This window comes from Salvelinus alpinus, chromosome 9, assembly GCF_045679555.1.
Source record: "Salvelinus alpinus chromosome 9, SLU_Salpinus.1, whole genome shotgun sequence".
In the NCBI taxonomy this organism is placed as follows: domain Eukaryota; kingdom Metazoa; phylum Chordata; class Actinopteri; order Salmoniformes; family Salmonidae; genus Salvelinus; species Salvelinus alpinus.
The window spans coordinates 47,538,809-48,115,524 of NC_092094.1; the positions used below are offsets into that span (position 1 = coordinate 47,538,809).

The 576,716-nt window shown below is 41.7% G+C and overlaps 3 protein-coding genes and 1 long non-coding RNA gene across 9 annotated transcripts; 2 read left to right on the plus strand and 2 right to left on the minus strand.

Moving 5' to 3' along the window:
* Positions 1-2,964: 2,964 nt before the first annotated feature.
* LOC139530242 (metabotropic glutamate receptor 8-like) lies at positions 2,965-242,583 on the minus strand. 3 transcript variants are annotated; one of them, XM_071326453.1, is made up of 11 exons: positions 242,264-242,583; positions 234,531-235,391; positions 109,702-109,918; positions 71,328-71,463; positions 69,888-70,042; positions 69,567-69,704; positions 44,580-44,780; positions 25,415-25,554; positions 24,931-25,003; positions 7,495-7,741; positions 2,965-3,543 (listed from the first exon to the last, which is right to left on the minus strand). In XM_071326453.1, exons 2-11 carry the CDS (start codon positions 235,062-235,064, stop codon positions 3,399-3,401), a joined length of 1,986 nt encoding a protein of 661 aa, XP_071182554.1. In that variant the 5' UTR covers positions 235,065-235,391; positions 242,264-242,583; the 3' UTR covers positions 2,965-3,398. The 3 variants fall into 3 exon arrangements, with proteins under 3 accessions (XP_071182554.1, XP_071182553.1, XP_071182555.1); XM_071326452.1 differs by having other exon boundaries at positions 24,068-25,003; XM_071326454.1 differs by lacking the exons at positions 2,965-3,543; positions 7,495-7,741; positions 24,931-25,003; positions 25,415-25,554 and adding an exon at positions 42,440-42,667.
* Positions 242,584-244,644: 2,061 nt separating this feature from the next.
* LOC139530243 (uncharacterized) lies at positions 244,645-249,068 on the minus strand. Its single transcript, XR_011665983.1, has 3 exons — positions 248,947-249,068; positions 247,394-247,554; positions 244,645-246,644 (listed from the first exon to the last, which is right to left on the minus strand). It is a non-coding gene; the product is annotated as an uncharacterized lncRNA (long non-coding RNA).
* A 16,578-nt stretch (positions 249,069-265,646) lies between these two features.
* On the plus strand, positions 265,647-270,913 carry LOC139530244 (chloride channel CLIC-like protein 1). Its single transcript, XM_071326456.1, has 2 exons — positions 265,647-267,908; positions 268,187-270,913. The coding sequence occupies exons 1-2, from the start codon at positions 267,771-267,773 to the stop codon at positions 268,370-268,372; spliced, it is 324 nt and encodes a 107-aa protein (XP_071182557.1). The 5' UTR covers positions 265,647-267,770; the 3' UTR covers positions 268,373-270,913.
* Positions 270,914-280,731: 9,818 nt separating this feature from the next.
* On the plus strand, positions 280,732-292,746 carry LOC139530245 (bromodomain-containing protein 1-like). 4 transcript variants are annotated; one of them, XM_071326460.1, is made up of 13 exons: positions 280,732-281,091; positions 282,508-283,885; positions 284,029-284,197; positions 286,099-286,230; positions 286,466-286,594; positions 286,741-287,053; positions 287,181-287,450; positions 287,604-288,101; positions 288,239-288,365; positions 288,617-288,747; positions 290,240-290,349; positions 290,721-290,875; positions 291,035-291,367. In XM_071326460.1, exons 2-13 carry the CDS (start codon positions 282,525-282,527, stop codon positions 291,216-291,218), a joined length of 3,579 nt encoding a protein of 1,192 aa, XP_071182561.1. In that variant the 5' UTR covers positions 280,732-281,091; positions 282,508-282,524; the 3' UTR covers positions 291,219-291,367. The 4 variants fall into 4 exon arrangements, with proteins under 4 accessions (XP_071182561.1, XP_071182558.1, XP_071182559.1 ...); XM_071326457.1 differs by lacking the exon at positions 290,240-290,349 and having other exon boundaries at positions 291,035-292,746; XM_071326458.1 differs by lacking the exon at positions 290,240-290,349 and having other exon boundaries at positions 284,029-284,185; positions 291,035-292,746.
* Positions 292,747-576,716: the final 283,970 nt, after the last annotated feature.

Here is a 576,716-nt window from a genome sequence, read left to right on the forward strand (position 1 = left end):
TTTTTGCTTTGACATTATGGGGTATTGTGTGTAGATTGCTGGAGAAATGTTTTTATTTAATCAATTTTCGAATAAGACTGTAACATCACAAAATTAGGAAAAGGCAAGGGGTATGAATACTTTCCGAAAGCACTATGTTTGCATCTGTTTCTGAGGACAAGCGCTCATGTTCTCTCAGCTTCATCTAGTGAAATTAGATCATCAACCAGGGAAAAGTATGCATCGAATGCCTACGGAATTCATCACTCAAACTTTATACCTAGCTTCCTTTCTTCAGTAGAAAATGCAGAAATATTCATTACATGGTTCAGGAGTTTTCACTTGTAGCTTTTATTGATCCTGCTACGCCTGTACCAATGGCTGTATGATTCCCTTAACTTGTTTTCAAAATTCTGGCACATACAGCGCCTTGCAAAAGTATTCATCCCCCTTGGCCTTTTTCCTATTTTTCCTGCATTACAACCTGTAATTTAAATAGATTTTTATTTGGATTTCATGTAATGGACATACACAAAATAGTCCAAATTGGTTAAGTGAAATGACTTGTTTCAAAAAATTCTAAAAAGAAAAACGGAAAAGTGGTGTGTGCAGATGTATTCACTCCCTTTGCTATGAAGCCCCTAAATAAGATCTGATGCAACCAATTACTTTCAGAAGTCAACTAATTAGCTAAATAAAGTGTCGAATGATCTGTCACATGATCTCAGTATATATACAGCTGTTCTAAAAGCCCCCAGAGTCTGCAACACCACTAAGCAAGGGGCATCACCAAGACCAAGGAGCTCTCCAAATAGGTCAGGGACAAAGTTGTGGAGAAGTACAGATCAGGGTTGGGTTATAAAAAAATATCCGAAACTTTGAACATCCCACGGAGCACCATTAAATCCATTATCCACAATGAACCTGCAAAGAAAGGGCCGCCCACCAAAACTCGTGGACCAGGCAAGGAGGGCATTAATCAGAGAGGCAACAAAGAGGCCAAATATAACGCTGAAGGAGCTGCAAAGCTCCACAGCGGGGATTGGCGTATCTGTCCATAGGACCACTTTAAGCCATCAACTCCACTGAGCTGGGCTTTACGGAAGAGTGGCCAGAGAAAAGCCATTGCTTAAATAAAAAATATGCAAAAACATTTGGTGTTCGCCAAAAGGCTTGTGGGAGACTCCCCAAACACATGGAAGAAGGTACTCTGGTCAGATGAGACAAGAATGTTGCTTTTTGTCCAACAAGGAAAACGCTATGTCTTGCGCAAACCCAACACCTCTCATCACCCCGAGAACATCATCCCCACAGTGAAGCATGGTGGTGGCAGCATCATGCTGTGGGGATGTTTGTCATCGGCAGGGACTGGGAAACTGGTCAGAATTGAAGGAATGATGGATGGCACTAAATACAGGGAAATTCTTGAGGGAAACCTGTTTCAGTCTTCCAGAGATTTGAAACTTGGACGGAGGTTCACCTTCCAGCAGGACAATGATCCTAAGCATACTGCTAAAGCAACACTCGAGTGGTTTAAGGGGAAATATTTAAATGTCTTGGAATGGCCTAGTCAAAGCCCAGACCTCAATCCAATTGAGAATCTGTGGTATGACTTAAAGATTGCTGTACACCATCAGAACCCATCCAACTTCAAGGAGCTGGAGCTTTGACTTTGGGTGGGTGAATAGTTATCCACACTCAAGTTTTCTGTTTTTTTTTGTCTTATTTCCTGTTTGTTACACACAACAACAACAAAATTGCATCTTCAAAATGGTAGGCATGTTGTGTAAATCAAACGATACAACCCCCTCCCCCAAAAAATGATATTTGAATTCCAGGTTGTAAGGCAACAAAATAGGAAAAATGACAAGGGGGGTGAATACTTTCGCAAGCCACTGTAGTGTACAGTGCAGGGATTTCTTTTTTTTTGCTATAGACATTTTATGTGTGTCAGAATTGCATTCAATCAAATGACTTATCAAGTTTAGTAGCTTGGTAGGAAATTCTCAAAGATCCAAACTATTATTGTAACATTAGTTTGGTCCTTCTATTCAATTGCAATTACTACTGCATTGCAACATTTACTACTTTTGTGTGTTTCGGATTTCCTTCTCTCTCATATAATTTTTGTTACATTATGTTGTTGCCCTGTTCAAAATAGCACAAATGAGTGCCAAAAAAACTGTACACTGAACAAAAATATAAACACAACATGTAAAGTGTTGGTCCCATGTTTCATGGCCTGAAATAAAAGATCCCAGATATTTTCCATAAGCACAAAAAGCATATTTCTCTCAAATTGTGTGCACACATTTGTTTACATCCCTGTTAGTGATAATTTCTCCTTCGCCAAGATAATCCATCAACCTGACAGGTGTGGCATATCAAGAAGCTGATTAAACAGCATGATCATTACACAGGTGCACCTTGTGCTGGGGACAATAAAAGGCCACTCTAAAATGTGCAGTTTTGTCACACAACACAATGCCACAGGTGTCTTAAGTTTTGAATTGAATGCTGTAGCCAGAGAATTGAAAGTTAATGTTAATGTTTCTCTGCCGGTAGAGAAATTAATATTCAATTCTCTGGCAGTCCAAAAGTCAGTCCATCCTCATTTTTTCCCCTCAGGTTTAAGTAAAATGTTAAAACTAAACATTTGCATTATGTTCACAGTAATACTCAAATTATTTTGCCACGACTGTATATAGTTTCCTTCAGGGGAAATCCTACAGCAATATTGTTTGTTTTCATTTGAGACCATGGAGTTTTTGGGTGCTCTATATATTTTTCATAGTTTGCTTTAAGGCTTCATACATTCTTAATATAATTTGCCTACTTGCCATCCTGGTATATTTTGGGTGTGTGCTCAATTCAGGTCAAGGCAATCACATAACTGTTTTGCCTTGGGTATCATTTCCAACGAAATTGAGGTAAACCACATACATCATATCCCACTCTCATATTTAACCTCATCCAACAATCCTAAACATTTCCAAAACATTCCTTTATTATAAATAAAGTATTTGTATAAAAATGTGCATGCTTAAACCATGGCATTTACAGATTTCACAACTCAAGGCTACAATTCAGTTAGCTGATACAGAGACAAACTCATCTCGTAATGTAGTTCAGACGACATAAGACACGAATGAGAAATTTTCACAACCACAAAAATACATAAAATTAGAATAACAAACTAACTAACATGGTTGATCGCAACAATTTCTATTTAAATTCTCTTTTGTTTTCCTCTTCTGTTCACCACCCTCATTTTGTCAAGTCTCTTGAATGGTTTGTTTAGTGTTTTGTCTGCTTCCAGCAGGCCCATTAGCTCTCTCTGTGAACATGAAAGAGCAGACATATTTATGTTGACTGCCATGCTCTCAGTCGTTATTTGGACTCTGAGCAATATCAATGTCTCATGCTTGTTGTAACACCCTGTCATGTGTGAATCTGACACATCCAAGTCTGCATGTGGAATTCCTCAGTAATTCTCTATTCAGTGCTTCTCTCTTCAGATGGCATGATTGGTGTAGCTGACATACTTTGTTTTGGTTGATGGCACTATAAAGGCAAGAATAGAGAAGATGTTAGTTTCCTGGAGTGTAGTCCCTCAGTACTCAATTTACTGTTTCAGTCCTTCCCTTAATGCATTACCCCATAATCGAACAGTCTCGATGGAATGTTGAGGATACTATGGCTTTCCACCATCAACGTAAACTAGAACAGTTGGCTATGTGGACTAATCACTCACAATGAAATTACATTTTGAGATGTATTCATGTATTCATTTGTGAAATTCTCCACGATTAGGCAAAAAGGCAACAAATTAGAAAGCAAAGCAAATCAAATCTTATTGGTCACATACACATGGTTAGCAGATGTTAATGCGAGTGCAGAGAAATGCTTGTTCTTCTAGTTCCAACAGTGCAGTAATATCTAACAAGTAATCTAACAATTCCCCAACAACTACCTAATACACACAAATCTAAAGGGGTGAATGAGAATATGTACATAAGTATATGGATGAGCGATGGCCGAGCGGCATAGGCAAGATGCAGTAGATGGTATAAAATACAGTGTATACATGTGATATGAGTAACGTAAGATATGTAAACATTATTAAAGTGGCATTATTTCATGTGGCATTGTTTAAAGTGACTAGTGATCTATTTGTTAAAGTGTCCAGTGATTGGGTCTCAATACAGTATATACATGTGATATGAGTAATGTAAGATATGTAACATTATTAAAGTGTCCAGTGATTGGGTCTCAGTGTAGGCAGCAGCCTCACTGAGTTAGTAATTGATATTTAACAGTCTGATGGACTTGAGATAGAAGCTGTTCGTCCATCTCTCGGTCCCAGCTTTGATGCACCTTTACTGACCTCGCCTTCTGGATGATAGCGGTGTGACCAGGCAGTGGCTCGGGTGGTTGTTGTCCATGAGGATCTTTTTGGCCTTCCTGTGACATCGGGTGCTGTAGGTGTCATGGAGGGCAGGTCGTTTGCCCACGGTGATGTGTTGTGCAGACCGCACCACCCTCTGGCGAGCCTTGCGGTGATACAGCCCGACAGGATGCTCTCGATTGTGCATCTGTAAAGGTTTGTCAGGGTTTTGGGTGACAGGCAAAATTTCTTCAGCCTCCTGAGGTTGAAGAGGCGCTGTTGCACCTTCTTCACCACACTGTCTGTGTGGGTGGACCATTTCAGTTTGTCTGTGATGTGTAAGCCTAGGAACTTAAAACTTTCCACCTTCTCCACTGCTGTCCCTTCGATGTGGATAGGGGGGTGCTCCCTCTGCTGTTTCCTGAAGTCCACGATCATCTCCTTTGTTTTGTTGACTTGTTAACAAGTTTAAATGTTCTATTCACGTCAGCCACTGAGAAGGACAGGAGGGGGCCGCAGTCTTTGTTGGCAATCCACATCGGTGGCACTAAATTATCCTCAAAACCGACTATCCTACCGATCCTTGACTTCGGCGATGTCATTTACAAAATAGCCTCCAACACTCTACTCAGCAAATTGGATGCAATCTATCACAGTGCCATCTGTTTTGTCACCAAAGCCCCATATACTAGCCACCACTGCTACCTGTATGCTCTCGTTGGCTGGCCCTCGCTTCATATTCGTCACCAAATCCATTGGCTCCAGATCATGTATAAGTCTTTGCTAGGTAAAGCCCCGCCTTATCTCAGCTCACTGGTCACCATAGCAGCACCCCCCCCCCGTAGCACGTGCTCCAGCAGGTATATTTCACTGGTCACCCCCAAAGCCAATTCCTCCTTTGGCCGCCTCTCCTTCCATTTCTCTGCTGACAATGACTGCTACGGCCTATTTATTGCCTTACCTCCCTAATCTTACCTCATTTGCACACACTGTATATAGATTTGTTCAATTGTGTTATTGACTGTATGTTTGTTTATTCCATGTGTAACTCCATGTGTGTTGTTGTTTGTGTTGCACTGCTTTGCTTTATCTTGGCCAGGTCGCAGTGGTAAATGAGAACGTGTTCTCAACTGGTCTACCTGTTTAAGTAAAGGTGAAATAAAAAATACAAATAAAATAAAAAGTGGGCACAGAAGGTGTTAAGTTTGTACGGTAGTGTGACATCGATATCCGTGACGTGGCTGTTTTTGTTTTTGTAGTCCGTGATTTCCTGTAGACCCTGCCACATACGTCTCGTGTCTGAGCCGTTGAATTGCGACTCCACCTTGTCCCTGTACCAGCATTTCACTTGTTTGATTGCCTTGCGGAGCGAATAACTACACTGTTCATATTCAGCCATATATCCAGACCTCTTTCCATTGTTAAATGCGGTGGATTGTGCTTTCAGTTTTACGCGAATGCCGCCACCTATCCACGGTTTCTGGTTAGGGTAGGTTTTAATGGTCACAGTGGGTACGATATCTCCAATGCACTGATTTATAAATGCACTCACCGAGTCAGCGTATAGGTCAATATTGTCCTCTGAGGCTGATCGAAACATATTCCAGTCCGCGTGATCTAAACAATCTTGGAGCGTGGCTTCCGATTGGTCAGACCAGCGTTGAATGGTTCTCGTCACCGGTACAACCTGTTTGAGTTTCTGCCTATAAGCCGGGACGAGCAAGATGGCGTCGTGGTTGGATTTGCTGAAGGGAGGGAGCGGGAGGGTTTTGTATGCATCGCGGAAGTTAGAGTAGCAGTGGTCGAGAGTATTAGCCCTACGTGTCGTGCAATCAATATGCTGATAAAATTTAGGATTTTGTTCTCAAATTTGCTTTGTTAAAATCCCCAGCTACAATAAATGCAGCCTCCAGATATATAGTTTCCAGTTTACATAGAGTCGAGTTAAGTTCCTTGAGGGCCATCTTGGTGTTCGCTTTAGGGAAGATGTACACAGCTGTGACTATAACTGACGAGAATTCTCTTGGTAGGTAGAATGGCCAACATTTGATTGTAAGGAATTCTAGGTCAGGTGAGCAGCCTTGAGTTCCTGTATGTTGTTAATCATAAAGCATACAACCCCTCCCTTCCTCTTCCTAGAGATGTGTTTATCTCTGTCGGCACTAAGCATGGAGAAGCCCGATGGCTGAACCGATTCCGACAACGTATCCCGAGAGAGCCATGTTTCCATGAAACAGAGAATGTTACAATCTCTGATGTCTCTCTGGAAGGCAACCTACGCTTCAAATTTTGTATACCTTGTTGTTAAGAGACTGGACATTGGCGAGTTGTATACTCGGGAGCGGAGATCGATGTGCCCATTTTCTAAACCTGACCAGGAGACTGCTCCGTCTGCCCCTTCTGTGTTGCCGTTGTTTTCGCTCAGCTGCTGGGATTATATCCATTGTCCTGGGTGGTGGTCCGGAGAGAGGATCTGCTTCGGGAAAGTCGTATTCCTGGTCGTAATGTTGGTAAGTTGACGTTGCTCTTATATCCAATAGTTCTTCCCAGCTGTATGTAATAAGACTTAAGATTTCCTGGGGTAACATTGTAAGAAATAATACATAAAAAAACTAAATACTGCATAGTTTCCTAAGAACGCGAAGCGAGGAAACCATCTCTGTCGGCGCCATCTCACCTCAGCACCTTAGCGGTTCAGTGAAATGAGAAGCTGACGAGATATGAATTGAAGCAAAGTTTTAGATATCAAACTGTGCAGTCAGCACAATCATGATAAGTAAACAACAGGATGCTTGCCTGTATGAAACTTCTGCTAACGGAATCTGAAAGGGCTTTGAAGTCTAAATCTGGTTGATGAACAGTTATGCCTAATCTGTTCTCAGGTGTCTTTTTAAACTATCTTAGATGAGAGCATACAAGTTATTTTCTACAAGCTGATTTCAACAACAATAGTTCAGATACTATAGATATAGCTGAGGAACTGGGGTTGATTTTACTGTATGTAGAAAGCCTGTTGCCTGTGGTTTGTACCTAACATAAGCTATAAAAATTAAAAATAAACTTATAGGTGAAAATGGTGGCTTTGGTATAATATGTTACGAAGTGAGGGATCACGTCTTTATACTCACTACTGGCATCCATGCCCTCGCAGATTTCTGTCTTCACCTCTCCGTTGGGTCGCTCGGAGGCCAGCTGGGACAGCTTGCTGGTCATGGTGGCGACGGTGACGATAGCCTTGAAGGTGCGCTTGCGCTTGGGAACATTCTGCTCCGGGTGGAAGATGATTATGTAGACCTTGGGCATGTAGAGCATCCCCAGAGAGACAGAGGCGCTCAGGCTGAGGGAGATGGTCAGCGTGGCTGTCTGGATGTACATCTGACGAGAGACAGATTGAGAGAGAAAGAGAGAGAGATCAGTCAATGAGTCTGAGATGCTTCAAAGAGAGTCCTGGAGAGAGAAACATTTGTGATCCCTAACACAACAGACTTAGAAAAAAGGGTTCCAAAAGGGTTATTTGGCTGTCCCCGTATAACTCTTTTTGGATCCAGGTAGAACCCTTTTGGGTTCCATGTAGAATCGTCTTTGGAAAGGGCTCTAAACGGAACCTCAAAAGGTTCTACCTGGAACCAAAAAGGGTTTTTCAAAAGGGTTCTCCTATGAGGACAGCCAAAGTACCCTTTTAGGTTCTAGATAGCACCTTATTTTCTAAGAGCAGCTTGAATTAATCCAATCACATTGTAACACATTACAGATTTAATTTAATTTGGCAATTGCTTTTTTCTGAGGACATAATAGTGAGGTCTATTGAGCGTACTGGGATCAAACTCAAAACACCAGTACACAACCTAGTTGCTGTTCACTTGTCATGCACATTGTGTTCCAACCTAGTATCACAGATTGTGAAATATATATAAATTGCTTATTGGAAATTTGTGACAGGCAAACAAACTTTCTTTTTGTGTGTGCAGTACACGACGTTGTATTCAGTGCATTTCAATCCCAGATAAAAAGAGTAGGTTACTTAAGCCCTTATGTCAGAGGTTGGTCGGGAAGAAATGGTTGGGAATATAATGCAACCTTCTATCAACCCAAACATTGCATATTTGAATCACATCATGGACAACATTAGCATATTAGCTAATTGGCAACTTTGCAACAACTTGCTACTTTTTAACTACTTACCTAGCTTTCCCTCACCCTAACCTAACCCTTTTACTACTTAGATAGCATGTTACCTAACCCTAACCCTAACCTTAACACCTAACCATAACCCCTAAACCTAATCCCTAACCCCTAACCTCACCCCTAGTTTAGCTACCTACCTAGCCTAGCTAGCCAGTAGCCACCTAGCTAGCCTAGCTAACATTAGCCACTTAGCTAACATAGCTAAAATTAGCCACAACAAATTGGAATTTGTGTAATGTACATGAATACGTTATGAAGAATTAAATTCGTGTAATACATACGAAATGCGTTTTGAAGAAAATAGTGTGATAAACACAAAAAAGTGTGCCTGTCACAAATTTCCAATAAGTAATTTGTGTCTATTTCACAATAATCTGTGATAGTGTGTTCACATGGAACAGTCAAACTTGCAGTACACTATTCAGGTTTCTTATAACCACTTAAATCAAACCCATCCAACCACTGACAACCCAGGTGAGGTACCCCGACCGCATGTACACAATTCTACTCTTCTCCCACCTGTTGAACTTAACCAAGCATTACAAGCTCATGTTTCATTGACTTATTTCTAATGTTACAGTACACCCCCAAGAGGCTGAGAGAAAATAACCGCTTATGCGAACACATGCCAAACACTCCGGTTCCTGCTTAGACACCACCTGAGTAGTCATAGCAACAGCATTTAGAAAATTCAACAAAACTAATGGCACTCTCATTGAGCAGTAAACTGACAGTGAGAATTCTCAGAGGGTTTTTGCTCAGCCATATCTGTACATTTAGTGTGGTAGAGAATGAAGAGGAACTGGCAACAGGTGGCACATCTCGCTTGAGTCTGAACATCTCTACAGTGGAAGCCATTCCATCACACATCAAGGTATCATTCTGAAAATGTATGGTAGACATTCAAGCATAAAGCCATTTAGAGGGCCTCTAGACAAACATCTAGGAATGATTTATATTGTGAGAACAAAGCTTATATTACACACTCTCTGTCGGGCGTAGATTTCAAGGTCAGCCATATCGGTGCACAAACATGAAGCCACTTACATAGGTGATATTATTATCCTGTGGCTCAAACCCCTTAAGGTTATCTTACAGGACCAGTGCAGTCAAAAACACAATTTACCTGTGTTGTATTTATCTTTCAACATTATGAGGTTGGAATACTGAAATTGTGAAAATTATGATAATGCCCTTTTAGTGTTAGAGTTGTTTGAAAAGACCGCCTGAAATGTCAGCCTTTTTTTTGTGGGATGGAGTTTCTAAATTAGTTAAAGAGAGTTTCAATAAGACCAATAAGAAATCTCTCTGCCATTAATAGCCAGTTTTCAGTTTCCCCCACCCACTCAGAACATTTCAATTGAAATAATCACAGTAAGGTACTTCATTGTTACCCAGAAATGATTTGATATTGAGATAAATACAACTACATTGGACCTTTAAGTTAATCTTTTGACTGCAGAGTGTTTTCCAGTGGGTCTCCAGTTGGGGCTGGTGGCAAGTCCTAGTTTGAACCAGTTCAGCAGCTTCTTTAGATCTATAATAAGAGTGATGGGATCCGCTTCAAAAGGCAAGAACTGAGGAACAATCACCTTCAGTTTTAGGTCAGCCAGGAATCTGGGGCATGAAGCTCAGTGACATTTATCACCTGAACCTGCTGAGGTGGCTATTGCAGAGATAGGAGAGAATGACTAATAAACACATCACAAGCACATGGTCATATGCAAACTGTTTGGAATAGTAGTGGGGGGGTTAGCAGGAGTCTAATTGAATGTACAGGTAGGTAGAGATATGCACTGAACAAAAATATAAATGCAACATGTAAGTTGATGTTCCTATGTTTCATGAGCTGAAATAAAGGTTTCCCGAAATGTTCCATACACACAAAAAGCTTATTTCTCTAAAGGTTTGTGCACAAATTTGTTTACATCCCTCTTTGTGAGCATTTCTCCTTTTCCAAGATAATCTGTCCACTTGAAAGGTGTGGCATATCAAGATTAAGTAAAGTCCACCACAGCTGTTGAATATTAATTTCTCTACCATAAGCCGCATTCAATGTCATTTCAGAGAATTTGGCAGTACGCCCAACCGGCTTCACAACCACAGACCACGTGTACCCACTCCACCCCAGGACCTCAACATTCTGCTTTTTCACCTGCGGGATCGTCTGAGACCAGCCTCACAGACAGCTGATGAAACTCTGGGTTTGTACCACTGAAGAATTTCAGAAACCGTCTCAGGGAAGCTCATCTGTGTGCTCGTCTTCCTGACCAGGGTCTTGGCCTGATTGCAGTTCGGCGTCATAACCGACTTTATTGGGAAAATGTTCACCTTCAATGGCACACTGGAGAAGTGCGCTCTTCACGGATGAATCCCGGTTTCAACTGTACCAGGCAGATGGCAGACAGTGTGTACGGCATCATGTGGGTGAGCAGTTTGCTGATGTTAACATTGTGAACAGAGTGCCCCATGGTGGTGGTGGGGTTATGGTATGGGCAGGCATAAGCTAGGGACAATGAACAAAATTGTATTTTATCGATGGCAATTTGAATGCACAGAGATACCATGACGAGCTCCTGAAGCCCACTGTCATGCCATTCATCCGCTGGCATCACCTCATGTTTCAACATGATAATACACAGCCCCATGTCGCAAGGATCTGTAGACAATTCCTGGAAGCTGAAAATGTCCCAGTTCTTCCCTGGCCTGCATACTCATCAGACATGTCACACATTGAGCATTTTTGGGATGCTCTGGATTGACGTGTACGACAGCATGTTCCAGTTCCTGACAATATCCAGCAACTTCGCACAGCCATTGAAGAGGAGTCGGACAACATTCCACAGGCCACAATCAACAGCCGATTCAACTCTATGGAAAGGAGATGTGTTTTGCTGCATGAGGCAAATGGTGGTCACACCAGATACTGACTGGTTTTCTGATCCACGCCTCTTCCTTTTTTTAGGTATCTGTGACCAACAGATGCATATCTGTATTCCAAGTCATGTGAAATCCATAGATAATGGCCTAATTTATTTATTTCAATTGACTGATTTACTCATGAACTGTAACTAAGTAAAATCTTTGAAATTGCTGCATGTTGCGTTTATATTTTTGTTCAGTTTGGTATGAGGATGAGATTTGCTTTTGACATTACACTAGACTTAAGTCTTATGCTGTAAAAAAACATTATGTTTTATATCTTCCCTATCATAATCTATCAAAGTCTATACCTCTTAAATTCCCAAAAAAACAGTTTAAAAAACCACGACTCCATCCAACCATCTTTAACTCCATGCCAACTCATATGAAAAAAAGTACATTTAAAATATATTTTTAGATAATTAAGATATGTGAAATATTTCTAAAATATATATATTTTATTTAATACATTTTAAATACATTCTAACATATATTACAGAATATATTGAAATTGTATAATAAAATGTATATGACAAAATATGTACATTTCCTCAGAAAATGTATTTAATTCATTTTGAATAATATAAATCAATATATTTGGTGACTATATATATAATATGTATTTTGAAATGTTTTGCAAAATATTAAATAATATTTGGATTTAAATACAACATAAGACAATCTCGCGTGACAATACATCTCGTGGGAGGCCAAAAAGCACTACAACAAAGCCACATCCTCAACAAGCCACGGCTCTAAGTCTTCCAATAGGCTGCCGAAGCTACGATATATTTAGCCAAAATGCATTTCTATTGTACTTCAAACATACCAAAAGCATAACAATATTGAATATTAATGCTCCAGATACACCAGATATCTCAACTAGTCTAAAGAAGGCCAGTTTTATTGCTTCTTTAATCAGAACACAGTTTTCAGCTGTGCTAACATAATTGCAAAAGGGTTTTCTAATGATCAATTCGCTAACACAACGTGCCATTGGAACACAGGAGTGATGGTTGCTGATAATGGGCCTCTGTACGCCCATTCCAATGACTGGAACGTACTACAAAAATCTCTGAAACTGGAAACACTTATCTCCCTCACTAGCTTTAAGCACCAGCTGTCAGAGCAGCTCACAGATAACTGCACCTGTACATAGTCCATCTATAATCTAGCCCAAACAACTACCTCTTCCCCTACTGTATTTATTTATTTTGCTCCTTTGCACCCCCATTATTTCTATTTCTACTTTGCACATTCTTCCACTGCAAATCTACCATTCCAGTGTTTTACTTGCTATATTGTATTTACTTCGCCACCATGGCCTTTTTTGCCTTTACCTCCCTTATCTCAACTCATTTGCTCACATTGTATATAGACTTATTTTTCTACTGTATTATTGACTGTATGTTTGTTTTACTCCATGTGTAACTCTGTGTTGTTGCATGTGTCGAACTGCTTTGCTTTATCTTGGCCAGGTCGCAATTGTAAATGAGAACTTGTTCTCAACTTGCCTACCTGGTTAAATAAAGGTGAAATAAATAAAAAATAAATAAAAATGTAGATATTCCATAAAAAATCTGCAGTTTCCAGCTACAATAGTCATTTACAACATTAACAATGTCTACACTATTATTCTGATCAATTTGATGTTATTTTAATGAACAAAAGAAAATAAAAAATCTTTCAAAAACAAGGAAATGTCTAAGTGACCCCAAACTTTTGAACGGTAGTGTATATTTTTACCGCTTGAGATGGGATAACTTGTTTTTTATGAAGTTGAACATGTGCTTTTTAAGACAAAATGTAAAAATTAGGTGAAATCAAAAGCATCACAATTTAAATTATAGCTAATTATTAAAGTTTTGGCTTGTTGGCTTAACAAAAATACCTCCACTGTTCAATACTTAATCCTTAAGAGTCTATTGAAGCACCCCGGCGAATGTCTAATTATCATAATAAAACAATACTCCATCAAAATCAGTTTAAGCTAGAGATATGTTTTTTTTTGCATGTGCTGCATCTAAAGCCAACACACACATCCGTCTATGTCGGCCTTCCGCATCTGCTGTGGAAGGTGGTCAAGCACAGCAGTGTTTGTCAGACCATGAGATATCCGGAAAATTGGTCTTCTCATGAAAACGTCTGTGATAAACTAATATAAAAACGAATATACAAACTAATACAGTGGGGAGAACAAGTATTTGACACACTGCCGATTTTGCAGGTTTTCCTACTTACAAAGCATGTAGAGGTCTGTAATTTTTATCATAGGTACACTTCAACTGTGAGAGACGGAATCTAAAACAAAAATCCAGAAAATCACATTGTATGATTTTTAAGTAATTAATTTGCATTTTATTGCATGACATAAGTATTTGATACATCAGAAAAGCAGAACTTAATATTTGGTACAGAAACCTTTGTTTGCAATTACAGAGATCATACGTTTCCTGTAGTTCTTGACCACGTTTGCACACACTGCAGCAGGGATTTTAGCCCACTCCTCCATACAGACCTTCTCCAGATCCTTCAGGTTTCGGGGCTGTCGCTGGGCAATACGGACTTTCAGCTCCCTCCAAAGATTTTCTATTGGGTTTAGGTCTGGAGACTGGCTAGGCCACTCCAGGACCTTGAGATGCTTCTTACGGAGCCACTCCTTAGTTTCCCTGGCTGTGTGTTTCGGGTCGTTGTCATGCTGGAAGACCCAGCCACGACCCATCTTCAATGCTCTTACTGAGGGAAGGAGGTTGTTGGCCAAGATCTCGCGATACATGGCCCCATCCATCCTCCCCTCAATACGGTGCAGTCGTCCTGTCCCCTTTGCAGAAAAGCATCCCCAAAGAATGATGTTTCCACCTCCATGCTTCACGGTTGGGATGGTGTTCTTGGGGTTGTACTCATCCTTCTTCTTCCTCCAAACACGGCGAGTGGAGTTCAGACCAAAAAGCTCTATTTTTGTCTCATCAGACCACATGACCTTCTCCCATTCCTCCTCTGGATCATCCAGATGGTCATTGGCAAACTTCAGACGGGCCTGGACATGCGCTGGCTTGAGCAGGGGGACCTTGCGTGCGTTGCAGGATTTTAATCCATGACGGCGTAGTGTGTTACTAATGGTTTTCTTTGAGATTGTGGTCCCAGCTCTCTTCAGGTCATTGACCAGGTCCTGCCGTGTAGTTCTGGGCTGATCCCTCACCTTCCTCATGATCATTGATGCCCCACGAGGTGAGATCTTGCATGGAGCCCCAGACCGAGGATGATTGACCGTCATCTTGAACTTCTTCCATTTTCTAATAATTGCGCCAACAGTTGTTGCCTTCTCACCAAGCTGCTTGCCTATTGTCCTGTAGCCCATCCCAGCCTTGTGCAGGTCTACAATTTTATCCCTGATGTCCCTACACAGCTCTCTGGTCTTGGCCATTGTGGAGAGGTTGGAGTCTGTTTGATTGAGTGTGTGGACAGGTGTCTTTTATACAGGTAACGAGTTCAAACAGGTGCAGTTAATACAGGTAATGAGTGGAGAACAGGAGGGCGTCTTAAAGAAAAACGAACAGGTCTGTGAGAGCCGGAAATCTTACTGGTTGGTAGGTGATCAAATACTTATGTCATGCAATAAAATGCAAATTAATTACTTACAAATCATACAATGTGATTTTCTGGATTTTTGTTTTAGATTCCGTCTCTCACAGTTGAAGTGTACCTATGATAAAAATTACAGACCTCTAAATGCTTTGTAAGTAGGAAAACCTGCAAAATCGGCAGTGTATCAAATACTTGTTCTCCCCACTGTATATACAGAAGTGTGGAGGTAGTTTGTGCCAACAAAAAATGGGTGTAAATATGTGTAAAAAACAAAAATATTTCTTCAGCTTTCTTATATCTCCTAGATATAGGAAAGAGACTTCAAAACCTTATTCCTTATGATTTGTCTTTTAACTGCCTGTTTTGCCATTTATGAATGTGTTATTCAATGCGCCAAATTCAATATTTGTATTTGATCAAATCATTTTTAAATATGTTTTTTGATACCTACAGGGGTCCTAAAAAATCTAAATCAAGTAGCTAAATTATCCTTGGTATGACCATCTTAAAACAATTCCATATGTTAGCTTAGTAGACCCCCCCATTATGTAGCAACATTTTAAATTCTGTTTTTTTTTTACATTGGATCTAAGTAGAGACTTAGAGCTAGAAAATGGTATATCATACACTGCAGTTGGGGAACAATGGGAAAGTAATTCTGCTTTGAAAGTTGATAAACGTGTAACCTCACTTTTGAGAAAATGACCTTTGAATGTTTTGGTACCTACTGTAGAGCTCTTTTTTTGTCTACACCCATTCAGCATCATTCACACCCTCGTAAGCTTTAGCCCCACCCATCTCTTTGCATGTGAGGCCATGTACTAAACAACCAAAGATTTCAAGACCAAAGGCTGGTTTATACTACGGGTGTGTTCGTAAATTTAATCTTGAGTGCCAGAGTATGGTCTGTGCGTTTGTAAACTCAGAGCGTTGTTAGATTGTCCGTTTATAATTTCATAGCGTTTCGCTCACGGAGCGTTCAGAGCGCACACTGGGCGCTCTGGAAGAGGAGTAGGGTTCATCCGAGCGTTCTGACCTAACAACAGCAGTCAAGCACCCAAGCTACCTGGCTAACATTGGCTAACTTGCTAGCTACTTCCAAACACAAATGAGAGAACAGCTCACTGACCATTTTACTTGCCCTAGCAGAGCTGGTTAGGATGTTTTTATGTTATCCAGAGCGTTGGTGACTGCAACTGTGCTGCTGGCAACAATTTAATTACTTTTTTTTGGCAACGTTTACTGACACTGGCCATATTCAACGGGCGTTGAGCGTTGAAACTTTACTTTCAGCCCCCAAAAAGTTGAAACTTTACTTTCAGCCAACGTGCTCTTTCTAACAAGTTTGTGGACAAAATGCAAGGAATACTAATGCCAAACATGATAGTTTATGATTAAATTATCATATTTAGCACATTGTCAATTCAATAATAATGGGTTTGTTGGTTCAGTATCATGCTCAACCAAACCCAGTAGCTTGGTGGTTAGATTGCCCGCCCTGAGAATGGGTGTTCGAATGGTCGAGTCGTACCAAAGATTCTAAAACTGGAACTCGATGTCTTTCTGCCTGGCACTAAGCATTAAGAAGATGGATTGGGTGTAAGGCCCTGCGACAGATTAGCGTTCTGTCCAGGGTGTGTACTTGTACATCAAGCTGCGTCAATGCTACAGAATCAGGAGATAGGCTCTTGCCCTATGGACCCTTCTGGCTCGGACAAGGCTTACTTGTCCAAAGGTTATTTACTCATGTAAATGCCATCTCTGCACACTGGTGACATTTATAACAACTTACTTCTGATTAAAAAAAACTCATAATGTTATGGAAATTGGGATGAGGAAATTAAGGAACTGAGAAAAATCATGCCGTCTGAAAGACCATGTTAATTAAATGTTAAATGGAAAAGAATTTGCCATGGCCGGCTCTAGCCTTTTGGGGTCCCTAAGCTAGATTTGGTTGGGAGAGGGGCCCCCCTCTCATCAGCGGAGAAAAAAAATTATGTTTTAAAGTTTATTTCCAGCAATTCTACACATTTTGCCATGGGGCGAAGAGAACATTTTGCAATTTTATAATACCTTTCATGCAATTCTACTCATTTTTCTATGGGGCAGAGACAATTTTGCAATTTATAACACATTTCATGCAAAGAGATCATTTTAGAAGTTTTAAAGTGACTTTCCTGCAATTCTACCCATTTTTTCAATGGGTTGGAGAGATTTTGTTGGCTGTTTTAAAGCAAATTTTCTGTGATTCTACACATTCTTCCATGACTTATGCCATGTTGGGGCGGCAGGGTAGCCTAGTGTGGGGCTAGTAACCGAAAGGTTGCAAGTTTGAATCCCTGAGCTGACAAGGTACACATCTGTCGTTCTGCCCCTGAACAAGGCAGTTCCTAGGCCATCATTGAAAATAAGAATTTGTTCTTAACTGACTTGCCTAGTTAAATAAAGGTAAAAATAAAATAAAATGTTAATGATATCTGAGTGAGAGTGACTATTAAAATCTATGGGGGCCCCCTGGAGGTCAGGGCTCGTGCCCGGTCAGTATTTGGTAGTGATCACTACAAGTTTAGATAACTGGCTAGATTAACTTGCAATCTAAAAATTGTTAGCTGACATGGCTAATCAAGTGACAAGAGAAAAACTGCACAACCAAATTTAGAACGTGCACCTTGTGTATTCTACCATTCTAACTCTCAATATTAGACCGTGACTCCCCCTTGTCGGGGAGCCCTAAGCGACCGCTTGTGTCGCTTATGCCTGGAGTCAAGTCAAGGTTTCCCAAACTCGGTCCTCGAGCCTCCCATGGGTGCAGGTTTTGGTATGAGCCCTAGCACTACACAGCTGATTCATCATCAAGCTTTGATTATTTTAATCAACTGTGTAGTGCTAGGGCAAAAACTAAAACGTGCAAAACGTGCAACCCTGGGAGCCCCCAGGACAGAGTTTAGGAAACCCTGGCCTAAGACATACACACAATGCAAAATTGCAAATGCAAAAATAAATTATGTGTATGAAAGTAATGCTAGTGTGATGATAAATGCACCCCTTACAACATGTGAATATGGAAATTCAGGCTTTGGTATAAACTCAAACCAAAATGATCATATGAGGGATTAACAACCGGTAGGGTGCAACCATAAAACCATTAGTGGGTGCAAAAATGACAAATACTAGACAGTTGGCAATCTCAGCAAGGGAATGTGCACACGCCCCACACAAGTGTATTACCTTTGTGATGAGAGTGGAAATAAGAAGCATCTGTTTCTAAAATGACAGAGCTGGGGCATTTATCCAGCTATTAAACAGCTTGCTCTGATCAATGTGGAAGACTGTTAAATAGTGGAGTGATGGTCATGTGCTATATCAGAATGATTTTATATTTTCTCCAGGGACACCATTCACACATGTGTTCTTCCTATGAACATTAAGCCATGTGTGACAGTAAATAACAATTTGAATAGGATTTATTTTATTTGATATGATTTATTTGATACACTGTCCCGAGGGTGCTCCCTCGGGACAATGCAATCTATGTGGCATTGACTAAACATTTTCTGAAATATGAATAGGCTACAATGCGTTGATCCCCCTTTTTTACTATTCCACAATTAAAGGGTTTGATGTGTGTGGTGTTTTCAGTCCTCTAAGAAAGTGATGCCGGTGGAGGGGATTTTTCAAGGGCCAGTTAGGCAAGTCATTCTCTAAAGATTAATAACGTACAGTATGATGGATTCTGGGATCTGACTCCTAGACTTGGAATAGTGTTAATTGTCAGGTATCCTATTGAAATATTGAGTGCTACGGTCTAGAGCAGGTGTGGGCAACTCCAGTCCTCGAGGGCCTGATTGGTGTCACACTTTTATTCCATCCCTGGCAAACACAGCTGATTCATCAAATGCATTCTAAACTGAATATCATGATTAGGTGATTATTGGAGTCAGGTGTGTTAGCTGGGGCTGGGGCAAATCTGTGACACCAATCAGGCCCTTGAGGACTGGAATTGCCCACCCCTGATCTAGAGGGTCTACACCAGAGGTTAATGGTTATCTGTAGGAGGAATGTACTATGGTAGAGGCAATTAAGCTTGGAATGTATTGAGTGCAGGGAAGACGATCACCTGTTGTCAGGCACTGATAAGGGTGGAGAGCTGTGGATTAGTGAGGAAGGGAGTCGAGGTCAGGTCAGGTCACCTTAAGGGAGAAGGAACAGTTTGTAGCCCGTATCACTTAACTTCCTGCCTAGTAATAAAGACGCAATGTTTAGAGCAGGGCTGCCCAACCCTTTTCCTGGAGATCTACAGTCCTGTAGATCTTCAGTCCAACTCTAATTTAACACACCTGATTCTACTAATTAGCTGCTCAACAAGACCTTAACTAGCTGAATCAGATATGCTAAATCAGGGTTGGACTGAAAACCTACAGGACAGTATATCTCCAGGAAGAGGGTTGGGCAGCCCTGGTTTAGAGAGGAGGAAACTCCACCCAAAGTTGGGTATTTAAACTACTACTGGTGTGAATATGTATTTTGTCTCATGCAGCTGTTTTAACCCAATGGGTGAATAAACTTGGTTTAAGCTTTACTAATCGTCCGTGAATCTAAAACGTAAAACCCTAGACTGTGTAAGACCTGGACATGTATTCTTGAGGCAAAATCATGAACTAGCAATCTATTGGTAAGTGGTGAGTTTCATACATCCTGTCCAGAGCGAGGATGTACAAGATGCTAGTAATGGAAACAAAGTTTCAGAACGGGTGATATTTCATTCATAAGTAGACTTACAATTGAATTCAGAATTATTCTGGACATACAACAGAATTCCAGTCATTCATTGATTTTATATATTCGTCACCAAACCCACTGGCTCCAGGTCATCTATAAGTCTTTGCTAGGTAACGCTCCGCCTTATCTCAGCTCACTGGTCACCATAGCAACACCCACAAGTGCACGCGCTCCAGCAGGTATAATTCACTGGTCATCCCCAAAGCCAACACTTTGGCCACCTTTCCTTCCAGTTCTCTGCTGCCAATGACTGTAACGAATTGCAAGAAAATCACCTTAGTTGAAGACTTACAGTGGGGCAAAAAAGTATTTAGTCAGCCACCAATTGTGCAAGTTCTCCCACTTAAAAAGATGAGAGAGGCCTGTAATTTTCATCATAGGTACACTTCAACTATGACTGACAAAATTAGATTTTTTTTCTCCAGAAAATCACATTGTAGGATTTTTTATGAATTTATTTGCAAATTATGGTGGAAAATAAGTATTTGGTCACCTACAAACAAGCAAGATTTCTGGCTCTCACTTCTTCTTTAAGAGGATCCTCTGTCCTCCACTCGTTACCTGTATTAATGGCACCTGTTTGAACTTATTATCAGTATAAAAGACACCTGTCCACAACCTCAAACAGTCACACTCCAAACTCCACTATGGCCAAGACCAAAGAGCTGTCAAAGGACACCAGAAACAAAAGACCTGCACCAGGCTGGGAAGACTGAATCTGCAATAGGTAAGCAGCTTGGTTTGAAGAAATCAACTGTGGAAGACATAAGAAGACATACAAGACCACTGATAATCTCCCTCGATCTGGGGCTCCACGCAAGATCTCACCCCGTGGGGTCAAAATGATCACAAGAATGGTGAGCAAAAATCCCAGAACCACACGGGGGGACCTAGTGAATGACCTGCAGAGAGCTGGGACCAAAGTAACAAAGCCTACCATCAGTAACACACTACGCCGCAAGGGACTCAAATCCCGCAGTGCCAGACGTGTCCCCCTGCTTAAGCCAGTACATGTCCAGGCCCGTCTGAAGTTTGCTAGAGAGCATTTGGATGATCCAGAAGAAGATTGGGAGAATGTCATATGGTCAGATGAAACCAAAATATAACTTTTTGGTAAAAACTCAACTCGTCGTGTTTGGAGGACAAAGAATGCTGAGTTGCATCCAAAGAACACCATACCTACTGTGAAGCATGGGGGTGGAAACATCATGCTTTGGGGCTGTTTTTCTGCAAAGGGACCAGGACGACTGATCCGTGTAAAGGAAAGAATGAATGGGGCCATGTATCGTGAGATTTTGAGTGAAAACCTCCTTCCATCAGCAAGGGCATTGAAGATGAAACGTGGCTGGGTCTTTCAGCATGACAATGATCCCAAACACACCGCCCGGGCAACGAAGGAGTGGCTTCGTAAGAAGCATTTCAAGATCCTGGAGTGGCCTAGCCAGTCTCCAGATCTCAACCCCATAGAAAATCTTTGGAGGGAGTTGAAAGTCCGTGTTGCCCAGCAACAGCCCCAAAACATCACTGCTCTAGAGGAGATCTGCATGGAGGAATGAGCCAAAATACCAGCAACAGTGTGTGAAAACCTTGTGAAGACTTACAGAAAACGTTTGACCTCTGTCATTGCCAACAAAGGGTATATAACAAAGTATTGAGATAAACTTTTGTTATTGACCAAATACTTATTTTCCACCATCATTTGCAAATAAATTCATAAAAAATCCGACAATGTGATTTTCTGGATTTATTTTTCTCATTTTGTCTGTCATAGTTGAAGTGTACCTATGATGAAAATTACAGGACTCTCTCATCTTTTTAAGTGGGAGAACTTGTACAATTGGTGGCTGACTAAATACTTTTCCCCCCCACTGTATATCTCCCTCAATAACTTCAAGCATCGGCTGTCAGAGCAGCTTACCGATTGCTGCAGCTGTACACAGCCCATCTGTTAATAGCCCATCCAACCAACTACCTACCTCATCCCCATATTTGTCTTTTTCTGTTCTTTTGCAAACCAGTATTTCTACTTGCACATCCTCATCTGCAGATCTATCACTCCAGTGCTAATTGTAATTACTTCACCATTATGGCCTATTTATTACCTTACCTCCTTACTTAATTTGCACACACTGTATACAGATTTTCTATTGTGTTATTGACTGTACGTTGGTTTATCCCATGTGTAACTCTGTGTTGTTTTTGTCGCACTGCTTTGCTTTATCTTGGCCAGGTCGCAGTTGTAAATGAGAACTTGTTCTCAACTGGCCTACCTGGTTAAATAAAGGTGAAACAAAATAAATAAATAAAACATGTGTGCCCCTATAAGTTTATGCACTGTATCATGCTATTAGCATAAGTTTACACTACATATAGGTGGGATTGGTGCATCAATTCCTAAAGGGGTGACAAAAAGGTAAATACCTTTAGCCATAGCTGTGTTTCTTATTTCAGAGCTAAGCAGACGCAACATATCACTCTGAATAATACACAAGATCAACGTGTTTGTCAGGTTTCTCATAGTCTCAGTAAACAACCCAGTCTTTGTTCACCACAGATTAGAAACAATTCCCTCTAGCTTGAAAAAAACAACAACATTGACATATAACACTGGGTCAATATAAGAGACTAGCACCATATTTTAGACTACAGACTACAACCAGCTCTACCGATAAAGAGAAAAAAATTATGAGGTATAATCACCATCCGACAAAACAGTTATGGGTACGCTTACAGATCTAAGACTTAAAAAATGATAACTCGTTTTCATTATTTGGTCCCCAGTGAGTTGCTCTCATGAAGTATAGTCTATAAAATAAGCTTACCATTGAACAGTAAGGTAATGAACAGTAACGATTATAAACCATTTGTATCTTACATTAAATTGGAACAATATTACACAAATTGATTAGGACTATGTATGGCTTGGCTAGTAAGGACTTTCTATAACGCAATCATAGTTATCAATATTTGTGACCTATGTAAGCCAATGTTCAGCTATCAAATGCCTGGCCACATCTACTCAAAGCCAAGCTGTCATTTACTATACTTGTTTCACGCCATCCAAAAACTGTAACGAAGTGAGAAGAGATTCCTAATGTACCAGAACTGTACTAATGAGATCTGGTCCAAAAATTGTGGGGGAAGAAAACAAAGCCTTTCTTCGGTAAACCAGATACTCAACTCAGGGTCTCAATTTAATAGACTGAAGCAGCTTCCAGTAGAAAACTTAAATGGAAAAATCACTCTTTGAATTCATCCAGACTATATACTGCAGCCTATGAAATCATTTGAAATTGTCCAGTATGCTGCAGTACTTGGACCAATTGAACGTTTTGTATTGCCATGGGATTCGCTAGATCATTATGTGTGGTATGACACTGACTGAAAATGTACATTGCAATCCCATGGGAAGATAAAATAGGCAATATGAAGATTGAGGTAGAGGTTCCTCAGCTTATTCACAGATACCATGCTTTCCAAGTGTGACTTATGACCTATGTACTTCCCGGAAAATCATATGCAGCATTCTAAAGGTGAAAATAGTTGAGAACAACCATATCATTAGCAATTTAATTTCACATGTCATTACATTGCCAACATTCAGTGCAGAGAACTGAAGTGATGGTTTTTAATTAAGTTGATTGGCTAGTAAACAGCAGGGGTCAAAATAATTACTCACCTTAAAGGGTGATAAAACACAACACCGACTACAGACTGAGTCCATTGCCTACCACCTCTATCACCAAAGAGCCTCTGAGGTTCACAACATATTAGCCAAATGAGGGATGAATTCCGCACAATGGATTACTGACATTTACACTGTAGACAACACATGTTTGTGTTCCCATTAGTCATAGAACTGATGAGGATTACAACTGTCTGATGACAAGCCAAACCTCACACCTGAGCCAGCACGTAATATTATAGACCACATCTGCGCATGAGTAAGCCATCAATTTCTGTCCAATCAAGAGCTAAGAACCCTCACCAGCTCCTGGCTCAACAGCAAATAGTCTCACTACAGCAAGGATCTCTCGGTAAAAATAATCATATTCAGCTTTACATTTTATCAGATTGCATCTTATTCACTTGTGTAAGAGGTGGAGGCGCCAGTCAATGCATACAGAATAAGATGAACAGCATATCTGACTGTGTTACATAGCCTTGACATATGGGCCTACAGTTGATGTAGGTGTATCAAATACAATCACACAATCAAAACACACTCACCCTTTCTGCTGACTGTGCCGTCCCAAAGAAGATAGGTATAAAAGCTAACCAAATTATACAGGTTGTATACATAGTAAATCCAATAGGCTTAGCCTCGTTGAAGGTCTCTGGCACTCCCCTGGTCTTGATGGCATAAACAGTGCATGTGACCATCAAGAGAATACTGTATCCAAGCGAGCAGATGAGTGAGAGGTCCGAGATGTCACACTTGAGCACCCCACGGGCGTTCTCAGGGTCCTGCGTGCGCTGCTCGCCATAGTCCACCACCATGTGTGGCGGGTCGGTGGCAAACCACACAAAAACACCCAGTAACTGAACTGAGATCAGGCTGAAGGTAATGACCAGCTGGGAGGCCGGGGAGATGAACCGCGGTGCAGTCACAGCCTTCTTGCCCTGCTCGAAGATGCGGTGGATGCGGTTTGTTTTGGTAAGTAAAGCAGCGTAGCTGAAGCACATACCCAGGCCCAGGAAGATGCGCCTGATGGAGCAAACGGCAACGTCAGGGGCTGCGATCATAGGGAAGGTGATAGCATAGCACAGAAAGATACCCGTGAGCAAAACATAGCTCATCTCCCGGCCCGAGGCTCGGACAATGGGTGTGTCGTGGTAGCGCACAAAGGTGACGATGACGAAGGTGGTAACCAGAATGCCCAGGACAGAGATGAAGACTGGCACCACTGCCCAGGGTGAGTGCCACTCCAGCTTGATGATGGGGATAGGTTGGCACCCAGTGTGGTTCTGGTCGGGTCGTTGCTCATATGGGCACAGCTCGCAAATTAACTCACTGGCCTGGAAGTGGTAGCCCTCACAGCGCTCGCAGTGCCAGCAACATGGTACTCCCTTCACCACCTTCTTTCTCTCACCCATCTTGCAGGGCAGGCTGCACACAGATGCGGGCACAGAGGGGTCTCCACTGGTCCACTGCATGGCATTCATCTGAGTGGGGCAGAACATGTGTTACATTGATCTTAAAAATGGGCAAGAACTAAAAGAAGATGACTCATTAACATTGACATAATTTATCAACATCATCATCATCAGTTGGTAGTGCAATGCCAGGGTTGTGGGTTCGACTCCCATGGGGGACCAGTATGACAAAAATGTAAAAATACGTAAATGTGTGCACTCACTACAGTAAGTCGCTCTGGATAAGAGCGTCTGCTAAATTATTTTTTTTTAAACATTTCAAATCTTATTTTTTCAACGTTGGCAAATAAGTTAAATTGATTGTTTGATAGGTATTGTGGAAAATGAGTCCCCATGGATGTTAATGTGATGTATTAACAAGTAACATTATTAAGACTTGCGTACAATAACAAGACAAAGCAGTTACGCATTCGTCCTTACATTTAGGTGTAGCTGGTCGGTCCAGTGGCCGATGACCTTGTACTCTGCTGTTGACCTCTTGTTGATCTGGTACTGAAAGATATCGTAGCGTCCTGGAGCATCGCCATTCTCATTAAATGTGACAGGAGTCCCAGCACTTCCTGTAAAACAGGAAACACTTAACATTACTGAAAAATATACATACATTTAGAGAAAATATTACTGAAACAATGAACTTGGCTGGTGGTGCTGTCACAACATAAAGTATCTTCAGTGTTAACCCATGGGTATGGTATCTAAAAAAAAAAAATAATATGAAGACAAAATGTTCTGTGACAAAACAGATGGAGAATGCACTGCCATTCTAATATGTAAGTATCTCTCGAGGTTGTTTATCAGTGTACTTGTCAAGGATACAGCCAACCAAATGGATTATCTGTCATTAATTGACTACAATCTACACTGCCAAGTTCCAAATTCCTTTCAAGTTGCTATCTTGTCTCTCAGATGACCTTCTTACAGTAATGTCTCACATACCACCTTGGGTCCTTAAAACCTGCAAAATCCAACACAGTTGGGAAGGAAGAGGAGAGCATTATTAAAAATATGCATCTCAGGAAAGCCATGTATTGTTACATTTGCAAGAGAGAAGTTGAGACGATTGGGCCTGAAGTAAAGAGATGTGACTCGTCTCCAAAACAGCACCCACAGCTCTGTGCAGATGTTTCGCTTCCTGTGTCTGTCTATGATAAATTAATCCATTCACACACTTTGCCGCTGCACACACCTATCACCCACTTTCCTTTGTGCAGCGGCTTGGCAGAGAGAAGCAAATTAAACAGGAAAAATATCTCTGATTGTTTGGCCATGCATAGCACATCTAGCTGCCTTTCACTGCAGACCACAAGTCTGAGTTACAAAGAAAAAGCCATATCTCAGACTGGCCAATAAAAAGAAAAGATTAAGATGGGCAAAAGAACACAGACACTGGACAGAGGAATTCTGCCTAGAAGGCCAGCATCCCGGAGTCGCCTCCTCACTGTTGATGTTGAGACTGGTGTTTTGCTTGTACTATTTAATGAAGCTGCCAGTTGAGGACTTGTGAGACGTCTGTTTCTCAAACTTGACACTCTAATGTACTTGTCCTCTTGCTCAGTTGTTCACCGGGGCCTCCCACTCCTCTTTCTATTCTGGTTAGGGCCAGTTTGCGCTGTTCTGTGAAGGGAGTAGTACACAGCGTTGTACGAGATCTTCAGTTTCTTGGCAATTTCTCGCATGGAATAGCCTTCATTTCTCAGAACAAGAATAGACTGACGAGTTCCAGAAGAAAGTTATTTCTTTCTGGCCATTTTTAGCCTGTAATCGAACACACAGATGCTGATGCTCCAGATACTCAACTAGTCAAAAGAAGGGCAGTTTTATTGCTTCTTTAATCAGGACAACAGTTTACAGCTGTGATAACATAATTGCAAAAGGGTTTTCAAATTCTTTTCAAATGATAAACCTGGATTAGCTAACGCAACGTGCCAGTGGAACACAAGAGTGATGGTTGCTGATAATGGGCCTCTGTACGCCTATGTACACATTCCATTAAAAAATCTGCTGTTTCCAGCTACAATAGTCATTTACAACATTAGCAATGTCTACACTGTATTTCTGATCAATTTGGTGCTATTTTAATGGAAATTGATTTTTGCTTTTTTTTCAAAAACAAGGACATTTCTAAGTGACATGTACATTGACTTAGTGTAAACATTTAGCTGACTGATTAACCAGCAACAATTAGCTTGCCTTGTGTATCACTGCATTTGACATGATATACATTCATATATAAAGTTAATCAATATCTCGCACTAATAATATCTGACTGTGCATTGTCCCATGTGTTCAAGTGGTGTTGCAGAATGGAACCACCGTGACTTAAACAATGACTCATAATGTCCTGTTAAAAAAAACAGCAGGCATCCTCATTCCTAACTGTTCTGCACTGCAATCAGCCCCTTGACTGTAACTTGAACAAATGTGACTACATTTCTTTATAGGGCAACTCTGGGGCTCTTTACATCGATGATTAGGTGGTTGGGCGATGCGTTGATTGAACCAATCCCAGACATAATCACAGGTTGACCCACACTCAAGCCTCCAATTACCCACGCAACCTCAAGTAGATTCCTTTAGAAACTAAATCCAGAGCAACAGCATATTGTAATAAAAGAGCAGATACCCTCTGTAATTTATGATTAGTGGGTGGGCGCACATTTTGATTATATCCAAGCCCTACTTTCTACAACATGAATAAATGCATGGAAAATCGCATCTGCACAGCGATGAATCACCGCACCATCCTCGGGATCCAGATCCCCCAAGCAAAATCTGGTTGATAATCCCAAAATATTTCTCGATATGATGATGGCACGGGCAACCTGGTGCTATATTTGAGTATTTAGTATTTATTAGGATCCTATTAGCTGCTGCCAAGGCAGCCCCTACTCTTCCTGGGGTCCAAACAGGAACAAAACATCACAACAAAACAATAGTCAACATCATAAATAAAACAATACATCACACAAGACATTGTGCACTACAAAAATGTACACTGCTCTACCATTACACATGTACGATATAAAATGTACAATATTACAACAATACAATAGTACAATGTCTGTGTTAATTTATGTTGCTTTTTTATTAGATTTTACAGCTAGCTTGAGTTACCTGATGTGGAAGAGAGTTCCATGTGGCCATGGCTCTATGTAGTACTGTGCGTTTTCCCAGTCTCTGTTCTGGACTTAGGGACTGTGAAGAGACCCCTGGTGGCATGTCTTGCGGGGTACGTATTGGTGTCTGAGCTGTGTGTTAGCTGTTTGAACAGACAGTTCTGTGCTTTCAACATTCAGTGTTGCAGTCAATCTCTCCTCTACTTTGAGCCAGGAGAGATTGACATGCATGTTCTTGATATTAGCCCTCTGTGTACATTTAAGGGCCAGCCATGCAGCTCTGTTCTGGGCCAACCGTAAAATGCTTATGTCCTTCTTTGCAGCACTTGACCATCCATATAACTGGGCAGTAGTCCAGGTATGATAAAACTACAATCTTAGAAAAAAGGGTTCTTTGGGGTTCTATTTAGAACCTTTTGGTACTTTGGATGAGATTAAATAGCATTTTACTAAAAAAAGTTATATATACAGTACCTAAAGAACCTTGAGAGTTCTATCCCTACCCCAGTGTCTAATGGGGAATCGATTTTAGAAAACAACAGCTAACAAAGCTAACTCAGTCACATCAAACTCTGAAATGACAGCTAACATTCCCTTTTAATTTGTTACAGCTGTTTTACATTTATATTAATTGAATTATATAATAACACCATTAGCTCTCTATGGCAGGGGGATGATCAAATTCCTATTTTGCAACATTGTTGCCAAGGTCTGAATGGCAAACAGCAAGGTTCATACAAACCTGTGCTGTTGCAAAGTAAATGTTTGCTAGAAGCAAGAGGAAATAATGTGTTTAATAAAAGCATTCACTCTGGCTATCTACTCCGATTTCAGAGCACTCTCGTCTGAGTGTGCAAGAGCGCAGAAAAACTGACGAATTTATGAAGGCTCAACACCAGTTGAATATGACCGGTGTCAGTAAACGTTGGCAAAAACACTTTATTAAATTGTTGCCAGCAGCAGTTATAGTCACCAACGCTCTGGATAACATGAAACAGCCTATCCAGCTCTGGTAGGGTGAGTAAAATGGTCAGAGTGAGGTGTTATCTCATTTGTGTCTGGAAGTAGCTAGGAAGCTAGCCAACATTAGCCAGTTAGCTTGGGTGCTTGACTGCCGTTGTGAAGCCAGAACGCTCGGACCAACCCTACTCCTCAGCCAGAGCGTCCAGTGAACGCTCCGAGAGCGAAATGCTCTGAATTTAAGAACTGACAATGATCTGAATTTACAAATGCCCAGAGGGCACTCTGAGCGCTCTCTGGCACTCCAGATTGAATTTGACGAATGCACCCTTAGATAAAAATAACCTTTTGTTCAATTCCAAATGTAACTGCCATTCCGAGTCAAAAACCTACTGCCATTCCAGCATTAAGATACAAGATGGTGGTTGAACCAACTTGCAAGTAGCCTACCAATAAGCACATTTATTTTTTAATGTATTAAGGTAAGGAAAGTTGATGAATTAATTATATGAAGCCAAAGTCATATGATAAAGTGCAGGCTAGATAAAAACAATTTAAACATTATTCGAATTTGAGCACGTTTGTAAGCTAGCTAGGCTAAAGCTAGGCTCTTTTTTTGCCACTTTACTAGCTAGCAAGCCAACTCTTTCAAATAATTTTTTTTTATTATGGGATATGCCAAATAGATCTACAGGCCCAGCCTAACATTGGCAATTAGCTAATTGTTACTTTATTTCAGTATTTCAGTGTGTAGTCAATTGAGGGGACTATGTTTAATGAAGCCATAGAAGACTGTTGCTGACTGAGAGGAGGTATGTATTAATTATTTAGAATAAATTATGTATGATAAGTCTTGGTGATTCAATAGCCTAGTTAATCATTACATTACTTTTAACACACTATCTCTGATTTGCTCAGTCTGGCTGTAAACCCAGAAGTATTAGAGGCAGAGGATCTCTCTTTTGGCTGCTGCTGACAGCAACTTCATGTAAGTTGTTATTTTTTCATCTAACCTTTATTTAACTAGATCTTCTACATCATAATAATTATGTCTGCATAATATTTTGAATTGTCAGATTAACTCTTGCTTATTTCTAATGGTTTTGCTCCTTTTTTTGTTCTTCTCTGGAACCAGTCAGGCAACAACCCATACTATACTGGTGGTAGGTAGCCCAGTGGCTAAGGAGTTGGACCTGAGGCAGGAGCAGTACCTGTGGTCGAAAGGTGGCCGGTTTAAATCCCGGGCCGGACGCTGGAAAAAACGTGGTAATTGATCTGACAACTGGAGGGCTGCTGGATTTACATCCTCAAAACATTCCCCTACCGTTGGACCCTTGAGCAAGGCCCTTATACCCACAACATGCTCTCCATCCAGGGGTGCTGCACTGCAGCTTGAACCTGTACCCGTCTCAACTGTATGTGTGAGGTCTGCTGTTTGGGTGGGTTGAGAACGGAGCAGAAGCCACATTTTTGTTTTTCGCTGTAACTAATGTACACAGTTGTATTGCGAAGAAGTCAGCAAGAGTAGACGTGCGTCATCATTCAAACGAACAGATGTCTACCTGGCCACCAGTGCGCATTTCCAATGACAGAAAAAAAGAAAAAAAACTATGCTTAGTATTGTTTTGTCCATTATTTAATTGTTTATTATGTTATATTCTTAACAAAAAATATTACTATTCAATAGTAGTGGCCATAATTCATAAATGGCACCATGCAAGGTTCTACATGGAACCATTTTAGTTCAATGAAGAAGAACCTCTAGGGTTCTGATCAAAGAACCTTACGAAAGGGTTCTATATATAACTTTTAGGGGTTCTATATATGAAGCAAGCGATTGAACTCTTTTTGGTTCTATAAGGAATCTTTTTTTCTAAGAATGTAGGACTTGTCTGGTTGATTGTGATGTCAAGAAAGCAGAGCAGCGCTTTATCACGGACAGACCTCTCCCCAACTTAAAACTTCTTCAGGCTGCAAGCCCGACACCGGGCTTAATATGACAACAGCCACTGCAAGTGCAGGGCGCGAAATTCAAAATCTATTTTTGTAAAATATTTAACTTTCACACATTAACAAGTCCAATACAGCATTTGAAAGATAAACATCTTGTCAATCCAGCCAACATGTCCGATTTTTTAAATGTTTTACAGAGAAAACACCACATATATTTATGTTAGCTCACCACCAAATAAAAAAGAGGACAGACATTTTTCACAGCACAAGTAGGATGAAGTAGCATGCACAAGCCAACCTAACTAACCTAAAACCAACCTAAATAACCTAGAAAAAACTACCTCAGATGACAGTCCTATAACATGTTACACAATAAATCTATGTTTTGTTCAAAAAAAATGCATATTTTAGCTATAAATCAGTTTTACATTACTGCTACCATCTTAGCCACCATCATAGCTACAGTCAGAAATCGCACGGCAGTAGCCAGAGAAAACAGACACCAACGTCAACTACTAATTTCACATCAGAAAAGATTTCAGAGAAATATATGGTGGATAGCTAATGAAAGAGAAAGATCTTGTGAATACAGACAATATTTCAGATTCTTTAAATGTTTTACAGCGAAAACACCACATATATTCATGTTAGCTCACCACCAAATACAAAAAGAGAGACAGATATTTTTCACAGCACCGGTAGCATGCAGCTAGCATGCAGCTAGCATGCAAAGCCAACCTAACTAACCTAGAACTAACCTAAATAACCTAGAAAAAACTCCCTCAGATGACAGTCCTATAACATGTTACACAATAAATCTATGTTTTGTTCGAAAAAGTTGAATATTTTAGCTATAAATCAGTTTTACATTACTGCTACCATCTTAGCCACCATCATAGCTACAGTCAGAAATCGCACGGCAGTAGCCAGAGAAAACAGACACCAACGTCAACTACTAATTTCACATCAGAAAAGATTTCAGAGAAATATATGGTGGATAGCTAATGAAAGAGAAAGATCTTGTGAATACAGACAATATTTCCGATTTCTGAAGTGTTTTACAGCGAAAACACAATATATCGTTATATTAGCTTACTACAATAGCTAACACACAGGAGCATTGATTCTAGTCAAACGCTAGCGATAGCACAGTTCGACAGATATATGAAAAAGCATCCCAAATTGGGTCCTTATCTTTGTTGATTTTCCATCAGAATGTTCTCCAAAGGGTCCTTTGTTCAGAACCGTGTTCATTTGGACCTAGAACGAACGATGTCCCTGTTGAATTAGCATGGCACACTGGCCATGCCGTGCTAACCTCTCTGTCTTGACAAAATTCTTGCGTCGCATCACGTCTAAAGTCCAGAATAAATTTCAATAATATAATTAAAGTATATTGAAAAAACATACTTTAGGATGATATTGTGACATGTATCAAAGAAAATCGAAGCTGGAGGTCATATTCACCTATAACGAGTGTTTTCCAGGAGCGCAGTCCAGTTCCTACTTCGCGCCCAGAAAAAAAAATTAAGTGCGCACTTTTCACTCAAAGATGTTCTTTTCAGTCCCTGACAGAGATAATCAAGTCATTTTTTCTCTCACTTCCGCATGACAACCAGGGGAAGATGTGTGACGTGTTTGTACAGTCCTAAGTGCCAAGGCCTTTTATAGAGAGTATCTTGAAGAGAGACATAGCTTCTTGGAAATGTCACTTTTTACAGAAAATGGGCTGTAAAAAGAGTTATGTTTCACTTAGAGAAATAATTAAACCTGTTTTAGAAACTAGAAGGTGTTTTCTATCCAAAGGTAATAATAATATGCATATTGTACAAGCAAGAATTGAGTACGAGGCCGTTTGAAATGGCCACCTCTTTCCACTGCTGATACTCACTGCTGATTTTTGAGCCAACCGTTGTATCAATATGTTTCTTGATATCAGTCTTGATGATTGGAAACAAGCCCCAGTCACACTGAGATAACAAAGCTACAGCAGAATGAATGTCAGACACTTTTTCATGGGACCGGAATAGTGCTCTCAAGTGTGACCTTAGGTCCTCCAGGTAATGCCTGATCCCTGTTGACAGACTGAACCTTGACATCTGCAAAAAAAATCTAAAACACAAAAACTGTGTTCTCAGCGCTGGTATGAGAATGATAGGCCTATGGATGATAGTGGATGACAAAAGAGTGAGGGATCCGCACATTGCTCTAATTCTTTTTTTTATTGCTAACGTAAAACATGTTGGTATACATTGCATACAGTATCTTTGCATTTAGCATGGATGAAAATGTGTGCACCTCTCTTTCAGTGAGTTTGAACGAAAACTAGCCAATGCATAAATCTCAAGGTAGACCTACTGGGGTGGCAACAGCAGTGTTGGAGAATGAGGGGATATGAATAGAGAAGCATGTGGAGGCGGCACAGAAATAATGTGAAATACTGCAAGGACTCTTTGTCTCGCACACACACACACTTTACCTATCTCTTCAAATTGCTGTCACAGCCATGGGTAATTGTTAAGCTAAGACTAGTGATAAGTGATTTACAGGCCACATACAAGGGTTTTATGTTCAAGATCAACCTTGGTGTGGACCTTGAATTCAGCAACTCGTCACACTCCAGAATGCTAAAAGCTTGACTTTATGCCAGGGTGGAAGGTAGCCTAGAGGTTAGAGAGGCGAGGCAGCAACCTAAGGTTTGCCAGTTTGAATACTGGGTCAGACAGGAAAAATCTGGTGGGAATTGAGCTGGCAACCGGAGGGCTGGTGGTATCAAATCCTAGATGCCATGGCCTGCTGTTGTGCCCTTGAGCAAGGCACTTAACCCCCCCACAACAACTGGGATAAAGTGCAAGTCAAATTTTGGTTGGACCTTATCTGAATAAAGTGATTTTAATCTTAATCTAAAGAAGAAGAGCTTTTGTAAAAGGAATGCGTTGACAGATGACACTGAACTGTAGGTGGGCTTGATGATCTGTAAACAAAAAATTAAATAACACGTACATACTGTGAAGGGAATACTGTGTTGCTTCATAAATGGGTTATTGTTACAAGGCCTTTCAAAACCATGGCAATCTGATTCGTGCAGTCACGAGGGTACGGCAGATATACTCTCCTTACAAAACTCTTCCGGATAGCACTGTATGAAAACAATATTTTTTGTTTGGTGGAAGGAGCGCTACAGCCACATTGTCAATAAAAATGATGGAAGAGTGTTATTGTACAGTAGGTCATGTAGACACTAGTAACTCTCTGACTCTGGGGACACGTCCACATTTCATGTACCTCAATGGAGGTGAATGTCCACACATATTTCATTTAATCTATTGGCAGTGCAAACAAGCCATTGCACTGCCACCATGCAATATATAATATATACAAAATAATGAGGGAAAAAAGTGTTTTCAAGTGTTCCCAAAATAATGGAAACACGAGAAAATGAGGGATACAAAGTATATTGAAAGCAGGTGCTTCCACACAGGTGTGGTTCCTGAGTAAATTAAGCAATTAAAATCCCATCATGCTTAGGGTCTTGTATAAAAATGCTCGGCAGGCCATTATTTTGGCTGCCATGGCAATGCCCCCATCCACATGGCTGGTCTGGTCACTGAATGGTTTGATGAGCATGAAAATGATGTAAACCATATGCCATGGCCACCTCATTCACCTCATTCACCAAATCTCAACCCAACTGAACACTTCTGGGACGTTCTGGAGCGGCACCTGAGACAGCTTTTCCATCTACAAAAAAAATGAATTATGAAATTTCTTGTGGAAAAATGGTGTTGCATCCCTCCGATAGAGTTTCAGACACTTGTAGAATCTATGCCAAGGTGCATTGAAGTTGTTTCTAGCTCGTGGGGGCCCAATGCCATATTAAGACACTTTATGTTGGTGTTTCCTTAATTTTGGCAGATACCTGTATATTATCAGCTACAAATTCCCTGTTTAAAGTGCCAACAGTGTCATGTATCTAATGCCAGCCCTGCTGTCAGCAAATAAGGTGAGAGTAGTCATTGCCAAGAGGCGTAATGTTCTATTAATTCACAGATTGTGATTTAATAGATCCCAGACTGAAGCAACATTCTTTAGAACACTGACAGGCAGCGGGCATTAGGCATGAGAAAAAACAGTGGGAGATTTCTAGCTTATTGAATGAATCCCCCACTATTGATTATGCCTTGGTTACACAGAGGGCTCAGGGGTGGGAGAGGAAATGTGTTGTTCATTCTGCAGCATGCTCCATAGGGTTAGCAATTTGTTTGTTTGTTCGTTTTTCCAAAGGAAAGCATGAATAATGTGATAAAGCAAAATGCACCAAAACTGCAAATTGACTTCTATCACCCTTTAGTTCAAATTCATGTAAACTAATGCAATAAATTACCCTGATGGCTATTCTTTTTTTTATTTTCTCTAGTAGTCATGTTCAAAACAAGGAACAAAAGCCATTATATTCCGTTTGTTTTATAATAGTACATGTTAGCATTAGAAACAAATTGTCTTGTATGCTCATTCTCTATTAGCCTCTCAATGCTAATCTAAAAAATAAGCGTATGCAAAAGGAAAGTTGTTGGGTTAGCAATTAGCCTCTGGCTATAGTCAAAGTCACTGTCAAAGTGTTGCTTGGAAGTCTGATTTGGTACATTTCAAACTCTGATTATGGGTAACCCTCATGCTCTGCTCACAGAAAACCAGTGTGGGAAAAAAACTCTGACGCTCATATGTGTGTGTGTGTGTGTGTGTGTGTGTGTGTGTTCATATGGCACTCATATAGGCTAAATTAAGCATGGAATACACAGCCAGGAACAGATAGACAGATACAGACTATAAAATACCCAAAGGCTTCCTCCTGGAATATTTTATGTATTTCATACACTTAGGCACCCCTGCAGGCTCAATCAAGAGTAGCACACACAAACACACACACTGTATTCCCACATCCCTTTCCCCTCTTCTCTTGAATTTATCAATCTGCATTATTTATTAAAAGATTCTCCGGCAAAACATTCATCCTACACGTAGAATTGAAAATGCAAGCAAACATCACTTTTTCCTCTTTTTGTTTCCCTACTTGTCATTTAATTTAATGATCAAGGCACACACAAAAGATAGTGTTTCATCATTCAACGCAGCAGTAACGTGGGTTTGACTGAACACAGACTTGCAATTTCAGCCCTGCGGTCATATTCATTGCTAATTCAATGTTTTTTCCCCTAAAATAACACAGTACAGTTCCACATTCATCAAGCTTGGCAGAGATATGAATCCCTTCAAGGTTTGAAGATTGTTAAAAAATCTACTGAAGCTTTACTAGTTCTGCATGTTTGCCATGAAAAGCTAGTGAGCATGCCTATTTTCCCGCCCCATATCGTTCCCTAGCCCATTGCCTGAGAAGAAGATAACAGAATTATTCAAATCTGCCTTTCCCTCTCAGGTAGGGAGCTGGAAGGAGAGCCACTTGGAGATATATAGAAACTTTCCCGACTGAGTTATTACAATTTTGAGGCAGATCAAGGCAAAGCGTGCCTAACAGGATACAACACAGTCTGGTCTTAGTTTAAGGACTGAGAAATATTCCCAAATTGGAGGTAGGGCCTTTGTGCTGAAAGGATGGGCCACATTCTTGAAAAAAAATGTTAAGTCTTTCTACCTTTGTATGTGTGTCTACAGTAAAATACAGACAGTTGGCTAGGGTTGAATAGTGCACATAGATTAAATAACTGACTCATTCAGCACTACGAGTATAAAGAAATCCATTTCAAAACCTTAGCTTCCACAGAGTCAGAGCATGGGGAGATATGCAAAGTGTGTATTATTTCTTTCTACCTTTATCTAAGCAAGTCCATCTCACCACACGCTTGGAAAAGGATATCAACCTTGAAAATCTATGTAGAAATAATAGGCAAGAGATGAAGGTGTACCGGCTTTATCTAGCCTCTCATCAAACCCATTTAATAGGTACTTTGGTGTAGAATTACAAAAGTACTGGGCCAACATTAAATTAATCACACTGTTATCTCACACCACTGAACAGGCGCTGTCTTCAGCTCTGCATGTGTTCCAAGCTGGAGAGATAACAGGGACATATAGACGACTGTATCTGAGTTGTACCTGTGAATCAACAATCTAGCACACGTGACAAAAACACAATAGCAGGAGAAAGCCATTCCTACCTGCCCAATAGTTACTGTATAATCCAGTAACTATGTAGTATTAAGTAATGGCAACAGAGTGTGTTCTTAGCTTACAAACAATAAGTACCTTGTAAATAATACAATGTTTCCATAGAGGAGTCGAATAATGGAACACCCAATACTGTCCATGGTAGGGATTGAAATAAAATACATTAAAATACAAGAATTTATAATGAGAAAAACTACAGGGGCCTCCCGAGTGGCACAGCGGTCTAAGGCATGACTCGACCTTCGCCTCCCAAGCCCATTGGGGAGTTGCAGCGATGAGACGAAGATTGGGAAGAAAAATAACAAAATAAATAAATAAACTACAACTACACTATACCATTCAAGATACGGAATGTTGTAAAATTATTTGTATTTTACTTTCTATTCATAGTATGCATACATGTATAAAAGAGAGCATTAGAAGAAAGGATAATTATTGAAATGATACATCTTCAAATATAAGGAAATGGAACACAGAAGTACTTCAAACTGGAAATGAGGTAGTAATCAACATAGTAGGGTTAAAAACACAGCAAACAGAGGACATAGAAGGCACAGCATGTGGGTATGTGATGGTGTATTATGGTGGAAGTTGGGGTGTGTGTTTTTGTGTTTGGAAAAGTGTGGAGTTAAGTGAATGAAAAAGAAAATGGTTGCAAATGTCATAGATATGCGATATACATTTTAAAATGAATTATAAATATGATTTATTTATTTATTGTCAAATCATGATGGAACGGTCCCCAACCTTATACCCTAGACACCCACCTAAGTGACCCACACCCTAATGATAAGTTCTTTTTATAGGCCTACTGCAAGTAGCCCAAACACAGCCAAGACAGAGAGATAAACGTGGACACAGACCCACTAAAGCAGCACTGCCCGCTCAAGAGTCTGAGCCTGCCTGGCAGGGTTCGTCCTACAAAGCCAAAGCCCCCAGATGGGTGAGCATAATATACAAGGAGTTTCTCAAAGCTGCTAATGAGAACCTTGATGACCTCGTACCAAGCCGGTGGGAATTCCGGTGGAGTACACCCACCCAGGTAGTGGCAGTGCTGGCAACACTAGCTGCAGTGACCCATGGGGATAGGGCTCACACTCGGACAATTAGAGAAGGGGCAAATTATTGTGGCCCTGGTGGCACAAAATAATCAAAAGGTCTGACTGCACAGAGATGCTTGGGAAAATGTTCACAATGGGGGACCAGAGTGTGTATGTTTCAGGGTGGGGGTGGGTTGTAACGGGAGCTCCATCAGCTAGGACTTGACATTGGTTTATAAAATCTCCCCATTCTTGCTCAATTTTGCATGCCTTCTCAAACAGCTAAAACTGTATATGCATTCGCACATCAAGTCTTCTCTTGAGTTGGGCTCGGGGAATTCAAGGCACACTTAACCAGCATGGCTACCACAGCATTCTGCAGTGATACGTCATCCCATCTGGTTTGCGCTTAGTGGGAATATCATTTGTTTTCAACAGGACAATGACCCAACACACCTCCAGGCTGTGTAAGGGCTATTTGACCAAGAATGAGAGTGACGGAGTGCTGCATCAGATGACCTGGCCTCCACAATCACCTGACCTCAACCCAATTGAGATGGTTTGGGATGAGTTGGACCGCAGAGTGAAGGAAAAGCAACCAACAAGTGCTCAGCATATGTGGGAACTCCGTCAAGACTGTTGGAAAGCATTCCAGGTGAAGCTGGTTGAAAGAATGCCAAGAGTGTTAAAAGCTGTCATAAAGGCAAAGTGTGGCTACTTTGAAAAATCAAAAATATATTTTGATTTGTTTAACACTTTTTTGGTTACTACATGAGTCCATATGTGTTAAATCATGAATATCATGGATATATTGGAACTTGGATATATGGATGATTAAATATCCTGACCTAGTGAGATATACATGGCGGAGGTTCAATCATTCTAATCGTCTTGACTACTTTCTTATGTCATTTTCTCTGGCACCAAAAGTTTTAAAAAGTGTTGATAGGAGACAGAAAGTGGTCAGACCATCAAATAATTGGCATATACATTACTTTTACAGAATTTCCACGTTGGCGAGGATATTAGAAATTTAATCAAAGCCTATTGGATGACAACATGTTTTTAACCAGAACAGAAAAATTCATAACTGACTTTTCCCCCGACATAATATAGGTACAGCATATCTCCTTATCGTATGAGACATGTGCCTTTATAGGCCATGCAATTCAATAATCATCTTCAGCAATTTAGGTCAAAATAATTCATATTAACAAAGGAAATAGAAGGACTAAGTACATATAGATAAAAAATAAAAACCGTACCATAGAGGCACAGAATATGTTAAAGGAAAAACAAACTTAGTCAAGAAAGATCAAGCGTTGCATCGTGTCTGGACACAGCCCTTAGCCGTGGTATATTGGCCATATATCACAAACCCCCGAGGTGCCTTATTGCTATTATAAACTGGTTAACAATGTAATTAGAGCAGGAAAAATAAACGTTTTGTCATACCCATGGTATACGGTCTGATATACCATGGCTGTCAGCCAATCAGCATTCAGGGCTTGAACCAGCCAGTTAATATAAAAATAAAGTGAACTGGATGGAATATGGGGAAAAAGGCAACAATTTATTTATTTTTTATCTTTAATATAGACATTTCTTAGAAATGACAGTCACCAAAACATATTTTGAAAGAGGAAGCAAAGTACTTTCAGCGTTTGTTTTTATTTCAGTGTAACGATGTGTGCTGAGAGCCGGGAAGCAAGTTCATGGAGTGAGTGTTTTAATAAATAAATGGAACATAATACAAAACAAGAAACTCGAACAACAAACAGATATGAAACTGAAACAGAAACAATGACGCCTGGGGAAGGAACCAAAGGGAGTGACATATACAGTGGGGAGAACAAGTATTTGATACACTGCCGATTTTGCAGGTTTTCCTACTTACAAAGCATGTAGAGGTCTGTAATTTTTATCATAGGTACACTTCAACTGTGAGAGACGGAATCTAAAACAAAAATCCAGAAAATCACATTGTATGATTTTTAAGTAATTAATTTGCATTTTATTGCATGACATAAGTATTTGATCACCTACCAACCAGTAAGAATTCCGGCTCTCACAGACCTGTTAGTTTTTCTTTAAGAAGCCCTCCTGTTCTCCACTCATTACCTGTATTAACTGCACCTGTTTGAACTCGTTACCTGTATAAAAGACACCTGTCCACACACAATCAAACAGATTCCAACCTCTCCACAATGGCCAAGACCAGAGAGCTGTGTAAGGACATCAGGGATAAAATTGTAGACCTGCACAAGGCTGGGATGGGCTACAGGACAATAGGCAAGCAGCTTGGTGAGAAGGAAACAACTGTTGGCGCAATTATTAGAAAATGGAAGAAGTTCAAGATGACGGTCAATCACCCTCGGTCTGGGGCTCCATGCAAGATTTCACCTCGTGGGGCATCAATGATCATGAGGAAGGTGAGGGATCAGCCCAGAACTACACGGCAGGACCTGGTCAATGACCTGAAGAGAGCTGGGACCACAGTCTCAAAGAAAACCATTAGTAACACACTACGCCGTCATGGATTAAAATCCTGCAGCGCACGCAAGGTCCCCCTGCTCAAGCCAGCGCATGTCCAGGCCCGTCTGAAGTTTGCCAATGACCATCTGGATGATCCAGAGGAGGAATGGGAGAAGGTCATGTGGTCTGATGAGACAAAAATATAACTTTTTGGTCTAAACTCCACTCGCTGTGTTTGGAGGAAGAAGAAGGATGAGTACAACCCCAAGAACCCATCCCAAACGTGAAGCATGGAGGTGGAAACATCATTCTTTGGGGCTGCTTTTCTGCAAAGGGGACAGGACGACTGCACCGTATTGAGGGGAGGATGGATGGGGCCATGTATCGCGAGATCTTGGCCAACAACCTCCTTCCCTCAGTAAGAGCATTGAAGATGGGTCGTGGCTGGGTCTTCCAGCATGACAACGACCCGAAACACACAGCCAGGGCAACTAAGGAGTGGCTCCGTAAGAAGCATCTCAAGTTCCTGGAGTGGTCTAGCCAGTCTCCAGACCTGAATCCAATAGAAAATCTTTGGAGGGAGCTGAAATTCCGTATTGCCCAGCGACAGCCCCGAAACCTGAAGGATCTGGAGAAGGTCTGTATGGAGGAGTGGGCCAAAATCCCTGCTGCAGTGTGTGCAAACCTGGTCAAGAACTACAGGAAACGTATGATCTCTGTAATTGCAAACAAAGGTTTCTGTACCAAATATTAAGTTCTGCTTTTCTGATGTATCAAATACTTATGTCATGCAATAAAATGCAAATTAATTACTTAAAAATCATACAATGTGATTTTCTGGATTTTTGTTTTAGATTCCGTCTCTCACAGTTGAAGTGTACCTATGATAAAAATTACAGACCTCTACATGCTTTGTAAGTAGGAAAACCTGCAAAATCGGCAGTGTATCAAATACTTGTTCTCCCCACTGTATAGGGAAGGTAATCAAGGAGGTGATGGAGTCCAAGTAAGTCTAATGACGCGCAGGTGCATGTAATGACGGTGACAGGTGTGCGCCATAACGAGCATTCTGGTGACCTAGAGGCCGGAGAGGGAGAACACGTGACATTAGCCCCGCCCCGATATGCGGCTCCAGCCGCATGACACCGACCAAAATGACGATCCCAGGGCATCAGGAGCGGACCGTTCACCTCTGCTGAGGCACGGGAAACCTGTCAGTCCGGCTGAGACGCAGGAGCATGGTGACCTAGAGCGCCGGAAAGAGAGCATACGTGATGGTACCCCCTCCCCGGCGCGTTCGGCTCCAGCCGCAGGACGCCAATCAAAGGGACGATCCCGGGGATCCGGAGCGTACCGGTTGCTTCCACTGAGGTGCAGAAACCTGATGAACCGGCTGAGGCGTGAGAGCCTGATGAGCCGGCTGAGACCTCCCCGGTAGCCTCAGTCGAGGCACGGGAACCTGTTCACCAGCTGAGGCAAGGGAGCCTGTCGAGCCCGCTGAGGCATGGCAGCCTGTCGATCCCGCTGAGGCATGGAAACCCGTCGAGCCCGCTGAGGGAGGGGAACTCGACAAACCAGCTGAGGCCTCCCAGGTAGCTCCGGTTCGGATACCCAGACCCGAAATCACCTCCAACACAAAGAAATGTAAAACACCTCCTAATGCTAATGCACCTCCCTTTGGTGAGGCGTTATCCTGTAACGATGTACGCTGAAGCAAGTTCAGGGAGTGAGTGTTTTAATAAATAAACGGAACACAATACAAAACAAGAAACTCAAACAGCAAACAGACATAAAACAGAAATAATGACGCCTGGGGAAGAAACCAAAGGGAGTGACATATATAGTGCAGGTAGTCAAGGAGGTGATGGAGTCCAGGTGAATCTGATGACAAGCAGGTGCGCGTAACGATGGTGACGGGTGTTCGCCATAACGAGCAGCCTGGTGACCTAGAGGCCGGAGAGGGAGCACACGTGACATTCAGTGTCCTCCATCTCCACTAACCAAAGTTAATTGTAAGGATTTTTCAAATCAAATCAAAGTTTGTCACGTGCGCCGAATACAACAGGTGTAGACCTTACAGAGAAATGCTTACTTACAGGCTCTAACCAATAGTGCAATTTCCCCCCAAAAAAGGTATTAGGTGAACAATAGGTAAGTAAAGAAATAAAAACAACAGTAAAAAGACAGTGAAAATAACAGTAGCGAGGCTATATACAGTAGCGAGGCTATAACAGTAGCGAGTGTAACGATAGTCTTCGTCCTCCTCATCTGAGGAGTAGGAAATGTCGGACCAATACGCAGCGTGGTGAGTATTCATATTTATTCGAATACTTTTCAACAAGAACGAAAACAATAAACTGAACAAAATAAACAAAGATGCAACAGTCCCAAAATAGTGAACACTAAACATAGGAACACATGAACAGGAACAATCATCCACAAACCACAATACAAAAACAGGCTACCTAAATATGGTTCCCAATCAGAGACAATGACTAACACCTGCCTCTGATTGAGAACCATATCAGGCCAAACGACAAACCCAGCATAGAAACACAAAACATAGATAACCCACCCAACTCACACCCTGACCACACTAAAACAAAGAAAATACAAAAGAACTATGGTCAGAACGTGACAGAGAGGCTATATACAGGCACCGGTTAGTCGTGCTGATTGAGGTAGTATGTACATGTAGATATGGTTAAAGTGACTATGCATATATGATAAACAGAGAGTAGCAGCACCGTATTTTTCTTTTAATAATGTCAAATGAACAGCTGTACAGAAAGACTCATGTGACGTGCAAATTACAGAGGATTAACCTCTTGATGCAATTGAAGCATTTATGTCTGGGAAAACTCCAGGGCTGGATGGCATAACAGTGGAGGTATACCAAACCTTTTTGATGTACTCAGAGGACCGTTATTAGCATGTTATAACCACTACTATAAAATGGTAGATTATCAGATACTCAACAAGAAGGTCTGATTTCATTATTACTGAAGCAGGACCCACGTGGTGAATATAAAGCTCCAGTCCATAAAAAAAAATTGGAGGCCCCTTACACTTCAGTGTTGTGATGCAAAAATTCTAGCAAAATGCATAGCGCATAGAATTAAAGAGGTATTGTCAGATATTATTCATCCTAATCAGACAGGATTTTTAAATGGACAATACATTGGAGATACTATAAGTGCTGGAAACAATATAACACTATGAAAAATCTGGGAAACCATGTCTGACATTGAAAAGGTTTTTGATCAAGTATGACTGGAATTTATATATACAGTGCATTCGGAAAGTATCATTACATGGCAGCCTGATTCTAAAATGGATTTAAAAAAAACATCCCTCATCAATCTACACCCAAGATGAGAAAGTAAAGGAGCAAACGCATTAGCCAGTAATAGAAGATACTGTATGGAGAGTAAGGAGTGAGGAAGAGGAGGATGAAAGGGGTAGAAAAAGATGAACTGATCGGAAGGTGGGTTAAAAAAGAGTGACGGACAGAAAAAGAGAGGAAAGGGGGAGTTAGGTGGAGGGTAAAGAGAGAAGAACAGAGAAGGAAAGTGTATGTTATTACAGAAATTAAGTCAAGGCTAAGAAATAAATTCATGAGTGGGTGCTTAAGGAAGAGGAATTGCAGTCATATCGAAGAAGGGGCTATGGAGGTACTGCATAACAACGAAGAAGTGGAAACAAAGGAGGACAATAATGGAAATGCGGAGAGAGTTAAATGTGGAGAGAATTATAAAGTGTTTAAAAAGTTGAAAAACTGAAATTAAATAGTTGAACAAGTGTATGACATACAAATGGCTGGGGAGGTATTATGATGATGTTGAAAAGAGTCCTTACCATTGAAGTTTACTGCCCGGATGAAGGTCAGTAGTTCCTTGCCATCAATGTTGTGCATGCGTGGGCACAGGCCTGTGTTCCCTGAGCAGAGCTCACGGTGCATGCGGTGTAGGGCGTGGGCCATGGCATAAACCGCGTCCATCACAAACTGTACCTTCCCCTCCTGTTCATAGGTTGAGTCACGACCCACCTTCTCCAGTCCTGGACAAGAGGAGAAAAACCACCAACATAAATTCCACTGTCATGTTGTTGACTCTCAATTCCCAAGTATTCGCACATGTACACCTAGGAGGTGTAAATTGAAGAGTAAGGCAATCAATACTTAAGACCTCACGTTCGTGATCTACTCAATATGAATATCCCTGACTTTTTCACAAAGTCCTTGTGTAAACGATTACATCTCACAATGGAAAACAACATCTCACAACACATACAGTACATCTGACCACGGCCATAAAACCAACCTCCATAATTTGTTCTAATTGGAACAATCGTATAAATAATTAAAATATGTGTTTTGTACACAATAAGAAAATGAAATACATTTAAATATTGCTCCAGCATTGATCAAAGTTCAGAATGCTTAAATTCTTGACCTGACTGAGTTCTAATAGCACCTGCCTCTTTGCCAATGAGTGGAATCATGAACAGTGATTATCTATGTTCGCTTGCGTCCTCCGGATTTGCCGCACAAATTTGCCTTTTAGCAGCACATTCACCACTCTCTCGAATGGTTAACTCCGCCCTCTAGCGGCACAGGCTGGTGGCCTGAGATGTGAAACAAACTAAACCAAACTCGTAGTCAGCTCACAAGAGAAAAAGGCAAAACTAGACACGCTGCTGACAGTGTGGTTGCGAGATGCAGGACAAAAAGCAATTTTAAAAATGTCACGCGACACCTGCCGTGTACACAGACATTCCACAAACAAACAAAAAGCGACTGGAGAACTGGTAGTCGCTTATAACAGTTGAAGTCGGAAGTTTACATACACCTCAGCCAAATACATTTAAACTCAGTTTCACAATTCCTGACATTTAATCCTAGTAAAAATGACCTGTCTTAGGTCAGTTAGGATCACCACTTTATTTTAAGAATGTGAAATGTCAGAATAATAGTAGAGAGAATGTTTATTTCAGCTTTTATTTCTTTCATAACATTCCCAGTGGGTCAGAAGTTTACATACACTCAATTAGTATTTGGTTGCATTGCCTTTAAATTGTTGGGTCAACTTGTGTCAAACGTTTCGGGTAGCCTTCCACAAGCTTCCCACAATACGTTGGGTGAATTTTGGCCCATTCCTCTTGCCAGAGCTGGTGTAACTGAGTCAGGTTTGTAGGCCTCCTTGCTCGTACATGCTTTTTCAGTTCTGCCCACAAATTTTCTATGGGATTGAGGTCAGGGCTTTGTGATGGCCACTCCAATACCTTGACTTTGTTGTCCTTAAATCCATTTTGCCACAACTTTGGAAGTATGCTTGGGGTCATTGCCCATTTGGAAGACCCATTTGCGACCAAGCTTTAACTTCCTGACTGATGTCTTGAGATGTTGCTTCAATATATCCACATTATTTTCCTCCTCATAATGCCATCTATTTTGTGAAGTGCACCAGTCCCTCCTGCAGCAAAGCACCCCCACAACATGATGCTGCCATCCCCGTGCTTCATGGTTGGGATGGTGTTCTTCGGCTTGCAAGGCTCCCCCCTTTTTCCTCGAAACATAACGATGGTCATTATGACCAAACAGTTCTACTTTTGTTTCATCAGACCAGAGGACATTTCTCCAAAAAGTACGATCTTTGTCCCCATTTGCAGTTGCAAACCGTAGTCTGGCTTTTTTTATGGCGGTTTTGGAGCAGTGGCTTCTTCCTTGCTGAGCAGCCTTTCAGGTTATGTCGATATAGGACTCGTTTTACTGTGGATATAGATACTTTTGTACCTGTTTCCTCCAGCATCTTCACAAGGTCCTTTGCTGTTGTTCTGGGATTGATTTGCAATTCTCGCACCAAAGTACGTTCATCTCTAGGAGACAGAACGCGCCTCCTTCCTGAGCGGTATGACGGCTGCGTGGTCCCATGGTGTTTATACTTGCGTACTATTGTTTGTACAGATGAACGTGGTACCTTCAGGCATTTGGAAATTGCTCCCAAGGATGAACCAGACTTGTGGAAGTGTAAAAAAAAAAATCTGAGGTCTTTGCTGATTTCTTTTGATTTTCCCATGATGTCAAGCAGAGGCACTGATTTTGACAGTCGGCCTTGAAATAAATCCACAGGTACACATCCAAATAACTCAAATGATGTCAATTAGCCTATCAGAAGCTTCTAAAGCCATGACATAATTTTCTGGAATTTTCCAAGCTGTTTAAAGCAGTCAACTTAGAATATGTAAACTATATCTGGCCATGTGTTTTAGGTAATTTTCCTGCTGAAAGGTGAATTTGTCTCCCAGTGTCTGTTGGAAAGCAGGTTGAAGTTTTCCTCTAGGATTTTGCCTGTGCTTAGCAATATTCCATTTCTTTTTACCCCCCCCCCCCCCAAAAAAAAACTCTTTAGTCCTTACCGATGACAAGCATGCACCTAATATGATGCAGCCACTTCCATGTTTGAAATATGAAGAGTGGTACTCAGTTATCTGTTGTGTTGGATTTACCCCAAACATCACGCTTTGCTTTTTTTTGTTTTTTTGTATTACTTTAGTGCCTTTTTACAAACAGGATCCATGTTTTTGGAATATGTTTATTCTGTACAGGCTTCCTTTTTACTCTGTAATTTCTGTTAGTATTGTGAAGTACCTACAATGTTGTTGGGTAATTATCACAGCCACAGCCATTAACACATTGTCACTGCCATTAAACTCTGTTTTAAAATCCCTATTAACCCCATGGTAAAATCCCTGAGTGGTTTCCTTCCTCTCCGGCAACGGAGTTATCAAGGGCACCTGTGTCTTTGTAGTGGCTTGTAACGTAGATGCTGGAAGTCAAGAAGCAGGTGGTAAGTTTAATATAACAACGACCACGGACCTACACAAGTAGCATCCAGGCATGAACAAACATAAACAATACTGCCTGGGGAAGGAACCTAAGGGAGTGCCAGATAAAGGGGAGGTAATGAGTGAGGTAATGGAGAACAGGTGTGCGTGATGATGAAGCGCATGTGTGCATAATGATGAAAGCCAGGTTCGCATAATGATGATTCCCAGGACCGGTGGTTAGGTAAACCGGTGAAGTCGAATGCTGGAGAGGAGGAGCGGGAGTAGATGTGACATGACTGAGTGTATTGATACACCATCCAAAGTGTAATTAATAACTGCACCATGCTCCAATGGATATTCAATGTCTGCTTTTTTTTGTTACCCATCTACCAATAGGTGCCCTTTGCGAACCGTTGGGAAACCTCCCATGTCTTTGAATCTGTGCTCTATATTCACTGCTCGACTGATGGACCTTGAAGATCATTTTATGTGTGAGGTACAGAGATGGGGTAGTCATTTTAAATCATGTTAAATACTATTAATGCACACATACAAATCCACAGTCCATGCAAATTATTATGTGACTTGTTAAGTAAGTTTTTACTGCTGAACTTAAGTTAAATACTTATTGACTCAAGACATTGCAGATTTTCATTTTTAATTTGTAAACATTTCTAAAAACATAATTCCACAACTTTTCAATTTAATCCATATTAAATTCAGGCTGTAACAATAAAATGTGGAAAAAGTTAAGGAGTGTGAATACTTTCTTAAGGCACTGTACATGAATCTACACAAAAAATGGCCTGGGACATTGACTTATAAGACACATTTTTGTGTAAAAAAAAGGGTATAATTAATAACAATAGTTACCACTGAGAGTGTTAAATCAACACTGATAGACACTGGAAAAGTGTTAAATTAACACACTACTTAGCGTAAAGCCTTATTCAAATATTACTGTATCTTCCCTATAGGCCTACATAAAAATTAAATCCCAATGCAAACAAAATAGTTAAAACAAATTCATACGTTTTTGTTTATGTTGTTCGTCTTATTCATTACCCACCTTTTTTACCACTACATCAATAATATTAATACAGAATTGTATCTAATATTCTAATAATTAATGTGAATGCGATAATATGATCATCTATGTGCTCCATTGATGTCTGTTTGTGCGGAGCTTGATTAGAAATGCCTAGGAATACAAATGTGAATGCTATGTAATTTGAGAAAAGAGTTTGTTTATGCAATTCATCATTACAACTGACTGAACAGTTGCTGATGCTACGTATCAGTGTGAATAATTTCTCATATTTCCCTCCTTTCAGGGGTATAACATTACAATTGTATAGCTAATAGGCTATAGCCAAGCTGATTATTGCTGGGCTCATTTTTGCTTGTTTTTGCTGTTCTTCAAAAAGCATTTAAGTTTTTTTTGAAATATATAGAAATGCATACTTTCTTATTCATAACTGGTTTGGTGTGCTATAACTTATTTTTTATAGGAATCAGTATGCACATACTGTACTTGCACTGGCCAAGTTTGCTAATCATTAGTTTGCCTTGAGGATATTACTTCAGAACACCTAAATAATTTGTACTAATCTACAAGTATGAGGAATTCAAGGCATTTGCAAATTACACTGGAAAATGAAAAAAGCCTGCATTATATAAGATGGGTCTCTCATCAAAAACCAATGAAAGATGATTTCTCATTACTCAAGAGGGGTTAACTTACTTGCGTCCTCTGATAATAGAGTGAGGTATCTCACTGTGGGATATACCCATTTCTGGGGCAGATTACTAAACACTCCAATCACACAACGTCTGTCGTAGACAGACAGGAAGTGTGGCGACTAGTGGGGGACCCCACTCTATAAAAGTTGCCACCATCCCGCCCTCTGACTTGTTCTCAAGGATATCCTTCTTCCTTGCGAACAGGGAAATGCGATGATATACCTAACTATTATCAGAGAACCGGGGTTGCGCTAGTAACCTTAAGATCTCTTTCAAATATTTGTTTTGGTATCTCACTATGGGATATAGCCCACTCCCGTATCACCGATATGCTCTCTGAAGCCAGGAAGTCCTGACAGACTTTTCCCTCGAGCTGAGGACTGCCTGTATGCGCCAAGCAGATGCAGTGATGTCCATTTTGTAAAAACCTCAAACGTATGAGGGGTAGCCAACGTACCGCATAACAAATCTCTTGCACAGAGATGCCTAAAAGGAACAATCTTTTTTTCATCAGTCCACTGTTGGTACAGTCCCAAATGTGTGTGAATGTGGCACCTTTGTCTGTGAAAATTGTAAGCTCATCTTTTTACACAGCACATTCCCAGTCTACAGAACCCCTCTAGAAATTGTTGGCTGTGTTACATGAACGATAGAAAGGGGAACAGGACCTGGTTGGTTTGTGTGGCAGCTGAATGCTAGGGCAAATGATGTTGCATCATAGATGAACAAACATGTTTAGGTTATGGCACTCCAGTGAGTGTGACTCATTGCAGAAATAGGCACTAGCAAAGGGACTCAGATGTAGCTCAGACGTTCAGTAGTAATTTTACCTCTCTTGCATGTTTTCCTTTCCTGCATGATCCTTCTCCCTTGCAGGTTTTCCCTTTCTTATCAAAGACATCCTGCGTGCCAGCCTCCTTTTATGTTTAATTCCTCACTCTAATGGCATTGGGGATGTTAAGGACTTGTATATTGTAATGACTGTAAAAAAAAAAAAATGCTTTTGGAAATGTTCCCGTTCCCGACTCTTTGTGTAATAGACCATATGTCAAGCCTGCTCTCGCTCCCCCTCTCTTGCGCTCGAGGGCGCCAGGCGGCCCATCATTACTCACACCTGGCATCATCGTTACGCGCACCAGCGCTTCTTTGGACTCACCTGGACTCCATTTCTTTGTTGATTGTCCCTCCTATATCTGTCTGTTCCTCGATTTGATCCCCGTGTCACCATTGATGTCGTTATGTTTTCCCATGTCCAGACGCTATCCTTGTTTGTTTCTTGTCTGTTATCCATTAAATGTTCACTCCCTGTACTTGCTTCGCGTCTCCCAACGTCTGTCCTTACAGAATGCTGACACCACAATTTGAAGCATCAGGGAAGTTTTTTGTTGGTGACGTCGGGTCCGGTTACCGCTGCCGGGGGAACCAGGAATACCTCAGCTGGCTCGTCGGGCTTCCACGCCTTAGCTGGCTTGAGAGGTTTCCTTGCCTCGGTTGGCTCAGCAGGCTCTCATCCCACGTCATGCCTCAGCCAGCTCGTCGGGCTCCCACGCCTCAGCCGGCTCATCAGGTTCCCATACCACGTCATGCCTCAGCCAGCTCGTCGGGCTCCCATGCCTCATCGGCGCTCGAGTGCACCAGGCGGCCCATCATTACGCACACTTGCCACCATCATTACGCGCACCAGCGCTTCTTTGGACTCACCTGGACTCCATTACTTTGTTGATTGCTCCTCCTATATCTGTTTGTTCCTCGGTTTGATCCCCGTGTCAGCATTCATGTCGTTATGTTTTCCCCTGTCCAGATGTTGTCATTATTTGTTTCTTGTCTGTTATCCATTAAATGTTCACTCCCGGTACTTGCTTCTCGTCTCCCAGTGTCTGTACTTACACTATATGCTAGTTGAATGGAGAAATTGTAGTTGTAAAAGCTAATAATTGTTATATGCCTTATTTGTTTCATATTTTGTCATTTCAGTTTGATTTGAATGTTGTATATGGTTATGATGGAGATTTTAAATGTCTTAATTTTCAGGTTTGAATGAGACAATGTATTCCCCTAAAATTCTTCTTTCAATAAAGTTCTTGTTTTATAAAAATTATATATTTCCTTATCATATATATTAGACTAAATGCTATTTGTATTTTTTTGTTTGTTCCAGATATGTGTTTAATATACTATCCAGATGAAGTTTCTCATTACAGAACTTTTCATAGAATTTGACAAAAATACCATTAGTCACTAAAACATCCGTAACCCATTTACAGTAAAATATATTTCTCTTCTGAATTCAGATAATCAATTCTTACAAAATAAAGGAGGCTCAATATGCTCCAAGTTGTTCTCTGTCGTCATTCGACATTTTTGTAAATGGCAGTTTTTTGGGAGAAAAACATTGATTTTCATATAAGATACACATTTTCGCAGGCGGTTTTTCTTGGCTGATTACAATTTGATGTGGTGCTATTGTATGTCATATCATGTAAAAGAGCTGTTTCTCAGCTTTTAAAATATGTATCATGTTTTCATGTAAAGTTTGACACCAGCTAGTTATTCTCATTTATGCACGCCAATGTCATGGTCCAGTAAAAAAATGGTTTCCTGACTTTCCGAGCAGGAAAGGGTTAAATCGTTCAGTATTAGTAATAGTAAATAAGAGTCTGGTTGCAGCAGTTGTGAATCATGTCTCGCATGAATGTATGTGTGTATATGTTTGTGTGGTTGTTTGCGTGAGTGAGTGCATGTGTGCTAAGGTGCGGAGAGTCAGTGCAGGTGGTCAGTTCAGTTCAAGTGTTCAGCAGTCTGATGGCTTGTAGATAGAAACTATCTCTGAGCCTGTTGGTATCAGACATCTTGCTCTGATACCGTCTGCCCCTCAGGCACTGTTTCAAATGGTAGTCCTGGATGGGTGGGAACACGACCCCAGTGATGTACTGGGCCGTCTTCACCATCGGCTGGATGGCCTTGCGATCGTGGATGGAACAATTCCCATACCAGGCCGAGATGTACCTGTTCAGGACGCTCTTGATGTTGCATTGTGACATGAATTTCTTCAGCTGCCTTAGGAAGTAGAGGTGCTGTTGCGCCCTCTTGACAATATCAGTGGTGTTGTCGGTCCATGTCAAGTCAACAGTGATGTGGACGCTGAGGAACTTAAAACTGCTGACTCTCTCTACTTCAGTCATGTTGATGTGGATCGGGGTGTGTTCCCTCTGCTGATTGAAGACAACAATCAACTTCTTTGTTTTGCTGACCATAAGGGAGAGGTTGTCCTGACAACACAATGCCAGGTTAGTTAACTCCTCCCCATAGGCTGGCTCGTCATTATCAGGCCTTCAACTGTGGTTATCAAGCCTTCAACTGTGAAATCGTCAGCAAATGTGATGATGGAGTTGATGTCGTGAAAAGTGCAAAGCCACACAGTTGTGGGTGAACAGGGAGTACAGCAGAGGGCTGAGTACACACCCCTGGGGGGGCCCTATGTTAAGAGTTAGTGTGGAGGAGGTGCTTTGCCAATCCTCAAAGCCTGTGATCTTCCTGTCAGGGAGTCCAGGGTCCAGTTGCAGAGGGTAGTGTCCAGACGCAGGGCTCTGAGCTTGGAGGGAACAATAGTGTTGGATACTGAACTGTAGTCAATGACCAGCATTCTCACATAGGTGGTCCCCTTGTCCAGATGTGTTAGGGCCATGTGAATAGTGATGGAAATGGCATCTTCTGTGGATCTGTTGGAGCAGTAGGCAAATTAGTGGGTCCAGTGTGCCTGGCATGCTGGCCTTGATGTGGGCCAGCTTCTTGTATTACTTAATGATGACGGGGTGAGTGCGATGGGGCGATATTCATTTGGATGACATCAATAAGGGATCATAGCTTTCACCTGGTCAGTCTATGTCATGTAAAGCACAGGGGTTCCTCATGTTTTGTACACTCTGTATATATACACACCTTCAAATTAGTGGATTCGGCTATTTAAGCCACACCCGTTACTGACAAGTGTATAAAATCAAGCCCAGAGCCATTCAATCTCCATAGACAAACATTGGTAGTAGAATGGCCTTACTGAAGAGTTCAGTGACATTCAACGTGGCACCGGCATTTTATTCAGTTTATTTAACTAGGCAAGTCAGTTAAGAACAAATTCTTATTTTACAATGACTTAAGAACAAATTCTTATTTTACAATGACGGCCTAATCATGTCATCCTTCCAACAATTCAGTTCATCAAATTTCTCCCCTGCTAGAGCTGCCCCAGTGAACTGTAAGCGCTGTTATTATGAAGTGGAAACATCTAAGAACAACAATGGCTCAGCCACGAAGTGGTAGGCCACACAAGCTCCGAGAATGGGACTGCCGAGTGTCGAAGTGCGTAGAGCGTAAAATCCATCTGTCCTCGGTTGCCACACTCACTACCGAGTTCCAAACTGCCTCTGGAAGCAACATCAGCACAATAACTGGTCGTCGGGAGCTTCATGAAATTGGTTTCAATGGTCGAGCAGCTGCACACAAGTCTAACATCAACATGCGCAATGCCAAGCGTCGGCTGGAGTGGTGTAAAGCTCACCGCCATTGGACTCTGGAGCACTGGAAAAACGCATGCTCTGTAGCAATGAATCATGCTTCACCATCTGGCAGTCCGACAGACAAATCTGTGTTTGGCGGATGCCAGGTGATTGCTACATGCCCAAATGCATAATGCCAACTGCAGCGTTTGGTGGAGGAGCAATAATGGTCTGGGGCTGTTTTTCATGGTTCGGGCTAGGCCCCTTAGTTCCAGTGAAGGAAAATCTTAACGCTACAGTATACAATGACCTTCTAGACTATACTTTGCTTCCAACTTTGTGGTAACAGTTTGAGGGAGGCCCTTTCCTGGTTCAGCATGACCTGTGCACAAAGCGAGGTCCATATGGAAATGGTTTGCCGAGATCGGTGTGGAAGAACTTAACTGGCCTGTACAGAGCCCTGACCTCAACCCCATCGAAAACCTTTGGGATGAATTGGAACATAGACTGTGAACCAGGACTAATCGCCCAACATCAGTGCCCGACCACACTAATGGCTGAATGGAAGCAAGTTCCTGCAGCAATGTTCTAACATCTAGTGGAAAGCCTTCCCAAAAGAGTGGAGGCTGTTATATCACCAAAGGGGGATCAACTCCATATTAATGCCCATGATTTTGGAATGAGATGTTTGACAAGTGCAAGTTGACACAATAACTGTTAGCAAAGGTGTTAGCTAGAGAAGACGTGCTGGATGTTGCAGGGATTTGTAGTTTTGCATGATGTCTACTTCGATGCTAATTAGCATTTTTGAATCTGTGAGTATATAGAGCTGAATATATTTATTAAAGTCACCTTGTTCAAGAGAGATTAAAATGGTTATAAAAATGTCACGCCAATGTAAGGCTACACAAAACATAGCCCTTATTTTAAGTGTTTCTAAAATCCCCTATGGGAAAAATGAATGGTGGAAAACCGATTGGAACCATTTCCCTGTTTGAACGCTAGGTTTAATGAGTATTATGACTCTCCACGTTGAGGCTCTATACATTTGACAGACAACTTAATCACGGGTCCTGGGATTTCAATTAAACATCACTTACCAGGGCAAATGTATTACCTCTGTACATGACAGACTAGTTTCTGTTTTCCATTTTCTATCATGCCCTGGGGTTCAATTAGATGAAAAAATTTGATAAATGAAAAACTATTTACAGAGATAGTCTTGTGTGATGAGATAAGTCGAAAATAAATCAACAGCACTAATTTCAGCGCATATAAGGCTCTGACAAGCCTGAATATATTTACATTAATAGCTTATTGTTATACTCCCCATTGTTATTTACTAACGTAAAAAAATGTGTCCGATTCTATCAACGTAGCAATAATAATAACATGCTTCTAGGTCTAGCATTGTTTTGCAAGATTACATTTTTTTATAGAATACACAGAAAAACTAAGCAGACAAAATTGAATGGATTGAGTAGGTACTGACATTACAGGTTAAATATGTCTCCTTCAATCCGTCTAGCCTTCAGAAATATGCTTCAATAGTATGCATTGAACTCAACTCAAAAGTAAACTACATGACCAAAAGTATGTCGACACCTGCTCATTGAACATCAAATTCCAAAATCATGGGATATAGAGTTGGTCTTGCAGTCAGTTTTGCTGCTATAAAAGCCACCACTCTTCTGGGAAGGATTTCCACTAGATGTTGGAACATTGCTGGGAGACTTGCTTCTATTCTGCCATGAGCATTAGTGAGGTCGGGCACTGATGTTGGGCAATTAGGCCTGACTTGCATTCGGCGTTCCAATTCATCCCAAAGGTTTTTGTTGGGGTTGTTGGGGTTTCACACCGATCTCGACAAAGCATTTCTGTATGGACCTCGCTTTGTGCATTGTGCATTGTCATGCTGAAACAGGAAAGGGTCTTCCCCAAACTGTTGCCACAAAGTTGGAAGCACAGAATCGTCTAGAACAGTGGTCGCCAACCGTTCAATCGCAATCTTCAAGGCATTCCTAGTCGATCACCAAATATTTCTGTAGAAAAGCCAACGAACGTTAAAGGCTTGCCGGTAGGTGCACTTGATTCAAAAGTCCTGCACACCGGGTAAGCAAAGTGTTCCCGTGAGACAAACTCCGCAGACCAGCAAATCTGTGACTGAATCGAGTGCACCTACTGCGCTGCCCAATCGGATAGCTCAAATAACCGTGGCTACAGAGTTTCCATGACCCTGGCCACAGCCAAGTTTAATAGGCTACTAGCCTACGTAAGATTTAGTAACTTTTAAAACCATGACCACAGAGAGACTGTCAATGAATACAGCAAAGAGCTGCTGTTTTTATGAGTGAGTTCATGTTTAAGTTTACATTCAGCACTGTCACTGTTTTATTCAACACTATGACAAAACACACTTCTCCGTACTTCCACTCGGGCTGCAATGAATGAGTAGCCAAGTATCGATAGCCCTGCATTTTATTATTATTAGCAGCTCATCGTGTTGATTTTAATATTAAGGAATATTTAACTTTCTCTGGTCATAGGAACAACATTAATTTGTGCATGTGGCAGATGTGGTTCGACTTGAGTTTCACCATAAGGTGGAAGACGTGTCCCCTTTCTCTGGTCAGTCTCACCGGAGGAAAGGAAGGAGTGAGCAGGGACCGTGAGTGACGGTTGGGGAAAAAAATGTTTTCAACGGTCATCCAACTCGGAATTCCAAGTCGGAAACTTGGGCATCTTTCTAGAGCTCCAACTTTTCGACCTGAAGATCACTGATGTCGTGATTTGACCTCTTTGACCATCAGGTGCAGGTACCATCAGTCCAGTAAAATAAAAATGCTAATTATTTCAATTCGTGCTCCACAGTGCCTCACAAGTGCTAAACCAACTGATCTATTTTGTTATCAAAGCTCGAGTTTTGAAATATAAATGGTCTCATTTAACAATATTGGCAGGCCAATCATATAGCCAATATGCTGTGATAATATATTAGGCCTACTGCCCAAACTTCATTCCTACAAAACTGTTTGTGTGAGGTTAAAGTAAAAAACAAATCTGAGCAGTAGACCTCAGCTTGCTTTTTGACTGCGAAAGTGATCTTGACTCAGAAACGGTTGGTGACCACTGGTCCTGAACATCATTATATGCTGTAGCGTTAAGATTTCCCTTCACTGGAACTAAGGGGCCTAGCCCGAACCATGAAAAACAGCCCCAGACCATTATTCCTCCTCTACCAAACTGTACAGTTGGCACTAGGCATTGGGCAGGTAGCGTTCTCCTGACATCCACAAAAAACAGATTAATCAGTCGGACTACCAGATGGTGAAGCGTGATTCATCACTCCAGAGAACGCGTTTGTACTGCTCCAGAGTCCAATGGTGGAGAGCTTTACACCTCTCCAGCCGACGCTTGGCATTGCGCATGGTGATGTTAGGCTTGTGTGCAGCTGCTCGACAATGGAAACCCATTTCATGAAGCTCCCGACGAATAGTTCTTGTGCTGGCGTTGCTTTCAGAAGCCGTTTGGAACTTGGTAGTGAGTGTTGCAACCAAGGACAGATGATTTTTACGCGCTACGTGCTTCACCACTTGGCGGTCCCGTTCTCCGAGCTTTTGTGACCTCAAGAGGCAATTTTAGCATGTAAATCTTGGTGGGGCAAACCCAAAACAATGTGGGATGCATGCCAGAAAAGCCACTACACAACACAACACTAAACAATACATTAATTGCACTATAACAGTGACAATTGGTACCCACAAACTGTTAAGGCCTACACAAAGCTGTCCCAACAGAAGAGCTTTATTTTCAGCACCATGGAATGAATCCTTGTTACCGGTAAACATTGCTTTCAGCAGAGCCTTGTCTTGCAGTGAAACAGTAAATTCAACTTAATTTACTGCCTTTAAAAACAGCTGATATGGCTGATTTGCTTTAACAAATGTGGTTTCTACAACAATTGAGATGTACAAACTATACATAATGGAACAACAAGAGGATAAGAGACAATCCAAAATGTTGAATAAGACATTAATCAGCGAGCTAGGACGGACAGCAACAGAATTCAGAACATGGGCCATTCTTACAGTATTCGCTATGTACACAAAGTCAGAGCCGTAGGATAAATAGAGGGGGTATTTAAGCAGACAATGAACGCTCTTACAATATTCAATGATTACATTTCTCTAAAACAGGCTATAGGCTACATATGCACCACCAAGTCAGAACAGTAGGCTAAATTATAAGGGGGAAATGGACCACATTATTAAGGTGAGGCACATGGGGTACTAACAGCTTACTTTCTTAGCTACAGTATAAATATCTCCCTGGCATATTACATAATTTATGCAGTAGCATACAATACATTTTTTGGAGTCACCTTGTTCTGCTGTGCTCACTTGAACAGGAAGGTGGCGCGGCGGTTCTTCTTGTGGGTAAATTTTGTCATCAAACTTTGTCATCAAAGTCGGGCATTCTCTGGATTTTTGGTACTTTCAAGACAACTGAGAACTGAAAAAAAAACAGGTTGAATCAGGTCGGAAAGTGATCTTCAGGTCGGAGCTCTAGAAAGAGGCCCGAGTTCCCGACTTAGAATTCCGAGTTGGATTACGTATTTTACCAGTTGGAGCTCGTTTTTTCTGAGTTCCCAGTTGTCTTGAACTCACTGAAGTCTGAGATTTCCCAGTTCCGAGTTTCCAGTTGTTTTGAACATGGCAAAAGTCATGCTGGATTGACAGCATCGCCAATGTATTCAACCTTTTCTGGCCCATGGTGTTGCATGTGAATGTTTATCCATTTAAGATTGGAAAAGAGACCCTTAAACCCAGACTAGGACCACACACCCACTCCACTGAATAGCAGGCTAGTGATTGCTTTGCAAAGCTTGCAGTTAGCCATTGATTCCTTCCAAACCACTCATTGTTATATTACGTTTTCCAACTTGTTGTGTAATGTTTATGTCACCGATACATTTTATGTATAATTTCTCATCATCGTTGAAAATAATTTGCCAGTAGATTATCGACTTGATTCATGAAGATGACCACCTGTCTAGCTTGCTAGCTAAGATTTTGAAAGTATGATATTGACATGATCAGTGCAATCAAAGCTTCGGTAGATACAGTGCATTCGGAAAGAATTCAGACCTCTTGACCTTTTCCACATTTTGTTATGTTAGACTTATTCTAAAATGGAATACATAGTTTTTTTCTTCATCAATCTACGCACAAAACCCTATAATGACAAAGAAAAAACTGTTTTCTAAACATTTTTGCAAATGAACTGAAATATAACATTTACGTAAGTATTCAGACCCTTTACTCAGTACTTTGTTGAAGCACCTTTGGCAGCGATTACAGCCTTGAGTCTTCTTGGGTATGACGCTACAAGCTTGGCACACCTGTATTTGGGGAATTTCTCCCATTCTTCTCTGCAGATCCTCTCAAGCTCTGTCAGGTTGGATGGAGAGCATTGCTGCACAGCTATTTGTAGGTCTCTTCAGACATGTTAGATCAGCTTCAAGTCTGGGCTTTGGATGGGCCACTCAAGGACATTCAGAGACACTCCTACGTTGTCTTGGCTGTGTGCTTAGGGTCGTTGTCCCGTTGGAAGGTGAACCTTCGCCCCAGTCTGAGGTCCATAGTGTTCTGAAACAGGTTTTCATCAAATATCTCTCTGTACTTTGCTCCGTTTATCTTTCCCTCGATCCTGATTAGTCTCCCAGTCCCTGCCACTGAAAAACATCCCCACAGCATGATGCTGCCACCTACATGCTTCACCGTAGGGATGATGCCAGGTTTCCTCCAGACATGACACTTGGCAGAGTCTAGGTGCCTTTTTGCAAACTCCAAGCGAGCTGTCATGTGCCTTTTACTGAGGATTGGCTTCCGTTTGGCCACTCTACCATAAAGGCCTGATTGGTGGAGAGCTACAGAGATGGTTGTCCTCCTGGAAGTTTCTCACATCTCCAAAGAGGAACTCTGGAGCTCTGTCAGAGTGACCATCGGGTTCTTGTTCACCTCCCTGACCAAGGCACTTCCTCCCTCGACTGCTCTGTTTCCATTAATCAATAATGATCAATGGAAACAGGATGCACCTGAGCTCAATTTCAAGTCTCATAGCAAAGGGCCTGAAAACCTATGTAAATAAGGTATTCTGTTTTAGTTTTTTTATAACTTTGCAAAAATGTCTAAAAACCTGTTTTTGCTTCGTCATTATAGGGTATTGTGTGTAGATTGCTGAGGAAATGGTTTTATGTAATCCATTTTAGAATAAGGCTGTAACTTAATAACAAAACGTGGAAAAAGTCAAGCGGTCTGAATACTTTAATAAGGCACTGTATATAATTCCATTCACAGGGGCTCTGCTAATGACTTTCTGTTTTGCTCATTAAGATATTTAATATTTAGAAAGCTTTTAAACTAGCAAATGTGCAATTACACACTGGCCCAGCGTATTTTGTTGCCATGCACATGTCTCTATTTGAATTACAGCAGCCTCCTACGAATGCCGTGAAGGGAGGTGGGAGTTGATGTGTGTTTTTGTATTTTTTTCTACATAGAAAATGTATATGTTAGCAATTAACGAGATATACAAATCAGGCATGGTATTTGCATATCCTTGTCAGATCTCCTGTTTCTTGGCAAGGAGGAAGTAGCCCTAATGAATTTGGCAGGATACTGGCAGGACACTTCTGGCCGCTATTAAAAGTCCTCAGACTACCTGTTCCACTTATTTTTCGCTCTTATCTGGGTTCATTGTTTTTATGACTGTATTCTGTCCAAGATGTTGAGCTCTATTTCCTACAACCGTCTGACTTTACTGAGTGCCTATACTAGGCCTATAAAAAATATAAATGTAAGGCTATTAATTCCAAAGCCTTCAAAGCCCTATTGTCCTGTCTAATCCAGTAAATGTAGACCAGTGCTCTCCAACCCTGTTTCTGGAGAACTACTCTCCTGTAGGTTTTTACTCCAACCTCAGGTATAACTAATCCGATTCAGTTTATCAAGCAGCTAATTATTAGAATCAGGTGCACTAGATTAGTGTTGGGCTGAAAATCTACAGGTAGAATGTTAATGGCCAGTATACAGTCGTGGCCAAAAGTTTTGAGAATGACACAAATATTAATTTTCACAAAGTTTGCTGCTTCAGAGTCTTTAGATATTTTTGTCAGATGTTACTATGGAATACTGAAGTATAATTACAAGCATTTCATAAGTGTCAAAGGCTTTTATTGACAATTACATGAAGTTGATGCAAAGAGTCAATATTTGCAGTGTTGACCCTTCTTTTTCAAGACCTCTGCAATCCACCCTGGCATGCTGTCAATTAACTTCTGGGCCACATCCTCACTGATGGCAGCCCATTCTTGCATAATCAATGCTTGGAGTTTGTCAGAATTTGTGGGGTTTTGTTTGTCCACCCGCCTCTTGAGAATTGATCACAAGTTCTCAATGTGATTAAGGTCTGAGGAGTTTCCTGGCCATGGACCCAAAATATCTATGTTTTGTTCCCCGAGCCACTTAGTTATAATTTTTGCCTTATGGCAAGGTGCGCCATCATGCTGGAAAAGGCGTTGTTCGTCACCGAACTGTTCCCGGATGGTTGGGAGAAGTTGCTCTCGGAGGATGTGTTGGTACCATTCTTTATTCATGGCTGTGTTCTTAGGCAAAATTGTGAGTGAGCTCACTCCCTTGGCTGAGAAGCAACCCCACACATGAATGGTCTCAGGATGCTTTACTGTTGGCATGACACAGGACTGATGGTAGCGCTCACCTTGTCTTCTCCGGACAAGGTTTTTTCCGGATGCCCCAAACAATCGGAAAGGGGATTCATCAGAGAAAATGACTTTACCCCAGTCCTCAGCAGTCCAATCCCTGTGCCTTTTGCAGAATATCAGTCTGTCCCTGATGTTTATCCTGGAGAGAAGTGGCTTCTTTGCTGCCCTTCTTGACACCAGGCAATCCTCCAAAAGTCTTCGCCTCACTGTGCGTGCAGATGCACTCACACCTGCTTGCTGCCATTCCTGAGCAAGCTCTGTACGGGTTGTGCCCCGATCCTGCAGCTGAATCAACTTTAGGAGACGGTCCTGGTGCTTGCTGGACTTTCTTGGGCGCCCTGAAGCCTTCTTCACAACAATTGAACCGCTCTCCTTGAAGTTCATAATGATCCGATAAATGGTTGATTTAGGTGCAATCTTACTGGCAGCAAAATACTTACCTGTCAAGCCCTTTTGTGCAAAGCAATGATGACGGCACGTGTTTCCTTGCAAGTAACCATGGTTGACAGAGGAAAAACAATGATTCCAAGCACCACCCTCCTTTTGAAGCTTCCAGTCTGTTATTCGAACTCAATCAGCATGACAGAATGATCTTCAGCCTTGTCCTCGTCAACACTCACACCGGTGTTAACGAGAGAATCTCTGACATGATGTCAGCTGGTCCTTTTGTGGCAGGGCAGAATTGCAGTGGAAATGTTTTTTTGAGATTCAGTTCATTTGCATAGCAAAGAGGGAATTTACAATTAATTGCAATTCATCTGATCACTCTTCATAACATTCTGGAGTATATGCAAATTGCCATCATACAAACTGAGGCAGCAGACTTTGTGAAAATTTATATTTGCGTGATTCTCAAAACTTTTGGCCACGACTGTACAGTAAGTCAGACCTATATACTGTCCGACCCACACTATCTCTCCTAAGAGATTGGCTGGTGTTAGAAACCCTTCGCATCAATACACTTCAGCTTCGCCATTACTTTCAAAGGGGAATGTCAAGAGCAGGCCTTTGATACTATAACAAGCTTGGGAAGATGTCTGGCGGAAGATGTAACATATTACCCTATAAGACTCTTTGAAGAAAATCCCTAATCAAAAGTCTACTTTCCAAAATGTTCCTGAGCGCTGTGCACTTAGCTTCCATCTCCAACCTCCAATAGAAGGCGACTTCTCCCCTGACTGTCACTCTGCTTTCAAATCAAGAAGCCAAGTCATTAGAGGGAAGAGAACCAGTAGACAAAAATGGAGGGAAACGGCGACAGACTGGGTTTTTGTCAAGATTGCGTTTGATCTGGATATGTTTGGAATCAAGCACACGAGTGCAAAGATGTGGCATCAAATGGGCAGGACAAAATGTCTGCCAAGAGTAAGCTTTCATGTGACTCCAACCTCTTTCAGGGAATTTGTTCAGTATTTTGTATCTTTGCATGCTTGAAGGGGGCTCCCGAGTCGCACAGCGGTCTAAGGTCTGAGGCGTCATTACAGACCCGGGTTCAATACCAGGCTGTATCACAACTGGCCATGATTGGGAGTCCCATAGGACGGTGCACAATTGACCCAGTGTCATCTGGGTTTGTATGGGGTAGGCCGTCAATTGTAAATAATAATTTGTTCTTAACTGACTTGCCTGGTTAAATAAAATTTAAAAAGGGGAAGAGAACAGTAGCAACCTTTTTCGAAAGAGGATACACATTGGTTACTTTGCTTGGCTGAGGTAGTGCATCAAAGCAGAAATCTGTAATAAAATATTTATAATTAAGTCCAATTGACATCCACCTGCTTTCTTTGTCTCAGGGCAGTATGCATTGATTCTGATCCACATTGTTGGTTAAAGCTGCAATCGTACCAAACTTGTTCCGGCTTAGTTTTCTATTCTTACTGCCATTGTTCAAGGTTAGAATATGCTATGAGTAGTACACATCAGAAAGTCATAACTGGAGGCATGAAGTGATTGTGCCGTAAACATTGAAAGCTCAGGGCATCTGTGGACAAGTGTGTAGGAAATAGGAAAGCATAATAGGAAAGCGAAATTGAAATATGTGAGCTGTGGACAAAAACAAGCTGTGGACAAAAACAAGGGGAAATACTCCATCGCATTGCTGTGTTACTGTGTGTAACCCTTTATCAAAAAAATTATAAAAATACTGAGCTATATTGTATGCAAGACAAAAATTGAAATTATATTTTATACTAACAAATCGCTCACAGTGTCACGCCCTGACCATAGAGAACCGAGGGCTCTCTATGGTCAGGGCTGGGGGGGTTATCTAGTGTTTAGATTTCTAGGTTGGTGGTTTGTGTGGTTCCCAATTAGAGGCAGCTGGTAATCGTTGCCTCTAATTGGGGATCATATTTAGGTAGGCTTTTCCCCCACCTGCATTTGTGGGATATTGATTGTTTGTTAGTGTGCTTTGGCACTACATCATCACAGTCTTTGTAAGTTTTGTTATTTTGTTTTGTTCGTTTCACTTAAATAAATATGTGGAACTATACTCACGCTGCGCCTTGGTCCGCTCATTTCCAAGATCATGACGCACAGGAAGATATTTTGTTTAAAAGGTAGTATTTTTTTCTCTCAAAAAGATATGTGTCTAAATGATTGGCACCACTAAAATGAAGCATCATGCATGCAAAATCCATTTGTCATCCATCACCATGGGGAAAGGCAAAAAACTCTCAAACGGAAAAAGACAAATGGTTTTGACCATGTACAAAACAATAGCGAAACAACTAAATATACCACTATTAGCTCAATAATTACGAAGTTGAAAACCACTGGAACAGTGGTAAACTTGCCTGGTAGAGGTCACATGCGTAACTTGTCCCCACGCACAGTGAGGAAGATGATTCTGGAGGCAAAGGGCCACAGTTGGAGAATTACAGAAATTGGTTGAATCTTTGGTTCACCAAGATTGACGCCACTTGCATGCCAATAGGCTCTTTGGAAAGGTTGTGAGAGAAAAAACTTTAATGACAGTGACAAGAGACTTCCCAATGTGTTCTCCAATCTCATAAAACATTATTTAAAAAAAGGTTTAGTGCCGTTATCCTTGCAAGGGAGGGTGCACAAAGTAACAAAAATGATTTACTTGTTAAACAAAATTAGTATAATAAAACAATTTTAAAAAATGTTGGAGCTTAGCTCAGTATTTGTATTTATTTTATATAGTCTTTTTTTGCCAATCTTTTAACAATTTTGGATGTGACTGTAGTAGGTATATCAATATTTAATTGAAACACTAGTTATTTTTTTATTCAATTGTTCATTTTGACTAAGTGCCTATGTGCTTAGTTCTATTGAAATCACATTACTATACCGGGGAAAATAAGATGACATTAACAGTAGGAACAAAGGGGAGGGGGAAAAAACTATCTGCAGTCATTGCATGGATTTCCTTGCTTGGATGAGTGGTAGGAGGGCATAATTAAGTTATTGTATTGCTTTAAAAAACAATGGACAAACTCATTCGGGGGTGGCAAGTAGCCTAGTGGTTAGAGCGTTGGACTAGTAACCGAAAGGTTGCAAGATCGAATCACTGAGCTGACAAGGTAAAAATCTGTTCTGCCCCTGAACAAGGCAGTTAACCCACTGTTCCTAGGCCATCATTGAAAATAAGAATTTGTTCTTAACTGACTTGCCTAGTTAAACAAATGTTTTTTTTAAATTATGGGAAATTAGGTGCTTAGAGCTACTGTACAGCCTGTGAACATGTCTACAGCTCAACACCAGAGACGAATGCTGACAATATCACCAGCGGCACACGGACAGCATGATGGAATGTAGACACCGTGCCCTCTGACCTTAGGCCATTGTGTCAATAAAGATATTTAATTATCCTGATTAATTACCGTCAATGATCAAGGCCCTTCAAGACCACCCCCACAAAGCCATAGAGCATGTTCTAATTTCCCCCAAGTGACTCTCTCTCTGTCTCTTCCCCCCCTCTCTCTTTCTCTCCCCTCTCTCTCTACCCACCCCCCTCTCTCACTCTCTCTTTCAGACTAATACATGGAAATCAATAGGACCACAAAAGGGTGTTTACCCCTTATTTACTGTGATTTATGGACCAAAATGCCCACATAGCCTGAAGACACACAATGTAACAAAACACAAGAATAAGGAACACAGGCAATACAGTAAGGGTTCATTGGAAATCGTTATCACTGTATAGAATTCACTGCCATTTTGGCTTTAACATAGATGAGGATGAGATTGATGTTGGCCCCGGAGTTCTGTCAAGAAATAACAAAAAATGACAGTTTGTAATATGAAGTGACAGCTATTTAATTGCGTGAAAACCTCCATTTAATATATGACGTGTCAAAACCAGAGAACATTTGCACCATAGAGCTGAAGTATATCCCTTTCGATATTGAGTTCCTTTTGATTCCCTCTCCTCCACTACTAAAGATAAGTGCTCACATAGTATTCAATGTTATCATCACCGCAAGATACTGAAAAACTGAGTAACAGAGAAATAAATGAGGAGTTTGCGACGCAGAGCAATTATAATTTAACAGAGCACTTAACACGCCTGACCTACTTGACAAACAGACACACTTTCAAAGAACCAAACAATTTATTTTAGTTGTTGAAGTGACCCACTAGTTCTGCATTATATCACATTGCAGTGGATCGTGTGCCACTACTTGGTGCATAAATGTCTGTTGATCCTATGACTCTTTCCATTTCTCAGTGGAGAACAGCTTTTGTACCATGACTTCTATGGCTTCAGTTCTGTATTTGTGGCTTCAAGGTAGGAGAAACTATAGAGCTGTTCCACCAGTGATGTTGAGTGTGTGTTTGTGACTGAACATTCTGCCTTGGGGTATCTGGACAAGCCTGTGTTTCCTGGTGGGCAATTGAGGCTGGAAGTGGGTGGCGGCCAGGCGGGTTGCCCAACTTAATAGTGAAGAGGAAACACTGCAGGGTAAGAACTACATGAGAAGCAAGTGGATACATCTGTGATTGTATAATGGCACTTTGCACTGCAGTATGACTAAACCTTAGCCTCACATAGGATGTAATGAGAGAAGAGAGCATAGCTGTGACGCAACGCTAAATCAAACATCATTGACATTTCACAGGATACAGTATCTGATGTTAATGTCTGAGAGCACTTACTGTATGCCAACGAAGGTGCATCCATTTCACGGTTTCCTGTTTACTCCGTCTATGTGATGACACACATGTCTGTACACACATTTGCTTGCATCGACAGATACACATACACACACATACTGTCAGTACACATGCAAATGTTCATAAACAGTACCAGTCAAATGTTTGGACACACCTACTCAATCCAGGGCTTTTCTTTATTTTTACTATTTTCTACATTGTAGAATAATAGTGAAGACATCAAAACTATGAAATAACACATATGGAATCATGTAGTAACCAAAAAAGTGTTAAAGAAAATCTGTCACACCCTGATCTGTTTCACCTGTCCTTGTGATTGTCTCCACCCCCCTCCAGGTGTCACCCATCTTCCCCATTACCCTCAGTGTATTTATACCTGTGTTCTCTGTTTGTCTGTTGCCAGTTCGTCCTGTCTTGCCAAGTCAACCAGCGTTTTTCCAAGCTCCTGTTTTTCCTAGTCTCTCTTTTCTAGTCCTCCCGGTTCTGACCTTTTGCCTGCCCTGACACTGACCCCGCCTGCCTGACCATTCTGCCTAGGCCTGACCTCAAGCCTGCCTGCCGCCCTGTACTGTTTGGACTCTGACCTGGTTATGAACTCTTGCCTGTCTTTGACGAGCCTCTTGCCTGCCCCTCGTTGTTCAATAAATATCAGAGACTCTAACCATCTGCCCCCTGTGTCTGCATCAGGGTCTCGCCTTGTGTCGTTATAAAATCTAAATATATTTAAAATGTGAGATTCTTCAAAGTAGCCACCCTTTGCCTTGATGGCAGCTTTGCACACTCTTGGTATCTTTTGACTGGTACTGTATGTCTGCACCAAACACCTGGTTCTAAACACAAAATGCATTCTTTAGCATGTCAGCACTTTTCCTTTTCTTTATAGGTTTACGAGAGGGATGGGGATATTGTGTGATATTGCGATGGCCACAAACAAAAAAATAAGCACACACACACACACACACGCACAAGCACACATATGGACAATGATCAGAGGTGGTGCTGATTCAGCCGTGTGTCTTGTTGCATGATTACTCTGCAGACAGCGACAGCTCCAGATAAAAGATGCCCATGCAGCTCCTCTCCTCACGGCACTAAAACTCAATCTCGAGTTGCTAATAAAATTTACTCAAGCTGCTCCCCTCGCTCCCACACCAGGGAAAGAATAGAGTGAAAAAGCCCGGAGTGCTTTTGACAGGGGCAAACAGATTTCAAACCGTCTGCCTTGCTCAGGCAAAATTACATGAGCTTTATAATGGAGGGAGATACGAACATGGGGGTATTTTTGGAAAGCTGAGATTGGTGTTTCTTTTTTCTTCTCCCCTCGGTCCTGTTGCTGCCTGGCTACTCTTACCGTGCGTTTACCAAATCCTGTTTGGTGTGTCTGCCATGGCGCCAAAGGATTTGTCCCAAAGTGCCTGTGTTCCAGAAAAACTCCTCAAAATCATCAAGGATTACATTTTTTGGCCGCCCACACAGTGGGGACATTGTCGTCAGCACAATGCAACTCTCAGTAGACAAGCGTTGTATATGCTAAGCTTAGTGATGTGGAATTCATTTTGGAACACCCTCGGGCTGATCTGGCTGTCTCCCTCAGTCGGCTTAAGTGCAAGACCTTTTTATAATTTTCTGCACACAATAGTTAGTATGTGCCACTTGCTTTCGCTGGATCATGGCGCATCCGCTTCGTTAATGACAGAATGCACTGCCTTTTTTGTCACGCCGTCGTGATTTGATGCCTTCCCTACTGACTTTTAAAAAAAAGATGATAATAATCAGGCGATCTGGCCGTGTTGTTAACAGACGAATCTATCAGCACTGCAGCGTTGTGTGCATCCTATTGCAGATAAGGAGCTTAGAGGGGGGGGGGGGGGGGAGTGAGAGAGAGAGAGAGCACGGCGACAACAGCTCCATAATTATTCTCATTACTTCAAGTCACCGTGTCAGAACAATAAGTGTCGTCTGGGATATGGGCAACGGACAGCCGTCTGCCTCTGCACATCCCCAGACACAGAGTTTTGGGGGCGAAAAAAAGCTCAAACACAGCCACATTAATACACTCACATCCTGCATTTTTTTATGAATAAAATTGTTATTGTAAAAATATCATGAATTCAAACACAATGTACGTACATACATTTTCCCTGCACACACACACTCAAAGAGACACATTTACACAGAATGTGTGGATCTGATGCCTTTGTCTCTAGAGGTCTTCAACACAAACACATGCATCCAAATCTTCAGACATACAGCATGTCTCTGCAAAATGGTTGTTTGTGCCTCAGAGAGTTACTGTACATTCGAAGAGTGCTACATACGGATGTTTCCCATTTCGAGCTAGAGCAAACCCGTTCCCCTACATATTCCCAGAGATATTGAAAGTGAAATTCCGGTGGAATGAAATTACAGTGCTATAACTGGAGTTCTAAGTTATAATGATGGCTGGAACAGAGCTTATGGAATGGCATCAAACACATGGAAACCATGTGTTTGATGTGTTTGATACTATTCCACCTATTCCGCTCTTCCCATTACCATGAGCCCGTCCTTCCCAATTAAGGTACCACCAACCTCCTATGCCATCCATCCATCACCACTTGGCTACCAAAAGCATGGCATTGATTGGCTGGGGTGTGAGATAGTCCAGACTATCATGGTTAGGGTCTGTATAGCATTGGGATGAAGATACACGCCAGCAACAGACTATTGTCTCTCTGTTGTTCACGCCTATCTCTGCAGTGCACTGTTTAAACAGTCAGGTTTGCACTGAGGGAACGCACAGACCTCTGCCGGAGGGTTCTTCCTCGTCCCCAGATAATGCTCTTCCCTCAGTGCTTAAGAAAGAACATGCTGTACCTGTGCATTTCTTGGGGCTCCCAGGTCGCTTGCCATGCATCCCTAACTTGCACGCAAAGTTTTCTTCCCAGAATTCCGCGAACCACACGTTCCTCCTGTTGTTGGAGAGGGAGCGACTCCGGAAGTAACGGTCGAAGGCTGAGATAAGGATGAAAATTGAATAGAGGAATAAAAACAGAGACAAAATAAGCTTATTTCAGCCTGAAGCCACATTCTATAACACAAAAGTGTTGTATATCTCACAGTGCTTCAAACACATGCATTATTTCCCATTGTTTGCTGAGTAGGGTCAACAAGGCTCAGTGTCTCCTGTTCTCTCACCGTCCACGGAGGCTCTCTTGGGGAGGATGGTGATGGCCCCCTCTGCCACTTTCTCCTGCTGGACCACAGGGGAGATCTTGGACCCCCAGCTGTCTGAGCCAACCCAAAGGAAGTGACCAGTCTGGTTGTTGCGTTTGGCCGCGTCCAGGATACGCCTGTGAGAAGAAAACAAAAGTTGTTACATTCCGATTCACTGAATTTCGATTCACTGAATTTCAATTCACTTAATTCCGATTCACTTCCTGTATATATTCGACCCCAACCGCAACATCATCCAACAGCATACCACCCTGCATCCCACCACTGGCTTGCCACTGATGCTAAGTAGGGTCGGTCCTGGATGGGAGACCAGATGCTGCTGGAAGTGGTGTGGAGAGCCAGTAGGAGGCACTCTTTCCTCTCGTCTTAAAAAAGATCCCAATTCCCCAGGGCAGTGATTGGGGATATTTCCCTGTGTAGGGTACCGTCTTTTTGATGAGAATTAAACGTGTGTCCTGACTCTCTGTGGTCACTAAAAGATCCCATGCCACTTAGCATAAGAGTAGGGGTGTTAACCCTGTTGTCCTGGCTAAATTCCCAATCTGGCCCTAGTACCGTACCATCATGGCCACCTAATTGTCCCCAGCTTCCAATTGGATATTTCATCCCTCCTCCTCTCCCCTATAACTATTCCCCAGGTCATTGCAGTAAATGAAAATGTGTTCTCAATCAAAATAAGGGTTGAATAAAATAAATATGCAATTATAAAGAGAGAGAGAAAGATATTCAACTGTCATTGTCCAATCTGAGATACATATCCAATATCTCCAATGATCCATCTAAGCTCTGCTAACCTGATGGCTTCCATATAGCTATTTAAAGAAATTGGTAAATGTGGAAGGAAACCATATTACAGTTTTGATTCCTGCAAAGCCACCCTCACCAGACCTTCTCAACTCCTCCTCAGTTCAACCTCAGGGAGATCCGGTCTAATATAACCATTTTAGGAAAGATGTGTGGCTCTACACCAGTCCTCAGGAGTTTGGAAAACTGAGTTTAGTTATTACCCTCAGGTGCTGAGCTTTCGGTTGAGGAGCATTAGAAATGTCGTTTTTCTCCCCCTCTCTCGAGTTGCAGGTATTCGGTTGAGAGAGCTTTCATTCAAGTTCTAATATTAAAATGTGCAGATGATCATTGCCGCTTAATTCAATCTTATTCAGATCAAGGCGAGATAACCAGAGTTCTTTATGTGCTGAAAGGAACTGCAATACAATGCACTCCACCGCATAGACAGGCTGTCTTACCTATAGTGTCCCGGAGTTAATCGGAACATCGTTATCTCAATCCACAGTGAAGGGTTTGTGGATTAACGGATGGAGGATAAACACTGTTTTTAACTCGATGGCGACTAGAGTGCACTGACTGAAGGAGGACGTGTGTGTGTGAGACAGAGACACACACCTAATGTCGTCCTCATTGGCAAACATGATGACGGCTCGGGCGTTGGTGGTCTCAAGCAATCGCAGAATGAGCTTGTCAAACTCCCCCGGCTTGGGCTCCCTGGGGATCTTCAGAGACTGGGCAATGCACACACCACCTGTGGGGAGAGGAGGAGGGAGGGGAAGAGAGAGAGGAGGGATGGACAAAGGGAAGGGATGAAGGAGAGAAGGAAGTGGAATGGTGGACGGGGAGGGGTAAAAGAGAGAGCAGTAGAGGTATGGAGGGAGGGGGTGGGAGAAGGGGTTGTAGGCGTAGAGAGGGAAAGATGGTGAGAAAGAGAGAGGGGGGAGATAGAGGGTTGGAAAGAAAGAGAAGTGGAGGGGTTGCAAGAGAGGTAGTGAGGAGGGAGATGTGTGAAAGAGAGGAATGGAGGGGTGGAGATACGTAGGAGCAAGAGAGAGATAGGAGTGAAGATGTGGAGATGGGAATGTGTTGAGGAGAGCAAGACAGAGAGCCAAAAAGAGTGGATAAGAGAGAGAGGTGAGGTAGATAAGAGAAGAAGGTGGGAATGAGACAGCAAGTAGAGGGTGAGAGGAAATTAAAGAGAAAGTGAAGATGAAGGAGAGATGAGGGATGGATTTGAGGAGGAGAGAGGACAGAGTGGATAAGAAGAAAATGGAGAGGAAAGAAAATAGACAGGGAAAGACAGTGAAGGGTCATGGCAGAGGGAACAGGTATAGAGAGAGATGGAGGAAGGGAGGGAGAGAGAGAGTGGGAGAGAGAAACAGACCATCACTATCTGATTCATTCATGTGGACAGTAGCAGCATACAGATGAGGGAGCCAGAGAAATCCTTCCATCCATCCAGTCCCTACATCCACTCTTGAGTGTGAGAACTGCATTACATTTCAGATTATATCAAATTGTATCACTTGGTTTTAGGTGTTTAGAAAACATCAGGTGGTGCTTGACAGACTGTATTATCGACTTATGTGCTTAGCTTGATTTGTTTGCACTCAAAAACCTCTGCCAGATGTGACGAATCCATCACAGGGAATATAAATAAACAGCACTTGATAAACCGCGTCGGTGCATCAACAGGAGAAGTCCTCCATCTTTAATTGGGTCCATAATAACCTTCCATATTTTTCAGACTTCTCTATTATATCATTAGGCTCTCTGCTCTGACTTAAGCGATGATCTCCCCTTGAAATCCAATCTCTCGTTACAGTCTGTCTGCAACAGTTCCATCTCTTTGTGTCTCTTCCAGCTCCATCAGGGAGCCATCTCGCCACATTACTGTCCCAAACACAACGAGTTATTAACCTTAAATTGATACCTTTCTAAGGGTAATGGCCAATCTGCTTCCCCTGGTGTTCCCAACTTCCAAATTGTTATGCTTAGTTGTTGTCATCTATATCATTGTTGGGTGTAATTAAGGGAGTTTGGGGGATGTTCGCGTGCGTCACATCTCTGAGGGGCGCCATGATGGGATATTGTCTGAAGGAAATCGCTGATAAAACTTCAAAATGAATGCGACATAATCTAGTAAACACTTCTGAAAGTTTAGTTAAATGTATGACTAAATGTTGTCTCGGAGGGTACAGTAAACAAGGTTTAGAGCTAGCTGTTTCGTGACTTGCTGTGACCTTCCACCCTCAGCCACCTGCCACCACGCCATGCAGAGGGCACATTGTACACACATGAATCTATCGCTATCGCCTAGAAGGCTTGTTTTTCGTTGGAGGCCAGGAAGGAGCTGGTACGATGTACATTACTGGTGGTTTTAGTGATGTTATATATATGTCACGATCGTCGTATGAGAGAGACCAAGGCGAAACGTGGTATGCGTACATTCTCTTTAATGAATGAACACTGAACAAAAACAACAAAACCAACTAACGAAACGTGAAGCTATACAAATAGTGCAGACAGGCAACTACACATAGACAAGATCCCACAAACACAAAAGGGAAATGGCTGCCTAACGATAAACTGCTGGGAACCATATCAGGCCACCATAGACATACAAATTCACCTAGATAACCCACTCAAGTCACCATCATGCCCCAACCAACACAGAGAAAAAACAGCTTACTATGTTCAGGGCGTGACAATATATGCAGGCCTCAACCACTACCCTGAGAGCACTTGATTCAGTGTATCATGCAGCCCTCAGGTTCATTACAAATCAAAAACGTCTAACACATCATTGCGATCCCTACAGCGCTGTTGGCTGGTCGCCATTGACCTTGCATAGGTGTTAACACTGGTATACACTGATTTATATGGCCATATTGGGTAAAATGCCATTTTATCTCTGTTCTTTTTTAGTCTGGTCGGTAAATAAATATCAATTACGGTCCCATTCTCATTTGCTTCTAACAGTACCAAATATTAGAGCAGGTCATGGTAGAAATAGTTTTAGTTACTTAGCTCCGTGGTCCTGGAATTCTCTCCTGAACATTTTAAAATTTGATGATCTAGTTTCGTTGGTGGAGTTTAAACACTTGATCGATGTACATATCCTAGAAGAGTGTAATTGTCTTTAGGACAGTGTAACGGTGGTCCTCCTCCTCTTCAACCGAAAAGGAGGAGTATTGAGGGAACCAAGGCGCAGCGGGTTGTGAACACATAATATTTATTAAAGACAAGACGAAAACACGAACTTCACTATAAACTAACAAAACAACAAACGGAGTAGACAGACCTGAACGAAGAACTTAATTAAACACGAGAACGCACGAACAGGGAAAATAGCCTACACATAAAATGACGATGTACAACACAAACCGAACAGTCCCGTATGGTGCGACAAACACTGACACAGGAGACAACCACCCACAACGAACACTGTGAAACAACCTACCTAAATATGACTCTCAATTAGAGGAACGCCAAACACCTGCCTCTAATTGAGAGCCATACCAGGCAACCCTTAAACCAACATAGAAACAGACAACATAGAATGCCCACCCAAACTCACGTCCTGACCAACTAACACATACAACAAACTAACAGAAATAGGTCAGGAACGTGACAGACAGCTGTTTTTAGTCAAGACTTTCGTGTTGTTAACGTAATATGTAGTTGTTGTACTGTATGTGTGTTTATAGTTTTGTTTAATGTTGTGTTGGTGTATGTTAGTTGTTTTGTCTGAAACGTTGTTCCCCCTGCTGCTATTGGACCAGGTCTCTCTTGGAAAAGAGATGTTATCTCAATGAGAGAAACCTGTATAAATAAAGGTAAAATATAAAATACAAAAAAGAAAATCATCAGCCTTACACCATGGATTTATGAAACCTCTCACCAAATCTGTTCTGCTATGTTGCCATTTCCACTATATAGCCCTTCAAGTTGAAATACCATAGGACTCCCCAGTTAGAGTGCTCAGAGTAGATCTCCATCAAATCCAGTTCAAGTGCTGTGTATATCATATTTCCATTTTATCTGTACCCTGTATTCATGCATGTATTATGTCAATGTCTTCAAGTATCTATCTTACAGGGTGGGAGTAGCATCTGTGTGTGAACACCCAATAAATCAGAAATCTAGTCCAATTCCCAATTTGATTAATTGTTATCTAATGAATGGACAGATTCCCCATGTCACTACATAGTAATTAAACCACTACATGACCGTGCATCGCTCAGCGCTGCAAACTGGGGAAAGGTCTTTGCCTGATTAATATTTAAAAAATTGATTACAATTTGTATTAAATAATTGGTCATTCATTACTTACATCACCTATTACGGCCTTGTGAAAACCACACGGCGAGGGGGCATATAGGTGGTTGCCTCTAATGATGGCATGAAAATATAGGAGTAGTAGTATACTGGCACTGTGGTTAAGGACAGCCTGATGCTCACAGTGTAATGTGTTCCCTTTGTAAGCTACCTATCCTTATAAAATATTAACGAAGGCTGCCGAGCTCGGCTAGTAGCAGTGGCTATCAGGGGATATCGCAGTACCCAGGCACTGCAGCAATCAGGACTCATTGCAGCCAGTTGGGACTTGATGTGGAATATCAAATTATAGGGGGGAGGTGACAATATCAAGCCAGGCAGGGATTTCATGTGTTAATATCCTGTGTTCAGCTAACAAGTCTGTTCTGTATGGAATACGGCACGCCATACCCAAGTTACGGTATTGTATAATTTTGATAAAGGTTGGAAAATCAAGCAATTTCCACACTGTTGTTGCTCATTAGGGGTAAAGGGGTTTGCAGCACTACAGGGAACATTATTATTCTGGTGGTATGAAATTGACATTCCTTCATGTAACAATACTATTTAAATGTTGCTTGTAGATAATTCCCCAAGAAAGAACACTGTGTGTTGTTTTTCACTGGGATCAAATTAATTCAGGCAGTATTATATGTTAAAGTGAAAAGGTGTTGTGCTGAGACTGCTAATAACACCACTACAAAAACATATCATCAGAAAACCTCCCGTTTTCACTTTGTCAAGTGACAATAAAACCATGAAACCTATTGACATCATAGTAGTTACACGATGTACAGCTGAAGTCGGAAGTTAACATACACTTAGGTTGGAGTCAATAAAACTAGTTTTTCAACCACTTCACAAATGTCTTGTTAACAAACTAGTTTTGGCAAGTCGGTTAGGACATCTACTTTGTGCATGACACAAGTAATTTTTCCAACAATTGTTTACAGACAGATTATTTCACTTATAATTCACTGTATCACAATTCCAGTGGATCAGAAGTTTACACAAACTAAGTTGACTGTGCCTTTAAACAGCTTGGAAAATTCCAGAAAATTATGTCATGGCTTTAGAAGCTTCCGATAAGCTAATTGACATAATTTGAGTCAATTGGAGGTGTACCTGTGGATGTATTTCAAGGCCTACCTTCAAACTCAGTGCCTCTTTGCTTGACATCATGGGAAAATCAAAAGAAATCAGCCAAGACCTCCACAAGTCTGGTTCATCCTTTGGAGCAATTTCAAAATGCCTGAAGGTACCACATTCATCTGTACAAACAATAGTACGCAAGTATAAACACCATGGGACCACGCAGCCGTCATACCGCTCAGGAAGGAGACGCGTTTTGTCTCCTAGAGATGAACATACTTTTGTGCGAAAAGTGCAAATCATCCCAGAACAACAGCAAAGGACCTTGTGAAGATGCTGGAGGAAACAGGTACAAAAGTATCTATATCCACAGTAAAACGAGTCCTATATCAACTTAACCTGAAAGGCCACTCAGCAAGGAAGAAGCCACTGCTCCATGGAGACAAAGATTGTACTTTTTGGAGAAATGTCCTCTGGTCTGATGAAACAAAAATAGAACTGTTTGTTCATAATGACCATCATTATGTTTGGAGGAAAAAGGGGGAGGCTTGCAAGCCGAAGAACGCCATCCCAACCGTGAAGCACGGGGGTGGCAGCATCATGTTGTGGGGGTGCTTTGCAGAAGGAGGGACTGGTGCACTTCACAAAATAGATGGCATCATGAGGGAGGAAAATAATGTGGATATATTGAAGCAACATCTCAAGACATCAGTCAGGAAGTTAAAGCTTGGTTGCAAATGGGTCTTCCAAATGGACAATGACCTCAAGCATACTTCCAAAGTTTTGGCAAAATGGCTTAAGGACAACAAAGTCAAGGTATTGGAGTGGCCATCACAAAGCCCTGACCTCAATCCTATAAAAAATGTGTGGGCAGAACTGAAAAAGTGTGTGCGAGCAAGGAGGCCTACAAACCTGACTCAGTTACACCAGCTCTGTCAGGAGGAATGGGCCAAAATTCACCCAACGTATTGTGAGAAGCTTGTGGAATGCTACACGAAACATTTGACACAAGTTCAACAATTTAAAGGCAATGGTACGAAATACTAATTGAGTGTATGTAAACTTCTGACCCACTGGGAATGTGATGAAAAAAATTAAATCTGAAATAAGTCACTCTCTACTATTATTCGGACATTTCACGTTCTTAAAATAAAGTGGTGATCCTAACTGACCTAAGACAGGGACTTTTTAATTGGATTAAATGTCAGGAATTGTGAAAAACTGAGTTTAAATATTATTTGGCTAAGGTGTATGTAAACTTCCGACTTCAACTGTAGTTACAGATAGGTTGGTGCAATAGCAATGTACGTAGTTATGTATTCTCTGTACACCACAGGAGGTTGGTGGCACCTTAATTGTGGAGGACGGGATCGTGGTAATGGCTGGAGCCGAATCAGTGGAAGGGTATAAAATACATCAAACACGTGGTTTTCATGTGTTTGATGACATTTAATTCGCTCCGTTCCTGCCATTATTATGAGCCGTGCTCCCCTCAGCAGCCACCTGTGCTGTAAACCTTTATACTAGCATCCCAGTATATCAGAGTTTTTTCTGCAAAAAAAACACAAAGCAACATGGGTAATTAACCAACCTCTGCACAATTGACTCTTCCTCTTCATACTTTACAGAAAGAGCATTATACAACCCAGCAGCATACTGTTAAGTCCTGCTCCTTTTCTCTTAACCCACATAAGAGTTCCATGTTTGCCTCTAAAACTAGTTTACCGTTGTCATATCACTACTTCCAGTACTGCCCCTGGGATAAGCACCTGCCTTTGAAGTTTATCTGTGAGTTTTTTGCCTCAGACAAGGAAGTTACAGTACAGCAGTTGTCACCAACTGGTCGTTTGTGATCGACTGGTCGATCTCCAAGGCATTTCTAGTCGATCACCAAACATTTCTGTCAAAAAAACAATGATAAAGCCTTGTGTTCCTATTTTTTATTTGTCTCGCGTTGTTGGAGGTAGGTGCACCTGATTCAGCTGCTCTGCGGGTTTTTCCTACTTCTACTCGCCTTACAACCAACACTGCAGCTGTAATGAATGAGTAGGAAAGTGTATCGATAGACTTGCATTGTTATTATTAGAAGCTTGGGTCTTTTTTAATATCAAGGAATATTTCACTTTCTCTGTTCACGGGAGTAACATTAATTTGTGCATGAGGTAGAAATAATGATGTGCAACTCAAGTTTGGTCAGTGTCAGCGGAGGTAAGGGAGAGCGGAGGGAAGATGAGAGGAGGACCCTCAGTCTGCTGGTCTCTCCCTCCGGGGAGATTGACCATCACATGCAGGCACCATCAGCACAGTAATATAAAAAGCAAATTATTTAAATGTATGGTCACTCAACTGTGCCTCACAAGTAATACAACAACTGATCTATTACCAGTGTTGAAATATATATATTTTTAAATGGTCAAAACAAAAATGCAATGGCAGGGCAATTCAAGCAAAGGTAATATGCAGTGATAATGTATTGGGCCTATAGCCTACTGCACAACTCTCATTGCTGCAGTACTGTTTTTAATAGGTTAATGTTGCATAGGCTTATGGTTTTTAAGTGGTTTCAAAAAAAATCTCAGCGGTAGATCTCGGCTTGCATTTTGACTCAAAGTGATCTTGACTCAGAAAAGGTTGATGACCACTGCAGTACAGCATCACAAGCTTTCTGTGGACATTTAATCTCCACAGAAAGACTTGTCTGGCACGGAAAAGCTGGCACATTGACTGTAGTGGCGTCAGCCATTGAAAGAATTGCTGCACTTGTGTTTGTGGTAGGTATTCAAATCTATTTATTGTGCAAATAACTTTTTGTCCAATTGATTTTCTACCGGCCAGATGGGTATGAAGCTAGCTGAAAGCAAATAAACCCTTCTTGCTCATGAGTATGTGATGAGACAATAGCCCGCTGTGGCCTGAGTTTAGCTGAGGTGGGCTAAAAGAGGCCTCTTGAAAAACATAGCCTGCAGATATAGGGGAACTTTTCCGTCTGGCGTTTCTCTCTTTTTTAAGAGGATGGTTACATCAGCCCTAAGAATATGCCATTTAAAGCGCTCTCTGTGCAGACTGCGTGGTGAGAGATGCAGAATGCTGCAGTGATATCGAACCCCTCGAAACTCCTTCAGCCCAAACATTCTCAGATGTCGTGTCTGAGAGCGAGATGGCCCTCTAAACCCACTCTCGCAAACCCTGCCACAAGGCTGCCAGCACAGGCATTGTATTATGTAAAATGAAAAACTTCTAGCCTCCATATTTACATGTAGTGGAAACCTGGAAATATCCACAAAGACTATGCTCCTGGGTACCAAAACAACTTTGAAATTGAAAGGTGTTGTTCGCATTGCAACAAAATGGTATCAAATGCTTTTATGGCACGAATGCTAAGATGATAAATGGCAAGACTATTAAATTATTTCTTGGTTTCCTTATTTCTTGGCATCAAAAAGAATGTGACTATGACTATATTAGTGGTGCAGTTATAGCCTCTTTACCTACCTATTTTACCCCAGTCTGTCATTTGCTTGTTTTGTGATTTCTCTTATTGGCACGTGTACAGTATTCATCATAATATGGCAGATTAAAATGTTTACATTTCATACTGTACGCTATATCCTACTCTGCTTCTGTGACTTCATTTGCATACAAATTACATTGCTTTACCTTGTGAGGCGCACAGATTTATAAAAAGGGGGGTGGTCACATTGCCGAGATACTTTCAATTCAAAAACCTCAATTCCGGAGCACTTATCAGGTGCTATGGAATACAGAGAGGGAATACAGAACGCGTTGCATAAACACTCAGGCTTGACAAGGTCAGTGATGAGTCAGTAGAAGCAGGTTTGCACTGAATGAAATATCAGCCGTTCACATCCACTGACAAATTGGAGACGGCAACAACTGTTGTATCCCAATTGAGTAAAAGAGATAGGTCATTATTTCTTAAAGCTTCCATTTCGCTCTGAAAAAGGGATGAATGAAGAGAGAGAGAGAGGGGGGTCAGGATCAAGGGGTACTTATCAACAAAACATTTTATATTACTTGTACATTAAGCTAGGGATAACTATTGTTGTTTCACTTGTTCCATTGGGAAGAATGACCTGTGTATATGTTAATCAATGAATTGGAGCGATGATACAGTAACTGCTGCAAAGAGCTAAATGTTTCAGAGCTATGCTAGGTCTTGAGTCTCTGATCAGATTATTGGAATCTAGCTCCATCACTTCAGTCTATGCTGATCTAAACATGCCAGCTAGGGGTCTTCACGGTTCCACCAGACCCGAAATTCCGAGATCCGACCGGGACCCGAGCGGATTCGGGTTCTTAATTCAAACTTTTCTCTTGGATCTGGGTCGAGTCTGATATACGTAATTGCCACAGGTTTCAGGTATGTGCAATTACAATTAATTTGCCGTTTGGACCTGTCCTCTGTTAATTTTAGGTGTGAGGTGATAACTGTGCGAGTGTGTTTTACCAATTGAAACTCAATAAAATGTAGGCCTATATGTTAGGCCGGGCCAGGTCCAGCTGAAACTGGTTCCGGATGCTCACCTTTACGTGCGCCTGCTGCTGAGGAGAGAGAGGGTGAGAGAGGCAAACTGACGGCCACAATCAACCACTGTGAGGTGGACCGTTATTGTTTTAGAAAAGTTCAAACCAAATAGGCAATACAGTTTAGCATATGTTACACATCGAATCAAGGAATCTTTTTTTTGTAATTTGTTACAAGCTGTTTTTAGGTAAATGTTTGGCCAATATCCCTAGTTTTTTATGGCACTGGCTTTCTTTCGCTCTCTATTTCGTTCTACCCTCAGATCTGAACGGGTTTATCGGATCCGAAACAGGCACGGGTCTTTTTGAGTCTGTTTTTTCACAACCCGTTTCGGAAAGGGGTCCGACTGTTCTCGGGTCCATTTGGAACAGTTCTGTTTTTTGAAAATGTATTTATACATATTGGGTCGGGGTGGGAAAGCCACATGTTACGTGAGAAACAACTTCCATCTGATTTCTCTACTCCACTGACATAGCAACATCCTTCAGACGTTCCATTATTTTGAGCACAAGTTGAGTCACTTCTAGGGCTGGGAATTGACAGGGGCTTATAGGTGCCAATGCGATATGTATTGCAATTCTATATGTATCACACGATTCTCTATGTATTGCAATTCAATACTGTAATTTTATTGCAATTCAATGTTTCAAACATACAGTGGATTCGGAAAGTATTCAGACCCCTTGAATTTTTTCCACATTTTGTTACCTTACAGCCTTATTCTAACATGGATTAAATCGTTTTTTTCCCTCCTCAATTTACACACAATACCCCATAACGACAAAGCAAAAACAGGTTTTTAAACTGAAATATCAAATCAAATTTATTTATATAGCCCTTCGTACATCAGCTGATATCTCAAAGTGCTGTACAGAAACCCAGCCTAAAACCACAAACAGCAAGAAATGCAGGTGTAGAAGCACGGTGGCTAGGAAAAACTCCCTAGAAAGGCCAAAACCTAGGAAGAAACCTAGAGCGGAACCAGGCTATGAGGGGTGGCCAGTCCTCTTCTGGCTGTGCCGGGTGGAGATTATAACAGAACATGGCCAAGATGTTCAAATGTTCATAAATGACCAGCATGGTCAAATAATAATAATCACAGTAGTTGTCGAGGGTACCTCAGGAGTAAATGTCAGTTGGCTTTTCATAGCCAAACATTAACCTAAGTATTAACATAAGCCAAACATTAACATAACAACATTAACATAAGTATTCAGAACCTTTACTCAGTACTTTGTTGAAGCACCTTTGGTAGCGATTACAGCCTCAAATCTTCTTGGGTATAACGCGTCTATTTTCAGGTCACTCCAGACATGTTAGATCGGGTTCAAGTCCGGGCTCTGGCTGGGCCACTCAAGGACATTCAGAGACTTGTCCCGAAGCAACTCCTGCGTTGTCTTGGCTGTGTGCTTAGGGTCGTTGTCCTGTTGGAAGGTGAACAGCACTTTGAGATATCAGCTGATGTAAGAAGGGCTATATAAATAAATTTGATTTGATTTGAACATTTGCCCCAGTCTAAGGTCCTGAGCGTTCTGGAGCAGGTTTTCGTCAAGGATATCTCTGTACTTTACTGCGTTCATCTTTCCCTTGATCCTGACTAGTCTCCCAGTCCCTGCCACTGAAAAACATCCCCACAGCATGATTCTGCCACCACCATGCTTCACCGTAGGGAGGGTTCCAGGTTTCCTCCAAACGTGACATTTGGCATTCAGGCCAAATAGTTCAATCTTTGTTTCATCAGACCAGAGTATCTTGTTTCTCATTGTCTGAGAGTCCTTTAGGTGCTTTTTGGCAAACTCCAAGCGGGGTGTCATGCCTTTTACTGAGGAGTGGATACCATCTGGCCACTCTACCATAAAGGCCTGATTGGCTGAGGGCTGCAGAAATGGTTGTCCTTCTGAAAAGTTCTCCCATCTCCACAGAGGAACTCTGGAGCTCTGTCAGAGTGACCATCAGGTTCTTGGTCACCTCCATGACCAAGGCCCTTCTCCCCCGATTGCTCAGTTTGGCCGGGTTGTTACAAACTTCTTCCATATAAGAATGATGGAGACCACTGTGCTCTTGGGGACCTTCAATGCTGCAGAAATGTTTTGGTACCCTTCCCCAGATCTGTGCCTCGACCCAATCCTGTCTCGGAGCTATACGGAGAATTCCTTTGACCTCATGGCTTGGAAGGCCCTAAATCAGAGGAAGGCCCCAAAAATTGTCAAAGACTCCAGCCACCCAAGTCATAGACTGTTCTCTCTTTTACCGCATGGCAAGCGGTACCGGAGTGCCAAGTCTAGACCAAAAGGCTCCTGAACAGCTTCTACCCTGAAGCCTAAAACTGCTGAACAGCTAATCAAATGGCTACCCGGACAATTTACTATTTACATTGATCCCCTTTACTGTTTATTTCTTTATCGTATTGTTTTTGCACTGACTCTCTTGAACTGTCTTTATGCACACTCACTTGACTCTACCCACACACTCACACAAACTACATTGACACTCCAACACACACACAAACTACATTGACACTCCAACACACACACACACACACACACACACACACACACACACACACACACACACACACACACACACACACACACACACACACACACACACACACACACACACACACACACACACACACACACTACATCAACTTACACACTGAAAACACACACATATTGACGCCACACACTTATTTGTATTTTAGGTGTATCTAATATGGATCCCCATTAGCTGCTGCCAAGGCAGCTCCTCTTCCTGGGGTCCAGCAAAATGAAGGCAGTTATACAATTTTTTTAACATTACAATACATTCACAGATTTCACAACACACGGTGCCCTCAGGCCCCTAGTCCACCACTACCATATATCTACAATACAAAATCCATGTGTACGTGTGTGTAAAGTGCTTATGTTATCGTTTGTGTGTATGTATGTGTCTGTGCCTATGTTTGTGTTGCTTCACAGGCCCGCTGTTCCACAAAGTGTATTTTTTATCTATTTTGTTAATCGGATTTTACTGCTTGCATCAGTTACTACAGTGACTATATTTATTAGAAGATTTAGTTGAGGTTAAGGGTTTAGTGATTGATTTGTCCCAAATACAATGCTTTTTGTTTTAGAAATATTTACGACTAACTTATTCCTTGCCACCCACTCTGAAACTAACTGCATCTCTTTGTTAAGTGTTGCAGTCATGTCAGTCGCTGTCATATCTGACGTGTATAGTGTTGAGTCATCCGCATACATAGACACACTTTACTTAAAGCCAGTGGCATGCCATTAGTAAAGATTGAAAAAAGTAAGGGTCCTAGAGAGCTGCCCTGGGGAATTCCTGATTAAAGAAAGAAAACCCTCTGTTCTGTTAGACAGGTAATTATTTATCCACAATATAGCATGGGGTATAAAGCCATAACACATACATTTTTCCAGCAGCAGACTGTGATCGATATGTCAAAAGCGCCACTGAAGTCTAACAAAACAGCCCCCACAATCTTTTTATCATTAATTTCTCTCAGCCAATCAGTCATCAGTGCTTGTTGAATGTCCTTCCCTACAAGCTTGCTGAAGATCTGTTGTCAATTTGACTACTGTAAAATAGCATTGTATCTGGTCAAATCCCTTTTTTCCCAAAAGTTTACTAAGGGTTGGTAACAGGCTGATTGGTCAGCTATTTGAGCCATTAAAGGGGGCTTTACTATTCTTAGGTTGCGGAATGACTTTTGGTTCCCTGCAGGCCTGCAGGCACATACTTTCTAGTAGGCTTAAATTGTTACAATGTGGACAATATAAATATTTATGTTAACAAGTTTCACCGAGCTCGGTAACTAGGGTACCTATTGTACCTTGTGGGTACTTGGGACAGTGTTGGAGTGAGTTTTCATGTGCTCGCGCAGGTGCCTGAGAGCTGTGACTGTGCCAAGGGCTAACATATTGTGCGTTGACTCTTTGTGAGTAGGTATGTCTTTTATTTTGTCCGAATTATGTTGTCTATCATTTTTCTTATATTGTGTGCTGTTGTGCACTGAATGTGTGCACGCAGCAGCTGTTATTTATTTTTGGGCTCTCTTGCCTGACCTTTAGCTAGCGAGGTGCCTGAGAGCTGTGACTGTTCCAAGGGCTAACATATTGTGCGTTGTCTCTTCATGCGCAGGTCAAATAAAAATCCAACAAGCAGACCTCCAGTTGTGGCAGTGTCCTCATTAAACACAACGCAGAACGAACCACGCTACACTGGTATGTCATGCCTAAATTTGTTAATCTTGCCAATTAAAAAATCATTAAAGTAGTTGGCAATATCAGTCGGTTTTGTGATGAATGAGCCATGTGATTCAATGAATGACGGAGCTGAGTTTGCCTTTTTCCCAAAAATGTGATTTAAGGTGCTCCAAAAGCTTTTACTACTGTATCATTCTTTGTCATTTATCTTTGTTTCATAGTGCAGTTTCTTCTTCTTTTTATTCAGGTTATTCACACGATTTCTCTATTTTGCAACACGATTTCTCAATTCTCAATTTGCAGTCAGACTTATTTGCAATCACCTTTTCCACATCCCTTTGTTTCATAGTGCAGTTTGTTCTTCTTTTATCTTTGTTTCATAGTGCTGTTTCTTCTTCTTTTTAATTCAGGTTATTCACACGATTTCTCTATTTTGCAACACAATTTCTCAATTTGCAGTCAGACTTATTTGCAATTACCTTTTCCTCATCCCTCTCAACCATACAATTTTTCAATTCCTCATCAATCCACTGGGATTTAAGAGTTTTTAAAGTAATTTTCTTAATGGGTGCATACTTATTAGTAACTGGAATTATCAATTTCATAAATGTGTCAAGTGCAGCGTCTGGTTGCTCCTCATTATACACCACAGACCAACAAATATTCTTTACATTAACGACATAGGAATCACTTCAAAACATATTGTACTCTTATACACTATATTAGGACTTTGGTTTTCCTAGATATGGCTACTATATTGTGATCACTACATCCAATGTATCTGGATACTGCTTTCAAGCAAATTTTTGCAGCATTAGTAAAGATGTGATCAATACATGTTGATGATTTAATTTCTGTGCTGTTTGTAACTACCCTGGTACAGTAGATTGACTGACAACCTGAACAAGGTTGCAGGCACTGGTTATATTTTGAAGCTTTTTCTTAACTGGGTAGCTTGATGAAAGCCAGTCAATATTTAAATCCCACAGAAAATATACCTCTCTGTTGATATCACATACATTTTCTAGCATTTCACACGTTATCCAGATACTGACTGTTAGCACTTGGTGGTCTATAGCGGCATCCCACAAGAATGGGCTTTAGGTGAGTTAGATGAACCTGTAGCCATATTACTTCAACAGTATTTAATAAGAGATTCTCTCTAAGCTTTACAGGAATGTAGTTCTGAATATAAACAGCAACAGCTCCACTCTTGGCATTTCTGTCTTTTTTGTAAATGTTATAACCTTGTATTGCTACCACTATATCATCAAAGGTATTATCTAAGTGAGTTTCAGAGATAGTCAGAATTTGAATGTCATTTGTTACTAGCAAATTATTGATTTCATGAACCTTGCTTCATAAACTACAGATGTTAAATTAACGTGGGCTGTTTTGTGCACTTTTCTTCTGGGATGCTTACTTGTTTTCATTGCTTTACTGGGAAGCTTAGCAGAAGTAGATATTCTCATGTTATTTTTGTTAGTGCAGGGTGAGCTGCACACAGTGGACTTCCTACTAGGGCACACTGCCTCAGCGCTAACAGTATAAATCTAGTTCATAGGCACATGTTTACTACATACAATAGCTGTAGGTTCAGCAGAGGCATGTAGGGCAGTTAGAGGGACATAAATTAGGTTACTTACATTGTGTCTAACAACTCCCCTGGTATAATGTACATTTGCTGAAGAATTATGACAACTCAGCGTCACAATGGTAGGGATTAACTGAGCTGGGCTTGTGCGGGGGTACAGGTTAGTCGAGGTAATTTGTACATGTAGGTAGGTGTAAAGTGACTATGCGTTGATAACAAACAGTGAGTAGCAGCAGTGTAAAAACAAAGGGAGGGGGGGTGTCAATGTAGATAGTCCGGGTGGCCATTTTTGATGAATTGTTTAGCAGTCTTATGGCTTGGGGTTAGAAGTTGTTAAGGAGCCTTTTGGAACTAGACTTGGGGCTCTGTGCGGTAACAGAGTGTACAGTCTATGATTTGGATGACTGGAGCCTTTGACAATTTTTGGGGCCTTCCTCTGACACCGCCTAGTATATAGGTCCTGGGTGGCAGGTGCATTGATGACTGTTGAGATTGAGTTGAGTGTAGAGGGAAGCAGTGTGGAGAGGAAGGTTGGCACCAAGTGCAAAAAGAGGGATACATGTTCCAGTAGCTCAGAGATGGAACCTGACGAGAGTGTGGATGAAGTTCCTGCAATGAGGACCGCCTCGTTCGGCCTTGGTCTGAGGATGCAAAGGATGGTTCTGGCCCAGCGGGAGTAAGATTTATGGAAGGAATGGATCCTTGCATTTTGGCTGATCCATATGGTGGTAGGTTGGGTGGAGAAGAGGTTAACCCTCTCCTCTTATACCAGGTAAGTTGACTGAGAACACATTCTCATTTACAGCACCGACCCGGGGATAGGAGGAGGAGGAATGAGCCAATTGTAACTGGAGATGATTAGGTGACTGTGATGGTATGAGGGCCAGATTGGGAATTTAGGTGTCCGGTGAGAGAAAGGCAGGTTGAGGTTGCTATGGTCAGAGTAGCTGTATGCTGAAGCAGAGAAGAGAAGAGAGTGTTAGAGGAAGATGGGTACAGGGTGAGGGATCCTGAGAAGATTCCTGTGAGTAGGAAGAGACTAATAGAGAGTGATGGGAAGAATATGTGCTTCAGTAAGTTAGGTTTCTTGGCATTCATAGCTATGGATGTTCATTGTACTGCAGAAATGGAAAGTCACAGAAAATAGAGGTTGTGGTGGCAGCGGCAGATTAATACTTGAGTTTGTGAGGTTTTACTGCAGAACATTTGGAGGGGGTGTTGAGTGGTAGTGTTCTGTCCTCCCAGACCATTGGTCTGGAGTAGGATTAGATAGGTTAAATAGTGGAATGGGGTGGTGTGTTTGTTGTTGTTTTTTTTAAAAAAGAAGTTTTTTGTTGTTGAGAGGGATAATAGATGGCACGGTAATTTTTCCTTTTCCCCAATTTTATAGTACCGTAACACAAATAATCTTATGTCGGTAGGCCGTGAATGGCTGCTCACTCCAGTACTGTAGGTGGCAGTGTATGCACCTTAAATTGGATGTGATCCGCCAACACAATCCCAACGAAGAAGAAAAAGAAGAAGTGGTGTGACTCAAGTCATGTTTGTGCCTGTAAGATTGAGTCTGACTAGTAGAAACGTTGTCTTCTCTTACCTAGCAGTTTAAACTCAAACATAGAAAACCAACCTAGCCTGTGCGCAGCGCTTCTAAAAATGAATCTTTCACTCAGCTCTTCACATGCGCACAGCCCCACAGTGAAATGTGGTGCCCTGACCACCCACCAACATGGCTGGTGAAACATAAATCTTAACCACCAATGGGGCGGCAGGTAGCCTGGCGGATAGGAGCGTTGGGCCAGTAACCGAAAGGTTGCGGTTGCTGGATTGAATCCCGGAGTTGACAAGGTACAAATCTGTTGTTCTGCCCCTAAGCAAAGCAGTTAACCCACTGTTGCCTGAGCGCTGATGATGTGGATGTCAATTAAGGCAGCCTCCCACATGTCTCTGATTCAGAGGGGTTGTGTTAAATGCATTTATAGATAGACACATTTCAGTTGAATGCATTCAGTTGTACAACTGACTAGGTATTCCCCAATGCCAAAATCTACCCGCAGGTGGTAGGTGTTAATTTTAGGTCCTGCATTTGACCAATAAAATGTGATTTCATTAAAATCAACTGTTCTTTTAGGTTTTCCCAAACTAGGTCCTGGGGCCCCCCCTGGGTGCATGTTTTGTTTTTTTGTCCTAGCACTACACACATCTGATTCAAATAATCAACGCTTGATGATAAGTAGGTAATTTGAATCAGCTGTGACCATATTATCAAGTTGCATCTTGTTTAGTAGAGATGGCATCTTGTTTAGTAGGGATGGCATTCTGTGCTGTACACATCGTGTCACTCAAAGAAGTATAACCTACGGTGGTAATACCTGCAATAGCCTGCTGCTGTGTCAAGTCCCTGCCACTTGTGAGGTGTTGCGTGAGTGTTGTTATTTCAGCCTTTACCCTCAAGCAGAGTGTTCTCTTTTCAAATGCAGCAGCCCATGACAAACACTGCATTTACACTGACACCATTCCCCATCAGACTCAATGCTGTTAAGATGACTGAAATCGTTTAAAAAAATGTAACCAAAAACTGTGCAATGACAGAAGTTGACATACAGTACACACATACAGACTGTTCGATGCTCTCAGGGCATGAGTGGATTTCAACAGTAGTTTTCATTGTTCAGTGGTATTCAAATCAGTCTCTAGGTCCGAAGAAACATGTCCACATCATACCTTTCATAAACTCTTCAAAGCCCATCAGCTGTGATGGAAACTGAACGTTTCGGTACAATTTTATAAATGCCAACAGATAAATGTTTTCTTAGACACGGTGGGATCTTTTTGTGTCTGTAAAATGTATTATGCGAGAAATGGCGTTGGAAACGTCTTTATGTGCAAATATTGATGTAATATTCATAATATCGAAGTAAACTTTCATTGACGTGATGACATGGTGTGTGGTCCTCCCACTGTAATGCGGGAAACCATGCAGTTTATTAGGCTACAAATAAAATAAGTTGTGATGAACTTCACAGGTTGGTGAACAGTTATCTTGATGCTCCTTACCAATAAATATCGTGGGTCTTATTCTGATGACATGATGATCGATGCTTGACTGCCATTTGACAAATACAAATATTCTCACTCTTATCCATAATAATCTCATTATGTAGACTAGTCTACCCGAATAGCCTACCAGCACTGTATCTGCCAGCTGTCGGCTAGGCAGAAGTGCCAAAACCAGAATAAGCACATTTGCTATTTAACGCAACAGTTTTCGGTAGAGTTAAAAATGCAATGGAAACACATTGAACTTTATTCGGTACATGAAAACTATAGCGAACAATAAAATGTTGTGTGCACTACGTCATCACGCACTGATTTATCAGCAACACCGCCGTTTGGTGGAAGCACACCTCTGGTGGGAAAATTCACATATTTTCTTTGTGGATTGTACAATATTCACATGAAAATCTGTTCCCAATTGGATGGAAACCTACAGTAGCTTGTGAGGCAAGTGTGTCATGTCTGCTCCCTCTCCCCCTGCCTGGCACTCGAGGGCGCCAGGCTACCCGTCATTAAACCCACCTGTTACCATCATTACGTGCAGCTGCGCTCATTGGACAGGTTGGACGGTAGCGTCCCACCTGGCCAACATCCGGTGAAATTGCAGAGCGCGAAATTCAAACTACAGGATTATAATTATTTAACTTTCATAAAATCACAAGTGTAATACATCAAAATAAAGCTTAACTTCTTGTTAATCCAGCCGCTGTGTCAGAATTCAAAAAGGCTTTATGGCGAAAGCACACCATGGGATTATCTGAGGACAGCGCCCCGCATACAAAACCATGAAAAACATATTTCAACCAGGCAGATGCGACACGAAAGTCAGAAATAGCGATATAAAAAATGACTTACCTTTGATGATCTTCTTCTGTTGGCACTCCAAAAGGCCCCAGTTACATCACAAATGGTCCTTTTGTTAGATAATGTACTTCTTTATATCCATAAAAACTCAGTTTAGCTGGCGCGCTTCAGTCAATAATCCACCCAGTTTCCCTCCATTAAAATGCATACAAAATGAATCCCAAACGTTACTAATAAACTTTTCCAAACAAGTCAAACAATGTTTATAATCAAACCTTAGGTACCCTAATACGTAAATAAATGATCAAATTTATTGTCTTTACCGGAGAAAAATACCAAAGAATGCGCTCTCATTCACGCGCTTGGAAACACTACAGCCAAAATGGGAGCCATCTAGAAAAACTACAATTTCTGGCTCATTTTTCCAAAAACCAGCCTGAAACTCTTTCTAAAGACTGTTGACATCTAGTGGAAGCCCTAGGAACTGCAATCTGGGAGGACTTCGCCTTATAATAAAAGTGACAGCCATTGAAAATAGTGGTAGGCTGAATTTCTATTTTTGGGGGATGGTTTGTCCTCGGGGTTTCGCCTGCCATAACAGTTTTAGGAAATGTTGAATGTTTTCTATCCAAATCTACCAATTATATGCATATCCTAGCTTCTGGGCCTGAGTAACAGGCAGTTTACTTTGGGCACGCTTTTCATCCGGACGTGAAAATACTGCCCCCTACCCAAGATAAGTTATTAAGCTACATATGTAAACTTGGGCTATTTTGAGCACTTTTCTTCTGGGATGTTTACTTGTTTTCATTGCTTTACTAGGAAGCTTAGCAGAAGTAGATATGCTCATGTTATTTAAGTTTGTGCAGGGTGAGCTGCACACAATGGGCTTCCTACTAGGGCACACCGCCTCAGCGCTAACAGTATAAATCTGGTTAATAAGCACATGATTACTGCATACAATAGCTGTAGGGGCAGTAAGAAGTACATTGTGTCTACCAACACCCCTGGTATAATGTACATTTTCTGAAGCATTATGACAACTCAGTGTCACAATGGTAGTGATTAACTGAGCTGGGCTTGGGTCATTGATAAGTCTCTCCCATCTCTCCTCCTCATTTACTATCTTGGTTTTACCCCTCTTTTTTCCATGTTAGAACTGATTTGGTGACTGTCTATGATGGAATTGTGAGGCTACCTCTCTCATCTCGTAACGTCTACATGTTCTTGATAATCATGTACAGTATATTGTAATAACTATGTGATCCCTTTTACAAGGACATCAGCCTTTTCAAATGGACCTTTTTCTTCTTAATTACCCCCCATTTTAAAGGATATCTGCACTGCCTGCAATGCCATACAGAACCGACTGGTGAATAGACCTTATCATATAATTTTTTAAGCCGAGGAAAATGCTTAAATCTAAGAGGTACAGAACTAGAGATATCAGGCTCGCTCTCCCCACCTTTGACTGTCATGAATTCAATTTACTCAACAAAAACCATTCTGATCATATCTTTTACTTAACATTTCTCAGGCCCGTCTTCAAATCGCCACTGCCAAGACCTCTGGGTAATTTTCCAAGGCGGTGGCCATAAAGAATACACACATGGAGGATGTGCCAATGAAACACATAGGAATGTGCTCCTAGCTAATATCAATAAGATTAGGATATTACCAGTGCCTCTCCTTGGCTGGGGATATCCATAGGCTACAGTACATTTCCAGCTGTAGCCTATATCCAGTAAGTCTCCATAGGCCACAGCTGGAAATGTAGTAGCCTTGCATCTAAAGCCAGCAATTTGTCTCTCCTCAAACACACAGCAAATTGGCCAGTGTGGTATTTTCAGTGTAACATTTCTAGTGTTGATTCAGGAGTTAAATTCACTCTGTTAGAGTGGAATTTACACTCAGCAGTGTAAAATAACCACAGTGTTGGTGTTTGGTGCTCACGAGTGGCGCAGCGGTCTAAGGCACTGCATCTCAGTGATAGAGGCACACTACACACTACAGACCCAGGTTCGATTCCAGGCTGTATCACAACCGGCCGTGATTGGGAGTCCCATAGTTACGGTTTGGCCAGGGTAGGCTGTCATTGTAAATAAGAATTTGTTCTTAACTGACTTGCCTAGAAGGTTAATAAAAAAAGGTTAAATAAAAAAATAATAACCAGAGTTTTTGTTTTACACCAGGGCTCACCAAACCTGTTCCTTGAGAGCTGACCTCCTGTAGAGCTGACCTCCCTGTAGAGCTGACCTCCCTGTTCCTTGAGAGCTGACCTCCTTTCACTCCAACCCCAGTTGTACCAAACCTGATTCAGTTTATCAACCAGCTAACTATTAGAATCAGGTGCACTAGATTAGGATAGAGCAAAAATGTACTGGCTCTCATGGAACCAGGTTGGAGAGCCCTGTTTTCACTGTGGCGAGTAAAACACCACACCCATCATTATCATATTTCCCAGCATGTTATGCAGGTTGATTTTTTGGGGGATTTTTTTTTTTATACTTGTGTTTTTGCATGTACGCTGATTGTTTAATTAATCGTATGCTACACAAAGACAAATAACATACAACTAGTTAGTTCGATTTATTGGCATCCAATACTGAAAAGGTTGTTCCGGTTTAAATGCTTTAAGTAGTCTCCTTTACCCTTCTGAATGCAGGTTGTGGGTGAATAAAAAGTCCAACTGTTTAATATCTGAACTCTGGCTGTATTCCAAAAGGAATTACACATCACCTAGCAAGCCATCATGTGATTTATAGGCCTGATGTGGCCTGTAATATGTAAACAAGGATTTTGGTGCCAAGGTGTCATTTACTGAGGTGAAACATGAGAGAAGCCAACCACCTAACAAAGTTGTCAAGACTTAAATGGATGTATGAGAAAAAGCAACAACACTGAACACAAATATGAATGCAACATGAAAAGTGTTGGCCCATGTTTCATGAGCAGAAATAAAAGATCAAAGAAATGTTCCGTACACACAAAAAAGCTTATTTCTCTTAAATGTGTATACATCCCTGTTAGTGAGCATTTCTCCTTTGCCAAGAAAATCCATCCACCTGACAGGTGTGGCATATCAACAAGCTGATTAAACAGCATGGTCACTACACAGATGCACCTTGTGCTGGGGACAATAAAGGGCCACTCTAAAATGTGCAGTTTTGTTACACAACACAATGCCATAAATGTCTCAAGTTTTGAGAAAGCGTGCAATTGGCATGCTGACTGCAGGAATGTCCACCAGAGAACATCATATTGTCGGGAGCTGAAACAACACTTTACATATTGCGTTTCTATTTTTGTTCAGTATAATTATGGGCAATAATGGAAATCATCAACGTGTCTTCATCTAAGCATGTAAATTACCTTTTCATTCATTTACTTTTGCCATGGCAACAGCAAATAAATAATGACTCTCTATTTATCTTTTGTTCAAGGGAAATATTGCTGAAAAAAGTGTCAATGGGAAGCACAAGCCCACTCATTTCTTTATTCCCTAAGCTTTGAGACGTTGAACTTTGAGGCATGAAACTGAATGCATGAAACGGAATGCTCTTTAATGATATAAAGTGAAGCATTAATAATAGGCCCCTAAAAAGAAGAGTACAAAAGCATAAAGTAACATTCTCAATTTGACACACCATCACCTGCTGCACATTCCTGTTCTAATCAACTTCTTCACATGATGGGCCTACATGTCAGTAGGGAAAAGTCGGAACATATCTCCTTTTGCATTTCCCTTCATTTCAGATGCATTCTGGAGAGATTTTTTAAAAGAGCATATTGATCACAGTCTGTTTTACCTATGTTGATGTCAACAAATTGAAATGTGAATAGTTTTTTATTGGCACTTATACATTTCTAGTATGAATCTTTTGAACATGGTAGAATATTTATAAAAAGTGGAACTGCGTTTTAATAGTGGCCTCACATCACTTGGGGAGACAAGAAGGGGAGAAAATGAATGACTGTCCAGTGCTTCTGAAGATGGATTTACCCTTTAGTCAATGACTCAAAGCCCCAGATATGGTATTAGCCAGTTTTGAATATCAAATCAAAATCAAATCAAGTTTATTTTATATAGCCCTTCGTACATCAGCTAATATCTCGAAGTGCTGTACAGAAACCCAGCCTAAAACCCCAAACAGCAAGCAATGCAGGTGTAGAAGCACCTGCATTGCTTCTAGATTCTAGAATAGATTTGAATAGATGTGATCGATTCAACCGGCATTTGTTGCTGCTCTATCTGACGTGAGAAAATGTCGCAAATGTTGGTTATGGGTAATGACAGTTAATTTAGCGCTTCTACTTTCTGCTTTTTTAGCAGGTCTTGTAAAAGAACCAGTCCCTTTCAGAGCATATTAATGGCTCCTTATCACATCGGTCAATATGCTAATGGTAATCTCTGCTTGATTTACACACTAATAATTACCTCAAGATAAGACAGAACACTGTTTAAAATAAATTATGAGATAAAATGAAATACACTAGCATAATGAACATCGCAGTGCTTTTTGGAGTGTCTTGGGAGACGATCAAGGTCATTCTACAGACCTGGGTTCAAATACTGTTTCAAATATCTCAATTACTTTCACATACATTTCAAAGTAAGAATTCAGATATTATTTTGATTTGAAAACACTAATTGAATATTGGAATGTATTTGGAAATACAGTACCTTCGAAAAAATGTTACAGCCATATTCTAAAATTGAATAACTTTTTTCCCCCTCATCAATATTACACAAAATACCCCATAATGACAAAGCAAAAACAGGGTTTTAGAAATGTTTGCTAATTTATAAATAAAACTGAAATATCACATTTACATAAGTATCCAGACCCTTTACTCAGTACTTTGCTGAAGCATCTTTGGCAGCAATTACAGCATTGAGTCTTCTTGGGTATGACGCTACAAGCTTGGCACACCTGTATTTGGGGAGTTTCTCTCATTCTCCCACTCTGCAAATCCTCTCAAGCTCTGTCAGGTTGGATGGGGAGAGTAGCTGCACAGCTATTTTCAGGTCTCTCCAGAGAGGTTCGATTGGGTTCAAGTCCAGGCTTTGGCTTGGACACTCCAGAACATTCAGAGACTTGTCCCAAAGCCACTCCTGCGTTGTCTTGGCTGTGTGCTTAGGGTCATTGTAATGTTGGAAGGTGAACCTTCACTCCAGTCTGAGGTCCTGAGCGCTCTGGAGCAGGTTTTCATCAAGAAGTCATGGGGTTTTGTGTGTAGATTGCTAAGGAAACATTATTTTATTTTAGAATAAGGCTGTAATGTAACAAAATGTGGAAAATGTAAAGGGTTCTGAATACTTTCCGATTGCACTGTATACTGGGGCGCCAGGTAGCCTAGTGGTTAGCCCGTTGGGCCAGTAACCACTAGTAACCAAAAGGAACAGTTATAAAAATAATTTGTTCTTAACTGACTTGCCTAGTTAAACAAAGGTTAAAAAGAATTGTTGGAAAGTATTGGCATGTATTTGAAAACACTAAAATACTGACTCAAATCCACTCCCACGCACCCAGATATTTGAAAATGGTCTTTGAAATAAGTACTTGAAAATACTTTCAAATAGTATACTATTTATAGGAAATTATTATAAAATACTTCCAATAGAAGTAGTTGATTAGGGACACATGATTTGAAAATTCTCAAATACACAGAAAATAATTATTTAAATAACAAATAATCAAATTCATATGTATTTGAACCCAGGTCTGGTCTACAGTTATAAACGTGAAATGTTCCATTTTTAATTGATAATGGATAACATTGTCATATGTTTTTAAGATAATATTAGTCAAGTCAAAATTGGCCAGAATCTCTATCGTATTTGAATGATTTATTCCGTGAAAATTTTACAGAGCATTCTTATGACACAGAGGCTACTCTACACTGTAAAACCATGAAACATGTGACACGTTTATAACCTAAATGTTAGCGTTTGAAACTTAAAAACTAGGCATTTTGTTTTGCCAATAAGTGTTCTCTTCTTAAACACGGGCATTTAGAATGCAAGATTAAACATGATAGTCTTCTTTTTCCAGACAGTTTCCAACCAGGAGAACACCTTACAGTGCCAGTCAAAAGTTTGGACACACCTACTCATTCAAGGGTTTTTCTTTATTTTTACTATTTTCTACACTGTTGAATAATAGTGAAGACATCAAAACTATGAAATAACACATATGGAATTATGTAGTAACCAAAAAAGTGTTAGACAAATCTGAATCTATTTAATAATTGAGATTCTTCAAAGTAGCCACCCTTTGTCTTGATGACAGCTTTGCACAGTCTTGGCATTCTCTCAACCAGCTTCAGGAGGATTGCTTTTCCAACAGACTTGAAGGAGTTCCCTCATATGCTGAACACTTGTTGGCTGTTTTTCCTTCACTCTGCGGTCCAACTCATCCCAAACCATCTCAATTGGGTTGAGGTTGGGTGATTGTGGAGGCCATGTCATCTGATGCAGCACTCAATCACTTTGCTTGTTCAAATAGCCCTTACACAGCCTGGAGGTGTATTTTGTCCTGTTGAAAAACAAATTATAGTCCCACTAAGCACAAACCAGATGGAGTGGTTTATCGCTGCAGAATGCTGTTGTAGCCATGCAGGTTAAGTGTGCCTTGAATTCTAAATAAATCACTGACAGTGTCACCATCAAATCACCCCCACACCATTACACCTCCTCCTCCATGCTTCACGGTGGTAACCACACATGCAGAGATCACGTTCACCTACTCTCACAAAGACACGGCGGTTGGAACAAAAATCTCAAATTTGGACTCATCAGACCAAAGGACAGATTTCCACCGGTCTAATGTCCATTGCTTGTGTTTCTTGGCCCAAGCAAGTCTCTTCTTATTATTGGTGACCTTTAGTAGTGGTTTCTTTGCAGCAAATCGACCATGAAGGCCTGATTCACGCAGTGTCCTCTGAACAGTTGATGTTGAGATGTGTCTGTTGAACTCTGTGAAGCACTTATTTAGCCTGCAATTTCTGAGGCTGGTAACTCCAATGAACTTATCCTCTGCAGCAGAGGTAACTCTGGGTCTTCCTTTACTGTGATGGTCCTCATGAGTGCCAGTTTCATCATAGCGCTTTATGGTTTTTGTGATTGCACTTGAAGAAACGTTCAAGAAAGTTCTTGAAATTTTCCGGATTGACTGACCTTCATGTCTTAACCATTCTTGTTATTTTGTTAGCTTTTTGTTGCGTTGTTCGTCACTTGTTTTGTACATAATGTTGCTGCTACTGTCTCTTATGACCGAAAAGAGCTTCTGGACATCAGAACTGGGATAACTCACCTCAAATTGGACGAGGAGTTCTTCTTCAATGAGTTGGATGTGAGGGATATACTACGGACACCACACCAGGCCCAGATCCCCGTGATTAGCTGGAAAAGGAAACGTAGGTTTCGCGGAAAGAGATCAGGATGCCTTGTGAGGATCAGGTGACGAGTGGCTAATCTGCCCTTTCCTTCCGTTCTGCTAGCTACCGTTCTACCACTGGAAAATAAATGGGACGAACTGAAATGCATAGTCTACCAACGGGACATTAAAAACTGTAATATCTTATGTTTCACCGAGTCGTGGCTGAACGACGACATTAAGAACATACAGCTAGTAGGTTATACCCTCGGCAGGACAGAACAGCAGCCTCTGGTAAGACACACAGAGACGCGTACAAAGCTCTCCCTCGCCCTCCATTTGGCAAATCTGACCATAACGCTATCCTCCTGATTCCTGCTTACAAGCGAAAATTAAAGCAGGAAGCACCAGTGACTCGGTCTATAAAAAAGTGGTCAGATGAAACAGATGCTAAGCTACAGGACTGTTTTGCTAGCACAGACTGGAATATATTCCAGGATTCTTCCAATGGCATTGAGGAGTACACCACATCAGTCACTGGCTTTATCAATAAGTGCATTGAGGACGTCGTCCCCACAGTGACTGTAAATACGTACCCCAACCAGAAGCCATGGATTACAGGCAATATTCGCACTGAGCTAAAGGGTAGAGCTTCTGCTTTCAAGGAGCTTATAAGAAATCCCGCTATGCCCTCCGACGAACCATCAAACAGGCAAAACATCAATACAGGACTAAGATCGAATCACTCTACACCGGCTCCAACGCTCGTCAGATCTGGCTGGGTTTGCAAACTATTACAGAATACAAAGGGAAGCACAGCCGAGAGCTGCCCAGTGACATGAGCCTACCAGACAAGCTAAATAATGTATATGCTTGCTTCGAGGCAAGTAACACTGAAACATGCATGAGCGCATCAGCTGTTCCGGACGACTGTGTGATGACGCTCTCCGCGGCCGATGTGAGTAAGAACTTTAAAGAGGTCAACATTCACAAGGCAGCTGACGGATTGCCAGGACGTGTACTCCAAGCATGCACTGACCAACTGGCAAGTGTCTTCACTGACATTTTCAACCTCTCCCTGTCTGAGTCTGTAATACCAACATGTTTCAAGCAGACCACCATAGTCCCTGTGCCCAAGAACCATAAGTTAACCTGATGATGATGCATGATCTCCATTGCACTCCACACTGCCCTTTCCCACCTTGACAAAAGGAACACCTATGTGAGAATGCTATTCATTGACTACAGCTCAGCGTTCAACCCCATAGTGCCCTCAAAGCGCATCAATAAGCTAAGGACACTGGGACTAAACACCTCACCTCTGCATCTGGATCCTTGACTTCCTGACGGGCGTCCTCCAGGTGGTAAGGGTAGGTAACAACACATCCACCACGCTGATCCTCAACACAGGGGCCCCTCAGGGGTGTGTGCTGAGTCCTCTCCTGTACTCCTGTTCACTCAGGACTGCACGGCCAGGCACGACTCCAACACCATCATTACGTTTTCTGACGACTCAACATTGGTAGGCCTGATCACCGACAACAATGAGACAGCCTAGAGGGAGGAGGTCAGAGACCTGACCGTGTGGTGCAAGGACAACATCCTCTTCCTCAACGTGATCAAGACAAAGGAGATGATTGTGGACTACAGGAAAAAGAGGACCGAGTACGCACCCATTTTCATCGACGGGGCTGTAGTGGAGCAGGTTGAGAGCTTTAACTTCCTTGGCGTCCACATCACCAACAAACTAACATGGTCCAAGCACACCAAAACAGTCGTGAAGAGGGCACGACAAAACCTATTCCCCCTCAGGAGACTGAAAAGATTTGGCATAGGTCCTCAGATCCTCAAAAGGTTTTACAGCTGCACCATCGAGAGCATCCTGACGGGTTGCATCACGGACTGGTGTGGCAACTGCTCGGCCTCCGACCGCAAGGCACTACAGAGGGTAGTGCGTACTGCCCAGTACATCACCGGGGCCAAGCTTCCTGCAATCCAGGACCTCTACACCAGGCTGTGTCAGAGGAAGGCCCTAAAAATGTTCAAAGACTCCAGCCACCCTAGTCATAAACTGTTCTCTCTGCTACCGCACGGCAAGCGGTACCGGAGCACCAAGTTTAGGTCCAAGAGGCTTCTAAACAGCTTCTACCCCCAAACCATAGGACTCATGAACAGCTAATCAAATAGCTACCCAGAATACTCACATTATTATCTATGCTTAGCCACTTTAATAACGCAACCTACATGTACATAATTACCTCAATTACCTCGACACTGGTGCCCCACCACATTACACATTGACTCTGTACCGGTACCCTCTGTATATAGCCCCGCTATTGTTATTCACTGCTCTTTAATTATTTGTTATTCTTATCTCTTACTTTTTGGGGGATTTTCTTAAAACTGCATTGTTGGTTAAGGGCTTGTAAGTAAGCATTTCATGTGTTGTATTCGGTGCATGTGACAAATAAAATTTGATTTGAAATTTTGATTTGATTTTCAAATTTCAAGGACGTATGGGAATCCGTATCACCAACCAACATAGATAAAGCCTTTTACAGTGAAAAGTCGTGTCTGCTTCGGCGCTGTCATTTTGGAGTAATAACGTTTTTTTTTAAGTCAAATGACAATACACACACACAGCCATTTTGTCACAGATATTATTGTTAGAAAAATAAGGCCGTTCACAACCGCTTTAGTAATTTTAAGAAAGGCCGTTGACAGCCGCTATGGGTTCTAAAAGTGTTTTAAAATGTTAAAAAATATTCCGATTTTTCAAAGGGTGCTACAGCACCCTCAGCACCCATACTTCCCATGGCTATGTACACAGAAAGTGTCACGCCCTGACCATAGATTGCTTTGTATGTTTCTATTTTTTGTTTGGTCAGGGTGTGATGCATTCTATGTTTGTATGTCTAGGTTTTGTATTTCTATGTTTTGGCCGGGTATGGTTCTTAATCAGGGACAGCTGTCTTTCGTTGTCTCTGATTGAGAACCATACTTAGGTAGCCTGTTTTCCCACTGTTAGTTGTGGGTGGTTATTTTCTGTTTAGTGTTGGTTGCACCTTGCAGAACTGTTTCGGCTATTCTTTTTGTTATTTTGTATTCAGTGTTCAGTCAGTTAAGCGAATAAAGACGAACACATACCCCGCTGCATTTTGGTCTGACGATTCCTCTTCTTCTTCCGATGAATGCCGTGACAGAAAGCTTCAAGTGACCTACATGATTCTTCATCGAGCTTTGTTGTTTTTCACTTTTCAGTGAAAACTGTGTGGTTGGATAAAATCTGCTTTCTATGAAAGATTTTTTGATCCTCCAATTTTATGAATGAGTGTCCGGGACTGCCAGATAGTTTTGTAGTATCAACATTACTGTAATTTGAAGATACTATTTTCCTTTCACATACTCGTCCTCCCCTCAATGTTCCTTATCTCCCTCCTAGACCAGCATTGCTTCTGCAATGTATTTTAAACATGGCACTTTCAGCCTATTTTAACGACGCTTTACAGTAAAACCAAAAACCATTGAAGCAAAACATCGCCTCCAGAGTGGTACTCTCAAAGTACACTGCTGAAATGAAGAGGGTGCGTTGTCTGGATTACTCCAATTTACCAAATGTACCGTGTTTTTAATCATTAGTGCACCGTTCCATATGCTCAACATCAACTACACTAAAAAGCTACTTTAGATTTTTTGATCCACTCATTCATGCATTAATTTCATTATCCAATCAGCTATAAACTCAGGTATTCAGCAAACAATAACACAGCCCCAACTGCCGGTCCATATAGTATACACAGATAGTCAAGAGGAATGTTGTGTGTGCATAGGGGAAAACAATCAACTGGTAAATGGCTCTTTGGATGAATAAAATACACATACACATCGATCACAGTGTTTATAGAAGAAGGACACTATCACCTTGAGACCAGAACTGCTCTGTTCTGGTAAGGAATGCTGCGTTTAATGTACTTTTGTTTCACCATACAGTATGCGTTGCAAGGGAGTTGATGAATGGCAGCCATCAACAGCATTGACTCTGGGAATTGAATAACTTTGCTCAAGGGTAATCTCTTGTGAACGAACCGCCCTTGCTGTCTCTGCCAGGCCGGTTCCCCTCTCTCCACTGGGATTCTCTGCCTCTAACCCTGTTACAGGGGCTGAGTCACTGGCTTGCTGGTGCTCTTTCATGCCGTCCCTAGGAGGGGTGCGTCACTTGAGTGGGTTGAGTTACTGACGTGATCTTCCTGTCTGGGTTGGCGCCCCCCCTTGGCTTGTGCTGTGGTGGAGACCTTTGTGGGTTATACTCGGCCTTGTCTCAGGATTGTAATGTTGGTGGTTGAGGATTTCCCTCTAGTGGTGCGGGGGCTGTGCTTTGGCAAAGTGGGTGGGGTTATATCCTTCCTGTTTGGCCCTGTCCGGGGGTTTCTTCGGATGGGGCCACAGTGTCTCCTGACCGCTCCTGTCTCAGCCTCCAGTATTTATGCTGCAGTAGTTTATGTGTCGGGGGGCTAGGGTCAGTTGGTTACCTGGAGTACTTCTCCTGTCTTATCCAGTGTCCTGTGTGAATTTAAGTATGCTCTCTCTAATTCTCTCGTTCTCTCTTTCTCTCTGAGAACCTGAGCCCTAGGACCATATGTCAGGACTACCGGGCATGATGACACCTTGCTGTCCCCAGTCCGCCTGGCCTTGCTGCTATTCCAGTTTCAACTGTTCTGTCTGCGGTTACGGAACCCCTACCTGTCCCAGACCTGCTGTTTTCAACTCTTAATGATCGGCTATGAAAAGCCAACTGAGATTTATTCCTGATTATTATTTGACCATGCTTGTCATTTATGAACATTTTGAAAATCTTGGCGCTCTCTAATTTTCTCCTTCTCTCTTTCTTTCTCTCGGAGGACCTGAGCCCTAGGACCATACGTCGGGACTACCGGCCGTGGTGACTCCTTGCTGTCCCCAGTCCGCCTGGCTTTGCTGCTATTCCAGTTTCAACTGTTCTGCCTGCGGTTATGGAACCCCTACCTGTCCCAGACCTGCTGTTTTCAACTCTTAATGATCGGCTATGAAAAGCCAACTGAGATTTATTCCTGATTATTATTTGACCATGCTTGTCATTTATGAACATTTTGAAAATCTTGGCTCTCTCTAATTTTCTCCTTCTCTCTTTCTTTCTCTCGGAGGACCTGGGCCCTAGGACCATGCGTCGGGACTGCCGCCCGTGGTGACTCCTTGCTGTCCCCAGTCCGCCTGGCCTTGCTGCTATTCCAGTTTCAGCTGTTCTGCCTGCGGTTATGGAACCGCCACCTGTCCCAGACCTGTTGTTTTTCAACTCTTGATGATCGGCTATGAAAAGCCAACTGAAAATTATTCATGATTATTATTTGACCATGCTTGTCACTTATGAACATTTTTGAACATCTTGGCATAGTTCTGTTATAATCTCCACCCGGCACAGCCAGAAGAGGACTGGCCACCCCTCATAGCCTGGTTCCTCTCTAGGTTTCTTCCTAGGTTTTGGCCTTTCTAGGGAGTTTTTCCTAGCCACCGTGCTTCTACACCTGCATTACTAGCTGTTTGGGGTTTTAGGCTGGGTGTCTGTACAGCACTTCGAGATATTAGCTGATGTACGAAGGGCTATATAAAATAAAATTGATTGATTGATTGATTGATAGACTACGTAAGCATAAATGGTAAATTATGCTAGATTTTAGTTCTGGGTTAACCAAGATTAGTTCTAGGGAAAGGTTTGGCTCTAAAGAACCCATAAGCCAAAATGAAAAGCTTATAGCAAAACTTGAAAGAATCAAAACAAAGAACTAGACAGTTGAATACAAATCCCCAGGTGGTCTTCCATCATATAGCTTTCACTTCTCCTGTCTAAATGGATTAGTGCAGATGAGAGAGATGTAACAGAGAGAGGAGGAAAGGATGGAAGCCACTTTAGACTATTTAGATGCACCTGGGACCTACTGAACTCTGATTGACCTCACACTTCCACTACCACAAGCACTACTGCCAACCCCAGGTGGGCAAAGTGTAAGCACAGGGTAGGAGTAGGAGCTAATGGCAAACATACATTTCAAACTTCAAATGTAAACCAGGAGAACATATATTTAATCTAACCCTAATAGGATTACCAGGCCTAAGACATTTATATTTAAAGACATTTTGATATTTTTACATGGGTGTTAGCGATTCTGCAGTTTAAAAATGAATGGTAATTCAAACGAGTTGGTCCTGGGCAAGAGACTAAATTCCATTTTCCATGATATTATGTAAATGGCTTCCTAGTCCATGACAATTTATCCATGCCAATGAGGTCAGAAACTCTGTGCCTTGTGAAAGTTTTCCGTCATTTCAACCAGCCTGGCAGCGAGACACATTTACGGTTACTCGGGTAGCAGTTGGCATCTTTATTTATCCTCTGGGAGGTTATTTTCCTCTGTGTAATAGTGATGGAGTCATTGCCGACTTTTAACATGAGGAGATACGCTTTTCCTCCGAGGCCCTCAGGTCTGGAGAGAAGCCTATGGAGTCTTGCAGTATGTTACAAGTGTAGATAATTGATTCTGAGCCCAATTGATTAGAGACAGCTAGCTCAGCAATGCTAACATGCTCACCTCTCACCATTACCAATAACAGGGGAGGTTATCATGTCTTGGGCGTGTGATCATTGACCCTCTGTTACTTTCTCACTCATCATTAGTCACGATTCATTCAGGATTATCCATAATTATGGTCGCATCCACATTAATGTAGAAGTGTTTAGAAACATATTCTATTCTTATTTATAATAAAAGTGACTCCAAAATGACACAATACCTTATTTACTATTGGGCACAAAACAATCTGAAACACAACCAAAACTAACTGCAAATGCATCCAACAAGTTTGGAGAGTCACAAGCTTGATGTAATCATTGCGTGCATGGAATATGGGACCAAAAACGACATTTTAGATGTGTCAGTGATTTTGACCCCTACCTTTTTGAGGCAAAAAAGTATTACCTGTTAAACAAAATCTCTTTCTCTGAGCCATTGTATTAGTATACTGTAAAATAATATAATTTCCCAATTTTTTGGAGCATACAATATAGCTCAGTATTTTTATTATTTATTTTATACAGTCATTATTGCTCATCTTTATCAAGGGTGTCAATCATTTCAGGCCCCACTGTGCATGTTACAGCTGATTCATTTTAATTCAGCAATGACAATATAATTAATATGTGGCCTTATTCCACACTGGCTGAAAGCTGAAATAGTAATTTAATCAGAGGGCTCAGAGATAACCGAGTTGTATTATGAGAGAGCCCCTAGAAAAAAATACAGCTGTGTACTTACTTGCGATATGGAGAATCAATTACACTGACTATTGCTATGAGGTTTGGGCGATCGCAACCTTCTCCTATCGTGACTATGTACCCATAACACATTGTGGTATACATCGCATTCAGAAAGTATTCATACCCTTTGACTTATTGCTAATTTTGATTCATTTAAAATGGATTAGGCCTGGTATGTTTTTCCCACCAATATACAATATATACCCCATAATGACAAAGTGAAAAGTGAAAACTTGTTTTTTAATAACTGTAGCATATTTATAAAATACTGAAATATCTCATTTACATATTGTAAATATTCAAAACCTGAGTCGATACTTTGTAGAAGGACCTTTTATCATGATTATAGCTTTGAGTTGTCTTTGGTATGTCTGTATCAGCTTTGCACATCTGGATATGTGGATTTTACCTAATTTTTCCTTGCAGATTCTTCTCAAACTCTGTTAACTTAGATGGGGAGCAGCGGGTTGAACAGCAATCTTCAAGTCTTTCCACAGATTTTCAATGGGATTCAAGTCTGGGCATTGGCTGGGCCACTCAAGGACTTTCACATTCTTGTTCAAAAGCCATTCCAGCTTTGTTTTGGCTGTAGTATGCTTGGGGTCATTGCAAATCTTCGCCCCATCTCTAAGGTCGTTTGCACTCTGAAGCAAGTTCTCATCAAGGATTTGCCTGTATTTAGGCCTCATTCATTGTTCCCTCTATTCCTACCAGTCTCCCAGTATGTGCCGCTGAAAAGCATCCCCATAGCATGATGCTGCCACCACCATGCTTCACAGTAAGGATGGTGTTAGACAGGTGATGACCTGTGCCTGGTTTTCTCCAGACATAGCACTTTTCATTCAGGCTATAGAGTAACATTTTTGTCTCATCAGACCACAGAATCTTTTGCATTATGATCTTAGTCTTTCACGTGCCTTTTTGCAAACTCTAGGTGTGCTGTCATATGCCTTTTTCTCAGGAGTGGCTTCCATCTGGCCACTGTCCACCAGATTGGTGAAGTACTGTATAAATGTATTTCTGGCAAGTTCTCACATCTCAGTCCCACACATCCCACTCTGACAGAACTACAGGGTTCATTGGGTTCTGGGTCACCACCCTGACCAAGGTCCTTCTTGCTCAGATGGCCAGCTCTAGGCAAATCTGGGTAGCTCCATATTTTTTCAATTTCCCAATGATGGAGACCACTGTGCTCTTGGAAAGTTAACACATCAATTATTTTATATCCTTCCCCAGATAGACTACATGACACAAAATATGTAGATACCTACTTGTCAAACATCTCATTCCAAAATCATGAACATTAATATGGAGTTTGTCCTCCCTTTGCTGCTATAACAGTTAAATAAAAATAAAAATAAAAAAGTAAAAAAATAAAAACAGCCTCCAAACTTCTGGGAAGGCGTTCCACTAGATGTTGGAACATTGCGGCGGAGACTTGCTTCCATTCAGCCACAAGAGCATTAGTGAGGTCGGACACTGATGTTGGGCGATTAGGCCTGGCTCGCAGTCAGTGTTCCAATTCATCCAAAAGTTGTTTGTTGGAGTTGATGTCAGGACTCTGTGCAGGCCAATCATGTTATTCCACACCGATCTCGACAAACCATATCTGTATGGACCTCGCTTTGTGCACGGGGGTATTGTCATGCTGAAACAGGAAAGGGCTTTTCCCAAACTGTTGCACAAAGTTGGAAACACAGAATCGTCTAGAATGTCATTGTATGCTGTAGAGTTAAGATTTCCCTTCACTGGAACTGTGTCCAGCTTGCTTTCTGGCATACAGCGACTTGACACGTGAACTTTCAAGGTGTCCCCTCCTGTTGAGACACTCTCATTTTCTTGCCTGACAGACACACACCCCAATGTGAGTGTGTTGTTGACGAAACATGTTTTACGAGCCTGAGTTACAATACTCTACACTTCCATTCATTTTCACATCGTGAATTTGATAAAAATATGAATTAATTGTGTGTTTTCTTGGCCTGATGTTTTTGATAGCCGTGTATTTCTTTCTCGGACAAATCTTTCTTTCTCTGAGAATTTCCTGTCAAGAAGAGAGACACAGAAGCCTCGCTAGCCTAGCTAGCCTGTAGCCTCAAATGGAGGATGCTAACAAACGTTTTCAACGCTGCAGGTGCTGTGTTTATTTTGCTTTATTCGAGGACAATGTGGACCACCCGGACTTTCAATAAAGCAACTGTTTGCTTGCAGAGGACTACAAGGGCGAAGTGGCTACTCTTGGCAAATAAGTAGCAAACTTACACAAGCTACTGGGGAATCCACGCCCGGCTAGTTTTTCTTTATCTTCTACCCCAGTAGCCGGAAGCCGCTTTGGCCTGGTGGAAGTGTCGCCGCTGAGTCGTTCAACTGTTCGGTCCTCTGCAGGTATTCCTCCCCAAAGGGATCTCCCCCTTCCCTGGAGAATGGAGTTAGTAGATTTTTCATGGATGACTTGGTGGATGTTCTTGTTCTCAATCCTACCAATCAGCCATGGAGATATATAATTCGCCGTGGAAGTCTAAAACAGTGACCTCTGGCAACAGGGGCCTCCTTGGCGAAAGCAAGCCCGGACCGGACACAGACTAGAAACAGCTTCGCAACCCTGGATCGAGAGGTTCCGGCACCTTCTTCCCTGGGGGCTTCCGATTCGAGATCAGATACGGATGTACCTGTGCCTTTATCTTCTGTTCTGTCTCCAGTGGCTTTTTACCTCAGGTTTACCTCAGGTTCAGATCCTCAGAGCTCCCCCTATCATCGGACCATGAGGCTGTCTAAGACTGCCCATTCATCATCCACGATGGATACTACAGCAAGCTCGGGTCCATCAGGCCATCGAGGGGTTTACGAAGGAACAGCCGGACCTTCTCAACCATTGCACCAGCTGTCGTCATTGGCAGCTCTATGGTTAGAAGCATCTTGGTTCCCGGGGCAAAAACCCTGTACTATCCTGGAGGATAAGTATGGGACATTAAAAGACTGCTTCCGGCTGTTCTATGACAGCTGCTGGGAGCTGAACCTGTCGTAGTCCATGTGAGGTCAAACGGCATTAGGAGGGCAAGCTCGAACTGCTGAAAATGTATTTTAAAGAACTGATCCTAGCTCTGAAAGATTACAAAAACCAGCCAATTATGTCAGATCCGGTACCATCGTTGGGCAGCGTGTGTGAAAGATTCATCATGCTACTGGCATTACACACCTGGCTAAAAGATTACTGTAGCTCTGTTGGAATAACTTTTATATATAAACAGAAGATGCTCTACAGGAATGATGAGTCCATCCAAATCATCTTGGCTCCTAGACTCGCATTTCAAGGCTGCATTGAGACAATGACTTACCAATGACCCAAGCCCACCTTAGATAATCCCTACCATTGTGTCGCTGAGTTGCCATAATGCTGCAGACAATGTACATTATCCCAGGGGCATTAGAAGTCAAAAAGTACAATACCAGTTAAAAGTTTTAGAACACCTACTTATTCAATGGTTTTTCTTTATTTTCACTATTTTCTACATTGTAGAATAATAGTGAAGACATCAAAACTATGAAATAACACATATGGAATCATGTAGTAACCAAAAAAGTGTTACACAAATCAAAATATATTTTATATTTCAGATTCTTCAAATAGTCACCCTTTTCCTTGGTTAAAAAAACAACAACAGATTTTGAGGTCCCAGGCTCTTATAATGGAAAGCTATTGTTCCTATGTAATTCCGTCTCCCAAATTGCAATTCCTATAGCTTCCACTAGATGTCAACAGTCTTTATTCAAGGTTTCAGGCTAGTTTTTTGAAAAACAAGCAAGAATTTTGAGTTTTGGTTAGGAGAGCACCGGAACAATATCAGTCTTTCGGCGCACGAGGGAGAGGGTGCACGCTTACTAATTTTGCTTTCCTATTGAACATACTACTTTCCGTATGAAATATTATAGTTTATTTACATTTTAGAGTACCTGAGGTTTGAATAGAAATGTTGATTCACTTGTTTGGACGGAGTTTAGCGGTAGCTTTTGGAACTCCTTTGTCTGCATGTTGAACGAGTGGATTACTGAAATCGATGGCGCCAACTAAACTGACTTTTTGGGATATAAAGAAGGATTTTATCTAACAAAACGACCATTCATGTTGTAGCTGGGACCCTTGAGATTGCAAACAGAGGAAGATCTTCAAAAGTAATTGATTTATTTAATCGCTATTTGTGATTTTATGAAGCCTCTGCTGGTTGAAAAATATGTTGATGTGGGGTGCCGTCCTCAGACAATCGCATGGTATACTTTCGTCGTAAAGCCTATTGTAAATCGGACAATGCAGTTAGATTAATATAATTTCAAATCTTAAATTATTGTAAGATTTGTATGTTCATGAATGTTTAATATTCCGATTATTTATTTGAATTGCGCGCCCTCCAATTTCACCGGATGATAGGCGTTCCCGCTAGCCTATCCCTAAGAATAAACGCCTTGCTGTGTATTAGGAGAGAAAGACACTTTTGGATTCAATCACATTTCTTTATCATCCATCATGGCGTCACAAAGATAGCTCACATTTAGTAGCCATATCTATAAAAATCTTCAATAGAGTTTCAGTAAAAACCTCATTGAGCAGCCATTTTGTGCCAGTAAAAAGAGCCCCATCCCACTTACCAGACTCTCTGGAGATCTGGACGAAAGCCTCCACGCCACTTTCACCGTAATTCCCCTCCGAGGCCAGTGTCGACACATAGTTCCAGCCCATCGCCGTGACGATGTCCAGCATGGCCTGAGCTTGGTAGGAGTCTGGTGGCACCACACGGGAGAAGAAGTCGTAGCGTGTGTTGTCACTCAGCTCGGGCGCCGTGGATGCATAGCTGATCTGAGGGATCTGTGCAGACAAGGAAGACATAGTGTAAGTATTTACTGAAAAACTAGTAATTGTTCAATTACACAATGGAAACTACACCCCAGACATCTATTATATGTTACACATGAGAATCGCAATGGAAAGACAAATCCCTGCGACGTTGTCAGAACTTTTAAGAACTACCTGACTTAAAACTTAATTTCATCCTGTTTAAGGAGCACATTCACCCCAAAAAGAACTTCAAAACCAAAGGGAACCACAATTTCATAATTCTCAGCTGGACACAGCGTAATGGAGAAGAGAGGGGAAACTGTAAGGTGGAATTAGACAGACAGACAGGCAGGCGGGCGGGCGGGCGGACGGACACACAGACAGACGGACACACGGACAGACAGACACACGGACAGACAGACACATGGACAGACGGATACACGGACAGACAGACAGACACACGGACAGACGGATACACGGACAGACAGACAGACAGACAGACACACGGACAGATAGGGAGAACTGGCATAGCCAGGGAAGGTTGGAGAGTGATTGAAGGACTGATTGATTTCACTTCAGTCAAAGGCCAGGGTGCGCGGGCAGGCCCTACAGGCTGGACTCATTGGCATTCAAAGAGAGGGGGAATGGAAGAAAGAAAGAAAGACAGGCAAAGGCCTGCCAGCAATACAAATTCCACTCATTGGCTGGCAGCTTGAGCCGATCTCAGCTCATTCACAGACTGCAACAAATTAAACCGGCTGTAAATACAAATGCATCTGGTGGCCAATGCCAACGTTCTGTCAATCCCAGAAGGTTAACCCTTGAACTGGGATTTCAGAGCCATAGGATAACAATAGCTAAATGAATACCAGAGGCAATAAGTGATTTACTCTCAACATTAATGAACTTATGCCATTAAGTGATTAAGATCTAGGTTGAAACAAATACAACTCGTATTGCCTTTAGTCCTTATATGAACAACTTAATTTCCAGGGACCAAAGAGCCTGCTTGTGGTTGTCCTTATCTTTCCATTAGCACATAATTGAAAAAGAGAAAAAGAGGGACGTTTGTACCCCTAAAGTTAATCTATAGCTTTAATTTATCAGTTAAGGAGAGACTCAACCAGAATGTACTGTGGCTTCAAAGAACTAGCTCTGTCCGTACACTCTAAAAAATGTTGGGTCGTTCAGATGACCCAACTGTTGGGATGCAGGCATTGGTTCACTTAGTTGGGTTGTTTTCTTTAAAAAGAGAAGGTTGGGTTGTTGATGCTGGGTTATTGATGCTGGGTTATTGAGCTATGACCCAGTCGGTCAGATCAGAAGACTAGAGAGGCGTGGCTTATTAGTGATGTGGCTTTCAGATAGTTATTTTTGGCCACTCGTGAGATTATATGTAATTCCAGTTAATCTGTTCTGTTGTATTGTTATCACATGTTAAGTTTGAACACTTACATTTTTATAGCTGTAATGAGAATCCAAATGTATTAGTTCCTTGAGAGCCTATACAAAACCCAACGTTGGGATAGTTACTACTTTGTTACAATATGTAAATATTATCATTGTTATTATTATATTAGAATATGCAATGTGCAAAAACAAATTACGAAAGAAAGTTACAGACACACATATATCAGACCCCCAAGACATGCTAACCTCTCAACATTACAATAACGGGAGTTTAGCATTTTTGGTGGGTGTATGATATGTGCGTCTGTAACTTTCTCACTCATCATTATTCACGATTCATTCAGGATTATCCGTAATCATGTGTTTAGTGTTTTGAAACATATTCCATTCTTATTTACAATAAAAGTGACTCCCTAAATGACACAATACGTTATTTACCATTAATTTCTATCGGCCACAAAATAATCTGAAACACAACCATAACAAACAGCAAATGCATCCAACAAAGTCACAAGCTTGATGTAGTCATTGCGTACTATGACTATGGGAACAAATACTGCATTTTTTTACGACAAAAATGCACATATAAGTGAATTTGTCCAAAAACTTTTGCTCCCCTAAAATGGGGGAACTATGTACAAAAAGTATTGTAATTTCTAAATGGTTCACCCGATATGGATGGAAATACCCTCAAATTAAAGGTGACAGTGCCCTTTAACCTCTTAGTCATTGTTTGATTTCAAATCCAAATGCTTCACGGTCCCAATAATTAAGGAGGGCACTGTAGCTGCTCTACTAGTGCCAAAATTTGTTAGCAAATGTAATTAAAAGTTGAACCTATTCATCTATGGCAAAGATACTTACAGTGCCTTCAGAAAGTATTCACACCCCTTGACTTTTTCTTATAAATTAATTAAAAATGAAAATCTGAAATGTCTTGAGTCAATAAGTGTTCAACCCCTTTGTTATGGCAAGCCTAAATACGTTCAGGAGTATAAATGTGCTTAAGTCACATAATAAATAGCATGGATTCACTCTGCTTGCAATAATAGTGTATAACATGATTTTAGAATGACTACTTCATCTCTGTACCCCACACATACAATCATCTTAAAGGCCCCTCAGTCGAGCTGTGAATTTCAAACACAGATTCAACCACAAATACCACAGAGGTTTTCCAATGCCTCGCAAAGAAGGGCACCTATTGGTAGATGGGTAAAAGTAAAAAAAAGCAAACATTGAATATCCCTTTGAGCATGGTGAAGTTATTAACTAGACTTTGGATGTTGTATCAATACACCCAGTCAATACAAAGCCTCAAATGTGCACACATTTGTTTACATCCCTATTAGTGAGCATTTCTCCTTTTCCAAAAGAATCCATCCACCTGACAGGTGTGGCATATCATGAAGCTGATTAAACAGCATGATCATTACAAAGGTGCACCTTGTGCTGGGGACAATACAAGGCCACATCAAAATGTATAGTTTAGACACACAACACAAAGCAACACATTTCTCAAGTTCTGAGGGAGCATGCAATTGGTATGCTGACTGCAGGAATGTCCACCATTGCCAAATAATTGAATGTTCATTTCTCTACTATAAGCCATTTTAGAGAATTTAGCAGTACGGCCAACCAGCCTCACAACCGCAGACCGCATGTAAACATGCCGGCCCAGGACCTTCACGTCCTGCTTCTTCAACTGCGGGATCGTCTGAATCTAGCCACCTGGACAGCTGATGAAACTGTTGGTTTGCACAACCAAATAACCGTCTCAGGGAAGCTCATCTTGTCTATCTCCGCAGATTCTTTGATCTGACTGTATTTCGGCATCATAACCAACTTCAGTGCTCACCAGCATGCTGGAGAAGTGTGCTCTTCACGGATAAATCACAGTTTTTAACTGTACTGGGCAGATGGCAGACAGTGTGTATGGCGTCGTGTGGGCGAGTGGTTTGCTGACGTCAACGTTGTGAACAGAGTGCCCCATGTTGGGTGGTGGGGTAATGGTATGGGCAGACGTAAGCTATGGACAACAAACACAATTTAATTTTATCGATGACAATTATAATTGACAGATATACCGTGACGAGATCCTGATGCCCATTGTCGTGCCATTCATCCACTGCCATCACCTCATATTTCAGCATGATAATGGACAGCCCTATGTCGCAAGGATCTGTACACAACACCTGGAAGCGGAGAATGTCCCAGTTCTTCCATGGCCTTCATACTCACCAGACATTCCTGTGCTGTTTGTAACTACCCTGGTAGGTTGACTGACAACCTGAACCAGGTTGCAGGCACTGGTTACAGTTTGAAGTTTTTTTATTGAGTGGGCAGTTTGATGAAAGCCAGTCAATATTTAAATCACCCACAAAATATACTTCTCTGTTGATATCACATAAAATATCAAGCATTATCCAGATACTGACTGTTAGCACTTCGTGGTCTATAGCAGTTTCCCACAAGAATGGGCTTTAGGTGAGGCAGATGAACCTGTAGCCATATTACTTCAACAGTATTTAACATGAGATGTTTACAGAAATGTGGTTCTGAATATAGGCCGCGGTAGATGTCATAACCATCTATTGCTACCACTGTATCATCAAAGGTATTATCAGAGTGAGCTTCAGAGATAAATGTAATCTGTAACAACTAAGTTATTGACTTCGCAAACATTATTTCTTAGGCTACATATGTTAATACGGGCTATTTTTGTAGCACTTTTTTAATGCTTTACTGGGAAGCTTATCAGAAGTAGACTTGCTCATGTTATTTATATTGGAGCTGATAGTGCACGGTGAGCTGCACACAGTGGACTTCCTACTAGGGCACACCGCCTCAGTGCTAACACTGTAACCATGGTTTATAGGCACATGATTACTGCATACAATAGCTGTAGGATCAACGGAGGTATTCAGGGCAGTTAGGGGGATATACATTAAGTTACTTACATTGTGTCTGCCAACGCCCCTGGGATAATGTACATTAGATGCAGCATTATGACAACTCAGCGTCACAATGTTTGGGCACAGGTCTGTGCCCAAACAATTCAAGCTTCTACTTTTAAAAATCCACCTTTCCAGAAATAATTCTCTCACCATTGCCGCTTGTTATAGGTGCCCTGGACACCATATGTGAATTGATTGCCCCCCATCTATCTTCAGAGTTCGTACTGTTAGGTGACCTAAACTGGGATATGCTTTACACCCCGGCCGTCCTACAATCTAAACTATTTGCCTTCAATCTCACACAAAATATCAAGGAACCTACACCAGGTACAACCCTAAATCCGTAACCATGGGCACTCTCATAGATATCATCCTGACCAACCTGCCCTCTAAATACACCTCTGCTGTCTTCAACCAGGATCTCAGCGATCACTGCCTCATTGCCTGCATCCGTAATGGGTCCGCGGTCAAACGACCACCCCTCATCACTGTCAAACGCTCCCTTAAACACTTCAGCGAGCAGGCCTTTCAAATCGACCTGGCCCGGGTATCCTGGAAGGATATTGACCTCATCCCGTCAGTAGAGGATGCCTGGTTGCTCTTTAAAAGTGCTTACCTCACCATCTTAAATAAGCATGCCCCATTCAAAAAATGTAGAACTAAGGACAGATATAGCCCTTGGTTTACCCCAGACTTGACTTCCCTTGACAAGCACAAAAACATCCTGTGTTGTACTGCATTAGCATCAAATAGCACCCGCGATATGCAACTTTTCAGGGAAGTCAGGAACCAATATACACAGTCAGTTGGGAAAGCTAAGGCTAGCTTTTTCAAACAGAAATTTGCATCCTGTAGCACTAATTCCAAAAAGTTTTGGGACACTGTAAAGTCCATGGAGAAGGCTAGGAAACACTGTCACCACCGATAAATCTTCGATAATCGATCATTTCAATAAGCATTGGTTTTAACAACTTTTGTACTTTTTAACTAATTTAAATGTAATATTCAAATGCTGTGTTTTATGCTTTTACGCTTTTATGCCGTTTTTATGTGTATAAAATGATGTGCAAAAATATGAGCTGTTTTAAAGGAATTGTAATAATAAATAAAATTGACCAATGGCCCCCTGATCTCCCCGTGTCTGCCAGCAGGGGAGGACCTAATGCCCCAGCTCGTGCTGTGCGGGGTGGGCCAAAGGCCTATTCCACCAAAGGCCTTCACAAAGCTCTAGCCCACCCTCACGTGTCTGAAGGAAGCACTGTTGTCCTCCCGCAACCTGCTGGTAGCGAAATGAGTAGAGACCACCCCCCAGGCAGTGGCCATGGTAGCCACGGAATCCCTGGGGTGGTACAGAAGAAAGGGGGCCTCGACCCCAGGCGAAGGGTCCCCCACAACACCCAAGGTCCCGGCGACCACGGCCTGACAGCGCTGCGGCGCCTAGGGCAATGCGCCTAGGGGAGGGATCTCCTCTGGGCCCCGACGGACAGGATGGAAATTGATTCGAGGAGCAGGAGGAGGCGAGTTTGATAAGGACTCACCCCGTTCCTGTACAAAGGACCAAAGTGACTTTTTAACATGTTTTTCATGTCTTAAAAATGTTTTACTTTTGTTAAATAATTTATACACATTTTAAATGGCTTTTACAGAATTGGATGTTTTACATAAAAAAGTAAAAAAAATGTTTTATTGGTTTTAACAACATGTACTTTTTAACTAACTTAATTGTAATATTCAAATACTGTGTATTATGCTTTTATGCCGTTTTTATGTGTATAAAAGGATGTGCAAAAATATATGAGCTGTTTTAAAGGAAATGCTACAATAAAACTTTTCCAAAAGAAAAACTGTCTTCCATATTTAACCCAACCCCTCTGAATCAGAGAGGTGTGGGGGGCTCTGTAATTGAAGTCATCGTGGACTTCAGTCAGTGCCCACGTCATTTTAGGTAGTTTGATAAATCCTTCAGCATGGCAGTCATTCTGGTTGCAGGTTGTGGGTGATTATCCTCACTCTGGCTGGATTCTGATAGGAATTACTAGACACTTCACAAACCAGCATATTGTGATTTGCAGGTCTGATGTGGCCCATCATCCAGGATTTTCAGCTCACACTGCTGAGGATAACTGGGCCATTATATGATATATTTTCATAAAGGGTTTACTTTTAATTGAAGCACATTCACTTAGGCAGTCTCTTGGTGAAGGCTTCAGGAATATATCTATATATTTTAATGCAACAACCATCTCTCTCTCACTAACAAACTCAGTCATGTGTGGGCATCACTCACATTTGATCAAAAGGCATGCTGGGAAATATGCAAACACAGCTTTACGCCCTACAGTTTTAAAACAACACCCCCAGTGTTTAGTGTTTAAAACCTAAACAATGTGTGCTGAATAAACATTTTCATGTGTTTAAAAGGCTAAATACAAGGCCTGCACTGAATGTACCAGTCGTGCTTTGCAAGATAGAACAAATCTGTTTCGGTTTCCAGAGTTTACGCACTCTAATGAAAATGTCGTGTCAGCATTGACCACCACCTGCTTCACTAAAATTGATCACCGGTTAATCATTATGTAGGTGACAGGTTGCATGTAATTTCTATTTTCCTAATGGTTGTCAATTTCATCAGCATCACACTGCCATACTAGCCGTAGGTCTACTTTTTTCCTTTAAACTCTCCCATCAATGTACACTGCTCAAAAAAATAAAGGGATATACTAAAATAACACATCCTAGATCTGAATGAATGAAATATTCTTATCAAATACTTTTTTCTTTGCATAGTTGAATGTGCTGACAACAAAATCACACAAAAATTATCAATGGAAATCAAATTTATCAACCCATGGAGGTCTGGATTTGGAGTCACACTCAAAATTAAAGTGGAAAACCACACTACAGGCTGATCCAACTTTGATGTAATGTCCTTAAAACAAGTCAAAATGAGGCTCAGTAGTGTGTGTGGCCTCCACGTGCCTGTATGACCTCCCTACAACGCCTGGGCATGCTCCTGATGAGGTGGCGGATGGTCTCCTGAGGGATCTCCTCCCAGACCTGGACTAAAGCATCCGCCAACTCCTGGACAGTCTGTGGTGCAACGTGGCGTTGGTGGATGGAGCGAGACATGATGTCCCAGATGTGCTCAATTGGATTCAGGTCTGGGGAACGGGCGGGCCAGTCCATAGCATCAATGCCTTCCTCTTGCAGGAACTGCTGACACACTCCAGCCACATGAGGTCTAGCATTGTCTTGCATTAGGAGGAACCCAGAGCCAACCGCACCAGCATATGGTCTCACAAGGGGTCTGAGGATCTCATCTCGGTACCTAATGGCAGTCAGGCTACCTCTGGCGAGCACATGGAGGGCTGTGCGGCCCCCCAAAGAAATGCCACCCCACACCATGACTGACCCACCGCCAAACTGGTCATGCTGGAGGATGTTGCAGGCAGCAGAACATTCTCCACGGCGTCTCCAGACTCTGTCACGTCTGTCACATGTGCTCAGTGTGAACCTGCTTTCATCTGTGAAGAGCACAGGGCGCCAGTGGCGAATTTGCCAATCTTGGTGTTCTCTGGCAAATGCCAAACGTCCTGCACGGTGTTGGGCTGTAAGCACAACCCCCACCTGTGGACGTCGGGCCCTCATACCACCCTCAAGGAGTCTGTTTCTGAACGTTTGAGCAGACACATGCACATTTGTGGCCTGCTGGAGGTCATTTTGCAGGGCTCTGGCAGTGCTCCTCCTGCTCCTCCTTGCACAAAGGCGGAGGTAGCGGTCCTGCTGCTGGGTTGTTGCCCTCCTACGGCCTCCTCCACGTCTCCTGATGTACTGGCCTGTCTCCTGGTAGCGCCTCCATGCTCTGGACACTACGCTGACAGACACAGCAAACCTTCTTGCCACAGCTCGCATTGATGTGCCATCCTGGATGAGCTGCACTACCTGAGCCACTTGTGTGGGTTGTAGACTCCGTCTCATGCTACCACTAGAGTGAAAGCACCGCCAGCATTCAAAAGTGACCAAAACATCAGCCAGGAAGCATAGGAACTGAGAAGTGGTCTGTGGTCACCACCTGCAGAACCACTCCTTTATTGGGGGTGTCTTGCTAATTGCCTGTAATTTCCACCTTTTGTCTATTCCATTTGCACAACAGCATGTGAAATTTATTGTCAATCAGTGTTGCTTCCTAAGTGGACAGTTTGATTTCACAGAAGTGTGATTGACTTGGAGTTACATTGTGTTGTTTAAGTGTTCCCTTTATTTTTTTGAGCAGTGTATTTAATACATTGTGTTTTTCCATTATCCTACACAGACAATTACAGTTATTTTTGATATTTTGCATGGAGTTTTTAAAGCAGTACATAGCTGTGCCAGCGAATTTCACTGTGCAAGAAACAAATATCAGATGCTGGAATGACAGGGGCTGTTATGATATTTTAATCTCAAAACACACCAACGTCTTCATTTTGATCATCATCATCATTATATTTTAGAGTCCTAGTACAACAACAGCAAGCTCGTCATAAGTCTCAGACCTCTTGGCATAATGCCCAAAACAATGATGGTTAGAGTACTTCCAGCGGATATGTGTTTTTTTGTTAATTATTGTTTTATTTTGTAATATATATTGTTTTATTATTTAATGTTTTAAATGCCCATAAAAGTGTGGTTATTTTGAGTACATTTTACTGTTTCAAAACAAGCTGTTCAAGCCCAACTAGGTTTCAAGCAGCAGTTCTGGGCATTCGGCCTGCCACCCAGTGCTTGGATCGCATTGCCAGTTATTACATTGCCTGCTAACGGGCGGGACTGCATCAATGAGATTGCAGAATTTCATCACATGATTTTTACAGCACAAAGTAAATGGCAGCTAAAATGAGCACCCAGGCCTTCTGCAACTGCTCTTTCGGGTACTAAACAGATTGTGCTAAAAAGCAAATTGTAAGGAACCTGTAAATAAATAATCATGACCGTCATTGGGAGACTGGGACCTGATAAACTGGATATCCACATTCATCAACAGACGAAGGACAGACGGATACACTAGCCAGAACCTTCTTGCGGATCTGGTAGGACAAAACAATGGCTCTGTGCCCAATTCGCCACACTGTTTTTTGATTCCCCTGCATTTCATCAGATGCTAGCTAGTGGGTAAGCTAGCCACCGGTAGCTTGCTAGCTCGCATGCAAATTTCAAGTCTAACTAAAGTTAACTGGCAAGCTCATCATGCGTGCGTGTGATCAAATGAATCGCACGCACGCGCACACACACAACATCCCCGTTTGCACCATTCACTTCCATATTGATAGTAGCTCCACTCCTTCTGGCTGACCAGTGATGATAATTGATTGAAAAAAAGACTGAGGGAGAAAAGCTCATTTGGCATGACATGACAGCCAGGTCTCTTCTTTCTATGTTTTTTAGAAATGTAGCTCTCATGTACTTTCCCTGGCTGTGTATCTCTCTCCTCCTTCCTCTCTCTCTCATTTTCTCCACGATTAGTGTGTTAGAGTTTTGGGAGCTTTCTGACAAGGTCTCTTCCTAACCAGATGCTGGCCACAGGAACATCCATAGGTGACATGATCTGATGTGACTTCATTATTCCTACCCTTCTACAGTAGATGACAGTAGCATCCTGGGACCAATCTGACTTCTATTATTTGACTGCTTGACTGCACTGTAAGGTTACTGTCCCTCCTTGTTATGTTTTTAAGATATTGTTTGTTATGTAAAACTATTCCGCATTGCAACCCAAATAGAATGAGCAAAATGTTTTACATGTTATCGCGTAGTTGAAAGGAGGTAATTGTAAAGGAAATATGTCAAGCATACAGAATATTGGAAGCCAAACTTTCCATTGGGCTTTATATATCTTCACATTGTTTACTCATTGTGCTTACATGTGGAAATCCCCTGAGGTTACATATACAGTGCCTTCAGAAAGTATTCATACCCCTTGACTTAATCCACATTTTGTTGTGTTACAGCCTGAATTCAAAATGGATGAAAAATATTTTGTTTCTCACCCATCGACACGCAATACCTCACAACGACGAAGTGAAAACATGTTTTCCTCTGTCCAGTATCTGTGTTATTCTGTGTTATCTTAATCTTTTTTTTTATTGGCCAGTCTGAGATATGGCTTTTTCATTGCAACTCTGCCTAGAAGGCCAGCATCCCGGAGTCGTCTCTTCACTGTTGACGTTGAGACTGGTGTTTTGCGGGTACTATTTAATGAAGCTGCCAGTTGAGGACTTGTGAGGCGTCCATTTCTCAAACTAGGCTCTCTAATGTACTTATCCTCTTGCTCAGTTGTGCACCAGGGCCTCACACTCCTCTTTCTATTCTGGTTAGTGCCAGTTGTCGCTGTTATGTGAAGGGAGTAGTACACAGCGTTGTACAAGATCTTCAGTTTTTTGGCAATTTTTCACATGGAATAGCCTTAATTTTTCAGAACAAGAATAGACTGACAAGTTTCAGAAGAAAGTTCTTTGCTTCTGGCCATTTTGAGCCTGTAATCGAACCCACAAATGCTGATGCTCCAGATACTCAACTAGTCTAAAGAAGGCCAGCTTTTTTTCTTCTTTAATCAGGACAACAGTTTTCAGCTGTGCTAACATAATTGCAAAAGGGTTTTCTAATTATCAATTAGCATTTTAAAATGATGAACTTGGATAAGCTAACACAACGTGCCATTGGAACACATGAGTGATGGTTGCTGATAATGGGCCTCTGTACGCCTATGTAGATATCCTATAGAAAATCTGCCGTTTCCAGCTACAATAGTCATTTACAACGTTAACAATGTCTACACTGTATTTCTGATCAATTTGATGTTATTTTAATGGACAACAATGTGCTTTTCTTACAAAAACAAGGACATTTCTAAGTGACCCCAAACTTTTGAACGGTAGTGTAATTATTCACACCCGAGTCAATACTTTGTAGAAGCACCTTTGGTGGCGATTACAGTTTTGAGGCGTCTTATATATGTTTGTATCAGCTTAGCACATATGGATTTGTGGATTTTCTTCCACTCTTCCTTGCAGATATTTTCAAGCTATCTTAAATTAGATGGGGAGCGTAGGTAAACAGCAATCTTCAAGTCTTTCCACACATTTTCAATGGTATTCAAGTCTAGGCTTTGGCTGGGCCACTCCAGGATTTTCAAATTCTTGTTCTGAAGCCATTCCAAATTTGCTTTGGCTGTATACTTGGGGTCATTGACCTGTTGGAATGTAAATCTGTGCCCCAGTCTAAGGTCCTTTGCACTCTGAAGCAGGTTCTCATCAAGGATTTGCCTGTATTTGGCTTCATTAATTGTTACCTCTATCCTTACCAGTCTTCTAGTCCATGCTCCTGAAAAACATCCCCATATCATGATACTGCCACCACCATGCTTCATGGTAGGGATGATGTTTGACGACTGATAAGCTGTGCCTAGTTCTCTCCAGCCATAGCGCATTCTATTCCGACCAAAAGGTTAATTTTTGTCTCATCAGACCGCCGAATCATTTGCCTTATGCTCTCAGAGTGTTTCACGTGCCTTTTTGCATACTCCAGGTGTGCCTTTTTGCCTTTTTCTCAGGAGTGGCTTCCGTCTGGCCACTGTCCCATAAAGCCCAGATTGGTGAAGTGCTGTTGTTCTTCTGGCCCAATGTTTTATAACCTTCCCCAGATATTTGCCTCATTACAATCTCTGAGATCTATGGGCAGTTCCTTGGACTTCATAGTATAGTTTCTGCCCTAACATGCACTGTCAACTGTGGGACCTTATACACTGATTGTATAAAACATTAAGAACACCTTAATATTGAGTTGCACCCCCCCTTTAGCACTCAAACAGCCTCAATTGGTCAGGACTGGATGTCCTTTGGGTGGTGGACCATGGGAAACTGTTGAAAAACCCAGCAGTGTTGCAGTTGTTTACACAAACCGGTGCGCCTGGCACCTACTAACATACCCCGTTCAAAGGCAATTCGATATTTTGTCTTGCCCATTCACCCTCTGAATGGCAGACAATCCATGTCTCAAGGCTTAAAAATCCTTCTTTAACCCGTCTCCTCCCCTTCATCTACACTGATTGAAGTGGATTTAAGAATTAATAAGTGATCATAGCTTTCACCTGGATTCACCTGGCTAGTCTATGTCGTGGAGAGAGCAGGAGCAGGTGGTCTTAATGTTTTGTACACTCAGTGTATAGATGTGTTTCTTTCTAAATCGTGTCCAGGCAATTGAATTGGCCACAGGTGGACTCCAATCCAGTTGTACTGACATCTCAATGATGATCAAAGGAAATTGGATGCACCTGAGCTCAATTTGGAGTATCATAGCAAAGGGGTGAGAATATTTATGTAAATTAGATATTTATGGATTTATTTTCAATAAATTCGCTAACATTTCTAAAAAAAAAATTCACGTTTTCATTATGGACGATTTAATACATTTTGAATTGATGTTGTAACACAAAATGTGGAATAAGCCAAAGGGTATGAATACTTTATGAAGGCTCTGTATAAATGAATCTATTGCCGATGTGACCTGGTTCTATCTGCGATACTCCTCTCAGATGTGAATTTCCCTCGCTTCTCTATGTGAAATTCAGTGCGAGAGACGGAACACATGTACTCTGTTTTTCTGCTTCATTCCAACTCTATTTTCTGATGTTGACAGTATTTCAGAGGTATGTAGACTATACAACTTAAAAACAGGATTACGTCCTGGAAGAAACTCCTCTTTATTCTAATGAAGAAATATACGCTATTCCAATATTCTTTGACGATATCAATTCAAATCAAATGTTATTAGTCACATGCGCCGAAAACGACAGGTTTTCACCTTACAGTGAAATGCTTACTTACGAGCCCCTAACCAACAATGCAGTTTAAAAAAATAAGGATAAGAATAAGAAATAAAGGTAACATGTAATTAAAGAGAAGCAGTAAAATAACAATAGCGAGACTATATACAGGGGGGTACCGTTACAGAGTCAATGTGCATGGGCACCGGTTAGTTGAGGTAATATGTACATGAAGGTAGAGTTATTAAAGTGACTATGCATAGATGATAACAACAGAGACTAGCAGCGAAGTAAAAGGGGGCGAGGGTGGGTGTAAGGGGGGGGGGGGGGGGGGCAATTCAAATAGTCTTTGACAATTTTTAGGGCCTTCCTCTGACACCGCCTGGTATATAGGTCCTGGATGGCAGGACACTTGGCCCCGGTGATGTACTGGGCCTTACACAGTGCCCTTGGTAGTGCCTTGCGCTCGGAGGCCGAGCAGTTGCCATACCAGTCGGTGATGCAACCCGTCAGGATGCTCTCGATGGTGCAGCTCTAAAACTTTTTGAGGATCTGAGAACCCATGCCATATCTTTTCAGTCTCCTGAGGGGGAATAGGTTTTGTCGTTCCCTCGTCACGACTGTCTTGGTGTGTTTGGACCATGTTTGTTTGTTGGTGATGTGGATGCCAGGGAACTTGAAGCTCTCAACCTGCTCCACTACAACCCCGTCGATGAGAATAGGTGCGTGCTCGGTCCTCTTTTTCCTGTTGTCCACAATCATCTCCTTTGTCTTGATCACGTTGAGGGAGAGGTTGTTGTCCTGGCACCACACGGCCAGGTCTCTGACCTCCTCCCTCTAGGCTGTCTCATCGTTGTCGGTGATCAGGTCCACAACTGTTGTGTCATCGGCAAACTTAATGATGGTGTTGGAGTCGTGCAGTCATCAGTGAACAAGGAGTACAGGAGGGGACTGAGCACGCACCCCTGAGGGGCCCCTTTGTTGAGGATCAGCGTGGCGGATGTGTTCTTATCCACACTTACCACCTGGGGGCGGCCCGTCAGGAAGTCCAGGATCTAGTTGCAGAGGGAGGTGTTTAGTCCCAGGGTACTTAGCTTAGTGATGATCTTTGAGGGCACTATGGTGTTGAACGCTGAGCTGTAGTCAATGAATAGTTTTCTCACATAGGTGTTCCTTTTGTCCAGGTGGGAAAGGGCAGTGTGGATTGCAATAGAGATTGCATCATCTGTGGAGCTGTTGGGGCGGTATGCAAATTGGAGTGGGTCTAGGGTTTCTGGGATAATGGTGTTGATGTTAGCCATGACCAGCCTTTCAAAGCATTTCATGGCTACAGATGTGAGTGCTACGGGTCGGTAGTCATTTAGGCAGGTTACCTTAGTGTTCTTGGGCACAGGGACTATGGTGGTCTGTTTAAAACATGTTGGTATTACAGACTCGGACAGGGAGAGGTTGAAAATATCAGTGAAGACACTTGCCAGTTGGTCAGCGCAGGTTCGCAGCATACGTCCTAGTAATCTGTCTGGCCCTGCGGCCTTGTGAATGTTGACCTGTTTAAAAGTCTTACTCACATCGGCTGCGGAGAGCGTGATCACACGGTCTTCCGGAACAGCTGATGTTCTCATGCATGTTTCAGTGTTATTTGCCTCGAAGCGAACATAGAAGTAATTTAGCTCGTCTGGTAGGCTCGTGTCACTGGGCAGCTCTCGGCTGTGTTCCCTTTGTAGTCTGTAATAGTTTGCAAGCCCTGCCACATCCGACGAGCGTCAGAGCCGGTGTAGTATGATTCGATCTTAGTCCTGTACTGACGCTTTGCCTGTTTGTTCGTTGGAGGGCATAGAGGGATTTCTTATAAGCTTCCGGGTTAGAGTCCCGCTCCTTGAAAGCGGCAGCTCTAGCCTTTAGATCAGTGCGGATGTTGCCTGTAATCCATGTCTTCTGGTTGGGGTATGTACATACGGTCACTGTGGGAACGACGTCATCGATGCACTTATTGATGAAGCCAATGACTGATGTGGTGTACTCCTCAATGCCCTCAGAGGAATCCCGGAACATATTCCAGTCTGTGCTAGAAAAACAGTCCTGTAGCTTAGCATCTTAGCAGGAGTAATCACAGTCTTGATGTCCAGAAGTTATTTTCGGTCATAAGAGACGGTAGCGGCAACATTATGTACAAAATAAGTTTAAATAAAAGTTAGAAACGAACAAAAAAACAATCGGTTGGGGGCACGTAAAACGTCTGCCTTCTTCTCTGGCGCCATATACACTATCCAGACAATGTAAAATCATAGAGCGTTTTCAAAACAGACCCCTTTGATAAAACTTACTATGGTAAAAACCTTATCGCACTGAATGAACAGATAAGTAGCAATATACAGTATATACTGTAGATCTGTCTAATTTGGATTACCAAGAATTACCTAAAAACATTTAAGTCAGCTTTAGTTAGATTTAAAACACTCCAGTCACTTTCCGATAATTTCTGGCACAGACAGACAGAAGTCAGGGCTTCAACTGTGGGACCTTATATAGATAGGTGTGTGCCTTTCCAAATGATGTCCAATCAATTGAATTTACCACAGGTGGACCCCAATCAAGTTGTAGAAACATCTCAAGGATGTTCAATGGAAACAGGATGCACCTGAGCTCAATTTCGAGTCTCATAGCAAAGGGTCTGAATACTTATGTAAATAAGATATTTGCAAAGATTTATAAAACCTGTTTTCGCTTCGTCATTATGGGGTATTGTGTATAGATTGCTGAGGATTTCTTATATTTAATTCATTTTAGAATAAGCCTGAAATGTAACAAAATATGGAAAAAGTCAAGCGGTCTGAATACTTTCCGAAGGCACTGTATATATTACCATTGGTATATTACCATAAGTATTTATATATTCCTTCGACCAGTCACTTTTTATCCCTGTTTACATGTATATCCTATGGCCAGTCACTTTTTATGTATAAACTTACCTCAACCACTCCAATACCCCTGCAGACTGTATATACTTGCATTCTCGTGTTTCTTCAACTTATATCGTACATTTGTGTGTTTTTTATTATATTTTCCATGATTATCTATATTATTATCACTGCACTGTACTAAAACCTAATTATGATAAGTGTACCATATTAGGTTTGGGTTCTTTAAAAGACACAACTTTTACATTACCCCGTAGTTTATCTATAAATTGGCTGACGGTGAAGTAGACATACTTGGTATTCATATTACAAAATATATAAATGTGCTCTCCACATTGAATTTCAATAGAAAAATTGTAAAAAAAGACAAGATCCTGCAACCATGGAGATACTTGTCCATTTACGGAAAATTACACTGATTAACTCCTTAGTCATATTTCAGTTTACTCACTTACTTATGGCGCTGCCTACTCCTGATGATTCGTTTTTTCAAATCATATGAGCAAAACATATTTTGCTTTATCTGGGATGCTAAACCAGACAAGATAAAGGGTGCCTATCTATATAATGAATATGAACTGGGTGGGCTGAGATTATTAAATATAAAAGCACCAAACCTCTCTCTAAAAGCTTCAGTTTTACTCAGGTTTTACTTTAACCCAAAATGGTTTTCAAGTAGATTGCTAAGAAAGCTCATCCCTTGTTTACAAATGGCCTTTTTGCCCTTGTGCAGATTGCCATTTTTCATTTTGGATTAATTGAAATTAAATATACATTTCATCCCTCAGAAAAGATAGAACACATTATTTTCAGGGGGGACTGTGGGGAGAGGGGGGGTTGGATGGTTGAGGGGCAGCTCTTGAAAGGAACTGTGGGGGGGATCTTGGATGGTTGGTTGCCTGGCGGTTGGGAGCATGGGCCGGTGGCCGAGAGGTCGCTGGTTCAGGTCCCTGATTCGATTGGGTGCCCATGGGCGGGCACTTGACCCTGGTTGCTGCTGTGGGTCGCTCTGGATGGGGGTGTCTGCTGGATGACTGAATCTAATGTTAATGTTGAGCGGCTTTACCGCGGGTAAACTAATGTTTAAAGAAATAAAAAATAAGTTAAACTGACACAGAAAAGGAACATTGTTACATCCAATGCTTGTTTGCCTGAGGCTGATGCTACGCATGCATACACACACACTCACATTCAAACGCATACACGGACACACACACACACACACACACACACACAGAAATGTTGCCACAAATGCATTTTGCCTTGTTGTTTAGATTTTTATTGTACTTGATGTCTTTTGTTTTTACATTGTTCTTTTCCTTTGCTTTTCTCTTTATTCTCTTTATTCTTTTTGTTGGTTTTTGGCACATTGGTTGAGTGGTGGTTTAAGTTGGGTTGGAGGGGGACGGTGGCTTGGGAGGGGTGGAGATGGGGGGAGGTACGTTGGGGGTGGGGAGTGGAGGGGGAGGTCTCTTTTCAGTGGTAGCCTACACACTTCAATGCAAAACATCAACTGTCAATCTGTTAAATTCTACCGTGCTCCCTGTCAGATGCATATAGGCTAGAGCAAAAACGTGAAATTATATTAGGCTAATATATAACACTCCCACTGGGCACATACTGGTTGAATCAATGTTGTTAGACGTAATTTGTCAACATATTGTGACCATTGGATTAAAAAAAAATCTTCCACCAGTTGTATTTTCATCTAATTTCAGCCAGTGTTGTAAACACTGAAATTAGGGTAAAATGTCAACTTAAATACATGAACTTAACCTGAATAACATGTAGTTACATCAGTGTAATTCCAACATAATCATCAGAACTGTGTATACGTTGAAATTGAGTTGGAAATTCCAAGTAGAAACATAAAAATATTTCAGCCCATATTCAATATATGATTAAAATTATGTCGAATTTTCGTATTTGATTAGACATATTTTATCTGACCTTGTTTCAATGTTGATAGTAAAATGGAATGTTTGAGTCAACGTCATTGTTTCAACATAATGCTATCAATCTAAATAAAGAGGCTCAGTTTTATTGAAATAAAATGCGAAGCCACAGTCCATTGATGTCTGCCTGAACAATGACTCCTACTTGTATATGAGGGGTAATGCACTTCAGTGAGAACTCTACCATCTAGATGCTTATCTTTATGTACCCTGTTTAGCTTAGGAAACAAGCGGTGTTCGACTCAGCTGAGCTATCATGTCAACACATTTAGACATTGATCAGCTTCTATAGTCATTTACTACCTAAACTACCTAAATAACATTGCCTCATTGAAAGTAACTTCTGTAGTGAGTTTGGGTTTATGTAGACTACATTGACATCTGATTTGCCCAAAGGACACCGTCATGTAGCTAGGTATACTATCATTCGTCCATAATTGATTGGGTCTTTGTAAGTTTAGAAGTAGTTACCATTAGCCTTATGAATAGGATGCCAAATTCATGATATTAATAATACACATATCACCCTCACAAAGAACCCCTCAATAACCTTTAAAAAAAAAAGTGTATTACATGTATCTACACGTTGGGTGTGTGCAGTCTTGCATTATAGTTGCATGTTAGTGTTTCTCAAGGCTAACACATTGCCCTTTAGGATGAGAATATCATGTATTGGGTCAACGAGAGGGAGATGGTGGTTTAGATGTGAAAATGCTGTTTTTTCCATCTGAATGAGCTGTAGCCAACAGTATGTTCTAATTTGATACATCAGTGGTTAATTACAGTAGCCTGAGTTGGACACAGTGACAGGTGATTTTTCTCTGCACCGTCTTGGCAGGGGCAAAGAAAGTGATGCATGTTGTTTTAATTAGTGACTAGCCAACAGTCACAAATTGGCGTTTGTGTTCTCTGTCTCTCCTCCCACCCACACGTTCCCCCACCACGTCTCTTTCTCTCACTCTGAATGTGACTCTCTAAGGTAAACCAGTTCACAAATGGCAAAAGCCTGTGTAGCCCAGAAAAGAAAATACAAAACTGGGGGAGGGTGTAAATAAAGACAATGCGGTGTCTTTATTTACACTGCATTTATTCTGGACTTCCTACATAACTGCATTTAAAATACATGCAGCTACCCACTTGCTGGGCACAGCTGGATTATATACTTTTCTGTCCACTTTCAGTTAGTCTGTATGTACAGTATTGCCCCAAAGAGGCTCTTTTTTAATATCAACTCCAACATTTCCCAGGTATGAGGTCTTTCTCTTCGGTATCTACACATCCATCATTTACTTAATCATTCCAAAGGTTTATCCAAATGTAGTCCTCATTCTCAGGGGATTAGTTCCACAACAGTATGGTGATCGCATTTAACAATGTCATGTTTTCAAACTGTCCACCCAGCTGTGCTCAGGGCTGCCGTGGTCTCTGAATCTGTCCTGAGCATAAACCTCCACTGCCCACAGCATGGAGTTACAAGGCCTTCTGAAAACACCTCCAACACAAGGTTGGATTGAAAGACAGAGCTTCTGCTTCTTGAACCCTCAGTTGTTATGTCTACGGTACACCGTCAAAAACATAAACAACACATGGCAGTAATAATGATCAATGTCACGTTGGGAAAAATGATCCTAAACCGGCTTACTAGTTTCTAACACACAAAAATACGCCCAGGAGAAGTGGCACTGTGCGCTGACGCAAAAAGTGATGTCAGTGGTGTCTGCTGATGGGCTAAGAGTGTTTCATCAAATATTTTTAGCTCACATGTGATACATACCCCTGTACAGTATAGCAACCCAGCAGGCATTCTGTCATCATTTTTCACACACCGTGACAGAGAAAACAAGTCAAGCGTGTGCAGGATGAAATGCAAACATTAGTGAAGTAATCAGGGCAAGCTTTAACGCTACAGTATACTCTATGTCACTGAACATAATGGCTATGACCCAAGCACACAGAGGCTGTTGGCTGTTCTGTTCAGTGGTTACTGCAGCCAAGGGTCATTTCACAGCATATTTAACTGGAAATAATAAGGGTGTCTATAATATCTATCCTCCACTCATGGCTATCCATCTGTGAAGTCTAGATGGCAGCTATGATCTCAGTCATCCTTTAATGTGTCTTTTTTTCCGGCATATTTGTTTATCCTTTGCATCATGCTTTTTTTGTTACATATACTCTATATTTTATTTTTGAATTCACAAAGGCTCTTCATTCCTCTGAAACTTTTTTTTAACCAAAGCTCATACTCTCCCTTCCTTTAATCCCCTCAATCTTTGCTTATTCCCCCTGGCGCCAAGGAAGGCCTCCCCAGAAGCTGATGACAATTCCTTCTACAACCCTTCCCTTCACCCTCGTTCCCTCTAATAGCCTTAATATCCCTTTTTCAGGGAGATTTCTGTCCCTGCTCACCTCTCAATTGCTTTAGCTCAGTGCTCTGGAACAGCATAACTGCCTTTGCAAGCAGGTCACTAGCTAGGTTTAGATTCAATTGGGGACAGATATTCTAAAATATGCATGAAGAAAAATGCTAATTTCCGTCAAACAGACTTGTTGCAGATAAAAATCAGTGCGTAATTACGTAGTGCACATAAAATGTACTTTTTTGCTTAGGTTTTCATGTAACAAATAAAAATCTCAAGTTCAATGTGTTTCCATTGTGGTTTTTTTGTCACAAAAACTGTTGCGTTAAATAGAAAATGTGCCTACTCTGGTCACAGATACAGTGCGGGTAGGCTGTGCGTGGTAGGATAGTCTACGTGATGAGATTATTATGGATAAGAGTAAGAATATGTTTAGCATCAATCATCATGTCACCAGAATAAGACCATCAATATTTATTGGAAAGTAGCATCAAGATCACTGTGTACTTTCATCGCCCTGTGAAGTTCATCATCATTTATATCATCTGTATCCTAAGAAACTGCACGGTTTCCCGAGTCGTAGTGGGAGGACGACACACCATATCATCGTGAGACTCCAAGTTTACTTCGATGTGGTGGTTATTATGTCAATATTTGTGCATGAAGGCATTTCCACTGCCATTTCTCGCATAATGAATTTTACAGACACAAAAAGATCCCATGTCGAACGAACAAATTATCTGTCGGCATTTTTAACATTTACCGAAACTTCCTGTTTCCATTACATTTCCACTTATTTTATAGTATGGCTTTACTCGCATAAAAACTGTGGATGGAAACGTGGTTACTGTCACATTCATCTCCACCTCCTGCTGGCTGTCATTTAAACATGGCCACCTCCTCCACCCCCTCAATCATCTCAATGTGATTCCACCAATTAAAGCAAGTTCCTCCGGTTAAGCCCACCTGTGGAGAAACGCAATGAAAGCGAGATTGAAAATTATATCTGTATGGTGACTCCATTCCTTAACATGTTGCCAATAAAAATATTAGTAATTGTCACGATCGTCGTAATGTGGAAGAGAGGAGGACCAAGGCGCAGCATGAAGTGAATACATTCTTCTATTTATTTAAGAAGAAAACCTAACCAAACTAATACAAACTACAAAACGAACGTGACGCTATATATAATAGTGCAGACACAAGCAACTAACACATAGACAATAACCCACAACCCACAATACAAAACAGGCTACCTAAATATGGTTCCCAATCAGAGACAACGCAAAACACCTGTCTCTGATTGAGAACCATATCAGGCCAAACATATAGAAATAGACAAACCAGACATACAACATAGAATGCCCACTCAGATCACACCCTGACCAAAACAAAACATAGAAACATACAAAGCAAACTATGGTCAGGGCGGGACAGTAATTGAATTAATCATCGCTGATTAAAATCATTCACACATCTTAACCTCCCATGAGATCCTCCAGAGATGAATCACCAAAAATTGGCCCATCATAATTTTGTTTCAATATCCCAAAATCAACAACCACTACAATGACATACAGATTCATTCTCTCTTTATAACATTGACTTTCAGTTGGAATCTCTACCTGGACAGTTTATATCGGATTGAATATTGATAAGAGCTGCAGTGAGAACTCAAATTACGGAAATGTGGGAAATCAGTGGATAGCCTGGAGAGGGGAGGATTACATCGAGCAAACAGGATTTATTCTGTTGAAGGCAAGGCTGACGATTCAGAGACGTAATTAGCATAAGTCACCCTGTGGGTACACTGGGAAAGAACTACTTAGCTGCATTTGTCAAAGTTTATTTAACTGACAGAAACAAACACATGAAGTGTGTGTGTGGTTTCCAGAGATTGAGGCATATACACAAGCAACCTTCAGCTCCTCAGGGTCCTTGATGTGGAAATCCACAGTGTAGAAAAACACAACCATATTGGAGGGATTAGCAATCGAACTAATCTAAGCATTAATAGAATGTCTAAAGAATATCTTGTGAGAACAATCTATTCATATTTCATTATCAACAAGTTACTGTACTGTAACTGTGTAGAAGATTTCGAACTTTATACAAATCCCTGAATGTGAATGAGAGATATTGCTTTTCTTGAAATATTCAATGTGAATGCTTTGTTATCAACAAAAATACATACATGTTTATGCCCCCTGCATTTTCCCTGCCAGCTTTCATTAAATCATTGCGGAGTATTGTGTGTGCTGGTGTTTCTTTTTTTATAGAGTTGAACACGATTTCCCAGAAACCCCAACTCTCATTGATTGTCGCCGCCAGAGATATAGGGCAGATTCGATTATGTTGGCCCGTGACGTGAATTGGCAAAAGTAGTGAGGGAGGAGGGCCCTTCTCAAACCGAACAGTGATCTGCGCTGCTCGGTCATGCTGTCAACAAGACAGCATGGTGCATCATCCAGAAACATACATCATCTCTTTTCCATAAAATATATGTTTGAAGTTTCTGTGGCGGGCTGTCAAGCTCCCCCGCCTATTACTCTCTTTGGATTGGTAGATGCACCTCGTTATTTGAATATTTTTTTAAATATATTCTATGAGGGGGGTTGATGTCAATCGCCTGTATTCAATGGAGAGTGAGATGCTATGCTAGCCTCATGAATATGCATAGATCATCTTGAATTTCAACAGGGACAATGACGATATAAAGTGTTTTCTATCAAAGTTGCCGGGATGTCAAGTGCATCACAGTTATATCAGTACACTCCAATAACCTCAGCATTACGGAACTTCTGTTAGATCAAAAAAGCCTCACATATCAAAATAGCAATTCATGTTTATCTTCACTAAATTCAACTCTCTCATTGCCCCCCATACAAAAACTCCTCACCTGCTTAATAATTAAGGATCTGCTTAATACCGTGTACAGATTTTGGGCAATCGCTCTTACTTCGCATCTCTCTGTCACTGCTGGGATGATGTATCATCAACATTCACTCTGGCTGTGGGAGATTTGAGACTGTGAAAGTGGATTCGATAGATAACAGCTACCGACACGATTTGAAAAGAAGATAAATCGATTATATTTTACGTCTTCAGAAAAGGTAAATGTGATACACTGGGTATAATTCATATTTTTTTAAACAATGTTAGATATACTGAACAAAAATATAAAAAGTTCATATATGGAAATGAGTCAATTTAAATAAATTCATTAGGCCCTAATCTATGGATTTCACATGACTGGGCATAGGCCAACCCACTGGGGAGCCGGGTCCAGCTAATCAGAATGAGTTTTTCCCCACAAAAAGGCTTTATTACATACAGAAATACTCCTCAGCATTCTCCCCCCTCCCCCCTGTCGATCCCGCAGCTGAAGAAGCCAGATGTGAAGGTCCTGGGTTGGCGTGGTTACAAGTGGTCTGCGGTTGTGAGGCCGGTTGGACATACTGACAAATTCTCTAAAACGACATTGAAGGAGGCTTATGGTAGTGAAATGAACAATCAATTATCTGGCAACAGCTCTGGTGGACATTCCTGCAGTCAGCATGCTAATTGCACGCTCCTTCAAAACTTGAGACATTTGTGGCATTGTGTTATGTCACAAAACTGCACATTTTAGAGTGGCTTTTTATTGTCACAAGCACAAGGTGCCCCTGTGTAATGATCATGCCATTTAATCAGCTTCTTGATTTGCCACACCTGTCAGGTGGATGGATTATCTTGATAAAGGATAAAATGCTCACTAACAGGGATGTAAACAAATTTGTGCACACAATTTGAAAGAAATAAGCTTTTTGTGCACACATTTCTGGGATCTTTTATTTCAGCTCATGAAACATCGGACCAGCACTTTACATGTTGCATTTATATTTTTGTTCAGTTCTGCATGTCCACTTTGTCAACTGCTTCCATCTTATTGTTGTACTCCAAGACACAGTCTGGGTTCTTTTTATTCTCTCCGGTGACATAGTCCAGTTTTCCTGTGTTTAACATTTTGTAGGTATGCACAGTGGAAAGAACATGGGATTTTTGTTGTGCCATTTAAATGCCATTATCTCCCCGTTACTTTGGAACTCCACCTCCCGCTTGCTCACTTTATTTTTGAATATTGGCATCCCCGTCCTGTTGGATCTCACTGAGCCACAGGCCTCTGTGTTCTCCCTCAGAAGGTACAGGACAGGGTGGGGCTACTGTACCAGTTGTCCACAAATACAGTGTGCCCCTTTCTGAGGGAAAGCTGCAGCATGGCAATCACCACTGATCCAGATATGCCAAGACCCTCAAAATGCCTTATATCTGTGGTGGTGTCGGTGTAAATGATCAGGTCCTGTACATATCCTGTCAGACAGTCACATAAAACAAAGACCTCGACTCTAAATCTGTGGCGCTTTGATGGATGCAATCCTCCCTTTCCAAGCTGTGAGGCACAAACAATCTTCCAAATGCCCTGGTCAAGCTGCCTAGGACATTCCTCATTTTGTGAAAGGGGTCGGCGAGGTTGGCAGTGGCGTTGTTCCCAAAGTGGAGCACTCTCAGCAAGACAAGGAAGTGTTCCTGGGAGAAAAGGGTTGGGAAAAAAGGGGTCTGCAGCATGGGGTCAGTGGTCCAGTAGTCCCTCACAGAGCCCTTCTTCACTAGCCCCATCAGCACCACCATGACCAGGTGGTATACCTTTCACTGATGGTAGCATTCAACCATTCCCTTTTACACCAGGGCCAGTCTTCTCTTTCAGTTCATGAGAATACCTGCAAACAAATATGCATGTTTAGTAGACTAAAAGCATTCTTCATTTTGATACATTTGAAGAGAGGCTTGGGTTTTTCTGTAATATGATAAAGTACAATACTGTACCTGTTGCCTTCCTGCACCACACTTTCCAACAATTCATCATCAAGGAACAGTTTAAAACACTCTGCCTACAAGGTGGTAGGCAAGGTGCTTTGTACGCCAGACAGGGTGAAGTTGAAGTCTATCTCTGATGCAGTGTGGACCATCCTCCTCAACTTCAACCTCTTCTCAATCACAGCCTACAAGGTTACAAGTGAGGGATGCTCATTACCTGCAACGTTGGGGTGGGCATCATTGTCCACAGACATCTCACACTCACAGTCCAGAAGGTTGGGAGGCAGATATTCCTTGTCACTATCTGATTGATCCGACTCACTCTCATACACAGATTATTCATCAGAATTATTTATTGTTTCTCCTCATCAGTGAGACGTTTCCTTTTGAATCCGGACATATACTCTATACTCAATCGCTATCAGTGTCTGTCAAGAAGTTTTTCTGTCAGGACTGACTTACATTGTAACTGTGGGTTATGTAACTCAGAGTTGCCAGCTCAGACACCCCTTTCCAGAGGTTTTATTCTTATTCATTTTATAAACTTCTTCTGTGTTTGCCCCCTATTTATTGATAAATCCCCCATTATAGTAATATTTCCTCCATCATATCCCACCACGATACCTTCCCCCATGGACTTGAAAACCCCCCACAAATTAAATTAACCCCCCTACAAACCCCCTAAAATGGTTTCACCCAAATCTGGAGCTATGACTGGCCTAGGCAGTAGGCTTATATTTGAGGCGATAATGTGTGAGATGATAACATTTGCTTTGTGATTTGTTAAAACTGTAAACGACTTGTCAAGTCATGTACTCTAGTTCTTGTATACAAGCACATCAAAAATATGCAATATACTGAAAAGTGGCCAAACTAAGTTAATCTTATTAAGGCAATGGGCGCAGCCATCTTTGACTTTGATTATTTCCGTCTTATAATGAATAGGGAGTTTTCGCTTGTCAAACATAAACAAACATGGCTGCCATCATAAAGAATTTAGCTCCTGTTAGCTTAGCTGACACGTATCTCTTCTCTAAACAATATTACATTTCTCCATTGTGCTAAACAGAGATGTGGTACATTGTAAACAAGTCTCACTGTTAGGTAGTTTGTTTTGATGAGTGAGAAAGTTACAGAGGCATACATATCATACACCCCCCCCCCCACACACACACACACACACAAATGCTAACCTCCCCTGTTATTGTAACGGTGAGAGGTTAGCATGTCTTGGGAGTATGTTATTTGTGCGTCTAACTTTCTCACTTATCATTATTCACGATTCATTCAGGATAATCCTTAATCATGGTAGCATCCACATTAATGTAGAAGTGTTTAGAAACATATTCTATTCGTATTTACAATAAAAGTGACTCCCCAATGACACAATACATTATTTACCATTAATTTATATTGGGCACAAAACTATCTAAAACATAACCAAAATAAACAGCAAATGCATTCATCAAGTTTGTAGCCTAGTAAGGTTGATGTGATCATTGCATGCTAAGAATATGGGACCAAATATTTTAATTTTGACTACTGTAATACACATATAAGTGAATTAGAATGTCTGTCTCTCACTAGCTCTAGTGTGGACTATATTAAAATGCACCGAAAACTTGTTCTTGTCATTATATTCACTAGAATATGAGTGCCCGGGGCAACAATCTTAAACACACTTTTCTTTGACAAAACCAAAGGCTCTTTTAAGAGCCAAATCATTAATAATAAAGGGCTAATTTACATTGTATGTGTGTGTGTTACATTTGAGATATTACACAGATACAGAAATAGTGTTTAAAGTATTTGAACATATTACTGTGAATTAATATAATGATGATTCATGTTTATTATTACCTGTTTTGAAACTATACTTGATTACTATTTCAACAATGATTGTCAATAATCCTGAACATTAATTAAGTCACCGAAGGGTCAAGAAAAAATATTTTCCGAGTTAATACATTCACTGTCAGATTCATCAACCAGGTACTGCTATTCTCAATTATACCAAAAGGTGGCAACATGACCACCAATTACATTTTCTGATGTTTCCTTGAGGCTACTGACAATAGAGTGCTGATCTATCTCATTTACATATTTCACTTCATATGTCAATAACATTGAAATGGCGTGCAATTGCCTGAAAAATCGCATGTAAAAGGCTTACAAAATGTGAAAGCAATTTTGCTGCATGCAAGGTTCAAACTCGTGATGTAAGTGTGCAAATTTGCTATGCTACAATATTATCTCCGCACTAATGTTCAGGCCACTCATATTATTGATACTTTTAAGAGGGAATGCTCTGCCTTCTCGCGCAAGTAGCCAACTCAAGCAGCCCCTCCACAAGCTTGTGCTGCCAGCACTGAGCACTCTGCCTTCTAGTTCAAGTGAAGGGCTTGTTGCTAGCCGCAAGGGTTGCATGATGTAATCTCTTGGCGGACTGGAAGATGCACTCTCTTGAGTCGTGTCTACTTTCCTACCCTGAGGGAAATCTACAGCTAGACCCATTCATGTGGTTTGTAACTAAATCAACCTGCGCAGCATACGCTCAATTCGATACAAACAAACAGATGTCGAAGCATATCGAATTACCCAGCAGCCATTTAAGGTCAACAAAATTGTCAAAATAAGGTTATTTCTTCGCAGTTTAAAGTGTCCACATCTTGAGAAAAACCCAGGGACATGCGTTTTGATAAAGTTACACACCTTTTTCTGAAAGAAAAAACTGTTAACCAAGACCTGGAAACTTTTCACTTTTGATGGATAGGCGTCAGCCAACTTTGAACCCACAATATGTAACCACGTGAACGGTGATATAGTGTATAAATTAGCTGCAACTGTGTTAATGAGAAGTTACCTGAGGAAAACCAATAAGTTGTAAGGAGGTAGATCCCATTGCTATCAACAGTGGAGCTAGCATTGTGGAGCTAGCACCCTTTACAAAAATGTTTTTTTTATTGGTAAATGTCCTGCAAATTTGCTGCAAACTAAATAATGTGCCACAAAATGTTGCCAGAAGTTTGCAAATGTTTGCCACTAGTGTTGAATCTGCAGCAAACCTTTGGCAACAATAATATTTATTGCCACTAGTGGCAAACAGTTTACCAGAAGCCGTTTCTGGTGAACACATGAGTTACAAAACCAGTAACTGTTGATGACCAATCAGGGGGATTAGAAAAATATATTTTAAAATGGAAACCAAGCTATCTAGCTAGTTACCTACCAAAGTTAACTTCCTAATAAACTAAAATGTTATTAGCTAAATTATGCCTCGTTGGCAGTGCCATGCTTTATGGGATAGAGTGAAACCCATTTTGTTGATAGCAGTTTCAATCTGTTAACGCCACTGGCTAGGTAACATTAGCCATCATATTTGTATTTTTTTATACAGATTGAGGCCTTCAGGGACACTGAGGACAGAGAAATGTGTGTACCCGATAGGTCAAGTCTTCTTGCATGCATGGCTTTGAGATGTAAGTTACACTATTTTCTATAAAAACAGCAAGGTTGAAGTTCTACCGAAATGTGAGCAAGTGGCGAGACGTGGCAACTTGCATGTCTTAGTTCTAGAGTGAGTGACTGAGTGGAAAACAGCTAATGTTATTTCGACAGAAGGGTGTTTTGGCTGACTGAAAATTGTGAAAACGGTAAATAACATTTTACAAATTATGATGTTGATTGTCAATCAGGTTAAATGGGTTGTCATATCATAATTAGGTAGCTAGCTAACGTTATAATGAGCATTCACTAATGACCGTAGCTGGCTAGCCATTTTCTGTGCTAATATCTCTGGCTGTGGTAATGTTAGCTAGCTAGCTAATGTTAGCATCGCGACCATAATCACAACGCTAGTTTACTGAAGTGTTGTCGCAGAATATAGCTAAATGTATGGTTTTTGTTGACGTTTGGCCAGCTAGTTAACGTAAACTCATTCACTTTTGTACATCGCCTTGGTCCGTACAATTTACCTTATTTTTGCGCACAAAAAACGTAATACTTCCGAGTTCAACTGTAATATCAATACCAATGTAAAGCACAATTTCTCCCCTTTCCAACAAAATGACGATACCTTCATGATGCCCATCTCTGCAAAATTCAACAAGGCAATGAGCTCCGTCGGGTCTTTTTAAAAATGGCTGGTGGGGAGCGAAGGCTACGAAGTGATCTTGAAAGGGGGAAATATGTTGTGTGAAGAAAAGTTTTTTTTCACCCGATTTGTCCAACTAATCAACTTTAAAATGTAAATAAATCAAAGAGTTTATGTAATGTCTCATCACATACCTGTTTGTGTCGAATTTGAAGAGGGGTTTAGGGCTGCGCTAACGTTAGCCTCACAAGTGAACTGCAGCTGTTCCGGCTTTTGAGTGTCATGATGGCTCGCAAGTAATGACGCGCAAAAAAATGCAATTGGCACCCTAGTCATGAAATATTAGTTTAATATTAGCAATAATTATATTAATTTAGACAAAAATCATGAATAATGAAGTTTTCTTACAAGTGTATATGGTTAAGCATGATTTTAATCTGCGAGAGAAGGGCTACCCCTGGTGGAAAGAGGCTGTACGGCACAAAATGAGTTGCAAATGCGCGCTGTACGTTACGTAGTGACACGTCACGATGTAACGTACAGCGTCAGAGGGGTCAGTTTTTTAATATTTTCTCCAATACTGTTAGTCCATTACCATGTCAATCAGTGCTGACCCGAAACGTAGTTCACTACCATGTCAATCAATGCTGACTCGAAACGTAGTTCACACCCCGGATTTTGATGCCAACAGGGTCACTACAGTCCCATTCGTTTTCATTGCAGCCTCGTTTGAATGTCGCGGTTACGTTAGCTACGTTAGTTAGTTTGTATGGAATGGGGTGAGTTTACGTTAGCTAACTATGTCAATGTATGTTATGGTAGCTAGCTAGCTACCTTAGCTAACTAAGTCGGACTCTTCTTCTGGACTGTCTTTGACATGGTTTCCCCCATTAACTAACATTAGCTGGCTAGCTAAATTACCATAGCTAGATTTTATTCTCCATCTGGTTTACTCTAATCTATTGATTAGCTCTGGCACTGTCTGATAGAAAGATCTGTGTTAATATCACTTAAGACAGACTGTCTCACGCACGCATTTCTTTGTTATTCTCAGATTACAATCTGAGTGTGCACATCAAGTTCAGCTGAGGCTTTAATCAGATTTTTGGACTGTTTGGTTCATTAAATAATATATAAATCAATTTGAATAATCAATCCTATCTTATGACATCTTATTTTATGAATTAACACATACTTAGACAATAGGGCTTTCTTTCAATTTGCAATTTAAAACATCTATATATTATTGTACATTGTGGACAATTGTCTGACGTGCTCTAATTTATGTTCTGAAATGCAGGCAATACAAATTAATTATTATACATTCAACATTGTATCTTGATTGTGTGTAGAAAAAAAGGGGGGGTGGTAAAGAGGGCAGAAATATAATTAGGATTACACTGAAAATAACCCAAGGATTAGATAAAAAATGTGCCAGCTGCTGGGTCAATCCCACAACCCAATGTGCTGGGTTTATGTCATAACCCAACACACTGGGTTGAGTTATGACATAAACTAAATAGTCTCATTTATCCAGCAGCTGGGTCAAACGCTCAACCCAAGGTGTTGCATTAGAAGCACTATCCCAATGCTCTGTTTGTCCAATATTGGCCCAGCTGTGAGTTGTCAAAATGAACCAAATTTGGCATTTTTTAGTGTAAGAATAATTAATTTTGGAAAAATAATATAAATTGCCATATTAGGCTAAACTCAATTTCTCCCTTTTAAGATGCCAAAATAAAATGTTTTCAGTCATTGTTTTCAGTATTTTCTGATTGTTTCAGTGCATGCATTCAACAAGTTTTGGATGAAGGATTTCCACAGATCTCCAAAGCTCACTCAAAAAGGCAATAGTTCTGAACTGGGTTTGATTTTGTTTTGTTTTAATCATACACATTTAGTTAATTATCTTTTAAACTACTATTGGTTGAAATCTATTGCTCAGTTATCACTTGACTAATGTAAAAATGTATGTAGGTCCCCCTTTAAAGATCCTAAGGTCAACATCCCCATAGTGTTCACATCTCTCATGCAAATGTTGTAGCTACATTTATTTGGGAAATATACAGTCTTTGCTCTTTTCTTCATTACCATGCAGATGATTTTAATTTATATTGCATTTATTAATATATGTTAAGACATTGAATACATGTTTAGTATATTTACTACATTTAGTATGGCAAAAGGTTTGCCACAACTGTTAGAGAGAAACCTGTTTTTTTCAGTAAGGAAGAACAATGGGCTGGGAATAGAACGTTCAGAAGGCGAGTTGGTGTCACGGTGCTCAATAGAACTAATACAAGCTGGCAGAGTGAAAAATACCCTAAAGTAAAGCCTGTTTTTCCACGATTACTTCAAAACTATGGCAAGCATTTGGGACATAAGGTAATAGTATGAAACTGGACTCCATGGTAGATGCAATGTACACATTTTCATCAGAAAATTTAAAATGTCATGTGTCCAGCCTACTACCGTAAGAACTAGCCACATTCCGCTAGCCACATTCCGCTGTCAGACAGGACACAACTCAAAATGCTGAGAAACCAAATTGCTAGCTATTGTTAGCAGCGCCTATAGCTCTGTTGTGCAATGACTACAGTGTGCAAACGCATGCTTGCTAGCATCACAAAACACAAAAACTCACCAGTTTCTAACCTCCATAATACATTCCAGTATGCTCCTTCTCCTGTCTTACTGACATTTTAATCCAAAAGGTGTGCTGATCAGCAGTGCCAAACTAACAACTCTGCCATGTGTTGTATATTTTCAACAACTCTGCTGTGCACAACTGTATGAAGCTAACCAGAATAAGGATTAACCACAATAGTGACATTTGCGGTTCACCTTCAAAATAAAATCCCCCTCCATTGAAAGTGATTAAAACGGATACAAATAGTGGAATCATGCCATATGTGACTTGTTTCAGGAAACTAAAGCGCATTCGGAAAGTATTCAGACCCCTTGACTTTTTCCAGATTGTTACGTTACAGCCATATTCTAAAATGGATTAAATACATTTTTTCCTCGTCAATCTACACACAATACCCCATAATGACGAAGCAAAAACAGGTTTTAAGATTTTTTTTGCAAATGTATTAAAAATAAAAACTGAAATATCACAATTACATAAGTATTCAGACTCTACTCAGTACTTTGTTGAAGTACAGCCTCGAGTCTTCTTGGGTATGACACTACAAGCTTGGCACACCTGTATTTGGTGAGTTTCTCCCATTCTTCTCTAAAGATCCTCTCAAGCTCTGTCAGGTTGGATGGGGAGCGTCGCTGCACAGCTATTTTCAGGTCTCTCCAGAGATGTTCGATCGGGCTCAAGTCCAGGCTCTGGCTGGGCCACTCAAGGACATTCGAAGCCACTTCTGCGTTGTTTTGGCTATGTGCTTAGGGTCATTGTCCTGTTGGAAGGTGAACATTCATCCCAGTCTGAGGTCCTGAGCAGGTTTTCATCAAGGATCTCTCTGTACTTTACTCTGTTCATCTTTCCCTCAATTCTGACTAGTCTCCCAGTCCTTGCGGCTGAAAAACTTCCCCAGAGGCAAGGCCCTTCTCCCCCATTGCTCAGTTTGGAATTGCGGCTAGCTCTAGGAAGAGTCTTGGTGGTTTCAAACTTCTTCCATTTAAGAATGATGGAGGCCACTGTGTTCTTGGGGACCGTCAATCCTGCAGAAATATTTTGGTACCCTTCCCCAGATCTGTGCCTCGAAACAATCGAAATTGAGCTCACGTGTATCCGGTTTCCATTGATCATCCTTGACATGTTTCTTCAACTTGATTGGAGTCCACTTGTGGTAAATTCAATTGATTGGACATGATTTGGAAAGGCACACACATGTCTATATTAGGTCCCACAGTTGACAGTGCAAGAGCACCGAGACAAGATGGTTTCAAGGCACAGATCTGGGGAAGGGTACCCAAAACATTATTTATTTGGACTATATAATGCTAAACAAGGTCGGGATGTTATATAAATTCAACGAAAGACAAAATCAGTTGAAATCGCACTGTGGATGTAATAGACTTCAGAATTGCATTGGGGACATACTTATCCTGTTTGGGCTATAGGGGGCGAATTGGAAAAACTGGAAAATATGCGCAAATTTTCAAACGGCCTTTTAATCAATTTCTGCTCTTACAATATGCATATTGTTAATAGTATTGGATAGAAAAGAGTCTCAAGTTTCTAAAACCGTTTTAATTTTTTCTCTAAGTGGAACACAAGTCCTTTGGCAGCACTTTCCCCGACCAGGAAGTAAAATGCAAGATGTTTATGCTCGCTTCAACGCTCTGCCTATACATGGTCATGCCACTTATGACCCGAAACACACCTCGTACGCCTTCCTCTGGGTGTCTAGAGGACGTCAGAGGAGAAATCATGCGTTTATCTTGTTTTGACGTGAAATAAGACCTATTTCTTTGACGTGACCGTCAATTTCAGGAAGTCAGAAGCGTGCGACTTGGAAAGATATCATGTTTTGTTTTGCTGCCGTTTCGGATGTGAACTATCTCCAGCTCGGATTTGATTTGATAAATGAGACCATGTCATCGTAATGTATGTTTTTTCAATATAGTTTAATCAGATTATTTGAATTTTTTCGGGAGTTTTGCCGTGTTCCGTAATGTTTACTTTGTTTACGTTGGAGAGTTCCGTGCCACTCGACCAGTACCCCTGCTAAATGAAGATGGAAAGTTGCCATTCTGAATGGATTGAACGACTCTTCTGGACTAAGGACAACTTGATCAACATTCTGATGAAAGATCAGCCAAAGTAAGACCAAATTTATAATGTTATTTCATATATCTGTCGTGCATGTCAACTGGTCGCGCGCGCCCAAGTGTGTCTGTCTGGCGTGGCTATGCTAATTTAGCGCTACATTTAGTTTTCGATGTAAAACATTTAATAAATCGGAAATATTGTCTGGAATCACAAGAATCCTGTTTTTCAATTGCTGCACAGTATGTATTTCTCAGAAATGTTTTATGAGGAGTAATTCGGTATTTGATGTTGGTGTCTGTAAATGTTATGGCTGCTTTCTGATTGTAGCTGAAATGTAATTTATGATTTATACCATAAATATACACATTTTTCAAAAAAAAAAAATGCTATACAATAAATATGTTATCAGACTGTCATCTTATGAAGTTGTTTTCTTGGTTAGTGGCTATATATATATCTTCATTTGGTCGAATTAGTGATAGCTGGTGATGGACGTTGGTGTTAGAAAGTGGTGTCTTTTGCTAAGGTGGTTAGCTAATAGATTTACATATTTTGTCTTCCCTGTAAAACATTTTAAAAATCGGACATGTTGGTTAGATTCACAAGATGTCTGCCTTTCATATGCTGTATTGGACTTGTTAATGTGTGAAAGTTAAATATTTTAAAAAAATGTTTTTTTTGAATTTGCCGCTCTGCCTTTTCAGTGGAATGTGGGAGGAGTTCCGCTAGCGGAACCCCTGGCCTCAACAAGTTATATTGTACAGCCTAACCTATGGATTGTGCGCCCATGAAATGGGGTATCAGCCTACTAAGTGACACTCATAGAACACAACTGTGTAGAGTTTACACAAATATTAGCGTCTTAGCTCTTATTGTACCCCTCTGCCCAATTCGCTTCACGTCATTGAATGGGTCTCCATTGTTTCATCGCCCCCAACGCATTCAAAGGATCACGGCTGTTTGTGACTGAAAAGCCCTATATGTATTGATCAACTATGGTTTGCATGCCCTGCCGAAGGACCCTATCATGCAGAATATATGGTTGGAGTTTGTTGGTCCACAGTGCAGTGGTGGTGATTATACTGGTAGCTAGACCATAGACTGCTGGTTATGTAACTGGTTATGTATAGTTTATTTGAAAAGTTGTATAAAAGAAATCCACAGCTTATTAAACTAGTAGGCTAATTCCACAGCCAAGCAGATAAAACTAGTATTGTCATTTTGTCTGTGAAGTGCATGAGCAAAAAGCTTTGTCCTTTCTTTAGAACAAAATGCAATTTACCACTTGGCTGTCTATTATATAATCCTGTCACAGGCTCTCTCAGTCAACACCACCTCATAAGATTGCCTGCTGCAGTTGATCGAGAGATGTCCAGTTTGCAGCCGAACATGCAGCATATAGACCAGCAAGTGGGCCCTCATCAGCATTGTTTGTGTGTGACCAACCAATATCTTTGAGGGGCCAGAAGCTGATCTACGCTGCTATGCCCATCAATGGAGCTTTAGAAAAGACCTCCAGCCTTACCTCTTGCCTGCTCAACAACAGTCGTCGATGGGGAGAACGGAATTAGGTAGGTTAACTCTGACATGTTCAAACTTCAACATAATAAATGTTTGTGTGTCAGATATCACCTACAGTGGTTCTTCCTGTAAAAGTTGTGTTGTACTGCAGCACACCTTGCGGGCTGCCGCAGAATTCTATGGCACGTTATTGAATTGTCAGCCATTGTTGCCATTAATGCTAGTTAGTGCTAGTTTGACCACCAGAGAGCATCTTTGAGAAGCATTTGACAGTCTTTAATATTGGCTGTACAAGAGAATTTAAAACCTTTTTTTGTAAGAACATAGTATTTGGGATTGATTTTAAGAAATGTCACTTCATTCAGTTGATTGATATTATGGTGTTTCTATTCCAAACACCTCAGGGTTTCCATTAGGAAAATATCTTGGGAGTAGGCTACAGTACTAAGAGCAAAATAATGTAACATTTCCACACCCTAATTGTAGTCTAACCAATACCCAAACGGAGATTCAGTGAAAATAAAAATATCATTTATTTATAAAGACCAGTCCCCATGCTTATCTCAGAGCAGCGCGAAACACTGCTGAAATAGTTGACCACACGTGTGTAGGCTATTGCTTCAAATCCTATTGCTTCTATCTTCAATATACTTTAAATGCCATAATATCACAAATAATTGAACACACACAATTCTTAAACTCTGAGAAGGGTAATAGGAGGTGATCTGCACATTAAACTGACATTCTTATTGTTATATTCCACGCATTACTGTGTGTGTTTCGATCCTCTTTCTCTCTCGGACACACGCACACACTTGCTGTCTCGGCTATGAAAAGCCAACTGGCATTTACTCCCAAGGTGCTTACCGGTTGCACCCTCTATAACCACTGTTTATATTGTTGACCCTGCTGGTCATCTATGAATGTTTGAACAATTTGAAAACTGATCTAGGCTTTATGGCCATGTACTCTTATAATCTCCAACCAGTTCGGATTTAAGTTCAACTTTGTATGAATGGCACCTTCAGTGAGAGGTCTAATGCTTTAATATTTAATCATTTCTGCCTTCCAAATTCATATTCATTATATAAATAGGCCCATGTGCACCGTGATATTGGGGGTGCGCCATGCGGCCCTGCCTAATGGGGAAAAGGGGTGCGCCATGCGCCCATGCCTAATGGGGAAAGGGGGTGCTCCATGCGGCCGTGCCTAATGGGGAAAGGGGGTGCTAACATGCGGCCGTGCCTAACGGGCAAAGAGTGTTTTTCAACATGCGGCCGTGCCTAACGGGGAAAGAGTGTTTTTCAACATGCGGCCGTGCCTAACGGGGAACGGGGAGATGACGCCTGTTGGGCACAACCCAGGCAACATGGAGATGCGGGGATCCGAGCTTGGATGAGAGCCCGAAGCCACCGTCCCGACCCTCCCGGCCTAGAACCCCACAGCGAGGGAAGGGAGAAGCGGAGGGCGTGGGCCTCCTACCCTACCCTCAGAGAGTCGTAGATACTCCCTCCGTGTACCCATGCTTCATTGGTCTGATTCGCTTGACGCCCCCCCGATCTGCACCTTTTAGATGGCCCTCCTACCTGCAACCGTTTTCTACAGTTAGATATGTGTTCCCTTTCTTATAGTGTATCTTATTGCCCGTTTTACTATCGTCCTGGGTTTATAGATCGAGTCAATCCTTCATCAGGTGAACCGCAACATGTCGGCTAAAGCAATTTAATTCATGAATGCATTTGAAAGTTTTTAATATTGTGATAGTGCAAAATTCCTCAACAAAATTAACATTATAGTTACACCAACTGGTAGGCTAGTCACACAATTGTACAAAATACTAAGAGAATTGGTGAAGAAAGTTAACCCTCTACATACACATTTCTTTACCGGAATGAAAATACTGGCAGATCATAAAATGTTTGTAAAGTAGTAGATCTAATAACATTTTGAGAATTGTAAATGAATATCTAAGGGGCTTTTATACAATTATAATGCAGGGTTAATTAAAAAAATAAAGTTTTAAAACGTACCGTTGAAGTCGGAAGTTTACATACACCTTAGCCAAATACATTTAAACTCAGTTTCACAATTCATGACATTTAATCCTAGTAAAAATTCCGTCTTTGGTCAGTTAGGATCACCACTTTATTTTAAGAATGTGAAATGTCAGAATAATCAGTAGAGAGAATGATTTATTTCAGCCTTTATTTGACCCACATTCCCAGTGGGTCAGAAGTTTACATACACTCAATTAGTATTTGGTACCATTGCTTTTAAATTGTTTTGGGTAGCCTTCCACAAGCTTCCCACAATAAGGTGGGTGAATTTTGGCCCATTCCTCCTGACAGAGCTGGTGTAACTGAGTCAGGTTTGTAGGCCTCCTTGCTCGCACACGCTTCATCAGTTCTGCCCACAAATGTTCTACAGGTTTGAGGTCAGGGCTTTGTGATGGCCCCTCCAATACCTTGACTTTGTTGTCCTTAAGCCATTTTGCCACAACTTTGGAAGTATGCTTGGGGTCATTTGACCATTTGGAAGACTCATTTGCGACCAATGTCTGATGTGACTGAAATCTTGAGATGTTGCTTCAATATATGCACATAATTTTCTTTCATCATGATGTGTCTATTTTGTGAAGTGCACCAGACCCTCCTGCAGCAAAGCACCCCCACAACATGATGCTGCCACCCCCATTCTTCACGGTTGGGATGGCATTCTTCGGCTTGCAAGCCTCCCCCTTTTTCCTCCAAACATAACGATGGTCATTTACATTTACATTTAAGTCATTTAGCAGACGCTCTTTTCCAGAGCGACTTACAAATTGGCTATGTGATTATGATTATTAGTCATTATGGCCAAACAGTTCTATTTTTCTTTCATCAGACCAGAAGACATTTCTCCAAAAAGTACGATCTTTGTCCCCATGTGCAGTTGCAAACCGTAGTCTGGCTTTTTTATGGCGGTTTTAGAGCAGTGGCTTCTTCCTTGCTGAGCGGCCTTTCAGGTTACGCCAATATAGGACTCGTTTTGCTGTGGATATCGATACTTTTGTACCTGTTTCCTCCAGCATCTTCACAAGGTCCTTTGCTGTTGTTCTGGGATTGATTTGCACTTTTTGCACTAAAATACGTTCATTTCTAGGACACAGAAAGCGTCTCCTTCCTGAGCGGTATGAAGGCTCCATTGTCCCATGGTGTTTACTTGCGTACTATTGTTTGTACAGATGAACATTCCACCTTCAGGCAATTGGAAATTGCTCCCAAGGATGAACCAGACTTGCTTGATGTCAAGCAAAGAGGCACTGAGTTTCAAGGTAGGCCTTGAAATACATCCACAGGTACACCTCCAATAGGCTAATTGACATAATTTGAGTCAATCAGAAGCTTCTAAAGCCATGACATAGTTTTTTTGAATTTTCCAGGCTGTTTAACTTTTTGGGGATAAGGGGCAGCATTTTCACTTTTGGATGAATAGCATGCCCAGAGTGAACTGCCTCCTACTCTGTCCCAGATGCTAATATATGCATATTATTATTACTATTGGATAGAAAACACTTTGAAGTTTCTAAAACTGTTTGAATGATGTCTGTGTATAACAGAACTCATATGGCAGGCGAAAATCTGAGGAAAATCCAACCAGGAAGTGGGATATCTGAGGTTGGTCGATTTTCAACTCAGTCCCTATTGAATGCACAGTAAGATATGGATCTCTTTGCACCTCCTATGGCTTCCACTAGATGTCAACAGTCTGTAGAACCTTCAATGAGGCTTCTACTGTGATGTGGAGCCGGATGGGAGCTGTTTGAGTCAGTGGTCTGGCAGAGAGCCAGGTCCTGGTCACGCGCATTTCACATGATAGCGACCTGCGTTCCATTGCTTCTCTACAGACAAAGGAATTATCCGGTTGGAACGTTATTGAATATTTATGATAACAACATCCTAAAGATTGATTCTATACTTAGTTTGACAAGTTTCTTCAACCTGTAATATAACTTTTTGAAGTTTTCGTCCGACGTTCGGCTGGACCTGCACGAGCGTTTGGATATGTGTACTAAACGTGCTAACAAAAGTAGCTACTTGGACATAAACAATGGACATTATCTAACAAAACAACAATTTATTGTGGAACTAGGATTCCTGGGAGTGCATTCTGATGAAGATCATCAAAGGTAAGGGAATATTTATAATGTAATTTCTGATTTCTGTTGACTCCAACATGGCGGAATGTTTATTTATTTTCTGAGCGCCATCTCAGATTATTGCACGGTTTGCTTTTTCCGTAAAGTTTTTTGAAATCTGACAGCAGTTGCATTAAGAACAAGTGTATCTTTAATTCTATGTAAAACATGTATCTTTCATCAAAGTTTATGATGAGTATTTATGTTATTTGACGTGGCTCTCTGCAATCTCTCCGGATATTTTGGAGGCATTTCTGAACATGGCGCTAATGTAAACTGAGGTTTTTTAATATAAATATTAACTTTATCAAACAAAACATATGTATTGTGTAACATGAAGTCCAATGAGTGTCATCTGATGAAGATCATCAAAGGTTAGTGATTAATTTTATCTCTATTTCTGCTTTTTGCGACTCCTATCTTTGGCTGGAAAAATGGCTGTGTTTTTTTTGACTTGGTGGTGATCTAACAATCATATGTTGTGCTTTCGCTGTAAAACATTTTTGAAATCGGACACAATGGGTAGATTAACAAGATGTTTATCTTTCATTTGCTGTATTGGACTTGTTAATTTGTGAAGGTTACAAATTTCTACAAAATATTTTTGAATTTCCCGCGCTGCCTTTTCAGCGGAATGTTGTAAAGGGGTTCCGCTAGCGGAACGCATGTCCTAGACCGGTTAAAGGCACAGTAAACTTAGTGCATGTAACCTTCTGACCCACTGGAATTGTGATACAGTGAAATAATCTGTCTGTAAACAATTGTTGGAAAAATGACTTGTGTTATGCACAAAGTAGCTGTCCTAACCGACTTGCCAAAACTATAGTTTGTTAACAAGACATTTGTGGAGTTGTTGAAATACAAGTTTTAATGACTCCAACCTACAGTGGGGAGAACAAGTATTTGATACACTGCCGATTTTGCAGGTTTTCCTACTTACAAAGCATGTAGAGGTCTGTAATTTTTATCATAGGTACACTTCAACTGTGAGAGACGGAATCTAAAACAAAAATCCAGAAAATCACATTGTATGATTTTTAAATAATTAATTTGCATTTTATTGCATGACATAAGTATTTGATCACCTACCAACCAGTAAGAATTCCGGCTCTCACAGACCTGTTAGTTTTTCTTTAAGAAGCCCTCCTGTTCTCCACTCATTACCTGTATTAACTGCACCTGTTTGAACTCGTTACCTGTATAAAAGACACCTGTCCACACACTCAATCAAACAGATTCCAACCTCTCCACAATGGCCAAGACCAGAGAGCTGTGTAAGGACATCAGGGATACAATTGTAGACCTGCACAAGACTGGGATGGGCTACAGGACAATAGGCAAGCAGCTTGGTGAGAAGGAAACAACTGTTGGCGCAATTATTAGAAAATGGAAGAAGTTCAAGATGACGGTCAATCACCCTTGGTCTGGGGCTCCATGCAAGATTTCACCTCGTGGGGCATCAATGATCACGAGGAAGGTGAGGGATCAGCCCAGAACTACACGGCAGGACCTGGTCAATGACCTGAAGAGAGCTGGGACCACAGTCTCAAAGAAAACCATTAGTAACACACTACGCCGTCATGGATTAAAATCCTGCAGCGCACGCAAGGTCCCCCTGCTTAAGCCAGTGCATGTCCAGGCCTGTCTGAAGTTTGCCAATGACCATCTGGATGATCCAGAGGAGGAATGGGAGAAGGTCATGTGGTCTGATGAGACAAAAATAGAGCTTTTTGGTCTAACTCCACTCGCCGTGTTTGGAGGAAGAAGAAGTATGAGTACAACCCCAAGAACACCATCCCAACCGTGAAGCATGGAGGTGGAAACATCATTCTTTGGGGATGCTTTTCTGCAAAGGGGACAGGACGACTGCACCGTATTGAGGGGAGGATGGATGGGGCCATGTATCGCGAGATCTTGGCCAACAACCTCCTTCCCTCAGTAAGAGCATTGAAGATGGGTCGTGGCTGGGTCTTCCAGCATGACAACGACACGAAACACACAGCCATGGCAACTAAGGAGTGGCTCCGTAAGAAGCATCTCAAGGTGCTTAGCCAGTCTCCAGACCTGAACCCAATAGAAAATCTTTGGAGGGAGCTGAAAGTCCGTATTGCCCAGCGACAGCCCCGAAACCTGAAGGATCTGGAGAAGATCTGTAGGGAGGAGTGGGCCAAAATCCCTGCTGCAGTGTGTGCAAACTTAGTCAAGAACTACAGGAAACGTATGATCTCTGTAATTGCAAACAAAGGTTTCTCTACCAAATATTAAGTTCTGCTTTTCTGATGTATCAAATACTTATGTCATGCAATAAAATGCAAATTAATTACTTAAAAATCATACAATGTGATTTTCTGGATTTTTGTTTTAGATTCCGTCTCTCATAGTTGAAGTGTACCTATGATAAAAATTACAGACCTCTACATGCTTTGTAAGTAGGAAAACCTGCAAAATCGGCAGTGTATCAAATACTTGTTCTCCCCACTGTAGGTGTATGTAAACTTCAGACTTCAACTGTATATGTTTATTAATTAGTCTTGCTTGTCTCAGGTGCTGACCAGTTGCACCCTCTATAACCACTATTTATATTATTTGACCCTGCTGGTCATCATTTTTACATTGTATTCAATTTCCTGCGAGATGTTTCAAGCCATCCATGGTTGAAGATGATGGGCGATCGGCAAATGCAGTCTGGAATCTGCTGGCATCAGCACAACATCAACATTGCTCTAATCACAATCAGAAGACAGTTGAAGAAACTTGAGTGGACTTATGGAATCGCTCGGTAAGACATATATACACTGCTCAAAAAAATAAAGGGAACACTTAAACAACACAATGTAACTCCAAGTCAATCACACTTCTGTGAAATCAAACTGTCCACTTAGGAAGCAACACTGATTGACAATAAATTTCACATGCTGTTGTGCAAATGGAATAGACAAAAGGTGGAAATTATAGGCAATTAGCAAGACACCCCCAATAAAGGAGTGGTTCTGCAGGTGGTGACCACAGACCACTTCTCAGTTCCTATGCTTCCTGGCTGATGTTTTGGTCACTTTTGAATGCTGGCGGTGCATTCACTCTAGTGGTAGCATGAGACAGAGTCTACAACCCACACAAGTGGCTCAGGTAGTGCAGCTCATCCAGGATGGCACATCAATGCGAGCTGTGGCAAGAAGGTTTGCTGTGTCTGTCAGTGTAGTGTCCAGAGCATGGAGGCGCTACCAGGAGACAGGCCAGTACATCAGCAGACGTGGAGGAGGCCGTAGGAGGGCAACAACCCAGCAGCAGGACCGCTACCTCCGCTTTTGTGCAAGGAGGAGCACTGCCAGAGCCCTGCAAAATGACCTCCAGCAGGCCACAAATGTGCATGTGTCAGCATATGGTCTCACAAGGGGTCTGAGGATCTCATCTCGGTACCTAATGGCAGTCAGGCTACCTCTGGCGAGCACATGGAGGGCTGTGCAGTCCCACAAAGAAATGCCACCCCACAACTACAACTACAATAGCCGGGCTATGAAGAGTTGCGCGTCAATTCATAAACAATGTGCCATGGAATCCCTTCCCAGCTATTTTGCAATCTATATGGCTCTCTGACGCTCTCTGGCTCTCTGGCGCTCTGGATAAGAGCGTCTGCTAAATGACTTAAATGTCTGACATTTTTGCGGTTGCATGAGGTCTTGAGTTAGAAGTGTAACACTTTAGAGTACTTAAGCATCGAACACATTGCAAATTGAAGGATTTTTACAACTACAGTAGCCGGGCTATTGTCCTGCTAATAGAAAACATTGTTTGCAAGATGGACTACACCAGGTGTACTACAGTACACTTGAGAAAAACAAGTGTTTGAAAACCTGTTTTCAAAATGACTCCAGCTGTCCATCACTACTGCAAATAAAAAAACAGGATCTTGTTTACATGTCAAAAATAATTTGTATCTCCCTTTCCAATACTTTTAGAGTTTGGGATTTACAAATGTGCGCTTTTCATGTGAATATTCTTTAAATCCAGTTTGGATTTAAGTATAACTTTTGTATGACTGACGCCTTCAGTGAGATGTCTAATGCTTTCATATTTAATCATTTCTGCCCTCCGAATTCATACAGTATAGTATCTAAGGGGCATTTTTCTTTAGGGCTAATCTGCTCTGTGAGAATATCTAATAATAATCACTTTGTAAATAAGGATGCACTATGAAAGGAAAATGACATGCACAAGAGATGGTGGTAATATTTTTCATTTTAGAGACTATAATACATGGCATCCAGGTCATTTTCGTTTCTCTTAGAATAAAAACCTGAGTGTAACAACAGTTTTAGTAAGTAATATGCTACAGTTCAGTCACAGCTTGTTCTGACGAAGTAGAAACAAATAAATAAGTGACTTTTTTTGGTGTGCGTGCAGGACAGAGAAATAGCAATTCTTACACTATTGCTCTAAATTCAATCACCTTCTTCATCCTCATCATTCAGTTAATTCAAATTCAATTTTGAAGTCGTGCACAATTATCAGTTTCTATTTGGTTTATATAGCCCATTCATTGTCAGGTAAAGACACATTTAGCACATTGAGAGCCAAAAGCATAATCAGTGCTCTAACTCCCACTTGCGGTGGTCTGGAGCAATGAAGCAGTGACGCAGGGTAACGTATTCAACTACAAATTACCTTTGAGGAACCACTGTATCCCTAACTGCCATAGGTAATAGATCAAATCAAACTTTATTTGTCACATGCGCCGAATACAACAGGTGTAGACCTTACCGTGAAATGCTTACTTATAAGCCTTTAACCAACAATGCAGTTCAAGAAAATATTTACGAAATAAACTAAATAAAAAAAATAACGCAATAACGAGGCTATATACAAGGGGGTACTGGTACCAAGTCAATGTGCGGGGGTACAGTTTTAGTCGAGGTAATTTGTACATGTAGGTAGGGGCAAAGTGACTATGCATAGATAAACAGCGAGTAGCAGCAGTGTAAAAACAAATGGAGTGTCAATGCAAATAGTCCGGGTGGCCATTTGATTAATTGTTCAGCAGTCTTACAGTATGGCTTGGGGGTAGAAGATGTTAAGGAGCCTTTTGGTCCTAGACTTGACGCTCCGGTACCACTTGCCGTGTGGTAGCAGAGAGAACAGTCTATGATTTGGGTAACTGGAGTCTTTGACAATTTTTTGGGCTTTCCTCTGACACCGCCTAGTATATAGGTCCTGGATGGAAGAAAGCTTGGCCCCAGTGATGTACTGGGCTGTACGCACTACCCTCTGTAGAGCGTCACGGTCAGATGCCGAGCAGTTGCCATACCAGGTGGTGATGCAACCGGTCAAGATGCTCTCGATGGTGCAGCTGTATAACTTTTGAGTATCTGGGGACCCATGCCAAATCATTTTAGTCTCCTGAGGGGGAAAAGGTGTTGTCGTGGCCTCTCCACAACTGTCTTGGTGCGTTTGGACCATTATAGTTTGTTGGTGATGTGGACACCAAGGAACTTGAAACTCTCGTCCCACTACAGCCCCGTCAATGTTAATGGGGGCCTGTTCGGCCCACCTTTTCCTGTAGTCCACTATCAGCTCCTTTATCTTGCTCACATTGAGGAAGAGGTTGTTGTCCTGGTCTCTGACCTCTCTATAGGCTGTCTCATCGTTGTCTGTAATCAGGCCTACCACTGTTGTCGTCAGAAAACTTAATGATGGTGTTGGAGTCGTGTTTGGCCACCAGTCATGGGGGAATAGTGAGTACAGGAGGGGACTAAGCACGCACCCCAGAGGGTCCCCAGTGTTGAGGATCAGCGTGGCAGACGTGTTGTTACCTAACCTTACCACCTTGGGGCGGCCCGTCAATGACTGTGTTCACAGATGTATGAGATGCAGAGAGACCTGGCACTCAACACATCCACAATGATGTGATTACAATAGTAATAATGCAGTACAGCACAAATGTCCAGTTAACTTCTCTAGGGTAGGGGGCAGCATTTGGAATTTTGGATGAAATGCATGCCCAAATTAAACTGCCTGCTTCTCGGGCCCAGAAGATATGATATGCATATAACTGGTAGATGTGGATAGAAAACACTCTAAAGTTTCCAAAACTGTTAAAATAGTGTCTGTGAGAATAACAGAACTGATTTGGCAGGCGAAAACCTGAGAAAAATCCATTCAGGAAGTAGTTTTTTTTGTTGGGGTTTTGTAGTTTTCTATTCAATGCCATTACAGTATCCATTGACTTAAGACTCAAATTGCAGTTTCTATGCCTTCCACTAGATGTCAACAGTCTTTAGAAATTGTTTCAGGCTTGTATTCTGAAAAATGAAGAAGAGCAGTCTCAATGAGTTGACCCTAAAGTGTCAGAGCTCTTTCATGCGCGAGACGGAAAGAGTGCGTTTCTTGTTTACCTTTTAAATTGACGACGTTATTGTCCGGTTGAAATATGATCAATTATTTAGGCTAAAAACAACCTGAGGATTGAATATAAACATCGTTTGACATGTTTCTAAGAACTTTACGGATACAATTTCTTTTTTTTTGTCTTCCTGTTTTGTCTGCGTTTGAGCCTGTGGATTACTGAAGAAAACGCGCTAACAAAACGGAGGTTTTTGGATATAAAGAGACTTTATCGAACAAAAGGAACATTTATTGAGTAAATGAATGTCTGCTGAGTGCAACCATATGAAGATCATCAAAGGTAAGGGATTCATTTTATCTCTATTTCTGACTTGTGTAACTGTTCTACTTGGCTGGTTACGGTTTGTAATGAATTGTCTAGTGGGCTATGTTCTCAAATAATCGTACGTTTTTTAAATCTGACACCGTAGTTGGATTCACAAGAAGTTCATCTTTAAATCTATGTAAAATATGTTTTGTTTTCTGAATTTTTATAATGAGTATTTCTGTATTTGAATTTGGCGCCCTGCAGTTTCACTGGCTGTTGAAGAGGTGGGACGCTAACCTCTCACGTACCCAAGAGAGGTTAAACAACACCATTTTCATTCCATGTGTCACTGATGAACTCTGCCTAAATTCTGCGTATTTCTATAGATGGACTGGAGATGATTTTGCCAGATGACCTCCTTAGTCGTTTGATGGGGAGACCATAATTGGGTAGATTTTCTCTGACCTGTTCAAACTTCAACATACTGTGGTACCTGTTTGTGTGTCAGATATGACCTATCCTAACTGCCATTGGTAATAGAACATTAACTGTGGATGTGTAAACAGAAACATGTATGAAGCTACTCTAGCTCACGGAGACTTGAACGATGACGTGATTAAGTCCAGACTGACAAACAGGCTTGGTACAAATGTCTCTGAAAATTTTACTGGACACAACGTTTACTTGTATTGTCTTTTTTTATTATTGAATTGAATGGTATCAGTGAACATGGGGAGGGAGAAACCCTGTGTTTTCTTCACCAGGATCAGGGAACTCCTGTTGTATATGGGACACCACACAGGAAGGTATGACCACTCTGAAGTTTCCAAGGTAGCCACATTACCACCAAACAAAATGCAGATAGTCACAGTATCTGTATCGGCTGGGAATGAGAATGAAAGTTACACATTGTTATTAGCATAAGACTGCTTCTATGGTATTATGTAAAGTGTTGATTATTCTACATGGACCTGTTTCTACATTTGAAAGTTATCAAAACACTTAGTTTACAATATCTACATGAATTCAGCAATTGCATTCTTCTCATATTACTCTGTAGGCTACTGACCGATTCAAAGCTTCCTCTGGCATCTCACCATACATCTGCCTATATTTATTGAACTCAGCCTGCAAGAGGTTTGTTTGTTGTGATTGAGTTGGGGGAAACTGCTGCTGTTTGAGAAGGTTTGAATCCTAAGCAACCTGCATACACATTGTTTGAAGTACAATAGACCGACATAGCTACTGTAGCAGGTCAAAGCTGTGTGTGGGAAAACCTTGGTAGAGCATGGGTGGAGTAGACATTGTGGTGCTCATGTGAATTTCCATTATTTTTCAGCTTCAGAACAATGCCTACTTCTCACTTAAACAGTTTATTTTTATTTTAATTAGACAGTAATCAATCTGATGTTACCGAGCAAGCTAACTTGGTAACGTTCCATTAGCTATCATACTTGTGGAAAAAGCAGTGGAAAACAATGCATTTTGACTGTAATAGCTCTGCGTTTACAGAACTGTCCTTTGCTTTGGCATGTATTGATAGTCCTTTGTCCTTCTGACTGAACCCAAGGGGGCATGTTTCTGTCAACAGACCTTTGTGAAATAGACAATGTAACCTAATGTAGCCTATCAATTTTATTGTATCTATACGAGCGGTGGTTTAGCTACATTGGTTATCAAGGTGTTATGTATTGAAAATGAAAATCATTGAGTTAGGTCTATAGCTACAAAATACCATGTTGGCCTACTGGACACATTCCTAGCAGTTTTGTTGTAAATAGATTTTTTTCTATAGGATTCCAGTTTTGAATAGGCACAGTCTTCATCTGCTGTGAAAATAATTGGAGAGGAAGACCTCTCTAGTTGGGGCTGGCCAAGCAGAATGTTAGTGAAAATCTTTCACCTGTGGTTCTGTTACCCATTTCACAACATTCAAAACATACTACATAATATGTAACTGCATTCTGTAAATTCCTGTTGCTTTGTTCTTATTATCATTACAGACTAAATTAAAATGTGCTGTCCTTTGAGGAAAGGGGAGAGGTACTAGAGCAGGTGTTGTCCCGTCACCTAATGTTTGGCATCATGGAATTGAGGAAAGCTATCCAGGAACTCCAGATATCCCAGACTGAGGAGTGCACCTGCCAAAATTGCCGGGAGACCAATTGGCCACTGACCTTGAGAGGAAGTGCTGCGGTCAGGGCCAGGGCGGATGAGGATGAAAGGAGGCGTTGTCAAATGTTCAAATCAAATTTTATTTGTCACATGCGCTGAATACAACAGGTGTAGACCTTAGAGAAATGCTTACTTACAATTCCTTAACCGAAAAATAAGTGTTAAGTAAAAAATTGATAAGTAAAAAATAATTAAAGAGCAGCAGTAAAATAACAGTCGCGAGGCTATATACAGGGGGTACCGATACAGAATCAATGTGCGGGGGCACAGGTTAGTCGAGGTAATTGAGGTACAGTAATATGTACAGTTAGTGACTATGCAGAGATAATAAACAGAGAGTAGTAGTAGTAGGGGGGGACAATGTAAATAGTCTGGGTAGTCATTTGATTAGCTGTTCAGGAGTATTATGGCTTGGGGGTAGAAGCTGTTAAGAAGCCTTTTGGACCTAGATTTGGCGCTCCAGTACCACTTGCCGTGTGGCAGCAGAGAGAACAGTCTATGACTAGGGTGGCTGGAGTCTTTGCCAATTTAAGGACTTCTTCTGACACCGCCTGGTATAGAGTTCCTGGATGGCAGGAAGCTTGGCCCCAGTGATGTACTGGGCCGTACGCACTACCCTCTGTAGTGCCTTGCGGTCGGAGTCCGAGCAGTTGTCATACCAGGGCGGTGATGCAACCGGTCAGGATGCTCTCGATGGTGCAGCTGTAGAACGTTTTGAGGACCCATGCCAAATCTTTTCAGTCTCCTGAGGGGGAATAGGCTTTGCGGTGCCCTCTTCACGACTGTCTTGGTGCGTTTTGACCATGTTTGTTGGTGATGTGGACACCAAGGAACTTGAAGCTCTCAACCTGCTCCACTACAGCCCCGTCGATCGTAGTCCACGATCAGCTCCTTTGTCTTGAGCACGGTGAGGGAGAGGTTGTTGTCCTGGCACCACACGGCCAGGTCTCTGACCTCCCTATAGGCTGTCTCATCGTTGTCGTAATCAGGCCTACCACTGTTGTGTCGTCGGCAAACTTAATGGTGTTGGAGTCATGCCTGACCATGCAGTCATGGGTGAACAGGGAGTACAGGAGGGGACTAAGCACGCACCCCTGAGGGGCCCCCGTGTTGAGGATCAGCGTGGCAGCCCTTCAGGAGGTCCAGGATTCAGTTGCAGAAGGAGGTGTTTAGTCCCAGGGTACTTAGCTTAGTGATGAGCTTTGAGGGCACTATGGTGTTGAACGCTGAATTGTAGTCAATGAATAGCATTCTCACATAGGTGTTCATTTTGTCCAGATGGGAAAGGGCAGTGTGGAGTGCAATTGAGATTGCATCATCTGTGGATCTGTTGGGGCGGTATGCAAATTGGAGTGGGTCTAGGGTTTCTGGGATAGTGGTCATGATGTGAGCCATGACCAGCCTTTCAAAGCACTTCATGGCTACAGATGTGAGTTCTACAGGTCGGTAGTCATTTAGGCAGGTTACCTTGGTGTTCTTGGGCACAGGGACTATGGTGGTCTGCTTGAAACATGTTGGTATTACAGACTCCGTCAGGGACAGGTTGAAAATCAGTTGGTCAGCGCATGCTCTGAGTACACGTCCTGGTAATCCATCTGGCTCTGAATGTTGACCTGTTTAAAGGTCTTACTCACATCGGCTACGGAGTGCGTGATAACACGGTCGTCTGGAACAGCTGATGCTCTCATGCATGCTTCAGTGTTGCTATCCTCGAAGCGAGCATAGAATATAATTTAGCTCTTCTGGTAGGCGTGTCACTGGGCAGCTCTCAGCGTTGCTTCCCTTTGTAGTCTGTAAAAGTTTGCAAGCCCTGCCACATCTGAGCGTCGGAGCTGGTGTAGTACGATTCAATCTTAGTCCGGTATTGACCATTTGCCTGTTTGATGGTTCGTCAGAGGGCATAGCGGGATTTCTTATGAGCTTCATGGTTAGAGTCCCGCTCCTTGAAAGCGGCAGCTTTACCCTTTAGCTCAGTGCGGATGTTGACTGTAATCCATGGCTTCTGGTTGGGGTATGTACGGTCACTGTGGGGATGATGTCATCGATGCACTTATTGATGAAGCCAGTGACTGATGTGGTGTACTCCTCAATGCCATCGGAAGAATCCCGGAACATATTCCAGTCTGTGCTAGCAAAACAGTCCTGTAGCTTAGCATCTGCGTCATCTGACCACTTCTTTATTGACTGAGTCACTGGCGCTTTAGTTTTTGCTTGTAACCAGGAATCAGGAGGATAGAATTATGGTCAGATTGGCCAAATGGAGGGTGAGGGAGAGCTTTGTACGTGTCTCTGTGTGTGGAGTAAAGGTGGTCTAGAGTTTTTTTCCCCTCTGGTTGCATTTAACATGCTGGTAAAAATTAGGTTTAACGGATTTAAGTTTCCCTGCCACTAGGAGTGCCGCCTCTGGATGAGCGTTTTTCTGTTTGCTTATGGCCTTATACAACTAATTGAGTGCGGTCTTAGTGCCAGCATCAGTTTGTGGTGGTAAATAGACAGCTACGAAAAATATAGATAAATTCTCTTGGTAAATAGTGCGGTCTACAGCTTATCATGAGATACTCTACCTCAGGCGAGCAAAAGCTTGAGACTTCCTTAATATTAGATTTCATGAACCAGCTGTTTTTTACAGATATACACAGACTGCCACCCCTTGTCTTACCGGAGGCAGCTGTTATATCTTGCCGATGCAGCGTAAAACCCGCCAGCTGTATTTTATCCATGTCGTCGTTCAGCCACGACTCGGTGAAACATAAGATATTACAGTTTTGAATGTTCTTTTGGTAGGATATTCGTGATTGTTGCTTGTCTATTTTGTTATCCAATGAATGTACATTGGCTAATTTGACTGATGGTAGATGCAGATTACCCACTTGCCGTCGGGTCCTTACAGGGCACCCCGACCTACATCCCCGATATCTCCGTCTCTTTCTCATGCGAATGACAGGGATTTGGGCCTTGTCGGGTGTCTGAAGTAAATCCTTTGTGTCCGACTCATTGCCCACACAAACTTCCCTTATTTACATATGATTTATATGTTTGGTTGTAGGCCCCTCTCTTTCAACAACATTTCTGAGTACTCTGTCGGTTCACAGTTCCCGTGAGCCACAAAGACTGATAATAATAAGGAAAGCTCAGGTCCTTCCTCGTGCAAAGGTTTGCTAACTGCATCCTGTGTTACGTGGCGACTCCTCAAAGTTGTAGCAGCTCAGTCGTTGTTGGTGACACTTCAGGGAGTCTTCTTACGTAGATTTCTTATGTAGAGTCTCCTATAGCTGAAAGAGAATAATATTTGGTGAGTATTTTGACTATAGAATTTCATTGTTAGCAGTGCAGAACTCTAATGTTGACATCTGTTGAATATAACAGCGACAACATTTATTATATTGTAATGAGATCTAATGTACATTTTTTTCATTTGACATCATACAAATATTTGACTTGCATTTTGTTGCCCTCCATGTTCTCCAAGGCTGGACGATAGTTACAAGGGTTATATTTAATTGCTGTGGAGACCTAGATAGACAACAATTCAAACATGCTCCATCCATTCCAATCCGGAATACGGTTTTACCATTTGGCAACTATGAAAGAATTTCCTTTCACGAATATCAGTCATAGATTTCCAGGCTAAATACATTTAATTTAGGATTAAGGGAGTTAGTATTTTTTGCACTCTTAGAAATAAGGGTACAGTATTGTTCCCTGGGGTACAGAAAGATCAAAATACACATGTACCATCAGAAGTGCAAATAATGATCTCATATGGGACTTTTAGGGTCGATGTGTGAATAATGAGTATTTACATTTTTGTTCCCCATATTTTGAATATAAAAGGTACAATCACTCAAAAAAAATGGGTACATTTCTGTTTCCCAGGGTACAAACATATTTTGTGTATACTCAATAACTTTGGCAATAAAGCCTTTTATCTACTTCCCCAAAGTCAGATGAGATTGTGGATACCATTTGTATGTGTCTGTGTCCAGTATGAAGGAAGTTAGAGGTAGTTTCGCAAGACGATATTAACTAGCGTTAGCGCATTGCTAGTAGATAGAGGTCGACCGATTAATCGGAATGGCCGATTTAATTAGGGCCGATTTAAAGTTTTCATAACAATCGGAAATCGGTATTTTTGGACACCGATTTGTCCGATTTAATCTTTATTTAACTAGGCAAGTCAGTAAAGAACACATTCTTATTTTCAATGACGGCCTAGGAACGGTGGGTTAACTGCCTCGTTCAGGGGCAGAACGACAGGTTTTGACCTTGTCAGCTAGGGGGATTCAATCTTGCAACCTTACAGTTAACTAGTCCAACGCTCTAACCACCTGGTTCCATTGCACTCCACGAGGAGCCTGCCTGTTACGCGAATGCAGTAAGCCAAGGTAAGTTGCTAGCTAGCATTAAACTTATCTTATAAAAAACAATTGATCAATCATAATCACTAGTTAACTCCACATGGTTGATGATATTACTAGTTTATCTAGCGTGTCCTGCGTTGCATATAATCAATGCAGTGCGTATCGTTGCTCCAATGTGTACCTAACCATAAACATCAATGCCTTTCTTAAAATCAATACACAGAAGTATATATTTTTAAACCTGCATATTTAGCTAAAATAAATCTAGGTTAGCAGGCAATATTAACCAGGTGAAATTGTGTCACTTCTCTTGCGTTCATTGCACATGCAACAGTTTGGGCCGCCTAATTTGCCAGAATTTTACGTAATTATGACATAACATTGAAGGTTGTGCAATGTAACAGGAATATCTAGACTTATGGATGCCACCCGTTAGATAAAATACGGAACGGTTCCGTATTTCACTGAAAGAATAAACGTTTTGTTTTCAAGATGATAGTTTCCGGATTCGACCATATTAATGACCTAAGGCTCGTATTTCTGTGTGTTATTATGTTATAACTAAGTCTATGATTTGATAGAGCAGTCTGACTGAGCGGTGGTAGGCAGCAGCAGGCTCGTAAGCATTCATTCAAACAGCACTTTCGTGCGTTTTGCCAGCAGTTCTTCGTTGTGCTTCAAGCATTGCGCTGTTTATGACTTCAAGCCTATCAACTCCCGAGATTAGGCTGGTGTAACCGATGTTAAATGGCTAGCTAGTTAGCGGGGTGCGCGCTAATTGCGTTTCAAACGTCACTCGCTCTGAGACTTGGAGTGGTTGTTCCCCTTGCTCAGCATGGGTAACGCTGCTTCGAGGGTGGCTGTTGTTGATGTGTTCCTGGTTCGAGCCCAGGTAGGAGCGAGGAGAGGGACGGAAGCTATACTGTTACACTGGCAATACTAAAGTGCCTATAAGAACATCCAATAGTCAAAGGTTAATGAAATACAAATGGTATAGAGAGAAATAGTCCTATAATTCCTATAATAACTACAACCTAAAACTTCTTACCTGGGAATATTGAAGACTCATGTTAAAAGGAACCACCAGCTTTCATATGTTCTCATGTTCTGAGCAAGGAACTTAAACGTTAGCTTTCTTACATGGCACATATTGCACTTTTACTTTCTTCTCCAACACTTTGTTTTTGCATTATTTAAACCAAATTGAACATGTTTCATTATTTATTTGAGGCTAAATTGATGTATTATATTAAGTTAAAATAAGTGTTCATTCTGTATTGTTGTAATTGTCATTATTATAAATAAATAAAAATCAGTTGATTAATCTATCGGCTTTTTTGGTCCTCCAATAATTGGTATCGGCGTTGAAAAATCATAATCGGTCGACCTCTAGTAGATACCCATAGACTTCCAGTCATTGCGCACATTTTTGTCTTACAAAAGAACAAATGGCTTTGCCACTGTGGTGGTACTATATAAAGGCAAACTGCCTGATTTTGTACCTGTAGAGAAAGCTACTATCTGAGATATGAAATGGTTTACAATGATGTACCTATAACTAAAGGAAAACCTTACAGGGTACCACCCCAGTGACAAGTAGTGATGTTACGTTTGATACTGGAGCTCCGAGGCATGCGTCAAAATCGCAAAGGACTGTACTCCGAAGAAGTGTGGCAGTTTCTGTATCACTATATAAGAAGCAGGTGATCAATGACGTCCAAAGCTTTGTTTCGTCGAACAACCACCTGATTGATTTAGTATTGGTTTAGTAGAAGACAAAAAGGCTACGCTGCACATGTGCTACAGAGTGTGGGACCTCATCTATAATAATTTGGCAACTAAATTCTTCAGACCAGCAGGTGCCACTAGTGTACACTGTGTTAATTAAACTATTTTTGACACAATTGTCTGGAAAACACCAATGCTTCATTAGGCTTTGTTTCCCCATCACCAGCGACAAGCGGCTGTACCCTTTTAGGAACAAATCTAAACCTTTATTTCTGAGAGTGTTTCCAGTCATTCAATATAATGTTACGATTTTATTCTTATTGATCTAGGACTGTCTACATCTCGGCCAGACAGCTCAAGTGGGGAAAAACAGTAATATCTGTGTAGTAGGCTAATAGATTGGGATAGTATGTCATCAATACTCAAAGTAAATCCTGGGTAGTTAATTTTCCTAAACGGCTTGGGTACATAAATGCCTAGCATTAGGAGATGTCTATTTTATTATTAGGTACATTCTTGGCCAGCTAGGGGAAATAAAATGATGGAACCGACTGTTGTCCTTGCTTACCGATCTGATCCTTCACAAACGTCCCAACTGCCTCATGTTTTGCGTGGCTACGTTTCCGCAAATATGTAGCAGTTGTAGAAGCACTGAAAAATAAGCAATATATTGTTCAAAGATATTTTCTAGCTAGAGCTTTGTCATCAAATAAGACCATGGCTATTCTGTGCCAGAAGTGTGAAGTAGTTAGCTAGCTAATCAGATGTGTGACTTACATACATACACTCGGTGGCCAGTTTTTTAGGTATACCCATCTAGTACCGGGTCGGACACCCCTTTGCCTCGAATAGCCTGAAATTCTTTGGGGCATGGAAACTTGGCTCAATTGCTATCAAGGGACCTAAGGTATGCCAGGAAAACATTCCCCACACCACCTCCACCAGCCTGTACCGTTGACACAAGGCAGGATTGGGTCATGGACTCATGCTGCATACGCCAAATCCTGACTCTGCCACCAGCATGACATTATTTGCCTGTTTGTGGGCCGCCTGTTAGCTTGCACGATTCTTGCCATTTTCTTTCGATCTCTCATCAACAAGCTGTTTTTGCCCACAGGACGCTGACTGGATGTTCTTTGTTTGTTGCACCATTCTCTGTAAACCCTAGACACTGTTGTGTGTGAAAAGCCCAGGAAGATGACTGTTTCTGAGCGCCTGGCACCGACGATCATACCACGCTCAAAAGTTGCTTAGGTCACTCATTTTTCCCATTCTAACATTCAATTGAAAAGTCACTGCATGACTTGATGCCTGTCTTCCTACTTTATATAGCAAGCCACAACCACGTGACTCACTGTCTGTAGGAGCGAACCATTTCCGTGAACGGGGTAGTGTACCCAATAAACTGGCCAGTAAGTGTATATAGTCATAGCATGTTACAAATAACTGCCAGAGGCAACATTTTACATTCAGATGAAATAAACTTATGGCGCAGTCAAGTCAGCTCAATATCTAGCAAGATATATTAGCTATGTCTTACCTTTTCAGCAGAAAAAAGGACAAATCTTGGTCGGTTTTGAATCCCTAAGCTAGCTACCACAAATCGGAGGTTGGCCCAAGCTCTTCGTTTCTCTTTTCGCCTGTTTTTTCTTCATAGTTCCCTGTTTCTTTGGTTTTGATGTAGAAGCTGCTGGTATCTGGCATAACTGGAATAGCTAAAGTGAAGATGTCTGGTCCCAGTCGTATCAATTAGAACTCAGTCAGCCACTCAGCTCATGGTGGAAACTTGTCATTCATTACACGTGGCACTAAATCTGGTGGGAAATTCCACCCCGACATGGAAAATGAAGACAGCTGTTTCCAGGCAGGCTGGAGGCGCAATATTGTCACTGATGAATCACATTGGATGACCACTAACGACTGGTTAGATCTTTTGGACATACAAAAAATACAACAAGTTAAACATTAACGTCATATGAGGTTGGAATAATACCGTGAAATTGTGAAAATTATGATAATGCCCTTTTAGAGTATGAGCTATTTGAAAAGGCAGCCTGCAATTTCAGCCTGTTTTGGCTTTATTGAACCTTTTAAAAGTGGTTTCGGCAGAAATGTATTTGATTAATATTTCTAAAATGAATAAAAAAATCTATGGAGTTGCAATTTAGCAGTGGTTGTACGTCTCTGCTAAATTAATATAGGGGAAACATTGGGTAAAAAAAATACTTCCTTGTCAAGATTTGTGGATTCCAGACAACCATTCCTTCTAACCATCATAGTCTAACGGCAGTCTTGTTCAGCTCAATACCTTGAACTGCTAATATCATGGTCCCCGAAGGAACATTGTGGTTCTTTAGAGTTTAGGCAATTGCTCATTTGCTAATTACTGACTATCCTTTATATGAAAGTGAACAGTAACTGCAGTAATGTAATTGTTGGGTTAGGGGGAACAAAATCTTAATGCTAACCGACAGACTCATTAACCCTCCTGTTATGTTCCGGTCGAATTGGACCAATTTGATTTATTTGACCTTTATTTAATTAGGCAAGTCAGTTAAGAACAAATTCTTATTTACAATAACGGCCTAGGAACAGCGGGTTAACTGCCTTGTTCAGGGGCAGAGCGACAGATTTTTACCTTGTCAGCTCGGGGATTCAATCTAGCAACCTTTCGGTTACTGGTACAACGCTCTAACCACCTTTTGGTTACTGGTACAACACTCTAACCACTAGACTACCTGCCGCCCCACAAGTTCTCTTTGAAAAATGTAGTTAATTTAATCTGATTGTCATAAGGTTCCATGACTTTGTCCACATCTGAACACACAAAATACATTCTGATGATTTTCATTACATTTTGGATGTTTTATTTAACTTTTGTACACCTGTGGTGTTCCCGGTCAGAAAAGACCGGTCATTAGAAATGAATGGGTGAGACTACAATTAGTGTATAAAATTGAGTTCAGGCACATACCAATTCATCAGCATGTGTGTTTGAGCGCGCACACACACACACCTCACTCTCCTTGGCTGCCATGGCAACCTCCACAGGAACCTTTCCCCAATAGAATCTTTCCTCCACGTGAACCATACCTGTTGGCATTCTCACAAACAATCGCAACATTGAACGTTTCTCACAGCTCTAGTGTATAAAGCTTTTTTGAGGCCTTGCTCACAATTCAGTCTGTGGCAGCACAATGACCAAACGATAAACTGTATGTGAGGCTCTTGTTCATATCTTTGATCATGACACTGGTGAGGAGGATAGAGTCCTTGTTAAAATGACACAAAGTAGTCTGTGATAAATAGCCCGATATGTTTCATCTGAGTATTTGTTATAGTCAAAATAATCCATACATTATGCTTTTTTTACTCAAAAACAAGTTGTATGAGCTCAGGCCATAAATAGCAAGTTTAAAACGAGTTCAAAACTTGTAATGTTCACAAGAACTTAAGTTGATAAAAAGATCTAACACAACATTAGGTGATAATATGTATTATTATGGATTTATAATCAGCTATAATGGTGCGGTCATGATGACGATCTCACTTGAACTATCCTATCAGATTTACCGGTATAGCGCTTACACAGATTGTAAATAAAAATGATTTTGGTGATGTATTGAATTTAGATAAAGCACTGTGTCTCTAGTGCCATTCTCAATGTAACGCTATGCCCCCTATTGCCTTAAGGGAAGTAATGTAGCAGGATTTATGTGAGCCTTTGTTCCACCCTAAAATGTGTGGTGTGCTCAATGGCTCACTATACTCTGGCCGCTTCTTAAGCGGCAAATTTATATGGCAGCACATTTGGAAAATATTATCCCTCTATGCTCTCAATCACTTTACAATTATCATTGTAGTGGACTGTGCTACTACCTGGGTGGAGAGTGAAAAATCTGCTTGCACTCAATGTAACATACAGGGAGAGATAAAACACTGGAATAGAGGGAAAGGGGATGTCAAGGTATCTCTGAGCTGGAGCTCATTTGTGAGTGAGATGAAAAATACAAATGTTTGAAAGATGGTCACAGGCAATAATTGCAAGCAAAACACCGGGGCGTACATACTTAGGATACTGGTGTTGCGGTCAAAGGGTCTAAAGGCCTGTCTGCTAACAACCAATCAATATTGGATCACAGCGTAATGTATACGATTAGCCTTATCAGGATCAAGATAGTTTCATGGTCCTTGTCTTGTGCAACCGTGCAGTTACCTGTGCAAGTACAAGCCACTGTCCTTGTTTTTACACAGTAACTGACAGATAAGTGGGCTCTCGTCATTTGAACCTTGCCTGGGTTACAGTCTGTGTTTACAGCATCCTCATGTTTGAAGTGATTCTGTTTTTCTCAAGAGTCAGCTGGGTGCTGGGGTTAGCATACAAACAAGATATGGATACAGGTGCCGTTAGAGAAAGAGAGAGGTCTGTTTTTCACCAGAATGGCGACACCCAGGATCAAGAGTCCAGAATCAAGGACACGTTTGTCACAACAAAATGGGAGCCAGACCAAAATGTTCTGGGATTGCGCTTGTTACACTCACTGTATTGACACTACAACTTGTTAATGAAAAGAAAAGACATAGAGATGTAGTGATGCGTAGATGTAAAACACTGCGCACGTTTAAATATCAAATGAGGAGCTATGGTCTATTGACTGGGTTGTACGATGGTCCACTGAGTGCCAGATTGTTATGAAAGTTCAGCTAGATGGACACCTGTGGCATTTCACTGGCATTTACCATTTTTCCCTTAAGGGAGCAGAAACACATTCACTGGTGTCATGAAGCAGAACTACTTCTCTCCATATTGCCTCAATTAGAACAGGGAATGAGACTCACTCGCCACAGAATTTGAACAATTTGAGGTTGGATCTGTTATAGTGACATGGTGGGTAATACTGCTGGATATTGACAGGCCTCCGACAGAGTTTGCCTCCGTCACTCACAGTGTAATTGGAGCATATCAGACTGCTGCACAGTTTTCTGATTCTGGATCAGTGGAATCAGTGGGTTTCTCACTCATACTGAGACACTTAGGGATATGGGTCGTCACTTACACAGACAACCACTTCTGCGGCTTGAAAATCTTTGCTGTTCATTTTCCTTGTTGTAGTCACACAGCTCACAAAGAGATATACTCTCACACGTATAGCCACTCACACACAGCGAACACACCTACTTACAAGACAAGATATCATTAAAAGTTGACACAGACTCTCAGGCACACTTTCTCTTGCACACACACTATACAGCACTATCACCCACGGAAGCACACACACACGCACACACCTCCCTCCGATCACTCACACAATTATCACACAGTGGGATGACAGGAAGCAGGTTCTCAACTGATCTAATTTAGTTTATTTGGATCCCCATTATCTGTTGCATATCCCACAGCTATTCTTCATGGGGTCCACAAACATAACAAAAAAAGATACAAGCACAACATAATACACTACAGAAGAAAAGTTATAGAATTGAATAGAACATAATCAATTACATATACTACATACTGTACAAATCCAAGTACGCCCGGGTGAACCAGGGCCCAAGGGGTTGGCCAATCAACCACAGAGGTGTCAGGACACATGAGTACATTGGGATGAGTGGAAAGTAAAATCGTCAGAGGAGTGGAACAAGATGAAAAACTCTCACCAATCACTGTGTGTGACAACAGTGCTTATGTGTGAGTGAGTGCATAGACCCTGGAGATATTATGGAGCTAAAAACATGGAGCATATGGAAGATGTCAGTCAAAGTATGAAACAAACTAATAGTACAATAACATGAGTAAAGGGAGGAATACCAAACTTTAGGAACACCTTCCTAGTATTGAGTTGCAACCGTTTTGCCCTAAGAGCAACCTCATCTTGTCGGGACATGGACTCTACAAGATGTCAAACGCATTCCACAGGGATGCTGGCCATGTTAACTCCAATGCTTCCCACAATTGTGTCAAGTTGGCTGGATGTCCTTTGGGTGGTTGACCATTCTTGATATACACAGGAAACTGTTGAGCATGAAAAACCCAGCAGTGTTGCAGTTCTTGACACAAACCGATGCACCTGGCACCTACTACAATATTCCGTTCAAAGGCACTTAAATATTTTCTTGCCCATTCACCCAAACATACACAATACATTTCTCAATTGTTTCGAGGCCTAAAAATCCTTATTTAACCTGTCTCCTCCCCTTCATCTACATTGATTTAAGTGACATCAATAAGGGATCATAGCTTGCACCTGGATTCACCTGATCAGTTTATGTCATGGAAAGAGTAGGTCAAATCAAACTATTTGTCACATGTGCTGAATACAACAAGTGTAGACCTTACCGTGAAATGCTTACTTACAAGCCCAACAGTGCAGTTCAAGACGAAGAAAATTTTACCAAGTAGACTAAAATTAAAAGTAACAATAAGAATAACAATACCGAGGCTATATACAGGGGGCACTGGTACCGAGTCAGTGTGCAGGGGTACAGGCTAGTTGAGGTAATCTGTACATGTAGACGGGGGCGAAGTGACTATGCATAGGTAACAAACAAACAGCGAGTGTGCAAAAGGGAGCGGGGGATCAATGTTGATTTCTATAGATTTTTAAGGGCTTTGCATTGAGTCTTTTCATCCACCACCAATGTGTGGTATTCTTCAGACCACAGCAGAATGACTGAACTAACCCATACAATCACACTAGGGTTGCAAAGGGAGGGCATATTACTAGAAACTACCCGAATTTGGGTAACTTTCCATATATATTTTTTTAATGACGATATCTAGTGGCTGGGTGTGGTTTCATCACATGTAAAATATAATAAACAATCATTAGATTTAATTACTTTTTTTAATTAAATAAAAGTTAAAAATTATCATAAATATAAACCATCAACTTAGTGAATACCATTGGAGGTTAATATGAGAGTTTCAGCATGAAATATACTTTATATTTATACACTTATTTATTGACTATGTCCATGTGTCTTTGTTGTAAATGTTTTGATGCAAAACTAGGCTATTTTCTTTAAAACCATCTTGTCAATCCACTAGAAACTCAAGGAGAATATGGACACAGATATAAAAAATATATACTATATATGAATACATTTTTACAAGTTATTCAAGTATAAATTATTAGATTTCCATTGATTACCTGTTAATTACCAAAGAGTCAGGTAAATTACCGGTAGCTTTGCAACCCGAGACCACACCCAATACAGCACAGTTTCCCTATTATAAGCGTATTACCCAAAAACAAACTGCAGCTTGCCTTTTTAAATCGCCAAGTACAGTGGCTTGCGAAAGTATTCATTCACCTTGTCTTTTTCCTGTTTTGTTTCCTTACAACCTGGAATTAAAATATAATTTCGGGGGGTTTGTATCATTTGATTTGCACACATGCCTACCACTTTGAAGATGCTAAATATTTTTTGTGAAACAAGAAATAAGACAAACAAACAGAAAATGTGTGCGTGCATAGCTCTTCACCACCCCAAAGTCAATACTTTGTAGAGCCACTTTTTGTCTCTATAAGCTTGGCACATCTAGCCACTGGGATTTTTGCCCATTCTTCAAGGCAAAACTGCTCCAGCTCCTTCAAGTCGGATGGGTTCTGCTGGAGTAAAGCAATCTTTAAGTCATGCCACATATTCTCAATTGGATTGAGGTCTGGGCTTTGACTAGGCCATTACAAGACATTTAAATGTTTCCCCTTAAACCACTCAAGTTTTGCTTCAGCAGTATGCTTAGGGTCATTGTCCTATTGGAAGGTGAACCTCCGTCCCAGTCTCAAATATCTGGAAGACTGAAACAGGTTTCCCTCAAGAATTTCCCTGTATTTAGCACCATCCATCATTCCTTCAATTCTGACCAGTTTCCCAGTCCCTGCCGATGAAAAACATCCCCACAGCATGATGCTACCACAACCATGGTTCCCTGTGGGAATGAGGTTATCGGGGTGATGAGAGGTGTTGGGTTTGCGCCAGACATAGCGTTTTCCTTGATGGCCAAAAAGCTACATTTTAGTCTCATCTTCCTTATGTTTGGAGAGACTCCAACATGCCTTTTGGCGAACACCAAACGTGTTTGCTTATTTAAGCAATGGCTTTTTTCTGGCCACTCTTCCATAAAGCCCAGCTCTGTGGAGTGTACGGTTTAAAGTGGTCCCATGGACAGTTACTCCAATCTCTGCTGTGGAGCTTTGCAGCTCCTTCAGGGTTATCTTTGGTCTCTTTGTTGCCTCTCTGATCAATGCCCTCCTTGCCTGGTCTGCGAGTTTTGGTGGGCGGTCCTCTCTTTGCAGGTTTGTTGTAGTGCCATATTCTTTCAATTTCAAATAATGGATTTAAATGGTAAGTGGGATGTTTAAAGTTTTGGATTTTTTTTTTTATAACCTAACCCTGATCTGTACTTCTCCAAAACTTTATCCCTGACCTGTTTTGAGAGCTCCTTGGTCTTCATTGTGCCACTTGCTTGGTGGTGCCCCTTGCTTAGCGGTGTTGCAGACTCTGGGGCCTTTCAGAACAGGTGTATATATATACTGAGATAATGTGACAGATCATGTGACACTTAAATAAAGTCCACCTGTGTGCAGTCTACCTATTATGTGACTTCTGAAGGTAATTGGTTGCACCAGATCTTATTTAGGGGCTTCATAGCAAAGGGGGTGAATACATATGCACACACCAATGTTCTGTTAATTTTTTTTTTGAATTTTCTCAAACAAGTTCTTTTTAAAATTTTACTTCACAAATTTGGACTATTTTGTGTATGTCCATTACATGAAATCCCCCCCAAAATCAATTTCAATTACAGGTTGTAATGCAACAAAATAGGAAAAACTTTAAGGGGGATGAATACTTTTGCCTGGCACTGTATTCTCTTATCCACATCTAGGGTCTTTTCCAAGCCCTTAGTCTTAATCATTTCCCAACAAAGAGGTGCAGGGTGGTATGGCTGCTGGCTTATCTAGATTTGTGATTAAGACAAACAAGTGAGACAGTATTTTTCTTTGGAGGAATGCTAACATCACAGGGTTAGTTGTGGTTATCACTAGGAGGGCTACTTCTGGATGTCAAAGAAAACCTGTCAGCACCTATTGCCCTTTGTGTGCATCGAGTGCAACACTCCCTCAGGTAGCTCTAAAATGTCAAACGGCACATGGTTACTTCAGAGAATTTTGAAAATATACAATATGTTACGAATAGGCAAACATAAAACATGTTATGAATTTGCAAAATGTATTATATGTTATGAATTCTAGCTAGCTGGCTAACGTTAGTGGTTAGGTTTAAGTTCAGCAGTTAGGTTGGGGAATGGTTAGCTAAAAGGGTGAGGGTTAGCTAACATGCTAAGTAGTTGCAAAATAGCACAAAACAAATTGTAAGTAGTTGAAAAGTTGGATATTAGCTAATATGCAACAGTTGTCAGTGATGAGATTCGAACTTGCAACCTTTGGTTGGTAGACATTTGCATTATACACCCACACATCCACCCTGACCAACCACCCTACTTTAGTTTTTGCTTTAAGTAACCATCTCTCTTATGTAACCATACGTAACATATCATACTCATTTGAGTGTCCAGGATTTACATTTACTATGTGTCGTGTCTTTGGCTATCCCGGATTAAGTGTTATGACATGCTATTCTATAAAATACTTTCTCCGTAATTAATATTACCTGATTGAACTAATCATGTAAATGTAATTAACTAGAGAGGAGGGGCACCACGAAAGAATATTTATAGAGCTGTTATCTTCCGAATAAACTCTTAAAGACCTAGTAATATTTTACATCAATAGCAGTCAATATTAATCGTCACCTTATTTCAGTCTCATCTGAAAGTTGTAAATTCTTGGTTATCTTCACGAACCCTGGCTAACAAGTTGAATCAGCAATACAAAATTGGGTTTAATTATTTATTTACTAAATACCTAACTAAATCACACAGAGTTACATATACACGGAATAAATCATACCTTGACTACAAGTTACGTCATAAAGGAAAACGTCCCTAGCGGACGGAACAGATATGACAGCTTGTTACACAAAAGAAAATGGGCTGGGTTTGAGTGAAAGAGCGGGAAGACTGAGGAACAAAGGGCGAAGCTGTGCTATCGTAAATACAATATCTTATGCATTCTAAATTACCGCCCATTTGGAAAAGGAAAATGCAATAGATATTTACTCTGAGCTGCGCTTCAGTAGGTTGGTGGTAGATGGAAGGCCGTGTTGCCCAACCGAGTCCTTTGAAGAATGTCTCTGCTGGTAAATTGGATACGTTGTAGTAATGTCATTGTGTAGTAGACGGGATACTCTGTCTGTCCTTCCTAGCCTGCGTTTGCAGCAGCTGTTGCTAACAACGTCTAGGAGGTATCATTTCTATAGTGAATACGAGTTCAAAGTTCATACCATTCACAACCAAAGCTCATCCTGATGTTGGCTTAGTTCTGTAGTTATTATCTGAACCATTCTGACATAGGACCGTCGTCCTCACATCCTCGGAACAGGAAGTTACATTTTCGTCAATGGCTTATATAGTGGAGGAAGAGGGGTGTGTCTGAAAAGTTTATAACCCATGTCTCTTCACAGGGGCGGGCCACTGGTTGAGCAGAGCCCTAAACTTATGAAAACCCAAATCTCTCATTTGGAAGCTAAAATTACATTTCATCTCTTCACAAATAATTTCATATTCAAACATTTGAATGAAACAACAATTCCATGTGAATCCGATACCTCTGATGTGCAGACTTCCCACAGTAGAGTTTATGTCATTCTATCATTGATGAGAATATGCCAGATGACAACCGAACTGACATAATATACCTTAAGTACCACCGCATATGTTCAGTTGGTCGGATTACCAGAATATAGTTAATTTCCCCCCAACTTCTGATGTTCCCAGAATCTCTATGTTAACCTTTCTAATGTCACATCAGTAGAGTAGGGAGAGGAAAGGGAGGAAGAGGTATTTATGACTGTCATAAACCTACCCCCAGGCCAACGTCATGACATATGTTACGTTTAATCTATGAGACCAGGCTGCTTTACTAGACAGCAGATGTGGCCACATTTTTTATCTGTACTAAATCACCTCTCTGAATTAAGAGGTTGTTTCAGAGACAGCAGTGCAAAACAAAGAATTGTCCTATTGTATGTACATTTTAGTCATTTTGCAGATTCATATCCAGGCATATCGACAGATTTTTCACTTAGTTGGCTCAGGGATTCAAACCAGCAGCCTTTCGGTTACTGGTCCAATGCTTTTAACCAATAAGCTACCTGCCACCACATAACAAGCCCAATGACAAACCTTTACCAACAGAAACTGGAAGAATAGTGAAAGTTATAGGCTGTGTTTACACAGGCAGCCCAACTCTGATGCCCTTTCCACCAACTGGTATTCTGACCAATCAGACCAGCTCTGAAAAAGACTGGTTAAAAAGACCTACTAGCGGAAAAAAATATCAGAATTGGGCTGCCTGTGCAAACACAGCCGTATATTAATGGACATAGAATAGGATAGGTGACCATAGACTTCCACCACCTCCAGACTCACACATTTATCTGATATGGGAACATGACTTAAACACTAAACTATTTAGATCGGTGTGTTTCTGTGACCTGGTACATTCATAGACAAATACAGAGACAAAGAAAGCTTATAACTATTGATGAAATGGAATGCTGCTTGGGGACAACTACAGTATGTCTTGGCATTGAAAGGACTAACAGCCCTTTTAGTCATGCATTACACCTGTATAACCACTTATTTACAAAATACACAGGAATTGGATACCCTACATGTTACAAAAACTAAACCGCTAAAATATTTGATAGTTTAAAAAAATGAAGCAAAAAAAAGGACCAGAGGGTCTTCTAAAGGCTATCACATGAAACGACTCGCTAGAGGGATCTCCCATCAGCTCACTGGTGACCTGCTACTCTGTTTATTATTTATGCATAGTCACTTTAACTCTACCTACATGTACTGTACATATTACCTCGACTAACCGGTGCCCCCGCACATTGACCCTGTACCGGCACCCCCTGTATATAGCCTCGCTATTGTTATTTTACTGCTGCTCTTTAATTATTTGTTACTTCTTTTTTTTTATGTACTTATCTATTTTTTACTTAACACATTTTTCTTAACTGCATTGTTGGTTAAAACCTCTCTAGGATAGGGGGCAGCAAATTCACTATTGGATAAATAGCGTGCCCAATTTGAACTTCCTTCTACTCATCCCCAGAATATAAGATATGCATATTATTAGTAGATTTGGATAGAAAACACTCTGACGTTTCTAAAACTGTTTGAATCATATCTGTAAGTATAACAGAACTTATGTAGCAGGCAAAACCCCGAGGACTAACCATTCATTTTTTATTTTATTTTAAGTCACTGTCTGTTCAATGAGTTTATTGGAATACTGGATTTCTAATCACCCTGTTTCAGTTCCTACCGCTTCCACTGGATGTCACCAGTCTTAGGAAATAGGTTGAGGTTATTCATTTGTGCAATGAAGAAGAAGGCCATCAGGAAGCAGTGTAACGTCATGTGTACTGTTTGAGAGTTGCGCAAGGCTAAAAAAAGTAGCGTTAGTTTGTTGCTCTCCTGTATTGAAAACAGATAGACCCGTCTTCAATTTGATAGATTATTAACGTTTACAAATACCTTAAGTTGTATTACAAATGTTTTGGCAAAGTTTAGAGGTAATTTGAGATATTTTGTAGTGACTTTGCGCAAATTGGAAGCTGTTTTTTTTCTGGATCAACCGCGCCAAATAAATGGACAATTTGGATATATATGGAAGGAATTAATCGAACAAAAGGACCATTTGTGATGTTTATGGGACATATTGGAGTGCCAACAAAAAAATCTCGTCAAAGGTAATGCATGTTTTATATTTTATATCTGCGTTTTGAGTAGCGCCGGCAGGGTTGAAATATGCTACTCTCTCTTTGTTGACATTGTGCTATCATCAGATAATAGAATTTTATGCTTTCGCCGAAAAGCCTTTTTGAAATCTGACATGGTGGCTGGATTCAAAACGAGTGTAGCTTTAATTTGGTATCTTACATGTGTGATTTAATGAAAGTTTGATTTTATATCATTTTTTTTTAATTTGGCGCTCTACATTTTCCCTGGCTATTGGCCAAGGGCTTGTAAATAAGCATTTCACTGTAAATTCTACACCTGTTGTCCCCATAGGTTTCCTTTTGTTGTTGAATTATATAGCCTTGAGGTATTTCTTTAGTCCCTCCAGCAGTTTAACCAAATAAAACTGGCTTGGCAGAGACTGCACAGAACTGAGATAAATACATTTCTTCATCCAACACGAACACACAGACAAATTAACCGAGAAGGCCTTTGGATTGTTTAGGTCTCTAAAGTGTTCTGTGGCAACGACTTGTGCCTCTTCTGTCCATGCATTCCTGTCCCCTGTGATCTACAGAAAAATGTTGACTTAATGTCATACAGGGCACCTTGACTGTGGCAAAACTTTAATAGGACAAATCACACTCAGCTGCTAAGAGGACACAACACCATAGTGATCCAATCGGTAGTCTTCACTCAGAGAAACCTGTCCATTACACAAATAGTTGATCAGTGCTTAGAGGCCAAAAATGTGAGAAGCATATACAGTACTTGGTCCCGAGATACATGCATACGTGTATTCTGGTGAGGGTGAAAACAATTTCCATTTGTACAGATGTAGGATCTTAATTGTATCACCCTGTTGCAGGAGAACTTTCCTGCAATGCAGGGGGAAAAAACGTGTAGTATATTTGAGGTTTAAGGTTTGTATTTTTCACTTCGAAATTTTAGACTTCATTTTCCCTTACAGAAAATGTATTACCCCCTACAAAAATGGCCATTAACACGGGATCAGCGTCCCTATACTGGGACGGTTGATGCTAATGTGCGCTAACGTGGCTAATGTGACTAGATTGACATTGTAAGTAATAGCAAACTTTCCAGGACTTAGACATGTCTTATATGGGCAGAAAACTTAAATTATTGTTAATCTAACTGCACTGTCTTATTTACAGTAGCTATTATAGTGAAAAAATATCATGCTATTGTTTGAGGAGAGTGCACAACAACAAAAAACTATCCAGCAACTGGTTTGATACATTCACGTCTGAAGGAAAATAATGTGCTTCATTCAGTAATCTTGCTCTGATTTGTCATCCTGAGGGTCCCAGAGATAAAATGTAGCATAGTTTTGTTTGATACAATCCTTTTTTATATTCAAATGTAGGAACTGGGTTCTACAGTTTGAACCTCTGCTGTCTCTGGCTCCACACCCACCCCGCCCGGCCATCTAGATGTGTGAAAGTTAGTGTATAAGCTAATGATCCATCATGTATGACATTCCTGTGTGTGTGTAAACTTACATTTTGGATTACCATATTATTTTTTGTATTTTCTCTATAGTTTTGTACTTGAAAATGTATCAATTGACAAATTCGGCACATTTGGGCAGACTTGATACAAAATATTGTGCAGTATTGCAATGCTTCACTGGTTCAATCTGAAACTTTGCACACACACTGCTAAACTGCAATATTATATTATGGCCTTTCTCTTGCATTTAAAAAAATAAGGAAAATTAAAAAATTAAAAAACATGTTTTTTTGTTTATATTATCTTTTACCAGATCTAATGTGTTATATACTCCCACATGAACTTCAAATTTCCACAAACTTGTGTTTCCATTCAAATGGTATCAATAATATGCATATCCTTGCTCCAGGTCCTGAGCTACAGGCAGTTAGATTTGGGTATGTCATTTTAGGCGAACATAAAAATAAAAAATTTAAAAAAGGGTCCGATCCTTATTAATTATAATGCACATCATTTCCTGTTGCTGCAGGAATATTTTCCTGCTATAGCAAACTGGCTCAAATCCTACATCTGTACCATATCTGTTCCAGGTCTATGGTCCATCATGACCCCTCATGATAATATTTCATTTCTCGAGAGCTCAGTCCAAGAAAGAAGACCCTATAACTTACCGCGTGTAACCGGTCTGGGATATGATGTAATTGACAGCAATGGCTTTGTAACATCTCTAATGCCAGCAAATGGACTCCAAAACACACGCTACAGATCTATATAATGGATGAGATGGCCTGTAATGGATTTGATCGTGGCAATGATGAATGAGTTGCAGCCTGGACAGACTTTCCCAAGGGTGTTGAGTCAAAACACGCTGTAGTTCAGATTACAGGAGATGGTTATCTCCATATTCCCCTGTGTGGCTCAGCTGGTAGAGCATGATGCTTGCAATGCCAGAGTTGTGGGTTCAACTCCCACGGAGAACCTGTATTAAAACTTATGTAAGTCGCTCTGGATAAGAGTGTCTGCTAAAGTAATTAAAGAGAGGCAAAGAACCTGACTGCAATACGATGCTATTCAAAGCGGCAGTGCCGGGTGAGTGAATTGATGGTGACCACAGAGCCAGCATCTGTCAGGAAATGTGCTGGGCTTTAAAACTATTTGCCAGGTTAAACATCTCTGTGAGTAACCAGCTGTTTCCACAGATACTTTAAATTAAACTAAATCCATGGGGACAACTAAGCGAGGTCAAAAGGTGAGTAACTCATGGCGATGGTGTTTTTTTACGCTGATTGTAACTTTTTTTTGTACATAATGTCTCAGCCACTAACCTCGATTTGGAAGAACATTTCTACTTCAACAAGTTGGCAGATTTGGAAGTTCTGCTTACTCTGGACCAAGCCTAATTCCCGGGTCTCGAAAGAGGAAGCAGCGAGGCAGCATCCGGGCGAGAATACGTCAGTGAGCAAATAGACAGCCATTGACCTCTGTTCTAATGGTGAATATGCAGTCCCTGGAGATCAAACTGGATGAGCTCCGTTCAAGACTATCCTATTAACGGGACCTGAAAAACTGTAATATCCTATGTTTCTCAGTCGTGACTGGAAGAGGATATGCATCTTGCTGGTTTTTCTATGCATCGTCAACACCGAACAGTAGACTCGGGTAAGACAAAAGTAGAAGGGGGGTGTCTCTTTGTTAAAAACAGCTGGTGCGCGATCTCTAATGTTAAGGAAGTCTGGAGTTTTTGCTTACCTGAGTTAGAATACCTCATGATAAGCTGTAGACGATACTATTTACCAAGAGAGTTTATCAGTATTTTTCGTAGCTGTCTATTTATCACCACAAAGTGATGCTGGAACTAAGACCACACACAATGAGCTGTAAAGGGCCATAAGCAAACAAGAAAAATGCACATCCAGAGGCAGCGTTTCTCGTGGACGGTGATTTTAATGCAGGGAAACTGAAATCTGTTTTACCTGATTTTTACCAGAATGTCACCCGTGCATCTAGAGGCGACAAAACTCTACATCACCTTTACTCCACACACAGAAACGCATACAAGGCCCTCCTTCGCCCTCCCTTTGGCAAATCAGACCATAACTTTGTCCTCCTGCTTACAAGCAAAACACAAACAGGAAGTAGCAGTGACATGCTCAATACTGAAGTGGTCTGATGAAATGGATGCTAAGCTACAGTTTTGCTAGTACAGACTGGAATATGTTCCGGGATTCATCCAATAACATTGAGGAGTTTACCACATCAGTCACCGGCTTCATCGACGACGTCATCCCCACAGTGACTGTACGTACATACCCCAACCAGAAGCTATGGATTACAGGCAACATTCACACTGAACTAAAAGCTAGAGCTAAATCGGACACTTATAAGAAATCCTGCCATGACCTACGACGAGCCAACAAACAAGCAAAGTACCAATAGAGGACGAAGATCGAATCCCACTAAGCCGGCTCTGACACAATAGATGTCGCAGGGCTTGTAAACTATCACAGATTACAAAGGGAAACCCAGCTGTGAGCTGCCCATCGACACAAGCCTACCAGACAAGCTAAATACTTTCTATGCTCGCTTCGAGGCAAGCAACACTGAACCATGCATGAGTGCACCAGCTGTTCCGGACAACTGGGATCTCTCTCTCCGTAGCAGATATGAGTAAGACCTTTAACCAATTAGAGTCTAAACCGGGGGAGCGGGGTTTCTACGGAGCTACAGTACCAGTCAAAAGTTTGGGCACATCTAATCGCCCGCTTTGCACACTCTTGGCATTCTCTCAACCAGCTTCAACTGGAATGCTTTTCCAACAGTCTTGAAGGAGTTCCCACATATGCTGAGCACCTGTTGGCTGCTTTTTCTTCACTCTGCGGTCCAACTCATCCCAAACCATCTCAATTGGGTTGAGATTGGGTGATTGTGGAGGCCTGGTCATCTGATGCAGCACTCCATCACTCTCCTTCTTGGGCAAATAGCCCTTACACAGCCTGGAGGTGTGTTGGGTCATTGTCCTGATGAAAAACAATTCATAGTCCCACTAAGCATAAACCAGATGGGATGGCGTATTGCTGCATAATGCTGTGGTAGCCATGCTGGTTAAGTGTGCCTTGAATTCTAAATACATCACTGATAGTGTCACCAGCTTAGCACCCCCACACCATCACACCTCCTCCTCCATGCTTCACGGTGGGAACCACAAATAAGGAGATCATCCGTTCACCTACACTGCGTCTCACAAAGACACGGTGGTTGGAACCAAAAATCAAAAAAATGTGGACTCAAACCAAAGGACAGATTTCCACCGGTCTAATGTCCATTGCTCGTGTTTCTTGGCCCAAGCCAGTCTCTTCTTCTTAATGGTGTCCTTTAGTAGTGGTTTCTTTGCAGCAATTCGACCATGAAGGCCTGAGTAACGCAGTCTCCTCTGAACAGTTGATGTTGAGATGTATCTGTTACAAGAACTCTGTTGGGCTGCAATTTCTGAGGCTGGTAACTCTAATGAACTTATCCTCGGCAGCAGAAGTAACTCTGGGTCTTCCTTTCCTGTGGCGGTCATCTTTGCTTATTTGAGCTATTCATGTCATAATATGGACTTGCTCTATTACAAAATAGGGCTATCTTCTGTATACCACCCCAACTTTGTCACAACACAACTGATTGGCTCAAACGCATTACGAAGGAAAGACATTACACAAATTAACTTTTAACAAGGCACACCTGTTAATTGAAATGCATTCCAGGTGACTACCTCATAAAGCTGGTTGAGAGAATGCCAAGAGTGTGCCAAGCTGTCATCAAGGCAAAGGGTGGCTACTTTGAAGAATCTCAATTATAAAATATATATTGATTTGTTTAACACTTTTTTGGTTACGACATGATTCCATGTGTTATTTCATAGTTTTAATGTCTTCACTATTATTCTACAATGTAGAAAATAGTAAAAAATAAAGAAAAACCCTTGAATGAGTAGGTGTGTCCAAACTTTTGACTGGTATTGTATGTAAATGTGATAAAGCAAAAACAGGTTTTTTGAAATGTCATTATGGGATATTGTGTGTAGATTGAAAAAGTAAATTGGAAAAAGTCAAGGGGTCTGAATACTTTCCGAATGCACTGTATATGTACAGTGGGGCAAAAAAGTATTTAGTCAGCCACCAATTGTGCAAGTTCTCCCACTTAAAAAGATGAGAGAGGCCTGTAATTTTCATCATAGGTACACTTCAACTATGACAGACAAAATGAGAAAAAAAATCCAGAAAATCACATTGTAGGATTTTTTATGAATTTATTTGCAAATGATGGTGGAAAATAAGTATTTGGTCACCTACAAACAAGCAAGATTTCTGTCTCTCACAGACCTGTAACTTCTTCTTTAAGAGGCTCATCTGTCCTCCACTCGTTACCTGTATTAATGGCACCTGTTTGAACTTGTTATCAGTATAAAAGACACCTGTCCACAACCTCAAACAGTCACACTCCAAACTCCACTATGGCCAAGACCAAAGAGCTGTCAAAGGACAACCAGAAACAAAATTGTAGACCTGCACCAGGCTGGGAAGACTGAATCTGCAATAGGTAAGCAGCTTGGTTTGAAGAAATCAACTGTGGGAGCAATTATTAGGAAATGGAAGACATACAAGACCACTGATAATCTCCCTCGATCTGGGGCTCCACGCAAGATCTCACCCCGTGGGGTCAAAATGATCACAAGAACGGTGAGCAAAAATCCCAGAACCACACGGGGGGACCTAGTGAATGACCTGCAGAGAGCTGGGACCAAAGTAACAAAGCCTAACATCAGTAACACACTACGCTGCCAGGGACTCAAATCCTGCAGTGCCAGACGTGTCCCCCTGCTTAAGCCAGTACATGTCCAGGCCCGTCTGAAGTTTGCTAGAGAGCATTTGGATGATCCAGAAGAAGATTGGGAGAATGTCATATGGTCAGATGAAACCAAAATATAACTTTTTGGTACTCGTCGTGTTTGGAGGACAAAGAATGCTGAGTTGCATCCAAAGAACACCATACCTACTGTGAAGCACGGGGGTGGAAACATCATGCTTTGGGGCTGTTTTTCTGCCAAGGGACCAGGTCGACTGATCCGTGTAAAGGAAAGAATGAATTGGGCCATGTATCGTGAGATTTTGAGTGAAAACCTCCTTCCATCAGCAAGGGCATTGAAGATGAAACGTGGCTGGGTCTTTCAGCATGACAATGATCCCAAACACACCGCCCGGGCAACGAAGGAGTGGCTTCGTAAGAAGCATTTCAAGGTCCTGGAGTGGCCTAGCCAGTCTCCAGATCTCAACCCCATAGAAAATCTTTGGAGGGAGTTGAAAGTCCGTGTTGCCCAGCAACAGCCCCAAAACATCACTGCTCTAGAGGAGATCTGCATGGAGGAATGGGCCAAAATACCAGCAACAGTGTGTGAAAAGCTTGTGAAAACTTACAGAAAACGTTTGACCTCTGTCATTGCCAACAAAGGGTATATAACAAAGTATTGAGAAACTTTTGTTATTGACCAAATACTTATTTTCCACCATAATTTGCAAATAAATTCATTAAAAATCCTACAATGTGATTTTCTGGATTTTTTTTCTCATTTTGTCTGTCATAGTTGAAGTGTACCTATGATGAAAATTACAGGCCTCTCTCATCTTTTTAAGTGGGAGAACTTGCACAATTGGTGGCTGACTAAATACTTTTTTGCCCCACTGTACATAGCTACTTTAATTACCTCGTACCCCTGCCCATCGACTTTGTACTTGTACTCCCTGTATATAGCCATGTTATTTTTACTCGTTATTGTTATGCGTTATTCACTGTATTTATTCCTTGTGTCACTTTTTTTTTCTTTATTTTTAACTCTGCATTGTTGGATAAGGACAAGTAAGTAAGTATTTAATTGTTAGTCTACAACTATTGTTTACGAATCATGTGACAAATAAAATGGAGAGTTTCACCAAAGCATGACCTAGTGAAATACGACTGTACAGTGACGGTGAGGAGAAGGGTCAAAACGCAGTTACACAACCCCCATGCCTCTGGGTGGTGGCAAGCCCTCTGCTACTCCAAAAGGGTAGCTAAGGAGCTTCCAACATTAATGCCGGTATGCAGACAGCAGCCCATCATGCTTCCCATCTATGAGCTGGTTCTGTACCACCAGTGCCCTACTGGAGGTTTGGACTGGAGTTACCAGGGGCAGGAGCATTCAACCAGCTGTATGGCCCTTGTAATGCTTCCTCTGAAGCTGCTCTAGGTTACAGCAGGGTTATTGGACTGTGAGAAATATCCCAGACTGAGGGAGGACTGGGAAAAATATGGCTAAATATCACTTCTGGGCAAATGTCACAATAAAAGACTCCTCGGAGAGACTTATTAGGGCTCTTCTTAAATGGACTCCTCAGTGATTAAATTACTATGTTAGCACATGAAACCAAAAGGTGGTATTCTGACATGAGATCTGCATGCATGCAAGTCTCACAAAATCAATGAGTGATTATGCGAAAAAAATCACACCCACAAACTTCTCAACTCTCAAGCCAAAAGCATATGAAGGCTATAAAATTAAAACTGCAAGAAATTGCACCTATAACAGCTAACACATAATTTTTTTGACTTAAAACACTCTGCTGGTGGATTCTAACTGCTTCAGTGTTTTCCTTCTCAGCAAGTCTTGGGGATAAAAGAAGAAAGAGAGCATGTGTACTATTCATTGACGCCGTCTTTGAATAAAAGGATGTTATACTCACAACTCATGAAATGAGATATCCGAACACTTATCTAAAAGCTATCTAATGAGAAGATGAGATAGACAAGAAAGGGGGGAAAAGAAAGATAGCGGGAGAAACATCTCCATGTCAAGCCGGGTTACTAAGTGGTGATGACAACCTTTTACAAGGTATGATTCAGACCCCATTTTGTGTCCACTCAGTGAATTGGGTTTGATGGCTCTTTAGTAGCTGGTTATTTATTATAGGCCTGCCGCCCGAGAGGCCTGTCCATGTGGATGGTCGTAATCGAATCAATCTGAACTCAGAGGCAGATGACTGCATTGAGGGGTATAAACCTATGGGAAAATGTTTTACTTGAACGCACTGTGGGGGCTTGATGAAAAGGTGGTTCCACAGTCAAATACCTGCAAGCATACATTATACCAGCAATCACTCAAACATAAACACCATATTTATTGTTATTGTTCAGAAACACATACAGGTACAGAACGGGCTCTCTCTCATTCTCCCCACCCCTCTCTCTCAAACATCCACACAAGTGTAAACAGACAGGTAAATCCATTTATTGACATCACAATTTCCTTGTTCTAATAAGCCTTTCAAAAGTAATTCCATCATGGCACCTTGGAATTGTACACATGAAATTACCCATCTGTCTTGTGCAAGAACATCAGCCTGACTGGTGCACTAATCAACACTTGCGTCAAAGCCTCTTTTCCACCCCTTCTGAACATGTAGTTGCTACAGTAAAACAACAGGCCATGAGTGAATCTGAGAGGACCTGACCCATGATGTCATGCCAAATGCAGCTTCATTCCTCAGCTGAACCCAATTTCATATTCTCCAATTCAGACTCTTCTGAAATGTGAACGATCGAATGCCAAGAGGGAATGATAAGGGTAAGTCTTCAGGCAACATTTCATGAAATATTGTTAAATTATTTACTTGGACTACCGAGTGGCGCAACGGTCTAAGGCACTGCATCTCAGTGCAAGAGGTGATACTACCAGTCCTTAGTTTGAATCCAGGCTGAATCACATCCGGCTGTGATTGGCCGGGGTAGGTCGTCATTGTAAATGTGTTCTTAACTAACTTGCCTAGTTAAATTAAAACATTTAAAATAAAAAATTATCTACTAATGAGGTCGAAATGACAATGAAACGGTCAAAATTATGATAACGCCCTTTTTGTGTAAGAGCAGTTTCTTCCCTCCTAGTTTTGGTGCTTGTCCCGCCCGAAAGCATGAGAGATTGTGCAGTATGGCTGCCTTGTACTGTATTCAATCCAAACAATCACTTCATCTTATTTGGCTGCGATTTATTTTTCAGAATCAACTGTCAGAGAAGTTCAGATGAACCTCCTGCACAGCACACTTTGCATCGGACTACATTGCAAATCAGGCTAAGTACACATGGATTTCCCAGCATCTTGAAATAGGCAGCAGCAGCAACCATTCATGAAGTGTCTAGATAGTTATTTTTCTATTATAAGTAGAGGACATGCTATTCATGGTCTGCATGCTTCGTCACAATATTATTTTGAACGTTCGAGGACGATGCCCGAAACCTTTTGTTGCCAGATTGATTTTAGATGGAGCATAACTTTAACTACAGTAGCTAAGATTGAGGTACAAAACAGGACTTTAGCTAGCTATTTTTGACAAACTTTTCTAGCTATGGCAAAGTTGTTTCCAGCTATATACTTTCCTACTTTAGCAATGTCATCATATTTCCAGGCCACTATAGTGTCTCCTCAGATAATTGTTAGCTAGATTGCTAGCTACCAAAGACTGTGAGCTAACTAATGGTAGCTAGCCTGTTGACTGTTGATCAAGCTGCAGTCAGATTCAGTCACCCAAAACAGACCAATGTAGCCTACTTGATTTAGCTTGTCTTTTTTTTGGTTCTCTTTGATGACTGTACAAAATAAAATGCTCAAATTGACAATTTGTCATTAAGTATTAGAGCTAAAACGAACTGGCTTGTGATTGGATTTGTAGCTACTAGCTTACCAGCCAGAAGAAAGAGAGGGTAGCAATTATTATTATTATTATTATTATTATTATTATTATTAGCTAGCTAGATATCTCATTAGGTGTATGTTTAACTGTGATATGATTCCTAAAAAAATAGTAAGCCTTTTGAATTGCAACGAAAGATATATGCATACAGTGCCTTGTAAAAGTATTCACCCCCTTGGCATTTTTCATATTTTGTTGCATTATAACCTGTAATTTAAATAGATTTTTATTTGGATTTCATGTAATCGACATACACAAAATAGTCCAAATTTGTGAGGTGAAATGAAAAAAAAATTGCTTGTTAAAAAAAAGAAAGAAAAAAGAAAAGTATTGCGTGCATATGTATTCACCCCCTTTGCTATGAAGCCCCTAAATAAGATCTGGTGCAACCAATTACCTTCAGAAGTCACATAATTAGTTAAATAAAGTCCACCTGTGTGCAATCTAAGTGTCACATGATCTCAGTATGTATATACACCTGTTCTGAAAAGACCCAGCATCTGCAACACCACTAAGCAAGGGGCACCACCAAGAAGACCAAGGAGCTCTTGAAACAGGTCAGGGACAGAGTTGTGGAGAAGTACAGATCAGGGTTATAAAAGAATATCCGAAACTTTGAACATCCCACGGGGCACCATTAAATCCATTATTTAAAATGTAAAGAATATGGCACCACAACAATCCTGCAAAGAGAGGGCCACCCACCAAAACTCACAGACCAGGCAAGGAGGGCATTAATCAGAGAGGCAACAAAGAGACCAAAGATAACCCTGAAGGAGCTGCAAAGCTCCACAGTGGAGATTGAAGTATCTGTCCATAGGACCACTTAAAGCAGTATACTCCACAGAGCTGGGCTTTACAGAAGAGTGGCCAGAAAAAAGCCATTGCTTAAAGAAATAAATAAGCAAACACGTTTGGTGTTCGCCAAAAGGCATGTGGGAGACTCCCCAAACATATGGAAGAAGACACTCTGGTTAGATGAGACTAAAATGTAGCTTTTTGGCCATTAAGGAAAACGCTATGTCTGGCTCAAACACAACACCTCACTTCTCGGGGTGAACATAGTGGTGGCAGCATCATGCTGTGGGGATGTTTTTCCATCGGCAGGGACTGGGAAACTGGTCATAATTGAAGGAATGAGGAATAAAGAATCGGCAAAAATCCCGGTGGCTAGATGTGCCAAGCTTATAGAGACATACCCCAAGAGACTTGCAGCTGTAATTCCTGCAAAAGGTGGCTCTACAAAGTATTGACTTTGGGGGGTGAATAGTTATGCACGCACAAGTTTTTTGTTTTTTTGTCTTATTTCTTGTTTGTTTCACAATTTTAAAAAAAACATCATCTTCAAAGTGGTAGGCATGTTGTGTAAATCAAAGGTTGTATGGCAACAAAATAGGAAAAATGCAAAGGGGGTGAATACTTTCCCAAGCCACTGTTTGACTTCAGGCTGCAAGTCTAGCTGTTTGACTTTGCTACAGGCATACATGATCCTATTATTTCAGTTATAGACTATCAGTTGTGAAATTATGTTATGTTTTCTCAAATGTGAGAGTGAAAACCTTAAAATGTTACTTTGTCACCTTATCAACAATTTTGATAACTTGTATCTTCACGATTCCCTTCCATTCATGATCCCCTTTCTTATGTGCTAAAAGGTCATCGCTGAGGAAGGCCTGCAGGATAGGGAAGACCATGAGGTCATGGACTTCTTGGAGGAAGATGCTTTTGATGAGGAGCAACTTGGTGAATACTAGGACAAAGAATATGACAGACAGACAGACAGACAGACAAGTACTGACTTGTCATACTTGAGTAAAAGTAAAGATACTTGAGTCATTTTTTATTAAGGTAAAAGTAAAAGTCACCCAGTAAAATACTACTTGAGTAAAAGTAAAAAAATATTTGGTTTTAAATGTACGTAAGTACAGCAGTGGAAAAAGTACAACATTTTCATACTTGAGTAAAGGTACAAAGTAAAAGTAAATGCTATGCATCAAAATCCTCATATTAAGCGAACCAGTAAAATGAAGAACAGAGTAGCTGCAGCACATGAGTGTAAAAGTGTGTGGGTGCGAATGTATTGTATGTGAATGTGTGTGGGTTTTGTCAGTGTATGTGTGTGTGAGTGTGTGTGTATACAGTATAGTTTGCATATACACTGAGTGTACAAAACATTAAGGACACCTGCTCTTTCCATGACAGACTGACCAGGTAAATACAGGTGAAAGCTATGATCCCTTATTAATGTCACTTGTTAAATCCACTTCAATCAGTGTAGATGCGGGGAGGAGACAAGTTAAAGAAGGATTTTTAAGCCTTGAGACAACTAAGACATGTATTGAGTATGTGTGCCATTCAGAGGGTGTATGGACAAGACACAATATTTAAGTGCCTTTGGTAGTAGGTGCCAGGCGCACCAGTTTGTGTCAAGAATTACAACGCTGCTGGGTTTTTCACACTCAACAGTTTCCTGTGAGTATCAAGAATGGTTCACCACCCAAAGGACATCCAGCCAACTTGACACAACAGTAGGAAGCATTGGATTCAACATGGACCAGCATCCCTGTGTAATGCTTTTGACACCTCGTAGAGTCCATGCCCCAACGAATTAAGGCTGTATAGTCTTGTGAGTGTGTATAAAGTCAGTGCAAGTGAGGATCAGTGCAAATAGTCCGGTAGCATAGTGAAAAGTCTATGGCTTCGGTGGCTGGAATCTTTGGCAACCGCCATACCAAGCGGTGATGCAACCAGTCAAGATGCTCTTGATGGTGCAGCTGTAGAACTTTTTGAGGATCCGAGGGCCCATGACACATCTTTTCAGCCTCCTGAGGGGGATGTGAGGTGTTGTCGTGCCATTTCCATGACTGTGCGGGGGTGTGTGGAACATGTTAAGTCCTTAGTGATGTAGATGCCAAGGAACTGGAAGCTCTCGACCCGCTACACTACAGCCCGTCGATGTGGATGGGGGCATGCTCTCCCCTGTTTCTCCTGTAGTCCACAATCAGCTCCTTAGTCTTACTAAATGTTGAGGGAGGGGTTGTTGTCCTGGCATCACACTGCCAAGTCTCTGACCTCCTCCCTGTAGGCTGGCTCCGTCGTGTCGTCAGCAAAGTTGATGATGGTGTTAGTCGTGCGGTGTCACACAGTTGTGGGTGAACAGGGAGTACAGGAGGAGACCAAGCACACACCTCTGAGGGAATCCGTGTTGACGGTCAGCCTACCCTCACCATCAGGATCCCCAGCTTGGTGATGAGCTTAGAGGGGACTATGGTGTTGAAAACTGAGCTGTAGTCTTTGAACAGCATTTATTTCCCCTCTTGTCCAGGTGGGAGAGGGCAGTGTGAAGTGCAATTGAGATTGCGCCATCTGTGGATCGGTTGGGGTGGTGTTGTTGTGATGATGGTGTTGATGATGGTGTTGATGTGTGTCATGACCAGCCCCTGACTCATGTGGTAAACTCCTCAATGCTATTGGATGAATCCTGTAATATATCACAGTATGTACTAGCAAAACAGTCATGTAGCCTCGCATCTGCTTTATCAGACCACTTCCGTATTAAGCGAGTACTGGTACTTGTTTGAGCTTTTGTTTGTAAAAAGGAAGCAGGAGAATGGAGTCATGGTAAGATTTGCTGAAGGGAGGTCGAGGGAGGGCCTTATATGCATTTCTGTGGGGAGAATAAAAGTGGTCTAGAGTTTCAGCGCCCCCTAGTGGCGCATGAGAAGTGTTGGTAGAAGTGAGGTAAAACAGTTTTAAGTCTCCGAACACCAGAAATGCTGCCACTGGGTGAGCGGGTTTCTTGTTTTTTTATTGCCCCATACAGTTTGTTGAGCGCCAACATGGTGTTGGCTTGTGGAGGGATGTATACAACCGTGATAACTCTCTTGGTTGATAAAAGGGTCTGCAGCAATGCACCAGTTGTTGTTTATGAAGAGGCACACCCTCCCCCTTTGGACTTGTCTGAGGTCGCCTTTGTCCGATCGTGCCGCTGCATGGAGAAACACTGAGTACTACGTACATAGAGTCATCCAGCCACGTCTCTGCAAGGCATATAATATTGCAGCTTTTCATCTCTCTGATAGGAGACTCTCGAACCAAGCTCATCCATCTTATTCTGGAGTGACTGGACATTTCCCAATAGAACGAAGGGGAGTGCCGGTTAGGGCTGTTAAGGTGACCGTATTACCACCACACCGGCGGTTACGATTCATGACCGCAGTCAAAATTCCACATAAACTATTTAGTCATGGTAACTAGGCTTCTCCAAGCTCTGATGCTGCTGATGATCATTAGTAGCCTACCAAACTTACCAATTGCCTGGTACTCAGCACTCTATTGTCCCTCTTATCACTCTGAAATCAATGCAAATGTGATCAAAAATCAAAATCAAACACTTCATGAGAGCCCATGGGCTCATGTTGCGCAACATTTCTATAGGCTATGCAATTGCGTGAGAAAAGCAGAGTTTTGATGTCCTCTATTAAAAATAGGAGAATCCCATCAGCTTTCTATAGGCTCACTATGTTAATTTCTCAACTTTCCTAATATTAAGCACATTGCTTCGCTTTACAACAGGAGTATAGCCTACCAGGCTGGCATGAAAATTAACCATGGGAAAAACGTCCCACATTCGCTATGTAAGTGCAAAGATGACATGCATTCCCCCCCCCCCCCCCCCTGCCCTGTTCCAAGATAAGAGCATGACAATGGTCCATTCTGAATCAAAACTAATTTGACACATATATATAAGATTAAATTAAGAATAGTCCGATTGGTGACAATATTAGCCTATGACTTGTGAATGATGTATTATCACTTGTGAATGTTGCCCAGCGTGTGCAGTAAGGCAAGAAACAGTGCAAGCCTTTATTTTGTGACTTTTTAAAATTATAGTCGCACACCTCATGTAGCCTAGCCCAAGGTTAGTATCACAATTAAAGTGGCCAAATAACTTCTTAAAATGAATCACATTAAATCGGCTTTACAATCGGTTTAGAGTCTAACTGTCATACATAGGCGGCGCTTGAGTTTCAAATTGTTTGGAAAATGTATTTCTCGCACAGAAAGACAAGTTGTCCAATAGAATAGGTCAACTTTTGTACTATGGGGGGATAGTAGATTGACACAGGTTAGTGATTTTACTGTTCGTTAGGCCTACTCATCTTGTTGGCTGACGAAAAGTAAAATGTGGACAGTTCTTATAACCTCTCCAATATGCGCTCGGAATTCGATAAGAAGGACACGTGCAGTTGAGTCCCCGATGTGTCTGTCTTCACTTGTAGCCTCCTTCGGAGCTGAGAAGCCTGTGATAAGGACCTGATCAGGTGACGGGTATTGGCTAATAAGAATTGAGATATCTGAGAGAGCCATTGGAGTGAGAGGTGCTTTAAAGCATGCGATTGGCAGCCGGGAGAAGAGAATCATAATTATTATATTCTGCCCAAGGGCACAACGGCCACTTAAACCGTAAAAGGTTTTTAGGGGGCATTACGGCCACACAAGGCGGATGATGCCGGGAAATTTGAGGCCTGGTGAGAATATTATCAAGTACATGTCAAATTGTGAATGAGAGACATGTGAAGTGATGAAGTGTGTGCAGCCTGCGCAAGAAACAAAGCAGAGCTCATGACTTTTATGCAACTTTTTTCAAATCATCATTAGAGTTGCATCATGCAGCCTTACACAATGTATTAAAAATCTAAACATATAGCCCAACGTTTGTATCACAACTAAAGTTGCATAAATAAGTCAAAATTAAGCATTTAGGAGGACCTGTTTCTTTGTTAACCTCTCAACAAAGAACAGTCGCATGTGCGACTGGAAATAAGGAAATAATTTCCCTAAGGAAATAATTTGGAGAAAATATCCTTTATTTTTTAATTCAGCTATGTTCAATTGTATTCTTCGTACTATAAAATAATGCCATGGAATTCTAAGCAAATCTTGTCTGCTAAATGAACTAGTGTAGCCCAAAGCAATATGGCATAGCCATATCAGGGCCTAACATAAGGATAACTCAGAGTATGCTATTCTGTTCTTCTGAAATAGACTACATTTTCTTCATATCATGTTTCTTTAGACCTGTCTAAAATAAATCATGGATTTATTGTGATGGTGTAGTCTATATTAAATGGATTTATTAGACTTTTTAAAATGTAGATGTTATAAAGGTCTGCATCAGTCGCTTGTAGGCAATGCTAGATGCTAAACGTGTTTATGTTCATTAACGGTCAATTACCGTGAGACCAGCAGTTATTTGCTTGACAATCACCAACTAATCACCAGTCATTAAATGTAATGACCGCAACAGCCCTAGTGCCAGTCGATATTCTCTGTCTTAATCTCACCAGGATGCCGCCTTGTCTACCGCGTCTACACCTGCTGCATTTTGGTAGCCCGTGAAATAAAGGAATGAACACGGGAACAGCTGAGTTGAATTCGAAAGTCGAGGTTAGTAACTGTCGATCCGATGTCCAGAAGTACTTGGCGGTCATATGTGATAATAGTATGAACTTTCTGTACAAAAAAAGTTAATATATGGCAAAGTCAGGTTGGAACTCGTAAGATGTCGCCATTCTTCGTCAGCCCCATCTCAGAACCTTATAATCAGAATATTGTCTTTAGCGAATCCAACCCAAACAAAGGCTAAACGTCTCAGAACAGCCGTACATGAGAGCGGTGGCGGGTGCATACATAATTGAATGTGAATGTATAATAACACCTCTCAAATCTGTAATTGGCCCTGACTTACAGACTAGGGGTCCAGCACAGTGTCATTCCATTGACTAGCTGGGTTCAGAGACCCTGACAGCATTCATCCCACATTTCTCCACCGCCATCTTCCCAGGCTGGAACTAGCACTTAATATGGACTTGGCAATGAGGTGATGATTTACCAGAGAATGTAATACCGTCTTTAGACAGATTTCGCTAGAGTGGTTGGGTCAGCCTCTAATAATATGTTGCTGTCTGCGATCTCCTCACCTACTGCACCTGTCACACCTACTCTGCGGAGGGCAGTAGGTAGCCTGGCGTTTCAGAACATTGGGCCGGTAACTGAAAGTTCGCTGGTTTGAATTCTCAATGTGGAATAATCTGCCGTTCTGATCATGGCAGTTAACCCCGAACAACAACTTCTCTGAGGATGTTGATTAAAGCAGCCCCCTGTACCTCTCTGATTCATAGGGGAAGACATTTTGGCTGAATGCATTCAGTTGTGCAACTGACTAGGTATCCACTTTCTTTTGAACTGTGACATCTTCTCTGTTTACCTGTAGCATTTATTAAATGTACGTGTGACATCCAGTTACGTTAATTACTTTAGGTGTGGCATCTATCATTTACTTGTGACATCAACTTTTGCTGTGTCCTCTACTGCAGTATGCATCTGCTGACATACGTCATGTTACATCTACTACTATAGTTACTTGTGACATCCCCTATCCCCTCTTCTGAGATAATTATCTCCAAAGGGCTTTCCGTAATGGTGCTGATACAGTATATAATATATTACAGGATGGAAGTGCTCAATCTAGAATTATTGTCCTAACAAAAGGGTATTGCTGTTGGAACAGAATCCTAATTCCAAAAAAAGTAGGGAAGAGAAAAGTTCCTGTTTGTTCAATTGAATTTCAAGCTTCATTTATGGTTAGCAAATCCCTCATTCACAGCCCATCACCCCTTTGCAAACACATAATATAATTCTGTCTGTGATTTAAGATATTGCGGTCTCAGTGTCGAGATTGCAAAAAATGTGCAGCAACATGGGATCTCTGTCTCCATCATCACTTGTAGGTGATGATTATACTGATACTGCATATTGTTTTTATAATCTGGTTTCTAATGCCCTTCATTTTGACACAAACCAGAGCTGTCATACAAGTAAAATAGACTTCTCCCCTTATATGTGTGTCTTTTGGGTAGCCCAGGCCAGTTACTTTGATGAACAGAAATGCTCTATAACTTCTTTCCCAAATAAAGAAAATAAACTTTGGAAAAGGAATGCATGTGATACATCTACAGTAAGGTGTCATTTTATCAGAACCTAAATCTTCCGTTCAATCTAATTATCCACCAACAATTTCCTACTTTCATTCAACAATTAAACAAAATATTTTATCCAACAGTGAAATAATGTTGACTGAATTAACACAAAAGATGTGCATGGAGCTCATCCTTGGAAAGCAGTGATTTATTTTTAAGAACAAAAAAAAGGTAGGGAGCATAGTATTCACATTCGGATAAATGGCACAGCATAAGCCTGGTCTCCACATTGTTAGCTTTAACTACATGACTGGCTCAAGTGTCTGCCCTATCTTCTTCTTTATAAATACAGTGCATTCGGAAAGTATTCAGACCCCTTGACTTTTTCCGCATTTTGTTACAGGTTTATTCTATAACTGATTAAATTCATGTTTTTCCTCATCAATCTACACACAATACCCCATAATGACAATGGGAAAACAGGTTTTTAGAAATGTTTATGCATTAAAAATAAAAAACGAAAATATTACATTTACATAAGTATTCAGACCCTTTGCTATGAGACACGAAATTGAGCTCAGGTGCATCCTGTTTCCATTGATCATCCTTGAGATGTTTCTACAACTTGATTGGAGTCCACCTGTGGTAAATCCAATTGATTAGACCTTATTTGGAAAGGCACACGCCTGTCTATATAAAGGTCTCACAGTTGACAGTGCATGTCAGAGCAAAAACCAAGACATGAGGTCGAAGGAATTGTCCATAGAGCTCCGAGACAGGATTTTGTCAAGACACAGATCTGGGGAATGGTAACAAATATTCTGCAGCATTGAAGGTCCCCAAGAACACAGTGGCCTCCATAAATGACAACCCGCTTGGAGTTTGCCAAAAGGCACCTAAAGGATTCAGACCATGAGAAACAAGATTCTCTGGTCTGATGACACCAAGATTGAACTCTTTGGCCTGAATGCCAAGGGTCATGTCTGGAGGAAACCTGGCACCATCCCTACGGTGACGCATGGTGCGGGCAGCATCATGCTGTGGGTATGTTTTTCAGTGGCAGGGACTGGGAGACTAGACAGGATTGAGGGAAAGTTTAACGGAGCAAAGCACAGAGAGATCCTTGATGAAAACCTGCTCCAGAGCACTCAGGACCTCAAAACAGGGAGAATGTTCACCTTCCAACAGGACAACGACCCTAAGAACAAAGCCAAGACAATGCAGGAGTGGCTTCCGGACAAGTCTGAATGTTTGTGAGTGGCCCAGCAAGAGCCCGGACTTGAACCCGATCTAACAAATCTGGAGAGATCTGAAAATAGCAGTGCAGCGATGCTCCACATCCAATCTGACAGATCTTGAGAGGATCTGCAGAGAAGAATGGGATAAACTTCCCAAATACATGTGTGCCAAGCTTGTAGTGTCATACCCAATAACACTCAAGGCTGTAATCGCTGCCAAAGGTGCTTCAACAAAGTACTGAGTAAAGGGTCTGAATACTTATGTAAATGTGATATTTCTTTTTATTTTTATTTATCTGTTTTTGCTTCATCATTATGGGGTATTGTGTGTCGATTGATGAGGGGGAAAAAACTAACAATTTAATCAATTTTAGAATATGGCTATAACGTAACAAAATGTGGAAAAAGTCAAGGGGTCTGAATATTTTCCAAATGCACTGTATGCATATGGTATGCTTGTTGGTAATGTGTTTAGAGTGTTGTTATGTGTTGTCTGCCTGCCAGTTTCACCACCAGCAATAATTGCCCCTTGGGGATAAATTCATTTAAATTAATTGAATGCCTTATTGTGTGTGTTTCAGTTATCTTAAACCTAAGGTAGGGTTTGAGTATAAGGCCCTCACCACTCGCACAGATTATCATATGGTCTTCCAAAATTCTGCACAATAAAATAAAAAGGGCTACAATGTATTTTGTTTAGCTGACAGCAGATAGGAAAGGCTGCACAATTGTTGTGTACATTGACAGGTTCTAAAGACATGGGTAAGATTTGCACAAGATCGCATTGGCAGGGTGCATTCCAACATGGGGTTATCTGCAACATTGCATTTCCATATCTCCCGTACACCCGCTGCTGCGTGGGAGAGAGCGAGTGACAGAGCTTATGTTTATGTACTTTCTGCAGCCTAGGCAAAAAAGATGGAAAATACCACATAGAAAAGCAGAAAGAACCATTGTTTGTCATTTCACATAAACTGTCATTCTAAGGGTAGAATTCAAAAAGGGAACGAAGCCCTATAACTGACAGTTATCTGCCACCACCCCACAGCTTTGTTTGGCGCACTTGACCGTAGCTCCTAATATGGCCTCTAGGGGGGGTTAACCTGAAAGCGATTGTTCTATGGGGGATCATTTATTCACCATGCTAATCCAGACATTAGAACTGTTCAAAACATTAAAAATGCATATGTCGTCCGGGTTAGGGGAAGATTTGTCAGGGGTATGCTGTCGTTGTAAAATAAGAATTTGTTCTTAACTGACTTGCCTCGTTAAATAAAGGTTAAAAATATACAGTAAATGTTCAAATGCTTATTTTGGAGAATTAAAACCATTTACAAGTGTTACAAAAGTTTAAAAGAAAAGTGTTACTCCTTGACAGACCGTGTCGAGTGTGTATGTTACATGTTACATGTCTTTGTTACATGTGCTGTCAGATAATAGTAGTATCAGGAGTTGGAGCTTTAAAGCAAATTGTATCATGGTCTCTAGATTAAGATGCTATTTCTATATAACAGCACATACAGCAGGTCCATGATTATTGGCAACCTTGATAAAGATGAGCAAAAAAGACTGTATAAAATGAATAATACAAACACTGAGCTACTGTATATTGCATGCTCAAAATGTTTGAAAATGCTATTCTTTCATACTAATACAATTGCTCAGAGAAAGATATTTTGTTTAACAGGTAATATAAAAATATATTTTTTAAAGATAGGGGTTAAAATGATTGGTACCGATGTTTTCAGTATTCCTGCACCCTTCACTTGAGATTGGAGAACACATTTGGGGGGATCTTAGACCATTCCTCCATAAAGACTCTTTCCAGATCCTTGATATCCTTCGTCTGTGCTTATGGACTTCCTTCTTCAAATCCAACCACAGGTTTCAACGGGGTTCAAGTCCAGTGACTGACATGGCTATTGCAAAATGTTGATTTTGTGGACAATTAACCATTTCTTAATGGATTTTGATGTGTGCTTGGGTTTATTGTATTGCAGGACGATGCACTTGGGGCCAAGTGTCAGCCTCCTGCTAGAGGCAAACAGGTTTTTGGCAAAAATGTCCTGGTACTTAGTAAAGGTGATGATGCTATTGACCTTATTAACAAGGGCCCCAGGACCAGTGAAAGCAAAATAGCCCCATAACATCAAAGATGCACCAACATGTTTTACCGTAGGGTTGAGGTCATTTTCAGAATATGCTTCCGTTTTTTCAACTCCAAACCCACCGCTGGTGTGAATGGCCAAAGAGCTCTATTTTCATGTCATCTGACCATAGCACCGCATGGAGTTTGATAAGTGCATTGGCACTTGAATGCCATGGTCAGATGAGATGAAAATAGAGCTATTTGGCCAAGCACATCAAATCAAATTTTATTTGTCACATGCGAAGAGTACAACAGGTGAAGACCTTACAGTTAAATGCTTACTTAAAAAGCCCTCAACCAACAATGCAGTTTCAAGAAAATACCCCCAAAAAAGTAAGAGATAAGAAAAATAAATAATTAAGGGGCATCAGTAAATAACAATAGCGGGGCTATATACAGGGGGTACCGGTTCAGAGTCAATGTGCAGGGGCACCAGTGTCGAGGTAATTATGTACATGCAGGTAGGGTTATTAAAGTGACTATGCATAGATGATAACAGAGAGAAGTAGCAGCAGCATGGCCCCCCCATAATAGGGAAATAGTCTACGTAGCCATTTGATTAGTTGTTCAGGAGTCTTATGGCTTGGGCGTAGAAGCTATTTAGAAGCCTTTTGGACCTAGACTTGGCGCTCCGGTACCGCTTGCTGTGTGGTAGCAGAGAGAACAGTCTGTGACTAGGGTGGCTGGAGTCTTTGAAAAATTGTAAGGCCTTCCTCTGACACCGCCTGGTATAGAGGTCCTGGATGGCAGGAAGCTTGGCCCCGGTGATGAACTGGGCCGTACGCACTACCCTCTATAGTGCCTTGCGGTCAGAGGCTGAGCAGTTGCCATACCAGGCAGTGATACAATCCGTCAGGATGCTCTCGATGGTGCAGCTATAAAACCTTTTGAGGATCTGAGGACCCATGCCAAATCTTTTCAGTCTCCTGAGGGGGAATAGGTTTTGTCGTTCCCTCTTCACGACTATCTTGATGTGCTTGGACCATGTTAATTTGTTGGTGATGTGGACGCCAAGGAACTTGAAGCTCTCAACCTGCTCCACTACAGCCCCGTCGATGAGAATAGGGGTGTGCTTGGTCCTCCTTTCCCTGTAGTCCACAATCATCTCCTTTGTCTTGATCACGTTGAGGGAGAGGTTGTTGTCCTTGCACCACACGGTCAGGTCTCTGACCTCCTCCCTGTAGGCTGTCTCATCGTTGTTGGTGATCAGGCCTACCACTGTTGTGTCACCAGCTAACTTAATGATGGTGTTGGAGTTGTGCCTGGCCATGCAGTCATGAGTGAACAGGGAGTACAAGAGGGGACTGAGCACAAACCCGGGGGCCCCCGTGTTGAGGATCAGCGTGGCGGATGTGTTGTTACCTACCCTTACCACCTGGGGGCGGATCTAGGATCCAGTTGCAGAGGGATGTGTTTTGTCCCAGGGTCCTAAGCTTAGTGATGTGCTTTGAGGGCACTATGGTGTTGAACACAGAGCTGTAGTCAATGAATAGCATTCTCACATAGGTGTTCCTTTTGTTCAGTTCGAAAAGGGCAGTGTGGAGTGCAATAGAGATTGCATCATCTGTGGATTTGTTGGGCCGGTATGCAAATTGGAGTGGGTCTAGGGTTTCCTGTGGGTTCGGCGTTGAAGAACAGAAGCATATGCAGAAAAGTACCTCATACCTATGGTAAAATATGGTGGTGGATCTTTGATGTTATTTGCCTATTTTGCTTCCACTGGTCCTGGAGCCCTTGGTAGCCCTTTACACTCGTACCCATATATGGGTTGAAAATGGCAGATTTGGACACTGATAAGCGCCTGTACAGTAACTTAAGGCTCCAAAGTGGCGCAGCAGTCAAAGGCACTGCATCTCAGTGCTAGAAGAGTCACTATAGACCCTGGTTCGATCCTGGGCTGTATCACAACCGGCCGTGATCGGGAGTCCCATAGGCCGGCGCTCAATTGGCCCAGCGTCTTCCGGATTAGGGGAGGGTTTGGCCGGGGTAGGCCGTCATTGTAAAATAAGAATTTGTTCTTAACTGACTTGCCTAGTTAAATAAAAATACAATTAAAAACTTGCTATACCCTACATCAGAGCTCAGGGTCTGCTTCACAGCTCTGTATGGGTTTTGACTGACAGCCGTTCTGAACTTGAGCACCACGTGTGATAAGAAGTTGCCCCCATAATTGTACAAAGTTTGCAAATGTTTTATTGTCTGAGTGTGGGAAATTCTGTAAATTACAAGGACGCAATGTATTTTGAAAGATGAGACGTTGAGGATTAAAATAAATACCACTTTCCAAATGTGCACTTGATATTATCATAAAACTAAATGTACAATACAGTGTCAATGTTTATGATCACCGTTTGATTTACAGTTACAGGATGAAATGGTGGTATACCCTCTGTTGTCCTGAACAGAATGAGCATATGTTTGTTGAATTGTGAAGAATATCTGTCGCAGTCCAGGTGAGTCTGATGACACGCAGGTGGATGTAACGAAGGTAACAGGTGTGCGCCATAATGAGCAGCCTGGTGACCTAGAGGCCAGAGAGGGAGCACACGTGACAGCTATATACACGCGGTACCAGTACCGAGTCGGGATACAAGGTAATTTAGGTAGATATAACATGTACATATACAGTTGAAGTCGGAAGTTTACATACACCGTAGCCAAATATATTTAAACTTTTTTTCACAATTCCTGACATTTAATCCAAGTAAAGATTCCCTGTTTTAGGCCAGTTAGGATCACCACTTTATTTTAAGAATGTGAAATGTTTGAATAATAGTAGAGAATTATTTATTTCAGCTTGTATTTCTTTCATCACAATACCAGTGGGTCAGAAGTTTACATGCTACCAAATACTAATTGAGTGTATTGCCTTTAAGTTGTTTAACTTGGGTCAAACATTTCAGGGAGCCTTCCACAAGCTTCCCAAAATAAATTGGGTGAATTTTGGCCCATTTCTCCTGACAGAGCTGGTGTAACTAAGTCAGGTTTGTAGGTCTCCTTGCTCGCAAACGCTATTTCAGTTCTGCCCACAAATGTTCTATAGGATTGAGGTTAGGGCTTTGATGGCCACTCCAATAGCTTGACTTTGTTGTCCTTAAGCCATTTTGCCAAAACTTTGGAAGTATGTTTGGGGTCATTGTCCATTTGGAAGACCTATTTGCAACCAAGCTTTAACTTCCTGACTGATATCTTGAGATGTTGCTTCAATATAGCCACATAAGTTTCCTCCCTCATGATGCCATCTATTTTGTGAAGTGCACCAGTCCCTCCTGCAGCAAAGCACCCCCACAACATGATGCTACCACCCCCGTGCTTCACGGTTGGGATGGTGTTCTTCGGCTTGCAAACCTCTCCCTTTTTCCTCCAAACATAACGATGGTCATTATGGCCAAACAGTTCAATTTTTGTGTTTCATCAGACCAGAGGACATTTCTCCAGAAAGTACGATCTTTGTCCCTATGTGCAGCTGCAAACCGTAGTCTGGCTTTTTTATGGCGGTTTTGGAACAGTGGCTTCTTCCTTGCTGAGCGGCCTTTCAGGTTATGTCGATATAGGACTTGTTTTACTGTGGATATAGATACTTTTGTACCTGTTTCCTCCAGCATCTTCACAAGGTCCTTTGCGGTTGTTCTGGGATTGATTTGCACTTTTCGCACCAAAGTACGTTCATCTCTAGGAGACAGATCGAGTCTCCTTCCTGAGCGGTATGACGGCTGGTGGTCCCATGGTGTTTATACTTCCGTACTATTGTTTGTACAGATGAACATGGTACCTTCAGGTGTTTAGAAATTGCTCCCAAGGATGAAACAGACTTGTGGAGGTCTACAATTTTTTTTCTGAGGTCTTGGCTGATTTCTTTTGATTTTCCCATGATGTCAACTAAAGAGGCCCTGAGTTTGAAGGTAGGCCTTGAAATACATCCACAGGTACACCTCCAATTGGCTCAAATTATGTAAATTATCCTATCAGAAGCTTCTAAAGCCATGACATAATTTTCTGGAATTTTCCAAGCTGTTTAAAGGCACAGTCAACTTAGTGCATGTAAACTTCTGACCCACTGGAATTGTGATACAGTGAATTATAAATGAAATAATCTGTCTGTAAACAGTTGTTGGAAAAATGACTTGTGTCATGTACAAAGTAGATGTCCTAACCGACTTGCCAAAACTATAGTTTGTTCACAAGAAATTTGTGGAGTGGTTGAAAAACGAGTTTTAATGACTCCAACCTAAGTGTATGTAAACTTCCGACTTCAACTGTAGGTTGGGTAAAGTGACTAAGCAACAGGATAGAGGTCGTAAATTCCTGGAGGAGATTATCTCCTCATGGCCACAGTATAGAGAGAGAGTGAGTTTTCATAGAGAGAACAAAGGAATTTCTTCCACCTCACAGAACTTGAGGTCCGAACAACATTTATGTTCTGGAGAAGGTATAAAAGATTGGTGAAGAATCCAGCTACGAACTGGTCCGTTTGGTACAATTTTGTGAAACTCATGGGAGACAATATGGCCACATTACCATAACGCTGTTTATACAATAGCCTCAGATATGAGGCTTACATCTAATTGTTGTATAAGATGAATGAGTGAGGATGATACTGTTTGTGAAATTGTGTAACGTGATTGGACTGTTTAATGAAGGAAACTCCAATTCCCTTTGGAGTTTAACTAAATCAGAGGACCGCCCATGAGCACAGTTATGGTCATGCGTCCTGGGACAGGCCCTTTTCTGCTCTTCCGAATAAATCCCCCACCCGGGTTTTCTATCACCAGATCGAGCTTACCTCAATTACGAGATGGCTAAAGGTTGCAGACCAGCTCACCTCGATAACGAGAGGGCCAAGGTTTGAGTAGATGGCTGAATCTTTTAACCATACCACGTGGTTAAACTCTTATTCTGTCGGTATCGATAGTCTAAGAACAAGTCTTTGATATTAATTACTAGTCTGCAGCTAGGAATTTGGTATCATTGAACGCGAAGACTGACAACCGCCAAAACATCTATTCTATAATGACATGAATGAATGTCACTCTGAACTATCCATTCTAACCATGACAGAGAGAGAGAGCGAACAAACTCTCCAACAGAAACAAACTTTTCAACAGAGGTCCCGACGACACACTGAGCGTAAATATATATATTGATTGCAATTGTTCCCGAAAAAGTGAGCGTTCATGTGCAAAGGATTAGCATTTCAATTGTTATAATTATCTCTCTGTCTAACAAGCCCACTAGGGCACATCCGCTATCATTTCTTTGTAACCATCTACTTTGTTTGTTTGTGTTATGCATTACTGTGAATTACTTAGTTAGTAAATAAATGATTTTAAGACAATTGATGTATGGATGACTCATAGTGAAGACTGCAGTTAACCAACAATTTACGACGTTTGGAATGAGACTAACGTGAGGTAAATAATAATTCATTAATTCGAAGACTAATTGAGTAGATATTAAAATATCTGAAAGTTATATTAGGAAAATTATAACTTTGTTTTTTGAATATTTTCCTTGGTGCCCCGACTTCCTAGTTAATTAGTTACATGATTAATCAGTTTAAATCGCGTAATAATAATTACAGAGTTATTTGATAAATAAGTCTTCAGTTTTAATGATGCCAAAGATACGACAGATCCCTCCAAAGGTGTTCTCCAACCTCATAACATTAGGAAAAAGCTGTGTCGTTATCCTCGCAAATGGGTGCCAATCATTTTGACCCCTATCTTTTTTCGATTTATTTGTATTACTTTTTTATTATTATCTGAGCAATTGTATTAGTATAAGGTAATCTAAATTTTCCACTCTCTTGAGCGTACAATATACCTCACTATTTGCAGCTCACCTTTATCAAGTGTGCCAATAATGATGGACCTGACTGTACCTTTCCTTGGTTTATTGGCGAGGGAAGAGAAACTCCAGAGGAACCCTCTCTGTGTTGGGTGCAGTCTTGACAAATACAGTTTTGACCTTAGGAATTGCTTAGTCAAGTGCAAACCAAACCAAAATCAGAATCATTTTATTTGCCTAGTACACTTAAACATTCCCGGAATGTTACTTAGTGAATAGGTGCTGCCAGCAATAGACAATGTACAAACAGAATAGAAACACAAAGTCAACATAGTCGACATACAAAATATACAATATTCTGAGTTTCTCCCACAGAAACTAAGAACCTTAGGCAGAAAACCAAACCTACACATAATAAACCCATTTGCTACCATCCACTCAGAGATGGATAAGTAAAGGAGACGTCTGCACAGCATGCTATTTGAACTTGGAGATCTCTTAATTAAACAGGCACCATGCAACCTATTTCAACACTCACCCAAAATGAGAAGGGAGAGCCATTTACATTCAGAAATGTCTCCCCTTTTGAGATGGGATAGTGAATTAGGAGGGTATGGCACAACCTCAAATAGAAGACCCCCCGCCCCCACACACACTCGCTGGAGGCTCTGGGAGGGTGTATTGATTAAGACTGCAGTGCGACACCTCTGGCAATCTAATTCTATAATGGAAATCAAGGGGTGGCCGTCACACATTATGCTACAGGATTAGTTATGCGGCACATCCATACACACACAGGCATGCGCACGCACACATATGCACACAGACGTACAAGCGCACGCACACACACATAGTACATGAACTAAGACTTACGTACATACATAAAATAACACAGGTTTTAACAAAATCCTCTATACACTTTGCCATCATTATTTGTGTGTACCAAAGTTTCCCCGCTTTGTATCCAGGCCCAAGTCTTCTGCACTGTTAAAGTAGCTCAAAGGACAACCAGGGTGAAAGGAGGAAAGGCTAATAAAGGTGGCAACCCTGCAGAAAGCCGTTTTGCTGCAGTAACCACCAGAAACATTCATTAGCTAAAACGATTCACAGCTAATCTTTTCCCCCGTGTTCATGAATGAATCAATAAAGTTATTACTGCTTTCCCAAAAGGATATGTTCTTTCAAAAATCACAAGGGCACACAATGACACAGTAATGATGAAGCATCTCTATTGCTCAGTTATATCTCTTCAATACAGAGTTTCATTTGTGGGAGTCTACTACCATCATTTCCCGTGAGGATATGCATTCAGCAAAACAGAATATCATCAGAGGTGAAGTATAATGGTGACGGGGAGAGCAAGATTTCATTAACATTTTATTACTGAGGCAGATAAATTAATGCAGAGAAGAACAATGCAACAATTCTATGCACCACCACTCCACTGATCCTCTTATAATTAATTTGATATGTCCTTAATTTAGCACTAAATCTACTCCAGTCTCTGTTTAGCTAATACTGCGCACACAGGGCCATATGCTGAGAGAGCTTGGTCATTGTGATTTCAACTAAAAGGCATTGTGATGCTCTTAAATGATATCACATGATTCACTGGCAGCCATGTTGACATCTAAATGTCAATATTGACCCAAAAATTCTGTCCTGACGCACCAACGAACCAAGGAGAATGTACCGTAAATATGAAGCTTACAGTACAGGTGACATACAGTGCATTTGGAAACTATTCAGACCTTCACTTTTTCCACATTTTGTTACGTTACAGCCTAATTCTAAAATGTATTAAATAAAGCTTTTTCCTTATCGATCTACACACAATACCCCATGTTGACAAAACGAAAACAGTCCACTTGTGGTAAATTCAATTGATTGGACCTGATTTGGAAAGGCACAGACCTGTCTATATAAGGTCCCACAGTTGACAGTGCATGTCAGAGCAAAAAGCTCAGAGACAGGATTGTGTCGAAGCACAGATCTGGGGAAGGGTACCAAAACATTTCTGCAGCATTGAAGGTACCCAAGAACACAGTATCTTCCATAATTCTTAAATGGAAGAAGTTTGGAACCACCAAGACCCTTCCTAGAGCTTGCTGCCTGGCCAAACGGAGCAATCGGGGGAGAAGGGCCTTGGTCAGGGAGGTGACCAAGAATCCAATGGTCACTCTGACAGAGTTCCAGAGTTACTCTGTGGAGATGAGAAAACCTTCCAGAAGGACAACCATCTCTGCAGCACTCCACCAATCAGGCCTTTATGGTACAGTGGCAAGATGGGAGCCACTCCACTGTAAAAGTAACATCCAAAAACACCTAAAGGACTCTCCAACCATGATTTGGCCTGAATGCTAAGTGTCACATCTGGAGGAAACGTCTCTGAATGTCTTTGAATGGCCCAGCCAGAGCCCGGACTTGAACCTGATCGTACATCTCTGGAAAGACCTGAAAATAGCTGTGCAGCGACGCTCCCCATACAACCTGACAGATCTTGAAAGGATCTGCAGAGAAGAATGGGAGAAACTCCCCAAATACAGGTGTGCCAAGCTTGTATCATCATACACAAGACTCAAGGCTGTAATCACTGCCAAAGGTGCTTTAACAAAGTATTGATTAAAGAGTCTGAATACTTATGCAAATGTGATATTATTTTTTATACATTTGTAAAAATGTATAAAACCTGTTTTTGATTTGTTATTATGGGGTATTGTGTGTTGATTGAGGGGGGGAAAAAACAATGTAATCAATTTTAGAACAAGGCTGTAACGTAACAAAATGTGGAAAAAGTCAAGGTGTCTGAATACTTTCCGAATGCACTGTACATTTTGGGGTGTTGCTATCGTTGGCATTAATTTCCTTGCTCCCTCTCACTGACCGAAAATCAGGTTAACTTCTTGCAACTATAGAGGGTGCTGTTCTGCATTAGCATATTTTGGTCTCCAAATTAAACGGCCTATTGCTCAATTCTTGATCGTACAATATGCATATCCTTACTAATATTGGATAGAAAACACTGTCTAGTTTCTAAAACCGTTTTAATTATGTCTGTGGGTGACCCAGAACTCCCTCTACAGCAAAAATCCTGACATGACTTGCGAAGGTCTGAGAATTATCCTCTGATCTGGGTTCAGTTTTAAAGCCTGTGTATATCCTATGGCTGGAATTGAACTGCACCCGCCTTCCCCTGGATGTCAGTAACCAATGAGAAGTGGAATGGTCTGTCTGCGTAGCTGTCCGAGGTTATAAAGCCGGCGTACCTTTCTTTGTCTCGTTCGTCATGGCGCCTGGCAAGAAGTCAGGATGAAATTTTGGAACGCTCAGTTATCGACCAGAGATGTATCCGTCTGTAATTTAATTAAATATAGGTGTTAGAAACATCATAACGATGTTATTTGAAACCGATTTATATCAGTTTATGCGAGTATAGTGCTATTTTTCTGAATTTCCTTTGTATCTAGTTTGAGGATTTGGACATGTGTGTGCGACATAGCTAATGGTAGCAGCTAGTTCCAAAGGTGAAGAGGACGTTTTACAACAAAGCAACTATTCTTTTGAAGAAAAGACACATTGCCCAAGATACTGATGGAAGCTCGTCCAAAAGTAGGAACTATTTATGATGTTATTATGTATTTATGTGGAAAAATGTCATAGTGTTTGCGCGCCACTTTTGCAGGCACTGGTCTGGCTGCAACGCACACTATATGTCTAGTAACGTTAATTTTAAAAATCTAACATAGCGATTGCATTAAGAACTAATTTATCTTTCGATTGTTGTCCAACTTATATTTTTTAGTCAAGTTTATGAATAGTATTTTTATAAGAATAGGCGCTAATCCAAAATGGCGCCGGCCAGAATACATGCAATGTTTGTAGTGATTACATAGTATAACCACGATTTGTGCTGCTAAATATGCACATTTTCGAACAAAAGCTATATGCATTGTGTAATATGATGTTACAGGTCTGTCATCTGATGAAGTATATCAAGGTTAGTCAAATTATATATCTTTTGTTGGGTTGTTACGATCGCTAACATTTACAGCTGGTAAATGCGGTTGTGATTCTGGCTATTGTGGTACGCTCATATAATGCTATATTGTGTTTTCGCTGTAAAACACTTAGAAAATCTGAAATATTCTCTGGATTCACAAGATCTGTGTCTTTCGATTGCTGTAGGCTGTCTATTTTTCTGAAGTGTTTTAGGATGATTCTTTTGGTAATTGACGTCGGTCTCAGTAATTATTCCGGCTGCTTCCAACGCTATTTCAGATTGCAGCTGCAATGTAGAACTGTGATTTCTACCTGAAATATGCACTTTTTTCTAACAAAAACTATCCTATACCATGAATATGTTATCAGACTGTCATCTGAAGAGGTTTTTTCTTGGTTAGTGGCTATCAATATCTTAGTTTAGCCGAATTGCTGATAGCACCTGAAGTAGTAAGAAACTGATGGAGTTAGAAAAGTGGTGTATTTTGCTAACGTGTTTAGCTAATAGATTTACATATTTTGTCTTCCCTGTAAAACATTTAAAAAATCTGAAATGGTGGCTTTATTCACAAGATCTGTATCTTTCATCTGGTGTCTTGGACTTGTGATTTAATGATATTTAGATGCTACTATCTACTTGTGAAGCTATGCTAGCTATGCTAATCAGTGTGTGGGGGGGTGGGGGGTGATCCCGGACCCGGGGTAGAGGCTCGTTAGAGGTTAAAAATATGGTATGGTGAATACTCATGAGAGATCTAACACAGTGAAATCTGTTTGCGCACCAGAAATACAGCGCCTCACACTTCCACTGTTAAATACTGTGACAGCGTCGGTAGGTGGATGAGAAAACTCAGCATCGGCACATTCTAACTCACTCCTCCCCGGAGTCATTTAGAGCTAATTTTAGATAACTCATGTTGGTAACCCCTTCTCTCCTCATTAGCCATGTATGACTTCAATAAACATGGGCTCGGAGGCTTTTCAGTTAAACTCATTACAGATTTAATGCAGAATATGAAGAAAAATATACATTTTTAAATACTTTTTATGTTCCCTTGGGTGTTAAAGGGAAGTCAGTTGTTACTTATGCACATTCAGGACTTGTTGCAATAAATTATTGTTTAAAATTAGATTTTTTACATGATTATTATATTTACCTCCAAAAGACATAATTCAGTGCAACCATGAATGTTTTGGAAATAATTTGTTTTCTGAGCATTATTTGAAGAAAATAATATCCCATATTCTAGGATGTTAACACTATATGATGATCTATGAGAATGTATGAACTGCTTTTGTTTTGTAAAGTGCCATATTTACTGATTTTATTGTAGACAATAGGGCAGAACAAAAAAAATCCTACTAAATATATGTTAAAAAAACAAAAAAGAAACACTGGTTGTACTGAATGAATATTCTATTACATCATGGTGTCATTTTTTGGGGTCCGATCTCTTCTTCCCTTTTACTCAGACACACATACACATAGAGAGTAAGGGCTCTATTAAATCAGTTCCGCTTTAGCCGACATCTGCATAGCTGTTGTTTTGGCGGTGTCAGAGGTGGAACTGCGTTAGAGCTGTCAAATCCACAAGCAGCTCCTGGCATTATACCTAAAGCGGACATTGCCATTGGCTGCACGGAGTCACATTAAGAGAAACCCCAAGCAGCCTTGTTTACAAGTTCAAACACTGTAATGTGAGATGTAATCTACATGTCGATTAGGCTGATAGAAATCCTAATTTATTTGTTGTTTGATTTTCAATTTGAGCGTCATTTTTTCTATACAGCCTACACTTTTTAGCTCTGAACTTCTAACACAAGTGGGGTGGGTGTGGCTTCGTGACAATGATGAAGAGCAGCTCACCAATTTGACAACTCCAACACCGTTACAACCTTTGACACTGCCAAAGCAACAGCTATGCGGGTGTTGGCAATCGGCAGTTAACGCTTGATCTGATTGAATCCAAGGCTTAGTATGGTGACTCGTTTAACAACAATAATACTTAACAAAATAAGGGAAAGTAGAGTATAGTTCAGTACAGTAGAGTAGAATGTGCTGTATTCTTCTACACTGTACTGTGCTGTACTCTATTGCTGTCCAAACTCGAATTTTTTTCAGATTTGAGGCCCGTTTCAGAAAGCTAGATATATGTCACACGTCACTACTTCACAGGAGAAGCATTTGGATGTCATTTTTTTTCATCAAAATGTGATTTTTGCAAAAAGTGCTTATGGAACATGTGAACTGTCATGTGCCTTAGTAACAAACTTGTATGCCATCTGTAAATATGAATAAAACATTGAAATTACGAGTCTAGTTGGTTTAGCCATGGAAAAAGCCAGGAACCTTCCAGCAAGCCATGATTGGCTGAGATAATGGATGGGCTGGACATGTCGAGAGATAAGTTCAGATTGTTCTGCCATGTAGTATGCTTCTGTCTATAACATGAGCTGCTCAGTATGTGTAGATAATCCTTGCTACCCCGGCTTTTTTGAAACATAACGTTAGCCATGGACAACTACAAAAGTGTTTCTACTGCACTCAACAACATTGCTGCCCTGCATTTAGCAGACGCTATCGACGAAGATCAGTGGGAAAAAGTTGGACTACTTTCTGCACACGGTTAGTGTGAACTGGAGTGACTTGACACAACGGGCCAAACAAGCTGTAGCTACAAACAAAACGGAAATGATAGAGGTCATCTTAACCTAGTTAAAGGGTTCCAGTCTGCCGTGAAGGGTGCATCCATGTAAATGGATAAGAGCTACATTTTCAGATATTATAAGTTTCCAATTTTGTCAGAAAGTCTTTTCATTGCAAGTTAAAGCGAACTGTTCACTAGCTAGCGAACGTTAGCTTGGTAGCTTGCTAGGTAATGTTACGTGTATGATCTGTGTAGCAATATTATTTGTATCTCAGAAAGCCATTTGCATTGCTTGTTATAGTCTAATGTTAGCTAGCTAGCTAACATTGAACGTAGTTGGTTAGCTTTAGCTACCTACAGATTCATACTACAGTATTTCATGCATGGTGGCTAGCTATAACAAAATCTGTCTGTACTGTATGGGTTGGGATTATGGTTCATTGTTTAGCTAGCTAGCTACATGTCTAAACAACAGACTCCACTTTGCCAGATGATTACATGACCTATCAAGTTAACCAGGTATATCTGGGGTGATTACTGTCATCTATTGCATTCCATGTCTGAAATATGTATAAATTGTCATGACGTGACTTTCAGTAACGTGATGACTGTTATTTATCGAATAATTACCTGCTATGTTTAATTGTTGTCTGATTAAATGAATCATGTAACAATTAACTCATTAGGAACTTGGTGCACCATGGACGAAGTTGTTGTTTAACGAGTTACCATCTCCCGAATTAAACTTTAGAATATGTAAGTTATATATCGATAACAGTCACTTATTAATCATTACCTCATATCAGTCTCATTCTGATCAGTCGCAAACTTCTTGGATCTGCAAGAACCCCAGCCTAGCTCAGTATTCAGTACTACACAAATGGATTTAATTATTCATTCACGAGCTAACTAAATAACACAGAATAACACACACACTTACAAGAGACAAAGGTCCCTAGTGGACTGACAAGATTTGACGGCTTAACTTCTCTGGGATAGGTGGCAGTATTTTCACGTCCGGATGAAAAGTGTGTCCAAAGTAAACTGCCTGCTACTCAGGCCCAGAAACTAAGATATGCATATTATTAGTAGATTTGGATTGAAAACACTCTGAAGTTTCTAAAACTGTTTGAATCATGTCTGTGAGTATAACAGAACTTATTTGGCAGGCAAAACTCAGAGGACAAACCATTCAGATTCTTTTTATTTTGAGGTCACTCTTTTCAATGGGTTTCATTGGGAATCCAATTTCTAAGGGACCTTCTTGCAGTTCCTATCGCTTCCACTGGATGTCAGTCTTTAGAAATTGGTTGAGGTTTTTCCTTTGAAAATCCATTGAAAAGAGAGTGACCTCAAAAAATAAATCTGAATGGTTTGTCCTAGGGGTTTCGCCTGCTAAATAAGTTCTGTTATACTCACAGACATGATTCAAACAGTTTTAGAAACTTCGGAGTGTTTTCTATCCAAATCTGCTAATCATATGCATATCTTATCTGCTGGGGATGAGTAGCTGGCAGTTGAATTTGGGTATGCTTTTCATCCAAACGTGAAAATGCTGCCCCCTATCCTAGAGAAGTTAATGTGCAAAGGATATGATTAGTAGTTATCTCTTATGACTCCTAAAATCACATTCCAATGTTAACAAAAATAGTTTAAACCTCTTTGGGCTAGGGGGCAGTATTCGGAAGTTCGGATGACTGACATGCCCAAAGTAAACTGCCTGTTACTCAGGCCCAGAAGCTAGGATCTAATTGGTAGCATTGGATAGAAAACACTCTGAAGTTTCTAAAACTGTTAAATATTGTCTGTGAGTATAACAGAACTGATATGGCAGGCAAAAACGAGAGGAAAATCAATCCAGATATTTTTTTTGGAGGTCACAGGTTAGTTCAATACTAGTCTATGGGATATTCAAAAGAATTCCTCACAGATTGCAGTTCCTATGGCTTCCTCTAGATGTCAACAGTCTTTAGAAAGGGTTTCAGGCTTGTTTTTTGTTTTTCTAAGATGTCCCTTGTTAGGCCTCCCCACACTGGTTTCCTGTTAAGGCAAGGGCTGATCAAAGTTTTACTGCTAACCTACAAAGCATTACATGGGCTTGCTCCTACCTATCTTTCCGATTTGGTCCTGCCGTACATACCTACACGTACGCTACGGTCATAAGACGCAGGCCTCCTAATTGTCCCTAGAATTTCTAAGCAAACAGCTGGAGGCAGGGCTTTCTCCTATAGAGCTCCATGTTTATGGAATGGTCTGCCTACCCATGTGAGAGACGCAGACTCTGTCTCAACCTTTAAGTCTTTACTGAAGACTCATCTCTTCAGTGGGTTATATGATTGAGTGTAGTCTGGCCTAGGAGTGTGAAGGTGAACGGAAAGGCTCTGGAGCAACGAACCGCTCTTGCTGTCTCTGCCTGGCCGGTTCCCCTCTCTCCACTGGGATTCTCTGCCTCTAACCCTATTACAGGGGCTGAGTCACTGGCTTACTGGTGCTCTTCCATGCCGTCCCTAGGAGGGGTGCGTCACTTGAGTGGGTTGAGTCACTGACGTGATCTTCCTGTCTGGGTTGGCGCCCCCCCTTGGGTTGTGCCGTGGCGGAGATCTTTGTGGGCTATACTCGGCCTTGTCTCAGGATGGTAAGTTGGTGGTTGAAGGTATCCCTCTAGTGGTGTGGGGGGGCTGTCCTTTGGCAAAGTGGGTGGGGTTATATCCTTCCTGTTTGGCCCTGTCCGGGGGTATCATCGGATGGGGCCACAGTGTCTCCTGACCCCTCCTGTCTCATCCTCCAGTATTTATGCTGCAGTAGTTTATGTGTCGGGGGGCTAGGGTCAGTTTGTTATATCTGGAGTACTTCTCCTTTCTTATCCGGTGTCCTGTGTGAATTTAAGTATGCTCTCTCTAATTCTCTCTTTCTTTCTCTCTCTCGGAGGACCTGAGCCCTAAGACCATGCCTCAGGACTACCTCAGGACTGATTTTGTTTTTATTGTGAATAGATGTATAGAATTGACGAAGGGAGGAGGGGTCACAAGAAGTTAATATTGTAAGTTTTTTTTGTAGAGTTTTGAAAAAGCAGTTGTATCAGGTGCAAGAATTGGGTGGCCAAATCTAAAATGACATTTTACATTTTAGACAAAAACGGTTAATGAGTGGAGGGAGGACAGTGGCCTCACTGTGAACAGAAGTTATCATGTTTGTTTTGACTGTAATTTTAAACTTTTTGTTCACCTGGTAAAGTAAGTTAATAGGAAAGTAAGAATTTTGAATTGTTTGGACTGATTAAGATTTAGCAAATTGAAAACTAACTAAATGTTTATTTTCTCTCCCTTTCAAATGTTTCCCGAGGTTGTTGCCTTGGGAGAGCAGTTAGTGAAATTCTGCAGTTTTATTCGGCCGTAAAGGGAGCTCCCAAATAAGTAAGGCCTTGCCATTGGTTTTTGCCCTATGTTTTACCACACACACCAGCAAGCACACACAACCCACCGGTTATGAATATTTGTTAGGTGGTGTAAATACCGTGTTTGATTTATTGTGTGGGGTCTTTTTTAATTTGGTTGTAAACCGGTTACGCAGAATGATGGAAATGTTTGAAGTGCTTTCTGGGGTAGAGGCAAAGATAAGGGACAGGAAACACTTAATGGGGTTGAATGACCTTTGTTCTGACTCCCTGGTGAAGCCTGATCACCCTCACTAGAAAGACTGGAGACATTGGGTGAGATTCAAATGGGCTATGTAAACAATAATAATTAGGAAGAAGTTTAAAATTTACCAATAGTCCTATGTGTGATTTCAAACACGAGAAGGGGAGAATGATGGACATGTGTTTGAGACAGAATGTTTGCATAAGAGTGTGCCAAATGATAGGTGACCATTGCTGTACATTCATACCCCGGGGTGAGGGTAACTTGACTATTGTAGTGGAACATCAAAGAGCTCAGCGGTGATCTCGCAAACGAACACCAACCAGACAACGATTGGAATCCGTTTGGATGGGTTCAGTCATTATTTGGTGTTATAGGAGCAACAATATTTCATTGGTTGATTTATGGCTTAGTTATCTTTTTACAATTATGCTTATTATAACTTGTGTTAAGAAATTGTGCAGCAAAGCCGTAGAGACTATTCTTGCCATGCCATTACCGAGCCCTGAAGGAGACGCCTCAGAACCCTATTTGCCTGATTTATTTCCTATGTCTGATTACATGTCTGATGAAGACAATGATAAATCCATAACACCAAGGTAAAAACATTGAGTTAATGGTGCAGCATGTCCATAGGCCATGCTCACGGTGGGGGTTATGTGAATGGTACTCCCAAGGTAGAGTTAAGGGCCTACCGTCATGGTGACCCTGTGGCAATATGGACAGTCTCAACGAAGCGATTGCCTTGTGTTGTGTGTGGTGATAAATAATGAGACTGTTTTTGAGTGTTTCAAATGCACTTTGGCATGCAGAGGTCCATTGGAATTCCCACATCCCTCAAGGCTGTTCAGCGTTTTTTGGGTATGGCTGGATGGTACCACAGGTTTGTGCCTGACTTTTCAAAGGTCGCCGAACCCCTCAACCACCTTAAGAAGAAGGGTGTGAAATTCCAATGGACCTCTGCATGCCAAAGTGCATTTGAAACACTCAAAAACAGTCTCATTACTCCTCCAGTGCTTGGACATCCTAACTTGAATGCTCATTTCATTGTGTACACGGATGCAAGTCAAACAGGACTTGGAGCCGTCTTGGCTCAACAAATAGGACTTGGAACAGAAGAAGTTCTTGCCTATGCAAGTCGCACCCTTAATTCAGCCGAGAGGAATTATTCAACGACTGAAAGGGAGTGCCTCGCTGTGGTCTGGGCTTTGGAGAAATGGAGCTACTACTTGGAGGCGAAGATCTTCACCGTTGTCACAGACCACGCTGCTCTGCAGTGGGTTCTGGCATCAGGCAAGACCAACAGCCGTCTTATTCGCTGGTCTATCCGACTGCAGAAGTTTGACTTCATCATCGAGTATCGCAAAGGAAAACTGAACGTTGTACCAGATGCCCTTTCTCGGATTACAGAGACTGCCAATGTTTGTCCTCCCTTGTGCAGCACTTACACTACCGCTAAGTGTCTGGATGATTCCTTTCCTCTGGATGATCAGAGTGTATGGAGAGCCCAGCAGAAGGATGCTGCCATCATGGCGATCCACAAGAGTCTGTCTGAAGAAGACTCAAAGAGTCGTTTCAATGATAAGTATAGCATAATTCAGGATAAAGTGTATCGAAAAACTCCAAGAGGAGAGGGAATACACAGCTCCCATTATCGCGTCTTCATTCCCTCTACATTGAGTGACCAGATAATCCAAGCTTATCATGCTAACCCCATGAGTGGCCATCTTGGAGTTTTTAAGGCGTATCGAAGACTACAAGAGGTGGTTTACTGGCCAGGCATGTGGGTTGATACCCGTAAGTTTGTACAGCAGTGTGAAGTCTGCCAGAAATACAAACCAGACATTGGCAGACCGGCTGGAAAAATGCAGCAGACCGTGGTAAACCATCCAAATGAAATGTTGGGAATTGACCTCATGGGACCTTTTCCTCCCAGCCGGGGAACCCGGAATGAATTTTTATTGGTGGTAGTGGACTACTACACACACTGGGTGGAGTTGTTTCCACTCCGCAAAGCCACTGCATCAGCCATTGCTCTAATTCTGCGACGGGAGGTCTTTACCAGATTCGGAATTCCAGACCAAATCCTCTCTGACCGAGGTCCGCAGTTCATATCAGGAATATACAAAGAGCTTTGTACCTACTGGGGTGTAATTGCCAAGCTGACCACAGCCTACCATCCTCAGACCAACCTGACCGAGAGGGTAAACCGTACCCTGAAAGGGATGATTGCTTCATTCGTGGGGGATCAGCACACAAGGTGGGATCAACATCTTCCTGAATTTCGCTTTGCACTGAACTCTGCCGTGCAGGAGACTTCTGGGGTCACTCCCGCTGAACTCCACCTGGGAAGACCACTAAAAGGTCCGATGGACAGAGTCTTGCAAAGTTCTAATGTTTCACCTGACTGCCCAGCGTTTGATGCCGTACAGCACCACCACACCTTGCTAGCCAGAGTGGAGGCCAGCAAAACCAAAGCCATAAACCTTCTTTACCTTTCTCTAATTAATACCGCTACAGTATGTACTGATGTTTAAATTCATATGTTCCTTTCCCCCTTCTGAGAATGAATTGCACTATGTGGAGAGTTGAAACGCAATGACAATGGAGGTAATTTATGATTGTAATGTACTAAGTGTAAGACGGTCTTCCATTTTTCCTTATGTTAATGCTTGTTTGATGAATGCTTGTGAGTCATTTCCTATTAGTTTGAGATTAATCTCAAAAGGGAGGAGATGTGGTGGAAATTAAATATTAATGACATACTATACTGTTTAATTAGATAGACAATTCTCTTAAGTAGAAACGGCATAGTATATCGTTATATGTTAGTATTTTTACTGATACAGGCTTGTCTTGTGTGACTTCGTCATCAGTCTGGGTGTACAGATAAGAGCCATTTGGGTGCGACCTCAGTATGTGAAAGCCTGTTTTCACAATCTACAGGAACTTAGATGTGTGGAAACATGCAGGATGGAACAGACAGTGGTGGCAACATCAGCTATTTAAATCTGAACAGACAAGCTATATCAGCTTTTGCACACCATTTTCCGGTCCTGTTTCCACCCATCTGCTAAACTGCCACGTAGACAAAATAGGTTGTACTTTTTCTATAAGAGGAGAGAGACAACTCGGTTTTTTGGGCTTTCCTAATGATGCACTGATTTAGTGGTTGTTATTGATTGCTTCATTTTTGCAAATCTTATAATAAAGTAGTTTTGAAGAATACAGTCTCTCTCCTTTTGGTGAGAATTACCACCACACAGCGCACACAACAGGTCAGCCTCATTTGGGTCAGAGACCTCAGTGGAGGGCCAGATACACGTGGACCACACTACCTTAAGGCGTCAACACCACAAAGGCTCTCTGCCTAGTCACATGTGCTGATCACATCATGTTCCGCGTCATTACTACATAACCTCGAAGCGGAACTGAATTGACACCTTTTATATTGTATCCTGGTACAAATTACAGTCGGAAGAGTCTGGTACAAATTAAAGTCGGACTCCGAAGAAAGCTCTAACTAGATTTATTAAACCACACTGGGTCATACAGCTACAAACACAGTACACTACCGGTCAAAATTTTTAGAACATCACTCATTCAAGAGTTTTTATTTGTACTATTTACTACATTGTAGAATAATAGTGAAGACATCAAAACTATTAAATAACACATATGGAATCATGTAGTAACCAAAAAAAGTGTTCATCAAATCAACATCTATTTTATATTTGAGATTCTTCAAATAGCCACCCTTTGCCTTGACAGCTTTGCACACTCTTGGAATTCTCTCAACCAGATTTTTTGGTTACTACATGATTCCATATGTGTTATTTCATATAGTGGTTTCTCCACTAAAAGTTTTGTGATTATGCAGCGGGACTTAGAGATAATTTGTGGTTTAGTACGGTACCCTGCGTTACTACTTTATTGCTCCAGACCAGCGTTAGAGTTAGAGCACTGAATATGCTTTTGGGTCCCAAGGCGCTACTGTGTCTCTAACTGACAATGATTGGGCGACATAAACCTAAATAGAAACTGATAATTGTGCACGACTTCAGTATTACTTACTAAAACTGTTGTTACATTAAGGTTTATATTATTTTATTGGGATTATTTTGCTCTTACTGTAGTACTGTAGCCCACTCCCGACCGGTCACATTGTACAGTGCCTGAGTGGCGCAACGGTCTAAGACAATGCAAGCTGTATTGCTACAGATGCTGGTTCAATACCTGCGCCGGCCTGTACAGGGAGACCCATGAGATGACTGTAGGTTTATGGTTTCTCTCCCTCTAAAAACAGAAATAAATAATAAACTGGCTTTATTTACAAATTAAAAACAATGTCTAACCCCATGTTCAAGAATGGCCTTTCTCTCGCTCATTTTACATTATTTGAAAATTAAATCTCCAAATGTTGTTATTTTTTAAACAAAGCGATTATTATTATTAATTTAGAACTATATAAAAGCCCCTTGGATATTCTCACAGATATATTATTAACCCTGTTATTAGCAGGACAATATATATTGGTCATATTGGTCATGGCTCCAGAGTGTCGCAAAATGGGATTTCCTTGCAGTTCTCCAGCTGTATTCACTGAAACAGCGGTGGGCGGTTCAAGGCATGAGGGCAGGGGGCACGGGATGGCCGCAGAGCAGAGCACAGAAGACCGACCTAGCCCATGGGGAAGGGAGGATGAGGGAGGGAGGTGTACCCCCAACCCGCCCCACTGGGTAGCACAGAGCAACACTTTAAGAGGCATTGCACTAACAATGGTGCTGACTAGAGAAACATTCCCGCTGTTCTTAGTGCCAGTCTGCACGTTCAAACTAAAACAATGTAACTAAGTGTACAGTCGTGGCCAAAAGTTTTGAGATTGACACAAATATTAATTTTCAAAGTCTGCTGCCTCAGATTGTATGATGGCAATTTGCATATACTCCGGAATGTTATGAAGAGTGATCAGATGAATTGCAATTAATTGCAAAGTCCCTCTTTGCCATGCAAATGAACTGAATCCCCAAAAAACATTTCCACTGCATTTCAGCCCTGCCACAAAAGGACCAGCTGACATGATGTCAGTGATTCTCTCGTTAACACAGGTGTGAGTGTTGACGAGGACAAGGCTGGAGATCACTCTGTCATGCTGATTGAGTTTGAATAACAGACTGGAAGCTTCAAAAGGAGGGTGGTGCTTGGAATCATTGTTCTTCCTCTGTTAATCATGGTTACGTGCATGGAAACACGTGCCGTCATCATTGCTTTGCACAAAACGGGCTTCACAGGCAAGGATATTGCTGCCAGTAAGATTGCACCTAAATCAACCATTTATCGGATCATCAAGAACTTCAAGGAGAGCGGTTCAATTGTTGTGAAGAAGGCTTCAGGGCGCCCAAGAAAGTCCAGCAAGCGCCAGGACCGTCTCCTAAAGTTGATTCAGCTGCGGGATCGGGGCACCACCAGAAGGGCAGCAAAGAAGCCACTTCTCTCCAGGAAAAACATCAGGGACAGACTGATATTCTGCAAAAGGTACAGGGATTGGACTGCTGAGGACTGGGGTAAAGTCATTTTCTCTGATGAATCCCCTTTCCGATTGTTTGGGGCATCCGGAAAAAAGCTTGTCCGGAGAAGACAAGGTGAGCGCTACCATCAGTCCTGTGTCATGCCAACAGTAAAGCATCCTGAGACCATTCATGTGTGGGGTTGCTTCTCAGCCAAGGGAGTGGGCTCACTCACAATTGTCAAAAAAAGCCTTTGACACTTATGAAATGTTTGTAATTACACGTCCGTATTCCATAGTAACATCTGAACAAAATATCTAAAGACACTGAAGCAGCAAACTTTGTGGAAATTAATATTCGTGTCATTCAAAAGTTTGGGCCACAACTGTATGTAAACGTCCGAATACAACTGTAGGTTACGGTCATTAAAACTCGTTTTTCAACCACTCCACAAATTTCTTCTCCACAAAATTGGTTAGGACATCTACTTTGTGCATGACACAAGTAATTTTTCCAACAATTGTTTACAGACAGATTATTTCACTTATCATTCACTGTGTCACAATTCCACTGGGTCAGAAGTTTACAAACACTAAGTTGACTGTGCCTGTAAACAGCTTGGAAAATTCCAGAAAAAGATGTCATGGCTTTAGAAGCTTCTGATTGACTCAAATGATGTCAATTAGCCTATTGGAGGTGTACCTGTGGATGTATTTCAAGCCCTACCTTCAAGCTCAGTGCATCTTTGCTTGACATCATGGGAAAATCAAAATAATTCAGCCAAGACCTCAGAAAAGAATTGTAGACCTCCACAAGTCTGATTCATCCTTGGAAGCAATTTCCAAATGCCTGAAGGTACCACGTTCATCTGTACAAACAATAGTACGCAAGTATAAACACCATGGGACCACGTAGCCGTCATACCTCTCAGGAAGGAGACATGTTCTGTCTCCTAGAGATGAACATACTTTGGTGCGAGAGGTGCAAATCATTTCCAAAACAACAGCAAAGGACCTTGTGAAGATGCTGGAGAAAACCGGTACAAAAGTATCTATATCCACAGTAAAACGAGTCCTATATCGACATAACCTGAAAGGCCGCTCAGCAAGGACGAAGCCACTGCTCCAAAACCGCCATAAAAAAAACAGACTACGGTTTGCAACTGCACATTCATCTGGTCTGATGAAACAATAATAGAACTGTTTGGCCATAATGACCATCGTTACGTTTGGAGGAAAAAGGGGGAGGCTTGCAAGCCGAAGAACACCATCCTAACCGTGAAGCACGGGGGTGGCAGCATCATGTTGTGGGGGTGCTTTGCTGCAGGAGGGACTGGTGCACTTCACAAAATAGATGGCATCACAAGGAAAGAAAATTATGTGGATATATTGAAGCAACATCTCAAGATATCAGTCAGGAAGTTAACATCTCTGGGATAGGTGGGACGGTAGCGTCCCACTTGGTCAAAATCCAGATAAAATGTAGCGCGCCAAATTCAAATATATTACTATAAAAATCAATCTCATGAAATCACACATGAAGGACACCAAATTAAAGCTACACATGTTGTGAATCCAGCCAACATGTCTGATTTCAAAAATAATTTACGGGGAAAGCACACCAAACAATTACATAGCCACAGAAAAACACAGCCATTTTCCCAGCAAAAGATAGTAGTCACAAAAAGCAGAAAGAGATAAAATTAATCACTAACCTTTGATGATCTTCATCAGATGACACTCATAGTACATCATGTTACACAATACATTTATGTTTAGTTCGATAATGTGCATATTTATATCCACAAATCTCGGTTTACATTGGCGCCATGTTCAGAAATGCCTCCAAAATATCCAGAGTAATTGCAGAGAGCCACGTCAAATAACAGAAATACTCATCATAAACTGATGAAAGATACATGTTTTACACAGAATTAAAGATACACTTGTTCTTAATGCAACCGCTGTGTCAGATTTAAAAAAAACTTTACGTAAAAAGCACACCATGCAATAATCTGAGACGGTGCTCAGATTTAACAACATTTCTCCGCCATGTTGGAGTCAACAGAAATACAAAATTACATCATAAATATTCCCTGACCTTTGATTATGTTCATCAGAATGCACTGCCAGGAATCCTAGTTCCACAATAAATCATTGTTTTGTTCGATAATGTCCATTACTTATGTCCAATTAGCTACTTTTGCTAGCATGTGTAGTACACGTGTCCAAACGCTCGCGCAGATGCAGGCAAACGTCGGACGAAAACTTATATTACAAGTCGAATAAACTGGTCAAACATAGTAGAGAATCAATCTTCAGGATGTTGTTATCATTTATATCCAATAAGGTTCCAACCGGAGAATTCTTTTCAGTCTCTATAAGTAATGGAACGCATGGCGATATCATGAGGAATGCGCGTGACCAAGAACAGGCAATCTGCCAGACCACTGACTCAAACACCTCCCATCCGGTCCCACATCACAGTATAGGCTTCATTCAGCATTATACAGACTCATGACATCTAGTGGAAGGCGTAGGAAGTGCAAACATATCCATATATTACAGGGAATTGAATAGGCGATGAATTTAACAATGACCAGTCTCAGAATTCTCACTTCCTGTTTGGATTTTTTCTCAGGTTTTTGCCTGCCATGTGAGTTCTGTTATACTCACAGACATCATTCAAATAGTTTTAGAAACTTAAGAGTGTTTTATATCCAATAGTAATAATAATATGCATATATTGGTATCTGGGACAGAGAAGGAGGCAGTTCACTATGGGCACGCAATTCATCCAAAAGTGAAAATGCTGCCCCCTATATCAAAGAAGTTAAAGCTTAGTGGCAAATGGGTCTTCCAAATGGACAATGACCCCAAACATACTTCCAAAGTTGTGGCAAAATGGCTTAAGGACAACAAAGTCAAGGTATTGGAGTGGCCATCCCAAAGCCCTGACCTCGATCCTATAGAAAATTTGTGGACAGAACTGAAAAGGCGTGTGCGAGCAAGGAGGCCTACAAACCTGACTCAGTTACACCAGCTCTGTCAGGAGGAATGGGCCAAAATTCACCCAACTTATTGTGGGAAGCTTCTGGAAGGCTACCCGAAATGTTTGACCCAAGTTAAACAACTTAAAGGCAATGCTACAAAATACTAATTGAGTGTATGTAAACTGCTGACCCACTGGGAATGTGATGAAAAATACAAGCTGAAATAAATAATTCTCTGCTATTATTCTGACATTTCACATTCTTAAAATAAAGTGGTGATCCTAACTGACCTAAAACCGGGACTTTTTACTATGATTAATTGTCAGGGATTGTGAAAAACTGAGTTTAAATGTATTTGGCTAAGGTGTATGTAAACTTCCGACTTCAACTGTACATAAAGCTGAGTGACTCACTCATTCACAGCTTTGGATCAAAATAAATAAGTACCAACATTCTTTCTGATAGTCTTTAATAAAGATATGTTTTGGTTATCCTGACCTGGACACCATGTACAGTATTATAATAGCCATTATTGGCTATTAGCAGGACAATTTACCTTTACCAACACCTCTCTGTATTTTGATACTTTATGGAAGGGGGCTCCCGATTAGATGGGGGCTCCTGCAGTGCAAAATGCGTTGCTACAGATGCAGGTTCGATACCCATGCCAGCTGCAACCGGGAGACCCATGAGGCAGCTTTTGGTTTTAATTTAGAATCCTCCAATTCTCTTTATGTAATTATTGGCTGAGAGTCACGTCATATTTTTCAATTTACTGTAGGCCTACCGTAACGCCACATGAGTCTCACTAGTGTTGAGCAATGTGCTGATAAAAGTGGTGTAGGTCTTATTTATTTTAAAGAGCATATTGAAGTTAGAAGCAATAGGATTTGAAGCAATAGCCTGCAACTATTTTTGCACCGTTTCGCGCTGCTCTGTGACAAGCATGGGGACTGGTCTTGATAAATCAACGAGATTTTTATTTTCACTGAATCTCCGTTTGGGTATTGGTTAGACTACAATTGTAGTACATTGTAGTACATTGGTTAGACTACAAATGTAACTTTTATTTAACTAGGCAAGTCAGTTAAGAACAAATTCTTATTTACAAGGACAGCCTACTCCTTCCTCCCTGTCGGGGAATTGAACCCCAGTCTCCTCGCGTGCCCGCAAGACACAGGGATTATTTAGCTAAATAGCCCAGTACTGTAGCCTACTCCCGACCGTCACGTTGTACAGCTCCATATTTTCCGTTCCATCCTAATGGAAACCCAGAGGGTTTTTCGTTTTTCTTGGAATAGAAACACCATAATATTAATCAATTTAATTAAGCAACATTTCTTAAAATCAGTCCCATATACTATGTTTATACAAAAATGGTTTTAAATTCTCTAGTACAGCCACTATTGAAGGCTATCAAATGCTTCTCAAAGATCCCCTCTGGTGGTCAAACTAGCACTAACTAGCATTTATGGTACCAGTGGTTCACACTTAGCGTCCCACATATCCCAGAGAAGTTAACGTCCCACTTGGCCAAAAGCCAGAGAAGATGCAGAGTGCCAAATTCTATTAAATTAAATACAATTACTATTAAATTAAATTACTATAAAAATTAAACTTTCATGAAAGATACCAAATTAAAGCTACACTGGTTGTGAATCCAGCCAACATGTCAGAATTCAAATGGGCTTTTCGGCGAAAGCAAACGATGCTAGTATCTGAGTTAGCACCATAGTAAACAAAGAGAGATAAGCATATTTCAACCCTGCAGGCGCGACACAAAACGCAAAAATAAAAATATAATTCATGCCTTACCTTTGACGAGCTTCTGATGTTGGACCTCCAATATGTCCCATAAACATCACAAATGGTCCTTTTGTTCGATTAATTCCGTCGATATATATCCAAAATGTCCATTTATTTGGCGCCTTTGATCCAGAAAAACACCGGTTCCAACTTGTGAAACGTGACTACAAAATATCTCAAAAGTTACCTGTATACTTTGCCAAAACATTTCAAACTACTTTTGTAATACAACTTTAGGTATTTTTCTACGTAAATCATCAATAAAATTGAAGATGGGATGATCTGTGTTCAATACAGGATTAAAACAAACTGTAGCTAGCTTTCTGGTCATGCGCCTCTCACAAACAGGACACTTCGAGTGACCCTCGTTCAAGATGGCCGTACTTCTTTATTACGCAAAGGAAAAACCCTCAACCAATTTCTAAAGACTGTTGACATCCAGTGGAAGCAGTAGGAACTGCAAGAAGGTCAATTAGAAATCTGTATTCCCAATGAAAATCCATTGAAAAGAGAGTGACCTCAACAACAACAAAAATCTGAATGGTTTATCCTCTGGGTTTCGCCTGCTAAATAAGTTCTGTTATACTCACAGACATGATTCAAACAGTTTTAGAGACTTCAGAGTGTTTCCTATCCAAATCTGCTAATACTATGCATATCTTATCTGCTGGGGATGAGTAGCTGGCAGTTGAATTTGGGTATGCTTTTCATCCATGTCCTAAACTGGGACATAATTAACACCCCGGCCATCCTACAATCTAAGCTTGATGCCCTCAATCTCACACAAATTATCAATGAACCCACCAGGTACAACCCCAAATCCGTAAACACGGGCACCCTCATAGATATCATTCTAACCACCTTGCACTGCAAATACACCTCTGCTGTTTTCAACCAAGATCTCAACGATCACTGCCTCATTGCCTGCATCTGTAATGTGTCTGCGGTCAAACGAGCACCGCTCATCGCGATCACTTGTTTGGGATAGGGGGCAGCATTTTCAATTTTGGATGAATAGCATGCATAGTATTATTAGTATTGGATAGAAAACACTATGACGTTTCTAAAACTGTTTGAATGATGTCTGTGAGTATAACAGAACTCATATGGCAGGGAAAAACCTGAGACACAATCCAAACAGGAAGTGGGAAATCTGAGGTTTGTAGTTTTTGAACTCACCCCTATCAAATACGCAGTGGGATATGGGTTATTTTTCACTTCCTATGGCTTCCACTAGATGTCAACAGTCTTTAGAACGTGGTTTCAGGCTGCTCATGTGAAGGGGGGCCGGATGGGAACTGTTTTACTAAGGGGTCTGCCTACAGCCTCGTTCTCAGTCATGCGCTTTCACTTGAGAGGTTGCTCTCGTTCCAGTGCAATTCTACAGACAATGGAATTCTCCGGTTGGAAGAGTATTGAACTTTTATGATAAAAACATCCTAAAGATTGATTCTATACTTAGTTTGACAAGTTTCTTCGACCTGTAATATAACTTTTTGAACGTTTCGTCCGAATGGACCACTTACCAAACGCCCTAACAAAAGAAGCTATTGGACATAAATGGACATTATTGAACAAAACAAGCATTTATTGTGGAACTGAAATTCCTGGGAGTGCATTCTGATGAAGATCATCAAAGGTAAGTGAATATTTATATATGAATAATATGAATAATGTTGACTACCCAACATGGCGTACATTTCTCTGGCTGGTTTGGGCTCTAAGCGCCGTTCTCAGATTATGCTTTTTCCGTAAGGTTTTTTGAAATCTGACACAGCGGATGCATTAAGGAGAAGTGTATCTAAAGTTTCATGTATAATAGCTGTATTTTCATCAACATTTATTTTGAGTATTTCTGTGAATTCATGTGGCTCTCTGCAATATCACTGCATGTTTTGGAACTACTGAATCTAACACGCCAATGTAAAATAAGATTTTTGGATATAAATATGAACTTTACCGAACAAAACATACATGTATTGTGTAACATGAAGTCCTATGAGTGTCATCTGATGAAGATCATCAAAGGTTAGTGATTCATTTTATCTATATTTGTGCTTTTTGTGACGCCTCTCTTTGGCGGGAAAAATGGCTGGGTTTATCTGTGACTTGGTGGTGACCTAACATAATCGTTTGTGGAGCTTTTGCTGTAAAGCATTTTTGAAATCAGACACTGTGGCTGGATTAACGAGAATTTTTTATTTAAAATGGTGCCTAATACTTGTATGTTTGAGAAATTTGATTTATGAGAATTCTGTTGTTTTGTATTTGGCGCCCTGCAATTTTATTGGCTGTTGACAGGTTAAAACACTTCAGCGAGCAGGCCTTTCTAATCGACCTGGCCCGGGTATCCTGGAAGGATATTGATCTCATCCCATCAGTAGAGGATGCCTGGTTATTCTTTAAAAGTGCCTCACCATCTTAAATAACCTTTTCTCAATAGGGGGGCGCTGTTTTGTAAAAAATTTGTAATTTTTTTTTTTTTACTTTGTAAAAAATCATGCCCAAATTAAACTGCCTCGTTCTCTATTGCTCGTACAATATGCATATTATTATTACTATTGGATAGAAAACACTCTCTAGTTTCTAAAACCGTTTGAATTATATCTGTGAGTAAAACAGAACTCATTTTGCAGCAAACTTCCTGACAGGAAGTGAAAAATCTGAAATCGAGGCTCTGTTCCAGGGCCTTCCTATTAATTTGCCTGAAATCTATGGATATACATGCACTGCATACGCCTTCCACTAGATGTCAACAGGCAGTGAGAGGTGGAATGGGGTGTCTAGCTTGATCTGAGGCCGAACAAGAGCTTTTGGAATGACGTGTCTGGAAATTTCATTGTCTTGGAAGGCGCGAGAAGGAACCCCAGATTGCCTTCTGAAAAGCTTTCGGTATACACGTTAGATATCTCCGGCTCTGATTTTATTTGATATATGTGTTAAAAACATCATAAAGTAGTTTTTTTAAACCGAGTTATATCAGTTTATTGAACGTTTATTGCGAGTTTTGGAATTTTCTTTTCTTTGCGTCATGTGAAGTTGGCCACGTTTGCGCCACATGGCTAGCTATGGTTGCTAATTCGACAGGAGAAGAGGATATTCTAAAACCAAACAACGATTATTCTGGACAAAGGACTCCTTGTACAAGATTCTGATGGAAGCTCAGCAAAAGTAGGAACCATTTATGATGTTATTTCGTATTTCTGTGGAAAATGTTTAGTCATATTTTCCGCCCTTATTTTGGGCGCTGTCTCGCTATAACGTAAGCTGTATGTCATACTAAAGTTATTTTAAAAAATCTAACACAGCGGTTGCATTAAGAACTAGTGTATCTTTCATTTGCTGTACAACATGTATTTTTTAGTAAAGTTTATGATGAGTTATTTGATTAGATTAGGTGACTGTCCAAGATATCTCCGGATAATTTTGTGCAGTTTGGCTACGTATTCACATTGTAAAACCACGATTTGTACCGCTAAATATGCAAATTTTCGAACAAAACATATGTATTGTGTAACATGATGTTATAGGACTGTCATCTGATGAAGTTTGTCAAGGTTAGTGAATAATTTTATATCTTTTGCTGTTTTCTTTGCGATCGCTACCTTTGCGGTGAATGAATGCGGTTGTGTGGTTGGCTATTGTGGTAAGCTAATATAATGCTATATTGTGTTTTCGCTGTAAAACACTTAAAAAATCTGAAATATTGGCTGGATTCACAACATGTTTATCTTTCATTTGCTGTACACCATGTATTTTTCATAAATGTTTTATGATGAGTATTTAGGTATTTCACGTTGCTCTCTGTAATTATTCCGGCTGCTTTGGTGATATTTTTTTATGGTAGCTGCAATGTAAAACTATGATTTATACCTCAAATATGCACATTTTCGAACAAAACATAGATTTATTGTATAACATGTTATAAGACTGTCATCTGATGAAGTTGTTTCTTGGTTAGTGACTAATTCTATCTCTATTTGGTCGGTTTTGTGATAGCTACCTATGCGGTAAAAAAATTGTGAAAATATGCGGTTGAGTCTTTTGCTATTGTGGTTAGCTAATAGAAATACATAGTGTTTTCGCTGTAAAACATTTTTAAAAAATCGGAAATGATGGCTGGATTCACAAGATGAGTATCTTTCATTTGGTGTCTTGGACTTGTGATTTCATGATATTTATATGCTAGTATTTACTTGTGGCGCTATGCTAGGCTATGCTAGTCAGCTTTTTTACTGATGAGGCTGCTCCCGGATCCGGGATGGTGACCAAGTAGAAGATAAGCATGCCCCATTCAAAAAAATCTAGTACCAGGAACAGATATAGCCCTTGGTTCTCTCCAGACCTGACTGCCCTTGACCAGCACAAAAACATCCTGTGGCGTTCTGCATTGGCATCTAATAGCCCCCGTGATATGCAACTTTTCAGGGGAGTTAGGAACCAGCTAAGCTAAGGCTAGCTTTTTCAAGCAGAAATGTGCATCCTGTAGCACAAACTCAAAAAAGTTCTGGGACACTGTAAAGTCCATGGAGAATAAGAGCACCTCCTCCCAGCTGCCCACTGCACTGAGGCTAGGAAACACTGTCTCCACCGATAAATCCACTATAATTGAGAATTTCAATAAGCATTTTTCTATGGCTGGCCATGCTTTCCACCTGGCTACCCCTACCCCGATCAACAGCCCTCCACCCCCCACAGCAACTCGCCCAAGCCTCCGCCATTTCTCCTTCACTCAAATCAAGATAGCTGATGTTCTGAAAGAGCTGCAAAATCTGGACCCCTACAAATCAGCCGGGCTAGACAATCTGGACCCTCTCTTTCTAAAATGATCTGCCGAAATTGTTGCAACCCCTATTACTAGCCTGTTCAACCTCTCTTTCGTATCGTCTGAGATTCCCAAAGATTGGAAAGCTGCCGCGGTCATCCCCCTCTTCAAAGGGGGAGACACTCTAGACCCAAACTGCTACAGACCTATATCTATCCTACCCTGCCTTTCTAAGGTCTTAGAAAGCCAAGTTAACAAAGAGATTGCCGACCATTGCGAATCCCACCGTACCTTCTCCGCTATGCAATCTGGTTTCAGAGATGGTCATGGGTGCACCTCAGCCACGCTCAAGGTCCTAAACGATATCATAACCGCCATCGATAAGAGACATTACTGTGCAGCCGTATTCATCGACCTGGCCAAGGCTTTCGACTCTGTCAATCACCACATTCTTATCGGCAGACTCAATAGCCTTGGTTTCTCAAATGACTGCCTCGTCTGGTTCACCAACTACTTCTCTGATAGAGTTCAGTGTGTCAAATCAGAGGGCCTGTTGTCCGGACCTCTGGCAGTCTCTATGGGGTGCCACAGGGTTCAATTCTTGGGCTGACTCTCTTCTCTGTGTACATCAATTTCGCTCTTGCTGCTGATGATTCTCTGATCCACCTCTACGCAGACGACACCATTCTGTATACCTCTGGCCCTTCTTTGGACACTGTGTTAACTAACCTCCAGACGAGCTTCAATGCCATTCAACTCTCCTTCTGTGGCCTCCAACTGCTCTTAAATGCAAGTAAAACTAAATGCATGCTCTTCAACCGATCGCTGCCCGCACCTGCCCGCCCGTCCAGCATCACTACTCTGGATGGTTCTGACTTAGAATATGTGGACAACTACAAATACCTAGGTGTCTGGTTAGACTGTAAACTCTCCTTCCAGACTCACATTAAGCATCTCCAATCCAAAATTAAATCTAGAATCGGCTTCCTATTTCACAACAAAGCATCCTTCACTCATGCTGCCAAACATACCCTCGTAAAACTGACCATCCTACCGAACCTCGGCGATGTCATTTACAAAATAGCCTCCAACACTCTACTCAACAAATTGGATGCAGTCTATCACAGTGCCATCCGTTTTTTCTCCAAAGCCCCATATACTACCCACCACTGCGACCTGTACGCTCTCGTTGGCTGGCCCTTGCTTCATACTCATCGCCAAACCCTCTGGCTCCAGGTCATCTACAAGTCTCTGCTAGGTAAAGCCCCGCCTTATCTCAGCTCACTGGGCACCATAGCAGCACCCACCTGTAGCACCCGCTCTAACAGGTATATCACACTGGTCACCCCCAAAGCCAATTCTTCCTTTGGCCGCCTTCCCTTCCAGTTCTCTGCTGCCAATGACTGGAATGAACTGCAAAAATCACTGAAGCTAGAGACTCATATCTCCCTTACTAGCTTTAAGCACCAGCTGTCAGAGTAGCTCACAGATCACTGCACCTGTATATAACCCATCTGTAAATAGCCCATCCAACTACCTCATCCCCGTACTGTATTTATTTATCTTTCTCCTTTGCACCCCAGTATCTCTACTTGCACATTCATCTTCTCCACATCTACCATTCCAGTGTTTATTTGCTATATTGTAATTACTTCGCCACCATGGCCTTTGTATTGCCTTACCTCCCTTATCCTACCTCATTTGCACATACTGTATATAGACTTTTTTCTACTGTATTATTGACTGTATGTTTGTTTATTCCATGTGTAACTCTGTGTTGTTGTATGTGTCTAACTGCTTTGCTTTATCTTGGCCAGGTCGCAAATGAGAACTTGCTCTCAACTAGCCTACCTGGTTAAATAAAGGTGAAATAAAAATAAAATCTAGGTTTTTAGCTGTAGACTTTCTATCACTGTGATGAAAAACAATGCACAATACAGTAATTGAGTACATTGAGACATCAAGTGGTTTGTGATGATGTGGCTCAATTGGTAGATCATGAGGGTGTAGGTTTGATTCCCACGAGGGACCAGTATGAAAATGTATGCACTCACTACTGTAAGTTGCTCTGTATAAGAGGGTCTACTAAAATGGAAAAGGAATGAATAGACCATATCAGAATTCATATAGAAATAAGTTGTATTTCAAGAAACTGGAAAACAATCGCAGCACCCCCACCCCCAAACTACTTCTCATGTCAATTAGTCAGTTTCCAAATATAGTGCACAGTAATACTGAATGTGTGTAAACTATGGATGATCAAATCCATATGGTTTTGTACACTTTGGATGGGAATTAATGGATTTTGTAACTCTATAGGGAGCCATTTCGAACTTCAAACATGGTTTTATCCTGCACAGACTGGTTGTGACTTGGAACTTGATTGAGGAAACCCAGTTTGGAATGACAGGTCGATGGGATCTCCCCGAGGTCGACATCCATTTAAACTGCAACTACATCACCACTAACCCCAATTGTTAAAGGTTGGGATTGGGTGAAAGAGAAAGCTGATCACGGAGCAGCACCTAGGGGAAAACAATTCAGAGTTCCTCTCGTCTTGAGGATGAAGCTGTGCATATCCACTCCATTACTAAGACTGTAATTGGGCCAGCCCCTCAGCACATGGATCGATAGTGACGAAAGCACAGTCTGTTTATGGGAGTCAATCACAGGTGACTGGTTGCTCCTTAATTGGGAAGGACGGGCTCATAGTAATGGCTGGAACGGAATAAATGGAATGGTATCAAACATCAAACACATCTCTTCCACTCCATTCCAGCCATTCTTATGAGCCATCCTGCTCCCCTCAACAGCCTCCTGTGGAGTCAATGGAGTGTAAAATCAGAGCTTTAGTGTCCAGGATGTAACGTATCCTTCACCAGACATTGATATGTTGTTTTTTCTGAGACTTGCATTGTCACCGGGAGGTGTCCAATGGAGGGGGGTGGGTGTGGGGAGGTCTGAAATAAGAACTGGGTGAAATAATTTAATTGTGTTCAAAACAATGGGTTGTGGTTCACATAATGTACTGCACCGAGCAGATAGTTCACATTATCCACTTTGTTAGGGCAGCACCTATCAGCCTGTCAGGCCGTTCCTCTCCCTTGTTCTGACCTCTGATGCTACCTGCTATTCCATCAGTATTTAATTCACAGTCAAGACATTGCTCATGCCACTGCTTTAGGCTGGAGATTTAACCTGTCGGGGTCATTCTCCACTTTCACCTTTTCTCCTCAAGCAGATCACTAAATATTTATACTCTCCTCCATGTTGGGTAAGTAATATCTGTGCTGACCATGAAAAGGATATTGGCTGTATTAGATTAATGCAACATTTCAGTGCCGGTCTATCACATTTCCCACATTGTATTTTTAGATCCAGAGCAGTTGCTTTCTGTATTACAAAGAAGGGAGACAAAAGATTAAGCTGTTTTGAGAGCAATATGCTGCAATATCACGATCAAGGTCAATTAAATCACAGAAACATTGGGCATAGTATATATGTTTCCTTTTGGACAGTTCACTTGATTAGCCCAGACAAAAGAATGGGACTAATACATAGCTATTGAGAACAATACACCTTGTCAGGCTGACACTACATATTCAACAACTATGGGCTAAAGTACATCTCATTCACTTCCATCTGGGAACCAAAACTCCATATCGTAGTCAGTCTTTTCGCATCACTGGTTTGACCTTTTCGTGTGTCTACCACTGGTCAGCTGCTGACATTCAGACATGATTGGCATGCAAGAACCGTTATAAGCTACCAATGATAGTTTCCAGCCCTCTGGAGTTAGAAGTGAAACATATTTTATTAACGCTGACTATATTCTAATGGGGTATCGGGTAATTGAGCTTTATCTGCTTCAATAGCGAACATGCCAAGCACACAGGCCAAACGTCTCAATGCCAGAGCAATATTGTCAACCCATAACCTTGCTAATACCCATTGGCAACATGACAGGATGATGATGGTTGTGTCTAAAAAAATCTCTCAATTTTTAACAAAAGCCCAACCACTAGCTTGGGAGAGGAAAATAGTTATCTAAATAAAGGCCATTGCATAATGTTTTTATGATGACACCCCACCAAGCCAAAGCCTATGGAAGCCCCATCTGCATTCTAATGTCCAAGACAGCGGAACAAAGCCTGCTACGCTAACCAACTGAACCTTGAAGGGATGACTCGTCATAAATCTTTGACCTTTTCACAGCCTTCAGAGTAGGCTAGATCTTAGCCTGAGTCAAACCTAAGCTTAAATAATATTGAGAACAAGGACTATGGAAAAATAAAAACAATCCCATTTTCAAATAGCGGAAACAGAATCCTCACCTTGAAGAGCCGCAGGATGTTGGCCACCATGATGGACACCGAGCTAGCCGCTGCCCCTATGACCCCCACCACCTTATCCGGCTTGGCAAAGATGGGTGCGTCCCCGTTGGCGCAGCGCACGTCCGAGCCATCCCTCTCGATGAGTGCCTGGACGAAGGTCAGTGACTGCTCCAGGGCATAGGTGTCTCTGGAACACGTGTCCAGGATGCGCGCCCCCAGGGTCACGTTCGGTAGCAGCTCTGGGTCCTTGTTGATCAGGTCAATGGCAAACAGCATGGCCTCCAGCCTATGAATGCCCTTCTCCTTCTTCAGCTCCCCGCAGGGGACTCCTCTCTCGCCACGGGAGTGCACAGGGAATAGGCCACCTAGCATGATGTCACCGTCCAGCCGGATAGAGTGGGCATACTCCTGCAGAGGCAGCTGCGGGTCCGAGACCTTCTGAGTGGCAGAGACCAACAGCCAGTAGCATTTGGTAGTCAGTAGGAAGAGGAAGCAGTAATGGGAGAGGGAGGGGTGTTTGGACTCCCTGGCCATGGTGGTAGCAGTGCGGGTGAGTGGGATAGTGGGTCAGGGGAGGGATGGTGTAGCACTGGAAGATCGGCGCAGCAGGCAGCTGGTGGGTGGTGGTGGGTGCACAGGGTGGGGCGTAACATGGGTGCCCCTCTCTAAATCAGGGTAGGGTTAGGGATGATTACCTCTTGGTTTCAAAGAGCTGCTGATGCATGTTCCTGGCATCACTGGGAAGGGGGTGTAGTTTGAGTGATATAAGGGAGCTGGAGAGAAGAGAGGCTGAGTTTCTCACACTGGCTGGACAGTGGTGATCTCTCTCTGCAATCCTTGGCATCACATGCTCAAAAGACCCTGTTTGTGATGTGAGACAAAGGGAAATACAATTAATCTGTTACACAATGTAGGGTTGAGCTCTATTAGACACAGACACGTAATTCATTAAACATATACAGAGAGGTCCGGAATTACTGGATCCCTTGATAAAGAAGACTGTATGAAATAAATGTAAATGTATGCAAAAAAATGCAACAACTGTATTATCTTATACTAATACAATTGCCCAGAGAAAGATTTTTCAATACTCCAGCACCCTCCCCTTGCAAGATATCGCCACTGAGCCTCTTTCTAAAATGTTTTATGAGATTGGAGAACACATTGGGAGGGATCTTAGACCATTCCTCCATACAAAATATTTCTCGATCCTTGATATCCTTAAACTGAGTTTATGGACTGCACTCTATTTCAAACCACATGTTTTTAAATAAGGTTCCAGTCCGGAGACTGAGATGGCCACTGCAAAATGTTGATTTTTCTTTGAGGATTTAAACGTGTGCTTGGGGATATTATCTTGCTTGAAGATCCACTTGCAGCTAAGACTCCTGGCAGAGGCAACCAGGTTTTTGGCTAGAATATTCTGGTACTCTGTAAAGTTCATGATGCCATTGACCTTAACAAGGGCCCCAGGACCAGTGGAAGAAAAATACCCCATAATATCAAAGATCTACAACCATATTTTACAGTATTGTTTAGGTATTTTCTGCATGAGCATTGTTCTTTCTAAGACCAAACCCACCATTGGTGTACGTGGCCAAAAACTCTATTTTCATGTCATATGACCATAACACCGGTTCCAATCCAAGTGCCAATGCCGTTTAGCAAACTCCAGGCGGTGCTATGGTCAGATGACATGAAAATAGAGCTCTTTGGCCACGCACACCAATGGTGGTTTACTTGTTAAACAAAATGTCTATCTCTGAGCAATTGTATTAGTATAAAATAATTGTAATAATTGGAGCATAGCTCAGAATTTGTACTATTTATTTTATAGTGGTTTTTTGCTCATCTGTATCAAGGGATCCAATAATTTCGGACCCCACTCTATAAGAAAGGCATACGACCACACACAAAGTCACATATGCTGTTTCTCCTCGCTCTTTCTCAAACACATACACTATATATACACAAAAGTATGTGGACACCCCTTCAAATTAGTGGATTTGGCTATTTCGGCCACACCTATTGCTGACAGGTCTATAAAATTGAGCACACAGCCATGCAATCTCCATAGGAAAAGATTGGCAGTAGAATGGTCTTACTGAAGAGCTCAGTGACGTTCCCAACAAGTCCGTTCGTCAAATTTCTGCTCTGCTAGAGCTGCCCCGGTCAACTGTAAGTACTGTTATTGTGAAGTGGAAAAGTCTAGGAGCAATAACAGCCCAACCACGAAGTGGTAGGCCACATAAGCTCACAGAGCGGGACTGCTGAGTGCTGAAGCATGTAGCGGGTAAAAATCGTCTGCCCTCAGTTGCAACACTCACTACAGAGTTCCAAACTGTATCTGGAAGCAATGTCAGCACAATAACTGTTTTCAGGAGCTTCATGAAATGGGTTCCCATGGCCGAGCAGCCGCACACAAGCCTAAGATCACCATGTGCAATGCCAAGTGTCGGCGGGAGTGGTGTAAAGCAGTGGAAATGCGTTCTCTGAAGTGATGAATCACACTTCACCATCTGTCATTCCGACGGACAAATCTGGGTTTGGTGGATGCCAGGAGAACGCTACCTGCCCCAATGCATAGCACCAACTGTAAAGTTTGGTGGAGAAGGAATAATGGTCTGGGGCTGTTTTTCATGGTTTGGGCTAGGCCCCTTAGTTCCAGTAAAGGGAAATCTTAACGCTACAACATTCAATGACATTCTAAATAATTATGTGCTTCCAACTTAATGGGAAAAGTTTGGGGAAGGCCCTTTCCTGTTTCAGCATGACAATGCCCCCGTGCACAAAGCGAGGACCATACAGAAATGGTTTGTCGAGATCAGTGTAGAATAACTTGACTGGCCTGCACAGACCCTGACCTCAACCCCATCTAACACCTTTGGGAAGAATTGGAACGCCGACTGCGATCCAGGCCTAATCGCCCAACATCAGTGCCCGACCACACTATTGCTCGTGGCTGAATGGAAGCAAGTTCACGCAGCAATGTTCCAAAATCTAGTGGAACACCTTCCCAGAAGAGTGGAGGCTGTTATAGCAGCAAAGGAGGGACCAACTCCATATTAATGCCCATGATTTTGGAATGAGATGTTAGACGAGCAGGTGTCCACAAACTTTTGGTCATGTGGTGTATGTGCACACGACACACTAAAGGCATCAAATTCAAATCTGGACGTCGAAGTCAGTTCTAATGCTTTTTTCATTCTTACCCTCTAATCAGGGACTGTTTTAAACCTGGGACACCAAGTGGATACAATGAATTATTAGGTAGAATAGAAAACCAGCAGTATGCCAGACCTCCAGGGAAGGATTTTAATACCTCTGCACGTAAGCATGCACCCATGCACAGGCACACACGCACACACACACAGGGGCAGACACAACAAACATCCACATGACACAGCAAGGAATCTCCCCTTGAAAACTGTGAACTCTTCAAACATACGCACATCTGCAAAAACTCTGTCTACAAAGCTGAGACTGTGCTTGATAAAAACATCAAAGAATTGTATTATCATGTAGTAAGCTATTGCATTTGCAATGACTCTTATCCTTACCCTGATGTCAATTTAAATTGCTGTGACGTTTTTTTACACAATCCATAGATATACAGGACGCTACATAAGAATTGACACAGCAACATACCCTACAGCCTTACAGATATAATGGTCGCACACTAGCATCGATTACAATGATAGAAACAGTGTGTGTGTGTGTGTGCGCACGCTGGCTGCTAGCCTGTAAAATGAAAACATGCCCGTCCTTTCTTCCGGAACAGAGGTGTTGGCTTACTGTCTTTTCTTTCATTGTTGCCTACATAAAAACTCATTATCCACACTTATTTACGACTCAGAATACTTTTTGGTACAAATGACAATTCTCTTTAGAGTGCCCCTCCTGATTTACAGAATCATAAAAATGTTGCGCCTGATCAATCGAGGCTCCATGTGCACATTACACTTGTGTGACATAGCTGTCGGAAACCTCCGGCCCTTACTCTGATCGTTCTTACCTTTTAACCAGATACTGATAGCTACCTGGGAAAACAGTGTGTGCCCTCTCCAGCCAGTCACTCTCATCCCAAAGAGTAACATGGCAGTGAGTGAAAAATGTGCAAGATGTGTATTGTGCACTCCTACATTGGTCTAAATACTTTGTACCAAATGTACAAAATACCAAACAATAATGTTTGTTACAGTTACAAAACAATTGATCTACAACTCTTTAAAAGAACCCATCACTGCACAAATGAAGCATGCCAATAACAACCATATGTAGCATAGCATGAGTAGGCCTAAGAATGCATGCACCTGTGCTGCACGTTCCCTTCTGTGGTGAACGGCGCAAAATGATTAACCACCTCCTAAACTGCTGATGTGCATGCGAACATTTCCATCATAAACGGTTGAGTTGTTCTAGCCTCACAAAAGGTATTGTTCTATGCTAGTAGCCGACTAATTTATGATGGATATTCTGACTGAGTATTGAGAAAATGTGATACATTTCTTGACCTAGAACTTTTGAATATAATGGAAAAGTAGATTTTCGCCTAAATAATACCCAAAAGTAAAAAAATCATGAGCAACAATAACTAGTAATGCTGCATAGTTCTACTGTAAAAAAAAAAGTTAGATAAATTGCTGACATGTACTCAATTTTGAGGACACGAGCTCAAGTACATAGTACAAATATTATTAAAATATTACATATGATTGTTTTCCTATTCAACAAAAGTAGGGTAAATGACAAATGCTTTCTGGGGTAAAGGACAAATGCTTTCTAAATATAGTAACAATCAAATTATAAACAACTTACTATAATATTTCACCTTTATTATAACTGTAAAATATGATCATATTTAGTGACAGTACAAATTTGACCCCATTTCATATAACTGATGACAGAGCATTTTCTGCCAAGCCTCCTCTGAGTGACACAAAGAGAACACTTGAATGTCTGCAGACTCATTACAAGTTCAGCTTTACACATAGTGATTTTGTCCCTGTTTGACCGAGAGGCAGTGGTCATGTTTCAATGCTACAAAAAAATGTTTAAATCATGTTGAGAGCTTAAAATCTGGCTGAAAATATCACAACTGGTGGATTGGTTAGACTGTCCCCTTTAATGTGCTATCTCCAAGGCTGGGCTCCGTCCTTCAGAGGGAGATTAAATCTATTCTTTGTCTGGAAAGGGAGTGACGTGTCACATTTTCTGGCCTATGCAAATGTGGGGGGAAAACCCTTCAAGTCAGCTCCACTGACAGAGTGGTAGCAGAAAGCAGACAGATGGGGCTTGCTGGCACTATAAGGCACTGCAATGTTTACAGAGCGCTTTGTACACAAAAAGGTCAGTCGGAACCGGTCCAGAACCACTCAAAGTCCTAAATAGGGGACTTAACATCTAAGAGGTTGGCACGGCAGGCTATATACCAGTGGTACTCATTGCTCGGCCAGCGGGACGCATTTGTGGCTCACAGTGATTGTCTTTTTTCCATTCATAATACATAACAATGATACAATTTCAATTCAATGTGTTTAATGCAGGCCTGAATCACTTCATTTAATGTCTCTATTGTTCCCTGGACGGCAGATAGATGGCAGTATAGCGCTGCTGTTGAACAGAAACGCCGAAATAGAACGCAACTGCTCAGCTACAGCGACCAATACATATTAGTTTGCTACTAGCTAATTTTGCAGTCTGGTAGACATGGATCGATTTATTGTAAAAAAGAAATATAAATCTACTGACAATGAAAATGAGGGGGAAGAGCTGGAAAACAACTTGACAGCTATGAACGAACAACCACCGGAGAACCAGGAAAATCAGGAAGATGGCGGCTGGGAAATGCAGCTAGCTAACGTAGCTCCGGTGGTTAAGAGAAGGATACGTTCGATTCAAGAAGAGCACAGAAAGATCCAAGAGAAATGGACAGACAAGTAATTTTTAGAATGCATAATGGGACTAGTTCACTTTGTCTTATTTGCCAGAAGGTAGTCAATTGTTTTAAACAAGTAAATTTAGAGCAACATTTCCAGTCACACCATGCCCACTTTGACAAAACATATCCAACTCAAAGGGCAGCTCAAAGGACAACAACAAATGATGGACAGATCTAACACTGTTGCAGAGAAAATGACAGAAGCAACCTATAAGATTGCTTGGATACTCGCAAGAAACAAGGCCTTCACAGACGCGGAGATTGTCAAATAATGTTTTTTGGCCTCAGCGGAAATATTGTATGCTGATTTCACAAACAAGGAAACTATTTTAAAGCAAATGAATTAAAGGACTGCAACTCTCAGACTCGACCATAACAAGACGCATAGAAGACATCGGCGAGGACATCGCTAAGCAACTGATTACTGACATATTGTGGCGCCGTGTTTTAGTATTGCGCTTGACGAAAGCACTGATGTAAGTGACATTGCCCAATTATGTGTTCCCTCAAAACGAGTCGTTCAGAGAGGAAATGTTATGTTTACTACCCCTTCAGGAACAAACACGAGGAGAGGATATTCTGAAAGCCCTTGTTACATTTTTTGCTGATAATAATATTGACTGGTCAAATCTGGCATCTGTGTGCACTGACGGCGCCAGAAACATGCGAGGGAAGGAGAGGGGACTCAATAATGAACAGTGTGAAACAAAAACGAGAAACAGACATACCAATGCACACCTGGTGCTATATACCAACAGGCTTATTTGTAGACTACCGTAATGGCATGCAGCATCAACTCATAACCCAGCGAGTCCATAACGTTTTCTTCAACCCAACAATTGGGACCCACTCATCAACTACAATATCTAAGCACAGAGCATATATTATCTTTAAATGACTACACACATAAAGCAACAACTTTGCAACAGCCAGTCAAAATGTTAAAAGGCTTTGACTTGAAGATTTGACCCACAGGTGATGATTAAGCAGACTCCTCCCACTTTGGTTCAACACACTGGTTGAATCAACAGCAACATTTTGTCTCAGCCTCATGGCAAAAGGTGTAGAATAGCATGAGATTAGCTATAAAAGTCTAATTCTTCTATTTTCCCCATGGAATTGTTTTTAGAATTGTAGGAAGTTATTTGAGTCATTGCTCAGACCTTGTGGGCTGTGAAACTGCAGTGTGCCCCTGCTCATTCACCCATCACTGAAAAAAAGCTATATCAATCAAATGTAGACATAATAGTTTTTGCACTTAATAGGCCTAAAGTTTCCTAAATTAATGGATTTGATAAAGTTATCAAAATCAATTAATTTTTATCGTTCAAGACTTGATTAATCCCCCCTATTTTCAAAATAAAACAAATATACACTTGTGATGAAGGTGCAATATGATCAATGAGCATGATGATTGAAAGGCGAGAATGTCACTGGGATTGTTTTATCAGATAGTATATTCAGTGGTTTGCATTTTACATTTCTTAAGTTTTACTCTCTCTCCCTTTCGATCGATTTGGACTCTGTTGATGATGACAGAAATGCGCTGTTTTTGAGTATCTACCAGAAAGACATATCACAAGCATACCCTGTGTTAACAGGTCAAAATGTGACTTTGGGTGAATGACTGGAAGCGTGAGTGTGTCGAAAACTGATATTCTCAATTTCAAGTCTGTAGGCTATCGCTGAAGTAAAAGATAAAAACAAAAAATCGAAACACACTAAATAAAGAACATGATTCATATCGCAGAATAAATAGTTATTAGAAATTTAACAATTAAGTAGGACTTACCTGCGGGTTACTGAGATCAGGTCCTTCGCGCTCTCACTGCCAAACCAATGCGGCGCAAGCTTGTGCTCATAGTGTTGGAAGAACACCACAGGAAGCGCGAGCGCGTTTCTTGTCTCGTGGAATCACCCATTACTCCCACACAACGGTTATTGGTTTTCTAACTGTGTGCTACCTAATGCTTCTCTGATGTTTGTTAGTTGTTGCTGTACATACTGAGCAGTTTATTTCAATTGACTGTTTCAAATCACCATAACCCATGTTCACACATGAAAACGTGTGCAGGGACTATTTAGGACGAATTCATATAATTCATGCTCAGAGTGTTTGTCTAGTCCAACAGTGCATGGTGGCATGTTCCTTCCCTCAAGACATGCATAGCCAGGCTGGTCTCATACACTATACGTAACATAGTCAACATAAATAGGTAAATAGTATTATGATATGTTATGTTTGGTTACATAAGACAGATGGTTACTTAAGGAAAAAATGAAAGTGGGATGGTTGGTTGGGTTGTATGGGTTGGCGTACAACACAAAGTCTAGCAACCCAGAAGATGAGAGTTTGAATCTCATCATGGACAACTTTAGCTTTTTAGCTACTTAGCATGTTAGTTAACCCTTCCCCCAACCTGAACCCCTTTAGCTAACCCTTCCCCTAAACCCAATCCTTTTAGTTAACCCTTCCTCTAACCCTAACTCATTAACCTAACTCCTAAACTTAACCCCAAGCCTAGCTAACGTTAGCCAGCTAGCTAGAATTTGTACATATCATACATTTTCAAATTCATGACATATTGCACAAAACTTTCAAATTTATAACATATAATACGAATTTTAATGCATAATATATAAGAAATAGGTGGTGGACATCCACAAATCAATACATACCATATGAAACGTAACAGAAACAGCCATTTAGATGTTCCGGTTTACGTACATAATAATACAAAATGCTCTGAGACCAGGTTTCAGCCAGCAGCCGATTTTATTTTGTGTGACAATTTCAAACTGGCAATTGTAAGGCATTGATAGCCTACTTGTGGGTGGGACATGCCACACCATGACAGCCTACATAAAGACGATGTAGCCTAGGCTAGTCTTATCTGTAGTTTTCAAAGGACATTACTTTCAAAGACTACCGTTAGAGGCTAGAATATTATAAACTACATCAAAGATGCTTGCGAATTATACATGGGAGGTGATTCAGATCATTCAACATTAGTTCGGAAATACTAAGAAAAAACAACCATATTTCTTACTCACACTCTTAGAGACAAACGGAAATGTATTTGTATAAGTAGGTTAAGATGCCTACGGCTCTACATCAAGCAATATTCCCATTGGGAAAACATTTGCACAGTGGATGTTGAAACGGGAGTTTTCGTTGACGACACCGTTAGGAAATGCAGTCGCATTGCGCCATCGTGCGCGTGTAAAATAGTCTAGTCAAGTGTAGCAGAGCTTGTCTGGGTAAAATATCAACGCAAACCCAACACCTGAAGTAGAAAAATAAGGCCATATCCGGATTATTGTATGGTTATACAGTAGGCCAAGGTCTGTGGTTATTATAAAAGGAATACAATGTGTTGCACTGACGGTGAATGTAGCTGGCTTGCGCAGGTGCCTTGAAGAAACAGGCCTGGATGCAGGCAGACAATTCTATATATTTTTTCTGGACTGCCTGCTTCCTATTTCGAAAACTGTCTGTGTACATTTTACAATAAATAATTACTGCCATTTGTATTTGCTGTGCATTATAGGTCAAATGGGCCACATTGATGAAAGTAAAAATGTGAATGGTCTCAACCCACTGGGCAAAAACTGAGTGAATCAATGTTGATTCCACGACATTTCAGCCCAAAAAAGTATATATCCCAGCTAACAATGACCTGTTGGTCCGCCAGCGTATTTTGGGTGGTACGCCGTCAGCGGCTTGCCGTGGTCGGGCCTCCGGCGGCAGACTGGCAATCGGACCACTAGCGTTTCTTGAGCGACAAGCCGCGATGCTAGGTGGAGGTCTTACCTTCAGAGGAGGAACTTCGGCATGTCGATATGCGGACCAATGCGTACGCCCTGCTGTAACACCTTCTCATGAATTGAATAAGTACTGCTACTACTGCTGAAAACAATACAGATATATTTTAATATAAACCACACGGACTTGACAAGAATTGAACTGTACCATTCAGCTTTGTCTGGAAAATGCCCATTGTATGAAGTTCCACATTTTGTAATCACATAATGCAATTTCAATGTTATAGCAAGTTCCACTACTTTTATGTGTGTTCTTACAGGTAGATAGCTTGCATACTTTCACTTTTAAGTAACCTATTCAATAATCTTTGGCATTGTGAAGGCGTTTTAGTGAATATAGAACAAAAATGACAGGAAATGCATCTTTATTTTACAACAATACACAAATTAAGATATGGTATTAGGTATAGGTTAACAATACTACATTTAACATGATCTTGTGTAACAACCTTTAGCACAAAACTGCAATGTAATGTATTTACATAGATGTTACAGACAGTGCAGGCTCTAAACTTGAGGCCACTAGGCAATATTTTCTGTATAGTCTTCCTTAGTTTTCAGTTTCCATTAAGAAATGTTAGAATGTTAACTTGTTAACAAATAAGATAGATTTCTCTCAATCGTTAGTGGAATAACTTGATCAGAGATGATCATAAAATGTTCTAACTAAATAATCATTAACAACCATTAAGTGCATTTAAACTGAATATGGGCACAAACCACCCTACGTGTCTATGGGGATATCATTGTGTGAGGGTTTCATACAGTTGAAGTCGGAAGTTTACATACACTTAGGTTGGAGTCATTAAAACTTGTTTTTCAACCACTCCACAAATATCTTGTTAACAAACTATAGTTTTGGCAAGTCGGTTAGGACATCTACTTTGTGCATGACACAAGTAATTTTTCCAACAATTGTTTACAGACAGATTTCACTTATAAATTCACTGTATCACAATTCCAGTGGGTCAGAAGTTTACATGCACTAAATTGACTGCCTTTAAACAGCTTGGAAAATTCCAGAAAATTATGTCATAGCTTTAGAAGCTTCTGATTGACTCAAATGATGTCAATTAGCCTATTGGAGGTGTACCTGTGGATGCATTTCAAAGCCTACCTTCAAATTCAGTGCCTCTTCCCATGATGTCAAGCAAAAATCAAAAGAAATCAGCCAAGACCTCAGAAAAAAATTGTAGACCTCCACAAGTCTGGTTCATCCTTGGGAGCAATTTCCAAATGCCTGAAGGTAGAAAGTCCATTTGTACAAACAATAGTACGCAAGTATAAACACCATGGGCCCAAGGAGCCGTCATACCACTCAGGAAGGAGACGCTTTCTGTGTCCTAGAGATGAACGTATTTTGGTGCGAAAAGTGCAAATCAATCCCAGAACAACAGCAAAGGACCTTGTGAAGATGCTGGAGGAAACAGGTACAAAAGTATCTATATCCACAGTAAAATTAGTCCTATATCGACATAACCTGAAAGGCCGCTCAGCAAGGAAGAAGTCACTGCTCCAAAACCGCCATAAAATAGCCAGACTACGGTTTGCAACTGCACATGGGGACAAAGATCGTACTTTTTGGAGAAATGTCCTCTGGTCTGATGAAACACATGAAACACGGGGGTGGCAGCATCATGTTGTGGGGGTGCTTTGCTGCAGGAGGGACTGGTGCACTTCACAAAAGAGATGGCATCATGAGGGAGCATATATCTCTCAAGACATCAGTCAGGAAGTTAAAGCTTGGTCGCAAATGGGTCTTCCAAATGGACAATGACCCCAAGCATACTTCCAAGGTTGTGGCAAAATGGCTTAAGGACAACAAAGTGGCTATCACAAAGCCCTGACCTCAATCCTATTGAAAATTTGTGGGCAGAACTGAAAAAGCTTGTGCGAGCAAGGAGGCCTACAAACCTGACTCAGTTACACCAGCTCTGTCAAGAGGAATGGGCCAAAAGTCACTCAAATTATTGTGGAAGGCTACCTGAAACGTTTGACCCAAGTTAAACAATTTAAAGGCAATGCTACCAAAACCTAATTGAGTGTATGTGAACTTCTGACCCACTGGGAATGTGATGTAAGAAATACAAGCTGAAATAAATCATTTTCTCTACTATTATTCTGACATTTCACATTCTTAAAATAAAGTGGTCCTAACTGACCTAAAACAGAGACTTTTTAATTGGATTAAATGTCAGGAATTGTGGAAAACTGAGTATAAATATATTTGGCTGAGGTGTATGTAAACTTCCGACTTCAACTGTATCTTATCATGTGGTGGCGCATGTGCTAGTGGAGCTTGAGGGTGAGTGATGTCATCAACATCTTTCAGGAAGCAGAGAGAAGTCCTGTTGATGAAATGCCACAATTAAAGCTCCGTAGACTTTCATCACAATTATTGTATTACGTATGAATTTCCCCATCATGATATTCAAAAAATGTTAAAGATTACAGGTAATGGTATACACAATATGTAGTGTTGATTTGACACTTACATACCAATCAGTTTGTGATTTGTACTTATGGTTAGAACCTGATTTGTCATCGATAGCTGTTGCTTTGTTGGCCAATCTTAATTTTCTTCTTGAGCTGTCCTCTCCTGCCCTTCCTAACTACAAGATATATCTAAAATAATTAGCATTGAGCATTGAGCCTGAGGAGCAAGGTCAAGAATCAACAAATTAAGCCTAACACTAACCCTACACCTGATCAAAACACCCCATTAAATGGTCCAAAAGGTTGTACCAATCACACCATGCATATGAGGATATGTGGTATCCTTTTAGTGGTGATTCACAAACCACACAGAAGGTAAAGAACGCGTTTTTATGGTGACTGATAACCTTTTGAGAATTAGGGTGCAGGTCCGCAATTGAAGACCAATCTCCGAAATATGTATTGGGACGACTAAGGCTTGACATTAATTTCTTATATAGTCGTACAATGTTTACAATTCTATATTGCTGGAATCAAGCAGCAAAGGTACTCATACCAACTGTATACAACACCATAATTCTCAAAAGGTTATGAATCACCATTAAAATGTGCTCTTACCCTCTGTGTGGTTTGCAAATCACCATTAAAAGGCACCCCTTACCTGCTGTGTGATCCGTGTGGTACCACATATAAAAGTTGTCCTGTGGAATCCTCTGGAGAGAACAGCTCATTATCTGGATCACCTTCCTCAAGCATCTGTCTCTATAAAAACCCAGTTGACGGTTGTGGTCCCAGTAGAAATCCAAGGTGAGTTGATGTTACCTAAAAAAAAAAAATCATATGAGTAATTAAAGTACGTTTAAGTTATGGTTTGATATGTTATATCATGATAAACAGTATGGCTAAGGTTTATGTTAATAAGGACCCTAGGAACTGTCATGGGTCAATAAGTCAATAATGCCTTCAGGGTTAATGTTAGGGACTTCAAGTTAGTTGATGGATGCCAACGTTAGACTAGCTAACATAACGTTAGCTAAGTTGGCAGATAACTTTAAGTTTGGCCAATTAACATTACATGGCTAAATAATGTGCCCTACAGTTGTCCAGGTAACACGAACAATAAAGGGAGACAGAAAGTTAATTAACATTGTCAAGTTAAACAGTAACCAGCTAAAAGTTAAAAAAGAGTAAAACGACTTGCTTGGTTAGCTAGCTAGTCAATGGTCCTTCAGGGTCTTGGGATGTTCTTCAGAATAAACTAGCAAGCTGCAGGCGTCTCGTGAGTGGCCGTTGGAACTGCCTTGTTTTAACGTTAGCTCGGCTAAATTGGAAAGGTCAACCTTAAATCTAGGTTACTTAAAATGATTGCTACAATTACCTAGCTAGCCCTGTTCGCTCACCAATTGTACCTTAATTTATCTAATTTACCTCTAAGCTAGCTGTAGCTCTCATCCAGCTGCACAGCTGCGTCCTCATCACGTTGATACAATTCTAGCATAGCTCTTCGGTGTTGCCTTAATTTAGAGCTTAGAGCTGAGAAACGCATATTTAAATACTGAGTAAAAGGTAATGAGGTCAACAAAAATGAGCACCAATCATAATCGCCATTTCAACGGTTTACATAACAATAGAATTAACAGTAAATATTTTTAACACTTTTCCCGAGATCAGCCACCTCATGTCAAAGATTTTTTTTTTTTGCTCCACAAAGCTGAGGGAACATCATATTCTGAGAAAATGCACTAAACAAGCGACATCAGGTCTAATTTACACACAGTATTTGGCTAATTGATGTGCTACTATTGTCCACGAAATCAGCTGATGCATTTTAATTTGTTTACAATTGACAAGTTTATACAACAATAAAGTGAATATACTGACTAAAGCAATTATGTCATTTTTTTTAGGAAATACTCACCCCTCATGTGTCTTCAATTATATATTTAGTTATTAATTAACTACATCAGTCTAGTATTGGTGCTATAATTTCAGTGTAGTATTATCTGCATGCACAGAGTAAAAATTGTCTATCCTTAGACACACACACAAAGAAACATACCATGAAGATTGGTTTAAACTACATTAATTTACATTTCATTTTCCTATTGTTGCCCTTATATAAATCAGTGACCAATCATGCATTTTTTTGTTGTTGACTTAAAGTGATGAACATTCCAGCGTTGATTTTTCTTTTCGGATATCCAGTCTACATACCAAAAGTTTAGGTAATATGTCCAGTTACGTAGAAAAATTCAGAAGGGGGTTGCACAAGATTTGCAAAAACTAAAGTCAGGATCTGTGGAAAGGGAAGAGAGGCATGACTGTTATGGCATAAGCAATTTTATGCAAGTGGCTCTTCCAACGTAGGAGTCAAATAGTGGGTTTGAGTCAGCTGATGTTTGCACATTAAGTGGTAGTGAGGGTGGGGTTAACGACAGCTTCACTGAGAGCACAGAGGAAAGCATTGATGAATGTACAGACGAGGAGGATGATGTCAGAAAGTTACCTTCGGATTGGGCTCTTAGGATACAAATTCCACATTCGTCATTAACTGAACTACTCAAGATTCTATCCACAAAAATCCAAGAATTAGGCCTACCAAAAGATTCACAGACTTTGTTGAAAACAAAACCAGTGGTGGAAACTAAGGGAGCCTCTTGGGGAACTTATTTACACACTGACATTAAACATTGTGTCCTGTCCCACCTTACTACATCTTGTCTGAGTCTGTATCCCTCCAAATCAATATTGATGGCCTTCCTCTATACAAGAGCTCAAATGCTCAATTCTGGCCTATCTTAGGGCTAGTAGAAATCTACAAAGGCGTGGGCCAGACAAACAAGTCACCATTTGTTATTGGGATGTTCTTTGGGGAGAAGAATCCAACCAGTCTTGATTTCTTGCATGACTTTGTTGAGGAAATGCAGCAGCTGGAAACTTTTTTTTTGGAGACAGAAATCTTAAAGTCCAAATCTCTGCCATTACATGTGGCGCACCAGCAAGGGCCTTTGTCAGAAATGCAAAAGGTACATACTACTATGGCTGTCAAAAGGGAGCCTACTACCTGAATCGTATTACCTTCCCAGAAATAACAGCTCATCTGAGGTCCAACCACGACACTTTTGATGATTTGACTGATGACTCTCATTACATTGGGACAACACCTTCAGGATCATTGTCAATTGGTTTGGTGACACCGTTTCCTCTTGATTACATGCACCTGGTATGTTTGGGAGTTACACGGAATCTGATAACTCTATGGCAGAAAAGGGCACTGAAAACATTTTTAGGTCCAGCTGTTGTCAGAAATGTATCTTCACAGCTGACTGACTTAAGACCTCACACTCCACCAGAAATCAACAGAAAACCCAGATCACTGAATGAGTCTGACCGTTGGAAGGCAACGGATTTTAGTACATTAGTACAAAAGGGAATATTCCAAGGGTGATGTATGAAAACTTCATGTTGCTTGCAGTTCCCATGACCATCTTCCTAAGTGTATCCTTGTGTGCAGACCACACAGACTGTGCTGGAAACCTCCTGGTTTTGTTTGTGGACCACTGCAGCTGCCTGTATGTGAAGGAAAACATAACATATAACATGCATTGCCAAACCCATCTCAGTCATGAAGCACAAGCATTTGGTGATCTTGACAATATCTCTTGCTTGCCCTTCCATAATTTTCTTGGCCAGTTAAAAATAATGATAAAAAAAAAAAAAGCCTTTAGAGCAGGTTATATGGAGGCTGTTAGAGAGGCCATGAGAGCAACAGTCAGATGCTGAGAAAACATTACAAAAGCAGCATGACAATGGCCCAGTCCCAAATGGTCTAACAGTGAAAGAGCAGTATAACAAAAATGCAGTTCACTCACTTCTCTGTGCAGATGTCCACTGGGAATAACTGTATCCAGTTGAGGAACAAGGAAGTTGTGCTAGTACAAAACCTGCTGGTGGAGGAAAACTTTGATTGTGTACAAAACATTTAGGAACAAGACAGACCTTTTCCCATAACCCCTGCCATCATCACTGCTTGATATTTTCCATCTCTCTGGATTGAAGGATGAACTTCTTTTCACTTGAGCCACAAATGTGCTACAGAAGTTTGTTCTACTCACATGCAAAGGAGGCTTTGCTGGGATGCCATTGCTCCATTTGTAGGATGCAATGCAGCAATATTTAAAAACATTTTTTTCCTGTTCTCTTTTCAAGGTAAATTGTCAGAAAAAAACATTACAGAAAATGTATTATTTACTTGAAGGGATTTTCTTAAACTTAATTAGATGTTACAATTGTGAAATGTTTGAGTAAACTAATCTAATTGAGTGCCCTTATTTGCTTTTTTGTTTGCAGTACCATATTTGCTGTGGTTAATTTCCTGAACGAAGATGACAGTTTAGCTGTCATCTCAAAAACCTGATGCAACAAGGACAAATGTTATTGGCCTCTATACAAGAGCCAAGAGAGGTTAATTCTTCAGGCTAGGGTCTATTTCTCTCCATTTCCGCCTGACTGATGTGCCCAAAGTAAACTGCCTGTTGCGCAGGCCCTGAAGCCAGGATATGCATATAATTGGTACCATTGGAAAGACAACACTCTGCAGTTTGTAGAAATGTTAAAATAATGTAGGAAACTATTCACAATAGATATGGTAGGAGAAAATCCAAAGAAAAACCAACCAGAATTTTTTTTTGAGAGCCCATGCTCTTCCGTTAGAACGTAAAGGGAAAAAATGCAATCCAGCTCCCAGTATGCAATTCCTATGGCTTCCACTGGATGTCAGTAGTCTGTTCAAGGTTTCAGGCTTGTTTCTTCCCAAACGAGGAAAAATTGAGTTTTAGTACTGGGATACAGACTTGGAAATCAGTCTGTGCATGCGCGACGAAGAGGACGCGCACCTGCTAATACGTTTTCCTATTGAACATACTTCTTTCCGTATGAAATATTATGGTTTAATTACATTTTAGGGTACCTGATGATTAAATAGAAACGTATTTTGACTTGTTTAACAAAGTTTAGCGGGAGCTTTTTGGATTCCTTTCTCTGCATGTTGAATGAGTGGATAACTCAAGTCGATGGTGGCAACTAAACTGACTTTTTGGGATATAAAGAAGGATTTTATCTAACAAAACGACACAACATGTTGTAGCTGGGACCCTTTGGATGACAAATCAGAGGAATATTTTCGAAAAGTGAATATTTAATCGCTATTTGTGAATTTATGAAACCTGTGCTGTAAAAAAAAATTATTGTTGTGGGGCGCCGTCCTCAAACAATCGCGTGGCATGCTTTCGTTGTAAAGCCTATTACAAATCGGACAGTTCAGTTAGACTAACAATAATTTAAGCTTTTAACCAAAATAAGACATTTGTATGTTCCTAAATGTTTAATATCCATCATTTTAATGATTATTTATTTGAATTGCATGCCCTCCAGTTTCACCGGAAGTTGTCCCGCCAGCAGGACGCCTAGCCCTAAGGCAGTGATGTCACACGAACGGTCGGACATTGATACATGGGAGGTGTATTCAATTTCATTACTGAAGACAAAGGGTGAGTACTTTTTTTTGAAAACTCTGTTTATTAAGTTTTACACACACACAGACAAGACAAAGCAATATAAATAATATACTCGACTAGAAAAAAATACAAATAATACATTAAAAAAAAAATAGCTTTAAAGATACCATACTTTAGACAAGTTAAACACACCAGGCAGAAGGCTACAAAGGTTAAAGGGCAATCTATAGTACAGGGACAGAGCAAACACCTCACCATTGTTCCTGTAAACAGTCAAGGGATAGGGGTGGAGAAATGCAACCACTCACAGACAGTCAAGACCACAGACTGACCATCCACTGGACCAAAAATAAAAAGTTTACAATGCTTTCAAATAAAAAAATGAATAATAATCATTTTATGTAGGCGTGAACAAAATTTAAAAATAACTGGGAAAAACAAGCTCACACCTTAGTCTCTGCCCGGGCAAGATGAACAAGGCATCCGCAGGTCACAATCAATAAGCACATCAACCTTAATGCCCCCCCCCCCCCAAGGGTGAGTACTTTAACTGAATAGTAAGATACTAAATAAGATACTAACATTGCAGACATTTACAAATGAACTGATAAGCTCCTGTTTCGTGATGTTTTCAGATTCATATGAGAAAACCCATGAGTGCCTGGTTCGGGCAGAATAAGGCTCAAGGCTGGAAACAGAGCCAGAGTCACCAAAGAAAGAGAAAGTAAGATTTAGTGTTTGAAATAAAAGGAATCTAAACACTACACTACTACTCTGAAAACGTCATGCTTGTTATCATTCCCAGGCGAAAACCTGAATTTGATCAGACAGACTCTGAGGAGTCTGACGCTGATCATAACCAGCACTCACCAGTGCCAAAGACCCCCAAATTTGCCCAAAAAAGGGTTGATTCCACACACAAAAAAAAGTGTATGCAAGATTTCGTTTCTTGGCAATGTATTGTTCATACAAGTGTACATCTAAATTTCACAACCTGCATTTCATTTGCACAATTTGCAACAGTATCTTCAAGTTGTCACTCTCTGCTGGGGGTAAGTGCCTCTTATGTACTGAATTTAATGAAGTATATCACATAACATTATGCTTAAGAACTAATCATTTTACAATGTGTTTTTTTTAAGGAATGCTGAAATAGTTGTGAACTGGCTGTGAACTGAGATGTATAGGACAAATAACTATGCTTTAACTTTGATCTGAACAGGTCCTCAGTCCTCTTCGTCACAGGGGCCAGCTGCTCACCAGTTTGAAGGTACCTGATTTTGCCCATCATATTATCTGAGGTGTAAAGGGAGATAAACAATGTTTATCTTTAAAAAAAAAAACTCACATCTTCTGTCAGCAAGTTACCATGTGTGTTTCAATATAATTCTTGCTTTCATGCTAAGTTTATCAACACAAACCATTTGTTAGATTTAATTCAAAACATTTTACAAGTAGGATATAGATACAATGGTGAAATGTGACAGAAAATGAAATGGAAAGCGTTCATTACCTTTGCTAGCAAGTTGTTGAAAGTGAATCGTTGCAATCAAAACGTTGTCCAACTGGGAAAGTTCACCGCAAGCTAGCCATGAACAAACTTGTCTTGTTTACTCCATGTGTTCACTTGTGAAACACGTCAGTTGACAGATTAAGATTGCATGTGCTTCATTCTTGCAGCAGTAGCTAACTTCCAAATCACTATTTTAGCACTAGTAATGCTACTACATATGGCCAGTTGCAGTTTGTGTGAAACATTGTTGCAAAAGTGGTTTCCCTTTGGGAATATCTAGCCAAGTGATTGTATCTGGATACTTTTCTGGATACTTTCCCGGATACTTTCCCCCAGTTGAGATGTGGGCGCTGCTTACTTTAACTGAAATTCTATATTTGTGTATTGTGCTCAATTTGCAACAGAATCATCAAGACCCTGTTCCCATGCCTCTTCGTCAGAAGATTTTCTGGCAGCAGTACATGGTATTTTAAAGTATTCCACTGTACACTTGTTAATGCATACAGTCTATTAGAAAAGCTAAGTCTGGCTACTACCAGCAGCAATTCTGTAAAGATACATTTAATTAAAAATAAGAAGTATTCTTATTAGCTGCATTCTTAGGCAGTTATTTAATAAATTCTCATCTCAAACAGCTCAATCCTCCTCATCACTGGGCCCTGCTGCTTATCAGTCTGAAGGTAACTGCAATATGTGCTACTTAGTTGTAGTGTGAGGGGCTCCATAATTACATAAAGTGGAATGTTAAACAGTACAATGGCAAATTTGGCCCTTGCATTCCATATCTCAGAATCAAATTTTCATAGAGCTTTTATCTTGTCATTCGAAAGGAATAGGTTTCCAAAGTTCATAATTTGCCCACTGTCATATGTTAAGATTTGCACTGGCTGATTCTTCAGCACCCTCCTGAGGGAATTGGCAGAGGATGTCAGAGAGTTGCAATACCAGACCACAGTAAACAGGAACCTCTTAATGAAACTGACCAATTGGTCTCATGGGAACATAGTTTTGCCAGAGGACATTGTGCTTCTTCTTAATGAAAGGCTGATGTTGGAGAAGCTTGAACATCATCTTGCTGGGAATGAGGAGCTTCAGAAGAAATTGGTCATTTGCAAGAACATGGTATCACACTACATACAGTTAACAGGTTTTTGGACGGCGACACTTTTTGACATCGTTAGGGCTCTGTCTATGGGATTAAATAAAGTGCAGACTCTTGGGGTATTGTACTTGTTAAGTAATTGGGTGCTTATGAAGTCTGTGACTCGGAAGAGCTCCCCACTGCTTTTCCTTGGAGGGACTTTAGACCTATAGTTTCTGATGGTTCACTGCTCTATAGACCACTAACTACGAACAATTTATTTTACAGGTGAGGTTTTTGCCTGCCTTTTCTCCAACGACCTGTCCTGGCTTTGTAACTGGACCAGCTTGGGACATAAGAAAAAAAGCATTGTTCACAGTGGCTGTGTTAAGAAGCAGTGCGGCTTGGTTGGGTTGTGTTTCGGAGGACGCATGGCTTTCGACCTTCGTCTCTCCCGAGCACGTACAGGAGTTGTAGCGATGAGACAAGATAGTAACTACTAACAATTGGATACCACGAAATTGGGGAGAAAAGGTGGTAAAAATTCAACAACAAAAAAACAAACAAAAAAGACAGATGAAGCACACAGCTCTCCCTCTGAAATTGGTCACACACACCAATTACTATACTATATTTTCACTGTTGCAACCCTCAAAGCTTTTAATCCCCCCATTATTTTGCATGCATTTCATTGAACTCAAAAACTCCCAATATTTCTTTGGTTTGTCAAATTTGGAGAGACCTACTCGGTGACCTACCGCTGCGACAGATTCCCAGAGCGGACCACACAAAAACTCTATTACTATAGGTAAGTACTCGGCTTACCATATTTCAAGTGGCCACTTGTATTTTTGTGCAGTTCGTCCAAGAAGCCTGTACGCAGTTGCAGATTTTCACAGTCTCTGGTCCCTTTTTACCACTCCTGGCAAGCTCGCCATTTATGTTGTGGGAATATTTAGTCAATAATATTTCTTAAATAACGGAGCCTGTGAGTTCAAATAGACTTTTATTACAATACAATAAAAGCCGAGCTGGTTCATGAAAACAACTGCCTTTCCAACCTTGGCACACACTTCTTATACATTTTTCCTCCTTACGTCACACACGTAGAAACTCCTCTTAATGACTCATCCCCTCTGGCATTTAGCCCTCGTTATCTTTTTGCCTTGCACTAATTTTAGTTTGGTTTCATATTAGGGCATGGAAACATTAGAGCCATAGCAATAGTTAAAAAATAAACAGACATGTCATCCTGCTAACTCCTCTGAAAAGAGCACACATGTTCTGGAAAATTCCCAATAGGCGTAACCATAGCAACAGTAAATATTAGGCCATAGCACAGGAACAGAAATAAACAGTAATGTCCACTCCCCAGACAGGTTCATGTCTAATGGTGTCTAATGACCCAGAGCACATATAGAGTGCACTATTCTTGCTGGCTACCCGAAATGTATAAATGGCCACCCATGTTCTGGAAAATACCCAATAAAAGATGCCCAGGGTCCCTGCTCATCTGTGTGAACGTGCCTTAGGCATGCTGCAAGTAGGCATAATGACTGCAGATGTGGCCAGGGCAATAAATTGCAATGTCCGTACTATGAGATGCCTAAGACAGCGCTACAGGGAGACAGGACGGACAGCTGATCATCCGCATAGTGGCAGACCACGTGTAACAACACCTGCACAGAATTGGTACATCCGAACATCACACATGCGGGACAGGTACAGGATGGCAACAACAACTGCCCGAGTTACACCTGGAACGCACAATTCCTCCATCAGTGCTCAGACTGTCCGCAATAGGCTGAGAGAGGCTGGACTGAGGGCTTGTAGGCCTGTTGAAAGGCAGGTCCTCACCAGACATCACCGGCAACAATGTCGCCTATGGGCACAAACCCACCGTCGCTGGACCAGACAGGACTGGCAAAAAGTGCTCTTCACTGACAAGTCGCGGTTTTGTCGCACCAGGTGTGATGGTCGGATTCGCATTTATCGTCGAAAGAATGAGCGTTACACCGAGGCCTGTACTCTGGAGCGGGATTGATTTAGAGGTGGAGGTCTGTCATGGTCTGGGGCGGTGTGTCACAGCATTATCGGACTGAGCTTGTTGTCATTGCAGGCAATCTCAATGCTGTGTGTTACAGGGAAGACATCCTCCTCCCTCATGTGGTACCCTTCCTGCAGTCTCATCCTGAAGTCTCATCCTGACATGACCCTCCAGCATGACAATGCCACCAGCCATACTGCTCGTTCTGTGCGTGATTTCCTGCAAGACAGGAATGTCAGTGCTCTGCCATGGCCAGCGAAGAGCCCGGATCTCAATCCCATTGAGCACATCTGGGACCTGTTGGATCAGAGGGTGAGGGCTAGGGCCATTCCCCCCAGAAATGTCCAGGAACTTGCAGGTGCTTTGGTGGAAGGGTGGGGTAACATCTCACAGCAAGAACTGGCAAATCTGGTGCAGTCCATGAGGAGGAGATGCACTGCAGAACTTAATGCAGCTGGTGGCCACACCAGATACTGACTGTTACTTTTGATTTTGAACCCCCCTTTGTTCAGGGACACATTATTCCATTTGTTAGTCACATGTCTGTGGAACTTGTTCAGTTTATGTCTCAGTTGATGAATCTTATGTTCATATAAATATTTACACATGTTAAGTGTGCTGAAAATAAACGCAGTTGACAGTTTCTTTTTTTGCTGAGTTTATTAAAATCCAGTATAATTATCCTATAATTGTACTATTAACTTTCTTATCACGATTATAATACAGATCAGTATCTTAATGCATTCTTAATCAAAATTATTATAATTGTATGTAGTGTATAGACCTCTACAATCAACCTGATACCCCAAAATAAACAATTTTAGACAAGTCTAAATCAATTTTGGGCATAGTTGACCCCCCCCTTCAGGCACTGATTCTTCTGGCATATTCTTCATTGTCTTCAGATAGCTTTACAGTTCAAAGTGGATGGCCCATGATAATGTCTCAATTTCAAAGTCTCACCTGAGCTGCCATCACCTTTACCACCAATTATGTCCATTCGTCAACCAGTATGCCAGCAACATACGAGAAGTTTGGAACATATCTCTCCCTATGCTCATTCCACATGGACTCCTGAGAGAAAAGACATGAGAGAAAAGCAGTAGATAGCTCCGATCGGATGCTGCATACAGGTTGCTGGCTCAGGACTCAGGTCTCTCGGTAGAAGTGGTGCGGACAGGGCCATATTGAACGCCTTTGTCGCTTTTCTTCAGCCATTTAGAGGGGGTTTTGAGGTACACACACTGTTCGGTCCAATTATTTCTTCCATGCATTAAGACACCGACTGACGTCACCTTTCATGATAATCTTTTGTTCTGATCTGACCTCTCAAGGTTAGTTCAGTTAATTTTTGAGTCAGGAAATCCAGACAAGTATTATAATTATAACTATATAATAAATTATTACTTATCAATTATTTTTAATACCAGTATCTAAACATATGTCAAAGAGAATAACAACACATTCTATTGAATTTTTTTTTTTTCAAATTGGCATATACTCCACATCACTGTCAACTTCATCGCAGAGCCACAGGATCAGGAAGTTAGACCTATAACCCATTGGGAGAAATCCCAACAATCCAGCAAACCTAATTTGTGAGATCTGTATCAAAACAGAACAAACAACACAACAATACACTCCTTCACATTTCACTCAAGGCATGTAAACTTCAAGCCAAAATCTCAGAGGACTGTTACCTCCCCCATTTTGACACAACTCCCCATGTGGGTAATCTGTAAAAAATAAATAAAATAAAAAACACTACCACTGGTCAAAAAATAAAACAAAATTATTTCAAATGACAAAATCCAATTAGAATCACTACCGTTAATAACTCCTTAAAGAAAAATAATTGTACCCATACGGTCATAGGAAAATAGACTTAAAACAGCCTACCTGTAACGGCTTTCGTTGGTGGAAGGAGAGGAGGACCAAAATGCAGCGTGGTACGTATCCATAATATCGTTTAATCGAGAATGAATACAAAATACAAAAAAAAGAACAAGAGAATAAATGAAAACCGACACAGTCCCATATGGTGCAAACACTGAAATGAAAAATAACTACCCACAACCCATAGTGGGAAAACAGGCTACCTAAGTATGATTCTCAATCAGAGACAACGATCGACACCTGCCTCTGATTGAGAACCATACTAGGCCAAACACATAGAAATATAACGTACAGACCAAAACATAGAAAAACAACATAGAATGCCCACCCCAACTCACGCCCTGACCAACCTAAAATAAAGACATAAAAAAGGAACTAAGGTCAGAACGTGACACTACCCTTAGTCAAAGGCAAAGTCCTCTCCTTCACATTGGTCCAAATCACAAATATGGCTCAGAACTATAAACTTCATCATAATTATCAATATTACAAATTACCTTCAAATCAGTACTACAAATGACCTTAAATTCATTATCCAAATGGCTTTCCAATGAGGGTGATCAAACCACACTCCAAAGTCAGGACAGAGGTCATACAAACCCTTCAAAGAAGTGTTTTTTAATATATTAGACAAATTAATGAAAAACAGTCAAACATTTCATACATGTCGTATCCCAGGTTTCCAGTACATTTCTTTATCAAAAGAATGCACATGTGTAATGAATACTCAGGGAGAAAAAGGTGTAGATTCACATGCAGAGTGTGGCAGGTGTTTAATTCGCCTTCGCAGAAGGCTTGAATCGTGGTCACAGGCAGGCAATGGTCATACACAGGGAGGCAAACAGGCAGGTGAATCAAAACTAGGACTGAAAACTATAACTGGTTCTTACAAACAAGCTAGGAAAAGGCTTAGTAGAGTCAAAACAAACAATACCTAACAAAGGAACAAACAGAATGAACTGAACTAAATAAGGAGCTGATGAGACCAGGTGAGTAACTAACACAGGTGAAATCAATGAACAAAAATGAAAGACAGGGCTACGTTCAAGAACACAACACAAGGTTGACTAAGAAAATAAACACAGAACCTTACAACGTGTTTAATTAAAACTCAGAAAATAGAAACTTCCCGAAAATTCCATGTATGTGTGTGTCCCTTTAAGATACCTTGGCACTAAGACAAATGGAAAACTCACTGAACCCAAAGGAAATAGAACACACAAATCAAACATAGTAATTTAAAAACAACAACAAAATGTCATAACAAGTGTGTTGTGTGTGGGTATTTGCAAACCTTAAAGTAAAAACAAACAAAAATGGCAAGGCATTTTTTCATTTGGTAGTTTACGGCCTTAATCTCACTTACTGCTCTTCCCAAGACCACAGCCCCGGGAAACATTTCAAAGAGAGACAATGAAACCCCCATTTTCCCGAGAAAAAAACTACAACATTTAGTTAGCATTCACTATACTACACCGATTCAGCAACCCAAAAGTTTTAACTACAAACAAAACCTGATCATAATGATAAGTCCACTGTACTCCCTCAAATCATGAATCGTTTGTTGTAATCTATCCCAAAGTTTACGTGCGCTTAATTTAGCATGTGCTACCCTTAGACACGGCAACATGTATCTCGCCACCGAGTCTAACAATTCATTCCCATATTATATTATATGACTGGTCTCTCTTTTCCATAACCATATACAATTATCCTGTTATCGTTACTACACCAATGTCCAACAAAGTATGTAATAGCTGTTTCGCCTTAGATTGTTCCTGTTACCCCTCTAAATGTAATACTTTTTTTCTGCCGCAAATGTCATACATTTCTCAGCATAAGGAATCAGTGATACTTGATCCCAGGCATTTAATAAAAAGTTGTTTGAGACGTGATCTCCTACATCTCCCTTAACATACATACCGTAGGAGACTTCCATCAGTCCTGGAAGGAAGAATCCTACTCAAAATACATCAGATACTACAGTGTTTCATTAAGTGAAATCGAATATAAATCGAAATCTAATATAAACATAAGCAAACCCGTAACCCCTTTCTAGTAATCTAATAATTTCAACCTGTTGCATTAATTTAGTAAAAATATAAAACTGTTGTTTAACAAATCTAGAACAAAAATATAAATAACATGTAAAGATTTGGTCCCATGTTTCATGAGCTGAAATTAAAGATCCCAGAAAATTTCTCTCAAATTTTGTACACTAATTTGTTTACATCCCTGATTTTCGTAAAATCACATTATATCTACCGTAGCTTTGATGGGACTGATCATGTCAACAACATTCTTTCAAAATCTTAGCTAGCTAGTTAGACAAGCAGTCATCATCATGAATCACTTCGACAATCTTCTGGCAAATCCTTTTCAATCCTTGTCATATGAAGACAAATTATAGATAAAAACGTATCGGTGCTAATCGGCCATTGGACATATATAGACATTATGCTTTGGAAGGAATCAGTGGCTAACTGCAAGGGTTGCAAAGCAATCACTAGCCTGCTATTCAGTGGAGTGGATGTGTGGTCCAAGTCTGGGTTTAATGGGCTCTTTTCCAAGCTTAAAATATAAACATTCATGCTGTCAATCTGACTTCTGCCGCGTTCAAAACAACTGAAAACTTTGCCCACAAATGTTGACATCGTGCCACATTCCTGTTAAAGTGAGCACAGCACAACAAGGTGAGATCAAACATTTATTGTATGCTGCTGCATAAATTATGTAATATGCCAGGGAGATATTTATACTGTAGCTAAGAAAGTAATACTAAGTGTATCTTGTGTAGTAAGCTGTTAGTAGCCCATGTACCTCACCCTAATAATTTGCTCCCTTTTCACCTCATAATTTAGCCTACTGTTCTGACTTGGTGGTGCACATTTAGCCTATAGCCTGTTTAAGAGAAATGTCTTTCATTGTCTGCTGATATGCCCCCTTTATTTATCCTATGGTTCTGACTTGGTATACAGGGAGTATACTGTAAAAATGGCCCATGTTCTGAATTCTACGTTCGTCCTAGCTTGCTCATTAATTTCTTAATCGAAATTACAGATTACCTCTTTTTGTCCCCTTATGCCATCGTTTGTACATCTCAACTGTCTGTAGAAACCACATTTGTTTAAGCAAGTCACCCATATCAGCTATGTTTTTTTTAAAGGCAGTGAACGAGGCTGAATGAACTGTTTCACTGCTAGACAAGGCTCCGCTGATGGCCAGGTGTAGCAGTAGTAAAGATTCACGCCACGGTGCTGAAAAGAAAGCTCTGCTGTTTGGACAGCTTTATGTAGGCCCTAACAGTTTGTGGGCAACTGTTTGTCACTGTTATAGTGCAAATAATGTGTTGGTTAGTGTTGTGTTGTGTAGAGGCTTTGCTCGCATGCATCCCCCCAAAACGTGTGGAGTTTGCCACACCAAGATTTACATGCTAAAATCGCCACTGACCATATGACTTCATGAAAAGCCATCTGTCCATATGGTCTTTAACTGCCAGTACTTTCTGTATAGTCATTATGGATATATTCTGAGCCTGCTGGCCATTAATACTGGTATTGCCCTTTCCTTATTGAAATAGTGAATAAAGGAAGACTGCTTCATTTTCAATTAAAACGCAATGAAGACATTGTGAGATTGAATGTATGCTTTTACACGTTATCTCTGTATTACAGCAAATCAAATAGAGATTTGTGCAAACTGGAAGTGTGACTTCTTTCCCCAATGATTTCCCTATGGCTGAGGTACTTTCTCAGTAATTTTTGATTTATTAGGACCCCCATTAGCCGACGCCTATGGCGACAGCTAGTCTTACTGGGGTCTGACATATAACAAAAATACATGACAGACAAAAGACTTTACAATTTACATACATTTAAAAACATTAACATGTAGTGTGTGTGTGTACATATATCAGTTACACATGTAGGTCAGATAGGGGAATGGCGTTGTGCCGTGAGGTGTTTATTTAAACCAGGTTTGCTGTTCACTTGCGCTATATAAGATGGAAGGGAGTTCTATGCACTCATGGTTCTGTATAGTACTGTACGTTTCCATGAATTTGTTCTGGAACTGGGGACTGTGAAAAGACCCCTGGTGGCATGTCTGGTGGGGTAAGTGTGTGTGTGTAAGTTGACTATGCAAACAATTTGGAATTTTCAAACCAATGTTTCTTATATAAATAAGAAGTGACGCAGTGTCTTTCCTCAACTCTTAGCCAAGAGGGACTGCCATGCACGTATTAATATTAGTCCTCTGAATACAATGAAGAGCAAGACGTGCGACTCTGTTCTTGACCAGCTGCAGCTTAACTAGGTCTTTCTTTGCAGCACTTGACCATATGACTGGACAATAATCAAGATGAGATAAAACTAGAGCCTGCAGGACTTGCTTTGGGGAGTGTGGTGCAAAAAGCAGAGCATCTCTTTATTACAGACAAACCTCTCCACATCTTTACAACCATAGAATCTATATGTTTTGACCATTACAGTTTACAATCTAAGGTAACACCAAGTACTTTAGTCTCAACTTGTTCAACAGCCATACCGTCCAGGTGTCAGGCCAGGGTTTACTCAGTCGCAGTTCAATAGCATCAGGGCACACCTGTTTGATCTCACTGTGATACTGTAGGCCTACTTATGTTACTTGTCTGAGTCAATTCAGTTATCATTAAATCTCCAGTGTTTTTTAAAGAAACACTATTTATTTAAATCTCTAGTTGAGTACAAGAAATGGTTTTGTTCTGGTCACAAAATAATCCAGAGAATTGCAGTAAACAGCGCCACACTCAGGCAGAAAACTGAATGTTCAATTCTCAGCCAGGCCATTTTTTTCAAAGAAAACACCATTTATATCTCTATTTGAGCAAAATAAGTAGTTTTGTTGTGATCACAAGAACATCTTATTAATGCAGGTAAAGAGCCCCACAGCCAGGCAGAAAAATATGAAGGTTCTATTACAAAGTGAGAACAATTAGTTTCAATGGCTGATATGGCTTCTCCTTATAAATGCTATAAAAGTAAATTAATAGATGACATTCGCTTCTATAATCCAGTCTCAAATAGGTAACCAATTATTTAGGTAACGTTAGCCTAATAAACGATGCCACCTCGGGTATGTTCTATTGCGAACTGTCTGGGACTCGTTGTTGGTTCCCTGTTTACTACTCAAATATATTTGACTTAAGTCAAAGACGAAATAAACTGCAATACACTGGGCTCAAATATATTAGCATAACTAGGCTACACAGAACCATAGCAGACAGACCCACTGTAAAATATGAGGCTTTTTTATCATATTTAAACGAGTCCCAAGCCTAGCTCTGCCTACTGGGGCGTGGCTTACGGAGCGCTCTCTGAAATAAGCGCTCATATTGTCGTATTCCAACGGATCGAGTTATCTCGTCACACCGGCTCAGCTCGAAGAAAATGTGCAGCTATTTGTAATTGACGTTATTGCTCTGTAGGGTTTATTGAGGATGTCTGTTTCTGCTTCATGAACCCCGAGTTCTCTGTAGCATGTTAGCCATGTTAATTAACATGAAGATGTCAACAAGTGCTGTCAGGACGCATACCATCCCCGTTGCTGGTTGTTCAAGGGCAGATGGACGATGACGAATAGATTAATCCGTATAGAACTACGATCCAATCATAAAGTCCATGAGAAAGCCCGGAGGTACAGTACAAGCAGCTGTGTAATGCATCTTTCCGTGCCATGACAGTGCCATCACTTGAAATAATTATAATATTGCTTTGTTGTTGTTTTTCTTCGTCATGTTTCCTATTACAGTATATGAAACAAAATCATGAAGTGTGAAAATACACCAAGCATGACGAATACTGCCTTGTATCGTGATATTAATCTAATCGGAAAACTAAATGAAAGTCATCTTCACAGGCAAGTAATTACCCTAATGTGCCCACCAAGAGAAGGGAATACATGCGGGACTCAGATCAAGTGGACGTAACGGAGTGTAACAACAAAGTGGAAGGGTTACAAAGAGAGGTTCGTGTTGAGTGTTGGAAACGTATTTTAAACGTCAAATTTATATTTATGAAACCGTGGCAAATAGATGGCGTGTGATCGTCTGTAACTTTCCTTAATTTTTTTTTAAATTGAGGAGCATACGAAGAAGATTACAAGGGTTGCACAGCAGCCATCGTGCAACCCAGTGTTCAAGCGATTCCTCACCAAACTTCTGAAAGAGATAGAAAAAGTTAGCCTGGTATGGTTTCAATCTATGCACTGATTCTCTTTATGTAAAACAATTCCTCACTGTATCTTACCCACCTTGTAAATGTATGTTACCACTTTGGAATGTAGTATGCTGTCTGTATGCCAAGTGCATATACAGTTGAAGTCGAAAGTTTACATACACTTCACGTTGGAGTCATTAAAACTTGTTTTTCAACCATTCCACACATTTCTTGTTAACAAACTGTAGTTTTGGGAAGTCGGTTAGGACATCTACTTTGTGCATGACACAAGTAATTTTTCCAACAATTGTTTACAGACTGATTATTTCACTTAAAAATCACTGTATCACAATTCCAGTGGGTCAGAAGTTTACATACACTAAGTTGACTGTGCCTTTAAACAGCTTGGAAAATTCCAGAAATTGATGGCATGGCTTTAGAAGCTTCTGGTAGGCTAATTGACATCATTTGAGTCAATTGGAGGTGTACCTGTGGATATATTTCTACCTTCAAACTCAGTGCCTTTTTGTTTGACATCATGGGAAAATCAAAAGGAATCAGCCAAGACCTCAGAAAAAAAGTTGTAGACCTCCACAAGTCTGTTTCATCCTTGGGAGGAATTTCCAAACACCTGAAGGTACCACGTTCATCGGTACAAATAATAGTACGCAAGTATAAACACCATGGGACCACGCAGCCGTCATACCGCTCAGGAAGGAGACGCGTTCTGTCTCCTAGAGATGAACATACTTTGGTGCGAAAAGTGCAAATCAATCCCAGAACAACAGAAAAGGACCTTGAAGATGCTGGAGGAAATTAATTGAAATTAATTGAAATGCATTCCAGGTGACTACCTCATGAAGCTGGTTGAGAGAATGCCAAGAGTGTACAAAGCTGTCATCAAGGCAAAGGGTCGCTACTCTGAAGAATCTCAAATATAAAATATATTTTGATTTGTTTAACACTTTTTTTGGTTACTACATGATTCCATATGTGTTATTTCATAGTTTTGATGTCTTCACTATTATTCTACAATGTAGAAAATAGAATGAGTAGGTGTGTCCAAACTATTGACTGGCACTGTAACTAAACCAATCTGATTCAGAGCACAGTCATTTACACTCAAGGCAAGACAAACGAGACAGAATTGGTTCCACTCATTGACATTGCAGCGTCAGGAATATTTCTCACTGCCATTGCAATTATTTAAAGGTTCAAGCAAATCTTTGCCATTGCTTTCTCATCGGTCTGGTCTGGAATTGGTTCTATCTCTACAAGGTAAATTGCCAATATTCACACTTTCATGTATTTTGTAAAATTTTCACATGCTAATTACCCCTTACTGTCTGTCTGGTGCTCTATGTTTATTAGTAAATTAATATAATTATCTGAAAGAAAAGGTACAAAGTTCCTTCTTTACTGCCAGAGTGGCCATTCTGGCAACCTTCCGTGTAGGGTTTTCCTGATTCGGGATTGGTTTATGTTCTTCGAGGCAAAACATTTAGGTTAAACACTACAACAATATTTCAGGTCACTGCAAAGAATGTTTTTGTGGGGGTTTATAAGCAGGTAAGGAAGTTGCACTATGCTATTTAAGGTATTTCTAAATATTCCATCTCTATTCTTCAAAACTCAAAGCCAACTACAGGAACATCACCAAGGAATGTCTTGAGAAATATCTAAGTCTTACCAGGAGAGTTTGACTATCACAGGTTATTTTTTGTGTGAGATGGATGAGGGATAAAAGCAGTGTTAGTAACGGGGTTCTAACTGTGTGCGTGTGGTCCCGGGAATGGCAGCACTACCACTAGACCAGCCTCCAGCACACAAAATACACAATGTTAATTCACCATATCTGTTATTGGATTTTCTCAACCAGTCAGATTGCCTTTGCCGAGCACCAAAACAAAATGGAAAGATGGAGGGCATCGATGCAAAATGCACTGGGAGGAAGAAAATTGACTGGTGGGATAACTTGAAGGGTGAGATAATGGAAAAATAACACCTGAGCTTGGCATCACATATCTTTCCACAGGGGTGTCCGATTTTCCTCATCTCAAAAATATATGCGAAAGTACATATAATTGATGCGTGATTGTTTCATAATCGTTGGTGCATGACGATACAATAAAATACACAATACTTCTCACTCCTCTTTTCTGGCTTTCACATTTTTACCGTTTTGTTGCAGTAAGTTTACTGTGGAAATGCACATTGGTTTATGTTGTTGTGAAGCCTTCTGTTTACTCCTCCCTGCCTGTACCCCAGATTGGTACAGAGGTGCCATGACTCTCCAAGACGCTCCCTGTAGGATGCACTACGAAGTCCTCATGGTCAACTCCATCCTTCTTGTACCACCAACTAACCTATTTTTGGCGACCAGGGAAAGTCAAATTCCATTCAGTCAATTCAGGAAGTAAACTGACATTCCAGTTTTCAGTCTACTTCTGGAAATGACAGCATTGAAATGGAATTGACCCTAACCTATTCCACAGGCCAGGACCGAAAGATAGTCACCCATACCTTACTCTTGAAACTTAACAGAACTATTTGAGTAAGCCCAAATGTATATGTACGTATTGCCATGTTTTTAACTTGTAACAAAAAATATATACTGTCTTTTTAACAATGCAATATCAATCTAATCCAGTGTCTATGATTGCCCTGTGAGCATTATGAAAAACTTGAAATGGAATTGACTAAACTAAATGTGTAACATTTAGCATTTTTCCTGGACCTGTAGGATGCAGTGTGATAATGTATTATCTCTCTGTCTCTGAAGGCTATCACTATGACCATCACCACCTTCTTCACAGAACCTCTGAAGCACTTTGGCCAGGGGATCAGCCAGTTCCTACGAGCCTTCCTCAAGGACATACCAGTCACCCTGCAGATCCCTGTGCTCCTCACCATCATGCTCTCCATCCTGGTAAGGACACACACAAATAATAACACAATCAAAGAAACACACTGTCACAAGGTCTAGGGTCAATTCCATTTAAATTCTGTCAATTCAGGAAGCGAATTGGTGTTCAATTATTTCTGAAAATAAATGTCAATTTTCAATTCTTGAATGAGAATGTAGATTTACTTCCTGTACTGAAATGGAATTGACCCCAATCCTGACTCACACAGCAGTCATACTGTTTCCGTAGCCAGTTTCCTGCCTGTCCTTGAAGCAGTAAATATATTCCTTATCTTCCTCAGGTCTTTGTGTACAGCAGCGCCCAGGCCGCCATCCAGCACGGCATATCCAGACTGCTGCGTGTCGGTGGGCCCAGCGACACCCCAGACCTGTCTAAGAGGGACAGACCACAACCCACTCGCAGGGGGGATGCCCCTCAACGCTCCCCTCCCCCGCTCAGACGCCGACTAGGACCAGCAGCCAACTAGCGGGCTCAGGACCAGGGCAGGACCTATGTCCACCGGAGGAGCCCCCACCACAGGGCGTGGGAGGAGCCGACCAGGACGTACGTAGACACCCTGAGGAATGCCGACCGGCGGTACAGCAAGGACGAGATCATCTCGGAGTGGTGGGAGCGTTTCCCCGACGGTGTGCGGCCGGAGGGTTGCTCCATCGCAGAGCATATCGACCCTCTAACGGTAGAGGATAATACCGACATCCAGGAAGAGGTACTGCAAGAACCAGTTGTAGCTGGAGCCACAACTGAAGGCAATGACTCACAAGAAGCTTAACCCTCTCCAGCTGAAGTCAAATCAAATAAGGGGAAGCTGACAGCCAAGCTGTCCAAAAGCTGAGTCACCCCCCCTAAAAAAAGGTGCTTACGACTATATATATATATATATATATATATATAGCTAGCTGTCCTCCAACTACACCATGTTGCTACCCTACAGAGTGCTGTAGACCTTCTTTGCAAAATTGTGTGTTTTAATCAGTTATTTGGTGACATGATTATATTTAGTATAGTTTTATCTAGAAAGTATAACTTTTAAAATGTTTTACAATTTAAATTTGTATGAAATTCACTGAGGAGGATGGTCCTTCCCTTCCTCCTCTGAGGAGCCTCCACTGGTAGAATTGCAAGAAATGTTTATCAATGGTACATTTTTCCCGTGCAAAGGAAATGTCTCTGATATAGCCTATAAACCTATGCATCTACGCGTTTATTAATAGCACAAATAATCCAATCTATATCACATTAGGAATAGTAGGTTTACATTAGTCTGCAAATACAATGATAGAGGCATGCAATCCTTTGTTATAAAGGTGAATTTTTATGGTGAAAAATAGCTTCCCCAAAACTTACGCGACACATGCTAATTGATAGTTTGTAGTCTATCTTAATAGCTAATTTAAGTGTTGTTGTTACACCTGGTTAGCTTAACAGCTAAACTCGAAATCGATCAGACTTCATTTACTAGTGATGAAATGATCATAGCAGCCCCATTACCAACAGCTGTCTAGGTTCAGGTCTTGACAGCCAAAAAGGTTTCTTTGCTTTTCTTACAGTGTCACCAATGGTGTTTCATTGTTGCGGGGAATCTGTAAACATATTTTTTCCCATTGCCTTTCCTGCCTTGTTGGAGCAGCCAAATACTCTACAGAAAATGTCCGTGGTGATGAATCAACTAGTTTTAGGCACTGTTATCATGCAGTTTGGGGTAGCCACTCGGCTGTTGTTGCTAGGTCAAGCTAAAATATCCAAAGGCCTGAAAACTCGCCCAATTTTTTTTTCACAACGAGAAGAGTTGCCATATTTATACAATAAACCCTTTTCCCATAATGTTATCGAGTCAATTAAAGAAGGAATATCATAGTATATTGTAATGACGTTAGAAGCTAAATGTGTGTTTCCTCAAAATAATAATTATTACAAGCTATGACATGATATAATGTAGGAATTTGAATATGTGGCAAGAGAAAATATATTTTGCCCTTATTAAACTCCCAAGATAATTTTCCATCAATGGATGTCGATTTAACTCGTTTGACTCCTATGATTAATTAATAAGGCACAAGGGGATATGGTATATGGCCAATATACCACGGCTAAGGGCTGTTCTTAAGCACGACGCAACGCGGAGTGCCTGGATAAAGCCGTTAGCCTTGGTATATTGGCCATATACCACAAACCCCTAGGGGACCTTATTGTTATTATAAACTGGTTGCCAACGTAATTGGGACAGTAAAAAGTTATGTTTTGTCATACCCATGGTATATGGTCTGATATACCACGGCTTTCCGCCAATCAGCATTGAAGGCTCGAACCAGGTTTATACTTGTAAATAAATCACCTTTGTGCTAGTGCATAACTGTAGTAAATCCGACAGGAGAGTTTGAGTGATAAAAGTTGTACAGAGGATCTCAATCTCTGAGCAAGAAACACTTGGACGAACAAAAAAACGAATGTTAGGCTATTTTCTCGCAATTGTGATGTTATTTGACAATTGTTAAGACTATAAACATTTATAAATGGCCCATTTGCGAGATTGACTTGTCATTTCAATAGGCATAGGCTACAGACTAAAATCTGGGTGTCACGTTCCTGACCTATTTCTGTTAGTTTGTTGTATGTGTTAGTTGGTCAGGACGTGAGTTTGGGTGGGCATTCTATGTTGTCTGTTTCTATGTTTGTTTAAGGGTTGCCTGGTATGGCTCTCAATTAGAGGCAGGTGTTTGGCGTTCCTCTAATTGAGAGTCATATTTAGGTAGGTTGTTTCACAGTGTTCGTTGTGGGTGGTTGTCTCCTGTGTCAGTTTTTGTCGCACCATACGGGACTGTTCGGTTTGTGTTGTACAACGTCATTTTATGTGTAGGCTATTTTCCCTGTTCGTGCGTTCTCGTGTTTTATGTAAGTTCGTCGTTCAGGTCTGTCTACTCCGTTTGTTGTTTTGTTAGTTTATAGTGAAGTTCGTGTTTTCGTCTTGTCTTTAATAAATATTATGTGTTCACAACCCGCTGCGCCTTGGTTCCCTCAATACTCCTCCTTTTCGGTTGAAGAGGAGGAGGACCACCGTTACACTGGGTTTATGATTGTAATTCAATTTTTCCATGGTTTGCTTAGATAAAGGCAGATAGCCTATAGCCCCTGATAGGTCTACATCTCATTTCAGATAGTTTACAGTAGCCTAGACAAGATGCAGGCAATATGTGAACTGAACTATTTAGAAGCTTGCTTAGTTCAAATTAACAGACTAATTTATTCAACATGAATAGCAAGGCGATTTCAAGGTAAGGTGTGCTTGTTTTTCCCAAATGCCTGCTGGAATAGGTTACTGAGAATGGGGTCATAATTTTCCACATAATTTTAATAAACTGAAACTCACCTAACAAAACAACAAACAACCAAACGAAACGCTACTGATGTGCACTAAGGCAACTATACATAGACAAGATCCCACAACACAAATGAGGAAAATGGCTACCTAAATATGATCCCCAATCAGAGACAACGATAAACAGCTGTCTCTGATTGGGAACCATATCAGAACAACATAGACATACAAAAACCCCTAGACATACAAAAACTCTAGACATACAAAAACTAGCCTAACCACCCTAGTCACACCCTGACCTAACCAAAATATCTAGAAAAACAGTGATATCTAAGGTCAGGGCGTGACACTACTGTTACTGTCCATCAAATGCATTCTAACAAGTGCTTGGCAATTGCGATAGAGCTTTGATCATTTCCAATTTAATTAACTAAATGTGCAATTAATAATTGCATAATAACCCAAGGCTACAACAACTATAAACTGAAGTTATAGGTTATTTATTAAATTAGTTTGCTAGCTCCAGGTAGGCTACACAAGTGGCACAAATTGATGCCCAATCTAGCCCGGCAGTGATATCATATTTTCAACATACACTACTGGTCAATTTTTTTTATCACACCTACTCATTGGCGTATTGCTGCAGAATGCTGTGGTAGCCATGCTGGGTAAGTGTGCCTTCAATTCTAAATAAATCACAGACAGTGTCACTAGCAAAGCACCCCCACACCATAACACCTCCTCCTCCATGCTTTACGGTGGGAAATACACATGCAGGGTCATCCGTTCACCCACACCACGTCTCACATGGCGGTTGGAAACAAAAATCTCCAATTTGGACTCTAGACCAGCCTTTTTTAAAGTATGGGTCGCGATCCAAAGTGGGTCGCGGACCTGTTAATGTTGGGTCGCGATGTGTCAGAGTAAATTTTAAATTACTTTATTAATTACAGGAATTGATTTGGCTAAGTGCGCTCTCTGCTTAGCAACGGTCTCTGCTCAGTTTGGCAGCTGCGTGAATGTGAGAGGGAGATGCCCGTGTGCTTGAAGATTACTCCGCGACACACGCGATGCAGCGCTGTCGTTCATCAGCAGATGATGCGCTGTCTACCACTGACTTGTCATTCCCACTCGCCATCACTCACTGCTGTCATCAAATGGATTCATGCTAGCCACAAGTTCTGACTGAGCTCAATTGTCATGAAACGTATATACAGTGATGAGTTTCTCTTTAATACAAACTTATAACGAGGAGCGCCCACAATGTGTTTTGTGTGGGGAAGTTCTTAGTAATGAAACGACACGTCCTGACCAAACATCCACAGCATGATGGTAAGCCCAGGGAGTTCTTTCAGAACAGGGTAGAATGCTCCAGGAAACAGTGCTTCGACAGTGGAAAAGTAAGTTAGCTAGCAAGGCATTGTTGTCATTTGGCCTTGTTCACAGCTAATAGCTATCATTCGCCAAAGCAAGCTAGCTACTGATAGTGCAACCCTAGTAACAGTACAGATGAAGATGAGAAATGATTAGGCCTACTGTACACCTTACTGTAGAAATTATTGTTAAACTAGTCTAGGTTGGAACTGTTGCTGTTAAAATACAATAATAATTTTGAGTCTTAACTGGAATAAACTGATTGAAGCAAGATGCTTTTTGAGGCAAACACACTCACACAGTTCTGGGTTGCTCATCTACCAGTCAAAAGTTTGGACTCACCTACTCATTCCAGGGTTTTTCGTTATTTTTACTATTTTCTACATTGTAGAATAATAGTGAAGACATCAAAACTATGAAATAACACATATGGAATAATGTAGTAACCAAAAAAGTGTTAGACAAATCAAAATATATTTTATATTTGAGATTCTTCAAATAGCCACCCTTTGCCTTGACAGCTTTGCACACTCTTAGTCATGGTAATAAAACATTAGAACAAAGAAAAAACAAAAGCATTTTTATTTCATCCTATTCATCTCGTTTTTTCTCTCATTGCTTTCAATTCAGCCATTTAACTGTTTTAAGCCGTCCCCACTTGTCCCTTTGTTGCATTCGGGAAAAGCTTCATGACAGCATATGTGGAGGGGAAGCAACAAATATAAAATAAAGAGCACATAGAACAGTTAGGGGTTGGGTTTGAGGTCATATATAGAATTACTAAAGCTTATCAGATTCAGATAATAAGAAATCCTTGACCATTAATGTCTTATTTGCAATGATTGATTTGTAAATTCAATTGAGGGATAGTTCACTTTTTTACACCGTCACGGCCGTCGTAGGGAGGAGACCAAGGCGCAGCGTGGTAAGCGTACATTCTTCTTTATTTAAAGAATGAACACTGAACAAAACGAACAAAATAACAAAATGAACCGTGAAGCTAATATGGCTAGTGCAGACAGGCAACTAAACATAGAATAAGAACCCACAAATACCCAAGGGAAAATGGCAACCTAAATATGATCCCCAGTCAGAGACAACGATAAACAGCTGCCTCTGATTGGGAACCAATTCAGGCCACCATAGACATACATATGCCTAGACTTACCAACACCCCTAGACATACAAAAAACCCTAGACAATACAAAACAAGCATACCCACCCTCGTCACAGCCTGACCTAACCAAAATAATAAAGAAAACATAGATAACTAAAGGTCAGGGCGTGACAGTACCCCCCCCCCCCCCCCCCAAAGGTGCGGACTCCCGACCGCAAACCTGAACTTATAGGGGAGGGTCCGGGTGGGCATCTACCCTCGGTGGTGGCTCTGGTTCTGGACGCCGCCCCTCCTCTTTACACTGATCCCTCCGCCTATGTAGATCCGGACCGTGGATCATCGCCAGAGGCTCCAGACTGCGGATCATCGCCGGAGGCCCCGGACCGGGTACCCTCGCTGGAGACCCCGGGCCGGGGACCGTCGCTGGAGACCCTGGGCCGGGGACCTTCGCTGGAGGCCCCGGGCCGGGGCCCGTCATAGGATGTTCCGGACTGTGGCCCGTCGTTGGAGGTTCCGGACTGTGGCCCGTCGTTGGAGGTTCCGGACTGTGGTCCGTCGTTGGAGGTTCCGGACTGTGGTCCGTCGTTGGAGGTTCCGGACTGTGGTCCGTCGTTGGAGGTTCCGGACTGTGGTCCGTCGTTGGAGGTTCCGGACTGTGGCTCGTCGTTGACTGTTCCGGACTGTGAAACGTCGCCGGAAGCTCTGGCCTGGGTACTGTCGCCGGAAGCTCTGGACTGGGTACTGTCGCCGGAAGCTCTGGACTATGAAAGCGCACTGGAAGCCTGATGCATGGTGCCGGAACTGGTGGTACCGGGCTGAGGACACGCACCTCAGAGAGAGTGCGGGGAAGAGGCACAGGCCGTACTGGACTGTTGAAGTGCACTGGAGGCCTGGTGCGTGGTGCCGGAACTGGTGGTACCGGGCTGAGGACACGCACCTCAGGGCGAGTGCGAGGAGCAGGAACAGGACGTACTGGAGGCCTGGTGCGTGGTTCCGGCAGTGGTGGTACCGGGCTGGGGACACGCACCTCAGGGCGAGTGTGGGAAGGAGGCACAGGATACACTAGGCCGTGGAGACGCATTGGAGATCTGGAACGTAGAGCTGGCTCAATGCATCCTGGCTGGATGCCCAATCTAGCCCGGCAAATGCGAGGAGCTGGAATAGATCGCACTGGGCTATGAATGGTAACTGGAGACACCGTGCGCATTTCTGCATAACATGGTGCCTGACCAGTCACACGCTCCCCATGGTAAGCATGAGGAGTTGGCTCAGGTCTCCAACCGGACTCAGCCAATCTCCTCGTGTATTGGGGCTGTCTCTCGGGCTTCCGTGCTAAACTTGTCCCCTCATATCGTCGCCGTTCATCCCATGCTATCTCCACCTGCCTCCATGGTAGGCGATCCTCTCCTGCCAATATTTCCTCCCATGACCAGGATCTTTACCGTCCAAAATCTCGTCCCATGTCCATGCTGTCTGCTCCTCCTTTTCACGCTGCTTGGTCCTTTTATGGTGGGTTCTTCTGTCACGGTCTTCATAGGGAGGAGACCAAGGCGCAGCGTGGTAAGCGTACATTCTTCTTTATTTAAAGAATGAACACAGAACAAAATAACAAAACGAACCGTGAAGCTAATATGGCTAGTGCAGACAGGCAACTAAACATAGAATAAGAACCCACAAATACCCAAGAGAAAATTGCAACCTAAATATGATCCCCAATCAGCGACAACGATAAACAGCTGCCTCTGATTGGGAACCAATTCAGGCCACCATAGACATACATATGCCTAAACTTACCAACGCCCTAGACATACAAAAAACCCTAGACAATACAAAATAAGCATACCCACCCTCGTCACACCCTGACCTAACCAAAATAATAAAGAAAACATAGGGGTCAGGGCGTTAAATACACCTTATAGTCAGTCAGATGGCTCCTTACCCCTAAAGTAGTCTATGAGTCAGGAGAAATTGTAATCCATGATTCAGAGTTGTTTAAATAGCCACTATTAAATTGAGGGGATTTGGCCACAAACATTGAACTTTGTCTAATTGCCCCAATCACCCCCATAGGTTTTTTTGTTAGCCTTCTAACTATAAGGTGTCAAAAAGTGAGCTATCCTTTTAACATTTTCAATTAATTGAATTGACATTTTTCCCAACACTGTAATGGGGGATTCATTTTTTTAATACATTTTTTAACTTTTTCAGTCTCTGCATGCAGTTTGGAGATTATTGAAGTTAGCATGACAAAAGTAATTTATAAGTCATATTCTTTTGAAAATATCATTGTCAAATGCACATTTGTAATCGATTAACAAAAACCTACTTAGTAGTTATTGTGGTCACTTTTTCAGGATCCAATCTGTCCTTTTTCTCACTATCTTCTCCCCTTATACACTGAACAAAAAATATAAACGCAACATGCAACAATTTCAAAGATTTTACTGAATTACAGTTCAAATAAGGAAATCAGTCAATTGAAATAAATTCATTAGGCCCTAATCTATGGATTTCACACTGGGAATACAGACATGCATCTGTTGGCCACAAATACCTTAAAAAACAGTTACGGGCATGGATCAGAAAACCAGTCAGTATCTGGTGTGAGTTGATCCGGCTGTTGATTGTGACATGTTGTCCCACTCCTCTTCAATGGCTGTGCGAAGCTGCTAGACATTGGTGGGAACTGGGACACGCTATAACCCCACTGCCACCATGGGGCACTCTGTTCACAGCGTTGACATCAGCAAACCAACAGCCCACACAACGCCATATACGCTGTTTGCCATCTGCCTGGTACAGTTGAAACCAGGATTCATCAGTGAAGAGCACACTTCTTCAGCGTGCCTATGGCCATCGAAGGTGAGCATTTGCCCACTGAAGTTGGTTACGACGCCGAACTACAGTCAGGTTAGGACCCTGGTGAGGACGACGAGCATGCAGATGAGCTTCCGATATGATTCTGACAGTTTGTGCAGAAATTCTTTGCTTGTGCAAACCTACAGTTTCATCAGCTGTCCGGGTGGCTTGCCCCAGACGATCTCGCAGGTGAAGAAGCCGGATGTGGAGGTCCTGGGCTTGCGTGGTTACATGTGGTCTACGGTTGTGAGGCCGGTTGGACGAACTGCCAAATTCTCTAAAACGACGCTGGAGGCAGCTTATGGTAGAGAAAGAAACATTCAATTCTCTGGCATGGCAACAGCTCTGGTGGACATTCCTGCAGTCAGCATGCCAATTGCACTCTTCCTCAAAACTTGAGACCACTGTGGCATTGTGTTGTGTGACAAAGCTGCACATTTTAGAGGGGCCTTTTATTGTCCCCAGTACAAGGTATACCTGTGTATTATCACGCTGTTTAATCAGCTTCTTGATATGCCACACTTGTCAGGATGGATTATCTTGGCAAAGGACAAATGCTCACTAACAGGGATGTAAACTAATTTCTGCACAAAATTTTAGACAAGCTTTTTGTGCGTATAGAACATTTCTGGGATATTTTATTTCAGCCCATGAAACATGAGACCAACACTTCACAGGTTGCATTTATATTTTTGTTCAGTGCAGCTTTGCCACCTATCTGTCATAAATAATTCCCCCAAGACATAATGACACAGCCAGATTTGAGTTAGGTCTGAAGATAATGACTCTGGCTTATCTGTACAACACTACAAATAATACTTACATATAATGTTGAAGTCGGAAGTTTACATACACTTAGGTTGGAGTCATTACAACTCGTTTTTCAACCACTCCACAAATTTCTTGTGAACAAACTAGTTTTGGCAAGTCGGTTAGGACATCTACTTTGTGCATGACACAAGTAATGTTTCCAACAATTCTTTACAGACAGATTGTTTCACTTATAATTCACTGTATAACAATTCCAGTGGGTCAGAAGTTTACATACACTACGTTGACTGTGCATTTAAACAGCTTGGAAAATTCCATAAAATGATGTCACGGCTTTAGAAGCTTCTGATAGGCTAATTAACATCATTTGAGTCAATTGGAGGTGTACATATGGATGTATTTCAAGGCCTACCTTCAAACTCAGTGCCTCTTTGCTTGACATCATGGGAAAATCAAAAGAAATCAGCCAAAACCTCAGGAAAAAAATGGTAGACCTCCACAAGTCTGGTTCATCCTTGGGAGCAATTTCCAAATGCCTGAAGGTACCACATCCCTCTGTACAAACAATAGTACGCAAGTATAAACACCATGGGACCACGCAGCCGTCATACCACTCAGGAAGGAGACGCGTTCTGTCTCCTAGAGATGAACGTACTTTGGTGCGAAAAGTGCAAATCAATCCCAGAACAACAGAAAAGGACCTTGTGAAGATGCTGGAGGAAACAGGTACAAAGTATCTATATCCACAGTAAAACGAGTCCTATATCGACATAACCTGAAAGGCCGCTCAGCAAGGAAGAAGCCACTGCTCCAAAACCGCCATAAAATAAAGCCAGACTACGGTTTGCAACTGCACATAGGGACAAAGATCGTACTTTTTGGAGAAATGTCCTCTGGTCTGATGAAACAAAAATAGAACTGTTTTGCCATATTGACCATCATTATGTTTGGAGGAAAAAGGGGGGGCTTGCAAGCCGAAGAACACCATTCCAACCGTGAAGCATGGGGGTGGCAGCATCATGTTGTGGAGGTGCTTTGCTGCAGGAGGGGCTGGTGCACTTCACAAAATAGATGGCATCATGAGGCAGGAAAGTTATGTGGATATATTGAAGCAAAATCTCAAGACATCAGTCAGGAAGATAAAGCTTGGTGGCAAATGGGTCTTCCAAATTGACAATGACCCCAAGCATACTTCCAAAGTTGTGGCAAAATGGTTTAAGGACAACAAAGTCAAGGTATTGTGTGGTGGCCATCACAAAGCCCTGACCTTAAACCTATAGAAAATGTGTGGACAGAACTGAAAAAGCGTATGCGAGCAAGGAGGCCTACAAACCTGACTCAGTTACACCAGCTCTGTCAGGAGGAATGGGCCAAAATTCATCCAACTTATTGTGGGAAGCTTGTGGAAGGCTCCCTGAAATGTTTGACCCAAGTTAAACAATTTAAAAGGCAATGCTACCAAATACTAATTGAGTGTATGTAAACTTCTGACCCACTGGAAATGGGTGATGAAGTGATTAAATAAATAAAAGCTGAAATAAATCATTCTCTCTACTATTCTTCTGACATTTCACATTCTTAAAATAAAGTGGTGATCCTAACTGACCTAAGACAGGGAATTTTTACTACGATTAAATGTCAGGAATTGTGAAAAACTGAGTTTAAATGTATTTGGCTAAGGTGTATGTAAACTTCCGACTTCGACTGTACATACTGCACTACTGCCATTGTCGATATAATTGGAATGAGTAGAATGGATATTCCCATTTGAAACAATGCTGTTTGGGGTGGACAGCAAGTAGCCTCTTTTCACAGCCAATGTATCTCCGACACTTCGTTTGTTATCCTTTGATGTGCATTCTAAGATGGAGAATTCCCAAAAATGACCAAATGTGATTGGATCTTTTTCGATTCTAATTCTATGGTCAATACAATCTCTGTACATACAGAAGCTCTCAGGTTGCTTTTCAGCAACATGTCAACATCTTAAAGCACCCAACAGCGCTCTTGCCATCGCAGTGGAACTGTTGCCTGGTTGCATGGCCTCCTTCCTGACGTTCTTTAGGACTGTAAAGTTCGAACCTGGGTAAATTTCGATCTGCAAAAAATGAATAATTTAGTCATATGCTGTAAAAGACTAGAAAGCATTGTAAGCACAGTAACATAAGTCATAATTTTTCAAAACTTTTACATCACAAATTATAAACCTACAATAGTTGTCTATGCCACCTCAATCTAATCTCAAAATGAGATGGGAAATATAATCTACAGTAGTTACAAGAAACAACAAAGTATTGATAAGACACTGAATGCAATTAGAGAATAAATCATCCCTACTTGTGAGATTTATGAATGGTTTTTATATGGTTTTTATATAAAAATATATATACATTTCAAAGCAACAAATGCATTGAACAAAAAACAAATGTTTTTTGTATGGGGGTGTGAGATTTATATATACTACCGTTCAAAAGTTTTAGAACACCTTCTAATTCAACGTTTTTTCTTAATTTTTACTATTTTCCACATTGTAGAATAATAGTGAAGACATTTAACTATGAAATAACACATATGGAATCATGTAGTAACCAAAAAAGTATTAAGCGAATCAAAATATATTTTATATTTGAGATTCTTCAAATACCCACCCTTTGCCTTGATGACAGCTTTGCACACTCTTGGCATTCTCTCAACCAGCTTCATGAGGTAGTCTCCTGGAATGCATTTCATTTAACAGGTGTGCCTTCTCAAAAGTTAATTTGTGGAATTTCTTTGAAATATCATTCAATTTAAGTTGCTTATAAAATTACACTGTACAACTACAAAACAATACGCCGAAACGACCACTTCCACCAACTGTTAATATGAGCATTTTCTAACCAAAAAACTATGTAATTCAGTGTCCCCCATTTAGCATCCTCTCAATTTCATGCCCAAATAATCTCAAAGTAACTTCAAACCAAGTAATTTCAAATTCAATTGGAAAAGAATCCTGAATACTAAACATTTTTTATTTCACCCTGGTCATGGCACTAAGCAATGTAAAAATATGTGGAATTGCAGGAAATTATCTTTTTTTTATGTCCTGGGGATGTTGTCTCAACTAGGGGTAGAGAAAACGACATTCGCGATAGGAAATCTCAATCCAAGCTATATTCAAACATTAACAACCCTACCACCACCAGATTGTCCCATCGTATTTGCGATTCGAACCACCAGCCCTCCAGGTGCTACATGCAATTGCTGAATGCCTGCTTCTCTATTTCTAGTTAGGCAATCAGCCACCCTAGGCCTTTGTGGGAAACTTTGTGCTACGAAACGTCAAATCTGACGTTCATTTGACAAACACTTGATCCCTTCTAGCTAAGACTCCCCCACCTCCTTGATGTTTGCATTTTCTTCACCCACACAATTTCCTAATTTTCGCTGGGACGTAATTACGTCATGCCGTAACTGGGGAGCCGCACAACCGCATTGTTGTTGGCGAAAAGAAACCAGCTAGCTACTGATCGTTAGCAAGTCGCAAAAGGACATTAGTATTTGGTGGCTCTTCAGAAATATTTATGTTTGTAATAGAATCGAATTTGGAATTTAGACCGTCGTCGTTTAAATTTATAATTCAAAGCTGCTCGAGCGGTGCCCGTTGGATGAGAGGATTGTGTGTGGATTTACTGCTGCTGCTCTGCAGGCCACATCGCCATTGCTTGCAAGCGCTGCTGTTTTCAAAAGCGGAATTACTGAAAATACAAAGGTAACGTTAGATGGCTATAGCCAAATTTGCTGTCTATGCACATATGTATGCTTTTCAGAACAACCTAAATGCATTTATACAAATAGATTATACATTCTAGTGATGAAAATGATAACTTAAACGTTACCGAATCGACTCGGATTCTTGTTTAGTCGGACGCCATATTTCCTTCCTTAGTTTATTGTGAACGTTAGCTAGGTAGCTAGCTCTTGACTTGAGGCCGCTGGCGCTACTTTTACGGGATCTTCCTCTCCTAGTTCAATATACATATTATTTATGCCTGGCTCAACCTTCAACTAACGTTAATTTTAAAGCTATGTAGGTTATGCACTTACTAGCTAACTACTAAGTTAACTACTACGTTAGGTGGCCACAATAAATTGTCTTTACGCTAGCAGTTAGCCAGCTAGCCTAATATAGCTATCAAGGCAACTCTACCACAACGATAGCTATCTAGATAGTTGTGTTTAAGTAGCACAATTTAACATTGCCAGGATAACTAATTGGTTAGTTATTTTTTTTCGCTGACAGTTGACTAACGTTAGCTAGGCTAGCTAAATGGTTGCTTAGCAATTATGTCAACTTAATAAGATGTTGCGCGCAAGGGACTTCCCATTTGTTTCTCCCGTCTCACCCTCTTCGTTACAATGTGTTCTGTTAGTTGAGGATACCTATATTTGTTGTCAGTGGAATTTCCAAAGAACAGTCACCTGGTACATTTTGGAGTCATAAATCAGCTGCTGTGTTTGGCTTTCATTGTGTAGTGTGTACATGCCCAGAGTCTGCCAAATATTTCAATGACTGTGTCTCTTCGAAAAAGAGATGACAGCTCAGGCAAACTGTCTATTTAGCTACTCCTCTAGTTAGCATGTATTTTGAATGAATGCTCAACAGCGAAATTAATAGTATCTGTTCAATTATTATGCAACAAACAGTTAGCAACACTCATATTTTACACCGGTTACCTTCCAAATAATTTAGAGTAGTTACAAATATTTAGTTTCTGGTTTCACAGAACAACAAGAAAGGTATGCCTCTCCACACTTCAAGTAGGCTAGTTTGGTACTTTGGGTGAATATAAAAGTTCATTTAGGCTTATCCTAGGTTACTAGCAAGTAAATTGGCACAAGTACTGTAATAATATAGGCCTAACCAGGTTGTGGAGAAATTGCATTTATTACATACACCTACTTACATTTATTTCCCATCTGCACACCATAAGGAAGTAAAAGTGATGACACATTGTATTCATCCATGCCATGATATTTGTCATGTCAATGAAAAGCCTTCTGTTATGTCCACTCAAAAGAATAATAGACAACTGAAACCATGAAAGGGAAATTGTGACTATTGATATATTACAATCTTGGTTGTTATTGGCCTAAGTAAAATCTCAATCAAAGTGGGTTTTTTTAGCATTTTTTTAGGTCTTCATGATGAAGAAAAAAGTACGGCATTATAATCGCATGTCCACGCCCCAGAGGCCCCCCTCTCCCATCAAACCTTCACCAAACAAGGAGACCCTGACATATGCCCAGGCCCAGCGCATGGTGGACCTAGAGATAGATGGCCGCGTGCACAGGATCAGCATTTATGACAAGCTGGATGTCATCGCCGACGATGACCCCACGGCCCAAGAGATCATGGAGTGCAACAGCAACAAGGAGAACAACGAGAAGCCCCAGCAAGTGCTGGTCCGCTCGGTGAGGCTCAAAAACAACCAGCAGAAGAAGAGTGCCGCCCTCACCACCACGCATGGGGCTGCCCCGCAAGGGAGCGCCCTCCTGGAACCCAAGTTCCGCGCAGTGGAGTACAACCTTCCCGCGGTGCCTCGGCGGCCCTCCATATATTATAAGTATTCTGAGAAGACTGCCGAAGAGCTGGATGAGGAAGTGGAGTACGACATGGATGAGGAGGACTACGCTTGGCTGGATCTTCTCAATGAGAAGAGGAAAAGTGAGGGCGTCAGTCAGGTGTCCCAGAACCTCTTTGAGTTCCTTATGGACCGCTTTGAGAAGGAGTCCTTCTTTGCCAGCCAGGGTCGGAGCGACCCGCAGACCCTCATCGATGAGGACGCTGTGTGCTGCATCTGCATGGATGGAGACGGACAGGACAGCAACGTCATCCTCTTCTGTGACTCATGCAACATTGCTGTGCACCAGGAGTGCTACGGTGTTCCCTACATCCCTGAGGGCCAGTGGCTGTGTCGCCACTGCCTCCAGTGCCCCTCACGGCCCGCTGAGTGTGTCTTCTGCCCCAACAAAGGCGGTGCCCTGAAGAAGACTGATGATGACCGCTGGGGCCACGTGGTGTGTGCCCTGTGGGTGCCAGAAGTGGGCTTCTCCGACACAGTCTTTATCGAGCCCATCGACGGTGTCAGCAATATTCCGCCCGCCCGTTGGAAACTCACCTGCTACCTCTGCAAGGAGAAGGGCGCCGGGGCCTGCATCCAGTGTCACAAGGTTAACTGTTACACAGCCTTCCATGTCAGCTGTGCCCAAACGGCCGGCCTCTACATGAAAATGGAGCCTGTCAAGGAAGTCACAGAGACGGGGTCGCCCACTTTCTCTGTGAAGAAAACAGCCTTCTGCTGTGCTCACACTCCTAAAGGGTGCACCCGGAGACCCCTGGCTATCTACAAGGAAGGCCATGCTAAAAACGGTGTCTGTCACAAGAGGGGTGACAAAAGAGGGATGACGAGGTTAAAAGGGTGGCAGAAGAAGAGCAAGAGAATAGTGGTGGTGCCTGAGGAAGAGGCTCCAGCTGTGCCTGGGCCTAGTATAACCCCCAGCAGGTTGGCATATTATTTTTGACTTATTTTGTCTACCAATAACTAAATATTTTCCTGAATAACAAACCTCCCAATGAATGTGTGAAATGTACATTAAACAGAATAATCCTGTGTCTGACCAATGCTAACATATTCTCCCCTCTCAGTTTCGACACGATTCTCAATCAAGTGTCTGTCCAGAAGAAGAAGGCGTTTGTGGAGCGGGTCCTGAGCTACTGGATGCTGAAGAGACAGTCGAGGAACGGCGTGCCACTTATCAGGCGGCTACAGGCCAACCCTCAACCCCCCAAACCAGAGCAGCCGGTCAGTCTAGTGGTCAGTGTAATTGTTTAGTAGTTTTCATGGTATCCGAATCCTTGTGATAGACAATTGTGTCTGCTTTAAACATGACGTTGTTTTTAAACCGTTCTCCAGTGCTTGGAAATCAAAATAAAGCAGACTAATACTTGAATTGAGATAAAGACAGTTTCCTGTGTCTAGGCCTTTTTCTCAAAAGTAGGTTTTTGGATGCTAGAGATATGGGCCATTTATCCATTTCAATATGGACAACATTTTTTTTTTTTGACATTTAATAGAAATTTGCCTAGTTTGTTGGTCAGTGGAGTCAAATACAAAAAAATGGATGACAGTCGATGTCCATTGAAGGTGCAGTGCATCAACAAGTGTTCATACCCCTTTACTTATTCAACATTTTGTTGTTACAACCTGAATTCAATATTAAGTATATTTTTTCCTCGCCCATCTACACACAATACCCCATAATGACAAAGTGAAACATGTTTTTACAAAAGTTTTCACATTTATTGAAAATGAAATACTGAAACATCTAATTTACGTAGGTGTTCACACTCCGGAGGCAATACTTTGTAGAAGCACCTTTCTGAGTACGTCTCTAAGAGCTTTCTACACCTGGATTGTGCAACATTTGCCCATTTTATTATTTTCAAAATTCTTCTAGCGCTGTCAAAGTGGTTGTTGATCACAGCGTGACAACCATTTTCAGGTCTTGCCATAGATGTTTAAGCAGATTTAAGTCAAAACTAACTCGGCGACTCAGGAACATTCACTGTCTTCTTGGTAACAACTCTGGTGTGGATTGGCCTTGTGTTTTAGGTTATCATTCTGCTGAAAGGTGGTTCATCTCCCAGTGTCTGGTGGAAAGCGGACAACCAGGTTTTCCTCTAGGATTTGCCTGTGCTTAGATCCATAAAAAAATTATCCTGAAACTCCCCAGTCTTTAACGATTACAAACATACCCATAACATGATGCAGCCACCACTATGCTTGAAAATATAGAGAGTGGTACTCGGTAATGGGTTAAGGCAAAACCAATACAACACTTTGTATTCAGGACAAAAAGTTAATTGCTTTGCCAAAATGTTTGTTGTATTACTTTAGTGCCTTGTTGCAAACAATGCATGTTTTAGAATATTTGTATTTATTCTGTACAGGCTTCCTTCTTTTCACTCTGTCAATTAGGTTAGTATTGTGGAGTAACTACAATGTTGTTCATCCATTCTCAGTTTTCTCCTATCACAGCCATTAAACTCTGTTTTAAAGTCACCATGGTGAAATCCCTGAGCAGTTTCCATCCTCTCCGGCAACTGAGTTAGGAAGGGCGCCTGTGTCTTTGTAGTGACTGGGTATATTGATACACCAACCAAAATGTCATTTAACAACTTCACCATGCTCAAAAGGGATATTTAATGTGTGCTTTTGATATTTTTACCCATCTACCAATAGGTGCCATTCTTTGTGAGGAATTGTAAAACCCTCCTGGTCTTTGTGGTTGAATCTGTGTCTGAAATTCACTTCTCGACTAAGGGACCTTAGTGTGGGGTACAGAGATGGGGCAGTCATTCAAACATCATGTAAAACACTATTATTGCACACAGTGAGCCCATGCAACTTTAGGCTTAACAAATGGGAAGAATAATTATTGACTCAAGACATTTCAGCTTTAGATTTGTAATGAATTTGTAAACATTTCACAAAACACAATTCCACTTTGACTTTGAGGTATTGGGTGTAGGCCAGTGACATCTCAATTTAATACATTTTAAATTCAGGCTCCAACACAACAAAATGTGGAAAAGTCGAGGAGTGTGAATACTTTCTGATGGCACTGTAGCTCTTTGTAATTTTCTGCCGCCTTACCTGAGATTAAGGTCTTGTGGATGTTAATTAAAATGCCTTTATGGACACTGATGTTACAGGATCGCAGGGTGGAGGATAATCGAGTGATGAAGGAGCAGCTAAAGGAATGGCACCGCCTACGCCACGACCTGGAGCGAGCTCGCTTACTGCTCGAAATGATCAGGAAGAGGGAGAAGATAAAGAGAGAGGAGGTACAGAGAATTGGTCTCGGGTTTTCAATCTGATAACCCCAGTAGTGAAATAAGAATGTTTATGTGACAGCATATCAATGGCTAGTAGTTGTAAGTCCTATCAATAAAATGAGGTCAAATTAATTTCCTTTCAAAAGATAATCTGCATTGTTAAAAGAGCTTTAGAAGTGGTTGTTGGATCCCCTTGTAACTGTTAGTATACTACAGCTTTGTGCTATGTCCTATAACCATTCAGATGAAGCTCCAACAGTCCGTTCTAGAGGTACAGCTCACACCCTTCAACATTCTACTACGAGCTGTCCTGGACCAGCTTCAGGAGAAGGACCAGGCCAAGATCTTTGCCCAGCCTGTCAGCGTTAAAGAGGTATGGTCCCCCATACCCCCAATAGAATGTTACTTTCACAAATTAAAAACAAATGGTACCCTCACAGAGATTGTATATCGTTCTATTTAGTTATTTGGGTACCTTTCACTTAGCATCGTGTTTTTTTATTATCTCCCTATCCTCAGGTGCCTGACTACTTGGACCACATCAAGAACCCAATGGACTTCTCCACCATGAGGAAGCGCATTGAGGCCCACGGCTACAAGAGCCTGGAGGAGTTTGAGGCCGACTTCAATCAGATCATATTCAACTGCATGAAGTACAACGCCAAGGACACGTTCTTCCACAAGGCCGGTCTGCGTCTACAAGACCAAGGCGAGGCCATCCTCAGGAAGACTCGTCGGTATGCAGAGCGAATTGGCTTTGACTTTGTCAGCGGGATGCACCTCCCTGAGCCGCCCAAGGTGGAGGCTCTTCCCCCTTTCTCCTGGGACGATGGTAAGGACAGTCTACATACGTTTACTTCTCCATTTATCTTGTACACAGCCTATGATTTATGTTACTGTAGTATTGGGAAATGTTTTGAGCTCAGCCAACCAAGTTGTTGTTTGTGTGTGTCTGGCAGTGGACCGGATACTAAACCCAGCCAACCGCCAGCACATGTCTTTGGAGGAGCAACTTAAAGAGCTGCTGGAGAAGCTGGACCTGAGCAGTGCCATGAAGTCCAGTCCATCTCGCAGCAAGCGACTGAAGCTGCTCAAAAAGACCATCACAGATGTTCGCAGCGAGATATACCTAAAGACGAGGCACCCCGCTGCCTCTTCCTCTGAACCAAAACCAGCAGATACTGAGGAGAAACCACTGCCTCCCACTGGACACAGCACACAGGAAGAAGGTACATATCAGGCTGTCCTAAAGCTATGAATTGTTTCAATTAAACCTTCTCTATATCTTACTTGATGAACTGTAGGCTATTAGCTAATGATTGTTTGTTCCACATGTCAAAATCACTTTCCTTTTCTACTGTGCTTCTGTTTTGATTGTATAGGAGGCAAGTCTTTGCCCCCACCGAAACTAGAGCCATTGAACTCTTCGCCGCCGCTTTTCAACTCAGACAGTCATTCAGAACCTCCCTTGCTCAAGCCCATCAAATCCAATGTGGACAAGAGCCAGAAGACCTCCAAGTGCAACGGTGTCAAGACCGCTACCTCTGTACCCCAGGAACCCGTCAACGGGCACATCTGTAACCCGCTGTTCCCAGTCAGTGACCTCAGTTTCGTGGCCACCTCTATGCTCGCAGAGCCCTCTGGCACGGGCAACAGGCGGACCAATGTGCTCTTATGCAAGTCCAAGAGTGCTAGCCTGCAGAAGCCCCCAAGGACAGCCGAGCACTTGCCCGGCTCCCCGCCACTGGGAGCCAAAACCTTCCTCTCTGTTGTCATTCCTCGCCTTGAGACCCTCCTTTTACCCAGGAAGAGGACCCACAGCTCCAGTGGAGACTGTGATGAAGATGAGGAGGAATCGCCCATCAAGCGCCTTGACACAGGTAAAGCCCAGTGTAAATATGCAAATGTCACCTTTTTCTTCTCATTCATGTACAAAATTCATAATTTTGGTTTGCAAATGTCATTGTAATGGAGAGGCAAGTGGGTGTGTAGGCTCTGACCATTTCGTTGTCTCCAGGACTAGCTAATGGCTTTGTCGTTGAACCAGAGAGTGAGGCTAGCCCCAGTAAGCCGCTGGAGCCTCGCCGGCGCTGTGCCTCTGAGTCCAGCATCTCCTCTAGCGGCAGCGTGCTGTGTAGCACAAGGTATACTTGTTAACACCTCAGCACAATGGCAATATTGCAGACTCTTTGCTGGCAGCACTCTGCTGTGTAGCACCAGGTACAGGATTGGCAGTGGGCCTACATCACAGTGCCATGTTAATGTAATATCTAGATCCTCTAGCAGCTGTCTGTAGTCTATCATCACTTACCAGGCAAAATGTTGCACTCAACTATTAGCACATTTGCCATTTGCTCACAGTAGCCTACTCGGTTTTCCTTTGTTTTTACTGTAGCACGGTCAGAGTGCCAAAAAATGGAAAAGGGAGGCCATCCATGGCACGTAGGAGCACAGTGGACGACAAAAACGCACTCATCACCTGTATCGAAAATGGGGACTTTACCAAAGCCGCTAAGATTGCAGCAGGTGAGACACTAGTTCTTTCTGTAAATAAATGCTAAGACTGGACTTATATTATGAATGATAAATGTAGTATCTGTATTTAGTATCTGTCTAACATTTCTATCTGGAAAAGCTGGCTAAGTCCTCTTGTCATTGCCTGCTACCCAAAGGCTTGTTCATAGTAGTTTGTTTTTAGCTTTGGAATTCTACCACTTTCAATAACTCATCGCCCAGTAGACATCACGGAATTCTGCTGTTCTTACATTAATTGGCTTCCCATGGACCACAAGTCTCAGCTTATAGAAGTAGAGGGTAGCCTGAAATCCAGACCTGCTTGTGGCAAGGAGTGGAAGGTTAGCACAAATTGACTCGTACCCAGGCTAAGTAGAGGGGCTGGTTTTGTCCCGAATTGTGTTTTTATTGATATTCATAGAATGAGTGTTAAGCAAGTTCTGAGATTGATAGCAGATATACACTGAGTGTATAAAACATTAGGAACATCTTCCTAATATTGAGTTGCTCCCTCTTTTGCCCTCGGAACAGCCTCAATTCGTTGGGGCATGGATTCTACAAGGTGTCAAAAGCGTTCCACAGGGATGCTCGCCCATGTTGACTCCAATGCTTCCCACAGTTGTCAAGTTGGCTGGATATCCTTTAGGTGGTGGACCTAAAGGATATTTTTGACACTCAAACCAGTGCATCTAGCACCTACTACCATTCCCCGTTCAATGGCTTGCCCATTCACCCTCTGAATGGCACACAATCCATGTCTCAAGGCTTAAAAACTCCTCTTCATCTACAATGATTTAAGTGGATTTAACAAGTAACATCAATAAGGGATCATAGCTTTTACCTGGTCAGTCTGTCATGGAAAGAGCAGGTGTTCCTATTTTGTACACTCAGTGTATATAGTCTTGTGAGTGTGCATATAGTCAATGCAAGATGGTGTCAGTGCAGATAGTCTGGGGAACCAATGTATTTTGATTTAGACAAGAATATGTGTGCCAGCATGTGTGTGTTCCTTGGTAAGAATGCATCTGAGCACAGTGTGACAAGTGACATGAGCTTGTTTGACAAAGGACAACTGAGGCTCCCAGCACTCTGCGTTCTAACACTGGGGCCAGGGCAAACCTTTTTAAACAACCCTTATTCTGTCAACATCTTGTACCAGTGGCCTGAGCTGACATGCCCCAAGGCACCAATGATCTCCTGGTCACCCAGTCTAGACTAAGAAATCCCACTTCCTATACATAATTCAGCAGTTTTCGGGCATCTTCTACTCTGTCGCAAACAAAGTAATGGTTACCCTCTACAATTCACATTATTTCAAAATTATTACAACTAAAACTGTATTTCAGTGTTTTGATGCCCTATAATACTTCCCTGTGTGTGAACGTACTGTATGTTCATGTTTTTGTGTGTCTCCTGTCAGTGTGAGCATGGCTTTTAGAGTAGTCTCTTGTCTGTTTGCAGTGAACCCCCCATAACTTGCTTGTCATTATTCCTGCTTCCGTAGAAGTTGGCAACGGAAATATTTGGATGCCTGCTAGTGCTGCAACATATGTACTGGAACCCCTTAAACTAGTTTGGGCAAAATGTAGTGGATATCCCTCCTACCCCGCCTTGGTGAGTTTGAGTGAGCGCATGTCCCAGACTGGCCAATGCCCATCTATATATGTCCCATTTCCATCCATTCCTCTCATCGTAAGTGGTGTAGCTCGTGTTTGTGCACGCCCTGCAGCTAGCTGCTCAGCTTCAGTGTGTTGTGGGTGGTATGAGTGTGTTAGGAGTCACACAGATTGCTTACAGCTTTCTCGGTGACTCAGGTAGCATGGCATCTGTGTGTGGTAGTGTGTGTCGTCAGTGTGTGATTGTGTTAATGTACGTTCCTATCCACCAGTTTGAACCTTTGCTGCACCACAACCAGGATTCCCCTGCATCCTCTTGTTTTCAGGTCACTACAACCAATCACTTCTCTTGCCCCCTCCCCCATGCAGATCATAGACCACAAGATGCCGAGGGCGGGGTGTCACCACAACGGGGTCTCTCTCCCTCTACCCCCTCTGGACGTCCTCAGGGTCGGCGAGCAGATGCAGTACAGGTCCGAAGAGAAACTCTTCCTCGTCCACTTCTTCGACAACAAGCGCAGCTGGTGAGACGACACTCCCCTTCTATAGTTTGACACTTGTAATAATCTTCAAACATGGCCAACGGTTTATTTTTTATCAAATAGAGTTAGTGCTCAGGTTCTTGAGTTGCAATGGCAATATGATGTAGCATAATCCTAATGATACTTCACTCTCTTTGACAGGCAATGGCTTCCTAGAGCCAAGATGGTTCCCTTTGGTATCAATAAGACTGTGGACAAGATCAAACTGATGGAGGGCTGCTCCTCTGGCATCCGTAAAGCAGTGCAGACTGCCTTTCATCGCGCTGTGAGCCACCTGAGCCAGGTCAAGGACAAGCCTAGCAGCAAGCCCTGCAATGTGGACTAAACCTGCTCATGCATCCCCTCACCTCTAGGTGGAGCCCTTCAACTCTCCTTAGTTTACTTGATATTCCACAGCAGTCCCAGTATTCCTCTAACACACACACCCTCTCTTTGTGTTTACTGTGTACTGGGGGAGAATCTAAAGCCCTCAAGTAAGTAGCCCTACGGTCTCTTGGTGCAGGTTTCCATTCCACCTCATGTCTTGATTATATCAACTAAGCTGCTCATGGGTAAATGGTATGTGTATGACACCACTACACGCATGCTCCCTTTTATTCTATTCCATTCTAAAAAACTGTAGCTGGCAACATGTAATATCCACATGAATCAATGAGCTATGCAACTGAACTCAAGCGATTGGGTTGGCGTGTGCAAAAACCTTAATACAGAGTCCTAGAACTGACTCACGAAAATCACTGGTCTAACCTGATGAATGTTGAATTTCTGTCCTGTAATATGCTGCAACTTTCACTGCTGCAACTTTCACTTCCATCATGATTCTCACCCTCACTCCCATTTCCTCTCTGCAGTTGCCCTGTATTTAACCATGTAAATACCTGTACAAGGCGTGACACTAATTTATTCTGTTTTCAGTTATTGGTACTGCGTGTTCACTTTCTTGCTATTTATGCTGTAGGGGTGATTCATGTCAGCACTATGGTGCTTATTAAATATTTGCTGGTGCTACAACCTGTGCAAGTCTTGGCTACAACAGACTCATCCAGGGCAAAATATATACTGTATCGATTGAACGTTTGTTTTTATTTCAGCTACTTTTTTTATGGTTTCTTAAGTTATTGAAGTTTATGGACAAGCTTCTCTCTGCATTATTGTGGTTTTTAAATACAATAATGTTTTTATGGGACTTAGTGTGTTTTGTTTGTACATATTTATATAAATCTATATAATTGTATACATAAGATGCTTTCAATGTTTAAAAAGCAGAAAGTGCATCATTCACACAAAACCAAAAATTTGCTGCCCAGATTTTCGATTCATTTTTTTATTTTATTTTTTACAGTTTTTGGTGTGCGTGTCTGTGTGTGAGCGTGAGAGAGATCTGTGAATAACCTGTAAAACGTTGTCTTCGTTCACAATGGTTTTCACTGTGTTACAGGGACCTATACCATGACCATAGGTGAATGTGCCTGTACTAATTTATTCTAAAGGAGAAATGTATATGCATTACTTTATATAGAAAGAATTGTAAGAGATACTATTGTCTCACTATGAGCCAACTGTGTAAAGGCCATTTTTGCATATTGTTTGTTTTAATCAGAGGCATTAATCTTGAAGGTGGGGTGATAGAATCCATTACATTTTATTCAGTTAGGAGGATCTGGGGTAGCAGTGGGTAGATTTTGTTTTTTTCAAAATCCATTTTTGTATGGATGTTCTGTAAATAGACTTGGTACTGGTCTTATTCTCTGGGAAAACCACATTATAGCCAATGGGAGTGGATGCTGGCAAAGTCCAGTATGTTTTTATATAAAAACACTGAAAATAAAATAAAAATGGTATTGAATCACTGATTTTCTGTGTGATATGGATTTTTGTGTTCAATTACATGAAATTAAGACAATTACATAGGCAACCACAAGAAGGAGCTGTGCCACCATTGTATGGAGTGCAGCTGGAGAGTAATTCATTTAAATTATGTTTAACCATGGCCCAGGGCATCGTGGAGCATGTCAAATCACAAGTCCACCTTCATCTAATACATGATGGTTCAACCATGATCAAGATAAAAAGTTGCTGTCATAAAGTAGCCTAAATGCCCTTTTTAAAACATTTAATTCCTTAAATCTCTTAAAAGCTTTGACATTGATCTGTTATTACGTTTCTTTTGTTAAAATGACTGAATCTAGCAAAAAACTGTGGCTATTCTTCAGAATTGTATGCCAGGCATCACATAGTCCATGCAGTGGGCTTCACAGCGCCCACATCTCCCCTCAATCAGATGCTAATTGTTCGGGGAGGAAGGCTGCAGCAGCATGAGCCGGAGAAAGTCAACCAACCATGAAGATCAATCTCCCAGCATCAACCTCATCAGAGAACTTTTGACTGAGCTGCATTTTCTAATCCGCTAGCTCAGCGGCAGCCCCTCTCGTGTGGAGGGGGGGGCTGTAAAATTATCTGAAACCCCAGAAATTTGAGTCTGTGACAACCGGGTATTTGAGAATTCATTATTTATGCATGCCATGTCTTAGTCAACATACTTGGGGAAGGAAGACGACACCTGCAGAGGGAGAGTATGATAATTTCATGCTGCAAAAGCTGTAACGGGATTCAATTCAGTGGCAGTGTAGGTCATGACCCCTGAGTCTTGGTCAAAGATGTCAAACAGTTCTTCAGAGACCCATCACTTTTTTTTCTCAAAGACACTGCAAATGTAACATTAAATACTGTAGATATGTGAAGGTTGGATACTAGTGAAGAGGCTAAAGGTTTTGGTACAGTGGAGTCATGGCAAAAGGAATCCAAGTGTATTTATATAATAAAAGACTAGACAGAACATAGTAAATGTAAATCCGAGACACTCAAATTAGTATGGTATGGTTACATAAGAAAGGTTACTTCTCCCTTATGACGAAATGAGGGTGGATGGGGGGACATATAACACGAATGTCTAGCAATCCAAAGGTTGCGCATTCGAACCTCATCACAAGCAATTTTAGCTAATTTGCAACTACTTACTACTGTTTAGCTACTTTGCAACTACTTAGCATATTAGCTAACCCTTCAACTAACTTTAACCCTTTAATTAACCTAACTCCTAACCCTAGCCTAGCTAAAGTTAAAGCTAACGTTAGCCACAACACAATGGAATTCGTAACATATGAAATGTATTGCAATTCGTAACCTCATACAAATTGTAATTCGTAACATATAAGAAATGGATGATGGACATACACAAATTAATACATACCATACGAAATGTAACATATCAGACTAAATAGACTCCAGCCACCCAAGTCATAGACTGTTATCTCTGCTACCATATCGCAAGTGGCATCAATGCACCAATTCTGGAACCAACAGGACCCTGAACAGGTTCTACCCCCAAACCATAAAACTGCTAAATAGTTAGTTAAATAGCTCATCAATAGCTACCCGGACTATCTGCATTGACCCTTTTTAAACTCTTTTGGCTCATCACAATTTATCCTATTGCCTTTATCCCTACTTTTAGGTACATACATAATCTACCTCAATTACCCCCTGCCCCTGCACATCAACTTGGTACTGGTACCCCTTGTAATAAAGCCAAGTTAGCGTTACTCATTGATTATTTATTCCTTGTGTTATTATTTTTCTATTATTTCCCTTTTTTTCTCTCTGCATTGTTTGGAAGGGCCCGTAATTAAGCATTTCACTGTTAGTCTACACCTGTTGTTTACAAAGCATGTGACGAATCACATTTGATTTGATTTAAATGAGAAAGATTTGCATTTACTATGTTACGTCTGCCACCGAGTCCAGGTTGTATTGTAATAAGGCTCCAAAGAGGGAAAAGCAAAAAGACAGCTATAATAATAATTTGGGGGTGCTGATATTTGTCCTTATACACACAAGTGTGTAATTGCAATGTGTTTCTTGCATATCCCAACTACCCCTGAGGCACCCCCAGGGATTGGGGTCACAGCCAGGGTCACTATTGTACAGCACCCCTGGAGAAATTAGGGTTAAGTGCATTGCTCAAGGAACAGCAGCAGTATTCGAACCTGCGACCTTTCAGTTACTAGTCCAATGCTCTAACATTGAGGCTTCCTGCTGCCCTGCTGATTTAAAGAATGACAACTTACCCTGCAAAACTCATGCAGAATAAAGTCCAGAAAGATTACCTGATATTGAGAAGTTAACACTGGCCTGTGGGCTAGGCGCAGCCATCCTACCCCAATCTGATTCTGAATCGGAGATTTCCATAAACTTGCCAGATAGCTGCTTATATAGCCCCGCCCATACCTTGAAGATAACAAGGCAGGTAATTAGCCACATGAATACATATTATAAACATGAACATTTCCACAGCATATAATTCATTTTTAATTTTACAGTTTAAATATACATCTAATATTAATTATTCAATATTTAAATGCTGAACACATTACTTTTATCACTGCCAAAACAAAAATAGGCCTATAGAGCTCGCCAGCTTGTAGTCCTAAAACCAAGAAATTAGTTTCCTCTTTTTCGTTCAGCCATCCCTATGGGGAAATTAATGGGGAAAGACTTTTCTTCAGGTAGATATAGCTGGCTGGTAAATACAATTAATATGTGAAGCAATTTGGGCTGATTAGCAACTCCTATTTTACTGATTCATTAAAGCTTCAAGCCAAGGTCAGAGACCCAAGGTTGTTTGGGCAGAGACATGATTCTGTTTCAGCTGACTGCCTTGAGGGATGAGGAAGGACACCATTTCAGGTCAGAGGTGATGTTGAAACCCACCCCTTACAGCTTGATTCTGACTGTACCCCATTCTTGAATTGGTTAGTCTCTGTCAAAAGACCTTCGAAAACTATTGGCAGGAATTGAACAAGCAGTTTCCCTGAATGGCAGCTTAGGGGCAGTGTTACCCAAGGAAATGTAGCCAAGCGCAGATGCCAATGGTGGGAGCACATGCACAGAGAAATAAAGTTAAAATCAAATCAAAATCAAATCAAATTTTATTTGTCACAACAGGTGTAGACCATACTGTGAAATGCTTACTTACAAGCCCTTGACCAACAATCCAGAATTGTAAAAAAAGTAAGTAAGAAGAAAACTCACACAATAAAATAACGATAATGAGGCTATACACAGGAGGTACCGGTACCGAGTCAATGTGCGGTGGTACAGGTTAGTCGAGGTGATTAAGGTAATATGTACATGTAGGTAGGGGTAAAGTTACTATGCATAGATAATAAACAGCAAGTAGCAGCAGTGTAAAAAATGGGGTCAATGTAAATCCAGGTTAACTGTTTAGCAGTCTAATGGCTTGGTGGTATAAGCTGTTAAGGAGCCTTTTGGACCTAGATTTGGTGCTCGGGTAATGCTTGCTGTGTGGTAGCAAAGAGAACTATGACGGCTGGAGTCTTTGACAATTTTTAGGGCCTTCCTCTGACAATGCCTGGTATAGAGGTCCTGGATGGCAGGAAGCTTGGCCCCAGTCATGTACTGGGCCATACGTACTACCTTCTGTACATTTACATTTACATTTACGTCATTTAGCAGACGCTCTTATCCAGAGCGACTTACAAATTGGAAAGTTCATACATATTCATCCTGGTCCCCCCGTGGGGAATGAACCCACAACCCTGGCATTGCAAGCGCCATGCTCTACCAACTGAGCCACACGGGACCACTGTAGCGCATCGTGGTCGGTTGCCGAGCAGTTGCCATACCAAGTGGTGATGCAACCAGTCAGGATGCTCTCGATGGTGCAGCTGTAGAACTTTTGTTCATCTGAGGACCAATGTCAAATCTTTTCAGTCTCCTGAGGGGGCATAGGCATTGTCGTGCCCTTTTCATGACTGTCTTGGTGTGTTTGGACTATGATAGTTGTATAGTGATGTGGACGCCAAGGAACTTGAAGCTAAGCACGCACCCCTGACGGGGCCCCGGTGTTGAGGATCAGCATGGCAGATGTGTTGTTGCCTACCCTTACCACCTGAGGGTGGCCCGTCAGGAAGTCCAAGATCCAGTTGCAGAGGGAGGTGTTTCGTCCCAGGATCCTTAGCTTAGTGAAGAGATGTGAGGGCACTATGGTGTTGAACGCTGAGCTGTAGTCAACGAAGAGCATTCTCACATAGGTGTTCCTTTTGTCCAGATGGGAAAGGGCGGTGTGGAGTGCAATGGAGATTGCGTCATCTGTGAATCTGTTGGGGCGGTATGCGAGTTGTAGTGGTTCTAGGGTTTCTGGGATGATGGTATTGTTGTGAGCTATGACCAGCCTTTCAAAGCACTTCATGGCTACAGACGTGAGTGCTACGGGTCGGTAGTCATTTAGTCAGGTTCCCTTGGTGTTCTTGGGCACAGGGACTATGGTGGTATGCTTGAAACATGTAGGTATTACAGAATCGTTCAGGGAGAGGTTGAAAATGTCAGTGAAAACACTTGCCAGTTGGTCAGCGCGTGCTCTGAGTACGCATCCTGGTAATCCGTCTGACCCTGCAGCTTTGTGAATGTTGACCTGTTTAAAGGTCTTACTCACATCGGCTACGGAGAGCGTGATCACACAGTCGTCCAGAACAGCTGCTGTTCTCATGCATGGTTCAGTGTTGCTTGCCTTGAAGCGAGCATAAAAGGCATTTAGCTCATCGGGTAGGCTCGCATCACTGGGCAGCTCATGGCTGGGTTTTCCCTTTTGTAATCCATAATAGTTTGCAAGCCCTGCCACATCCAACGAGCGTCAGAGCCGGTGTAGTAGGATTCAGTCTTAGTCATGTATTGACGCTTTGCCTGTTTAATGGTTCGTCGGAAAGCAGAGCAGGATTAGTGTCCTGCTCCTTGAAAGCGGCTGCTCTAGCTTTTGGCTCAGTGAGGATTTTGCCTGTAATCCATGCCTTCTGGTTGGGATATGTCAGACAGTCACTGTAGGGACGAAGTCGTTGATGCACTTGTTGATGAAGCCGGTGACTGATGTGGTATACTCCTCAATGCCAAGGGATAATGCCCGGAACATATTCTAGTCTGTGCTAGCAAAACAGTCCTGTAGCTTAGCATCCGCGTCATCAGTCCACTTCTGTATTGAGCGAGTTACTGGTACTTCCTCCTTGAGTTTTTGCCTATAAGCAGGAATCAGGAGGTTAGAATTATGGTCAGATTTGACAAATGGAGGGCGAGGGAGAACTTTGCACACGTCTCTATGTGTGGAGTAAAGGTGGTCAAACATTAACAACAACAACAAAAAAAGTCCTCACATTTCAAATAATAAAAATAAATATGAATTATAATATGCAGTTGCAGATAATGCAGATTACGATTCAACTATAACCAATATTCACGTACAATAATTGAGAATATACAGATTTACAGTTCCAATGCTTCTACAATATTACCTGTTTGTAAAAATAAAAAAAACAGATCCCAAATATAATGGGGCTTTCTGAGGCTTTCTTTCTCACTATATAAGTATATTTTTCAAGAGCCAGGCTTGACGTTAATTATTTGAAACAATGACCAAGTGAGGGGGAATTGACATCCAGAGAGAGCAATTTAACATCTAGCTTGTATAGTGCCTTGCAAAAGTATTCATCCCTCTTGGCGTTTTTCCTATTTTGTTGCATTTACAACCTGTAATTTAAATGGATTTTGGGGGGATTTCATGTAATGGACATACACAAAATAGTCCAAATTGGTGAAGTGAAATGAAAAAAAAAATGGAAAACACCCTGCAGTTAGGGTGTTTTTAACAAAGGGATTATTACTATTCTTCTTTTGTTTCTTTAAGGGAGCAGAGTACAAGTATCCATCCAATTAAGCCTTTTGTGGACAACATTTCAGTCTGCAGCCAAGGTAAGTATGGTTTCTTGGAGAACCAAAACATTGAAGCCCTCAGTTGTGCAGCCCAGTAATACCACTGTAGGTTTGGAAGTTGCAACCCCCTTTGTCATAGGGTAAATAAAGAAGAGAAAGTCTAAGCCATGCTTTTCTGTTGCTCCATATCAAATCTGAGAGTATCTTTCTGATCTTTGGGGAAAATAAAGGTGGTGGAGCCAGAGGAATTGATTAAATAGATACAGAAAGTTGGGCAGAATATTCATCCTAATAATATTTATTCTAGCAATAATAGATATAGGCAATGATGTCCATCTGTTGAGGGATTCTGTTACACTCATTACCATGAGTTCATCATTTGTTGAATTTAAGGAGATCATTTCTGGTGTGATTTTAATAGCAAGACATGTGAAACCTTGTTCTGTATTCACAAATGGATGCTGTACAACAGGATTCAGTCTCTCTTGCTTGTTGAGGATATTTGGTTTTATTCACTTTAAACCCAGAAAACTGACCAAAGTTATTAATTAAATTGGAGATGGAAGAGATAGAAATATTTAGATCTCAGCATGCTTATAGGAAAGGACACTGAACAAGCACAGCACTTACACAAATGACTGATGATTGGCTGAGAGAAATTGATGATACAAAGATTGCGGGAGCTGTCTTCTTAGACTTCAGTGCAGCTTTTGACATTATCGTCTGCTGCTGGAAAAACGTATGTGTTATGGCTTTACACCCTCTGATATAATGTGGATAAAGAGTTACTTGTCTAACAAAACACAGAGGGTGTTCTTTAATGGAAGCCTCTCAAATATAATCCAGTTAAAATCAGGAATTCCCCAGGGTAGCAGTTTAGCTGGCTACTACAGCGACTGAAATTACAGCAACACCCAACAAAGAGCTGCAGTTAGTTTCAGAGTGGGTGGCAAGGAATAAGTTAGCCCTAAATATTTCTAAAACTAAAAGCATTGTATTTGGAACAAAACACTCACTAAACCCTAAACCTCAACTAAATATTGTAAGAAATCATGTGAAAATTGAGCAAGTTGAGATGATTAAACTGCTTGGAGTAACCCTAGATTGTAAACTGTCATGGTCAAAACATGTTGATGCAGTAGTAGCTAAGATGGGGAGAAGTCTGTCTATAATAAAGCGATGCTCTGCCTTCTTATCAACAAAGTCCCCCAGAACAGATTATGGGAGGCACACAGTACTACATAGAGTCATGACTACATAGAACTCTATTCCACATCAAGTAACTCATGCCAGCAGTAAAATTAGATTGAAAATCCATATTAAAAAAACACCTTATGGAAAGTGGGGACTGTGAAGCAACACAAACATTGGCGCATACACGCACGCACGCACGCACACACACTGTACATATACATGGATTTAGTACTGTAGATATGTGGTAGTGGTGGAGTAGGGGCCTGAGGGCACACAGTGTGTTGTGAAATCTGTGAATGTATTGTAATGTTTTTAAAATGGTATAAACTGCCTTAATTTTGCTGGACCCCAGGAAGAGTAGCTGCTGCAGCTAATGGGGATCCATAATAAATACAAATACAGGACCACTTGATGTTCAAAATATGATGTTTTAATTCCACTAATTGACAGGTGGGCCCTTCATGCCAAATAGTGTCCCCATGCCAAAAAGTCACAATTGGATTCGATGAGTTCTACCTTTTGTTGCTAGGGCTGTTGCTAAAACCTGCACAATTTTGACCGGATTACGTAATGAGCGTCCATTGCTGTGCTGGTTGCTTGGATCTATTTTACTGCGTAGCGGTCGGGAAGGAAGGAGGACATGGGCAGTTGTAGTTCTATTTCACCTCATAAACGCTCGCTCAGTCTGCGCAAAATAATTACCTCAGAATTTGTCTCCAAGGATGGTATTTTTGACAGTGACAACCTGCTGACTCCCTGCTGCTTCAGAGGACCGAAAAGACTGGAAAGAGAACACTTTATTTATCATATATTTGTCTTCATATAAGAAAATATTGTTAAATAGGAAGAAATAATTTAAGCTGTTTTTAGATTGACATTGCTAGCTATTGTACTTATTTACCACAGCCTGCCTAGTCAACTAGCCAGTTAGCTAGCCAGACACTTTTATTTATCTAATGTTAGCTAGCTAGCTACTGTAACTGTTGTTGTATCTTACAGTTTGTATGTAGCTTGCACTTCAACGGCATCCCTCGAGGAGATTTTCTTTTATCTTTCCAACGAGGCGAAGTACTATGAAGGCACCACTGATCTTGACAAGACGCACAACATTCAGAGAAAGGATAAAAGTGAGAGAGGGTGAGAGAGGTGGGAAGAGAGTGGAAGACAGACAGAGAGAGATGGAGAGAAAGAAACAGAGAGAGAAAGACAGCAGTGCAAATGTACTTAGACTAGAGTATTTCAGCAACTCTTCTCTTCCAACTTGTTAGGCAATCATATGTACCTACGGGGGAAGGATGGCCAGCCACACAGGAGGGTGATTTTTTACTAAGGAGGAGGCCGTGCTGACCGAGATGCATGCTGGCCATTTCGGAGTGAAGCGCATGATTGCCAAAATCAACCTACGCTTCTTCTGACGGGGAATTGTCAAGGAGGTGGACAGCTGGGCTAGTGACAGCTGGGCAAGTGAAATAACCTTCTGTTTATCATTTTTTTGTTTGTAATTTCTTTCTTATAGCCTTTTAAAATGATAACTTGGATTAGCTAACACAACGTGCCATTGGAACAAAGGAGTGATGGTTGTTGATAATGGGCCGCTGTACGCCTATGTAGATATTCCATAAGAAATCTGCTCTTTCCAGCTACAATAGTCATTTACAACATTAAAAATGTCTACACTGTATTTCTGATCAATTTTATGTTATTTTAATGGACCAAAAATATGCTTTACTTTCAAAAACAATGACATTTCTAAGTGACCCCAAACTTTTTAACGGTAGTGTACATATGAGATGGCTAATGCAAAATATGTAAACATTATTAAAGTGACTAGTGTTCCATTATGAAGGTGGCTAGTGATTCCATGTATATGTTCATGTTCATGTTCATGTATATTTCATGTCTATGTATATTGGGCCTCTAATGTGCTAGTGATTGCTATTTAACAGTCTGATGGCTTTGAGATAAAGCTTTTTTTCAGTCTCTCGGTCCCAGCTTTGATGCACCTATACTGACCTCGCCTTCTGGATGATAGCGGGGTGAACAGGCAGTGGCTCATGTGGTTGTTGTCCTTGATGATCTTTTGGGCCTTCCTTTGACATCGGGTGATGTAGGTGTCCTGGAGGGCAGGTTGTTTGCCCCCGGTGATGCATTGTGCAGACCTCACTACCCTCTGGAGAGCCTTACGGTTGTGGGTAGAGCAGTTGTCGTACCAGACTGTGATACAGCCTGACAGGATGCTCGCAATTGTAAATCTGGAAAAATTTGTGAGTGTTTTCAGTGACAAGCCAAATTTCTTCAGCCTCCTGAGGTGGAAAAGGCGCTGTTGCGCCTTCTTCACCACGCTGTCTGTTTGGGTGGACCATTTCAGTTTGTCCATGATGTGTACGCTGAGGAACTTAAAACATTCCACCTTCTCCAATACTCTCCCGTCAGTGTTGATAGGGGGGTGGATAGGGGGGTGTATGTGGATAGCGTGTGTAGAATGAATGAATAAGATCCCGCTACGTTATGGCTGGCTCACTGCCTAAATAAGGTAACGTTAACCATTTCGAGTCCGTTGACATGGAGCTATACATCTTCGCCGGCATTTTACAGTGTTTCAATGTAATCCAATAGAAGATTATTTTTTATTTTTTTATTTCACCTTTATTTAACCAGGTAGGCTAGTTGAGAACAAGTTCTCATTTGCAACTGCGACCTGGCCAAGATAAAGCATAGCAATTCGACACATACAACAACACAGAGTTACACATGGAACAAACAAAACATACAGTCAATAATACAGTAGAAAAATAAGTCTATATACAATGTGAGCAAATGGGGTGAGATAAGGGAGGTAAAGGAAAAGAGGTAGTTGTTTGGGCTAAATTATAGATAGGCTATGTACAGGTGCAGTAATCTGTGAGCTGCTCTGACAGCTGGTGCTTAAAGCTAGTGAGGGAGATAAGTGTTTCCAGCTTCAGAGATTTTTGCAGTTCGTTCCAGTCATTGGCAGCAGAGAACTGGAAGGAAAGACGACCAAAGGAGGAATTGGCTTTGGGGGTGACCAGTGAGATATACCTGCTGGAGCGCATGCTACGAGTGGGTGCTGCTATGGTGACCAGTGAGATAAGGCGGGGCTTTACCTAGCAGAGACTTGTAGATAACCTGTAGACAGTGGGTTTGGCGACGAGTATGAAGCGAGGGCCAACCAACGAGAGCGTACAGGTCGCAATGATCAACATAACAAAAATAAACTTAAACTTCATGTCCAGTACCCATAGTCTCCTCTTTTAAACAGTAACTCCATACTGTTCAACATCATAAAAACTTGGAAATGACTTATAAACAAACAATTTTTTTTAACATTAACAAACAATAAAACATGATTAACTTTCACAGTTGATTTGTATATTTACACCCCCGAGACTTATGGCCTCCGATCTATAATTACACTATGCACACTCTTATTTCCTTCTCTCGATGAACAACTGATAATGACATTTCAGCTGGAGCTTTTGACTTCCTCCATTTCCTCCTTTGGGTTCCTAAGAGAGTGATAGCACAAGACTTGAAATGCAAAATAAATCACATAACAAAACAAGTATTAATAATGCGTTAAGCTATGCATACTTATATACTGAATGCAAAGAAAAAACAAAGTTTGATAACATGACCATTCGCTTGACTCTTGACTCTCTTCGCTTGACTCTGCCTTTGGGATAATTTTCTCCTAAAAAACTTCCTCATGCTTTCACCCAGTCTTCCCCGTCAGGCCACAGGTTCCAAGAGGTGTTCCCAGGCCAGGTCATTTTCACTTCGCTCCCCATCTCCTCCTTCCTCCATGGCCACCCGATATACACGTGCAGTAGCCCTAATCAACTTGACCTCCTCCTGAGGTAAATCAGCACTGTATATACATTTCAACATCAATGCCCTCAGCAGAGGATATCTCAACAAAGCTACCACTAACACTGCCCATGGTGCATACTTCAAAATATTCCTCATTTGCGCTATAGTCCAGTTCCATGCTGTTGCTATAGCATCCTTCACCATTACCACTGCTCCATCAGTTACTGTCCCTACAGCAACTGCTGTGAGAATAGCTATTGCATGAAATTCGTCTCCTGCTCCTGATCTCCTATTGCCTTTGTGGTTCACTGATAGATCTAGATTCTCCCTACCTGTCTTCCAACTCCTACCCACTTTCTAGCCACCAACATCTCCAATGACATCCTATAATCTGCTACAGTCGGTATCTGTGGATAATACTTCCCTGTGCTCGGGTTAGGTACACATCTTTCATCCCAAGGCCAATCTACACCCCTTCTTGAACCCCCTCTCTACAATGTAAACGGTTGATAAGCAGCAACCTTCTTCGACGAACCCCTCACTGAAAGTTGACAGTAGTGTCTGAAATGACAACACTATCTCTGCACTCCCATCATGATCTGGATATGTGTGATGTTCAACTTGACTTCATAGCAGTGCACAGTTAGCTGTCCTTCCTCTCCTACGAGCTATCCCCTGGTATCACTATACACGGAGGAGTGGTATTGTTCCTCAGAGACACTATTACCCACTTCCTTAATTTATGAGCCACACAGATCTCCGCCCTAGTCACATTCCATTCCGCTCTCCCAATTCCCTCTAACGTTAATGCTTTGTTTTTTGTGACTCCACAGAATACACTGATGTTGGTCCTGCCAGACTCTGCAACTAACACCCTTATGCAAACATTCTGCCTTAACCTTTCTAGCTCAGGGGTTCCGCTAGCGGAACACCCACAACATTCCACTGAAAAGGCAGCGCGCGAAATTAAAAAATATATTTTTTGAAATATTTAACTTTCACACATTAACAAGTCCAATACAGCAAATGAAAGATAAACATCTTGTTAATCTACCCATGGTGTACGATTTCAAAGATGATTTACAGTGAAAGCACAACATATGATTATGTTAGGTCAGAGCCAAGTCACAAACACACACAGCCATTTTTTCAGCCAACAATAGGAGTTAGAAAAAGCAGAAATATAGTTAAAATGAATCACTAACCTTTGATTATCTTCATCAGATGACAGTCATAGGACATCATGTTATACATGTATTGTGTGTTTTGTTCGATAATGTGCATATATATATTAAAACAAATCTCAGTTTACATTGGCGCGTTACTGTCATGTTTTGTCATTGATTATCATGTCTTGTCCCTGTGCTTCCCTTCTATTCGTTTCCCTCTGCTGGTCTTATTAGGTTCTTTCCCTCTTTCTATCCCTCTCTCTCCCCCTCCCTCTCTCCCTCTCTCGCTCTCTCTCTCTATCGTTCCGTTCCTGCTCCCAGCTGTTCCTCATTCTCCTAACTACCTCATTTAATCTTTCACACCTGTCCCCTATTTTGCCCTCTGATTAGAGTCCCTATTTCTCCCTCTGTTTTCCGCTTCTGTCCTGGTCGGATCCTTGTTTGATGTTTGCTGTTCTGTGTCCTTGTTCCGCCCTGTCGTGTTTTTGCCTTCTTCAGATGCTGCGTGTGAGCAGGTGTCTATGTCAGCTACGGCCTGTGCCTTCCCGAAGCGACCTGCAGTCTGTGGTCGCGTCTCCAGTCGTTCCTCTCTACTGACGAGAGGATTTCAGTTTTCCTGTTTTGGATTTACCTAAGATAATATCCAGGAGTATCTTTTTTGTTTAAGACTGGAATAAAGACTCTGTTTCTATTAAGTCGCTTTTGGGTCCTCATTCACCTGCATAACAGAAGGATCCGACCAAGAATGGACCCAGCGACTACGGATTCTCGCAACACTGCCGTCGAGTTCCAGGGAGCAATACTCGGCAGACACGAGCAGGAATTGTCTGCTGCTCGTTATGCCGTTGAGACCCTGGCCGCTCAGGTCTCCGACCTCTCAGGACAGTTTCAGAGTCTTCGTCTCGTGCCACCAGCTACTTCCTGGTCTTCCGAGTCTCCGGAACCTAGGGTTAATAACCCACCATGTTACTCTGGGCAGCCCACTGAGTGTCGCTCCTTTCTCACCCAGTGTGATATTGTGTTCTCTCTCCAGCCCAACACATACTCAAGAGAGAGAGCTCGGATCGCTTACGTCATATCACTCCTTACTGGTCGGGCTCGGGAGTGGGGCACAGCTATCTGGGAGGCAAGGGCTGAGTGTTCTAACGATTATCAGAACTTTAAAGAGGAGATGATACGGGTTTTTGATCGTTCAGTTTTTGGGAAGGAGGCTTCCAGGGTCCTGGCTTCCCTATGTCAAGGTGATCGATCCATAACGGATTACTCTATAGAGTTTCGCACTCTTGCTGCCTCCAGTGACTGGAACGAGCCGGCGTTGCTCGCTCGTTTTCTGGAGGGACTCCACGCTGAGGTTAAGGATGAGATTCTCTCCCGGGAGGTTCCTTCCAGCGTGGACTCTTTGATTGCACTCGCCATCCGCATTGAACGACGGGTAGATCTTCGTCACCGAGCTCGTGGAAGAGAGCTCGCGTTAACGGTGTTCCCCCTCTCCGCATCTCAACCATATCCTCCCACCGGCTCAGAGACTGAGCCCATGCAGCTGGGAGGTATTCGCATCTCGACTAAGGAGAGGGAACGGAGAATCACCAACCGCCTTTGCCTCTATTGCGGTTCTGCTGGACATTTTGTCATGTCATGTCCAGTAAAAGCCAGAGCTCATCAGTAAGCGGAGGGCTACTGGTGAGCGCTACTACTCAGGTCTCTCCATCAAGATCCTGTACTACCTTGTCGGTCCATCTACGCTGGACCGGTTCGGCTGCTTCCTGCAGTGCCTTGATAGACTCTGGGGCTGAGGGTTGTTTTATGGACGAAGCATGGGCTCGGAAACATGACATTCCTCTCAGACAGTTAGGGAAGCCCACGCCCATGTTCGCCTTAGATGGTAGTCTTCTCCCCAGTATCAGATGTGAGACACTACCTTTAACCCTCACAGTATCTGGTAACCACAGTGAGACCATTTCCTTTTTGATTTTTCGTTCACCTTTTACACCTGTTGTTTTGGGTCATCCCTGGCTAGTATGTCATAATCCTTCTATTAATTGGTCTAGTAATTCTATCCTATCCTGGAACGTTTCTTGTCATGTGAAGTGTTTAATGTCTGCTATCCCTCCTGTTTCTTCTGTCCCCTCTTCTCAGGAGGAACCTGGTGATTTGACAGGAGTGCCGGAGGAATATCATGATCTGCGCACGGTCTTCAGTCGGTCCAGAGCCAACTCTCTTCCTCCTCACCGGTCGTATGATTGTTGTATTGATCTCCTTCCGGGGACCACTCCCCCTCGGGGTAGACTATACTCTCTGTCGGCTCCCGAACGTAAGGCTCTCGAGGATTATCTGTCTGTTTCTCTCGACGCCGGTACCGTGGTGCCTTCTTCCTCTCCCGCCGGAGCGGGGTTTTTTTTTGTTAAGAAGAAGGACGGTACTCTGCGCCCCTGCGTGGATTATCGAGGGCTGAATGACATAACGGTTAAGAATCGTTATCCGCTTCCCCTTATGTCGTCAGCCTTCGAGATTCTGCAGGGAGCCAGGTTCTTTACTAAGTTGGACCTTCGTAACGCTTACCATCTCGTGCGCATCAGAGAGGGGGACGAGTGGAAAACGGCGTTTAACACTCCGTTAGGGCATTTTGAATACCGGGTTCTGCCGTTCGGTCTCGCTAATGCTCCAGCTGTCTTTCAGGCATTAGTTAATGATGTACTGAGAGACATGCTGAACATCTTTGTTTTCGTTTACCTTGACGATATCCTGATTTTTTCACCGTCACTCGAGATTCATGTTCAGCACGTTCGACGTGTACTCCAGCGCCTTTTAGAGAATTGTCTCTACGTGAAGGCTGAGAAGTGCGCCTTTCATGTCTCCTCTGTCACATTTCTCGGTTCTGTTATTTCCGCTGAAGGCATTCAGATGGATCCCGCTAAGGTCCAGGCTGTCAGCGATTGGCCCGTTCCTAAGTCACGTGTCGAGTTGCAGCGCTTTCTCGGTTTCGCAAATTTCTATCGGCGTTTCATTCGTAATTTCGGTCAAGTGGCTGCCCCTCTCACAGCTCTGACTTCTGTCAAGACGTGCTTTAAGTGGTCCGGTTCCGCCCAGGGAGCTTTTGATCTCCTCAAGAAGCGTTTTACATCCGCTCCTATCCTTGTTACTCCTGACGTCACTAAACAATTCATTGTCGAGGTTGACGCTTCAGAGGTGGGCGTGGGAGCCATTCTGTCCCAGCGCTTCCATTCTGACGATAAGGTCCATCCTTGCGCTTATTTTTCTCATCGCCTGTCGCCATCGGAACGCAACTATGATGTGGGTAACCGCGAACTGCTCGCCATCCGCTTAGCCATAGGCGAATGGCGACAGTGGTTGGAGGGGGCGACCGTTCCTTTTGTCGTTTGGACTGACCATAAGAACCTTGAGTACATCCGTTCTGCCAAACGACTTAATGCACGTCAAGCTCGTTGGGCGTTGTTTTTCGCTCGTTTCGAGTTCGTGATTTCTTATCGCCCGGGAAATAAGAACACCAAGCCTGATGCCTTATCCCGTCTCTTTAGTTCTTCTGTGGCTTCTACCGACCCCGAGGGGATTCTCCCTGAAGGGCGTGTTGTCGGGTTGACTGTCTGGGGAATTGAGAGACAGGTAAAGCAAGCACTCACTCACACTGCGTCGCCGCGCGCTTGTCCTAGTAACCTTCTGTTCGTTCCTGTCTCTACTCGTCTGGCTGTTCTTCAGTGGGCTCACTCTGCCAAGTTAGCTGGCCACCCCGGCGTTCGGGGTACGCTTGCTTCTATTCGCCAGCGGTTTTGGTGGCCTACTCAGGAGCGTGACACGCGCCGTTTCGTGGCTGCTTGTTCGGACTGCGCGCAGACTAAGTCAGGTAACTCTCCTCCTGCCGGTCGTCTCAGACCGCTTCCCATTCCTTCTCGACCATGGTCTCACATCGCCTTAGACTTTATTACCGGTCTGCCTTCGTCTGCGGGGAAGACTGTGATTCTTACGGTTGTCGATAGGTTCTCTAAGGCGGCACATTTCATTCCCCTCGCTAAGCTTCCTTCCGCTAAGGAGACGGCACAAATCATCATTGAGAATGTGTTCAGAATTCATGGCCTCCCGTTAGACGCCGTTTCAGACAGAGGCCCGCAATTCACGTCACAGTTTTGGAGGGAGTTCTGTCGTTTGATTGGTGCTTCCGTCAGTCTCTCTTCCGGGTTTCATCCCCAGTCTAACGGTCAAGCAGAAAGGGCCAATCAGTCGATTGGTCGCATATTACGCAGCCTTTCTTTTCGAAACCCTGCGTCTTGGGCAGAACAGCTCCCCTGGGCAGAATACGCTCACAACTCGCTTCCTTCGTCTGCTACCGGGCTATCTCCGTTTCAGAGTAGTCTTGGGTACCAGCCTCCTCTGTTCTCGTCCCAGCTCGCCGAGTCCAGCGTTCCCTCCGCTCAGGCTTTTGTCCAACGTTGTGAGCGCACCTGGAGGAGGGTCAGGTCTGCACTTTGCCGTTACAGGGCGCAGACTGTGAGAGCCGCCAATAAACGTAGGATTAAGAGTCCTAGGTATTGTCGCGGTCAGAGAGTGTGGCTTTCCACTCGTAACCTTCCCCTTACGACAGCTTCTCGCAAGCTGACTCCGCGGTTCATTGGTCCGTTCCGTGTCTCTCAGGTCGTCAATCCTGTCGCTGTGCGACTGCTTCTTCCGCGACATCTTCGTCGCGTCCACCCTGTCTTCCATGTCTCCTGTGTCAAGCCTTTTCTTCGCGCCCCCGTTCGTCTTCCCTCCCCCCCCCCCGTCCTTGTCGAGGGCGCACCTATTTACAAGGTACGGAAGATCATGGACATGCGTTCTCGGGGACGTGGTCACCAGTACTTAGTGGATTGGGAGGGTTACGGTCCTGAGGAGAGGAGTTGGGTTCCATCTCGGGACGTGCTGGACCGTTCGTTGATTGATGATTTCCTCCGTTGCCGCCAGGGTTCCTCCTCGAGTGCGCCAGGAGGCGCTCGGTGAGTGGGGGGGTACTGTCATGTTTTGTCATTGATTATCATGTCTTGTCCCTGTGCTTCCCTTCTATTCGTTTCCCTCTGCTGGTCTTATTAGGTTCTTTCCCTCTTTCTATCCCTCTCTCTCCCCCTCCCTCTCTCCCTCTCTCGCTTTCTCTCTCTATCGTTCCGTTCCTGCTCCCAGCTGTTCCTCATTCTCCTAACTACCTCATTTAATCTTTCACACCTGTCCCCTATTTTGCCCTCTGATTAGAGTCCCTATTTCTCCCTCTGTTTTCCGCTTCTGTCCTGGTCGGATCCTTGTTTGATGTTTGCTGTTCTGTGTCCTTGTTCCGCCCTGTCGTGTTTTTGCCTTCTTCAGATGCTGCGTGTGAGCAGGTGTCTATGTCAGCTACGGCCTGTGCCTTCCCGAAGCGACCTGCAGTCTGTGGTCGCGTCTCCAGTCGTTCCTCTCTACTGACGAGAGGATTTCAGTTTTCCTGTTTTGGATTTACCTAAGATAATATCCAGGAATATCTTTTTTGTTTAAGACTGGAATAAAGACTCTGTTTCTATTAAGTCGCTTTTGGGTCCTCATTCACCTGCATAACAGTTACGTGCAGTAATGTTTTGATTCCAAAACATCCGGTGATTTTGCAGAAATACTCATAATAAACATTGATAAAAGATGCAAGTGTTATTCACAGAATTAAAGATAAACTTATCCTCTATGCAACCGCTGTGTCAGATTTCAAAAAAAACTTTACAGAAAAAGAATAATCTGAGAACGGCGCTTAGAGCACAATCCAGCCAAAGAAATAGCCACCATTTTGCCGTCAACAGAAGCTACAAAAACACTATAAATATTCACTTACCTTCGAATAACTTCATCAGAAGGCACTCCCAGCCCAGTTCGACAATAAATGACTAATTTGTTCCATAAAGCCCATCATTTAGCCACTTGTTGTTAGCATGTTCAGCCCAGTAATCCATTTTCATGACGCACGAGCAATCCCTCCAGACAAAAACTCAAAAAGTTCCGTTACAGGTCGTAGAAACAAGTCAAATGATGTATGCAATCCATATCTAGGATGTTTTTAACATTAATCATCAATAAGGATCCAACCGGAGAATTTCATTGTCTGAAGAAAGAGCATTGGAACGAGAGCACTCTCTCTCGTGAGCGCGCTAAATGAGACGGAGAATTTCTGCAGACCACTCAGTAAAATAGCTCCTATGAGCCCCTCCTTTATAGTAGAATCATATAACCAGAATCTAAAGACGGTGACATCTAGTGGAAACCCTAGGAAGTGTTTGCTCATCCATAACTAAAAGGGATATCATTTGGCACTGTTTTGAAAATCGAGTTCTCACTTCCTGTTTGGATTTCTTCTCAGGTTTTTGTCTGCCATATGAGTTCTGTTATACTTACAGACATAATTCAAACAGTTTTAGAAACTTCAGAGTGTTTTCTATACAATATGCATGTATTACCTTCCGGGACAGAGTAGGAGGAAATTCAGTTTGGGCACGCAATTCGTCCAAAGTGAAAATGCTGCCCCCTGTCCCGAACAGGTTTTAAAACACAGGCCCCGAATGTCCCTTGCCTCCGGCTATAAATACATTTGCACATACATCATTCCATCATTCCATCTAACCAATAACACAATAGTCACTACTGCTAGTCCACTTATATATTTATAAACATACTAAAACATGCACAAGTCAATTATTATTTCCCACAATCTCTCATCTGGAACTGTGATCACTCATGTTCCACGACACTTAGGAAACATATTGACTTGTACAGGGAAGAGAGAAAATACATGTTTAATAATTTCACACCACCCTTGATGAGACTGAGATTGGGGCAAGAATAATCTATCTGTTCTGTTCTATGCCACTGGGATGCTAGTCTCCATGCCAGTCTCCTTCATCCTCATCCTCGGGTGTCAAAGCAAGACAAAGACTATGAGCCTTGTATGTAATTAATTGTATTGTATCATCCAGCTTTGACATTAGGCTTTGACATTAGAGTTCTGATGACATGGTAAAATGAAACCCCTACTCTCAATGTCCCCCTAATGGTTAGCCCAAACTATCATCTATCCAGTGGGTTCTCTAATAACCTCTGTCTTGAAGGACACAGAATGATTAGGTTTCCTGGGAGGAAACCCTCCCTAAACTCAATAGATTTGAGCAGTGCAACCTACTCTCACAGTTTAGGGGCAGCACTCTCTCTCTCTTTCTCTCCTTTCCGAATCATAATTAAAACAACTGATAAATTATCCAACCCAAATTATCCAACCCAAATTCATGTTGAGTCTATTACTCAAATTCGAGACCCTCAATTTAGCACACACCGACACTGTTAGAAAGTACATTTACAAACAGGGAACCATATATAGATAGTATGCACAACTTTACGGCCACTGTTTATCTCTGTCTTACACTGTCGCGAGTGGCATGTTAATGACAGATCGGTATCTCAATGCATTTTTTAACCTAAATTACCATAATCTTCCAAGTGGGTAGACCTCCAAAATCAACCTGATACCCCAAATAAATAGTTTAGGGCAACCCTAAATAGATTTACGGGCACAGTTGACCCTCCCAGCACTCATCTTCTTGCGTATCTTCATTTTCTTCTTCAGATAGTGCTACAGTTCATCCTCCCAAGGCACATATGTAACTCATGCCTGTCACAGTTGATGGCCCTTGATAATGTCCCAATTTAAATATCTGGGGAATAATTGTATTTTCCCAAGCACACAAATCTCTCACCTGAGCAGCCACCACCATTCTGTCTGGTCCATTTTCCCACCAGTGCACCAGCAGCATGATAGAAGTTTGGACGTGGTCTTTCTCCATGCTCACTCCACATGCACGGTCTCAGGACTCATGCCACACTCCTGCCACTCGTACACAGGTTACTGGCTTACACTCAGGTCTCAGTCGAAGTGGTGCAGGACAGCGCCATAGTGAATGTCATTTTCGCCATTACATCAGCCGGTTAGGGGGGGGTGAAGCTCACACTGTTCTTGTTGTATTATTCCTTCCATGCATATAGATACCATCGATAGTCTCTATTGCCATAACTCCAAGAGAGGACAGACCAAAACAAAAGTTTAAGGCATTTCTGAATCCCGAAAATCCAAACAACTATTTACCGAATGACAAATTATTACCTTCCCAATTTTCTTAATACAAAATGCCTAAGTCAAATTGTTAAAGAGCATACCAACACACTGTTGAAACCTTTTCCAAATTGGCTTATACTCCCTTATCATACTGGCAACTTCACAGCAGAGTTACCGGGTCAGGGAGTTAGAGAGCTCACCCTTAGGGAGAAACCCTGACCATACACCAGACCCAATCTGGTGAGATTTGTATTGAAAAAAACAACAACAACAAAAACAACGAAAACCAACAACAGCAACACACTTCTTCATATTATACATACATCTCACCCAGTGTCTCTATCGTTTCTAGTGAGGTTGATCAGGCCTCACCAGAAAGTCAGGACAAAGGTCATTCAACACCATTAAGTATTTTCTTTCCCTTTTCTTTCCCTGTACTTCAGAAACCATTTAAAAACATTCCAAACATTTCCATCATTCTGCGTACCAGTTTACAACCAAATTAAAAAAGACCCCACACAATAAATCAAACACTACCACGGCTCAGGCTAAGACCCAGATGCAGACACAGGAGGTGAATAGTACGAGTCTCTTATAGTACTGTAGTAACCTGGTATATTTATGTTTACCAATAGATGGCAGTATTGACTCAAGACGTAATTATGCAGTTAAATTGAATCGAAAGGAAAAAAAAGTTATTTTACAACAATGCTTTTATTGATTGTAAAAATGATTCTAAAAAGGTATGGAACACAGTTAAGGGCTTACTTGGTACATCTATCTCATCATGCCCATCTAGTGTGGAGGTTGATGGGAGAATAATAACAAAACCAGTTGATATTGCCAATCATTTTGCAGATTTTTTTTTACAAAGAAAATTAATTTACTGAGCAACAATGTAAACATACATTCTTCCAAACAAGCTATTGTCCAATGGATTGATGATCATATTATGAGCAACAAGATCTGCTCTTTTAGTCTGCAAACGGTGTCAGTGGAGGAGGTGTTAAACCTAATGACGTCATTACCTGATGGTAAATCTACAGGTTATGGTCTTATGGACAATTTTTTGCTTCGCTGTGCTGCTCCCCAGATTGCAGTTCCACTGAGATACATATTTAATTGGTCACTGGAAAAGGGGATGTTTGCAAATGTATGGAAGCATGCGAAACTGTGTCCTATTCCGAAAGACTGCAAAGAACCCATTACTCCTGCCAATAGTCGACCAATTAGTCTACTCCCTACACTCAGTAAGATATTGGAGGGTATTGTGAGTAGACAAATATGGGAGTACATGGAAAAGAATGATCTGATTACAGCCAATCAGCATGCTTATCGCAAAAACCATTCCACTACCACTGCATTGGTTGACATGACTGACCAGTGGCTCAATGCTATGGATAATGGCAAGTTTGTGGGTGTACTATTTTTAGATTTCAGTGCAGCATTTGATTTAGTGGATCATGAAATCATTTTGACAAAATTAATGCTTTATGGTTTTAAGGAGGCAGCATTGAATTGTGTACAGTCATATCTAACTGACAGGAAACAGTCCACCTATATTAACGGTTCATTTTCTTCCCCTCATGTGTTAAACTGTGGAATACCGCAAGGCAGCTGCCTTGGGCCACTTCTTTATTTAATATATACCAACGACCTTCTCTATGCCTTAGCTGAAACTCAAGCTACTATATTTGCAGATGATACTACAATTTATGCAGCAAGACAATCGGTTCAACAGGTACAGCAGGCTTTACAAGGAGATTTGGAGAATATCAGGGAGTGGGTTTGCCAAAACAAACTTGTTTTAAACACCAAGAAAATTAAAGTTATGTTGGAAAAGGCCAAAACAGCATGGGATACAATTAAGTATGGGAGAAGTACAAATTGAAGAAGTGTCAGAAACCAAACTATTGGGAGTGCAGCTAGACAACTGCTTATCATGGTCGTCTCAAATAACTAATCTATGTAAAAATAAATAAAACAGCATGCATAATCAGGAGGATAGCTAAATATTTACCAGGAAAAATTCTTCAGCAAATAACACAAGCATTAATTGAGAGTCAGGTGAACTACTGTGCTGTGGTCTGGGGAAATGCATCATCAAGTGAAGTTAGGAGGCTGCAGAATGCACAGAACAAAGCAGCAAGGATCGTTTTAAGGTGGAGATATGGTTCTTCTGTTGCAGTCATGCGCAATGTTCTTGGTTGGTCATCAATCGACAAGATAATTCATATACATATACACAATTTAAAACGGCCAAGTTCTATTCACAACGGTATTCAGATGGTAAGAGACAGACATTCCGTAAATACTAGGAATAGATTGTCCACCATCTATGCGTTATCTAGACAGAAAACAGAAATAGGCAAAAGAACATTTCGATTTAGAGCAATAAAGAAATTGAATAAATTAACTGAGCAAACCAGAAACCTTTCAATATATAAATTTAAACATTATTTTAAAACGATTTAAATATAATACATAGAAATAATGTGGGACTAGAGTAGATGAAGAATCAATATTTTTTAGATTGAGTATATATTGGGTCATTATGTTAGTATATTATGTATGTTTGTAATAGTGTGTTATATGTGAAAATGTGTTCGTATTATAAATTGTATTTTAATGTTTAAGGACTCTTGGAAGATTAGTCCAAATGGGGACTAAAAGAGATCCAAATCAAATCAAATCAAACCAACGGTCCCACACCTAAAACAGGTCTCTGACGCTCTGCACCTTGGGATGGATTCACTGCTCTTCCCTCCCTGTTTCTTTGTCTTACCTTGGCCATTAAAACCACTGTTAGTGACTTTCACTATGGCTTTATTAACCACATGCACGGCTGCGAAGTGGTGGGAATTAAATTCCACTCCCAAAGCCTCCTGCTCTATTTCATCCCAATGAAAATGTTGGTCCACTACCCCCGCAATAGCCGTTTTGATAAGAGGTTTCAAACCTGCCATCAAAGCAGACGTACACCATCCATCAATGTACTCACATACCCAGTCTTTTAGCAGATGAATACATCTACTAATTTTGGTTTTATCGTTTTTTATTTGTTATTGATAGAACGCTGACATCAAAACGCTGGTGTATTTAGGACCTCCCGGGTGGCGCAGTGTTCTAGGGCACTGCATCGCAGTGCTAGCTGTGTCACCAGAGACTCTGGGTTCGAGCCCAGGCTCTGTCGCAGCCGGTCACGACCGGGAGGTCCATGGTGCGACGCACAATTGGCCTAGCGTCGTCCGGGTTAGGGAGGGTTTGGCCGGTAGGGATATCCTTGTCTCATCACGCACTAGCGACTCCTGTGGCGGGGTCGCCAGGTGCACGGTGTTTCCTCCAACACATTGTTGCGGCTGGCTTCCGGGTTGGATGCGCGCTGTGTTAAGAAGCAGTGCGGCTTGGTTGGGTTGTGTTTCAGAGGACGCATGGCTTTCGACCTTCGTCTCTCCCGAGCCCGTACGGGAGTTGTAGAGATGAGACAAGATAGTAACTACTTACAATTGGGGAGAAAAGGGGGTAAAATTCAAAAAATGTAAATGCTTATTTAGCTTTTTCTTTTATGTCATTGTGCCAAGTCACAATTGCATCTCTGAATTCTTTATTAGATTGGAATTTTCCGTCAGCAGGGAAATGCTGACCAATTTTAACCAGTTTTCTAAATCTTTCCAATATTCGAGATGAATTGGTAGAATGCTTGTGCGCCTCTTTCAATGCCTCTATGGCTTTATTAAACTTTTATTCCCCTAGCCCCCCTTTACAGGGAGAATCGGGACCGCCGGTCGCCATTTCAATAGTTATTATATCGACACCCAGTGTTCAGAGTGTTTAGATTACCTCCCCCACGGCTCTAATACACGCCATCTATTAACTATTTTCCAAGGTAGTGATACCCACTTCACCGGAGAGTTGTTATGGTATTTGTGCCTATTAATTGGTCACGGCACCTGATACCTTATATTAGGACCAATACTAAAGTGTCTGCCAATTTACTACTGGAGAATACGGGTGACCTAATGTCTTATACCAGTGTTACTCCTCTAATATCACTGTTGTTGACAACACACATTACCAACATTTTTCACAGTTGTCTTCCTATTTCCACATAATTTGTCATGGTTTCCCGTCCCAATAGTGCATAAACCAACCTCTCTCCTTATTACTACTGCTAATACACACAAATCATGTTCACACAACATTTGAATATCTTCTTGCATTTTTTAACCATGAATGTGGCTTTCGTACAGAACTTACCTTCATCCACACACACACACTCTACAGCCTCACGGCCACCATGGCTGGGCTTTCACCAACCTTACGGGTCTTGCCGATAAACCACTCCAATAGGGATTTACCCTCCACAGGACCAGCCTGTTCAGGACTTACTCTCTCAGGATTTACCCTCCACAGGGATTACCCATATCGGGACTTACCGTCTACCACAAATCTACAACTGGTCGTAATACAAAGAGACAACTGACAACTGAGCTCAGGCTTTCTAGGTCCATATCCTATAATTGGTTCAGCCTACAACTCTCATCTCCCCAAGATGTCAGAATGAGTGGTAATAAGTGTAGGAACTGTGCCAACCTTATTTTTTTGTGCCAGCTGCTGCTTCACTGATTTTGACTCTCCAGTTCGACTATAAATCGTGGTGAACTCTGCTCACAGTGGCAACTGTTAGGTTCTAAATAAACAGAGTAAAACTCATGGACGACTAAGAAAAGCTCAAACCAAGTTTTTTCACCCACTGGGTCAAACAGCTGCAAAGACAAAGACGTTTCCACCCACAAGTACATATATCCTTGCACATCTAGACAGCCAATACATCTCTGTTGCTAGGCAGGAACTTAAGTGGTTCCTCTCATTGGTGTAGTCATGGCCCTGCCTCCTATGTGTGTATGTCATAGGACTGTTCCTCTTCACTTCATCTGACCTCGGCCCTCATTCCCCCCTAACTCACGGCTGTCCTACCTTATATGTTGACTGAAACCAGACTGTGGCCCTTATCCTCTCCATAGGATACGTGAGATTTAACAATAACATGTTCTGACAGAATGCAAACTTTCTGCACTCCCCTTTCTCACTCAGTAGAGTTCCATTCCCTCAGTTCTAATATGGTGACATGAATAAGGATATTTCATATTTCAAGTTTAGAAGTTAGTACCCAACAGCACCTACAGGCTACAAATAATATAAGGGAAACTTTAAGTGGACTAGCTCGCTATTTTATTCACATAACTGTTATGCTAGCTACAGTAGCAGCTAATAAATTGGCTAATGTTCATTAGCTTGCCAACAGTCACATAATCAAAGGAGGTGGTATAATTTTTCATTGTACAGAGTGGTGGTTAACTTCATAGCGGCAACATGACTAGGAAGATGATTCACGTTGTATGAGAGGTGGCCTTCTCGGGCCTGTATGAACTGGAAGCCGATGGTCTCTTTCAATGCGCAGGGGGCCCGGAAAGTTGTCCGGCCCCAATGCCTCAGGCAGCCATCTCTCTCTGCATCACCATTTAAAACATTTTCGGGTAGATTACCAGTTTCAAATGATACCTTCTGTAGTGATTCTCTAGCAAGCATAGTTTTGAAGTAAGGTCCGCCAACTGTTTTTCCAACTTTTCGGTTGTTGTTTTGACAGTGACGCCAGTATCTTCCTAATGCGTTCATCTGCTTCGTTCAAGCAAGTGTAGTAAGCTTGAAGGTCACGTTTAACCTCACTAAATTGGTGTTAAGACACCTTCGAGTTTGGTGGAAAAGTCTGCCCTCATGGCAGAGTGTCACGACTTACGCAGAAGTTGGTCCCTCTCCTTGTTCGGGCGGCGTTCGGCGGTCGAGATCGCCGACCTTCTAGCCATCGCTGATCCTCTTTTAATTTTCCTTTCCTTTGGTTTTGTCTTGTCTTGTATTACACCTGGTTCCAATCCCATTCATTATATGTTGTGTATTTAACACTCTGTTCCCCCTCATTGTCCTTGTCGGTGATTGTTTGTTTGTAAGCTATGTGCAAGATATGTTCTGGTGTGCGACGGGTTTTGTACCCACTTGTATTATTTGTATATTTTGGTTTTTGGAGTTTTTGAGTACTTATTAAACTGCTCTGTTTTATACCAAGTTCGATCTCCTGCGCCTGACTTCCCTGCCACCAGCACACACCCTTACACAGAGATTGCTTCCAAAACTACTTTACTCTGGTTCTGGTTTAGGTCATCAACATTGTTGGTTGCCATGTCGGACTCTTGATGCGAGAGGCTAGCTGTGCTTGCAGGGCTAACTGGGTTAATAGTGCCAGCTGAAGTAGTAGAGCTAACTGGCCTAGCCTGGACCACATTGTCGATGTGAGATGATATTTTTGTTTTATAATGGATGTAGAATTGCCTGAAATTGTCCAAGAAAATTGCTGTCGTGTTACGAAGATTTAAAATAAGATATTGTCACGCTCGCTATCCTCAAACTCCCTGTCATAAATCGACCAAGGCGCAGCATGCATGTAGTTCCACATCTTTTAATGAAAGTGAAAGTGAAACAACCAAAAAACAAACAGGTAAACAGCAAAGAACTTGACGCAACCGAGGTACAAACGGAAAATAATTACCCACAAAACACAGGTGGGATAAGGCTACCTAAGTATGGTTCTCAATCAGAGACAACGATAGACAGCTGCCTCTGATTGAGAACCACACCCGGCCAAACACAAAGAAATAGAAAGCATAGAAAATGAACATAGAATGCCCACCCAAATCTCACCCTGACCAAACCAAAATAGAGACATAAAAAGCTCTCTACGGTCAGGGCGTGACAGATATTAAAATTATTTTAGCCGAAGTTGGCAGGAGAGCACTAAAAACATGTCCGCTCAGTTCAACGCCATAACCACACTACATATTTATCTTTTAAGTGTGATTCATGTGTCTATGAGTTGATTGACAACTACTTCAATGTTATTTATGTTATTTTTCCTAGGGTAACCATCCTAAGACGTGAATAAATCAACCTCTGTTTGGGTTGGCAGTCAAATAACATACGACGTTTTGGCATGATTTTCTGTTGACTTGAGCACTTCCGCTGCCTTCACTAGTATGGATTACGAACGACCATGACCACGGCATGAATTTGATCTATTTATTTTAATTCAACAATGAGGAAAATTTGAATTGACCCCAACCCTGATTAAAATGTTTATGTATTTCTCTGTGTGTGTGTGTGTGTGTGTGTGTGTTTGTGGTTTTGGGAGACCACTGAGCAAACCACCTCCAAAAAGGATCATAATTATTTCCCAATTAGTCATGAGTCAGTCTGCCTCACCGACCAAGAGACTCACACACTGGAAAAGCCTTTGAAGTAAGAAATCATTAGTTATGTAATGAAGATAATTAGCAATGTCCGTCTCATAAATAAACACTATTTTCATTGCACACAATTTGACTCTGACGCCTCTGGAGTAACTAGTCAACTGAAAAGCAAAGCACAGAACTCTGTGCTCATGGCAAAACACACACAGAAGTGTAAATGCTAACAGAGGGTAGACTCCCATCTAGTTTGTGTGCATTTGTTTGAATACATTTACAGTGCATTCAGAAAGTATTCATACTTCTCGACTTATTCCACATTTTGTTGTGTTACAGCATGAAATCAAAATGGAGTAAAAATATTTTCTCTTACCCATCTACACACTATGTCCTGTAATGACAAAGTGAAAACATATATTTTTTAATATTTGCAAATGTATTCACAATGAAATACATAAATATCAAATTTACATAAATATTCACACCCCTGAGTCGATACTTTGAAAAAGCACCTTTGGCGGCGATTACAGCTTTGAGTCGTCTTGGGTATGTCTATATCAGATTTGCCCATCTGGATTTGGGGATTTTCTCCCATTCTTCCCCAACAACAATCTTCTCCAACATCAATCTTCAAGTCTTTCCACAGATGTTCAATGGGATTCAAGTATGGGCTTTGGCTGGGCCACTAAAGGACTTTCACAGGACTTTTGTTCTGAAACCATTCCAGCATTGCTTTGTCTGTATGCTTGGGGTCATTGTCCTGTTAGAATGGGCGAAGATTTACGTTCCAAGGTTGTTTGCACTCTGAAGCAGGTTCTCATCAAGGATTTGCCTGTATTTGGCTCCATTCATTGTTCCTCTATCTTTACCAGTCTCCCAATCCCTGCCGCACACACACACACACACACACACACACACACACACACACACACACACACACACACACACACACACACACACACACACACACACACACACACACACACACACACACACACACACACACACACACACACACACACACACACACACACACACACATCACATACAATGCTGCTACTGTCTATTATTTATCCTGTTGCTTAGTCACTTTATCTCAACCTAGGTATATGGAGCAGGTTTTCATCAAGGATCTCTCTGTACGTTGCTCTGTTCATCTTTCCCTCAACCTGCCACTGAAAAACATCCACACAGCATGATGCTGCCACCACCACGCTTCACCGTAGGGATGGTGCCAGGTTTCCTCCAGACTTGACACTTGGCATTTAGGGGAAAGAGTTAAATCTTGGTTTCATCAGACAAGAGAATCTTGTTTCTCATGGTCTGAGAGTCCTTTAGGTGCCTTTTGGCAAACTCCAAGCGGGCTGTCATGTGCCTTTTACTGAGGACTGGCTTTGTCATTATGGAGTATTGTGTGTAGATTGATGAGGGATAAAATATATTTAATACATTTTAGAATAATGCTGTTACGTAACAAAATGTTGAAAAGTGAAGGGGTCTGAATGCTTTCCGAATGCACTGTATGTGGAAGTCACACATGCATGCTTATCTGTACACGCATGTTCGAACAAATTTCATGAATATGTGGATGTATATTTACATTACACTTGGCTGTCTGTGTCATTCATTTTCTGCATTGTGTACTCCCATTGTTGGCATAATTATCCTGTTGCGTGAAGAGGGGGATGGTTGTGGTCCTGAGTGATTTGGTAGAAAAGGCTTCATCCTTAGTCCTGAGAGACCCTTTGCTCTCATCCCCATTCTTCTCCTTCAAGGGCAGCCAGCGTTGAGTGACAGGGCTTAATGTGTATCTCTGCTGAATTAGATTTGATCCTCTGGGCTCTATAACGTGGGTGGCTGCTCGGTAAGAATAGCTGGAATTGCACTTTGTTTTTTTCTCTTCTCTCTCCAACAAACAGACTCTCGCTTCTGAGTGCCGCATTATTTGGTGCATTGTGGGGGCTATGAGTCACAACGAAAGGTGACAAGTGTCCAGGTAAAGATAAGGGATGTTTGGGGCTGGGGGAATAGTGAGGGTAGACGTGGATTAAAGTGAGGAGACACTGGGGTGATGGATTTAGGGGAAGATTAACAGTGTAACACCCTCCGTCAAGAACAACTCATTTTGGGAGGATTATGAGGTAATCAGATTCCGCTTCAAAATTTCTGACATAGACTTTTGTTCAGCCTTAATCTTTAACCAATCACTCATGTCTTCAAGGGAAATCAGGGAGAAAAGGTGAGATGTGGTGCGGTCTGGAAACAGATGTCTGACAAGGAACCCTGGAGCTCATCTCCATGTAAATGTCATGCAACAGGAATAGGCACTCCTCCCTAGTATTTCACATTCTGTTTCACATACCTTACCCCATTCAAGAGAAAGAGAAGATAGCGTGTAGATTAATTAGCATATTTACTTCACCTCCCTCAGCATTGCAATTTGTGAGTCAGGAAAGAATATAATAAGAGGGTGTGATTAAAGTGGACAGGAGAGTGATAATGTTGTACTGTTGTATTACTGTGCTCAGGGCACCTTTGAAAATGAGACCCTGGTCTCAATGGTTTCCCCTGACAAACTAAAAGTAAAATAAACAAGTAATATATTACCTGGATAGTCCTTGATACATTGCAAAGACAACACTATCTGCATTCCCAATGTCTGCTCTTAGAGTCAGAAGTTGTGATATAACTACTGTGCATTTTGCCTTTTCCTAATCTCCGTCACTGTATCAGTAATGGCAATGAGATGCGCTGCTGAGACAGATGTAACGTACTGCATTATGTTTCTTGTGTTTTAAATTTAATTTAAATTGCTGATAATAAAAATCATTATTACTATTGGATAGAAAACACTCTCAAGTTTCTAAAACCGTTTGAATTATATCTGTGAGTAAAACAGAGCTCATTTTGCAGCAAACTTCCTGTCAGAAAGTGAAAAATCTCAAATTGAGGCTCTGTTCCAGGGCCTCCCTATCATTTTGCTTGAGATTTGTGACTATACATGCACTTCATACGCCTTCCACTAGATGTCAATAGGCTGTGGGAGGTGAAATGGGGTCTCAATCTCTTTCTATGGTCAAAAGAGACAGCTTGGAATGACATGACCCCAGAATTCGTTTGTTCAGGAAACGCATAAAGGTCACCAGTATTGGCTTCTGAAAAGCAATCGTTATAGACGTCTTATATCTTTGATTTTATTTGATAAATGTGAAGATATCACCGTCCTAGTATGTTTTTTCAATATAGTTTTATTAGATTATTGAATTTTTTTCAGGAGTTTAGACGTGTTGCGTTCTTTGCGTTTGGTGAAGATGGACAGCTTAGCGCCACTTGGCTAGTTTTGCTTGCTAATTCACGAGGGAAAAAGGCCATTCTAAAACCAAACAACGATTGTTCCCGACAAAGGACCCCTTGTACAACATTCTGATGGAAGATCATCAAAAGTAGGACCCATTTTATGATGCTATTTCATATATCTGTCGAACATGTGTACTAGTAGTTAGCGCCCAGATTTTGGGCACGCTCTCGCTATAACGTAAGCTGGATGTCGTAATGAAGTTATTTTTAGAATTCTAACACGGCGATTGCATTAAGAACTAGTGTATCTATCATTTCCTATACAACATGTATTTTTTTGTCATGTTTATGAATAGTTATTTGGTCAGAATAGGTGAGTTTTAGAAAAATATCCGCACATTCTGGGAAAAAGATGCTACGTCAGCACAATGTATAACCACTGATTTCAGCTCTAAATATGCACATTTCCGAACAAAACATAAGTGTATGTATAACCTGATGTTATAGGACTGTCATCTGATGAAGCTTATCAAGGTTAGTCAAATTATATATCTTTTGCTGGTTTGTTACGATCGCTAACTTTTGCTGCTGGTAAATGGCTTGTGTTTCTGGCTATTGTGGTAAGCTAATATAATGCTATTGTTATGCAGGTGAATGAGGACCCAAAAGCGACGTAATAGAAACAGAGTCTTTATTCCAGTCTTAAACAAACAATGATTCTCCTGGATATTATCAAAGGTAAATCCAAAACAGGAAACTGAAATCCTCTCGTCAGTAGAGAGGAACGACTGGAGACGCGACCACAGACTGCAGGTCGCTTCAGGAAGGCACAGGCCGTAGCTGACATAGACACCTGCTCACACGCAGCATCTGAAGAAGGCAAAAACACGACAGGGCGGAACAAGGACACAGAACAGCAAACATCAAACAAGAATCCGACAAGGACAGAAGCGGAAAACAGAGGGAGAAATAGGGACTCTAATCAGAGGGCAAAATAGGGGACAGGTGTGAAAGAGTAAATGAGGTCGTTAGGAGAATGAGAAACAGCTGGGAGCAGGAACGGAACGATAGAGAGAGAGAGCGGGAGAGGGAGAGAGGGAGGAGGAGAGAGAGGGATAGAAAGAGGGAAAGAACCTAATAAGACCAGCAGAGGGAAGCACAGGGACAAGACATGATGATCAAAGACAAAACATGACAGCTATATTGTGTTTTCGCTGTAAAACACTTAAAAAATCTGAAATATTGGCTGGATTCACAAGATGCTTGTCTTTCATTTGCTGTACACCATGCATTTTTCAGAAATGTTTTATGATGAGTATTTAGGTATTCCACGTTGGTCTCTATAGTTACTCTGGCTGCTTCGGTGCTATTTCTGACGGTAGCTGTGATGGTAGCTGCAATGTAAAACTGATTTATAGCTCAAATATGCAAATTTTTCGAACAAAACATAGATTTATTGTGTAACATGTTATAGGACTGTCATCTGATGAAGTTGTTTCTTGGTTAGTTTGGTTAGTTCTTGGTTAGTTTGGTTGGTTTTCTGCAAGCTACCTGTGCTGTGAAAGAAATGTCTGTGCTTTTTTGTATTTGGTGGTGAGCTAACATAAATATACGTGGTGTTTTCGCTGTAAAACATTTTAAAAATCGGACATGTTGACTGGATTCACAAGATGTTTATCTTTCATTTGCTGTATTGGACTTGTTAATGTGTGAAAGTTAAATATTTCTCAAAAATATTTTTTGAATTTCGCGCTCTGCCTTTTCAGTGGCATGTGGGAGGAGTTCCGCTAGCGGAACCCCGGGGCTAGACAGGTTAAGCCATTTTGCCACAACTTTGGAAGTATGCTTGGGGTCATTGTCAATTTGGAAGACTAATTTGCAACCAAGTTTTAACTTCCTGACTGATGTCTTGAGATGTTGCTTCAATATATCCACAATATTTTCCTCCCTCATGATGCCATCTATTTTATTAAGTGCACCAGTCCCTCCTGCAACAAAGCACCCCCACAACATAATGCTGCCACCCCCATGCTTCACGTTTGTAAGCCTCCCCCATTTTCCTGCAAACATAACAATGGTCATTATGGCCAAACAGTACTATTTTTGTTTCATCAGACCAGAGAACATTTCTCCAAAAAGTACGATCTTTGTCCCCATGTGCAGTTGCAAACCGTAGTCTGGCTTTATTTTATGGCGGTTTTGGAGCAGTGGCTTCTTCCTTGCTGAGCGGCCTTTCAGGTATGTCGATATAGGACTCGTTTAACTGTGGATATAGATACTTTGTACCTGTGTCCTCCAGCATCTTCACAAGGTCCTTTGCTGTTGTTCTGGGATTGATTTGCACTTTTCGCACCAAAGTACTTTCATCTCTAGGAGACAGAACGCCTCTCCTTCCTGAGCGGTATGACGGCTGTGTGGTCCCATGGTGTTTATACTTGCGTACTATTGTTTGTACAGATGAATGTGGTACCTTCAGGCATTTGGAAATTGCTCCCAAGGATGAACCAGACTTGTGGAGGTATTGGCTGATTTCTTTTGATTTTCCCATGATGTCAAGCAAAGAGGCAAGGAGTTTGAAGGTAGGCCTTGAAATACATCCACAGGTACACTTCCAATTGACTCAAATTATGTCAATTAGCCTATCAGAAGCTTCTAAAACCATGACATCATTTTCTGGAATTTTCCAAGATATTTAAAGGCACAGTCAACTTAGTGTATGTAAACTTCTGACCCACTGGAATTGTGATGCAGTGAATTATTAATGAAATAATCTGTCTGTAAACAATTGTTGGAAAAATTACTTGTGTCATGCACGAAGTAGATGTCCTAACCGGCTTGCCAAAACTATAGTTAGTTAACAAGAAATTCATGGAGTGGTTGAAAAACAAGTTTTAACGACTCCAACCTAAGTGTATGTAAACTTCCGCTTCAACTGCATATGTAATTCTGTGTGATTATTTAGATATTTAGTAAATAATTAATTAAGGCAATTTGTGTATTGCTAATTCAACTTATTAGCTAGGGTTTGTGCAGATAACCAAGTTCTTACAACAATCAGAATGAGACCGATCGAGGTGACGATTAATAATTGACTGCTATTGATATAAAAGATCTTTAGATCTTTATTAAGAGAGTGGATTTATGAGATAACCGCTCTATATAAATGAATGCTTCCGTGGTGCACAATGTTATTAATGGTTTAATTGTTGCATTGTAACAGTTTTCGTCATCTGAAGAAGAGTAGTCGGACCAAAGTGCAGCGTGGTAAGTGTTCATGTTTTTTATTTACACTGAACACTAAACAAAATAACAAGAGAATAATTGAAACTGAAACAGTCCTGTAAGGTGCAAAACACTAAACAGAAAATAACTACCCACAAAAACCATGTGGGAAAAAGCTACCTAAGTATGGTTCTCAATCAGAGACAACGATAGACAGCTGCCTCTGATTGAGAACCACACCCGGCCAAACACAAAGAAATACAAAACATAGAAAATGAACATAGCATGCCCACCCAAATCACACCCTGACCAAACCAAAATAGAGACATAAACAGCTCTCTATGGTCAGGGCGTGACATGCATGGTTTTATTCAATCACGTAATCAATTAAACGTTAGGTAATCGATTTGATAAAATAGCATGTCTTATAATTCAATCAGTCAGAGACAAGACAACGGCCGGATGTGATACAGCCTGGATTCGAACCAGGTACGGTAGTGACGCATCTTGCACTGAAATGCAGTGCATTAGACTGCGCCACTCGGGAGCATGTATCCTCCCCTTAGTTTTCATTAAAAGTGATAGAAGGCAATGAAGTGCTGGGAGGAATAAATTTTCAATGGAAGCAGAGCAATTTGAGGCGATGTGAGTAATGTGGCCATAGGTGACACGATTCTTGCGGTTGAGCGACACAGAACAGTTGAGAAAATGTAATGACAGCTAGTCTTCCTTGGGTCCGACACATAACGAAAAAGACAGTAAAGACAAAAATACTCTACAATTTACATACATTTAAAAACATTAACATAGACAAGCAGCCTTACATACATACATACATTATTACATGTAAATATGCCTTAACTAGGTCAGATAAGGGAGAGGCATTGTGAGGTGTTTTATTTGTTTTTTAAAGCCAATTTTGCTTGAGTAAAGGAGAGAGAGATGCATCTAAGCTGATGGCCTGTTTTGACAGTAACTTTTGGAGTGGTACATCCCTTGATGAGAAAAGAGTGTTTCCATAGCATTATGAGAATGTTCAGCTCTTACATCAGCAAAATGTAGCTTGAAATAGAATAACCTTTACGGTTGTCATTTTCCTTTGGTGATTCACTCTAGAAGTGTTCACTAAGAAACAGTCTTCCATTCCTTGGTTAGTTAAGCAGCTTTAACCATTCTATATTGAACACTTGATTAACATTGTGAGTAAAAATATCAGATTTGTAAAATGAATGAAGGGAATGACGAGCTAAGGGGTACATTTGTTCATCATGATTTTATAGTTTTTCAGCTTGCAAGTCATAAGTCTTCTTTATAAGGATATATACAATGTAGGCTTTTAGAATGTTATTACATGTTAATATTACCTGACCAGGCTACCATAGAAACCGATCGACCATACAACATATCTATCTGCAGTAAATTTGTCTTCAGAGCAATTTGGCCAAATTTTGCACCACTGGCATGTGGCACTGGTATGTTCCGCCAAAGCAGTGTTTCCTCTGTGTCTTTTGATATCAGTGTGGTAGGTGAGAGAAGACCACCTAGCAGACACCCTTTGCACATTCTTCACCATCAACGCTGGCTCTGAAGCGGGCACCTAAAAGGCCGATAAGCAGCCACAGAGCTAGGAGTTTAGCGCTGGGAGTTTTCAGAACGGACAGAAAGGAGGGCATTGGGCCCCTCTGGGATAGTGAAAATGTGATATATTGCCAAGTCCTTTGATTAATCACTTACATATTTGGATTGATCAGGAAATGTTTGACAGGAGGTAAATCATTTTGTACCTGATTCAAAGGAGACACCAAACCCTTCAATGTGCTTTAGATACCTTAGTGCTGCATGCAATGTTTGGCACTTGGGGGATTCCACTGGGATACAGCAGTAATTGATCCCTAATAACTTTTCTGCGACAGTCTCCAGTTTGACACAGTGGTACCTCAATGACAAAATGATTTGGTATATTCAATGTAATTTTCATTTAATTTCATGGGAATAACAGACCATGTCCAATTCAATGTTATAATTGAACACACTGTTGGCCTGATCTAAATAGATGTGATAATGGCTTGGCATTCAAAATCCTACCACAATTTTTAAGTATCTTTTTTGATTTCCAAGCTAGGGCCTTCGCACTACACCTAATAGTGAATATAGTGCATCGAGTGCAAACCACACTCTGAAATTTGTTTCCAAACAGGGTTGTTTGTATTTTGAGAAAATTGCTTGTATCTATGAAAGCCTTTGCGATTAATCAACATGTGTAAGCATGTATTACTCTAACATGTATACATTAAAGTCTCTGGAAAGGAGATTAGCTAGCTAGCTACCTTACCTTCACAACCAAGAGGACATAAAAAGGACACTTACCTAAGCTATTCCTGTCTTTTAATTTCACATTTGAAAGGTGCATTGAAATAATTTGCAAGAATGGTATCATTTCTAGCCCAACCAACTAGTTAGCTAGCAAACTATATCTGAATTATGCACTGAAACTAGCTATTCTCAAGGGGATCACTAAGGTAGCTATGGTTATTCTCGAACAAGCAAGCCCCTATCTTAGAAACATGTCTGACAGATCGAGCATATTCAATGAGCACTGATTTCATCAAAAGTGTATTACAGTGGCTTGGAAATACAACTACATTGCAAAGGGAATCAAATCATTTGTAGGAAAACCTTCGGTCACTATTTTAATGTTGGCAGATTGACTTTAGATGCAGTATAACGTTAGCTAGCTAAGATTGAGGGGAGACCAACTCGGATTTTAGCTAGCTACCGTTAGCATTGCTAGCTGTTTTTGACAAACTTTGTTAGCTAATAACAACATTGCCATCCATTTAACAACATGATAATGATGGCAAAGTTGTTTTCTACTAAACATTTGCCTACTTTAGCAATGTCATATTTCCAGGCCACTGTGTTATTTAGACGAAACAGTCGTTAGCCTCCATCTATGATGACTTTTGGGCACCACCAAAGGGCGGCTTGAGAATGTTCATAACAATGGTGGAGTTCGTATTGCATGGCCCGGTGTCCCGGGTAGGCGGAGTTTGTGAATTTGATTCCATTTCATTGGTGTGAAATCTACAGTCACCTGGGGCACCGGGCCATGCAAAACAAACTCCACCAATCGCATGACGCGACCCAGTGATGGAGGTGCAACCTATAAATAGCAACATTTGTTTTGTATTTGTCTATTTTGCCCAGCTCTGACTGTGCGTGTGTGTCAAATCAAATGTTATAGGTCACATACACATGGTTAGCAGATGTTAATGCAAGTGTAGCGAAATGCTTGTGCTTCTAGTTCTGACAGTGCTGTAATATCTAACAAGTAATCTAACAATTCCACAACAACTACCTAATACACACAAATCTAAAGGGATGGAATAATAATATGTACATATAAATATATGGATGAGCGATGTATAAGGGCACAAGGCTAGACCCAAATGCAGACCGAGGAGGCAGATGGTAGAGCTCTGATATTTATTATAATAAAGGGAGTTGGCAAAGGCAGGTTGGGGACAGGCGAGAGTTCATAAACCAGGTCCAAACAGTACCAGACGATAGGCAGTCTCGAGGTCAAGCCAGGCAGGAGTCAGAAACCAGAACCGAGTCCAAAAACAGTACAAAGGGATAGGCAGGCTGGTAATCAGAACAGTCAGAGTGGTCAGGCAGGCGGGTTCGGAGTCAGGACAGGCAAGGGTTGAAACGAGGAGGACTAGAAACAAACAGAAACTGGGAAAAATAGGAGCAAGGAAAAACTCTGGTTGACTTGGCAAACAAGACGAACTGGCACAGAGAGACAGTTTCTTCACCACACTGTCTGTGTGGGTGGACCATTTCAGTTTGTGCCCTCACCTCCTCCCTGTAGGCTGTCTTGTCGTTGGTGGTAATCAAGCCCACTACTGTTGTGTCATATGCTAACTTGATGATTGAGTTGGAGGCGTGCATAGCCACGCAGTCATGGGTGAACAGGGAGTACAGGAGTGGGCTGAGCACGCACCCTTGTGGGGCCCCAGTGTTGAGGATCAGCGAAGTGGAGACCCTCACCACCTGGGGGCGGCACGTCAGAAATTCCAGGACCCAATTGCACAGGGCGGGGTTGAGACCCAGGGCCTCAAGCTTAATGGTGAGATTGGAGGGTATTATGGTGTTGAATGCTAAGCTGTAGGCAATGAACAGCATTCTTACACAGTTATTCCTCTTGCCCAGATAGGGCAGTGTGCAGTGTGACGGCGATTGCACCGTCTGTGGACCTATTGGGGCGGTATGCAAATTGAAGTGGGTCTAGGGTGGCATGTAAGGTGGAGGTGATATGATCCTTCACTAGTCTGTCAAAGCACTTCATGATGACAGAAGTAAGTGCTACGGGGCGATAGTCATTTAGTTCAGTTATCTTTGCCTTCTTGGGTGCAGGAACAACTGTGGCCATCTTGAAGCATGTGGGGACAGCAGACTGGGATAGGGAGAGATTGAATATATCCGTAAACACACCAGCCAGCTGGTCTGCGCATGCTCTGAGGACGCGGCTAGGGATGCCGTTAACACTTTTAAATGTTTTACTCACATCGGCCACGGAGAATGGGAGGGGTGGGGGCCGCAGTCCTTGGTGGCACTGCATTATCCTCAAAGCGGGCAAAGAATATGTTTAGTTTGTCTGGAAGCAAGACGTCGGTGTCCGTGATGTGGCTGGTTTTCTTTTTGTAGTCCGTAATTGCCTGTAGACCCTGCCACATACGTCTCGTTTCTGAGCCGTTGAATTGCGACTCCAATTCGTCCCTATACTTACATTTCACTTGTTTGATTGCTTTGCGGAGGGAATAACTACACTGTTTATACGCTGCCATATTCCCAGTCATCTTTCCATGGTTAAATGCAGTGGTTTGCGCTTTGAGTTTTGCGCAAATGCTGCCATCTATCCACGGTTTCTGGTTAGGGTAGGTTTTAATAGTCACAGTGGGTACAACATCTCTAATGCACTTCTTTATAAACTCACTCACCGAGTCAGCATATAAATCGATGTTATTCTCTGAGGCTGTCCGGAATCTTGAAGCGTCAATTCCGATTGGTCAGACCAGTGTTGAATAGTTCTAGTCACAGGTACTTCTAGTTTGAGTTTCTGCCTATAGGACGGTAAGAGCAAAATGGAGTCGTGGTCAGATTTGACGAAGGGAGGGCGGGGGGACGGCCTTGTATGCATCGCGTAAGTTAGAGTAGTAGTGATCCAGTGTATTGACCGCACGAGTGCTACAATCAATATGCGGATAGAATTTTGTCTTGTTCTCAAATTTGCTTTGTTAAAATCCCCGGCTACAATAAATGCAGCCTCATGGTATATGGTTTCCAGTTTGCATTGTCCAGTGAAGTTCCTTGAGGGTCGTCATGGTATCGGCTTGAGGAGGGATATACACGGCTGTGATAATAATCGACGAGAATTCTCTTGGGAGATAATATGGTCGGCATTTGATTGTAAGGAATTCTAGTTCAGGTGAACAAAAGGACTTGAGTTTCCTGTATGTTGTTATGATTACACCGTGAGTCGTTAATCATGAAGCATTGCCAATAGTTGAGAGAGCTGCTGCTGCTCTTCTTCCCCACGAGATCTTTATTTCTGTCGGCGGGATGCATAAAGGATCCCGGTGGCTGTACCGACTTCGACAACATATCCCGAGAGAGCATGTTTCTGTGAAACAGAGAATGTTACAATCCCTTGCCCTAATTTCATCTACCTTGTTACCTAGAGACTGGACATTGGCGAGTAATATACTCGGAAGCGGTGGGTGGTGTGCACGCATTCGAAGTCTGACCAGGAGGCCGCTCCGTCTACCTCTGGAATCAGATCCAATGTCCTGGGTGGTGGTGCGAACAAAGGATCCGCTTAGGGAAAGTCGTATTCCTGGTCGTAATGTTGGTAAGTTGACGTCGCTCTGATATCCAATAGTTCTTCCCGGCTGTATGTAATAACACTTAAGATTTTCTGGGCTAACAATGTAAGAAATAATACTTTAAAAAAACGAAATACTACATTGTTTCTTAAGGACTAGAAGCGAGGCGACCATCTCTGTCGGTGCCATCTTGAACATCAATTGAAAGTATTATATGGACAGAGTGGACCTGATCCTTGATCAGCGCTCTTACGCTGATGGTGAATTCTCTCTCTCCCTCATCCTTTCTATAACTTCAGATTGACCCCCTGGTCTATGATTAGTAGATGTGGGTGAGTGGACATACAGATCTGGGACTAGCCTAGCAGCAGCAGCAGCTCTTAACTGTTGCCAATGATTTATTTGACATCCAATCACCATGACAGATGCTTTACTCTGCATTCAACACTTCTATTGCAGGAGAGATGAGCACCTATCAGATCCCCCTGCTGCCCTTCACCCCTCTGTGCAGTCTGGTGACCATCGCTGAGGCCAGGAAGAAGCCCGCCAACCAAAGTAAGAGCCATGATCTTTGCCATGCAACGCTATACTGACCGAGGTAGACTATGCTTTGAGTAGCAACTGACTGAGAGTCAGTCAGGCAGGCAGGCAGAGACACACACACACACTCACTCACATTTAACTTGACGTTATATTGACAGCACTTGTAGGTATAGGTCCCCCCTTCTCCATTCCCATCCCATTCATCTCCCTTTCTCCACCCTAGGTGCAAGTGGTCTCCCATCTCCTTAGTAGTGGCCTCAGCTGGACCCTACCGCATAACATCTTGGTCTAGCCAGGTGAAGCTTCAACAGAGACGGAAGAGTAAGCGAGACATCCCACTTACTATTTTTTTGGTTTCAAATGAAGTCAATGAACTAGGTAGACCAGACCCAGATGCTATCGCATTGGGTGTCTATGGGAGAGCCACCTCCTTAAGTAGACAATGGTAAACGGCCTCAGTGATCTATCTTCATTTGTCCACCATCTTTGGCTTCACCCCGGCCAGGCCGGGGATTCCACCCTCAGTGTATCCCCAAAGATGAAGGAAGCCCACCTGCTTTCTCTGCCCCTCCAGTACTGTTTAAACCATATTTGTTTGAACAATAAAGTTTTTGCCTGAGTCACTACTTTTAAAGATACATCTTAGTTCAAGGCATATTTAGTTTTTCCTAAACACTGTCAAAATGAAAAGGTAGTGTGAGGTATAATGTAAATATCAATGTTGATATCATTAGTTCATTGATTTGTCATGCCCAATATGAACATTTAAAACATCACAAGTTATGTTAACGATATACCCTTACTGTACCCTTGGGGACCTATGATGGAGACATTGTCCTAAAGGTTACACAGTCATTCTTGCCCTTAAAAAGCACCGGTGTTCAAGAAACAGGTTAGTAGTGTGCAACTAGCTTTCTGTGAATATGGTTTCCAATATAAGATGGACAGAACCTCACTAAAGAGCAAGTACATGTCTGTATTGTAATTATATTTACAGAATACATTACTGCCATATGACTATGTAACACCTGCCACCTATAGGGTTACCTAAAATGGCACAACTTCCAGACTACGGCATATCCTGTTTACTGGAGTGAACACCTCAACCATAGGAAGACCGGCTCATGACAGGCCACTTATTGAGTTGGATCATGAATTCTGAGCATTACAATGGACCAGACAAGACTTTATAAAAAATATATAATTTTATTACAAGTTCTCTTTCTCTTTAAGATTAAAACTACAGGCACTTATTGTTTGTTAGCAATTTCCGTTGTTGGATGTTGAAGTTTTGGCGGCGAAGTCGATTATTTACTTCTCAATACTGCAGGGCAAGAGAGAGAAAGTCATAAAGTCATAACACCGTCCCAACTCCCCCCCTCCTATCTGGTGGTGGGTGGGGGAGGGGGGTCTGGCTATCTGTCAGCCTTGTGCTGAGCGGATCTGGTTCCTTTGATCCTCACCAAGAAGAGAGATCGCCATTGCAGTCCCCCTTTGTTGGTTTACCCTGGTAGGCTTTCTGTCAACGAAGCAGTCCACCACAAGAATGGGCAGCGGATGTCCGGGTTGGGGATCGCCGTTTCGGACCTGTCGTGCAGGCAGATCTGGGCAGTAACTTAGGCAGATGTTAACAACGCACTTACACTCACGAAATACATCATTACATTTCTTCCCCAAATCAGCGGCGTTGTGGCACTAACTGATGGCTGTATGGGAAACTTGTTTATGGCTCTATCACTTCCTAAGTGTCAAAGAAAATGAAAGAAAATGAATAAAAGCATAAACACAAGATATACAAAATATAGTTACCACACCTTAATCATCTAATTGGACTGTATTCTATATTTACGTCCAATGTCTTGGCTAAATGACTCTATCATGGCATTGTGTCTAGGGCCTCCTAATTAACGGTGTGTTGCTTAGGGCACTATCCTAAGTTGATAACTACATGATAAGTCTACAGCTGTAAGGCTGCAGCTTCGGACAGTCACAGGGATGACCTATGGACCCCTAGGGAGAAACTGGTGAGTACGGTAGCTATAGAGCCAACGGCCTCAGGGAAAATGTTCAACTTTACCAAGGCTGGTATTTTGCTCAGACCCTTAAGTGATCTTAGCATAAATCCTCATTAAATGTTCCGTTGTACATGTGTGTTTCTGCTTACAAAAGCGCAATTGCCAAGGGAAAGAAAACCAAGTATCCTGGTAGGCTACAACCTGTTCAGAATGAGTCTGACGTCATCAGATCATTTCCAGGTCAATGCCTGGAGGTCAGTAAGAATTGATGTCGACCTCAAGACATATGTTAAGGGGACCTGTAGTAGTTTTACTATGTGTCAATGTGTCTTACATCATTGTAGTGATGATAGGTATGAAGGAGTCTATTTCATAGCTATGTTATCCACGGAGGAGTTACCCTCAAGACGGAAGTACTCTTTTAGCACTGAACCAGTCGTACGCGGTGTGATCATGGTTCATGACTTCTAATAACTTTCCTCCTGAATGGAGAATTCTATTTATTAGTGGCATGTGTGTTAACCATCAGAAGAGTGTTTTGGAGATTCCCTTCTACATTTTGCAATCTGAGTGAATACTAACTCCCTGTCCCCTCGACAGGGATAACCTTAGAACACATCTAAGATATCACTAAGTGTACCACACTGGTCGTAAAACAAATGGCATCATTAATCATTCCTTGCCATGTGTAGTTTAAACTACAATGCAACTAGTAAAATGCTCTAATCATGTGTTCTGGTAGGATAACATTTCAGAATAAATCAGTAGGATAATTTGTCCGCTCCTCTCTGTTCTCATGGGGAAGTTTACAACTAGATTTGTTTCCTGCTCTGGAGGCCTTGTACAGTGTTATACGTAGTCTCGACCCCCCACCGGCCTCGACGAGACTCATCATGGGTTTAGGCTAGTATTCCCCCCCTTTGTGTCTCAGGACCCCCCCCACCAGCGGTTGGTGTTGGTATCCCAGGCACAAACGAAAAGGTTGGACCCTTTGTACGAGTTGCCAGCAGCGGCGTTGTTATTAGTTTGGCTGTAACCTTTCAAACAAATCTCCTGGTGTTTGTGCTTCAAAACGCTCAGTGGCTGTCGAGGCTTATCAGTCATCACAACGTCCACGTGTGGCAACTTCTCCAGTACCTGTGAACTGAGACAAGGATATCTGTCTACGATATCGCACAACGTTTCACCAGTGGGAGTCATCGGGTCAGTTGTGGTACTGACACCGCTAGTGTCTTTGTAAGGGGTTTCAGTCCCCCACAAAGTGGAAAATGTATCATCGGAAGCAGAGTACACTCTGCACGGCGATGCTTTTATTCCTTAGACGGCCGCAGTGCTAGCGGAAGTGTACGAAGGTAAACAATTAACCTAGCTTGGTAAACAATGTTTAAGGTCACACAAGTCACGTAACGTTAGCTAACGAGCCAGCCAGCTAACATTAGCTAGCTAGCTCACAGTACACTTTAGCTTGAAATTAAACCACTTTCTGCCAAAATTATAAACGTGTAATATCTGAAAATGTTGCTAGCTAGACTATTTTACCCGTATACATCATCATGCATGATGGATGTGTCTCCCTGTCACAGATGCCATGCCATGGTTGCCCTTAGTTTGAAGACGCTTTCTCCATCTCTTTTGCTATCATAATCTAATTCCACTGATTTCAAAACTTGATCCTCCAGAATGTGGAGAGCCACACTTATGCAGTTCCACTACACAATACATTTTTAAAAAGCCATGGCTTAACCAACAAGGCTCGTAATTTAACAATTGTGTTCATATTTACAGATGGCATACACATTTGTTATTAAGGCACGTGAAAGTTCACATGTTCGAGTAGCCATTTCTGCCAAAAAACAAATTTTGATTAAAAAAAACTACTTTCAAACGGCTCTCCTGTGAAGTTGTGAAACATATGCCTAGTTTTCCGAATCGGGCCACAAATTATTTGTAATTATGTTCTGGTCCCCCGACCATCCGCTCAAGAAAAAATCGGCACAAGGCTGAATCTAGTTGATGATCCATGATTCAGAGAGTACCAGAACTGAACAAAACTTTAATAGCGTACCCAAAGTGTGGATGAGGAGGATCCTAACTTAATATTTGAATATATTGCAGATTCTGGATGACAAGAAAACATGGCTTTCCTTAAACAGTCTTGTCCATAGTTGTCAGTTTAATGCACTAAGATTTTCAGAGGTAAATGTAACTTTTCGGAGAAAGGAGGCACTATCCAGGCAACTTTCAGCCAATTCGGTGCCACGACAACCCTTCTTTTCCATGGGAGAGCATCCTCACCTGGCTGATAGTGGACCGTTTCAGCAGGATCTAAAAGAGAGGAGGATGTCAGCTGGAGCACCTCGAGGAGCTGCTGGAGTAAACTACACATAGCAATGGCATTGGTCAGGTGGCCCACTCCCTTCTCCTGAGGGTTGGAAAACAGAATAGATTAGTTAAAAGGCACACTCTCAGGTCGGGATTAGATGAACCCTGAACTAATATAGAAAATAATTTATTCAAAAAATAATTTCTGTAAACTTCTAATCAGGCAACAGCCCCCTTATAGTCCCAGGGGACTGTCCTCTGAGGATTATAATCATTCACTAAGTAATCCGACAATGGTAACATTTAATTTAGAAAGTAATATCAAAGCCTCAAGAAGAATGTGAAGCCCCTAATAGAAGCTGAAAATGTCAGCGTTCTTCCATGGCCTGCATAATCACCAGACATGTAACCCATTGAGCATGTTTGGGATGCTCTGGATTGACGTGTAAGACAGCCTGTGCCAGTTCCCACCAATATCCAGTAACTGTGCACAGCCATTGAAAAGGAGTGGGACAAAATTCCACAGGTCACAATCAACAGCCTGATCAACTCTATGCGAAGGAGATGTGTCACGCTGCATTAGGCATATGGTGGTCACACCAGATACTGACTGGTTTTCTGGTCCATGCCACTTCCTTTTTTAAAGGTATCTGTGACCAACAGATGCATACCTATATTCCCAGTCATGTGAAATCCATAGATTAGGGCCTAATGAATTAATTTCAATTGACTGATTTTCTTATATGAACTGTAACTCAATAAACTCTTTGAAATTGTTGCATGTTAAGTTTATATTTTTATTCAGCGTACATTCTTCCGATAAAAAAGAGCAAAGTTGTACATTTACCAAGGATTCAATAATCTTAGCTAGACAATGACGCCTTGACATGGGGCGATAATTACTTAGATCACTACTATCATCACCCTTATGAAGTGGCAGCAGAGCTGATTTCCATACATTTGGAATATTCCCTGGTAACAATGTTTAAAAAAATTGATTATTAAGCCAACAATGATGGGCCCTGTACACTTAAACAGACCAGGATCCAATTGGTTGGCCCCAGTGTATTTCTTATTGTCTATTGCTAGCAAAGCATCCAGGACCAATTTTTTTTGTAAATAGCCTAAAAGAAAAGCTTTGACTATAATTTTTCTGATCATTCAGCAATTTTCCCCCATCAACATCCAGCCCAGTATCACTGTGAATAGGCTTAGAAGTTATTTCAACGAGATAGCCCACTGAAATAAAATGTATCAATGATGATTTTTATTTCAATAATGAGGCAAGTGTCGGAATTCATTTGTTGTGGCAAAGAGAAGGATTTGACGGTTTTCCAGAATTTAGCTGGGTTCCCACTACAATCCGAAAGAGCGGTTACGTAATAATCAAATTTAGCCTTTCTGATTTGTCTTACACAATGATTTCTCAGTTGCTTAAAATCTTGCCAGTACGGACCTAAGCCTGTGTTCCTGGCCTTGATCCAAGCGTCATCTCTTTAATGAACGACTTATGATAATTCAGGAGTGTACCAGGCATTCAATCTACCTTTAACCCTTCATTTTCTGAAGGGAGCATGATTATCCACAATAGTATTGAAAACATCTGCAAAAAGGCTCAAAGCTAAATCAGGTTAAGGGATAGTTAATATAAATTTGCCATTGGCGAGGACACCAATATACATATATTTATCTGGTGTATTCCTTAAAATAAGATTAATCAGAGCTGACTGTGAAGGATATTTTGTGTAGTGCTGTGTAGGCTTAGTCACCAGCTGGGTTAGGTTTAGATCATTACACATGTCTTTTAGATTGTCTGAAGCCTGGATTTCCCAATCATAATTTAGGTCACCCAGGATAATAACTTCTGATTTAATAAAAGAAGACAAACTAGTTAACTCCTCGAGTCCACGAAGGATAGCTGAGGGAGGACGGTAGACCCCATACAACAGTTATGGATACATTTGCCCCCAGACAAAGGCTGAAAGATAGTAGTTAAAACAATTATGCGAGGGAAAAGGATTTCAGTAAAGTGACAGAAATAATTTGTAATGAAGAATGGGCGCTCCACCACCTCTAGCCTGTATGTCAGCTCTGAACACAATATAACCCTTAATATCCAGAATGGCCCCAGAGATTCAAGTTTCAGTCAATACCAGAATGTCCAGATTCATCTGCATTGCCCAGATCTTGATGTAATCCGGTTTAGGAAGTAAGCTCCTAATATTCAGATGCATCAACCCAAGTCCTTTACGATTTTTTAAGTCACATTGGAGTCTCCAACTCAAACAAGCTACGTTCAATAGGCAGTTGCAGGCCCTGTCTGATGGTTGATATTGATATAGTTGGCATGGCTATAAGATTGCAAAGAACTGCACCATTTGGTCTATCCCTATTAGTAATAGAGGAAGGAGTAGAATTTGGAATTACGTTTCCAAGGTTAGCACCATAGGGTCTGAGGCCGCAGCCAAAGCAACGCTAGAATTAATTCAGAACAAGAATGTGAAGTCCTTGAGCGGCCCAGCCAAAGCCCAGACTTTCCACAGAAAATTTGTGGAAATACTTGAAGATTGCTGTTCACCGTTGCTCTCCATCTAACGTGACCTTTTACTGCAGTGGGCTAAATCAACGTCATAGTGTTTCTTGGTATTCTTAAACAAATCTACTTTGAAACAAAGGTATACACCTCACACACATGGTTATGGGCTTAAAATAGAAGACACCTGTACCATGTCAGATATAGAGTTGGAATGTATTACATTTTGAGTTTGCATCCCATATTACAAATTATATACATCACAGAAGACTGAAATATTTAAAAAAAACATTTGACATAAAAACACCATATTTTTAGGCAGCTTTTTGAAATAATGTTTATTCATCATGAAATTTTGAAAAATATTAATAATATTCCACCCATGAGGCCAAACAGGGCGCTTTTGGTCATTGACTGCAGGAAAGGGTTTACGAGCTTGAAAAAATCTGCAAGGAAGAATAGGAGAAAATACCCAAATTCAGATGTGTAAAGCTGATACGGATATACCCAAGATGACTCAAAGCTGTAATCGCCGCCAAAGGTGCTTCCACAAAGTATTGACTCAAGGGTGTGAATTCTTATATAAATACGATATTTCTGTATTTCATTTTCAATAAATTTACAAACATTTCTAAAAACATGTTTGCACTTCACTTTGACATTATGGGGTATTGTGTGTAGATGGATGAAAAATATGGAATATTTCAAGGGGTGTGAATACTTTCTGAAGGCACTGTACATGCATTAGCCTAGCATAAACACAAACTGGAGATCGATACAGAAACATACTCATACAAACGGCAACAGCTGTATACAGGCAGGAGGAAAGCAGATGAGCAGACTTCTTTTAAGCCTATGGTGCTGTAAGTCATAGCACAAGTGTTGAGAGCACATCATCACTGTTGCGTGACACAGCTGAAGTCACTTTACCTTGTCTTTGGATCACACCACAGTGTCGAGAGTTTAGGATCAGCGCGTTTTTGCCTTGCCTGTCATTTCAGTCACAACAAGGCCTGCGTGTTATTAACCTTACAACTAAATGCAAATGATTTGCAATTAAAGCCTTCAGATAAGATATTTTCCCATTCCTAAAGTGTGATTCCCAATAGCAGATCTCTTTCCCTTGTCCAGGCAAGCAAAAAATCTCTGAAGCACTGGTGGTCATGTCTTGCAGAGTAGATATAGGAAGTCTGACATGAACATGTAACATGCTGACTACACCGGGCACACGAGTGCCATTGCACGTATGTTGATTTTGTCCATCCACATCAGACGCGATCAGGACACGCAGGTTGAAATATCAAAAAGAACTCTGAACCAACTATATTCATTTGGGGACAGGTCGAAACACATATGAGACATTCACATATGAAACATCTTTCTGTTTCTAGCTAATTTGTAGTGGAGTATAAACATTCGGATGTTATTTTACCTGAAATGTACAAGAATATCGACCCATTTTGAGTCACACAAAATTGTGTGGTCTCTACTCTGACAATCCACAGATAAAAGGGGAAACCTAGTTAGTTTCTAGTATTTTCCTAGTTCAGTCTTTTTCTGCGGATTTTATATGGAGTTGGCAACCAACTTTTAGATGACTTACTGTATCCAACTGGACTGGGGACCTCCATCTTTCAATTACCCACATGGGTATATGCTCCTAAAAACCAATGAGGAGACAGGAGAGGCAGGACTTGCAGCGCCTCAAGCGTGTAAAAAAGAACCAAGTGCTACGCAGACGCGCGGAAGCAGTTTGGATGACATTATTGAATAACGTGTGTGTACATTTATTTTGCAACGCTCATGCACGCAACACAGCCGGTGTGGTCCGCATGTAAGTGTGAGGCTTGATGAAAAATAAAATTGCTGAAATTAAACATTTTATACTGAACAATAATATAAACGCAACATGCAATAATTTCAAAGATTTTACTGAGTTACAGTTCATACAAGGAAATCAGTCAATTGAATCCTGAGGCCCATTGTCTATGAATTTCACATGCCTGAGAATACAGATATGCATCTGTTGGCCTCACAATAGGCCTCAGGCTCTCGTCACTGTATTTCTGTGCATTCAAACGCTCTGAAAAAACGTTGGAGGTGGCTTATGGTAGAGAAATGAACATTCAATTCTCTGGCAACAGCTCTGGTGGACATTCCTGCAGTCAGAATGCCAATTGTACACTCCCTCAAAACTTGAGACATCTGTGGCATTATGTTGTGTGACAAAACTGCACATTTTATAGTGGCCTTTTATGGTCCCCAGCACAAGGTGCACCTGTGTAATGATCATGCTGTTTAATCAGCTTCTTGATATGCCACATCTGTCAGGTGAATGGATTATCTTGGCAAAGGAGAAATGCTCACTAACAGGGATGTAAACACATTTGTGTACAGCATTTGAGATAAATAAGCTTTTTGTGCCTATGGAACATTTCTGGGTTATTTTATCTCAGCTCATGAAACATGGGACCAACACTTTACATGTTGCGTTTATATTTTTCTTCAGTGTAGTATAATGGTTCAAAATCCTATAATTTTACATCAAATGTATATGTCCCATCTCTTTTCTCTGGCCAATACATTAACTATTCATCAGGCGCCCAGCAGTGCTGTTCCTGCTTGTCCAACACAAGAATCCAATGAGCTCGACCTGGTCCGATTATTTCTTAATTTATCCATGAGAAAGTTAATCTAATGAGCATTATCGGACTCTAATGAGAAATATAATTAGTCAGATGGGAAGATTATCTCTGTATAATTACAGGAACTGTCTCTGTCTGCTTCAATTAAAATGACAGAAGTGAGAAGCTTATGGAGCCTTGGTGGACTAGAGGGGGTTACTGGGCGGCCTAACCTGACCAAAATTGTCTCCTATTGTCAAGACAAAGAGTTCAGACTAAAAACTGAGTGAAGAATATCTCAGAGTTATGGCTCAAACATAACAGGCAGATCATCAATACAATAAACCCAACGTTGGTATACCAACCAAAGCCGTGTTTGTCATATAATATACACTGAGTGTACAATATATTAGGAACACCTTCCTAATATTGAGTTGCATCCCCTTTTGCCCTTTAAACAGGTATGGACTCTACAAGGTGTCGAAAGCATACCACAGGGATGTTGGCCCATGTTGACTCCAATGATTTCCACAGTTGTGTCAAGTTGGCTGGATGTCCGTTGGGTTGTGGAACATTCTTGATACACACGGGAAACTGTTGAGCGTGGAAAACCCAGCAGCGTTGAAGTTCTACCATACCCTGTTCAAAGGCACTTCGATATTTTGTCTTGCCCATTCACCCTCTGAAATTCACCCAGTGACATCAATAAGGGATCATAGCTTCACCTGGATTCACCAGGTCAGTCTACAGTATGTCATGGAAAGAGCGTAATGTTTTGTACACTCAGTGTAAATTGACATGGTTTATATAGAGGTATGGCTTTCCATTTTAATAATCCAGGATTTCCTTTCAAATGAAACTCCACTGTAAGCTATTATCAGCACTCTTTGATTTTATCAGAGTCCTTGTTTGACAGCACAGCAAACCAAATTACACTGGAGTGGATGGGTGGACAAACACCCCCACTTATATTTCCAGTTCACAAGTATCAGAAGTGTCTCGGTGCCATTGACAGGGATTTGGTTAAGGCAGAGTTGATACGCCTTTCTTTGCCTAGGGTTATTGACCGAGCACTATGAGGTTGGCGCTATACATTTACAGAATGTGTGCTGCCCTGAGCTGCCATAGGTTCCCAGTACCACTGACCCAGGAGCAGAGCTGATGGGCTCCAAGGGTCATCCAGACTCATAACACTCAGTCTATTGAGTGTACTGAATCACTAGTGATATTGTTATAATGTACACTGCAGAATGTTTGGGTACAATGTAGGCAATCAAACACACAAGCACACACACACACACACATATACTGTATACACATAGATACCCAAACATTATGAGTAGTACATCTCACCCAAGGACTTGATGATGATGATGTCCATGCAAAATGTTCCTCTTTCATCAGTATGCTGTCGTTTGTCTTGTAGATAAACCCCCTATTCTCTCCATCCGAGGCGACATGAATATCAATACCGTTCTGTCTCCAGCCTTCCATGGCTTTGAAGTTGAAAGCCATTAGCGCCACTGCTCTTCGTAATGAAAGACCACAATGGAGGAGCAATTAAACAGTAATTATCGGTTTGTTATGGAAACGAAAACATTGTTTTCAAGCGGAGGCCCTCAAATTAATTGGTTGTAGCACAAAGGTGTACGCTGAAAAGCAGGTACACTTACCGTCCGGGGAATGAAATGTTGGGCATGTCACTTTGGTCATTTTGTGTGTCGGGAATATGCATGTGTCTGTTTTTGAAGGTCCTGCGCTGTAGGCGGTCTGGGTTTGTTCTGATACAGAAGCTGTTATTTACGGTCACATCACAGCATGGATTTGCATCAAATATCTGAGATTTCTCTCTTGTATCAGTCTAAATGGATGAAAGTACAACACAGACTTAAACAGTGTTAACCCTAACTTTAAAACCTTGTAGCAGAACCTTTGGACTTTCTGAAACCCTTTCAGAAAAGTATGGTCCATTGAATGTGATTGGTCCTTACCAGAGGGAGTGAGGGAGAAGTTGTAAGTTCCTACTGAACTTGAAACCACAAAAGGACAAAGCAGTCAATATGCTGATTAATGATGACAACATGCGGGCCCTGGAGGTAATCTTTTTAAGCTCTTTTTATCTAAACAACAATGAAAGGCTCAGGCAATCCCAATGCTAACAAACAACTGAATTTGAATGTCTATATTGTGCAGATAGAAGTAACTGATAAGGAAACGTGCATATCAAAATACATAACATGCCAAACAAATCTTTTCTTGGAATTGCACCTCTGGGTACACTTTGCTGAGCCTTAAATTATGTTTACATGGTTATTATTCTGTTTTCAGCTTGCTATTGACAGGTTATTTGTACTAACTACATTTTAACAACGGCTATAGCTAGGATTGCACATTTTGGTGGAAACTTTCTGTGGGTACTAACAGGAATATATAGGAATTAACGGGAATATATTGGAATTAACGGAAATATGCTAATTAATATTAATACCATGTAAATGTTTTTTTGTATTGAATATATTTACCATATCACATGGAGACAGAAACATAAACCTTAACATAAGTAGACATAATTGAAAATGATTAAATCCTTCCAATAGAAATTTAAAAAACAATTTCTTTACGAATTTAACTTTAATAAAATTAGTTGACTCTTCACATGGGATGATTTCACTGAACAAGGAAAGAGAGGGAATATTGAATGATCCATCGCATCTCCCAAAAACGTTTTCAACATACTTCTGGAAAATGATAGTCTAGAAGCTAAAGCTTTGGTTGTCTTCCTCTCAGGCTTCCATGTCTTCTCCCTGGACCTCCTCAATGTCCACCTCTTGAACATCAGACTCTGAGGCCTCATCTTCACTGTCACTTTCCAACCTTGTTGAAGATGGCTTGTTGTCAGGCTCAAGAAGCCTCAAATTTGACCGGATGGCCACCAATTTTTCAACCCTTGTATTGGTCAGAAGGTTGCTTGCTTTGGTGTGTATGTTCCCAAACAAGGACCAGTTGCGCTCTGAGGCGGCTGATGTTGGTGGGATTTGGAGGATGATGGAGGCAACGGCGGAAAGAGCCTCAGATCCACAAAGTCCCTTCCACCAGGTGGCTGATTAGATATGTTGGCACGACTGCCATATTGCATCTCCACCCCAAAGCCCTTGCTTGGAAGCGTACTTCGCAGACTGCCAAGAGCCTTGCCCTCATCCATGCCAAGGTTGCGATACACGACAGCGATGACACCATAGGCCTTGTTGATCTCTGCACCAGACAGAATGCTCTTGCCAGCATACTTGGGGTTCAACATGTATGCTGCGGCGTGTATGGGCTTCAGACAGAAGTCTTCAAGATTTTTGATGTATTTCAGAACTGCAGTTTCCTCTGCTTGGAGCAACAGTGAAGTGGGCAGGGCAGTACGGATTTCTTCTCTTACATCTGCAAGCAGAGTCTGAACATCAGACAGGATGGCATTGTCTCCCTTGGTCCGTGCAATGACTACTGCTATAGGTTTCAGGAGTTTAAGGGTGCTTACCACTCTCTCCCAAAATACATCATCCAGGAGGATCCTCTTGATGGGGCTGTCCATATCGGCAGACTGTGATATGGCCATTTCTTGGAGACACTCCTTCCCCTCCAGGAGACTGTCGAATATGATGACAAGACCACCCCAACAGGTGTTCCTGGGCAGCTTCAATGCTCTTATTCTTCTCACTTTGCTTGGTGAGGTAGATTGCTGCTATAACTTGATGACCCTTCACATACAGGACCTTGCAAAAGTATTCATCCCCCTTGGCGTTTTTCCTATTTTGTTGCATTACAATCTGTAATTTAAATAGATTTTTATTTGGATTACATGCAATGGACATACACAAAATAGTCCAAATTGGTGAAGTGAAATGAAAAAAAATTACTTTAAAAAATAATCAACGGAAAAGTGGTGTGTGCATATGTATTCACCCCCTTTGCTATGAAGCCCCTAAATACGATCTGGTGCAACCAATTACCTTCAGAAGTCACATAATTAGTCTGATTTCACACAGGTGGACTTTATTTAAGTGTCACATGATCTGTCACATTATCTCAGTATATATATACCTGTTCTGAAGTCTGCAACACCATTAAGCAAGGGGCACCACCAAGCAAGCGGCACCCTGATGTCACGCCCTGACCTTAGAGAGCCTTTTTATGTCTCTATTTGGTTTGGTCAGGGTGTGATTTGGGTGGGCATTCTATGTTCTTTATTTCTAGGTTTTATGTTTCGGCCGGGTATGCTTCTCAATCAGGGACAGCTGTCTATCGTTGTTTCTGATTGGGAATCATACTTAGGCAGCCTGTTTTGCCACCTTAGGATGTTGGGATGTGGGATGTTGTTTTTTGTTAGCTCTGCGTAGCCTACGGAACGTGACGTTCGTTGTTCTTTTGTTTGGAGTTTGGATTTAATAAAGAATCATGAACCCGTACCACGCTGCACCTTGGTCCACTTCTTCCGACGAGCGTTACACATGAAGACCAAGGAGCTCTCCCTGCCAAGAGAGGGCATTAATCATAGAGGCAACAAAGAGACCAAAGATAAAGCAGAAGGAGCTGCAAAGCTCTACAGCGGAGATTGGAGTATCTGTCCATAGGACCACTTTAAGCCATCCATTCCACAGAGCTGGGCCTTACAGAAGAGTGGACAGAAAAAAAGCCATTGATTAAAGAAAAAAATAAGCAAACACGTTTGGGGTTCGCTAAAAGGCATGTGGGAGACTCCCCAAGCATATGGAAGAAGGTACTCTAATCAGATGAGACCAAAATTGAACTTTTGGACATCAAGGAAAACACTATGTTCGGCGCAAACTCAACACTTCTCATCACCCTGAGAACACCATCCCACAGTGAAGCATGGGGATGGCAGCATCATGCTGTGGGGATGTTTTTCATCGGCAGGGACTGGGAAAATGGTCAGAATTGTATCGACTTCAAAACAGTCTGAATGACATTAATACTGTCATGCCCTGACTTTAGTTATATTTTGGTTTCTTTATATGGTCAGGGTGTGACAAGGGTGGTTTGTTTACTTTTTGTATTGTCTAGGGGTTTTTGTTTGTCTAGGGGTATGTAGGTTTAAGGTGGCCTGAGTTGGTTCCCAATCAGAGACAGCTGTTTCTCGTTGTCTCTGATTGGGGAGCCTATTTAGGTTGCCATTTTCCATGTTGGTTTGGGTAGTTGTTTTGTGTTGTGGCACCTGACAGGACTGTTTTGATTTTCATTTATTCACTTTGTTATTTTGTATTTAGTGTTCAGTTTTCAATAACGCATGAACACTTACCACGCTGCGTTTTGGTCCGATCCTTCCTGTTCATCAGACGAAGATCGTTACAAATACAGCCTATGGATTGAGTAGAATATAACTTTATTATGCCAAGGAGTCAAATCGTATACACATGTAGTTATTACCAAGCATGAGATCCCCACATTGTAGCCTGTACTTTGAATATATTCACTGATCATGTACTCTACCTTGGTAAATAAAAATGTGCAGTTCAGGTATGAATGGGAGACATTCTTTTTCAGTCATGTCCAATACCAGGAGTATCAAACGCCAGTCTTTGAATGATGCTGTGTCTCCATGTATGTATTACAATTATACACTTCAACAGTGGTTACCACCCTGGTCCTGGGACATCAATGGTCACACATTGTAACAATGCAATAGACTAGAAACATGATTTAACTAGTTAAAAAGGCAGATTTGTAATTAATATATACAAAAACAATATAGCGTAGTTATATAAATAATCAAGTGTCTTACTATACTATTATAAGAGGTTGGTCCTCTTGCCTATTCTTTGAAAGTGGAAGGAGCCAAAGTTATACACCTGAGCCTGCTTAATGCACAACACAACCCATCAATCAGATTGTATAGGTATGGGTTATAGGGTGGCTAAATGTTTCAATATGGGTGACTCATAAGAGCCTGTTTTGGTTTTGTACAGACATCACCCTTACCTAAACAGCACACTCACCTGAGAAGTAGAAATCAAAGGGAGAGAAACTTGGAATTAAATAACTGCAGTTGACATAGCTAAGTAAATAGGAGAATACTCTTAATGCAATGTGGATTACTCTTAAAATATCATTTGGCTGTGCGTAGTGTATGGTGTTGCCAGGTAACAGCACCCTCTTCGAATAAGTAGGAGTTGAAGATCTCCCTCACACGGATTGCCTCCCGTGCTGCATTGTTGGCCCCCCATATTTGAAACATCCTGCAGAGCAGCAGACCTATCCTCTGTCACAAGGTGGCAAGTTGCAGATCCCCTCCTGGTCCTCATGTCCATCCTCATGAAGTTATGCCGGACACCAGTAGACTGATAGCCCTTGTCACCCAACCTTGCGGTGCCCTACACGGTACCTGTAGGCAATCGTTTTGAAGCAATTTCCAGTTGCAAGGTATCTGTAGGAATATGTAAGATAATGTCATTAGACTTTATTACAGGTCATTGTGGATTACTAAAGCATAATCTCTTATAACAAATCATGATAACATTGGATTGATAGATGCATGGGCACACATGTTCAGCATGTGACAATAACAGGATCATATCAAGGATAGCATCACAAATGAATACAAAAATACCACTTGAAGCTTGATGAGTTGATCATTTGAATCAGCTGTGTAATGCTAAGGCAAAACCAAAAATGTGCACCCCTTTGAGTCCCCAGGAACAGGACTGAGAACCACTGCTCTTCATTGGGACCTCTTCATCTGCAGACACGCTTTCACAGCTCTCTGTATCAGAAAACGTCACAAGAAACAGACTTCATTCATTATGCTCAAATTAGACGGCAAAGAATATTATGTTACTATTATTTCTATCCTCACGTCAAGGGACTGGAACTACACAGAAGTACCTGCCCTATCCAGAATAGCCTACTCGCTCACTGACAGTTGGGGCTGCTATCCTTTCACCCTCCTCCATGGCTGTTAGCTAGCTACCTACAAATGCATTTGGAGTTTGTATTTTTACAATGATAATTACATCAAGCTAGCTAGCTAATATGAAGTAGCTAGTGATATTTAATTCACTTAGCTAGCTATTAAGTACGTAAGTTGGCTAGATTGCTAGCTAGCAGCTCATTTGAGTTGCCTGCACTGTAGCTAGTTAGCCAATAATACTTGAATAGGTTATCCGTGCCATGTGGACGATTGGTTAACAGAGCAAGCAGCAAAGTCTGTCACCAGAGCGGTTTAGTGCATTTTACTGTTTATCTGTGAATAAATTCATGAAATGGAGAATGGATTCAACTATTTACACATTTAATAACCAGACCTTCATACAAACTTGCTATGCTGAGTTGACGCACAATCGAAAAGCTGCTATATGCTGCTTGCACACCCACAAGCAAACCACTCCGGGCGGCGGGAGCAGCACGAGCCAATTTACAATCTAATTTACACCTACCGTTAGCCATCCTCTCGAGAGAAAGTCTGTGCTGCGTAAAACCAGTCTATTAATGCCAAATAATACAATCATCCACCGTCAAAACAATAGCTTACTAGGGTTTGTTTCATTATGCAGACAATGCAGTCTAGCCTATCTATATATACACAGTACAGTATTTAGCTGGTCGCCTATTTGTATAACATTGGGACCCTGACGCCATGATGTCGGGACTATCCGCCTCATAACGAGTAAGGTTACCAGAGTTGGGTTTCTGGCAGTAGTCAGAGAAGGACCGGCACTCTCCAGAGGACTGGTAACTATTCTTGAGGGGAGGAAGAAGAGGCGCAAGGCCACTCATTGCTGGGCAGTGAGCGCTCGGTCTAAACTGGGAGGCTGCTATTGTTAGCTGCTGCATAAGTAGGCCTAGTAGCTTCCACCTGCAATTATGTTTTGTCAGTCCAGGACGAGGTGGTAGCTTTGCTGATGTGGTCATTTTAGGTAATTTGATCAGATACAACTTTTTTTCTGCGTTTGTGCACCACTTGGTCTTCAGCCTTGTGTTTATCCATCTTGAACAACGTATCACACTTCATCGGAGTCCAACCTGATTCACCGAATACATAAAAATAAAACAACTGATAGCCAATTAGGCGAGGAGGCCGAGGCGTGCTCCCGCCGGTGCCGCTGAGAAATAGGCTAATTAGATGCATGACAACTATATTGTCTGTGACTCACCTACTAGCCATGTAGATTGGAAAACAAACACTTTGCTTGCTACATGTGGAACCTAAAAATGAGGGTTACTCCAAAATGATTTTAAAAAATTATATAATTGATATAGTTGTGAGATGGGCGCATGTGTTCCCAGAGCTGTAGTCTATCAACAGAACTCACATAGTTAGTTCCTCCAGGGCCCTGTGCATTGGCTGTGGGTTTCCACTATACCAGTGCAGACTGGTAGTCCATGTCATTCACCTCCCTGCAGAAATGCAACAGCATAAATCAACCCCACTTCCAGAAGTGCGTTTGATTTGTATAGCACCATGACCTGGTTGGATGCAGTTGACACTTGATTTAGAAACCGATTGTCCCGTGGCTTCTGAAAGAGCAGTGTGGAAATCCACTATCTGCAATGAATGAATTCCCAACTTACACTCAACAAAAATAAAGTAAAATCCAACAAACAATTCATTGTCTTAATACCAAGCAAATATTATCCTAAAATGTATCATACTTTACAAGACAATTCAGCATTATTTGATCGCTCAATAATATGACAAAGTAATGCATAGTGAAAAAAGTTAAGATTCATTAAAACCTTCTCCCACCTTTTAACTACTTTTCATCTGTGGAAAGTCCCTGGGGTGTTGATTGACAATGTGTTAATTAGCCAATCAGGGAGTGAACGGGACCCGACACCTGTGTGGCCAGTCCAACCGCAATTACCTTCTGCCTGCCTCCCCTGCTCCCTATTAGAGCCAATCTGTTAGCGATAGAGAGCCTAATGGCCCAGTAATAAGACAAGTGCTCTGAGTCTATCTTAATGAAAATCACTGGACCTACCTCAGTTTCTCTCCTGTGGCGTATGCATGCAGAGGTGGTCACTTTTACCGATGGTACTGGAGGAGAGGAAAATGTTTGAGGACTATCACTAGTATATTTAAATCATTTCCTTTTCTTGTTTGCTTTCCTTCATTGTTCAGACCGTGTTTGTTAGGTGAAAGCAGTGATATCTATCCATTCATCTACCAGTAGTCTACAAAGAAAGGATGGGAGAGGGGAATGCAAAGATATTGGGACACAGCAAGAAATGCATTCTTCCTCATCATCATTAATCCTTCCCCTTCTCAAAAAGATCATTAGTGAATATGATTGGAAAAATCCAAAGAATGGAAATATTGTCAGAACAGGAAGGATGCTTTTCTTCTTTAGTCCTACAGTTCTGGACACAGCACTAACATAGTTTGAGAGTAGTATTGACAGTATGAATCATTGATTCAATATACTTGAATATACCACCACCATCCCCACCTTCTCAAACACACAGCGGAGAATGTTTTGACAGTATGTGCCCCCCCCCCCACACACACACACACACACTCCCTCCCCTATTCCCGCTCTCCCTTCCCGAAAGCAAGGCGATAAGCAGTCATTCCGAAGATGTTGTACCTGATTTGCTGAGGAGGGATTGAAATTACACTGACAAATCCTCTGTGTCCCCATGTGACAGTTGTGACATTCTCAATCCTATTTACTGTCGACCGTAGGAGATGCAGCGATGAACAGTGAATATTTATACAAGTCTGATACAAGGGCACAACCAGTTGATGTTCTTTATCCCTCACAACTTGACTTTTTTCACATCATTATCTATTCAGGACTGTCTGCCCTGTACCATTGATACCATTGTGGCTGACCCCATGCTGCTGTTTCACAGCATCATGTGTGAGAATTGATTGGTGACAACTACCTGGTTTGTCGTTGCTCTCATAGTCTACATAATATAATGTAAACAACATTTGTACCTAAAAGGACCATTCAGCTCCAATTACAAACCATGTTGACCGTACACGATCAATCGGTAACCCACAAGGTTCACAAGGTGTCAAGAATCAAATTAAATCAAATTGTATTGGTCACATACACATGTTTAGCAGATGTTATAGCGGGTGTAGCGAAATGCTTGTGTTCCTAGCTCCAACTAAAAATCAAATCAAACTTTATTTGTCACATGCGCCGAATACAAGTGTAGATCTTACCGTGAAAGGCTTACTTACAAGCCCTTAACCAACAGTGCAGTTCAAGAAGAGTTAAGAAAATATTTACCAAATAAATAAAAGTAACACAATAACATAACAATAACGAGACTATATACTGGGGGTACCGGTACCGAGTCAGTGTGCGGGGGTACAGGTTAGTTGAGGTAATTTGTACATGTAGGTAGGGGTAAAGTGACTATGCTTAGATAATAAACAGTGAGTAGCAGCAGTGTACTACACAAATGGAGGGGGTGGGGTGTCAATGTTAATAGTCCAGTGCAACAGTATCGAACAATTAACAGCAATACACACATCTAAAAGTGAATTTATAAATATTAGGATGAGAAAAGTCGAAGTGGCATTGACTAAAATACAGTAGAATAGAATACAGTATATACATATGAAACGAGTAAAGCAGTATGTAAACATTATTAAAGTGACTAGTGTTCCATTATTAAAGTGACCAGTGATTCCATGTCTATGTATACGGGGCAGGGTTGAGTAACCGGGTGGGAGCCGGCTAGTGATGGATATTTAACAGTCTGATAGCCTTGAGATAGATGCTGTTTATCAGTCTCTCGGTTCCCGCTTTGATGCACCTGTACCGACCTTGCCTTCTTGATGGTAGCGGGGTGAACAGGCCGTAGCTCGGCTGATTGATGTCCTTGATCAATCAACAACTATCATGAAGGTGGCCTTACTTATGCACTGCTATTATACCAGTTGTCATGGCACCGCAGTACACCATGTTGTAAGGGAATACTGGAGAGCATAAGTAGGTACATTATGGCTGGAGAAATAACTTGTACATATAGGTCCCAAATGCACATGAGTTAACCAGTGTTCTAATACAACAAGACCCTATGGAGACTTTGCATTCTGTTGCTTTATTGTGCTGATTATACTCTAGGGAAAAGTCACACACGGTGAACAGTCATTGTAATTAAATCTACAGTGATCATTGGATCAATACATTTATGTCCTTTGATCAATAAAATCATAAAAAATGTAACTCTTGGGCTTTAGGTGTCTTGTCAAAAGAGGTACAAATCATATAATGACTCAATTGTAATGGAATTTCAATACTCTGTTAAAAGAACACAGACACAACACACTTGTGATTGGCCTTCAGGCAAAAGATTGCTATAGATTTTAGGCAATGTCTGATAGATCCATCTGTAAATAGCCCACCCAATCTACCTACCTCATCCCCATACTGTTTTTATAATTTTTTTGCTCTTTTGCACACCAGTATCTCTACTTGCACATAATCATCTGCTCATTTATCACTCCAGTGTTAATCTGCTAAATTGTAATTCTTCGCTACTATGGCCTATTTATTGCCTACCTCCTCATGCCTTTTGCACACACTGTATATAGACTTTATTTTCTTCTACTGTGTCATTGACTTGTTTATTGTGTAATTGGCTTGTTTATTGTTTATTCCATGTGTAACTCTGTGTTGTTGTCTGTGTCACACTGCTTTGCTTTATCTTGGCCAGGTCGCAGTTGTAAATGAGAACTTGTTCTCAACTAGCCTACCTGGTTAAATAAAGGTGAAATAAAAAATAAATAAAAGATCAGCTTGAGTTTCTCAAAACATAACTATTAGCATGTAAATAGTCCTCCACATTAAAATTATTTACAATTTAATTTACAGACATAAATTTCTATTACAATTTGTATCTGCTAATGGTCTTTAATATACTGTATTAACATATCTTCAGATGATGTAAATTTACATTAATGATATCAAACAAAGAGACTCATATAGTTGTAACAAAAGAGCATGCCAATGAACATATTCATTTGTTCTCAGATTACAGATCCAGTAGTTGATCTTAGGGGCGTCAATATCATAGCTCAAGACCAACATTGTTACAGTAAGTAGGCAACAAAAGCAACGGCTGAATGGTTGGCTTTAGGACCATGCAGAGCATGCAGCTGCCAGGCTGCACTTTTTCTTTCACTTTTAGAGAGCGGAGACAGTGCTAGTTGGCTTTGCCTGTCAGCTGTTTAGGCAGTGCACCGATTTGATGTCGCCATTTGAACTCGGCCCTGTAAGGCTTGTTGTAGCCTTGTAGCCAGGTGTTAATTGAATTAAGCGGGGGAGCCCTTCTTTTTTGTAACCATTCAAAATCAAAAGCTATTTTACTGTTATTAAAATAAAGTTTGTGATAGCTGTAGCCTAATTGATGTTTTCATTCATTCGCCCAGTAGGCTAGTGCAATTTTGGTTTCATGTATTGGTATGAAAATAAACACAACTGAACAACTTGCTATTTAAAGCATTTCCCCAAGCATTTGGTGGGATGCACTCTTCCACAACGGTGGCTTCATATAGCCTAAAGCAGGGCCTCAGCAACCTTCTTCATGTGGAGTGCCAATTCACATTTGACCTACCATTTCTAAAGTTCTGCATGCCAGTTAGGATTTTCATATACACATTACAGGCTACCAAATAGCACCCAAAACATGTTTAGCTAACCCACAAACGAAAGAACTAGACAGAGGACCTGAGAAAGAACCACAGAGGCCAACTATGCCTACCTGTCCCGAATCTCTGTCCATTTAGCGATGCTGAATGGATGCTGCCTTCGCTCCCTTTATAAAGGCATGTCTAGATTTTCCTTTGGTATTTCGTGATTTTCGTCATACTTTGGTCTTCACGAGTACTTGTTGATTGTAGGCCTAAGTAAGTGCTTTGATGTATGCCTTTTATTCACAGTCAGCTGTTCTATGTACCAGTTACTTTCACATTGGTGTCGGCATTTGAAGTTGGCCTTGTTGTGACTTACTAGCGTGTATTATGCATCTATTTCATGTTGCACTATATGTGCCAATCCACAAGCAAATGAGTCACTTTATAATGAGGTGGAGTAGTGGTTGACATTGTACACATCAATCCACAGATCTTTAAACCTAATATTGCGATGATAATTATTTCTGGTGTCATTTTGTTTTGTTTTTGCTGTTCTCCAAATTACATTTTAGAGTTTTTAAATTGTGTAGAAATGCATCAAATGAGCTTCAACTTCCTAAAAATTCCTTGGAATTTGCTATACCCTAGGTTTAGCTGAAGTGACACCACTGGTTGATATGGGTCAGGCAAAGCAGGTTCTATTGCCCTGAGGAGTTTGCATTGTATCCACCCTTTGTCTTGTTAAACCAGGATGATTTTTTCCAGGCCCTTTCTTGCAGTGAGCCATCATGTCTTATACGAACCCCTGAGGGATTGGTCGTAGCCTGTCCACCCACTTCCGTATGCGGTCTCTCTCATAGACGGCCTGCACAGATGGGCCACACTCTTTTATTCATAAGGGAACACAAACTTTGATATTTTCTCTAGGGCTGTCTTGGTGAACAGGAGAGTCTAGAGTCAAGGGCTGTGGATGTGGATACAGCCTAACAATCAGAGCCTCTATGGAGGCTGAAGAAATGTGGCTTGGCACCTAAAACACTCACAAACTTTACAGATGCAAAATTGTACGGCAACTGCACCGCCCGCAACCGCAGGGCTCTCCAGAGGGTGGTGTGGTCTGCCCAACGCATTACTGGGGGCAAACTACCTACCCTCCAGGACACTGACAGCACCTGATGTCACAGGCGGGCCAAAAAGATCATCAAGGACAACAACCACCCGAGCCACTGCCTGTTCACCCCGCTATTATCCAGAAGGCGAGGTCAGTACAGGTGCATCAAAGCTGGGACCGAGAGACTGAAAAACAGCTTCTATCTCAAGGCCATCAGACTGTTAAATTCTGTTAAATAGCTAACACTAGCACATTAGAGGCTGCTTCCCTATATACATAGATTGGAATCACTGGTCACTTCAATAATGTTTACATATTTTGTATTACTCATCTCATATGTATACACTGTATTCTATCCTATTCTACTGTATCTACGTCTATGCCGCTCTAACATTGCTCGCCCAATATTTATACAGTATATTCTTAATTCCATTCCTTTAGATTTGTGTGAATTGTTGTGAAATTGTTAGATATTACTGTTAGATATTACTGCACTGTTAGAGGTAGAAACACAAGCATTTCGCAACACTCATAATAACATCTGCTAAAGACATGTATGTGACAAACATAATTTGATTTGATTTGATTCCCTTACACAGCAAATAGGCCAGTGTTAACTAGTGTTGATTTTTTCAGTTGAACATTTCTAGTGTTCATTCAGGAGTTCAATTAACTCTGTGGTGTCAATAACCAGAGATGAACCAAAACCACGCCCATTATTATTTTATTTCCCAGTATGCTCTATTGCAGGTAGATTTTTAGAATTGTTTGTTTTAATATCTATGTTTTTGCATACATTCTGCGTCCATTGATTGATAAATTGATGTTATGTTGCTCAAATATTAATAGCATACATTTTCTATACTAATCCAATCTGTTACTTGGACTTCCACCCGTTTATGAGATGGTCATTCTAAATGCAGGTTGTGGGTACATCAAATATTGGAAACCCCACACTCTGGCTGAATCACTTTGCAAGCCAGCATAATGTCAGTTGCAGGCCTGATGTCCCACTTTTAGGCCGCTGTATTAGTGATGGGTCACTTGCGAACGAGGTGGTGGGTGAACGTTGGGAGCCGGCTTGCATATCAGAAGAGCCGAATCTATTAATAAAAATATAAAAAAATTAAGATATGAATAATAAAAAGATTATAATTAACTAATTCAAAGAACGAAAAAATAAATAAAATAATATAAGCCTAAATGCTCAAGTGCACACACATTCGTTCTGACTGTCTGCTCAGACAAACAGCCTCACCTATTGTTCCTGTCAATCAGACACGCAGTGTCAACCAATGAACCAAAGATGCGTGAGGGAGGGCCGAGCCAACTCACTCACAGTCACACACTTAGCAGCCGAGGAGAGAGAGGAAGGACAGCTGTGAAAACAACAGCTGGAATGTTGAAGCGGTTTCTTGAGTCAAAGGATGCCATCATCTCTACCCTGGCCATTGTCAATGCACCTGTTGATGCTCTGACCCAAGAGGAATGGTAGGTGGTGGAGGAGGTGTGCAGAGTCCTGGAACCCTTTGAGCAGGTCACTATGGAGATCAGTGGAGAGAGGTACAGTAAGCAGTTATTACTACATCATTATTTAATCCAGTATTATATATGTATATGAGCAGTAGATGAGAATGTAGTATCAGTAGACAAAACATGAACCTGAACTAATAAGTAACTGTTCTCTCTTTTCAGCTTTGTGACAGCCTCAAAAATGATACTCCTGTGTAAGGGTCTGCAGCGAATCACAGCCAGCCGCCAGAGAGAAGCAAATGTAACCACAGGACATGTGGCAGAGTTGATGGACACCCTATGTTCATCAATGGACAGAAAGTTCCACAGAATGGAATATGCTACGTGCTATCAGAAACCGCTGCACTTGACCCCAGGTTTAAGAAGTTAGCCTTCAGTGATGCCAGAGCGATTGATGAGGTTCTTCAAACAATAACCTCAGCAGCAGGGAGGGACAGCCCAGCAGTCACCTGGCTCAGTCACCAGGGCAACAGGAAGAAGAGGGATAAGATGGAGCAGAAGCACCAGCAGTAGTGCCACAAACGTCTGCTGTTTGGATGCTGTTTGACGAGAGAGCAACTGGGGATGCAGCACGAAGGAATCCCTCAGCAGATGCCATAATGGAGGTCCGATTCTATTTGGAGGAGCCCCTCCCCACCCTCTGAGCTGGTGGAAGAACAAGGCCTCTGTCTACCCACGGCTTACTAAAGTCATGACAGGGAGACTCTGCATAGTGGCCACATCTGTTTCCATCTGAGAGGGTCTTCTCGAAAACGGGACAAATAATTACTGGGAGAAGAAACCGCATCAGCCCCTCGAAAGTGAGGCAGCTTGCATTTCTGAATGCAAATCTCTCATAAAAGCAAAATATGGTCAGCATTGCTGTGTGCTGCTGGTTATAACATGGCAATAAAGAAGAGAGAGAAAAGAGGGACCAGTTTAATGTTTTAAGTGGGATGCTTCAATTTTCCACATTGTTATTTATTTTTCTTTATATGGTGCAATATTCTATTATGCTGTTCAGATTGTATTCGTTTGAATTGTTACATTTATGTGCACTTTGATTATATACATTAAAAAGTTATACTTTAAATGCAAATGTTTAACAGGATTCCTTTTCATAACAGACCAATGCATTTTTAAATACATTGTGGTTAAGGTAGAGTATGATTTCATTTAATAATTTAATTAGAATTCGTTTAACACCAATCATAGTAAAACTATCGCAAACTGTTTGACTTGAAAAAATACAAGACATTTGTTTTTAAAGAGCCGTTTGGGAGCCAAAAGGGCCTGCTCTTTTCACTAGACTGTATTAGGGTAAAACTAGGCCCTGAAATGAAAGACTTATGAAATATGTATTGTCGTAAAAAATTGAATTGTAATGATAATACATTAGGATCTCACTTGGTGAAGCTCACAGGACTAAACATGAATGAATGCAACAACCATGTCTTTGTGCACTAACGATACAGTCATGGGTGGTAACTCTATAATTCACTCGAAAGTCAAGGCACACTGGGAAATATACACATGTGGCTTTACCCTAAGCAAAGTGTTAATTTAACACTGAAAAGTGTGGACCCGTATAGACACTGGAACAGTTTTAAATGTAACACTCTGTGTTGATTCAAGGCTGTTCTTATAGTAATTGGTCTCCTTCCTCATATTCTTTCCTTCCTGACCCCCAAAGTTGAGAACTTGGTTAACTTATTACAGTGGACACCTATCCAGACTCACATTTGCATTCCCATTAAACTTGATGTGCTCAGACCCCTGCAACAGGTTCCATTACCTTTCCAGTCACTCAACAATAACTTCTGTAACCTTCCCATCACACTGAAGAAACTAATATCCACCGTTTCCAATGGCTGCTATTACACTTGTCTGCAACAAGGACCAAGGTCGAGCAACCTTCATGGTCTTTCCCTGACCATTTTCTCTGTTGTATTTATTCGTTGTTTTCTGGTTGCTGTCCAACTGTATCTCCACTTCCTGGTGCGACTCAGGCCCAGGGGTCCACGGAATCTTGACGGACAGGTTCCATTATTAAATCTGTGAGGGAATTCAGCCGGTGAGGAGCATGGAGGAGTAGGTGTTGTTGAGGGAATCATCAATCTCACTTTGGTTGTTAATGGTAACGTGTGACAGAGACGGCATTTCCCAGACACGTAGCACTCGCTTCTGATAATCCCTCATCTTCGCAGAGCTGACAGAGAGAAAATTAACCATTTCCACAGAGACAACATTGATAAGGCTCTTCCTCTGAAACACTGCTACACTCCGTGCCGGTTGTTCTTACTACCATACCATAATTAAAGATGGAATGTTGATCTGCCATGTATGTGCCCTAATATATAAACCAATTATACTGTCTTATATTTACAGAGGGCCCGAAATTGCAGTTATTTTAATAGGTCAATTTTCTTGGTTTAGTTGGAAAAATGTCAGAAGGAAAGGTCGATGTCTGAAACAGTGATGATGCCATCTGGTTCTAGTAAAAATGCGTAGCATAATGTCACAATATCCAATAGGAAAATAAAAATACAATGCTTCAATGTGTGTAGATGAAAATGTATGGAGCATGATATTGCCCTAGATATTGCTTGAAGGAAAATGCCTAACATGCAATTGGACTTCGACAGATTGTAAACCCCAATGGGGGCAACGATGTGTTGTGAGATGACTACGACAAAGAACTGATTACAGAAGGATAGATTACTCAGGAAGTTCCACAGAGCATCAAGGAAGCTGCAACTCTTAGTTTGAAAATGTAAGATTGAAACAAACGAGCTGGTTGGTTTTTATTAAAATCTTGCTTTAGTGTGTAGGGCGCTGTCCATGGTGCTGATAGAGCGCAGCAATATTTCGTGCCACTTCTTGGTCAAAAGCATTTTTTGAACTTTAATGTTTATTGTGGTATAGTGTGATATAAGCAGAATTCAATATAAATTCAATATAATTCCAATGCAAAAAACAACAACTAATTACGTCCCTGTGTATAGCTTCATATCGGTATGTTTCATCATAGAAGTAGATAGGCTACATTATATTATGAGTTTGCGTGGATGAATAACTAGGCTACTATTTTCAAAATGTAGTTTCCATTATTTTGGTAAGACAGCTGTGTGTATGGCTGCATTCACATAGGCTGTTTGTAATAGAGTAATTGCCCATCTAAACGGCATTGCTGTAGGGGACTGTCCATTGCGCTGATACAGCGCAGCAGAGATAGGCTACAGATTTCAAAAGCACTCAATGATCTCGGAGTCTCTGCATTTGAACTTGATGTTTATTATGGTAGTGTGATTATATAAGCAGAATTCAATATAATTCCAATGCAACAATTTGAAAAATGTTTGCACCCTTTGCGATTTCAACTGCCACCTTAGTCAGTTTGATTTTATTATTATAATAATTCTTTAGGGGGTACTTTAGTCACTTTATCCTAGCGCCGGGTATGGTGTGTAAGTGTGTGGTGTCAATATGCATGTGCATGTGTGAGCATATGTAGTGTGTGTTTGTGTATGTGTGTGGAGTATCATTGTATTATGTGTGAGTGTGTGGGTAGAGTTCAGTGAGTTTGCATAGAGCCAGTGCAAGACAGTCTGTGCAAAAAAAGGGTAAATGGAAATAGTCTGGGTAGCCATTTGATTATCTGTTCAGCAGTCTTATGGCTTGGGGGTACAAGCTGTTCAGGAGCCTTTTGGTCTCAGACTTGTTGCTCCAGTACCACTTGTCCTGCGGTAGTAAAGAAAAAACAGGTTTTACATTTTTGGGGATTTTATTTTATTAAAAAAAATCACATTTACATAAATGTTCAGACCCCAGTACTTTGTTGAAGCACCTTTGGCAGCGATTACAGCCTCGTGTCTTCTTGGGTATGATGCAACAAGCTTGGCACACCTTTATTTGGAGAGTTTCTCCCATTCTTCTTAGCACAGCTATTTTCAGGTCTCTCCAGAGATGTTTGATCAAGTTCAAGTCCAGGCTCTGGCTGGGCCACTTAAGGACATTCAGAGACTTGTCTCGAAGCCACTCCTGCTTTATCTTGGCTGTGTGTTTAGGGTCATAGTCCTCTTGGAAGGTGAACCTTCGCCCCAGTCTGAGGTCCTGAGTGCTCTGGATCAGGTTTTCATCAAGGATCTCTCTTTACTTTGCTCCGTTCATCTTCCCCTCGATCCTGACTAGCTTCCCAGTCCCTGCCGCTGAAAAACATCCCCACAGCATGATGTTGCCACCACCATGCTTTGCCGTAAAGATGGTGCCAGGTTTCCTCCAGATGTGACGCTTGGCATTCAGGCCATAGAGATCAATCTTGGTTTCATCAGACCAGAGAATCTTGTTTCTCATGGTCTGAGAGTCTTTCAGGTGCCTTTTGGCAAACTCCAAGCAGGCTGTCATGTGCCTTTTACTGAGGAGTGGCTTCCATCTGGCCACTCTACCATAAAGGCCTGATTGGTGAATTGCTGTAGAGATGGTTGTCCTTTTGGAAGGTTATCCCATCTCCACAGAGGAACTCTGGAGCTCTGTCAGAGTGACCATCGGGTTCTTGGTCACCTTCCTGACTAAGGCCCTTCTCCCCCGATTGCTCAGTTTGGCCGGACAGGCAAGTTATAGGATGAGTGTTGGTGCTTCCAAACTTCTTCCATTTAAGAAAGATGGAAGCTACTGTGTTCTTGGGGACCTTCAATGCTGCAGAAATGTTTTGGTACCCTTCCCCAGATCTGTGCCTCGACACAATCCTGTGAGAATGCTAAGAGTGTGCAAAGCTGTCCACAAGGCAAAGGGTGGCTACTTTGAAGAATCTGAAATCAATTGTGTGTAGATTGCTTAGGAAATTGTTTTATTTAATCCATTAGAATAAGGCTGTAATGTAACAAAATGTAGAAAAAGTCAAGGGGTATGAATACTTTCTGAAGGCAGTGTACCTGACTAATATTGAAAATTCATTGCCCCCCCTTGTTATAAGCTTTTTCAGAAATACTTTAAAATCTCAGTATATAAAATGTATGTGGAAAAATAATCCATACAGGTGGACTTTATTTAATTCTGACCAGTTTCCCAGTCCCTGCCGATGAAAAACATCCCCACAGCATGACACTGCCACCACCATGCTTCACTGTGGGGATGGTATTCTCGGGGTGATGAGAGGTGTTGGATTTGCGCCAGACATAGCATTTTCCTTGATGGCCAAAAAGCTACATTTTAGTCTCATCTGACCAGAGTACCTTCTTCCATATGTTTGGGGAGTCTCCCACTTGCCCTTTGGCAAACACCAAACGTATTTGCTTATTTTTTTCTTTAAGCGATGGCTTTTTTCTGTCCACTCTTCCATAAAGCCGGGCTCTGTGGAGTGTACGGCTTAAAGTGGTCCTATGGACAGATATTCCAATCTCCGCTGTGGAACTTTGCAGCTCCTTCAGGGTTATCTTTGGTCTCTTTGTTGCCTCTCTGATTAATGCCATCCTTGCATGGTCCATGAGTTTTGGTGGTGGGCCCTCTCTTGGCAGGTTTGTTGTGGTGCCATATTCTTTCAAATTATTAATAATGGATTTAATGGAGCTCCGTGGGATGTTTAAAGTTTTGGATATTTTTTTTATAACCTAACCCTGATCTGTACTTCTCCACAACTTTGTCCCTGACCTGTTTGGAGAGCTCCTTGGTCTTCATGGTGCCCCTTGCTTGGTGGTGCCCCTTGCTTGATGGTGTTGCAGACTCTGGGGCCTTCCAGAACAGGTGTATATTTTCTGAGCTCATGTGACAGATCATGTGAAACTTAGATTGCACACAGGTGAACTTTATTTAACTAATTATGTGACTTCTGAAGGTAATTGGTTGCACCAGATCTTATTTAGGGGCTTCAGAGCAAACGGGGTGAATACATTCGCACGCACCACTTTTCCATTTAAATATATATATATTTTTTAACAATACATTTTTTTCATTTCACTTCACCAATTTGAACTATTTTGTGTATGTCCATTACATGAAATCCAAATAAAACCCCATTTAAATTACAGGTTGTAATGCAACAAAATAGGAAAAACGCCAAGGGGTATTAATACTTTTGCAAGGCAATGTAAGTACATTTTTTTGTGCACCTAATAATGCCTTATTGTTGCACACATTACAAAAGACTTATGCAATGGTAACTCTTTGCACCACTTAACTGATGTAGCAAAGTGTGTAAGGTCTTCAGAGACATCATGAGCACCCCTGAGTTATGGGAGAAGGCCCATTTTGTTTGGCTACCTTTGGAGGGTGCTGTCTGATTTAACAATACCGCTCCCAATTTCAGCTCTCTGTCCATCAGTACTGTAGTATACAATACTGGAAATAAAATATATTACACAAACATGTTCATAAGTGCAAATATGTTTTTAGGTAAAGCTGTATATGGTGTCATTGGTACGTTTATAGAACAGCAAAGTCCACAACATTTAATTTAACAATGTCTAAAATGTCTCAATTTGACAAATCTACAGATATTGAAAAAAAAACAACAGTTCTGTTTTAAAAGTCCTTCAGGCATGTACCATGGTCCACCCCACTGCAGGCACTCTCCGAGGGCTCCAATTCTGTTTGCAGAGTCTCTCCTGAGTCACGGGTTGTGTTGCACAAAGAATTAGATTCTGTCAGCAGGTGGCACTGTTGCGCTGAGGCGCCGTAGGCCAAATACAAGACCTCCAAAATACCTCTCCAAAAATAATTTAACAAAATCAAAATAAACCACACTTGTAAAGGAATAACTTGCACGTTACACTTCAAGTGCAAGTGCTAACTTGCACTTGAGGTGCATTTATGGATGAGAAAGTGAACTTGCCATTTCCAAAAAGTTGATCTAAGTGGGAAATCTGGGATGCCCTGCTTTGTGATCTATTGCCCACATTTACAGCCAGGGTTTCATAAAATAGAACCAGGCACTTTGTATTGCACATTTTATACAACTATAAAGAATATGTCCACCAATGAATCAATCTATCCATCTTCTGTATCTATCTATGGTAGGGCCACATTTGGTAGCCAAATATTATCGAGTATTGCAGCTAGATCACATGAACAGAGCCACCGTGATTCCATATTCTACATGTCAGAGAAGTGTGTTTGTTGTACATAGCAGTTCTACATAGCAGTAACCACAGCTGTCGCCAAAAGGTGGAAGCATAATCATCATATAATTAGTCTCCTACATTTTTTTTAACCTTTATCTCTGGCTTTCCACTAGACAGCGCAACCACAAAGTCAAAATTGGCTATATCGTTAACATTTTTAAAAACAACAATTTGCTTTCTGGTCTTCATTTGAGGTAAGAGTTAGGCATAAGGTTAGAAGTGTGGTTAGGGTTAAGGTTAGGTCTAAAATCACATTTTAAGAAGATAAATTGTAGAAATAGGCAGGGCTTATGGCTTTGGCTGTAGTACTATCCTGTTCCCCCTACTGCTCGAGCTAGTGGTCCTCTGTTCACAACCACACAGTAGTGTAAAGTACTTAATTAAAAATATTTTTCTCATCCCTACTGCCTCTGATCCTGCAGACTCACTAAAAAACAAATGCTTCGTTTGTAAATTATGTCTGAGTGTTGAACTGTGCCCTTGGCTATCCGTAGATTAAAAAAACAAGGAAATCATGTTGTCTGGTTTGCTTAATAAGGAATTTTAAATGATTTGTACTTTTACTTTTGATACTTAAGTACATTTAAAACCAAACACTTAAAAAAAAACTTTTACTCAAGTAACAAGGTGAATTTTACTTTAGTAATTTTCTTTTAAGGTATCTTTACTTTTACTCAAGTATGAAAATGTAATGCTTTTTCCACCACTGCAAACACATGTGACCGCCCACCTGACAAACAGACTAGGTGTGCATTCAGCAGCATGCAATGTTTTGGAATGTTCAGATAGAAATATGCTATGTAGAACAAACACCCCTCTCTGACATGTAGAATAAGGAATTGCACAATTCCTGATGACTCCTAACTCAACTCCTACTGAGAATGACTCAACTCTGAGATTGACTCATCTCTTACTGGGATCGACTCAAGTCTTACTGAGACAGATAGCATCCTAAAACGGACACCATACTCATGTGATAACCAGCTCCTGTACCCCTCTCATTCTAACCTCTCCTCCCTCCGCTAAATCACCAGGATTTCAGACATTGCAGAAAAGTGAAATGAGTGCAGGGCAGGCCGCCACACACACGGAAGTGCGGTAGCCAAATCATTTATGAATTGGCGCTGTGCTTACAGTATGTCTGTGCTGTGACTGAACGGTTAGTGCTTTTTGAGGTCGGTTAGGTTTTGTATATAAAAATTATTCACGTTTTTGATTTTGGTTGCATTTTTTTTATTTTATGTTAAACGCATTATGAAATAAGGACATTAAAATGATTACAGCTTTTTGATGGAAATTCCTAAGCAAAAACTAGTGAACATGTAACGAGTGCGCTGAGAGAGGAAGCAACTTCAGGAAGTGAGTTTTAATAAAAAATTGCAACTAAATACAAAACAAGAAACACAAACAACGCACCAACATGACACTGGAACAGAAACAATAACGCCTGGGGAAGGAACCAAAGGGAGTGGCAAGGTAATCAGGGAGGTGATGGAGTCCAGGTGAGTCTGATGACGCGCAGGTGTGCGTAATGATGGTGACAGGTGTGCGCCATAACGAGCAGCCTGGTGACCTAGAGGCCAGAGAGGGAGCACATGTGACAGAACATTCAATTGCCAAAACATATAAAATATTCCATTGTTTCTGTCAGGTCCAAATAGAAAAATAGGAAATTACTATTAAATAATAAATATTTCAGTTGTGTATATTACTTTGTTTTATTTGATGACTTCATAATTTTTCATTCTTTAAAGTCATCATCTCATCTCTGCTCAAGCAGTGGCAGCCAGCCAGCCAGACAGCCATACTGTACAGTACTGTCTTTAGTCATTGTTTTTAGCTGCCTAAGCTGTCTGATGAAATCATTTTACAAGTTCTTCAAAGTAGATAAGGCATAATTGAACTCTCTATCCCTCTCTCTCATCATTGTGTGGTGTACATTCCTCTCACATGCAGGCTTATGCGGTCTTTACACCTTATCTAACCTAAAGTTGCAGGCGTAAATGTGTATCCCTTTGTGTCCGATATGGAAAAGAACAGGCACAATGGGTTATGGTCATTGTAGTTAATTACCACATTTCTGCACTGAACTAGGTTGAGTATTTGCTTAATGAAAACTACAACTACCTTCAGCCCAGCAAACCCTAAACTGTAGTTCTTAACTTAATTTCTCTCATGAGTGATTTGATTTCTCTCTAGAGAAATGGGGTGTTGGGCTCACAAAATAGCAGAACTAAGTGGAATTCATGTAATTTAACCCACTTCTGTCAATTAGTTGTTAAAAAATGTGGTTAATCACTGAACTAAGTAGCAGAGAAAGTCTGAGGACATTTCTGTGACCAATAACTGCCAGACAATTGAATGTTGCCCGGGCACACTAACTAAATAAGACAGGATTTTATTTGGAAAAGTTTTAGAGTTGGTATTAGTGAGAGTAATTCAACAACGTTAGACGTATAATTGTGAACTACACAAGTATAAATGTATTCAAGGGTGAAGGGTGGTTAAATTAAGAAAAATGTTGTCATATTGTATATAACCTGACATACCTGATAATGTGCAGAATTATTTCAACAAAAGTGTGAGTCATTATATATTTAACTTTTTCATGTAGAGAATTTATTTTTGACAGGTCGGTAAAGGAGGTGATAAAATGAGGGGGAGGAAAGGGAAGGAAAGAGAGATTGAGAGAAATAGAGTTGCACAAATAATTAGCTAAGGTCAGATCAAAGCTGGCAGAGTCCTTCTCCCTGATGAGGCCTTTTAAATGAAGGATAAAAATGGAAAATGAGCTATTTGATTATCCTCTCGTCAGAGGCTTCGGTGATGCATGGAGGACACTGGGCTTTTTGCGTTGCACCCCACTTTATTCCATTACAGAGAAGTGGACGCGATTCTGCTAGCCAAACAGAGCAGGTCCCTGCTGGAATATTTAAATATGACAAGGAGAGCTGCAAGGTGGACAATGTCTTCTAAAGGACTACAGGCTGACTTCCAGTACATTTGAGGCTTCTGTAATCATTAACACCTCTGGGTGTGTAATCTCAACAAAAGGGAGATTTTAGAGTGTATCTACATGGCTCTTTTTGAGAAGCAGGGTATATCAATGGACATTGGGTGTTCCAGAGGAACGCAGGGCTTATGGGACGAAACTGAGGACATTTATTTACCACAGCGAAGGCATCTTGGAAGCAGGCAATGGTTTGTTGGCAGCAAAATTGACATCTCAAACCGCCAAACAACCTGGGAGCCGTCGCCACGACAATGACAAACAAGCTGATTTAAATAAAAGCTTACTAACTGTCCAATGTGCTGAAGGCTTCCCAAGATCCATTCCCTGAAATCCTTCAATCTGAGAGGGTACTCAGAACAAATGACCGCATCATCAAAACTTGTCCTTTTGCAGTAATCCAAGTACATGACTCTGAAATAATTCACTATTTAAATACATGTATAATGTCGTAATGTTGATAATATAAAAGCCTGCACAATTATTATTCTTAAAAATCCACCTGTTAATAATTGATAGTGATCATTAGCCAGTGAGACAGAGTGATATTTAAAGCAATCCCCGTACTCAGCCCGAGGCATTGTCGAAGATTACAAATGATTTAGAAATCTTTTTATAAAACAACCCCCCTCACACTAAAAGCCCTAGTCATTTATTTGAGCACAAACCTAATTTAAATCAGATAGATCATACATGTGATAAGGACATTATTCCCTGAGATAAGAGTATGCTTGAAATGGAAATGAGAGAGGGAGATTGACGCGTGGCGCGTCAAATGGGGAGTTACAGTGGTAATGAACCCTTGTGTGGTGTACGATTCTTTGGGACCCATTTTCAAAGTTAAAAGAAAAATGGTGCAATTAATCATTTTTTCAACCTGAGACTCATTGGCCTTGGCTCATTTTCTGTAAAGAACATGTAAAATAACACATTTATATTGAGTGCACACTGTGCACCCCCTACACATTTATATTACATATGTGCTGTTCAGGTCCACTGGACCCGGGGGTATGTGAAAAAAGTGTGTGTGTAGGTGAAAACAAGTCAAGTGAAACGTTTGCTGTGTGCCTTCACACTGTCTTCCTCCTCCCTGGGCCTGCTGTTTCAACATAGCACCAATAACTTGCCTGTCTCCCGCTTTTCTCGCAATCCTTACCCTTGTTGTGTGTGAAACAACACAATGTCTTGCCGGAACCTGCACAACGTGATTACAATACATTATTTTGATACATTGTAAAAAATGCTGTATTTTCCCAAACTGTGTTTTCAGATCCAATGGGGAATCCACAGAATCCCTGTTGAATGCAGTAACTGGCAGATAACTTTTCCGTGCAACAATGCCTGTGGAAAATTTCCACATTATTTCCCGGATAATGCACTTCGACAACCGAGACACCAGACCATCTCGGAGGCAGCGAGACAAGCTAGCTGCAATCAGGTCAGTGTGGGACAAGTGGGTGGGCCGCCTTCCCCTGTTTTACAACCCTGGGCCCAACGTTACTGTTGATGAGCAGCTTATGCCATTTAGGGGCTGCTGCCCCTTCAGGAAGTACATACAGTGGCTTGCGAAAGTATTCACCCACATGACATTTTTCCTATTTTGTTGCCTTACAACCTGGAATTAAAATAGATTTTTGGGCGGGTTTGTATCATTTGATTTACACAACATGCCTACCACTTTGAAGATGCAAAATATGTTTTCTTGTGAAACAAAAAACAAATAAGACAAAAAAAACTGAACTTGAGCGTGCATAACAATTCACCCCCCCCAAAGTGAATACTTTGTAGAGCCACCTTTTGCAGCAATTACACCTGCAAGTCTCTTGGGGTATGTCTCTATAAGCTTGGCACATCTAACCACTGAGATTTTTGCCCATTCTTCAAGGCAAAACTGCTCCAGCTCCTTCAAGTTGGATGGGTTCCGCTGGTGTACAGCAATCTTTAAGTCATACCACAGATTCTCAATTGGATTGAGGTCTGGGCTTTGACTAGGCCATTCCAAGACATTTTAATGTTTCCCCTTAAACCACTCAAGTGTTGCTTTAGCAGTATGCTTAGGGTCATTGTCCTGCTGGAAGGTGAACCTCTGTCCCAGTCTCAAATATCTGGATTTATCTGGATTTATTTAGCGCCATCCATCATTCCTTCAATTCTGACCAGTTTCCCAGTCCCTGTCGATGAAAAACATCCCCACATGCTTCACTGTGGGATGGTGTTCTCGGGGTGATGAGAGGTGTTGGGTTTGCGCCAGGCATAGCATTTTCCTTGATAGCCAAAGCTCAATTCTGGTCTCATCTGACCAGAGTGCCTTCTTCCATATGTTTGGAGAGTCTCCCACATGCCTTTTGGCGAACATCAAACGTGTTTGCAAATTTTTTTCTTTAAGCAATGTTTTTTTTCTGGCCACTCTTCCGTAAAGCCCAGCTCTGTGGAGTGTACTGCTGGACAGATATTCCAATCTCCGCTGTGGAGCTTTGCAGCTCCTTCAGGTTTATCTTTGGTCTCTTTGTTGCCTCTCTGATTAATGCCCTCCTTGCCTGGTCCGTGAGCTTTGGTGGGCGGCCCTCTCTTGGCAGGTTTGTTGTGGTGCCATGTTCTTTCAATTTTGTAATGGTGCTCCATGGGATGTTCAAAGTTTCAGATATTTTTTATTAACCCAACCCTGATCTGCACTTCTCCACAACTTTGTACCTGACCTGTTTGGAGAGCTCCTTGGTCTTCATGGTGCCGCTTGCTTGGTGGTGCCCCTTGCCTAGTGGTTTTGCAGACTCTGGGGCATTTCAGAACAGGTTTATATATACTGAGATCATGTGACACTGCACACAGGTGGACTTTATTTAACTAATCATGTGACTTTTGAAGGTAATTGGTGTCACCAGATCTTACTTAGGGGCTTCAGAGCAAAGTGGGTGAATACATATGGACGCACCACTTTTCCTTTTTTTGTTTTTTAGAAATTTTTGAAACAGGTAATTATTTTTCATTTCACTTCACCAATTTGGACTATTTTGTGTATGTCCATTAATTCAAAATTCAAAAGGCACTCGCACATCTGAGCAATCTTTTTAGCAGGTGCATAGTAACAGTTGAACAAGATGAAGGAAAAAAGAAACCGCAGATCGCAATTTACACGATAAATTTGTTCATGCCAACTGCCAGCCACAAAAGAAAATCAGCCAGGCTCTTTTACGCCCTCTTCAAAATGGTAGCTATAAATAAAGAGGATGCGCACAGTGCAACAATATGATGAAGTGTGAATATTTCTGCCACCCAACAACGGTTCCAAATAAATAACATTATTACGTGTTCCACCACCCATGTTATTTACATTATTAAATGTCCATGTGGGCTGTGCTATGTAGGTAAACCCTCAAACAGAGAATCAGTGAACATAAAAGTTCAATCAGGAGAAACGACAGGGATTATCCAGTCGCAGTACATTTTAATGACCTAAAGCATGACATTTCTACCTTTAGATTTTGTGGCATAGAGAAAGTTAAGATATCAGACAGGGGAGGTGATATACAGGGCTCCGGGCAGCCGAGCGGAAATGGAGGAAAACTCGCCTCCCTGCGGACCTGGCATCCTTTCACTCCCTCCTCTCTACATTCTCCTCTTCTGTCTCTGCTGCTAAAGCCAATTTCTACCACTCTAAATTCCAAGCATCTGCCTCTAACCCTAGGAAGCTCTTTGCCACCTTCTCCTCCCTCCTGAATCCTCCTCCCCCTCCTCCCCCCTCCTCCCTCTCTGCTGATGACTTCGTCAACCATTTTGAAAAGAAGGTCGACGACATCCGATCCTCGTTTGCTAAGTCAAACGACACCGCTGGTTCTGCTCACACTGCCCTACCCTGTGCTTTGACCTCTTTCTCCCCTCTCTCTCCAGATGAAATCTCGCGTCTTGTGACGGCCGGCCGCCCAACAACCTGCCCGCTTGACCCTATCCCCTCCTCTCTTCTCCAGACCATTTCCGGAGACCTTCTCCCTTACCTCACCTCGCTCATCAACTCATCCTTGACCGCTGGCTACGTCCCTTCCGTCTTCAAGAGAGCGAGAGTTGCACCCCTTCTGAAAAAACCTACACTCGATCCCTCCGATGTCAACAACTACAGACCAGTATCCCTTCTTTCTTTTCTCTCCAAAACTCTTGAACGTGCCGTCCTTGGCCAGCTCTCCTGCTATCTCTCTCAGAATGACCTTCTTGATCCAAATCAGTCAGGTTTCAAGACTAGTCATTCAACTGAGACTGCTCTTCTCTGTGTCACGGAGGCGCTCCGCACTGCTAAAGCTAACTCTCTCTCCTCTGCTCTCATCCTTCTAGACCTATCGGCTGCCTTTGATACTGTGAACCATCAGATCCTCCTCTCCACCCTCTCCGAGCTGGGCATCTCCGGCGCGGCCCACGCTTGGATTGCGTCCTACCTGACAGGTCGCTCCTACCAGGTGGCGTGGCGAGAATCTGTCTCCGCACCACGTGCTCTCACCACTGGTGTCCCCCAGGGCTCTGTTCTAGGCCCTCTCCTATTCTCGCTATACACCAAGTCACTTGGCTCTGTCATATCCTCACATGGTCTCTCCTATCATTGCTATGCAGACGACACACAATTAATCTTCTCCTTTCCCCCCTCTGATAACCAGGTGGTGAATCGCATCTCTGCATGTCTGGCAGACATATCAGTGTGGATGACGGATCACCACCTCAAGCTGAACCTCGGCAAGACGGAGCTGCTCTTCCTCCCGGGGAAGGACTGCCCGTTCCATGATCTCGCCATCACGGTTGACAACTCCATTGTGTCCTCCTCCCAGAGTGCTAAGAACCTTGGCGTGATCCTGGACAACACCCTGTCGTTCTCAACTAACATCAAGGCGGTGACCCGTTCCTGTAGGTTCATGCTCTACAACATTCGCAGAGTACGACCCTGCCTCACGCAGGAAGCGGCGCAGGTCCTAATCCAGGCACTTGTCATCTCCCGTCTGGATTACTGCAACTCGCTGTTGGCTGGGCTCCCTGCCTGTGCCATTAAACCCCTACAACTCATCCAGAACGCCGCAGCCCGTCTGGTGTTCAACTTTCCCAAGTTCTCTCACGTCACCCCGCTCCTCCGCTCTCTCCACTGGCTTCCAGTTGAAGCTCGCATCCGCTACAAGACCATGGTGCTTGCCTACGGAGCTGTGAGGGGAACGGCACCTCCGTACCTTCAGGCTCTGATCAGGCCCTACACCCAAACAAGGGCACTGCGTTCATCCACCTCTGGCCTGCTCGCCTCCCTACCTCTGAGGAAGTACAGTTCCCGCTCAGCCCAGTCAAAACTGTTCGCTGCTCTGGCACCCCAATGGTGGAACAAACTCCCTCACGACGCCAGGTCAGCGGAGTCAATCACCACCTTCCGGAGACACCTGAAACCCCACCTCTTTAAGGAATACCTAGGATAGGATAAAGTAATCCTTCTAACCCCCCCCCCCCCTTAAAAGAGTTAGATGCACTATTGTAAAGTGGTTGTTCCACTGGATATCATAAGGTGAATGCACCAATTTGTAAGTCGCTCTGGATAAGAGCGTCTGCTAAATGACTTAAATGTAAATGTAATATTAATAATACTCTAGTAAAAGAGTAAAAGAGAATGTTTTGGGATTTTCACCCTCCAGACATTATTTCCTAAAGGACTTAATGATGAAATGCCTATGTATGTTATGTTGAGAATTTGAACATGAATGATGCCTTATTTAAGATTACTCTGATGTTTGTCGTACGATGTACCCAATGATTAATGAAAACTTGCTCGGTAGGTCTATGTCCTCATTGTGGTTTTACAGACGTGTTTAATATGTCTTATTTACACACTTTATTCGAATATTTATAAAATGCATATTGTTATATTTGGTAGCACTTATTTGTTTTTTCCTTCGCCTCCAACCCCTTTCGATGCGTGGAACGGATGTGGGTGGGGCAAGGTCTACATAAGGCTGCTAATTTAAAAAAACTCACAAATGCTCTGACGAAGGCCGGGAGGCCAATACGTAAGCTTATTGAAGATCATTGACACTATCAAGAGCAGTGTGTGGTTTCCTTTTTCCTCCATCGTGTGTCAATTACATGAAATCCCCCCCAAATTTCCATTTAAAATTACAGGTTGAAATGCAACAAAATAGGGAAAACGTCAAGGGGGATGAATACTTTTGCAAGGCACTGTACCGTCTATACCCGTAAAAAAAATATGGAATTAAGATTTGGGCTGCCTGTGATGCTGCTTCGTCATATGTGTGGTACTTGCAAGTGTATACAGGGAAGCCAGATGGAGGATCCCCTGAGAAGTACTAAGGGATGCGGTTTGTCATGTCCATGACACAGGGACACCGTGCCCACAACATCATATGCAATGATTTTTTACTTTGCAAAAGCTGAGACAGGAGCTACTCAAGAGGAAGCTGACGATGGTAGGAACAGTGTGAAAAAACAAGCAAGAGCTCCCACCTCAGCTGTTGAATACATGGAACAGGCCTATCAATTCCTCTAAGTTTGTGTTCACGGCCGACATGTTCCTAGTGTCCTACGTGCAAAAGAAATGCAAAAATGTGGTACTCATGAGTACGCTGCATAGGTATCGGAGAATCTGTTGCCAGGAACATCAAAAACAAGAAATCATAAATCGATTACAATGACACTAAAGGAAAGGTGGACAATTTAGAAAAGCTGGTGACTGGCTACAGCTGCAAAAGAAGAACACTATGCTGGCCACGTGATATTCTTCAACATCTTGGACATCTCGGAGTACAATGCGATTGTCATCTGGATGGCATTGAACCCAGATTGGAATCGAAGGAAGGTCCAGAGGAGACAGCTCTTTCTCGAGGAGCTGGGCACGACATTGGTAATACCTCAAATCCAGAGGAGGCAACATATCCCAAGGACCCCACGTTCTGCAGCCATCGTAAGGAGGATTCAGGAGGAGGATGCTGGTGCCCCATCCACCCGACCCACAGAACCAACCACTCCAATACCGGAAGTAGGTTTAAGTGATGTTGTTGCATGTGTGTGTGTGTGTTTGACTCTCCTACCTTGGTCTGCTGTAACTATATACAGTATGTGAGTGAGATGTTAGTTAAATTCCTGAACTAAGTGTTTTCATCATTCTAGATTGCAGCCGGTAGCAACAAGAAGAAGCGGCGCAATGTGTGTGGACCCAAAAAGAACAGGAAGACACAGTACACATGCATCAAGTGCAAGAAATACATTTGCAACACACACACACACACAGTAAAACTCTGTCCCTCATGTGGTGTGTAGACCAGCCTTAATTTGTGTTCAATGTGGCTCATTTATAATTTCCATAAGATACTGTATGTAAAATTTGTCCTTCCAATTTGTTCAGTTCAAAGCAATAAACATCAATAGTGATGAAAACCTTGTTTCATTTATATTTGTTCAAGAAAACATGATTTATTCCAACCATGTCTTGATTATAATAGATTTTTGTTTACAAAAAAAAAACGAATAGGTAAATGGCAAATATTAACCATGTACACTGTCTGTATTGCTTGTAATTTATATCAGTCAACATCTAAGTATCAAATAGAAAGTCTTTTTACGTAAATTGTTATGGCTGTACTGTTTAAAAACCCAATGATCTTGTGGGTCCATCAGACCAACAAACATTGGGTGAATAACAAAAACAGGAACAACACACAAGGGTTAATAATTGGCAACCTGAAAGATGATGTCTCATTAGACCTTTTCCTGTGTCACTGAGGTGTTTCCTAATTGGGGTTTCAACGGCATAGTCACTCATCACTATATAAAGGGATATAAGATCTTTGTTGTGAGACTGAAAGTGATTTTCAGTCTGACAGGTAGTTGAAGATAGTAAGTCGCTTTCTATGTGTGAAGGTATTTCAGTAAGAGTCCAGATTCTGCAATGGATTTGACAGAATTTGCAGGAGTGGAGCACTCCATGGTAGTTACGTTCAAATTCCTGTGCAAATCAAAGTAATGCAACTCTGCAACTTCAAATCTCATTGATATCGTCATAGACAAAATCAGCTACTGACATCTCTACAGCATATCATGGTGCCCTGATCAATAGGGTTATTCTCCCTGGCACATCCAGTGCCTTCAGAAAGTATTCATACCCCTTGACGTATTCCACATTTTGTTGTGTTACGGCCTGAAATCAAAATGGATTAAATATATTGTTTTTCTCACCCATCTACACACAATACCCCATAATGACATTGAAACCATGTTTTCGGAAATGTGTGCACATTTATTGAAAATGACATACACACCCTTGGGTCAATACTTTGTAGAAATACCTTTGGCAGTGATTACAGCTGTGAGTCTTTCTGTGTAAGTCTAAGATCAATCCACCCCTGGATTGGGCAACATTTTAATATACAACAAATTTCTTCAAGCTCTGTCAAACTGTTTGTTGATCATTTTCAGGTATTGCCATAGATTTTCAATAGATTTAAGTCAAAACTGTAACTCGGCCACTCAGGAACATTCATTGCCTTCTTCGTAAGCAACTCCACTGTAGGTTTTGCCTTGTGTTTTAGGTTAATGTCCTGCAGAAGGGCAAATTAATCTCCCAGTGTCTGGTGGAAAGCAGGCTGAACCAGGTTTTCATATAGGGTTTTGCCTGTGCTTAGCTCCATTCCGCTTATTTTTCTTCCTGAAAACCCCCCAGTACTTAACGATTACACAAAACATAATGCAGCAATCACTATGCTTGAAAATATGGAGAGTGGTAATCAGTAATGTGTTGTATTGGATTTGCCCCAAACACAACATTTTGTATTCAGGAAAAGTGAATTGCTTTGCCATATTTTTTGCAGCATTACTATAGTGCCTTGTTGCAATATTTTTATTCTGTACAGACTTCCTTCTTTTAACAGTCAATTAGGTAAGTATTGTGGAGTAACTACAACGTTGTTGATCCATCCTCAGTTTTCTTCTATCACAGCCATTAAGCACCATAATTGTTTTAAAGTCAGCATTAGCCTCATGGTAAAATCCCTAAGTGGTTTCCTTCCTCTCCAGCAACTGAGTTAATAAGGACGACTCCTGTATCTTTGTAGTGACTGGGTGTATTGATATACCATCCAAAGTGTAATTAATAACTTCACCATGCTCAAAGGGATATTCAATGTCTGCTTTTTTATTTTTACCCTTCTACCAATAGGTGCTCTTCTTTGCGAGGCATTGTAAAAACCCGTGGTCTTCGTGGTTGAATCTGTGTTTGAAATTCACTGTTCGACTGATGGACCTTACAGATAATTGTGTGTGTGGGGTACAGAGATGAGGCAGTCATTTCAATGTCTTATTAAACACTATTATTGCATTCAGAATGAGTCCATGCAACTTATTATGTGACTTGTTTTAAGCACATTTTTTATTCCTGAACTTATTTAGGTTTTCCGTAACAAAGGGGTTGAATACTTAATGACTCAAGAGATTTCAGCTTTTCATTTTTAATTAATTAGGAACATTTTCCAAAAACAATTCCATTTTGACATTATGGGTAGGCCGGTGACAAAAATCTAAATTTGATCAATTTTCAACCAGGCTGTAACACAGCAGCATTTAGAAAAAGTTAAGGGGTGTGAATACTTTTTGACAGTGGTGTAAAGTACTTAAGTAAAAATACTTTAAAATACTACTTAAGTCATTTTTTGGGGTATTTGCACTTTACTTTTTATATTTTTGACTACTTTTACTTAACTACATTCCAAAAGAAAATTATGTATTTTTTACTCCATACATTTTCCCTGACACCCAAAAGTACAAGTTACAATTTGAATGCTTAGTAGTACAGGAAAAGGTACAATTCACACACTTATCAAGAGAACGTCCCTGGTCATCCCTACTGCCTCCTATCTGGTGGACTCACTAAACACAAATGCTTCCTTTGTGAATTATGTCTGAGTGTGCCCATGGCTGTCAAAAAAATGTATGAAAAGGAAATTGTGCCGTCTGGTTTGCTAAATATAAGGCATTTGATTGTATAGCATTATTTACTTTTACTTTGTAAAATAAATGTTTTCAACAGAATCAGTGGAATGAATACACACCTAATCGCCTGCAAACACAGTTCACTTTCATAGCAGTGACATAAACACAATATTCACAATATTCTCCTGCTTGTGCTATGGAGACTTCCATAAGCACAACTATGCCAGCAATCCATAAAAGGGAAAAGTTATCTTCTCTGTGTCTAATCAGAGAGGCTTCAGAATCTTGCGATACTAACAGGGAAAATAAAATACAGAATTAACAAGGACATAATGTACAGCGTTTACCTTTGCAAAGGGGACAATCATTCCTTTGACAAAAGGCACAATTATATTGGTCAACATAGTTGTAATGACCGTTCTTTTTCTTGGAAAATCTTTTGATACACCATAAGCATGTATGTCCTCTATAGGAACATCGGGACAGACAAGGAAATCTCCCTTCTGGTAGGTCATAGTTAAGACAGGCGGAGTAAGGCATTAATGCTAATGCTTTGACACACACATCATCATTGCCAGAATCAGAGTCATCTCCTATTGGACAGTCATCTTCAGTCATCTTCAGCCAACAGTGGGACAGTTCGTGACATTGGTAGTTAACAGCTTACTACAGATACTACACAGACTCTTAATGCATCCTATGATTGCAACAATAGAAACAAACATAGAAAACGTATTGTACAATACTACAATAGGAATATGGCTCAGTCATGTTAATGTCCTTACACGTGCTGTGTCCATAAAATAATCAGACCGTCTCTCCCTTAACATGTACAATGCCCCTATGGGGGGTTGGTAATACGTTTTTGAAGATTACATCAGCATATGCACAGACATACTGTAGTCCAAAAATAGGTCAACCTTTTGATGGTTTCAGCCATTCACTTATCCAGTCACACATATCCAAATAATCTACCTTACCAAGTGGTACAACACCCAAAAGTATTCCCCCTTTTGTAGTGAAAGGAATGTATGTGTATACCCAACAGGATGACTGATTTACTGCTTTGGCATATTTTAAAGAAGGGACAAAATGTTATTTATGCCATAGTGTCCATCTTGTTGGAGGTCAGCATCAATGTCTCTTCTTCTGCTGTGGTCTCTTGTGAACTGTTTTGTATTGGTGGAGAAAAAGGAGTATCAGTGTACGCAAGTGTGGGGTGAGGTTGGAAAAGGTGTTGGAATTGGGGTTGGGCTAGGGGAGTCAAAAAATGAGGGTGTAGCTGTGGGGATGGCTACATAATCACCTTCTTCTGAGCTCCCGCCCTGGGGAGCTCATGATTTCCCAGCGGAGGAGTGGCTAAGACTCCAGTCTCACCCCTCATGGCCCTGCTTCAGTGGACACTAGTAACAGAGCCAGGCATGATACCAGGTCCATAATTACTGCAGTGCCTTTACCGCTTTCCAGCATCAGTCATCTCAGGTTCCTCTGGCTCTGGGACTCTCGCAGTGGGAGGCATGGATCCAAGCATTTTGGTCCTGGCCCTACACTGCAGTCTGGGGGGGTCAGCAGGATCTGGAACGTCTCCAACGTGCTGCTTAATCAAGACCTGGTCACCCAGGTTCCAAGGAATGGTGTGTTTAGTCTCGTGGAGGGGTCTGGGCTGCTACTACCAGTGAGTGGATAGCTTGAATACAGTCAGTTAGTGCTTTCCAGTATTTCATTGTGTTCTCATCCAACCAGTGTAACTCAGTGGGTGAGGGAGGTCTCATAGGTCTTCCCCTGATCATCTAATAATCAACCAGAAGCCACTAATACAGACTAGCTTGTTATCAGCTGGAGTATACAACAGTGCCTTCTCTCTCAATCTTTGGAGGAAACCCTCCTTAACTTCTCTAGGGTAGGGGGCACTATTTTCATCTCTGGATGAAAAGCGTGTCCAACGTAAACTGCCTGCTACTCAGGCCCAGAAGCTAGGATATGCATATAATTGGTAGATTTGGATAGAAAACACTATAAAGTTTCCAAAATAATGTATGTGACTATAACAGAACTGATTTGGCAGGCAAAAATCTGAAAAATCCATCCAGGAAGTAAGATATTTTTTATTTTTGTAGTTTTCTATTCAATGCCATTACAGTATCCATTGACTTAGGACTCAAATTGCAGTTTCTATGCCTTCCACTAGATGTCAACAGTCTTTAGAAATTGTTTCAGGCTTGTATTCTGAAAAATGAGGGAGTAGGACCAGTCTGAATGACTGGACCCTAAAGTGTCACAGCTTTTTCATGCCCAATCCCGAGAGCGTGCCTTTCTTCTTTACCTCATATACTGACAACGTTATTGTCCGGTTGAAATAGTATCGATTATTTAGGCTAAAAACAACCTGAGGATTGAATATAAACATAGTTTGACACGTTTCTATGAACTTTACGGATACAATTTGGATTTTTTGTCTGCCTGTTGTGACTGCGTTTGAGCCTGTGGATTACTGAAGAAAACGCGAACAAAACGGAGGTTTTTCGACATAAAGAGACTTTATCAAACAAAACGAACATTTGAGTAAATGAATGTCTTCTGAGTTCAACCATATGAAGATCATCAAAGGTAAGTGATTAATTTTATCTCTATTTCTGGCTGGTTACTCTTTGTAATGATTTGTCTGCTGGGCGTGGTTGGATTCACAAGAAGTTAATCTTTAAACCTATGTATAACACTTGTATGTTTTCTGAATTTTTATAATCAGTATTTCTGTTTTTGAATTTGGCGCTCTGCAATTTCACTGGATGTTGGTCAGGTGGGACGCTATCGTCGTTACAAACATTTTATTTGTTTCAGAAACCACCTGCAGGATGACATGTCCAAGTGTGAAATCATATGACACCTCTCCACAAAATATGAATGAGAGCACAGGAATGTGTAGGAGTAGCTTTTCTCCACCGCACCCCTACATCTCCCCCTTGGCAGTGTAACTCAATATTTCTTCGTAAGGAAAACTCTTCTTTTAAACAGATTCAGAATAACAAACAAAATTAGAATTACAACCCCTGATAAATTCATGAGGACATTATTGTAACCCATAAGGGGATTTAGGGAATAGACTAGAGACAGGTTTCTTTCACACCACTCATGCGCTTGTGTGTCAGTAGCTTACATGCACCTCCCATTGTGGTTTCTTATCAGTTCAGGGGCAGCACTCTGTCTCTCTTTCTCGCCCGTCCGAATCCAAATTAGAACTATTGATAAATTATCAAGTGTAATTTTTTTTAATTATCACGCAAACACACAAAAAAAAAACGGCCAAAAACAACACGCATAAGTATCAGCGTTTACATATTATATAAAAATGTCTCTAATCCCTCTAGCGAGGGTGATAAAACCTCACCAGAAAGTCAGAACAGACATTTTCTGTACCAGGCTTACATAGGTTTTTCAGAGCCTTTTTCATCAGGAAAACTGACATATATGTAACCAAAATTTTGACAATAGATACTGTACTTCAGAACATTTCATTTCTCTGCCCTTTAACCCTTGTGTGGTGTTCAGGTCTGTGGGACCCATCTTCAATGTTTACTAAAAAGACCTGAAACTCATTGGCCTTGGTTCATTTTCTGTGAAGAACATGTAAAATAACACTTTTATTGAGTGCACAACATTCGGATACACTGGAAAAAAGTGTGGAAAAGTGTGTGTGTACATGAAAACAAGTAAAAATTAAACAAAAATGTTTGCTCTGTGCCTTCACTTGGTCTTCCTCCTCCCTGGGCCTGCTGTTTCAACATAGCACCAATAACCTGTCTGTCTTCCTGCCTGTCTCCCACTTGTCAACCTTTGTATTGTGTGAAACTACATAATGTCTTGCGGGAACCTACACAATGTTATTACAATACATTATTTCGATACATTGTAAAAAAAAATTATCTGCATTTTCCCACACTCTACCCCAGCCAGGTGCAAATTGAGGTATCAGTATCAATCAGTATGGCAAAAATAATCTCTGCTCAGAGGGCCTTAAAAATATTTTTTTGCAGAGAGAGAAGCTAGTGTGGAAGGAGCGTCTTCCGCTTTGGAAGATTAATAATTTTCCAAATGTGATATGATCATGTCTCTGTCAATTCGGAGTCTGACAGTGAGATAGAAGAAGAGGATGAGATCGACCCTCAGCCAGCCCCAGGACCAGCCCGTCAGCAACCAGCTCATCAGCAACCTGGAGGAGGAAAAATACGGATGTAAAAAAAAAAGTGAAATTGCCCAAGGAATAAGCCACCCCGCATGGCTGCCAATGTGATAAGGATGCAACCAGGGCTGACGCGGATGGCGGTTACTCATGTGCAGAACATAAAGTCTTCTTTTGAACTGTTCATTCCAGACTCCATCCAGAAAATCATTCTGGATTGCACTAATTTGGAGGGAAGGCGTGTTTTGGAGAGAGATGGAAGGAGATGGACCAAACTCATTATCATACATACTTTGTCGTTATTATCCTTGCTGGTGTTTTTAGATTCAATGGGGAATCCACAGAATCCCTGTGGGATGCGGAAACTGTCAGAACTTTTCCGTACAGCAATGTCTCTGGAAAACTTCCACATTATTTCCAGGATTATCCTCTTCGATAACCGAGACACCAGACCAGCTTGGCGGCAGAGAGATAAGCTAGCTGCAATCAAGTCAGTGTGGGACAAGTGGGTGGACCGCCTTCCCCTGTTTTACAACCCTTGGCCCAATGTTACTGTTGATGAGCAGCTTATGCCATTTAGAGGCTGCTGCCCCTTCAGGCGTTACATACCTAAACCTGAAAATATGGGATCAAAATCTGGGCTGCATGCGTTGCTGCTTCATCATATGCGTGGAACTTGCAAGTGTATACCGGGAAGCCAGATGGTGGAGCCCCTGAGAAGAACCAACGGATACGGGTTGTCCTGGACGTGACACAAGGACTCCGTGGCCACAACATCACATTCAATAACTGTTTTACTTCGCACCAGCTGGGACAGGAGCTCCTCAACAGGATGTTGACGATGGTAGGAACAGTACGAAAAAACAAGCCAGAACTCCCACCTCAACTGTTGAATACACAGAACAGGCCTATCAATTTCTCTAAGTTTGTGCTCAAGGCTGTGGTACTCATGAGTACACTCCAGGAACATCAAAAAACAGAAATCAAAATTAATTACTATGCCACAAAATGAGGGGTGGACAATTTAGACAAGCTGGTGGCTGACTACAGCTGCAAAAGAAGAACCCTACACTGGCCACTCATCTGGATGGTTTTGAACCTAGAGGCAAGCTCCAGAGGAAACGGCTCTTTCTCGAGGAGCTGGGCAAGGCATTGGTAAGACCTCAAATCCAGAGGCAACATATCCCAAGGACCCCAGCTTCTGCAGCTGTCGTGAGGAGGATTCAAGAGGAGGATGCTGGTACCCCATCTGTCCGACCCACAGAACCAACAACTCCAATACTGGAAGTAAGTGTGAGTGATGTTATTGCATGTGTGTGTGTGTGTCTTACTCTCCTACCTTGGCCTGCTCTAACTATATAAACTCAGCAAAAAAAGAAACATCCCTTTTTCAGGACCCTGTCTTTCAAAGATAATTCGTAAAAATCCAAATAACTTCACAGCTCTTCATTGTAAATGGTTAAAACACTGTTTCCCATGCTTGTTTAATGGAACATGCCCCTTGGAAAAGGTCATTAACTTCTTATGGCTGCAATCCCGTTAACGGGATGATATGACAACAGCCAGTGAAAGTGCAGGGCGCCAAATTCAAACAACAGAACTCTCATAATTAAAATTCCTCAAGCATACAAGTATTTCACACCATTTTAAAGATACACTTCTTGTTAATCCCACCAAAGTGTCCGATTTCAAATAGGCTTTTCAGCGAAAGCACCACAAACGATTATGTTAGGTCACCACCAACTCACAGAAAAATTCAGCCATTTTTCCAGCCAAAGAGAGGAGTGACAAAAAGCACAAATAGAGATAAAATTAATCACTAACCTTTGATGATCTTCATCAGATGACATAGGACTTCATGTTACACAATACATATATGTCTTGTTCGATTAAGTTCATATGTATATCCAAAAACCTCAGTTTACTTTGGCGCCATGTTCAGAAATGCCTCCAAAATATCCGGAGAAATTGCAGAGAGCCACGTCAAATAACAGAAATACTCATCATAAACTTTGATGAAAGATACATGTTTTACATAGAATTAAAGATACACTTGTTCTTAATTCAACTGTTGTGTCAGATTTCAAAAAGCTTTACAGCAAAAGCACAATATTCAATAATCTGAAAACAGCGTTCAGCCACAAAAGCAAGCCATACAGTTACCCGCCAAATTGTGCAGTCAACAAAACTCATAAAAAGCATTATAAATCTTCACTTACCTTTGCTGATCTTCGTCGGAATGCACTCCCAGGACTCCCACAAGAAATGTTTGTTTTGTTCGGTAATGTCCATCATTTATGTCCAAATAGCTATTTTTGTAGCGTGTTTGGTAAACAAATCCAACGTCAGGAAGCGCGTTCACTAAAAGCTGAAGAAATGTCCAAAAGTTCCGTAACAGTCAGTAGAAACATGTCAAACGATGTACTGAATCAATCTTTAGAATGTTTTTAACATAAATCTTGAATAACGTTCCAACCGGAGAATTACATTGACTTCAGATGAGCGATGGTACAGAACTCTCTCTCGCATGGTCAGGTCATGGCAGACTTGACTAATTCCTGTCTCATTCGGCCCCCCTTCACAGTAGAGGCATCAGACAAGGTTCTACAGACTGTTGACATCTAGTGGAAGCCGTATGAAGTGCAAACTCATCCATATCTCGCTGTGATTTCAATAGGATCTTGGTTGAAAATCGACCAACCTCAGAATTTCCACTTACTATTTGGATTTTTTCTCAGGTTTTTGCCTGCCATATGAGTTCTGTTATACTCACAGACATCATTCAGTTTTGGAAACTTCAGAGTGTTTTCTATCCAAATATACTAATAATATGCATATATTAGCAACTGGGACTGAGGAGCAGGCAGTTTACTCTGGGCACCTCTGGGCACCTTATTCATCCAAGCTACTCAATACTGCCCCCAGCCATAGAAGTACTTATTTGTTCAAGATAAACATGATTTATTCCACCCATGTTTTGATTCGAATAGATTTTTGTTTACATCACATTTTATTTAAAAACAAGTAGCACTTTTATTCATAAATGTGATCTAGCAGAGGTAAATGGCAAATATTAACCATGTATGCTATCTATATTGCTTGTAACTGATAAAAGTTAACATCTAAGTATCAAGTATGAATTATTTTTACATAAAATGATATGTCCAGGTATTGTATTGTTTTAAAAACCCAATAATGTTGTGGGTCCATCAGACCCGCGAACATTGGGTGAATAACAAAATCATGAACACCACACAAGGGTTAAGGTGCATCTTTCTCACCTGTGAACAGGGTTGCCATGTTCTTAGTTTTCCCATTAAATTGGGCTACTTTGAAAACAATGTTGTGGGTGAAGATGTATTGGTCACGGGTTGCAGGTTTTTGGGCTACTTTTAAATTGCACCGCGGCCGCCATGGCATTTCCCTTTTTAAATTATCTATTAATTTCAATGTTACCTGATGCTGCTGACTATCAGGCAGTGAGGCAGGCTGCTGTTGCTGAGTGAGTGAGTGATTTAGCGGTGCCCGGGAAGGAGCTTCATATACAGTCATTGGTAGGTAGGGGCGGGGCCGGAGGGGTGTGTGTGTAGTACTGTTGAGACAGAGCGCTTCTGCTGGTGCAGGCACTCACATCATGACAAGTGATGTGAGATTCAACAACAAACAGCAGCACTAGTTAGCTAGCTACATAATACTGCCTCAAAATTCTTCTTTCCTTTGTATCCTGACCGCCCCCAGAACTACCAATCATTACAGCCAATACAGCAAGGTAGAGAAATAATCATCCAACAGTTTCAGAGAGAGGACCGAACAATATGCTTTCTCTCGGTATGTAGCTATCTAGCTAACATTGGCAGTGTTGCCATGCTTGTGGTTTTCCTTCAATTTTGCTACTTTGAAAACGATGTGGCAGGTGAAAATGTATTTGTAGTGGGTTGCTGGTTTTTGGGCTATTTCTAAGTTTGACCTTGGTCGGCATGGCATTACTCTTAAAAAAATATTTTACTGTGACCTACTTCTAACTGTCGGGCAGCAAGGCAGGTTGTTTCTGAGTGAGTGCTGGGGAGGTCCAGAGGGTTGTGTGTGTTGATAGAGCAGTATTGGCTTAGTCACGTGAGCGCGAGAGAGCAGCACACACACACACACACACACATACGTTGTGACAGCTTTTCACCAGTTGTACGTAGACTATTTAGATTGTCATTGTGAAGACACCTATTTCCAACCCATTTTCCATTAAACATATTAATACGCTAGAACTGTGGCACATCAATAAATAATGGAGGCAAGGCACTGGAAACGACTTTGGACGCATTACATATATTTGCTCGGAGGTGGTTTAAACTGCATTCTAAAGTTGACTGCTTAAAGAAAATGATATCAAGCAAAGTGCTTTATGCATGCTGCCTGAGTGGCGCAGCGGTCTACCGCACTGCATATCAGTGATTGAACCAGGGTCTGAAGTCTATTCCAGGCTGTATCACAATCGGCCGTGATTGGGAGTTCCATAGGGGCACAGTTGGCCCAGCTTTGTCCGGGTCAGGGTTTGGCCTGGGTAGGCCGTCATTGTAAATAAGAATTTGTTCTTAACGGACTTGCCTAGTCAAATAAAAATGCTCAGTTCTTTGGTCTTGGGGGCTGCCCGAGTGGAAATTTGAAATGGAAGTTATAGAACTCCCTCGCGTGGTTCTTTTTATGAGGGAAAAGTCCTCAATGAAACTGACATTAGGCTAAATATATACAGTGGGGAGAACAAGTATTTGATAACCTGCAAAATCGGCAGTGTTTTCTACTTACAAAGCATGTAGAGGTCTGTCATTTTTATAATAGGTACACTTCAACTGTGAGAGACGGAATCTAAAACAAAAATCCAGTAAATCACATTGTATGATTTTTAAGTAATTAATTAGCATTTTATTGCATGACATAAGTATTTGATCACCTACCAACCAGTAAGTATTCCGGCTCTCACAGACCTGTTAGTTTTTCTTTAAGAAGCCCGCCTGTTCTCCACTCATTACCTGTATTAACTGCACCTGTTTGAACTCGTTACCTGTATAAAAGACACCTGTCCACACACTCAATCAAACAGACTCCAACCTCTCCACAATGGCCAAGACCAGAGAGCTGTGTAAGGACATCAGGGATAAAATTGTGGACCTGCACAAGGCTGGGATGGGCTACAGGACAATAGGCAAGCAGCTTGGTGAGAAGGCAACAACTGTTGGCGCAATTATTAGAAAATGGAAGAAGTTCAAGATGAAGGTCAATCACCCTCGATCTGGGGCTCCATGCAAGATCTCACCTCGTGGGGCATCAATGATCATGAGGAAGGTGAGGGATCAGCCCAGAACTACACGGCAGGACCTGGTCAAGGACCTGAAGAGAGCTGGGACCACAGTCTCAAAGAAAACCATTAGTAACACACTACGCCGTCATGGATTAAAATCCTGCAGCGCACGCAAGGTCCCCCTGCTCAAGCCAGCGCATGTCCAGGCCCGTCTGAAGTTTGCCAATGACCATCTGGATGATCCAGAGGAGGAATGGGAGAAGGTCATGTGGTCTGATGAGACAAAAATATAGCTTTTTGGTCTAAACTCCACTCGCCATGTTTGGAGGAAGAAGAAGGATGAGTACAACCCCAAGAACACCATCCCAACCGTGAAGCATGGAGGTGGAAACATCATTCTTTGGGGATGCTTTTCTGCAAAGGGGACAGGACGACTGCACCGTATTGAGGGGAGGATGGATGGGGCCATGTATCGCGAGATCTTGGCCAACAACCTCCTTCCCTCAGTAAGAGCATTGAAGATGGGTCGTGGCTGGGTCTTCCAGCATGACAACGACCCGGAACACACAGCCAGACCTGAACCCAATAGAAAATCTTTGGAGGGAGCTGAAGGTCCGTATTTCCCAGCGACAGCCCCGAAACCTGAAGGATCTGGAGAAGGTCTGTATGGAGGAGTGGGCCAAAATCCCTGCTGCAGTGTGTGCAAACCTGGTCAAGAACTACAAGAAACGTATGATCTCTGTAATTGCAAACAAAGGTTTCTGTACCAAATATTAAGTTCTGCTTTTCTGATGTATCAAATATTTATGTCATGCAATAAAATGCACATTTGTGGCCTGCCGGAGGTCATTTTGCAGGGCTCTGGCAGTGCTCCTCCTTGCACAAAGGCGGAGGTAGCGGTCCTGCTGCTGGGTTGTTGCCCTCCTACGGCCACCTCCACATCTCCTGATGTACTGGCCTGTCTCCTGGTAGCGCCTCCATGCTCTGGACACTACGCTGACAGACACAGCAAACCTTCTTGCCACAGCTCGCATTGATGTGCCATCCTGGATGAGCTGCACTACCTGAGCCACTTGTGTGGGTTGTAGACTCCGTCTCATGCTACCACTAGAGTGAAAGCACCGCCAGCATTCAAAAGTGACCAAAACATCAGCCAGGAAGCATAGGAACTGAGAAGTGGTCTGTGGTCACCACCTGCAGAACCACTCCTTTATTGGGGGTGTCTTGCTAATTGCCTATAATATCCACCTTTTGTCTATTCCATTTGCACAACAGCATGTGAAATTTATTGTCAATCAGTGTTGCTTCCTAAGTGGACAGTTTGATTTCACAGAAGTGTGATTGACTTGGAGTTACATTGTGTTGTTTAAGTGTTCCCTTTATTTTTTTGAGCAGTGTATATATATATACACACATTTGACTCAGTTGGCCATCAAGTATCCTATGAAAACAGTGCATTCGGAAAGTATTCAGAGCCCTTGACTTCTTACGCATTTTGTTACGTTATAGCCTTATTCTAAAAATTATTAAATGTTTTTTTCCCCCTCATCAATTAACACACAATACCCCATAATGAAGTATTCCATTTACATAAGTATTCAGACCCTTTACTCAGTTCTTTTTGAAGCACCTTTGGCAGTGATTACAGCCTCCAGTCTTTTTAGGTATGACGCTACAAGCTTGGAAAACCTGTATTTGTGGAGTATCTCCAATTCTTCTCTGCAGATCCTCTCACGCTCAGTCAGGTTGGATGGGAGCGTCGCTGCACATACATTTTCAGGTCTCTCCAGTGATGTTTGATTGGGTTAAAGTCCCAGCTCTTGCTGGGCCACAAGGACATTCAGAGACTTGTCCCGAAGCCACTCCTGTGGTGTCTTGGCTGTGTTCTTAGGGTTGTTGTCCTGTTGGAAGGTGAACCTTCACCCCAGTATGAGGTCCTGAGCACTCTGGAGCAGGTTTTTAATCAAGGAATTAATTTTAAAATCAGAAATTAAAGCAGGAAGCACCAGTGACTAGATCAATAAAAAAGTGGTCAGATGACGCAAATGCTAAGAAACAGGACTGTTTTGCACAGACTGGAATATGTTCCGGGATTCCTCTGATGGCATTGAGGAGTACACCACATCAGTCATTGGCTTCATCAATAAGTGCACCGATGACATCGTCCCCACAGAAGCCATGGATTACAGGCAGCATCCGCACTGAGCAAAAGCTGCCGCTTTCAAGTAGTGGGACTTTAACCCGGAAGCTTATAAGAAATCCCAATATGCCACTCCGACAAACCATCAAACAGGCAAAGGGTCAATACAGGACTAAGATCAAATCGTACTACGCTGGTTCCGACGCTCGTCGGATGTGGCAGACCTTTAAACAGGTCAACATTCACAAGGCCGCAGGGCCAGACGGTTTACCAGGACGTGTACTGCGAGCATGCGTTGACCATCTGGCAAGTGTCTTCACTGACATTTTCAACCTCTCCCTGTCCGAGTCTGTAATACCAACATGTTTTAAGCAGACCACCATAGTGCCTGTGTCCAAGAACACTAAGGTAAACTGCCTAAAGGACTACCGACCCGTAGCACTCACATCTGTAGCCATGAAGTGCTTTGAAAGGCTGGTCATGGCTCACATCAAATCCCAGACACCCTAGACCTAACCAATTTGCATACTGATCCACAGATGATGCAATCTCCATTGCACTCCACACTGCTCTTTCCCACCTGGACAAAAGGAACACCTATGTGAGAATGCTATTCAATGACTACAGCTCAGCTTTCAACACCATAGTGTCCTCAAAGCTCATCAATAAGCAAAGGACCCTGGGACTAAACCCCAACCTCTGCAACTGGATCCTGGACTTCCTGACGGGCCGCCCCCAGGTGGTAAGGGTAGGTAACAACACATCCGCCATGCTGATCCTCAACACAGGGGCCCCTCAGGGGTAAGGCCCAGTCCCCTCCTGTACTCCCTGTTCACTGATGACTGCACGGCCAGGCACGATTCCAATACCATCAATAACTTTGCCGATGACACAACAGTAGTAGGCTTGATCACCGACAACGATGAGACAGCCTATAGGGAGGAGGTCAGAGAACTTACAGTGCTACTCTGTTATCATCTATGCATAGTCACTTTAATAACATGTCCTACATGTACATATTACCTCAACTAACCGGTGCCCCTGCACATTGACTCTGTACCGGTACCCCCCTGTATATAGTCTCGCTATTGTTTTTTTTCTGCTGCTCTTTAAAATTACTTGTTGCTTTTATTTCTTATTCTTATCCATATTTTTTTTAAACCTCATTGTTGGTTAGGTAAGCATTTCACTGTAAGGTGAAATGTTGTATACCTGTTGTATTCGGTGCATGTGACTAATACAATTTGATTTGATTTGTAAGGGCTATTTGACCAATAAAGCGAGTGATGGAGTGCTGCATCAGATGACCTGTCCTCCACAATCCCCCGACCTCAACCCAATTGAGATGGTTTGGGATGAGTTGGTTTGGGATGAGTTGGACCGCAGAGTGAACAAAAAGCAGCCAACAAGTGCTCAGCATATGTGGGAACTCCTTCAAGACTGTGTCGTTGTAATTTTCTGTATTACTCAATAAAAAGAGAGAGAGAGCCAACCACACACAAGTCAGAGTTAAATTATATATTCCATCTTTAATATATATACAAGCTTCACCAAAGCCCTTTAATGACTCTCAGATCAATTCAGTGTCTATAAATGAATTCTCTGAGAGTCCTTACAAAACAATTCTTAGTTTCATTTATAGCCAAGATACACCCCTCTCAACTTACAAAGAATCCTTTACCCGAAAGAGGAGTATCCTATCGCTAGACAGCATCAGCTATAAATCATCGTTCAGTTTGATCTCCCAAGACAAGGTTTAAATCTCATGCTTGATACTTCACTGTCTACCAAAACATTACCTCATCCAATGGCATATATCAATTGTCATTTCTAGATATTCCCAAACCTGGACAAACTCAAAATCAGACAGTGAGCCCCTTAGGTCAAATACTAGGTCAAGATAAGGGCAACCTCAGAGGGGACATACAATGGTTCCAAACACGGCCAAACTCCTTCCCCCTATGGGAAAAGTAGGGAGTGACTGGCGTACAGACATTGTATGAGATAACTTACTGGTTCCCCAATTAATAACTCCATCCCGTCACATGGTTTAACATATACATTGACATATGAAGACAAGCCTGACCTCTCCCCTCTCTGGCCCCATTCTAATGACAAGTATCTCACAAGCATATGATGAAAATAACATCTTATCTATCTATGTTACATAGCTAAATCTGATTCTGCCACGACAACTGTTGGAAAATCATTCCAGGTGAAGCTGCTTGAGAGAATGCCAAGACTGTGCAAAGCTGCTATCAAGTCAAAAGGTGGCTACTTTGAAGAATCTCAAATATACAATATTTTTTGATTTGTTTAACACTTTTTTGGTTACTACATGATTCCATATGTGTTATTTTATAGTTTTGATGTCTTCATTATTTCTCTACAATGTAGAAAATAGTAAAGATAATGAAAAACCCTTGAATGAGTAAGTGTCCAAACTTTTGAGTGGTACTGTATATAACATTATTTCACTTTCTTCTCTCTGTGTTTTCATAATTTCCCGTCAATTCGCAAGTGGCTGAATCTCACTGGAGAAATCATCCGAGCGAGGAAAACAGTGCTCATCTGTCTCAGTATGTGTAGCCCAGGTATCTGAAGCTGTCTGGACCAAAATAGTAACATGTTGCCGCCGTAGCATTTGATTGATTGATGCCAGCAAGCATTTGGACTCCCTTGATAATGAAATTATAAATGAATTAGCCAATCATCGTTGAGCTGAGCTCAACTGTGGGTTGTCCTGGTGCTGCAAAACTCCCCCCAAGGGAGGCCAGTTTGGATTTAGCTTCAGACCCATCAAATCACTTCCTAAGCAAAGCATAATTTTCAGAAAAACATGACTGTTTCTGGTCTGCTTGTGTTGATGTCCTGCAGTAGCTAGCTTGCTAAATAGTCCCTTTCCTAAGCTCTGGATGTAGATGAGGGTTTGGACTTGTGGTTTTCACTTAATTCTCTGTACAGGCCAATGATTATGACAGTGATTCTGATCCAACCATAAATTAATATGTTGTGCCACTGGCCTGAGACGATTGAAGTTCAATATGTAGCCTAGATGTATCCTAGTAGACTCACATTAACTAGCTAGCTAACTTAGCTGGTTCATTGTTGCCCATGCGAGGAACTTAGGCTAGCAAGCATTTTAGCTAGGTAGCCTATGACAACTAAAACTTAAACTGTACTGTATGAGAGAGCTATAGGCCGTTTTGTCAACATGAAAGAGGAGGATGGCATTGGTGTTCAACTAGTCAACAAGTAGGGTGAGTCAAAAACATTTGTTTTACTTGCTCACTCACACACACAGAAATCAGTACCATGGACAGCCATATGATATTTAGTAACATTGATTGGACTAAATTGTTTTTGGTATCTTTAAGTTTGTTTTCAGTGTATTAAACTAAGCATATATAGCCTTGTTGATTTGATGATGTTTAAATGTTTAAGTTGAAATGGTGTTGGAATAGCAGTGATCCTGTTGTCTTTGTGCTAACTTGCAGTAACTCCGTGGTTCTAAAAACAGTAGATGTTTAGTAAACTGTGGAAACTTCTAGGAGTAACAAGGACTCAACCGCGAAGTGGTAGGCCACACAAGCTCACAAAGCGGGATCGCAGAGTGCTGAAGCGTGGAAAAATTATATGTCTTCGGATGCAACACTCACTTCCGAGTTCCCAAACTGCCTCTGGAAGCAATGTCAGCACAAGAACTGTTCATCGGGAGATTCATGAAATGGGTTTCCATGGCCGAGTAGCCACACACAAGCCTAAGATGCCAAGCGTTGGTTGGATTGGTGTAAAGCTCGCCGCCATTAGACTCTGGAGCAGTGGAAATGTGTTCTCTGGAGTGATGAATCACGCTTCACCATCTGACAGCCCACAGGACGAATCTGGGTTTGGCAGATGCCAGGAGAACGCTACCTGCCCCAATGCATAGTGCCAACTGTATTTGGTGGATAAGGAATAAAATGACATTCTAGACGATTCTGTGCTTCAAACTTAGTGGCAACAGTTTGGGGAAGGCCCTTTCCTGTTTCAGCATGACAATGCACCCATGCACAAAGTGAGGTCCAAACAGAAATGGTTTGTGAGATCGGTGTGGAAGAACTTGACTGGCCTGCACAGAGCCCTGACCTCAACTCCATCACAAACCTTTGGGATGAATTAGAACGCTGACTGAGAGCCAGGCATAATCGCCCAACATCAGTGCCCGACATCCCTAATGCTGTTGTGGATGAATGGAACAAGTCCCCGCAGCAATGTTCCAACATCTAGTGGAAAGCCTTCCCAGAGGAGTGGAGGCTGTAGCAGCAGAGGAGACCAACTCCATATTAATGCCCATGATTTTGGAATGAGATGTTCGACGAGCAGGTGTCCACATACACTACATGTCCAAAGGTATGTAGGAACTAGTGTTGTAAGTAAGACAGCAAGAAGCAAGGCATGCAGCAATAAGAGAGAATTCACTGCTTATCTTGTGACTTACTTCTTTTGTTTCTGTCTGTGCTTGCTACAAATTACACCACTGCTCAGGGATATGTCCCTTTTCTAAAACGATGTTATTTATTTTATCTCTGTTGTTCCTTGGATGTCCCTTCCAACAGTTACAATATGAACGCCTTTGAAGGACAGTCATAAAACACAGGCTATCTGCCATCGCCACCAGTGATTTAACAAAATCTCACCTCATATGGTGTTTACCCCTGAATTACATAAACAAATAGACACAACACCTGGTCTGGTATATAACATCCATTTCCCCTTATGAATGATTAGGAGTTTTTTTTAAATCCATTATAGTGGCCACAAATGGATCTTCCGACAGAGGGGAGATGTCTCAGCTACTGATAAGTGAGTTTTCTTTTCCCTCGTCCCTCCACGGAAAATATGAGCTGACACCTATTTGTGTCATATGATTGTGTGGCAGCTGCCTAAAGGCGTGATAGTATCTTCACTGGGCGCTGTCTGAGCTTAGGGCGAAATATGGCTCAAATGCGGTTTAAAATGCAGTCGTGTGTGTGTGCGCATGCGTTTGTGCATACATTTGTGGGCTACATTGGCACCAGCATTTCTTATATTTCTGAATCATTAATATGGCATATCACAGCAAACATCAGGATCATGGAGGTACTGACCAAGACCAGACTGACCAAGACCAGACGGGGAGCAAACATTACCCCGGTTTTAAAGTCTCTGCATTGCTTGCCTGGGAGTCTTAGAATTGATTTTAAGATTATTCTTTGGTCTTTAACTCATTTCACGATCATGCACCCCAGACATGACAGACATGCTTTAAGGTACAGTACCAGTCAAAAGTTTGGACACCTCATTCATGGATTTTCTTTACTTGTACTATAATAGTGAACACATTAAAAATATGAAATAACATATATGGAATCATGTTGTAACCAAAAAAAAGTGTTAAACAAATCAAAATATATTTTACATTTGAGATTATTCCAAGTAACCACCCTTTTCCTTGATTGAAAGCTTTGCACACTCTTGGCATTCGTTCAACCAGTTTCATGAGGTAGTCACCTGGAATACATTTCAATTAACAGGTGTGCCTTGTTAAAAGTTAATTTGTGTAATTTCTTTCCTTCTTAATGCGTTTGAACCAATCCGTTGTGTTGCGATAAGGTAGGGGTGTTATACAGAAGATGGTCTTTTACCAAATAGGGCTAAGTCTATATTATGGCAAGAACAGCTCAAATAAGCAAAGAGAAATGACAGTCCATCATTACTTTAAGACATGAAGGTCAGTCAAAGCAGAAAATTAAGAACTTTTAAATGTTTTTTCAAGTGCAGTCACAAAAACCATCAAGAGCAATGATGAAACTGGCTCTCATGAGGACCGCCACAGGAAAGGAAGACCCTTAGTTACCTCTGCTACAGAGGATAAGTTCATAAGAGTTACTCTGCACCTCAGATTGCAGTCCAAATAAATGCTTCACAGAGTTCAAATAACAGACACATGTCAACATCAACTGTTCAGATTAGACTGCGTGAATCAGGCCTTCATGATCGAATTGCTGCAAAGAAACCACTAAAGAACACCAACAAGAAGAAGAGACTTGCTTGGGCCAAGAAACAGTCCTTTGGTCTGCTGAGTCCAAATTTGAGATTTTTGGTTCCAACCGTCGTGCCTTTGTGAGATGCAGAGTAGGTGAATGGTTTTGTGGTTCCCACCTTGAAGGAGGGGTGATGTGTGGGTGTGCTTTGCTGATGACACTGTTGGTGATTTATTTAGAATTCAAGGCATACTTTACCAGCATGGCTACCACAGCATTCTGCAGCGATACGCCATCCCATCTGGTTTGCGCATAGTGGGACTATCATTTGATTTTCAACAGGACAATGAACTAACACACCTCCAGGCTGTATTAGGGCTATTTGACCAAGAAAGAGAGTGATGGAGTGCTGCATCAGATGACCTGTCCTCCACAGTCACCCAATCTCAACCCAATTGAAATGGTTTAGGATGAGTTGGACCGCAGAGCAAAGAAAAAGCAACCAACAAGTGCTCAGCATATGTGGGCGCTCCTTCAAGACTGTTGGAAAAGCATTCCAGGTGAAGCTGGTTGAGAGAATGCCAAGAGTGTGCAAATCTCTCAAGGCAAAGGGTGGCTACTTTGAAGAATCTAAAATATATTTTTTCTTTGTTCAACACTTGTTTGGCTACTATATAATTCTTGTTTGGCTACTATATTATGTCTTCACTATCAATCTCCAACATAGGAAATAGTAAAAATAAACAAAACACTGGAATGAGTAGGTGTGTCCAAACTTTTAACTGGTACTAATATATATATACATACATACCACACACACTACTGTTCAAAAGTTAGGGGTCACTTAGAAATGTACTTGTTTTTGAAAGAAAAGCAAATTGTTTGTACATTAAAAAAACATCAAAGTGAGCGTTGTATGAGATCTTCAGTTTCTTGGCAATTTCTCGCATGGAATAACCTTAATTTCTCAGAGCAAGAATAGACTGACAAGTTTCAGAATTAAAGTCTTTGTTTCTGGCCAATTTGAGCATGTAATCGAAACCACAACTGCTGATGCTCCAGATAGTCAAGATAGTGAAGCAAGGTGGTGGCAGCATCACGCTGTGGGTATGATTTTCATCGGCAGGGACTGGGAAACTGGTCAGAATTTAAGGAATGATGGATGGCGCTAAATAAAGGGAAATTCTTGAGGGAAACCTGTTTCAGTCTTCCAGAGATTTGAGACGGGATGGAGGTTCACCTTCCAGCAGGACAGTGACCCTAAGCATACTGCTAAAGAAACACTTGAGTGCTTTAATGGGAAACATTTAAAATGTCTTGAATGGCCTAGTCAAACCACAGACCTCAATCCAATTGAGAATCTGTGGTATGACTTAGATTGCTATACACCAGCGGAACCCATCAAACTTGAAGAAGCTGGAGCAGTTTTGCCTTGAAGAATGGGCAAAAATCCCAGTGGCTAGATGTGCCAAGATTATAAAGACATACCCCAAGAGACTTGCAGCTGTCATTTATGCAAAATGTGGGCTCTACAAAGTATTGACTTTGGGGGGGGTGAATAGTTATGCACGCTCAAGTTCTGTTATTTTGTCTGGTTTGTTTCACAAAAGTCATTTGCATCTTCAAAGTGGTAGGCATGTTGTGTAAATCAAATGATACAAACCCCCAAAAATTCAATTTTAATTCCAGGTTGTAAGGCAACAAAATAGGAAAAATGCCAAGGGGGTGAATACTTTCGCAAGCCACTGTATTTAGTGAGTCTGCCAGGCAGTAGGGATGACCAGCGTTATTCTCTTGATAATTGTGTGAATTAGACCATTTTCCTGTCCTGCAAAGCATCCTGCAAGAAATGTAACGAGTAGTTTTGGGTGTCAGGGAAAATGTATGGAGTAAAAAGTACATAATTTTCTTTAGGAATGTAGTGAAGTAAAATATAAATAGTAAAGTACTCGTAAAGTACAGATACCCCAACAAATGACTTAAGTAGTACTTTTAAGTATTTTTACATCACTGTGTGATATATATATATATATATATATATATATATATGTGTGGTAGGCATGTTGTGTATATACAGTGGCAAGAAAAAGTATGTGAACCCATTCGAATTACCTTGATTTCTACATAAATAGGTTATCAAATTTGATCTGATCTTCATCTAAATCACAACAATATACACAGTGTTCTTAAACTAATAACACACACATTATTGTATTTTTCTTGTCTATATTGGAATGCATAATTTAAACATAGTGTAGGTTGGAAAAAGTATGTGAACCCCTAGGCTAAGGACTTCTCCAAAAGCTAATTGGAGTCAGGTGTCAGCTAACCTAGAGTCCAATCAATGAGATGAGATTGGAGATGTTGGTTAGAGCTGCCTTGCCAGAAAGAAAAAAAACTCACAAATGTGAGTTTGCATTTCACAAGAAGCATTGCCTGATGTGAACCATGCCTCGAACAAAAGAGATTATGAGATTTCTGTTGTTTTGAATTTGGCGCCCTGCAATTTCACTGGCTGTTGGTTAGGTGGGACGCTACCGTCCCACATATCCCAGAGAAGTTTTAATGGAAGCCTCTCCAACATAATTATAATCTGTCTATGTATGCGGATGACTCAACACTATACATGTCAGCTACTACAGTGACTGAAATGACTGTAACACTTAACAAAGAGTTGCAGTTAGTTTCAGAATGGGTGGCATGAAATAGGTTAGTCCTAAATATATCTAAAACTAAAAGCAATGTATTTGGGACAAATCATTCACTAAACCCTTAACCTCAACTAAATCATGTGGAAATCGAGCAAGTTGAGGTGACTAAACTGCTTGGACCATGGATTGTAAACTGTCATGGTCAAAATATATTGATATGAAAGTAGCCAATATGGGGAAAAGTATGTCCATAATAAAGTGATGCTCTACCTTAATAACAGCACTATCAACAAGGCAGGTCCTACAGGCCCTAGTTTTGTCGCACCTGGACTACTGTTCAGTCGTGTGGTCAGGTGCCACAAAAAGGGACTTAGGAAAATTGCAATTGGCTCAGAACAGGGCAACACGGCTGACCCTTGGATGTACACAGAGAGCTAACATTAATAATATGCATGTCAAAATCTTCTGGCTCAAAGTGCAGTGACTTCATCAATACTTGTATTTATGAGAGGTATTGACATGTTGAATGCACCGAGCTGTTTGTTTGAACTACTGGCACATAGCTTGGACACCCATGCATACCCCACAAGACATGCCACAAGAGGTCTCTTCACAGTCTGCAAGTCCAGAACAGACTATGGGAGGCACACAGTACTACATAGAGCCATGACTACATGGAACTCTATTCCACATGAAGTAACTGACGCAAGCATTAAAATTAGATTGAAAGAACAGATAAAAATACACCTTATGGAACAGCGGGACTGTGAAGCAAAACAAACATAGGCACAGATACACGCATACACATGATAACATACGCACTATACACACACGTACACATGGATTTTGTACTGTAGATATGTGGTACTGGTGAAGTAGGGGCTTGAGGGCACACAGAGTGTTGTGAAATCTATGAATGTATTGTAATGTTTTTAATATTGCAAAAACTGCCTTAATTCTGCTGGACCCCAGGAAGAGCTAATGGGGATCCATAATAAATAAAAAAAATATAAATATTTTGTTAAACAGTTGACATCCCGTCTCTCGGCTTGGTTGAGAAAGGAATGAAGGAGAGAGGTGAAGGAAACGCACACTGGTGAGATATTCTGAAGCTAATGGTAATGTGTCAGACTATTAATCAAAATCAAATAAAAATTCACTATAATCTAGGCTAACTGTAAGCCGCCCTGCACAATCCATGAATCAACAGCATCGCCTAGGTCTATAAATTCTCTCCCAGACTCATGGATAGAAAGTTTGGAGCGTAGCATGAAGTAACCTGTCTATCCAGTATAAATAATAATACAGTCCAATAATAATGATTTTTCTGCTATACGTAATATGCAGAAGGCTATGTACTGTATAACAGCATAATCATTATTTTAATTTAGGTTTTTTTCAGGCTTGGTCTCATATATAGACCTATGCTTAAGCTCTATTATGCATATGGGTGTTTTGAATTTATCTTCAGCTTATAAAGCGCTGCCCATTTCATTGTGTTAGGCTTTTTAAACAACATCCACAATGACCATGTTTTCCCACTCAGTTTCAACCTGTTGTTGAACTTCTTCAAATAGATCAATCACAGTGAGCTGAGTTTTAAAAACTGTTTTGATGACAAGTGATTGATGTGATTTTCGATTGAATCTGCATTGATGTCAGTGTGATTAGAGGGACAGTAGAGCCCCGAGTACATTTACATTTACATTTTAGTCATTTAGCAGACGCTCTTATCCAGAGCGACTTACAGTAGAGTGCATACATTTTATTACATTTTTACATACTGAGACAAGGATATCCCTACCGGCCAAACCCTCCCTACCGGCCAAACCCTCCCTATCCAATCCGTTAGTGAGTTGGGTACTACCAATGCATTTCTAAACAGCATAAGAGGAGATTACCGTGACTCAAAGGTCACCTGGAATTTTACTGCGGTCATGACTCATGACTGCTGTTGTGGCGATAATACGGTCACCGCAACAGCCCTAGGTATGATCGTCGGTGCCAGGCATGCCAGTTCCAGTATCTACAAAACGGCCGACTCCTGTGCTTTTCACGCACGACAGTGTCTAGGTTTTACCGAGAATGGTGCATCAAACAAAAAGCAGCCAGTCAGAGGCAGTCATGTGGGCAAAAACAGCTTGTTGATGAGAGCGGTCGAAGGAGAAAGGCAAGAAATGTGCAAGCTAACAGGCAGGCCACAAACAGGCAAATGACGGCGCAGTACAACAGTGTTGTGCAGAAAGGCATCTCCGACACACAACTCGTTGGTCCTTGTCACGGATGGGCTATTGCATAAGACGACCACACCGGGTTCCACTCCTATCAGCTAAAAACTAGAAGAATCGGCTCCAGTGGGCACTCAATCACCAACACCATTCAATTGAGGTGTGGAAAACATTGCCTATCCCTGCAAATCCTGGTTCCTGTTGCATCATGTTGATGGCATAATTCAATGGGGTTGAGGTCAGGCTCGGTTCATTCCGGTTTTTACACACCGATCTCGAAAACCATTTCTGTATGGACCTCGCTTTGTGCACGAGGCAATGTCATGCTGAAATAGGAAAGGGCCTCCCCGAAACTCTTGCCACAAAGTTTGAAGCACAGAATCGTCTAGAATGTCATTGTATACTGTAGCGTTAAGATTTCCCTTTACTGGAACAAAGGGGCCTAGCCCGAACCATGAAAAACAGCCCCAGATCATTATTCCGCCTCCATTAAACTTTACATTTGGCATTGTGCATTGGGGAAGGTAGAGTTCTCCTGGTATCCGCCAAACCCAGATTCGTCCATCTAACTGCCAGATGGCGAAGCATGATTTATCACTCCAGAGAACACGTTTCCACTGTTCCAGAGTCTAATGGCGGCGAGCTTTACACCACTCCAGCCGATGCTTGGCATTGCGCATGGTGCATGGTGTGTGGCTGCTTGGCCACGAAAACCCCATTTCATGAAGCTCCCGACGAACAGTTATCATGCTGATGTTGCTTCCAGAGGCAATTTGGAACGCGGTAGTGAGTTTTGCAACCAAGGATAGATGATTTTTTACGTGCTATGCACTTCAGCACTCAACGGTCCGTTTTGTGAGCTTGTGTGGCCTACCAGCTCTAGCAGGGCAGAAATTTTACGAAATGACTTGTTGGAAAAGTGGAATCCTATGACGGTGCCACGTTGTCTATTCCACTACCAATGTTTGTCTATGGAGATTGCATACACATTCGATTTTATAGACCTGTCAGCAACGGGTGTGGCTGAAATTGCCGAATCCGCTAATTTGAAGGGGTGTCCAAAGACTTTTGTACATTTACTTTATTCCATCCTTGAAAAGCCAGGGGCAACCAATATTTAGAGTAAAGTTGCTGATAAATGCTGCACGCTGAGCATAATCACAACTTCAACTCTTTCTCCCATGTCTTATTTTTCATATCTCCCTTTCATTCTATTTCAACTGCTCTGTTAGAATAGGGTAGCCTATTCTATCTGGCCTTTTTGATTGACATTGGGGGGATTCTGTCTAATAAACTGCGTCAACAATTGGGGCTTCTGAGTGGTGCAGCGGTCTAAGACACTGCAACTCAGTGCTTGAGTCACTACAGACACAGACACCCGGGTACGCGTCCAGGCTGTATCACATCCGGTCGTGATTGTGAGTCCCATAGGGCAGTGCACAATTGGCCCAGCGCCGTACGGGTTTGGCCGGTGTAGGCCGTCATTGTAAATAAGAATGTGTTCTTAAAAACTTCTTATGGCTGCAATCCCGTTAATGGGATCGATATGACAACAGCCAGTGAAGGTGCAGGGCGCCAAATTCAAACAACAGAAATCTCATAATTAAAAGTCCTCAAGCATACAAGTATTTCACACCATTTTAAAGATATACTTCTTGTTAATCCCACTACAGTGTCCGATGTCAAAAAGGCTTTACAGCGAAAGCACCACAAGCGATTATGTTAGGTCACCGCAAAATCACAGAAAAACACAGCCATTTTTCCAGCCAAAGACAGGAGTAACAAAAAACAGAAATAGAGATCAAATTAATCACTAACCTTTGATGATCTTCATCAGATGACACTCATAGGACTTCATGTTACACAATACATATATGTTTTGTTCGATAAAATTCATATTTACATATTTATATCCAAAAACCTCAGTTTACATTGGCGCCATGTTCAGAAATGCCTCCAAAATATCCGGAGAAATTGCAGAGAGCCACGTCAAATAACATAAATACTCATCATAAACTTTGATGAGAGCTACATGTTTTACATAGAATTAAAGATACACTTGTTCTTAATGCAACCACTGTGTCAGATTTCAAAAAACTTTACGGCAAAAGCACAATATTCAATCATCTGAGAACAGCGTTCAGCCACAAATGGAAGCCATACAGTTACCAGCCAAATTGTGCAGTCAACAAAACTCATAAATAGCATTATAAATCTTCACTTACCTTTGCTGATCTTCGTCAGAAAGCCTTCCCAGGACACCCACTTCCACAAAAATGTTTTGTTTTGTTCGGTAATGTCCATCATTTATGTCCAAATAGCTATTTTTGTTAGCATGTTTGGTAAACAAATCCAAAGTCAGGAAGCGCGTTCACTAAAAGCAGACGAAATGTCAAAAAGTTCCGTAACAGTCAGTAGAAACATGTCGTACGGTGTAGTGAATCAATCTTTAGGATGTTTTTACCATAAATCTTGAATAACGTTCCAACCGGAAAATTACATTGACTTCAGATGTGCGATGGAACAGAGCTCCCTCATGTGAACGCGCATGGTCAGCTCATGGTAGACCTGACTCATTCCTGTCTCCTTCGGCCCCACTTCACAGTAAAGGCATCAGACAAGGTTCTACAGACTGTTGACATCTAGTGGAAGCCGTAGGAAGTGCAAACTGATCCATATCCCACTGTGTATTCGATAGGCGATGAGTTGAAAATCGACCAACCTCAGATTTCCCACTTCCTGTTTGGATTTCTTCTCAGGTTTTTGCCTGCCATATGAGTTCTGTTATACTCACAGACATCATTCAGACTGTTTTTTATCCATTACTAATAATACTATGCATATATTAGCAACTGGGACTGAGGAGCATGCAGTTTACTCTGGGCACCTCTGGGCACCTTTCATCCAAGCTACTCAATACTGCCCCTGCAGCCATAAGACGTTTTAACTGACTTGCATAGTTAAATAAAGGTAAAAAACTAAACTAAAAAAACAAATCTCCTCTGATGCTCTCAATAGACCTCTATTGTCAATATGGTAATATGACAACCCAGCTGGTTTATGTGTGACCAACATGATGACCCATCAGCTAGCCTAAATCTGTATACAAAAACTCACTGAAAACATGAATGACAGAGGACCTTATTAATTCAAACCTAGTGCCTAGGTTTCCTTGAAGGCCCCAAAAATCCAGTATCTCAGTAGTCAATGCAATTGCAATAAACAGACATGGTAAACAATTGTATTTGATAGGCATTTAATCTACTATGGTAGAGATAATAAATTGATAGTAGCTCAGGCTTGGATCAAATTTCTATGGACAGATCATGGGTGACTGCCTTTGCGTTTGTAATTTCTTAAAAGGTCCAATGCCTCCATTTTTATCCCAATATCAAATCATTTCTGGTTAACAAGGACTATACCTTATTATGCAAAGAGGAATTTCTCAAGCAAGAATTTTGCTAGGACTGTCTGGAAGTGGTCTGAGTAGGGGATAGAAAACTGAAAACAAGCTGTTATTGGCAGAGAGGTTTGGAACTCTTTCTAATTGGTCTATTTGTCACGCACTGATCTGTTTCACCTGTCCTTGTGCTTGTCTCCACCCTCCTCCAGGTGTCACCCATCTCCCCCATTATCCCCTGTGTATTTAAACCTGTGTTTTCTGTCTGTTGCCAGTTTGTCCTGTTTGTGCAAGCCTACCAGCGGGTTGTCTCAGCTCCTGTTTGTACCTTAGTCTCTCTTTCTCCCCTCATCATCCTGGATTTTGACCTTTGCCTGTCCTGACCCTGTACCTGACCACTGCCTGACCTGAGCCTGCCCGCCGTCCTGTACCTTGCCCTCTGCTCTGGATTACCGACCTCTGCCTGACCTGAGCCTGCCCGCCGTCCTGTACCTTGCCCTCTGCTCTGGATTACCGACCTCTGCCTGACCTGAGCCTGCCCGCCGTCCTGTACCTTGCCCTCTGCTCTGGATTACCGACCTCTGCCTGACCTGAGCCTGCCCGCCGTCCTGTACCTTGCCCTCTGCTCTGGATTACCGACCTCTGCCTGACCTGAGCCTGCCCGCCGTCCTGTACCTTGCACTCTGCTCTGGATTATCGACCCCTGCCTGCCTTGACCTGTCGTTTGCCTGCCCCTGTGGTTACAATAAACATTGTTACTTCACACAGTCTGCACTTGGGTCTTACCTTGATTCCTGATACTAACTTATTTACCATCTGGTTATGTCACCAGGTAGACCAAAACTGCAATTTCAGGCAGTCTTTTCAAACCGCTCTCAAACTAAAAAGGAATAATCATAATTTTAACAATTTCGCAGTATTTTTCCAAGCTCAGTGTGGGGATTTATATGGAACATCATGTTTTTGACTGCAGTGGGCCTTTAAACACAGCAGGGATGATGGAGTCCTTTTGCCACGAAGGCATTTGAAAAAGATTGCATTCCAGTGATACATTTTTGTCTATTGTGGACTCATAGTTAAACTGAACACTTACACCGATTTTTCAAAGCCAATGAACTGTCTTCTAAGAGCCCATGGAGACCAACTGAGATGGAAGTGATTATCCTGAAGTACATAGCCTGCAGGGTGTTTGTTAATCCTTAAGAGTCTATTGATGCAACGGTGCGTCAATCTAAGTAACATAATAAACAAGTCCCCATCAAAATACGTCAGTTTAAGCTAGAGATATCAGTTGTGCTGCGTTTCAATCCACCACATCTGCCTACGTTGTCCTTCCGCATCTGCGGTGGAAGATGACTGAGCTAGAGCGGTGTTTGTCAGACCATGAGAACTCCCTAAAATTGATCTGCTCACGAAAACGTCTGTAGCGTCCGAACGGCTTGGCCAACATTTTATGACCACTCTATGGAAAAGGAGGGTATTCTCCGTATTGCTCTACGACCTCCACAAGTGTCACGGGACTCGTCTGAAGTCGGTATAACTGATATGCCGACTTCTGTCTGAGCTACAAACTAATGACCTCACTATGGAAAGGGGAGACTCAAAAATAGCTAAATGATCCATGGTTTGGCCATCTTCAAACAATTCCATATATTAGCTTAGTACCCCCCCCCCCCAATGGCTTACCTTTTTATAGGTTTTAATGCCATGTTTTCACTCTCATTTCTACTGACTGTCATTTAAGAACTGTTTTGATCATTTATTACCACATGCAACTGAATTCCTTCTTCTGTCTTTGAATCTGCATACTCATAAGAAAACCTGTTTGTTGTTCATAATGTGTAATTTTGTTGTATGTGGTTTTGTCTTTAACATGTGAAAATCTAACCAAATTTGCATCACCATGTTTTCAGTTAGACTTTCCCCCTATTGTTATTTACTCCACAATGTTCACATATGAATCTGCTGCATTCAACCTTTCCAGCCAAGGTTTCCGAGGCTTAGCCAACAGAGAAGCAAATTACATTTAATTACTAGTGTGCAGTCATGCCGTAAACCTAATTAGGATCCCTAGAGGTTAGTCATCATAGCTAATTAACTTTTACTTACCAGAAGGCTTCATGGCTTCATGAAGAGCCATGTTAGTAGGCAGCATGCCATGCTACAGTAATATCTACAGCATTTGGCTGGTAATCCAAATATCAACTAGCCAAACATTTGGTCAGAAACACAGCATTTATGTGTAAAGTAATGGACAATGTGCCTCTGTTATAGTCTGGATACCAGTCTTTTTGCACTGTAAAAAATGACCCACGGGTTTAATAAATATTGCAAAAGAAAATCTGTGATTTTTACTTAAAATAATAGGTTTCACTTCCATTTTTGAATATAGTACTTAATTTATATTTGTTGAAAAAGACTAATTTGCAAATAAAAATCCAAGGTTGTATGCTGCTAAATTTGAACAAATATTACTAAGTAACAACCAACAACTTAAAAATATGATATTCAAATGATCATTATTATGTTGAACTGACATGCTAGATCTAGTTATATATGTCAATTGTGCTTGGAACAGTTCAACGGACGTCGTCTTGATCTCCTCTGGAATGGCCATGCGGCAGGTAAGGACCAAATTATAACTTGGAATGTAGTTTGGATCTCTCCACACATATTTTTGACAAAATGTCAAATACTATTCTTCAAGTACGAAAAGCCTTTAGCTAGCTATATTGCCAGAGTATGTTATATACACTGCTCAAAAAAATAAAGGGAACACTTAAACAACACAATGTAACTCCAAGTCAATCACACTTCTGTGAAATCAAACTGTCCACTTAGGAAGCAACACTGATTGACAATAAATTTCACATGCTGTTGTGCAAATGGAATAGACAAAAGGTGGAAAATATAGGCAATTAGCAAGACACCCCCAATAAAGGAGTGGTTATGCAGGTGGTGACCACAGACCACTTCTCAGTTCCTATGCTTCCTGGCTGATGTTTTGGTCACTTTTGAATGCTGGCGGTGCTTTCACTCTAGTGGTAGCATGAGACGGAGTCTACAACCCACACAAGTGGCTCAGGTAGTGCAGCTCATCCAGGATGGCACATCAATGCGAGCTGTGGCAAGAAGGTTTGCTGTGTCTGTCAGCGTAGTGTCCAGAGCATGGAGGCGCTACCAGGAGACAGGCCAGTACATCAGGAGACGTGGAGGAGGCCGAAGGAGGGCAACAACCCAGCAGCAGGACCGCTACCTCCGCCTTTGTGCAAGGAGGAGCACTGCCAGAGCCCTGCAAAATGACCTCCAGCAGGCCACAAATGTGCATGTGTCTGCTCAAACGGTCAGAAACAGACTCCATGAGGGTGGTATGAGGGCCCGACTTACAGCCAGGGGGATATTCCTAACTAGCACACCATTGATTTGGTTAACTTTCATTGAGGTGACATCATAAAGGTTTTGTGTGATTGTATTCACTAGGTCCTGTGCTCAGTAAGGGGAATGTCCAATGGTGTAGGCTAACTTAAAAGGTGTGTCTGTCTGTATTATGCTTTTGTATCTTTTGGGATATATTGAGTCTTATTGAGTCTTATATATTGAGTCTTATGCCTAGAATTAGCCAAGGAGGTTGTATGGTTCATTTGGTTACTTCCTATTCTGAAAGTTTGATACATTGTGCATAATGACATGTATATTTAATTGTGCAACAAATGTATTTAGGGTGTCAGACTCATATACTGCATTTCAATGCAAATTCAGGGGCACTTCTGAAATATCTTGGAGCACCCTCTCGTACTGGCCAGGATGAGGAGCCATTACCTCCTCAGCCACACAGGTGTCTTCACAAATGTTGTCTGAGCCCGAGGATGAGGATGAAGACCCATTTGCTTCCACTTCTCCCTAGCAGGATTCTTCAGGTGTGTTTAAAATGTTTTTTGGGCATGGGGAGGGGGGGAATCACCCAGGGAGCCATGCAAGCTAGAACCGCCACTGCTTGTTAGAACAATATTTCATGCTACCAGGAATATCACATTCCGCTTCAGTGTTTAATAAAAGAGTCTCGTATGCACAATATGGAAACTGTGAGAATTTAAGGATGATCTTAATTGTGACATTGAGGCAAATGTACGCATAAGATTGTTCATAGGTACAATTGGACCAAAGTTTGATGACATAAAATGGGTTTATTGCAAAATAATTCATGCTGGAAATGCAAGGGGGAAGTAGGTACGTTTTTGTATTCTATATTGGAATGTCCCATGGTGCTCCCTTTCTGGAAGGAGAATCTTAAAAATCTTGAAGAATGGGTGGGACACAGCTGTGCTTATTAGGGGATATATTTACGTTACCACCAGGTGTTAGTGAAGAAGAGTTTGGTCTTGCCTCAGTGGGTTTTCTTACTGCGGCTAGACTCATACTACGTAACTGGAAGAGTGCAGATAGTCCGAAATCAACAGATTATGTATCAATGATAGCAAAGTACAGGAGAGGAAAGGGACATTTAGTATGATATGGGAACACTTTTTGAAATATATAAGGAACTGGACGTGCGAGTGAGAAGCTAGGGTATAAGTTATTGCAAATGTATGTGTAATGTGTGTTAAAAAAGTGTTATTACTTTTTTATATTATTATTGTTTATTTACACCACTGGTATACGGTTGAAAGGCGCTGTCTTGTTTGCCGTCTTGTTGGGTGTTATGTTTTTGCTGTGTTGTGTAATGTCATATCGATTGACAAAAACAAAAAAACTATCAAAAGTGCCATCTCTCCTCAACCTGATGAAGGAAGCTGTCAACCTAATTAACTATGCTGCCGCTATTCTTCAGTGGCTTACTAAAGCAGAAAGGGAAAACCCTAAACTACTACTTCCTTATTATTCAGCTCACGATGGACATCACAGTGCGTCTGCGGCTTTCAGTGTCGACTTCTTTTCTCTCGCGCATGTGCAGTGTGTGATCTTTTGATCCAACAAAATGAATTGTCTTTCAAATTAACTGAATCTAATTCATGTTAAACCAGACATATTTATGTTGATCTTATTAGCAAGATATACATATGTACAGTTTCAAAACATGGCAATACAGATTAAACAAGATATACATAAAGCAAACTAAGGCTGACCCTATTTAGTCGACTGGTCAATTGGTTGGTTGATAAGCTGTTGGTTGACCAATATTTCATTAGTCAGCAGCATGAAAAAAAAACATGGTGTACAAGACAGCTGTCTGAATTGATTGGACATGATTTGGAAAGACACACACCTGTATATATAAGGTCCCACAGTAGACAGTGTATGTCAGAGCAAAAGCCAAGCCATGAGGTCGAAGGAATTGTCCGTAGAGCTCCGAGACAGGATTTTGTAGAGGCCCAAATCTGGGGAAGGGTACCAAAACATTTCTGCAACATTAAAGAACCCCAAGAAAACAGTGGCTCCAACCATTTTTAAATGGAAGAAGTTTGGAACCACCAAGACTCTTCCTAGAGCTGGCCCCCCGGCCAAACTGAGCTATCAGGGGAGAAGGGCCTTGGTCAGGGAGGTGACCAAGAACACGATGGTCACTTTGAAAGAGCTCCAGAGTTCCTCTGTGGACATGGGAGAATCTTCCAGAAGAACAACCATCTCTGAAGCACTCCACCAATCAGGATTTTATGATAGAATGGCCAGATGGAGGCCAATCCTCAGCAAAAGGCACATCACAGCCCGCTTGGATTTTGCCAAAAGACACCTGAAGGACTCTGATCATGAGAAATAAGATTCTCTGGTATGATGAAACTAAGATAGAAATCTTTGGCCTGAATGCCAAGTGTCACGTCTGGAGGAAACCTGGAAGCATCCCTAAGGTGAAGCATGGTGGTGGCAGCATTATGCTGTGGGGATATTTTTCAGGAACTGGGAGACTAGTCAGGATCGAGGGAAAGTTGAACATAGCAAAGTACAGAGAGATCCTTGAAGAAAACCTGCACCAGTGTGCTCAGGATTTCAGACTGGTGCGAAGGTTCACCAATCAAGTTGTAGAAACATCTCAAGGATGATCAATGGAAACAGGATGCAGATGAGCTCTATTTAAAGTCTCATAGCCAAGGGTCTGAATACCTATGGAAATAAGGTATTTGGTTTTTATTTTTAATAAATTTGCAAAAATGTCTAAAACTGTTATAGGGTACTGTGTGTAGATTGATGAGGGGAATTATATATATTTTTAATCCATTTTAGAATAAGGCTGTGACGAAACAAAACATGGAAAGTCAAGGGGTCTGAATACGTTCCCGAATGCACTGTATATTAATTTTTTTCAAATGCTTCAGGAAATGTTCAAAATCCAATGTTTCTCAGCCAGGTCATTATATGTCCCATAGAGATGTCTCAAATTTCTAGGAGAAAGAATTATTACTTTTGTATATTACTGAAATACAACTAGGAAATCCACTGGGTGTCACGCCCTGCCCGTAGAGAGCTGTTTATGTCTCTATTTTGGTTTGGTGAGGGTGTGATTTGGGTGGGCATTCTATGTTTTGTATTTCTTTGTGTTTGGCCGGGTGTGGTTCTCAATCAGAGGCAGCTGTCTATCATTGTCTCTGATTGAGAACCATACTTAGGTAGCTTTTTCCCACATGGTTTTTGTGGGTAGTTATTTTCTGTTTAGTGTGTTGCACCTTACAGGACTGTTTCAGTTTCATTTATTTCTCTTGTTATTTTGTTATAGTGTTCTGTTCTAATAAAAAAGCATGAACACTTACCACGCTGCGCTTTGGTCCGATACTTCTCATTCCAACGACGAACGTTACAGAACTACCCACCACAAGTGGACCAAGCAGCGTGTTATGGAGGAGCAGAGGGTTCAGGACTCCTGGACATGGAAGGAGATATTGGACGGTAAGGGACCCTGGAGACAGGCTGGGGAATATCGCCGCCCGAAAAAGGAGCCGGAGGCAGCTAAAGCGGAGAGGCGGCGATATGAGGCAAGGCAGCGCAGCAAGCACGAGAGGCAGCCCCCAATTGTTTGGGGGGAGGCACACGGGGGGATTGGCGGAGTCAGGCGATAGACCTGAGCCAACTCCCCGTGCTTACCGGAAGCAGCGTGGTACTGGTCAGGCACCGTGTTATGCGGTAAAGCGCACAGTGTCTCCAGTGCGCGCTCATAGCCAGGAGCGCTATATGCCAGCCCCCCGCAAGTGCCATGCGAGAGTGGGCATCCAGCCAGGGCGGATTGTGCCAGCTCAGCGCGCTTGGTCTCCGGTGCGCCGTTTCGGCCCAGGGCATCCTGTGCCGGCTCTGCGTACTGTGTCTCCGGGGCGCTGGGACGGTTCAGTTCGTCCTATGCCGGGCTAAAGTGGGCATTGAGCCAAATGGAAAGGTGCAAGTGGTAAGCACCAGATCTCCAGTGCTCCCCCACAGCCCGGTTCGTCCTGTGCCTCCTCTACGCACAAGGCCTCCTGTAGGTCTCCCCAGCCTGGTGGGCCCTGTGGCAGCCCCACGCACCAGGCTGTCTCTGCGTCGTCTTCCTCCAGTCCGGACCCTCCAGCGACGCCCTTCAGTCCGGAGCTTCCAGCGACGCTCTCCAGTCCGGAGCCTCCAGAGTCGCCCTCCAGTCCGGAGCCTCCAGCGACGCCCTCCAGTCAGGAGCCTCCAGCGACGCCCTCCAGTCCGGAGCCTCCAGCGACGCCCTCCAGTCCGGAGCCTCCAGAGTTGCCCTTCAGTCCGGAGCCTCCAGCGACGCCCTCCAGTCCGGAGCCTCCAGCGACGCCCTCCAGTCTGGGGCCCGCTACGAGGCTCCCCGCTCTAGAGGCGCCACCTAAGTGGGCCAAGCCAGAGGTGGAGCGGGGTCTACGTCCCGCACCAGAGCCACCACCGCGGAGAAATGCCCACCCAGACCCTCCCCTATAGGTTCAGGTTTTGCGGCCGGAGGTACTGTCACGCCTTGACCGTAGAGAGCTGTTTTGGTTTGGTCTGGTCAGGGTGTGATTTGGGTGGGCATTCTATGTTCATTTTCTATGTTTTGTATTTCTTTGTGTTTGGCCGGGTGTGGTTCTCAATCAGAGGCAGCTGTCTATCGTTGTCTCTGATTGAGAACCATTGAGAACCATACTTAGGTAGCTTTTTCCCACATGGTTTTTGTGGGTAGTTATTTTCTATTTTCTGTAGTTATTTTCTGATTAGTGTTTTGCACCTTACAGGACTGTTTCGGTTTCATTTATTTCTCTTGTTATAGTGTTCTGTTCTAATTAAAAAGCATGAACACTTACTACGCTGCGCTTTGGTCCGATCCTTCTCATTCCGACGACGAACGTTACACTGGGCACTTGCATTGCCCCATCCACAAATATCAAAATACAGAGAGGTATTGGTAAAGGTATATTGTCCTGCTAAGACCCATAGTGGGCTATTATAATACTGTACATGGTGTCTAGGTGAAGATATTCAAAACATTTCTTTATTAAAGACTATCAGAAAGAATGTTGGTACTTATTTATTTTGATCCAAAGCCATGAATGAGTGAGTCACTCTGCTTTATGTAGGTGCCGCTATATGACTGTGCCATCAACTTGATAATATAGAACAATATTTGAGGTTATTTCGTAAAAATATAAAAAAACAGCGATTGTAATCTGAATAAAGGCCAAAACATTTATTTCTGTTATAAGAGGGAGAGAAACGCTGGGCCAATTGTGCTCCGCCCAATGGGACTCCCAATCACCGTCAGATGTGATACATAATAATAATACTTACCATAGAACCCAACTTAGATAGAATCCCCCCCTCTCCATCTAGGAAAGTCTATTGTCCAGCTACCTGTTAGAACAGCGGGAACGTTTCCCTTAGTCACCTCCATTATTAGTGCAATGACCCTTAGTGTTGCTCAGTGCTACCCCCCCTCCCTTCCCCATGGCCTAGGTCTGTCCTCTGTGCGCGGCTCTGCGGCCCGCCCCCTGCCCTCGTGCCTTGAACCTCGCGCGCTTTCAGTGGATACAGCTGAAGAACTGCAAGGAAATGGGATTGCGTGATAACAGAAACAAGACATTCTTGAGAACATGGCTAAAGCTATACACAACTTCAAGGCCTATCCACGTGGGGAAGAAATAAGCAGGGATGCAGAAGCGCTTGTGACCAAGTATCCATGTCTCAAATAAGCAGGGTATGCATGGATTACTAGTCTGAAGTTCAAGATGTGGAACTATCTGACCAAGTTGAGCAGAGCTGGAGTTCCTGTGGTCTCTGAATGCACAGAAGAGGAGCATCACTTGGAATGTGATTAAATAAATCATTCTCTCTACTATTATTCTGACATTTCACATTCTTAAAATAAAGTGGTGACCCTAACTGACCTAAGACAGGGAATGTTTACAAGGATTAAATGTCAGGAATTGTGAAAAACGGAGTTTAAATGTATTTGGCTAAGGTGTCCGTAAACTTCCGACTTCGACTGTACATCTGAAGATCTGATTATACGCCAAGTTAAACAGACACACCTACCTGGAGATCATAGAGCATTAAAACACTTCGCATAGCCTCTGCTGCATGGCCTGTCCGTGCTGCCCTCTGCCTGAACAAGGCCATCAGGGGGACTGATGGCCTTGTTCAGGCAGAGGATGGCTGATGCATTTCTGTTGTTACTTGGTTTGTGTTACGCCTTGCATCTGATTTGTCCAAAGCAGCTGATACACACTTCTGACATCATACGAGGGGCTTGGATGAAGGAAAACTGCTTAAACTCAAGCTTTTGTCTCTGAAAAATTACCTTATGAAGCAAGAGTAATGATGCATGGGTATTTGTGGGTATTCACCTTTAGTGGTATTTACCATCATCATGGGGTGGCAGGAAGCCTAGTGGTTAGAGCGTTGGGCCAGTAACCGAAAGGTTGTTCTGCCTCTGAACAAGGCAGTTAACCTGCTGTTCCTAGACCATCATTGTAAATAAGAATTTGTTCTTAACTGAATTGCCTAGTTAAATAAAGGTTAAATACATATTTTTTCATATTTGAGGTTTTAGACGGTGTCTCCAACTGATGTCCTTAAATGGCTGCCTTTCTCAAAGATACGGCTTTGATGTGTGGCTCCAAATTGTCCCATAATTGTCTTGTTAATTGTAGTATAGCCTCACACAGACAATGTTTTCAATAGACTTAAGAAGTTCTAAATGTTTTCCTTTCATTGTCACTGATGTCTAATATAAACCGCATCCAGTGGGTGTTATTTTTGACCACACATATTTTTGAGGAGTTCCGCTCTTCAGTAGAACTCAATGGAAACAGAGATGGCTCTTTATGTACTGCCGCTGTCAGTCAGCTGTAAACAATGTGGAGTGCTTTATGAGATAAGCGAGAGTTGAGATTTGATATGCACTCAAAATAAAGTTGGGACATACAGTATGTTCTGAAATATGTAATAGAGGTAAGTGAGAGAGTTCATATGCACACAGAAAATAAAGCTGGAACATATTTTCAATGGTTATAACAGTTAATGGTTTTTGATCATGGCTGCAGCTTTAATGTATTGCTACTCATTTTCCCGTTATTGTCTAATCGCTGCACACTCATATACGGACAATGTTTTCAATAGAAAATTAAGTTCCACTTTATTTGGATAGTCCCTCTGTAGATGGTCTATAGATGCTCAATTAACTATCAAACAATGTTAATTTCTATCAACTAACCCTAACGGGTTGGTGCATATCAGAGATGCAGTTGACATTTTCTTACTATTTTATATATAGTGTATCAAGAAACTAATGTGGACACCCCTTCAAATTAGTGGATTCGGCTATTTCAGCCACACCCGTTGCTGACAGGTATATAAAATCGAGCACACCGCCATGCCATCTCCATAGACAAACATTGGCAGTAGAATGGCCTTACTGAAGAGCTCAGTGACTTTCAACGTGGCACCGTCATAGGATGCCACCTTTCCAGCAAGTCAGTTCAACAAATTTACGCCCTGCTAGAGCTGCCGCGGTCAACTGTAAGTGCTGTTATTGTGAAGTGGAAATGTCTATGAGCAACAACGGCTCAGCCACGAAGTGATAGGCCACACAAGATCACAGAGTGGGATTGCCAACTGCTGAAGCGTGTAAAAATTGTCTGTCCTCGGTTTCAAGACTCACTATGAAGTTTTAAACTGCCTCTGGAAGCAACGTCAGTACAAGAACTGTTCGCAGGGAGTTTCATGAAATGGGTTTCCATGGCCGAGCAGCCGCATACAATCCTAAGATAACCAAGCGTCGGCTGGAGTGGTGTAAAGCTCGCCGCCATTGGACTCTGGAGCAGTGGAAACATGTTCTCTTGAGTAATGAATCACACTTCACCATCTGGCAGTCCGACAGACAAATCTGGGTTTGGCGTATGTCAAAGACCAGCATCCCAGAGCCATCTCTTCACTGTTGACGTTGAGACTGGTGTTTTGAGGGTACTATTTAATGAAGCTGCCAGTTGAAGACTTGTGAGGCATCTGTTTCTCAGACTAGACACTCTAATGTACTTGTCCTCTTGCTCAGTTGTGCACCGGGGCCGTCCACTCCTCTTTCTATTCTGGTTAGAGACAGTTTGCGCTGTTCTGTGAAGGGAGTAGTACACAGTGTTGTGCGAGATCTTCAGTTTCTTGGCAATTTCTCGCATGGAATAGTCTTCATTTCTCAGAACAAGAATAGACTGATGAGTTTCAGAAGAAAGGTCTTTGTTTCTGGCCATTTTGAGCCTGTAATCGAACCCACAAATGCTGATGCTCCAGATATTCAACTAGTCTAAAGAAGGTCAGTTTTACTGCTTCTTTAAATCAGAACAACAGTTCAGCTGTGCTAACATAAAACATCTGCCGTTTCCAGCTGCAATAGTCACTTACAACATTAACAATGTCTACACTGTATTTCTGATCAATAAATGTGCTTTTCTTTCAAAAACAAGGACATTTCTAAGTGACCCCAAACTTTGAACGGTAGTGTACATAACATTACATAAAACCCCTGAGTCTTCCTCACGCTTCAGAAACAGGAGATGGCTCCTGACCTATTAGCCGTTCCGGCTCGCACAAGCCAAGGCTCGAGCAAGGCCACCCTTCTACATAATACAATACATAATATATAGACATGGCTGTGTTTCTTAAAATTTTGGTAGGTGGAGTTTTGCCAGTAAGGTGCTTTACATTTTCTGTATCTTTAATTATTAGATCAGTGCAGATGACCTACTGAGGGAACCACTTTTGACTAGAGATCAGTTCACTGGAAGTGAATTGTACACCTCTGAGAGGGCAGTTAACAGACCACAATAAGCAATGCTTCACCCTGCATTAAGAATTAATCTTGAATAACTCAATCCAGAAGGCGGAGCTGTTTAGCTTTCATGAAAGCTAGAATCCTTAATTGAAACAATAACAAATGTCCACCGTACCTGTGTTTTGGTAAAACACTGAGGGATGGGCCTGGAGAAATGTAACCACTCTCAAGTTTATAGACAGAACTGCTGCTCCAGTTTCAACTGTTCTGCCTGCGGCTATGGAACCCTGACCTGTTCACCGGACGTGCTAAAAAAGCCAACTGACATTTTCTCCTGAGGTGCTGACTTGCTGCACCCTCGTTAACTTCTGTGATTAGTATTATTTGACCATGCTGGTAATTTATGAACATTTGAACATCTTGGCCATGTTCTGTTATAATCTCCACCCGGCACAGCCAGAAGAGGACTGGCCACCCCTCATAGCCTGGTTCCTCTCTAGGTTTCTTCCTAGGTTTTGGCCTTTCTAGGGAGTTTTTCCTAGCCACCGTGCTTCTACACCTGCATTGCTTGCTGTTTGGGGTTTTAGGCTGGGTTTCTGTACAGCACTTTGACATATCAGCTGATGTACGAAGGGCTATATCAATTGATTTGATTTGATTTGAATTATGGAAGCAAGGACTGACCATCCATGATATCAAAATTATAGTTTTAACCATTTTTGAGGCTATACAGTGTTTGTTTACAGTTACATTGTTTACAAACATTGGAGTAGAACAAGCTTGTATTTTGGGTTCTGATGTGCTACGACAGTTGAACTAAGCTCATGAGGCATTTATATTCATATTCTTCAAGAATCAATGGGTATATATCATTCATTTATAAGTCTCAAAAATTGATGTAGCAACTAAGGATTCCAGCTTGATATTGTTTTTGGATGAACAATTAGTCACCTCTGTTTACATTAAAAGATGCCTTCTAACCCAAGGCTACGTATGTATCTGTTGTCTTATTTCAATTCATTGATGTGGCACCTGTGCTGCGGCCAGTGACCAATCCTTTCTGCCACAGCAGAGGCATATTTTTTTTTGGTCACCTCAGCACTGATTGACTCTTCCACCATCTCAGAAAAGATGGATGGGTTGTCACATCTTGAGAAAGGACACTGGATCTGTCCCTCATACTCTATCGGGCCAGTACCATCCAAAGCAAGACCAAACCTAGGTGAATGCTTTTAATTATGGAGGGATGTGCATAGCTTCATCGTGCTAAAAAACGTTACATGCATATTTTTTCTTGGAGTGTTTTGCCCTTTTAATTATGGAGGGCTGTGCATAACACAAACTACTTAGCAATAATTACTGATAGCATCCTAGCAAAGTAACCATTACATACATATTTCTTTCTAATGCAGGCTTTGGGAACAATTTCTAGCTAGCTAACATTTTGAATGATGGTTGAATGCAGCAGGGCACAGCATAGAGCAAAATCACTTGACAGTTCCACAGGGACGACTTCCTTAGTCACATTCCCCCCCACATTGCCTCAGCTGTTGAGTACAGCATGGGGCAATGGTAGTCTACTTTAATGAAAGAGGATCATCGGGAATTGCTTTCTGTTGTGATGTTCAATTCATAATAGTTGTTGACGCAGAGCCTGCTTCAGCATCAACAACCGCAGAGGAAAAAGCATGAAATTATAGCAGTACATAGCTATGTTTCCATCCAATTGGCTACAGATTTTCATGCTATTATTCAAAAATCTGCATAAAACAATATGCGCATTTTACCACCAGAGATATGTTTCCATCAAATTGACTTATTGCGGATAAAAGGCTGTGCGTGATGATGTGTAGCACATAAAATGACTCTTGCAGTTAGATTCCAATGTACCATGTTAAATGGGTTTCCCATCGCATTTTCAAATCTACTGATGGTTTTGTCAAACTGTTATATAGCAAATGTGCCCACTTTGGTCTTGGCACATGCACCTTAGCTTACAGATTGCAGGAACAGTGCGGGTAGGCTACATGATGATGAGATTATAATGGATAAGAGCGAGATAATTTCTATTTGTCAAACGGCAGCCAAGCATCAATCATCATGTCACCAGAATAAGACCCTCGATATTTATTGGAAAGGAGCATCAAGCTCATCACCGTGCACTTTCACCACCCTGTGAAGTAAATCATTATTTATTTAATCTGTAGCCTAATAAACTGCATGCTTTCCCAGGTTGTAGTGGGAGGACCACACAACATATCGCGTGACTCCAAATTTACTTTCGATATGATGGTTATTATATCAGTATTTGCGCATAAGGTTGTTTCCACTTCCATTTCTTCCATAATACATTTTACACAAACAAATTGTCTGTCCGCATTTATACAGTTGTACTGGCATTTCCTGTTTCCATCAGCCTAGTCATGACTTTTTTTTACGCACCAGATAATTCATCCGCATCAAATGGTTGAATATAACCCTGGTTAATGACAAACAAAAATCTGAAAACGGGAATGCTGCATTCCTCTACAGACACCAGCCCCAACACATGATCTCAAATCAGTGCCCCTTTATGAACAATTTACTTTTAGAATGTGTTCTACCATCTCAATTTCACTGGTCATCCCCAAAGCCAACACCTGCTTTGGCCGCATTTCCTTCCAGTTCTCTGCTGCCAATGACTGGAAAGAATTGCAAAAATCACTGAAGCTGGAGACTTATATCTCCCTCTCTAACTTTAAAGAGCAGTTTACCGATTACTGTACCTGTACACAACCAGTCTGTAAATAGCACACCAAACTACCTCATCCCCATATTTTTTTTTCTCTTTTTGCTTTTTGCACCCCAGTATCTCTACTTGCACATCATCATCTGCACATCCATCACTCCAGTGTTAATGCTACATTTTAATTATTTTTGCCTCTATGGCCTATTTATTGCCTTACCTCCCTAATCTTCTACATTTGCACACACTGTACATATATTTTTCGATTGTGTTATTGACTGTACGTTTGTTGATGTGTAACTCTGTGTTGTTGATTTTGTCACACTGCTTTGCTTTATCTTGGCCAGGTCGCAGTTGTAAATGAGAACTTGTTCTCAACTGGCCTACCTGGTTAAAGAAAGGTGACAAAAAATACAAATACCTCAGCTTCTTGGTTAATTTGGGTTTAAATTAGCCACGTGGCATTGCATTGTAATAGACACATCCAAACATGTATTTTCCTCCAGCCTATTTAAGACTGCCTCCACTTAGCTCTGTCAGGTCCCTATTGGCTTGTATGGCATAAAGGTCAAGTAATCAGGCATCTGGAAGAACAGCTCATTTGTCATCCCCTGATAAATGTGTCAGTAGCTAATCTGTGGAGCAGGGCGATACTGCAACCCTCAGAAAAGGTTAACAGATTCAAATCAGTAGGATGGAGCACGGCAAGAAAGTAATGAGGCTTTGGAACAGAAAAAAATATTTTGATTCAATTGTTTGGAGGAATATTTGTGCTTTTGGGTCTCGTAATTGTAAGAGGCTTTTGCATGCCAGCTTCCTAAATGACAACCCACTGAGGTCAACATTATCTCTGACAAGGAATGATGATCAATGATACAAACTGTTCAACTTCAACTCAGGAGACGAGCTGTTTGCTTCTCTATTACTCTGTCTATCTTTCTCACTCTCTGACTATTTCCCAGTCCCTTCCCATCTCTAATTCTCCTCCAGCACATTGAACAAAGTATCAGGGTTGCCTGAAGTGAAGACTCCCCTTAACTTGAAGTTCACTTTCTGTTTGTGTTGTTTGTGTGCCCTGCTAAAATGACATGTCATGAATAGTTATTATTTGCAACTTGTAACTGTAAATAAAAGAGATTGATATCAAAGACAAAATGCTATTGCTTGACAACGCCTCCGTTTTTTTAATGCTCCAGATGTTAATGTCTCCACAGATGCACCACATTATTATTGAATAACTCTTTAGCCTCCTTTTGAACAGCTAAATAAAGTGAAATAGATAGTTAGCTAGTTTATAAGTAATTGAAAGCTCTCACATGCTTTGAGCTTGCTATCTCAAAGCGTATTAAAATACATCCGTTAATGAGAGATCTGATCATGTTGCCTGCCTAAATGGTCATTTCTAGTGACTTTTGAGAAAAGTGTACAGACAAATCTTAACTTAAAAATTGACAAGGATAAGGGGGGCCTTGCAGAGGGGCACTTACTCCGGAACAGTCCAATCAGTCTTAGGGCCATGGCCAATCATTCTGTACTGAATACCAGTGTACCAGTTGTGTTGTGACAAGGTAGTGGTGGTATACATAAGATAGCCCTAATTAGTAAAAGATGAAGTCCATATTATGGCAAGAACAGCTCAAATAAACAAAGAGAAACAACAGTACTTTAAGACATGAAGGTCAGTCAATACAGAACATTTCAAGTACTTTGAAAGTTTCTTCAAGTGCAGTTGCAAAAACCATCAAGCCGCTTTGATGAAACTAGCTCTCATGAGGACCGCCACAGGAAAGGAAGACCCAGAGTTACCTCTGCTGCAGAGGATAAGTTCATTAGAGTTAACTGCACCTCAGATTGCAGGCCAAATAAATGTTTCAGAGTTCAAGTAACAGACACATCAACATGAACTGTTCAGAGGAGACTGCGTGAATCAGGCCTTCGTGGTCAAATTGCTGCAAAGAAACCACTACTAAAGGACACCAATAAGAAGAAAAGACTTGCTTGGGCCAAGAAACACGAGCAATGGACATTAGACCAGCGGAAATTTGTCCTTTGGTCTGATGAGTCCAAATGTGAGATATTTGGTTCCAACCACCGTGTCTTTGTGAGACGCAGAGTAGGTGGATGATCTCTGCATGTGTGGTTCCCACCGTGAAGCGAGGAGGAGGAGGTGTGATGGTGTGTGTGTGCTTTGCTGGTGACATTGTCTGTGATTTATTTAGAATTCAAGGCACACTTAACCAGCATGGCTACCACAGCATTCTGCAGCAATACACCATCCCATCTGGTTTGCGCTTAGTGGGACTATCATTTGTTTTTCAACAGGACAATGACCCAACACACCTCAAGGCTGTGTAAGTGCTATTTGACCAAGATGGAGAGTGATGGAGTGCTGCATCAGATGACCTGGCCTCCACAATCACCCAACCTCTACCCAATTGAAATGGTTTGGGATGAGTTGGACCGCAGAGTGAAGGAAAAGCAGCCATCAAGTGCATAGCATATGTGGGAACTCCTTCAAGACTGTTGGAAAAGCATTCCAGGTAAAGCTGGTTGAGAGAATGCCAAGAGTGTGCAAAGCTGTCATCAAGGCAAAGGGTGGCTATTTTGAAGAGTCTAAAGTATTACATATATTTTTATTTGTTTAACACTTTTTTGGTTTCTACAAATGTGTTTTATTTAAAAGTTTGATGTCTTCAATATTAATCTACAATATAGAAAATAGTAAAATAAATTAAAAGGTGTGTCCAAACTTTTGACTGGTACCGTAGGTTAAAATACCAGATATTCTCACGTGGCCCGTATTTTTGGGCTATATCAGCCAATTGTGTAGACATAGTTTGAAAGAAATTAAAGTTTGAGCAAAATACAGGAGACTGGCCACTTACCTGACTTGAGCTACTTTTTGCATAACTCTTAGGAGTGGGACAATTTGCAAGCAGAGTCATATAGATGTGTTATCAATATTTATTTTCAGTCAATGTCGAAACTAAATCTAATCATATTCAGGAAGTTAAAGACTACTGTGCCGTGCTTCTCCACCCCATTTAACCTAGTCTACAGGCTTTTTAATTGAGACCACACATATAGGCGCACTTGATCTTGCATGCTCAACAAAAGACAAGGTAGGCTACCAAGTTTAAATCGGCAAGAAAATGGCTATTAGAGTTTGTGAATATAGCGACAGAGGTGCTTTTAATACCCTACATAGATAACAAATAGCTGACTAAACAGAAAGACAGGGTTTGACAATTTGCAGACAGGCACAAATAAACGTCTTATTAATTGACTATTTATTTCTAGTTAATGTCGGAGCCTAAACTAAAGCTTATCATATTCAGGAAGTTAATATTTCTTAAAAGTTTAAGACGTTGGGTGAGGGTCATTTTTAAGACGGTCATACCATGGATAATTTAGCTATTTGATTTAGAATTTTAGGACCACTTTAGGTATCAGAAATGTATATTTACTACAAAGCCTATAAAAACACATTGAAAAACACATTCATAAATGGTAAAAAAGACAGTAAAAAAATTAATAATAATGAATGTTTTGAAATGTCTGTCCTATAACTAGGAGGCATAAGAAAGCTCAGGAAATATTTACATATTTAACCCCTTATTTTTGTTGACACAAAACTACCTCCATACTTCAATAAATTTGTATTGGTTTACCTTTAGACGAGCCCTGTGACCATCGTGTTCATGATAGTCTCCTCTTTCTACAGCAGGGTCATATTATTTTGTAGCCCAAACGGTTCAGACGCTACAGAAAAAAGTTGGCACATCAGCGTCAGACAAGACCCAAGGGTGTTAGAGCAAAACAGAGCAGAACACCATAGTCTCCCCGTTCTATAGAGTGGTTTGCAGGCCAAACCGTTCGGACGTTACATACGTTTGAGAGAAAACAGATTTTTGTGATTACGATCTTGTCTCATTGCTGCAACTCCCCAACGGGCTCTGGAGAGGTGAAGGTTGAGTCAAGCATCCTTCAAAACATGACCCGACAAACCTCACTTCTTAACACCCACTCGCTTAACCCGGAAGCCAGCTGCACCAATGTGTCAGGGGAAACACCGTTCAACTGATGACCCAAGTCAGCCTGCAGGCTGTCATAAGGAGTCGCTATAACGTGATGAGCCAAGTAAAGCTCCCCCGGACGACATTGGGCCAATTGTGTGCCGCCCTATGGGACTCCCGGTCACGGCCGGTAATGACACAGCCTGGGATCAAACCCCAGGACTGTAGTGACGCCACAACACTGTGATGCAGTACCTTACACCGCTACGCCACTCGGAAGGCCAAACTGACAGATTTTTTTATTATGTTACTTAGATTGACGCCCATGCATATAGCTTACAGGCTATTTAATTAACCCTCCCGTTTTTTGTGTGTGTGTTCTATCAAGTACCAGTTTAGAGGGTCGCCACCCATTTACTGCTTAATCTGGACCAGGGATATATTACATTTTGATTACATTTCATTTTACTCTGCACCATCCCTTTAGATTTGGAGGTTGCACAGGCCATATCTGCAGAGACTTGATGGGAGGTTAGAGCTTCATCAGGGATCTTTAGACTCTCCAAGCCCTCGTGGGGTGAGAAGATGAGGGATCACCAGGTTGTGAAATGGCCCCCTGATTGTGTGGAGGCCATAGCCATACAGCTAATTGTCAGGTCTGTCAAGTCCTAATTGAGCTTATACTACAGCGTGAAAAGCTCTTAGAAATGATCCAGAACTCTAGCTACTTTCTGTACCCTAGTACCAGACTCAGGACCAGCTTTTCATACCTCAGTCATACTCAAATTAGTGTGGGATTAGTGACCTTTTTTGTTGTTTCCAAAATGCAATCGGAAAAACTTAGTGTACAAAAGGTAGGGTCACATTCCTAATATTGAGTTGCACCCACTTTTGCCCTCAGAACACCCTCAATTCGCCGGGTCACGGACTATAAGATATCAAAAGCAGCCCATGTTGATTACAATGCTTCCCACAGTTGTGTCAAGTTGGCTGGATATCCTTTGGGTGGTGGACCATTCTTGATACACACGGGAAACTGTTGACAGTGGAAAACCCAGCAGCATTGCAGTTCTTGACACACTCAAACCGGTGTGCCTGGCACCTAATACCATACCCTGTTCAACGGCACTTAAATATTTTGTCTTGCCCATTCACCCTCTGAATGGCACAAATACACAATCCATACCTCAATTGTCTCAAGGCATAAAACTACTTCTTAACCTGTCTCCTCCCCTTCATCTACACTGATTGGAGTGGATTTAACAGGTGACATCAATAAGGGATTATACTTTTGACCTGGATTCACCTAGTCATTCTACCTCATGGAAAGAGCAGGTGTTCCTATTATTTTGTGCACTCAGTGTATTTTCTATGCTAAACTGTACAATTTACAGTGTATGACAAAGGAACAACGGTCCCACCATTTTCAATGTCAATATTTCAATTTTGTCCATATTCTTGATTTAGGATGTTAAGCTCACTGGTTTGAGACCGCAAAATCTACCAATTTTGCTAAATAGCACTGCTAATAACTATATTGAAAAATACTGTGATTGAAGAAAAAGGTTAAAATATTTACGTTCAGTATCATTTCTACACACTTTCTACCTGATTTTAGTCAATTAAGTTCAGACTGTGCTATTTGATTTTTTACTCAGACACTCCCAAATCTGAGTCGCGACCCACCAGTTGAAAATCACTGTAGTAGAGTACAGTAGAGTAGAGTTCAGTACATTAGAGCTCATTACAGTATAATTAATTACAGTAGAGCTCAGTATAATATAATTAATTACAGTAGAGTACTCTAGTGTGCTCTACTGTACTGTATTTAACTTTACTATACTGAACTATACTCCACGGTACTTTAGTTCTTTACTGTACTCCAGAAGTTGACACGGGTGAAAATTAATTCCTGTCCCATCTTGTCCCCTGCTCTGCGTGTGAGTAGCCATACCAGCTGCTCAGCGCTCACAGGACATTTGCCTGCACAGTGCACACACAGCTGATAACAACCACATTGCGAGATTTTGGCATTGAAGGCAGCTTTTCTACTTACCCAGAGTCAGATGAACTCATGGATACAATGTGCAATAGTGTATGTCCGCGCGTGTATCTGAGGTAAAGTAGTGACTGGCTACAATTGGAGCGAGGCGCGAGAGTGAGCCAACGGAAGGGCGAGGGGGGAAATTACCATAAATGTTTTATTTAGTAAACTACACTCACTGGCCAGTTTATTAGGTATACCCATCTAATCTTCTACCAGGTCAGACCCCCCTTTGCCTCCAGAACAGCCTGAATTATTCTGGGTATGGCTTCTACAAGTCGGAAACGTTCCACATGGATGTTGGTCCATCCTGCCGCAATGGCATCACGCAACAGGAACCGTGATTCCACTCCTCAATTCTCTAGTATTGATGATCACGTACCCACTGGAGTCGCTTCTGTTTTTATCTGATAGGAGTGGAACCCGGTGTGGTCGTCTGCTGCAATAGCCCATCCATGACAAGGATCGGCGAGTTGTACATTCCAAGATGCCGTTCTGCACAAAACTGTTCTACTGCGCAGTTATTTGTCTGTTTGTGGCCCGCCTGTTAGCATGCATGATTCTTGCCATTCTCCTTAAACCTCTCTTATCAACAAGATGTTTTTGGCCACAGGGCTGACGCTGACTGTGTTTTTTGTTTGTTGCACCATTCTCGGGAAACCCTAGACACTGTCGTTTGTGAAAAGATACTGGATCCGGCGTGCCTGGCACTGAAGATCATACCACACTCAAAGTCACTTAGGTCACCTGTTTTGCCCATTCTAACATTCAATCGAACACTAACGGAATGCCTCGATGCCCGTCTGCCTGATTTATATAGCAAGCCACGTTACTCAACGTCAGTAGGAGCGATCCACTTTCGTGAACGGGCTGGTATACCTATTAAACTGTCCAGTGAGTGTATAGGCCTACACCAAAAACAATTCGAACCCCCCCCCCCAAAAAAACTACATTTATAACTATTCCTGTACCTCCCACTGTTGATTCTGTCCTTTCCTGAACTTTATATAATATTTTTATTCACAATGAATGAAAGATAAAATGTAAAAACATTGTACATTTTCCCCTTTTTGTCCCCCTTCGACCTCCCCCAGAATGTCTCCAAACACATTTACGAAGAAAGGCAAAGTCCTTGAGTTACATATCAGAAAACAAAAGTATACACCAATATAGTATACTTCAATACAAGCAAAAATGCAATAGCCTAACAATTTCAGGTTATCCTATAGGCCTACAGCAGTAATCTCAAGGGGTGGGGGTGGGGCTAAGACCACTTTTCTGGAGTAAGTGTTTGGAGCTGTTCAAAATAGGATATCATCGGGTCCCAGGTGGAATAAAATGAGTTGCTTGACCCTCGAATGGTATACTTATTTTTTTTCTAATTTTAGGAACAGCATCAGATCTTTGAGCCAAAGAGAGGCTAAGGGAGGATTGATCGATTTCAAATCCAATAAAATCCTTCTGCAAGTTAACAGGGAGGTGAAGGCAATGGCATCCAGCTGTATATTGGTCAGAGAACGATTGTAATTTGGTACTCCAAAAATAGCAATTTCTGCACTAGGCTGCAACTTTATATCAGATGCTTCAGAAAGGGTTTTAAATATAGTGGAACAATAATCTGCCAGACAGGGAAAGGACCAGAACATCTGGGTCAAGTACGCCAAGTGGCCTTTACACCTGTCACATGTACAATCAATATTTGGGTAGCATTTGGATAATCTGGCCTTGCGGAAATGGATAAGGCTGAGCCGGGCACAAGAGCAGCTTCCGTTTACCCTAAGTAAGGAACCATTCCAGACGTCAATCGGTGATCTCGAAAACCCAAGCTCCCTTTCCCACTCAGATCTGATTTTATTGAGTGACGGGTTATCAAAGGACATGATTATCTCAAAAATTATAGAATTTGAAAGGTTGGGCTTTGAGTGCGAATAAACAGGTGGATTTGGAAATGCCTAAATAAACTTGAAAGGGTTAGATTAAATTTGATAGCGAGATCTTCGAAATTGGCAAAGGTGCCATCAATTTTATTTCTCATTTTTTATTTCACCTTTCTTTAACCAGGTAGGCCAGTTGAGAACAAGTTCTCATTTACAACTGCGACCTGGCCAAGATAAAGCAAAGCAGTGTGACAAAAACAAACGTACAGTCAATAACACAAAAGAAAAGAAAAATCGAAAAATCTATGTACAGTGTGTTCAAATGTAGAAGAGTAGGGGGGTAGGCAAGAAAAAGGCCCTAGAGGCAAAAATAATTATAATTTAGCAGAAGTTAATCAGGGGAGTAGAGTTCTCATCATGGAGGAAAGACAAGGTACTGGTGATATTGATCCCTAAATATTTAAAGCCAGACTTGGACATACAAAATGGAATAGTATTTAGTGGAATTTGTAATGCTTATTCATTAATAGGAAAACATTCACTATTTGAGAAATTACATTTATAACCCGAAACAAACCTATGCAGTATGTCCACTACCTCACGGACACACGCTTCAGGGTCTGAGATATATAAAAGCAAGTCATCTGCATTCAAGCAAACTTGGTGTTCCAGTCCCCTTCTGTAGATACCATGTATTGAGGGTGTGGCCTTTAGCATAATAGAAAGGGGTTGTATCGCCAGGGCAAATAACAGAGGGGACATTGGACATCCATGGCATGTGGCCCTTGATAATGGGAAATACTGTGAACGAAGTTTGCTTGTAAGTACTGATTCCTTGGATTATGAGTAAACAGTCGGATCCAGCAAATGAAGTTTGCACCAAAGCCAAATTTTCCCAGGACAGAGAATAAATATTCCCATTCTCCTCTATCAAATGCCTTCTCCGCATCTAAACAGATAACCCCTTCAGGAACGTCCGAAGATGCAGGAGACTCTATGACATTAAACAGACGTTGAATGTTAGAAAAGTAGTGGCGACCCTTAATAAACCCTGTCTGATCCGGTGATAAGATGTCTGTCATAGTGGATTCTATTCGAGAGGCAAGAAATTTCTCTAATATTTTAACATCTGCATCTAAAAGTGAGATCGGTCTGTATGAACCACACTCAGATGCATATTTTCCGGGTTTTAACAAAAGTGTGATTGACGCCTCTGTCAGGTTTTGGGGTATAACACCCTATAACACCCTGGTCCAGGGCGTATCGGAGCCAGTTTGGCAGAGAACTTATTGTAGAATTCGATTGGGTAGCCATCTGGGCCATGGATTTCACACTTTGTGTTGGTGTAATTGAATTAATAATCTCCTCTAACTGCAAAGGTTGATCAACTTCCTCTCTCTTCTCTGTACTAATGGTACAGTAGGAGTTTCCAAATTGTCAACAAAATCATTCATAATTGAATTGTCTTCACATGATTCTGACGTGTAAAGATCTGAATAACATTTTTGGATGGTATTATTGATTTCAGTAGGATTAACTGTTAAGACACCCGAGGTGTTGTGAATTTTAGGGATCAGCTGTGAAGCTGATTTGCACTTGAGTTGATGAGCTGGAAGTCGATCAGCCTTTTCTCCAAGTTGGAAAACAAAACCACGTGCATGGAGAAGCTGCTGCTCAGCCTTATCTGTGGATAGTAAATTGTACTGAGTTTGAAGACTCAACCTTTATTTTTAAAGTTCTGGTGATGGAGAGGCGGTGTAATTTTGGTCTAATTCCAGAATTGCGTCGATCAGCTGTTGTTTAATTTTCAGTTTATTGAGAAGAGCGGAATAGGAAATAATTTTGCCCCTAATAACAACTTAAAGTGTTTCCCAAAGTGTAGATGGAGATATCGATTCTGTTTTATTTGTCTCAATAAAGACATCAATTGCATTCGATAGAATGGTGCAGAATGAATTGTTTGAATGTAAAGATGAGTTAAATCTCCATGGGGGGAGGGGGGGGCAATCTGTATAGAGGGAGAAGGGCTTTATCTATCAAAAAGTAGTCTCTTCTAGAGTAGGAGTGGTGTACATGTGAAAAGAAAGAGATTTCTTTGTTACTGGGAAAAAGGAATCTCCATGGATCTACACATCCTCCCTGACTCATAAATGCTGACAAAGCACTGGACATTTTTGAAGGAGATAATGATCTAGGGTTTGAGCGGTCCAAGGCTGGGTGTATCACACAATTCAAGTCCCCTCCAAAAATTAAATAGTGTGAGTTGAGATTTGGCAGAAAATAAATATGTTTGTTAACAAAATCAACATCATCCCAATTGGGAGCATAAACATTTATAAGCAAAACAGAGGTGTGAAAGAAAGAACCAAATAACATAACAAAACGCGACTGTGGATCCGAGATTGTCAGCAGCGGCAATACTTATGAATAAGTATTGCTGTTCCTCTTGCCTTAGCATTGAATGGAATATTTGTCCTACCCAAGCTTTACAGAGTCGACCATGATCTGCTGCACACAGATGTGTTTCTTGTAAGAACGCTATATCAGTTTTTAAATTGTTAAGATGAGCAAATACTCTAGCTGGTTTAACCGGCCCGTTCATTGCCTTGACGTTCCAGCTTGTAAACCTAATAGCTGACCACCCAACTCCCACCCCAATATCTGATTGTCAGTAATTAAAAGTTGATATAACTAAATTATAACTGGAATAGACATGAAAATCCCGTATAAGACCACCGATCATATCTTGTGATATAAGAAAAAACATGTACTGAAAAGTTAGGCAAAATACTGTTGTAGAATATGTAGCAATCAAATGGTTAATGAAGGCAAACAACTTCCCCCCCCCACCCCCGTGACATAAAACCATCAAAATAAGACAAAAAAATAAACCCAGTACAAAATAACAATGTCCAATGCTTGCCTGTAAGGCGAACCGCAGGCTTCCCCAAATACGGTCAAACTCCCGGTTAACCATCTGTCACTTACCCTACATAAGAGGGCTCCCAATTATTAACAGAATTATTAACAACTTAATTTTTTTTATCGTTTAAACTCAGCTATTAACAGTGTCACTCCATTATCGATCAGTTACATCCTCCATTGGCTTTAACACACACAAATAGCCAAATAAAATGTTTCTGTTGGTCAAGACTTCGGCACATGGGTTGTGTTAGGGGCGCGTTCCATGCCACGCTCCCACAGCCGCACCTCGCAACTGCATCTACAGGTAGTAAAATATGATATTCAGGAGTAGCACGACCACAAAGACTACAGCAGGGAACGCACCCCACAAACACAAATGGCAAAATATTCCTACGTCAATGAATCTCCATAGAGGTGAAAGTTAAAGATATCCAAACACCACTCAATCAAAGGCATTACGGTCAAATGAAAGCAAATGCAAACAAGAAAGTAACCCGAGGCAAACCCTGAGATTGTAGCATTAGCAAATAGTCTTTAGAATGGTAATGTTAAAAGACTAGCTAATGCCAACTTAGTTTAAACAAAAACTTAAACTCATGTTGGATATTTAACATGTGTTACTAGTACCAGCTAAGCTAGTCAGCCAGCCAACGTTACTTACATAGATACAGGTCTTTGTTCAGTCGATTTTAGATAGCTAGGTAGTTGTCCATAAGTCAAGCCATATCTCAGCTAGCTAGCCACTATAAATGGTGGAGAAGTGCCGAGCTAAATCCACCACCACATTCAAATAGCCCAGTCAGTGTTTGACAACTTGAGCACTCCGGTTTTTGTTGTGCGTAGCTAGTAATGCTAGCAAGTCAGCCCAATGTTGCTGTTGTCTGAAATCTCAGCCAAGTATAGATGTAGTACAGATATACCTGGGTGCTCCTGGAGTTAAGCATTCATCTTGTTGCCATGTAAAAATACATTTACAACAAAAAAATGTTAGCTAGCCAGCCAGATAGTAAACAGTCAAGTGTGTCCAGCCAGCTCCTGCTAGCCAGCCAATTTAATTATGATGTATTAGCTAACGTTGCCACTAATCTCAGTCAAATTAAACTAAATAAAATAAAGATGTCATCAGGTGCTCTGGGAATATATTTTTTAAAACATTGCTTTCATGTGAAAAGTAATATCCAAGTGCACGTCGTGAAAATCAGTCCGTTGCCAGCTAGCAAAGTAGCCAGCTATATTCCTCCAGCCAAGGCGCTTCCTCTATCAACTTTACTCTATACGCCGGACATAGAATGCTTCAGCCTCGGCAAGTGTGTCAGAAATTAGGGTTTCTCCCTCATAAAAGACACCAAGATGGGCAGGGTGTAGGAGCTGAAGCTTTATCCCCTTCTTGTAGAGACAAGTTTTGATGTCCCTGAATTCAGCACTTTTTTTCACAAGATTGGCATTCAGGTCCGGGTGGAATCGTATACCTTGGCCACGGATTTTTGGTTGATGCTATAAAAAAATGTTAAACAATCATGGATGTCTATGTTTGGGGCAAATCAATGCCAGTCTGGACCAGAAATTAACATCTGTGGACGTTGAAATCAAATTTCAACTACTATTCAACACCCATGGACGTCCGATGTAGGTTGGTGCTCAGTGGGTGCGGATGCTGGTTACAGTAAATGGAAAGAGAGGGGGCTCATGGGTAGGTGTCAGTAAGAGCTGGGAGAGGTAACATTAACTGGAAAGAGAGAGAAGGGAGAGGGAGGGGTTGTTCCTGTTTTCACACTCTTGCTTTGACCACCATACGACTGAAAGAGAAAAAAACTGTTGTGAGCTGATCATAACAGTAATCCAGTGGAAGGGTGGACAGTAGCAGATGACCCAACTGTGCTTTGTATGACTACTATGATTTCCCAATTTAGCTAAATCAATAACAATAATTCCGTTACAGATTTTTCAGGAATTCTGTTACCAATTTCGTAATCACTTAATAACTCATAAGCAAAAATTGATATCAGTAAAAACACTAACTAATTGGTAGCTCTACCTTTACATGTTGCTTCTGTGAACTTTCACTATCTTCCTTCATGAGAAATTAGAAAGTATCTTTAAGATATGTGGGTTTTGGAAATGGAATTTGCAAAGGCAATGTTTCTCTAACTTACAGAAGGCAAATAATTTCTCCCAAAATGAACTTGGCCGTCGTCTTTATTTCAACATCTTCAATGTTTGTGTTTTGATGTATTTCTAAAACTTTAAGACTTTTTCTGGTAGATGTTTTCCAAGACCCCTTTTCCATCTGTTTTACCAGAAATTAAAGGCATTAGTTTTGCCACATTTTTTGGATGGAAAATGGCTCCCCAAAACATAGACTCTTAGCTTTCATTTGACACTCGATTTGATATTCTTCTCTGAGCTTCACATTTTGGTGCTCATGGGTCCTTTTACATGGAAATTACTGTATGTTTTCATACCGCTGAATATAAAAATGTATAATTCATCATGCAAATAATCTGCCACAAAACAAACGTGGTGCTCCCTAAAGGGAGAACTATCTAATGAGTTCAGTAGATAAAATATTCATACCTCGGCAGAATTGTGTCATTTCCCCCCTCCTTACTACACTGTGCCAATAAACTCCTTTGTCCAATATGCCATTAGATATAGTGGCAGACATACAATGATAAGAGCCATTGATCATTGTCACCAAACTGCCTGTGTATAAATGTGTTTACCTGACTGCGCAGAATGGGAGATGGGGAAGATAAATTGACAGCCCATAATTCCCATTAGCTAATATTATCATTTCAGACAGCACCATCTCAAACAGCCACCCAGGGCTTTTATCTGAAATGTCATGGTGTCTATCCTTCAATTGATTTCACTGAAGTTCTCTGTGGGGTAATTGCCTTTCTAAATAGGCATGTGCATGATTTATCACATGGCCCCTCTTTATTTCTCAAACTTACCTTGAGAAATGCTTATACAAGTTTAGACATGTAGGTTGCATACTCAGCTAAGTGTGGATTGATATACTTTTGTATGCTTGCATTTTATAGATATAACTGACCAAGATGACCAAAGACTATACCAGCGACGATGGTGATGAAGGAAAGGAGGACTCCAAGCTAGACTGACAAGACGGCCTCCTCTTCCTAGGAACCAGATGGCTAATGTCCAATCAATGGAAAATACACTTTGTGAAAATATTTCGAGCTCCTGTTCAACCGACCTGGAGTTCCTGATGCTAAAATGCCGACCCCACTATATGTAAACTCAGCAAAAAAAGAAACATCCCTTTTACAGGACCCTGTCTTTCAAAGATAATTTGTAAAAATCCAAATAATAAATCCAAATAATAAATAAATCCAAATGTAAACACCGTTTCCCATGCCAGTTCAATGAACTATAAACAATTAATGAACATGCACCTGTGGAACGGTCATTACAACACAAACAGCTTGCAGACGGTGGCAATTAAGTTCCCAGTTATGAAAACTTAGGACACGAAAGAGGCCTTCCTACTGACTCTGAAAAATACCAAAAGAAAGATGTCCAGGTCCCTGCTCCTCTGCGTGAACGTGCCTTAGGCATGCTGCAAGGAGGCATGAGGACTGCAGATGTGGCCAGGGCAATAAATTGCAATGTCCGTACTGTGAGATGCCTAAGACAGTGCTACAGGGAGACAGGACGGACAGCTGATCCTCCTCGCAGTGGCAGACCACGTGTAACAACACCTGCACAGAATTGGTACATCCGAACATCACACATGCGGGACAGGTACAGGATGGCAACAACAACTGCCCGAGTTACACCTGGAACGCACAATTCCTCCATCAGTGCTCAGACTGTCCGCAATAGGCTGAGAGAGGCTGGATTGAGGGCTTGTAGGCCTTTTGTAAGGCAGGTCCTCACCAGACATCACCGGCAACAATGCCGCCTATGGGCACAAACCCACCGTCGCTGGACCAGACAGGACTGGCACAAAGTGCTCTTCACTGACGAGTCGCGGTTTTGTTTCACCAGGGGTGATGGTCGGATTTGCATTTTTCGTCGAAGGAATGAGCGTTACACCGAGGCCTGTACTCTGGAGTGGGATTGATTTGGAGGTGGAGGGTCCGTCATGGTCTGGGGCATTGTGTCACAGCATCATCGGACTGAGCTTGTTGTCATTGCTGTGCATTACAGGGAAGACATCCTCCTTCCTGCAGGCTCATCCTGACATGACCCTCCACCATGACAATGCCACCAGCCATACTGCTCGGTCTGTGCGTGATTTCCTGCAAGACAGGAACATCAGTCTTCTGCCATGGCCAGTGAAGAGCCCGGATCTCAATCCCATTGAGCATGTCTGGGACCTGTTGGATTGGAGGGTGAGGGCTAGGGCCATTCCCCCCAGAAATGTCTGGGAACTTGCAGGTGCCTTGGTGGAAGAGTGGGGTAACATCTCACAGCAAGAACTGGCAAATCTGGTACAGTCCATGAGGAGGAGATGCAATGCAGTACTTAATGCAGCTGGTGGCCACACCAGATACTGACTGTTACTTTTGATTTTGACTACTCCTTTGTTCAGGGACATGTCTCAGTTGTTGAATCTTGTTATGTTCATACAAATATTACACGTTAAGTTTGCTGAAAATAAACACAGTTGACAGTGAGAGGACGTTTCGTTTTTGCTGAGTTTATATGCCGAGGGAGTTCACAGGTGTTATTATGAGAGCTGTGTACAGTCGTGGCCAAAAGTTGAGAATGACACAAATGTTAATTTTCACAAAGTCTGCTGCCTCAGTTTGTATGATGGCAATTTGCATATACTCCAGAATGTTATGAAGAGTGATCAGATGAATTGCAATTAATTGCAAAGTCCCTCTTTGCCATGCAAATGAACTGAATCCCCTAAAAACATTTCCACTGCATTTCAGCCCTGCCAAACATCATGTCAGTTATTCTCTCGTTAACACAAGTGTGAGTGTTGACGAGGACAAGGCTGGAGATCACTCTGTCATGCTGATTGAGTTTGAATAACAGACTGGAAGCTTCAAAAGGAGGGTGGTGCTTGGAATCCTTGTTCTTCCTCTGTCAGCCATGGTTACCTGCAAGGAAACACGTGCCGTCATCATTGCTTTTCAGACAAAGGGCTTCACAGGCAAGGATATTGCTGCCAGTAAGATTGTCCCTAAATCAACCATTTATCGGATCATTAAGAACTTCAAGGAGAGCGGTTCAATTGTTGTGATGAAGGCTTCAGGGCGCCCAAGAAAGTCCAGCAAGCGCCAGGACCGTCTCCTAAAGTTGATTCAGCTGCGGGATCGGGGCACCACCAGTACAGAGCTTGCTCAGGAATTGCAGCAGGCAGGTGTGAGTGCATCTGCACGCACAGTGAGGTGAAGACTTTTGGAGGATGGCCTGGTGTCAAGAAGGGCAGCAAAGAAGTCACTTCTCTCCAGGAAAAACATCAGGGACAGACTGATATTCTGCAAAAGGTACAGGGATTGGACTGCTGAGGACTGGGGTAAAGTTATTTTCTTTGATGAATCCCCTTTCCGATTGTTCGGGGCATCCGGAAAAAAAGCTTGTCCGGAGAAGACAAGGTGAGCGGTACCATCAGTCCTGTGTCTTGCTAACAGTAAAGCATCCTGAGACCATTCATGTGTGGGGTTGCTTCTCAGCCAAGGGAGTGGGCTCACTCACAATTTTGCCTAAGCACACAGCCATGAATAAAGAATGGACCAACTTCTCCCAACAATCCAGGAACAGTTTGGTGACAAACAATGCCTTTTCCAGCATGATGGAGCACCTTGCAATAAGGCAAGTGATAACTAAGTGGCTCGGGGAACAAAACATCGTTATTTTGGGTCCATGGCCAGGAAACTCCCCAGGCCTTAATCCCATTGAGAACTTGTGGTCAATCCTCAAGAGGCGGGTGGACAAGCAAAAACCAACAAATTCTGACAAACTCCAAGCATTGAATATGCAAGAATGGGCTGCCATCAGTCAGGATGTGGCCCAAAAGTTAATTGACTGCATGCCAGGGCGGATTGCAGAGGTCTTGAAAAAGAAGGTTCAACACTGCAAATATTGACTCTTTGCATCAACTTCATGTAATTGTCAATAAAAGCCTTTGACACTAATGAAATGTTTGTAATTATACTTCAGTATTCCATAGTAACATCTGACAAAAATATCTAAAGACACTGATGTCACGTCTGCTCCCGCTCTTTCCCTCCCCCTGGCGCTTGAGGGCGCCAGAATGCCTTGCATCACTCACTCCTGCCATCCATCACGTACACCTGCCTTTCCTTGTCACGCGCATCAGCGTTATTGGACTCACCTGGACTCTATTATCACCTGTTCATTTCCTCCCCTATATGTGTCAGTTCCCCAGCTCTGTTCCCTGCTTCTGCATTGATTGTTTTTCTGTTTGCTAAGCTGTTTATGTCTCGTTCCATGTCCGTGATTTATTAAATGTTACTCCCCGTACCTGTTTCGTCTCTCCAGCGTCATCCTTGTGATAGATCGTGACAGAATGCAGAAGCCATCACACGAAGCATCGGGGAGTACTGGCGTTCTGGTTGGTATAGTGGCATCGGCTCTGGGTCACCACCGATGGAACCGGGGGTGCCTAGCCTGCTCGTCGGGCTTCCACGCCCTAGCAGGCTCGAGAGGTTTCCTTGCCCCGGTTGGCTCGGATGGCGCCCATCCCACGTCGGGCCTCAGCTGGATCGTCAGTTCTTGTCTGCCCAGCCTGTCCAGGAGTTTTTTTTGTTTGTTTGTTGTTTGTTTTGTCGGTGACGTCGGGGGTGGATTCTGCCGCCGATGGAACCGGGGGTGCCTAAGCCAGCCCGTCGAGCTTTCATGCCCTGGCTGGCTCGAGAGGTTTCATTGCCTCGGTTGGCTCGGTGGCTTCCCATCCCACGTCACAATCCACCGGATCATCGGGTTTCCTCAGCGGGATCGACAGGCGTCTGGACTCAGCCGGATCGTCAGGCTCCCATGCCTCAGCCGGCTCGCCAGGCTCTCACGCTCCAGCCGGTTCGTCGGGCTTCCACGCCTCAACCGGCTTGCCCAGCGCCCATGTCTCGGCCGGTTTGCCCAGGTGGGACGCCGGGTGGCGCCCCTAGTGGGGGGGTACTGTCACGTCTGCTCCCGCTCTTTCCCTCCCCCTGGCGCTTGAGGGCGCCAGAATGCCTTGCATCACTCACTCCTGCCATCCATCACGTACACCTGCCTTTCCTTGTCACGCGCATCAGCGTTATTGGACTCACCTGGACTCTATTATCACCTGTTCATTTCCTCCCCTATATGTGTCAGTTCCCCAGCTCTGTTCCCTGCTTCTGCATTGATTGTTTTTCTGTTTGCTAAGCTGTTTATGTCTCGTTCCATGTCCGTGATTTATTAAATGTTACTCCCCTTACCTGCTTCGTCTCTCCAGCGTCATCCTTGTGATAGATCGTGACAACTGAAGCAGCAAACTTTGTGGAAATTAATATTTGTGTCATTCTCAAAACTTTTGGCCACGACTGTATATACCACCACAGTCAAACACGATGGTGGCACTCAGCGTACTGTACAAGATCATTAGCCAGGAAGAATCCTCTCACACATAAGCAGTCTTTATTGTTGCTGATGACTTAATAAAGCATGTTTAAAAAACATTTTTCCAAAATATCCCCAACATGTGATAACATATACAAGATGGTGCTGATAGACATGGCCGCTCTGTTTCTGGCTCCGAAGCAACTTAAAACCTCTCTGGGATAGGGGGGACGCTTGCGTCCCACTTGGCCAAAAGCCAGGGAAAATGCAGAGCGCCAAATTCAAATAAAATTATATAAAAATCTAACTTTCATTAAATCACACATGTAAGATACCAAATTAAAGCTACACTCGTTGTGAATCCAGCCAACATGTCAGATTTCAAAAAGGCTTTTCGGCGAAAGCATAAGATGCTATAGCACAACAGTAAACAAAGAGAGTGTAGCATATTTCAACCCTGCAGGCGCAACACAAAACGCAGAAATAAAATATAAGTAATGCCTTACCTTTGACGAGCTTCTTTTGTTGGCACTCCAATATGTCCCATAAACATCACAAATGGTCCTTTTGTTCAATTAATTCTGTCCATATATATCCAAAATGTACATTTATTTGGCGCGTTTGATCCAGAAAAAAACGTCTTCCAATTTGCGCAACGTCACTACAAAATATCTCAAAAGTTACATGTAAACTTTGCCAAAACATTTCAAACTACTTTTGTAATACAACTTTAGGTATTTTTAAACGTTAATAAATCGATCAAATTGAAGATGGGTCTATCTGTTTTCAATACAGGAGGACAACAAACTAACGCTACTTTTCTAGTCTTGCGCAACTCTCAAACAGTACACATTACGTTACACTGATTCAAGATGGCAGTACTTCTTCATTGCACAAAGGAATAACCTCAACCAATTTCCAAAGACTGGTGACATCCAGTGGAAGCAGTAGGAACTGCAAACAAGTCCCTTAGAAATCTAGTATCCCAATGATATTTCATTGAACAGACAGTGACCTAAAAAAAAGAAAATCTGAATGGTTAGTCCTCGGGGTTTTGCCTGCTACATAAGTTCTGTTATACTCACAGACATGATTCAAACAGTTTTAGAAACTTCAGAGTGTTCTCTATCCAAATATACTAATCATATGCATATTTTATATTCTGGAGATGAGTAGAAGGAAGTTGAAATTGGGCACGCTATTTATCCAAAAGTGAAAATGCTGCCCCCTATCCTAGAGAAACCTCTTGACACTACAGGGGGTGCTGTTTCAACTTGGACATTTATCGTTCCCAAATTAAACTGCCTCGTACTCAATTCTTGCTCGTACAATATGCATATTATTATTACTTTTGGATAGAAAACAATCTCTAGTTTCTAAAACCGTTTGAATTATGTCTGTGGGTGAACCAGAACTCTTTCTGCAGCGAAATTCATGACAGGAACTGCGAAGGTCTGAAAATGAGGCTCTGTTCTCAGATCAGTTTAAAGCTCTGTATGTATCCTATGGGTCGACATGAACTGCACCCGCCTTCCCCTGGATGTCAGTAACCAATGAGAAGTGGAATGGAGTTTCTACGTAGATCTCAAAACTTATAAAAGGCCAAGGAACGAAGGGAGCTCTCTTTTCGACATTTGTCATTACGCAAAGCAAGACCTCAGGATGGCATTTTGAAACGCTCAGTTATCAGCCTTAGATATATCCGTCTGTAATTTAATTCGATATAGGTGTTAGAAACATCATAACGAAGTTATTTTAAACCGAGTTATATCAGTTTATGCGAGTATATTGCTATTTTCGGAATTTCCTTAGTATTGCGTTTTGGGGATTTGGGAATGTTGTGGCCACATAGCTAATGTTAGCTGCTAATTCCGAAGTTGAAGACGACGTTTTACAACCAAGCAACGATTCTTTTGGACAAAGGACACCTTGCCCAAGATTCTGATGGAAGCTCGTCCAAAAGTAAGAGCTATTTATGATGTTATTCCGTATTTATGTGGAAAAATGTAAACGGATTTGTCCGCCATTATTGCGGCACTAGTCTGGCTGTAACGCCATGTCTATGTCTAGTAGTAGTATGTCTAGTAACGTTAATTTTAAAAATCTAACTCAGCGGTTGCATTAATAACTAATGCATCTTTCATTTGCTGTCCAACCTGTATTTTGTAGTCAAGTTTACGATTATTTATTGATTAGATTAGGTGCCTTTCCAAAATGGCGCCGGCCAGAATGCATGACCTGTTGCCACTGATCACATTGTATAACCACGATTTGTGCTGCTAAATATGCACATTTTCGAACAAAACCTATATGCATTGTGTAATATGATGTTACAGGACTGTCATCTGATGAAGTATATCAAGGTTAGTCCAAAATTATATATCTTTTGCTGTATTGTTACGATCGCTAACCTGTGCTGCTGGTAAATTGCTTGTGTTTCTGGCTATTGTGCTAAGCTAATATAATGCTATATTGTGTTTTCGCTGTAAAACACTTAAAAAATCTGACATATTGGCTGGATTCACAAGATGTTGGGCTTTCATTTGCTGTACGCTGTGTATTTTTCAGAAATGTTTTAAGATGAGTAATTAGGTATTTGACGTTGGTCTCTGTAATTATTCTGGCAGCTTCGGCACTATTTCAGATTGCAGCTGCAATGTAGAACTGTGATTTATACCTGAAATATGCACATTTTTCTAAAAAAACATATGCTATACAATAAATATGTTATCAGACTGTCATCTTATGAAGTTGTTTCTTGGTTAGTGGCTACATATATCTTTATTTGGTCGAAATTGTGATAGCTACCCATGCAGGAAAAAAATGGTGGGAAAAAAAAGTTGTGTCTTTTGCTATCGTGGTTAGCTAATAGATTTACATATTGTGTCTTCCCTGTAAAACATTTTAAAAATCAGAAATGATGGATGGATTCACAAGATGTGTATCTTTCATCTGGTGTCTTGGACTTGTGATTTAATGATATTTAGATGCTAGTATTTACTTGTGACGCTATGCTAGGCTATGCTAGTCAGCTTTTTTACTGTGGGGGGTGCTCCCGGATCCGGGTTTGGGAGGAATTAGAGGTTAACTGTATTCTTTTTTGTTGTTGTTATTTCTCACATTATAAGCCCAGAAAGTTTTTTGCATTAATGCATATTGCCAGAAAAAACTTTTGAATATCAGAGCGGTGGCAACTCACCAGCATTTCGACTAGAAATACAACTTTCCTGAATTGTATCCTTTGTTTCTAATCCCCAAAGTGATTGAATTTATCCCAGAGGTTGCTCAAAGATGCCGCCAGTGGAGAAGAGGTATTCGGAGTGGACTTTTAGCACAACTCAGTAGGCGTGCACACCCTCTACCGCTTCCCAGTACAGTACCAGTCGAAAGTTTGTACACCAACTCATTCAAGGGTTTTTCTTTATTTTTCTATATTGTAGAATAATAGTGAAGACATCAAAACTGGATCTGTTCCACATAACACCACCCAACCAGAAGCCATGGGTTACAGGCAGCATCCGCATTGAGCTAAAGGCTAGAGATACGGCTTTCAAGGAGCAGGACCCTAACCCGGAAGCTTATAAAAAATCCTGCTATGCCCTCCGACGAACCATCAAACGACAAAGCATCAATACAGTACTAAGATCGAATCGTACTACACCGGCTCTGAAGCTCGTCGGATGTGGCAGGGCTTGCAAACCACTACAGACTACAAAGGGAAGCACAGCCGAGAGCTTCCCAGTGACACGAACCTACCAGATGAGCTAAACTACTTACATGCTCGGTTCGAGGCAAATAACACTGAAACATGCATGAGAACACCAGCTGTTTCCCGGAAGACTGTGTAATCACGCTCTCTGCAGCCGATGTGAGCAAGATCTTTAAACAGGTCAACATTCACAAGGCCGCAGGGCCAGACGGATTACCAGGACGTGTACTGCGAGCATGCGCTGACCAATTGGCACGTGTCTTCACTGACGTTTTCAACCTCTCCCTGTCTGAGTCTGTAATACCAACATGTTTTAAGCAGACAACCATAGTGCCTGTGCCCAAGAACACTAAGGTAACCTGCCTAAATGACTACCGACCCGTAGCACTCACGTCTGTAGCCATGACGTGTTTTGAAAGAATGGTCATGGCTCAAATCAACACAATTATCCCAAAAACCCCAGACCCACTCCAACCCATCCGCCACGCTGATTCTCAACACGGGGGGCCCTCAGGGGTGCATTCTCAGTCCCATCCTGTACTCCCTGTTCACTCATGACTGCACGGCCAGGCACGACTCCAACACAATCATTAAATTTGCAGATGACACAACAGTAGTAGGCATGATCACTGACAACAATGAGACTGACCTCCTCCCTATAGGCTGAGACCTGGTCGTGTGTTGCCAGGACAACAACCTCTCCCTCAACGTGATCAAGACAAAGGAGATGATTTTTGGACTAAAGGAAAAAGAGGATCGAGCACGTCCCAATTCTCATTGACTTGACTGCAGTGGAGCAGGTTGAGAGCTTCAGGTTTTTTGGTGTCCAAGTCACCAACAAACTAACATGGTCCAAGCACACCAAGACAGTCGTGAAGAGGGCACGACAAAACCAATTACCCTCTCAGGAGACTGAAAAGATTTGGCATGGGGCACCATCGAGAGCATCCTGACTGGTTGCATCACTGCCTGGTATGGTAACTGCTCAGCCTCATACCGCAAGGCACTACAGAGGATAGAGCGAATGGCCCAGTACATTCCTGGGGCCAAGCCTCCTGCCATCCAGGACCTCTATACCAGGCGGTGTCAGAGGAAGGCCCTAAAAATTGTCGAAGACTGCACCCCCCTAGTCATAGACTGTTTTCTTTTCTACCGCACGGCAAGCAGTTCCGGAGCACCAAGTTTAGGTCCAAGAGGGTTCTAAACAGCTCCTACCCCCAAGCCATGAGACTGAATGGCTACCCAGACTATTTGCATTTGCTTTAAGTGCTTGTTACCTTTTTCTCTTATTCTTGTCCGTATTTTTAGAAACTGCCCTCTTGATTGGGGGCTCGTAAGTAAGCATTTCACTGTAAGTATTCGGCATTTTTGACTAATACAAATTTGATTTGATTTGAAGAGGGGTGGGCCTGGAAACAGGCTTCATTCTGGACGTATGAAAAAAGGGATGTATATGAAGGGTACGGGGCAACAGAAGATGAACAGCAGAGGGGCTAATAATCTTGGAGATGGAAAACGGGCTGATAAACCAGAGGAGAGTTTGCAGGATTCCACCCGGAGGGTCAGATCCCGCGTGGATAGCCATACCTTCTGCACGAGACAATACCGGGGAGCCACTTGTCATCGATAACTGGAAGTGGTCTTGCAGAGGGCGGGCTGGGCTCTCCTCCAGCTACGATGACAGCGGTGGACAAACATCTTGGCAGAATGTACGCCGACCTCTACCTCCTGCCCGGGGAAGAGCAGGGGCTTATACCCCAGGGAACACTCAAACGGCAGAGCAGAGAAGGGTGTTGCGGGCAAACTCAACCCACACCAGCTGCTGGTTCCAGGAGGTTGGGTTGGAGAAGACCAGGCAGCACACAGTAGTATCAAGAGCCTGGTTGGCTCAATCCGACTGGCCATTGGACTGGTGGTGGAACCCAGAGGACAGGCTGGCCGACGTCCCAATGAGGGTGCAGAACGCCTTCCAGACCCGGGACGAGAACTGCGGCCCCCGATCGGAGACCATGTCCACGGGCAGTCCATGGATCCGGAAGATGTGCTGCACCATGAGCTGGGCTGTCTCGTTGGCTGAGGGTAGTTTGGGGAGAGAAATTAAGTGAGCGGCCTTGGAAAACCAGTCGACCACAGTCAGGATGGCAGTGTTGCCCTCAGACGGGGGGAGACCCGTGATAAAATCCAGGGGTATGTGGGACCAGGGATGGTGATGGACAGACAGTGGTTGCAGAAGACCAGCCGGAGCTTCCCGAGGAGTCTTATTCTGAGCACAGTCCGTGCGGAGACAAATGCAGCGACATCCGGAACCATCGTAGGCCACCAAAAGCGTTGTCGCACGATGGCCAGGGTCCGACGGGAGCCCGGGTTGCATGCAAACCTGGAGGAATGGGCCCACTCCAGGACCACAAAGCGGACAGCGTCAGGAACGGACCGCTGCGCCTCCCGGACCTGTTTCCCTATACCCCAGTTGAGTGCCGTCACCAGGCACGAGGTGGGAGGGATGGTCTCGGGCTCTGGGGTGGTACGCGTGGGGCTATAGCGTACATCCGGCTTGACATTTTTTGGATCCCAGCCGGTACGAGAGGGAGAAGTTGAACCGTGTGAACAGCAGTGCCCATCTAGCTTGCCTGGAGTTGAGGCGCTTGGCGGTGTGGAGATAATCGAGGTTCTTGTGGTCAGCCCACACGATGAATAGGTGTTCCGCCCCCTCCAGCCAGTGTCTCCATTCCTCCAACACCATCTTTACCGCGAGTAGCTCATGATTCCCCACATCGTAGTTCTTTTCCGTGGCATTGAGGCAGTGGGAGAAGAAGGTGCAGGGATGTAGCTTGAGGTCCAGGGCAGAACACTGGGACAGGACCACCCCCACTCCGACATCAGAAGCATTGAACTTCACCACTTACTGACGGGAAGGGTTCAAATGAACCAAGATGGGAGCTGTGGTGAAGCGATGTTTGAGGTCCTGGAATGCCCGGTCAGCAGCTGGGGACCACGTGAACGGAGTGCAGACAGGGGGGAAGCCAGGGTGCTCTAACCCCGGATAAAGCGGCAATAGACGTTGGCGAATCGCAGGAAGTGTTGCAGCAGCACCCTGGAAGTAGGCTGGGGCCATTCCATCATCACCCTCACCTTCCCGGGATCCATTTGCACACTCCCTGCGGTGATGATGAAACCCAGAAAAGGGATGGTGGAACGATGGAACTTGCACTTCTCTGCTTTTACAAACAGCTGGTTCCCCAGGTGGAACGGGAGAAGATGAGGATGTCATCTAGATAGACAAAGATGAACCGGTTCAACATGTCGCGGAGAACATCATTGACCAGAGCCTGGAACACAGCAGTGGCGTTGGTCCCAGATACTCGTAGTGACCGCTGGTCGTGTTGAAGGTGGTCTTCCACTCGTCCCCTTCCCGTATCCGCACCAGGTGGTAGGCATTCCATAGATCCAGCTTAGAAAACACGGTGGCCCCCTGGAGCAGCTCGAAGGCCAAGGAGATGAGTGGTAGCGGGTAGCGGTTCTTCACCGCTATGTCGTTGAGAACCCGGTAGTCGATGCACGGGTGTAGGGTCTTGTCTTTCTTCTCCACGAATAAGAACACGGCTCCGGCGGGAGAACAAGAAGGACGGATGAATCCTGCAGCAAGGGAGTCCCCACTGTTGGTCTCCATCGCCTTGGTCTCTGGTCCCGACAAAGAGTACAGTTGTCCCTGGGGCGGAGTCGTGCTAGAGAGAAGGTTCATCCCGCAGTCATAAGGTCGGTGCGGCGGGAGCGAAGTTGGGAGTGGTGTTGTGGATGACTTGGCCTATAGAGCGCCCGTCCAGCGTTCTAACGTCCATGGGAATGGAGAGGGGCTGAGTAGGGATGTTTAGCTCAGGTGCCAGGGTAGCATCCAAAAGGCTCTCATCGGCCCCAGAGTCAATGAGAACCCAGAGAGATTAGGAGTGGTCTCACAACAGCAGAATGGCATGAAAAGGGGTGCGAGCAAGAGATGCTGGAATGTTCTCCATATGGCCCACCAGAGTACCCGCTCCTATCGGTGAGCCTGTTTTTTTTAAAGGAAAATAGGACACGAAATGACCAAGAGTCCGGCAATATAGACAACTCTTAGTGTTGATCCTGCATTGCCGTTCCGCTGGTGACAGCCCAACTCTGCCTAGTGGCATATGCTCAGGAAGCGATGACTCGGCCGTCTTCGGCAGCCCTCGGGGCAGGTCGGGAAGCCTTGTGTTCTCTCAGCAACAAGACCGTCGGGATCTTCCAGGATCCCTGGGCGTGCGAGCAAAATCCAATTTCCTCTCCCTCCGTCGTTAAGGTAATCGTCCATCGATACTAATGGTCAAAGTGATGAGGGAATCGAGCTCCGTAGGTAACTCCCGGGCTGCAAAGGGGCAGGCAAAAGACAGGTCAAGGCAGGCAGGGGTCAGTAAACCAGAGGTGGGGCAACGGTACCGGATGGCAGGCAGGCAGAGGTCAACAATACAGGCCCGGCAGGCAGGCTCAGATACAGGCAGAGTGGTCAGGCTGGCGGGCTCAGAGTAAGGACAGGCAAGTTTCAAAACCAGGAGGGCTAGAAAAAGAGAGACTGGGAAAAGCAGGAGCTGAGAACAAAAACGCTGGTTGACTTGACAAACTGGCAACGGACAAACAGAGAACACAGGTATAAATACACAGGGGATAATGGGGAAGATGAGCGACAACTGGAGGGGGGTGGAGACAATCACAAGGACAGGTGAAATAGATCAGGGTGTGACAGCCTTGATGAGAGCTTTGCACATGCAGACGTTTGCACCAGACATAGTGTTTTCCTTGATGGCCAAAACACTCAATTTTAGTCTCATCTGACCAGAGTACCTTCTTCCATATGTTTGGGGAGTCTCTAACATGCCTTTTGGCAAACACCAAATGTGTTTGCTTATTTTTCTCTTTAAATCTTCTTCAGGATCGGTGTCCCTTCCACGGGAGGGTTGAGCTGACGTAGGCTAATGCGATTAGCATGAGGTTGTAAGAAACAAGAACATTTCCCAGGACATGGATATATCTGATATTGGCAGAAAGCTTAAACTCTTGTTAATCTTACTCCATTGTCCAATTTACAGTAGCTACTACAGTGAAAGAATACCATGCTATTGTTTGAGGATTGTCACGTTCTGACCATAGTTCTTTTGTATTTTCTTTGTTTTAGTGTGGTCAGGGCGTGAGTTGGGTGGGTTATCTATGTTTTGTGTTTCTTGTTTGGCCTGATATGGTTCTCAATCAGAGGCAGGTGTTTTTCATTTGTCTCTGATTGGGAACCATATTTAGGTAGCCTGTTTTGTCTTTTGGTTTGTCGGTGTTTGTCTTCCGTGTCAGTGTTTGTCGCCACACGGTACTGTTTCGTTTGGTCATCGTTTATTGTTTTGAATTAAACGTCATCATGAACACTTACCACGCTGCGCTTTGGTCCGATCCTTCTACCACCACAGACGATCGTTACAAGGAGAGTGCAAATTATGAACATTTGGGCAGTCTTGATACAACATTTTGAACAGAAATGCAATGGTCCATTGGATCAGTCTAAAACTTTGCACATACACTGATGCCATCCAGTGGCCAAAATCTAAATTGCACCTGGGCTGGAATAATACAGTATGTCCTTCATCTTGCATTTCAAAGACGATGGTACAAATTATTATTATTAATTTTTTTACCAGATCTATTGTGTTATATTCTACTACATTTCCATAAACTTCAGTGTTTCCTTTCAAATGGTACTAAGAATATGCATATCCTTTGCTACAGGCAGTTAGATTTGGGTATGTCATTTTCGGCGAAAATTCAAAAAAGTGGCTAATTCTTAAGGAGTATTAAAGTGGTCCTATTGACAGATACTCCAATCTCTGCTGTGGAGCTTTGCAGCTCCTTCAGGGTTATCTTTGGTCTCTTTGTTGCCTCTCTGATTAATGCCCTCCTTGCCTGGTCCGTGAATTTTGGTGGGCGGCCCTCTCTTGGCAAGTTTGTTGTGGTGCCATATACTCTCCATTTTTTAATAATGGATTTAATGGTGCTCCATGGGATGTTCCAAGTTTCAGATATTTTTTTATAACCCAACTGTGATCTGTACTTCTTCACAACTTTGTCCCTAACCTGTTTGGAGCGCTCCTTGGTCTTCATGGTGCCGCTTGCTTGGTGGTGTTGCAGACTCTGGGGCCTTTCAGAACAGGTGTATATATCTTCAAATTGATCCCAATCCCGGATACGGGAGCACCCACCACAGTAAAAAAGCTGACTAGCATAGCCTAGCATAGCGTCACAAGTAAATACTAGCATCTAAATATCATTAAATCACAAGCCCAAGACACCAGATGAAAGATATACATCTTGTGAATCCAGCCATCATTTCTGATTTTTAAAATGTTTTACAGGGAAGACACAATATGTAAATCTATTAGCTAACCACGATAGCAAAAGACACAACTTTTTTTTCCCACCATTTTTTTCCTGCATAGGTAGCTATCACAATTTCGACCAAATAAAGATATATATAGCCACTAACCAAGAAACAACTTCATCAGATGACAGTCTGATAACATATTTATTGTATAGCATATGTTTTTTTTGAAAAATGTGCATATTTCAGGTATAAATCACAGTTCTACATTGCAGCTGCAATCTGAAATAGTGCCGAAGCAGCCAGAATAATTACAGAGACCAACGTCAAATACCGAAATACTCATCATAAAACATTTCTGAAAAATACACAGCGTACAGCAAATGAAAGACCAACATCTTGTGAATCCAGCCAATATTTCAGATTTTTTAAGTGTTTTACAGCGAAAACACAATTTAGCATTATATTAGCTTACCACAATAGCCGGAAACACAAGCCGTTTACCAGTAGCAAAGGTTAGCGATCGTAACAATCCAGCAAAAGATATATAATTTTTGACTAACCTTGATATACTTCATCAGATGACAGTCCTGTAACATCATATTACACAATGCATATAGGTTTTGTTCGAAAATGTGCATATTTAGCAGCACAAATCGTGGTTATACAATGTGATTAGTAGCAACATTTCAGGCAATCTGGCCGGCGCCATCTTGGAGAGGCACCTAATCTAATCGATAACTAATCGTAAACTTGACTAAAAAATACAGGTTGGACAGCAAATGAAAGACACATTAGTTCTTAATGCAACCGCTGTGTTAGATTTTTAAAATTAACGTTACTCGACATTCAGCGTGCGTTACAGCGAGACCATGCCTAAATCAATGGCGGACTAATAATTTTACATCTTTCCACAGATATACGAATTAACATCATAAATAGCTCTTACTTTTGGATGATCTTCCATCAGAATCTTGGGCAAGTGGTCCTTTGTCCAGAACAATCGTCTTTTGGTTGAAAGATGTCCTCTACTCCTGTAGAAATTAGCTGCTAACGCCGATGTACCGGAGAGGTGCCCAACTCGTGATAACGCCTGACAAAGAAACTCCAGAAAATCGCAATAAACTGCTATAAACTGCTATAAGTCGGTTTAAATTAACTACCTTATGAAGTTAAGACAAAAAACAAATTAAATCAGAGCCGGAGATATAGAACTGCTAAACCGAAAGCTTTTGAAGACGCCATGCCGGTTTCCCTCCTGCGTCAGGCGCCTCGTCGAAAAGGTTGGTACTTCCGTTCCAAGAGGTTTTATACTCCCCCAGATGGTGCTATCCGCTCCATTCTAAGTCTCACCGCTTACTGACATCTAGGGGAAGGCGTATGCAGTGCATGTAGCCCCATAGCTTATAAGGGAATTTATAAACCGACCCTGGAACAGAGACCTACATTTCAGAAATCTCACTTCTTGACAGGAAGTGAGCTGCAGAATGAGTTCTGTTTCACTCAGAGAAATAATTCAAACGGTTTTAGAAACTAGAGAGTGTTTTCTATCCAATAGTAATAATAATATGCATATTGTACGAGCAAGAATTGAGTACGAGGCAGTTTAATCTGGGAACGAAAAATCTTCAAAGTGTAAACAGCACCCCCTATTGAGAAAAGGATATACTGAGATCATGTAACAGATCATGTGACTCTTAGATTGCACACAGGTGGACTTTATTTAACTAATTATGTAACTTCTGAAGGTAATTGGTTGCACCAGATCTTACTTAGGGGCTTCATATCAAAGTGGGTGAATGCATATGCAAGCACCACTTTTCCGTTTTTTTTATTTATTATTATTATTTTTTTCATTTCACTTCACCAATTTGGACTATTTTGTGTATGTCCATTACATGAAATCCAAATAAAAATATATTTAAATTACAGGTTGTATTGCAACAAAATAGGAAAAATGCCAAGAGGGATGAATAATTTTGCAAGGCACTGTAATCCTTCCAGATCACCACCGTTGTATAAGGGCTAGGGGTGGGATAATTGGGAATGAGCACTATAATCAATAGTAACCAGAATAACAAGAAACCTATTGTGCATGTTTAAAAAGAACAGCACAGAGAACAGTGGTTTGCCTTGTTGACATCATGTAGTTCCTAAAAGGATAAATAATCAACATTTATGACATAGGTTTACTAATCTAACCTGGCACATCAACAGTACGTCATTGGTAAAAAAAAAAAAGACTAAATGTCACCAGTGAAATATTTGTAAGACATTAAGGTTTATATCATTAAAACTTCTTGTCAATGGGGGGCGCTGTTTTCACTTTGGAAAAAATCGTGCCCAAATTAAACTGCCTCGTACTCTATTCTAGATCGTACAATATGCATATTATTATTACTATTGGATAGAAAACACTCTCACGTTTCTAAAACTGTTTGAATTATATCTGTGAGTAAAACAGAACTCATTTTGCAGCAAACTTCCAGACAGGAAGTGAAAAATCTGAAAACGAGGCTCTGTTTCAGGGCCTGCCTATTCAATTGCCTAATATTTATCGATATGCATGCACTTCATACGCCTTCCACTAGATGTCAACAGGCAGTGGAAGGTGGAAGGGGGTGTCTAGATTGATCTGAGGTCGAACAAGTGCTCTTGGAATGACGTGTCCAGAATTTCCTTTCTCTACCTAGGCGCGGGAAGCGCCTCCATATTGTCTTATGATAAGCGTTCGGTATACACGGCTAATATCTCCGGCTCTGATTTTATTTGATGCATGTGATAATAACATCGTAAAGCAGGTTTTTTCAACCGAGTTCTATCAGTTTATTCAACGTTTATTTGGACTTTGAGTTTTCCGTTCTTTGCGTCAAGAGAAGATGGGCATGTTCGCACCACATGGCTAGCTAAGGTTGCTAATTCGACAGGAGAAAAGGACATTCTAAAACCAAACAACGATTTATCCTCGACCTAGGACTCCTTGTACAATATTCTGATGGAAGCTCAACAAAAGTAAGAACAATTTATGATGTTATTTCGTATTTCTGTGGAAAATGTTGATTCCTATTCTCTGCCGTTTTGGCGGGCGCTGTCTCGCAATAACGCAAGCTGTTTGTTATGGTAAGGTTATTTTTAAAAATCTAACACAGCGGTTGCATTAAGAACTAGTGTATCTTTCATTTGCCATACAACAAGTATTTTTATGTAAAGTTTATGATGAGTTCTTTGGTCAGATTAGGTGAGTGTCCAAAATAGCTCCGGACATTCTGGTGAATCGATGCTACATATTCACAATGTATAACCACGGTTTGCAGCTCTAAATATGCACATTTTCGAACAAAACATAAGTGTATTGTATAACCTGATGTTATAAGACTGTCATCTGATGAAGTTGGTCAAGGTTAGTGATTAATTTTATATCTTTTGCTGGTTTTTGCGAATGCTATCTATGCGGTGAATAAATGCGGTTGTGTGTTTGGCTATTGTGGTAAGCTAATATAATGCTATATTGTGTTTTCGCTGTAAAACACTTAAATAATCTGAAATATTGGCTGGATTCACAAGATGTTTATCTTTCATTTGCTGTACACCATGTATTTTTCATAAATGTTTTATGATGAGTATTTAGGTATTTCACGTTGCTCTCTGTAATTATTCTGGCTGCTTTGGTGATATTTTTGATGGTAGCTGCAATGTAAAACTATGATTTATACCTCAAATATGCACATTTTTGAACAAAACATACATTTATTGTATAACATGTTATAACACTGTCATCTGATGAAGTTGTTTCTTGGTTAGTGACTAATTATATCTCTATTTGGTCGGTTTTGTGATAGCTACCTATGCGGTAGAAAAATGGTGAAAATATGCGGTTGAGTCTTTGGCTATTGTGGTTAGCTAATAGAAATAAATATTGTGTTTTCGCTGTAAAACATTTTAAAAATCGGAAATGATGGCTGGATTCATAAGATCTTTATCTTTCATTTGATGTATTGGACTTGTGATTTCATGATATTTATATGCTATTATTTACTTGTGGCGCTATGCTAGGCTATGCTAGTCAGCTTTTACTGATGAGAATGCTCCCGGATCCGGGATGGGTGTTAAGTAAAGGTTAACCTTTTGTCAATAGGGGGTGCTGTTAGCACTTTATTTTTTTTCACATTGCCAAATTAAACTGCCTAGTAGTCAATTCTTGCTCGTACAATATGCATATTATTGTTATTATTGGATAGAAAACACTCTCTAGTTTCTATAACCGTTGGAATTATGTCTCTGAGTGGAACAGAACTCTATCTACAGCACTTTTCCTGACAGGGAGTGAGATTTCAGAAATCTTGGCCTCTGGTCCCAGGTCAGTTTTAATGTCCCTGTGAATGCTATGAGGATACAAACACTGCCTACACCTTCCTCTAGATGTCAGTAAGTGGTGACAATTTGAATGGAGTCGATTGCGCAATCAGGGCCCGTATAAAACACAAAAGACCGGAAGTAGCTTTCCTTTGGACCCTGCGCTCGACGCGAGAAGGACGTTGGACCGACCTCTTTCCAAGCCTTGGTTTAGCCAGTAATATATCGCCGGTCATGTTTTTACTTGTTATAGGTGTTAAAAACATCATAAGGTAGTTAATTTAAACCGTTTTATAGCAATTTATATCCGTTTAGTGCGATTTTGAGGCATTTATTTGTGACACCCTTCCATGAGCTGGGCACGTTTCCTGTACATACCGAATGTTATTGGCCATTTCGACGGGACAAGAGGACATCTTTCGACCAAAAGACGATTAGACCGGAGAAAGGATACATTGGCCAAGATTCTGATGGAAGAACAGCTCACAGTAAGAACTATTTATGATGATAAATCGCTGTTCTGTTGAAAAATTTTAACCGCATATATCGCCATTTTGTTATGTGTAGCTTCGCTTGGCGGACCCGGTATTGCACAGTAAGGATAATTTTTGAAATGTAAGTCAGCGATTGCATTAAGAACTAATTTGTCTTTCGATTCCTGTCAACCCTGTATTTTTTAGTCAAGTTTATGATTAGCTATCGATTAGACTAGATCACTCTCAAAGATAGCGCCCGACATTTTCAGGACAGTTTTGCTACTATTCTCATTGTATAACCACGTTTTTTTGTGGCTAAATATGCAAATTTTCGAACAAACTCTATATGTATGTTGTAATATGATGTTACAGGAGTGTCATCGGAAGACTTCTGAGAAGGTTAGTGAAAAAATTTATATATTTTGGTGATCATAACGTTATCGCTCCCGTTGCCTTGGATTCATGCTGGGGTAACGTTTGCACATGTGGTATGCTAATATAACGATTTATTGTGTTTTCGCTGTAAAACGCTTAGAAAATCTGAAATATTGTCTGAATTCACAAGATCTGTGTCTTTCCATTGCTATGCTTTGTCTATTTTTATGAAATGTTTTATGATGAGTAAATTGGTAATACACGTTGCTCTCTGTATTTATTCTAGTCGAGTTGTGATGGTGGGTGCAATTGTAAACTATGATTTCTACCTGAAATATGCACATTTTTCTAACAAAAACTATCCTATACAATAAATATGTTATCAGACTGTCATCTGATGAGGTTTTTTCTTGGTTAGTGGCTATCAATATCTTTATTTGGCCGAATTGGTGATAGCTACTGGTGGAGAGAAAAAATGGTGGACAAAGAAAAATGGTGTCTTTTGCTAACGTGGTTAGCTAATAGATTTACATATTGTGTCTTCCCTGTAAAACAAAATCAGAAATGATTGCTGGATTCACAAGAAGTGGATCTTTCATCTGGTATCTTGGACTTGTGATTGAATGATATTTAGATGCTACTATTTACTTGTGACGCTATGCTAGCTATGCTATTCAGCTTTTTTACTGGTGGGGGGTGGGGGGTGCTCCCGGATCCGGGTTTCTGACTCGGTAGAAGTTAACAACAAAGTTACTAAATAAATCTAGCGTAGCTTTTGGACCTTTTTCAAATGTTGACTTTTACACTCAACATAGCCTTCATATGCGCACTCACTCCGGAAAAATATCCTTTCTATTTTGCTCCGGTGTCTGCTAAATGAACAAGCCCACAACCTATGGAATGGCACATAGCCAGACAACACATAGCCAGACAACATACAGTAAGTAGGCCAACTCATATTCTGTTAATCTGAAATACATTTTCTTCATATGTTTCTTTAGACCTGCCTAAAATAAATCATTTGGTTTATTGTCATGGTGCATATTAAATAGATTTAGACTTTTATAAAATGTAGATGGTCCAAAGACACAGCCCTTGACCGCCACAGCTCTATCCAGGTGCAGTTGAATTATTAAAAGAGCATGGTTTTGGAAATATATCTGTTTTCATTGTGTACGTTGTCTTGCTACCTTATTTGGTGGAATAATAAAAAACAAGCACATCTCTGGTTTTGTTTAATTGCCTGAATAACAAACGCCGCTCATCAACCCTCTGAGATGTTTTTATAATTTCATTATAGACGCCTTACCACTCCTGTCTTTTTTCTTTCCAACTATCCACCCACGGTAATGCAATTACTCTTCATCACTTGAGGATGTCCAATCAACCCGCATGTTGACCCAGATGAAAAAAATGACAAGATAAGATGAGAGAGAAATATGAAAATATGGGTATCACAGTATGCATTGGAAAATATCCTGTAAGATGATAAACAATGTGTGACAATAAGTCTCGTACAAACTTGGACCCAGGCGCAGAGAAACACAGCAGGCAGAGGATAAATCCAGGACATTTACTGAAGCTTACACAGCAAAGACAACAACGCACTGGGACATGAATCACTAAACAAAACAAGAGACCTGAGCAACCGGCCCAGTCCACAGGGGACCTAAATAGTAATACACCAGGTGAACCCAATAAGCCCAATCAGGCTCACCTGGACACTAGAAAACATAAGGGTGCCCTCCAGTGGCACCCTCAGGGAGTACACTCCAAGGTGACCTCCCTGACACAATGTACATGAATTCTTAATTTCTGTAGGTCTACGCTGCATGTCTCGATAGCGGTGTCGTAGTTACATTATGGTCTCTATTTTCAGCTGGTGCTAAGGAGGCGCAAGTGACAAACTCATGTTACCCAGCAAACCCGGGAACTTTCCCAGAACATTAACTAAGATTCCCATTATGTTCTAGTTAGGGTACTTTTTAACATTAGTATAATAACACCCCCCCAAAAAGAAGAAATATTCTTGGAATGGTCTGCTAACATTCACTGAAATGTTGTGCATAACATCTTTAACTACAACCACATAATATTCGCCAAATGTTATCATTAGGTTTACAGGTAATGTAATAACACAATGTACGAGTAATGTTTTCTCAGCAAACCAAAATGTTCTCATAACACTAAAACTGTCTAGTCGTGCTGATGATAATAGAATGTTTGTATACTGAACAAAAATATAAACGCAACATGCAACAATTTCAAAGATTTTACTGAGTTACAGTTCATTGAAGGAAAGCAGTCAATTGAAATAAATTCATTAGGCTCTAATCTATGGATTTTACATGACTGGGAATACTGATATGCATCTGTTGGTCACATATACCTTTTTATAAAAAAGTAGGGCATGGATAAAAAAAACTGTCAGTTTCTGGTTTGACCACCATTTTCCTCATGCAGCGCAACACATCTCATTCTGCTAAAGTTGATCAGGCTGTTGATTGTGGCCTTTGGAATGTTGTCCAACTCCTTTTCAATGTCAGTGCGAAGTTGCTGGATATTGTCCGTAACTGGAACAAGCTGTTTTACACGTCGATCCAGAGCATCTCAAACATGCACAATGGTTGACATGTCTGGTGAGTATGCAGGCCATGGAAGAACTGGAACAATTTCATCTTCCAAGAATTGTGTACAGATCCTTGCGACATGGGGCCATGAATTATCATGCTGAAACATGAGGTGATGGTGGCGGATGAATAGCACGACAATAGGCCTCAGAATCTCGTCACGGAATCTCTGTGAATTTCTGTTCATTGTCCGGAGCTTATGCCCATACCATGACCCACCGCCACCATGAGGGAATCTGTTCACAACGTTGACATCAGCAAACCGCTCGCCCACACAACGCCAATCTCTTGGTATGCAGTTGCATGGCCATTTTGACGTACTGCCAAATTCTCTAAAATTACGTTGGTTGAACATTCAATTCTCTGGCAACAGCTCTGGTGGGCATTCCTGCAGTCAGCATACCAATTGCACATTCCCTCAAAACTTGAGACATATGTGGCATTGTGTGACAAACTGCACATTTTAGAGTGTTTTTTGTGTCCCCAGCACAAGGTGCACCTCTGTAATGATCATGCTGTTTAATCAGCTTCTTGATATGCCACACCTGTCAGGTGGATGGATTATCTTGGCAAAGGAGAAATTCCCCTTAAAACTTCTTATGGCTGGGGGCAGTATTGAGTAGCTTGGATGAATAAGGTGCCCAGAGTAAACTGCCTGCTACTCAGTCCCAGTTGCTAATATATGCATATTATTAGTAGATTTGGATAGAAAACCCTCTGACGTTTCTAAAACTGTTTGAATGATGTCTGTGAGTATAACAGAACTCATATGGCAGGCAAACACCAGAGAAAAAATCCAACCAGGAAGTGGGAAATCTGAAGTTTGTAGGTTTGCCTATTCAATATACAGTGTCTGTGGGGTCATATTGCACTTCCTAAGGCTTCCACTAGATGTCAACAGTCTTTATAACCTTGTTTGATGCTTCTACTGTGAAGGAGGGGGGAATGGGAGCTGTTTGAGTCAGGGCTGTGGCAGAGTGCCACAAGCTCACTCAGGCGCGCCCCGTGAGAGTTAGCTGCGTTCCTTTTAATTTATAAAGACAAAGGAATTGTCCGGTTGAAACATTATTGAAGATTTATGATAAAAACATCCTAAAGATTGATTCTATACTTCGTTTGACATGTTTCTATGAACTGTAATGGAACTTTTTTACTTTTCGCCTGGCCTGCGCCTCGTGAATTTGGATTTGTGAACTAAATGCGCGAACAAAAAGGAGGTATTTGGACATAAATGATGGACTTTATCAAACAAAACAAACATTTATTGTGGAACTGGGATTCCTGGGAGTGCATTCTGATGTATATCATCAAAGGTAAGTGAATATTTATTATGCTATTTCTGACTTCTGTTGACTCCACAACATGGCGGGTATCTGTATGGCTTGTTTTGGTCTCTGAGCGCTGTACTCAGATTATTGCACGGTGCGCTTTTTCCGTAAAGCTTTTTTGAAATCTGACACAGCGGTTGCAGAGAAGTTTATCTATAATTCCATGCATAACACTTGTATCTTTTATCAATGTTTATTATGAGTATTTCTGTAAATTGATGTGGCTCTCTGCAAAATCACCGGATGTTTTGGAAGCAAAACGTTACTGAACATAACGCGCCAATGTAAACTGAGATTTTTGGATATAAATATGAACTTTATCGAACAAAACATACATGTATTGTGTAACATGAAGTCCTATGAGTGTCATCTGATGAAGATCATCAAAGGTTAGTGATCAATTTTATCTCTATTTCTGCTTTTTGTGACTCCTCCCTTTGGCTGGACAAATGGCTGGGTTTTTCTTTGACTAGGTACTGACCTAACATAATCGTTTGGTGTGCTTTCGTCGTAAAGCCTTTTTGAAATCGGACACTGTGGATGGATTTACAACAAGTTTATCTTTAAAATGGTGTAAAATACTTGTATGTTTGAGGAATTTTAATTATGGGATTTCTGTTGTTTTGAATTTGGCGCACTGTAATTTCCCTGGCTGTTGTAGAGGTGGGACGCTAGCGACCCGAATATCCCAGAGAGGTTTTAAGGAACTTAAACGCCCCCCCTTGGGTTGTGCCGTGGCGGAGATCTTTGTGGGCTATACTCATCCTTGTCTCAGGATGGTAAGTTGGTGGTTGAAGATATCCCTCTAGTGGTGTGGGGGCTGTGCTTTGGCAAAGTGGGTGGGGTTATATCCTTCCTGTTTGGCCCTGTCCGGGGGTATCATTATTTATGTGTCGGGGGGCTAGGGTCAGTTTGTTATATCTGGAGTACTTCTCCTGTCTTATCCGGTGTCCTGTGTGAATTTAAGTATGCTCTCTCTAATTCTCTCTTTCTTTCTCTCTCTCGGAGGACCTGAGCCCTAGGACCATGCCTCAGGACTACCTGGCATGATGACTCCTTGCTGTCCCCAGTCCACCTGGCCGTGCTGTTGCTCCAGTTTCAACTGTTCTGCCTGCGGCTATGGAACCCTGACCTGTTCACCGGACGTGCTACCTGTCCCAGACCTGCTGTTTTCAACTCTCTAGAGACCGCAGGAGCGGTAGAGATACTCTTAATGATTGGCTATGAAAAGCCAACTGACATTTACTCCTGAGGTGCTGACTTGCTGCACGCTCGACAACTACTGTGATTTTTATTATTTGACCATTCTGGTAATTTATGAACATTTGAACATCTTGGCCATGTTCTGTTATAATCTCCACCCGGCACAGCCAGAAGAGGACTGGCCACCCCTCATAGCCTGGTTCCTCTCTAGGTTTCTTCCTAGGTTTTGGCCTTTCTAGGGAGTTTTTCCTAGCCACCGTGCTTCTACACCTGCATTGCTTGCTGTTTGGGGTTTTAGGCTGGGTTTCTGTACAGCACTTTGAGATATCAGCTGATGTAAGGAGAACATGTTTGCCTTACTTGAAATACAGACTAGATCTATGCGGGAAATCTGGTTCTTACTGGTATCAAAGAAAATGAGGGCGAAGACTGTGAAATAATTATTAATTAAGTGCTACACATCCCAGGTGATACTGTTGATAAATCAAATTCGAACGTGTACACCATTTTGGACAGAGTGGATATGAGCGCCCAGTCATTGCCAAATTTGCATTCTTTAAAAATAAAATAATGGTTAAAAGCCTGGGCAAAAGACTCACTGGAATGAAAATATGCATGAATGATTAGTTCCCGAAGAAAATTGCAGAACAGCGCAAAGTTCTGTACCCACTTTTCGCAGTAATTAGATTAAAAGAGAAACGTGTAGCTCTCGTAGTCGATAAACTCTATATTGATAACCAACTGTTCTGAGACACCAAGACTCCTCCATGGCTATTCTAAATAATACAAAGTTCCCATAGAGGAGTCAAATAATGGACCACCCAATACTATCCATGGTAGGGATTGTAATAAGAAAAACAGGAAAACAATTGATAATGAAATAAACTACAAATACACTATTCCGTTAAAGATACTGAATGTTGTAAAATAATTAGTAATCAACTTTCTATTTATAAATAGATAAGACAGCATTAGAAGAAATAATAATTATTTAAATATAATAATAAAATCTTAAAATAATGGAACTGGCACACAAAAGTACTCAAAAGCCCGAAATTAGGTAGGAATCAACATGATAGGGATAAAACCACAGCAAACAGAGAACATAGAAGGCACAGTATGTGTCAGTCGAGGCTCCCCAGAGGAGGAAGGGGAGTACCAATTTCATAAGAATACAAATAGTGAAACATAAAAAATCGTATCGTTTTAAGACAAAACTATACTTGCACATGTAACTTGTTTCTGGTCGCAGGTTCAGGAATGGCTGAAGAATTGCAACATTTGCCTGGAGCTAACTCTGCAAATAGCAATGCTTGGCGATTTGAAATGTAATACTCAATCGATCAGTAATATCATAATGCTTTTTTCCCCCTTTAATTTACAATCTGTAGAAACTATGATAATAGAAAGGTTCAGAAGTTTATGAAACATTACAGCACAGTTGAAAAATGTATGGCAAATAGAAGTCAAAACTGAATGGTCTTCAGAGATTGTACTGATGGGGCGGTGAGTCGGAAGCAGGTGCAGGTGAACCTTTTCAATAAAACAACAAAACTATGGGAGAGTGACATATAAAGGGGAGGAAATTATGAAGGTAATGGAATCCAGGTGTGAATCATAATGATTAACTGGTTGGCGTAATGATGAATCCCAGGACCGGTGGTTAGTACTCTGGTGACGTCGTACGCTGGAGGGGAGGAGCAAGAGGAGACGTGACAGAGATAGATGGGAGGGGTTGAGCTGAAGGGGCTGAAGGATGGGACTAAAAACAAACATAAGAAAACTATTATAAAAATATACTGCGTCCGTAAAATGTGTATAGTATTTATAAGCTGGAAGTAGAAGCCTAAGTGTTGTTGTCCATTAGTTTGCTCCAATTAGGAGAGGCGTGGTAGGGTTAAGGGAAAATATATATAAAGAAATATATATATTTAACATATACAGTGTATATATTAAAATATATATATATGGGAGATTTGAAATGATGTATACAATTACATTGATGGAAGTCACAATCTATCTGTATATTAAAGCTGATCTACCCACTACATTGTTTTATTATTTTTATTATAGTAATTATAAGTGCTAATATGAACAAATCAAGTGCATTACAGGGTGGGTAGTAAATACCAATAAAACCTCCCTTACATTTGAAAAGAAAACACATTCAAATATCTTAAAGTATCATGCAAAAAATGTGTACAAACTAAAGGTAGAAGAAAAGTATGTGCTAATATATGCAAATAAAGTGCATCCAAGTAAGTGTTATCGAAGCCTCCATTATATTTAAAGGATAATAAAAAAAGGAACACACAATAAAGATCTAAGCAAAGTATTTATAATCTTGACTAAGGTTATGGTTGAGATTGGAGTTAGGGTTGAGCCGGGGTGTGGACAAGAAGTCGAGGTTAGGGATATGGCAAGGGTTGAGTCAAGATGTGGAGATGAAGTGAGGGCTAGGGTTAGGTTTAGGGTTAGGTTTAAAGTTGAGCCAGGAGTGGACATGAAGCTAGGGTTAGGGTTAGGCAGAAGCAGAGATAGCGCAACAAAAAGAAAATGACACTATAAAACATGGCAAATGTATGATATATATTATATGATTTCATTAAATCCTGGAATTGGTCTGAGCTGGTCAGCTGTGCCTGTTGCTATACCGCCTTGAGGGGCACTCTCACCTGGGGCTGGCGCTGCACTGCTGGTTGGCTGCTGGTGATTATGGCTATATAGAATTGCAATGTCATAGCCTTGCCATTGATGTTCATTTAGCAGAAAATACATTATTTTCACAGTTAAGACACACCTATTTTATAGAAAGAATATAATGGAATATAAGACACAATAAAGTAGAAGAAAAAAAAGTTTATGAAAAAAGTTGCCAGTGTTCACGTCTGGAATGTTAACTTTGAATGTTTACTTGACCTGTGCGTCAATCTAAAATCCATCACTTTAAGCTATACTATCAGTTTTTATTTGTTTTGCATAGGCTGCATCTCAATCCACCTATGTCGTCCTTCCGCATATGCATATGCAGTGGAAGGTGGCTGAGCTACAGCGGTATTTGTCAGACCATGAGACATCCCAAAAATGTATCTATTCACTAACACGTCTGTAGCATCCGGTTTTGCCTACAAACTATTATGACCACACTTTGGAAATGGGAGACACGAACACGATAGTATTCTCCGTTTTGCTCATCTGAAGGTAACCCATACAAACAAAATAAAGTATGGAGGTAGTTTTGCGCCAACAGTAAAGGGCTAACTTCTTATGGCTGAGATCCCGTTAACGGGATCGACTTGACAACAGACAGTGAAAGTGCAGGGCGCCAAATTCAAACAAGTTGGTCCCTCTTTTGCTGCTATAACAACCTCCACTCTTCTTGAAAGTTTAAAAACTAGATGATGGAAAATTACTGCAGGTACATGTTCCAATTAGCCACGAGCATTAGTGAGGTCGGGCACTGACGTTGGACGATTAGACCTGGCTCGCAGTTGGCGTTCCAATACATCCCAAAGGTGTCTGATGGGGTTGAGGTCAGGGCTCTGTGCAGGCCAGTCAAGTTCTTGCACAGGGGCATTGTCATGCTGAAACAAGAAAGGGCCTCCCCCAAACTGTTGCCACAAAGTTGGACGCACAGAATCTATTATGTAATTGTATGCTGTAGCGTTAAGATTTCCCATCACTGGAACTAAGGGGCCTAGCCGAACCATGTAAAACAGCCCAAGACAACTATTCCTCCTCCACCAAACTTTACAGTTGGCACTATGCTTTCGGGCAGGTGGCATTTACGTTGAATCTGCCAAACCCAGATTCGTTCCCTCTGACTGACAGAAGGTGAAGCGTGATTCATTATTCCACAGAACACATTTCCACTGCTCCAGAGTCCAATGGTGGCGAGCTTTACACCACTCCAGCCAACGCTTGGCATTACACATGGTGATCTTGTGCGGCTGCTCGGCCATGGAATCCCATTACATGAAGCTCCCGACAAACAGTTCTTGTGCTGACGTTGCTTTCAGAGGCGGTTTGGAACTCGGTAGTGAGTGTTGCAACCGAGGACAGATGATTTATACGCACTAGGCACTTCATCACTTGGCGGTCCTGTTCTGTGAGTTTGTGTGGCCTACTGAGCCGCTGTTGCTCCTAGATGTTTCATATTTCATATTCATATCATTATTGCAATAATGAAACCAGTCAGCCGAGTAGCCTAACTCATAATGAAAAAACACATCTTATATAGGACCTAAAAAATGCTTAGTCAGCCTGGTTCCCCTCCTCCCATAAGCCACCTTGGTCCATCTCCTGGTTATCGGCACGGGATGTTGTTTTACCCCCAACCCGGCTTAATTTCCCAGATGCTAGGAAGATGAGACATTGCTCTAAACTCTTCCAGGCTATCTCTATCTTGGGTCACACACACCAAATCTTGTCTACGGAATACCAGCTTAAGCTTTTTTATCACCAAGTCATTGTCAGCTCAAGCTATCTCTAGCAAAACCCATTTTCTTTGACCATACGCCCAGACTAACTGCAGGAAGCTAGAGTGGTAACCAACTCTTGACAGAAACACAGAATTAAACAGAACGTAAATGTCCTACTATTTGATCATTAACTATTAATATCAAAACAAATCAGGTAAATATGTCATTTTTCTATCACACTAGGCACTTCATCACTTGGCTGTCCCGTTCTGTGAGCTTGTGTGGCCTACTGAGCCGTTGTTGCTCCTACATGTTTCCACTTGACAGCACTTACAGTTGACCGGGGCAGCTCTAGCAGGGCAGAAATTTGACAAACTGATTATATTCTCCTGTCATCAACAGGTGTGGCTGAAATAGCCAAATCCACTAATTTGAAGGTTTGTCCACATATTTTTGGATATATAGTGTATTTAGAGGTTTTGAGTCTGTGGTGGTCTCTTCTCCCAACAAAAAGGCCTTATATTGGGCATTATTTTCATAGCTCCTGCACATGTACAATATGAACATTATGCATTTGGACCCATCTGGGCCCTTTATAAACACTACAGAGCACTTTTTGTTGTTTCCTGTAGGAGTTTGGAGTTTTCTGTGGGACCCCTGCCACTACATTCTTAACAGCCTATAGAAGTGTTCTTTTTTAACTAGGTTTATACAATTAGTAGATCAAAACCATATGTTCACGTACAACCAGTCCCCCTTGTGGGTAACAGACATCAGTCCCCTTAGCTAACCCTAGCCACAAGGGTTAGGGTTGAGCCAAGATGTGGAGATGAAGTTAGGGTTAGGATATGTTTAGGGTTGAGCCGAGATATGGACATTAACTAAGCTGGGTTAGGGTTAGGATTATGGTTAGGGTTGTGCCGAGTGGATATGAAGCTAGGGTTAGGGTCAGGGTTAGGGTTGAGGCTAGGTTTAGGGTTGAGCAGGGATGTGGACATGAAGCTAGGGTTAGGGCCTCATAGACATAACCCTAACCTTAATGCAATTAACAATCAATTAATTCGGTCCTACCCCCACAACATGGCAGAAAAGTAGGCCTCACCTGAAGCCTGACCGGCAGAATGGTTGAGGCTAGAAACAAAATTCACATACGGTATCATTCAACAGACGCTCCCGTTGAATGCAAGTTCACACCTGACGAGGTGAAATGAACTCTTCACAGTGAAAACTTGGTCCTACAGAGAACGCCTTTACCTTTGTTCCATAGAAAAGCATTACCTCATATAACCATGACGCTCCCGTGGACAGCGATTGAGTTAGCTAACCGTCCTTCCTCACAACCAATCGTGACCTTATAGGGATGGCCCCTGTGGCAGCAGGAAGTGTCAAACCTTAATTCTCTCCCAGCAGTTACACAAAAACACTGTTCTGCGGTCAGTTCTTAACATCAAGACTTGAAACTCAGGGCATTGTTAAAGTGTCCCCAGGAGGCCGGACATACATTTTCATTGCTATTATAGGAAATAACTTAATTGGGGATCATAAGGCTTGAGGTGAAGGTGAGTGGGAGGGAGGGGAGAGAGAGAGTCAACAGACAGACAGAGATGGGAAAGAGGAGGGAGAGGGAGATAGAGGTGAGAGGGGGGGTGGAAGGAAGGTGGGAGAGAGAATGGAGGGGGAGGAGGGAGGGAGAGAGAAGGGGGAGAGTGAGGGAGGGGGTGAGAGAGAGGGTGAAGGAGAGAGGGGGAGAGAGAGGCGGGAGATACCTGGGAGTAAGAGAAGGGGGGTTGAAAGAAGGGGGAGGGAGAAGAGGGAGAGAGGAGGGAGGGAGATTAGATAATAGAGAAAGAGAGACAGAGAGAGATGTATGTCTGTCTCTGTGAGTTTATATGTCTGTCTGTGAGTTTATATGTCTGTCTGTGAGAGGATATGTATGTCTGTCTGAGTCTTTCACCAATGTACCCATTGCAGCTGTATTACCAACTTGTTTTGCCTTGAATGCAATGTATTGACTTATGAGCGAGGAGAGAAGGAAGAGAGGAGGGTGGGAGAGGAGAGAGGGGGAGAGGGAGATGGGGGATTAGAGAATAGTCTGTCTGAGTTTATATGTCTGTGAGTTTATCTGTCTGCCTGCTTGCGTAATTTTCACTAAATAACCCACTGCAGCTTTAGCACCAACTCTTTTCCCATTGACTGCAATATATTGACATAAACTTCAATTGGTTGACACTCATCTTTTCCCATTGACTTCAAATGTATTGACATAACCGTCAACCCTGTGATACTTTGCTTTTACGATTGACTGCAATGTATTGACATAAGCATCAACAGTTTGACACATCTTTACCCATTGACTGAAAATGTATTGACATAAGCTTCAACCCTGTGGCACTAATCTTTTCCCATTGAATGTTACATATTCACATAAGCATCAATTGGTTGACATCTTTTCCAATCGAATGCAATTAATTGACATAAGCCTCAATTGTTTGATGCTCACCTTTTCCTATTTACTGCAATGTATTGACATAAGAGTCAATTGGTTGAAACTCATCTTTCCCATTGACTGCAAATGTATTGACATATGTATCAACTCTGTGACACATCTTTTCCCATTGATTGTAATGTATTGACATAAACGTCAAGTAGTTGATGTTCATATTTTTACATTGGTACCACAAAGCCTGCTGTGGCTTTGACATAAGCATCAATTGGTTGAAGAATACATTTTAGCAAAAACACATTTTTCTATGATATCTTATCGCAGCAGTGACCCATTTCAATGTTATACTGTACATCGTCTATACACCACCCCCCATGAAGTAATTCCCAGCCCAAATTGTTTGCCCTGCCACCATGGTGCTCAAGGCTTGTTTTTGCATACGATTTGAGATTGCCCAGAGGTCTCCTCATTCTGGAATCAGGTCTTGTGTCACGTTCGTTATAGCGATGAGACAAAAGCGCAGCGTGATTTGAATACATCTTCTTTAATGAAGAAAGAACACAGAACAAACTATACAAAAACAACAAAACGAACGTGAAGCTATATAATAATAGTGCTGACACAGGCAACTAACCATAGACAATCACCCCCGAAATACTCAAGGAATATGGCTGCCTAAATATGGTTCCCAATCAGAAACGATAAACAGCTGCCTCTAATTGAGAACCAATCTAGGCAACCATAGACATACAAAACACCTAGACCAGTGACAACCCCATAAACATACAAAAACCATAGACAGGACAAAAAACATATATCACCCTTGTCACACCCTGACCTAACCAAAAATAATAAAGAAAACAAAGAATACTAAGGTCAGGGCATGACATCTTGTGTCTTTATCCACCATTGTTGTGAAAACATATTTTCACCAACTAGACTTGACGAGTCTTCCATGGACTTTACTGTTTGTGAAAAAAATGAATATGGCTTGCCGGACTTACAGCAGCCAGAAAATATAGTAATGTTGGCAAGAGCCTCACTCTTTGCCATGCTGTGAACTGACATTTATGGACATTGCCAAAATGGAACTTTCGGTGTCCCGTATGCATGGTGCTAAAAAGACAAATGTTGTCTAGGACTACGTTATTGAAAAAATAAGAGAATTTCTATGATATCTTCAGTAAATGGGTTCCTGTGTGGGTGGAGGTGGGGATGGTTGGGTGTTTTGTTTTTTGTCTTAATTCTTAAGTATTTTGTCCTAACTGTTGTCTCTTGTCTATGTCACCATAAACGTAAAAAAAACAAATATCCCCAAAAACAAATTGGACCCATTTTTTAATCCATATAGAGTAGAATATACAAGATTCCTAGTGATAGATTCTTACCAGTTTGCAATCGACTTACTTTGTCATAATTACACATTCTTTTTCGTATTCTGGTGCACATTGCAGCCTTCAAATATGTCAACCAGCTTATAAATGTATAAATCAAACTTAAATTAATATCCACGAGACTTGTCTTAACTAGTGTGCAGGGTAATTCATCTTCAAAGTACATGATTTGGTTATATAAGCAAATATGTGAGCAATCCATCGCAGTCACCCTTGTTTGTCACCTCTAAGGTCACTTCTGATTGTTGCAATGAGTGAGTGTGCATGGCCTAACCCGTCTCCTGAAAAGGAATGGGAAATCAGCCAACCTTACACATCAATAAAATTATTTCCACCTCCACCCACACACTGCAACGTTTGCTCAACATGGACATCAGACCAAAGGAGAACTGTTGTTCTTAAGTTTGAGAAGGCATGCAAAAGAGACTCAATGGACCTATACAAATATCTGTGTATGTGCACACTGTATGTGCAAAGGTATGGTTGGTATTCAGGAGACCATCATAACATTGGAGAAAAATGCCTAATGGTTTATTCAATCATACAAAGCCTCTCTGCGATGTTATGACAATCTATTAAACACACAATTAAATGCATTGTTTGGTAGAGGAGAGCAGCCTATTCCACTAAATGTCCGCTGCATTCTAAAAAACGTTAACCTTCACTTCGTGCCATCAGCGCATTGATGGGGTCGGTCCCTTTGTCATGTTTCAAAGTGAGATAAATGGGCTATCAGCATGAATGTAGATAATGTGAATACTATGACTCACAATGCTGCTGTGTTGTCACAGAGGCCCATCTGATTGAGCAAGCTTCAAACATTACTCTGCATAAATTGATGTATGCAATTTTCTGTAAGCTTGTTTTCTGGCGCTAATGATATCTAACTTTGTCAGGGCTATATTTTCTTTGGAAACATATCATTAACTTAGGCACAGAACCTCTTGGTGAATAGAACTGGTTGTATATGTTTTAGATGCATTGGACGAACATGTAAAATAACACATTTTCATTGAGTGCACACCACACTGTGCACCCCCCTACATATTTATTGTTATGGCGTGTACTGGAGGCGAAGTCAGGTGCAGGAGAGCAGAGTATAGTTAACAGGCGCACATTTATTTTCCGTTCCAAAACGAGAGCACTACAATAATCAAACGCGCTCAAAACATGGAACATAAATAAAAGTGAAGCGCATAAATCAAACACCACATAACATGAAACAATTACACACAAACACATGCGGGGAAACAGAGGGTTAAACACATGTAGATACATTTGGGAAATGAAAACCAGGTGTGTATGGAACAAGCCAAGACAAATGGACATATGAAAAATGGAACGGCGATGGCTAGAAAGCCGGTGATGTTGATCGCCGAACGTCGCCCGAACAAGGAGGGGAGCCGACTTCGAAAGAAGTCGTGACATTTATATTACATATGTGTTGTTCGCATCCACTGGACCCGAGGGTAATAAAAGCGTGGAAAAGTGTGTGTGTAGGTGAAAACAAGTAAAAAATGAAAAAGGTTTGCTGTGTGCCTTCACTCTGTCTTCCTCCTTCCTGGGCCTGCTGTTTCAACATAGCACCAATAACCTGTCTGTCTCCCTGCTGGTCTGCCTGTCTCCCACTTTTATCGCACTCTTTATCCTTTGTAGTGTGTGAAACTACAAAATGTCTTGCCGGAACCTGCACGATGTTATTACAATACATTATTTCTATAGATTGTAAAAATAAAACAAATCTGTATTTTCCCCCAATCTACCCCAGCCTGCAGCAAATTGGGAGGGGGACCCAACAAATGAATAGCTGTGCATGTGTGGCTCCTTACCACAATCAATCAGTATGGCAAAGAGAGAAGCTAGTGTGGAAGGACTACCACTTTGGAAGATGAAGAATTTTCTGAATATGAGGATCATGTCTCTGTCAATTCGGAGTCAGACAGTGAGTTGGAAGAAGAGGATGAGATTGACCCTCAGCCAGCCCCAGGACCAGCCCGTCAGCATCCAGCTCATCAGCAGCTTGCAGGAGGAGAAATATGGATGTAAAAAAATAGAATACAAATTAAATGGTCTTCTTGACGAGGAATGAACCACCCTGCATGGCTGCCAATGTGATAAGGATGCAACCAGGGCCGACGTGGATGGTGGTTACTCATGTGCAGAACATAAAGTCTTCTTTTGAACTGTTCATCCCAGATACCATCCAGAAAATCATTCTGGACTGCAATAATTTGGAGGGTAGATGTGTTTTTGGAGAGAGATGAAAAGAGATGGACCAAACTCATTTACATGCATACTTTGGGGTTCTTATCCTTGCTGGTGTTTTTAGATTCAATGGGAATCCACAGAATTCCTGTGGGATGCAGAAACTGGCAGAGAACTTTTCTGTGTAACAATTTCTCTGGAAAACGTCTACATTATTTCCAGGATTATCAGTTTCGATAACCGAGACACCAAACCAGCTTGGCAGCGAGACAAGCTAGCTGTAAATCAGGTCAGTGTGGGACAAATGTTTTTGTCACGCCCTGAACTGTTTCACCTGTTCCTGTGATTGTCTCCAACCCCTCCAGGTGTAGCTTATTTTCCCCAGTGTATTTAACCCTGTGTTTCCTGTCTCTCTGTGCCAGTTCGTCTTGTATGTTAGTCAAGTCAACCAGCGTGTTTTTCCCATACTCCTTTTGATATTCTCTTTTTGATAGTCTTCCCGGTTTTGACTCATGCCTGACTCTGGACTACTTTCCCGTCTGCCTGATCATCCTGCCTGCCCTGACCTTGATTCTGCCTGCACTTCGGTACCTTGTGGACTCTGAACTGGTTTTGAACTTTTTGCCTGTCCACGACCATTCTCTTGCCTTACCATATTGGATTAATAAATATTGTAAGACTCCAACCATCTGCCTCCTGCATCTGGGTCTCACCTTGTGTCATGATAGTTTTAACATTGGGCCCAACGTTACTGTTGATGAGCAGCTTATGCCGTTTAGGGGCTTGAGCCCCTTCAGGCAGTACGTACCGTCTAAACATGCAAAATATGGAATCAGAATCTGGCCTGCATGTGATGCTTCTTCATCATATACGTGGAACTTGCAAGAGTATATGTGTAAGCCAGGTGGAGGAGCTCCTGAGAAGAACCAAGGGATGTGGGTTGTCCTGGACATGATACAGGTACAACATAACATGCAATAACTTTTTTACTTTGTACAAGCTGGGACAGGAGCTCTTCAAGACGAAGCTGACAATGGTAGGAACAGTGCGAAAAAACAAGCCCGAGGTCCCACCTCAGCTGTTGAATACCCGGAACAGGCCTATCGATTCCTCTAAGTTTGTGTTCACAGCCGACACGTCCTTAGAAAGGCAAACATGTTGTACTCATGAGTATGCTGCATAGGGATGGGAGATTCTGTGGCCAGGAACATCATGAACCAGAAATTATTATGGATTACAATACGACAAAAGGAGGGGTGAACAATTTAGACAAGCTGGTGATGGCTACAGCTGCAAAAGAAGAACCCTACGCTGGCCACTTGTGATATTCTTCAATATCCTGGACATCTCGGTGTACAGCGCGTGTGTCATCTGGATGGCGTTGAAGCCAGATTTGAACAGAGCGAAGCTCCAGAGGAGACACCTCTTTCTCGATGAGCTGTGCAAGGCATTGGTAAGACCTCAAATCCAGAGGTAACATATCCCAAGGATCCCACCTTCTGCAGCCATCGTGAGGATAAATGGTGGGGGCTTTGGCGGGTTGCTGTGGAGGGTGCCGGGCAGTTGACCGGGGTAGGGGTAGCCAGGTGGAAAGCATGGCCAGCCGTAGAGAAATGCTTATTGAAATTCTCAATTATAGTGGATTTATCGGTGGTAACAGTGTTTCCTAGCCTCAGAGCAGTGGGCAGCTGGGAGGTGGTGCTCTTATTCTCCATGGCCTTTACAGTGTCCCAGAACTTTTTTGAGTTAGTGCTACAGGATGCAAATTTCTCTTTGAAAAAGCTAGCCTTAGCTTTTCTAACTGCCTGTGTATATTTTTTCCTAACTTCCCTGAAAAGTTGCATGTTACGGGGGCTATTTGATGCTAATACAGAACTCTGCAGGCTATTTTTGCAGTAGATTGCAACACTGCCCCCTTTGGCAGTTCTATCTTGGCGGAAAATGTTATAGTTAGCAATGGAGATTTCAGGGGTTTTGGTGGTTTTCCTGAGCCAGGATTCAGACACAGCTAACATTTCCGGGTTGGCAGAGTGTGCTAAAGCAGTGAGTAAAACAAACTTAGGGAGTAGGCTTCTAATGCTAACATGCATGAAACCAAAGCTTTTACGGTTACAGAAGTCAACAAATGAGAGCACCTGGGGAGTGGAGCGAGGCACTGCAGGACCTGTATTAACCTCCACATCACCAGAGGAACAGAGGAGAAGTAGGATAAGGGTACGGCTAAAGGCTATACGAACTGGCCGTCTAGCACGTTCGGAACAGAGAGTAAAAGGAGCAGGTTTCTGGGCACGATAGCATAGATTCAAGGCATAGTGTACAGACAAAGGTAAGGTAGGATGTGAGTACATTGGAGGTAAACCTAGGCATTGAGTAATGATGAGAGAGATATAGTCTCTAGAGACGTTTAAACCAGGTGATGACATCGCATATGTAGGAGGCGGAAAAACATGGTTGGTTAAGGCATATTGAGCAGGGCTAGAGGCTCTACAGTGAAATAAGACAGTAATCACTAACCAGGACAGTAATGGATGAGGCATATTGATATTAGGGAGAGGCATGCGTAGCCAAGTGAACATATATGTCCAGTGAGTGGTTGGTATGACTGGGGACAAGGCGATTCAGACAGTTAGCAGGCCAATGCTAACAAGCTAACAGTTAGTAGGCCGGGGCTAAACAAGCTAGCAGTTAGCAGACCGGGGCTGGCAAGCTAGCAGTTGGCAGACCGGGGCTAGCAGTTAGCAGACCGGGGCAAGCAAGCTAGCAGTTAACAGACCGGGGCTAGCAAGTTAGCCTTTGGGGGACGTCGCGATGGGGGTAAGTCTGTTTTTGCTTCTTCGTGCGTTGACGTCGATAGACCAGTCGTGGAATTAGTAGGGTTCCAAGTAGCTCTAGGTAGCTAGTAGGCCGCGGTTAGCAGAATGGGCCTTCAGCGGACATCGCGCCTGAGTGGCTTGTTGGAATCCTCGGGCAGATTATGTCGGTATTCCAGTCGTAGAGGATCGGCGGGGTTCTGTGCCCCGTACCGGCAGTCGAAGGGGTCCGGATATTGTAGCCCAGGAGTAGGCTTCGGTGGTAGCACAGGAGCCCTGGCCGGGCTAGCTTCAGGCTAATTGGTGCTTGCTCCGGGATGGAAACGCTAGCCAGGAGTAGTCACCCGGGATTGCGGTTAGCTAGTTGCGAAGATCCAGATGAAAATGTTCAGAGTTTGCGGTAGGAATCCGGGGATATGGGGGGAAAAATGTATGAATAATAAAAGGTCCGTTATGCTCTGGTTTGAGTCACGTTGTTCAAACTGGCGAGAGCTTTCCGAGCTAAAGGTTAGCTGATGACCGCTAGCAATGGTTTGCTGACTGACAACTCAAGCTTCCTAGTAAAGCCCTCATATTTCTCCACCTTGTCCACGACTGTTTCCCTCTTCCTTGTAACTGCAGATTTAACCCGTTACAGAATATGTCCACAAAAAAAGCTGTATGTGCAGGTTGCAGTTTACAATGAAGTGTTTTTGCGTCGGGCCTCTATATGGGGCGGTAATACCACTGAAATGTCTATGCTGAAAATCAGAATTACGTCTGAGATTGAATTATTTGCAAACAGCGATATTTTCATTGCAAATAAGACACACTGGCTTGGCATTGGGAAAAGATGGAGAGGTGAACGCATATCTCTCTGTACATTCTTCTGAAACTTCGATTTTCATTATCCACCTTCTAGATACTTTTTGAGAGCGACATTTTTGAGAGTGAAATTTTATCTTGCTTTCAAGCCAATTATTCTGAACAAATGTTGACTTAAAAAAAGTAGTGTAGTCTACAGTAGGCTACGTACAGTAGACCTGTTTTCCCCCACCACTCAACACAGACAAATAGAAAAAATAATAATTGAATAGACAGTGATTTTATGAAAGTGATTTTTAGAAAAAAACAACTTGAGCGTGCATAACAATTCAATTCTTAAAGAATCGCCAATGTGCATCATTAATTAAAATGACAATTGAGGTAGGTAAAGAGGCATGCTTAGAAGACCTATACCTATTTATTTACTTTTTTCCCACATATAATTAAGCATAATGATTATGGCTCTAGATGGCAGCTAAAAGCTTTTTCAGGTATTTGAAAAATTCTAAACTCTCAGAATTCTAAGGACTACCTCTAGTACTTTGTGCCCTCGTCTCTCTCAGGGACTCCTGTCACCAGACCTTGGCTGGCGCTGGCAAATGTCCACCACATCCTGCCTGGACCTGAGACGGGTAGTGGCTGACACCAACATCCATCACCCAGGATGCTGCTCTGCACTACAACTAACCCCATGCCGGTTCACTGCCACTGGGCTACAGGCATCACAACTTTCCTTGTGTCAAAGACTGGAGATCGAAGGTGCAATGAATCTCCTTTTGTGTTCTTTTAGAACCTCCTATTTACAGCAAAAACTGTCATTTAAATGTTGCATTTCTGTAATTTACTAATTTCATCCATTTCATTTGTCGATTTCCCTGCATTAACTACCATTTAAATTAATTGAACCCTTTATTGGAACGCAGTCGCTGTACAGTAACATGCTATAAATGATGTCAGTACTTTCCAGCACGGTATGGGTTTTGAATGAAAGCCGTTCTGAACTTGAGCACTGCAAGTGACAAGAAGTTGTGCAAATGTTTTGTGGTCTGAGTGAGGGAAATACTGTAAATTACCAGGACGCAATGTATTTTTAAGTCATTTAAGCAAGCCAAACACCTGTGAATCTAAAAGTCCACTCAACGTTTCCATATCATAAAACAAATGTCATATACAGTTTCAAGGTTTATGATCACCCTGTTTGATGTAGAGTTACAAGATGACCAGGCGTCATACCCTGGGTTGTTCTGAACAGAATGAGCCTATGTTTGGCTATTGTGAAGAAAATGAGGTGCGCAAACACGCACCTGAATGCACGCATGACTCCTTTCTATGCGCACCAAAATTACAATCTGTTTCTCTGAATTTCCCTGTGAAAGCCTAACACTGTCAGATCATATTTTATAACTTAACTAGTCATGTTGGAAGTAGAACACATTTTCAAATGATGCCTACCTGACCCAGATAGAGATTTAAAATATGCCGTTTTTGGATTGCGTAAACAACAGTAATTGTTTGATGGTGGGATGCACGGCTATGTTCAAAACAACTACAAGTGTGCTCGCTCTAGTTCCTCCATGGCACAGCTAGGAGAACTAAAAAAAATCTCCTCATAGTTGAAGACTCTTCTTTGAGTCATAAAAGTGCTCTGGAATGAGTTAGGAAACGTGCACACTTTGGAGAGGTATGTGGCCACTTGAAGACACTAGATAGTCCACTCACTCAAACCCTTATGTGCACCTACCCCACATTTTCCAGGAATATTCTTATCATGTTACTGAATGTAACCAGATCATTCCCCAATTTCATTATCAACAAATGCTGCGAAAACTACCAGTTAATGTAAAATGCACATCAAATTAACAGTTTAATGTTTGGGATTCAGTCTTGTGTCAGGTGAACTATTGTTTCCTCAACTTTGGTCTAATCATTTTCCGTAATCTCTAAACTGTTCCCTTTTAATTGCTACCATGCTTATGCATATGCATTTCACATTTATTCTGTAAGAAACATTTCAATTTAGCCCTACCCATATAGGCTAAATCCCATGAGTGTAAAGGGTTAGATGTGATGTGTCACTGCACGACAGGATATCAGCACATGAACATTTAATTTGAAGAATTTTGCAATGTAACAAGGCCAGGAAAATACTCCCACCACATGCGTGAACACCAATGGAGCCTGCTGAGGGGAGGACGGCTCGTAATAATGGCTGGAACGGCGCGAATGGACTGGCACCAAACACTTGGAAACAACGTGTTTGATATATTTGATACCATTCCGCTCCAGCCATTACCACAAGCTCGTCCTCCCCAATTAAGGTTTGAGTGTTCACCTTCTGTGGTGAACACTCAAACTTGTAGAGATTAGAGGTGGCAGGCCATTGTTCTACTCTATCAGAAACTTCACAAACAATTGTACCATAAACAAAACAAAAGCCAAAGGCAAAAAAGTTGACAAACATCAAAACAAAGACTTCAAAGTGTCTTTTAATTCAAGTAAAAAGCCAGTCTCTCCCATGCACTTTCCCTCTGGGAACACTGTGAGGAGAAACCATCCATTTTGTACTGTTGTAATATAAAAGACAAAGTAAAGATTACAACTCAATTTATCGTAAAATGACTGTACAGCATTTATAAAGAGGCATTTAAATATCTTGATGGTACTATTTGAAATCCAACACGCCCTTTGACGCTGGTGTTTAGTCGAGAATCATTAAAGGCTCTATCGTGTTCGTCATGTCTACATCAAGCTGTACGCTCCAACTGTGCTTCAGCACTGGGACAATAACAGCAGGACAGAACCACAGGAGTTCTGTCATGCATGTGTTGGTCTCCGATTGCTTTGACACAACATACTTCCTCTTGATATGAACAAGACTCCAGATCACCAAAGAACATGTATAGATCAATATGCACAGGTCTTTGTTGCACTGTTGTAGTATGATAAATCACTAATTGACAACAGTTTCTATGAGTCCCTGGTCAGGAAGTGCCTGGATTTTGTGAACAACTTTATTTAGATCACAGCCCCCGTCTGTAACAGGGATTGTCTGGCTACCATTTATAGAGCAGATTGTGTGGGGATTTCAACAGGATGCCTCTATGGCAATAGAGATTAGGCAATTAACCTTGATGTCACTGTAATTATTAAGACACTTTAGCAAAATGAATTCATTTCCCAAAAGGAGAAACAGAATCGTCTCCCAGTCTGGCAGGAACAGCCAATATGGAAATTGGTAATTAGAAGAAGACAAAGAGCAACAGACAGGGATTTGTGCCTTTGTCAGAGTAACCCAGGAATAAGCAATAAGGAGTCCACATATGATACTGGTGAAGACTGGGATGTGTCATTGATGTTTTGGGTATATGTGAAAGAACAGTAGTCCAGGTTCACACCCGAGTCATCACTTTCAGTTACAATGCCAGGACATCTAATTAGAACAATATAAAACGTATTCCCTGGTGTACATCACCTTTGAGGTAAACTACATGCAGGGTAGTAGGTATTGTAGTATTGTATACATATTTTAAGCGTAGATTGTAAAGCAATATACACTGAAGAAAAAAATAAATGCAACATGCAACAATTTCAAAGATTTTACTGAGTTACAGTTCAAATAAGGAAATAAGTTAATTGAACTTAATTCATTGGGCCCTAATCTGTGTATTTCACATGACTGGGAATATAGATATGCATCTGTTGGTCACAGATACCCTAAAATAAATGTAGGGGCATGGATCAGAAAAACAGTCAGTATGTGGTGTGAACACCATTTGCCTCATGCAGAGTGACATATCTCCTTCGCATAGAGTTGATCAGGCTGTTGATTGTGACCTGTGCATTGTTGTCCTACTCCTCTTCAATGGCTGTGCGAAGTTGCTGGATATTGGCGGGAACTGGAACACGCTGTCGTACACGTCGATCCAGAGCATCCCAAAAATGCTCAAGGGGTGACATATCTGGTGTCTGGTGAGTATGCATGCCATGGAAGAACTGGGACATTTTCAGCTTCCAGGAATTGTGTACAGATCCTTGCGACATGGGGCCATGCATTATTATGCTGAAACATGAGGTGATGGAGGCAGATGAATGGCACGACAATGGGCCTCAAGATCTCGTCATGGAATCTCTGTGCATTCATATTGCCAACAATAAAATGCAATTGTGTTCGATGTCCGTAGTTTATGCCTGCCCATAACATAATCCCACCACCACCACTATGGTGCACTCTGTTCACAACGTTGACATCAGCAAACGGTTCGCCCACAAGACGCCACACACGGTGTCTGCCATTTGCCCGGTGCAGCTAAAACCGGGATTCATTTGTGGAGAGCACACTTCTCCAGCGTGCCAGTGGCCATCGAATGTGAGCATTTGCCCACGGAAGTCAGTTATGACGCCGAACTGCAGTCAGGTCAAGATCCTGGAGAGGACAACGAGCATGCAGATTAGCTTCCCTAAGATGGTTTCTAACAGCTTGTGCAGACATTTTTGGGTTGTGCAAACCCACTGTTTCATCAGCTGTCCAGGTAGCTGGTGTCAGATGATCCTACAGGTGAAGAAGCTAGATGTGGAGGTCCTGGGCTGGCGTGGTCACAAGTGGTCTGCGGTTGTAAGGTCGGTTGGACATACTGCCAAATGCTCTAAAACAACGTTGGAGGCGGTTTATGGTAGAGAGATGAAGTTATCTGGCAAAAGCTCTGGAGGACATTCCTGCAGTCAGCAGAATTTGAGACATCTGTGGCATTGTGTTGTGTGACAAAACTGCACATTTTAATCTGGCCTTTTATTGTCTCTAGCATAAGGTGCACCTGCGTAATGATCATGATGTTTAATAAGCTTCTTGATATGCCACACCTGTCATGGGATGGATTATATTGGAAAAGGAGAAATGCTCACTAACATGTATTCAATTACATTTTTGCATAACATTTGAGATAAATACTTTTTTGTGTGTATGGAAAGTGTATGGGATCTTTTCTTCCAGCTCTTGAAACATGGTACCAACGCTTTACATGTTGTGTTTATATTTTTGTTCAGTATAAAATGTAATCTGTACATGCTCACAACCACCTTTCTATAGACCTTACATTCATGCAGTGGTGGTCGGTGCCGTTTAAGATGGAGGACGATTTTATTTATTTTTATTACTATGACCTTAGTTCTGTTACAGCATATTGGATGACTGTCATTCATATTTCATTCACCTAGCTCAATGTAACATATTTTGTATTTCATTTTTTTCTTTAACCTTTTTTTAACCCCGATAGGTTAAGGCTTTTACATGATGCGAACATTTTCCTTATACAACCTAGCCCATGAATGAAAGTTTACAACATAAGTGCACAGTTCAAGAGCAATTTGAGTTAATCAAGGTGACAGACATTGACACATTCAATATCGCCTTGCACACATCAAGCTGATGGGTGTAATCATTGGTCCAAAGTTGCAAACGAGAGTGTCTATTGGACAAGTTCAGGTATGTTTATCCCGGTTTCGTTCTGTTTTCTTCAGTTTAAGAAATGTTTTTCAACATAATCGTCAGAATGAGTACACCCCTGATCACACGCAAACACAGTTCACTTTCATAGCAGCCACATACAAACAGCATGATCCCTTTGATCGTTGTACAATTCCTTTTCGCATCTATGTGCTCTCCTCCTCTCACCTTTTCCCTTCGCTTGTAGACTTCAGTGCACAGCACATCAACTGTCTGTGACCAGGCGAAAAAAACTTTCCAAGCCAAACCTTCATATCATAATTGCTAACCGCTACACACAGCCTGCATCATTATCAACATAGCTACTAGAACTAACACGTTCAGTGGCGGTTCTAGCTTGTATTGCTCCCTGGGCGAACCCACCCTTCAGCAACCCCCCCCCCCCAAAAAAAAAGAAATCACCATTGTGCACTAACTGTAAATTCGGAACAACACAAATAAATAATCATAACATTTAAAACTATATAAATATAAAAATATGTACAAAAATAAGACTTATAAATATAAAAAAGAAGTAACAAATTTGTGTTGATTTGGCACTAGAGCATCAATACATTACCCATTCCCCAACACTGTCAACCAAGAGTCAAGACAAAACCAATTCACCTTGGTGGTGTGCCGACTGGTTTTATATTATTCTTAATGATTTTGCACAAACCAGAGAAAAATGCAACAATATGTCTGTGAACCTACAGTTGAAGTCACCTTAGCCAAATACATTTAAACTCAGTTTTTAAATTCCTGACTTTTAATCCTAAAAAGTAAAAATTCCCTGTCTTAGGTCAGTTAGAATCACCACTTTATTTTAAGAACGTGAAATGTCAGAATAATAGTGATTAATTTCAGCTTTTATTTATTTCATCACATTCCCAGTGTGTTAGAAGTTTACATACACTGAATTAGTATTTGGTAAAATTGCCTTTAAAATTGATTAATTTGGGTCAAACATTTCGGGTTGCCTTCCACAAGCTTCCCACATTAAGTTGGGTGAATTTTGGCCCATTCCTCCGGACAGAGCTGGAGTAACTGAGTCAGGTTTGTAGGCCTCCTTGCTCGCACATGCTTTTTCAGTTCTGCTCACACATTTTCTATAGGATTGAGGTCAGGGCTTTGTAATTGCCACTCCAATACCTTGACTTTGTTGTCCTTAAGCCATTTTGCCACAACTTTGGAAGTATGCTTGTGGTCATTGTCCATTTGGAAGACTCATTTGCGACCAAGCTTTAACTTCCTGACCAATGTCTTGATGTTGCTTCAATATATACATCATTTTCCTACCTCATGATGCCATCTATTTTGTGAAGTGCACCAGTCCCTTCTACAGGAAAGCACCCCCCCAACATGATGCTGCCACCCCCATGCTTCACGATTGGGATGGTGTTCTTCGGATTGCAAGCCTCCCCCTTTTTCCTCCAAACATAACGACGGTCAATATGGCCAAACAGTTCTATTTTTGTTTCATCAGACCAGAGGACATTTCTCCAAAAAGTACGATCTTTGACCCCATGTGCAGTTGCAAACCGTAGTCTGGCTTTTTTATGGCGGTTTTGGAGCACTGGCTTCTTCCTTGCTGAGCGGCCTTTCAGGTTATGTCGATATAGGACTCGTTTTACTGTGGATATAGACACTTTTGTACCCGTTTCCTCCAGCATCTTCACTAGGTCCTTTGCTGTTGTTCTGGGATTGATTTGCACTTTTCACAACAACGTACGTTCATCTCTAGGAGACAGAACACGTCTCCTTCCTGAGTAGTATGACGGCTGCGTGGTCCCATTGTGTTTATACTTGCGTACTATTGTTTGTACAGATGAACGTGGTACCTTCAGGTGTTTGGAAACTGCTCCCAAGGATGAACCAGACTTGCGGAGGTCTACAATTTATTTTCTGAGGTCTTGGTTGATTTCTTTTGATTATCCCATGATGTCAAGCAAAGAGGCACTGAGTTTGAAGGTAGGCCTTGAAATACATCCACAGGTATTCCTCCAATTGACTCAAATGATGTCAATTAGACTCTCAGAAGCTTCTAATACCTTGACATCATTTTCTGGAATTTTCCAAGCTGTTTAAAGGCACAGTGTACTTTGTCTGTGTAAACTTCTGACCCACTGGATTTGTGATACAGTGAATTTATAAGTGAAATAATCTGTCTGTAAACAATTGTTGGAAAAATGACTTGTGTCATGCACGAAGTAGATGTCCTAACCGACTTGCCAAAACTATAGTTTGTTAACAAGAAATTTGTGGAGTGGTTGAAAAATGAGTTTTAATGACTCCAGCCGAATTGTATGTAAACTTCCGACATCAACTGTATATATTCACAGTTTAATGAATGAATTGTGGTTAATTTGGTAGCATTTTGTAGTGTGACTGATTTTACTAATTGCATTAGCAATTCCCCTTCTCCCCTTAGCTTGGGCTTCCAGTGGGGAGACCTGAGGTCAACCTACCCCCGCCCCCCTCCCCATCTCATACTTTTGAGTGGGAGACCTTCCCAAGCAGTAGCCTGCCTAGTTCACAAACTAGAATCAGGGTGCCCACTCCGACAAGGTTAATTGACCCACAGTCCCACACAGTGACGTGATGTGCAAATGAGCAATAGAAAACCCATCGCACAATCACCACTCTGATTTTTTTGTGCTGGTGCCCCGTGCCGCCAAGGTACCGCCCGGGGCGGCTGCCTATGTTGCCTATACCTAAATCCACGACTAAACACGTTAGTAAACCCGCTACAACCATGCAGTACAGTGTACCGTCAGCAAGCAGTTTAGCAGTTACACCGGCGGGCTACGGTGGTCATAAATTAATAAAACCGAAAGCTTACCTTGACTTGGAAGAGATTCAGATTTGTATAACTATAGCCAGCTAGCTAACATAACATCCCTCTCTGTTTGAAAGTTAATATATTTTGTATAGTTTGTATCTAAAAAAGATGGGATAAAGGATAACATTTTTAATGTTTCACTATTTTCATTTTTCTGAAATTCACTGAAGAGGATGGTCCTCCAGTTAACATGACCCGGTTAACATTATAATCCAGCAGATACAACCATTTGTTAATTATACATGTAGCAAATATTGATGAAATCCATGTCAACATCACAGCAAAAGAGTCAAAAGAGTCAAAAGTCTTAAGAGTTGCTGTTAACCCAGAACTAAAGTCTTGCATAATAGGTCAAATAATTCATACATATAAGTTCTTGATCCATACATGACATTAAGAGAAGAGATAGAACTAGGATCGGTACTTGAACAAAGAGCTCCACGCTCTCTCTTTGCAAGTTACGGGCAAGTCTATTGGCCCTAATGTCCTCTCCCCTTCTGAAATGCGAAATCTTCATTTGTCCAACGCACTGGAACTAATGCTGCACATTATCTCACACATCTCATTGTATCATAAAAGATCTAGGTATCATTTATGTTTACGTAGTCTGTCCACAAGAGATTAGGTTGTTCATTAAATCTAACAGCTCCCACTGTGTGTGTGTGTGTGTGTAGCCCTGCTGCACCACTGTGTGCGTGCGTGCATTGTGTCTTTAGAAGGGGGATGCATCTCATAATTGCATGCTATTTCAAATAGTATGCACATTTTATACAAGAGATCGTTTTTTTTATAAAGTATCTCTCTGGTGACATCAGCATTGAACAATGCTTTTAATTCTAGATAAAACCAAATGGATGGAATATTGTACTGTGCTATGCATGTTCATTTACTGTGTCTGAGTATGTATTTTCTGATTTGACAGCTTTTAGCTTAATTTGATTAAGGCACAGTCCAAAGTTGTGGGAATTCCATGAACACACCAGCATCTTTTGCTTTCCTTTTAAATCATATAATAATCTAAATGCCATCAGTAGACTGGATTTGGGTCTTCATTTCAACAGAAAACTATCATGATCATCAGGGACAACTGTCTTCACAAAACAAAACACCTACCCTAAAGATAGCAAAGGAGAATTTGCAGGTGTTCCCTGGTGACCTCTTCAAAAAATACCTACATTTGACAATCTTCTCCCTAAATGCTTTTGCTCTGGATATAGAGAAAACACACAGAAATACGACTTGAGGGTTCTGTATAATCAGATTACATAATGTTCTAAGTACGGTTTTTAGCGAGACAGTGTGCCTGACCCTCGTGGCTTGTAGAGACTAATTGCTCAGTAAATTGGTACAGCGAGGAGCGGCCCACATCGTTGGCCCAGCAGGTGTGCTCTGTTAGTGGTGTATCTCCAGGACTAACTAATGGGCTGAAAATGAAAGGATTCCTGGGTCAACCCAAGACGGGTAGGATCAAACGTAGACGAAAGGTGAGGTGTCCGGCTTAGTTTAGCCCTCCAAAACACACCGTTCCACACAAGACACATCCAGCTAATGCCATATTATTTGGTCCTCTGTAGCTCAGTTGGTAGAGCATGGCTCTTGCAATGCCAGGATAGTGGGTTTGATTCCCTAGGCCACCTAGACATACTAAAATGATGCACGCATGACTGTAAGTCATTTTGGATAAAAGCGTCTGCCCATGGCATATCTTTATTTTTTTGGTATGATTTCATTAATATATTTTATTTGGGATCATGCTTAACGCTGACATTAAAAGGAGTTTTGTACATTTTTACAGGTACGGCTTGTTTTATCCCATTTATAATTAGTCCTCCATGTTGACGATACTCACTGTTATGGTAATAAGGGAGAGTCTGTGTTCCCTTTTACAAACACAGTTGCTCATTAGAGGAATGAAAAGGATTTTTCTAACATTAAAATTCACAAAGGGTGCTTTGAAAATGCCCCAGAATAGAGGAACTGATCAACCCCAAATCTGTTTTTGAGTGCAATATTGGTACATTGAAACATACACAATATTAATGTGATTACCAGAATAAAAACAAATCATAACGTCTTGGGGAAACGGGAGAGATGTGGATCCAAACGATTGTTAAAATGACAAGTTATCTTAGATCTCAAATGCCGTAAAGCTCAAAGATTAAATGTGATGATTAGCACAGTGTATTACATTTCCTAACATGCCTGACTAAAGTAGCATGTTAATATGTAGGCTATCAGCTCAGAGATCTTTACAGCGGAGTTGTTCTTGAATTCCAGTGGCATTTGAGCATGGCATTTTTTGAAAAATTTATTTGGGTAAATCTTCCCATTCTAAAATCAACTAACATGGAAGCGTAATGAATTTAAATAATTGTTAACATTATAATATCATTGTCCCAGTAGGAGGAGCAACACCCATTTTTTTTATTTTACCTTTATTTAACTAGGCAAGTCAGTTAAGAACAAATTATTATTTACAATGACGGCCTAGGGAACAGTCGGTTAACTGCCTTGTTCAGGGGCAGAACGACATATTTTTACCTTGTCAGCTCTGGGATTTGATCTAGCAACCTTTCGGTTACTGGCCCAACGCTCTAACCACTGGCTACCTGCCACTATATGATGGTTACCAATGATGGTAACATCAACGATAAATGTTAGGTTATTGAGGATTTTCTTAAAGGGAGATCACAGATGCTAAAATATAAGGTAATTTTGCTAACAATGTTATTTCTCCTCATTTAAATTGAGTAACACACCAAATGATCAATGGAATCCTCAAATATATGACATACTAAAAGGGTGTCATTAGCTAAACATTTTCTTTAATATAGACCACTCCCCCGATAACAGTTTGCCACTGGAGGGAATGCTCAAGGTCCTGGTATAATGTATCTTTGTAATGAGTGATTTTCAAGGCGGTGACACCTTGAGGAGGAGGATTATTTATATAAAGAAGCTCTTTCAGATTTGATAAGAGCATGAAATTGACACACATCCACGTAGCTGACTAAAAGTATCATGAAATGACGAAGCCAGTTAAAAATATCCCGTAGTGTTGTACATGCCATCAGAAAATGGCTTGCTTGCACCTTTTTGCATGTGTGCATTTTTGTGTGTTTTTAAGCATTACTTCCCTTATCGTTGTTTAGTGTCACTATTTACTAACAGGAGCACCGCTGTCAACATGGGAGTGCAACTACGGAGTAAATAGAGTACCACAGTATGAGTCATAACACACAAAACCTAGTGGTCAAACAGGGAAATGGTTCCAATTGTTTTTCCACCATTCATTTTTCCCATAGGGGATTTTAGAAACACTTAAAATAATGGCTGTGTTTCTTATAGGCTTTTAAAGAATGTACACATGTCAAACTCCTTCCACGGGTGTCTGCTGGTTTTCACTCCTCCCTTGTACTTGATTGATGGATTAAAGTCACTGATTAGTAAGGAACTCCCCACACCTCATTGTCTTACATGAAAGGAAAAAAACAAGAACCAGCGGACACTAGGCCCTCCATGGAATGAGTTTGACCCCCCTGTTTTTAAAGGTTTGAATGTTAATATCGAAGAATGGAGTATTATTTTAGAAAGAGGGGATTATCATGAAGAAACAAATTCTCTCCCTTGTAAATATTGAGACATATTTACTGTTTCTTTGTGCCTCAGGCCCACTCGGAGGAGTGGACAGAACCGGGAGCAAAACGAGGAAAGGAGCAGATTGGACAGGCTGCCACATGTAGGCAAAACGATGGCCTACATCATTTTGCTACATTTCCAATTTACCTTCTGTCCAAAATAAATGTATATCCTTTTTGTTGGAATCTTGGCTCCTTGTGTTTTATTGTTACTATGCTTCCCAACTATACCACAGACAGACCACTGTCAAAACCCAGACTGCCACACAACATAAACAGGGAAGTAAAACGTTTTAAATCAGGGGTGTCAAAATCATTCCATGGAGGGCCTAGTGTCTGCTGGTTTTTCTTTTTTTCCTTTCAATTAAGACCTAGATAATCAGGTGAGGGCAGTTCTTTACTAATTAGTGACCTAAATTCATCCATCAAGTACAAGGGAGGAGTGAAAACCTGCAGACTCTCATCCCTCCGTGGAACGAGTTTAACACGTGTTTTGAATTATGTTATTAGATTTTTGAAGGACCAAGATTGCTGGCTTTTTAATCTAACAAATGTTTAACATACCACATACCTGTTATTGCGCACTACTTTTAAAGAATGAACAAGTGCTTTTCAAAATGGACATGTGCTTTTAAAGGATTTAATGTTGAATTCGAAGATTGGAGTCTTATTGTAGGAAGAGGTGATTGTCATGAAAAAACAAATATTCTCCCTTGTAAATATTGAGTCAAACTGTAGACATATTTACAGTTCCCTGTTTATTTGTGCAACAGAATAGGATTAAAACGAGAAGCGGATCATGCACACTGCCCGAGTTTCCCTCATCATTTTGCTACATTTCCAATTTGCCTTCTTTCCAAAATAAACATCCAAATGTAAATCGTTTTTGTTGGAATCTTGCTCCCTTGTGTTTTTTGGCTTCTATGGTTCCCAACTAGTCACTGCTAATTGAACCTCAAGAAGTCATCAAAAGAGTCCTGGTGCTCAAACCCTCCAACAGTTGGCGAAGTCAGTACTTTTTGACACTGCCCCACGTTATCTTTAAACATGCATGCTGGGGAAAACAAAACAATTTGGCTGATATAATATATTTGTGCTTGAAGCAGATGGGATTAGGTCTCTTCTGTGAGAAATGTTGTTCTCTATCTCTGTAGAATTCTTTCTCACTCGGACCTTTGCTTTCTTCCTGTATGTCTTTTGTCTGTCTCTTTTTTTCTCTCTCTCTCTCTCACTATCTATCTATCTTTGTGATCCTTTACTCTAGATGCACCTGCAAATGTGCTCTTTTAAGGAAATGTTCTCTTTGGCTGGCACTCCCATCTGGGTAAGCCACTCACTCTGCCTCCATCAGCAGGTTTTTCCCACATTCTGAAAGCTGTGGCCTGCTAACTTCTGTAATTTATAGTGTCTGTTTCTCACAATAAATATAAATAATCCTGGTCCTGGATAAAATATATACAGTATATATGACTAATATAACAGCCTCCACTCTTCTGGGAAGGCTTCCCGCTAGATGTTGGAACATTGCTGCGGGGACTTGCATCAATTAAGCCACAAATCAAATCAAATGTTATTTGTCACATGCGCCGAATACAACAGGTGTAGTAGACCTTACAGTGAAATGCTTACTTACAAGCCCTTAACCTGAGGACAGACACTCAGCGGTCCCGTTCTGTGAGCTTGTGTGGCCTACCATCTGCGGCTGAGCCGTTGTTGCTCCTAGACGTTTTTACTTCACAATAGCAGCACTTACAGTTGACCGGGGCAACTCTAGCAGGGCAGAAATTAGACAAACTAACTTGTTGAAAAGGTGGCATACTATGACGGTGCCGCGTTGAAAGTCACTGAGCTATTCAGTAAGGCTATTCTACTGCCAATGTTTGTCTATAGAGATTGCATGGCCGTGTGCTCGATTTTATACACCTGTCAGCAATGGGTGTGGCTGAAATAGCCAAATCCACTCATTTGAAGGGGTGTTCACATACCTATGTACATATAGTGTATGTGAGCCATCCCTTATGGTCTCAGCATTAGTAAAATAGACTGCATTCCATGTTAATCAGCTACGAAGTAAGTATAGTCAACTATCATATCAAACCTTGATGTTTGACAGGAAAACTATGGGGCGCTATGAAAACAGCAGATTTCATTCTTAAAACCCCTTACTGTCCTATATGGATAGGGCCTAATTGAAATGTTTCTAAAATAGCAACTATAAGAAGTACATGACCATGGTAACCATTGAAAGACAACACTTATCAGACCAAAGTGAGGACACAACAGTTCAAAATCAGAAAATACTCTGTATACATTCAGTAACATAACAATAATATTCTTTGACATTATGGAGTAGGTGCAAGATAAGAAAAACGGTCACACACGTCTCGAAACTGTGCAAGTAAGTAATTTCAATTTTCATTTCATGATTTAAGGAAAGAGCATTCAACTATAAAGTACTTTTTTGAGCTCTCCTAGTTTTGCCATTGGGGAACTGAAGCAAGCACATTTGTAGTTTTTTGTTTGGAACACAGTCCTGCGTCCCCACCATCAAACAATTACTGTTGTTATTTACACAATCCAAAAAAGTACCATTATAAATTGCAATCTGGGTCAAGTGGCATAATTTTAAAGATGATTATATTGCCAACATGGCTAGCTAAGTTTTAAAATACGATCTTACAGTGTTAGGCTTTCTAAAAGAACTTCAGATAAACATTGTAATTTCGTGCTCATGCATTCAAGTGCGTGTCCCACAATCATAAAATGTAATACTGTAAATTACATGCGTTTTCAAATATGGAAGTGCACATTTGGATTCACAGGTGTGTGGTTGGCTTGTATGACATCAAAGTAGTATTTACTATAATCCTCAACGCCTCATCTTTCAGAACACATCAACTCCTCGATTTACAGAAGTTCCCTCACTCAGACAAGAACAAATGTGCAAAAGTAGCCCAATTAGCTTTCTAACGTCATGTATAGCATGTTACTGTACAGCCACTGCGTTCCAATTTAGGCGCTTATTAATGACAAAATCGGCCATTTTCAACCTGTGTACGGGATGACAGGGGCTGTGATCGGAAAGGGCTACGGCCAGTCGCTACGTGCGGAGAGAGGGTACAGCCAGCACACCAGCCAATAATTGAGGCACAAAGACAGGAATGACTAATCTAAGGCCCAGCGATCATGGGAATTGTCCATTTACACTACTGCGCCACTTCCACTGTGCTTTCCCCTTCTGTCTGCCGACTAAATCTCATATACAGACGCCCACACTCTGAGGTTTAATCTAGTTGCAACACAGAAATGCATGTAATACTCAGTGCAGGTCAGCAGTGCGGCCAAAGATAACATTGAAGAGACTTCTGAAGAAGGAGAGTGTTGATCCAGTTAAAATATTTCATATTTTCTTATCTTTAAGACATTAAGTTCAATGTTAATAATAATACAGTTAGACTATTTCAAATATTGGGAAGTTGATGCATAAACAGAGATCTACAGAGATCACAAAGTATTAAGCTCTAATATGTAATTCTATTGCATAAACAACCAGCCACTCATATCTGAAGATTTGTTTGCCTGTAGTTGAGATACAATGCACAACCTCAGTTGTGTTCAGGCTCTTGTATCCCATTAATTGGCTGCATACGAACAGCCATTTGTGGGATGACATTTTTTATTTAACCTTTATTTAACCAGGTAGGCTAGTTGAGAACAAGTTCTCATTTACAACTGTGAGCTGGCCAAGATAAAGCAAAGCAGTGCGACAAAAACAACAACACAGAGTTACACATGGAATAAACAAACGTACATTCAATAACACAAAATAAAAAATCTATATACAGTGTGTGCAAATGAGTTAAGATTAGGGAGGTAAGGCAATAAATAGGCCGTAGTTGCGAAGTAATTACAATTTAGCAATTAAACACTGGAGTGATAGATGTGCAGAAGATGAATGTGCAAGTAGAGATACTGGGGTGCAAAGGAGCAAAAAAATAAAATAACAATATGGGGATGAGGTAGCTGGATGGGCTATTTACAGATTGGCTATGTACAGGTGCAGTGATCTGTGACCTGCTCTGACAGCTGATGCTGAGAGAAAGCAGTTACATACTGTATAATCTTTGTAAAAAATATTGTATTGTAGATTTGATTTATAATTCATATTCATTTTCTGTAACATCATTGGCAAAATCACCACTGCGACAAAGCAAGCTTCTGTGCTTTTTCATTGACTATTTCTTCAATAAAAAATACAAATAGACTGTCTGTGAAGCTCATCCTATAGAGAGAAATAGTATGGAATATTTTTGTAGGCGCTAAGTCCACCGTGATTTGTTGAACAATGCCTATGGGGAAATTAATGGTGTTATAGGAGGGTTAGGAGATCTTATACGTTTTGTCCTGTGAGATAATATTCACCAGTTACTTTTGTGTAAATTTTGAATAATTTCTGTAATAAAAAAAAGCACAAAGCACATAAAGGCTTCATAATTCATAAAGGTCACATTAATAACTGACTGATATTATCTCATAGAACAAAATATATAAGATCTCCTAAGCCTGTGTTAACCTCAGACCTTATTTTCAGCATTTATCCCAAAACCCTATTCTTACCCCATTCATTTTATCCATAGGGATGGCTGAACGAACCAGAGGTAACTAATTTCCGGATTTTAGGACTACAAGCTGACTACAAGCTATTGTGGTGCATTTTTCCCATCCTTTCTTTTCTGCTCCTGTTGGTTACTGGTTCACACCTGGAGCTCAAAACAGTTGACAGACCACATGGTTTCTCATTCTACAAGTTGCAATTATATCAGGTTCATTTGCTGCCCCTCACTCCCATCTCTGCCCACGTGCCTTCCACATGGGCCTCATGCCACACTGGGGCTTCCTAGCCCCCTTACCCCACTTCCAATGCCCCATTCCTGGGTGGCCTCATTAAAGACAGTCCCTAAGACCCCTGGAAGATCTCAATGTAATTCTGTCACTTTTTTTTACATAGTTCATCGTCTGATATCATCTGATATATACGTCAGTGTGATATATACGTCTCCCCACTGTTTTCACTACCATCATTTGTCTGTGTTGGCAAATCCCTGTGGTTGGGTTTGCTAAAGGTTCATTCAATTTCTATATTGAATAAACTAATGATGACTCTATTTGACTGGTCAACCTTTTCGTGTCTTCGGTTGATAAGGCCTTGGTTTGCTCTATACACTCATAAAGTAAACATTTCAAAATGCCTTCATTTAGTTGGATTTCATGATAATTCTATGGTATACTCCTTCAGGTCTCCTACACAAGGGATTTGTGAGGGGAATATAACACCACAGGGAGCTCTGATTGAATATCCACATGGAGCTTCCTTCCAGTGGCAATGGGTGTCACTCAGCCCAAAAATGGCATCTCTCCACGGGCTAATATGCAGCTGGGGTCATCATTGCAAATCATCGTCCATCAGCGTACATTAGGAATCACTCATTTACCCTTGTAGATTCAGGTTCACACTGATATGATGTGCCCACAGGTACGATTAAAACCTCTTGAAATATAGGGCAAAATGTAGATTTCCGCCTAAATAGACATACCCAAACGTAATTATTTTCATGAGATAGCCATAAACAGTAACTGGTAATATTGCATAGTTTTAGAAAGGTCTGGAAATCACCTTTCTGGTAAAAAATTGTTATGCTGAGGTGTACTCACTTTTGAGTACATAAGCTCAAGTACATGGTACAAATATTATGAAAATATACAGCATACAGTACTACTATTTCTTTATTTGTCCTTTTTTCTACATTGCAGAATAATAGTGAAGACATCAAAAGTATGAAATAACATGTAGTGAAATATCATGTGTTAAACAAATGAAAATATATTTTATATTTGAGATACTGCAAAGTACCCACCCTTTGCCTTGATGACAGCTTTGCACACTCTTTGCATTCTCTCAACCAGCTGACAAAAAGAGACTTTTCTCCAAATGTCAACTGACCAGTACAGAGACACCATTCAAATGTTTTTTTTGTGTGCTATTTACAGATTGGCTGTGTACAGGTACAGTGATCGGTAAGCTGTTAAAGTTAGAGAGGGAGATACAAGACTCCAGCTTCAGTGATTTATGCAATTCGTTCCAGTCATTGGCAGCAGAAACCTGGAAGGAAAGGCGGCAAAAGTAAGTGTTGGCTTTGGGGATGACCAGTGAAATATACCTGCTGGAGCGCGTGCTACTGGTGGGTGTTGATATGGTGACCAGTGAGCTGAGATAAGGCGGGGCTTTACCTAGCAAAGACTTATAGATGACCTGGAGCCAGTGGGTTTGGTGACGAATACGTAGTGAGGGCCAGCCAACGAGAGCATACAGGTCGCAGTGGTGGGTAGTATAAGGGGCTTTGGTGACAAAACGGATGGCACTGTGATAGACTACATCCAGTTTGCTGAGTAGAGTGTTGGGGGCTATTTTGTAAATGACATCGCCGAAGTCAAGGATCAGTAGGATAGTCTGTTTTACGAGGGTATGTTAGGCAGCATGAGTGAATGAAGATTTGTTGCGAAATAGGAAGCCGATTCTAGATTTAATTTAGGATTGGAGATGGTTAGTCTGGAAGGAGAGTTTACAGTCTAACCAGACACCTAGGTATTTGTAGTTGTCCACATATTCTAGGTCATATTCTAGAACCGTCCAGAGTAGTGATGCTAGTCGGGTGGGAGGGTGCTGGCAGCAATCGGTTGAAGAGCATGCACTTAGTTTTACTAATATTTAAAAGCAGTTGCAGGCTACGGAAGGAGTGTTGTGTTGCGTTGAAGCTCGTTTGGAGGTTTGTTAACACAGTGTCCAAAGAAGGGCTAAATGTACACAGAATGGTGTCGTCTGTGTAGAGGTGGATCAGAGAATTACCAGCAGCAAGAGCAACATCATTGATATATACAGAGAAAAGAGTCAGCCTGAGAATTGAACCCTGTGGCACCCCCATAGGGACTGCCAGAGGTCCGGACAACAGGCCCTCTGATTTTACACACTGAACTCTATTTGAGAAGTAGTTGTTGAACCAGGCGAGGCGGTCATTTGAGAAACCAAGGCTATTGAGTCTGCCGATAAGAATGTGGTGATTTACAGAGTCGAAAGCCTTGGCCAGGTAGATGAAGACGGCTGCACAGTACTGTCTTTTATCTATGGCGGTTATGATATCGTTAATGACCTTGAGCGTGGCTGAGGTCACGACCAGCTCGGAAACTAGATTGCATAGTGGAGAAGGTACGGTGGGATTCGAAATGGTCGGTGATCTGTTTGTTAATTTGGCTTTCAAAGATTTTAGAAAAGGGCAGGGCAGGATGGATATAGGTCTATAACAGTTTGGATCTAGGGTGTCTTCCCCTTTGAAGAGGGGGATGACCGCAGCAGCTTTCCAATCTTTGGGGATCTCAGACGATACAAAACAAAGGTTGAATAGGCTGGTAATAGGGGTTGCAACAATTTTGAAGGATAATTTTAGAAAGAGATATTGTCTAGCCCAGCTGATTTGTAGGGATCCAGATTTTGCAGAACATCAGCTGTCTGGATTAGGGTGAAGGAGAAGCAGGGGGGGGGGCTTGGGCAAGTTGCTGCAGGGGGTGCTGAGATGTTGGCCAGGGTAGGGGTAGCCAGGTGGAAATGTGTGCAGACTCATTACAACTTCAGCTTTAAGCACAAAGTTCTTTCTCTGTGACCAAGAGAAAGTGGTCTTGTTTCAATTCTACAAAATTCTTTTGTAGTTTTTCCTGTTGAGAGCATTAAAATCCAACTAAAAACATCAAAATACTATTGTTGCATCCTCTAGACTCTCGTTTCATATGCACTATTGCAAGCTCAGCTGTGAGTTTCACAGGCACAGGAAATATTTCCTTTGTCCGGATAGGCCCGAAAAAGTGATGTATTGCTCCCTATGCAAATAACCATTTCCCTGTGTCTGTGGAACTCACAGCTTTGCTTGCAATAGTGCATATGAATCTGGACAACCAGCGCTTTTAGGGGATGTAAGACAATTGATGTTGTGCCATTCCCAGAGCATGCTGTATATAGAAATACCTTTTGGAACTGGTATAGTACTGCTCAAAGTCCCCTATATAGTGTTTAAATGTAACGGCTTTCGTTGGTGGAAGGAGAGGAGGACCAAATTGCAGCGTGGTACGTATCCATAATAACTTTTAATTAAAATGAATACAAAATGAACAAGAGAATCAAAATAAAAACCGAAACAGTCCCGAATGGTGAAAACACTCAAACAACTACCCACAACCCATAGTGGGAAAACAGGCTACCTAAGTGTGATTCTCAATCAGAGACAATGATCGACACCTGCCTCTGATTGAGAACCATACTAGGCCAAACACAAAACAAAAAAACAACAACATAGAATGCCCACCCCAACTCACGCCCTGACCAAACTAAAATAAAGACTAGGAACTTAGGTAAGAACGTGACATTAATAGTGGGGACGAAGTGAAATAAGAACAATAACATTTGTAATAAAATGTAATAATATACACTTGAACAACTGCAACCGTGATGAGTGTCGTTGGGGTGGGGGCAGAGTAAAAGTCAGTTGGGGGGGCCGGGGGCAGCAGGACAAAGAATTTCCATAGGGGGAGCAGCAGGTAAGGTAAGTGACCGTTGAGGGTGTGTGTGTGTGGGGCGGGTGGGGGGGGGGGGTTGGAGCAGGTAGCTGACTAGTGGTGTCTATTCAGCAGCCTGATGGTCTGAGTGTAGAAACTACTGGCCAGTCTTTCAGTTTTTGCCATGATGCTCCTGTACTGCCCACGTCTGAGTGATTGAAGCAGGGATAACAGGGTATGGCTTGGGTGGCTGGGGTCCTTGATGCATGAAGATCTTCTTGGCCTTCCTGCGACATTAGGTGTTATAGGTGTTCTGTAGGGCAGGCAGCATCCACCCAATGGTGTGTTCAGCTGCACGTATCACCCTCTGAAGAGCCTTGTGTTCCGCGTGGTGGAATTGACGTACCAGGCTGTGATGCAGCCCAACAGCATGCGGTTTGATGGTGCTCCTGAAGCTGAAGAGTCACTGTCGTGCCTTCTTCACTACGGTGTCCGTGTGGTTATACCATTTCAGCTTCTCTGAGATGTCTACGACCGAGGAATTTGAAGTTATTGACCGTCTCCACGTGGCCTTTACACAGTTCCAACTCCATCATCACCTTGATGAGGATGGGGGCGTATCCAGCCTGGTTCCTCCAGAAGTCCATAACTAGCTCCTTTGTTTTGCTAACGTTGAGGGAGAGATTGTTTACCTGGCTCCACACCGTCAGTATGCCTACCTCCTCCCTGTAGGCTGTCTAGTCGTTGTTGGCAATCAGGCCAACTACTGTTGTGATGACGGAGTTGGAACTGTGTGAGGCCATGCAGTCATGGGTATACAGGGAATACAGGAGGGGACTGAGGATGAACCCTTGTGGGGCCCCCGTGTCGAGGAGGTATTGTTGCCTACCTTCACCACCTGGGGATGGCCCGTCAGGAAGTCCAGGGCCTGAGCATTGTAATGAGCGTATACAGCATTATGGTACTGAAGGCCGAGTTGTAGTCGATGACCAGCATCCTCACATATGCATTTTGTCCAGGTGGGTGAGTGCAGTGTGCAGTGCAATGCAATAGCGTCGTCCGTGGATCTGTCAGGGCGGTAAGAGTTAACATAAGTGTATAAGTTAGACTCCTGTATAAGTCTACCAGAGTCAGACTACCTCCTGGCGAGCAGTAAAACCACTGAAAATAATAGTTTAATGAAAATAATAGCTGAAACCTGAAGCTGAAAGAATTTGATTATCTCATCATACCCTATGACTGACCGCAAGAGTGAAACAAAATGTCCACACACATAGCTTGCTCCAGCCTAAATCCAACCTTACTTAAGATATCCATCTCCCTGTAACCTCAGCCTGGGCCATCAGGCCCTATGGCTGTGTTCCGCTGACTCCTGATGTGAGGCCCACATATGTGGCCCAGTGTGTTTGTACAGTGCACTGCAAGCTAATTAGGATCACACCTTGTTTGGGTAATGTGTGTTGATAACTGCGAGCTGAACAGTGAAATGTGAAGGGCAGCGAAAGAGAGCCGAGCAGCTGCTACAGCGAGGGTTCACTAGGGCTTCCTGCAGAGCATGGAGAGAGGGGAGGGGAATAGAGAGAGGGAAAGAGAGGGGGTAGCACGAGAGAGGTGATGAAAGAGCAAGAGAGTGCTCAATGAAAGGGAGGTAAGAAGGGGAGGTAAGAAGGAATGATGAGAGAGATACTACAAAAACATATGGTACACTACATAACATATTTTTTAAGGAATCGTGCAATCATGACCATTACTGTCTGCAATGACATGACCTGATACATAGTAATATAATCAGGTAAGGTTTGAATATTAACTGTCTCATTCCTCATAGCTGTAAGTGAATGGTTGTATTAATATTACCTATCTCATTGCTTGGTTGTCAACAAATATCACACGTAATAAAACATGCTATACACTATTATCCCAGAAACCCTAGACCCACTCCAATTTGCATACCACATCAACAGATCCACAGATGATGCGATCTCTATTGCACTCCAAACTGCCCTCTCTATTGCATTCAATATTGCACACCTATGTGAGAATGCTATTCATTGACTACAGCTCAGCGTTCAACACCATAGTGCCCTCAAAGATCATCACTAATCTAAGGACCCTGGGACTAAACACCTCCCTCTGCAACTGTATCCTAGACTTCCTGACGGGCCGCCCCCAGGTGGTAAGGTTAGGTAACAACACATCGCCACACTGATCCTCAACACGGGGGCCCCTCAGGAGTGCGTGCTCAGTCCCCTCCTGTACACCCTGTTCACTCATGACTGCACAGCCAGGCACAACTCCAACACCATCATTATGTTTGCTGATGACACAACAGTGGTAGGCCTGATTACCGACAACGATGAGCCTATAGGGATGATGTCAAATACCTGACCGTGTGGTGAAGGACAACAACCTCTCCCTCAACGTGATTAAGACAAAGAATATGATTGTAGACTACAGGAAAAAGACGACCGAGCATGTGAATGGTTGTATTAATAGTGGAGCAGGTTGAGAGCTTCACATTCCTTGGCTTCCACATCACTAACAAACTAACATGGTCCAAGCAAACTAACGTGGTTCCCCCTAAGGGTGGAATAGGTTAGGTCACTGCCTGGTCCTCAGATCCTCAAAAGGTTTTACAGCTGCAACATCGAGAGAATCCTGCTGGGTTGCATCACTGCCTGGTATGGCAACTGCTCGGCCTCCGACCGCAAGGCAATACAGTGGGTAGTGTGTACGGCCCAGTACATCACCTGGGCCAAGCTTCCTGCCATCCAGCACCTACAGTTGAAGTCTGAAGTTTACATACACCTTAGCCAAATACATTTATACTCAGTTTTTCACAATTCCTGACATTTAATCCTAGTAAACATTCCCTGTCTTAGGTCAGTTAGGATCACCACTTTATTTTAAGAATGTGAAATGTCAGAATAATGGTAGAGAATTATTTTTTTCAGCTTTTATTTCTTTCATTACATTTACATTTTAGTCATTTAGCAGACGCTCTTATCCAGAGCGACTTACAGTAGAGTGCATACACTTTATTACATTTTTTTTACATACTGAGACAAGGATATCCCTACCGGCCAAACCCTCCCTACCGGCCAAACCCTCCCTAACCCGGACGACGCTATGCCAATTGTGCGTCGCCCCACGGATCTCCCGGTTGCGGGCGGCTGCGACAGAGCCTGGGCGCGAACCCAGCCCAGCCTGGGCGTGAACCCAGAGACTCTGGTGGCGCAGCTAGCACTGCGATGCAGTGCCCTAGACCACTGCGCCACCCGGGAGATCTTTCATCACATTCCCAGTGGCTCAGAAGTTTACACACACTCAATTAGTATTTGGTAGCATTGCCTTTAAATTGTTTACCTTGGGTCAAACATTTCAGTAGCCTTCCACAAGCTTCCCACAATAAGTTGGGTGAATTTTGGCCCATTCCTCCTGACAGAGCTGGAGTAACTGAGTCAGGTTTGTAGGTCTCCTTGCTCGCACACGCTTTTTCTGTTTTGCCCACAAATTGTCTACAGGATTGAGGTCAGGGCTTTGTGATGGCCACTCCAATACCTTGACTTTGTTGTCCTTAAGCCATTTTGCCACAACTTTGGAAGTATGCTTGGGTCATTGTCCATTTGGAAGACCCATTTTCAACCAAGCTTTTTCTTCCTGACTGATGTCTTGAGATTTTGCTTCGATATATCCACATAATTTTCCTCCCTCATGATGCCATCTATTTTGTGAAGTGCACCAGCCCCTCCTGCAGCAAAGCACCTCCACAACATGATGCTGCCACCCCCGTGCTTCACGGTTGGAATGGTGTTCTTCGGCTTGCAAGCCTCGCCATTTTTCCTCCAAACATAACGATCAGACCAGAGGACATTTCTCCAAAAAGTACGATTGTTGTCTCCATGTGCAGTTGCAAACCGTAGTCTGGCATTTCTATGGCGGTTTTGGAACAGTGGCTTCTTCCTTGCTGAGCAGCCTTTCAGGTTATGTCGATATAGGACTCGTTTTACTGTGGATATAGATACTTTTGTACCTGTTTCCTCCAGCATCTTCACAAGGTCTTTGCTGTTGTTCTGGGATTTATTTCCACTTTTCGCACCAAAGTACGTTCATCTCTAGGCGACAGAACGTGTCTCCTTCCTGAGCGTTAGGATGGCTGCGTGGTCCCATTGTGTTTATACTTGCGTACTATTGTTTGTACAGATGAACGTGGTACCTTCAGGTGTTTGGAAATTGCTCCCAAGGATGAACCAGACTTGGAGGTCTACAATTTTTTGGCTGATTTCTTTTGATTTTCCCATGATGTCAAGTGAAGAGGCACTGAGTTTGAAGGTAGGCCTTGAAATACATCCACAGGTATTCCTCCAATTGACTCAAATGATGTCAATTAGCCTATCAGAAGCTTCTAAAGCCATGACATCATTTTCTAGAATTCTCCAAGCTGTTTAAAGGCACAATCAACTTAGTGTATGTAAACTTCTGACCCACTGGAATTGTGATACAGTGAATTAATGTGTCTGTAAACAATTGTTGGAAAAATGACTTGTGTCATGCACAAAGTAGATGTCCTAACTGACTTGCCAAAACTATAGTTTGTTAACAAGAAATTTGTGGAGTGGTTGAAAAACGAGTTGTAATGACTCCAACCTAAGTGTATGTAAACTTACGATTTCAACTGTATATACCAGGCGGTGTCAGAGCCCAAAAAATGGTCAATGGCTTCCAAACAGATTCTACCCCTAAGCCATAAGACTCTTGAACATCTAATCAAATGGCTACACAGATTATTTACACCCCCCACGCTGCTGCTACTTTCTGTAATTATCTATGTATAGCCACTTTAATAAACCTACATCCATGTACATAATTACCTCAAATACCTCAACACCCTGTAGATTGAAACATTGACTCTGAACCAGTATCCCCTGTATATAGCTTCGCTTATGTTATTTACTGCTGCTCTTTAATTATTTGTTTTTCTTATCTCTTTCTTGAAAAAATTTAGGTATTTTCTTAAAACTACATTGTTGGTTAGGTAAGCATTTGCATGTGACAAATGCAATTTGATTTGATTTGATATGAAAGCTTACAGTCGGGTTCCAAAATTGACACCCTTGATAAAGATGAGCAAAAATTGTGATATAAAATAAATTATTAAAATACTGAGTATAATAATCAAAAAAAGGGAAATTAGTAAAAAAGAAATATCAAAAAGGTAGGAGAATACATTAGGAGGGATCTTAGACTAGAGGTTCTTGATGATATTTTTGGCCTTCCTGTGACACCGGGTGCTGTAGATGTCCTGGAGGGCAGGCAGTGTGCTCCTGGTGATGCGTTGGGCTGACCGAACCACCCTCTGGAGAGGCCTGCAGTTGTGGACGGTGCAATTGCCGTACCAGGCAGTGATACAGCCCGACAGGATGCTCTCAATAGTGCATTTGTAGAAGATAGTGAGTGTCTTAGGGACCAAAGCCAAATTTCTTCAGCCTCCTGAGGTTGAAGAGGCGGCGTTGTGCCTTCTTCACCACACTGTCTGTGTGGGTGGACCATTTCAGTTTGTCTGTGATGTGTACGCTGAGGAACTTAACTTTCCACCTTCTCCACTGCTGTCCCATCGATGTGGATAGGGGGGTGCTCCCTCTGCTGTTTCCTGAAGTCCACACTCATTTCAGGTTGTCAGTGATGTGCACGTCAAGGAACTTGAAGCTTTTCACCCTCTCCACTGTGACCATGTTGATTTGGATGGGGATGTGCTCTCGCTGCTCTCTCCTGAAGTCCACTATCAGCTCCTTTGTTTTGATAACGTTGAGGGAGAGGTTATTTTTCTGCCACCACTCCGCCAGTGCCATTACCTCCTCCCTGTGGGCTGTCTCATCGTTGTTAGTAATCAAGCATGCCACTGTTCTGTCGTCTGCAAACTTGATGATTGTGTTGGATACGTGTGTGGCCACGCAGTCATGGGTAAATGGGGAGTACAGTGTTGAGGATCAGTGTGGAGGAGGTGCTGTTGCCTATCTTCAACACCTGGGGTCAGCCTGTCAGGAAGTCCAGGACCCAGTTGCACAGAGTGGAGTTCAGACCTAGGGCCCCTGAGCTTAGTGATAAGCTTGGAGGGCACTATGGTGTTGAAGGCTGAGCTGTAGTCAATGAACAGCCTTCTTACATAGGTATTCCTTTTGTCCAGATGGGATAAGGCAGTGTGCAGTGCGATGGCGATTGCATCATCCGTGGATCTGTTGGTGTGGTATGCAAATTGTAGTGGGTCTAGGGTGTCAGGTATGGTGGAGGTAATATGATCCTTAACTCGCCTCAAAGCACTTCATGATGACAGAAGTGAGTGATACGGTGTCACGATCGTTGTTGTCAGAATCGGACCAAAATGCAGCGTGGTTTGGGCCAACCTAGAAATAAAGAAACTAGAATGCCCACCCTATTCACACCATGACCAAACCCAAAATAGCTAATAAAGGATCTCTAAGGTCAGGTCGTGACAAACGTGGAGATAGTCATTTAGTTCAGTTACCATAAATGCCAAAAGATAATTTGTTTGTTCGACAGGGTGGGATCTTTATATGTTGATAAAATGTATTAAGTGAGAAATTGCGGTGGAAACGCCTATAGGCGCAAATATTGATAATATAACCATCATATCGAAGTAAACTTTGAGTCATGCGATGACATGGTGTGTGGTCCTCCCACTACGACTCGAGAAACCATGCAGTTTATTAGGCTACAGATGTGATAAGTTATGATGAACTTCACAGGGTGGTGAAAGTGCACGGTATGAGTGTTAAGAGTTTCGTCCTCCTCGTCTGAGGAGGAGTAGCAAGGATCGGACCAATATGCAGCGTGGTAAGTGTCCATAATGATATACACTGCTCAAAAAAATAAAGGGAACACTTAAACAACACAATGTAACTCCAAGTCAATCACACTTCTGTCAAATCAAACGCAACACTGATTGACAATAAATTTCACATGCTGTTGTGCAAATGGAATAGACAAAAGGTGGAAATTATAGGCAATTAGCAAGACGCCCCCAATAAAGGAGTGATTCTGCAGGTGGTGACCACAGACCACTTCTCAGTTCCTATGCTTCATGGCTGATGTTTTGGTCACTTTTGAATGCTGGCGGTGCTCTCACTCTAGTGGTAGCATGAGACGGAGTCTACAACCCACACAAGTGGCTCAGGTAGTGCAGCTCATCCAGGATGGCACATCAATGCGAGTTGTGGCAAGAAGGTTTGCTGTGTCTGTCAGCGTAGTGTCCAGAGCATGGAGGCGCTACCAGGAGACAGGCCAGTACATCAGGAGACGTGGAGGAGGCCGTAGGAGGGCAACAACCCAGCAGCAGGACCGCTACCTCCGCCTTTGTGCAAGGAGGAGCACTGCCAGAGCCCTGCAAAATGACCTCCAGCAGGCCACTGCTGCCCGATACCACGCTGCTTGGTCCTTTTTTGGTGGGTGGTTCTGTAACGGTTTTCCTCCTCGTCTGAAGAGGAGTAGCAAGGATCGGACCAATATGCAGCGTAGTAAGTGTCCATAATGATATATTTAATAAATCAAACAGAACACTGAACAAAATAACACAAGTACAAACAAACAACCCGCAACAGTCCCGTATGGTGAAAACACTAACACAGGATACAACCACCCACAAAACATGATTATCAATGCTTGACTGCCGTTTGACTAACAAAAATAATATCGCTCTTATCCATAATAAACTATTCATGTAGGCTAACCTACCCGCAGAGCCTACCCACACTGTATCTGCCAGCTTTTGGCTAGAGAGAAAGTGCCAAGACCAGAGTAGGCACATTTTTTATTTAATGCAACAGTTTGTGCCAAAAAATATTGGTAGAGCTGAAAATGTGATGGAACATTTTTTGTATGTGTATTCGGCACACGAAAACTTAAGCGAAAAAGTACATTTTGTGTGCATTATGTCATCACGCACTGATTTTTATCCGTAACAAGTCAGTTTGGTGGAAACACTAGTGGGAAAATGCACGTATTTTCTATATACAGATTTTAGAAGATTCGTATGAAATTCTGTCACCAATTGGATGGAAACCTAGCTACTGACAGACTTTTATGAGCTGTTTTGACTGAAACTTAGCATACAGTACATCTAAGGTCCTTTTGATTTTGTACATGGTCATACCTAGTGTATAACAGCTATAATCATAGGCGGGTACATAAGGTGTTCCATCTTGGCAGGTGATCTGTCTATCTGGTCAAAATCACTGTTATAGGTCACCCTCCGGTAATATTTATTACTTAATATTATATCTCCAGAGGAACCTGAATTCAAATAAATACTTATTTTAGATTTGCCCTAGAATAACTACTATTCAGAGAGTATCGGAGTTCTGTATTGCAGTTCTATCAAGCATTGATGCCATTGGCAGACTTTGTATAGCGATTTTTATAATTCACAAAAGTAAGGTAATTTTGGTTTTGTGTCTGGTATAAAAAAAAGGTACAATCTTAGGCGAGAACATAGGGAGCTATATCTCAGCAGGTGATCCACCCTCTGATGGTATGGATAACTTGTTATTATGTCTGCAGATAAACATAGATTCAAATAAAGGTCCTATTTATCAAATTACTAAAGGCAGAATTTGGTGTTTTTGACTGTGGTAAAAATTTGCCCCAAAATACTTGTATATTTTTTTATTCTATTTGGATCCGGAAACACTAAACAATGATTTATTAAATACTTGGAAGAATTTAATAAAACACATTTAGTATTATGAGGGATAATCTGTTTTGTCATTCAGAAAAAAATATCCAAACAGTGTCTCGTGGAGGAAATATGGTGATATTAATACAGAGTGAGATAGCCTCTAGCTAGGATGGACACAGACACAAATCATACACTTAGTGTGTCCCTGCTTGCTTGTGTTCAGGTTCTCATGCCAGATGCATGCTGTCACCCTCAGGGTAATCCTGTTTCCAGACACTTCAGCCCAAATGTGCAAAGTCTGGTGCATCAATGGTTCAAACTTGGCCTTAGTTAGTCAGTACAGAATAACCGGGAAAAACTCCTGGCTCATAGAGATTGGCTTAATCTACCAACCAATCATCTCCCATAACACCTTCCCCTTAACCCTCCTCTTTACACTAGCACACCACAAGCCGAGAGCCACGCCTCGCAGTCGCGTGATTCGCTAAAATTAAATGGAAACAAACGCTTTACTCAGTAAGGTTACTCCCATAGAATTCTATGGTTACTCCCACTACGAGCAACTTTGCATTGTTGATGTACCAAGCGCTGTGCAGGCAATACCATTCATTTTCCCGACAGAAGTGACAACAGGCTTGTGAGGTTTTTAGGTTGTCCACCCAATCCTCATATGACCTTCAATGATGCTGCTCCACTTATTAAACTTCACCACAGTAATCCAAAGTCAATAGTGTCCTCTACAATACTTTTTGCTCACTTGGTAGAGCATGGCACTTGCAATGCCAGGGTTGTGTCTTTGATTCCCACAGGGGACCAGTATGAAAACATATGCACTTGCAGAAGGAACTGATCACACCTAACTCAAAAATAGAGAGTGGGCCTAAATATTTATTGGATTGTCCAAATTTTCTCCATACAGACACCTCAAATTTCCCTTTCCACACACACTGTAATAGAAACCTCTTTGTATCCATATTTCAAATAACAACAAACAAAAACATACTATGCAAATTACAACCCTTACAATTAGGCCTACACGGAACCCAAACCGGCTGCGCGCGTGCGCCATCGTGCGTTATCGTGCATACATTTATTTTATCCCCCTACACCAAATGCGATCACGACACACAGGTTAAAATATCAATATCAGGTTAAAATATCAAAACAAACTCTGAACCAATTACATTAATTTGGGGACAGGTCGAAAAGCATTAAACATGTATGGCAATTTAGCTAGTTAGCTTGCACTTGCTAGCTAATTTGTCCCATTTAGCTAGCTTGCTGTTGCTAGCTAATTTGTCCTGGGATATAAACATTGAGTTGTTATTTTACCTGAAATGCACAAGGTTCTCTACTCCGACTATTATTCTACACATAAAAACGGCCAATCGAATCGTTTCTAGTCATCTCTCCTCCTTCCAGGCTTTTTCATCTTTGAACTTATATGGAGATCGGCATCTAAACTTTCATAGTATTACCATGACAACCGGCAAAACAGTTCATTTTTAAATCATCCATTTGGGTATATCCAATGAGGAGATGGCACGTGGGTACCTGCTTCTATAAACCAATGAGGAGAGGCAGGACTTTCAGCGCGATCTGCGTCAGAAATAGAAAGGAGTTCTATTTTAGCCCTTGGCATCGCAGATGCTCGTTGGAGCGCGCGAGCAGTGTGGGTGCAATAATTGAATAACATAGATTTCTAAATTGATTTTGCGACGCTCGCGCACGCGACGTGTTCGGTCTGGTCAGCATGTTGAAGAAAAACGAATTGTCTTACTTAAAACTTCTTTGGGATTTGGGAGCAGTATTGAGTAGCTTGGATGAATAAGGTGCCCAGAGTAAACTGCCTGCTACTCAGGCCAAAAAGCTAGAATATGCATATAATTAATATTTTGGGATAAAAAACCCGCGTAAGTTTCTAAAACTGTTTAAATGATGTCTGTGAGTATAACAGAACTCATATGGCAGGCAAAAACCTGAGAAAAAATCCAACCAGGAAGTGGGAAATCTGAGGTGTGTAGGTTTTCAAGTCTTTCAAGTCTAAAAATGTTCTTCAAGTGATTAAAGTAGGTAAATCAAGTTGTCAAAAAACTACCAACTGTTCAATGTATTTTTAATAAACCAATATTTCAAATTGCAACCTATTTCTTTAAACACTGAACTTACTTTTTCCCTTCAGTTAAAATAAATAACTAGAATCAAATATTTAATGTAATTAAGAATCACATGCACTCATGCAAGTATCATCATGGATGCAGTTCTGGCAGAGTACAAGCAAAACTCTGCATGGTGAATACAACAGAACAGATTAACTTGAATGACATTCACTGACAGGTGGGGAAAAAGAACAAACTGAAAGTTACACCCTAAATAAGCTACAGCTCCTCTTCTAATAGGCTGCCCCCACCGCTATGCAATGGGCATGAGGTGTTGAAAGCAAATTAACAACTTTTATTTAATTCAAAAATCTACAGTACATTGATCTGTCCAATTACTGACAAATTAAATAGGTTGAACAAACCAAAGCATATACCCATCAGTAAAAACTGCACCAGCCTACTTTTTACAGCATTCATATACACTTATGCAAGTATGATTACAGATGTTGGCCATGTCCAAGTTAAAGTTTAATTGATGTATACAATAGACCATATTTACTTTCACTCTGACGGGTGGGCAAAAATAACAACTTGAAAGCCATGACCCCAACTCTTCTAATAGGCTGCAAATGCTACATTGCCTTCACCACTATTCAATGCGCATGAGGTGTTGAAAGCAATTTAGCTGACATTCAATTTTTTTTAAATCACACTAAATCAATTCAATTGAATAGGCTGAAGGAACCAAAAATAATTGTATATCTTTACAATCATTAAAAGCACTTCAGATGCTCACCAAGCTCAGTGTGTCCTATTAACATGGCCTAGCTGTAGACTGATTCCCAGCATGCCCAAACTCAGAAGCTGCTGGCCTTGCAGTATCTGGGGCACAACTCTGGCATGGGTCCCCACAACAACACCACTGTGTGTGGGCGTGTTTGTGTGTGTTATTACGCTATCAGGTGAGCGTCCGCCCGGTCCCTCTCGGTCTCTATTTATGCCATATGGACAGGTTCATGGCCACATGCCCCTGTACCAAAATCTGTTTAAAAACAAAACCGGATGAACAGGTCCTGCCAGTGTGTATGTGTGGCACAGAAACGGGGCGAGGGCTAGTACAGTAAGCACCAGTGAATCACCTCAACCAGGTGAGCAGTCAGCAGGCACAATGACATGGCTAAAATAAGAGCATGTCCAGAGGCATCTCAATACACACCTTACACTACCATATGTGCTCTCGTTAAAATTGAGCTTTTTCAGGTCTTTACTGCTTGTATAGAAGAAGGCAGATGTTTTTTTGTATTTGAGAACAATGAAACACAGTGAAATTACTACACTATTTACACAAAAGTATGTGGACACGGCTATTTCAGCTACACCGTCACTGACAGGCGTATAACATCGAGCACAAAGCCATGCAATCTCCATAGACAAACATTGGCAGAAGAATGTTCTTACTGAAGATCTCAGTGACTTCCAATGTGGCACCGTCATAGGATACCACCTTTCCAACAAGTCAGTTTGTAAAATTTTGGCCGTGCTAGAGCTGCCCCGGTCAACTGTAAGTGCTGTTATTGTGAAGTGGAAATGTCTACGAGCAACAATGGCTCAGCTGCGAAGTGGTAGGCCACACAAGCTCACAGAACGTGAGTTTTGAAGCGCGTAGCAAGAAAAAAAGCATCTGTCCTCAGTTGCAAAACTCACTACCGAGTTCCAAACTGCCACTGGAATCAAAGACAGTACAATAACTGTTCGTTTGGAGCTTCATGAAATGGACAAGCAGCTGCATACAAGCCTAAAATCACCATGCGCAATGCCAAGCTTCAGCTCGAGTGTTGTAAAGGTCACCGGCATTCGATTCTGGAGCAGTGGAAATGTATTCTCTGGAATGATGAATCACGCATCACCATTTGGCAGTCCGAAGCACCAATCTGAATTTGGCGGATTTCATGAGAACGCTACCTGCCCCAATGCACAGTGGCAACCGTCAAGTTTGGTGGAGGAGGAATAATGGTCTGGGGCTGTTTTTCATGGTTCGGCAAAGCCCCAATGAAGTGAAATTTTAACGCTACAGAATACAATGACGTTCTAGATGATGCTGTGCTTCCAACCTTGTGGCAACAGTTTGGGCAAGGCCCATTCCTGTTTCAGCATGACAATGCCCCCTTGCACAAAGCAAGGTCCATACAGATATGGTTTGTCGAGATCGGTGTGGAAGAACTTGACTGGCATGCACAGAGTCCTGACCTCAACTCCATCGAACACCTTTGGGATGAATTGGAACGCCGACTGCGAGCCAGGCCTAATCGCCCAACATCAGCGCCCGACCTCACTAATGCTCGTGGCTGAATGGAAGCGAGTCCCAGCAGCAATGTTCCATCATCTAGTGGAAAACCTTCCAAGAAGGCTGTTATAGCAGCAAAGGGGGGACCAACTCCATATTAATACCCATGATTTTGGAATGAGATGTTTGACAAGCAGGTGTCCACATACTTTTGGTCATGTAGTGTATATTCGGGCTAAATTGAATATCATTGTAGTTTTTAATTATACTTTAGGATGGGACCACTATGTCATCCACTTTAAACACTTTTGAAACATTGTACAATATCAATGCATGGCTTACATTAGTTTGGAGTCATTAATTTGTGTGGACATTATATCAAATTATAATGCAACATCAATACTGGAATTAACAGTGTGACACATCATGATCAATAATATCAAACCTTGCATTGTGTGTGTTTTGTTGCCTCTAATGCTTTTATCAATTTAAGATATTATTATACATTTCTCTAAACCAGCTACATTATTTATAGAAATGATTTAATTACTAGTATGAGTTACTTTTAAAAGCTGTGTAATGGATTCTTGACTTAATGAAGCTGTAATGAATCAAAACCAAGCATTTCTCCCATCTATTTTCTATGCGCCTTATTTATGCTACAGCAACGCACCGCGATTCATAGCCTTCTATTTTTGACAAAAATAACTGTTCCGAGGGCGTTTTCATCAGAGTGAAATTCTAAAACTTACTAAAAAGGTGAGTGTTATCTAACCTCTGCTGGAGTTCTTCATCAGATGCCAGAGAACTTCTAATATTCCTAAAGACTTTAACCATGGCAAAGTGCTTGTTAATATTCCCACTAGGAGATCCTTTCAAAAATGTGATAAATTATCGTAAACACCATAGTTGACTTCAGAGATTAGCCAACATTCATCAAGGCCCAACCAGTCCTGAAAGGGAGCTATTAGAAATTGCTTCCGGGCAACAAAACACACACAATAAATGTACTTCTCAGCAATATAATAATTCATACACCACAAGTTAAAATGACTGGCTGAAACCCACCCGTTTTATTTTGTTAATGGACGTTCATCCAGAGAATGATGAGGTCGAGGTTTCCCTACATTTGTCACCACATTGACATATTGCCCTAAAATGTATCAAGAGAGGATGGATCTTCCAGGACTGCTTTAAATAACTGATGAATATGTTTTCTCTAACCAAAAAAGTATGTGAGGAGAAAGATTCAAGTGTTCCAACTGAGCTACAAGTGAAGATGGCGTTCGCTGCAAACCATTTTGGCTAAATCTTATACATTTCAACCTTGAGATGTGATTGATAGCTACAGCTTTATCCAAACCCATGGGCATTTGCCAGCTTTAAAAATATCACACATCAAAAGCAGTTCTCCACGTCCTTAGAAACAGCTCCACTCTGAACTTGTTTGAAATTGCAACTGGTATTAGTTACATAGAGAAAGGGCTACTCAGTCCTCCCGGTCACTGTGTTAGCTGGTTTTCCATTTACAGTACCAGTCAAAATATTAGATACATCTACACATTCAAGGGGTTTTCTTTATTTTTTTTACTATTTTCTACATTATAGAACAATAGTGAAGACATCAACACTATGAAATAACACACACTCATGTAGTAACCAAAAAAGTGTTTATTAAACAAATCAAAATATATTTTATATTTGAGATTCTTCAAAGTAGCCACCCTTTGCCTTGATGACAGCTTTGCACACTCTTCACCCAACTTCACGAGGAAGTCACCTGAAATGCATTTCAATTAACAGATGTGCCTTGTTAAAAGTTAATTTGTGGAATTTCTTTCCTTCTTAATGCGCTTGAGCCAATCAGTTGTATTGTGACAAGGTAGGGGTGGTATGCAAAGATACCCCTATTTGGTAAAAGACCAAGTCCATATTATGGCAAGAACTGCTCAAATAAGCAAAGAGAAACGATAGTCCATCATTACTTTAAGAGATGAAGGTCAATCGATTCGGAAAATTTAAAATAACTTTTAAAGTTTCTTCAAGTGCAGTTGCAAAAACTTTCAAGCGCAATGATGAAACTAGCTCTCATGAGGACCGTCACAGGAAAGGAAGACCCAGATTTTCCTCTACTGGAAAGGATAAGTTCAATAGACTTACCAGCCTCAGAATTTACAGCCCAAATAAATGATTCACAGAGTTCAAGTAACAGACACATCTCAATATCAATATCGACTGTTCAGAGGAGACTGCGTGAAATCAGGCTTTCAAGGTTGAAATGCTGCAAAGAAACCACTACTTACGGACACCAATAAGAAGAAGAGACTTGCTTGGACCAAAAATCACGAGCAATGGACATTCGACCGGTGGAAATCTGTCCTTTGGTCTGATGAGTCCAAATTTAGATTTTTGGTTCCAACTGCTGTGTCTTTGTGAGAAGCAGAGTAGGTGAATTGATGATCTCAGCATGTGTGGTTCCCACCGTGAAGCATGGAGGAGGAGGTGTTATGGTGTGGGGGTGCTTTGCTGCTCACACTGTCTGTGATTTATTTATTATTCAAGTCCCACTTAACCAGCATGGCTACCACAGCATTCTGCAGTGATATGTAATTTCATCTGGTTTGGGCTTAGTGGGAATATCATTTGTTTTTCAACAGGACAATGACCCAACACACCTCCAGGCTGTGTAAGGGCTTTTTTGACAAAGAAGGAGAGTGATGGAGTGCCTGATCAGATGACCTGGCCTCCAACTCCTAGGAGTGCTAGCTCGGAACATTTGAAAATGGATTTTAAATAACTTTTTTTTAGCATTACAATACTCCAAAAAACGGCTAATCATTTCAGGTCCAGTACCATCGTTGGGCCGTGGGTGTGAAAGACTCAGCAGACTGCTGGCATTACATATCTGTCTAAAAGATTACTGTAGCTCTGCTGGAGTCACTTTCATAGAGAACTTTGACACCTTCTGGAAACAGAAGATGCTCTACAGGAATGACGGAGTCCATCCAAATCATGTTGGCTCCTCGACTCTCAAGGCTGCGTTGAAACAATGACTTTTCAATGATCCAAGACCAGCTCAGTTAATCTCTACCACTGTAACAATGAGTCGTCATAATACTTGACACATTTAGGAAATTGCTTATTCCAGTTACTAAAAAGTATGCAACCAGAAAATGACAGTAGAAACTGTTGAATCCCCTTGGATTAATGAGGAATTGAAAAATGGTATGGTTGAGAGGGATGAGGCAAAAGATATGGCAAATAAGTCTTGCAGCCCAACTGATTGGAAAATATACTGCAATTTAAGAAATCATGTGACTAAACTAAATAAAAAGAAACTATAATATGAAACAAAGATAAATTATATAAAGAATCATAGTATAAAGCTTTGGGACACCTTAAATGACATTTTGGGGGAAAAAGACCACTCAGCTCCATCATTCATTGAATCAGAAGCCTCATTCATCACAACGCCCACTGATATTGCCAACTACTTTAATGACTTTGTCATTGGCAAGATAAGCACATTTAGGGATGACATGCCAGCAGCAAACGCTGACGCTACACATCCAAGTATATCGGACCAAATTATGAAAGACAAGAATTGCGTAAAGTCAGTGTGGAAGAGGAGAAACAATTATTGTTGTCTGTCAACAATGATAAGCCACTGGGGTCTGACAATCTGGATGGAAAACTACTGAGGATAATATCAGATGATATTGCCACTCCTATTTGCCCCTTCAATTTCAGCCTACTAGAAAGTGTGTGCCCTCGGGCCTGGCTCAAATAGCCGACCAATCAGCCTGTTACCAACCCTTAGTAAACTTCTGAAAAATATTGTGTTTGAACATATACAATACAATATACAATTGACAACAGACTTTCAGCACGCTTATAGGGAAGGAAACTCAACAAGCACAGCACTTACACAAATGACTGATGATTGTGGGGGCTGTCTTGTTAGACTTCAGTGCAGCTTTTGACATTATCGATCATAGTCTGCTGCTGGAAAAATGTATGTGCTATGGCTTTACACCTCTTGCTATAATGTGGATAAACAGTTACTTGTCTAACAGAACACAGAATCCTCTCAAACATAATCCAGGTAGAATCAGGAATTCCCCAGGGTAGCTGTTTAGACCCCTTGCTTTTAAAAATCTTTACTAACGACATGCCACTGACTTTGAGTAAAGCCAGAGTGTCTATGTATGCGGATGACTCAACACTATACACGTCAGCTACTACAGCGACTGAAATGACTGCAACACTTAACAAAGAGTTGCAGTTAGTTTCAGAGCGGGTGGCAAGGAATACATTAGCCCTAAATATTTCTAAAACTAAAAGCATTGTATTTGGGACAAATCATTCACTAAACCCTAAACCTCAAATACATCTTGTAATAAATAATATGGAAATTGAGCAAGGTTAGATGACTAAACAGCTTGGAGTAACCATGGATTGTAAACTGTCATGGTCAAAACATATTGATAAAACAGTAGCTAAGATGGGGAGAAGTCTGTCCAAAATAAAGCGCTACTCTGCCTTCTTAACAACATTATCAACAAGGCAGGTCTTACAGGCCCTAGTTTTGCCGCACCTTGACTACTGTTCAGTCCTGTGGTCAGGTGCCACAAAAAGGGACTTAGGAAAATTGCAATTGGCTCAGAACATAGCAGCACGGCTGGCCCTTGGATGTACACAGAGAGCTAATATTAATAATAATAATAATATGCATGTCAATCTCTCCTGGCTCAAAGTGGAGGAGAGATTGACATGTTGGTTGCACCGAGCTGTCTATTTGAACTACTGGCACACAGCTTGGACACACATGCATACCCCACAAGTCATGCCACAAGAAGTCTCTTCACAGTCCCTAAGTCCCGAACAGACTACGGGAGGCGCACAGGACTACATAGAGCCATAACTACATGTAACTCTATTCCACGTCAAGTAACTGATGCAAGCAGTGTAATTAGGTTTATGAAAAAACATTTAAAAAACACCTTATGGAACAGCGGGGACTGTGAAGCAACACAAACATAGGCACAGACACATGCATACACACACACACACACACACTATAACATACGCACTATTCACACACATGGATATAGTACTGTAGATATGTGGTAGTAGTTGAGTAGTGGCCTGAGGGCACACAGTGTGTTGTGAAATCTGTGAATGTATTGTAATGTTTTAAAATTGTATAAACTGCCTTAATTTGGCTAGACCCCAGGAAGGGTAGTTGCTGCCAAGGCAGCAGCTAATGGGGATCCATAATAAATACAAAAACTAATATAAAATACATTTTGATTTGTTTAACACATGATTTCATGTGTGTTATTTCATAGTTTTGATGTCTTCACTATTATTCTACAATGTAGAAAATAGTAAAAATAAAGAGAAAACATTGAATGAGTAGGTTTGTCCAAACCTTTGACTGATACTGCTAATTTCCCAGGTCTAAATTCATCACTGATGATAAGGTAAGGATGAAAATGGGACCCGAGGGACCAGTAGAAAACACCTGTACAGGTGAATGAGTACCGTTTGTTTTGATATCTTAGTTTTTGCATGTACATTTATTGACTAATTCATCTTATGCTACTCAAATACAAATGACTGTTTTTCTAAACGTATCCAATCTGTTAGCTGGACTTATTGCACCCGTTACTGAAATAGCTGTTCCAATTGAAATGCTTTAGGTAGTCTCATAAGTTAGTCTTACAAACCTGGCAGTCATTCTAAGTGCAGGTTGCAGGTAAACATATTGCCAAATGTTGGATATACCCACTCTGTCAGCATCCCAAAAGGAATTACACTTAACTTTGCAAGCCAGCATAATGTGACTTGCAGGCCTGATTTTGCCTGTAAACCATGAGATTCAGGCCACTTTATTTGGTTAGAATAGAAACTAGGACCTCAAAATATGTCCTTGAACTATCTGTTGTACATATTCACAGGGGTCTAACTTCATGAAGGCCACAGGACTGACTGGATTAATGCAACAACAATTTCTCTGTCACTAACAAATACAGTAATGGATGGTAACTCTACAATTGACTTTGGGAAAGATGCAAATAAGGCTTTACACTAAGCAGTGTGTTCATTTGTCACTGGCAAGTACGACCCGTATAGTCACTGGAGCAGTGTTAAATTGAACACTGTCAGTGCTGATTTAACACTGGATAATTTGCTGTGTAGAAATAAACTGCTTTAGCTACAGTATATGGCATTAGGCTATCACAGGGAAGTGAACACATCAGCAATGTCTACATTCAAATGAATAGAGTAAGGTCAGGCACCATATTATGTCAAATAATGTACTGTGAAAATGCTCATAGGGCTCAGCAAATCATATCATATTCCAGTTAATGTATTCTGCATATGTAATAAATAATTGCTTTTCATGATGGTATGTAAAGTATCTACATAAATTGATAGCCTACAGGAATTTAAACTTAATATATCTATTCATGAATTATCATCTATGAACATAATCTGCTTCTGTTAAGATGTTTATTAACATAAATTGTATCAATTATTTTAATGTTGCATGCACTATTGTTCAGTAATAAGTCCTGTATAATAAACTACATTAATATAAATGTATTTAATGTGTAGTGAAAAAACATCAACCATAGAATAATATTTTCATTGACCTAGCATTGCATATTACACCGTTTCCTTTCATCCATTCTCAACGGTGAACACTAGTCTCTAGAGTTTGTTTCATCTGTGGGCAGATAAAGTATTTGGCCTTTGCTTTATTTCATGCTCTTCTCATTATTTTGCAAAATAGAAAATTCTCCCACTCTCTCTCTCAACAATAAGTCTTGCTACTGTAAAGCGATTCAGCTCTGTTCTCAGCTCTGTTCTCTTGGTACAATGAGAGGTTCATGTATGGCTAATCATTGCTCCTCCAGAGCTGAAACATGTGACAGTAGATGAATGCCTTTGTCAGGAAGATGTCTGGAAATTGCATAACGAATTCCATAACGCCTACTGTGTATTCTCCACACGGCTACAGTGAGCGTTCACACACTGTCAGATCACACAAGCACTAAAGTGCATACATACATACTCACTCATACACATACAGTTTTCAGACTGTCTATACTTCATAAGAAGGATTATACAATCAATGCCATTACAAAGAAAGGATTCTGCTGTGATTTAGAGTAATGGTTCTGTAATTAGAGAGAAATTCTAGTTTAACAACGTTTTATTGAACAAGGTTTTATTGGACAGTTTTGATACTAATTTAAAATTAGTTATTGTTTTGCTGTGAATGCTCTGACCACAGTCTGAAGACAGACACTAAGTAATGATAGTCTTGTAGTCTTGTAATGATAGTAATGATAGTCTTGTAGTCTTGTAAAACTATACAGTTTGGAAAATTCCAGAAAAATATGTCATAGCTTTAGAAGCTTCTGATTGGCTAATTGACATAATTTGAGTCAATTGGAGGAATACCTGTGGATGTATTTCAAGCCCTACCTTCAAACTCGGTGCTTCTTCGCTTGACATCATGGGAAAATCAAAAGAAATCAGCCAAGACCTCAGAAAAAAAATAGTAGACCTCCACAAGTCTGATTCATCCTTGGGAGCATTTTCCAAATGCCTAAAGGTACCACGTTCATCTGTACAAAAAATTGTATGCAAGTATAAACACCATGGGACCACGCAGCCGGCATACCGCTCAGGAAGGAGACGCGTTCTGTCTCCTAGAGATGAAAGTACTTTGGTGTGAAAAGTGCAAATCAATCCCAGAACAACAGCAAAGGACCTTGTGAAGATGCTGGAGGAAACAGGTACAAAAGTATCTATATCCACAGTAAAACGAGTCCTATATCGATATAACCTGAAAGGCTGATCAGCAAGGAAGAAGCCACTGCTCCAAAACCGCCATAAAAATGCCAGACTACGGTTTGCAACTGCACATGGGGACAAAGATCGTACTTTTCTGAGAAATGTCCTCTGGTCTGATGAAACAAAAATAGAACTGTTTGGCCATAATGCCATTGTTTTGGAGGAACAATGGGGATGCTTGCAAGCCGAAGAACACCATCACAACCATGAAGCACGGGGGAGGCAGCATCATGTTGTGGGGGTGCTTTGCTGCAGGAGTGTCTGGCGCACTTCACAAAATAGATGGTATCATGAGGTAGGAAAATATGTGGATATATTGAAGCAACATCTCAAGACATAGGTCAGGAAGTTAAAGCTTGGTCGCAAATAGGTCTTCCAATTGGACAATGACCCCACGCATACTTCCAAAGTTGTGGCAAAATGGCTTAAGGACAACAAAGTCAAGGTATTGGAGTGGCCATCACAAAGCCCTGACCTCGAGCCTATAGAAGATTTGTGGGCAGACCTGAAAAAGCGTGTGTGACCAAGGAGGCCGACTAACCTGACTCAGTTACACCAGCTCTGTAAGGAGGAATGGGTCAAAATTCACCCACCTTATTATGGGAAGCTTGTGGAAGGCTACCCGAAATGCTTGACCCAAGTTAAACAATGTAAAGGCAATGCTACCAAATACTAATTGAGTGTATGTAATTTTCTGACCCACTGGGAATGTGATGAAAGAAATAAAAGCTGAAATAAATCTCTCTACTATTATTCTGACATTTCACATTCATAAAATAATGTGGGGATCCTACCTGACATAAGACAGGGAATTTTTACTCTGATTAAATGTCAGGAATTGTGAAAAACTGAGTTAAAATGTATTTGGCTAAGGTGTATGTAAACTTCCGACTTCAACTGTACCTACAGTAATGTAAATCAAATAAAATTATATTTGTCACCTGCGCAAGAAATAAAGTAACACATATTTAAAGAGCAGCAGTAAAATAACAATAGTGAGGCTATATACAAGGGGTACCAGTACAGAGTCAATGTGTGGGGGCAACGGTTAGTCAATGTAATTGAGGTAATATATACATGTGGGTAGAGTTATTAAAGTGACTTATGCATAGATAACAGAGAGTAGCAGCAGCGTAAAAGAGGGGGGGCAATGCAAGTAGTCTGGGTAGCCATTTGATTAGATGTATAACGGGACAAAAGCTACATAAACATTAAGCAAAACACCCTACAAGTTTTCCTTAAATGAGTAATCCGGAAATCAGTGCTGTTCTGTGGAAACCAAAAGTTTCCCCTTCTGCCAAAGCATAAGAATTCAGGCAAATTGATTTTTAAGTCAATGAAGAAAGAGTAGCACCATGGTTCATCAATCTCACTGCTCAACGTGCAAACCCCTGAGTCTTGGGGCTCTCTTTTTGGTTCTCTCTGTACTTCTTGCAGTTCTCTATATTTTCCCAATGCCGTTTCCAAGTAGGTTACGCCACCACTCCACTCTTCAGTAGACTACACTCTCTCTTCAGCAGTGCCTTTACCGTTTCCTGACATTGCTCGAAAGTACCAGGTAGACACCATGCAGAGCTCACTTTTTGACGCTTTGTTTTGTTTTCATTTTTGGCCCCTTCGGAGAGCTTCAAAGCAACATGTTTTTTGGAGAGAATGTTGTGAAACTCATAGTTCTGTGTTTATTATAGTTCCTCTGGGGACTGTGAACTCAGCCTAATGTGGTTTAATGTGCCACACCCCAAAATGATTAGAGTTCCCATCACATTGGAGTGGCTCAAAGCTCCTTTCTGACAAGCAGGGCGTCATGCAAATAGGCTGTGACTGCTCAGCATAACACAGCTTCCAGCATCCAGCAGACAAAAGTGTTTGAAAGCGTACTCATCATAACAAAAAAACTTCATGCAATAGGAGCCGAGCTAAGAACCAGCTAAAATCCCTTAAAACTGACACAGTGCCCACAAATATTATTGACTGCAAACAGTTAAAAATAAACAATGGTGAAAACCACCTTGCTGTGGGACTTAAAAGTGAACAATAGTAATCTACAGTACATAACAAAAGAGATTTGGAACAAAAGTTGAAACTTATGATTCAACAGAAACATACAAAAGGTAACGGACATTTCATACTCTGACAGTCAGACAATTTTTTTATGCAGCTTTCTTTTTTTGCATTGCATTAACTCTCTTGGTTACTACTGGCATGAATTGGCTAATTCTCTCCTCCATTTAGAAAAAATGATATTCGGCAATCAATTGAGAGGAGCTCCACTGACAATTACTAGTTAAGTGAAGTCAATACGAACAAAACACCAGTAAACTGTGTCACGTTCTGACCTTTATTTCCTTTGTTGTGTCTTTATTTAGTATTGTCAGGGCGTGAGTTGGGGTGGGCAGTCTAGTTTTGTATTTCTATGTTTTTCCTATTTCTGTGTTTGGCCTGATATGGTTCTCAATCAGAGGCAGGTGTTTTGTGTTGTCTCTGATTGGGAACCATATTTAGGTAGCCTGTTTTGTGTTGGGTTTTGTGGGTGGTTGTCTTCAGTCTTTGTGTCTGCACCAGATAGAACTGTTTCGGTTTTCACGTTTTGTATTTTTGGAAGTGTTCACTTTATTGTCTTTGATTAAACATGATGAACACTAATCACGCTGCGCTTTGGTCCTCTCCTTCTTCCACAGAAGAAAACCGTTAGAAACTGTGCCACTGCTTTCAAACTCCCTTCTTTCTAAAATGGTTTAAAAAAATATGAACCTCTTTTTCCTATTTTTTGATTGAAAAAGTTCAGAGCTCATCCCCATCCCTCGCCTTCCTACACAGGTTCCCCTGTCTATGCATGATTTGTGGGTCTCACAGCAAAAGGAGAGAATAACGCCTATAGGTTAAAATCTGCGAACAATGAGTCTTCTTTGTGTGTGATGGATGAACTACATACCTCCCCATTTGTCTGGGCTTTATGCATCCCCTGTATCAATTGTTAAAGAAAGTTTGCTTAACATGCACTCCTGAATATACTGAGGTCAAAAGTAAAAGCGAGAGAGAATTAAAAACAAAGGAAAGACTGATTTAGGCAATTAAGTGTGGGACAATTAGGAACGTCTATTCTTATGTGGGGCGGCAGGTAGCCAGCAGGTAGCCTAGTGGTTAGAGCGTTGGACTAGTAACCGAAAGGTTGAAAGATTGAATCCCTGAGCTGACAAGTTCCAAATCAGTCATTCTGCCCCTGACCAAGGCATTTAACCCACTAGGCTGTCATTGAAAATAAGAATTTGTTCTTAATTGACTTGCCTAATTAAATAAAGGTACATCTTTTGGGGGGGCTCCCATTAATGATATCACAAAACAGCAACTGATTTGACATGATTATTGTTGAGCCCCACCAACCATTTCCCAGATTATTTGAATGTCCAATATTTTGATGTTAAAGTACTGCAAAGTACTGTTGTGACGCTCAGACATTCCAGTCTCAATCCTGCAAAGGCAAGAGAGAGAGAAAGTTTACAACCGGTCATTAAGTCGTACAACTGGCCCAACTTCCCCCTTCCTGTCTGGTGGGAGAGAAAGGAGGTGGGGGCTCTCTTTGATCCTCACACAGGATTGACAGTCATAACATTGTTGTTATTATTTAAACATGCATGTGGTTAATTTGTTATTGGATAGGTAGAATTAGAACTAGCTACTAAGGTTAATATATATATATATATATATATTACAGCTGGACTGAATTTTTTTTTAATGCATTTTCATTATCCAATGGCACACTTACCAATGGCAAGGTGAAGCCTGTGTCCAAAGCACTGCAGGAAGGTCCACCTGTTCAAGTGCAATGCTTTTATCATGTTGCTCCCACTGTCGGTTATCATGCACACACTGATGTGCTGAACATCTGATCTCTCAAACCCAAACCAGTTCCACTTGACATTACTACCCTTTTTCGGAATGATTTCTTTCTCACGAGAGGCTGAGCTGGCTTCCTCATTGTCCATTTTGGTAGAATGCCTGCCGCTACACATCATGGGCGTGGTTACAACTCGAGAAATGCTGTCTAGAATTGTGATTTGTGGACAACTTTTGTGCATGGGCTGTGATGCCGTTGGGGCATTCGGTTCACTATGGGCTGACAGAGAGCAAGAGGCAGCATTTGCCAACGTTATAAAGCACTAACTAACACTAACTATCTAAAGCATGGACTAACTAACACTTGGGCCTGATCGGACAGCTCAGAACTTCTGCTATTTCTTGTCATATATACACATGGATGAGAGGAGGAAGCTAGGCAGGCAAGGATCAAGGAGGGAGGGCGTGGATAAATCAAGGCATTTGTAAGGTGCTCTTAGGTCAAGTAGCGTAGTGGTATACGTTCAACAATTGCGATTTCCCAAACTGATTTCATTCAAAACAAACTTTAGTAGGTTAAAGAGATAACTTAAGAAATTGTATAAGATAATATAACAAGTCTACAATAAACAAGTCCTCCACCAATGATGTAGCGCTCCTCCTCGTGTCAATTACAGACAATTATTCCAAACGCATGTTGTGTGGATTAATGAGAATGAGAAAAAAAAGCTGCACATATGAACCAAACGGGACAGGAGATATAGTTGATTATAGCATTATTGTCACGTTCTGACCTTAGGTTCCTTTTTTTATGTCTTTATTTTGGTTTGGTCAGGGTGTGAGTTGGGGTGGGCATTCTATGTTCTATTCTATGTTTTGTTCTATGTGTTGTATATCTGTGTTTGGTCTAGTATGCTTCCCAATCAGAGGCAGCTGTCAATCGTTGTCTCTGATTGAGAATCATACTTGTTGTTCCCACCTGTGTTTGTGGTTAGTTGTTTCCTGTTTTTGTGTTTGTGTCACCATTCAGGACTGTTTCGGTTTTCTTTGTCATTTACTTTGTTATTTTTGTATTTTTTCGTGTTCTGTTATATTAAAGTAACATGGACACTTACCACGCTGCATTTGTCTGATCCTTCATATTCCTCATCAGAAGAGGAAGATAACCGTTACAATTATAGCATCATTGTATGCAAATAGTCTGGGTATCCATTTGATTAGATGTTCAGGAGTCTTATGGCTTGGGGGTAGAAGCTGTTTAGAAGCCTCTTGGATCTAGACTTGGTGCTACGGTATCACTTGCAGTGCGGTAGCAGAGAGAACAGTCTATGACTAGGGTGGCTGGAGTCTTTGACAATTTTTAGGGCCTTCCTCTGACACCGCCTGGTATAGAGGTCCTGGATGGTAGGAAGCTCTGTCCCGGTGATGTACTGGGCCGTACGCACTACCCTCTGTAGTGCCTTGCGGTCGGAGGCCGAGCAGTTGTCATACCAGGCAGTGATGCAACCCGTCAGGATGCTCTCGATGGTGCAGCTGTAGAACCCATGACAAATAATTTCAGTCTCCTGATGGGGAATACGTTTTGTCGTGCCCTCTTCACGACTGTCTTGGTGTGCTTGGACCATGTTAGTTTGTTGGTTAATTGGACACCAAGGCTCTTGGAACTCAACCGGTTCCACTACAGCTCAGTCGATGAGAATGGGGACGTGCTCGGTCCTCCTTTTCCTGTAGACCACAATCATCTCCTTTATCTTGATTACATTGAGGGAGAAGAAGTTGTTGTCCTGCACCACACGGCCAGGTCTCTGATCTCCTCCTTTTGGCTGGTGCTTCTGGTAACGGATTGTGTCTTCTGTGTGTTTAGCTTTACTCTCCACATGTTGGATTGTTTCTCAATTTCTGCAATAGACTGGTGTAGCTTCTGGGGACATTTAGAGCTGGACCAATAGCAAAGGTCATCCGCAAACGGGGACACTTGACCATCAGTGGGGGGGGGGGGGGGGGGGAATAGATGTTGGAGATGTAGAGGAGGAAGAGTAGTGTACTAATGACCGCCCCCTGTGGCATTTCTGCTTTGGGGTGAATGATTGGGAGATTAATGTGGAGACCCTTACAATTATTGTGCGGTTATGGAGAAGCTTGCATTGGGAATTCTGAACACAAAAGTTGATGAACAGTGAGGGAAATGTATTGGATATGTCTGAACATATCTTCAGACAGTCCTTTTCAAAACTATCTTTTGCTGGAACTCTATTTGTTTCATGTATAGTCACACTCAGTGTCATAACAGTTAGTTGGCCCTCTAGACGAACATTTAGGTGGCAAAAAAACGTTTTTCCCATAAAGATTACAGCCATTTGTTTTTCCATTGGGGAGCTATTGTTAAGAAAAACTTAAAGCTGAAATCCTTAATTGGTGAAACTGACATGTCCGTTTGGTATATTACAACAACAGACACAGTTATTACATGGGTGACAGGTAGCCTAGTGGTTAGAGTGTTGGGTCAGTAGCCGAAAGGTTGCTAGATCGAATCCCTGAGCTGACAAGTTAAAAATCTGTCGTTCTGTCCCTGAACTCTGCCCCTTAACTCACTGTTCCTAGGTTGTCATTGTAAACAAGAATTTGTTCTTAACTTTATTTTTACCTTTATTTAACTAGGCCAGTCAGTTAAGAACAAATTCTTATTTCCAATGACAGCCTAGGAACAGTGGGTTTAACTGCCTGTTCAGGGGCAGAACGGCAGATTTGTACCTTGTCAGCTCGGGGATTTGAACTTGCAACCTTACTAGTCCAATGCTCTAACCACTAGGCTACCCTGCCGCCCCAACTGACATGCCTAGTTAAATATTATATATTTTTTAAACATTGCAAACAATGAACATGTTTTGTTTTCCTTGGACATCATTGCACGTGTGATAGAACAGCAGAATATGTACTGCAATTTTTGAACCATGCTGCACGTGGCTCCTCTACTCCATTCTCCTCGGTTTCAACAACAAAACAAAAACAGAAAGGTGCTGGGGCGAACAGTGGTGCTGTGCGGATTTGATCTAAGTAAACGAACCTGTATGAATACTTGTAAGAGCTCAAAAAGTACTGGGTGTCTGATTAACACATGCATATGAAGCTTACTATTCTGCTACGTTGCTAATAAACCAGTAAATCCCATTTAGCGCTCCACTACATAGTTAGCCCAGTGTATTATTGTGTTCACATAAACAAGGATGTATTGTTTATTTGCAAATAGAAAAGATGGTAAACCTCCATCCATAACTAAATGATTATTTATACTAATGACAAGCGAATGGAACAATAAACAGGAGGCATAGATGGGGAAACAGTCAAGTGAAGTGAAGTGCAACATTTATATTCCAGGGAATCCGATGCTGGGCCAGGTCTGCTAAGTGTCATGGGCTCAGTGTCACCGTAATGGTAGAATAATTTAGACTTTTTTCTATGTCTTCCATGAAGAGTATCTTTCCCCCACACAGAAAGGTACAGAAATGTTTAGTAAGTACTGGGAATACTGCTGAGTTCATCAAATTCATCTGAAAAAACATGTCCCACTGACAATGGACTTGATGATCCATGATATGACATGGAATTCCACTCTCTCTTTTGACCAACAGTATAGGCACCTCAAAACAACAAGCATTTATCTTTAGATCTTGTATAAAGATGTTAACATTAGCATTATCAGCTAAACTAGGGCTGTGGCAGTTATTTGTGTTTATATTTATTATGGATCCCCATTAGCTGCTGCCAAGGTAGCAGCTACTCTTCCTGGGGTCCAGCAAAATTAAAGACAGTTTATACAATTTTAAAAACATGACAATACATTCACAACACACTGTAGGCCCATACTCCACCACATATCTACTGTACAAAATCCATGTGTAAGTATGTGTGTATATAATGTTATCGTGTGTGTGTATGCATGACATTTTGTCAGACGGTTATTGTCATACAAAAGACTGGTCTCACGGTAATTGACCACTAATTAAAATAAACAGGTTTAGCATGTCCAGGCCTCCAAGCTGCATACAAGCCGCTGATGCACGCCTTTGGAACATCTACATTTTAAAAAGTCTAATAAAACAATTTAACATATTTCAAATGGTTTCCCAAGTTAAGCACTGGAAAGCTACAAGAACATGGTTGGAGTGCCCATGGCATACAGTTTGAGCGGAATCTTACCTGTCGCGCAACGAGAGCATGCTCCTCAAGCAGTGGTTGGTTGATGTTTGAAGTGAAATAAGTGTTTTTATATTTATTTCTCAGCTTCTATAAGAACACTTATTTCCCCCCAAGAATCAATGTTTGTCTTTGGAGATTGCATGGCTGTATGCTCGATTTTATACACCTTTCAGCAATGGGTGTGGCTGAAATGGCCACATATGTAGTGTATCTGTGATAGGCCTGTCTATGCTGTGAGAACCAATTAAACAACACAGGAAGAGGAAAATAGTTGCCTTTGGTCACTTGTTTAATTTGGAGGTTTAGATTTAATACATGACAATAGAGGTGCTTGGAAATGTTAGTTCACAGTCGAACTTCAATAAAATGGAACTCGTATCGCAATAAATGTCACAGGAAAGCCGTGCTTAATTGCTAATTGCTGAGAATAGCTAGCCCACTAATACTTTGTTGTACAATAAAGGACTTGTGTGATAATAATGTCTACAGTGAAGTGGTGAAGAAAGCCTTATGTTGTACTCTAAGTCTTTGGTGGAAGCAAATCATGTGACCAGTTTTGGAAATGCTCCCAAGGACTCTCACACTTTTTTCCCGAGGTGCCGCCCACTCTCTCGATCGATTGCAGACTGCCATGATGGATCGAGGGTGTGAGGACTGGGTCTGTCACAGGGGCTGATGAGTGGGGTTAAACTCAACTAGCCTGCTCACACTTCCTCCACACTAAAAGTGGGCTTCCTGTTCTGTCAAAGCTCTTGGTGAATTCCAATTGCTTCATTCCAAATATCTTTCGTTTGAAACAACAATACTTTGATCTTGAACAGCACTAAATGTAAGTCAATCTTCAATCCGGTTCATGCCAACAACAAAATGGGTATTGGTGGAATTAATGCTGTCTGAATAAGTTCATGGAAAATGTCAAAACATGTTGTTTAGTTTGTAGCGGTATTGTTAGAGAGGGTTAAAGATAAAGATTTTTGTACGGGCGCCAGGCAGGTGTTAACCCTGCCGAAAGGAAAAGAGTAGGAGAGAGAAAGTATTGCTACCAGACACATACACATCAGCAGAAGAGACTGCCTAGAGCCTGTTTGTCAGATAGCCAGTGGAGAGAAAGAATAAGACACACGTCACAGCACAGGCGTAACCCTCCCAATAATACCTCATATAATAATAATGATTAGAGCGACCCATAGGCAACCGACAAAGAACCCAGTCATCAACAGATCATTTGTAACAATATGTATTGATTCCAAGAGGGAAACATGCATGGGTGTATGAAGTTGTGTGGGTGTAGACAAAACAAAAAAAGGCCTTAAAAATGTGCCAATGTCTCTTAAGGCCAGAAAACCATAGGAACCAAAATAAATGAAATCTAGGTTGTAATTATTGATTAAACAATCTCAAATGCATACTGCGCTGAACACCACTGTCAAAAATACGTCCTGAAAATTGTCCAGCGTAAAAAGAAAATGAGAGTCAACTCCAGTGTAAAGCACTGGAGCGAGAGAGGGAAAGGGAGAGAGAGAGAGGGCTTTGGTCTTAGCTGTAAACTCCAGGATTGCAGTTGCATGCATCTGTCTGTCCGATACACCTGTTGGTTTGTTTGTAAAAGCTTTGCAAACAATGTTGCTTCTAATCCATGCGATCAATGACAAGAGCGGTCCCACAGATTCCAAACCCGACATAGAGAGGTAACACCGGCAATCGACTTAAAAAATGTACAAATTAAGCATGCTGAAAATAAACACACTGTCAAAACTGCAGCCCCAACTGAGAGCTCTCACGCAGAAGCCGGAATGCCCATCTGTATTTTCTCCTTCCTGACTGCTGATGCGCTCTTAAAGTGGCAGCTCACGGTGAAGGCTCCATGCAGGATTTCACCACACTCCTCCCCCCATGAAAAAACAAAGCCTGTTGAAAGAGAGGATGCAGGCATTGGCAGGTTCATGTTCATACTACATAAAAACAGGGAAGTTCAAATCATCAGCATCCTCCAAGAAGCGTCCCTGCAGGTGTTGCTTTTGCCTGTGATCTAGCTCTTCGTTGGGTAGCAGGGCTTTATGTCAACAACATGCACCGTCCTGACATCTTCCACCGGGGCCTCCAAAGAAAACCAAGGAGTTCACCAGGTACCACATGATAAGGACCTTTCCATCTCCAAGCTAGCTTTGGAGTGGACTGCTTGTACGCTTTTGACAGATGATGAGAACGGACCCAGACATGAGACTGGGGTGGGAAACACACGTCTCATCTATGTTTGTCCTAGTTTCTGAGCTTGTTATGCTGGTGAATGAGGACCCAAAAGCGACGTAATAGAAACAGAGTCTTTATTCCAGTATTAAACAAACAATGATTCTCCTGGATATTATCAAAGGTAAATCCAAAACAGGAAACTGAAATCCTCTCGTCAGTAGAGAGGAACGACTGGAGACGCGACCACAGACTGCAGGTCGCTTCAGGAAGGCACAGGCCGTAGCTGACATAGACACCTGCTCACACGCAGCATCTGAAGAAGGCAAAAACACGACAGGGCGGAACAAGGACACAGAACAGCAAACATCAAACAAGAATCCGACAAGGACAGAAGCGGAAAACAGAGGGAGAAATAGGGGACAGGTGTGAAAGAGTAAATGAGGTCGTTAGGAGAATGAGAAACAGCTGGGAGCAGGAACGGAACGATAGAGAGAGAGAGCGGGAGAGGGAGAGAGGGAGGAGGAGAGAGAGGGATAGAAAGAGGGAAAGAACCTAATAAGACCAGCAGAGGGAAGCACAGGGACAAGACATGATGATCAAAGACAAAACATGACAGTACCCCCCCACTCACCGAGCGCCTCCTGGCGCACTCGAGGAGGAACCCTGGCGGCAACGAAGGAAATCATCAATCAACGAACGGTCCAGCACGTCCCGAGATGGAACCCAACTCCTCTCCTCAGGACCGTAACCCTCCCAATCCACTAAGTACTGGTGACCACGTCCCCGAGAACGCATGTCCATGATCTTCCGTACCTTGTAAATAGGTGCGCCCTCGACAAGGACGGGGGGGGGGGGAGGGAAGACGAACGGGGGCGCGAAGAAAAGGCTTGACACAAGAGACATGGAAGACAGGGTGGACGCGACGAAGATGTCGCGGAAGAAGCAGTCGCACAGCGACAGGATTGACGACCTGAGAGACACGGAACGGACCAATGAACCGCGGAGTCAACTTGCGAGAAGCTGTCGTAAGGGGAAGGTTACGAGTGGAAAGCCACACTCTCTGACCGCGACAATACCTAGGACTCTTAATCCTACGTTTATTGGCGGCTCTCACAGTCTGCGCCCTGTAACGGCAAAGTGCAGACCTGACCCTCCTCCAGGTGCGCTCACAACGTTGGACAAAAGCCTGAGCGGAGGGAACGCTGGACTCGGCGAGCTGGGACGAGAACAGAGGAGGCTGGTACCCAAGACTACTCTGAAATGGAGATAGCCCGGTAGCAGACGAAGGAAGCGAGTTGTGAGCGTACTCAGCCCAGGGGAGCTGTTCTGCCCAAGACGCAGGGTTTCGAAACGAAAGGCTGCGTAATATGCGACCAATCGACTGATTGGCCCTTTCTGCTTGACCGTTAGACTGGGGATGAAACCCGGAAGAGAGACTGACGGAAGCACCAATCAAACGACAGAACTCCCTCCAAAACTGTGACGTGAATTGCGGGCCTCTGTCTGAAACGGCGTCTAACGGGAGACCATGAATTCTGAACACATTCTCAATGATGATTTGTGCCGTCTCCTTAGCGGAAGGAAGCTTAGCGAGGGGAATGAAATGTGCCGCCTTAGAGAACCTATCGATAACCGTAAGAATCACAGTCTTCCCCGCAGACGAAGGCAGACCGGTAATAAAGTCTAAGGCGATGTGAGACCAAGGTCGAGAAGGAATGGGAAGCGGTCTGAGACGACCGGCAGGAGGAGAGTTACCTGACTTAGTCTGCGCGCAGTCCGAACAAGCAGCCACGAAACGGCGCGTGTCCCGCTCCTGAGTAGGCCACCAAAACCGCTGGCGAATAGAAGCAAGCGTACCCCGAACGCCGGGGTGGCCAGCTAACTTGGCAGAATGAGCCCACTGAAGAACAGCCAGACGAGTAGAGACAGGAACGAACAGAAGGTTACTAGGACAAGCGCGCGGCGACGCAGTGTGAGTGAGTGCTTGCTTTACCTGTCTCTCAATTCCCCAGACAGTCAACCCGACAACACGCCCTTCAGGGAGAATCCCCTCGGGGTCGGTAGAAGCCACAGAAGAACTAAAGAGACGGGATAAGGCATCAGGCTTGGTGTTCTTATTTCCCGGGCGATAGGAAATCACGAACTCGAAACGAGCGAAAAACAACGCCCAACGAGCTTGACGTGCATTAAGTCGTTTGGCAGAACGGATGTACTCAAGGTTCTTATGGTCAGTCCAAACGACAAAAGGGACGGTCGCCCCCTCCAACCACTGTCGCCATTCGCCTATGGCTAAGCGGATGGCGAGCAGTTCGCGGTTACCCACATCATAGTTGCGTTCCGATGGCGACAGGCGATGAGAAAAGTAAGCGCAAGGATGGACCTTATCGTCAGACTGGAAGCGCTGGGACAGAATGGCTCCCACGCCCACCTCTGAAGCGTCAACCTCGACAATGAATTGTTTAGTGACGTCAGGAGTAACAAGGATAGGGGCGGATGTAAAACGCTTCTTGAGGAGATCAAAAGCTCCCTGGGCGGAACCGGACCACTTAAAGCAAGTCTTGACAGAAGTCAGAGCTGTGAGAGGGGCAGCCACTTGACCGAAATTACGAATGAAACGCCGATAGAAATTAGCGAAACCGAGAAAGCGCTGCAACTCGACACGTGACTTAGGAACGGGCCAATCGCTGACAGCCTGGACCTTAGCGGGATCCATCTGAATGCCTTCAGCGGAAATAACAGAACCGAGAAATGTGACAGAGGAGACATGAAAGGCGCACTTCTCAGCCTTCACGTAGAGACAATTCTCTAAAAGGCGCTGGAGTACACGTCGAACGTGCTGAACATGAATCTCGAGTGACGGTGAAAAAATCAGGATATCGTCAAGGTAAACGAAAACAAAGATGTTCAGCATGTCTCTCAGTACATCATTAACTAATGCCTGAAAGACAGCTGGAGCATTAGCGAGACCGAACGGCAGAACCCGGTATTCAAAATGCCCTAACGGAGTGTTAAACGCCGTTTTCCACTCGTCCCCCTCTCTGATGCGTACGAGATGGTAAGCGTTACGAAGGTCCAACTTAGTAAAGAACCTGGCTCCCTGCAGAATCTCGAAGGCTGACGACATAAGGGGAAGCGGATAACGATTCTTAACCGTTATGTCATTCAGCCCTCGATAATCCACGCAGGGGCGCAGAGTACCGTCCTTCTTCTTAACAAAGAAAAACCCCGCTCCGGCGGGAGAGGAAGAAGGCACCACGGTACCGGCGTCGAGAGAAACAGACAGATAATCCTCGAGAGCCTTACGTTCGGGAGCCGACAGAGAGTATAGTCTACCCCGAGGGGGAGTGGTCCCCGGAAGGAGATCAATACAACAATCATACGACCGGTGAGGAGGAAGAGAGTTGGCTCTGGACCGACTGAAGACCGTGCGTAGATCATGATATTCCTCCGGCACTCCTGTCAAATCACCAGGTTCCTCCTGAGTAGAGGGGACAGAAGAAACAGGAGGGATAGCAGACATTAAACACTTCACATGACAAGAAACGTTCCAGGATAGGATAGAATTACTAGACCAATTAATAGAAGGATTATGACATACTAGCCAGGGATGACCCAAAACAACAGGTGTAAAAGGTGAACGAAAAATCAAAAAGGAAATGGTCTCACTGTGGTTACCAGATACTGTGAGGGTTAAAGGTAGTGTCTCACATCTGATACTGGGGAGAGGACTACCATCTAAGGCGAACATGGGCGTGGGCTTCCCTAACTGTCTGAGAGGAATGTCATGTTTCCGAGCCCATGCTTCGTCCATAAAACAACCCTCAGCCCCAGAGTCTATCAAGGCACTGCAGGAAGCAGCCGAACCGGTCCAGCGTAGATGGACCGACAAGGTAGTACAGGATCTTGATGGAGAGACCTGAGTAGTAGCGCTCACCAGTAGCCCTCCGCTTACTGATGAGCTCTGGCTTTTACTGGACATGACATGACAAAATGTCCAGCAGAACCGCAATAGAGGCAAAGGCGGTTGGTGATTCTCCGTTCCCTCTCCTTAGTCGAGATGCGAATACCTCCCAGCTGCATGGGCTCAGTCTCTGAGCCGATGGGAGGAGATGGTTGAGATGCGGAGAGGGGAAACACCGTTAACGCGAGCTCTCTTCCACGAGCTCGGTGACGAAGATCTACCCGTCGTTCTATGCGGATGGCGAGTGCAATCAAAGAGTCCACGCTGGAAGGAACCTCCCGGGAGAGAATCTCATCCTTAACCTCAGCGTGGAGTCCCTCCAGAAAACGAGCGAGCAACGCCGGCTCGTTCCAGTCACTGGATGCAGCAAGAGTGCGAAACTCTATAGAGTAATCCGTTATGGATCGATCACCTTGACATAGGGAAGCCAGGGCCCTGGAAGCCTCCTTCCCAAAAACTGAACGATCAAAAACCCGTATCATCTCCTCTTTAAAGTTCTGATAAACGTTAGAACACTCAGCCCTTGCCTCCCAGATAGCTGTGCCCCACTCCCGAGCCCGACCAGTAAGGAGTGATATGACGTAAGCGATCCGAGCTCTCTCTCTTGAGTATGTGTTGGGCTGGAGAGAGAACACAATATCACACTGGGTGAGAAAGGAGCGACACTCAGTGGGCTGCCCAGAGTAACATGGTGGGTTATTAACCCTAGGTTCCGGAGACTCGGAAGACCAGGAAGTAGCTGGTGGCACGAGACGAAGACTCTGAAACTGTCCTGAGAGATCGGAGACGTGAGCGGCCAGGGTCTCAACGGCATGACGAGCAGCAGACAATTCCTGCTCGTGTCTGCCGAGCATTGCTCCCTGGATCTCGACGGCAGTGTTGCGAGAATCCGTAGTCGCTGGGTCCATTCTTGGTCGGATTCTTCTGTTATGCTGGTGAATGAGGACCCAAAAGCGACGTAATAGAAACAGAGTCTTTATTCCAGTATTAAACAAACAATGATTCTCCTGGATATTATCAAAGGTAAATCCAAAACAGGAAACTGAAATCCTCTCGTCAGTAGAGAGGAACGACTGGAGACGCGACCACAGACTGCAGGTCGCTTCAGGAAGGCACAGGCCGTAGCTGACATAGACACCTGCTCACACGCAGCATCTGAAGAAGGCAAAAACACGACAGGGCGGAACAAGGACACAGAACAGCAAACATCAAACAAGAATCCGACAAGGACAGAAGCGGAAAACAGAGGGAGAAATAGGAACTCTAATCAGAGGGCAAAATAGGGGACAGGTGTGAAAGAGTAAATGAGGTCGTTAGGAGAATGAGAAACAGCTGGGAGCAGGAACGGAACGATAGAGAGAGAGAGCGGGAGAGGGAGAGAGGGAGGAGGAGAGAGAGGGATAGAAAGAGGGAAAGAACCTAATAAGACCAGCAGAGGGAAGCACAGGGACAAGACATGATGATCAAAGACAAAACATGACAGAGCTGTCATTGTTTCTGTTTAATTCTGATGGCCTCCACTCTGGCAAGCAAGGGATGGTGGTGGTGGTGGACTGCATCAAACACTGGTCAGTCAGGTGAAAAGTGGGAAATTTGCAAGACACTGTCTATCTGACCTTTTAGTGGTGATCCCATGTAGAGTTCGGTGGGAGTGACCCCAGAAGTCTCCTGGTCGGCAGAGTTCAGTGCAAAGCGAAACTCAGGAAGATGCTGTTCCCACCTTGTGTGCTGATCCCCCAAGAATGAAGCAGTCATCCCCTTCAGGGTGTGGTTTACCCCCTCGGTCAGGTCGGTCTGAGGTTAGTAGGCAGTGGTCACTTTGGCAACTACACCACAGTAGGTACAGAGCTCTTTGTAGATTCCTGAGATGAACTGTGGACCTCGGTCAGAAAGATTTCGGTCTGGAATCCCAAATCTGGCAAAGACCTCCCTTCTCAGAATTAGAGCAATGGCGGATGCAGTGCTTTTGCAGTGTGGAAACAACTCCAACCAGTGTGTGTAGTGGTCAACTACCACCAATAAGAGTTAATTACGTGTCCCCCTGCAGGGAAAAATTCCCATTATGGCATTGGGATGGTTCACAACGGTCTGCTGCAGTTTCCCGGCAGGTATTGAATTTTAAATTTTTTATTTCACCTTTATTTAACCAGATAGGCAAGTTGAGAACAAGTTCTCATTTACGACCTGGCCAAGATAGGGCAAAGCAGTTCAACACATACAGTATAACAACACAGAGTTACACATGGAGTAAAACAAACATACAGTCAATAATACAGTAGAAAAATAAGACTATATACAATGTGAACAAATGAGGTGAGATAAGGGTGGTAAAGGCAATAAATAGGCCATGGTGGCGAAGTAAATACAATATAGCAATTAAAACACTGGAATGGTAGATTTGACAGTAGATGAGTGTGTAAAGTAGAAATACTGGGGTGCACTATAAATAAATACAGTAGGGGAAGAGGTAGTTGTTTGGGCTATTTATAGATGGGCTATGTACAGGTGCAGTGATCTGTGAGCTGCTCTGACAGCTGGTGCTTAAAGCTAGTGAGGGAGAAAAGTGTTTCCAGTTTCAGAGATTTTTGTAGTTCGTTCCAGTCAATGACAGCAGAGAACTGGAAGGAGAGGCGGCCAAAGGAGGAATTGGCTTTGGGAGTGACAAGTGAGATATACCTGCTGGAACGCATGCTACGGGTGGGTGCTGCTATGGTGACCAGCGAGCAGAGATAAGGCGGGACTTTACCTAGCAGGGTCTTGTAGATGACCTGGAGCCAGTGGGTTTGGCGACGAGTATGAAGCGAGGGCCAGCCAACGAGAGCGTACAGGTCGCAGTGGTGGGTAGTATATGGGGCTTTGGTGACTAAACGGATGGCACTGTGAGAGACTGCATCAAATTTGTTGAGTAGGGTGTTGGAGGCTATTTTGTAAATGACATCGCCGAAGTCGAGGATCGGTAAGATGGTCAGTTTTACGAGGGTATGTTTGGCAGCATGGGTGAAGGATGCTTTGTTGTGAAATAGGAAGCCAATTCTAGATTTAACTTTGGATTGGAGATGTTTTACGTGAGTCTGGAAGGAGAGTTTACAGTCTAACCAGTCACCTAGGTATTTGTAGTTGTCCACGTATTCTAAGTCAGAGCCGTGATGCTGGACGGGAGGGCAGGTGCAGGCAGCGATCGGTTGAAGAGCATGCATTTAGTTTTACTTGTATTTAAGAGCAGTAGGAGGCCACGGAAGGGGAGTTGTATGGTATTGAAGTTCATCAGGAGGGTTGTTAACACAGTATCCAAAGAAGGGCCAGAAGTATACAGAATGGTGTCGTCTGCGTAGATGTGGATCAGAGACTCAACAGCAGCAAGAGTGACACTGTCTAGTTTGTATGCTACTGTCTAGTTTTTATTTCTGGCAGACTTTACACGGCTGTACAGCCTTCTTGGTATCGACCCACATACCTGCCCAGTACATCACCTCCTGTAATCTTCAGTAGGTTTTGAAGACTCCAAGATGGCCACGCATAGGGTTGGCATAAAACGTTTGGATCATCTGGTCAGTCAATGTAGTGGGGTTGAAGACACGGTAATGGGTGCTGTGTGTTCCATCTCCTCTTTGAGTCACTCTTGTGGGTCTCCATGATGGCGGCATCATTCTGCTGTGCTCTCCACACACTCATCATCCAAAGATAAATAATTATCCAGACACTTAGTGGTAGTGTAGGTGCAGCTCAATGGAGGACAGACATTGGAGGTCTCTGTAATCCATTCAGTTTTCCTTTGTGATACTCAATGAAGAATTCAAATCTCTGGAGTCTGATAGACCAGCGAATAAGTCCGCTGTTGGTCTTGCCTGATGCCAGAACCCACTGCAGAGCAGCGTGGTCTGTGACAAGGTTGAAGACCTTGGCCTCTAAGTAGTAGCGCCATTTCTCCAGAGCCCAGACAACAACGAAGCACTCCCGTTCAGTCATTGAATAATTCCTCTAGGCAGTATTAGGGCAGGCAAGAACTTCTTCTGTTCCAGGTCCTTTTTGTTTAGCCAAGACTGATCTGAGTCCTGTTTGACTTGCATTCGTGTAAACTACGAAATTAGCATTCAGATTAGGATGTCCAAGCACTGAAGGAGTGATGAGTCTGGTTTTGAGTGCTTCAAATGCGCTCTGGCATGCAGGAGTCCATTGGAACTTTACCTCCTTACGGTGGTTGAGTGTTTTGGCGACCTTTGAAAAGTCAGACACAAACCTGTGGTACCATCCAGCCATACGCAGGAATCGTTGAACAGCCTTCAGGGATGTGGAAATTGGGAACTCCTGAACCGCTGCATTTTTGGCTTGATCTGTATGGATACTTTCTGCATTAACCACATGACCAAGGGACTTGAGTTCAGGCAAGTAGAAATGACCCTTCTTCAAGTTCAGGGTCAAATTTTTTTTAGTCTGTCAAAAACAGACAGTATGTCTTGCAGATGATCAACGAGGAGGAGTAGATTATGATGTCATCCAGATACAAAAGCCACTTTTTTGCCCTCAGATCTCCCAGGATAGTCTCGATCAACCTTTGGAAGGTTGTTGAAGAGTTCTTCAAACCAAAACGCATGAATTTGAACGAGTACAAACCAGCAGGGGTGTCGAAGGCAGTCTTGTCCTGACTGGTAGGATTCATTTCCACCTGCCAATATCTGCTGTTCCGATCCAGATTACTGAAGATTGTTGCTCCTGCCAGCGATTCCAGTATGACGTCATTGATGTTCTGTAGAGGGTAGGCATCGCTTTCTGCTATGGTATTCGACTTCCTGTAGTCTACAGAGAATCGATATCCACCATCTTTCTTTGGAATCAGGACAACTGGAGAAGCTCTTCCGGAAAAGGTACGTTCCACAACACAGCTGTTCATATATATTTAGTGTTTGAAGACTGTTGTACGGCCGGTTGTAAGAGTACAGACCTCACTATTCATCTCCAACATCTGGGAGAGCTGCCACCTCAACTCATCTGACAGACATGCCTGTTCCACTGTTTGTTTGATGCAAAAATCAGCATCAGGTTTGCTTTTGCTCTCGAATAGAAAGGGGGGATGGCTGTAATTAGTGTGATAGACAAGTTCTCTGGCTTCACCAGTGGAACTTGTTTTTGTATTTTCTTTGCATTTTCTCTGTCATTGTCTTCATCTTTGCCTTTACCAAGCTGGGACTCTGGATAGGGTAGCAGGCTCCAAACTGAAGTCAGTGCATTTCCAGGTTGAAATGGATGAGGCCGGGAATGATCAGAGTGCAGCCGATAGAATGTTCGGACATTGAGATGGTCAGTCCACTGAAGAACATGAAGTCCAGGCCAAGGACTACAGCAAATGTAAGACTCAGATCTGCAAGAATAGACACATGAAGGGTAATAATCTTGTCATGCAGGTTTATTTTCATATCAGTCCAGCCCAAGGGATTGGTCGGTTCTCTATTGGCCAAGAACAATGCTCCCAGGTCCGCAGCTCCTCATGTGGTAATGCCATCATTCGCCACAGGGGCTCCTGCATCAGGGTGTAAGTTGCTCCTGTGTCCATTATGGCCTTCCCTCTCCAGTTCCTAACAGTCAGAGGAACCAACAAGTGTTGCAAAATATGAATAAAGCTTCATGGTGGGCATTGAGGCCGACCCAATTGTATGCAAGCCACCACGCCTGTATAAACTGTCGGTCTTCTGTCCTTTTTCTGAATCCTGACACTGGCCATAGAGGGACAAGAACACGGAGGAAGTTGGAACTTACACCTCCATAACATCACTGGACTTTTGTCTTGGTTCTTGGGCACAAATGGCTGAGATGGTTTAGCCCCAGGAGAGTTGTTGGGGTACCGGGATGAGGGAAAAAGGTTTTGAGTTTGGAGGTGGTGCTTCCAGTCATTCTCAAACTGAGTCCCAAGGCACACTAGATCATCCACATTCTGCACACGTTCACGAAGTTGACTGGCAAGGCAGAGAACAATGTTCTTAAGATTGAGTTTGACCATTTCCTGTTCAATAATGTCAGCCTTCCATCTCCTACATAGAACTCGATAGTGAGAAGGCAAAGTCTCGTTTTAGCTCTGCCTCACCCCGGACTCTGTGACAACCGTTGTGCCAGTTCATCCTCATATTGCTCCGAGAGGAAAGCTGAGAGGAATAGTTCCTGAAAACTCCTCCCAGGTTGACACCTGTTCACGGGCTAAGACCAGGTTAGGTACTGCGGTACTATTACCCCTTAGTTAAAAGTCGATGGCCGGAGGGCATAACGGACAGATTTTCTTTTGATTCAGTAAAGTATTAGAACCTACGGATCTTTTCCGTGAGGCGATGGCCAATACCAACAAGAGAGCTGGGTCGGTCCCTAGGACTGGACTTAAGAATACTATTCGTTTTGCTTGGAAGAAGGAAGATGGGGGTCGTATGCCTCGGGACACCTTCGCAAGAACCGTGCTGATGGGGGCACTGAAAACTAGAGTCCAAGATGTGATGTGTCTCCAGGGAAACGTGATGGAGGAGGCATATGATGTGACTTTCCAAACTGAAGTAATGTGTGAATCGACGATGGACAGAGTTAAGGCTGTGGCAGGGGAGTGGCCATTGTCATGTTTTCATGTAACGTGCCTGGCGAAGACAAATTTCAGGACAATAAATGTACATGAACTCAGCAAAAAAAGAAACATCCTCTCACTGTCAACTGCGTTTATTTTCAGCAAACTTAACATGTGTAAATATTTGTATGAACATAACAAGATTCAACAACTGAGACATAAACTGAACAAGTTCCACAGGCATGTGACTAACAGAAATGGAATAATGTGTCCCTGAACAAAGGGAATATCAAAATCAAAAGTAACCGTCAGTATGTGGTGTGGCCATGAGCTGCATTAACTACTGCAGTGCATCTCCTCCTCATGGACTGCACCAGATTTGCCAGTTCTTGCTGTGAGATGTTACGCCACTATTCCACCAAGGCACCTGCAAGTTCCTGGACATTTCTGGGGGGGAATGACCCTAGCCCTCACCCTCCAATCCAACGGGTCCCAGATGTCCTCAACGGGATTGAGATCCGGGCTCGTCACTGGCCATGGCAGAACACTGACATTCCTGTCTTACAGGAAATCACGCACAGAACGAGCAGTATGGCTGGTGGCATTGTCATGCTGGAGGGTCATGTCAGGAAGAGTACCACATGAGAGAGGAGGATGTGTCCCTGTAAGGCACAGCATTGAGATTGCCTGCAATGACAACAAGCTCAGTCCAATGATGCTGTGACACACTGCCCCAGACCATGACGGACCCTCCATTCAAAATAGATCCCGCTCCAGAGTACAGGCCTCGGTGTAATGCTCATTCCTTCGACGATTTATTCACCCTTGGTGAGACAAAACCGAAACTCGTCAGAGAAGAGCACTTTTTACCAGTCCTGTCTGGTCCAGCGACGGTGGGTTTCTGCCCATAGGCGATGTTGTTGCCAGTGATGTCTGGTGAAGACCTGCCTTACAGCAGGCCTACAAGCCCTCAGTCCGGCCTCTCTCAGCCTATTGCGGACAATCTGAGCACTGATGGAAGGATTGTGCATTCCTGGTGTAACTCGGGCAGTTGTTGTTGCAATCCTGTTTCTCTCCCGCAGGTGTGATGTTCGGATGTACCGATCCTGTGCAGGTGTTGTTACACGTGGTCTGCCACTACAAGGGCGATCAGCTGTCCTTCCTGTCTCCCTGTAGCGATGTCTTAGGCATCTCACAGTACGGACATTGCAATTTATTGCCCTGGTCACATATCTGTGGTCTTCATGCCTCCTTGCAGCATGCCTAAGGCACATTCACGCAGATGAGCAGAGACCCTGGGCATCTTTCTTTTGGTGTTTTTCAGAGTCAGTAGAAAGGCCTCTTTATTGTCCTAAGTTTTCATAACTGTGACCTTAAATGCCTACCGTCTGTAAGCTGTTAGTGTCTTAACGACCGTTCTGCAGGTGCATGTTCATTAACCTTTCAGTGATACCCATCCCGGATCCGGGAGCATCATCATCAAGAACGCTAATTAGCATAGCCTAGCCTAACGGGACAGGGATATCATATAAAATAATTTTCATGAAATCACAAGTCCAATACAGCAAATGAAAGATAAACATCTTGTGAATCCAGCCATCATTTCCGATTTTTAAAATGTTTTACAGCGAAAACACAATATGTATTTATATTAGCTAACCGCAATAGCCAAAGACTCAACCGCATATTTTCACCATGTTTCTACCGCATAGGTAGCTATCACAAAACCGACTAAATAGAGATATAATTAGTCACTAACCAAGAAACAACTTCATCAGATGACAGTCTTATAACATGTTATACAATACATTTATGTTTTGTTCGAAAAATTTGCATATTTGAGGTATAAATCATAGTTTTACATTGCAGCTACCATCACAAATAGCACCGAAGCAGCCAGAATAATTACAGAGAGCAACGTGAAATACATAAATACTCATCATAAAACATTTATGAAAAATACATGGTGTACAGCAAAGATAAACATCTTGTGAATCCAGCCAATATTTCCGATTTTTAAGTGTTTTACAGCGAAAACACAATATATATTTCTATTAGCTCACTACAGTAGCCAAACACACAACGCAATTTACTCCCCGCAAAAATAGCTTGCACAAAACCGACAAAATCGAGATAAAATTAATCACTAACCTTGAACAAATTCATCAGATGACAGTCTTATAACATCATGTTATACAATACAATTATGTTTTGTTCGAAAATGTGCATATTTAGAGCTACAAATCCTGATTATACATTGTGAATACGTAGCATCAATTCACCAGAATCTCCAGAGATATTTTGGACACTCACCTAATCTGACCAAAGAACTCATCATAAACTTTACATAGAAATACTTGTTGTATGGCAAATGAAAGATACACTGGTTCTTAATGCAACCGCCGTGTTAGATTTAAAAAAATAACTTTACCATAACAAACAGCTTGCGTTATTGCGAGACAGCGCTCGCCAAAACGGCGGAGAATAGGAATCAACATTTTCCACAGAAATACGAAATAACATCATAAATTGTTCTTACTTTTGCTGAGCTTCCATCAGAATCTTGTACAAGGAGTCCTTGGTCCAGAATAAATCGTTTTTTGGTTTTAGAATGTCCTTTTCTTCTGTCGAATTCGCGCCACAATGCTAGCCAATGTTGATAACGTTCCCATTTTCTCTCGACCAAAGAACGGAAAACTCCAAAAGTCCCAATAAACGTTGAATAATCTGACAAAACTCGGTTGAAAAAACCTACTTTACGATGTTATTATCACATGTATCAACTAAAATCAGAGCCGGAGATATTCGCCGTGTAAACCGAACGCTTATCAGAAGACAATATCGAGGTGCTTCGCGCGCCTTGGTAGAGAAAGGAAATTCCTGACCTGCCACTCCAAAAGCTCTTGTTCGACCTCAGATCAAGCTAGACACCCCATTCCACCTTCTACTGCCTGTTGACATCTAGTGGAAGGTGTATGAAGTGCATGCATATCGATAAATATAAGGCAATTGAATAGGCAGGCCCTGAAACAGAGCCCCATTTTCAGAATGTTCACTTCCTGTCTGGAAGTTTGCTGCCAAAGGGGTTCAATAGTAAGATCTAGAATAGAGTACGAGGCCGTTTAAATTGGGCACGATTTTTCCCAAAGAGAAAATAGCGCCCCCCTATTGACAAGAAGTTTTAACTCTTGGGTAGGAGTAAGTTTGGATGAAAAGCATGCCCAAATTAAACTGCCAGCTACTCATCCCCAGACGATAAGATATGCATATTATTAGTAGATTTGGATAGAAAACACTCTGAAGTTTCTAAAACTGTTTGAATCATGTCTGTGAGTATAACATAACTTATTTAGCAGGAGAAACCCCGATGACAAATCATTCCGATTTTTTTTGTTGAGGTCACTCTTTTAAATATTTCATTGGGAAATCAGATTTCTAAGGGACCTTCTTGCAGTTCCTACCGCTTCCACTGGATGTCAACAGTCTTTAGAAATTGGTTGAGGTTATTCCTTTGTGTAATGAAGAAGTACGGCCATCTTGAAGGAGGGTCACTCGAAATATCCTGTTTGTTAGAAGTGCATGACCAGAAAGTTAGCTACAGAACACAGATCATCCCGTCTTCAATTTGATCGATTATTTACGTAAAAAAATACCTAAAGTTGTATTACAAAAGTAGTTTGACATTTTTTGGCAAAGTTTACCTTTGAGATATTTTGTAGTCACGTTTCACAATTTGGAACCGGTGTTTTTCTGGATCAAACGCGCCAAATAAATGGATATTTTGGATATATATCGATGGAATTAATCGAACAAAAGGACCATTTGTGATGTTTATGGGACAAATTGGAGTGCCAACAACAGAAGCTCGTCAAAGGTAAAGCATGAATTATATTTTATTTCTGCTTGGGCACGCTATTTATCCAAAAGTGAAAATGCTGCCCCCTATCCTAGAGAAGTTAACAGTATCTTCAGAGGGGTTTTTCTGGTGCTATCTGTTCCTATTCCCTTAATGGCAGAGATAAACACAGAGGATTTATCCAGAAGGGAAAAGCACTGCACTACCTCCTGGTGCAGCTCCTCCAGTTGAAGTTCTGTGCTTTTTCAATCTCATTAGAGGTTTTCTTTTTGAGATTGTTCAATCAAAAATCATATTTCCCATGTGAGAAACTCATTCATGTCCTTTCAGATAAGAACACACTTCCTTCAAAACAGAGGCTGACTCTGCTCTTAGTTTTTGTTCCTCCTCAAGATAGGCCATGCCTAAATGATGGTTAGTTTCTTTGAGGGTTTTGAAACTTTTCATTTGTCCAGTGAGTAGAGACACACGTCTGTCTGGGCAGGTTAACAGGAAGAGGTTGAGGGGAGAGTAATGGTGGAGAGGTTAAAGCTGAGCCAGAAGCCTAGGGATAAAGGGACAGTGCTCTCCAACTCCATTACACAATCAAGTCCTTACTCAATGAAAGAATCCCGGTCATAATTTCAATTAAGCATGTCCACATTGACACAGTTTGGGGTTCCAACAAAAGACATGATTCAACAACTTTGTGTGGTGGTGTCATGAAAGCCTTTCTCCAGGGTCCCTATTCGGGCGCCAGTTCTGTAGCGGTATTGTTACAGAGGGGTAAAGATAAAGATTTTTGTTCGGGCACCTGGCAGGTATTAACCCTGCCGAATGGAAAAGTGTAGGATAGATAGAGTACCGCTACCAGATATCTTTTCTCTCCACTGGAAAAGTTACACCATTTAAAACACGTCACAGCACAGGGGTAACCCAACCAATAATACCTCATATCAAATGTATTTATATAGCCCTTCTTACATCAGCTGATATCTCAAAGTGCTGTACAGAAACCCAGCCTAAAACCCCAAACAGCAAGCAATGCAGGTGTAGAAGCACAGTGGCTAGGAAAAACTCCCTAGAAAGGCCAAAACCTAGGAAGAAACCAAGAGAGGAACCAGGCTATGAGGGGTGGCCAGTCCTCTTCTGGCTGTGCCGGGTGGAGATTATAACAGAACATGGCCAAGATGTTCAAATGTTCATAAATGACCAGCATGGTCAAATAATAATAATCACAGTAGTTGTCGAGGGTGCAGCACCTCAGGAGTATATGTCAGTTGGCTTTTCATAGCCGATCATTAAGAGTATCTCTACCGCTCCTGCGGTCTCTAGAGAGTTGAAAACAGCAGGTCTGGGACAGGTAGCACGTCCGGTGAACAGGTCAGGGTTCCATAGCCGCAGGTAGAACAGTTGAAACTGGAGCAGCAGCACGGCCAGGTGGACTGGGGACAGCAAGGCAAGGAGTCATCATGTCAGGTCGTCCTGAGGCATGGTCCTAGGGCTCAGGTCCTCCGAGAGAGAGAAAGAGAGAATTAGAGAGAGCATACTTAAATTCACACAGGACACCGGATAAGACAGAAGTACTCCAGATATAACAAACTGACCCTAGCCCCCCGACACATAAACTAATGCAGCATAAATACTGGAGGCTGAGACAGGAGGGGTCAGGAGACACTGTGGCCCCATCCGATGATACCCCCGGACAGGGCCAAACAGGAAGGATATAACCCCACCCACTTTACCAAGACACAGCCCCCACACCACTAGAGGGATATCTTCAACCACCAACTTACCGACTTCCTGAGACAAGGCTGAGTATAGCCCACAAAGATCTCCGCCAACCCAACCCAGATAGGAAGATCACGTCAGTGACTCAACCCACTCAAGTGACGCACCCCTCCTAGGGACGGCATGAAAGAGGACCAGTAAGCCAGTGACTCAGCCCCGGTAATAGGGTTAGAGGCAGAGAATCCCAGTGGAGAGAGGGGAACCGGCCAGGCAGAGACAGCAAGGGCGGTTCGTTGCTCCAGAGCCTTTCCGTTCACCTTCACACTCCTGGGCCAGACTACACTTAATCATATGACCTACTGAAGAGATGAGTCTTCAATAAAGACTTAAGAACTAGTGTATCTTTCATTTGCCATACAACAAGTATTTTTATGTAAAGTTTATGATGAGTTCTTTGGTCAGATTAGGTGAGTGTCCAAAATAGCTCCGGACATTCTGGTGAATCGATGCTACATATTCACAATGTATAACCACGGTTTGCAGCTCTAAATATGCACATTTTCGAACAAAACATAAGTGTATTGTATGACCTGATGTTATAAGACTGTCATCTGATGAAGTTGGTCAAGGTTAGTGATTCATTTTATATCTTTTGCTGGTTTTTGCGAATGCTATCTATGCGGTGAATAAATGCGGTTGTGTGTTTGGCTATTGTGGTAAGCTAATATAATGCTATATTGTGTTTTCGCTGTAAAACACTTAAAAAATCTGAAATATTGGCTGGATTCACAAGATGTTTATCTTTCATTTGCTGTACACCATGTATTTTTCATAAATGTTTTATGATGAGTATTTATGTATTTCACGTTGCTCTCTGTAATTATTCTGTCTGCTTTGGTGATATTTTTGATGGTAGCTGCAATGTAAAACTATGATTTAGACCTCAAATATGCACATTTTTTGTATAACATGTTATAAGACTGTCATCTGATGAAGTTGTTTCTTGGTTAGTGACTAATTATATCTCTATTTGGTCGGTTTTGTGATAGCTACCTATGCGGTAGAAACATGGTGAAAATATGCGGTTGAGTCTTTGGCTATTGTGGTTAGCTAATATAAATACATATTGTGTTTTCGCTGTAAAACATTTAAAAAATCGGAAACGATGGCTGGATTCACAAGATGTTTATCTTTCATTTGCTGTATTGGACTTGTGATTTCATGATATTTATATGCTATTATTTACTTGTGGCATTATGATAGGCTATGCTAGTCAGCTTTTACTGATGAGGATGCTCCCGGATCCGGGATGGGTGTTAAGTAAAGGTTTTAAGCCATGTTTCAGTCAGGCCAATCATATCAAGATTATGATCAGTGATTAGTTCATTGACTATAACTGCCTTTGAAGTGAGGGATCTAACATTAAGTAGCCCTATTTTGAGATGTGAGGTATCACGATCTCTTTCAATAATGGCAGGAATGGAGGAGGTCTTTATCCTAGTGAGATTGCTAAGGCGAACACCACCATGTTTAGTTTTGCCCAACCTAAATCGAGGCACAGACACAGTCTCAATGGGGATAGCTGAGCTGACTACACTGACTATGCTAGTGGCAGACTCCACTAAGCTGGCAGGCTGGCTAACAACCTGCTGCCTGGCCTGCACCCTATTTCATTGTGGAGCTAGAGGAGTTAGAGCCCTGTCTATGTTGGTAGATAAGATGAGAGCACCCCTCCAGCTAGGATGGAGTCCGTCACTCCTCAGCAGGCCAGGCTTGGTCCTGTTTGTGGGTGAGCCCCAGAAAGAGGGCCAATTATCTACAAATTCTATCTTTTGGGAGGGGCAGAAAACAGTTTTCAACCAGCGATTGAGTTGTGAGACTCTGCTGTAGAGCTCATCACTCCCCCTAACTGGGAGGGGGCCAGAGACAATTACTCGATGCCGACACATCTTTCTAGCTGATTTACACGCTGAAGCTATGTTGCGCTTGGTGACCTCTGACTGTTTCATCCTAACATCGTTGGTGCCGACGTGGATAACAATATCTCTATACTCTCTACACTCGCCAGTTTTAGCTTTAGCCAGCACCATCTTCAGATTAGCCTTAACGTCGGTAGCCCTGCCCCCTGGTAAACAGTGTATGATCGCTGGATGATTTGTTTTGAGTCTAATACTGTGGGTAATGGAGTCGCCAATGACTAGGGTTTTCAATTTGTCAGAGCTCATACAATTATAAGAATCAGAGCGACTCATAGACAACCGAAAATAAAGAACCCAGTCATCAACAAATTATTTTCAAAAATCTGTATTAATTCCAAAAGGGAAGCTTGAATGGGTATATTAAGTTGTGTGGGTGTAGACAAAACAAAAAAGGCCTTAAAAATGAACCAAAGTCTCTTAGACCAAAAAACCATAGGAACCAAAATAAATCAAATGTAGTTCAACATTAATCCAAAATAATAAACAATCTCAAATGCACACTGTTGAACACTACTGTCACTAATACATCCTGAAAGCACTGAACATAGCATGGCGTGCAAAGCCCTCGAAAAAGAGTCAGCTCCAGTGTAAAGCACTGGAGCGAGAGAGGGAAAGTGAGAGAGAGGGCTTTGGTCTTAGGTGTAGACTCCAGGCTTGCAGTTGCGTTTGTCTGTCTGTCCGATACACCTGTTGGTTTGTTGCTTTGTTAGTCGAAGCTTCGCAACAATGTTGCTACTAATCCATGTGATCAATGACAAGAGAGGTCCCAAAGATTCCATACCTGACATAGAGCGGTAACACCGGCGATTGACTTAAAAACTTTACAAACTAAGCATGCTGAAAATAAACAAGACTCCTGCAAAGAGTAGCACACACTAGCTCTCACACAGAGCCGAAAGAGACGTCGTTTTTTTCTTCTTCTATGATATCATGGTGGTCTGCAAACAATCGTTTAAGTGCATGCTGCCACCTACTGGGCTGGAATGTACGATCAATCATGATCTGCCCAATTTGGTACTACCATGAAAATAAAATAAAAACCAAAAAATCCCTCCTAACTTCTACCACACCCTCCCCTTCCCACAAAAAACCCTCCCCAACCCCATTAAACTTTATATGTATCATGCTGAAACACTCCACCCTTAGGATTGTTCAGCATGTCAACAACCATTTCAACAGTAACATCTGTTACCCCCAATATCTCCTTTGCCGTCTCCACAATAGCCTTCAACCTGGCATTTCTGCTTTCAACAACCCACATCATCAATCAATCAATCAATTTTATTTTATATAGCCCTTCGTACATCAGCTAATATCTCGAAGTGCTGTACAGACACCCAGCCTAAAACCCCAAACAGCTAGTAATGCAGGTGTAGAAGCACGGTGGCTAGGAAAAACTCCCTAGAAAGGCCAAAACCTAGGAAGAAACCTAGAGAGGAACCAGGCTATGAGGGGTGGCCAGTCCTCTTCTGGCTGTGCCGGGTGGAGATTATAACAGAACTATGCCAAGATGTTCAAAAATGTTCATAAGTGACAAGCATGGTCAAATAATAATCATGAATAATTTTCAGTTGGCTTTTCATAGCCGATCATCAAGAGTTGAAAAACAACAGGTCTGGGACAGGTGGCGGTTCCATAACCGCAGGCAGAACAGCTGAAACTGGAATAGCAGCAAGGCCAGGCGGACTGGGGACAGCAAGGAGTCACCACGGGCGGCAGTCCCGACGCATGGTCCTAGGGCCCAGGTCCTCCGAGAGAAAGAAAGAGAGAAGGAGAAAATTAGAGAGAGCCAAGATTTTCAAAATGTTCATAAATGACAAGCATGGTCAAATAATAATCAGGAATAAATCTCAGTTGGCTTTTCATAGCCGATCATTAAGAGTTGAAAACAGCAGGTCTGGGACAGGTAGGGGTTCCATAACCGCAGGCAGAACAGTTGAAACTGGAATAGCAGCAAGGCCAGGCGGACTGGGGACAGCAAGGAGTCACCACGGCCGGTAGTCCCGACGTATGGTCCTAGGGCTCAGGTCCTCCGAGAGAAAGAAAGAGAGAAGGAGAAAATTAGAGAGCGCCAAGATTTTCAAAATGTTCATAAATGACAAGCATGGTCAAATAATAATCAGGAATAAATCTCAGTTGGCTTTTCATAGCCGATCATTAAGAGTTGAAAACAGCAGGTCTGGGACAGGTAGGGGTTCCGTAACCGCAGGCAGAACAGTTGAAACTGGAATAGCAGCAAGGCCAGGCGGACCTTACAATCCTGAGACAAGGCCGAGTATAACCCACAAAGGTCTCCACCACAGCACAAGCCAAGGGGGGGCGCCAACCCAGACAGGAAGATCACGTCAGTAACTCAACCCACTCAAGTGACGCACCCCTCCTAGGGACGGCATGAAAGAGCACCAGCAAGCCAGTGACTCAGCCCCTGTAACAGGGTTAGAGGCAGAGAATCCCAGTGGAGAGAGGGGAACCGGCCTGGCAGAGACAGCAAGGGCGGTTCGTTGCTCCAGAGCCTTTCCGTTCACCTTCACACTCCTGGGCCAGACTACACTCAATCATATGACCTACTGAAGAGATAAGTCTTCAGTAAAGACTTAAAGGTTGAGACCGAGTCTGCGTCTCTCACATGGGTAGGCAGACTGTTCCATAAAAATGGAGATCTATAGGAGAAAGCCCTGCCTCCCGCTGTTTGCTTAGAAATTCTAGGGACAATTAGGAGGCCTGCGTCTTGTGACCGTAGCGTACGTATTGGTATGTACGGCAGGACCAACTCGGAAAGATAGGTAGGAGCAAGCCCATGTAACGCTTTATAGGTTAACAGTAAAACCTTGAAATCAGCCCTTGCCTTAACAGGAAGCCAGTGTAGGGAAGCTAACACTGGAGTAATATGATCAAATTTCTTGGTTCTAGTCAGGATTCTAGCAGCCGTATTTAGCACTAACTGAAGTTTATTTAGTGCTTTATCCGGGTAGCCGGAAAGTAGAGCATTGCAGTAGTCTAACCTAGAAGTAACAAATGCATGGATTAATTTTTCTGCATCATTTTTGGACAGAAAATTTCTGATTTTTGCAATGTTACGTAGATGGAAAAAAGCTGTCCTTGAAACAGTCTTGATGTGTTCGTCAAAAGAGAGATCAGGGTCAAGAGTAACGCCGAGGTCCTTCACAGTTTTATTTGAGACGACTTTACAACCATCAAGATGAATTGTCAGATTTAACAGAAGATCTCTTTGTTTCTTGGGACCTAGAACAAGCATCTCTGTTTTGTCCGAGTTTAAAAGTAGAAAGTTGTCAGCCATCCACTTCCTTATGTCTGAAACACAGGCTTCTAGCGAGGGCAATTTTGGGGCTTCACCATGTTTCATTGAAATGTACAGCTGTGTGTCATCCGCATAGCAGTGAAAGTTAACATTATGTTTTCGAATAACATCCCCAAGAGGTAAAATATATAGTGAAAACAATAGTGGTCCTAAAACGGAACCTTGAGGAACACCGAAATGTACAGTTGATTTGTCAGAGGACAGACCATTCACAGAGACAAACTGATATCTTTCCGACAGGTAAGATCTAAACCAGGCCAGAACTTGTCCGTGTAGACCAATTTGGGTTTCCAGTCTCTCCAAAAGAATATGGTGATCGATGGTGTCAAAGGCAGCACTAAGGTCTAGTAGCACGAGGACAGATGCAGAACCTCGGTCTGACGCCATTAAAAGGTCATTTACCACCTTCACAAGTGCAGTCTCAGTGCTATGATGGGGTCTAAAACCAGACTGAAGCATTTCGTATACATTGTTTGTCTTCAGAAAGGCAGTGAGTTGCTGCGCAACAGCTTTTTCTAAAATTTTTGAGAGGAATGGAAGATTCGATATAGGCCGATAGTTTTTTATATTTTCCGGGTCAAGGTTTGGCTTTTTCAAGAGAGGCTTTATCACTGCCACTTTTAGTGAGTTTGGTACACATCCGGTGGATAGAGAGCTGTTTATTATGTTCAACATAGGAGGGCCAAGCACAGGAAGCAGCTCCTTCAGCAGTTTAGTAGGAATAGGATCCAGTATGCAGCTTGAAGGTTTAGAGGCCATGATTATTTTCATCATTGTGTCAAGAGATATAGTACTAAAACACTTAAGTGTCTCTCCCGATCCCAGGCCCTCGCAGAGCTGTGCGGATCCAGGACAGCTAAGCCCTGGAGGAATACGCAGATTCAAAGAGGAGTCCGTAATTTGCTTTCTAATGGTCATGATCTTTTCCTCAAAGAAGTTCATGAATTTATTACTGCTGAAGTGAAAGCCATCCTCTCTTGGGGAATGCTGCTTTTTAGTTAGTTTCGCAACAGTATCAAAAAGAAATTTTGGATTGTTCTTATTTTCCTCGATTAAGTTGGAAAAGTAGGATGATCGAGCAGCAGTGAGGGCTCTTCGGTACTGCACGGTACTGTCTTTCCAAGCTAGTCGGAAGACTTCCAGTTTGGTGTGGCGCCATTTCCGTTCCAATTTCCTGGAAGCTTGCTTCAAAGCTCGGGTATTTTCTGTATACCAGGGAGCTAGTTTCTTATGACAAATGTTTTTCGTTTTTAGGGGTGCAACTGCATCTAGGGTATTGCGCAAGGTTAAATTGAGTTCCTCAGTTAGGTGGTTAACTGATTTTTGTCCTCTGATGTCCTTGGGTAGGCAGAAGGAGTCTGGAAGGGCATCAAGGAATTTTTGTGTTGTCTGAGAATTTATAGCACGACTTTTGATGCTCCTTGGTTGGGGTCTGAGCAGATTATTTGTTGCGATTGCAAACGTAATAAAATGGTGGTCCGATAGTCCAGGATTATGTGGAAAAACATTAAGATCTACAACATTTATTCCATGGGACAAAACTAGGTCCAGAGTATGACTGTGGCAGTGAGTAGGTCCAGAGACATGTTGGACAAAACCCACTGAGTCGATGATGGCTCCGAAAGACTTTTGGAGTGGGTCTGTGGACTTCTCCATGTGAATATTAAAATCACCAAAAATTAGAATATGATCTGCTATGACTACAAGGTCTGATAGGAATTCAGGAAACTCAGTGAGGAACGCTGTATATGGCCCAGGAGGCCTGTAAACAGTAGCTATAAAAAGTGATTGAGTAGGCTGCATAGATTTCATGACTAGAAGCTCAAAAGACGAAAACGCCATTTTTTTTTTTGTAAATTGAAATTTGCTATCGTAAATGTTAGCAACACCTCCGCCTTTGTTTATAACCTTACCAATAAAAGCTATGAAGGCTACTTTATTCATTATCAATGTGTCCTTTGACACTATACATTCATGAGCGAAAGATTTCTGAACAGGACTCCAAAACCATGCCAGGACGAGCAGAAACACCAGCCGTGACATTAGGTCGACTTACTACAGGAGCGGCCATGAAAGCTACATCATTCCACATTGTATTTCCACCAATCTGTCTTACAGCTTCTGCATACAATACATCATGACTAATTCTATATCTCTGAGCCTCCCTAGCCTCGCTCTGCACCTGGCATCCACCAAATGCTGCTCTATGTTCCCCCCCCACAATTACTGAGAGGCGAAAGAAATGCACACCTATTTAGGCGAGGTGCTAACTAGCGGAGTGGAACACTTAAAAAATGAAAGGAGAGCTGCACACTCTAGGAGCTCAGATGCAGGCAGCCTCTCGTTTTAACAATAAATTGTCGAGGTCACCCCATCTCCTAGAGAGGGTGACATGTTCGATGCCAATATAACGCAGAGATGAAATTGCGTGTTTTTTTTCCAAAAAGTGGGCCGCAACTCGGTAAGTCAAGTTTTTGCACCTAATGGTGCTACGATGCTCCGAAATACGTACTTTTAATTCACGTTTTGTTTTACCGACATCATTTTTACCACAAGGACAAGTTATAAGATAAATAACTGCCTTAATGGAGCACGTGATAACGCCTTTGATTGGGATCTGTTTCCCTGTTTGAAGGATCTACATTTATAAGTGCCATTGCATTGAGCACAGCCATTACATTTGTAGTTTCCATCCAGTAGGGGCGCAAATACACATTGTGCAGGGATATCTCGGGGTGGTAAATCAGAGTTTACCAATTGATCTCTGAGGTTTCTGCCCCGCGAGAATACGACCAATATTACCGAATATTACCGATACTATCATCGGATTTTAGAATGTGCCAATATTTGTGAACGATTCCCTTAATTTGTTCAGAGCACTTTGAATAGCGGGTAGTTAATATGCAAGAATGCTTATTTTTGTGAGACTGACCTTGAATAGGTCATGTCTCATTTTGTTTTGAATTTTGTCAATGGCAGTATTAATCTGACCATTTTTGTACCCCCTCTTCTTGAATTTTCTTTGCGTCTCAGCCATATTTCTTTAGAAATATGATTTTTTCCCCCAAATTATTTTGATTCAACAGAATTGACTGTAGGGCAAACTGTTTTTCAAGGGAAGTGGGTGACAACTATCAGCCCTCAACAAACTGTTAAGATCAGTAGGTTTCCTGTAAAGATTGTCTTCACACAAGATCAGAAGATCAAGAAAACTAATTTGACGTGGATCAGATTGCATAGTAAATCTCAGATGCTCAGAACAGGAGTTAAGAAAAGCATGGAATGGCTGGAGCAGTTTTGCATCACCCCTCCACAGAACAAAAATATGCCACTCGATTTCGTCTCTACGTTATATTGGCATCGAACATGTCACCCTCCCTAGGAGAGGGGGCGACCTCGACAATTTATTGTTAAAACAAGAGGCTGCCTGGATTTTTTATTTAAAGACCTTCAGTCTCAACATAGACTTTGGTCTGAAGCCATTCTTGTGGTTATTGTGATTTTGCTATTGTAAATGTTTGAAAGCTTACGTAGCCAAATTGTATCTATGATCGTACGCTATCCATTTATGTTTTTTTGTATGCTATTTTAAAATATGAGATTTAACCAATGATATCAGGCCACACCGGGCCATGATTACAGACACCTGTGTGTGTCTTTTGATACCATATAAATGAGTCATCCTGCAGTGTCTGTCATTATACCCTGATGAAGACAGCTTGTCTGTCGAAACGTTGGACATAAATATTTTTGCATCTGAGCTCCTAGAGTGTCCCTTTAAATTTTTTTAACCCCCCCAAAATTACAACACTTAACCTTCACATAGTTCCCACATTCATCGTAATCATGTTCCCCTCCACACTTGGCACATATTTTCTTTCCTTTACATTGAACAGCTACAGGTCCCATTCTTTGGCATTTAAAACACTGCAATGGGGATGGGACAAATGATCTGACATTGAAACTAAGGAACCCGATATTTACTTTCCCAGCCATAACCTTTTCAAACCATAGCAGCACTGATAGGCTTTCATTTATTTTACATTCTTTCCGACTGATCAACATTTTCGCCTCAATCACTCTTCCTCCCTTCACATTTTCTTTAATATGATATTTGGACACCAGAGATGACTCCCCTGAATCTAGCATAAGCACCAGGGACATGGATTAGAATTTTCTTCCCATTAATATTTTCCATTGTCCAAATCTTCTCTTGCTGAGCCTGGCTACCACAAAATATTAACAATCTACCATTTCCAATGAGCCCAGCTAATTTCACTTCACATACTTCTTTCTCTGCGGCATTAGTTAGTCAGATAGGGTGTAAGTGCGGCCCTGTGGTCTCATCAAACACTATCACCACTTTCCACTCCAACACATCGTTACTCTTGCTTCCTACCTTGGCCCTCTTTATGCTTTCTTTACTAGACGCTCCACTGCTTTCTTTATCATGATCTCTTCTTCTTATGTCTTTCCATTACTGACCATTCCGGTCCTTGACCCTCATCCTCCCGCTCCATACCATCAGAACTGACACCCATAGTGTTTGCATTCTAGCACAGCTGTTGCGTCAACAGCTTTTTCTCAATTTCCTCCAGTTCGTCCTCACTACTCGCCGCCATTCCAACTCCTCCATAGGCGATATTTCCTCCTTCCTGACGCACTCTTAATGTGGCAGTGCACGGTGAAGGCAGGATTTCAACACAAGTTATGTTATACAGATTGTGATGCATTTCAATGCGTATTCACCTTCCATGCGTATTATGAGTTGGGTGTGATCTCCCCACATAATGGTTACCCCACGTTCTGTTGGGGGTCAGAGGAAGATGAAAGGTTTAATTGTATGTAAACATGAATCACCCAAGTGACACGTTTATAATTGGTAGACAGGTGCTTGGTATTTGGTATTTTTCACTGGGTTCATGCATGTTAACATCAGAGGCCTCCTCCCTAAGTTTGCTTTATTCACTGCTTTAGCATACTCCGCCAACCTTGATGTCCTAGCCGTGTCTGAATCCTGGCTTAGGAGGGCCACCAAAATACTGAAATTTCCATCCCCAATAACAACATTTTCCGTCAAGACAGAACTGCTAAAGGCGGCGGAATTGCAATCTACTATAGAGATAGCCTGCAGAGTTCTGTCATACTATCTAGGTCTATGCCCAAACAGTTCGAGCTTCTAAAGATCCATCTCTCCAGAAATAAGTCCCTCACTGTTGTCGCTTGTTATAAACCCCCCTCAGCTCCCAGCTGTGCCCTGGACACCATATATGAATTGATTGCCCCCCATCTATCGTCAGAGTTCGTACTGCTAGGTGTCCTAAATTGGGATATGCTTAGCACCCCGGCCGTCCTACAATCTAAACTAGATGCCCTCAATCTCACACAAATTATCATGGAACCAACCAGGTACAACCCCAAATCCATAACCATGGGCACCCTCATCGATATCATCCTGACCAACTTGCCCTCTAAATACACCTCTGCTGTCTTCAACCGGGATCTCAGCAATCACTGCCTCATTGCCTACGTCCGTTATGGGTCCGTGGTCAAATGACCACCCCTCATCACTGTCAAACACTCCCTAAAACACTTCAGCGAGCAGGCCTTTCTAATCGACGGCCCGGGTATCCTGGAAGGATATTGACCTCATCATGTCTGTAGAAGATGCCTGTTGTTCTTTTAAAGTGCTTTCCTCACCATCATAAACAAGCATGCCCCATTCAAAAATGTTGAACTAAGAACAGATATAGCCCTTGGTTCCCTCTAGACTTGACTGCCCTTGACCAGCACAAAAACATCCTGTGGTGTATTGCACTAGCATCGAATAGTCCCCGCGATATGCAACTTTTCAGGGAAGTCAGGAACCAATACACACAGTCAGTTAGGAAAGCAAAAGCTAGCTTTTTCAAACAGAAATTTGCATCCTGCAGCACTAATTCCAAAAAGTTTTGGGACACTGTAAAGGAAGAGCACCTCCTCCCAGCTGCCCACTGCACTGAGGCTAGGAAACCTTGTCACCACTGTTAAATCCACGATAATCGAGAATTTCAATAAGCATTTCTCTACGGCTGGCCATGCTTTCCACATGGCTACTCCAACCCCAGCCAACAGCTCTGCACCCCCCCAGCAACGGGCCCAAACCCCCCCCGCTTCTGCTTCACCCAAATCCAGACAGCTGATGATCTGAAAGAGCTGCAAAATCTGGAACCCTACAAATCAGCTGGGATAGACAATCTGGACCCTCTCTTCCTAAAATTATCCACTGCCATTGTTGCAACCCCTATTAGTAGTCTGTTCAACCTCTCTTTCGTATCGTCTGAGATTCCTAAAGATTGGAAAGTGGCCACGGTCATCCCCCTCTTCAAAGGGGAGACACTCTAGACCCAACTGTTACAGACCTATATCCATCCTGCCCTGCTTTTCTAAAGTCTTCGAAAGCCAAGTGAACAAACAGATCACCTACCATTTCGAATCCCACCGTACCTTCTCCGCTATGCAATCTGGTTTCCGAGCTGGTCACGGGTGCACCTCAGCCACGCTCAAGGTCCTAAACGATATCATAACCGCCATCGATAAAAGACAGTACTGTGCAGCCGTCTTCATCGACTTGGCCAAGGCTTTCGACTCTGTCAATCACTGTATTCTTATCGGCAGACTCAACAGACTTGGTTTCTCTAACGACTGCCTCGCCTGGTTCACCAACTACTTCTCCGATAGAGTTCAGTGTGTCAAATCGGAGGGCCTGTTGTCCCGACCTCTGGCAGTCTCTATGGGGGTGCCACAGGGTTCAATTCTCGGGCCGACTCTGTATATATCAATGATGTCGCTCTTGCTGCGGGTGACTCTTTGATCCACCTCTACGCAGACGACACCATTCTGTATACATCTGGCCCTTCTTTGGAAACTGTGTTAACCTCTCTAGGGGGTGTGGGACGGTAGCGTCCCACCTGTCCAAAATCCGGTGAAATTGCAGAGCGCCAAATTCAAACTAAATTACTATAAATATTTAACTTTCAAGAAATCACAAGTGTAATACATCAAAATAAAGCTTAACTTGTTGTTAATCCAGCCGCCATGTCAGATTTCAAAAAGGCTTTACGCCGAAAGCAAACCATGCGATTATCTGGAGGACAGCGCTCAGCACACAAAACATTGCAAACAGTCACCAGCCAAGTAGATTAGTCACGAAAGTCTGAAATAGCAATAAAATGTATCACTTACCTTTGATGATATGGTTTCACTCACAAGACTCCCAGTTACACAATAAATGTTTGTTTTGTTTGATAAAGTCCCTCTATATATCCAAAAAACATTTTGTTCAATGGCTCAAATGCGGTCACAAGAGGCAGAAGAAAATTCCAAATAGTATCCATAAAATTTGTAGAAACATGTCAAACGATGTTTAAAATCAATCCTCAGGTTGTTTTTAGCCTAAATAATCGATAATATTTCAACCGGTCAATAGCGTCGTCAATATAAAAGAAAAACAAGAAAGGCGCGCTCTCGGGACATCCCACTATCCACTGACTCAAAGTTGTCATTCTCCCTATTTTTTTCAGAATAAAAGCCTGAAACAATGTCTAAAGACTGTTCACAACTAGTGGAAGCCATAGGGAACGGATCTGGGTCCTATCCCTTTAAATGGTGGATAGGCTTTCATTGGAAAAACAACCATTTCAAAATAATGGCACTTCCTGGAAGGAATTTCCTCAGGTTTTCGCCTGCCATTTCAGTTCTGTTACACTCACAGATATTATTTAGACAGTTTCTAAAACAGTGGAGAGTTTTCTATCCAAATCTACTAATTATATGCATATCCTAGCTTCTGGGCCTGAGTAGCAGGCAGTTTACTTTGGGCACGCTTTTCATCCGGAGGTGAAAATAGTGCCCCCTACCCTAGTGAGGTTAACAAACCTCCAAACAAGCTTCAATGCCAACAGCAAAGCTGTTATCAAGGCAAAGGGTGGCTACTTTGAAGAATCTCAAATATGAAATATATTATTTTTTGGGGGCTACTACATGTGTGTTATTTCATAGTTTTGAAGTCTTCACTATTATTCTACAATGTAGAAAGTTGTAAAAAATAAAAGAGAAACCCTGGAATGAGTAGGTGTGTCAACTTTTGACTGGTACTGTGCGTTTTTTCAACAACAGGTTATGGTCAATAATACCAAAGGCTAAACTGAAATGTAACAGTACAGCTCCCACAATCTTCCTATTATCAATATCCTTCAACCAATCGTCAGTCATGTGTGTCAGTGCAGTAGATGTTGAATGCCCTTCTCTATAAACATGCTGAAAGTCTCTTTTTGTTTATAGAGAAATAGCATTGTATCTGGTTAAACAATCTTTTTATGAACGTTTGCTTAGAGTCAGCAGCAAGCTGATTGGTCGGCTGTTAGAACCAGTAAAGGGTTCTTTACCATTCTTGGTTAGCGGAATGACTTTGGCTTCCCTCCCTTCAACAGAGCTGAACTGGCAGGTGAAAACCTGAGAAAAATCCATCAAGTAAATGGGATTTTTTTATGTTTGTAGTTTGCCATTGACTGCCTATACAGATTCCATTGATTTAGGACTCAAATTGCACTTCCTATGGCTTCCACTAGATGTCAACAGTCTTTAGAAATTGTTTCAGGCTTGCATTCTGAAAAATGAGGGAGTAAGACCACTCTGAATGAGTGGGCACTGCAGTGTCCCAGAGGTTTTTCCAGCGTGAGACCGAGAGTGCGCCTTTCTTGTTTTCCTTTTATATTGACGAAGCTTTTGTCCGGTGGAAATATTACTGATTATTATGACTAAAAACAACCTGAGGATTGATTATAAACATTGTTTGACATGTTTCTACGAACTTTACTGATACTTTTCGGATTTTTTGTCTGCCTGTTGTGACTGCCTTTGAGCATGTGGATTACTGAACAAAACTGAGGTTTTTGGATATAAAGAGGGACTTTATCGAACAAAACATTTATTGAGTAAATGGGAGTCTTGTGAGTGCAACCATATGAAGATCATCAAAGGTAAGGGATTAATTTTATCGCTATTTCTGACTTGTGTAACTCCTACTTGGCTGGTAACTGTAATGATGTGTCTGCTGGGCGCTGTTCTCAGATAATTGCATGGTATGCTTTCGCCGTATAGCCTTTTTGAAATCTGACACCGTGGTTGGATTAACAAGAAGTTCATCTTTAAACCGATGTATAACACTTGTATGTTTTATGAATGTATTTCTGTTTTTGAATTTGGCGCTCTGCAATTTCACTGGATGTTGGCCAGGTGGGATGCTACCGTCCCACACCCCCTAGAGAGTTTAAGCAGTGACCACCAAGTGTTTCCCTCAGGATTTCGGCTGTGATGCTCGTCAATTGGATGCATCAACCACCTGCTTCTTCTGGTATTGGGGAGGCTATTGTTTGCTGGACTCCCGCTCTGAGCCTGCCGTTGGCTCGAGCGGCTGTTAGTGGGACTATGCTGGTGTTGTATAATTCAGTTGCATTGTGACCACTTCTCACTCTGTGCTGTTCTGCTAATTCCAGGACCCATACAACAGCTGCAATGAGAAGACTGACCATGAAAGCAACAAACATGATGTGTAGACTCCAGTCCTGGTCTTCCCATGGCCACTGGGGTCGCCTACAACGATTAATCGGCTGATACATCGTCGCCTGGGTTGTGGGGCACCTTCCTGCAGTGGCTGTCGTGAAACCACATAGACGTCTTTGCAACCTTCACCTCTGCCTGAGTCGTCAAAAGCTTCTGGAATTGACAAGTCCAGCACTGTTGGTGCCAAGTCTTCCTATGGAGGTCCTTAACATTCACCCAATCAGCTGGCTGAAGTCTGTGGACTGGTCCTCCCTTTGGTTCAGGTAAGGCCGCTTTCACCCTGGGGAAAAGAAACTTCAGATCTTTGTTAAGTGCAGCACAGTAACTTACAATTTGTCCTTGCAACCCATCAATGTCAACATGTTTTGTGGGAAAGGAGTTTTTAGTATTCTCATGGGTCTGCCTGTGAATATCTCATGAGGTGCTAAACCAGAGGTACGATGTGCACGTCAACACATGTACATCAGAGCCAAAGACATTACTGTTACCCATGGCAGCCCGGTCTCAGCCATCAGTTTGGTTAATTTAATTTTAAATGTGTGGTAGACTCTCTCTACGAGACCACCACTGGCCAGATGATAGCTGCAATGTGTTCGCAGGTAAATCTGCAAACTTTCAGAAATATTCTGAATCATGCTACTTACAAAATGGGAGCTATTGTCTGATGTCAATTTAGACGACAGGCTCCACCTGAGGATGATTTCTCTCAGTAGGTTCTTTGCTACAGCCATTGCTGTGGCATGTTTACAAGGAAATGCCTCTACCCATTTGGAGAATGCATCAACACCACCAGGCAGTACGTATACCCCTGGCATGGAGTTAATTCAATGAAATCCATCATTATGTGTTCAAAAGGCCCTTCAGGCCTCGATTGGGCTGACATAGGCATTGTAATGCCTCTGCCTGCATTGTTAGTCATACAAAGAACACATCTGTGTGTCAAAGGAACACTTTCTTTTCCACTGTCTCACTTCTCCAGGCCCTGCTTCAGACTGCAGGTCAGAAACATCTTGTACAGAGAACATAATTTCAGCAGAAACAGGAAGTGGGACCATTTGGAGAGTGGGGGAGACAATCAACATGGCACCTGGTCCAAAGGACAGCACAATCGTGGGGTTCTCCATCATCGTCAAGAATCACGTGAGACGCTGTCAATAACACATTCTGATAATGCAGGAGACGTGCGAGAGTGATATGGGCAGTCCGTGCCAGTGAGGTAAGAGCATGTGTGAGGAACTTGAACGTTAATGGGCACATTACAACAATGTCAGCACAGGCTAACACTGCTTCTGTAGCAGCCGCTACAGCCCTGAGACAACATACCAACCCTCTTACCGCAATGTCAAGTAAGCAACAGGCCACTGCTTCCCACCACGGTGCTGAGTGAGGACAGATGTCATGAATCCATTTTTCTCGCAAATAAACAGATTAAATGGTTTAGAGTGGTCTGGCAAACCTAAACAAGGAGAAGAGGTTAGCAATTGTTTCAATTGTTCAAGTGCCTGCAGGACTTCAGGTGTCCACTTTATCTCATCATTCATCGCCATCTTGTGGCCGTGAATGTGATCAAAAAGCGGTTGAGTGACTTCAGCATAATCAGGTAGCCAGGCTCTGCAACAGCGTGCTGTTTTGTAACTGGTTGTGGTACCATCTGTTTAGTTGGTTTTGCATTATCTAAGCCATGCACGCCTCTTTAAACAGGCGCAGTCCAGAAAAGGGGAACACACAGAGTATATGTGCTGGGGGACAATTTGTGTCAAGCACATATTTTTAATTTTAACCTGCAGGGGCATCATGAGCAAATCTTTCATAGTTACTCCCGAAGCCCCCACGGTGCTGACTGATTGATTTGACATGGGAGGGTCAGACATGGTTTTAGAATTTATGACAGATGTCAACTAGAAATTCAACAGACTCACCATTGACGAGGATAACAATTGTTGGGGTTTCATGGGGTTTTGAAAAGATCTTCACATGCTGTTTACTAGTTCATAGTGGTCAACTGTCTCCACCTCACTTAATTCTGGTTGTGGTTTGTAGAGTGTTATGGCTGGTGGGGGCCCGGTCTTCCAACTGCCACTTGCTGCTTACCTGTTCACTTGGGTTTGGACACTTTCTAGCAAAATGTCCCTCTTTTCCACAGTTGTAACAAGCAAAGATCCTGTACTGTTATTGCATTTCCCGGCTCACTCGTCAGCACTTTCTCCTCTTCCTCTACTCTTTATTCTTCCTCTCCATCTACCATTTTGTGGTCTTCCCTGAACCTGCTGCTGCTGGCCTTGTCCTTGATAAAAAGGGAGCTGTGCAGCTTGTAACTTCACACCTTCCGCCATTCTCTGTTTCGTCTTGTCTTCTTGAGACAGTTGCTGTCTCCGCGTGTTCATTGACCATCTTTAGACTGGTAGTTTCCCAGCTAATGCAGGTAATTTAACCTGTTTACCAAGGGCTGGTAAAAGTCCATTCATTAGGGCAGCCTTCAAGAGGCTGTTGTAGTCATCATTGCGGTGGCCATCAGTCATTGGTTTGAGCCTGCTACTCTTTTGCTTTCTGAGTGAAACTATGGATAGCTGCCCAATCGGTCAGAGGCAGGTAATGTTATTAGTGTAGTCCAATAGGCTCCATTTTCTCCCCAAATGTAATTTTCATCATATCCCCCTTCCACGTCTGCCCATTGCAACCTCATCTTGATAAGGCAAATATGAGTGACTTCGGCCGCTGATGGTTTGTAAACTCGCACCAATTTGAATAACTGTGATAAAGTCACAAGCGTCTTTTGTAGGATCTGGTAGTTCTTTAACAATGTCCTTCATTTCATCCTGTCTCCAAGTCTTCTGGATGTCAACGAGCGGGTGCCATTCATCATGGCCCGTCCGCAGGTTGTGGATTGGGGAATGTTACCTCAATCCACAACCAGTCGTGACCATTGGGGGTGAGGGACTTAGCTGTGTGGTTGGGGTCGACGGTGGACAAAGTTCCCAGAGTCCATCAACACCAGAGACAGTAGTCAATGTGGGCGATGTATGGAACGTATTCCAATTGCTCATGGGCCCCTCCAAGGGGTATGCTGTTCCGACTGTTGTATCAGGTATTATTGGGGGTAGAGCTGAGGCGGGGGAGGCGGCTGAGCGGGCTGCTGTTGGGCAACCAGGGCAGGTTCTGGTGCAGTTGATACAGGGGTGTAATAGGGGGGTGGAAAGTCATTATCATCATCCCTGTTCCTCCTTCTTCTCTTATCATCCTCCATCTGTTTCTCCTTCTTACTTTCTTTCACCATTATCCCTTTAAAGACTAACCCAAAACAGACACTATTTAGTTAGGAACGTCTTCCTTTACAATTCAAAAGGAGTCCTTGTTCTCCATCATAATAAAAATAAAGAAAAACCTGGAATGAGTAGGTGGATCCAAACTTTTGACTGGCATTGTATATGGAGACTGTTTAGTGCCAAAAATGAGGGGTTAAATACGTGTAAAAAAAAATATCTCAGATATAGGACAGACACTTGAAAACAAATTTCATTTAGATTTTTTTTGGGGGGGACTATCTGTTCTTCCATGAGGTGAATGTTATTAGATGTGTTTATATGGGCTAATAGAAGGCAAAATAAATGTTTCAATAAATATTTTTGGCATACTACAAGGGGTCTTAAATTTCTAAATCAAATAGCTAAATTATTCTTGGTATGACCCTATACGTAGATAAGGCTTAGACTCTTATAGGCACTGGTTACGGTAAGCGGACAGCTTGATGAAAACTAGTATATATTCAGGTCTCCCAGAAAATATACCTTTCTGTTAACATCACACAAATTATCAACCATTGCACACATATTATCCAGATAACGAATGTTAGCATGTGGTGGCCTATAGCAGCATTCCAAAAGAATAGGCTTGAGGGACCTGGGCAATGGTGGACAGGCCGTTGGGAGCGCCGGGACATTTCCCGGTGGCCTGAGGATCGTTTTGGCCTGCGGTGCATAGTCAACTTGACCAGCCATAATATAGCAATCAGGAATGAGTTGATGGAGAACAGCGTGACTCTCACTCACTCGCTGCAGTGTCCCCGCGACAGGGTGCGCGCACCAAAAATGACATCAGGTCTCTCCGCGACGCACATAGCAACCGTCTACCTGCCTCTCTACAGATAATATTTTAGACAAGTCGCATCTGTACCCTTCTGAGTGATAAGCAAATGTCAGTTCAACGAGACCAGGTCAGAAAGAAGAGGCAGGTCATGGAACGTGTGATTGATGTAGTTAAAGTTATTGGTAAATGTGGGCTTAGCTACAGAGGACACAGACACGAAGCTGCATATAACTTGGAAAACATGGCCGACAATCATGGCTAGTTTTTTGAGCTTATATTGTTACTAGTGGTAATTACTTCCTGGTTACTCTGAAGTAGCTATGTTATGACTCTTCCTTAACAGGCTGACAAGGTTGAAAGAACATTTGCTGTGATTTAAAGCTTTTGTACAGAAGCATGATTTTTGGACTTTCATATTATACTTGCAGTTATGTAGCCAATGTTCAATTTCATTGACTCAGTGTATAGATGTGTTTATTGTGTGCTGTTGCTCTATGGACACCAGTGAGGGAACATTGTAATCTAAATTTTTTTTGTAGAGGAGTGCTTTTTCGGCTTTTGTATTATACTTACTTACATTATTGTAGCTTATGTTCAAGATCCGTGAATGTGTGTGTGTGTGAAGTTTTTTGATATGCTTGATGCTTGAATATAAAGATAATCATTTGAGCTAACGATGTATATCTCATTCTCTTTTTAAAAAGTGTAGGCTAATTGTTTTGTGTGTCTAGCCTTGTACATTTGTATGTGCTATGATTGGTGTATTCCTAGTGAGTTTTTGAGGGTGCACCCATAGCCATAGCATACCTTGAAAACTCAGTTCAGATAGGCTACTTGTTGGTCAGTCCCAAATGTTTGTATTTTGTAATGTGGATAACTTTCTTCCCAGATGAACATAGTGTCCAAATGTATAACTAGTTTGGTACCCGTTACATAAACAAATAGGGTTAGCCTACACAATTAGCGGTCTGGTGGTTTGCGTGAACAGGGTGGCCTGGGATGGAGTCAAATTCCCGGCCTGAATTATTGTTTCAGTCCGCCCCTGGACCTGGGACACATTTATAGGACAGACAGGGCCACCGTGTGGAGTAGATCACATGGCTTGGTCTTAACTACGAACTGTGGACAAACCAAACTAATCCAAACTCATAGATCCAAGAGTAGTTGGATTTTCAGCAAAAAGGTAGTTGAGTTAGTAAGGATATCAAATGGTGCACAGAATGCAGTTGAAAAGTTTTACCTTGCTAAAAAACATAGTGCAGCCTATATTTCATGAGAAACATCTCAATTAAGAAATGAAAGGGAATAAGACAGAAGCTTCAGTGTATGTTGAGTACTTTGGCAGTGTATCATCAGGAAGTGACATGTGAAAGAGTGGGACCTTGTGTTATCCTGCTCAAAGGGAGATGAAATAACACCCAAACATCCATTTTAGCTGCCATATTTCCATATATTTTTTCTCTCTGGATTTTTTCTCTCTCTGCCAGACCACCCAGTGGCTTCTCCTGACCCTCTATGTAACTTTATTTATTTATTCATTAAAATTATTTCCATATGCAATATGACATGGCATGACATCAATTCACATTACCATATTTGTCTGCTGAAAGCAACACATTTCTCTTTTAATACAGGCTGGCCCCGCTAGCTCTCGGTGGAGGGGCCTCCACTTCACTCCATCATGCATCCACTGTGAACTTCTCTAAAAAGGGAGAGAATTTAATCATTTATACATTTATTCCATGTCCATCTGCCTCTCGCCAGACTCAGCACCAATAAACCAAGGGGGTTCTTCACTTAGTGCCAAAGAATGAAGGGAGAGAGACACAGAATGGAGGAAAAACTCATTGCATTCGATGAGCAAATCTCCCGTTCGAAATGTGGTGTTTTTTCTCTGTCATGGGTTTAGAGGGCATGCGCGCTATTTTACTCTGGCACTCTTTCGCAGTTTTTTTTTCTCGGTAAAGAAACAGACCTCTTGAGGAGTGTAATTTTACAGATAAATATGTAAATTGTTTGACCCTGATGTGGAACGGTGTCTTGCAATGTTCCCCTTTCGCAATTTGAGAGATCTGCCTTATGGTTATGCACTCTCATCACTGACTTTCTAATATGAAGAGTGTCAATAGTGAGACCCCATTATTAAATATTACTATTAGAAATACTGGTTCACCTGGGTCACTTTCTGTACATCCACAATCCCCAATCCTCAATATATTTTCTCAAGTCTAGGCCTATAGCCACCAGGGTTAAGATAAGTGCTTGCTAGATAGGTCAGTCTTTCCATGATATTCCATCCTTTTACCTTGAGACTTCTTCAATCCTGCATCTTCATTGTAGTCATTCCTATTGTATCCAATACATCTCCTTTACAACTTGAAGGCGTGATCTGTTCTCAACATGTGTGTTTCATTATCTCCAATTCCCCTGGACAAAAGTATAAGTTAGAAATATAATTTTTAGGTGGTGATGGTGTCATAGTATCCGATCCTTCGCACCCTGTCACTCTCTCTGCTCTCTAACTCATCCTGTCACGGAACACTAGTTATTTCAGATGACGAATATCACTTGTGGCATTCAATCGCATACAAGCTTGGGGCCAATTCCATTTCAACTCTGTCTATTAAGTAAGGGGTAATTCCGACCCCAGCCTTCCAATAGAAATAACATTTACAACTTGATAAGAGCTAGGTAAATGAGTCATCCATTTGAATAAGGGAATTGGAAATATAAGTAACGTTTATGAAATGTTGTTCCATTATGAAGAATTTAAATTATAGGCTACCCCGACTTTCTCTTTCATATTTCTATCATTTTAAATATTAGCCAATATCAGTATCAACAGTTAGTAGGCCTAATAACCACACATATTCAACTGCCAATTTACTTTTAGTTCCCTTTAGTTGGTATAGCCTATATCAGGGGTATTCAACTCTTACCCTACGAGGTCCAGAGCCTGCTGGTTTTCTGTTCTACCTGATAATTAATTGCACCCACCTGGTGTCCCAGGTGTAAATCAGTCCCTGAAATGAAGGGAACAATTAAAAAACACAGTGGAACTGGCTTCGAGGTCCAGAGTTGAGTTTGTGGGGCCTACATTATCATTGGTATAGCCTACATCAGGGATGGGAAACTCCAGTCCTCGGGGGCCTGATTGGTGTCAAACGTTTGCTCTCGTCACAGATAACACACCTGACTCCAATAAGCAACTAATCATGATCTTCACTTCAGAATGCAATTAGTTTAATCAGCTGTGTTTACTAGGGATGGGGAAAAAGTGTGACACCACTCCCCTAGGATTGGAGTTTCCCATCCCGGGCCTACATTATTGTTTTGTTTACCTTCGTTTGCTTCCTCTGTAAACACTGCACGGCCGTGTGGTTGCTACTGAGGATCATTAGTAACAGTTGATAATATAAATTACATTATTTCGTTTGCCATCATTTGCTTCCTCTGTAAACGCCATCACAGCCATGTGGTTGTTGCTCAGGATCGTTAGTAACAGTTGATAGTATAAAAGAAGACATGTAGGTTAATTAAATCATTAAGGAGCGGAGCGCAGACCAAGCCATAACAGTTTGAACCCGACACATGGTGCAATACTTTGCCGTATCATCACAGTTCCATGGTTAGTTAAGGCAATAGATGAGGGTATAGTCTACTATTGCACACTATGCTCCCTATTATAATTTTATGTACACTAATCTTCCAACATTACCATGGGTTGAAGAACTGCATGTGGCAATTTTCAGAATCAAACAATAGATTTATTTATTTTGAGCATAAAGGCTCTCTAAACCTGTTTTTATGATTCATAAATATGTTCCTAAACCTAAATAATCTACAAAATACGTGTATTTCTAAATGTACCAGTTGGTGTTGAAACGGAGATGAAAATGAAAATACAGTACCAAAAGTTTGAACATACCTACTCATTCAAGGGTTTTTCTTTCTTTTTACTATTTTCTACAACGAAAATTTAATATTGAAGACATCAAATATATCCAAAATGTCGTAGCAGTGTGCTTTGTCTTGTCCTGTCCCGTGTAAATATCGTCTTCCTCGTTTTTTCCCCGTATATATTTTAATCTCACTTTCCATCTACGGACTGAATATACTCTCCTGCAACCCGCCTCATCCAATGTGGTATGGATCTGCTATTTTTATACTTTTGAACCAGAACCCCCATCAGAAGCTAGCCAGCTAACTAGCTACTAGCTAGAAGTCAGTTAGCCACTGCTAGTGGTCTTCACTGGAACCACCCTCCCGGATCCGGGATCCTCCTCATCAGAAACGCTGACTAGCATAGCCTAGCATAGCGCCACAAGTAAATAATAGCATATAAATATCATGAAATCACAAGTCCAATACAGCAAATGAAAGATAAACATCTTGTGAATCCAGCCAACATGTCCGATTTTTAAAATGTTTTACAGCAAAAACACAACATATATTTATGTTAGCTCACCACCATATCCAAAAAAACACAGCCATTTTTTCACAGCAAAGATAGCTTTCACAAAACCCACAAATAGAGATAAAAATAATCACTAACCTTTGAACAACTTCATCAGATGACAGTCTTATAACATCATGTTATACAATACATTTATGTTTTGTTCAAAAATGTGCATATTTATAGCTACAAATCCTGGTTTTACATTGGCGCCATGATCATAAATGGCTCCAAAACAGCCGGAATAATTACAGAGAGCAACGTGAAATACAGAAATACTCATCATCAAACATTTATGAAAAATACATGTTGTACACATAATTAAAGATAAACATCTTGTGAATCCAGCCAACATGTCCGATTTTTGAAATGCTTTACAGCGAAAACACAACATATATTTATGTTAGCTCACCACAATAGCCCAAAACACAACGCCATTTTTTCACCGCAAAGATAGCTTTCACAAAAACATATCGGACTGCTTTTTCTTTACCACATTTCCGAATTCCTATCGCAAGCTCTGAACCTTTACACCGGATCATCGCAGCTAGCTAGCTGCAATCCGAGTGGCTACTCCTGGCTAACGTCTCTGTTCCGAAGCAAGCACCAGTTAGCCTTGAACTAGCCTCGAGCTAGGCCCATCTCCCGGGTAGCTGAAGAGGTCCACCAGCTAATTCTTGGGCTATAATACCTCTTTAGCCAATTGGCCTGGACCATTTACTGCTGACACGGAGCCCCGCCGATCCATCACGACTGGTCTGCCGACATAATCGTCCGAGGTGGTTTCAACAGGCTCTTCTGTTGCGATGTTGCCGAAGCCCCATCTGCTAGCCCCGGCCCGCTAGCTGTCTGAATCGCCTTGTCTCCAGCTCGTCTAGCGTACTAGCGACTACTGAACGGCTTCCTGACTCATCTATTGCTACTCATTGGACCCTACGATCACTCGGCTACACATGCCTCTCCCTAATGTCAATATGCCTTGTCTATTGCGGTTTTGGTTAGTTATTGTTGTCTTATTTCACTGTAGAGCCCCCAGCCCTGCCCAATAGGCCTTAGATAGCCCTTTTGTCCCACCCCCCACACATGCCTTAACCTCACCTGCCTTAACTGGTGCCTCTAGAGACAAAACGTCTCTCATCGTCACTCAATGCCATGGTTTACCTCCACTGTACTCACATCCTACCATACCCGTCTGTACATTATGCCTTGAATCTATTCTTCCAACCCAGAAATCTGCTTCTTTTACTCTCTGTTCCGAACGCACTAGATGGCCAGTTCTAATAGTTTTTAGCCATTCCCTTGTCCTACTCCTCCTCTATTCCTCTGATGATGTAGAGGTTAACCCAGGCCCTGCAGCCCCCAGCACCACTCCTATTCCTCAGGCGCACTCATTTGTTGACTCTGTAACCGTAAAAGCCTTGGTTTCATGCATGTTAACATCAGAAGTCTCCTCCCTAAGTTTGTTTAATTCACTGCTTTAGCACACTCCGCCAACCCTGATGTCCTAGCTGTGTCTGAATCCTGGCTTAGGAAGGCCACCAAAAATCCAGATATTTCCATCCCCCAAATACATTTTTCAACAAGATAGACCTGCCAAATGGGGGCGGAGTTGCAATCTACTGCAGAGATAGCCTGCAGAGTTGTGTCATACTATCCAGGTCTGTGCCCAAACATTTCAAGCCTCTACTTTTAAAAATCTACCTTTCCAGAAACAAGTCTCACAGTTGCCGCTTGTTATAAACCCCCCTCAGCCCCCTGCTGTGCCCTGGACATCATATGTAAATTGTTGTCCCCCATCTATCTTCAGAGTTATTAATGTTAGGTGACCTAAACTGGGATGTGCTTAACACCCCTCCCGTCCTACAATCTAAACTAGATGCCCTCAATCTCACACAAATGATCAAGGAACCTACCAGGTACTACCCTAAATCTGTAACCATGGGCACCCTCATAGATATCATCCTGACCAACTTGCCTTCTAAATACACCTCTGCTGTCTTCAACCGGGATCTCAGCAATCACTGGCTCATGGCCTGCGTTCATAATGGGTCCGTGGTCAAACGACCACCTCTCATCACGGTCAAACGCTCTTCTAAAACACTTCAGCGAGCAGACCTTTCTAATCAACCTGGCCCGGGTATCCTGGAAGGATATTGACCTCATCCCGTCAGTAGAGGATGCCTGGTTGCTCTTTAAAAGTGCTTTCCTCACCATCTTAAATAAGCATGCCCTTATTCAAAAAATGTATAACTAAGAACAGATATAGCCCTTGGTTCACTCCAGACTTGACTGCCCTTGACCAGCACAAAAACATCCTGTGGCATTCTGCATTGGCATCGAATAGCCCCGCGATATGCAACTTTCCAGGGAAGTCAGGAACCAATATACACAGTCAGTTAGGAAAGCTAAGGCTAGCTTTTTCCAAAAGAAATGTGCATCCTGCAGCACTAATTTCAAAAAGTGTTTGGACTGTAAAGTCCATGGAGAATAAGAGCACCTCCTCCCAGCTGCCCACTGCACTGAGTCTAGGAAACACTGTCACCACTGATATATCTATGATAATCGAGAATTTCAATAAGCCTTTTTCTACGGCTGGCCATGCTTTCCACCTGGCTACCCCAACCCCAGCCAACAGCGCTGCACCCCCTGCAGCAACCTGCCCAAGCCCCCCCCCCCCCCCCCCGATTCTCCTTCACCCAAATCCAGACAGCTGACGTTCTGAAAGAGCTGCAAAATCTGGATCACTACAAATCAGCTGGGATAGACAATCTGGACCATCTCTTTCTAAAATGATCTGCCGAAATTGTTGCAACCCCTATTACTAGCCTGTTCAACCTCCCTTTTGTATCGTCTGAGATCCCCAAAGATTGGAAAGCTGCCGCGGTCATTCCCCTCTTCAAAGGGGGAGACACTCTAGACCCAAACTGTTATAGACCTATATTCATCCTGCCCTGCCTTTCTAAAATCTTCAAAAGCCAAGTTAACAAACAGATCACCGACCATTTCAAATCGCACCGTACCTTCTCAACTATGCAATCTGGTTTCCGAGCTGGTCATGGGTGCACCTCAGCCACGCTCAAGGTCCTAAATGATATCATAACCGCCATAGAAAAAAGACAGTACTGTGCAGCCGTCTTCATCGACCTGTCCAAGGCTTTCGACTCTGTCAATCACCACATTCTTATCGGCAGACTCAATAGCCTTGGTTTCTCAAATGACTGCCTCGCGTGGTTCACCAACTACTTCTCAGATAGAGTTCAGTATGTCAAATCGGAGGGCCTGTTGTCCGGACCTCTGGCAGTCTCTATGGGGGTGCCACAGGGTTCAATTCTCGGGCCGACTCTTTTCTCTGTATATATCAATGATGTTGCTCTTGCTGCTGGTGATTCTCTGATCCACTACGCAGACGACACCATTCTGTATACATCTGGCCCTTCTTGGGACACTGTGTTATCAAACCTCCAAATGAGCTTCAATGCCATACAACACTCCTTCCGTGGCCTCCAACTTCTTTTAAATGCTAGTAAAACTAAATGTATGCTCTTCAACCGATTGCTGCCTGCACCCGCCCGCCGGACTAGCATCACTACTCTGGACGGTTCTGACTTATGTGTACAACTGCAAATACCTGGTTAGACTGTAAACTCTAATTCCAGACTCACATTAAGCATCTCCAATCCAAAATCAAATCTAGAATCAGCTTCCTTTTTCGCAACAAAGCCTCCTTCACTCATGCTGCCAAACATACCCTCGTAAAACTGACTATCCACCGATCCTTGCCTTTGGCGATGACATTTACAAAATAACCTGCAACACTCTACTCAGCAAACTGGATGTAGTCCATCACAGTGCCATCCGTTTTGTCACCAAAGCCCAATATACTACCCACCACTGCGAACTGTATGCTCTCGTTGGCTGGCCCACGCTTCATATTCGTCGCCAAACCCACGAGATCCAGGTCATCTATATGTATTTGCTAGGTAAAGCCCTGTGTCACGTTCTGACCTTTATTTTCCTTTGTTTTTGTCTTTAGTTAGTATGGTCAGGGCGTGAGTTGGGGTGGGCAGTCTATGTTATGTGTTTCTATGTTGAGGTTTGTCATTTGGCCTGATATGGTTCTCAATCAGAGGCAGGTGTTTTGCATTGTCTCTGATTGGGAACCATATTAAGGTAGCCTGTATTCACTGTTGGTTTGTGGGTGATTGTTCCTGTTCGTGTGTTCCTGGTTTTTCTGTGTTCACTAGTTCGGGACTGTAGCTTCGTTGGTTTTTCGTCTGTTTATTGTTTTTGTTCATATTGAGAAGTATTCTAATAAATTATGGATACGCACCACGCTGCGCTTTGGTCCTCCTCTCCTTCTACCGACGAAGGTCATTACACCCTGCCTTATCTCAGCTCACTGGTCACCATAGCAACACCCACCCGTAGCAACCACTCCAGCAGGTATATTTCACTGGTCACCCCCAAAGCCAACACCACCTTTCCACACCACACCACCTTTCCTTCCAGTTCTCTGCTGCCAATGACGGGAATGAATTACAAAAATCACTGAAGTTGGAGACATATCTCCCTCACTAACTCACTAACTTTATGCTGTCAAAGCAGCTTACCAATCACTGTACCTGCACACAGCCAATCTGTAAATAGCACTCCCAACTACCTCATCCCCAAATTGTTATTTATCTTTTTGCTTTTTGCACCCCAGTATCTCTACTTGCACATTATCATCTGCACATCTATCACTCCAGTGTTAATGCTAAATTGTAATTATTTCACCTCTATGGCTTATTTATTGTCTTACCTCCCTAATCTTCTACATTTGCACACACTGTACATAGATTTTTCTATTGTGTTATTGACTGTACGTTTCTTTATGTGTAACTCTGTGTTGTTGTTTTTGTCGTACTGCTTTGCTTTATCTTGGCCAGGTTGCAGTTATGAATGAGAACTTAAAACTATGAAATAACAGCTTTGCACACTCTTGGCATTCTCTCATTCAGCTTCATGAGGTAGTCACCTGGAATGCATTTTAATTAACAGGTTTGCCTTGTTAAAAGTTAATTGGTGGAATTTCTTTCCTTAATGCGTTTGAGCCAATCAGTTGTGTTGTGACAAGGTAGGGGGGTATAAAGAAGATAGCCCTATTTGGTAAAAGACCAAGTCCATATTATGGCAAGAACAGCTCAAATAAGCAAAGAGAAACGACAGTATCATTACTTTAAGACATGAAGGTCAGTCCATTTCAAGAACTTTGAAAGTTTCTTCAAGTGCAGTCGTAAAAACCATCAAGCACTATGACGAAACTGTCTCTCATGGTAAGCAAGATCCAAGTAGTGTTTAAATACTCATACTAACTGCACTAACCGTGATGTGAATTGAGTATATAGTATGCTTATTAGTCATATGGTTGGATATAGTTAGTATGACAAAGGTTCCTGGATGTCGTATTACATTCGCCAAAATATGAAGTATACATGCAGAGGACACTGTTTCCGTACCTTTTTCCGTGCGCAAAATGCTCTGAATATACGAGGGCACTTTTGCACTCCACATTCAATTTAAGAACACACCTGAAGTTGTAAAATGTCTAACTAGTACTTTGTTATGCTAACTAGCTAGCAAGAGGTTGTGTATCAACAGCATCAACCTCCGGTAGACAGGCGAAGGGCTAGTACGCTCAACTGAAAGCATACTGTTCAATTACAGTATACTAAAATGAACTCATAGTATATAGTATGCAGTATGTTGGCTTGGGCATTCGAACACAGCTCCAGATTTACCTCTGCTGCAGAGGATAAGTTCATTAGAGTTACCAGCCTCAGCGTTTGCAGCCCAAATGAATGCTTCACAGAGTTCAAGTAACAGACACATCTCAAAATCAACTGTTCAGAGGAGACTGAGGGAATCAGACCTTCGTTGTCGAAATGCTGCAAAGGAAGGATACCAATAAAAAGAAGAGACTTGCTTGGGCCAAGAAACACGAGCAATGGACATCACACCGGTGGAAATCTGTCCTTTGGTCTGATGAGTCTAAATTTGAGATTTTAGTTTCCAACCACTGTATCTTTGTGAGATGCAGAGTAGGTTCTCTGCATGTGTGGTTCCCACCGTGAAGCATGGAGGAGGAGACATGATGGTGCTTTGCTGGTGACACTGTATTTAGAATTCTAGGCACACTTAACCAGCATGGCTACCACAGAATTCTGCAGCGATACGCCATCCCATCTGGATTGCGCTTAGTGGGAATATCATTTTTTTTTCAACAGGACAATGATCCAAAACACACCTCCAGGCTGTGTAAGGGCTATTTGACGATGCAGGAAAGTGATGGATTGCTGCATCAGATGACCTGGCCTCCACCCAAATGAGTTGGACCGCAGCACTCAATCACAGAGCTGTCATCAAGTCAAAGGGTGGTTACTTTGAAGAATCTAAAATCCAAAATATATTTTGATTTGTTAAACCCTGTTTTGGTTGCTACATGATTATTTCATAGTTTTGATGTCTTCACTATTATTCTACAATGTAGAAAATAGTAAAAATAAAGAAAAACCCTGGAATGAGTACGTGTGTCCCAACTTTTGACTGGTACTGTATTTAGATGGCTTAAGATAAATGTACTGAAAACCCCTATTGAATGAAGAAAATCTGTTGGCCAGCAAGTGGGAGGGTTTTCAGCAGTTGAATGAAATGTATTTACAGCTCGCAAGGTAGCCACACCTGCAGAGCTTGTTACGCAACTGAATAAGGTAAGTCTGAATACCAAATACTAAGAAGTGCATAGGAAAGTCATATATTTCCTGAATCTGAATCGGCCCATAAGGGATTTGAAACTCAATTCATGAAAAAAAATTGTTTTAATATTTTGTGAACAACTGTTTATTTGTTTGTTCATCTATACACTGTAAAACCAAGTGTTTAGGATATGAACACATAACTAAAAAAAATTCTGAGTCAAGACATTTAGAATTTCAATGAGAATGTGTCAGTGTTAAGATTGTAAACACCAGAACATGTTTATTTGCTGTAAATCTTTTTAAACACATTAACACCTTTATTAAGCACCAGGCATTTAGGTTTCAAATAGGTTCTCAAACACTACAAGTGTTGTTTTAACACTGTAGCGTGTAAAGCCATATTTAAATATTTCCCAGCATGCCCATAGAGTGAATGTGAGAGATACCCACCCATGATTGTGTTTATTGGTGACAGAGATATCATTGTTGCAGTCATCACATTTCACACATAACATGTTTGCTGAGTGTTTTAATTAAAAGTTTTTCCTTTACGACCATCTAAGGATACACTTCAAAAGGCTTCTAGTTATTGCCTAGTTCCTCTCAAATGTATAGTCTGAACATCCTAACTCAATGACACTTGGGCTGCCTAGTGCGCGCTGCATCTCAGTGTTAGAGGTGTCACTACAGACACCCTGGTTTGAATTCAGGCTGTTCCACAACTTGCCGGCACAATGGGCCCATCGTCGTCCGGGTTTGGCCATCATTGTAAATAAGAATTTGTTCTTAACTGTCTAGTTAAATAAAGGTTAAAGTAAACATTTTAGTTATAATACACTAGTTTGTGTAGTAATTCCTATTGTAAACCAGCCAAAGGGAGGATATGCAACAACTAGAACGTTTAATCATCCATAACCTCCACTGAATGACTGCTAGGGTGAAGGACTTCATAAACAAGACTACCTACCACTATCTCAGTAACAGGTGCAATAAGTCCAACCCCATACAGATTGGATTGGTTTATAATTGTTTTATTTATTGTCTTTGTACAGTATAAGATAAATTAATCAATCAATGTGCATCTGTAAACATAGATATTAAAACAAATTATTCTAAAACTCAACCAGTAACAAAGCATGCTGGGAAATATATAATGAGGCCCATCCCACATATTTTTTCAATCTGAGAGAGTTAACGGAAATGAATTCAACACAGTCGAGTAACAACACTGCGTGATTGAAAAGATGTTTGGAATAAAATGTCCTGTTCAGTTGTGCTGAAATATAGGTAAGGTGACAGACATTCTTAAAACAGATCTGAATAAAAGGCTTAGAAAGTCACATCATTTTCTAATGACTAAATGCACTCTAAACAGAACGATGTTTAAAACACTGAGGATATATGGTTGGCAACTGACTGGAAAAAGCTGACTATTTTGTTTAATCGTGCATTCAAACGGCTGTGTTTAAGATGAGAACACTTATTGGCGAATCTAAATGCCTAATGTTTAAGTTTTTGTAGTAACCTGGTATATTTATGTTTACCAATAGATGGCAGTATTGACTCAAGACGGGGGTTTGCTTCCCGCTATCCGTAGCTATTTCCTATGTCTGCCTATTTAACTATGAATAAGAAAGCTTCAGGTAGTTTAAGCCAGTTGCATAAGAGAAAGTAATTCTAAGTTACAATTAAATACTAAACCGTACTTAAGTCTCATGAGTCGTAATTCTAAGAAGCCTTTAAGGATACTACAGTTTTAAACACCGAAGTTTCATATTTTTACAGTGTACCCACTATACCCACATTGCAGGGAATACAACTATTGATATAAGGGGATGTAGCTTAGCATGCTAAGATAACCAGATACTGCTGAAAGTAACTAAACAACTTGAATATGTACAACTATCTGGGTTCATCAACAACAGCCTAAGTAAAAGCATCACACACATTTCTATATTTTGCGAACTATCCCTTTAACTCCTCTCTCAGAGTTGTGCTTATGCTTTCTCACCATTGCTGAATAAACCACAGTGTTCAATCAACTAGCCTCCCTTTCCCTTTTCTTAGAATTAGCCAGTCTATAATGACAGTATTGGAAGACTGCTGGAAATATGAACAATATCAAAAGAGGGGTTTTGGTCCAGATATTAGGAAAAAGGTTGATGAATATGGACTCTGCGACCTTGTTTTTGGGCCATCTGTGGCAATAGGAAATGTGCGACCGTGGTTTTATGCCAGACCACATGCTGATCTTAGCCTGATCGAAGAAAATAAACAGTGGTGTGAAGAAGATAATGTAGGTACAAAAGTGTATCAATATACACTATATATACAAAAGTGTGTGGACATTCCTTAAAATTAGTGGATTCGGCTATTTCAGCCACACCCGTTGCTGACAGGTGTATGCAATCTCCATAAACAAACATTCGCAGTAGAATGGCCTTACTAAAGAGCTCAGTGACTTTCAAAGTGGCAACGTCATAGAATGCCACCTTTCCAATAAGTCAGTTCGTCAACTTTCTGCCCTGCTAGAGCTGCCCCGGTCAACTGTAAGTGCTGTTATTGTGAAGTGGAAACGTCTAGGAGCAACCACGGCTGGGCCGTGAAGTGGTAGGCCACACAAGCTCACAGAACGGGACGGCCGAGTGATGAAGCGCGCAGCGCGTAAAAATCATCTGTCCTCAGTTGCAACACTCACTCCCGAGTTCCAAACTGCCTCTGGAAGCAACATCAGCACAAGAACTGTTAGTCGGGAGCTTCATGAAATGGGTTTCCATGGCCGAGCAGCCTAAGATCATCATGCGCAATGCCAATCGTTGTCTGGAGTGGTGTAAAGCTCGCCGCCATTGGACTCTGGAGCAAGGAAAACGCGTTCTCTGGAGTGACGAATCACACTTTACCATCTGGCAGTCCGACGGAAGAATCTGGGTTTGGCGGATACCAGGAGAACGCTATCTGCTCCAATGCATAGTGCCAACTGTAACATTTGGTGGAGGAGAAAAAAAGGTTTGGGTCTGTTTTTCATAATTCAGGCTAGGCCCCTTAGGTCCAGTAAAGGGAAATCTTAACGCTATAGCATACAATGACATTCGAGACGATTCTGTGCTTCCAACTTTGTGGCAACAGTATGGGGAAGGCCCTTTCCTGTTTCAGCATGACAATGCCCCAATGCACGAAGTGAGGTTCATACAGAAATGTTTTGTCGCAATCAGTGTGGAAGAACTTGACTGGCCTGCACAGAGTCATGACCTCAACCCCATCGAATACCTTTGGGTTGAATTGGAACACCGACTGCAAGCCAGGCCTAACCGTCCAACATCAGTGCCCGACCTCACTTATGCTCTTGTGGCTGAATGGAAGCAAGTACCCGCAGCAATGTTCCAACATCTAGTGGAAAGCCATCCCAGAAGAGTGGAGGCTGTTATAGCAGCAAAGGGGGACCAACTCCATTTTAATGCCCATGATTTTGGAATGAGATGTTCAACAAGCAGGTGTCCACATACTTCCCGTCATGTAATGTAAGTGAATTTGTAGCAATACTTTTGGTCCCCTGAAATGGGAGGACTATGTGCAAAAAAGTGCTGTAATTTCTAAAAGGCTCACCCGATATGGATGAAAACACCCTCAAATTAAAGCTGACAGTCTACACTTTAACCTCATTGTCATTGTTTCATTTCAAATCTTTAGTGCAGAGCCAAAACAACAACAAAAATTGTCACTGTCCCAATACTTATGAAAAAAAGTGCCTTGACCTTCATTAGTTTCAGTGAATTGAGATTAATGTTGGATGCATGCAGGTAAATAAAACATTCCTGCCGCTAGGTTTTCCATCCCTAAATACTCTGCTTATCAAACATAGGCAGCCAGCTGTAGGATTACTCTGCTGCATTGCAATTTCAGGTTAGAGGGCTGGTGATATTTTCCCTTGGCCTGAATTAGATGTAATTACATGAGTGTGTGTATGAGACATGTTGATGCTGTCTCGCTGGTGATGTGTGAGCTCTGCAGTCCGAATAATTCAAAGGCTAGATCCCTCCTCTGTCAAAGGCTTGTAGTATGCTTTCTGAATGCAATATGCACCCATGTCCTACCACAGACATAAATGTGATATATATCCACATCTGTGTTTTTCCTAAACACACAGTCTCCCTCTGCTTCCCACCCATATCTCCCTGTCTCACCTTCTCTCTCACCTCATGTTTATATTAATCTCTCTTGTTGTCCTTCTCTCAGAACTGTGTCTTTAGTTGCATTAATTGGAGACCTATCTAATTTCTTATTTTCACATTCCTATTCCATACCCTTTGAGGGAGAACCTGCATGGACAAAAGTGCATTTCCAGGCCTCTGTGGTAGAATCACTTCTGGTTTGAACAATTTGATCACTTCTGGTTGAACAATATGTTATGCATGACTTTATAATTTGTTCCTAATACCACTCCAGTGTGTCCTAAAACATGCCTCCCCCCACATTCTAACCACCTTACCACATAACCAACTCATTGTGTCTGGGTAGAACCTTACAGCCTGATTCTGCGTTATTTCACCTTCCAGCTTAAAACGTTCTTAAAATGTATTTTGGTGCTTAAATTTATATAATTTTTGGGTCAATTGTACTAAATGGAATGGTATGCAGTTTCTTGGTATTCGCTGGATATGTCAAAGCAGCCACAAAAGAGAGTTTATCGTAGTGAGAACTTGTTTCGTTTCCACTTTGTCCCAATGACCCTGGACTCTTGGTAGGCTGTAATGTTGTGTTTTGCTCCCCAATCAATTTTTGCAATCTCAATGTGCAGCTGTGGGAATGCAAAGCAATTTGTTAATTGATCGGCAGGTATTTGCATATACAGTACAGGAAAAATGTCACGTTGCGCTGACCTAAAGGGTCTGGCAGAGAAGAGGGCTGATGAGGGTAATTTATCATGCTGCGGTCTTTAACGCTGGGCTCTGTCTGGTCAGGCTATTGTTAGCGTTGCCTGTCACCTGTCATAACGCTAGCGATTCATGAGGGGAGATTCGGCATACTCCTCCTTTCATCCCGTCTGTGTTTATCCCCATGTCTCTCATTCTATTTCCAGCCTTCTCTGTTCCGTTCTTTCACTGTAGTCTTCTCTCCTTCCCCCTTGCCCATTCCTTCTCCATGTCCTTTTCCACGGTTCCCAACCTTCACTATTCGATCATCTCTCTCTCTCTACGTCTTTCTTTCCCACTCTATTTCCAGGCCTCCAGTGACGTGACTTCCACTGATGTGAAAAGGTCACATTCAGGTGTCTCTGGCGGGTCACCACCGATGTATATCAATCAGTTTTGGGAACAGCAATCCAGAATCACTGTCGGTCAACAAAGCCCCAGCTTCCTCTTTGCTCCAGTAATCCTGTTACTACACTGCTTGGCTTTTCCCCTTCCCAGCCCATAGGGCTGGACTCTGACGTAGGACACCGCTAATGTACCATGCAGAAGGTCACTAACTATACTGACTGAAGTATGGACAAGTGAGACATGCCTTTTATTGTGTCTATTTGTCAGTTGCTGATAGAGAAAACACTTCAGAGGTCATTGGCGATTTGAAGTGTTGATGAATTACGAGGCATAAGAGTCAATATGAGGCTCTATGGTGGACATTTTGGTGATATCCTTCAGATGCTTTCTTCTCAGCTTGCCTCATACCCTAATCTCAACATCACGAGCTAGAATAGGCAATACTACTCTGGACCAGTGATAAAAGAGTGTGACGTACATTAAACATTGTGACATTTCAGTTAAGTTGTATGGATGTTCAAATCTCATCACGGACAATTTTAGGTTAATTAGCAACTTTTCGACTCCTTACAAATGTTTTGCTACTTTGTAACTACTTAGCAACCCTCGGGATTTGTGGTATATTGTATGTTCTATTTACCATTTACCATGTATCCAGGCACTCCGCACTGTGTCGTGCCGAAGAACAGCCTTTAGCAGTGGTTTATTGGCCATATACTCCAGCCTTATTGATTAACTTTCTGTTCAGGTCTCTTGTCAATGGCTTCGATGCATGCTAACGCATCTACTAAAGTCACTCAACAATGACATTATACACTCTATGGGTGTCGGAACGATGTTTATCCATCTTATTCTACACAAATCGACTCCTCTAAGGACCCTCTACCGCCGGTCGATACTGACAGATTTGTCAAGCTGACATCATAGACAAGCTCACGCCAAGGAGATGCATTAAATGTCAATGTCATGTAGAAAGGTGGATCGAACCCTTCTATTCCTGGATGTCTCGTCATCCAAGGTCAAGGATGATTCAATTCATGGAGCCGCAGTGTTCCCACATTGTCCTCTGGGTTGCCAGCACCTGACTGATAATCATAATCCAGATTATTTGTTCCCTGTCAGGAACATAAAAGAAAAACATGTCACCCTTGATTCCTGAATAACAAATGAGATGTGTCACTCAGGACCATAGAGAAGCGAACGGAAACGAAAGTGTTAACACATGAACAAAAGCAAATGGATATGTACATACTGCATACCCATGTACTGTGCAGATATATAATAGCTGATTATATTCAACTACCTTACAGAAGAGGATTTTCTAGGTCCAGTGCATACAGACTGTTGAAGAAGACAATGTTGGTAATGTTGGGACAACATTTATTTTGTCGGGGAGAGTGTGACAGGTTAAAGGAAATACTAATAGCCTGTTATACATTAAAAAGTATTAGTAAATTCATAGTATGTGAGGATCTTAAAACATCTAAGGTTAAGAAGATCATGCAGTCAGTATTAGTTGATAGATTGATAACATTTATATAATTCTGTTAAAATCCGTCAAGCATACAAAGGGTACGAATTGTGAGAGGAATGTGTAAACGTTATGTTGATTCCTTTATGTTGTCGTGGATAAAAGTGCTAATCTGTGATCTACTAAATGCTCTTAATCTATGAGCCTGAGATCGATTGCTCTGGTCTCCACTCAAGTTCACGGAGAATTCGCGGTCTTTTTCTCATTGCACTAAACGTTCAATGAGTAAACATTCCGT

Coding starts and splice junctions, on each gene's coding strand:
- LOC139530242 (XM_071326452.1), bottom strand. CDS start 235,064: ATGGCCAGGGAGTCCAAACACCCCTCCCTCTCCCATTACTGCTTCCTC. Junction 25,004..25,414: donor CCGACCAGCTACACCTAAAT/GTAAGGACGAAT, acceptor TGCCCCACTCAG/ATGAATGCCATGCAGTGGAC. Junction 3,544..7,494: donor CGAGGGCATGGATGCCAGTA/GTGAGTATAAAG, acceptor TTGCCTTTATAG/TGCCATCAACCAAAACAAAG.
- LOC139530244 (XM_071326456.1), top strand. CDS start 267,771: ATGACCATCACCACCTTCTTCACAGAACCTCTGAAGCACTTTGGCCAG. Junction 267,909..268,186: donor CCATCATGCTCTCCATCCTG/GTAAGGACACAC, acceptor TATCTTCCTCAG/GTCTTTGTGTACAGCAGCGC.
- LOC139530245 (XM_071326460.1), top strand. CDS start 282,525: ATGATGAAGAAAAAAGTACGGCATTATAATCGCATGTCCACGCCCCAG. Junction 284,198..286,098: donor AGCAGCCGGTCAGTCTAGTG/GTCAGTGTAATT, acceptor CTGATGTTACAG/GATCGCAGGGTGGAGGATAA. Junction 287,451..287,603: donor ACACAGCACACAGGAAGAAG/GTACATATCAGG, acceptor TTGATTGTATAG/GAGGCAAGTCTTTGCCCCCA.